Source organism: Aureobasidium pullulans, assembly GCF_000721785.1.
Source record: "Aureobasidium pullulans EXF-150 unplaced genomic scaffold scaffold_11, whole genome shotgun sequence".
In the NCBI taxonomy this organism is placed as follows: domain Eukaryota; kingdom Fungi; phylum Ascomycota; class Dothideomycetes; order Dothideales; family Saccotheciaceae; genus Aureobasidium; species Aureobasidium pullulans.
This window is the reverse complement of record NW_021941031.1, coordinates 563-479235: the sequence shown is the minus strand read 5'-3', so window position 1 is coordinate 479235 and position 478673 is coordinate 563. Positions and strand designations below refer to the sequence as shown.

Sequence of the window (478673 nt, the reverse complement as noted above, 5' to 3'; positions counted from 1 at the left end):
TTAGACCTTAGTGGGGTTATCGTTGCTTTCATGCGCAGGCCACTGTTGTCTTTCATTGATGTGGCGCTTCTTCTGTCCTGTCGCTAAATCTACCAAGGCAGCTTCGCTTTATAACTTTAGCATCTTCACGGCAGAACGTATACGCGTTTGTCGATATCGTACAAAACATTGAGCGAGTCAGAAAAAACGAGTCGAGATCAGACGAGAGGATGAAGCTCTTGATGATCTCTCGACCGTCATGGGATTGACAAAAAGGAAGCTCTCCATCGGGGAATCGAACCCCGGTCTCCCGCGCTTGACGAGATTCTCTTGACAAGCGGAAATCATGACCACTAGACCAATGAAGATGAGCCAGCTGAGCTGGTATTGGTATCATCACGTGATTCTTGTTTTGCCCATCTCTAGCAAAAGAATTAATCAAAGCCTCTCGGTCTGCGAGCTTCAAATATGCTTATTCCCGCTATCACCGAGTCACTTTGCGGCAGAGAGATTCTAGGCCGGCGGCGTCCGCCGACAAAGCCTCTCACTCATTACTGACAGATATCCGAACGATTACTTGAGAGGTCAGCACGAGCAGCAAGGAACCATGTTCATCCGACCGTGAACCGCCGTATCTTCGAGTTTGAATTTGGAGCTGGGGTAAGTCTCCAAAGTGCGATATCTCATTGGCGGTCGAGGCATGTAGAAAAGACCCTCGGACGCGGTGCCCCGCATTGTCTGCGATACGCAGAATAATGGAGAGGCAAGAAACGGCGGCGGCCACTGATAAGGCATAGAAGGGTAATCCCATATACCTTCCCCTTCCGTTCGATCAGTTGACCCTTCTCTTTTAGATAGATGTTTTGAAGCCTAGATACCTTGGACACGTTCCCATTCGCCACGCTTCGTCCTTTCCTCCTCCGTCTCCTTACTGGTCTGTACATGAATTGAGACTGAAACCGAGTCGGACAACTATCACTCTTGTCAAACATGGCACCTGGGTTGATCGATCCCGAGCCTGCCGTCTCGCCAGCGGCCTCGCGTACCCTCTCCTCGATCACCGAAGAATACGATGACACGCTACGATTCTATCTAAACGGCACCAAGGTCGTACTCGACACAGCAGACCCGGAGGTCACACTACTCGAGTATCTGCGTGGTATTGGCTTGACTGGAACAAAGCTTGGTTGTGCCGAGGGAGGCTGCGGTGCGTGCACAGTAGTCGTATCACAGTTCAACCCTACAACCAAGAAGATATACCATGCTTCAGTCAACGCATGTCTGGCTCCTTTGGTCAGCGTCGACGGCAAGCATGTCATTACCGTTGAGGGTATTGGCAGTGTGAAGAACCCACACCCTGTACAGGAGAGAATAGCAAAAGGAAATGGAAGTCAGTGCGGTTTCTGTACGCCTGGCATAGTTATGGTATGGTCCAACCATCGCTCGTTCAACTTACGGCCACTAATACCTTTTGACAGAGTCTTTACGCCCTTTTACGAAACACGCCCGAACCGACCGAACATGAGATTGAAGAAGGATGCGATGGTAACCTCTGTAGATGCACAGGATACAGGCCCATCCTCGACGCCGCCCAAACATTCAAGAAGACATCACCGAGCGGTGGCTGCTGCAAAGACAATGGCGAGGCCGTGTCCACCGAAGGAGGCTGCTGCAAGACAAACGGCAATGCCACCAAGATTACACCTCCATCGAATGGATGTGGAAGAGTAGGAGGCTGCTGCATGGACGGCAAGGACATGGCCGATGACCAGCCCATCAAGCGTTTCACACCTCCCGGTTTCATCGAATACAACCCCGACACACAACTCATCTTCCCCCCGGCATTAAAGAAGCACGAGCTCAAGCCATTGGCTTTCGGCAACAAGAAAAAGAAGTGGTTCAGACCAGTCACACTCCAGCAGTTGCTAGAGATCAAGAGTGTATACCCTTCAGCCAAGATCATTGGTGGCTCGTCAGAGACTCAGATCGAGGTCAAGTTCAAGGGTATGCAATACACAGCCTCCGTATTTGTTGGTGACATTGCAGAGCTGCGTCAATATGAGTTCCATGATGACTACCTAGAAATTGGTGGCAACGTCGTCTTGACCGACCTTGAGCAGATTGCTCGTGATGCGATCGAACGCTACGGACCTTCCAAGGGACAGCCCTTCAAGGCTATGCTCAAGCAACTCAAGTACTTTGCCGGACGCCAAATCAGAAACGTCGGTACACCAGCTGGAAACTTGGCTACGGCTTCTCCTATCTCCGATTTGAACCCCGTTTTCATGGCTACCAATGCCATCATTGTCGCCAAGTCGCTCGAAGAGACGACTGAGATCCCTATGTCAGACTTCTTCAAGGCATACAGATTGACTGCTCTGGCTCCTGACGCCATCATCGCAAGCATCAAGATTCCTATCTTCAAGGAGAAACACGAATACATGAGGGCATACAAGGTTTCCAAGAGAAAGGACGATGACATCGCTATCGTCAATGCTGCTCTTCGTGTCGTCCTGAACGACTCGAACGACGTCGAAGACTGCAGTCTTGTATATGGTGGCATGGCCCCCGTCACAATCTCTGCTAAGGAAGCCGTCAAGGCTCTCACTGGCAAGAAGTTTACTGATCCAAAGACCCTGGAGGCTGTTATGAATGCTTTGGAGAAGGACTTTGATCTGAGATTTGGTGTCCCTGGTGGTATGGCAACATACCGCAAGTCATTGGCTCTTGGCTTCTTCTACCGTTTCTACCACGAGATTCTGTCTGAGCTTCCGGTCAATGATGCTGCTGTCGACCCAGATGCAATTGGAGAAATTGAGCGCATCATCTCCTTCGGTAAGAAGGATCACAAGGCTGGAGAAGCCTATGAGCAGAAGATCCTCGGTAAGGAGCAACCACACGTGGCAGCTATGAAGCAGAGTACTGGAGAAGCACAATACACCGACGACATTCCCGTCCAGAAGAACGAGCTCTATGGATACATGGTTTTGTCGACCAAGGCACATGCCAAGATCACTGGCGTAGACTTCGAGCCAGCCCTGGGAATTCCTGGTGTCATTGAGTGGGTCGATCACAGAGACCTACCTAACCCTGAAGCAAATTGGTGGGGTGCACCTATATGTGACGAGACCTTCTTTGCTGTGGACGAAGTCTTCTGCGCCGGTCAGCCCATTGGTATGATCTTGGCCAACTCAGCCAAGCTTGCCGAAGCTGGTGCTCGCGCTGTCAAGGTTGAGTACGAGGAGTTACCAGCTATCTTCACCATCGAAGAAGCTATTCTCGCGGAAAGCTACTTCAACCATTACAGATACATCCAGAATGGCGATGTTGACAAGGCATTCGCGGAGGCTGATCATGTGTTCACTGGTGTCGCTCGTATGGGTGGTCAGGAGCATTTCTACTTGGAGACCAACGCCTGTGTTGCTGTGCCCAAGCCCGAAGACGGCGAGATGGAGATTTTCAGCAGCACTCAGAACCCTTCAGAAACACAGACATATGTTGCCCAGGTGACTGGAGTTGCAGCGAACAAGGTCGTTTGTCGTGTGAAGCGTCTTGGTGGTGGTTTTGGTGGCAAGGAGACACGCTCTATCCAACTTGCAGGTATCTGTGCTGCAGCTGCTAAGAAGGTTGGTCGACCTGTCCGCTGTATGCTCAACCGCGACGAGGATATTTTGACTTCAGGTCAAAGACATCCATTCCTTACTCGCTGGAAGGTAGCGGTCAACAAGGACGGTAAGCTTCAGGCTTTGGACGCCGATGTCTTCAACAACGGAGGTTGGAGTCAGGATCTTAGTGGTGCAGTCGTCGATCGTGCTCTTGCTCACATCGACAACGTCTACAAGATCCCCAATGTGTTTGTTCGTGGTCGCATTGCCAAGACCAACACTGTATCCAACACCGCTTTCCGCGGCTTTGGTGGACCTCAGGGCATGTTCATCGCTGAGAGTTTCATGTCGGAAATTGCGGATCATCTCAGCATGGATGTTGACGATCTTCGCGAGATCAACTTGTACCAACCTGGCGACAAGACGCACTACTTGCAAGAGCTCAAAGACTACTACGTACCTCTGATGTACAAGCAAGTCAAGGAAGAGTCCAATTATGCTCAGAGAAAGAAGGAAGTCGCAGCCTACAACGAGAAGAGCAAGTACTTCAAGCGCGGTATTTCGCTAATTCCAACCAAATTCGGTATCTCATTCACCGCACTTTTCCTGAATCAGGCAGGTGCGTTGGTACACATCTACCACGACGGGTCTGTACTCGTCGCGCACGGTGGAACAGAAATGGGTCAAGGTCTGAATACCAAGATGATCTCTATCGCTGCCGAAGATCTCTGTGTCGCCATGGAAGATGTCTTCATCTCTGAGACTGCCACCAACACTGTCCCCAACACGTCATCCACCGCTGCTTCAGCGTCTTCCGATCTCAACGGCTATGCCATTCACAACGCTTGCGCCATTCTGAACGAGCGTCTTGCTCCATACAGGGAGAAGCTCGGCCCCAAGGCCACCATGAAGGAGCTTGCCCATGCCGCTTACTTCGACCGTGTCAACCTCTCCGCCCAAGGCCACTACAAGACACCAGACATCGGCTATGTTTGGGGCCCCAATACCGGCCAGATGTACTTCTACTTCACCCAAGGTGTTGCAGCCGCCGAAATTGAGATCGACACTCTCACTGGCGAATGGACTTGTCGCCGCGCCGACATCAAAATGGATGTAGGTCGCAGTATCAACCCTGCCATTGACTACGGTCAAATAGAGGGTGCTTTCGTCCAAGGCATGGGTCTCTTCACAATGGAAGAATCACTCTGGCACCGTGCCTCTGGTCAAATTTTCACCCGCGGCCCTGGCGCCTACAAGATCCCCGGTTTCCGCGATATCCCTCAAGAAATGAACGTGTCCTTGCTCAAGGATGTGAACTGGGAAAACCTTCGCACTATTCAGAGATCTCGTGGTGTAGGTGAACCACCACTGTTCATGGGATCTGCTGTATTCTTCGCCATCAGAGATGCATTAAAGGCTGCTAGAAAGCAATGGGGTGAAGAGGAGCTGCTTGAATTACATTCGCCGGCTACGGTCGAGAGAATTAGACTTTCTTGCGCGGATCCTATTATCAAGAGATCGATGGTCAAACCTCAGGAGGGTGAGAAGAGTTTCTTCATGAGCATTTAAGGTGGTGTGTTGGATAGGCATTGGCGTTTTGGATGTGTAGATATCATTGATTAAATCACTCGATTCTTGTTCACACCACTGTGTCTTGTTTAAAATGTATCCTTTGAGTCGTTCCTCATAGCCGCAGCTTAGCTTTGGGCAAAGTGAACTCTCTTCTGCTGGATTTGTATCCGACATTTTGTTTTTGTCCTGATTTGAGCAGGTCGCTCCTTCCATCCTAGAGCGAGTGCATTACATCTTGTTCTGACCACCTAGTTGTGCCTTCCCACCTCACTGTATCGCACTTTCCTCATTTGAACTTTCTGACTTTGGTCGCTCTTTCCTTATCTCACGGCTGTTCTTTCCTCGACTTTATTTTGATCGTTTTCTTGGTGGTTCTTTCCTTTCTCGTTTTGCTCGATTGCACTTTCCTCGTTTGATGGATCGGGGTTGGTCGCTCCTTCTGATATTCGATCGTGCCTTCCTCGTTACGATCTTTCCTTCTTTCTGGAGGTGGACAACGGCCTCTTTAGATGTCGACATATGTGAGAGAACAGAATCATGCGACGAAGACAAGAGGGCAAAGCAGAGTAAAAGACAAAGATGATGTGTACTGTTGTATTGTATATACATTAGGCGTGAAGAAAATAGTGGTATCTGGCTAAAAAGCAAAGTCTATGTATAAAGGAGTGATTGAAGAGAAGAAAATGTCAGAAAATCGTGGTTGTGAATAAAGCTTTTTGGGAGCAAAAGAAAGAAAAGAAGAGAAAAAAAACCCCTAGTACGCGGTGCGAGTGAGATTGCTAGCGATGAAGCCTTGCGCAGGCTTTTGTCCTCTTCCTTTGGGATGGAAGTGACTGCTCTCCGACACCTCATTGCTCTCGACGACAGTTCTCTTGGAGTTCTTCGAGGCAGCGACTGCTGCAGCGTCGGAGTAGAGGCCAGAAGAGTAACCATAGGCGATTGTAACAGCAGAGTTTGTGACGTTGAAGTAAGGTGAGGCGTCTGTGTCGCTCTGCTCAGAGAAGTACTGAACACACTCCCAGTATCCCGAGCCACCTTCACCTGCAAGACCAGTTCCGTTGCTGATGAAGTGGAGATCGAAGGAGAGGTACTGGTTCGGATCGTCGTAGCGGTAGTATGCATCTTCAGCACATTGCTGAACAGCAGCTGAAGGAGAAACGGAGCTGTCGATGCGAGTGACGACGGGAGGGAAGTTGTCGGAGAAGTATGCGTTTCCAGGGTTGTTGGGGTCCTCGGTGAAGCCACATCCTCTGTAAAAGCGCTCATACTCAGTGTCGGCGATGACGATGGACGCAGGTGGAGTACTCGTGGGCTGGAGGGAGCAAGTGGATCTTGGATCGAAAGTTGACGATGCAGCTGTACCGGAGGCGGAGGAAGCTGCTGCACTAGACGGTGCGGCAGTAGTGGGTGCGCCGGCAGAACCACCCAATGCGGTGCCCGCGGTAGATACTGAGCTAGAGCTTGAGGTAGAACCCGAGCCAGAACCTGAGCCAAGAGTGATGACGGTAGTCGCAGTAGTAGCGGCCTGGGTGCCAGCTTGCGTCTGAGTGTTGGTGATCGTAATGATCGAAGGATAGAAAGTGGATGTGACCACTCTAGTAGCGGTGGTCTGAGCACCAACCGTACGTACGCTGGTGACAGTTCTCACAGACACGACCGTACTCTGAGCCGCGCTTGACGCTCTGGTAGCGCTTGAAGCTTTAGCAGTGATGGTAGTCCTGGCCACAGTGACTGTACTTTGTGCGGCGCCGACCGTTCTCACGCTGGTCACTGTTTTGACAGAAATGGCAGTGCTTTGGGCAGCACTCGATGGCTTGACAGTGACGGTGCTCTTGGCAATCGTGACAGTTTTCTGGCCAGATCCAACTGCACTCAAAGTGACAGTCTTGAACATGGTAGTCGGGGAGGCATTCTGGTTCTGAGCAGTAATGGTCGTGATGGCAATGGTGACAGTCGACTTTTGGGTAATAGTAGACTTGGCCACAGTGATGGTGCTCTTAGCAACAGTAATTGTTGACTTAGATGCTGAAGCCCCATTACCAGATCCATTCGCTCCCGAAGCCTTAGCAGTGATGGTCGTTTTAGCGATGGTAACGGTTGAGGTTTTGGCGACGGCAGTAGGCTTCAACGTAATGGTAGTTTTAGCCACAGTGATGGTGGATTTTCCATTCGCGTTACCAGCTCCTGAGGAGCCAGCTCCAGATGCCTTGATGGTGACTGTGCTCTTTGCGATAGTGACCGTGGATACCTTGGTGGAATCAGTAGGACGAGCAGTCACGGTAGTTCTGATGGTCTGTCTCTCGGTGACTGTTGAGACACCGGTTGTTCGAATAGGGACAGATCGAGCCGTGGTCAATGCGACTGTTGTTCTTGCAACCGTGACTGTAGAGCGGATAGTTCTGGTGACAACACTGAACGACGATCTTGGTGAGTTGTCGCCGACCCTTGCTGCTGGTTGAAATTGCCCATCTGTGATGCACTTGCAGACATCATAAACTTCTTGTGTACTCAGGCCAGGTATCGGGCTGCGAGTGCGTGGACTGAGAAACGTCAGTAAGAATTGATAAGCGGCTATGAGAGAGGCTTACATTGCGAAATAGAACTGACAGAAAGGGATACCGTATTTGACGTCGTCGTTGAAGATGTAAAGATGGGACTTGTTGCAAGCTGTGACATAGGATAAGTATTCTAGTATCTGCGTGTGGGACAAGGTGAACATACTTGTTGCTCTGGGGACAATGTCGAGGTTGTCCTTATCAGCGTTGGATAGGGGAGATGCAATAGCGAGTGATGACAGCACAGCGGCTGTGAAGATGGAGAGGAACCGCATTCTGTTCTATCAGGCTACCGGAGCCTAAGGTCGGACGAGAAAGGAGCGTAGAGATGAGAACGTGTGAGATAGGCGACCTAACCTTTGCTTTCCTTGAACCTGATCCTTGACTCAAGGAACTCACCTATACCCTATGGTCAAACGGAGTGGCAGGGAGGGGCTTTTCTATCAAGCCGGTGCCCTCTCGGTCATAGCCCGCCGTAAGAGCAAGTTTGCTTGATAGCGCGACGTTGGAGGCCACGCCGATATGATCGATATACATACCCACCATAGCATGCAAAGTGGATGCCGGCAATACAACAAACTCCAACGGCAATGAGGCGCTCGCATGCCGAGCAAGGCCAATGTATAAGGGCTTGCAACGTTTGCGACCAGGAGGGCCTGTTTGAGAGGGGAAGAAACAAGATTAGAGGACATCGTACAGCCGAGAATGTAGACCAGAGACATGAACGGTGCGGCAATAACGGTTGTTTTGCCCTATGGCAAAATGCAGTGTGGTATTCTGCTTGACGTTGCTGTCGACTCTGCTCCAACTCTTCGAGTCTTTAATCACGTCTCCGCCAATCTGATGTCGAGTTGGACTGTGTGAATTGAGCAGATGCATGACGTGAAGTAATTGATGATCAAAGATGGCGTGGAAGTTACAATATTGGTGAATGACCAAGAAGGTAGGTACGTTGGAGAGGAAGGATTCCCTCGGCGGTCCGGGTTGAAAGGATGGAGGGCACGAAGCCGGTATTGGCGCCCACAATCTCCCAGAGGCCCTGAACGGCACTGCATGAGCTGCTCTAAGGCATGCGACTGACTACAGTAGAAGGAACCACAATAAGAAGCCGCGTCAGACAAACACAGAGTTCAGATCGTACTATGTGATGATCTGGGAGAACTCTGGTGCATATTGAAACAAATTCAGAATGGATATTTCGGGTCGCGGTGGTGTGGGTGTTATTACCAGCGCGTCGAATCAACTTTGGCGGCTCACGCTCCTCCTTCCCTGGTTTGGCAATTTCATTCAAGACCCCAGCCTCTTCTTGCCAACCACTCACTTTTTTGTTTATCGCGATCGCATTGTCTCGTATAATAGATGTACGAAGCACTCATCAAGATGGCCTGGATCTCCGGAGCTTTACGTCCGTAGTCTTGTTCTAGAAAGATGGGCCGTTTTCAACTGTTCAATTTTAATAGCTTCAGCGTTTGCCAGTATCAACGGTCTGCACTCCTCTCCATCTATCACACATCAACATCGGACTTGCCACGGAATCGGTCCACACCTCAGAACATCATTCACCGGTTCGGCTCATTCATTGCATCAATCTCTCGTGGTAGTGGGCTGTTCTGAACTGTGCAGATATCGATTTGACATGAACCATTGCTCGGGTATCCTACATGGTCCTTGCTAGCATGCGAAGACCGTATGTGGTCGGAATTTGTACATGGCTGACTCGTGTACTCTCTGCTGCGGCTGTGAGGTGAGCGGACAACGCTGAGCCCTCGCAATAGCTGCTCCATTAGGAGTATTTGACATGCTTCTGTGGCCGTGGACTCACGACAGGGATGTGATTACTGGAGTCATGTCCATGACTCGGTAACCTGTGGTGTGTGAAAAAAAGCTTTCGATGGTTCTAATTCTTTCCTGCTCTAGTTCGTGTGCAATGGTAATTGGCTGCCGGACCAATCATCCCGAAGGTCGAGGCTTGACACTGTCAAATTGAGACAGGTTGGGCTTGCATTGAGAGCGCTTCCCGAGAAACATATCCTCAGCCTTGCCGGATGTCGTAGCTGTCCGAGACAATCGAAGACAGCTTCTTGCGCCTTACTATTGCCGCGCGTTTGAAGTGTACGCTCGGCGTCCAAGTCAGGAATCATACGAAAGACACCTTGGACATTCTGGTAGTAGTGGGCGAGAATCGGATTTTGACCAGCAAGCCATGTGAATTACCAGACAATCCAAGAGGCTGCAATATCTTGGTGTGCAAATTTGTCCCTACTGGACAACCAAACTCGACAGTGATATGCCTCATTACAGGATGAGACGTCGGACTAGGCTTTCAGAGACTTCAAGACTGCAACAAGAAAACATCCCCAGCTAAGGACATTCACTGTCAGGGATCGGATACGATGAACCTTGAGCCATTCATCTAGCACTTTGACGCTGTTTCCCTTCGTCTCATGGTTGATGATGGCTGCGAACTTCCAAGCCACCGCAGGTACGAATGCAAAATGAGCCACACTAAGTATTGCTCCAGCTGCGTACCATCTAGCAGAATCTGGTGCTGCAATGCTTCGATACTCATGATAAAAATTTGCTCCTGCAGTCAGAGCGGTGGCAGTATAGGTTGCGATTAATTGGCCAGTGTACCCTCAAAACCAATCTTCGACATATGTTGGAAGGAGTGAATTGCTCTTTTCTCTGTTTCTCTCTCGAGTGAAAATGCTGATGAACACATTCTGAGCCCAGCAGTATGACAGCGTTGTCGAAGCTGTTATGAGTGGGGTTATCCGTAGCAAGACCACCGGGTCGAAGAACTGGCGTGAAGCCATGTTGAATCGTCCTTGGGATGGTATCTCTGTCAACCTGTGGAAGAATTTTGATTATGATATTTCCAAGAAGTTGGCAGTCATCCTTCTTTTCATGCCATCGTCGCTGGCAACATCGCGTGATCGGGCACGTCTGAAGGATTTTGATCGTGACGCAGAATCCTACCTGATTGAAATCCGTTTCCATCAACTGTGGTTGCCTCAAGTTTAGATGGACTATTTGACTGCGATACATGGTCTCTGCTTCGAATGTAAAAGCTCATTCTTCTGGCCTGTGAACAAAGAAGACGATGCCCTGCATGATGCATCAGAATGGCGGTAAGCTCTTGGACCCCTCATCTTAGCCGGGCCGACATCCGGCGGCTAATTCATGGGCAAGCATTGGCCTATCGTCTGCCTTTTGCACCGCAAAGGGCCCTTGTGACCCTACATGGTAAGAGGCCTCTTGCACCATAATCTTTGATGATCGCGTGCAACCTGGACTTGTCCCTCAGTTTTTCGTATGAGAAAAACGTGAAATCGCTTCTCAGCTACTTGCAAATCTTTAGGCTGTTGTTAGTGTCAACCCTGAACAGCAGTAAAGATGGCAGCAGCCAACAAGAGGCTGCCCGAGCGTCGTCTGCCTGTGCAGCAGATGTGCGTGTTGGTGAGTAAGCCTTGTACGAACCTCTTCGTCTCTCAAATCTCGCATTTGGCCAACATGGCTAACAAAAATCCAACAGGCTCTATGTCGCATATCAGAGCCGATAGCATTCACTTCAGTATTCCCATACCTGCCAGAGATGATTGAAAGTCTAGGTGTACCAGAAGACGAAGTAGCAAGATGGGCAGGAATCTGTGTCTCAATGTTTCCCCTGGCTCAATTCCTGACTGCTGTATCCTGGGGACGTGCTAGCGATCGCTATGGTAGAAAGCCAGTCATCTTACTCTCCTTGACTTGTACCATGATCACGTCTCTTCTCTGGGGTTTCTCTAGTAGCCTGGGCATGGCTATTGCTATTCGAGTACTTGCCGGGGCGGCTAATGGTACCGTTGGTATCATTCGTACTGCCGTCGCTGAAATGGTGCCTTGGAAAGAACTTCAACCAAGAGCTTTCAGCGTAATGCCTCTTGTCTGGAACATCGGCAGCATTTTCGGACCTACACTTGGAGGTGCTCTGGCTAATCCCTATCACATGAAGCCTGGTCAACCTCTACCTGATAATCCTACACTTTTTGAGAGGTTTCCCTACGCACTACCGAATATGCTTGCAGTGATCTTGTTCCTTACAGGCATCAGCATTGGAATACTTTTCTTGGAGGTATATAACTACTCGTCTCAGCAGATTACGGAATGCTTACCTCTTTATCTAGGAAACCCTCGCTGCGAAAAAAGATCGCCGCGATTATGGACTTGAGCTTGGATTGAGAATAAAGTATTACAGCAAGCAGGCTCTCAGAAAGACCAAGCGCATATTTACTCGAGCGGACGGCAACGAAGATTCGGAAACTGAGCCGCTTCTCAAGCCGCAGTTCGCACCTTCCCCAACCTCAGATGAGGAGTTCGGAGTAAACACAGCGCCTAAGCCAGCACTTCCGCCACCAAGCTTTCGCGAAGTACTTCATTATCAGACCATCATCAACTTGATTGTCTACACTCTTCTTGCTCTTCACAACATCGCTTTTGATCAGCTCATTCCGATTTTCATGCATCACCCTGTGCAGGATCATTCTGCCAACAATCCTGACTTTCAACCTCCATTGAAGTTCGCTGGTGGGTTTGGGCTTGACTCCGGCCGCATCGGATTCATTTTTACGCTCTATGGCATCTCTGGAATGTTCACTCAGTTCCTTGTCTTCCCGCCCGTTGCACGGAAGTATGGTGTTGTCAAATGCCTGCGTGTTTGTGCTGTGTGCATGCCAGTCATCTACTTCTTTGTTCCCTTCGCAGCTCTTTTACCTGACAGAACAAGCCAGGAGGTGGCAATCTTCGTGTTGATGATCATCAAAGGCTTCTGTATGTTTCTTCGTCTTCTGACCATCTGAGCAAGCCACTAACTTTTGCTAGTCTCCACCTTCGCGTTTCCGTGTTCGACCATCCTTCTGACCAACTCCGCCAGCAGTCTTCGTATCCTCGGCACTCTGAACGGTATCGCAACAAGTGTTGGTGCAGTCGGCCGAGCACTAGGTCCCGCTATCGGAGGCTCGACGTTCACATACGGTGTCAAGATCGGATATGTTATTCTACCGTGGTGGGTTTTGTCCTTCATCGCCACAATCGCAGCCATCCCATCATTTTGGGTTGTCGAGGGCGAAGGCTTCGGTGGTGATGCCGATAACGTCGAAGATGACGAAGACAGCATAATCGAAGAGGACGAACAAGAAGCAGAATATGGTAGCCCCGGTCCTCTGCTCAGCCGCACCGATACAATCTCTTCAGGCGCAATCTCAGAAGACGAACGCGAGTACGACTCTGACGACACTGCTCGCGAGATCACACAATCTCCACAGGTCAGAAGTAGGAGAGCATCTAGTAGTAATCGTCTCTCTCGCCGACCTTCGAGGAAGATGTCTGCTCCCATTGGCATGGAGAATCGCACAATTTCGAGACGGTTCAGCAGCAACCTTGGACAGAGCTTTGGTAGCGCTGGCAGCTACAATCCTTAATTCGTCAATCTTCACGAAGCAAACCAGAGTAGCGAAGTGTCGTAAGAGAAGGGCATGAAGTTGGAAGATTTGGGATCAAGCCCACTAAAGGCTTTACAATAACGATGGGATTCTATTGGACACGAGGAGATGGGATGAACAAGTTGTGAATTTTTAAGGGGATCGAACTTGTGCTTTTGAACATTGAGATCATCTCTGCATGTATTGGCGTTTTAGGACTTTGGTCAACATGATACAGCACTTTGGTGGCTGATTTCTTGAACTTCCTTCACACTCAACGGAGTACTTTCTGAATGCGAGACCAGTGACGGTTCATTGGACGGATGGAGAACCTGGAACATATCAGTGAGATGCACATCGAGAACAGGAGAGCAGGGTACACACGAGTATTGTCTGCAGTTGCCTTTGTAAGCTCGTTGACGCGAACTGACGAAAACAGAAACCACATGGAGTTCGGACATCCGTTTGTCCCTTCCTGGCCTGGCGCAAAAAGTCAGCGTTGTCGACCGTTCGAGTTGATCGATACGCACCTCTTTGCATTGAGTAGTGCTTTCACATGTCTAGCTCAGCCTTCAGGACGATCGAAGCCCAACATGAACTCCATGTATCTGTACATCAAGAAGAGAGCAGTGCACGCGATGTTGAGGAACGCGAAGAGGGTGAGTATGGCGATGATGATCCATCTCAGAGGTCTGAGGTCGGGGTCGTCCATCATCTGGTCGAGATTGACGAAGGGATCCATGATATGTTGTCAGGGTGGATGATTCGAGTGGTGGACCTTGGTGTGCGTGCAACGATGTCAGGAGGTTGGAAGGCTAGAAGTGATTGATGTTGAAACTTGACTCTCGGTTTCAATCACGTTGCTGTAGCTTCTCCGATGTTGACAAGGCAAACGCAATCAAACGTAACCAAACGCAAGCCGGAGTCACATCAGAGTGAGAAAGACAGGTCGATATCAACGCACCAGGTACTCCCTTATCGATTTCATATTGGTAAAGAACTTAGTTGGCTTCAATCGCTAATCTTTATAGCTACCCTCAATCGAGCCTCGCCATCGTAAACCTCCAGTCACATCAAATCGCACCCATCGCCTTCCTCCAATTCGTGTACAAGTACATTCATCTCCATCTCGGAAAGCATACGGACGGAAAGCATACGGACGGAAAGCATAAGGACGGAAAACCGTACAGCCACAAAAGCACAGTACAGGGAACCAAAGAACCATGCATAGAAAGCGAAACGGGCGGGCAGAAAAACCACGACGAGGATAGCGATGGTCATCCAGCTGAGTGATTCGAGATCAATGGCGATGAAGACAACAGAATCGAGGTTGAGGTTTGAGCTTTGTGGTTCCTCCATTTGAAATGCAGGAACGAGGGCATAGGTTTTCTGGGATCATTTCGCACTGGTCTTCGAGGAGGTGGTGTTTTCTGCATTCTTGGGGTTAGAAAGGAAGCGTTTTGTTGGCTGACTGCGGATCTCGATGGATACTGTACTTCGTGGGTGCCTTCTTTGCCTGGTCCGGCTGTGTTCCACCAACTTCCTTTGCCGACATAGCAAACATCATGAGATCGGAAGTAGGAAGGCGCCTTATATCGAGAATGGTGATCGCGTGCCCGAGTGTCCTCCACAATCGAGTTGCTCCTCGTTCTCGTGGTAATGCTGTAGTTCATCTCGTCAGTCCGGTTCATATCAATCATCATCAACCAAATAATACCTTGCTCTTTGTGCTTGTCATCCGTAGGCCCCTCCATCAGTCGAACTGAAACACCGACATGCAATACCGTGAATACACGAAAATCCAGTATATCATAGAGATGGAAATTGTGAAGACGTCCCAGAAGAGTGTAGGTATGAAGATGACGAATGCAAACCCGATGGCTATCCAGGGGAGAGATCCGAGATTGAACACCGCGTCTTGCGATGCTTCCATTGTGTTGAACAGACGGTTTTGGTTGTTCGATGGAAGATGTGACGTGGCTGATGTAAAGATGCGCGAATAGTTATGTCGCGAGGTGAGGGTGTTTTAAGCAAAGGATCAAGAGTCGACTAGATGTACTTGGTCGATCTCAGACACTTTTTTTTCTACGTGTTTTGCAATGTCTCGTTTGCTTGATTTGTTCTTTGTTGTCAACTTGATTTCTTACATCTCGAACGTCAAAACAAGAGTAATTACGATGAGTTACACAAGCCTTGTCTTGTTCCAAACCATTGTCTCGCACCAAATTTTCCCTCCAAGCAATCCAACAAGTAGTGTCTTCCTCTTGCATGGACTTTAAGCACTTCCGGTCCTGAATCTTCAACAATTGCAAGATTTATATCTAGATTCAAGAGTCCCAATGATTCCCAAAACATGGTGTGTTATATTCTCTTCTTCTCCAGGAGACAACAAGAGCAAGCCGATAAGCGTGAGTAGAGCTGCTTAGCCATATTGTTGACAGTCTGCTTGTACTCATGGGTTGTGTTGAATTTCATTCCACGGTGTTCATAGCAGTGGATGTGTCGGCAGCGTCCTCGTCGAAAAGGCCCTTGTCGGAGCCGGTGTTGTCGTCGGAGATGTTGTCGCGAGGGCACGTGCTTCTCATATCAAGGTCACACGTACGTGAGCCCTCTGTATCACACGTAGTCTGAATATCCTGCAGTGCAGCTTAAGCTCACCTTGTCCCGCCTGGTCTGGGTAAGATCTCTCGCTCCCCCTGCGTGGTACTGTGATTGCACATCTTCGTACACAACCTGAACATAATTGCTGCCCGCATGCGCTTCGGCAAATCATGATCAAAGTACATCTTAAGCGCTACGCGCTTTACCATAGCGTTCATATCGTTTGCAGACATCCGTGCGAAGTCCTGAGCAGCTGTGACTGCAGATGCTCTCGATTCACAAGCCTCGGCTAACTTATATAGCTGTGAAGCTAACGGCAGAGTGGCGTCTACCACTTGCACGAATTTATCACCCAACAGTCCGAAGAGGCCGGTCTTAGCAGCTTGTGTAAAGTCAAGGTGTATAACGACGACCCTGACAACCACTAGCCACTCTGGCAGTAGTCTAAGGGCGGCTAGGTCTTGCTGCTCGTGGCGGCAGGATTCAGGTAAGCTCTGAAGCTGCCAAGTTATAGGTTTGTCGAAGGGCTCTCGCTCTATTAGAGAGTCACTCATATAACCTAGCATAATCGACGCGGACCCATTGACCAGCTTCGCTTCCCAGACCAAAGAATCTAAAGGATGACCATCAGTCTGATAGCCTAGTTCTGCCTCATAGGACCTAGTCCAATTGAGATGTGCAGAGTCGCGTAGAGGGTCCTGCCAGTATTCGCGGGTTACGAGGTTCGCAGCCAGCCAATTAGCCTCTAGCGGCCGGCTACCACTCTCCTCCTCAAGCACTGAAGACCAATTGCCTGAGCTTAACGCAACTCTGCGCGACTCACGGCAGACTGTCGCAAGTAATGGCGGACGAGCATTGCTAATAGAGGTCGATATAAGTGAACATGGAAGCTTGTCTTTAGGCTTAGGACCGAAGCTATCGTAGACCATCCAGTCGATAGGATAGTCCATTTCGCTCACTCGATGCGGGAGACAGAAGCGCCAGATTTCTTCGCGAAGCTCGGTAGGTAGTCGCGGAAAGGGGTGGAAGGGGTTGTTGGCCATCCTCGGACTTGTAGAGCGAGACGCAGAACCGTGTTTGTGTGCCATGGCCTGTAAGGATGTGTTCCGAAAACAGAAGATTGTATGAGTGTGAGAAAGAGTTGCGAGCTTATAAGTGAGTGAGGGAAGGCGTAGATTGTTTTCCAGACCAAGGAGTAAAAGAAGATGGAGGATTGTTATCAACGCTATTAGCTGAAGAAGTCCGGCCTTTGATAGAATTGACACGTACTGACGAGAAGGTTCGGACACGGGTGTGAGTGATATTTACGTTGAGCAATCGCGAGTCCCCACCAAACCACTGACCGCAATCTCGCTTGTTCTCGGTTTCCAAATTCGTTAGAATTTACCACCCCTAACTTCGAACTCGATGCTTAGAGTGGCTAATGAGTCGCGCTGTTCTGACTATTTCCCACTTACTGCGGTCAACTTACACTATTTACACGTTAATACAGATAGAAAGTAGAGAACAGCGGGCATTATTAGACCCTAATGCTGAGATCTGTAGAGCTCAGAGCAGACGATACGCATAACAACGAAGACTGAGCCTGACCTGCATTGCATGATTGGTAGAAGTCAGAGCTCGAGAATTGATGAGAAGGAGGGGCATTGCCGTGAAGTATCACATGGAGATGCTGTAGTTGTAAGATTCGTTAAGAGTCTCATGATCATAATGCCCTGCATTCCTGTTCCGATTCTAGAATTAAACAAACATAACACTTTTATCGACCGATAAACTTGAGTTCAAGAGGTCTGAGGATGAGATATGAGGTGAAGCCAAAGGCAAATCCGAGAGCGCTGCCAACATCACCTCCGTAGGGCGCGTCGCCGGCGGTGAGAGCAATGGGGCCGACGAACCAGGTCTGCGACATGCCCAAAACGAAGCCGCAGACACCGAAGCAGAAGGCAATAACGGCAGCAATGCCAATGGCGAGGTTTTGGGGCTTGTCGTAGTTGGAGATGTTGTAGGCTTCAAGTGATCTCTTGAAGACAAAATGGTCTGCGAATGCAACTCCGGTGTAGATAGCAAGCCAGTATCCTAAAATTTCAGTCAGCTCATTGCAAATGTTTTGAATTGACGCAGAGCGCACAGACCTATGAAGTTCATCTGGCTTCAATTAGCATGCTGTATACCATAGAGGAGGTGGTGGGAGGTGGTGGTGGAGTAGAAGGGTCAAAAAGGGGAGGTGGGAGAAAAAAGGAGAAAAATAAAAATAAACTTACGAAGTTCTCAAGGACAGCCTCGAAGTGGCTGTAGCCAGGAATGGCAATAGCAATGTAAACACCGGTAGCGACAAGAGTGAGAATGAAGCGAGGAAGACGCTGGATCCACTTTCCGAAAACTTGGACGGTAAGACCGACCGAGTAAATATTAGGGCAGTTGTTGGCAATGATGGAAAGAGCCAGGATGACAAGGCAGAACTTTCCGAAGCCACCAAGATGAGGAATCAAAACAGCTCCGAGGAGACCACCAGTGCTGGACTTTTTGTAACCGGCCATGTAGATGTTGTCACCATCGTTAATCGTGGTGGCAGTCATGACTGCCAGACCGAGCATCTGAGTGAACAGGAGAGGGAAGAGCAGACCAACAAAGGTGAACAGGAAGACCTTCCAGCGCTTCTGAGTGCTGGGCTGGTAAACAGTGTAATCGGCAGCGTATGAGGTCCAACCAGTAGCGAAACCGTAAATGGTAGCTCCGAAACTGAGAACAGCACCCATCTCAGTCTTGCCAGTCTCCCAGGGGATGTTGTAGAAGTCACCGGTCTTAGCAAAGACACCGATGGTGATGAGGAAAACGATGAAAGTGGGGATCCATGACCAGAACTCGTAAGCATGAACGATCTTATAACCGAACAGCGTGATGGCGAAAGTGCAGAATGCAATGATCAAAATACCAGCCCAACCAGGAACATCGCTGTTGACAGTGTTTAGGAGCTGAGCACCAACAATTGAGTTGACCGAAGACCAGCCAATGCAAGCAATGACGTTGAAAATGGCAATGAGCTTTACGCCATACCATCCGAACCAGAACCTAGAGAGAACCATCTGAACAAAAATCAGTAAATGAGCAGAATCAAAACTGACTGACGTGGTACAAACCTGACGAAGACCAAATTTAGGACCCATAGCGGAGAAGAACGAAACAGGAATTATACCGATGATGTTGAAGAAGAGAATACACAAGATACCATCGGCAAATCCAGTGAAGAACAATCCAGGTCCGAGGATACCAATGGCGAACGAGGAAACGACCATGTTGGCTGAAAGCCACTGAGGTATATCGTCAGCAAGAGGTTTCGCTTTTCTCAGCGAGTGCCTCAAGATCTCACCATTGTCATGACGTTCAACAACGCCTTGATGCCAGTCTCGGTTCTCTCGTTCTCGGGCACACGCTCAATACCACGCTGCTCGATGTTGAACTTGCCAGCCAGGCGCTGCATCTTAGCATAGTAACCATCGCCATACTCGAAGCTCTCCCCTGGGACAGCAGCCTCCTCGTAAGGGTACTCTCCCGATGAAGGGATGCTACCAACACCCGACTCCACGGGGTTCTTCTCCAGATCGTGAACGTGCGACATATTGAACCCTGGAATGTGTATAGGCGTTCACCGAAGAAGATGGGGAAGAATCGCGCAGTTCACCGCAAAGTCGCAAGATGGCGAGATGAAAGGGCGAACGGTCAGGTAAGAAGTTGGGGTCTAGTCGCAAAAATGGGATTTCTCTGACAAACTGTCGGAGAGGTCCTACGGGCTATATGTAGGAAGGGTGTCGCAGCTCGCCGATGGGAAAATTGATTTGTGTGCCAGGCCCAAGGGCTCCGGCTAGATAAGTGGAAGCGCGCCCCCAATTTTCGCGACAAAAACGCTCACGTTTCTCTCCGGTCCCAGATCTTCCGTGCGTGTCTAGACACGAGCTTTGATAAGACGGCGTGGTCCGGGTCAGTCTGAAGCGAGAAGGCTGTTTTGTGCTTATTCCTGGCGGGTGGCCCCTTCTGGAGAAGCCTACCCACCTGTTTGCCTCTAGATAAGGTGACATGCATCCAATCACGATCACTCAGCTATTGGAGGAACAGCTGAACAGTGTGTGTTGCTCTGTACTGCCGTACCCACGGATATCGGAGTCGACCACATTTTCCCACGCGAGCACTGAACTATGTTGAGCGCGCGCGGCCGCCCACCAGGTCAAAGCGGATCAGCAGTTTTCCTTACGTACAGGGGTCTCAAACCCTAACCGTACTTTTCACGTGGAGCGAAAGGTCCAGAGATGAAGATGTGCAGTAGGTACAACCCGCAGGTAGGTAAACAGCAACACTTGCATGGCATTTTGTTCTCTCATTGATATCTGGACAATTGACACGAGTTTTGAAGGCGACGTCTGTCAAGCAAACTCAAGCATCAAGCACAAGCATCCCAAGAAACGCCGCAGAGATTCTTCTCGGTAAAAGTAGCCCTTGGCATCATGCTGTAACGGCGATCACAGAGGTCTCTGTTGGGCCTCGAAGCATGCGAGGCTCTGTCTTCCTTTCTTCTTTCGAAAGTCAATCTGCTCTCTCTACAAGGCTGAAAGCAGACATCGCACCTGGTGATGATGCTGTCGCCATCAAGAACACAACAAACCACTTCGACCATTGTTTGTACTCGAGTAAAGATAACAACGTTGATGGGACTCTTTTGCAGTCACCAAAAATGCCTCCTTCCTGAATCGTCGCCAAGCGAAAGCCACACGGCTTGAGTTCCCGAGTTGATCCTTCCCGAATGCTTTTCGGGCACCTCGGTCATCGAACGGCAGGTTTGGTTTCGAAAGCAACGAAGGATGCGAAGAGAAGTGATGAAATAAAGGTCGTAGGCGAATCACGAGAGTGCATTGCTTGATAGCGGAGCATTGCAATTTCCTTCTTTATCAGAGGCATTGAGTTGATGCAGGATTCAAGCATGTGGTTCTAGGTTGCAGCGTTTCTCGCTAACCTCACGGCACGAGTCGGTTTGGTGAAAACTGCTCATGTGTAGGGTATGACCCTGTCTCAAAATCACAACACCCACATTATGCCAGCTGACGACAATATGATTTTGCTTACAAGTCGAGTCTGATTCAGATACGGTTTCCTGACCCTTCAAACTCTTCCAGTTGTCATTGTGATGTTGTGGAGCGTGGAAAGGTTCCAGGAAGAATTCGGACGTGGCTTCTCAACATTCCCGGCGAGTTACTTCAAAGTTGTACGTGAACATCGTTGTTAGCCGAGCGATATTTTCCTGTCCCAGTCACATCATGGACCTCTGCGCGAGAACGCATCCAAGCCCTTGGAGTGCACACGAACGCCATTCACATTGGTACTGCCGAAGAGAGAGAGCAAGATTTAGAGATTGTATCATGGATTTGCTAGGGTACAAGATAAGAGGAATAGTCAAAACGACAAGAAGGCAAGGTCGGTAGCACGCTCAGCAAAATGTGCACTCGTTTAACAGAAGCGAGGATTCATGCAAATGCAGGGCAAGCATCTTGGACAATTTCATGTCACCAGGATCGATCGCATGTCAACCACACTGGTGATTCATGATGTCCAGCGTCCGGTACTGGATGTGTTAATGGCTCGGGATGAAGTCGACACAATATCATGCATGCCTATGACACGAATCGAGTACGAGTGCAGGTCAATCGATGGTCAGAATCCATAGTCCAGATCCAGGAAATCAACGCTTGAAGCTTGAGAATCAACCACGTAGAACGAAGCATGAGCAACACAGAGTCGTCAAAGCACACAAGCTGCCACTGGGTCTGTCACCACGCTCATTTCAAGCACTCGAAGGCGACGAAGGTAATATCCAGAAGGCAGAAACAGACGACATGAAGACCAGGCATGTGAAGAGCAGCGTGTCACGCATGTCTACCAGTATCGAAAACGGCATCAAGCAGGCCTATAAGTAATAGTGCAAGTGTCGGTCGTTGTCGTCATGGTCATGGTCATGGTCATGATGTTCCGGGCAAAGCGATCAGAACCGTCACACGGTCACGGTGTCAAAGCGATGAGCCCTCTATTGGGGCGGCATTTGGGGTTGACCTTGTCCACCCTGTCCGTTCTGGGCGAGAGCGGCATACCCTAGAGCAGAAAAAATTAGTATGATGTTCGATGTGTTTGTGTTTCATAGTAAACTTACACATAGCACAGTAAGCTTGGTAACCACCGTAGGGAGCATAAGGATCGGCGGCGTTCGGGTCAGATGCAGGTGCTTGCTGAGGTGTAGCGGACATGCCCTGCAATGCAGACATTGCTTGAGCAGCACCGCCCATGGGCATCTGTCCATAAGCTTGCTGTTGAGGCTGCTGTGAGTATTGGTTGTTACCACCATAGGTATCGTTACGAGGAGCACGCTGTTCTCTTGCACCACCATTGCGGTCACGTTGTTGCTAAGCAATATCAGCAAGCTGTATGTTGAGGCAGGAATCGAGAGACTTACCACAGTGTCGACCTTTTCCCAGATGGCGCCCTTTGCCTCATCAATGGCAGAGCGGCTACCTACCAAACCTATGCGACGCTGGACGTCGGGTTGCTCGGGTTGACCAACGTTGATCTTGCAACCAGTGGTGGCCTGCATTTCCTTGATTGTTTCACCTCCTTTTCCGATGATCATACCGACGGCCTCAGACGGTACGTAGATCTCCTCGGTGATCTTGTCGGCGCCTCCACGGTCGTTGTTCATAGCTCCACGGTAAGGATCGAAAGGTGCAGGTCCTCGGGAATCCATCTGCTGAGCGGGCTGATGGTTGGGGTGGCCAGGAGGTGGGCGGACATCGCTCTCAACTATCTCGAGGATCATCTCCTTTGCAATACGTGCAGCGTCGGGCGTGCCAATCAGGTTCACAGGACGCATACCGTTGATGCTCTTATTCTCGCTGACAATGTTGACATGGCAGCCACTGCGCTCTTGCAAGTCACGAATAGTTTCGCCACCACGGCCGATGATCAGACCAACCGTCTTGTCGGGAACCATGATCTGAACGCTGTTCTCACCTTCGCGCAGAGCGGGTTGTTGATCTCTCGATTGTTGCATCATAGGTTGCTGCTGTCTAGACATGGGAGGGCCACGCTCCGGAGGGACGCTGCCACCATTCTCGTCCATGACACGGAAAATCTCTTGCTTTGCAAGCTCACGGGCCTGAGGGGGACCAGAAATGGTACATTGGCGGTTGACGGCGTTGGGCTCCTTGGCTGGAATGAACTGGACGCGGGCACCGCTCTCAGACTCGACGCGTCGCAGGTTCTCTCCATTGCGACCAATAATCAGACCAACAAGCGCAGACTTAACCGAGATTGTGTCGCTGTCGCCGGGAGGGGCGCGCGAAGTAGGAGAGCGAGGGCCGCCACGAGCGCCAGGGCCGGGCGAGAAGTTTCCTCTTCCACCACGAGGACCAGGAGAGTGGGATCTGTCGCGATTGTTGTAGCCACGGTCTCTGCGATCGGCGTCGCGTCGCTCGTCACGGTAAGGGTTGAAGTTGCCGCGGAAGTTGTCGCGACGAGGAGGCGAGCGCGAGCGAGATCTCGACTGTTGGTAGGGAGGTCTGCCAGCAAGACGAGGGTCGCCACGCGGGGGCTGGTTGTGAATCTGTTGTTGAGGAGGGCGATTATCGTAAGAGATGCCGCGGTCTGCAGCGATGCTCTTGGCCTTTGCGATGGCTTCGGCGATGCTTACAGAGCCGGTGTTAACGGGACGAATTGCGCTCAAGTCGACGCTGCCAGAGCTTGATGGCTGAGGTAGAGGGAAGCCGCCAAGTGAGGGGGTAGGCATTTGGGCGGGGCCGAGGTTCTGAGGATAGCCTTGAGGCATGCCACCAGGAGGACCTTGCTGGGGAGGCTGAGCGGGGTTGGAGGCAGGGCGCTGAGCTGTAAGAGACGTGTTAGTCGAGTCCATGGACAGTCGCATCAACCAAGACACATACCCAGAGCGGCCAGGATGCTAGAGATGTCGGCTTGACCGGCCATGTTGGCGCGACGTGAAGGTCGAGATGGAACGCTGTCTTGTCTGGGTGGTTGTATCGATTGAGAATGCGCGCGCAATTGTTCGAGTCAAAAACGGGATGCAAGTGTTGCAAGTTGCAAAGTCGAGGAAGCGCAAGGCAAGTTGGAAGAAAGAATCGTCACTGAAGAAGAAGCCATGACCACGCGACGCCTGCCACCCTCAACCCTCAAGGCCCGACGCCTTTCACTTTGACTTCCCAATCCGGAAGTATCCGAACCCGACGCTCTCACTCTCCGTGGTACTCTGTCTTCACAAACCACGGTACTTCTTTGACAGGTACATGAAGACATCTACTGTATGCAAATCTCATCTATCACCTCAACCGCTTGGGAAGTCTCATCTCGAATTGTGCAACACATCCCCGTTCAGTCCAACTCCTTCCATTCCTCGAAGCCTATCCTTTACTTGGCAGCTCTCTTCGACAAGTGATCCGATATCTTCGTATATGCCCAATCCACACATGCAGTCATGCTGCTCTGTACTGCCTGTGGTGCCGTATCGATGCCCAATCGTTGGCATAGTTCCTCCTTGAGCTTTCCTTCAACATCTCCATCTTCGAACAGGAATGCATGGTCCTTGGCATAGTTTGCCCAAACCACCGAGTCGACATAACCAGGCGGATCCTCCCAAAATCCCTCCAAAGTGACATAGCCTGATCTAGCTTCTCTTCGTTGCTTGACTGTCTTGTGGTTCGCTCGGAGGAACAGCTTGACGTCGAAGAGATCTCGAATGTGTTGCATCTCCTGAGAGAAGAGTAGGAACCCATCAATAATGAAGATGGGAACTTCTGTTGTTGCACCCGAGTTTTTGTGCGCTTGATCCTTGAGCTCTGCCACTCTCTGCTTGTCCACTCCAGATTCACCCACCGCATTCTTGTCCTCTTTGGACTCTAGATCCGGCGGTGATTGTCCATGAGTTTTGATGAAGTCGAGAGCCTTTTCTAGTGCTTCCAGGTCGAGTGATTCGAGACAGTCCCAATCTTGCACTCCATCTTTGTTGACCGGTATCTCCTGATCTGTCTTGTAGAAGTCGTCTTCATGCAGAATAAATGCGTTTGGAAGTATGTCTCGCAGTAGACGGGCCAGCGTCGTCTTTCCAGAAGATGACACTCCGCTCACGCCCACCAACACCGCCTTATTCTGTGAGTCGCTCATTGATGCCTGATTGTTGAAGCCGAGATGAAAGATTGTCGGCCTTGGGTGCGACGCTCGCTGACGTGGCCTTGGCGCGAGCTAGGCGGTTTGAGATTACAATAAACAACTCTCGTCGTTCAGAGAATGTTGTCTTGAGTTTCTTCTTTCGCTTCGATCTGTCGGTACCGAGTTGTCGTGTGGCTTATTATCTGATTCCATAAAAGGCAAAGTTCTGGAATCACCTCGCGAGTGGTCATGGAGCAATCACCGTTGACACAACAATCACGACCTGAGACTTTCGAGCCAAAGGTTGCTCAGCTCTATCGTCAATTGTTCAGGGTGCGTGGTTATAAGAAAGATAGAAATTGAAGTTGTTGCTGATGAATCCGACAGGATCGTGATGATGAAGAGAAGCCAGAAGGCTTCTGGAGGGAATTCTTTTTGTTAAAGCCTGACAACGCACGCTTCGGGCAACTGCTGGATGATCTCGAGGCCATAGACCTATTGCATGTTTCGGTATTTGTTGTCTTCTTTACGTGTCCACGAATATCTTTTCTGACTCAACCAGCATCACTGCGAACAGTTCGTCTCTCATGCCATTACGTATGCTGGATCTGGATCATCGCCATCTGATGAGAATGCTCTCGATGTATGTCTGGACATCATTCTCATACATACAGCATCCACTGACAATTTAGAACTTGACAGTATTTCTCACCAAAGTGCTCTCGAAGAAATATACAAATCCTAGCTCAGACATTATCGAAGTGTTAGCTGGCCTCGACAATGTGGATACTGTGTTCAACGACCTTGTAGCAACACTAGACACAAACATCAGTTCTGGCAAGACAGGTATGTCTAGTAACACATAGCTATAGATATGCCGGTCTGATCATGATCATGTACAGTTCGTATACAGATGAAAGCTGTTCAGGTGGCTCTGTGCGTGGCTTCAGGAGCATTCCAAACCGGTCTGCTTACGTACTTCACACAGCGCGATTTCTTCCCTTCTTTGATGCAAGTGAGTATCTTTTGGTCAACCGCAAACCCATCCCAGACTAACCTTGAAAGCTCATCCATGATCTCGAAGACCCGCTGGAAGCAGCACAACCCCTTCTTCTCGCAGGGCTGCTTGCGAACTACAACAAATTCGAGACATACAACCCATACCACGTCCGCTTTGCTGATTTTGTAAATCAAGAGACGATTATACAAATTTGCAAATCCATAGAGGGCACCTGTGTCTACTTAAGAGATCAATTTGTTGCAATTCAAGACGATGTTCCTGAAGCCTGGAGTATTGGGGGTACGTTGAGCTACATTGGTCTCGGAGCTCTTGCAGGTGCAAAACCCGCGGTACCTGTACCAACAGAAGACGAGATGAAGGCAAAGTTTGCAGAACAGTCAGTATATCTTTCGTTTGCTCCAGGAATACAACTGATCATGTATAGGCCACGATCGCAAGCCGGTATACTGCTCACCGTATATGAATTTGTTGTCGCCAACAAAGCTTTCAGCGCAGACTTTGTTGGCACATACACAGAAGGCAAGAAAGAGAGCTCACCAATAGCTCAATACCTATCCTTCTGCTCTTACTTATACCAACATGCCTATCGCTCACAGAGAGCAACGCAATACGCCCACATCACCTTGTTCACAATCCAGAACATGGTAGAGGATCTCGAGATCGCGAAGAAATTGTGCGAGACGACAGTACCACTCCGTCTGAGTCGTCAAAGGCCGCCGCAGTTGCCAGTGATCGCCACAGATCGTACGCTCGCTGCGAACATCATCGATATGATGATCGACTGCATAAACCACAATCTACGGAAGAAGTTGGATGTCGAGCTATACATGCTAAACGTCGGCATTCTGCTACGCCTCGTCACATTCCTCAGCAAAGCAAGAATACGCTTGAGTGAGTTATCCCTTCCTTCCAACATCATGAATAGCAACCATTAACAGTCAATCACAGCATACCACTGGTCCGAACTCTGGCGCTCGCTTCTCTCCTTCGTTCGCTTCCTCACCGTCTACGCCGATGACCTCAAACCCCTCTACCGAATCAACACCCTCATTCACACTCTCGTAAATCTAATAACCCTCTCTCTGACCCAAGGCGAATCCTTCCTTCCCGACTCTTCTTCCTATGACGACATATCCTACAAACTCGTCGAATTCGGACCCTCCCTCACCTCCTTCCGCGACGCCTATACTCTGCACAAAGGAGAGACTGCCGCTAGCATGAACATCCTGGTACATGTGTCCAAGCATTACAGTGATTTGATCGCTGGCCAAAAGGGCAAAGTCAAGAACCTGAGTCCGAAAGAGGTTACGAAGATCATCAAGGAAGGGTATGAGACTTTGAGTATCGAGGCGAAGGAAGGATTGGATCATTGGGATCTGTATCGGGAGAGTGAGCATAAAGCTGAGTTGAAGAAAATTGCAAGGACGGCCTGTGCGGACGCAAGAGCACTTGTGTTGTGAAGAGGAGCAAGAGCAGTGAAAACAATACAAAAAGTTCTTTTGGTAAAGCAAAAGTGGAGAGACAAGGAACGTTGGTCCAATTCGTGCAACTGAGCCAAACGTCCGAAAATTATCATCCATCTTCATCGACTTCGGCAACTGCTCATGTTCCAGAGTCTGTGACGTTTGTAGCTGTTAAAATGCAAGATGATTTTCGGTCTGTGGTCATGTCCAAGGAGAACGTCTCACATAGCTCGTCTCAGTCATCTCTGTGGACAAGCATGGTAGCAGAAAACCATCATGTATCCCACATCTCGACAGTTCCTGAACACTACTCTTACCGTGAAACAATGATTATGATAGAACTTCTACTCGTACATACAGGTAGAAAGCAGATACAGCACAAACATATCCATCCGTTATACCCCCACCCCTCTATATCACCACCCACCACCCACCACACCAACCTCACCCGCCTTACTCAGCCCTCCCGCCTTCCATCACAATCACAAACACCAAGTGGAACCCCTCCCATCCACACATGTTCCACCGACACCCACAGATCCTTCCAGCGCTTCCACACCAAGATACGCACCCAAATTCATATCTGCAGGGCAAGCGAAAGAGGCGTTCCTATAAGGCTTAGTTTGATTAACTGCAGCAAGCCCTGACCCAAGTCTGAGAATACACGGCATACAATCGCGCAAGAGCCGAGGGGGAGGGTAAATCACGGTTCATCGTTGCGAATGTCTTTGATCGGATGATTCGGATGGCCAAATAGACGAGAAGGATTTCGGTAGGGCTTGGGAGTAGCGAGGGGGGTGACTCGTGGGTAGAGGATGTGAGTGGAGTTGGAGAATGGAAAGTAGCGAGTCACTGAATATGTGACTGTCGGTTTATGAAACCGTGAATATTGCTTGTTTACATGAAAAATTCTTGTGTTGCTCTTTCCCCCTTTGTCCAGATTCCGCTGTTCATCCTGTGCTGTGGTCCGTCGCTATCCGAACCATGATGGCTATATACAATAATGCCAAAAGAAAAAAAAGAGAAGAAGAAGAAATGGGTATCTAATATCTAATGTCTGAAGTGAAAAAGTGATCTGCTTCTCTAGATCTGGGCTGTTCCTCATGCTGGTCTGCCCTGTCGGTATATCGTGGTCTCTGAATATGTGCAAAGAAAAGAAGGAGAAAAATTGGAAGTCGAAAGTATGTGCTGAGGAGATCATGTCTATCAATGATCAATGATCTTGAGGTAATCCTCGTTCGATATCGTATGCGAACGCGCGAGTGGATGACTGTGATGCATCGTCGCGATCGTCTTCTTTGCGATCAGATGCCATAACAGACATCTCAATCGTAGTCGATGCCATGATACCATGCAGAGGCAAGTCATCGACACTCGACTCGCTACTGCTTCCGCGAGCCGCACTCCGTGTGTGGTGATAGCTGTTGATCTCGCGCGTGTGTACATTTGTCGTCGTCTTGGCCTCCTGAGGCCTTGTTGGCTCGATGATAGCATGGAAGTCGTCCATCGACCTTCTTGAGAGTCCCAAATTGCTCTTTTGTGTGTTGCGAGTGCGGTGTTGGGCTGTGAGACCTGTTGTGCTTGCGCCTCTGCGTTTGTAGGCGGAGCTGCTGATGAAGCCTGGTGTCCAACTCTTGAGTGCTGGCAGAGCTTCGCGAAGCAATGGCCAGATGCATGGGAGATTGGCGACATATACGGCTACTGAAGCCTCTCTCGTGTACCAGAACATATAGTCTTCTGCGTAGATCGATCGGAAGAACTCGGCTTTGGTAAGACTGGCTGCGATGATAACGAAGATACCCATAGAGAAGATACACTGTGCAGGAGTTAGTACGTGGCTTGCTCATCTCAAACGTTCAGATACTGACCAAAAGCACAAGCTTTTGCTTGATGCCGATAGAGACTTGCAAAATGAGTGGGAAGGGGATGATGAGCATGAAAACGTCCGAAGATATGTTGAACGTTCCCTGGACGATAGCGTAGGCGTAAAAGACCATGCAATTGACCGGCGGAGATGGAGCGATCTGCCAGTACATGCTGAATGGGCGACATTCGCAGAAATACGCAAGTTGGCATGCTACCCAACCAATCGCAGTATAGACAGCGAGTATCTTAACTGCTACCTGTTGTTTCAACCCCATTGTGAGACGACTGTACAGTTTCAATGTACAGACTTTGAGGATCCAGATCACGTTTAGCATAGCCTGTTCGGCGACGAGATCGATTTTGGCTCCCTTTTCTCGGATCTTGATCTCCTCAGCTGTCAGGGCGAAGACATCTTCTCCTGGCATAGCAAGAGCTGTACCGCCACCTTGCGCTGTGAGGTTCAATGTGATGATCAGCAGTGTATAGAACAGAGCAGCCACGAGTATTAAGTAGTCATCAAACTCCAGATGGCGAAGACCAAGTTTTCTTGCTCGAGCATATCTGATGCAAGTCAGTAAGCAATTGGTCTAAGCAGAACTGACAGCGGGATGGGGACGACGAACATGCGGAGAGCAATAACCACTATACCAAGAGCGTATAATGCCCAGGACTCCCGTTGCAATTCATGTTGGAACTCCAGTGAGAAGGCCCCCATGTTTGGTGGTTCGTATGAAGGGTGTCGGCGTCCTCCGATGTTCGTGCTCCAAATGTTAGGTAAAAATTTGTCGTTCCCGTACAAGTGACACCGGTAGTTGTAGTTATGCTTAAAGAAACCTGGAGTTAGGTCGAGCGTTCTTGTGGAGAGAGCATGCTAGTTTGGACCCTTGAAGATGGAGGTTATAGAGATAGAAAGATCATGTCCTTTGGTATAGGTATAGATGAATGAATTCACAGCTCAACCCAGGGGATCCGCTGTACTATGTACGTGCAGCAGACACGCGCCGGGGTACAGTCACCTCTCGAACGGACCCCCCAGGAACTCGCGGAATGGCACCAATGGCAGATAGGAACCGTGCTCTTACCCAAACCGCCATGTGGATAAGAGATGGTGGAGCTTTGGGATGTGTAAGACGCAGCTCGTTCGCCAATTAGGTTTCTGCTAGAGCGGTTCGAGAAGGCTGACTGGACGCCAATCAGATCCTTTAGGCGAAATTACGAGCAGCCATTACTGCCAATCATGACTTCACCTCAGTCATGCAACACGTGGCGTGAGACAGTGTTGGTCTATTGGTGTTGATTGGTGGTAGAAGATCAGACAGGGACGGCAGAGCAACAGAGTTCTTCTTCGCGAGAGCTCGAAGCTGAGAGACAGAACTCTGTTGAAAAAGCAGCCCTATCTTGTATACCGGCGTCCAGGTACCGCCGCATGTTTCATCCTTTCGGATGTTGAGAACCGAGAAGCATGGCTGCATGGGAGATCCGCATGTGCTTTCGGCCGGCAGCAACCTCAACTCAACGTGCGTACGTGACTGATGGGAATCTTGCACGTGAATTCCCAGTTGATATGCAAACAGTCGTGTTCTCGGATCCTTCCCTCGCGATGGACCCTGACACTGAGTCGCTAACTTGAACATTCGCAACGACGAAGAAGCACGCGATGAGGGCTAAAGCATTCTCAAGTCATCTTCAAGCAAACGCTGCCATGTTCTGTGGCGCTTGCCTATTGTCTGGAGGCTTTTCGTAAAGAATAGGAGCCGCTGATCCTTCCCGGTCTCGCGGTTTCTCGCGAGAGCTGTTGGACCTCGTGGCCAGATCGATTCTGCTGTTTCTGGTTTTAGAACGTTCAAGGCTCAGGCACAAGATCGATCATCCAACACACGGTTACATGCGCAACCCGGATACCCGGTGTTATACAGGACACTAAAATCTGATCAAAGGCTCCGTGCAGCCGGGGTGATGGTATCTGGAGAACTGTTGACGCGACATTGCATATCTTAATCTCATCATGTCATTGCTACGATTATGTACGTCAAGCTAATTAGGAGCTATGTCCTGTCTTTCTGTTGAGAATCAGGTGAAGGGGAAGTTACTACCGCGTCCCCATGTTTCGGCCGGAAGAGGACGAAGTGACTCGTCAAGGCTTTGCGATATCGGGACATCAATGAGATGTTCCCTAAAAAGGCCGAACCAACTTTCTGTTGGCGTCTGTAGAACACAACCCTATTTGCGGCCGAGTCAAGTATAGAGGTACATCGTGGAGCGAGAAGTGACCTTGTGGCGGGCCAATTCTCCGAGAAGCCCGGGCATGATTCGAACGATGCTGGAAAGGGTTCGAGTATCCGATCAGAAGATGTAACCACTCAGTCATCGAAGTCCATGCCCATGAGATGACTGCCAATTGAGTCAGTAAAGGAGATCTTGAGACGAGGATGATGAATATCTGCTGTCACGGTCACTTACCTCTCAACGATTCGCATGACCTTGGCAACGAAGGCCTCCAGATGAAAGATGTATTTCTATCACATGTCAGTACGGAAGACCAGACCAAACTACGTAAACATCACTCACTGTGCCCATCTGGATTCGATGTTCGTAAAAGGCGGACCATTTGATGATGTCGGTCTTGAGGGCGTCGTCAATTTGGGGTATCAGCTTGAAGGTCAGGGTCTGTGGTGATCAGTCAGGGTACGTGCAGACAGAGTTGGCGAGAATAGCTACCTTTAGGATGGTGCTTGCTGGAATGCAGTGGGTGAGGAGATCATAGAGTTTGGCGCGGACCAGCAAGATCCGAGCAGGGCTGCGTTCGGCAAGGACGTCGTCGGCAATCTGTGAGATGAGAGCCTCCCAATCTGGAGGAGGAATAGGCGTCTTCTCCGAGACTTGGTCGCTATGAAGGGTTAGTATGGAGACAATGGTTGAAGGGTATTGGATAGGAAATGATACTTTTGAGCATGGACGGCCTCGAACATGAGCAAAGCGCGGCGCAGATTGCGGTAGCTGTCTGTGGCAATTCTCTTCTCTAGTCCCTCACAGCGTGTGTATCCTTCCTTCTTTCCAACTTGAGCCAGCACTGTGCAGATTTCGTCCTCGGTCGGTGCAGCGACTCTGACGAGCAGGGTTCGGCTTCGAATAGGAGCAATGATATTACTCGTACTGTTGGCCAGAAGGATCAAGCGCAAGTTGGGACTGTATTTCTCCATTGTTCTTCTCAGAGCGGCCTGAGCATCTCTGGTGAGGTGGTCTGCCTCGTTGATGACGACGACCTTGAATTTTTGTTTGGCTGCTACGTCAACCTGCTGTGTTTGGGCGACTTCTTTGAGTAGGTCTTGTACGACGACACGATCGTAGTTGCCGACATCACTGGGAGTGATTTCGAGATGGTAGTTGGATGAGACGATGTTGAACTCGAGCTTGCGGTTGCTCGTTGTTTGGAAGACTCGACTGTCGATCTTGATCTTTTCCACGCCAGGTCCGTAGAGTGCGCGCAGGGTAGCCGTGATTCTTGTCTTCTTGCCCGCTCCAGAAGGGCCGTAGATCAGAAGGTGAGGGAAGTCTCCGCTTGCCGCCTAGAGCCATGTTAGTTTTGTTCCGGCGCAGCTTCGAGATGGCGGGCACTCACCAGTGATCGTAGGCGATCCGACAAGTCATGGTGGTATGTCAATGTCTCCAAAGAGCGCGGACGGTGCTTGTCTACGAGAAGAGCCATGCTGATGTGATTGATTCAAGCTGTGTTAGATGATCGATTGAGATGGTTTGGCAGGCTGAAAGCTCGAGAGACGCGTCGGAGAGGAAGTCGCGTAGAGTGCTTTCGCGAAACGCCGCCAGTCGCTCCTTCTTGATCAGCGTCACAACGCGCGACACGAACAACACAACATTACAGTCACGTGGGCTGCAAAATCACATGAATTGCTCATGTGGATAGAAGTATGGGCTCGCAAGTCAGTTTTTATTAAACATCGACGATAGGTTCATCTTCCTTGGCCAACAAGTCTGTCGAGTAGAATGTCAAGCTTCTGAGATCGCCTTCAATTTGGAAGCGGGTAAAGAAGCCATCGCTGAGATATGGGTTTACTTTCCAGTCTATTCCTCCCCGGAGGGGCGGAGGAACTTCTGGGTCTCCTATTTGCCAGCCTTGGTTTACTGTCTCGCAGGCAAAGACCCATATCCGGAGGGGTACCTGAATACCCCCTTGTGATGTCAGGGGCCAAGAGCGACCTTCGACTATGTCGAGAATGAGAGCCTTGATGGAGTAAATCTGCGAGACCAGTGGCTTGTAGTATACTGCAGTAGACCAAATCCGGCATCAACCTGCGCAAATCCGGCATCATAGGAGACTCGACGTGGTGGTTCAGTCTACCGTCATAAACCTCGTCGAAACCATGAGGTTTTCTATATGGAGCCCACAAGACCTTGTTCTGGCCGATCACTTGTGGCGTGTCGTCGTAGAAGCCGAGAGAGACTTGAACATTGGCGGTTTTCAAGTTTTTGAAGGCTTGGCTCATGAGTTCGACATAGCGTTCAGAGTTGAGAAAGTTGGTCATGGCTTTTGATTTGTCGTAAGATGTCATCAGAGCTTCGGCAGCGACGTTTGCTTCTTCTACTTCGTGATTGGTGAGTGTATTCTCGGGTTTGCGATCTTTGTGGGCTGTTGTAGTAGTGGTGGAGTTTGCAGACGGTTCATCTTGAATGTTGTTTCTGAATTCTTCGCGACGATGTCTTTCCTCAGGTGAAGGTTTTCGCTCACCCAAAAGCTCCTCCAGTCTAAGCTCGGGCTGGATCGCATCCCCCCGTTCGTCCTCAATTTCGTCAGCCTCCCTTACTGGCGGCAATCCTAACTCCCCTCTTAACTCCTCTTCCTCAGCTTCCCTCTCATACTCCTCCCAGCGCCTATCGATCTTCCTCTCCTCCTCACTCTTGATCTACAAAACATGTATGCTGAAAACAAGCTTCTTAATATAGTTTACCAACTTACTCTCTGTCAATTCCACTAGATGACTCAAACTATGTTCTGAGAACATAAATGCCAGACTGGAAAGACATTTTTGTCCGAAGAAGGGTGTGCTGATTGTGTGAAACTGCTTAGATACGAGACGTGTTGCTGGAAGGGTGTCGGCGTCGACGTGAGAGATGATGTTGGTTAGGAGTTCGGGTGGAAGGGTTGGGGGCGACATTTTCGCCGTTCTCATTCGTGTAACCCGGTGTTCCGATGTGATTTTAGGAGGAAAGCAAGAGAGTTGTTGGATTGTGGCAGCAGGTGGTTGGGTTGACGCGATTCAGTAACGTCGATGCGTGATTGCTAATGGTATTACCATGGCCTGAGCCTATACGTATCATATCGTCTGTCAAGCCGACCAACAATGTGTCTGCGTCACACATACAAGAATGCGTAGAGATGAGCCGAACGTGAGGAGGATATTCGAGGGTGGCTCAGACGCGAACGAACTCATTGTCGACGAATACACGCTGGATCTTCCTAATTCACAGTCTCTGCCACGTGAGATACTCGCACAGGGTTAGACGATGGCGAACTCAAGTTCGTTACACTTTACAGTCGACTGACTGAGCTCATAAATATCAAGCCAGGCACCGACCTTCTCTACCTGTGACCAGCCCACCCATCTCAAAAAAGTCCCGGTTTCCGAATATCACAGTTGCGCGGCGCAGGCTGCGCCATCCCAGGACACCACGACCATGTCTCTATTTGAACAACTTTGGACATCTTACCAGTGGCAAAGAGGACTACTTGGCCTATTCGTCGAAAATCTCCTCAATGGAATTCTCGGCTCCGTCGTATATGCAGCCGTACACTATGTCCACTATAGACTGACCGTCTCCACGTGGCGCATGCTCGCGATCTTTGACGACGACGACGACGAAGTCGCTTGGTGTCATGTGGCCTTCACCGATGTGATTGGCGTGATCCTTGCTCTGATACGTTGGAACAGCATAGGGAATCTTGTGTTCATGGGTGAACTCTACAACAGCTTTGGGTACTGTTACGGGACATCAATTGGGCTGTGTATCGCAGTACACTATGCGCAAGCCCTCAGGTCATGGCCTAAGGTCAGGATTCGTCTTGTCTGAAGAGAGAAGAAAGGAGCCGTGGGAAGTGACGATGAAAAGGTTTGGAATGTTCAGGTGTAGAAGGCGGAAAGAGGGGGAGAACCGAACAAGCTCGATGGTCGTCTGCGGCTGTAGGTCGCCAGATAAGTCATGGATATGGATTAATCTTCAGATCCTCAAAGCCTTGTCAGTGGGAGATCAGTATCAGATCAGTATCATATCTGCTCTACAAGCGGTGACCAAGGCAGTCGTCACAAGCTGAGGCTACGCTGCCACGAAGGATTGATTAGCAATAAGATATCTTGCCGAGTAGTTCACCATGATAGGTTGCGTGGCCCAATGGCAAGGCGCTTGACTACGAATCAAGAGATTCCAGGTTCGACCCCTGGCGTGATCATCCTTTTGCCAGAAGATCCAGGAAATGGCGAAGAATTTTTGTTGATGGTGATGGGGAGGAAAGACATTTCTTCAAAGCTTGGACCTTTTTTGATGGCGTGCGCACGGCCTGCCGACGCTTTTGCCTACCGTAAAAAGCTCTATGCACGAATGCACAGCTGCGATGCTTAGCATTATTATTACACCAGAGTATGCAGAAGGCAGAATACACTGAGTTTAGCCGTCCATCATCAAACACCTTTCGTCTCAAAGCAACATAAAACCATCACATTAAAATAAACTGCTACCAAACCTCGCCCACACTCCGATTCAGCACAGGCAAAGCAAAATGATCATCAGCGGCCTTGACATCGTCAGTCGCCAACTCGTCCGCAACCTACGAAATGCAACCCACCAACAACAACCCTGCGGCGTGGACCTAACACTCCGCCAAATATCTCAATGGACCTCTCCCGCCATAATAGACTTTGACAACACATTCCGCCGCAGCGCCAAAACGTCCATTTTGACCTTTCATCCCACAAACAACACAATTACTCTTCAACCAGGAGCCTATCTAGTCGATTTCAACGAGACGGTGAAGATACCCAGAAATTGTATGGGTAGTGTGTTTCCGCGGTCGAGTTTGTGGAGGAGTGGGGTTAGTGTACAAGCTGGGGTTGTGGATGCTGGGTATGAGGGTGCCATGGGTGCGTTGTTGGAGGTGAAGAATCCATTTGGGGTTGTACTTCACAAGGATGCCAAGTTGGCGCAGATCATATTCGAGCAGATGGAGAAGGAGGTGGAGGGGTACAGTGGTGTTTATCAGGCTTCGACTAGTAGTGTGGGAGTCGATGGAGCGAAGAAGGCGTGATTGGCTAAGCGAGAGAAGTCCTTTGGGTGCTACGGATGTCTATATTGATCGACCAAAGTCCTGGATTATTTATTGAAGACCCTTCATCCTCAGAGTCCACCCAATGTACAATGGTGCCCTGCTGACGGCAGAATCGAAAGGGCTTACGAAGCTTCAGGAGTATTGCCGTCATGCAAACCATGCTCTTGTCGAAAGATCTCCATCCATTGAGTATCATCCGCGAACGTTTGATTCCAGGGGTCATCACTGTCAAACCACAGACGGCGAGATTCCTGCTGGAACATTTCATCAGTAGGCACAACCCCAGCCTTCATCTGCTCCTGAGCGTATCTTCCAAGATGCCAGGTCAATAGCTCCCAAGCTGTCTTGAATGGTTGGTTGCCTTCGCCCTGAGCGTTCTCGGGAGAAGGCGATGGATCCGCCACGATATTGTTGTTTGCTGCGTCATTCAAAGCAGCCCTTGAAGTGATCTGTGCAAGAAGTTCGGAGTGTCCAGACTTGGTGGCAGAGAAGGGTACTGGAGTCTTCGCTTCACCACCTATAAGGAAGGGCGGCATCGAATTTGTAACTTGCTGAGCAACGTGTGGCTCAAATCCATGCGTACCCCTCCATTCGACCATTTTCTTGCCTTCTCGGAAGTGCTTGCTCAGATGATCGGCTCGAGCTTTCCAGCTCTCCATCTCAGCATTACAAAATCCGCAACGTGACTTGATGCACAGCTCCGGAGGCTTCCACTCGCCAATCGTGGGGATGTTCTCAATCTTGTGAACCAGTCTGAGATGTTGAATGAGGTGGTCCTTACGCTTGAAGCTTCTGGACTCTAGGTTCTTATGCGCGCATGCACTAGGATTGTGTACTTCCAAGTGCTCTGTGCTTGGCTGAGGTATCAGACAATATGCGCAAAGCATGTTACCAGTTGTCGGGCAGGTGACCGTTTCACCTTCAGGTGTGCATACCCATTGTTCGGGATTCAGGTGCAATGATTTTTCGTGTCTGCACCAGTCAAACTTGTTCTTGAACGTATCACAGCAGAAGGTGCACTGGAAAGGTCGGTCGTCATTGCTGGGCCCTGGTCGAGCTCGGGATTTGGTGACTCGAGTATTGCTCCGAGACTTCTTGCGGTTGTCTGAACCTGTTGAGAGGCGAGAATTGGCCGACCGACCAGACAGGATCGAGTCCATGGACCCATTTGAAGTACCACTTTCAAGACTACTGATTGAGGCAGGCCTTGATGTTCGTCTGGCTGCATAGCCGAAGCCTCTTGTTTCTATACCAGGTGTGCTGACTCTGCTACTGCTCGTAGAGCCCACTCGAAGGTGTTGATCAAGGTCAGTCGAGGCCACTGCATGGTGGATATCAGATATTGACGCAGGTTCGTTCTCTGGCGGGCTATTCTGCCAACGCTGTAATGGATCCAAGGCCGACCAATCCGTATGTTGCTGTTTCGGAATCGAGATAGGTACACCAGAGCTTCTCGAGTACAATGATCGCCGCCTGGGAAACCCCTTCCTGGATCTGCTATCACGTCGCGCAGATTGTGCAAACCAATTCTGCATTTCTTGACTGTTTGCCGTCATTGCAGCATTTGCAGATTGGTCCGGATACGGAGATGCTGGCCCGGCGGACATTGAATGCCCATGAGATATTCCAGGCGTCACCACTGGCGAGTCCAGGTACTGACCTTGATAGGTTTGCATACCCGGTGAACTGAATGCTGACATGTCCATGGGATTCTGGAAGTAAGGGCTCGAAGTGGCTTCTAAAGAACTGTCCCACTGTCGTCCGCCACCTAGAGGTTCGCCAAGAGGTACATAGTTCTCTGGCATCCAAGGATAATTTGTTCCATACTGAGGAGGAGCTTGTGGGTTTGACGAGGTTTCAAGTTCTTCTGATGGCAGTCCCGGATGACTGGTTCATCGCATCAGTGCAAATTCTCTCGTAACAGGAAGAGAAAGACCAACTGATTCGCCGAATTGACCGGAGGTTGGTCTGCTCGTCGCATAGCTGACTCGAAGTCGAAGTAATCCATTGCCGCTTATACACGGCCTATGTATTTGTAGCAGTCACGAATATGATGGACAAAAAATTGTATGCACGAAGTCTTGTAGGTATTCTAGATGCCGATTGGTGCGCGCCTTCTGCTGAGGTCGGTGCTTCTTCTCAACTCTCGCCAAGGCGCTTTATCGCGACCTCAGCTCCCTCTTCCATGCAGAACAATCGCTTCATGCTCTCTGGACCAGACTTGCCATAGTTGGGACATTCAATCCTCTTTTGCAATGCTTCGCTTGTTTTTCTCCATTCTCGATCGATGAAGGCGGCATGTTGCTATGTTGCCATGGGCCCCTTGTACCAGCTCTCCTATCCCCTTGGGCCTGGCTTGAATCCTTTGCGACCGTGCACCACAACAGGAGACAACCGCTGCCACAGCACATTTTGCTTCATCTCCAACACATGTCGGACTGTTGAAGAAAGCATACCACATCGGGCTCACAGCAATCAGACTACCAAGACGTTACTCTACCAGAGTAATGATGATTCGGATCCTGCCTATTCTCTTCCCACAACTATATCGCAGTGGCTGAGTGTGTAATCATTGGTCCCGTGAGTCTCCTCATAGCATCTAACGGTTTCCCCGAACCAATTCCTGCAAGCCAACTCCATCATTCATGATACGAAAAGTCGATGTACGATCATCGTGCTTGATTTTTCGATGCTACACTTGGCAATGTTGATCATAGACACGTGAAGGGCTGGACTATCTTGTCTCTGCATGCTATCTCCACCATCTTCGATGTGCGTGCATGCATACAGCGAACATGCATGATGGTATTTGACCGTTCGTAACGTCTGCTGTCAAGCATCTCTTGTCGAGCCGCCCCCTTAGCGGTTTTGTTGCCAGTCCACCGGCTTTTTGCTATTTTGCACCAACAAGTAATCTTATCCCCAACTCAACGACAACAGTTCTGACGCACAATCATATCGCTAACCCATATCCACTGACTGTCATGCAGGAGAGTTACCGTACATGAAATGAAGATAGGCACGACAGGTTCAACGCCCGGGAGAGGCGAATTAACCAAACAACGAGTCAATGACACACTCTCCTGGAGCAAAGGCCTATATATACCATTGTCCTTCGCTGGTTGTAGTCTCATCATCCAACAACAGCAACAGCTTCCTTCAGCAGCATCTTTCCAGTCTTTGGCTTAGCCGTCCACTCTTTACAACACTCTTTACTAATACCAACCCGACCACCAATCACCTAATCCACCACCACCAAAACCAACAATCAAAATGCCTTCCTTCAGCACCATCTCCGCCGCTGCCGTTCTGGCTTTCGCTGGCATGTCCTCTGCCATTCCCCAGTACAATTTCGGTAACGGTACTGCCTCGGCTGTTGCCTCTGGCCGCCCCATGACCAGCTCCGTCTCTGGCCGTCCTATGACTACCTCTGCTGGCCGTCCCAGTGCCAACAGCACCTCTTCTGCTGTTGCCGGCCGTCCCAGCTCGAACGCCACCACCCCTGCCCTTGACGGCAAGTTCTGCCCTGGCCTCGACCTTTCTCTCTACATCGACAACAGCGGTGCTACTTTCAGAATCGAGTGCGACACCAACCACTTCGGTACCATCATCGACATCCAGGTCAACATCACCAGACGTGCTGTTCCTTCCAGCCTTGATGACTGCTTGAACCTCTGCGATGCCACCGCCACCTGTGTCGGCACTGCTTTCGACACCAACGCTCGTACTTGCACTCTCTACAGCGATGTTCAGGCTGCTTACGATGCTGCCGGCATCCAGTTCGCCCAGCGCGTCGCTGCCGGTACTGGCAACAACGGTGGAAATGGCGGTAACGGCAACGGCATGACCACCATTCCTGCCGGCGGTGTCGCAACCTCGACCATCTACTCTACCAACGTGGTCACCATCTCTTCGTGCGCTCCTACTGTCACCAACTGCCCTCTCAAGAACGGCCAGAACGCAGTCGTTACCCAGATCATCCCCGTTGCTTCTACCACCTACGTCTGCCCCGCCCAGACCACCCTGCCTGTTGCTCCCATTGCTTGCACTAGCTGCCCTTACACCGTTTCCACCGCCACTGTCTACTCTGCCACCGGTGGCAACATGGTCCCCGTCAGCACTCAGGTCTACGCTGCTCCTTGCCCCACTGGTACCGTCGTTGTTGAGAAGGTCTGCACTGCCTGTGCTGCCATGACCTCTACTGTCCCTGCCGGCAACACTCAGACCGTCACTGCCTGCAACGGTGCTAACTGCCCTGCTACCTCCACCATGGCCAAGTACACCCCTACTACTTCCGGTATGGTCATGTACACTGGTGCTGCTTCCAACGTCAAGGCCGGTATGGGCTTCGCCGCCATGGTCGCTGGTGCCGCCCTCGTCCTCTAAGCATCTGCTTAGCATCTGACAGCCCCAGAGAGTGCTCTCAACTCTTCCTAAAGGCAACAACAAACTATTTCGTATCTTCTCTCTATACACATCATGGTGGTGTTCTAATTAGTTCTTTGATTGGCATTCAAGTGTCTTCAAACGGGTTTTGGTTATAATGATTATCATATACGCTTACAAATGGAGTTTCTCATTTCTGCTGTTCATACAAACTTTCTATGCTTCTGACCACTCTCCTTGAACCTGATGTGATTGCTTTTCGACCTTGTTTTCTACATTTGCAGTGTCAAATTCTCAGAAACCCATTTCCCGAGGTTCACCTTTCCCTGCGGTCGCATTCCCCCGTCAAACCATGTTTCCCTAATCCTCTCCCCGAACTCACTTTTACCTAACTCTCTAAATGGAATGCTCACACACTCTGGATTTACTGCAAAATTCTGGACCTTGTGGAAAGGGTTGGACCATGTGGAATTCCTAATCTCCAAGCACTTTGTGACTGCCGAAGCATTCTGTTCGAACGATTCTATGAATTCGCTGACTGAATTCGCAATATGCAGTTTGCCGAACTCGCCAGGTGAACTCGCCAGACGTGGTTACCTCGAGCGAGTTCGTCCAGCGAATTCAGTATTATGTCGAATTTACACCTGTCCATCTCGGTCAAAGTTCCATAAGAGTGAATGCCTTGATGACTCAGTCGTCACTCGAAGCCAGCTCATCCCGAAAAGAACTCCCTCAAACCCACGTCCATCTCATCACACGCTCAGCCTACTCACCTAACCTTTATAATCTAAGAAATTCAGGTCTCTTACAAGTTCTCAGCCGTGGTGGTGTAGTGGTTTAACACACCCGTGGTCTTAACACGTGCGCAGTCATTCGTTGTTACTCAACGCCGTGTCAGTCTAGATCCGAGGAGGTCGGGGGTTCGATTCCTTCCCATGGTGCTTGTCTTTTTTTTGTCGATTTCTTGTTGTCGATTTCTTGTTGTCGATTCCTCGTTGTCGATGCTTTTTTATTCTTTTTTTTTTGAATCAGCACCTCTAAGCATGTTTCCAATGCGTCGGTTCAACATAAGGTAGGTGAACGTTGGTGGTTGCAAAAGTCAATACGTTCGAGATCTTGATATTCAAAAAGTTCAGCGACTCAACAATGGGCTCGTAGCATCCGTATCTGTAGCTGAACAACAGCGGAATGATGAGAAAGGTGCGTAGAAGGCTGAGCGGGAAGAGGAAAGCGTGAAGGGGGAAAACGTGAGGACGGAAGCTTGAGAGATGCGTGTAGACCGAAGTTTGGAGAAGGCGCCCGGTACAGCTTTGAAGAGGAAGGTGCGCTGTGTAAGTAGCCAGCAAGTCGACCGATGTACACAGCGTATACTCTAGCCCCTTGTGAGAGTCACAGCCCATAGAGCACTATCATGCATGCTTCTCAACACTAGTAAAAAGACACATGCACTACTTGTGCTGTTGCAAGAACGGTCGACATCCCGGAACTCATCGTCGAATTATTTCAATGCTGGAAGCTATGGGCTTTTCGAACCACCGCCCAACTCATTATAGCTGTTTTCTTTCTGTGCTGCACTGTTTCTTTGTAGTTGATGTTGTAGTCCTGCTCAAACTTGTGTTGTCGATCCCATGCTTGACGGAGTTGTCAGACGTGTCAACATCTGTGCTGCTGATCGTATCGGACCGAAGATGAGAATGCCGTAAATGTCCACTCACCCTCTCGAATAAGCCATTCAGAGACGACCACTGCTCTCGGGTCAGGGGTTCGACGAAGAAGTCTTCTACTGCGATATCTGCTATGTCAAGAGAGATGATGGAAGAAAGTTGAGAGCATATTGTGGTTTCTGCTTGTTTTTGTTTTTGCTCTTCTACTTACCCTGACTGGTTACAAAGCAGAAGATCGAATCGCTATGATGAAATTCCTTTGAGGAAGCAGCGCAATCCCCGTCCACGTGTGTAGTTTGCCCCCGGTATCTCTTTTGAATGCCCTCTTCAAGAATGAACATGCATAAAGCCCCTCAAAAAGCTCAAGAACCCGTCCCTTGTTTTGTCTGCTCCAAACGCCCGCCAACCGGTGTGCTAACTGCCGCTGGACTTTTGATGTTGCAAGAAAATCGTAATCGGAAGAGTTTGTCGCCTACCAGCCGTTTTGGCCGTAAGGAGTTGCGCCGTAGGGTGTCGTTCCTCCAGGGACAGCACCAGCGCCGCCGCCCCAAGCACTGGTGTTGCCACCGCCGAAACCACCTCCATAAACCGAGCCAGCGCCGTATGCAGTTGTGTTGTTGTAAGCTGTAGCGGAACCGGTCATGTCCATCATATCGGGACTTTGTGGTGGTTGAGCGAGATCTTGTTGATGTGCTTGTTGTAGGTTGGGAGAGAGCTCTTGAATGACGGTCGCAAGCTTTTGTTGCAGAACCTTGATAGCGGTGTGGAAGACAGTGTCTGGGGGCATGACGCCGGTGCCTTCAATGTCGACATAGAAACGATCAGGCTCCTTGTCGTAGTCGAAGGCGTCACCTTCCTGCGGCGGCTCTTCCCACTCGGCATTCTTGCTTGGTGGCCACTCTTCCAGCTTGTCACTCTCGTACCACAGGTCGGCGTGACGCAGGGCGTTGTGTGGGTCGTACTCGAAAGAGATGGCGGCTGTCGGCATCCACTTTGCGTGTTCTTTCGCGATTCCCTTCTTTGCGATACAGCGGAGCTTGAGTTCCTGGTTGCGGCGCAGCTTGCAAATGAGAGGGCCGTTGCCATCGGGATCCATAACAACAGGAGCACCACGCTGGGGGCCGTCGGTATCGGTGTTTGCGCGGTATTGGCTGAATGAAGGGTCGATGACTAGATCTCTGGCAAAGACCTTGACAACATCGTCGGAGTTGCGGTTGGCGGCGTTGAGAGACAAGACGACGGCGCAGTTTTCACAGTATTGATCGCAGTCGCAATCGCGTGTGTAGAGCAAATCGTCAATATTCTTTGCCGACAAAGGGATCAGACCGAGGCGGTGGGCCAAGAACTCGTCGGCCAGGACGGAAGTGTTTGATGAAACTTCGACCAGATCGATGGCTAGGGTGGGTACTTCGGCGTGCATGGTGCGGCGGATGCTGTTGGCCAGAGACAAGGTGGTGTTGCTGAGAACGAACTTGGCCGAGATGGGGGTCGTCTCGCTGATGTTGATGCGCGGACCCGAGTCGTCGGTGTCCATTCCCCGGTAGTCGTAATCCATGCCGAAGACGATGCGTGTGTAGAGGTGTCAAGAGACGGGGTTGTGGTGTCGACACGAATAGATGATGGGGTTGATTGATGGGTGCGCGTGAAAGTGAGAGTTTGGCGAAGCTGCAAACACGTCGGCGCCGGGACATGTCAGGCCGCAGACGGATCGTCAGCCAAGCAAGGACCCTTCGTTTACCGAGATACTGAGTACTATCAAGTGAAAGTCGCCTTCACTTTTCACCAGCATCAACCAAGAATGCGCACTCACGTATGGCGCAAACAGTTCAGTCGCCTCTCCCAGCAAGGTCAGCGCCTGCCGTTCCAGCGACCTAGAGCCTTCCATTCAGTTGCCCGTCAACTTGATGCGCATCCCAGCCCGAATCCGAATGTAGAAACGGCCAACCAAGAAAGTGCGCCGACCGAGACTCCCATCAGGCCGCCTTCCTCTTCTCGCCGCGCTGGTCGCTTTGCTGCTCGGAGGCCCAAGGAAGTTACGCCTTTTACCATTCCCGACTGGTTCTTGCACCACAATGTCCGCCTCCACGCTCCTTCGCCAGACGAGAAGGCCTCCCAAGAGGCTCGCTGCTGGACTCTGGTAGACCGCGACACTGGCCATACTGTCTTGACGCTTCCTTTTACAAACGACTCCGACCACCGAGATAACCACTTCTTCACCCCCTCGGCTCACCCCAAAGACGTCGACACTGCCTCTGTAGAGAAAGAGAAGGAGCTAGAGAACACTCTTGAATCGCCAAAACATGACGTCCCTCACGAATCTCTTTCTCCAGTCAAGGACAAGGATGCCGACCTCACTCCTGCCACAGCAAAAGACAAGGATGCTGTTCAGGACGAAATCACTCGCGCCATCAACCACCTGTCACCCAATACCCTCCAGACCCCCGATCCGCGCCTTCTACTTTCCCTCCAACTACAGCTGCTTCTTCACGCCGCCTTTGATCGCGCCGGCCCCCAGGCCGCTCGCTATACCAAGTGCCACCTCGACCTGAACACCAAAGACTACTTCGCACACAAAGAGCTTGACACATACGTTCACCAAATTGCTGATCTCGTACAAGCCGATCTGATCCAACTTGATGCCAACGATTTCGCCGAACTGTCTCAAGATTATGTTGAACCTAACGATCCCGCGCCTGGCTCAATCTCTTCCCTGGCTTATGACACTTTCAGGGGCGTTTCTGCTGCCCGTAAACGAGAGATACACGTTGACATCATTGACGGTGCCCAAAATGATGAAGCCAACGAAGACGAAGAGTCAGAACATGCTTCCGACTTTATCAGCTTCGACGGCCCGACCCTCCCAAACCCAGCCTCTGGAATCATGGATTGGATCAAAAAGAATCCCAAGCTCTTGCATGATGCCCTCAACGCTCGTAAGAATGGTATGGGCGCTGGCATCATTGCTCTGGGCGACATGGGCGGGAACAACAATGATCATGGTGATCATTCGTCCTCTGCTGACAGCCACTCTCGTGCCGCTAGCTTGAGTGATTGGGAGGAGCTGAAGCTGTCAACTCTTCTCGACACTCTTTTGGACAGCGTCCGGATCAAGAAAGAAACGCCTGTCCAGGACGCCTCTAATAACTTCTTGTACGAGCCCATCTCGACAAGCAGAGACGCCACTGCGCCTCCACCACCTACAAAGGATGGCCTTGAACGCTTCTTGGCCGATTTCCTATCAAAACGTATAGATTCTGGAAGGCAGGCGCATAACATGCAAGGAACCTTTGAGAGTGTCCCCAGCTCGTTGAAGTCTGAACAGCCCTCACAACGGACCATCGTTCATGTACGAGACATGGACCACATTCGTAACTCACCACAAGGAGAGACTGTCATCAACAAACTCGTACGTGTCGTACAGCGCCGAAGAAAGGATGGTGAGCAGATCGTCATTGTTGGTACCACAGCTAGCTCCCGTCAAGCGCCTTCACACCCTGGTGAAGAAGACGACGAGCTCTATTTCCAGTATATGAAATATCCTCTGGCCACCGCGGGCCCACAGAATGTTGGTCACCAATTGCTTATGGCACCTCACGTCCAGCAAAATCAAGAGCGAAGCGTAGCCGTGCCTGGTTATCACCGGCTGTTTGACATCAACATGCGTCACATCCAATCCATGGTACGCCGTCTAGGTCTGCCCGTCTCAGAAAACTTCTTCTCTGCTCAGACTCGTACACATCTCAATATTTCTGGCACGTTTATGCTAGGAGAGGAAACTCTGCCACAAGACGAGGTTCAAAGGATCGTCCTCTGCGCTGACAGCTTGCGATCACTCTACACCACCAGTCCCGCTCTCGAGACCTTCCACATTGCACTTGCCGCAATGCTGATCAACACAGTTGACAGCGCTCTAACGCCTGTAACAAATGAGTTGTCCTTTGATTCTATCATCCCCACAGCGCTCAAACGCGGCGAGTCTGAAGACAAATCTAGCTCAACCAAAGATTCAGCTGCTCCCAAACTAGACATGGAGAAGCTGAAGAAGTCTTGTTCGAAGCATGAGACCCGTCTTCTATCAGGTGTCGTTGACCCTGCAAGTCTACGAACAACCTTTAACGATGTGCACGCTGATCCAAACACGATTGAATCGCTCAAGACTCTGACTTCGCTGACATTGCTCCGTCCGGAAGCTTTCAGTTACGGTGTACTGGCGGCTGATCGCTTGCCTGGTCTTCTTCTGTATGGTCCACCAGGTACCGGTAAGACCTTGCTCGCTAAGGCCGTGGCCAAAGAGTCCTCAGCTACTGTGCTGGAAGTCAGTGGCGCTCAGATTTACGAAAAGTATGTTGGCGAGGGCGAGAAGATGGTCAACGCCGTCTTCTCATTGGCCAAGAAGTTGTCACCTTGCGTTGTTTTCATCGATGAGGCAGATGCTCTTTTCGGCTCTCGCGGTGGTGCCAACAACCGCACCACTCATCGTGAGATCATCAACCAGTTCCTCCGCGGATGGGATGGAATGGACGACCACAGTGTTTTCATGATGGTTGCTACCAATCGTCCTTTCGATCTTGATGATGCTGTGTTGCGTCGTTTGCCCCGTCGTCTATTGGTCGATCTGCCTCTTGCTAAGGACCGTGAGGGTATCCTTGGTATCCACCTCAAGGGTGAAAATCTCGACCCTGCTGTCTCGCTATCCGACCTCGCGAAAAACACACCTCTCTACTCGGGTTCCGACCTCAAGAACCTGTGTGTCGCTGCCGCGCTTGCCGCAGTGCGCGACGAGAACAACGCTCTTGAAGCTGCGCGCGCAAAGGGCGACACAGACTTCAAGCTGCCTGAGCGCCGCACGCTTGCACCCTCGCACTTCGAGAAGGCAATGCAAGAAATCTCAGCCTCTGTATCCGAGGATATGGCAACACTGGGAGCGATTCGCAAGTTCGACGAGCAGTATGGTGAGAAGAGGGCGCGAACCAAGAAGGCAGGCTACGGCTTCGGTCTTGGCTCTAGCAATGCTATTGACGAGACTGGAGCTAGAGTTAGACCTGATGAGTCTAGTCGCTAGAAGAGCATCTTGTTTCTCTTGTGCCCAAAAGTTTAAAGTGTGATTTTGTAAGACTAGCATGGTGAGAGAGATTGTACGATACATACGCATTAGCATAGATAGACATGTTGGAAATATTTTAGATCTTGTTTTAATTCATGTTTTTGTGCCGTCTCGACTAAGAGGTGTGACAGGCCAGTGCTGGACAGTACTCGAGTAGACGCGTCGAATGAGACTTTCATGTCGGTCGCGGCTTCCTGCAGCCGACAACCCCTCGGCGCGTCACCGTGCATGGCGTTATGGTTTATTTAATTCAATCACGATAAGATTCATCAGTGCATCGAGGGAAATGAAGGATCAAAGATGAATTGGCGGATAAGCTCGCTCCTTCCTTCCAGTGCAGTACCGATACATTCCTCTGAGCAGCGGAATTGAAAGGTCGCCGCGACGACACTGCTGGTATACAGCAAATACATGATCTTCTGAGACATGCTGTTGATGCTCGGCTGGCACTCTCCTCGTATCCCGTGGCACGTCAGAAGAAGAAAAGGAGGAGGAAGACACATCCATAAGCCGACAGTATGAACACCACCCCTCGAGGCCCCCGCCATACGACACCCCAAATCGCAGCCAACAGCCCGTTCGCTCGTAACAATGCCACAACCTCGACCGGACCACGTTCGCCCATCAAGGTCGGCACCCGCGATCGTCAAGAGCTGGGATTAAGTCTTAAACGAGTCATTGGAACCACCTGTCAGAGCGTTTTCTGCTTTGATCATCTGGCCTCGACCCGAAGCTTCGCCTATACCGCTGGTGCCGCTGCTGTTGTAGCCTCAGTGGGCCATGATGGGAAGATTTCACAACGCTTCTTCAGGGCGAATCCTGCGCAGCCTTCTCAGAGGTCTCACTTCCAACCGATTGTATCAGCCTCACCCGCCGATCCGAGGCTTCGCTCTCCTCTGCCACCACCCGATCGCTCTGAGTGGAACGACTCACCGACCGGCAACAAGAACGGTGCAGTACGCGAACGTGTCAAGGCTGCTACCGCCGTAAGCTTCAGCCCGAACGGTCGCTTCCTCGCCGTGGGAGAGACGGGCTACAAGCCGCGTGTTCTGGTCTTCTCGCTCGCAGACAAATCTTTCGCTGATTTACCTGTCGCTTCCATATCTGAGCATACTTTTGGTGTCCAATCCGTGAGCTTCGCCCCAGACTCCAAGTATCTTGCCTCCCTCGGCACTGTGAACGATGGCTTCCTCTACGTATGGAGCATTGACGAAAGAGGAGGTAGTCCCACCTTAATCGCCAGCAACAAATGCACCACTAGCGTAAGACATATGGGGTGGATGGGTTGCAGTCTGGTTACGGTAGGATTGAGATTCATCAAGGTCTGGAGACCGAATGACCTCCCAGCGAGCGTCAACGAGAACTCGGAACGAGGCTATGGGCTGTATAACCGCCAGCACAAGCCGTTGGCCGGTCGTAATACCCTTCTGGGCGATCTACTCGACGCTACTTTCACCTGCGTTGCTCCATTCTCCGAAACAAAGGCCGTTATTTGCACCGATGGTGGAGACGTCTGCATTTTGGATGATGACGAGAAGAACCAGAGGTTGATCAGAGTCACAAACGTGGACTTCAGTATTACTGCTGCGTGTATCGGACCCGACTCTCAGGTTATCATCACTGGACTGGATGGCAGTATTGAGGTCTTTGACCTAGACGAGCTCAACAGAAGCTTTGTGTTGCCAAATACGCCAGCGGGGTCCAAAAACCTGACACGACCGTCGACTCCAGGCTATGTTGCCGTTGGCTCGGTCGGCGATGCTGTTGTGACTGTAGACAACAGTCACGGCATTCAATTACGGCACATCGCCCCTAAATCACGCGATGAGGAATCAGATCAAGCTGTAATCCAGAAACTCCCAGCACACTCTGATGCCGTCCTAGGAGTCCGTGCGATTACTGCACCAAATGAGCAAGACATCGCTTTCATCAGCTGGTCTGCAAATGGCACTGTTATATTCTGGTCTTCAGAATGTGAGGCAAAGGCAATGGTCTTTATCCCTATGGACCAACATGTTGACATGTATAATGTTGTCAATGAGCTCAAGACCGTGGTAGCGTTCTCGGATGTCTCGCATGCGGTTAGTGGGGACAAATATGGCGTTTTGAGGTCAGTCAACTGCACTTGCTGGAAACATCTCGTACTAATTGATATCCAGAGTTTCGAACGTCGACACCGGAGAAGACGTTTCGCGTGTCAGAGCTCATGCAGGGGAAGTTACCGACATAGCCATCCATGAAAGCGTAGCGTACACCCTCATAGCTTCAAGCAGCAGAGATCGTACCATACAACTTCTGGCATGGAACTCGGGTCGGCTTGACCTGCTACAAACGCTTGACGAACACGCTGGCTCGGTCACCTCTGTCATGTTTGCAAAGGACGGCGAACAATTGCTATCTTGCTCTGCAGACCGGACTGTAGTGGTTCGAGGAGCTGCGAGACAGCACGATCAAGCCCCTCCGCTATTTGTTATCACAAGAACAATCACACTCAAGAGTTCACCAACGTGCTTGCGGATGTCGCTTTTTGAAGACACACTCTTGATATCTGCTATGGATCGAACAATTCAGCTCGTGGGCACAAGGTACGGTCGTGTCATCTCTTGCTTCAAAGCCAGCGACACCGATGGTGGAGACGCTGTGATCATGTCAAGCCTTGTTCATCTGCCCTCAACTACAGGATCGCCAATCATCGCGGGCGTGGCTAGCAGCGACAAATCAGTCCGCATGTATTCGGAAGACGGTACTCTGCTCGCACGCGACTGGGGACATACAGAAGGTGTTACTGATATCGCATTACTCAAGTCACATACCGCCCCTGATGATTTAGCAGCGATGAAGCTCGTTACGGTCGCCGCGGATGGCACAATCTTCATATGGGCGACAGTGCCCGAGAGACCCAGATCAAGGGATTCCTCCGATGCAGCGCCTTCGTTTGCAAGTATGGCACCAGGAATTGTGTCCGCAGAGCAACCACTACGAAAAGTCATTTCTCACAGCGAGCTTGCCAGATTCCAGCGAGCCAAATCCAGCGAAACGGAAAACACAGAGTTGTTATCTGCATCACCCAGCACACGGGAAACGACAACAGGGGGGCTGAAGAAGAAGCCTAGCAGACTGAGCATCAGACCACCACGGTTAGAGCCATCACCACTCGGGACTCTGCGCAATGGTCTGACAGCAAAAAGCAGACAGAGAAGCCCGAGTCCAACACCTCCGAGTCCAAGACTACCGCCTAGCCCACGAACACACCCACGAAGTGCACCCGGGCGGCATCGTCTTTCTGTCGGAGCAGTGCCACCTATTCTCGCGACCTCATCGACGGAAAAGACCACCACCAAAGACAGCAAAACGGAAACTACTACGACAGGGTTTGGAAGCATTGCGGCATCTACGGAACAACTATCACGCATGTTGCGCGCATACAGACAGAAGCTTGACGGAAACTGCACCGGCCTGACAGGAGAAAGGCTGAGAGAATTGGAAAAAGAATTGGACGCAACAGTCCAGATAGTTCAGCAGAAGTTGGCAGGAAAAGACAGAAAGGGGTCGCAGGATACGAGTGCGGCGGAGGATAGCGGTACGTCGAGAACAGCGTCATCCTCACAGGACGCTTCATTCATATCCGCAGAGACGAGATTAAATGATGAAGCTGTTGGTGGCGCCGAGGTGACGTCGTCATGATAGACAAACTCCAAGATTAATCACTATTCAGCCATGATTCTTCTGCCTGGAAGTTGAAACATACCTTCTATATATCTTTCATCCCTACTGTGTTCTCCTTTCTTTTGATTTCACGGTCGTCTTGTTTTCCTCATTGGTTGCTCTGGGGCTCGGGGAGAGAAAACGATTTCAGGGTGGTGTATCTGTAGTTGAGGAAGTCACGATTTGCAGGGTCGTTATTTCTTCTTTTGTGGGGAGGGAGGGGAAATGAGGATGTGAGAAGGAAGGTGGTACGTAAGAAGCGAAAGTATAGCAAGGGATAGAAAGGAAATACTGTACGTGGAGCAAACCGAAATTCGACTATAGCACGCTTATCACCACAAACAATCACAAAGCTGGAGGTGAAAAGGGGCTGCAGTGAAGTGAACATGCCCATCAGGCATTATTTTTTCGAGTAGATGTGACTTTCTGTACAGAAATGGAAAGTGAAAAGCAGTAGTAGTCTATCCCCCGATGGAAAAAAAGAATTTTTGTTGTGCATGATAATCATGTTCGCAGGCCTGGTTTGAATTGAACCCGCCGGACCGCAGCTGAAGGAAGATGAAATGAATAAGATCAGATCAACTCTCTGCTGCAGAGTAGCCCCAGATTCCCAATGACCTCGAAGGATGTGAAAGCAACCCCTAGAAAACACCAGTGACGCCGCCGCCGAGATGATGACCTTTGTAACCAAAAGCAAAACAACGCCGAGTTGCTGCCCATCGACCCTCTAGTCGACGGGAGCGTGCTTGAACAGGAAGGACACGGATTCGCCGTTGTGGGTACGACGGCAGGCCTCGGCGAGCTGTGAGATGGTGTTAGTGGTTGTCGTTGACCTGTTATAGGGGTCGATGACTTACAGTAGGAGAGATATCAATCGTCTCGATGCGGTCGCAGAGAGCCTTCTTCTCCTCGTGGGGAACAGTGTTGGTGACAACGAGCTTGGTCAACTTCGACTTATTCAGCTGCTCAATGGCGTTGCCAGAGAGGATGCCGTGGGTGACAATGGCGATAGCACTACTGGCACCGTGCTCAATGACGACCTCAGCGGCCTTGCAGAGGGTGCCGCAGGTATCGGCCATGTCATCGACAATGATGGCGATCTTGCCACGAACGTCACCGACCAGAACCATGCGGGAAACCTCGTTAGGACGAGCGCGCTCTTTGTGGATAAGAGCAAAGCCGAGGTCGAGGCCATCGGCAATAGAAGTGGCGCGCTTGGCACCACCGGCGTCAGGAGAGACAATGACACAGTCCTCGACCTTGAGGTTGTCGCGGATCCAGCGGAGGGTGCTGGGCTCGGCGTACAAGTTGTCGACGGGGACGTTGAAGAAGCCCTGAATCTGCGAGGCGTGGAGGTCCATGGTGATGACGTGGTTGCAGCCGGCAGTTTGGAGCATGTTAGCCATCAGCCTGGCGGTGATGGGGGCACGCGACTTGTCTTTCTTGTCCTGACGAGCGTAAGGGAAGTTGGGGAGGACGGCGGTGATGCGGCGGGCAGAGGCCGTCTTGCAGGCGTTGATCATGATGAGCAGCTCCATGACTCCGTCGTTGATGTCGCCGGGGGCAGTCGACTGCAGGACGAAGACTGGAGCGCATCAGTCAGCTTGTGTCGGGAGTTGGGAGTGTTTGGCAGGTGTGTCATACCATCCTCGTCACGGACGGACTCGCCGATGCTGATGCTGGACTCGTTGTTGGAGTACTGAAGTACCATAATCTTGGCCAACTCGATACCCAGACTGTTGTGCGCATTGTGTTAGCCATATGCGCGTCTGGAAGGGCATACGACGGGATGTTTGCGCATCGTGATGGTGGCTCGAAACTTTTTTGATTGGGCGCGCGGGGTGATGGATCTTTGAAGACTTTGAACAAAGGCAGGAGAGCTTACCGACTGGCGACCAGCTCGGCGAGCTGGGGGTGGCTACTGCCAGTGAGGAGCTTGATTGAATTAGTCGCCATACTTGTCACCAGAACTAGTAGGAGTTAATGCTTTACGTTGAAAGGGCCGCGATGGGAGCACCAGCCAGTGCCTCTCATGCGTTGGCCAGGAAGCATCACTGCCGAGCTTTAGGCGGGAGATCCGACGTATGGTACGTGCTTTGATAAGATCTCCATCACCCCACGTGATGTGGCGTTTTTGTGCTGCTGTGGCGTAGAAGCTGTGGCGTTGAACATACCTCCCTGCAAGCTGGAATTCCACAAGATGCGTTTGCCGCGTTTGCTGAGTTCTAAAATCCAGCTAAGACTACGCTGTCGTTATGATGGCCTCCCGGAGCATTCTTCAACTCTCTCTTGGTATAGCTTTACTACCATGCACTGCCTCAAACATTGACTATAGGGGTGTACTCCCAAGACCACCTGCCGAGAGTCGACTATAGAACGATCCTACCCCGATAACAGCAGTTCCATATCAACAAAGACACACTCGCTTCTTGTAAAGTGTAAAGTATATGAAGCATACAGGCATGGGATATCATGTTTCTGAAATATGTACAATATCCGAAAAATATATCCGACTAGGGATATGGAAAATATTCAAAACGCCAAAGCCGAGACCTGATCTAATCGATAGCAAGCCCACACGAAATTATGCGTACCTTGACCCAGGTGTGTATGCTGGCGGAGGCGGCCCTTGAGGTGGTGCCCATTGCTGTCCGTATCCACCTTGCCCATATTGTTGCGGTGGTGGTGGGTATGAGGGGTTCTGAGGCATAGGTCGCATCTGAGTACCCCAACCAGGTGGCGGCGCTTGCATCTTTGCAGGCTTGACTCTGCGTCTGCGACAAGCGCGAATACAGCAACCCATGATACTGAGTAACAGGAGACCACCTACTCCGACACAGACTCCTATCACAATGCCCTTGTGGTCGTCAATCCATGATCTAATCTCGCCTCCAGTGTTGGTGCCTCTGCAGCGTCCCTGTACTTATGTTAGCGTTTGATCATGCTTGATCAGATATTGCTCAGACTTACGTTGTCGCACTTGCCTCCGCCACCGCAAGGCGTACCATCCAGGAAGTTCTGTTGAACTTCGAAGCAGACGTTATTTCCGAAAGCGGACGATCTACCACTGGAGCATCGAATCTGACACGACGAGCTGTCACAAGCTGAAGTGTTGTTTCCAACTCCCTGGTAACCACCCATGACACTTCTGCACTGCTGATCACGACTTGTACATTGGCCACTGGCACACTGAAGACGGTTGCCACAACTGTCTCCATCGGGTGCGCTGGCGTCCTGAGGGCAGGTGCCCGAGGTTCCAGAGCAGGTTTCTGCTGGGTCGCAAGCACCAGTCGAAGCGCGACAGACGGTGCCGTTCGAAGCAAATTGACAATTATTGCAGCATCCTTCGTTACTGTCGTCGCATACCGCAGTATCCCTGAACTTGCATGTCGCCGCATCACAACACGAGTTGCCCGCACATCCGGCCTCTCCGCCACAATCACAGTCTTCGCCATCCTCAACAATGCCGTTGCCACATTCCTGTGCGCTGATGGTCTTGATGTTTCTGTTCTCAGTGAGACAGGTAGACCTGACGCTGTTGCGGCCTAAGGCACTACAAATATTACCAATGCTGCATGGACTGAAGTTTCTAACTCCAGAGCTGGTAGAAGGGTTCATGATATAGGCTTCGCCTGCATTGCAGGTGTTGGCACTCAAAGGGCAACATTGTTGACTCCCGACGGTCGTGGTTGACGCGCAAGTGTCTGCGGTACAGTCATGTACTGCGCCGAAAGTGTGGCCTGTTTCATGCGCAATAATCTGCCATTCCGAGGCGCCCCGAGTGCGAATGACTACGTTAGCGCCAGTCACAGTTTCTGAACCGGCGGTCGATGATTGGCCATTACCAGTGGTACTGCTGTTGGTAGAGTATGCAGTCTGAACACATGCCTGTCCGAGCCAGGCAAGACCGACTGCACTTCCAGTGTTACACGTGCTGAGTAGTGTCCAGTGACTGTTGCTATCCTGCTGGTTGCCTCTCCAGGCACTGAACAAGTTTAGTCGATCTTGAATATCGACTCCATCGCTGCAGGCTTGATTCCAGGCGCTTGCCGAGTTGGGAGTTCCGGGACAGTTTGCGTCTGAAATGGTCAGGTTCGCTAGACCAAGCGAGATGTTGAAAGTTGTTTCGTATATGCTGGAAGCAGTGTTCATCTGGTCGATGACGTTCATGCGCACTGACTCGCTCGAGTTGAATTGGCCAGTGTAAGTGCAGTCTGTAGCGACACCGACAAGGGCTACTCGTCTGGTGGTGGGACAACCTTGGGTTTGACCAATGGTTGAGCTCAGATCAACACCCGCGGAGTTGCCAGCAGTGCTGCTATCGACCTGACGTTTACCGAACAGATTGCCCAGAGTCTCACTGCCCAGCACGGAATCAGATCGCCGCAGCATGGTGGTATAGACAGGGTGGTCGGGTTGGTTGTTGAAGCCTAAGTCGTCCGACTGGCATGTGAGGCCATCTTCAAAGCCATAGTCGAGGCTTCTCCTCAGCTCTTGCATGTGATAGTCAACATCCTGGTCCAAAAGGATGTCTGAGTCGCGGTAGACGACCATGCTGTTCTGGTCATCGGTGTCGACATGAGGATCGAGATGGTGGCGTGTGTGGGCGAAATGGGGAGCGAGTTGGATGTGGTGGTTGTCATGGTTCAAGGAGAAAGCACCCTGGAACAGCGGTTGCTCGCCATCTCTGACGATTGTAATTCTTGCCCATCCTGCTCTTGTCCATTCATCATCCACATTCTCCTGGCGGTACCAAGCACTTCCACGGAAGACCTTGTGAGCTAGACGATCGACATCCTCGGTCCTAGAGACGGTTCCATCTGCATTCAAGTAGGAGACAGTCAGGCCGGAATTTGGAAGGAGATCATGATTGGGCTCGAGAGAGAGCTTGACATGTAGATCCGGGCGCAATATGAAGGACAAGTCGAAGTTATGTAGGGCCGTTACCCGGTGGGTATGCGTGTCTATGGTGGCATTCTGTAGGGTCGACAAAGCGCGCAGAGGATTACGTATCGTCGAGCTGGCAGCGACAAAAGATGCGAACAAGGCCCAAAGTAGACAAAAGCTGTACGTCGTCGTGGCCATTGCCGCGTGGCGTCCCCTATAAGATGGCGGCCGGAGTCGCTGTGGAGCGTTGTTTCCCTGCGTCGTCTTGTTTACTGGACAGCTGCCGCTTCTTGCTTTCGTGCGACCGGGCGACTGAGATCTGGAGATATATGGACGGTATGGAACAATGAGCGAACGCGATTGACTATGTAAGCAGTGTAGAATGTCGACTTTCTTCGGCCGACGGCGCTAAGTTGACCAGTTACTGTCATCTCTGCCATGGACATTGGCATCGCCTTCCTTGGCTACTCTGGCAACCATCTCACTGTTGGACCCTCCCGTATCCGACAAACTCCGCCCGTATTTTGGCCAAAGTCCGTGATCTTCATTAACCTCGATTTATTTTTATCTACTTCCAACACATCATCTCGCTCACGTCTTGTACCTCATCTCATCTTTCTTCTGTCGCGTTCGCATTTCTGTTCAGAAAGAGGTCATCTTGCTTTTCTTCGACTTGTCACAAGGTTTGGCTCTTTCAAAACATGACCCGGCGGCGTCAGTGGACTGCATGCCGCGCCCGAGGAACGAATTTCCCTATCTCAAACAGCTTAGCCACTTATCCTTGGCGATTCAAGCCTTGACACTGACGAATACGCGTCGCTTTTTTTCTATTGCCGCCACTTCCTGACTTCGTTCTGCCAACAAGACTACGCAATCTTTGCTTGGCTGTCTCTCTACCTTGCACGCTTGTCCCCTGTGTCCACATCTTGTCTTGCCAAATGATTCTCTACTCGCGGGTCTCGTACGTGTACGCATCAATAGGACCAGAAAGGTACATGAAACGAAAGACGCTGCTGAAACAATAGGAGTTCCCGTGGAGTGCTCAACTGAAACTTACATCTGGAGCTCCGTCTGTGTCTGTGTCAGACCAACACAATGACAGAAATCGGGTTTGAATATCATCAACTGTCTATTATCATCCATTTCGCTCTGGTTCTTGAGTTCATCATGTCTCTATACAACTACCTGTTATCAGCTCCCTGAATGGGATATAGGCAAGGCTCAGCTTCCTCGGCCACTGGGTTCACACTATATTCAAGCAGCCAGTACAGTCTCGCCCACATCACATAACCCGCATTCAGTACCCCATCTTCCTTCTTTCTCACAGCACGCCTGCCATCGCTGTGGTGGCTCCCTGACATCTTCATACTGAGCAGAAAGTCCTCCTCTGACCGTGCCATAGTGCATGCCAATAGTCTTCCTGCTTCGGATATCCTTGTGGATCTCGAGACTCTGTTCCGGATGACAGTGGACATTTGACATGAACCACTCCGGGGAGTATAGCCCTATAGGCACCATGGACAGATCAAATCCTCCAAATATCTCGCCTATCTGCTTGAAGACTGGACAGGCTGTCGCCGCAGTGGTGGCTTTGTAGGCTGTGTCGCCTGAGAAATAGAGTTTCTTGTTGGACTGTGGGTCTTCTACTACCCATGAAGACCATAGGGTATGGCCGGCGTCGAATGGCGTGCGTCCGGAGAAGTGCTGAGTTGGTGTGCATGTGAGGTCGATGCTGCCAACACCCTCAATGTCAATCTTTTGACTATCCCACCAATCGCATTCTGTGACCTCGTCTGCGGTGATGCCAATACCGGCATTCAAGAACCATTGCTTATTCCCGAGCGCTGCGAAGAAGTGAATGTCTTTACCTGCTGCCTTTTGCCTCTTGTAAACATGAGTGATTGTGGCAATGTCCAAGTGATCGTAGTGATTATGGGATATCACAACCAAATCGACATCCGGCAACTCGGACAACTCGCATGGCGTAGGCGTATAACGTTTAGGTCCAAAAAACCCAACCGGACTAGTCCTTTCGCTAAAAACAGCATCGAACAGAATGCGAATGCCTCTTGCTTCCTGTTCACCTTCGGCCGAAGAACCAACTCGCGTCGTGGAGGCTGAGCATGCAGTCTCTACCAGGAATCCAGCGTGACCCAGCCACGTTGCTTTTAGACCTTGCTGCCAGTCAGGTAGACTTCTGCCCCAATCTGGTTTTCTGACTCTGACCAATTCGTCTCTGGTTTCGGGCACCGGGACGAAGTTACGATTTGTGCTGAACCGGGTTTTCAAAACATCTGCGAGACCATGTTGTTTGGCGAAGCTGGGCCAGGGATTCTTGAATGAGGACGGTGGATTGCCAACCCAGTGTGCAGGAGGGCTAATCGGCTCTGGATTTCTGGATTGCAAAGGCGTTACTGATATTTGCTTCATTTTCGACAAAGAGGATAGGTGGTTTCTCGACCAGAGCTTTGATAATGGCATGTTGTGCATATTGTCAGGGTCGTCCCTACAGAAAAGTGGAAGCCTAGAGTGGTGACGTAAGAGAGTAGATAGCGAGCAGACCAAAATGCCTATCTGGCATGTGCATGTGTCCTCTCAATGCAGGTCACTTATTGCTCATTAAGAACCGAAGAAAAGGCCCAGATACTTTCTGCAACCTATGGAGTCCAAGAGAGCATGACATGAGTGTCTTCCAAAACCGAAAGCGACGTCTAAGTTGGATGCGAAAGAAACCAGGTTCAGGAAGCTGCTGTCAGCGTACGTTCCATAAGAATTGCAATTTGCTTGATAACAATTCATGCCCATGAACCCGCCAGCCTCGACCTTGACCATCCTGCAACACCTCTTCCCTCAGCATCTTTCACTGAATTCACCGACTCGAAAGATGCCTCGTCTGTCTTCATTGAATCGCGGAACAAGAGGGCTGTAATCCTCGAGGCTGTAGTAGAAGATGCAGGGAGCAAAGCTGACGTCGGTCCTTCCACGAATTGGTCCTCGACGACGGGTCGTGCTTTCCACACAGGACCTGCCTTCTTAAGAAGACGCTGCTTCATTCCAAGTCGATGGAGTCGAGGTTCCAATGTTCTTCGTTGCGCTCCACTTGGGTAAGACACATCACCTCCATTCGTATACCAAGTTGTAGCAATACTGCTAGCGATACGAGAATGCGATAGACCGCGAGTCTGCAACCCTCGGATCATCAGCGACAGGGCAGCCTGTAGCCCTACAACGGCGTCTACTTCCGCAAGGCTTCTGTTCATTTGGGCTTTGGAGCTGGTCAACTGTTGAATGCATTTACCATGCCGTAACGTCCAACGGTTAAGCCTCAATTTTATGACCATACCGACACTGAACAATATCATGTATCTTGCTGGACGAAAGACCAATGGAACAGTACCTCAAAGATGTTGATCAGAAAGTAACATCAAGCTTAAAGCTTCATGGTATCACAACACGCCAACCTTCTCCGCCAGATCGTACCCTCCTACATGACGAAAAGGTATATAAACACGAAATATCTGTCGCCCTTCTTCTTACATGTCCAACATCTGCAGCCTACCGGCCGAAACTTCATGGCGTATTCTGGGAGGCGGCTTCCATGTGGCTTCTGAGAGCCGAAACGCATCCGGATAAGGCCCAAGTCTACCCAGTCCAATACTTTGATCAAGTCCAGGTCTGCAATGGTCTCACCACAAACACCGTAACGTTCAAAGTGAACGGTCATCCGCAATATGTGCCACAAGCTGCATACGAGATATTGATCTTATAAGTATCCTTAGGTTCTCATGTCGAAATTAACTTCCGAACAAAACCTTCTACGCTCATTCTAATCCCTAATACTTAATTTCGAAGCTATGATCAGATCACTGACCACCTTCGCCCTGGCCACAGCAGCCTCTGCTTTGTCACTCTCATCAAATGGTGTACAGAATGGTTGCATGTTCAGTGTCCCTGATGTTGGAGACTTCAATACTCAGATCCTCCACGATTGGTCCTCTTCGTCAACTAGTGATGATGTATTCAAGGATCTTCAGGCCTCTACTTACACCGTCGATGCTGGCACTGCTCCATTTGCCCGTCGTTTCGATATCGTCAACATCGGACAGGACACCAAGGATCCGTCCATCACCTTAACAGTCCCTGGAGGTCAGCAACATGGCCCAGTCAGTTCAGCACAGATAACCACAGGTGTAAGTGTACTCTTTACGTGAGCAGGCCGATCTAAAGCTGACCGAAATCAAAGTTTGCGGACATCCTTTATGGATCCGTACGTACCGTGGCCAAGGTCAGCAATGTTCCTGGTACCACTCATGGCTTCTCGTTCTATGCCAACGACACGCAAGAAGTTGACCTCGCCTTCTTGACCTCCGATATCTCGGTCATTCACTTGACCAATGAGCAACTCACTCCTGATAGTGAACTATCATCCTATCAAGTCGATGCACCTTCTGATGCTGCAACTGCATGGCACGAGTACCGTGTTGACTGGCTTCCTGGTGTCACCAATTTCTACATCGACAGCGAGCTGGTTCACTCAATCGACAAGAACGTTCCTACCACCCCCTCATTCTTCCTTTGGAACAGTTGGTCAAACGGCAACTCCTGGGCCGCCGGCCCACCCGCGTCCAATAGCGTGCTGAAAATCCAGAGCGTGACCGCCTACTTCAATCGTACCTCAGTCGCCTCCTCTATCGCCGCAAACCCCGGCGCTTGTGTCTCGAACCCCTTCTCCATCCTCAGCGCCTACTACGCAGACAAGAACGTCACCACTTCTGCCCAATCCGCTTTCATCAACGGCTCCAACCTCTACATCGACACATCAAGCCTTGACACTCAGCTTGGAGGTAACCCCTGGTCTGGCACTGCAAAGACTTTGACCTTCCTCTACACCTACGGCACCGAAACCCGTGTCTTTGTCGCTGCCCAAAACTCAGGCACTTATCTCATCGCGCCCGGAGGCATCGATACGGCACCAGGCAGCGTACTCGTACCTTCCATCACCGCACCCGCCAAAGCCACCATCGATATCATCTCAGTGGTCTGGGGCAAATCGCAGATCTCTACTGCCAGTGTATGGAATGCTCTATACAACGACTCGATCAAGAAATACTCATTCCAGCTACTTGACGAGTTCTTCGGCATCGATACTTGGTGGGGAACTCAGAAGACTGCGGTGATTTGGTATACTGCTGCGGATGGTTCGTTCAAGGCTGTGGTCGGAAGGGAGAATGCTTGGGTCAAGTTTACTTAGGGAGGGGTTTGAGTAGTCGTTTCTGTAGCTGCACGTCTTCTAGTGGTATCGAGAAGTGGTTCTGTTGTAATGATAATTGTACCGTCGCGCATGTTCATTCTTGGTCTGGAGCACTAGTCTTGAAAGTCGTGAGTAACACGTCACTCTTCCTCTCCTTGTACTGAACTTTGTCGCGCGTCAAGGCGGAAAGGCATGATTCTTGCCAAGGTCATCGTTGCGGCTCCAACATAAGCTCCTATCTTGGACGAATGGCACGTATATGGTCTTGACAAGCGGCGTTACAATGTAATGGCCTGATTCCGAAAAACGCTGTATAAAGGGCATGTGTGTATAGAAAGCAAAAACGGCCCTGGGTATATGAAGAACAGAGTGAGAAGAAAACAGATGTTCGTGAGTCTTTCGTTGGGGGACGTGTATCGTACAGATCTAGATGGTCGTCAGTATGCTGTGTGGGTGTTTTGCAGGTGGGAAGCGCCAACATACCGTTGCAAAGGTAAAGATGCGAAGCTCAAACAGCGCAAGGAGAGGACGTGATTATGCGCAAGTCATGATCGCACTACCATGCAATCTCGTGTCTTCCAGAATGAACTTGACAGCTTCATTGACGTCGTCGTGGGTTTTCAGGTGCGTGAGTATCAAGGTCGTGTCTGTAGCTGAAGCTTTCCGTAGCATGCGGACGACGGTCTTGTAGGCTCTCAACTCCTCTCTCGAAGCCTGCTGCTGTGTCTTGCCCTCTTCGACAGAGTAGTTGCATGGTGTTGCCTTGTCCAAACAGGTGTTGCATCTGGGACGGGCACCGTCACACTGAAGTCATAATTCGGTCAGAATCACGCAAGGAAGGGTCTGAGTTTTGCTGTGGGAAAACGACCACATACCCTTGATTTACGCTTGCGACATGGACGGCATGCGGCTAGTGTTTGTCTTCTTTTAGATTTTGCTGTCTTTGGCGATGTTTCCAGATGTTGTATTGTGGATGGTGGTGGTGAGATTGGGGTGGCTGTGGTTGTGGGTGTGGATTCGTGCGAACGTTCTGGCGAGCTCGAGGGTATCGAAAGGGCTTCAATGTTGCCGGGGAACGTCGGGTACCCGACAGCGCGTTGCTGTGCGTATTGAAGCATTTTATAGTGTGTGGCTGGCAGGTGCTGGGTTGGGTATCTCAGGACGTTTGCAAGCAAGAGCAGCGGCAGGAAGTTGAGGGGAGAGAAAACACGCGGGCTTCTGCTTGCGGCTCAACTGTATATATATGAGGAATTTGGTTGACGCGGGAGCTCGGAAACACGTCCGATAGTTTTGAGGGGCCCATACTTAGCTGAGACCTTAAGCCTCTGTGCGACCTAGACGCCGTCGTTCTTCACACATGGTTAGATCGATCGAGGGTTGGATCGGAGCATCGACCGGCAATTTTCGAGTCGAATACGCACGCGGAAGCTCTATCACCTGTCGTACCAGGAATGCTTTGCCTCAAATCAATAATGAACATATTGGCAGGCGATTCCTTTCATTCATTTCTTTAACCGTGTAGCCGATAGAGTAATACAGACGAGATGCCCAGAGGAAGGACGATGATCATTACCACGGATTCTCGCTCCGGACGGACCTTAGGTCCTTTGTGGCTTGTTCGACCGCGCTTGACGTTCCCAGCGGAGACGGTGTGATGGCCGTCACACGGAAAAGCTCCAAGCGGCAGCCTGCATACACGTTTGCCGGCCATGAGTTTCGTCGAATTTGCTGAGATTATTCACACTCTCGTCGGGCCCTCGGACTCATCGCCATCTCCAACAGGCTTGTTCACCATGTCATGGCTGTCTTCATGCGGTTTGCCTGATGGCAGGATCGTTGATCGAATTGTAGTCGTGGTTGTTTTAGAAGGTTCACTCAGCCGAGGATCTGCGTGAACCAACCGCGTTTACACGACTCGGACCATTCTCCGTACGTCGCGGTCTCGCCAATCGAAGCATTTCCCATTTGGGGCAAGTTAGTCCTGTGCACGAGTGGTGAGGTTGTTGTGGGTTATTGAGACATCCAACCTCTCGGTGGCTTGTCAGTTGGTCACTGGCACGTTTTATGCCGCTCGCGACGATTGAGATTTTCTACTCGTCAGCAAGGTACATGCATCTTGATCTACCTCGGACTGCCCGAAAGTCGACAAGTTTGAGCAGTGCCGCATTCTAACACCCATGTTCATGCAGCTCGAATACGGGATTGCTAGGGCATATATAAGGCACGGAAACCCATCAAGAACGATACTGTCGCGATGAGCATGGCTTTCGAGGAAGAGAATCTGCTTGAGCAAAGTGTAACAACATGTCTCCTCCCAATGCACGGCTTGCGCGAGCTCTAATACAGGCAAGGGTGCGTTCGGTTCGCGGTCTAGTAATGGTTTAGTCAGAGGTGGTTCGTGTTGAGGAGTGGCGTAAATAACCTTCTTGACTGTAACTATCGTCGTGTTCGGTTTGGTATAGTCAGCGCCCACGTGATGTTCTGCGGGGCCGTAGATTTGGGTGATACCCTCACCAAAATGGTTAGTTTAAAGGAATCTAAGACAGGTCGACCCGGTAAAACTTACAATGTCAATGCTACTACCCTCTCTATTAGCTTCTTAGATAGTAGCTATTATGGCAGCTACTGCGCTACTAGACCCTCGCCTCCGCTCGCCATCTTAAACACTAGTTTAGACGATAGAGAAAGAGATACTATAGTCTCTAATACTAGACCCTAGGCCGTAGAGTCCCTCTCGCGTACCGTCGATAACTCTATCTCCTATCCGCGGTCGTATAAGGATAGTCTCCGAGACTCCTAAGATAAAGTAGGACAAGATAATAGTAAAGGAACTACTTAACGTGCTACTAGAAAGACAAGATAGCGGAAAGGCTATAGATAGTAGTTTTGTAAAATAGACATACTAGCTTATAGCGTAGAGGGTTCGCGCGGTAGCGCCGGCGACGGAGAAGCTTCTAATTATAGATTAGAAGTATAAGGGTAAGATTAAGAACTTAAAGAAGGACTAGAAGTGCTAGAAGGAGATTACCGACAAGTTAGGTTAGGGTTAAGATAAGTACGATCTGCCGTAGGTAAGCAAAGAGGTTATAGTAACCTACTTTAGAGCGTATCCTTATACGAAGCAGTTTAGAAAACATCCTCTTTAGTAGGAGGAGGAGCTTACTACGCTATTTACTAGTACTGTTACGATAGGCGAGTTCGTTGCTAATGTTAATGACCTAACTAATAATACCGAGTCGACGGCAAGTAGCTAGAAGCGCGCCTCTTCGAGTACGGCGAGCTTATAGGTATCGTCGAAACGAGGGTCTTAGAAGGTAGCCTTTAGTAAGGAAATCGAGAGTTTGTCGCGCCTCTAGCAGCATATAAATAAGATTATAGCGACAGATCCTATTACGGAGGCGGTAAGGGTGCTAGATAAGGAGTTTATACCTTATTTAGAGATAGAGCAGCAGATAACAGTAATAGAAAGGCTAGCGAGCGAGGTAACGGCGAAGTTCTTCCTCTATAGTAATAATAAGAGAAGGAAGGCGTACATTAAGAAGTGGATTAGCGCTAAGGTAGTAATGTCGGCGTAGAGCTCTACGTAGTAAATAGTTAAGTAAATAGTTAGTCAAATTCTCGCTAAGTAATGCTAGTAATTAGTCTATATAGCCTCTATAACTACCTCTCGAAACTTAGTTATCTTCTTGTTATCTAAACTACTAACCTGCACGCGCTCGCTACTATTAAACTCGTTCTTACCGCTCTAGATGTCTATCTCTGCCTTATCGACGACACTAAATTCATCCTCCTAGCCATTAAAGAGGATCTAGTTATAAAGCGCTGTTAGCGCGTAGACTATACGGATCTAGTCTCTTATGCTAAACTTATAAGGCAGTTTCAAGATCGGCTAGCGCCTCTTAATAATGCCGAAGGCGCGCTTAACAACATTGCATAATAAAGAATGTCGTAAGTTAAATAGTTCCTCCTTCGTCGCTAGCCTTAGCGATGCTCTCTACTATTCCTTAAGATAATAACGAGTACCTCGATAGGGCATAAGAGTAATAGTAGTGTTTAAATAGCTAGCGTCGGCGAGGTAATATCGTCTATCTAGCACCCGGATCTTTAATGCGCCTTAAGCATCATTTAACACCCTAACGTTATAAGTACTACCTTCCTATCTAGCGAGGACGTAGGTAAAGGCGCCCGAGGGACTAACGACTACTAGAACGTTTTACGAGAGGAAGTGTTTACGATTCCTCTAAGGCGCTTAGTTACCGATAACATGGATTAGGACATAAGACCTATCTATCGCGCCGATATAGTCCTTAAAGTAAGGATAGAACTTTGGATTATCCTCTATCTTAGATACTACTAGAGTCTCGCTTATTAGCTACTTAACGACATGTTAATGTAAGTAGACGAGGCTAGTAAGCACTTAATGAACGATCTTATAGATAGTTAACAAGGAGTGCTAGAAATCCTCTATTAAGTCCTAATATCTTGCTCCTTTCGCAACTAATTTAAGGAATAACACTAACTTCTTAGTAGCAGTAATCTAGCGACCGTCTTAAAGCAATCCCCTTATCGTTAGCTACTCGAGTAGCCCTTTAAATGTCGATAACTTTAACCGCGTAGCTCTAAACAAGCGAATCTCGTAGGTGCGATATCCTAGCATACGGGCATAACCTTAACTACCTTCTATATATACGCTTCAAAGACTAGTGTTTAGTAGTCTCTACTACTTAAGAGCCTGCTATCGGTCAATAACAATTCCTATAATAGCTATAATCTGCATTACGAGTCGTCTCTACGTATCCCTTTAACGAAGCACTTATTATTCGGCTATAGCAATTTATCTCGGATTTACGTAAGTTGCTCCTCTAACTAAGCTTAAACATAGCCCTCGAGCAGCGTTAGGCTCTAGTTAGACTACCTCTGCAAAAATTGTCTCGATCTACGCTAAAAACGCTACATCTAGTGCCCCTCCATGCCGAGCCTCTTTAGCTAACTAAAACCGAGCTCTGAACCGAACATATACGCCGTTACAGTTACAGTTAGAGTTACGAAGCCTGACGGAGGCTAACTAGACTGCGAACCGAACGCACCCCAAGTCGTTGCGCATTCTGACAACCAGAGATCGGCGCTAGAGTGAGCTGGAGTGAAAGCCCGATTCCGGTGAGCGAGAGCAAAAGGCGTGCTCGGTCTTTGACTTTTGTCGACAACCAGGGAGCCCGGTTTATGCGAGCTTATGCAAGCAAATGCATTGTTCAACACGTAGTCGGCCTTTCCGATGTTCCAACAAGCATGGAAGCTGCACCGGAAGCTGCACTCCGAAAATGGTAATACCTGACATGACCATATCACGTAGGCCTCCAAGTGGACAATTACGATATATGCCACATGTGCTACCCATCGCGTCGGAAGCACACTCGGAGATTCTACTTCCGAAGACTGTTGCTGACCAGAAGGTATACGTCATCATTGACCACCAGAGGCGGAGTATCATGGGGTAACTCCTCCATGATGACCAGTAATTAGGAACACAAACACGGGTGTCGCGGATGATGGTATCACGAACGCTTTCCGAATGCTAAAGCTCGGTGTATATATCCACAGAAGGCACTCTCCTACGTCTACTTCCTGCGTCCACCTTCATCTTGCAATTACATACTCCGCTTCCTTGACCTCGGATAATCGTTCGTGAAAGGAATCGGCAGTTATTCACTGAGAATCGACAGGCGACTCACCTCTAACATCACTCATTAATCTCACAATGCCGGAATCGAAGCCATTGGGCAAAATTGCCATCATTGGCGGTGGCATCAGCGGCGCTACTCTCGCAATTGCTCTACTTCATCGCGGACTGGATGTCAATGTCTACGAACAAGCAGCTCACTTTGGCGAGATTGGAGCAGGTGTCGCATTCAACCCCGCCGCAGCAAGAGCAATGAAGATTTGCTCGCCAGACATCTTTGAGGCTTTCGAGAAGGTAGCAACTCGTAATCAAGGAGAGGACAAGCAGTCTGTATGGTTCGACTGGGTGGATGCCCACAACGACACAGAAGTTGGAAAGCAGGAATATGCTTTCAGCATCAGCAATGAATTTGGAGCCAATGCTGTGCACCGAGCACATTTTCTGGATGAGCTGGTTAAGCACGTTCCTGATGGAGTTACCCATTTCGGAAAACACCTGGATACTATTGAAGAGCTTCAGGATGGAAAATTGAGAATGAAGTTCCATGATGGAACAGATGCCACTGCTGATGCAGGTAAGCAAAATCGGTTCAACCATCGTCGATAAAATAAGCTGACTCTGGGCAGTGATCGGATGTGATGGCATCAAGTCCAAGGTGCGAGCATGGATGATGGGTGCTGATCACCCCTGCAGCCCGCCAGTGTACACGCATAAGTATGCATACCGTGGTCTGATTCCCATGGACAAGGCAAGAAAAGAGCTAGGTGACGACCTGGCGCAGAACGCTAAGATGCACATGGGTCAAGATGGCCATGTCTTGACATTCCCAGTCAACAAGGGAGCGACCATGAATGTGGTGGCATTCAAGGTCGACCCAGGACAGTGGCCATCAGACACTAAGCTTACTCTGCCCTCCGAGAAATCTCATGTTCTCAAGGACTTCAAAGATTTCGGCGCGACTGTCCACAAGATCATCGACATGTTGGAGCCCAATCTCGATTGCTGGGCCATCTACGGTGAGTAAGTTCGTCACTTTATCACGAAACATGCAAAGCTAACGAGATGTCAGATACTGGAGATCATCCTATGCCTTACTACAACAAAGGTCGCGTAGTTGTCGTCGGCGATTCTGGCCATGCTACATCTCCTCACCACGGAGCAGGCGCGGGCATGTGCATAGAAGATGCAGCAGTTATGGCAGAGCTGCTGAACGATCCTAGAGTCGCGGAGGCAGGCCACAAGGGCTTCGATGCCGCTTTCCAGGCTTACAGCGAGCAGAGACTGGAGAGAACCCAATGGCTCGTGCAGAGTTCTCGTCGTTCAGGAGACCTTTACGAATGGAGAGCCGAGGGCGTTGGCAAGGATTTCAAGAAGATTGAGAACGAGTGTCGCGAGCGAGACGAGAAGCTGTGGAATGGTCAAGTGAAAGAGTATATCGAAGAGGCCAAGTCGTTATTGGGTAAACACTTGAAGCAGTAGGCAGTCGTCTTGTAACTCCAGAATAACATGTTTCCAATAATCTTCAAGTGCGTGTGAATAGTGATTGCAATTGATGTTGGTAGACGGGATGAAACGGAAGACTGGCAGCTCCTGTTTGTTCTCGTCATTCTCGAAGCGTCTTCGGAGCGATCGGCGTCACCAGAGCTCGAGGGCGACTTTCTTGGCACCAAAAAACACCAGACAGTCATCATTGAAGCTACACTTTCTCATTCAATCCACGAAACATTCCTTGTCCCCTCAGTCAATTCCTTCGTCACACACAATTCAAAATGAGCTTCAGATTCCTCACCAGATCGGCCAGACCCCTCTCGCAAGCGGTTGAGAGCAGAGTACCCTTCTCTTTCAGAGCTGTGCAGCAGGGTCGCGCCGTCGCCGCCATTAGAAGCTACTCAGCCGAGACTGGAGCCAAGGAGAACGACGTTGCTGCTGAGAACGCAGAGAAGGTCGCCGAAGCCACCAAGGAGGACCCCACCCTGAAGGAGCTCGAGGCCAAGAAGAAGGAGGTCGCAGATGTCACGGTTCGTTGAGCGCATACTCTAGAGAGCAAAGAGGAAAGCAATACTGAGACAGGTGTGTACAGGACAAGTGGAAGCGCCAGATCGCCGAGTACCGCAACTTGCAAGAGCAGACCAAGCGCGAAGTCCGCGCAGCCAAGGACTTTGCCCTCCAGAGCTTCTCGAGAGACTTGCTTGACAGCATTGACAACCTCGACCGTGCTCTTTCAGTCGTTCCCAAGGAGAAGCTTGACGGCAGCAACAAGGACCTCTTGGACCTCCACTCCGGCCTCAAGATGACTGAGACCATCCTCATGAACACACTCAAGAAGCACGGTCTCGAGAGATTCGACCCCAGCGCCGAGGGCGATAAGTTCGACCCCAACATGCACGATGCAACTTTCCAAACTCCTCAGCCCGACAAGACCGACGGCACCGTCTTCTTCTGCCAGTCCAAGGGCTTCACCCTGAACGGCAGAGTCATCAGAGTGAGTACAAGCATCGGGAAAGATGTCAAGCCAAACAGAAAGATGCTAACAATCATCACAGCCCGCCAAGGTCGGAGTCGTTAGAAACTCGTAAAATCGATACGGCAATGAACGTGCGCATATCATTTGAACGCGAACGCATATGGGATGGCAGGAAAAGTATTTCAGATGATGGAATTGTTTTTCTGGAAGAGCAAGCATGTTTGGCAATATTTGGCTGGGGCGAAGTGGCATCAAGGCGTTCCGGTAGATTGGAGACTGAGATGTATACCCCTCTCTCTTGACGGCCCGACATGGGTCTGTCGTGTAAAAACAACTGTATATATATGTAGTCTGTATTATGAGCGAAAGCAGACGATTGATGAACAAGATGGCTGCTTGACTGAGGCACGTGATGTTGGATACAATTGTGCCCTTGGATAGATGGGCGTGGAATAGCACTTGGCCGAAGTCGGAATACGCACTGCCGACGCCCTGATGCAGCCACGAGTACAATGCTCGAGTAGCTGACTTGAAGCGAACACACAGGGCATAGATCAAAAGGATCGATCAGGACTCGGTCAAAGATAGTCCGTGTAATGAGGAGATATAGTAGTCGAGTAGAAACAACGAAAATCGCACGGGAGCATTCGAGTAGTTTGTAGCCTCGGCATGTGATGGCAGATGTTGTGGAGTTTCTGGGGTCGCAGCAGCGCTCCATCAGCCCGAGGTGACGAAGTCGATGATTCTGAGCACGCTTGACTCACCACCCGTCTCTTCTCGTCATACAACGCACAAGACAAGACCTAGACGTCAGATTCGTCCTCTGCTGAGCACTCGCCAGCACACAGCTTGAGCTCGCGAGCTTGTCACCTCCTCCCGGATTTCTGGCCGCAAGGCCTCGACAAGCCCAGCCATGTCGTGGAAAAAGTCGACTGAGCTCATGGACACGATCCGCCACTATGCCAACTTCCCTGCCACTGGTGTGAGCTTACGGCAGATGGTCCAATTTGGAGAGAGGCCGTCAGTGGGTGAGTCTACCGTCATCACACGAGTCGACCACAATCACGCAGAACGACTGACGACATGAACAGGAACTCTGTTCCGCGCATCGCAATTCCTCTCCGAAGAGCTGCCTATAAGGCTGGCACATCGCGTGCAGGAACTCCAAGAATTGCCCGACGGCTTGGGCGACATGCCCTCGATCGGCCGAGTACGAGATTGGTATGCCCAATCTTTCGAGGAAATCACCACTTTGCCCAAGCCCACCCTCTCGTCCGAGATCCGCGATCGCCTCTTGAAACCACAGAATGGCAAAAACTCGCGCATCCTGAGCGAGGCCACAAAGAACCCCAGCATAAACCAGGGCCAGTATCGCTCTCAGCTTCACCACAACAACCACGACCATGGCGAAAACAGAAAGAACGCCCTCAAACGCTATTACAGTGCTGGCGACGACACCAATGACTGGCCGCCAGAGCTAAATGACTACAACACCCGCTTTTCAAAGACTCTCGAGAAGATCAAGCGTCGTCACGATAGCGTTGTGACCACCGTCGCCCAAGGCATCCTCGAATACAAGCGCAAGCGTCAGCGAATGCAAATAGACCACAACATCCAGGCTTTCCTCGACCGCTTCTACATGTCTCGTATCGGTATTCGCATGCTTATAGGCCAGCACATTGCTCTGACCGATCAACGAGCTCATTCGGATCCTACCTATGTCGGCATCATCTGTACAAAGACAAACGTGCGCGATCTGGCCCAAGAAGCCATCGAGAACGCTCGCTTCGTCTGCGAGGATCACTACGGCCTCTTCGATGCTCCCAAAATTCAACTCGTCTGCAACCCCGACCTCAACTTCATGTACGTTCCGGGTCATCTGTCGCATATGCTCTTCGAGACGCTCAAGAACTCCCTTCGTGCTGTCGTCGAAACACATGGACAAGACAAGGAAGAGTTTCCCGTTACAAAGGTCGTTGTGGCCGAAGGAAAGGAAGACATCACCATCAAGATCTCTGACGAGGGTGGCGGTATTCCGAGAAGCTCCATTCCCCTTGTATGGACTTACATGTATACGACTGTCGATCAAACGCCTCAACTCGACCCAGACTTCAACAAAAGCGACTTCAAGGCTCCAATGGCAGGCTTTGGTTATGGACTGCCCATTTCCAGGTTGTACGCCAGGTACTTTGGCGGAGACCTGAAGCTGATCAGTATGGAGGGGTAAGTGCCAAGTTTTCGCCTGACTCGAGAGGCAATCTGCTAACATAACTCACAGCTACGGCACCGATGTCTACCTCCACTTGAATCGCCTGTCCTCCTCGTCGGAACCGCTACAGTGACAACGACCAGTCATGAGGGATGAATGGTTTCAGCCAGTCATCGACAGACCGATGGTTGACGAAGGCTCACCATCAGATTTCCCATCCCAAGGATTGACGCGCCAGCCACAGAGAGCCCCCTCAAAGAAGCCCTCTATGCAAAACATAAGTCTGGCCATGGCATCTCGCGCTATGAAGTTGAAGCGTGTCGCGACTAGAGAAGTCAGTGAACGTCGACAAGTCGGAGACGCCGAAGAGATGGTCAATGGACCGCAAGACAACAACTCATCACCCTGGTGGAGGAATGTTAGTATGGAAGAGGGCATGTAAGAGCGATTTGCTATGCTACGCTCTTATGGCATGCAACGCCTGTGTGCACATTATGCTTTCATTTTTCTCTTTTTGTTATTACGACGCATGGCACAGGCGTTCAGGGTGGATTATATTGTACAGATTGGAAAGGACATATGATCCAGTCTTTCTCTACAATGAATTGTTGTATTATTTTGCACATTTTTTATTTTGAGAGTCCATGACATGTGAACGATGTGAGAGCGAAATGCACTTGTTTGCCTTGCAAGCGGGCGAAGCCAATCAAGCCCAAAAAGGCAATTCGTTTTGCGGCGCGTCTTCCTCGAGACTTCCGAGCCCATCATGAAGTGAATCAATACATCAACATCAAAACTAGGCCGTCACATCTCGCCGGCTTCCCCAGATACTATCGAAGATCCAGAGAAAATACACACCAAAACTCGAGAGAAGACGATCAACACCTCCGAAAACATGTCTACTCAATCCTTCCCATCAGTCACACCAGTCCACATATCAAAATCCATCTCGACATCATCAGCACCAACGGAGGACCCTAACAACCCACTGCCTCAACTTTTGCACACACCTTCCGGACTCGCGATAATCGAACTTCAAGGAACCATCAACTTCCCCCAATCCAACCCTACAGAAGAAGACTCCTCCGACGCCAATAACACAATCACGTCGTCAACAGAAGTCGGACGCTTAGTATTTCCCCTCTATACACCAGGCATCTCAGATCCCAACAGTGGAGCATGGATGAAGCGTGTTTACTTCTACATCGGCAAACATCAACGCATGACCGGCGAGATCAAGAAATTACCGAAGCCGCTGGCTGTGTTGAGGAAATCACAGAGCGGAGAGGAAGGTGCAGTTGAGATCGTGGAGATTGTGAGGTACAAGGTTCTGTTTGGAAGTAGGCCTGAGCCTGTGAGTGAGGATTTGGCCTGAGAGATCGAGGAAAATGGGTGCAGGAAGTTTCCATCAAGGATGGGGCAGGCTTGGAGAAGGATTGAGGATGCAAGTGTTACGAGAATGATGCGTCTGACATGAGTCCTACAAGCGCTTATGGAGACCGAGGTCTCGCATTAGTTAGACCTAGGCACGGTAAAAACTGGCCGTCTCCTATACATGTTACCCTCGTGTCTATTGATGCACCGTCGGTTCGATGTAAGCAAATTTATAGACGAAGCCCTCCTCACATGGAGGATCATCCGGCCGAATCGGATGAATTTTCCCGCTCAGTACGGAGTAACAGCACCTCGTAGCACGATGCAATTGGAAAACCATGCCAGAACATGACCTTCTCTCATGTGCGTGCATAAATTACACAACCTCGGCGTCCATGCCATCTCCATCTCGGAGCTGCCATAACCGAGTTTGCAGATCTGCCTGCAAAAAGCATGGACGTTGCGGGACGCAACCTGTCAAAAGAGAACGCACCCCCACCTTCCAATCACCAGACTGCCGCAACAAGCGAGATGGTCAAGATGACTGCTATGACAGTGCAACATCAGCATCCTACCAACGCTGTAGACATAAGCTCAGAGCAAGATCCTCTCAAGATAATCGCAAAGACTGCCTCTTATGGAGAGTCAGGTTTGGTCATCCTTCTGGATGTGGTCAGACGGATGGACGGCGTACGTGCGACCCGTCTGGCGCTTACATACCTACTATTCTGATCTCCAGCATTAGCTTGCTTGTAGCCGGCACGCTGGCGTAATGGTTCTGATTGATATGGGTATATTAAGCATGACTCCCGCCCTATGCTGACCTTTGCTTTGTTCTATCGAGTCGAGGCTCACATTTCGACTTACTGGATCATCGATATGGATCTCTTCTACTCTCTGAGCCATACAGTGGTTATCGCTGGTGGCTTTGCTGCTCTGGTATCTGACTTGATTTCATTGATCATTGATTCAGGTCAAAGGACTAATGCTGTTTAGTATATTGTGTATCAAGTCTTGAACACGGTGTACACCATTTTCTTCCACCCATTGAGCCATGTTCCTGGTCCTTGGTATCTTGCTGCATCTCGCATTCCTTACATACGCCACAGCTTGAATGGCACTCTACTGCCTTGGATGCAAGCGTTACATGAGCGCTATGGCGAGATCGTGCGATACAGCCCAAACGAGGTAGGTCAAACAACCTGGCGCTTGAGTCTGCCACCATGGCACAAGTCTGCTATATCAACATCTTGGTCTATATATGGTCGGAATGTATCAGCGATATGCGCAGCGAACTGACTTCTTGACTAGGTCTCCGTCATCTCAGGCAAGGAGAACCCATGGCAAGAAATCTATGGCTTCCGCACTGGCAAGCAAAAGGGAGTTAGAAGCTTCGAAAAAGACCCTGCTTGGTATCCGACACCCATGAACGGTGTTCCAAACCTCTTGACTGCTCCAGGAGACAACCATGGCCGCCAAAGACGTGTTCTGAGCCATGCCTTCTCCGACAGAGCTCTTCGTGAACAAGAAGGCTTACTCCAATCTTACGTCGATCTACTCATCTCACGATTCCGCGATATCTCCGATCGTATCCCTGAGTATGTCGCTGGTGGCGATGGCTGGGACTCTACTGGAAAGATCGAGCTTTGCAAATGGTACAATGGATTTACTTTCGACGTGATCACCGACTTGAGTTTTGGTCAACCTTTCGGCTCTCTCGCAGATATGAAACAACATCTCTGGGTTGGTAACATTCTCGAAGGATTGAAGGCCGTCAAATTCGCTTATGTTACCCACTACTTCCCCTTCGTCAGACGTCTTGGCTCTTTGATCATCAACAAATCCCAAATCCAGAAGCGCATCGAGCTCTTCAAGTGGATCCAAGTCAAGACTGCCACCAGAGTCGCCACAGAGACTCAGCGACCGGACTTCGTTACTGCAGTCATGGAACACCAGAAGGGTAGATTCGAAGAGGATGACGGTAAACACGCCGAAGACCTTCGCAAGGGCGAACTGGTGTCCAACCTCGGTCTCTTCCTTGTTGCTGGCACGGAGACTACGGCTACGACTCTGTCTATCGGCAGCTACTTTTTGCTTAGCAATCCTGCGGTCATGGAGAAACTCAAGCAAGAAGTTCGTGGCCGATACAAAAGTAACGACGAAATTACCGTTGATTCGGTCACCAACTTCGAGTATCTTAACGCTTTCATCCACGAAGTTCTGCGTTACTATCCTCCCGTACCTGCTGGATTTATGAGGAAAGTGCCAAAGACTGGTGCAGATGTTGCTGGTGTGCATCTTTCTGGCAAGGGCAATGTATGTTTGCGTTATCTGTATGCTGGTTCGCTACTTGCCCTACTGATGATGGTTCCAGGTTTCTATTTCAATCAACCAATACATCGCCAATCGTTCCTCCCTCAATTTCACAGATCCTGAGCGCTTTGTACCTGAGCGTTGGCTTGCATCTCGACCGGAGAGGTATGCTAAGGACAATCTTGCCATTGTGCAGCCATTTTCGTTTGGTCCTAGAAAGTAAGTCAAACATACCGTTCTTGTAGTCAGTGATATGGCTAATAGTCTTAATAGTTGTCTGGGTAAAAACCTTGCTTATGCTGAGCTAAGATTGGTGTTTGCCAAAATGTTGTTCAACTTCGACATGGAGTTGGATGAGAGGAGTGCGGGATGGGAGAGCAGGCTTCAGCATCATACTTTGTTCTACAGACCTGACCTATGGGTCAAACTTACTGCTGTGACAGATTGACGGTAGGCATCATGTTCTTGCGCTCTCACTGGGTACCATACTGACTTCCAGAGAATCACGCCTTTTGATGACTTTGCACAAGCTTTGCAGGGACAGCGGAGTTCAGTTCTAGTGCGCGTTTCATTGCAGTTACATAACGTTATTGATGCTCATTGCCTAGACTTGAATTCATCCACAGCAGACAGTAGCCTCTGAAATACCAGGTGCTTCATCTCGCGACTCGTCGAAACTTTGCTCCGTCACCAGTGGCAGTTTCACAACCATCCAGTCGCACAACACCTTGCCCAAGAAGGCTCCAACGATGATCGAAATGATGATGTACCCGTTGAAGTACATGGCCAACAACATGACTATGTATCCGACGCCAAAAGTTGCAGCATGGATGGCACCTCTTGTGATCTGCTGTGCCGGCGTCGCACGGAAAGTGATGAATTGTTGCTCAGGAAGGGGAGGAGCACAAGAAGCATCCGGACCACAACCACTGGAATTGCGTTCGTCGTCGAACTTGGGTGCAACGTACGATACACGGGGTCGGTATCGGAGGCTGGCTGCTCGTCGATGGAACTGACGGAGAATGTAGGAGTCGTACTCTTTGCCGATTCGTCGTAGAAACTCGAGACACACTACCAGGAGGGCGACTCCGATGCAGGAGGCGGCGAACATGCCTTTGGTCTTGATGTGCCATGAAGATGCAAGGAAGCATGCATCAATCGTGTACCAGTTCCATAACATCTATCTTCTGTTAGATGGTGTGTTCAAGAGTGAAGAGAAAAGCCGGGTAAAGACATACAGAAATCTTGCATTCTGTCGAGTTGCCTCCTCCCATGGACATTGAGTGCGACATCTTTGGATCTCTGCTGGCTGCGTTTTCGACAATACGGATATGAAACGGGTGTCAAGGGACAAAGTGAAGTATGGATTTGCGAATGCGGGAAGTAAGGTATCTGTTTCCATCGAAGTTATATCAGCCCGGCAAAAGACCTCTCCTTCAACCACATGCTGGCCATGAGCCATGGCAGTCGGGGATCCGCATGTCCAAAACGTGTAGCCACCTCAAACTTGCTCAAATCCAACGCGCTATGGAAGGAGTAAACGCGCCTGTTCTTGGCTAACCGAGAAACAAATCAACATGATTGGCCGGTTCAATGTCCCGAGACTGCCAAGGTAAGCCACCCCCAAACATCACCTCTTCTCGACTTCCAAGACTATTTCTCCGACACAGCTGGACGTTATTGATGAACCGATTCGACACCCGTACCGTGCTTTTCGTTGCGTTTGCTGCAAGAATCTCCCGTGCGAGTCCGAATACTTGCTCAATTTCTCCTCAACGACTTGCTAGATAGCTCTAGGCTCCGCCGATTTAGGCTTTAGGACCATGCTGTTACATGCTTCAGGTCCGTGGCAGCTCATGGCGCCAATCGTGATCGGAACATGCAGATGCTCTGGTCTTCGGTACTTAACATAATCGCAGTCCTCGTTATACTGTTGCAATTTTATACAGGCATTTGTCTTTCCCTTCCCTTTCCTTTGCTCTCCGTTACTCAATTTGCTTTCTTTCTGCTGTGCAGCAATGGTACATATTCAGAACTTTACCGATGCTAGCTCATTGGAACCACACTGGGGATACGCCGATCGCGTAGTCCCTTGTACCAACGATGCCGGATCATGCAAATATCTCGACGTTGTCTACCATTCACATGACTTGGGGATGCTATACTCTGGCATCTTCTGGGCGACGATTGCTGGTATATTATTCATCTGGACATTGGCTCGTCGGTTGGCTCCGTCAAGGCGCGCCGATGAAGAACTTCTCGTTCCCGTACGAGCATCCTCGTCTCCTTCTCAAGGTGGCATTGAACGACTGAAAAGTGCATTGGCGGCGCACTCTCGACGATACCTCCTTCCCGACTTCTCAAGACCTATCTTCGGACGCACCACCAGGCTACAAGTCCTTACTCTAGTTGTTCTGACTGGTTATCTCGCCGTTTGGTCCTTCGTCGGTATCGTATACAACACTTGGGTCACACCTGTCAAGAAGATGCCTGGCGTCTACAATACTCGCACTAGTCTCGGACCTTGGTCAGACCGTGTCGGCACGCTTGCTTATGCTCTAACGCCACTCTCTATTCTCCTCTCGAGCCGCGAATCCATCCTCTCGCTTATGACTGGGCTACCGTACCAGAGCTTCAACTTCCTTCATCGATGGCTCGGCTATATCATCGTAGTACAATCTACTCTGCACACAATAGGCTGGACCATTATTGAAGCGAAGCTTTATCAACCCCAGCCCACTGTTGCTCGTGATTGGATCAAGCAACTCTACATGATCTGGGGATGCGTGGCGATGATCCTTTTGTTCCTCCTCTTTGCCCTCAGTACTCCCTGGGCTATCCGTCTTACTGGCTACGAGTTCTTCCGCAAATCGCACTATATTCTCGCAATGGTCTACATTGGTGCTTGTATTGGCCACTGGGACAAATTGTCCTGCTACCTTGTTCCTGCATTGGTTGTTTGGTTCCTGGACCGTGGCGCACGTCTCGTGCGTACTGCCATCTTGCATTACACAGTGCTTCCTGGTGGCGAGGTTGCTTTTGGTCCCGCGAAAGCCTCAACGACTGTCTTCTCCGACCCGAATGGCGATGTTGTCCGCCTCGACTTCGTGCACCCGCATGACGCCTGGGCTGTTGGTCAACACTTTTACCTCTGCTTCCCTGAAAGCAGCATTTGGCAGTCACATCCCTTTACGCCACTCAGTCTCCCTATTCATGATGATGTGTCCTGTGGCGTTCAGCATTCATACATATTCCGTGCCAAAGGAGGCGAAACCAAGAAGATCGCTCAGCTGGCAGCAGCCAAGATGCAACAGGCTGGTGGGGTTACACCCCTGACCTCAGTCATATTGACCGGTCCCTTTGGCGAGGAAATCACTACCCATCTCACTCAGGATGTCAATGTACTCTGCATTGCTGGTGGAACAGGTATCACATACGTGCTTCCTGTCCTCTTGGGCCTTGCATACCAACCTCGCTCAGTGAAGAGAAAGGTTACCCTCGTCTGGGCTGTCAGACAGAAGGCCGATGTTGCTTGGGTACAGCCAGAGCTTGATCGCGTGAGGCAACTGGCAAAGTCGATTGATTTGACCATCCGCATCTTTGTCACACGAGAAGCAGAAGGACAATCCAGCATCTCGGAAAAGTCAAAGTATGCAGACCACGACTTCAAGTCGGTTTCAGAGCCCATTGTCAGATCCGATCAGACGCCGGACTCATCGTCTGCCGCTTCTACTTCCGCCGCGTACCCTTGCTGCGGCCCGCCGTCGGACTCCTTCGCTATCCAAAAGACAGCGATTCCAGCCTCGAATCCGCATGACGAGCCTATCCACAGACATCCTGACTTGAGCATTCTTGTCAAAGACTTCATCGACGAGACAGTCTGTGGAAGGACGACCGTGTACGCCAGCGGACCTGGACGTATGATCTCAGAGTTGAGGAGTATCGTTGCTCGGTCCAACGATGGTTCAAAAGTGTGGAATGCAGACGAGCGATACGATGTTAGCCTTGTCTGCGATGATCGATTAGAATGGTAGATGTGCAGTGCTCTGGAAAGTGTTGCGATGTAAATAAATTTCACGCCTTGATGTTCTCCTATCGCTCTGTATGTCGTTCTTGAGAATTGTCGTGAACTCCCGCAATACTCGTTTTCACACGCTCGCTCTTGTGCTCGAGACTGAATTTATTTCCTTACGTCAGCGTATAATGTGTCGAATGGTGTTAAGTGTATTGTGTTGGCCGCATAATATCTCAGCTGCATTTGATGCGGATCATTGGTGGCAAGTAAGATAGTCCCGAGTGATGTGGCCTATCCACCCTGGGTGTTGCTCGATCCTTCCAATGACTTTCGGTCCAGGGATATGGGTCATGCCAATCATTGTGAATCAAAAGCGTAGCACGTTCCCGACTGCGGATTTTGGGCTACTCGCTCACTATGCAAGACAAGCTGGCAATGAGCCGAGATAGTCAGAATGGGGGAAGAGCTAACAGTGCATCTGACGCAAACTTGCTCACCTCCTGTAATCCTTCCCGAGACAGCCATCTTTAGGGCTCATTCTCGACATTCGATTCGTGGTGGCGCTTCAACGCAAGTTACTCCAAGGCTTTGTGGTATATATAGAGAGCATACTTTCCGGATTTATCCTGCCTGTGACCATAAGCATCTGATTTCGAGTGCCGAGCTCGCAGACATACTTTGCCTTTCGTGATTCTATCAATCCGGAAGGGGCGAATCACAGCTATGGCGCAACCGACGTCTGCCATGGGTAAACATCCAAACTTCATCAGCACCTTGGAAATGCAAGAGCAACCCAGAAACGAGAAAGACAGCCACGACAACACCAACCAAACTCCCTTGGACCAAAAAGCCCAACTCGGCATCCAAAAGATCGAAGCTGTGACCACAGTCTGGTCAACCAAGTCCTTGGTCATCGCTTACGTCCTGATGTGGCTCATTTACTTCGTCGAAGGTCTCCTCTCCGGCACAACCACTGCGTTGAATCCTTACATCACCTCCGCATTCGCCTCTCACTCTTTGACACCAACCGTGGGCATAGTAAGCAGTATCATCGGCGGCGTGACCAATTTCACCATCGCCAAGATCCTTGACGTCTTCGGCCGCCCACAAGGCTTCCTACTCTGCATCATCATCGCTGTTATAGGCTTGGTCATGATGGCTGCATGTAAGAGTGTAGAGGCCTACGCAGCTGCTCAAGTCTTCTACACGGTTGGAAACACTGGGTTACAATATACGCTTGGTGTGTTCATTGCTGATACTTCGAGCTTGAAAAACAGAGGGTTGATGCAGGCGATTGCTACGAGTCCGAATATGATTACTTGTTGGTTGGCTGGACCGCTTTCTTCTGGCTTCTTATCTGGGCCTGGATGGCCTTGGGCGTTTGGCATGTTTTCTATCTTGGTGCCTGCTTTCTCGGTTCCGTTGTGGGTACTTTTGTTTTGGCATTACCTCAAGGCTAGGAAGATGCAGGTCGTGCCTGAGAGAAAAGAGCAGACAAGTCTTTGGCAGTCGGCGGTGTACTACTGTCGTGAATTCGATGCTGTGGGATTGATCTTGCTGTCTGCTGGTGTGGCACTCTTTCTTCTACCATTCAACCTTTACGCCCTCCAGGTAAAAGGATGGACTTCTCCGCTCATCATCTGCCTGTTGGTGTTTGGATTCATACTAATCATTGCATTCGTGCTCTGGGAAAGATTTTGGGCTCCCATCACCTTCATTCCCTATAATCTCCTCAAGGATCGGACTCTCTCTGGCGCCTGCTTACTCTCCTTCACCATGTTCTTCAGTTACTTCTGCTGGTTTAGTTACTTTAGCTCTTTCCTCCAGGTCGTCAATGGTCTCAGCGTTACCAACGCCAGCTACGTTATGCAGATCAACACCGTGGGCTCAGTGCTGTGTGCTATCGGTGCAGGAGCACTGATTCACTACACCGGTCGCTTCAAACCGGTTTGTGTGTACTTCGGCATCCCAGTCAGCATCCTAGGAGTCGGGCTGCTCGCCTACTTCCGACGTCCGGGTACTGGTATCGGATATCTGGTCATGTGTCAGATATTTATCGCTCTGTCCTCGGGCACACTGGTCATCTGCGACGAAATCGCGGCCTTGTCCGCAGTCTCGCATCAGCATGTCGCCGTCACTCTAGCCACTATAGGCCTATTCGGCAACATTGGTGGAGCCATTGGTCTCACAGTCGTAGCTGCCATCTGGCAAGCCGTGTTTCCCAAGGCACTTGCCATGTATCTGCCGGTCGAGGAGCTTCCGAATTTGCTATTGATCTATGCGGATATCACGACGCAGTTGTCTTATGAGATTGGTTCGCCGACTCGTGTGGCTATCCAGCATGCGTATGGAGATGCGCAGAGGGCTATCGTAGTCGCTGCTACTGCTGTGTGGGTTCTTGGTGCGGTTGCGGTGGCTATGTGGAGGAACATTAAGGTTAGTGACATGGAGCAGGTTAGGGGTCATGTAGCCTAGATTTCCGAGAGGCCCTTGTCTGTCATATGTACTGAGGATGCTCGATGATACGAGTGCATTGATGTCGTATCTTTTGAGGCTATCATGACCAGGATGTAGGGGCATATAATTCGAACACTGTCCGCAGAGAGTCCGAAGAAGATAGACAGCTACCCGAGCATCAAAAACATCTTACGATGGCTGGTTCGGAACGTCATCCGTGCCCGGGTGTGTCAGTTCAGGTGGATAGCAAATTATACATCCGCGACTTTCCAAACCAGCTTTTCACCACTAACACCTTCCCTGAGTGCCGTCAAGGCGTTCTGCGCTCGTTCCAGTACATCCTTGCCTTCAATAACGCGATATCTGTTTGGACGAACAACACCAGCTTGGAGAAGCGCTGGCATAATTTCCGGTTGTAGCAGACGAGCAAGTTGTTCATTATCCTCGTATGCATGCGTACGGACGCCAGTGACTCGAACGCCAGATGCCCAATCGGCAACAGCAGTCACATCATATCCGTACTTTGGAGCAGCAGTCGGTGTTGGTGGCGAGAAGATAAGTGGAAGCAAGATAGCGACGTGGTTGCCGTTGTTTGCTAATTGTGCGATTGGTAAGATGGATGAGGACACTGAGCCGATGCAGTCGAAGAAGTAGGGAATGTTGCCAATGTCTCGTTGTAGCTGGGATACGATGTTTGAGTCGCTGTAGTCGTACGTTTTAGACGCACCGAGAGTTTTGAGGTGTGCGTGGTGTCGAGCAGATCCGACAGCGATTAGGTTATTGTAGCCGTAGTATGAGAGGATTTGTAGTGCATACTGACCCACGCTACTCGAGCCACCCCAGATCAGGATGGCATCATCAGTAGAGGTGGGAATGTAGGAGTCCGGTTTAGGCCAAGGTAGGGGTAATCCGAGGGCGGGAATTACGGTGTGGAAGACAGTGACAAAGTTGGTCGGGACAGTCGCAGCCTCGGGCATGGAGATGTTGGAAGGGATCTAGAATGCTTAGTAGTTATTCTCAGGAGAAGCATGCTGAGGAGGATGTACCTTGGCAAGAAAGCGTTCCTGGGTGATAGCATAAGTCTGATGGCCTCGCTCCTGCGATGTCTTCCACATGTATCCAAAGACCTATAATTGTCAGCCGACCACACACAGTAAAAAGATATCGGAAAAATTACCTTATCTCCAACCTGAAGCCTCTTTACCTGGTCACCAACTTCCACGACGATGCCGACACTACCATCTCCCATGATGTCCGGGTATTGTGCCAGGGCACCATCTGCTTTGTGGAGGTCGAATGGCTGGGTCGAGGTCCACTCATTCAGTACACGCACTTGGTCACCAACTGGTGTAGGAGTTGGGACTTGACGAAGCTCGAGGGGAGCTCTTGGTCCCACACTGAAGACTGCTGCGTGATGCATTGAAAATTCGAGGGAGAAAGCTTGATGCTCGTGTTGATACAAGACTGTCACTTCTTGATAGTTCGTTCTATCCGAAAGAATATGGAAGTCTTATAGCAACGAACTTGATACTAGTAGGCCTAGACTATGGGGGAAGCTTAGTAATGGACTTACAAATCAGAAATCCTTCAAGATGTCGTTTGCAAGCAGGAGAAGGTAGGTAAAAGTCATCTGTCGAGGACGTGCTTATGTGATGACTGATGGTCGATCGAGATTACCGACGTAGGCACTGTAACGTAGCCATTCGACGCATAGTGTAGCCTTTCTGCTCAAGTCGATGTCTAACGGGTAGACAGAGCGGTGTCCAATGGACGACCCACATAAATTTGAAGGATTGGTAAAAGTTGCAAAGAAATAGAAGTCACGTTGGATCGAGGCACGTGGAGGTGGGCTTCCCCATTGGGCAAGCGTGGTTTCCTCCGCAAATCATGGACATGTTTCACATGTCAGGGTCCAAGGAGACACGAACAAGACGAAGATCGTATTCAACTCCTCAACCTTTAGCCCTTAGCAAGTCGTCCATGCCTCGCATCCTCTCCTCGACACGTTCGCTATGCGGGCCTTGTCCCGTATCATCATCGCCGGGCTGATACTAGCGACACTGCTATGGCTTAGAGGTCAATTCTTCAAGCTCCACCAATCTATTCTCGCACTCGACAGGCTATCACAAGACGGTGGTCTTCTCTCTAACCATGTACATTCGAACAGTACCAATGCGTCGAGTACCGCGGTAGAAGACCCTTTCAGAGCCGTCATGCATGCCATCTCCAACACACTTCTCAATGGCACCATCGAAAATCTTGCGACTCCAAAATCTGGCCTTAGAGACACGAGAACCAAGGTCGTCGTCGTTGCCAAGACGGCCAAAGAGCATACTCAGTGGGTTGCGCGTATGCTGCCCAAGTACGTCAACATGTCCAGCAAACCTGACCAGCGCTGACTTCATTCCAGCTGGAAACATGCCATCTATGTCACCGACGACCGCAAAGCACCCCTGCACACAGCACGCAACAAGGGACGAGAAGCGAACGCCTATCTCACCTACATCATTGAGAACTATGACAATCTACCCGAGACCATCGCCTTCATCCATAGTCATCTGAGTTCCTGGCACAACGATCAGAACGCTGCAAAAGCGTTACAATTGCTGAACATCGACTTCGTTCAGAAGAACGGTTACGCAAACTTCAGATGCCACACTACACCAGGCTGCAATCCGGCAGAGATCCAGCCATTCCGCAATAAGAAAGAGCAAGCTCGGATAGACAAGCACGAAGCAGCGACCGAGAATGCCTTTGCTCAGGCATGGACCGACCTGTTCAACTCCACAGTCGTCCCTGAACAGATTGGTGTGGCCTGTTGTGCTCAATTCGCAGTCTCTCGAGATCAAGTCCTGAAAAGACCCCTGTCTCATTACATCTGGTTCCACAGCTGGCTGATGGATACATCCTTGAGCGATGCGACCGCAGGCAGAGTCATGGAGTATCTCTGGCACATCATATTCGGCCAGGATCCTGTCTAGTAGGTCCACTCTCTATCCTGGTTGATAAGCACTAACAGAGCCACAGTTGTCCAAAGGTATGGCAGTGTTTCAGAAACGTCTATGACCAATGGGACGTCTTTTCATAGCCCTTCCGGTGGTATGCGAGATTCCTGCTGTTGGCTTTGGTGAGTCCTCTCGCACTAGATAGTTACGCAATTTCTGGATTCCATCCCAATCCACAATTTTCTTTGAATCGAGTATGCCTAGGGAGAGTCCTGAGATTGAGACCACCCACAGGTCTTTCGGAGCTGGCTTGACCCCCTCACTAGGTTTCCTGATGTCGTGCCTCTTGCCGGGTATGAGACAGAAGGATTGTCCCAACAAACACTCCTTCGCACTATATAGATTACGGCACAGTCTGGCCACCATTTGACCGGCGGCATATCTCCAGCCGTCGGCTCGCCATTATCCATACAGAGACAGGCTGTCTGTTCCGCTCTGCCATCTCACTTAGCCAGGACAAGTGTGCTCTTAGATCATGACAACAAATCGGTGACAATGACCTGAGGGGAGCCGGACACCAAAAATTGCTAATTGTTGTCCCCTGTGGCTGACCGTGGTAATGAACGTATCCGAGGTCGGTCCGCACGGACGGATGGTGGGACAGAGCTCCTATCCAGCCCTCAGGTACCGAAACAGTTGCTCCGTCGATCCATAAACTTACAATGCACAAAAACATGCACAACTCTCCGCTCAGAGACCTCCGTGCGACGACCTTCTGGTTGTTTACAGGCCAAACAGCGTTCGAGTATTTCCAATTGAGAACGTTGTAAGGCGCGGCGTGACCTCCTGACGTATGCCAAATATCTGGGCTTCTCGAGTCTAGCCAATTCCAAACGATGTGATAGCCGGAATGCAGGCAGAGAGAGAGCTCCCGCTTGTCCGCCTCGACCCCGCATCACTTTGGCTCCCCAAATAGTCATAAAAGTATCCGGCTCAAGATGAGATGAGCCTCGAATAAAACCTCCGATTTCTCCTGTTCCTGCTCTCGTACGACTTTGACACTTCAATCTGAACGTCCTGTGCATCTCTGGCAGCTTCAGACATTTTTGCGCACTACGAGTAAAGCCAGCGGCAGCTTACCACGGTTTTAAGGAAGACGCCAATCCTAGAGCTCCCCATTACCCGCTCGAGCCTCGGAAAACCGTTTCAACCTGAGTGGCATAAGAAACCCTTTGTACTCGATCATTTGCGACCACACTTTCTTCCTTCTTTCCCCCACTATTCTTCCTCGCGCCCATTCTTCACACAATGTCTGACGGCGACGTTAAACCACCAAAGCCCTCAGTTGTCCCTGAGGCACACGAGGTCGACACTTACCATGTGCCAAAGGCTTTCTTCGAGTAAGTTGCGAGATCGGGAGCGCTTGGCGTTGCGCTTTGCTAACAAATTCTTGCAGCAAGCACCCCGACAGCAAGCCTCATCTGGATGGCTTGGACCACTACAGGGAGCTCTGGAAGGAGTCGATTGAGAAGCCAGACCAGTTCTGGGGTCGTATGGCTCGCGACCTGCTCACATGGCAGAGAGACTTCCAAACTGTGCACAGCGGATCGCTGGAGAACGGCGACAATGCATGGTTCGTTGAGGGTCAATTGAACGCTTCTTACAACTGTGTGGACCGCCACGCTTTCAAGAACCCCGACAAGACAGCCATCATCTACGAGGCTGACGAGGTCAACGAGGGTCGCAAGATCTCATACGGAGAGCTCCTCAGAGAGGTCTGCAGACTGGCCTACACCCTGAAGCAGATGGGTGTCAAGAAGGGTGACACGGTTGCTCTGTACATGCCCATGATTCCCGAGGCTGTCATTGCTTTCCTTGCTTGCTCTCGTATTGGTGCCGTCCACTCAGTCGTCTTCGCCGGATTCTCCTCCGACTCGCTGAAGGACCGCATCATCGACGCAGACTCCAAGGTCGTCATTACCACCGATGAGGGCAGACGCGGAGGCAAGCTCATTGGCACCAAGAAGATCGTCGACGACGCACTCAGCAAGTGTCCCGGCATCAAGCACTGTTTGGTCTTCAAGCGTACTGGTGCTGATGTGCCCATGACCGAGGGCCGTGATCTGTGGTGGCACGAGGAAGTCGAGAAGTACCCCAACTACATCGCTCCCGAGCCCATGAACTCTGAGGACCCTCTCTTCCTTCTCTACACATCTGGCTCGACCGGCAAGCCCAAGGGTGTCATGCACACCACTGGTGGTTACCTGTTGGGTGCCGCTGCCACCGGAAAGTACGTCTTCGATATCCACGACGACGACACTTTCTTCTGCGGTGGTGATGTCGGTTGGATCACTGGTCACACATACGTCGTTTACGCTCCTCTATTGCTCGGCGTTGCAACAGTCGTTTTTGAGGGCACTCCCGCATACCCCGACTTCAGCAGATACTGGGATGTTGTTGCTCAACACAAGGTCACGCAATTCTACGTCGCGCCTACTGCTCTGAGACTCCTGAAACGTGCTGGTGACCACTTCGTCAAGCACGAGATGGAGCACTTGAGAGTTCTTGGTAGTGTCGGCGAGCCAATCGCTGCAGAGGTCTGGAAGTGGTACTTTGAGATTGTCGGAAAGGAGGAGGCTCACATTGTCGACGTAAGTTGCAAATTCAGCATTTGCTTGATCAGATCGGAGTTCTAACAGTTCGCAGACATACTGGCAAACAGAGACCGGTTCGCACGTCATCACTCCTCTCGGCGGTGTTACCCCTACCAAGCCCGGCAGTGCTTCCCTTCCCTTCTTCGGTATCGAGCCCGCAATCATCGACCCCGTCTCCGGCGAGGAGCTCCACGGCAACGACGTCGAGGGTGTTTTGGCCTTCAAGCAGGCATGGCCCAGCATGGCCCGTACCGTCTGGGGTGCACACAAGAGGTACATGGACACATACCTGAACGTTTACAAGGGATACTACTTCACTGGAGACGGTGCCGCTCGTGACCACGAGGGTTACTACTGGATCCGTGGCCGTGTCGACGACGTTGTCAACGTCTCCGGTCACCGTCTTTCCACCGCTGAGATCGAGGCTGCTTTGATTGAGCACAACGCTGTCGCTGAGGCTGCTGTTGTCGGTGTCGCAGACGAGCTCACTGGTCAGGCAGTCGCCGCCTTTGTTGCCATCAAGGACGGCAATGAGACAAACGACGCTCTTCGCAAGGACTTGGTTATGCAAGTAAGGAAGAGCATTGGTCCTTTCGCTGCACCTAAGGCAATTCACGTTGTTCCCGATCTTCCCAAGACCCGTTCTGGTAAGATCATGCGTCGTATTTTGCGCAAGATCTTGGCTGGTGAGGAGGATCAGCTTGGCGACATCACTACTGTAAGTTTTGAAAACACCAACTTGATCGTGAGTACAATTATTGACTTATCGCCAGCTCTCGGATCCTTCAGTCGTCGACAAGATCATCGAGGTTGTACACGCCAGCAAGAAGTGATTACTTTGCACGATTTGACACGCAATTTTGCTTCCATTTCCTTCGGATACCACTCACGTTTTTTCTATCTCGAACAGCTTTGTTCGTGGACCCATCTTGTTATGGAGCGTCTGAAAATGCTCACAGGATTACTATTATTATTTCTTATCAATTCCATTTCTTTGAAACGAGTCTCCATCAATTGTCTATCAACCGTGTCCTTTTGACGTGTACTCGAGTTGGACTCCATTAATCGATCTTGAGTGCAATGACTGCTCACGTGCCATGCCATAAATATATTCTTCAGGGTTGCGGCGTGAGGGCGAGCACTACCGAGTCGACTGCCACGAACATCGCCTCGTCAATCTCAAACATCGAAAGGAAAATCACCTCTATATAGAAGCAGATCGAGGGTCGGGTCGTCACGTCGAAAGGAAAACCATGCGGCTGAGAAGGAAACCCTGAAAAGGGCACCGGAATGTGCAAATTGCGATGGTTCTAAATTTGACCGCGAGACAAGAATCTTCAGTTAAGCGAAATGCCACATCTAGGCCCCTTCGCTCACATTACCGTCTTTCGCAAGGCTGGCCACTTTTGTCATGACAGATCTTGAGGAGAACAGAAGGGAAGTTGAAGGGGAACCTGAGCATTGATATTGTGCCAACATGCAGGCGCACCGTCATTACATATGTCATGGTCGTGTTTCTAGAGCAAGGCATGCTTCTTGTCGACGATCAGCCCAACCAAAACAGTTGTGTGGTTCCTCGGACGTTCTACAGGTTTCATGTCTGTGCCGGTACCGAGAAAGATTTACGGGCGTGAGCGGGCAAGAAGAACACTTTATTCTGGAGGGTGGCCGGAGAAGAAATCTTCGTTAGAAGGGAGATCATCAGGTACTTCGCGTGGGTCGTTAGCTGTTTGGAGAAGCCACTCCGTCTGTTCCTGCCTTGTCCTTCCTTCGACATCTATCAATTGGATACAAGAATGTCTTGAACTCTATGAGGCACTGTGACATCTTAGTTTGCGTGCTCCAGGGCCTTTTTCTGGCATACAGGCCGCCTGTTACGGCAGCTGAAACCGTGCTTCTTCGAATTAGGGTGTTGCAGAGTTGCAAGCTGAAACTCGCCAGCTCGGAGGAAAGTGGACAGCTCGAGCTCCCCCGGATCTTGGCTCCGTCACCCTCTCTTTCTTGGTGCAGATCTTTGGCGATCATCGATCTTGCCGGCTGCCAGCTTTCTCCTCCATGGCCTGTTTTTGCATTCATGCCTCTATGGACCTTGTCTATTCGCTACTTGACAGCTCGTGTTACTTATACCAGACTTTCACGTGCTCGGTCGACAAGCTATGAAAGTCCGTCTGGCATCAAGACTATTGGCGTGTTAACACCATGCATCGAAACCATGTTTGCACCAAGCATGATACCAACTCATCATGCGGATCGATTTCATCATTACACATCTACCGAAGCTGAGGTTCCCGATCGTATGGTCGTATCTGAAGAAAACATCTGTGAGTGCGGGTGTTGATGTCAGAAGGCAAGGCCAACCATTGTCACGTCTCAGGTTCGGCCTTAAAGGACCCTAAAACAAATTAGCGTCATTGTTTCTGGTTCGAGAGGTCTCGGAACTCAGCTGTCTTATACTATGGCGACGGCTCAAAGTAACATTTCAGTGAACCTCGTGTCGTTCAACCAGTCTTTACCCTCGAATCTGCGATTCGTCACACTCGTTTTTTGAAGCCTCTGTTCTTTCGTTTGTACCAACCTGACCTGATCCTATCTACCTTTCTTCGGTAACTACTTCCTCTTTTGCCAGCCCTATCCCGCTTGGAAAACATCTGGATTCTCTCGATCTCGAGCACGATCTAGCTTTGTGCATGAAACACTGTCAGCACCCAAAGACTTGAAGCCCTCACGAGTTGCTGCCAAAGTCAAAACCTCGAGGAAAAAGCCCTAAAGGCCAGCTTCAAAAATTCACAACCAGGTGGTTCATGTATGTTTCTAACTACACACTTGACAAGCATGCACCTACTGACTGACAGCCAGTCAACGTATCACCATCATGTCTGGAAAAAGTCAGTATGCGCTGTTCCCAAGGTCGGACAGTCAGTTGCCGCCGATGAGATACAAGCTCACACAGTCTCCTGGAGAGAGAGCCAAGCTTGTTCTGGTGAACGAGACTTCGAATCTTGAGCCGCGACCTCTGTACAAGGAGGTAGCACGGGGTCGTGGAGTTGTGAGAGGGCACCGTCAGGAACGATCAGATGTGTTGCCGTTACGCAGCTCGGAGAACCTTCGTCCAAGCCCAGCCACACATGAGAAGCAAAGATCGTTGTCTTCAAATCCTGGCAGACAACGGTCGATGGTCGCTCAAGAGCTCTACAGCCGTCCCAGAGATGCTATATCAGCAGAGACTTTGCAGCCTGCCATGTTGCAACCAATGTCTTACGAAGCACCACGCAAAACTTCAATCTCTGACCCCTCTGAGAAGTTAGGACCGAGGATTATGGCCAGAAAGAATTCAAGAGATGAAGCTCCTATGACGATAAGGAAGAGCTCGCGGGACGAGAGTATCCCATCGTCGAGGAAGGGCTCACGAGACGAAAGCTTCACATCGGCAAGGAAGAATTCAGTGGATGAGGTGCCGGAACCCTTGAAAGTAACGCCGCGCTTACAACTCACCACTGTACCGGAGGCCCGCGATGAGTCAATCATGGAACGAGGACGTCCGATATCACGACGAGACAGCAAACGAGGACACAGTGTCGACCCTTTCTCCGGTGGCATGAGTCCACGATCACATTCTGCAGCACCTACCTATACGCTGCCTCAAACCTGTTATGCACCTTCAGGCTCATACTCTGTACAACCTTCACCTTCTAAGACACCTACATCTGCCCGACCCTCGCTTCATTCATCAGCGTCGACACCTGCTGTTCCTCGCCTTCCTTCAATACAACAATCGCTCTCGGCTCCTAACACTGCACGACCTACTTTCCATCCATCGCCCTCAATATCAGCTCGTCCCTCCCTTCAAACTTCGCCCTGGCAACCCGAACATCCTCGAAAAGACTCCCTGGATCCCCTTCATCTCCGGACCGAAGGTCCCTTCCGAGTGGTACGCGCCCTCCGTGAGATTGATAAATCCTGCCTTCGCCTCTTTGAAGAATGCGAACTTCTCCAGCAAGAACGCCAAACTCTGCATACAGAGATGATTTCTGTGATCAATAACAAAAACTTCAATTCGAGCCATCTGGCTATAATACGCCAACAACAACAAGATCTTGTCGAGCTAGACAGCAAGATCGATGCTTGTATGCATAGTATCATGGAGCGTCAGCGGAAGAAGACCAAGCTCGTTGATGGATTACCTGAAGTCCAAGAGATGGACAAAGCAGAGGAACTGAAAGAGAGGATAGCGGCTAGAGAGGCCGAGGCTAACGGTGTCGCTAGCCCGGTCAAAACAGCCTCTTCTTGGGCCCCTAGAGAGAGTTCGTTAAACTCTTCGGTGCAAGCTAATGGGCTACTATCACCACCACCTTCTTTAAAAGCACAACAGAGAGGTACAATCACGTACTCGGCGATCTTCGACTTCCTCGACGAGTTCGATTGAAGCAATAAATTTTTTATCACGGCTGTCTATATAATGTCAAAAAATATGTTCTCTTATGTCCTCCCCACGCTGTTCCATCGTCTCTTCCAGCATTCATTGCTTCTCTGTGCCATCTCCTCCACGCTCATCTAGTTATTCGGTTGCTCTTTCTCTTTGCGCCTCATCTTGTTTCTCTCATCTGTTGTGTCTCATATCCTTATATATGGCTATATCGTGCCTTCTCTGTATCTTCAGTCTAGGTCGCTCCTTCCTTGTCGATCCCTCCCATAACCTTGATCGCTCCTTCTTTCCTAACCGTTCCTTCCTCTTTTGTCGCCTGGGTCGCCCCTTCCTAATTCGTCGAGCGAGTCATTCCTTCCTGTTTCGTCGGGTGAGTCGTGCTCCTTCCTAATTCATCGAGTGAGTCGTTCCTTCCTGTCTTGTCACATGGATCGTCCCTTCCTAATTCATAACGCGAACCGTTCTTTTCCTAACTTGTCAAGATGATCATTTTTTTCCCTTGTTGTGTCGAGCAGATCATTGATTCTTCTTTCGAGTCAAATGGCATCAACGTCTTTCTAAACTAACAAATGCGGTTTGTTTTCCATTTCTTTCACTTGACTAGGTCGGTTATCTTTTGTTTTGCTTCATGTTTTGCTTCATGTTTTGCTTCATGTTTTGCTTCATGTTTTGCTTCATGTTTTGCTTGAACATTTTTCTTTTTTTCCCCTACTTTAGTCTTTTTTGTTTGAAAACCATCACTCTTTACTTTTGTGTCATCTAGATATGACTGTTTTCCTCATTCACCAAAACTAGTCGTGCCTTTTTGTTCTATTCGAGTGAAACGTGCCCTTTCTTTTCTCTCCTTTCTTGCCACCTGGATCGTTCCTTCCTGTTCATGTTGATTTAGTCGATCTTTCCTGATATCGTGCTATTACAAATTGGGAAGAAGCATTAATCGTTTCAATATTGCAGAATAAGGAAGGAGCGACACAGTGCGATGCAAACATGGCAGTCGCGAATGTCAGGAACGGAAGGAGCGATGCAGAAAAGTAACATTCGATTTGATTCAATTCGTAAACTGACGAACAGAGTTGGGGAATAATGGAAAAGAAGAAAGACCCCCCAAGAAAAGACTATCCAAACACCAAAGGGAAGACAAACATTATCAGGAGTCATCACAGCCATACACAAAACAATTTTCAAAAGTTTCCACTCCAATCCAACAATCTCCAAGCTCCGCGTCCGACAACGCCAAACACACCAAGTCGTCTGGTAATACCTCTGCCCCTCTGCAGGCGCTGAGCTACCTAAGCATCCGGCCCATCCCAGCAGATCTTCAAGCTGGCCGGGAAGGGGAAATACTGATCCCAGTCCTCGAGGAGATAACAGTGGTACTCCCATTCGGGCTTGAATTCGACATCAGGTGCGAGTGCTGAAAAGTCCTTGACGACCTTCTTGACCGAGTCGACAGGACCAGGCCAGACAGGTGCAGGGCGGAGATTAGGGAGCTTACAGAGAGTTTTGAGGATGGCACCCATAGCGACCAGCGTCATGGGTTGACCGAGACATTGGTGAGGTCCTTGACCGAGATGGATGTAGGAATCGATGGGACGGTCCAATTTGATGGTTTCTGGGTCAGGGAAGATTTCAGGGTCGCGAGAAGCGGAGCGGAAGTTGAGGGCCACGGTGTCGCCGACATTCAGCTTGACTCTGCGGTCCATATCTTCGACAATCATCTCCTTTGCTACGGTGCGGTAAACACCAGTCTCGCAATGTAGACGCGAGAACTCGAGGAAGTAGCGCATGATCTTCTCCTCGGCTTCGGGTGTATCCTGGACTGCCAGCTCGTGCAACAATGGAAGGTACTCGCGACCATCGCTGAATAGCCAATCAATGACTTGACCGAAGAATTGACCTTGGTTTGCACACATGCTGCCGGCAGTGGGGATGATCTGTGCCCACACGAGCTCTTGCACATCCATGCCTGAAGTATGGAGTAAACGCTCGATCATGTGCTTGCCATATTGAGTGAGGACTGAGCGGTCCTTGCCTGACCACCATTCGCCGATACGATCAACGGCGTTCGAGAGATGAGGCAATTTGGCCAGAGCCTGCACTTGCATCTCCATGAGCTTTCCGACTGCCTGAATAGCGCCGTGTGCTCCCTGCCTGAGCGCGAACGAGTGTTCTGGATCAACGTCGAAGAAGACGCAGGCGAAGACAGCGGCCATGACAAGATACATCTGCTTCTCGGTAAAGGCACCATCCGGGTTCTCCTCCGTCTTGAGTGGCAAGTTGAACACTTCTGAGCAGAAGTGTACATGCACGATGTTGGACACATCTCGGATAAGATCCACGTAATTGGTACCGGCGAGTTTGTATGAATGTTTTTGCAGCAGCATGGCGGTGTGCTCTTCGTAGAACTTGCGGACTTCAAGAAGCCACTTCTCATTTCCTGTGGGTTCTTTGCGGGAGAACTTGCCTAGATATAGAGCTTGCTCCATCATATCACGTGAAGCAGTGTTGGTCTTCGTGTCGCCCGCAAGCATGAAGCTCTTAGCTTTAGGGCCCATGAGAAACTCGATCTTCGAGCCCCAATACACCTTGAAAGCCTCTTGATCATAGAGCACCTTCTTTGCAGCAGGGTATGAGAACAGCATCTTAGTCGGGGCGAGACGAGTAGGTCTATCGAAGTTGTACTTGTCCGCTTTGCCCAAGCCAGTCAGTACCTTCTTCATCTCCGAAGGCACAGTGAAAGGGAAGTGAACATATACTGAATCCGGGCGGAAGTGATTAGGGAAAGCCTTCATGAAGAGCTTGTACATGACACAGCCATGATTGACCTTGAGATCGGATCCCTGCTCGGCGAAACCCCAGTTAGTAAGGGCCGAAGGATGGTGAGAAGTTGTATAGAATCTGTCGCCGCGGACCAGTACCGTAGCATCGGAAAGGACTGCACGAGAGGTTGTGTAAGATGGGCAGAGTCCTGATCCAGGGCGCATAGCGAACTTTGCATCTTCAACAACCAGACCAGGATAAAGCTCGACGTTATCCGGGTGGTCATACAGGTGCTTGAGAGATTCAGAAATCTCCTTATCTGCGGTGATTTCCTCGAACGTTGAGTAAGGCTTCAGGGAGAAGTGCTTTCTGAACTCGTTCAGAGTAGCCAAGTTCCATGCTCTCGCTTGTCTGATACCCAAGACTTCAATCTGCCTCATGACCTTTGGCACTTGACGAGGACCGAAAGCGTTGGCGCAGTCTTCGATACTTTCGATTAAGATCTGAGCGAGCTCGTCATCTGGTAAAGTACCGTCGTCTTTCCTCTTGATGTCGTGGAAGTTACGCTTGGTGGGATCTTGGGCTCTCAAATCTGCCTCCATGTGGCCCAGGGTCTTCAAAAACTCAAGCTGAGGCACCTCGTCTGGTGTCTTCCCAGGGAAAATCTTTGCAAAAAGATCCTGGGTCCATTTATCATCCTTGTCTGATACTGCTGAATGCCAGCGATATACCAGATTGAACTCCGCGCTGACTTGATTGCCACATCCGAGATCTGGCTGACCAGAAAACTCAACACGAGGATCGAGCTTCCAATCAGAGTCTGTCCGGTTAAGATTCAGAATTGTTCTTACGTAGTCGATTAGAATGATGTTGATGTAGAGACCACATGTGATCAATCTGCCAGTCTGGAATAGGTCGTTGTCATACTTGTCCCACTTTTCTTTTGTTGCGTCCTCGGCAGGACGAGTGAATCTGCTGTTTTCGTTTATGAGAGCGAGCTGCTCGACAATGTAGTTGTGGAAGCGGTTGAACATGACCATAATCACGCCAACTCCAGGAGGGAAGGATAGCAGGCGAGTCTCTGCGAATGAGTCGGGCTTGATCTTGCCGTCCTTGAAGGTTCTGACACTATCTTGCTCCTTCTGATCGCTTCCGTACAGGGGAGACAGGTCCAAGTATGATGAGGTGTCGGAGATCCTGAAGTCCTTGTGATTGGTCTTGAAAAGATCATGGATAATGATCGATGCGATGTAGAACAACACACTCGAGATTTTGTTCGGATGCTCTGTGGGCTTGTCTCTGGCCATGAGAACATCGAACAAGACAGCCGGGTCGGGGAGGTTGCCTGGCCGTACGGTGGTCGGCTTGACAGTGCGCGCGTAGGCTTCATGAGCAGCTCCTAGGCGAGGATGGAGATAGCTGTTATCTGAGCCATCTGCACTGCGGTACTGGTACTTGTCGCTCATGAACGCTTTCGGAGGATGCTCTAGGTCATTCCAGAGCGTGGCTACAAAGCCATTTGTGAGTTTCTGTCCAACCATATCATTCGGCAGACTGGCAGCAGCCTAGTGAGTTTGTTCAGCAGATGTCCAAGAATACGGGAGAGAAACATACGTTGATCAGATGTTCCATGAGATATTCCTTGTCGTCAACGTATTCACCACTCTTTGTCTTGATAGTCATCTTTGCAACCTTCTCGACCGAGTCGAATCCGAGATGGGAGACATCCTTGACGATGGTAGCAAGTGTCGAAGCGACGGAGTCATCTTTCTCCACTGGTAGAGCAGAGCCATCACCAGTGCCAGTAGGCAGAGGAGCTTTCATTGCCGACAACAGGGTGCCCATTGCACCAAGGGATTCGCGGACCTTGTCGGCCATGCCGTCCAAGGCTGAAGGGCCCATTGGGACGGAGGATTCTCCGAAATGGTTCATCTCGACTTGATTCACCATTGGCTGCTTCTTGTTAGTGCCATTGACTCTCGATGGATTCTCCATGTACACAACACCATGGTCTTCATCAAGTTCTGGTCGGAAGCATGATGCGCTGCTAAAGACTCGACGAAGACCCTTCATGCTGACTTTTTTCTGATGCAAAGACAAAAAAGAAGACAGTCGGACGGGCTGAAGAGAGGAAAGAAAAAAACCGCTGACCTCGACGATATAAAATAATATTCCGTGCTGAATGGACTAAGACCTCGGAACAAGAGGCTAAAGGTTAAAAGATTCCAGGGACTCGAGCTATACCCCAGGGGGCTGAAAGTATAAATTTCAGCTTTCAGCTGAGCGACCGTTGATAGATACGACTACTCTAGAATGTAGAGCTAATGTCGAAGAACACAGGGTGTAGGAAAGCGACACAGTTGAGCAAAGGTGATTGATGGAGAATGAGGAGGATGAGCAGATCTCGAGAATCCTCAGGCTTTCTTATGTAGAGAAAGCATCTTTCACCACATTGGGAAGTGCTACCATTTTAGGAACGAGGCAGGCACGGCTGACGATGACAGCTGAATTGTGCGGGCCGTGCCACACTGGACCTCGTCGCAACATCAGGTGTGGTCGTATACCTCACTCGTCAAAAGAATATTGCAAGCGGGTCTTGTCTCATGCGGCACAGAGAGGTGTTGATAGTTGTGGAGGCATTGTTGGTTACATTGTTGGATGCCTCAGCACGGGCATGCTGGGCGCGTCGAGGGAAAGTTCGTATCTGAGTAATCATTGTGCGCCGAGCAAGCAAAGACGCTGAGGCTGTACAGTCATGCTCGATAGAGCGCGGCAGTATTGGTCGAGTACATATGCAGGATGGAAGCTGCATATTGGGGGCCGACTCAGCCTGGTTGCCTTGGGTAGCTTCGTCTATGCTACCATCGAGCAGCGAGCATCAAGCAGCATGAAGCAGGCTGTGTATGAGATGCAGCATCGACAAGATAGAGTGAGTGCACCTGAAGGATCACTTGCAGGGTTGATGAAGCAAAAGGATCAACTTGCAGGGTTGGTATCCGGGAAGACCAATGCCCTTTTAGTGATTAGTTCGGCGGGACCGAGCGAGGGAAGGGTGGACCGTGGGAGCTTGCAAGGGGCGTCGAGCTTGTGAGGAGCCGGAGGACCTCGGCACGTGGAAGTTTGGAAGGAATGTTGCCAAAGCTTCATTTTATTAGCGCGAACGTGTCGTGACAGCCCTCGAGTCCAATCAGCCGGCTATCCGTTTCCTTCGCCTGTGTCCTCTGCTAAACACTAAACCAATCTGCAATCAATCACACCACAGCAATAGACAAGATGGCTTCAAAACCGGTGAATCTGGTTATTAAACCCAGAGGTTCGCATTGGCAATCATCACGGCAAGCTCAACGAGAGAGCCCAGAGCTGACGACAAGGGGTTAGGACGCACCATCAAGAAGCTCCCATCTGAGGCCACGACCTACCTGCAGGGCAGCACTGCCGACCTCTACCAGCGCATTGCCGCCGAGTCTGGCATCTCTATTCACCGCCTCCGCTTGACCAAGGGCAGCGATGGCTCCGCCGTCCCTAATGCAAAGGACTACACTGTCGAGCGTACCGGCCTACGCAGCGACAGCGTCGTCTACGTGAAAGATCTTGGTCCGCAGATCGCCTGGCGCACCGTCTTCATCATCGAATACCTGGGCCCGCTGCTCATCCACCCTCTCTTCTACTACCTGCGCCCCTACCTGTACAAGAATGCTCCCGCGGAGCCCTCATACCTGCAGTGGCTGTCCTGCGTCATGCTGGCACTGCACTTTGCCAAGCGCGAGTTTGAGACTATCTTCGTACACCGCTTCTCCAGTGCTACCATGCCTGCGCGCAACATCTTCAAGAACTCTGCTCACTACTGGGTCCTCGGTGGTGCCAACATTGCTTACTGGATCTACTCTCCTACCGCTCCTACCGCCGGCCCTTCGAACCCTTTGATCACATATCTCGCAATCGCTCTCTTCGTTGTTGGCGAGCTGGGCAACTTGAGCAACCATTACACTCTTCGCAACCTTCGTAGCACGGGCGGCACCGAACGTGGCATCCCCAGCGGTCTGGGCTTCGACCTTGTGACATGCCCCAACTACATGTTCGAGGCGCTCGCATGGATCGGTATCTGGTTGGCATCATGGAGCTTGAGCACTGGTCTCTTCGTCGTTGTGGCTGTGGGCCAGATGGGCGTATGGGCAAAGAAGAAGGAACGCAGATACCGCAAGGAGTTCGGTGACAAGTACCAGAAGAAGAGATTCGCCATGCTTCCCGGCTTGTACTAAAAAGACATGATATGGTAGACACGGTGAGATGATGAGCCATGCGGAATGGTCACAATTCGTTCCACAGGTATGAGCATTTTCAGAAAACATAATCCCAAAAGTCGATGTGCTTCGAGGGACGAAAGCACAGTATATGTATATATAGAAACGTATCAAAGCATAATACAAGCACAGAGTGAAAGGTGAAGTTGCAGAATCATGTACATTGAAATATCGCTTCCTTGAAAAGCCAAAGCAGAAAAGGAGAGTCGGAGAAAAAGAATGGCCTCAGCGCGTTCTCAAGCCAGACGAACCAGCCGTCACATCAAGGCTATCTTCTTGACCCCCTAGCACCCTTGAAGATTAGACCGCCAACGACGCCGGCAGCAACAGCCAAACCACCCACAATAGCGACACCCATCAAACCCTCCTTAGCAACCTTGTCGTCAATCAGTTGCCTCAAACTCTGCGCTTGCAAGTTGTTAGGCTCAAGATCCACCAACAGCTCATTATAGCGACGGGCTTCGGCATAAGAGCCTAATTTGTAGTTGCCGAGAGCGAGGTAGTACAGACATTCGCGACGGCGGTCGGGAGAGGAGCGGAAGATTTCTGTGAGGAGACGGACACCTTCTTGTTGTTCGGGTCGTTGGGTAGATTTGATGAGACCCTGTGTGGTGAGAGCAACATGTTAGTCGAGAGGATCTTTTGGTGGGAGGGATGAGGTGGGATATGTTGCGTACCCAGGCGAAGTTGAACTTTGTTTGGAGAGAGACGTATTCGCCTTCCTTTTCGTACTGGTGGCGGAGGACTTGTAGTTCGGCAGGCTTCAGAGGGCTAAGACGGGTGTCTGTTAACTGGTCGACTTGTCGTGAGTGGGAGGAAGAGAGGCGTACGACTCCGCATCTGCGGCGTCTGTGAGGAGGGCGTTAGTATAGCTGTAGGTAGCAAGGGCAATGCGCAAACTCACATGGTAGATGGTCACCCATATTTGTTTGAGTTTCAAAGATTCTTCTTGGATGTTGAAAGTGTCGAAAGTCGAATGCTGGTGGCTGCTTCCTGGTCGCATGTGAGATCATCGGACAGGGTCTCCACCGTCCCCCACGTGAAGCGGCCTCCAGAAATCCGTTGCTCCGCCATCGTCAAGTTTGTAAACAACAAATCCCAGTCAGAGTCATCATCAATCACCATCACCGCCGACGACATCAACCACAAAGGCATCTATACAACACTTCGCCCACTTCATCGCATTACCCGCAATCATGGTCCTCTTCGATGAAGATCCCGTCACTGTACGCCTTTTCCTCGCGAACACACTGCGACAACAAACTAACACGTCCTCTCCAGCTCATCCGCCAAACAACACGCAACTTCCACACCGACAGCGACCTACAAGCCATCTCGCGCATAACATCCTCCCTCTCTACCCTGCGTAGCGCCCGCAGCCTCCGTCTAAACGCCCAACAAACACAACTCTCCCAGCTCTCGCGAAAAGCCCACCACCTACGCACAACCCACGATGCCGACATCTCGCGCCACGATCCTGCCGCTCACGCCTCTGATATCTTAGCCTTGGACACTGAAAAGTTCCGCGTCGCAAAAGCTGCAAACGAGCTAGAAATTGAAGGCGAAAAATTGGGCTCAGAAGTCTACGGTCTGAAAAAGCAATTGCAAAGATTGGAAGAACAAGGTGATGAGGTCGAAAGTGCTGAAAACAAAGCAGAAGATGAAGTCGTGTATGTACTTTCCCTCCACACTCCCACCACCACCACCAATCAATCATATCCAGAATGCCCGGAAACTTACAACGCGATACAGATTAAAACTAGGCGTCTACCGCAGTCTGGGAATCGACGCAGAACAAGACCACAACACCGGCGATTTCACCCGTGCAGTTATTAGAAATACAGCAAAGGGAAACGTCAATGTCGTCAATCTGGGATCAAAATTCGACCGCTTCTTTTATGCAAACCACTTTTGGAACAGCATGTAGAAGAGGGAGGAGAGCCAACGAAGCTTTGTTTTCGGGTTCAAAGGCGTTTTTGGTTTTGATCGGATTCCTTGTATATACCCACGTTTTTCTCACGGTTTATGACCTTTCTTCTTCTGTTCAGTCATCCCAAGAGCATGTGGTTAATAGACAGAATTCATCTCTTTTGCTCTCCCAGCCTCCCACCAGCCCCTTCAAGCTCCCTGTAAAAATGCACAATGTTTTTGGAAACCGAACTGCGTCCAGAGAGAGCCCTAGAGTTCAGCGCTCTTACTGGACCTCTCCTAGACTTCAACATCATCCTGCATTGTTACAGTCCTATTCTCAGCACTAAAAGGCAAGTGGACACACATACAACAACTCGGCATAATGATCATTTCGATTTCCTTTGTAGACTATCCACTACCTACTTGCCAATCTATACACTCCCAACATATATGTTTGACAAACCGCCCGCTTTACTTCTTACTACCCTTCTTCTTAGTAGGCACGACTTTGAAGCTACCGTTATTGAGGTCATCCTTAGGCTCTTGCTTAGTAGCTGATGAGGCAGCGTTTTTCTTAGCGACCTCGGACCAACCACCGGATTGACCTGCAGCAGGGCTAGCGGGCTTAGTGGTGTCGATAAGGCCCTTGTCAGCAAGCTTGCGTCTACGGATGAATTCTTCGGCAAAGTGACGAGAATCAATGGTGTGAGACACGCTGTGGACGGCTTCGGTGACGATTTCGAGCTCGGAGGGGAAGGAGAGCAAGTTGCTAACAAACTCGTCGGCAGTCACGCTCTTGTTAAGGTCGTGCTTGAGCTCGTTGACAGCCCACTTTTTGAACTCATCAATAGCGTTGACAGCAGAGGGTCCGGTGGTAGCTCTGGCCGGGACGGTCTTCTTGACCGCAGCGACGGTGGGAAGAACAGTGGCGCTGGCCACTCTGGTGTTGACGGGAGTGGGAGCAGGCAGAGGAGTCTTGACCTTGCCGCTTGCACCGACAGTAGTCCAAGCACCTCCAATTCCGGGCACGGGGCTGGCAGGTGCAGGAGAGCCTGCGACCTTACTAGCGAGATCGGCGTATCTCTTGCCGGCGGCGGATTGCTGGACGGGAGTGGTACCAACAGCTGCTGCGGCTTGAAGGGCAGCGGCAGCTGCGAGACGCTTCTTGCGAGCCTCTTCTTCCTTCTGGATCTGAGCCATACTCTTGGCACTGGCGGGAGCGGCGACAGTCTTTGCGGCCTTGGCCCAGGGCGAAGGAGCGGTGCCAGTAGCGGGAGATGCAGTGGCGCTGCTGGCCCAGTTGGAGGTCAATGGAAGACCGGGCGCAGGAGCGGTAGACAGCTGAACCTGAGCGAGTTCCTTCTCGTAGGCAACGCGACGAGCTTCGGCGGCGAGAGCCTCGGCTTCGGCAGCGACCTTGGCTTCCGCCTCTTGGATCTCCTTGAGCGAGGGTCCTCTGGATGACTCAGCGGGCTCCTTGGCCCAGGGTGCGACAGAAGCACTGGGAGTCTCGGCCGAAGGAGTTTGAGAACGAGATCTAGACTCAGCATGAAGTGCATCAGCGACGTGAGATCTGTTACGCTGAGCAGCCGGTGCAGGCAGAGGAGACTGCGAGGGCGCAGGAGGGAAGGGCTGAGGCAGAGAAGTGTCGACCTTGGCCCAGGGAGACTGAGCAGGGGCAGGAGACTGCTTGACAGATGCAGCCTTCTGGACTTGTTCAGTCAGAGAAGGCTCCTGCTTGGAATGAATGGAAGCAGCGGCAGCAGCCTCTTCGTGTTGAGCAAACGCTTCAGCCTCTTCTTCATATTGAGCTTCGTACTCTGATTGGGTCTGTTCGTGGGACTGAGCTTGGGTTTGCTCTTGCTGAGCTTGCTGCTGTTCAGATGGAGGAGCGATAGGCTTGCCAATGACACCCTCGGAACCGACACCGAATGGATCAGCTCTGGCGTGCTCCTGCAGGTTCTGGAATTGTTCGAATTGCTCGTTTCTTGCGGGCTGGTCCGGTTGGAAACGTTGGGCAGCATCGTGCTGAGCCTGCTGCTGCTCAAGACGAGAACGGTCGTTGAGCATTGTAGAGATACGTTGCTGTTGCTCCTCAGACTGGGGGAAAGGCTGGCCGATGCCACCAAAGTTACCCTGAGATGATCTTCCAAGGTTCAGTCTGTTGACCATGCCTGACACATCTTCTTCCCTAATGTTGCCAAGTGCGTCTACACCAGCACCAACAGCTCCAAGGCCACCGAGCGATCCAGAGGATCTGAATGAGTTGTCGAAGAACCCAGGAACGTGGGAGCTACCACTGGCGCTGCCACTGCCGAAAGTGCTTTGAAGCGGAGTGGATTGGAACGGAGCAGGCGAGGTGAGGCTGCCAAAGCTGTTTTGGCTGTGCAAGCTCTGGACACTGGATTGAGGGTGCAATTGAGGGAACAGCACATGACCGGTCTGTGCTTGGAAGCGTTGTGCGAATTGCTGCTGAGCAAGATGTTCCTTTTGGCGAGCCATCAAGTACTGCTCTTCCTGTTTGCGGCGTTCCAAGGCATTCTGCTGGTCTGCAGTGAGGGTAGTTCCAAAGCTGGGGAAGCTGTTGGCGAATGGAGGCTGAGCTCCGCCAGAAGACAGTGGGTTACTGGCCCAGTTGGCTGGAGGCTGCGGAACAGCGGGGACGCCGTGCGGAATCCCAATCTGAGGGACAAGGAAAGGCTCGCGAGAGTTACCAATTCTACGGATAAGTTGGGCCAGGGGCTCATACTCGAGATCTTCAAACTTCTTAACAAGCAGCTCGGGTGAAAAGAAGCCGGCCTTGTACCAGTCATGCATCTCCAGGCCTGACCAAGGGCCTTGAGTGACTCCCTGAGGATCACGGTAAATCCACCTCATACGGTCGGGCATAACCATGGTCTTCTGTTGGGCTGGGGGTGGTTGGTTGGATGCGGAGCTGCTGACAGCTTGAGCTTGCATAGATGTAGCGGGCTGGGCAGCGCGCTGGCCGATGGGCTCTTGCTGAGACGTCTCGACGTTGCGGTCTTGGTCAAAGGAGGCACCGGTAAGATCTGCAGTGCGTCTGAAAGGACTAGAAGTATCGCGAGCTTGAGTCGCAAACTCTCCAGATCCGGCGTCGTCCTCGTCTTGACGGCCATGCTCAGGTCGCATTTGCTCTTGCACACTGTTGGGGAAAAGAGAACCAAGTCGGCTCCCGCCACGACTCTGGCCAGGATGGCCGCCGAAAGCTCCCAGGCCGCTCAAGCCGGAAAGGCTGGGCGAGCCTATATCAGCAGAGCCGAAGGGGTTGTCTCCAAAGTTAGCGGCCATGGCAGCTCTGTCTCTGCTGGGTGTACCCATTGAAGCCTGAGGGCCACCCCAGGCAGCAGCACCTCCGAGGCCTGGTAGAGCGCCCAAGCCAGAGAAACCACCGAAACCTCTATTGGGTCCAACGCTGGACGTCTGACTGCGATCACTTGGTGGTGCTGCAGGAACACGTCCGAGGTTGCCAAGACCATGGAAGGCTCCTGGGCCAGAAGACATGGAATCGTTCATGAGTCCACCCAAGTTGGGTAGATGAGCGTTATGCATGTCGGACTCGTCGTTGTCACCATCGTCCAGGTCGACAGGGGCGTTGTCGGGACTCTGGTAAGGGTTGGTATCGGAGGGACTCATTGGGTCATTGCCGGTACCCTGCTGCTGTTGCGAGCGGGCCTGGGACTGATCATGTTGTTGGCTCATCAAGGCACGGAAGGGATCCGAGGTCATACCAAAGGCAGCATGACCGAACTCGTCACGCGAGTCTTGACGGCTTGGAGTGCCGAAGCCACGGCTACGTGGAGGCGAGATGTCTTGTCCACCACCAAGAGCAGCACTCCCAGTGGGATGCTGTTCGTGTTGCTCCTCGTGGGGAATGGATTCCAGACCTGATTGCTTGTCTCTCAAGCCGTCATCGTTGTCCCTAGCCATAAGTCCTTTGAAACGACTCTCGGCTCTACCGCCTGCCAGTCCAGGACGTTTATCCGAAGTTGGGGTGCCCACACTCGCGTTAGAATTAATGGCAAAATTGCCAAACGCGCCCATGGGTGAAAAGCCTGCACTCTGAGGAGTGCCAGACCAGGGGGAGGACGCACTTCCGACTGCCGTGTTCAGAGGACCAGTAGCGGTACGTTTGAGGCCAGAGAACGGGGGGCGAGCAACATCGCTGGCGTCGTTAGCGGGCTTCTCGTCAGAAGAGTCGCCCAAGTCTCTGAAGTCGGTTCTTCTTCTGGTTAGAGAAGGCGGGGGAGACGTGGTACGAGAGTCGTCGCGTGAAGTCTTGACCACAGAAGGTGAGTTGAGCTGCGAACTCGAGGGGAACGGATAGGCCTCCTGCGTTTCGCGGCGTCGAGGGCCTGGTCTGGCGCCACCGGGTGAGGCAACAGCAAAGGCACCGGGGCTGTTGACATTTTGCGACACGGAAATCTTACGCATGGGGGGATTGACAGCGTCCTTGGTCACGGTAGTGGGCGGTTTCAGAGGCGAATTGACAGATGAAAAGTGCTAGTCGGATGATTTAGCAGCAACTCTGTGTGTGAGACCAAGATGCGACGTACCTCCTTCTCTTCATCGTTCATATCGACCAAGCCCAGAGGTCCTGTAGAGCCGTCTTTTTCCCAGCAGACTTCAGGTCCGGGGACGTGGTCTTTGGCTTGTTCGTCTCTTCTGCCCCATCCACCCAGAGAAACACCGTTAGTGTGGGTTGGTTCCCATCCGGAGACGAATAGGGGTGAGAGAGAGTCGTCTAGCGAGCCTTCTACGTTCTGCTTGTGATACAGGTCGAGCAGCTGGTTTTTGGAATAGCGTGTGTCCGAGTGGGTAGGGCCATTGCGATGCGGAGGTACGTAGACGGCAGGTTGTGCGCCAGAAGTCACTTCCCTGGCACTGGAACTCATCATTGAAGTAGCGACTGAAGGACGACGGAAGGTCTGGGTTGCGCCGTTTGTTCGGCGTGGTGCCCTACAATTCGTGCCGAGTCAGTCTCTTGTGCTTTGTATACGACCGACTTGTTCATTTGCGCCTCTGAGCTCCATGTCACTCGAAGCTTGAACAAGCTAAGGCTGACGTACCATTCTCCGCTCGACTCGGTGCGCGGAGTGGTGGGTGTATTGCCGCCCGCGGCGGCGGATGCGAATGTGCTTGGGGCCATGGTTTTCGAGGGCAAGTTCGGTGCGAAGCTCGAGGAAGAGGGTAGCGATGGGGGCGACTTGACGTCTGTGGGTTTGGAGAGGTTTCGGGTGGAGTGCTAAGAATCGTATGTGGGCCTGAGAGGTGCGCTATGAATCGTTGGTTGCGTGAACGATGATGGAAAGAAGTCGCGAAATACTGCTTGTCTCTATGGCGTAGCAAATCTTGGCGACCACTTTGCAGCTCTGTGTCTCGGCTACGAAGCACGTCTACAACCTCCCCGTGTGCGGAACTTTGTCACGCGTATAGCTGTGGAGATACACAATGTTTTTGAGATCAGTACAGCCCTCCACTGAGAGTGTGATAGTCAGCGCCTCTCTGCGGACGACTAGAGCGGTTTTGAGAACATTGTGCATTTCTACAGACTAAACATGGCCGTGGAAAATGGCTAGAAGTGACACAATTTAGCACACATGGAGGAAGGCCCGTCACAACTTGCACAAAACATTGCCTCTATGGCCACTGAGAGCGCTCGGCCTTACTCTCTCATTGATCATTGACACCTCTGAGGTGACATTCTGTATTGCGGCAGCTGAAAGCAGTCAAGTAAAATGCTGTGGAGTCTAGCATCACGAGTACATGCACAGCAATTGATCCCATGACAGTCTACATTTCTTACAGCAAATCAACCATGTGGGGTTGGATTACAGACTTGCTGCTGATAGACTTCCAAAATTCATCTACTCGAGTATAGACCAGTGGCCAAACACATCGGAGGGTATGCTGCATCGACATTTTCCAATCCCTCCGTCACTAACGACCTCCAAACTCTTCTGCTTTCTCAGCAAAGTGTGCTTTCAGCTCCTCGGCCATCTTCCCTTCTGTTTCCGCGATGATCGTGCCGACCAACGAGTAGTTGTTTGCGAGGAAACGCTCCCTCTTCTTTTGTTCTGCAAACCCCTTGCTGAGCTTCGTCAAGAACGCTTCGAAATCATTACGCAATCTTCCCAGACTATTGTGGACTGGCTCGTCATCTCCGGCTTCGCTACTCAAGGCCAATATACCTTGAGTGAAATTGGCAAATCTTTGAGTTATGTGGTGAGGTGCAATCGACTGTGGTGCGGATGACGACGTCAAAATGAGTGCTGAGCCTGCTGGCCGTCCTGAAAGCGATGAAGTGGCTTTGCGAAGAGATTCACAATGAGTATCCATGACCATTTGGAAACGTGGCCACAAAAGCATGTTGGTGCCATTAACGTAGCCTTCCATGGCGGGCACCTTCCTCCGTTGCAGTTCAAAGGCAAAATGCTGATTCAAACGGACGGTGATCAACAGGCCCAGCGCATCCACGGTCGGGTCGATCAACTGTTTCGTCAAGGCCTGGCCAAGAGCAAAGGTTGGCTGGAATATCTCGGCGAACTTGCGATTCACTTCATGGTAGGACTGCTTGGAGAAAAACTCGGTAAGGAAAGAGTACTCGGCAGATGCGTTGTCCATCAGCGCCAGGTTAAATGCCCTGAAAGGGGCTTCCAGATAATGCGCCGACTTGTCTTCCTCCGCGATGTGGGAAGAGAGTGCTGACTTGAAACTGCCTTTGAGCATGTCCATGCGTCGTCCGAGCGAAAATGCATCGTGAGGTGCGGCCTGCGTCTTTGAACCAGAGACTACAGTGGAACGCTTCGTAGCATCGTCCTGAGCTAGAACCTCGGTTTTGTCGATAACATGAATGTTCATCCTTTCCAACGATGCTTTGTAACGTGAGAAATTATGCAAGTAAAACCAGCGCATAGTGTTGATATAGGCACGGCCAATTTCTTGGCCCAGCTGAGGTTGATGTCGGTCCAGGAACTGGAAAGCATCCTTGTATCTCATAAAGTTGTTCTGTTGTAGGAGTTGTGCGTTGACACCAGGGGCGCGTAGTGCTTTGATTTGGGATACAACATAGTCACGGGTACGCTCAACAACCTTGTTCTTGAGACTGTCTATCAGTGGTTTCAGATCCGCAGCGCTTTTAGAACGTGGGGCCTTCGAGTCAATGGTCTTGGAGCGTTTCTCCAAATCTTCCAAGGCTTTGATCCATGAGTCGTCGATAGGGCCATCTGAAATCTTTCGTACAATGGCTGGTGAAATGGTCAAGGCATCGACTTCTGGGGCCAGGAGCTTCTCCACTTGCTTGCGCGTTTCAAGTTTGGTGTTGAGGGCAGACGAACGATTCTGGAGAGTCTCAATCTCGGCGGAGACGGCGGCGAGATCAGCCTGAAAGCTGGTGAGGTAATTCTCTACAGACTTGAGGACTTCGTCACAGGCGACAATGGACTTGTGTAAATCCTCGAACTTGCCTTTCTCCTTTTCGACTAGACGAACCTAAGCTTCAGGCGGGGGACCAGGATGAAGAAGGGCGTGCCAACATACATTCTTCGACAGACGGCTGTTCGGAAGGTTGGTCCGAAGATGGAGGAGCATCGGCAAACTCTTGCAAACTCAGCTCGCCAAAGTCGATGTTTGTGCCACGTTGATCGGACGTATCTGAGGGTACGGGTTCGGGCTGTATGGGACCTAGGATGTCGCGCAATACGTCGAGTGGATGTGAGACATTGTCGATCGGAGAAGCATCCAGCTGGTTCCTCAGATTCGAAGGCGCAGGCGGATATCTTGCGGCGGCAGGCAGACTATCGGTGGATCCATTGGTGAGAATGGACAGAGACGACGAGCGACTTGCGATGCCAGGCCTGTGGGGAAGGGGGCTCGGGGCCAGATGACTTGGTCTACGTTGCGGTGCGGGCGAAGACGACGGCGAAGGGTGTTGGGAATAGCGATTTAGCCACATGCCATCTACAGTTTTACGGTGGAAAGAGCGAAATGAGTCTTCGAGGACAAACAGTCATGTGTCGCGTGGTTGTGGTGGGAATGGGTCGCGAAGCTGAACAGTCAGTCAACAGGCGTGGAGTTGTGCACTGTTCTGAGTTGTATGGGAAAGGAAGGCGCGCCATTGTTGAGGTCCGAGCTTCGCGAATTCAGCGTGCGGCGTGCCTTCCTTTCCCCACTTCACATCTCAAATTTCATCCTTTTCTCTTCATCTCGCCATCTCTATCCACACCACTCCATCTACCCACATCTCACCAACACAACCTTCAAAATGGCCGACAACGACGCCCAGGTACGTTGAACCTCTGCGGGAGCTCCCCTGTCCGGCGCGACCGATTCTTCTCGACCCCGCGCCGCGACAACGAAGCCCTCCGAGCCCACTCCCGTCTGTCGTTTGCTCAACAATGCTGACCAACTCCGCCCTATAGCACGAGCAGCACACCTTCGAGAGCACCGATGCCGGTGCCTCCACCACCTACCCCATGCAGTGCTCTGCCCTGAGAAAGAACGGCCACGTCGTTATCAAGGGCCGCCCCTGCAAGATCGTCGACATGTCGACCTCCAAGACCGGCAAGCACGGTCACGCCAAGGTCCACTTGGTCGCCATCGACATCTTCACCGGCAAGAAGCTCGAGGATCTGTCTCCCTCCACCCACAACATGGATGTCCCCAACGTCTCCCGTCGCGAGTACCAGCTCGTGAGTTTTCCTCCATCGCCGTCACCTCGAAGACTCGCATACTGACCCCTGTTTAGCTCGACGTCACTGACGACGGTTTCCTCTCCCTCATGCTTGACGACGGCTCCACCAAGGACGATGTCAAGGTCCCCGACAACGAGATTGGTGAGAGAATCAACAAGCTCTTCATCGAGGAGTCCAAGGACACCAGTAAGTCATACCGCATCTAAGCCTCCTACTTGCAGCAACTAACCACTCTTCTCAGACGTCATCATCCTTACTGCCATGGGTGAGGAGTGCGCCATTGAGGCCAAGGAGGCTCCCAAGTCCGGTTAAACGATTTGCACATCCAACACATCGAGACAGCGCATTCCAGGCGCTGCTTCGGAGCCAGACGGGCATTGCAACATTTCCGCTCAGCGTATCGCGGATGCTTGGTCATGCTTGGTCATGCTTGCTTTCCGCTGCTGCTGCCAGCTTTTTGTTCAATCTCGACGGCGTCTAAACGCATGTTCCCCCTTTCGACCCCCTTCTTTCACACGGGCGAGTCGTCGTGCGTGTCTTAGACAATAAATGTCACGAAGCGATGGTTTTCCAAAATCTAAAATGCAAATCAATTTCCGAACAATGAAGAGTGGTGCATATTGTGATACTCGGTGCTATTTGTGACAGAAGGCCGAACACTCCATGATCCCATATATGTACATGTTTTCCAGATCATGACCAGTAAGCAGATCCTCCATCAAGGTGATGTTTTTTATAGGCATCGCGAAAATCGTTTGGTCGGTGGATAGAGTTAAACGACGGACAGGGTGGCGCTCGAGACTGGATCAGGTGGTCCCAAAGAGAACCTCTTAATCGTTGCTACGTTGCGAGGTAGACTGTGACATGGGCTCAGCTACTACAATACAATGTGTGTTCAACCGAGCTCGATCTCAAGAAGAATTGGTACATCGCGTGATGGTCGTCGTGGTCATGGCAAGAAAAAATCCGTCCATCAAAACCCAAACAAGCTTTATCCCATCGATTTTCTTACCATCAACATTCACCGCGATCCACGCGTGTTTTGCCTCAATTGCGCCATGAAATAATGATTGCTCAAGAAGAGCATAGCTTCCAGAACTCGACCTTGGTAAATGGAGAGCGAATGTGAGGAGGGCTGTGGTTCCACGTCGTTCCGCATCGGCGACGATGGTTACACCTACTGTACAGAGGGGCATCGTCAATGGCAGGTAAGCTAACGCCATTTGCGATTCCAACCTCAGCATATCTAACGGTGATCATCGCAGCGAGGAACACAAGTAGTCGAAGACACTGAAGGTGTGCCATTGTTCGGCAAAAAGGCACGAAGAGAACGAGACATCGAAGAGAGTGTCGAGACTGGTAAGAGTTCGAGTCTTCCCAACAACAAGATTATGCTAAACTCCTGCAGCTTTGACTGGCAAAAGAGCCTTCGAGCACTATCTGTTGTGTTTTCAACTAGTATTATGGAAACAGGTATACTGGCTGGTCAACACAAAACATCTTCCCAAAGAGCTCGAAGTAAGTCGTGCTATTCCCCTAGTAGAAATATTGCCATATTGACATCTCAAAGACATTGGTCCGCGACATCTGGGCTCTACGCTTGCAGAGCCTGCAATCTCGTGTCAGCTACGAGTCAGAAAGCGAGGCCGAGCAGAGCTCACAACTATACAGTTCTCAGTCGGAGGCGGAGAGAACTGATGATACATCACAGAAGCGCCGGGCGAGAAAGAGTAAGAATGACGCTGTTCCTAAGCTCGTCGATGCCTTGAGCATGTGTTACATCGGATGCCTGCTGCTCAGACTGCCAGTGACAGTCAGCGACATCTACACATGGGCGGCCAGTGGTGACTTGATCTACTACAGAGCTGTCAGGGTTCTCTCGGAGTCGATGAAATCGCGCCTTCCATTCAACTACAACAAAATCATGGATCCGCAAGACATCCTCAATCCAGGAGCAGTACAGCAGGCGGTCCTTGACAACATCACAGCCTTTGACCGCGCTTTCGGCATGGTCACTCCACCTATCAACCATATTCTCATCCTCTACCGATGGATCCGGAATCTTGCGCTCCCTCTCGAGGTATACTCAGCGACTCTCCGTCTAGCCAAATTGCTCGACATTACATTCGTCTACGATGTACAGGTCAAACGATCCTCGAGGTACAGAATTGTTCAATATGCTGAAGCTCGACTTATGGGTGTCCTCGTCGTCGCGACTAAGTTGTTGTTCCCTCTGGACAATGTCAAACGGTACCCCAAGAACCCCACTGAGCTTTCTGCTCTGAGTATGGACTGGTCGACTTGGAGCAAAGCACGGGTAGAATACAATGAGACGATCAAATCTGCCACACCACTAGGCTATCAAGAGGCCATGCAAGTCCAAGAGAAAGACGTACTCGACATGTCCGAAGACAAGCTTGATGAGTATATGGACTGGTATGGTTCCGTCTTTGCAGAAGAAAATGTACGTGAGAAAGGAAGAGTAGGTAAAGAGGCCGAATTCCGCAGAGCTCTGCTCCGCTTCTTTCCTGTTGAGCGCATAATCCAAGAGTCACCCGATGCCATGGATCTGGATAAGGAAGCAGAGACGGTACCCGAAGACGAGCGACTGAAGAAAGTACAAAGCAGTCTGAGACCTGCGCGTGTCAAGGCAGACGTTGCATCGACTGAGAACAAGGTCAATCGTCCTGGCAACAGCTACAAGCGATACAGAAATGCGGGAGAGCTTGAAGGGTACGCAAGAGAGTTTTACGAGGAGGCTGCATGCCTGGCTGGATTACCCTTGAGCTCACTGGTCAAATGTGTGTTCATTCTAGAGAGAAGATTGGAGATATGGGAGAGTGGCGAGAGGAAGAAGTAGATCGTTGCTATTTGTTTTATGAAGATGGAATAAACGGCTGAAGCACTTGAGTCTTCGGACGGTACCTTGCTTCTACGAATGGTGACCTCAAGGTTCAATCAGATGTTTCTCAATTACTGCACATTATCAAGAACGACTATTCAAGATGAGAAGTGCTTTGGCATATTCAACTTGTTCGAGTAGCTGTTGGATCTTTTCCAGTTGTCTCGATGAGAATACCTCTCACTCTGTTTGAATGAGGTAGCCAGTCATTATAGCATCATGTTCGTTTTCAGTACATGTCTCTAGATGACTTCCGGCAACATAACGTTGAAGGCTTGCATTTGAACAGTAAGGCCTCATGTGATGGTCGAAGAAATGATTCCGATGGAAAGGCTTGGCACGGACTGCGCTAGTCGGTAAAATCGCGGGACCTTCCAAGCGGGCGGCGGCCGACGCACCAGCAAAGCCGCACCTTCTCAAATTCACGTTTGCTTCGTCGCGAAATAGGTATTGTATTCAGCACACGAAGACCGTCACCAGTAAGTGCTAACAAGACGCTGTTATGCTCATCTGACGAGTATCGCTAACATGAATTTGTGTCACAGTGCAGATGTAAGCCTCTCGAACCGCAGCCGCCGCGTGCGCACACCAAATCGCAAAACGGACTCCCAACTGACAGTATTCGCTATACAGCTTCGTCAAGACCCTTACGGGCAAGACCATCACCCTTGAGGTCGAGTCCTCTGACACCATCGACAACGTCAAGAGCAAGATCCAGGACAAGGAGGGCATTCCCCCGGACCAACAGCGCCTGATCTTCGCCGGAAAGCAGCTTGAGGATGGCCGCACTCTTTCCGACTACAACATCCAGAAGGAGTCGACTCTTCACCTTGTCCTCCGTCTCCGTGGTGGTATCATCGAGCCCTCGCTCAAGGCCCTTGCCTCCAAGTACAACTGCGAGAAGATGATCTGCCGCAAGTGCTACGTAAGTCGCCTCGCTCCCACCCCCACCGCCGGACACACGCGACACACCTGGGAAGAGATGAAGACATCAAGACACAGCCGGCAAAGGAAAACGAACAAGATGATAAAGAATATTTCTAACACGACGTCCTTGTCTACAGGCTCGTCTTCCCCCTCGTGCCACCAACTGCCGCAAGAAGAAGTGCGGTCACACCAACCAGCTCCGCCCCAAGAAGAAGCTGAAGTAAACTACTCGACCCATCACTGCTATCTTGGCTGTTGTGCTTCGTTACCTCAAGGGACTAGGCGTTTGGGGAGGAGGGATCTATCACGGCGTCTCAACCCGATGCCTAAATCGCGAGTAGTGGTAGCTCAGAAATGTCATCACTCTCCCGCGTTGATGTCCGAATGCAAGAAAGAAAAAAGTCATGCCCCCCAAACTTTTCCATCGACCGCCGTCAGAGTGATTTTTATTTGTTCATGTCAACAATTCGATCACATCGTCAAGTCTGGACTCGCAACAACCCCAGATAAATTACCAGGCAACAACATGCTATGTTTAGAGAAGCAGGGACTTGTAAAAACCACTTGAAGATTAATGTTCTGCAGCATCATTCTATGAACAAATCATGTCGCTATGTCATACCATGTTGCAACCCGGTTCGTGTCCTCGGCCTCTATTTCCCTGCTTGGCTAACAATAGTCATCGCAACAACACGACAAGAAATTCGATGACTTTCGAGACATGTTCCTCGTTCTAATTCGATGGTAGTGGTGTTCCAAAGAATACACGCTCGCTTCTTTCCAATTGACATGGCAACTGTTCCAGAAACACATCGACAAAGAAAATGTTTTGATATCATTTGCAGTCGATATTAAATAATTTGTTCATTGCATAAATACTGTTTTGTCGACAGTAACATGTTAGTGCGAGCTGATGTGATCTCGATCGAAACGAATTATCGATCAACGTCTTGCTGTCGTGGAGACTGGAATGCTCGATCTGAACAAGTAATTTGATGTGCACAAAGAATGTATGCTATGGGAGAGACAGGGGTAGATACCGGTACACGAGTATGCTGACCGGACGCGTTGTGGAAAGACACGAGAACGCCAAAACCAAGATATGAGTGGATGCTCTTGTCGTCATTTTTCTGCAAACGATATGATGCAAAAGAGGCTGGTTGATTAGGGTTTATGAAGTTGGTGCAAGCTTGGGTACATTTTAGTTAAATGTTTAACCATGCACAACGGTTAGTGCAGACTTCATTAACCGTCTGTTTCATGCACCATAGGTACTGCCACAAGTAGTTTATAGATCTGAATTGAAGTTGGAACAAAGAGCAATTGATTCTCAATAATCAAGATGAAGGGAAAGCAAGCAGTAGTGCAAAAAAGAAAGTCATAAAGTCGTTCTGGCGGGAAGCTTTGGCAGGGAAGGCGCGTTTAACGAAGACGCGACTCTGATCGCGTCCGTTCCTTCCCTCTGGCAAGGCCTTCCTCGTCCTCTGCATCACTGCCCACGACCACTCTCTTTTCAATTAATTGATCATCACCCTCTCTTGATACCGAGTATTCTTAATCAGTCATCGAATTGTTCCCTCCCAAAACAGCCCGCCGGCTTGTACTCGATATACGATAGTTCTGGACACGCGTGAGCAGAGAACGGGCATCTCACGCGTGTGCAGAGCAGAACAGACAGCATTGATTCCACCATGGACTCGATGTCGCTTGACAAGAAGGTCCTCCCTTCGACCGAGAGGCCTGAACCCGTCAGAAGGCCCTCGTTGCTACCGGCTTTCGAGCCATTGTCGTCGTCCCCCGGCGGCCTCCCTCGGGCATTGAAACGCAAATTCCAAGAAGACGACGACGACACGCGCAAGTTCTACCCTACTCCTGTGCCGACCTCTGCCACTGGTATCCTCTCGTCATCGCCGAACCGACGCGTCCCAGGACTGCAACGTACCGCGTCGTATTCATCGCTTTCCGAACGAGCTCCCTTGGGTGCGGTACCCAGTGTCAAACTGCCTTCCAATGGCGACCCTCTACTCATGGGCCGCTCGAGTAACTCTTCAGACTACCAGCTGTCGGCTAACCGTCTTATTTCACGCGTTCACGTCAAGGCTTCGTACAATGCACCCGAGGGACCGCGTCTTCTTGGCGAGATGGTTGTCCAGTGTCTAGGATGGAATGGGGCAAAGATTCACTACCAAGGATCTGTGGTCGAGTTGGCCAAAGGAGAGAGCTTTGTGTCACAGAAGCCGGGCTCGCAGGTCATGATTGACGTGCAAGAAACGCGTGTCTTGCTCACATGGCCGCAGGAAGAGAAGCAGTGTCCTTGGGATATCGAGTCATCCGTCAGCAGAGAGAACAGTGCCGCACCTGAGAGAATCGCCTCGAGTCCTCCACCTGTCCTCCCTCGACTGCGCTCGCCCGAGTCTCCCTCACCCAACCAACATGACAATGCCAATGACAGCGTCAACGATACCTTTTCCGAAACTTTCATCGCCGACCCCTTCGACCTTCCTAGCAGCCCAGCGCCTGTCCATGTTTACGAGGACAACGAACCCGCCGAGGACGATGACTTGCCTGCCTCATCAACGCCAGTTCCAGCAGCTAGAGAGTCTCCGGAAGTCGTGGACCGTTCGACACCCACACCTACCAAAGCCTCTGTTCATCAGTCCATGTCTACCACAACGTCCGATGCACCTGATGAGCTGCTCGACAATGACGAGGAGAACGACCCCATCGTCCACTCCTTCGGTCCATACGGTGACAACCTCCTCACACGCTTTGAGTCTTTCAAGTCGACCTGCAAAGAGGAGGACCGCCCACGCATTCCCCTCAAGATCAGCCTCAAGTCTGCAAACCAACTTCCGGTCGAGGTTCAGTCCACACGTAACCTGTCACCAGTCAAGAACCACATCATCAACCAACTGGCTTACACCCGCATTCACTCCCTGCCCATCTCAGCCATCTACAACAATCTGCCGGCAGAGATGAAGGGTGGTCGCAGCTTCGGCGAAAAGGCACTTTCATCCGAAGAGCTCAAAGATCTCATGGATAGAATCCCGTGTGTCGGCGAAATCGCTCGCTCGGGCAAGGATGCAGCTGGCAAGGCTCTGGAAGATGAGTTCTACTACGTCCCCGAAATGGACACTGACGAGCATCGCCGTGCTGCTGTCAACATCGCCAAACCTCCGCTTAGGTCCACTCGCAAACAACACAAGGTAAGATCATATCTGCATCTTATTGACCTTGTCACGTATACTGACCATCTCTCTAGCAATACTACTGGAAGAAGCCTCGCGTCTGAGTCTCTTGACCCAGCTTGTGTTAATAATCCGTCTCTTCTGCTTGGAGAGTTGTCACCGCATAACACTCCTGCTTTGTTTCACCTTGCTTTTCACCCGATACCAACCCCACTACACAGGGCCACTGTTTTTGCTAAAAGGCACACTGTGATGTGTCTTGCTTGCTTGCTTTTCAACCCTTTTCTACTGTTCACGAGGCGAAGAAGAATGGATATGGAACATTCTTAACGACGAAAAGAAGGAAATGGAATATGGGAGCTTACTGGTTGTGTCTTATTTTCTGTGTTGTCGCGATATACTTTTCCTTCTTTTTTCTGTTTCTGGCGAAGTAACTGTAGTGTAGAACTAGCGGATCTTCAACGTTTCTCAGGAAATACAAGTCTTCTTTTATCACGTATGTTCTGGATTCTCTCGTGTCACTTGTGTCGTGCTTGCTGTTGATATTCATGATGATATGTGAGGGTATGTGTTGAGTTTGGTCTGTCTCAAGCAGCGCGTGACATGATCAATCGCCTCGAGTGGGTGGAGAGGGAGTCCAGAGTCCTTCATACCGCGACAACCAGATGCAACACAATTGAGCAGCTCATCATCGATGATGGAAGGAAATTTTGTGATTGACATTCTCGGATGGTCGAGGGTATCACCCTGTCTCTTTCTGGCAACGAGTATATCTTACCGACGAGAGCAATTGTCGGCTCGGTCTCTCCATCAAGGATGAACAGTTTACCATTAGCTCGTGTTGTGCTAATATTGGACTGTATAGTCTGTTTGGTGCTGCTTTCGACTGACATTCTGCGTTTGTCATGACTTTGCACTTGATCTCGAGCAGAAACCACATGCCTTTTGTGGAATTTCAAACTGGAAGATACAGACACTGAGATTCTCCACTATCAAAGCATAGCAATCGCTCTCCATATGCACGATTGACGCTGATGTGAACTATGGCATGATACGACACAGAAACATATTTGGTCGATGGACAAAACTGGTCAGCCGGACAGGGTGACACCCAGCTTGCTTTTCTCCCCAACAACAGACAAACCCAGCGAAAGAAGAAATGTGCATCAAGTCCGAGAAATTTGTGTAGGATTACTCGAGTATGATGAGTTGAACATGTTACAAGTACCATGCTTGCTAGACTAGTAAGTGTGCGTCTTGTGATCAGCTGGCTTTCCAAGGCCATTTCTGATCTTCTCCTCCTTGTCCACAACTTCCAATGGCAATCCAATGCCCACGCCCGTAAACACAAAGATGGCCCACTTCCATCTGAAGGGGTTGATGGTGATACACTTATCAAGTTAGCTAAAGTCTTTTGAGTTGAGCTCTCAGGCTGACTCACGAAGAAGAACCACCACAGCAATTCGCTGTAGGTGAAGAAGTCAAAGGCCCCTGTGGGTGCTCTAGCTTTGAGCCATCTCGTCATGTCCACCCAAAATTCCATCCAGTAAGTTGAGGGACGGGTCAGAGGGTCGAGGAGGAACATCAGGAGGATACGGGTGTAGACACCAATATGGAAGTTTCCGACCGTGCCAATGCCGCCAACATAGGTGCAGTTGTTGGCACAGATAGACTTGTGCTGCGGAGGGAATGTTTGCAGGTACCTTGAGGGAGTCAGTAGGTTTAGAGGTGGTATCTCATCGAGTAACATACCAGTTGGGGGCAGCGTAAGGCTCCTTGAAACACTCTTCGGGGAGGAAGCTCAAGCTAGGGCGCTTATATCCTGTTGCCATGATGATGACCTCGCCCTCTTCCACTCTCTCATGTCCAGGGCCGTTCTTAGGGACACCTTGTTGACGACGGTTGAATCTGATACCGTTCTCTTCCACCTCGAGGATATCGCCTCGAAGCCATTCGGCCTTGCCGGAGCGGATCTGCTCCAACACATCGTTGTTGACCATGGGCGTTTCTTCGAAGATACCAGCCGAGCCTGGAGGAGGTGAGATGTCGGCCAAGTCACGGTAGAAGAACTTGCGAAGCAGTTTTTCAGGGATCCACGAGAACATGGTCTCTTGTCCAAAGATGTTGAAGGACAGAAGCATATCGATGACAGGGTTGCGAGGAATGATCCACTTCTCAGATCGTGAGAGGATCTTTGCGTTCTTCGCCTCTCCCTTGGTGGTAAACTCCATGGCCTCGATGGCACTGGCACCTCCACCGATGATCAGGACGGTCTTGTCCTTGACGTCTTTACCGTCGAGCTCGCTGGAGTGGTAGATTTGTCCCTTGAACTTCTCTTGACCAGGGATGTGCGGCATCTTCGGGTCACCACAGCTGCCAACGGCGGCAATGATTCCGTCGAACTTTTCGCTTGAGTCGTCATTGACGATCCAGCGTCCCTTATCGTCTTCCTTGACAGAGTTGACCTTGCAGTCGAACTTTGTCTTTTCATTCAGGTTGTATTGCTTCCAGACCTTTTCAATCTGCTCGACAATCTCTTTGCGATTGGGATAGCCTTTGTTCCAGAAAACTGTAGGGAAGAAGCGATACATGACGGAATGGATTTGCAGTCCAGAAGTGTTGTTCACCTTAGCCCAGATACCACCAAGATGTTCTCGAGGACCAGCCTCGAAAATCTGGACATCGAAACCGTTGCCGACGCAGTGTGCTGCGGCCGACACGCCTGTAAGTCCAGCTCCTATGATGGCGACACGAGGTCTATGAAGCTTCTTGCCAGGTGGTGGAGGTTCGGGCGCGAGGATTTTGGCGAGGCCCATTTGCCAAATCTGAAACAGGACCATAATGATTTTGTTGATGGCAGCTGCCGCCGTATCGATTGGTCCAGCCATCATGGATATAATCCCTCGAAAGAACTGAGATGACTCGAGACAATAGGTACTAGGTGAGGATGTAAGATGAAGTGACAGAGGTTCCGTTGAGGAAGCACGAAAGGCTTCAATCACATGCAAAATGCGTTGGTGTTGATCGAATGCAATCTGACGTCACGCGGAGCACAGAGCCGTCTTCTTCCTCTTGAAGCCGACTGAAGTTGCATCTTTGGCATCGACTCGAACGGTATACCATCCAATTGTAAGATCGACGTGGTGCAAGTTAGTAATCGATTGGCGAACAACCAGTGACTGCTTCTTGTGCGAGGTGCAGCTGTGAAAGCCATAAATCTCATTCCCGAACATGTGCACAGCCATCAAGCTGGAGAGCAAACACAAGCCGACTCGGACAAGTCAAAGAGTGAGGCCAAGGTCAGAAGCTGATGGCTGTTATTTTGGATGATCTGTTGTAACATAATCTTGGTCAAATGCAGCTCCAGTGGCTTTGTGTTCGTGCCAGTCAAGCTTCAAGATCAAGCTTCAGCCTTGAAAGCTCCACCATGGCTGTGTAAACAGTGTCGTACTGCGTTTTGTGATGACTCTTCAAATGGCGAGAATCTGTAAAGCATATCGTTTGTATACTGTGGAGTGGTCCTAGAATAGCCTGTGGTCGTGCGAGATATCAAGGTGTAGTTTGTCGTGCGCTAGACTTACCAGGCTACCAGATCAAGTATTCTCAGCTTTGTCTTGTGTATTCTCCGGCTAGGCAGGAGGCAGCAACCAGAGAGCCAGCTCTGTCCCGCAAACAACTCATCGCACCATTCCACCTGCAGAGCAACAGTATATTAGACATGATAGCATGGAAAACATTAGATGCTGAGAACTACCTTACTCGTAGAAGCAGAGAATAGAGCTTGCGTGCCAAGCATGTTCCGTCGCGTGAAGGGGACAAAACTCCGACGTCCAAATTCTTTTGCTCATCGACACAGACCAATCTCTCTAGTCGAGAGCAAGCCGATAGCCTTGCGAATCATGCTAGAGATAAACCGTTCGCTCTTGATTTGACGAACAACCTTGCGATTTCCGAGAAGTGCCACGCATCCTGGCAGCTGAGCCTTCGACACACTTTGAGTATACCTGTGAGCTCATGATGGTTTCAGGAATATGGTCATCCTTAAGCCTTGAAGGAGCGCATGTGTGCCAGTAGGTCTAATCGACGAAATCCACGTAGCCATCTCATGCTTTCAGCCACGATTCACAAACCCTCTCATTCCCTCCATGCACGGGCTCAGCTCCTTCCAAAGACGCCTGAAATGTCGATATCGGCCCCAATCTTGATACTGTCTCATTCGTCCACTCCCGTTGGATTTACGTTCTCTTTCAACGTCAGCTGGAAGTAGTCGAATCTCAGCCTGAGAACACATGTAGATTGTGCTGACAGACAACAAATCTTCGCTATGAATGTCTTTCATGTGAATCTAGTACGCCTTAATTTGTTATCCTCCCGGAAACAATGCCAAATCGGCAAAATGCAAGCGACAGTTTCGCAGACCCAATCAAGGATGATACAGGGCTTATAAACGTTGACCACTAAAATTATGAGGAACAGTAGCAGATTGTACAACCTGCAAAAGTGTTTCGCTGGCTCCGTGGTTGCTGCTGCCGCGCGATCTCGGGACAATCAGACTCAAACAATTCAGGAACCAGGAGCTACTATTGTTAGCTAAGTATCTGGGTGCGTATCTTCACGCTCCGTATCAATATCGCCATGATTCTTGATACAGACCGGTACCACTACACTTTGCAACTTCACAGCCCAGCTGCTTTCTATATAACATGAGGTCGACCGCGTCTTTCAAAATCCATTTGTACCTCAACATTTGGTATACCATCGTACCTGACTATGGCATTCCGGAAGCTCAAGTCTCATGTGACAATGAGGACCACTTCGGTCGTCTCAGACACCAACCTCCAACAAAATGTTGAGGATGGCAGAAATTCTCCGAAGTGGAAACCAAGCAAGCAAGTCAAGCTTATAGTAGCTACGCAAGCCTTCGTTTGCTTCTTTGTGGCGTTGGACTCCACTATACTCACGACTACACTACCGGTATGTCATACATCAGCTTTGCGAAAAACAATAAACTTACTTTTTGTAGACACTCTCGAAAGCATTGCATACAAACACCACCCAGACTTTCTGGATTGCGACCTCGTACCTCTTGACCTCGGCAGTTTTTCAACCACCTATAGCTGCTCTATCAGATATCTTCGGTCGTCAAGCACTGTTTCTTCTGGCAATCATTTTGTTCACCATTGGGTCGATCGTCTGCTGCGCATCACACGGTATAGTCAGCATGCTCATCGGTCGTTCCGTCAAAGGCATCGGCGGTGGCGGTATTCTATCGCTCAATTTGATCATTTTGAGCGACATCATCCCTCTCCGCCAGAGAGCACAATACCAGGGCTATCTACAGCTCTGTTTCGCTCTCGGAAGCAACATTGCACCCGTGATCGGAGGGCTTATCGTTGAAAGGACTACCTGGCGGTGGCTTTTCCTGATCAACCTGCCCTTTTGTGCGATATCGTTGGCCACAGTGCCATTCATTATACGGTACTCCAGACCCAAGACAACAATCAGAGATCGACTGCTTTCCATCGACTGGGCAGGAATCACGATGAGCACCACGAGCACAACATTGTTCTTGATCGGCATCAGCTGGGGTGGCACTGAGTACTCCTGGTCCAGTGCTGCAACACTCTGCCCTCTCATAATCGGACTAGCAGGAGTGTTATGCACCATCATCTACGAGATGAAGTTTGCTCGGATGCCGTTCCTTCGGACATCACTCTTTCACAATCGGTCGGCTATCGCTGCATATGTCTGTACCATGCTCATGGCATTCAGTGTCTATGCAACGCTCTACTATCTGGTTCTCTGGCTGCTGGCGGTCAAAGAGATGTCGGAGATCATGGCAGGGGTGTGCATCTTTCCATTAGGAATGACTGTGGTACCCATCAGCGGCATAACTGGCGTCCTCATCACACGTCTTGGTCGCTACCAGTGGGCTGTGTGGGCGGGATGGGTGATTGCTACTCTCGGCATCGGTACATTGGTCTTACTCGACCAGGACACATCGACTGTCGCATACGTCTTCATGTTCGTATGTGCAGGTATTGGTCTTGGCCTACTGATGAACTCGCTGAGCGCAGCCGTCCAAGCCATCTCACACACGAAAGACGTGGCATATGCCTCTTCCATGTTTGCATTCATGAGAAGTCTTGGTCTGTGCTTGGGTGTTTCCATCGGCGGTACGATCTTCCAGAACTTCTTGCGTCAACGCCTGGAACACTACGGGCTCTCGACAGAACTCGCAGAGAATGCTGAGGTATATGTCTCTTTACTGCGGTCCACGCCCTCATCGCCGCACAAGATATTGTTGAAGGAGATTATCAATTGGGCATTCAGGATGCTGTTCGCTACATTGTGTGGTATCTGTGGGCTTGGGCTGACCATAAGTGTTTTAATCGGCAAGTACTCCTTGGACAAGGAGCTGGACTCACAACATGTCATTGTTCAGAGCGAGTCTGAGTCTGAAGGAAAGCGGGAAGTTTCTGATTCTTCTGTTGTAGTGGCCTGAACGTGTTGTGATCAAAGCCAAAGTTTGGTACGATTATTCGAGAAAGTTATGAATTGCCAATTTCATCCCGTGTGCCGAGGTTTGTTAATTTTCTTGTTGTCAAGATGCACAATGATTTCCGGCAATAGAGCTTGCCCACAGGGAGAACATCATGAAGTCGTTCGCTCCGGGCAACCTGCTTCTGATTAGAAGTACCGTGTATTCTAGTTAGTACATCACTGTATATCGCTATCTAGAGAGTGAAGGCGACTAAGTTTAGCACGAGGAGAACTGGAGGACCAGGGCATGAGGGTATCTTGAAGGCAACGTACACGAGCGGCAAGAGCGTGGGACTCTGTTGCAGACACCCGCAGCTGTATCAGCGTTGGCAACGTCACTGATGGTCATCATGATCGTCCTGTTTCGTCACGTTTCATCAACTTCTACCCGCTGTCCAAGCTTTACACCTCCCTAGTCGATCACCACAGCCAGACATGTCACAACACTCGACATACTTGCCTACATATCTTGACCATGGCGTCTGATGACAATATCGAGAATGGTGTCATGATTCTGGTCCGTTTGCACCCAGGCAACCTTGATGACGAGATACACATCTCAACATTGACAGCATCGTACACATCGACGCCTGAATACTCAGAAACAACGACTGAATACTCATGCATATCACACATCAGCTCCGGAACTCAAAAGGAGATACTTCGAGACAATCAGCCGTACCTGATCGACTCTGCTTTGGCCAATGCTTTAAGAGCACTCAGGAGTGCTGAGGCCGAAACTCTGTGGTGGGCCGAAGGCTTAACGACAAACACAGAAAGCAAAGCGGTACAATCAGCGGAAGAGTTGAAGATTATATTGCAACATGCCGAGATGGTACGGCTTTGGGTCGACAATGGAGATACTCATGGTCCTCAGGCTGTCCAAATGCTGCAAGAACTGGCCGAACAATGGCGAACGTTCGCAACCGAAATGAGTTTACCGGACAATTGGTCAAGAGCAAGACCCAACCAGATGATGCAGATTATTCAAAGAGTTCAGCAGATGATAGCTACCAATACTCTGCCCTTTACCGGATTGCAAGACACTGCTATCGTCGAGTGCGCGACTGCCTTGGCGGAATCGCCCTTCTTCCGTCACGTCAATGCAATCACCAGTGTCGTTCTGGCAAAAGAAGCAATTGTAACAATAAACGGGGCATCTATGCCGTGGATTGATTACAGTGACAGTCTCAACCTCATCGGAGCAAGCGGAGGTACACTTCCAGTCAAATGCAACACAACACACCTCACCCTTGTAGGCGGCATCAAGATTGCAGTACGGAGATGGCGAGAAAACAATCAGCATCTAGAACTGCTTCCCATGCTTCAACAAACTCGACAGAGTGAGTGCGCAGATCCGCGCGATCGCATCTTTTCAATGCTCCCGATCACCTCGCCCAGCAAGCGTATTGAGCTTGGTGCCAGTGCTCCTCAAACGCCACTGCAGGTGGACTACACCAAAAGTCAACAGCAAGTCTTTATCGATGCAGCCAAGTATATCATCAGCGAAAGGCAAGACCTGCTTCTCTGGAATGCCATCCCTGCGCCTAGCAAGCCGTCTCGTTTGTCTGATCTACCTTCTTGGGTCCCAGATTGGAGCGATGCAACAGATGTAGTGGCGCTGAAAATAAGGCCTAGCATGGCTCTTCGTACATGGGAAGGCGCGGCCTGCGTCCAACAAGTCCAAAAACCTCTCTCGGTCACAGATGAAGGCATCCTCAGAGCACAAGCACACATCTTCTCACCAGTAAGAAGCGTCGCAGAAGAGAGATTTACAGATGAAAACTTCCAAACTCTCTTCCTCGAGTTGTTGCATTTACTACCGCCTTCGGAAACCATGCACGGAAAAGATGACTTGCCACGAACGCTCATGCTTGATCTATGGCAACTTAGCGATAAGGTCCCCAGATCAGTCACCAGAACCTTCGTCAGTTTCACCGCCAAAATTCAAGCCCTCAAGATGCTTGGGATTACGCCCGAGCAATTCATCGCCGACCCCAGTATAGTGACCCGTCTTGCACCTGCTGTACCAGATCTCGCTCAACAGCATGTCTTCCGTCTGGCTGGCAAATACGACACGACAGAAATCTCCAGAGCACTCACACAATCTCTGGGACGCAGGTTCTTTGTGCTCGAGAACGGACATCTGGGCTTGAGTTATGTCGAGCAAGATGGCGAGAATGATGAGGAGTGTAAAGTCAGACCTGGTGACGTGGTTGCGGTCTTTGTTGGAGGCTATCTGCCATATCTACTTCGCGAGTGTGGGAGAAGCGAAGAAGGCGTGAAGAGGTACAAAATACTCGGAGAAGCGCATGTGCAAGGGTTGATGGAAGCCGAGGCCTTGAAAAACAAGGGATGGATCTTTAACAGCTGGAGAGACGTGCAGGTCGATGATGTGGAAATTGTTTGACCATGGGAAATCCATAGCAATTGTGAAGGAAAAGCTGTCAGATGCAACATAGAGAAAGTGGCTTGAGATTCATAAATATACAATATAATTGAGCGGTCGAGGCTGCGAAGCGATAGTGACGAGAGGGGATATCTTCAAATCAGATGCAACAACATTCCGCGAGCAAAAGGAACAGGAAACACGCAGGCATCAACACTAGAACCAGCCGCCACTGCTGATGTTTCCACTGCCCCAATTGCCAGACCAATTTACAGACTGGCCGGCTGTTGGGTCTAGCACTGCTGCATTGTCTTCAAGCCCGAATTGACGTACAAGCTGATCCCAATTCTGCCAGTCGATGTCGGCTGCAGGATCGAGTGGTGAAAATGCAGGAGGCGTGGTGTTGTTGTTGTTGTTGTTGCCATTCATGCTTTGAGCTCGTTGGCTCGTCGCCTGGAAGTTGTTGGTCGCTGTCGCCTGAGGGGATGGCCCTTGATAAGGCGCACCACTAAAAGAGCCAAAGTTCCGTTGTGAAGAGCTGCCTGAGGAGGTGTCCATGGCCATTGTGGTCTGCTCCAAGCTTGGCGTAGCTTCTGGGGCTGAAAGCGAAATGTCCATTGGATCTTCGGTCATGATCACTGCTTCCTGACCTTTCGGTGAGTTCATGAGTTCCGTCGAGTCCAAGGGCTGTGTGCCATATGCGGCTGGGCGCATGAAGCGAGACAGTTGCGCTGCACTGAGTGGGGCTCTAACCATGCGTGGTTTGGGCATGACCGGAGATGTGCCTGGCGGCGTCGCTTGCTTGATCTCTTCGTCTTTCCGGATCGCTTGGAATCTCGCCATTCTGGCCTTGGCAAGCAGCTTCATGAGTGGTTTCCACAGATGACCACTGCGTGAGCCATCTCTCGTAGCTGTCTCTCTCCAGTTCGCTCCGATACATCTTTCCACCGACGACCACGCACGATCGACCAGGTCTCCAGTCGTACGATGACAAAGCTCACCTAAGAGAAAGGCCAGCGCATGCCACTGCATGTATGTTTTGAAGAGCCACTCCCACTTCTTTGTCCGCGATTCGGTTTCCATTAGTAGTGAATATTCAATGTTCTCCAGACTTGTGATGAAGAGCTTCTCTCGAGTCTCCTCCGAAAGACTCTTGCCGCCGTCCTTTCTCTGATAAGGATGGTAACTGTGTTTCACGTTAGAAGACAGAGGTAACAAGAAATTGGGGGAAACGCACATCATCAACCACATTTTACTCATCATCAGACGAGCGACCGTGGCAGAAACCCAATAGATGGGAACTGTCATGTCGCAGTGTTGCAGGTACCTTTCTTCAAGTCGCTTGTGGCATTCGTTGATCCAGCGCTCCTTGTCCTCGAGAGTCACTGAAGCAAAGAAATCTCCACATTGTCTAGGTTCGCCAGGCGGAATGTAATTGAGGCGACGGAAGGTGTTGGCGACTTCAAACCTGATTAGGCAAAATGACATGTCTGTACAGCCTCGACGCTCAGCAGGTAGTTGAGTCATAGCAGGATCCAGATCCTCATCATTGATGTTGAGTGGCATCTTGGTGTCAAAGGCTTGTTCGGCTGATTCACTTAGTTATACACCCACGAAAAGACGCAATAGACTTACTGATAGTAGGATCGCTGCCGTGGTCTTCAGAAGCGCGTACATCGAGAATACATATCTGCCACCACAGACGTCGGCGCATCTCAATCTCGAACGGCGGCAGTCCGAAATGCAGACCGTCTCGATGCACACCAAGAGTTTGGGCAATGCGAACGACAAGACCTGTTAATGTCCAGATGACGCGCGCGTCATTGTTTCTGCGTAGACAAATCAAAAATATCACTATTGCTTGCACCACCATCATTTCTTCGGTCGTAAGAAAATTTGCTCTAGCAAGAGCCTGCTCAACACCAAATCGATAGCGAGACAGAAGAAGACCTTTCTCTTCACCTAGCTTGTTTATGCAATCCTCTTCTGAAAGACTAGTAGTAGCACCGTAGTATATGGCAAATAGTAAGGCCTCGAAACTCTTCGATAGATTGGCGAGATGAGAAGCTGAAGCTAAAACGGTAGGCTCGATGGTCGGTATGTGCAAGACCTTGACGAGAGGGTCCACACGTTCCTTGTACACGTTCCAGTAAGTTTCAATTTGACCAGCAATAGGGTGCAAAGACAGGAGGTCGACATTCTGAGAGCTGAAACTAAAGATCCAGCCATGGTGTTGATCGGGAAGAGTTTGAACTGGAGACGGATCATCGCCCTCATCGTCGGTGTTCTGGTTCAATATGCCCTTAAGATCTTCTACCTCGTTGCTGAGGTTGGCCCAGAAGGAGTTGTTCACATATCGCGAACGGCCTTCATTGATGACCAGACGGCCAAATCTGGTTTCGAATTTGGCACTGCGAGATTCGTCTATGTATCGATTCTTCGCAGCCCACTCGTCATCATCGTTGCCGTGCTTGTTGGTCTGTGTCTGATCCGGCGGATTTGGACACTCGCGAACAGTAGGAAGGGTCGCTTCGTGGGTATCCGATGGGCCAGACCCCAAAGGCGCAGCCTCTACCGCGGACTCGGGCAGCGGGTCGGGGAGCGAATCAGGGTTTGCAATATCTACACCAAGGCCTTTGACGACACCCTCCAGACGACGCAATCTGGCCAGCAGTTCGGCATCTCGCGAATCGCTGACTTTGCGTGGCTTACGAGGGGCCCTTCCCGGGGTGGGAAAGACGCATTCGATGTGTGCGCGAGCGCAATTTGAACACGGGTGTAGTTTGTCGCATTTGACCTTGCGCTTACGACATGTCACACATGATCGAGGATTGAGGACACGACCGTGAGGGTCGCGTAGCGGTGCGGAGGCTGGCACCGGGAGCGATGATGCAGATGGCGATGACTGGACGGGAGGCTGCGCAGACGAAAGCGATGCTGGCTGGCTTAAGGCAGAGGGCAGACGCGATTGTCCTGGTAGTGATATCGAGGGCGACTGGGTTGGAGAAGGGTCCGGGTTAGCAGACATGCTGCGACAGGGTGATGGTTTGGGAGTTCACAAATCGTAAGCCCACAGATCAACCATCAACCATCAACCACTTCGACTGGACCCCGATCCAGCAGAATCCACAAGTCATCAAGCTTCGACCAGTGCGGGGTGTGGGTGCCCGTGCATCCTGCCTGTCAGTAAGCCTCAGGAAAGGACCTTGGCTCCGGCCGACGAAACGTGTTATCGGGTAGTCAATAAGATCTTAATCCATAAGATGGCTGTGTTGGACCGCACATGCTCTGTCTAGAAAGGCTCGAACTTACGGCTCTCCAGCATCACATCAAGAAGGAGCAAAGAAACACGAAAGGTTGCGCGTCAAGACTGAAACTGCGCGTGGATCCCTGACGATCTGGGCAATGACTCGCGCGCTGGGTTTATGTCATGACCCGTCAGCGCCTGAAACTGCCACCGGGAAGTCACTCGTACCGTTCCGCACCTACAGCTTATCTTTTTCATCGTCACTCCGAAGAGCAGAGATCGGGAGTGATGGCGAAGGGACAGCTGGGAAAGAGCGACTTTCAGAAGCCGGGGAAACGATACCGACGGAAGTTGAGGTGCATGGAGCTAGACGTCCAAGGCGGTGAGATGGAAGCTCTAGAAAGACGGTGACGAGCTGGCGTTTCGGAAGCTAGGTATGCACTACTTCAGAGCATCTAGTAATAGAATATCATGCAATTCCACAGCGTGTCCCCTTTGCGCGTCATAGCCATCTCAGCCCCTCTTGCAAGAGTCGTGAAGCGTGTCGGTCGTTGAGGAAAGGAAATGGCCAGCCTTGCAGCCAGAAGTGACTATTAGCAGCCATCACCGTTTCTGCGCTTTCTTGTTTCAAAGCCATACGGCCGCTGCTCCACCACAGGCACAGGCATTCGACAGCAATTGTCAATCATCCAGCTACACCGCCATCCCCGCCGACCAGTGCCCGTGCACAGTCGAGCTCTCAATTTCTGCGAAGCATACTCCGTACATTGCACGTACCAAAGTACGCAGTACTACCTTGGGCACGCGTGCTCGTCTCCTGCTTCCATCCACCCCTCTCCCGCCGAGTGCAAGTGCCTGACCTGAACAATGCGTCGGCACCAGCCTCCGTCCGCTCTGTCCTCCAGCGATCCCCTATCTCTCCTCCGCGCATACGACCACGAATCGAATCCCAGTCGTCCAATCCGCTCCTCGCCGCTGACGGCCTCGACCATCCATGGCCTACCGCTTGAGCTGACCGACCGCCTGCGCTCCTTCCCTCTCTTCGCCTCCGCCCCGGACTCCTTCCTCGCTGCCATTGGGAAATTCCTGCGCCCGCAACTCTTCCAGCCGCATGAATACATCCTGACCGAAGGCGATGACGCCAAAGCCATGTACTGGCTGGTCCGCGGATCGCTTAGAGTCACGTCAAGAGATGGAGAGAGTACATATGCCGAACTGAAGCCTGGCGCCTTCTTTGGCGAGATTGGCATTCTGATGGACATCCCACGCACCGCTACCATCATTGCTCAGTTGCGGTCGCTGGTCTTGAAGCTGAACAAGGAAGACTTGCAAAAGGTCCTGCCATCTTTCCCTACCGTCGAGCGCGCCATACGTGACGAGGCCACGGAGCGCCTGGCTATTCTCGAACGATTGAAGAAGGAGCGCGTCACAGCACCTCCCACATCTGGCTTACGCAAGCGCTCGCGTGATTTTATCGAACGCGATGTCGACATGCAGGACGTGGGTCTCCAAGATGATAGCAACAAGCGTCGCAAGTCTCCTAGTCCTAGCCTTGCAGAAGCAGCCGCCAACAGTGTCCTGGGAAACGCCAATTTGACTGTCCGACAAATTCTACAAGAACTACCCTTGTTCGCTGGTCTGCCGGCCGAGGTTCTTCATTTCCTAGGCGTCAATGCCCAGCCATGTTCATTTGGACCTTTTACAGATATCGTTACTCAAGGCTCACAGGGAAGAGACGTCTTTTTCCTTGTTCGCGGCGAGGTCGAGGTGGTGACTGAGACTCCTGGCAACAAGACCGATGAGATGACAGGAAAACAATTACCTGTGCAGCGTGTACGAGCTCGTCTTAAGCCTGGCCAATATTTTGGCGAAGTCACCAGTCTGTCACTAGCGCCCAAGAGAACGGCTACCGTGCGATCTATCAATAGCGTCGAGTGCCTGCGTATCACAGGTCAAGTTCTAGATGAGCTTTGGCGGAACTGGTCGTCAAACTTGCGCCAACAAGTCGAACAAGAAGCCAAACGTCGATTGAAAGAAGTCGAAGACACAGATATCATCTTGCCAGACGCCCCTTCTGCCGTCGAGGCTTTGTCCGCATTGCCGCCAGAAGATCAATGGAAGAAGAGCGTGCCTACGGTCACTTTCAGCAATACAGAGACCGAGAGCGCAATCACACGAGACATGTCTCCCGTGGCAGCTGAACCCATGGATCCCGATCCTTTCTTCAGTATCGATATTGACAATGTGCGCGCGAAGTCAAGAAGAAGCTCTCTAGCGCCTCCCTCCCCAGAGCCTGTGATGCACGACCCCACGCATCGCCAACCTTCACCACCCTCCGCAGGCCGCGCTCTTCCATCATCTCCCTTGAAGCCGAGAACATCCTTCTCTTCTTTATCTCCTGCATCCGAAACCCGGCGACCTATCAGCAGACGCCCCAGTGTATTTGGAAGACCCTCCAGCCGGTCAGGACGAGGCCCCCTCCCAGATTCCGTTCTTGCCAAGGTCTTCAAGAATCTTGATCTGCCTGATCTGATGCGTCTCAGATTGGTTTCTCCACACTGGACTCGTCTGCTTACCACAAGTCCGCACATCATTCAGGATCTCGACCTCTCACGTTACAATCGCCGTGTCACAGATCATGTTTTGAAAGAGGCCATTTGTCCCTTTGTAGGATCTCGTGCATGGCACGTCAACATAAACAACTGTTTCCATGTAACCGACGACGGCTTCGCCGCACTGGTAGAATGCTGCGGCGAAAGTGTGCGTAGCTGGAGGATGCGCAGTGTGTGGGACGTCACTGGCCAAAGCATTCTGGACCTTGTCAGTCGTGCCAAGCGTCTAGAAGACATTGACCTCAGCAACTGCCGTAAAGTCGGTGATAATCTCCTAGCGCGGATTATTGGCTGGATTGTACCGCAGCCACCCCCTGGTCAGGCAGCGCCTTTGCTTCCTCCTGTGGCTTCATCATCACGCCGCCCTACAACGAAACGCGGCAACAGTAATGTAGTGGTTCCACAGGTAGACCAGCCTGTTCCGGGCACTGTTGTTGGAGCCCCAGGGCTCAAGCGATTGACACTGAGCTATTGCAAACACGTGCAAGATAGGAGTATGGCACACATAGCTGCACACGCAGCGAACCGACTCGAGAGCATTGACTTGACGCGTTGCACTTCAGTCACGGACCAAGGCTTCCAACACTGGGGTCTGTACAACTTCCCGCGATTGCGAAAGCTTGTCCTGGCCGACTGCACATACTTGACCGATCAGGCGATCGTAGGCATCGCGAACGCCGCTCGAGGGCTCAAGGAGCTCGATTTGGTACGTTCAGCATCCAACTGATCCTCAAAACATTGCTGACCATATATAGTCTTTCTGCTGTGCGCTCTCGGACACAGCAACCGAAGTCCTCTCACTAGGCCTTACTCACCTCACACATCTCGATCTTGCATTCTGCGGCTCAGCAGTCTCCGACTCAAGTCTTCGCTGCATCGGTCTTCATCTTCTCGAGTTGGAGTATCTCTCCGTCCGCGGATGTGTCCGAGTCACAGGTCAAGGTGTCGAAAGCGTGGTAGATGGCTGCCCTCATCTACAACTATTCGATGTCAGTCAATGTAAGAACCTTCTGCCTTGGCTACGAGGGGGTGGCGTACAAGCCGTCAGACAGAGAGGCTGCAAGGCCAGATTTGAAGTCGTGGCCGACGGATCATGGCGTGGCAGTGGTGAAGCGTACAAGGGGTTGCATTGCTCAATTTAAGCGAGTTGGACGTTCTTTTTATCATTGAGCATTTGGGAGGAGTTTTGATCTTGGATGTGTTATATGTATGCGTTCTAGCGATCATGATGTTTTTTTTTGCAAATTGATCTTCTAGTCGTTATGTCTTGTGATGCGCTTTCTTCTCGTCGATGGTCTCAGTCGACCGTGTTCGAAATTTCGCGAAAATCATGGATGATTATATTGAGAAAGATTTGGAAACTTACCACATACGGCCACAGTCAGCTGAAAACTGGGCATCCCGTCCGCTCTGCCATACATAAGCAGTTGAACGGCAGATTAGTACTACGGTGGGTGACCACGTGGGAATCCCTGCTGCTGTATGTTTTGCATTTCTTTTGCTCTTGAGAATTCTTAAGTCTTTGATCTTGTGCTGAAGGGACGATTTTCTGAAATCATGAGATGCTTTGAATATCCTTTTGCTTTATGAAACCAGCTTTTCTTCTGCCTTCCACGACTTGGCTGTGATCATTTCGAATGACAAAGTCTTTCTCTCGATAGGCCTTATGCATAGCCGGATGTCGAAATTCATCCAACATCATCTCCGGAGCGTCGAACCGGTGAAGCCTTACAGCTAGCTATCGTTGACAGCCAATCGTGCCTTATGCCACCGCCATCTCCATGTCAGAGACGCGGCCGAGTCTGCGCGAGCGGAGGAACGCGAGTGGTAGGGGTGAGCCAGCAACTTCTTGGCAAGCAATATAACGATAAATCTCACGAAACATATACGACCATCAGGGTTCCTTCATCAAGTGTCAAGAAACTTCGTCTGAGGAGGTCAGTTGACAGAGCTTGTGAACCGATTCAAGCGATCAAAAACCATATAAGCTCCTTGAAGAAATGTCATCCTCACATTCAAGTTATGAAAGCCTTCTAGCCGCGGACATATTTCCTCACGCTTCACCCGACCTACTACGCCTACGCTGGGATCTCAATAGCGATGATATTTCCGACTCGATCCTCATTCTTGATGATCCCACAAATGGGGATTCGGATGGAGAACCATTTTCATCTACGCATCGTATCTGCGAATTGGCTTCGCACTGCCCAGCGGTTTCATCTATCGTTGTCTCCATCGAGAGCTTGAACAACTACGCAAATGAATGGATCTACACACACAAAGTCCATGGCTACCCAGTTGATTTTGATGAAGAAGAATGGGGTCCTCCTATTTTCGACAGCGAAGGTGTTGCTATCCACTGCTGCGGCGAAGATCGTCCTGGCCAAGGACCTAAGCTTGAGATTGTTGCTGAAGCTGGCCATTTTGTGACTGTTGGACAGTTTGTCAATGCCGTCCACCCTTGCTTACGTGGGTTGAAAGGTCAGTTGAACAGCGCTGTGAACGTTTGGCGTTGTTGGGGTCCTCAGGAAGATCCTGAGATGATTGTGAGGCTGTCTTGGATTCCCATCAGGGTGCATGATACTAAAGGATGGACGCCAGAATGGGCCGCGCGGGATAGGGAGATCCAAGCGAAAATTGCAAAGAATACATTTCAGACCATGGGAGAGCTCGGTCTGTAAAATCATCCACTTGCGCTAGTCGTATGTTTGAGTGCTGTGAGAATTAGGCGGACGCGTTGAACGTGTGAGTAATTGCACGAGTCAATTATGTACATACCATCTTGGGGCCACGACAAAGACATGTCTTACGGCGCGTCTGTTCATCAACACAGGGTCGATAGAAATGGCAGAATCACATGATTTTCTCGATATGAAGCCCCTCATTTTTGGGAAGTCACATCAGATTGGCCAAGTGCACAGAGCCTTGGATCTGGAGCTGATACCAAGCACGACTGTCACCGAAGACATTGTTGAGCATCATGGCCGACGCGAACTCGCAACTTCATGTACGAACAGCAAACCTCGATGGCGACGACGTAGAGTTCATCCTGGCGGCTTGGGACTCTACACTCCCATTCCTCGCCTCGATAGGAGCTGGTGAGATGTGGGGCAATCAGCCACTCTCAGCAAGAGCAGGTCAAAGGCAAGAGGTGATAGATATCATCGAGGGGACGACAAAAGAACTTCATGGCAGTCGCGACTTCTTGATTGCGGAGACACGTCGCTCAGAGGGAATGGTCCAGCTGGGGGCCGCTATGACGCGTCAACGTCTACCCGACTATCTCAATCAGCATGTTGATATCAGAAGCCACATAGATGCCAACAAGGCACTCATATACCTTGAGGTTTTAGTTGCCGACCAGCGACCAAACAGGCGCTACAAAGGAGCAGGACAAGCGCTCGTTGAGGCCCTCAAACAACGCGCTCGATTGGATGGCAAAGACATATTGTACGTTGACGTTTGGGCTGGCAACAATAGAAGGCTTAACATGCAAGTATGGCCATGAGAAAAAGAAGACGCATGACTGATTTTAGCATGAAGGTACTACGAGGGTATCGGCTTCACGAAGGTCGTTGACTTCCAACTGGAAAGAGGGGATAGGAGCTTCTGGCCAGGAACACTGTATTGTGTCGATTTGAGTACCGTTTGAATTGGCGACAGGCTGGGATGAAATCACACTGGTAGCAATAATGATGCCTGCAAGGATGAGATGTGTCGACGCGATGGCTGAGTTACGACCAGGGCTGCTATGACGTATGTCCTTAAATACACAAAAAATGGTAGGAGCGAAGAACTCAACTTGCTGGGTTCCTTCCTCCTTGCTATTGAAAACCTTCGAGTGAGGCGTTTGTTTGTAGAACTAGACCTCGGATGTTCGAGATGACGACGCAAGTAGAAGATGTTTTCGAGGAGATCCCTAGTCCGGGAAAGCGCGTCCAGAAGATGATTGGTAAGGAACAACGATGTGTCAATTCCCATTGGAATAGAAATAAAATGCTAACAATTCCTAGACAAATCGAATAAAGCCGATCAAGACGTCCTTCTCGATCTTTGCGGTTAGATCGCGTTCTTGAGAGAAGACGATGATTGCATCGATGCATTGAATAGAAACATCCCTCCTTACGACTGGCTTGAGAAGCCCGATGCAAAAGCGGCTCTCAAACGTCGATACGGTGGCAAACTCCTTTCCAAAGACAAAAGACTACGGTACAGCGGTCCGGAGAAGGTGTTCATATCTTGCGAGGAAAGGGAAAAACGAAAGTTTCTCGACCAATACAGGTTAGGAATCGACACTTTCGATCCCTTGATTGAGGGTATGGGCTGTGGTACCTACATCTTGGGTATCGATGTTATTTCTTGCATCTCTCCTGTGAAGCAGAACATGCATCTCGCGATCATGTCCGGATCGTGGCGGAAGGGCGGACAAGACAGTATCCGTCTTTCAGAGATCACTGATGATATCGCTGGAGGTGACACGTACATGCTTCACTCCGCACTTATAGGTATGACCATTCTCTAGGAAGGTACGCACAATCTACTCACGAGAAACACAGATCAGGTAATCTTCTTGCCATCTCCTGTTGATGCCAAAGCCTTCCGGATTGTCGTTGTACCATCAGCTGCAGCCGGAGCTTCTACGATAACAAAGACACTTCCAAAACTCATGGTTCTGGATGTACCCCGGGAGCACAAACTTGATGGAACCATGGGGGAGAATGCTGGTCCGTACGACACTGCCGAAGATGTGATTGAAAGAGTTTTCGACGACAAATCTATGATGGGCGGACATGGAAAACATGTTATTAAACCTGATCCTGCAGAGTTCATCAGCAACGTGGGAAACTCGGAACGAAGAGGAAAAGGAGATAATGTGCACACGAGATCCCGCCAACTTGCAACCGCTGTATACGAAGGTGAACGAACCCGAAGGTAAGAGATGCCGCTACGCCTTCGAAAGTGATAACACAGCTAATATCGAGAGGTTTCCTCTATTTGCTACCGACTGGATTGTTCTATGGATGGAAAGATCCTATTCCACACCTACCCCACGAGTTGGTAAAGAGCGTCGAAATCTATGAAGGAGCAAAGACAAAGAAGACATTCGATCTCGTAATTCATGCATCGGAACCTTATTATCACAGAGGACAACTTACCGAAGTCCCCTTCAAAGGCCTTTCGAAGCAGGATTTGGAACCTGTAAAAAGGCAAGCAATCACCGTCGTAGTCCCCCAACCTTCTTACTGACTCTTTTTCTAGATATCTGTACCTGAAATGCGGTAAGAAAGTGAAACAAGCTAGTCAGAACACATCTCCAATCGGCAGCGAGGACCAAAGAGTAGCTGTCGAGATACGCGATACTTTCTTGCATGTGCGGTGTGCCAATCGAGAGTAAATACACCCCGCGCTCTCTCTGGACAACCACCCCAATCCCAAATACATCGTGCATTTTGACGTGGCCACTACGATGGGTGATCTTTGAAGGAAAATATACAGCAGGGGTTCTCCGGGCCACGGAAAAGGGGTAGAGTCCGATCTCGTCGCCGGCGTAGTTTATGGAGAAGTCGTCAAAATGCATAATGATTTTCGGATACGGTCAATTGTCCGTTGAGAGTGCCACCTCTGCATGCTCTCACTGGACACCAATCGAATCTCGAAAACGACCTTGCGTTTTGATGGGCTGTTTCAAGGGGAGTCTGATGATGAGATGCTGGCTCAGGGAGCTCGGTGGCAGTCAGACAGGTCTTCAATGTAGGTACAAAAAAACTCAACTCCCTATCGCCAGCGATGCACTGTTGCGAGCCCGTCAAAAGACACAGTGTTTTTGGGCTTCGTAGATCTGTCCATTGGAAGCAACTGCTTGGTTATCTCTCACTGGCCATCTGTGGCTTCCCAAAAATGATCTTGCCTTTTCACGCATGCGACAGCCCCTGATAGGAAGAGGGATCGCGGATAAAGTGCATTACCGTTGCGGCTTACTCTGGTTGATACTATGCATGTTCACGATCTCTATCACATCAGGGTGCACCTACTAGGCGTAGAAATACAATTGATCGTCTGGGCTCTAACGAAGACTTAGGAGCTGTCGTCGAGGGCGAAGGCTTCGAGGCCGAGGGCGACTATGCGATCGGCAGCCTCCTCTACCTCGGCGGTAGACATTTCGGCCACTTCGGGCTCGGCGGCGACATCGTCACTAGCCTCGCTAGTCTCGCGCTTGTTCTTGCTCTTGTTCTTCTTCTCCTTCTTCTTGGAAGCGGCGGCGGCGGCATTGGCTGTAGCGGCCCTCTTCTAATGCTTGGTGTTAGTGTGGTCCTACGTAGATTGAAGATAAGTTGTTGTATACGTACTCTGCACTTCTTGCAGGTGCCCATTGTACGGCCGGTAGGAGCACCCTCGACGTCAGCAGGCAGGTACTTGTTGAAGTCTGGTAGGGGGAAGGTGCCCCTACAGCCCTTGCAGTAGGTGGGTGTAGTAGCTTGTTGTGCGGTAGAGGTCGACATTTTTAGTCGCGCGTTTGATGATGTGGATGTCGTCGAATTGTTTAGAATTCAACGAGTCGTTCACCTTGTAATGGACGCCGAGCTTGCGGTCAGTGTCGAGACTTTGCCGTGCGTGCTGTCTCGGCCTCCTATCTTGGCCGTTCACATACTGGCATGAATCTCTGGACTCGAGAGCTAGTCGTGAATATACCTGACTGTGTTCTTTGAGTTAAGTGCTCCTTTCTATGAGTAAAAGGCTAAACGCAAAATCCAGCAGAAACATGTTGACTTCCTGATAGACTGTTCTTTTAGGTAGGTATGAGAATATGTAGGGAAGCAAGGATACAAACATGCGAAAACACTTGGGTTACTATACCGACAAAGGATTGAGCAGATCCGTTGAAAACATATTCTCAGACGCATCCTTCTTTTGGCCTATATCGCGGTAGGATCATCATAGTATGAGAGTCTCTCCCTGACTATTTCCGGAATCTGTGGGTCGATAAGGGCATCGGGTATCGGCTGATCGTTCTCGATGAAGTTGAGGATAAGCTGCTCCCGCTGGATGTATGTTTGCAGCGCATGTTGGATCCTGTCGCCTTGAAACATGCCTAGACGAGGGCCAATAACTCTCGTCTCGTCCCGTATGCTTATAAGCTCCTGCATCATCAAAAACTCAAGTCTCATACCACGGAGCTGCTGAAGTAAAGCCAGTGGCCCGCGATGTCCCTCAGGGTCCTCGTCCTCATCGTCAAACTCGACGTACAGATTGCGTAATACCAGCCAACGCAAGGTGCGACGTTGTTCTCCCAAGAATTCCATCAGTGCACCTAGGTCGACAAAACACTTGTGCAGCGAGAATTCGCGAAGACCAATGAGAGCGAAACATGATTCCAGAGAAGAGCCACAATCCATGGCAAAGTCCGATTGAAATCTCGCTCTGCGGAGTGGTTCGATGTATTCTTGAGCATGTTCGGATGTGGTGCTGAAAACGAGACGTGGGCCATAGGTGCTGAAGAATATGTTCCATGCGGTGTTTAAGGATGGTTGATGACCAATGATGTCCAATGTTCTGTCGAATCTCAAGTCTGTAGATATGCCCGCGCCTGGTCGTTTAGGTTGAAAGAGGAATTCATCGATCGCATTATTGAAGCCGTAAGCATTCCGTTCTGTTGCCCAGATAGGAAAAGATACACCATCGCAGAGACTCATCTCCATCCGCGGCATTGCATATCCTGCTCGTTCTGCAGCCAGATTGATGGCTTGTAGAGTACGTCCGGGATTTGCTTGCAGAAACGTGTAGTCTGTGAGTCCACTGTAGGAGTCTTGAAATCCATAGGCCTTTTTGAATGGCACCTTGTTGTACTGACCACTGCCAGGCTTTGTGACCTCAGCAAGATCATCATGAAGACCAAGTGTAACGTCGAGCTCGCGATCTTTAAGATTCTTCAATGCTCGGGACAGCATATCAACATGAGCTCCCGACTTCACAAATTTTTCAAGTGCCTCTGCACGAGTTTGAAATTCGCCTGGCATATCGGACTTGTATTGAAGATAATGGGTTCCAAATGTCAGACGGCGAAGTTGTCTTCCAAGCACAGGGTGTGCTGTCAATTTGAGCAAAGCGGCTAGACTGTATTCTGAGAATATCAAGGATATGTCCTCAAGATAAGCTCGAGCGAAAGGCTCGCTGAAGATGACACAAAGACCTTTGCAAGTTAGACGAAGAGCAGGCAAGTCGTCCCGGTCCACTACGTCGCAGACGACATCCATCACCTCCGGAGGGATGGCTAGAAACGATGACATCTTTTCGACACTCCAGTCAGACAATGTCTCCAGCTCCAGTCTAGTTTGCTGCAAAGAACGTGATGTGTGACAAGAACCGAATAAAGGTCTTGGGTGATTTCCAGGAGAGGTTCAGAGGCACGCTTGGACCGTGCAGGCCCCACCCTGAACACGGCGCCAACCTTGTCTCTATCACTCTCCGTCCTTCTTTCCAGACAACTCTGTGTTTCTTGTACGGCATCAAAGAGTTATGGCTTCGTTGCTGGATCTACCCATCGAAGTTCTTCAATTGGTTCTTGACAACATTAATTGCGAAAGTCTCGCGTATCTTCGACTCGTTTGCAAAAAAGCGTACTATACCGCAACTCCTACTTTTGGGCGCAAATATCTAGGAACCATTCATCCCGTATTGTTCTCAGAATGCTTGGAAGCATTGGTTGAGATCTCCAAGAATCACATTCTGCGCCATTACGTCAAAAGTATCTTGTTTGTGTCTTACGCTCTCAAGCAAGGAAGCTGCGCTTTGCAGGTCGTCGTTTCTCAGCATCGCCCGGAGACCAGCGAATGGCTCATCCGCAGACATCAAGATTGCTCGGACCATCAACTAAAATTGGTCGAGTCTGGCCGCCACATCGAACTGATTGCAGAAGCTCTCACCAACTTCAAGAATGCTCAGATTCCGCTGAATCTGGGTATTTTCGACCTCGAGCTTAACAACAGTGACAAGATCCCTATCGGAACCGGCTGGGGTGCGGAGTTGTTCTATGGTGAGCTGCTTGAACTCGACATTTGGACCACGGACGGCGGAAACGTGTTGAATACAGTCATTACTGCTGCGAACTCCTGCGAATATCCTCTCGAGGCCATTGAGATAGATGCATGTGCGTGCATGACGGTCCCCATGGGTATGGGAAGGCAATTGACAGCAGACACACCTCAAGTTGATCGACTACTTACCGATCTCCTTCTCGACGGCCGCCGTGGCAACTCGAAATTTAGTGTCTGCGTGAAAACCACTCCGACCAGTGACAGCGTTATGACTTCACAACTCCGTATTGAATGGCCAGAGCGACGCCTGATCTTCCAAAGCCTGCAACGTGCACGAGAAACACTCCTTGCTCGCTTCAAGTATAACACGGGTCTGGGGCTGCTGGCAACAGTGTTGAAGACCAACACGTTCAGCGAGATTGAACTATCACACTGCGTGGTCGAGACATACACTCTGGCCAAGTTTATTCAGAACCATGCTAGAACTCTGCAACAGCTGAAATTGTCACACATTGTGTTTCGCAAGGACCGTCGGCATCGCCGAGAGTACCCAAGCTTTTCTGCACGACGATTTCTGACTTTCCTGAGGGACAATCTCAAGAGCTTGGAGTATCTCGAAATCTGTGATATAATAAGCCTTGAACCTCCTTGGCCATCTGGTAGATCGTTTGTCGAAAGTCCAAAGCTGACTGGCCGGAAGGAGATCGTATCTACCATCAACTCTTGGCTAGAGAGAATGACCTCCTGAGGGGGGCGACCGCGTACGGCTTCCAGCACTCCGAATCTCTGCGTGGGCGACCATGTGGACATTAAACAACACCCCCAAACCACCAACGAACTCACGAATCACTAACGACTTATGACTTGACAATTCACGGCTTACGACGACTTCCAATTTCTGTGGAGACGCGACACATCCGTGGTGTCAATGATTCACTCTTTCCTCGCAAAAGCAACCTCATCCAGAAACTTAACAGCGGCATGAAAATTGCGAATGGTGGATACTATAACAAGCTTATCTAGCACCACGTCCGGACAATCGACTCAAGAAAGATTAAGCCATTTCGTAAGTAACTAGCAATCCAGGTCCATGATCCTTGGCGACTTTCTCTATCGATGGCTCTTGAACGACTGACATGCAGAGACAGAAGGAATTCACGTTACTTTCGACCTCCTGTCTTGGTTTGCGTGACAAATCCTGACTTCTCATCCGGTATCTTTTGGTTACCCACGACCCACCTAAACCATTCATCGTTTCCTTCAAAATCTATTCTTAGATCTCATAAATCATATCTTTTCTTTACCCACTATCTTCTACACCCCTTCACCTACCTCTCTTGTACCCGTCGCGCTGCATCTCCCCCGCCTCTCAATTCCTACTCTTGTACCAATCTCTCCACTTCTGCATCCCATCTCTCGTAGAAGGAGGTGTTCATGTTGTAGCTGAGGAGGATTGTCACTTGTGAAGTACTTGGCCGTTGATGTTTCGCGCGATAGCAGGAAGGAGCCGTGTGACCTGCGTTAGAAGCTTCAGAGCAGTCTTTGTGAGCAGAGTGTTCTGATCCAGACGACCTTTTTTCATAATGCTTGCGAGGATGACATGCACCAGAGTTTACAATTGTTACGCTCAGCGATGAGGAAAACAGTGGTCATTGAACCAAAGAAGAAAATGTCATTATCTTGGATTATGTTAAAAGCAAAGTACTATTGGCCCTTGTCCCCGTTGTTCCTCGTGTCTCGTAAAACGATCTTTATTTATCCTTCTATCGATCATGCGCCATTCTGCTTCATCTTCTGGGGCTCGACGTTCCAGATCATCTCGGCGTACTCCTCGATACAGCGGTCGGCGGTGAAGAAACCCATGCGAGCGACTGAGATGATGGTCTTGTGGAGCCAAGACTCCTGGTCCTTGAAGGCCACATCGATAGAATCCTGGGTCTTGCAGTATGCTTCGAAGTCGGCAGAAGTCAACCAGTGGTCGTGATTGACGACTGTGTTAGTCAGAGCGGAGAACTCGTCTGAGTGACCAAACATGCCATTGTGGATGGCATCGAAGACCTTCTGGAGACCGTCGTCGATCAAGACGCCTTCGTAGGTGTGCTGGTGACGGATGTCCTCAACGTCCTCAGCCAAGTTTCCGAACAAGAAGATGTTGTCCTCGCCAATCTCTCTGGTGATCTCGATGTTGGCACCGTCGCAAGTACCGATGATGAGACCACCGTTGAGGACGAATTTCATGTTCGAAGTACCAGAAGCCTCAGTACCGGCAGTGGAGATGTGCTCACTGATATCAGAGGCAGGGGCAATGATCTCACACTTGGACACATTGTAGTCTTCGATGAAGATGACCTTGAGCGCATCGCCAATCTCAGGATCGTTGTTGACGACTCTGCCAACTTCGTTGACAAGATGGATGATACACTTAGCCATCCAGTAGCCGGGAGCAGCCTTGCCACCAAAGATGGAGACCCTAGGCTGCATCTTCTTTCTCTCTTCGGGCGACATAGCCTTTAGAGCCAGATAGCGATGAATGACACCGAAGATATTGAGTTGCTGACGCTTGTACTCGTGAATACGTTTGACCTGGATGTCGAAAAGAGCTGCAGGGTTGACCTTCACGCCAGTAGTATCCTTGATGTAGTTGGCAAGGCGAGTTTTGTTGGCATACTTGATGTCTTGGAAAGCCTTACGGAACTGCTTGTCATCGGCGTAGGCCTCAATCTTGTGCAAGAGGGTAAGGTCCTTGAGGAAGTCGTAGCCACCAAGCTTGGAAGCGATGAGCTCGGACAGCTTGGGGTTGGCTTGGTGCAGCCAGCGGCGAGGAGTGATACCGTTGGTGACGTTGGTGAATTTGTCTTGACCGTAGATCTTGACGAAGTCCTTGAAGATGGTGGTCTTGATCAGATCAGAATGCAACTCGGCGACACCATTGACCTTGTGAGAGCCTACAATGGCAAGGAAGGCCATGCGGATCATCTTGGGGTTAGACTCCTCGACGATGGAGACACGGGAGAGCATGTCGCGATCCTTAGGGAAGGTGCGCTCGACGTATTGCAGGAAGTGTAGGTTGATCTCGTAGATGATCTCAAGGTGACGAGGGAGCAAGTGCTGGATCAATGGGACAGACCACTTCTCAAGAGCTTCTGCCATGACAGTGTGGTTGGTGTAGCCAAAGGTATTGACAACAATGCTCCAAGCAGTGTCCCAGTCGAGACCCTCCTCATCTACCAGGATGCGCTGCAGCTCAGGAATGGCAAGCGTCGGGTGAGTGTCGTTAAGCTGGATGGCAATTTGGTTGGGGAACTCCTTCCAGGCCTTCTTCGACTTCTTGAAACGACGGACGATATCGTGGAGCGAGGCAGCGCACCAGAAGTATTGTTGCTTGAGACGAAGCTCTTTGCCGCGGTCAAGGCTGATGTCGTGTCAGTAGATTATCAAGCATGTCAGATAAAGTAAACTCACTTGTCGTTAGGGTACAAGACGGCCGAGATAGTCTCGGCTCTCATCTGATCATGTACAGACTGCTCATACTCGCCAGAGTTGAACTTCTGGAAGTCGAACTCACCGCTAGCGGCCTTACTAGACCACAGGCGCAGGTTGTTGGTGGTGGGGGTGTTGTATCCGGGGATAGGTACATCGTAGGCGTTGGCAGTTACTATCTCGCCATTTTCCCATACGGAAACCTGTCTTCCATTTTCATCATTGTACTTGCGGACATGTCCGTAGAACTGGATGTCAACCGTAACGTCGTGTCTGGGGAACTCCCAGGGGTTGAAATCGAGCCAGTAGTCGGGCACTTCGACTTGGTAGCCGTTGATGATCTCCTGCTTGAAGATACCATACCTGTATCTCAGACCATAGCCCCAGGCGGGGTAGTCGAGCGAGGCAAGACTGTCCAAGAAACAGGCAGCCAGACGTCCAAGACCGCCGTTACCGAGAGCGGCATCGCGCTCGATGCCAATGACATCTTCCATGCGGAAGCCAAGGTCGGCGAGACCATCTGTAAAAGTGTCAGCTCCGTTAGGTCCAGTGCAACAAGCTGCACGACATACCTCTTGCAACGTCCTTCAAGCCGACATTGAGCATGGCGTTGTCCAAGGCTCTTCCCATCAAGAACTCAAGAGAGAGGTCTATGCTTGTCAGTACTAGAATGCTCATGACATGTGATTGGGCTTACAGTAGACGCGCTTCTGGTCGGCAAAGGTATGACTTTGCTGAGTCTTGTTCCAATCAATTATCAGACGGTCGCGGAAAGCCAAAGCTGTTCCGCCGTAGGCAGCGCTGCGACAAGTGTCAGCCGATCTTCTGCTCTAATGGGACTGTGACACGCACCCTTCATCGCAGTTGTAGAGCGACCGAGCGAGAGTTGTCTCGATATGGCGAATGGCAGCAGACTATCCGTCTAGTCAGAAGCGTGTTTGGATGTGTATATTGAAGCCTCCTTGTACCTCGAAGTCCTCCTTGTTCTTGAATCCAGAAGCACTCTGCTTAGTGTTAGCGTCGGTTCGGGGGTGGTACGGAAAGCCAGGCAAGGTCGTACGTGTTTCTTCCAGCTATAAGCTTCGTGTTAGTCAAGTCGTCGATATGTGGACCGCTTTGCTGACTTACGCAGTCTTTTGCTCGTCGGGAATCTCAGCTTCGACGCTCTTGATATCAGATGCTCCGAAGCCTGTGATTGTACGCTTGTGCTTGGGCCTCGTGATGCCGGCGGGTCCAATTGGCCCTGAGAGTTCAGCGACAGGAGCCGATGTCGATGGTCTACGCGACCGAGAAGGGGTCGTTGTGGTTGCCATAATTACAATGGTACGAGTGGTCTGGGGAGTGAGGGGGCTTGAGGGGGGTGAGGGGCAGCTTTCTGCGACTCGAGGCGTTGCAAGGAACAGGAAGATGATTGACCGAAGGAAGAAGAGGACGAGGTGAGAAGGAGCTGAAGAAGAGGTTCACGGCTCCCAACGATTCCCGAAGCTCTGGTCTTGCTGCCGTAGGTGGCTGCTGCTGCTGAGAGCGTAGAGGATTGGCTCTCTGCTGAACTGTTGCATGCTCCGTAACTTCCCCCGAAGCTGCTGATGCGGGGTACGAAAGGGAAGGCGCGGGTCTGGCGTGATCTGGAGCCGCTCGGTTCAGCCTTCCGAAACCTTCACCAAAGTCGTCGCCCGACGCCCGTGCCTGAGCTGTCGTGTTTGTTGATGCTCCTCACACATGCACCCATCACGGAAAGGATTGCGATATGAAGATAGAGTAGCACCCAGCGCTTGTTGATATTAGGATTACTAGCTAGCGTCTTGTCTGCTTTTCATGGGCTGTTGCCATGTTGAAATATCAGGTGGGTATCGTCACGACCTGTCAAAATCCACGCTGCCTTTCCTTCCCGACCCTATCCGTGATGCGCCCTAGCCCTCATGTCGAATCTCGATTATGCTGCCCAAACGCCTGATCCCATATGCATGTGTCGTACCTGTATCCACATCGACCTCCGGGGTCGACAAGCTCGACGAAGCCTGCTTCGTCAGATATCACTAGCCATACAATCCTGTTTATGCTGGCGTCGCAGGCAGATATTTAGACATCAAGTCGTCTTCTCCGTGGATACAGTTGGGCGAGGGTTCTGGTGTAACAAGTCCATGCTGAACCATGGTCTGTGGGCCGAGGATTAACCTGAGAGATTCCTCCTCATCGACAATGAACGGCGCGAACGACGAGAGCTTCGTATGTGCGACAACTCCCGAGCCCGACAAAGCCTTGAGCGCTGCATCGATGGGCGTAGGGGCGGAAAGAGGGTGGATTGACCATTCGAGTTTGGCAAGAACGATGCGGTTCATCGAGCTGATCTGCTCGGTGCTGAATATGCCCTCGGCCACCTGTCTCGACCAGTGGAACAAGTTTCTAGAATTGTCCTCTGTGAATGATACTGCGACACTCAAAGCTGAAAGAATGACTAAAGCTCGCTGGCAAGAAGCATCCGATTCCGGTCCGTGGATTTGCATCATCTTCGATTGCATCTGAGCGGAAGTGGAAGAGACCGAGTTGCCGTGCCAGCAGTGGATGGCAGCAACGGCTGGTTGAGACAGTATGTTGTAGACCAGAGCTACAGTCTCCATGGGCACACGAGAGTTGTCCAAGAATTGCGTGATCATCGACTGCAATGACTTGACAGAGTTGCAGCTGTCACATGCAGTGATGTTACATAGCACTTCGGCAGCAGTTGCGACTACGATTGCCATTAGCTCACGTGCTCGTCGACAAAATATGTTGGTCGTACTTACATGAAGAGGGGACGTCGGACATGAGCGAGTCATGTCTTCCATGAAAAGATTCTTCTCTCCACCAGGCTTCCTTCATTTCGGGCGAGGGCAATTGAGATAGAGGTGGAAGACTGTCGAGGTAGGCATCAAGGTCCGGAGAGGAAAGAGTGTCGCAAAAGCTAAGGGCTGGAGAAGATAGAGCCGACATTTTGAATGACTGAAAACGCGTTGAGGGATTCAAACGAGCATGCTCTTCCAGGTGGGTCAATACCGATGTTATATGTCCAGAGCCGAGACCAGGGCAGAGACGTTTGTCTGAGTTGGGGATGAGAGAACGCGTGAGAGTGAAAGGTGAAGAAACGGCCAGGTATTATCTACCAGAGAAGGCACGTGGAATCTTCCTTTTTCCGTCGAGTGGAGTGCGGACTAGAGGCCCAGAGACTAATAGAGTAAAGGTGCGAGACACGTAGGTCTTGTGTGGGGATAGTGGCGTGTGTTAGGATGAGAACGCTTCTCAACGGTAATTGCGAAGCCGTTTCGAATATGTTCAATGGTGCCGAAGGAGGATAGCGACGTCTTTTAGAATGGAAAAAGGGAGAAAAATCAATTGATGCTGTCTTCACCGACTTTCGATGTCCTGCATTCGCGGCGTCGTGAATAGCTCGGCCTTACTCGAAATTGGGCAGATCAGGAGGGCGCAGTACGGGATGAGACTTTGCCGGGATGCTCATGCGTCTCTTGGCGAGTTGGCATTGCCTTTAAGGATAGACAAACACGAGCCAAAGCTGCTTTTCTAGAAGTGATGCCGCACAAGGATTGTAAAAGAGTTGCACAGGCCCTTTGGTGTCGCAATTTGATGGTCGTATCAGGTACGTTTCCCGCCAAGGGGTGTGTGTTTCGAGAGTCAGGGTTCAAGCCAAACAAGGCCCGAGGCGGCCGAAAGTTTAGTATTCTTCGCGGCTGGGCACACTATCGAACAGCTTCAAGACCTCAAGTCGTTTTCCCATGGCCGTTGTCTCTATCGATTTGCCGGCAAGAGGAAAGAAGCCTTCCACTGCCGTCAGAGGCTTCTACGATGTTCAGATCCAGACCTGTTGTTGTCTTATCGGGCTGAACACGTGGAATCCGGCATTGAGGTCGAACAGGTCAGAATCAAGACATCAACGACGAATCGATGATGGTCCGGGCTGTCTGGCAATAGATCGGCAGGTGTGTGATGCGGGGAAAGCTCTTTGGTTGTTGTGCAGGAAAGAAGGTGGAGGTACCTCCAAGATGTACCTTCTCCGTCAAGAGACAGAACTCGCGATGGCAGCTCTTTCCCACTCATAGAATTCGTAAAGCAAGATGGAAGGCAGGCAGCATCCAACCCCTCGTTTCCCGAACGAGACGAACAACATCGACTGTCGAACACGCCGGGGTAAACAAGACTGTTCACTTCGCTCTTTCATTCAAAACAACTCCACATCATCTTACCTGCAAGAAGTCATCCCTCATCACAGTTTCTTGTCCGTGTATCTGCAAAGATCACACCACATCCATCTCAAGCAGCTCCTCGTACAGTGTGGCGTCGACAGAAGCACCATCACAGCACTCTCAACCCATAATCATCACCACAACGAACCATCCTGCAATGGCTCCTACCGCTCCCAACCACGACGACCTGATCAGCGAGAGACCCAGCACCAGCACTGCCGGTAGTAGCCCTGCCTCAGCCACTTCGCAGGTCTCCAACGACAAGGCCGCCATGTACCACTCGCCCGAGTTCCACCCTGCTCACTCGCACGCCGACAAGGTGCAGGAGGCCCACGAGCCCCAGCCTCACCTCCACCGTCGCATGACCGACAACTACGAGCGTGACTTGAAGGCTCAGGCTGTCGCCGCTGGCAACCACGACCCTGATGCCGCTCATCTCGCCTACCGCAGCGACCCTACCATCCCCGACGCTCCCCCTGCTCTCAACACCACTGGTAGACAGCCCAGCTTCAAGCTGAGCGACCAGAAGAGAGCTGCCATGGAGCGTACCTTCAACTCCGACCCCAAGTCTCCCGGCTACACCACCACTTCTCCTTCTGCTGGCAAGTAGCTTCAAAGCCATCCGACAACACCTACATCTTCCTTTCTGCACTCGTGGTCGAACGCTTCATCGACATTGCAGTTCGGAAAAGCAATGCTCTCACTTGGCCATTCAGTGTGGAGAGGGTCCATGGACATGTTCGGTCTTCGCTCAAAAAGCTACAAGGTGTTATCGAAGGGAGAAGATGGCAGTGTTGACGACCTGGGCGATTGAGAATCGTCTGGCTGCCAATGACTTTTATGCTTTATGGAAAATCATTGCTGATGATGATGACCTGGGATGGGATATCAACGGCGTTTATCGGGAACCAACGGGCGTTATTCCTTTATCTGTACCGACCTGCGTTGCTTGACCTGAAACCTTAATCCAAATCTTCCTTTGCCCTGTTGATCGTGCTGATCGCTTGCAACGTCCGTTCACCATCGTCTTTAACTGTTCCCCATGTTCGTCAGTTCCGCGTTGAATGTGAGTGCAAGTCTTCGCAGCGGCTGTTCGTCAGTACAACTGCCGGTATAACTTGAGCCTATACACAGACAAAGCAATCACGCTCTTTTCGCGATGTCTAAATGTACAAAGGCAATGTCAGTCTGACGAAATTCTCACAGCACGTCCGCTCTACACCCATATACCGCACCAAGATATAGAAACGGTAGAAGAACAACAACACTCGAGTGCTGAACGGCAAGACCAAGACAAAAACTGCATGTACTGCTCATGGCTGCTTTCCCTTTCGGATCAAGATATATCTATACTCTGACTCTCAAGACCTCATCTTCAGCAATCTGGGCCCAAGAGATAACCGGCCAGCTAGTAAGCAAGCAAGCCACAAAATAAAACGAGTCATGGGGAAAAAGAGCAAATGTCTCTCCCTATAATCTTCCCGCATGTCTCAAAAAATGCCACGAAAGTATTACCGGTGCTGCTAGCAAATCTGCCCGTTCTGCAGGTCGAGACGCCTCCAATATCTTCTCCATCTTCAGGGCTGTGTTTGGACGAGGCGTTGTTTTGTTTGTCGATGACGCTGTCGGTTGCGGTACTTGGAGTTCAGCAAGTGTGGCTTACTCCTTTGCAGAACAAGCGCTGCGAGCAATGTTCCATGTGATCAAGACGAATCGTCGGCAGCGAAAAAGACGCTGGTCGGTGTGGTTGAGAGCTATCGGGAAGCTTCCCGTGGTTGTCGTGGATGGATATGCATATCGATATCGTTCAAGTCCTGCGATTGCCCGACGGGGGGCCTTACATCAGCTTCTGTTTTGTCGCATCTCTCAATATCGTCGTTTATCACGCATTGCCAAGTGCATCCGGTTCCTTCTTCTTAGGAGCCTTCTTCTGCTTCCTGCCAATGACAACATACGAGTCCAAGCTCAATTTCGTCTCCGGCTTCTCTTTCTGCTTGGAAACAACAGGGGTGTTGGGCGGGGTTTCATACCAGTCGACATCACTGAGCTGCAGCTTTCTGCTTCTGGTGACGTTGCGTGAGGTCCCGGACTTGTCAACACGGGGTTGGTTATAGGGGGACTGTGCATCTAGAGCTGCTGTAGGGGTAAAAGAGGCATGGTCAGCATTTGGAGTCGCGGGAGAAGCTCTAGGCTTGAAGTTTTCGTTGCGTGTGCTAACGGCGTAGGAAGATGAGATTGCAGATGGGGGAAGGGGTGTATGAAGACTTAGACCACGAACAATGTTGATATTGCCATGGCTGCTTGTTCTGGGTATGTGTGAGGCATTGGCTGCTGCAGGATTGTTGAAATCCCGAGGCAGCTGTTGGCGGTTTAGGGCGCCTTTGCCTACGAGGACAGTGCGATTTGTGTTGGGTTGCATGATGTAATGGAAGGATGATTCACCATCGTTGGGGTCGTCGTCGCGAAGGTCATAGTTGAGGACCAGATTCTTGATGCGCTGTTGCTCTGCGCGAGCCTGCTCTTGCTGGCTCCGCATAGCAACTGCAAAGTTCGAGTCTGAAGGCAGGTCAATGGAGCGAGTCTGTTGAAGTTAGCGCTGATCGATATAATCATTTTGGGGAGCTGGTGTCTGGTTCTTGCCTGTGGTTTGTTTCCTTTTCTGCTGAGAAGTGCGAATTTCATCGTGTTTGAGGTAGGCTCGACGGGCTGGGCCGGTTCGCTGTTAGGAGTTGACGTAGCAGTGGCAGTCTTACGCATGGGCAAGGGAACGTCGAAGACAGGCTTGCGGTCAAACTTGCGCGACTCGACGCTCTCCGCCATCATCTTAGCCAGTTCTCTGTCGAACTCGGCATCTGCCTCGGGATCGCGCTGGTCCTCGGGACGTGTGACGACAATATGCTCTTCTTCGTCTTCAGTACCTTCCTCTGGGGTCTCACCGGCGCCTTCATCATCGGTGGGCTCGGCAGATTCGTCTCCGGATGACTTGTCGTCTTCACCGTCATCATTGTTGACGTCGTCAATGCCACGACCGTCTTCTTCCTCTTCTTCCTCTTGTTCTGCCTGCTGCTTGTTGGACCCAGAGTTCTGGTAGTTGTGCTTGACAGCCTCGCTGAAGACTTGCTGTGCTTCCTCGAACGTGGTAGCAACCTTCCATTGGGGTCGCAACAGAGCAAACATGTCCTGAACCACAAACTCAACATCCATAGGCATCGGCTCCTTCGTCTGGATGTAGTACTGGAAGAACGACAAGAAGAAGTCAAGCTTCTTCTTGACCGCACCCTTGTCAAAGTACATACCGCATGTCTCAAGGAGACTAGCCACGAGTCTGATGCGGAAGTAGTCATCGGGTAAGTCGAGCATGTTGTAAGCGCCTGGGCGGGCGAATCCACCTGGATGACCATAGTTGATGATGTGGTAGAGTGTGTCAAAGATAAGAGCAGAGTCCACCATACGGTAGACGTACAGCTCACCCAGATACTTGACTTCGGCAATACGCTTCTGGTTCTGCTTGAAGTCGTTGGTCTCGAGTCCAACCGTTATTTGCTCGAGCACATCATCTAGAACAGAAACTGTGAAGCTCTGATGATAACGATGCAGCGCTCCAAGGATGACAGCCAATAGATGGACATTGCTGTACTTGATCTTGCCTGGCTTGGTGAAGATCTTGCGAAGAAGCTCCGGGACCTCTGGCTCTTCCCAATGTAGCTTTCGGATCTGCTTAATCACCTTTTCGAGGGAGCGCTTCGAAAGATCAAGGTAGATGAGCTTGCGCACGTATAACTCGAGAGGGGTTCGTTCTTTCTGCTGAATGGCCGCGCGCTCCGGAGGATTGACGTAGTACATGGCGTTTTCAATAAGCATACGCTCCTGTTGACCAAGATGCTGAGCACCCTTCTTGCGTTGCAATGTCTCCAGGAAGGAGGCCATTCTTGGTGAGGTATCCGGGTTGCGAAGGAGATACCTACCGCAATTCTCGAGAAGGTTCGAGATGATCTCGATGTTCATGCGCGAAAAGTCGTCGAGACTGACCTTCAAGCAGTGGAAGATAACATGCTCGGGCACAACGCCGAACTTAGTAAGCTCAGCGATGTAACGGATGTTGATCATACGGACTTGTCCAAGGAAATCCTTTGACTTGCGGCGCTGTAAGCTCCTGAATTCCTCATCGAGGTAAGCGATCAAGGCTTGAGGAACATCGATCAAGTGTTTTCCAAGAGTCGCGACGAGTCGTGAATATAGGGGCAACAGGTCGGTGCGACCCTTGGGAATATCCTGGATTGCCCTCACCAAGCGGTTTCGAGAGGCCTTGGAGTTCAAGAAGCAAAAATCAATGGCAAATTGATCAACTTGGTCTTTGTTGGTCAAGTCGACAAGTTGGGCAAGCAATGCATCAACCTGCGCGCCTACGGTCTTGTTGGCAATAGCAGTAGATTGGTCATCCCCCTCTGCTGACTTGGGCTCTGCGGCTTCAAGCTTGGCTTCTGCAATTTCTTCGACTCTCTTTCCTACCTGATCGTCGCCGTCAGATTTCTTCTTTTTGCCATCCTCAAGTAAGATGCCAGGGACTCTGTCTTTGAGATCAATCAAATTCTCGTAAAAGCGTCTCTCTTCTTCGTCTTCCCAGATGCCGGCGCCGTCGCCTTGACCACGTAAGTATTCGCCGGTCTTGACCAGGCCAATGCCGCCGTCGCCGCCAGCGTTGTTAGACTCCTTCTCGGACAGATCTGGCATGTCCACACCAAGCGCATCTGCCAGTACTTGAGCATTTGAGACCAGCTTCTCGTGAGACTTGGTCTGTTTCTCAAAGTTTGTTTGGCGGTCTTCAAAGACTTCTCCCGACTTGACGTATGCTTCGGCATTGCGACGTCCTTGAGCGGTCAGATGCTTCTGGTCGCGAACAATATGAGCTTTGACGTCCTGGAAATAGCGGCCGAGAATATTCTTGAAGCGCTGCTGCATGTCGGACGCGCAAAGTGGAGGATCTTGAGTGCCGTTCGAGTCAGCGTCGGTCTCTTCTGCAGCCGTTACTGTCGAGCCATCCTCAGCGACAGTCTTGCGGCCATCTTGTGTAGGTTTCGAGGCCAAAATGTCCCAGGCAAAACTCTTGACGAAAATGACCACCAACGGCAGGTTCACGTGCTCACGGTCGTGGCCCAGCATATCCTTGAGTACTTCCAGAGGGAAAGGTTCTGGGTCTGCAGTGTCGGGTCGTGTAGTCTTGGCCTTGGGCAGGGTATCCACTGGCTTTCCCGACTCTTTCAACTTATTGGCCTCTTCCGGACGGGCAATGTCCTCCAAACTACGCAGGACACCGACAAGCCACAGTTCAGTGGCCACTCGTAACAGAATGCGCTGTCTTGAGATACGTTCCTTCTCTTCTCTTTCACGCACATCTTGAGCCAGAGCTTTCAACTGCGCTCTATCGGGCGTAGCCAGACCACGGCCAACAAACCAGCCGAGCATTTTGGTGAACTCATCGGGACCGAAGCGTTGGTGGAGAGCAGAGACGATTTCGACACCAGCGGCGATTTCTCCAGGAGTCTTGAGTTTGGTCAGGCCTTCGAAGCAGGCAGAGATGATCTCGGATAGGTATTTGTGCAGCGAAAGAGTGCAGATTTCTTGTAGGAAGACACTCTGGCCAGCAGCGTTGATTGCGGTACGTAGACGTTTGATGAAGGCGGTATTCTTCTTCATGGACGAGTCGAGCGAGCCCTGGACAGCGAGAACATTTGGCTCACCAGCCCATGCACGTTGGTTGAGGTCGCGCAGCTCGCCTGCGATTGGTCATTAGCATTGTACACTTCCCTTTCGAGCTCGATCTTCGGCGTACGCTTCCTCTGTCTTTCCATCGCGTCACTGTTGTTCAGCGATGTGGCGCAAGGTATTTGTGAATAAGGGGTTTAACGTGCAAAGATTCCAGCATCTGGCTAATCCTTGAGTTGAATCTGGTAGAAGTGAATTCACGGGTTGCGAGTTGCTCTTGCGATGATGCTGGCCGTGCGTGGGGCCGCCATTGCTCGCGCTTTCCCGGTGGATCTACGAGAGTGTAGATAAGATTAGATCATTGTCCTTGCCCACCACCTCACGAACACAAATGTGTCACTACGTCTGTCTCCGGGATCATGTCCGGAGAGATCGAAGCTGTAGGAATGCGAGATGATTTCAGCATGGCGCAGTTGTCCACACAGGGGGAATCATGAACGTTCTCTTACTGGAGACTCTAACTTAGAAAGCACTGTGCATTTCTTCAGCTACAGGAGTCATTTGTCTCGTTAAAACATATGGTTGGGTGATTCAAGGTAGATACAGATGTGATAACGTTTCTACGAATCTCTCCCCATTATAAAGAGGATTATTCATTGCAAGAATGGAAAAGCCACAACCGAACCAGAACGCCTTGCTCGAAATTCTACCTGGGCAACCCCATTTTTGCCATGGTACCCATAACTCCTGTTCGCATGTTTCGTAGCTTCTTTTTCTAAGCCAAATAGCCGAGCTCATCGCCCTCCAAACGCTCGAGATATTCCTTCTCCAGAAGGATATCGATGCACTTCTTGATGTCGGGCACCTTAGGCACGAATCTGTTCTTGATTTGCGAGATGACTTCGGCAACCAGCTGTGTGTGCTTCATGGTCTTGCGAGACTTCATGATACGGACAATGGCAGACTGGTCTTTTGTTAGCATGCTGTAAGAACGAGTCACGAAGACGATTATAACTTACCTGCATGAGCATCTTTCTGTCCTCCTCAATGGTCTTGTGCGTGTCCTCGACTTCTTGCTTCTGCTCAGATCTGATGGCGATGTTGAGGTTGACCTTCAGTTTCTTGTTCTTGAAGCCCTGGTTGAGCGTGTAGGTGGTTCCGCTTTGTTGGCCAGCACCATCGGGCTTGGCTGTGAGCACTCTTGCCTTGAGCATGATAGCGACTGAGGGATCGAGAGTGTCCTTGTTGAGCTTGGTAGCTTCGGACATCTCATCGTAGGTCACCGTGTCGCTGTCGTTAAAGAGCAACAGGATGGCCATCTGGTAGGTAGATACTTGGAAGGTGTAGGGAACCTTGTTCATTCTGACATAGTTGGCTCTGATCTCACCTTTGCAGAGATGCCACAGCCATGTCAGCTTGCGGCCACCATGCTTGCTAAGGTAGTAGTTCTGGAAACGCTCATATGTGCGCGCAATGTCTTGAGGCGGTGTGAAGGGGGTGTTTGAGGGTTGCAGCGGCCAGAAACCAGTACCGAGGATGTTGTAGTAGGAGTCGATGGCAGTCTTGCGATCAGCCTCGTCAAGATTCTCCTTGCACCAGTCGTCATATGATGCGTTCAGATCCTTGGATGTTTGCATGTCCTGGAACATACGCTGGAGCTTGTTGGTGTACTCGAAACCACTTGCATCCTTCAGCTTGGAGATCATGCTAGTCTCAGCGTCACCAGAAGCAGAAGTGCCCTGGACCAGACGCTTGGCCAAAGTCTTGGAGTAGAACTTGTTGAACACATCCTTGTCCTCGATGTACTTGAAGACGGTCATGACTTGGTTCAGGTTCTGCTCCATGTCATCTTCTTCAGTGCTCTTTTGTGACTTCTTCAGAAGAGTGTCGGCGTGCTTGGACAGAAGTTCTGGAGAGCGTGTTGAACCGTTCTTGCAGACGGCGTTGCGGTTGACATAATTGCGGCAAGCGTTGTCGAGACTGCGGACAAACTCTGACTCGCCGTTGAAAGCAGTCTGTACAAGATCGGAGTACTTGGTGTGAACCTCGAGCAGAGCGTCGACGTAGGTCTTGGGGTCCAGAGCGTTCTCAGCGGCCGAGGCGACCTTGTCGACAGCAGCGTTACCAGCTCTGAGAACATGGGCCTCGAATCGGCTACGCAGAGGGTCCAGTCCTTCGGGAATGCGGGCTAGCAGCTTATACATGCGGGTCATGTCTTCAACTTTATCGTGGTCGAGAAGAACCTGGAACTCGTCGCGCAGAATGGCGCAGTGATCGGTAATCAAGGCCTTTTCGCAAGTCTTCATCAGGGGAGCCATTATCTCGTTGAGCAGGTACAGAGGAACACGCTCCTTCTCTTCTTCAAGGCGCTGTTCGGCCTTCTTCATGTATTCGACGACACTGTTGTCGGCGAGGAACTGGCGGGACTCCTGGGCGTAGTACTTTTCGGTGGACTCGAGGTAAGGCTTTTCGAAGTAGATGCGGTAGACGTCGAGGGTGGATTTTGTGCTGTCCTGCTCATCGATACCCAACGACACGAACGAGTCGACGACGCTCTTGATCTGACTCTGCTCGATCGTCTCACCGTTGCGCTGCTTCTCCACCAGGTGCAATACGGCATCCATAACAGCGTTCTGGGTGGTTCCGAACATATCTTCCTTCCAGCGGACAAGGTGCAAGGTGTAGATATCGTAGATATCCTTCTTGCCCTCGTCTATCTCGCGCTTAACCCAATGTCTGTTGAGGTAACGGAACAAATGGTTGTTATAGGTGCCTGCGGTGGTGTATCGGTTCCACTCCTTGATGTAGAAAGACAGGAGGGCCTCGTCCGAGTGCTTGACCATCTCGGCATGGACACTAGCCAAGTGAGATTTGAGGTAGTCATTGAGGCGCTTGTACAGATCTTCTCCGAGGAGGTGTGCTGGGTCGTATGTTAGTGTGCTGGATGGTATGGACGGGGCAGAATGGCTGGACTGACCTCCACGATGTGTGGCGTTGAGGTTGGTTGTTTGGCCGACAGCCTTTTGAGCGGTACAGAAGTTGTGGATGGCTGTGTACAGACTCATGTACGTCTTGAGGTCGATACCGTCACGGAGGTGGTTCATAATCTTCTCGACTCCTATGGCGAGAAAGTTCCAAGTGCCCTGGATATCGTCCTTGCCTGGGAGTTGGGGCATGACAGTAACATTTTTAGCCATGTTTATGGTTGCGGGTGTATGAATGGGCGAAGGCGCGCCTTGAAAGTCAGAGATGGGAGCACGCGGGCGGTTGTGAAGTGCGTGTGTCGAAGGTTAGGGAGCGGTTGCGAGAGGGTGAGAGGACGCTGTGAAGTCCCAAAAACACGGTTTGTCGCTTCACAGGAAGTTTGTGAGGGGTTGGTGTGTGAATGTTCGTAGGGAAGAGCTACCCAGGTATGAGTGTTCCCGCTATGTCATTTACCGTCTGAGCGCGCTGTTGCCTCTGCCTTTCGGCGAAATCCGCCACAATCTGGGGAAGCGCCAGCTGCCTAACGCACGTCCTTTCTTTGTCTTCACTTCTTAAAGCCGACGTGTGGCTGCTTGCTGTAGAAATGCACAAAAGAAAATGAGAGAGATGAGATTGAGCAGATGATCCATTGTAGACCCAGATATATCCATTTCTCAGTTACAACACAGATGTCATATTCTTGGGCAAGTCCAACCGGCTTTGTGTACTCAAGTACGCTCACCTTCGAAGCTATACAAGTTGCAACGCCTAAAGGTTTCGGAAGTACTAATAAGAAGGACTGTTCGTAATATGTTGTTGTCTTTATACACTGTGTACTTATCTAACGGGACGAGGGAAACGAGGCTCTATGCATACGCAAAATCTTGATTTCGGTGACTGAGACTAGCAGGCCATTGTTTAGGCAAGCAAAGAGACAAAGACTTGCGACTCTCCGTAACCTCTGTCAAGTATAACATCTTAGCAAGCATGTAGGTTTAGAAGGAAGGTACAACATAACGAAATGGATCAGGCATGTTAGAGCAAGGAGCCATCGGAGCCCTAAGCAGCACTCCTGATCTCCGAGTCACAAACCCTTCTTAAGAGTCCGAGAAACCACACCGCAGATTATATCCAAAGGAATAGACTTCTAGGATATCATTTGACTACCCATCACTCCTAAACCTCCAAAGCCGGCCCCTCATCCCCAAACACCGGATCTCTCTTCCACCACCCCAATTTCTCAATCTCCTTGATTTTCTTCTCCTCCCCCTTTTTCCCATAACACATATCCCAACTCTTTCCCTTCGGATAGCTCCCCACCATTTCAAACCCCCCTTCTATATCGTCAAGTAAACGATGAGCCACACCCGCAGGAACGACGATAACATCGCCAGCAGAGACGGTGGGTGTAATGTTGGATGGATTATCTTCATGGCCGAAACAGAGGCGAGCGGAGCCGGTGGAAATGCAGAGGAGTTCGTGCGAGGTGGAGTGGAAGTGTGATGTACTGTACATCTGTAATTTTCCATCCTCGTTAGCAAAGACCATGTAGTATCAACAGAAGAACCACTTCTACCTTTTCCCCTCTCTCTTAAACCATTTGGCATGTGGAACAGCAAAAGGTTTCAAATGGTAGAGGTAAGCGGAAAGATCAAAACTTACAGTATACCTCCAAGCCGGCTCGACCTCTCCGATGCCCCTCAAATGTTCTTCAATCTGTGCAGCAGAAGTACCTTGTTTAAACGCCTCTTTATACACAAGTAAAGGCTTGTTCTGAATAGACGTATTCGGTGTCAACCCATATGCTGGAATCTGATGTTTGGCGACTTTGAGGTCTTTGAGTGGTGTCAGGATTGATGAGGATGTCATGATTGTGCGTGATAGACGGTGGAGAGTTTGGTGCATTCGATTGCTTTTGTCTTTTTGCAATTGATTGTTCGAAGATGTTGCTTGGATCTTTGATGATTGTGCTGGTGTCTCGAATGATTTGGTGGTGATTTACCATTACGTCACTATTCGTTATCGATAACTACCTACCTATCTGATATCAGTTACATGCGGGGATGGATGTTTGACAGCTTGAGCCTCACATCGAGGTACATGACAGGAAGCGAAGATTGGTGATTTTGATTGTCAAAAAAGAGAGCAATGAATATAACGATTGAACCTATTCCTAATCCCAGTGTTTGATCCTTGTAAAAACACGTTGCCTTCCCAAGCCCAGATCCAGCCTACCCTTTTCGAGAGGGGGGAATATCAATCCAGAAAGAGACACCGTCCACCCAAAAAAGAAGAAAAGAAGTTGTCGCTAAAAACTCCGCAATGAAAATAGATATATTGAAAAGAAAAGGAGATGTGTGAGGTCGTGATTTGTTGACGAGTTTATTGCTCATTATCGTTGTTCCGGGATTTGCTCGCCCGCATGTCTCCGACCGCAGCTTCATAAGAAGGGATCGGTGGGTCATGTGGTAGTAGATGGGAGCGTTCCGAGTGCATACTTGCTCGTGGTGTCGAGAAGTGATTGTCCTCGTCTGGGCTTTCATACTCCGGTGGTGGGGCGTCGGGGTGAGACGGCATTGTCAGGTCCTCTTGGGATTCGTAACTTGCAGCTGCATTGCTCGTGCCCTCTCCGGCATCATCTTCTCGGGACTCATTCAGGCTGAGTTGGGCGAGAGAAATTTCAGTGGGCGATCGTCGAGGGCCAGGACTAGTGGCTGGCCTTCCGAGACGGACTGACGCGCTGTGTGTGCGGCCGTGAATATATGCTTGTCCCTCGCGAACACCTTCTCTTCCACCTTCGAGAAGGATACTGCCTTGTTCGCTGCCATATGGGGGTGGAGGTGCAAGACTACCAGTCATAGGCGCAAGACCCCACTTCTTAACATTGGCTTCGATAAAGACAAAGCCCATCTGGCCGAAGTTGACTTGGACGTTGCAAGGACCGTTGGCTCCGACTGTAGGGAAGAGGTTCTGAGACTTTAGACCGTGGGCGACATCTTCCAGTTTCTTGCCATTGCGCGTGAAGAAGACGGTTCCGGTACGGGGTCTGTAGCCAACACCGACGACATCGCCCTGCTCATATGAAGGCGCATAGCTTGTGCCTGAGAAAGGCTGGTTGTATCTCCGTTGGCCGGATGAGGTGTAGGCTATTGAATATTTGTGCATGCCTGAATTCGTTAGCTGTGCCTTCTGACGCTAAAAAGGACATTGCAAGATACCAGGAAGTCTGAAAAGAGGGTAGGGTTTTGTCGTCATGCCAATGCTGAGTAGAGTGTTGTCTGGCTTGTCGAAGACCTTGGCCTCCCAGTAGTAGACCTCGTTCTGCTTGGGCACAGGGAGATTGCTCTGAACACTGCACTCGGCATCGAAGAATTCGATCTCGGTACGACCCTCGACGAAGCAGTTGGCAATCTCGAGCTCGGGTTCGAATTCCCAAGCTTGTACACCCTTCTCTTGAATTGCGAGGAACTGCGAGAGCGAAATGTCTGTTTGTACGGATTCGGGGGGATTGGCTGTGACGAAAGCTGTAGTATATAGTGTCAGCGAATCTGTGTCTGCGGCATGGCACATGTGCATATGGATTTACCCTTTGCGCGGAGATACTCGGCACGCTGCAGGTCGTCCATTTCTTCCAAAGCATCCTCCTCTTCACGTAAGAAAGCTTGCTCGTCATCGTACTCTCCAGGCCGTCCGATGCTGTCCAGGAAGATGCGACCACGATTGGTGTAGCGGAAGAAGTAGATGAAGGCCAGGATGATGGCGACCAGGGCGGCCGAGCCAAAGGCAGACAGCATTCCTATGAGGATGCCCTTGCCCGTCGAACTCAAGCCCATGGCCGTTACGTGTGCATTCTCCGAGTTCCAGGATATGGGGCGGTACTGAGAAGCGACGGTCCATGGTTTGCCGTTGACGATGATGGCGGGAGTCGACGCGGGTTGGACATAGGACGTCGACATTGTTCGCGGAAGAGTCGGACTAGAGGCCATGTTGAACTGTGACTGTCGCCGCACTCGCACCGGGGCGATGGGCCTTGATGGGTCTTTGTCGAGTTACTCCTTGCAAGGAGTTGTAGACTTCGGAATACGGGCTGCGTCGAGGGACGGGAGGCTGCGGCGGGGAAACGGCTGACGATTAAGCCTCAGGTGATGATTAAGAAAGTGCGATATCTTGATACAACGCTTGTCGCTGCAGCAGCTTGTCTTCAATTTCAGCTGTTTCGATGTGAAAGCAAGATGTTGGTCGGGTTTGCAGGTTGGAGCGCCTGGATCATGTCGAGCATTCGTCGTCGCTACGCTTGGCGCATCCTCCAACTTCTTGCCGTCCACCGACGATCTAGATCTTGGTATGAGCGCTGCCATCGCTTCCGAACCTTCTCTCCTGAATTCCTCTTTGTTTGCTTTAGAAAAGGGGTTCTTTGCATCTCTTGTTGTACGTGTTTATGCCCAAGGCCTTCTTTCACAATCGCCTTCCGAACCAAGGCCAACCACTGCTGCTTTCACTTCGAGTCAGCCCCAAGGTATAGCTTCGGAAGCGCTCGGGATTATCGGCCAAGTCGAAGAGGCTGTCCTGTCGATCCTGCTTCTTCGACCGCGATCGCCTGGACAATAGCAATACACAAATTCAGCTTGCCGTTCAAGGCAGGCATCCGTCGCATTGCATGAAACCATAGTGCCTGTTATCGTATCGATAAGACCACGACTGGCATAACATGTCTGGGGAATAACCTGTCAGTCGGCACAGACATCAAACTGGAGAGAAACACCGCTGAATGAGCAACATTGTGCCATCAAAAAAGGCCAACCTATATAACTATCTAATAAAACGCAGAATCGATAAGTGATAACTCGTTCCTCAAGCACCATCCGTTCCCCGTGGGTTCATCCCTTCCCAAGAACGGCCATGCGAACGGGTAACAAAGATACAGCAAACGCCACATACCGTTCATGCTGTATCGAGAAAAGATGGTGGTCGGATGTAAAATCTGGAGAGAAAAGAAATGGCTGCCGGCTAACCCGTGCAGATGCTACGCTAGTCCGCTAAGTACGCTCAAAGATCATGAAGAATAAGAAGAAAGAAAACAAATACCACTTTTGTGTGTGTGCTTTCGTATCATAACCGCCATCATATCCATGCGTTTCGCTATAGGCATATATACGACATGTTCCCTAGTGTTTTTTGGTATCGCTATTCGGTAGACTGAAAATAAAGAAAAGGGCGTCGGTCAAGTTATGTGCGTGTCAATTCCGAGTCGGAAGTCTTTGTTGTCATTTACAAGCTGTAGTTTTGTCTGAGCTCGTACTGCTGCTCCTGGGGCAGGTGGCTGATGAAGCCATCGAAGTCGGGGATCATATTCTTGTATGCCATGAGTGCCTATATGCGATTGTTAGTAATAAGTTCACATCGTCTTACACCAGCAACGAAAAATACCTTGTGGAACCCTTCGAACGGTCTCTCGTTCTGGGATACTGGCAGCTTGCGTGAATCGGCTGGCACGCTTGCAATGGCTGAGAAGAAGGCAAGCAGACACTGCTCAAGTGCCTGGGGATTGTCCAGCACAATCTGAACAAATCCTCTGAAAGCGTCGAGCTTCTCATCGGTCCACTCAACAGACTGCATGACATTCAGGAAGGCCGGAGCGAATTGGGCGAGATGAGGTGCGATTTTCTGGTCGTTACCCAGACCCATGCGACCAAGTGCGATTGCGGCGTTCTGATTCAAGGACTCAGGGACCTGCTGGTTGAAGAGGATCATGCCGAGCTTTTGCAAGAGATCCTCGACGTAAGGGTCCATACCATTTTGGTGGCGCATTGCGATCTCTCCGACGGACCAGCAGGCATTGTTAATCACTCTGAATGCGGTCTCCTTGAGCATTGGATCAGTGCCACGGAGTGCCTCGGTCAAGTCCAGCTGCATGGTCAGGATTCGCATGATCGAGTCAAGGTAAGGCTGCATTTGGGCAAAGACATAGATGGCACAGTCACCAAGCAAGGCGAATGCGGATTGCTTGACATCGTTGTTGCTGTCTCTCATACAGTAGGCGAGCAGCTCGAAGAAGTTGGGGTTGGCGGTTGCAATGAGCTCACTGGCTCTGGCCTCATCAAGTGCTTGGATAATGGCACTGAGCAGATCCAAGCTGGTGACGAGGAAATCCTTGTCGGGTGTGTCCATATATGCTTGAGAAGCGGCAAGGTTGCCTTCCTCCAAGTTGTCCTGGATAATCTTGATGCATCGCGAGAAGAAGGGCTTGGCGTAAGGGGCAAAGGCTTCACCAAGAGCAGTAGCGATGTAAGCCAGGCACTCTAGCAGAGGGAACATTTCCCTTGACTTGTCAGAGACTGAAGTCCAGCGTTGAATGAGGGCAGGCATGAGCAGATCGACGATGGCTGGTTGTGCCATGTCCGGGCCCACATGCTCCGCCAGAGTCTGAACACAGTCATAAAGGATGTACATGTTCTTGTCCTTGTATTTGGCGAAGCACCTCACAAACTGCTGTGCGATGATGACACAGTAAGGTGTGATCTCGGTAGTCGCCTGGTCCTCGAGGTTGGCGAATGCGGAAGCTGCGGCCTCCTGCACACGCTTGTTGTTGTCCAGCATGCGGAACAGGATTCCTTCCATCATCGGCTCGAAGAACTGGCGCTTACCTGCCTCATCGAGGTGGGAAGCCCAGGAGGAGTAGCGACCAAGTGCCCAGCAGGTGATTTGTCTGACAACGGGCTGAGAGTCCGTGAGTAGCGAGATCAGGAAGGGAACCAGATCAGGAAGACTTGGCTTGACGGTCTCCATGCAGCCAACGGAAATAGCGCCAAGTGCGAGCACAGCAGCTTCTCTATTGGGCCATTCTGCGTGGTTGAGGTTGCTCTTCAGATAGGGTAAGGTGAATTCAAAGACACGCTCGTGGAAGCGCGTAGCAAAAGTGTCAAGAGCGGCTGCAGAGCATTTTCGGAGGTTCCACATCTCTTCAGGATCCTCGCCGTAGTCGTCATCGTCCTCAAGTTCACCATCGCTGAGCTCGCCATCATCGTAAGCATAGCCATTGCCGTTCACAAAGTCTTCAGACTTTACAGCAATGCCCTTCTCCTTTGCACTGGCAAATTGAGGTTTGATGTCTTCTTCCTTGTCCTCCTTTTCGGCATCCTCTTCTGCTTCGGCCTCGAGCTTTGCTTGGTCATCCTGGCTGTAGATCATGCTTTCCAACAAAACCGGTACAATTTTGTCAAGGTGCTGGTTGAACTCGTCTTGGAGTTCCTCAACCTCACAGTTCTCAAAGAAGAATTCGGCAGCATCCAGGGCCAGATCGGACTCCGGGTCGCTCTTTTGCTGAACCACGACGTAATCGATAATACCACCCAAATGAGGCATTACCAATGCAGGAACGTTGCTAGCAAGTTTGGTGAACGAACGGCAGATGAATCTTCGGACCTCCTCGTCTTGGTCGTTCTGGGCCAGGGTGAAGAGTTGAACCAGGAACTTTTCAACATTGTCTTGCATAGCCTGCGGCATCGGATCGTCGACAAAGAAGTTGAGTGTTCCCAAAGCTTTTGAGCGGACTGGTGGTGTCGGGCTAGTGGTGAACTCGATAAGCTTGGGAATCAGGAAATCCAAGGGGCGTTGTCCCTCGTAGAGTCTGTTGAGAGCCTTCTTGTTGTCTTCACAGATCTTGAGTAATGCGCTCATGGCTCCGTCCTGAATGTGTGATGCGATGTTGCCGTCGCGGTTCTCGATCAAAGAGATCAGCTCAGCAAGCACTTGAGGCCAGCCCAAGATGCCGCCCTGGCGCACGATCTCGGTAACAACGTTTCCAGCGTAGCTTCTGATGCGCTTGTCCTGGTCTTGCAGTCCTTGGAGAATGGTCGAGCGGAGGTATTCCTTATTCGGTTCGGCCATGGTCTTGTACGAGATTTTGACGTTGTTCTTGAGCATGACTGCAGCAGCACTTCTTGAGACGAAGTAGTCGTCGCTTGACAAGGCGGCAGGAGCTTCGGGGCTGACACACAGGTAGGCGAGGTAGTTGTTGATGTCTGGGTTTGAGCCGGCATTTTTTAGTGCCTGGAGGACACATGTTAGCGATGCGAGGCGAGGTTGGGAGCGATAGGAAGCTCACCAGCTCGGCGTTCTTTTGCGCAGTCTTGTCGCGGGGGTTGAGCGAGTCCTTAAGGAACAGTGCCAGCTGGCCCAGAGGCTCAGGCTGTGGACTCCAGGACATGATGTCGGGATGTGGAGGTGGGCGACACTACGATGACAGGGTGTGGATAGATGACAGACTGAGAAGTAGAAAATTGAAGGTTAGCACATGCGACAGAGTATGGGAGTGATCATGTCGGCGTCGAACATACCTGGGTAGGAGGAGAAAAAAGGTCGTGTAACGGAGTGCTGCGTGGAGAGGATGGAAAAACAGAAGCGACGGCGGATCAACGCAGGCGGCACTTTGCAGCTGCACAATCGGGTGATGTGCTATTATTCGAGCCTGAATACGACAATGCCAAATGACTGATTCTCACAGTCTATTGTCAATTTTGGTGGTGAAGGCTTTTGGATGCTTCTCTATTCGGAGCAACTTTGCTCAGAGCTGTCCTTGGCCGGCAAAATGATGATGCTCGCTTGCTTCAAACTTCAACCAAAGGAGGCCTCTGCGCTCGGAGGCCCCGCGCTTGATCGCCCATCGACAACTTTCATCGCATCTGCACGAGCGCTCCAATCATTCTTTCTCAATTCGCCCTACAATCTGTGTTACCATCAAGTCAATTCGTTGCATGTGTCAAATCGCATCTTTATATCCATCAAGGAGTGCTGCAGCTTTGCCCCACACAAACTCTCTGCCTTTCAGCGATCCATTCACTTTGACTTCGCTTCTTGTTTACTTTCACTTGATATATAAGATTACGGTGACAGATATCGCAGGTGATGAGTTTAGGGCGCAATCGGACGATGCATCTCTCGGATTGCGCAGCGCTGACAGCGTGTTGCTTGATGGTTGTGGACCCAGCTCGTTTGGCATCATATGAGAATGACATCGACCGTAGCCTTTACTTGTCGAAACGATTCATTATATCCATTCCTACTGATCGCTCATCGTTGTTGACGCCACTGTCATCTTCGAATGGATTCGGTCGGTTCATAAGTCCTCCTCTTTGCGTGTTGTACATTCCCCTAGCCTGCTACGCTTTTCCGACGTTCAACTGTGAAGAGCACTTCCACATCAGTTGAGATTGTGACTTGATCTTTCACGATGTGATTGCTGGTGCTGACTTGACCCCCCATTTGCGTATGCCAATCTTCGACGTCCCATTCCAACCCACTCGTAGAGATATGCGCGGGGCCGAATATGGGTAGGATACCAATATTTGGTGTGATGACTTTCTCAGCCAGTGGAGTGTGGATGGTTGTCGTTCCAGGGGCGAGTGTGAAGGAGATACTTGATTCGGAGAACAACCAAAATCTAATGTTCGGATGCTGCTCTGAATGTTGCTCTCGGTAGATTTCTGACAAGAGGCCAATACCCTGGTCAAGTCGTCCTGCTATGGTTCCGAGAACCAGGAAGTTTCTCTGACAGGGTTGCTCCCTCAGCACTTGTTTGATGGCCTTCCCAAAGTCTGTACTGTATTGGTCTGGGTCTTCTGTGACATCTACGCCGCGTGATTTGTAGTGATCTCTGACATCCTGTCGCAGGGAGTCGAGGTCACCATGAATGATGTTCGGTAGCTGGATGGGTTCATCACAAATCAGACGGTGGCTGGAAGAATCGCAAGTCGTCTTACATATTGGTCGAGCTGCGTTGGATCATTTTGTTTGAAGAGATCGTAAAGTTGATTTGCACCACCATCAGCACACAATCTGTAGCTAGTATGGTTCCACAAACGACCTAATACCCTCGTGTCTGCTATCGGCTGGTTCAATATGATCAAAGCCGGTTTGGATTGTTCTTTGCCGAGGTGGGATAATTCGTTACCAGCTTTGATAAAGTCGGCAGGATAGACATCCGGGTGTTTGTTGGCCATGTCGTTGTTCTGGAAGTTGGCAGGTTGCACAGCATGAACGTGATGTCTTTGCTCCGGTTGAGTCTTGACTCTGGAGCATCGGCCCAAGGTTGCGCGCTTGGACGCCCGTCGGCGATGGCGGCGTTTCCATCTTCATGATGATTAATTGTTCCCACCTTTGCTACGACAGTCACCACCTATCCAACTGTTCGACTTCCCTTTGTTCTCGATTCCTTCTGGAGTTTCACCATCGCAATGTTTCGTCCAGTAGTCAGACGCGCCGTCGCGCAGGCCTCGCGCAGCAGCGCCCCATCGCGGAGATTTCTAAGCACAGCACCTCCGCATGAGAAGTCGCGAAGCTGGAAGAACTCGGCCGTGAGATGGACTTTGGCCGGTGCTCTGGTCTACTATTACAACACTAGTAATGCCTTCGCCGAGGAGCCTTCTTGTAAGCCCACCTGTTGCGAAGCTGCGCGACCATCGGAACTGACGCCATCCAGATGTCAGACACGCCCCTCCGGAGACACAGATTGAGTCCGAGACTCTTCCCACACTCGATGCTGTAACAGCAAAACGTCAAGCTGTCCAGGCTCAGGCCAAGGCCGATGCAGACGCCGATCTCAAGAAGGTTGCCGCCGCTACTACCGACGCCGCACACAAGGCCCGTGAAGCCACCACAAACGCTCCCGTACCGGAACCTGAGGACGGTGCTGTTCCCGGATCGCCGCAAGATCTGGAGGAGGAGGCTGGCCAGCAGGGTGCATTCAACGAGGAGACTGGCGAGATCAATTGGGATTGCCCATGCCTTGGTGGTATGGCCTACGGCCCTTGCGGCGAGCAATTCAGAGAGGCTTTCAGCTGCTTTGTTTTCTCCAAGGAAGAGCCCAAGGGTATGGACTGCATTGAAAAGTTCAAGTATGTTGGATCATTGTTACGGAACACAAACATTGCAGCTAACAAGAGTTCGTAGGGACATGCAAAACTGCTTCCGCGAGCACCCCGACGTCTATGGCGCAGAGCTTGAGGACGACGTCGAGACCGAGGCCAGAGAGCAAGATGCTGCCAGCCAATCTAGCCAGCCCAAACAGCCCGAGTCCAACCCCGATGCTGAGAAGGTCGCCGATAGAGAACCCGACCACCCCGAGACCATCCAAGCAAAGAGAGATCGCTCTAACGCTGCAAGCGAGCAGGTCAAGCGCGATCACGGTTTGATGAGCGAGTCCGACAGCCTGGTCCCCAAGGCCGCACACGACGCTACCGGACAAGAAAGCAAGGGCGCCAAATAAGCCAATTCTGCCCACAGATACCATGTACATTACGCATTGGGGCATGTAACTATATTAGGCATGTAGAATACAAGGCACAATACCAGCCTGGAAAAGCGAATGCATCACCACCTCTCTAGATATAAATCAATCTTTGTGTATGAATCGAAGGCATCTCCCAACTCGAAGACTGAATAACGTTCGGATGGCTCGAAGACGCACGCGATAAAACCGGTAGCTACGTCACAACTACGACGTCCTGAAGTAGGAACGGAAAATGCCAAGGAAACAGAAAACAGGGCTGCATCGGCAGCATGTGATGGTATTAGGTAGGTTCAGCAAAACCAATCATCATGAGTCTCGAGTTCCTCCAGCGACCAAACAGTGACGCCGCTCCTGTTCCTGTTGCATCTTCACCAGAACCCCAAATCAACACTTCCACCGCACCTGTTCCCGTCCCAGAACCCGCTACTGCTGCCTCTATCGAAGAGCCAGTCACTATTTCAGAACCCGCTCCCTCTCAAGAACCAGACACCGCTACCGAAGTGCCCGCACCCGAAGCTCCCGCTACCATGTCTTACGCATCTGTCGCCGCCAGTGGACCTCAACAGTCCGAGGAAGAGGTACGTGCTACTGCCTGACCTGTCCATTGACCATCTGCTAACTCATTCAACAGAAGTAAGTCTCGCCAAAGATGCGCCAGCAGCACGTTGATACTGACAACAATCTAGGCGCGCACACGCTGTCCCCGAGATCCAACATACCGACGACGAGGTCCACGAGCTCATCGACGTCGACAGCCCTCACATCTCGTCCGTCCCCTCCGACTTCCAGTCACAAGAGATCCAGACCGAGACTCAGGCCGAGCGCGAGCGTCTTGAGTCCGAGGCCCGCGAGAAGGCCCAGCAGGCCAAGGAGGTCGAGGAGAAGGTCAAGCAAAAGGCACAGAAGGCCGCAGAGAAGGCCAAGGCCAACAGCGATAACCCCGTCATCCTCGGTAACACCGTCGCTGTCGTCGCTCTTGGTGGTCTCCTCGGTTTCGGCGCTTACAGAAAGTATACTGCCGGCGAGCTCACCTGGAAGGTTGCAGGTGCTTGGGCCGGTGTTGTCGGTGTCTTCGCCCTCGGCGACTACTACGCCAGCAAGTATGTGCCGATTTTGTGACTTGAAGCCTAGAGATTGAAGCTGACTTTTACTTTCAGGTTCCTCTTCAAGAAGTACCCTCCCAAGAACTAAAAAGTTCCCACGACGTTTCCATTCTTGTACTTTGAGCGTCCTCTCTCTCGGCTCTAGTTTCAACCGTTTCTCTGCTTTGGATAATTCTTTCGCGTCATGCTGGTCGGATGAATGCTCTGGCGCTGGAGGCTTGGATGCGTGTATCATAAACGAATTTCCCACATTTCTCCCCTTCATCCTTTTTCTGGCTGCGTTGCAGTACTCTCTTTATGTAGTGACTGCTTCATCTTTTGTCGGCCAGGTGGCCGTATCAGGCAAGATTGTCGATCGGCACTGAGCCTTTATGCACACTTTGAGAAACACACAAAAGCACTCACCAGTGGCATGCAGTTCCAATATTATTGACTGCCGACACATCTAGGTCTATACGGACCACGTGCGTGAAAAGCATGATGATATAAAAGTGGCTTAGACTAGGTAGAGATGGTCAAGGCATTTCGATGTCCGAGCCGACCAACAACACGTGCAATACCTGTATGATGGTATCAGCGATATACGATGTTCCGGTCAGCTGCTTGTCATCAATGCACAACTACAACGACAAAGAATGGCTAGACATGACACGACAAAGGAAGTAGGATCCCCACATGATTCCCCGCGAGAACAAGGTGTCGGGAATCTGGAGGTCCGGCCTCGGGAAAGAGCGAACCCGCCGCGCCATCACTTTCACATGCAAAGGCATGAAGACGTTTGGACCTCATGACATGCCAGTTATCGACATTTCCAACAGCACTAGGAAAGAGCATGACGGCTTTTTCTATGCCAATTTCTCTTTCACATGCGGCCACGGCTGGCCCTATATCGTATTCTGCTCCCTGCGTAAACTCCTTTTCCTTGCCATTGTTATGAAGACTTGATTTTGACCTTGTGCTCCTTACTCCCTTTGTTTGGACAAATACCGCAAATACCGCCTGCTTTTTCTGTTTGATGACAACCTTTAAGATTGGAACTGTCTTTGGAGGCTTCCTGCACTTCTCCCTGTCTGCATGTCTGCTAAACATTCTACATCATGATAGGTAAGACATCCCTGTTACGGACGCTTTCCGCTGCACGCAGCCGCTAATCGGCCTTTGTTTAGACCACGTTCTTGGTAGGCCTTCGGTCAGATTTCGCAAGTATCAGGTCTTTGCTGTAGTCTCTTTTTGGTCGTATTATCTTTACAAGTAAGCAATTCAAATTCTGCTTCTGCGACATGTTGCTGACAACGATACCTGTAGAGGCAATCCCCATGGCCCACCTTACCTACGACGCCTCTCCAGAGTCTTCTCTACGCGCTTGACGACCTGGCACACGGTTGTCTTGACACTCATCTACCTATACATCACACGTAACTTTAGCAAACTCGTGGGCCTCGAGTGCCCAGAACCGCTGGCCAACCTCTACACAAGATCATACTTCCGAGCAACATGGGTCACAACAGCCTTGGATGCAGGCTTCTGGACGGCTATGAACCTACGCCCCGTATGGTTGAAGGATATAGCAAGTCTTGTCTTCTCGGTGTACTATCTCATCTGTGCCGAGCAAGCAGACGAAAAAGTACGCAAGATTAGAGCTGGCTTGACCTTGGAACATTTGAGAGTGAGCTGGAACAAGCCCAACACACCATACATCAACTTCTTCGGCAAGCTGATGCGACCTAAACTCATGCGTTACCCGCCGCGCGCCATCCGCATACCCAGGCCAAAGCAAAGCAGCTACGATGAGCCCATTCAAGCCTGGCTATACTTTGATGGCCCTATCAGCGACCTGAAGAATCACGACAAGATTGTGCTCGATATTCCTGGTGGTGGTTTCGTGGCCATGGATCCGAGAGCCCATGACGACAAACTGCTGGCCTGGGGTGCAAGAACAGGCTTACCCGTATTGGCCTTGGATTACAAGAAAGCTCCTGAACATCCCTATCCTTATGCGCTGAACGAGTGTTACGACACATACCATACTCTGATCGCAACCAAAGGACAATGCATCGGCCTTTCTGGGGAGACTATGCCCAAGATAGTCGTCAGTGGAGACAGCGCAGGTGGGAATCTCGCAGTAGGCTTGATCCTTATGATCCTGCAGTCCGGCAGCACTGCGACTCGCCGTTGGCAAGGTGAAACCTCGCTTCCCGTACCCGAGGGCGCAGTTCTCATCTATCCGGCTCTCGACATGAACATTGGAAATTGGATGACGGACGAGCAGATGTCTCTGATCAAGGATCGAAAGATGCGCAAAACCAACCGTGGTGTCTTGAGCAGAAAGAGCGACGACTACAGGAAGCTGACACCGAACACTCCGCATGGATCTGAGGATGAAGACGACGACGTTAGCCCGCCAAAGACGAAACGAACGAATACGGCAGTGCAGCAACTGACCGACAAGCAAATCGTTGCGTCACCTACTGAACCTCATACCAGCGCCGCCCACACAGTTGATGCTGCGCCCACTGCACCGGCCCCACAGATGCTGCGTACCCGACTTGCAATGTCCTCTATGATATCTTACTTCAACGACCGCGTTCTGACACCCGAAATGATGCGCGCTATGATTATCCTCTACATCGGTCCTCATTCGCGACCAGACTTCTCGACCGACTACCTACTATCGCCACTTCTCGCACCTGAAGCGCTTCTCACCCGCTTCCCCAAGACTTACATGATGACTGGCGAACGCGACCCTCTTGTGGATGACACAGTCATCTTTGCAGGACGTCTAAAACAAGCCAAATTGGCCCACTGGAATCATCGCAAAGAGCTAGGTCTGATTCGCGAGCGTGATGTCTTCGTTGACACCGACCATGTGAACGTAGTCCTGATCCCTGGCATTTCTCATGGCTTCTTGCAATTCGCGGGCATATTCCCAGCAGGCTGGAAATACATCTCCCGATGCTCACGTTGGATGGCGGACCTCTTCCGCGAGGCAGATTTGCGTGCTGAGTTAGACGAAGAAGAGACCGACTACTTTGGCAAGGAAGCAGGCCTGGGTATGAAGAATGGGAACGGCATCAGACATCATCGCCGCATGCCAACAGAGTCCTCAGGCGACGAAGACAGACCGCTCGAAATGAGTACCTTGAACGGAGGGGCTCGCACCAGTCCAAAGAAAAAGGGAAGTCCGAGAGGTAGTGGCAGGACTGTTCGGGGAGCCAGAAACGAGCGGCCCAGAAGTCAGAGGACGAAAAGTCTTGTTAGCTTGGCCAGTGAGGATGATCTCCTGGGTAGGAGAATGAAGGGACTGACAGGCAATTTGATGGGTGATGGCGGAATGCCTCAAACACCGTGATTGGTCTGGAATTTCCCATATCTCTCGAATTGCCTACAATCATTTGTACACCCAATATTTGCCTCATCACGCAATGAGCCAGGAACCAGATCGTGAGAGCAACTACCATACCGTGTGCCCCTTCAATAACAAATTAGTACATGAGCAAGGTAGAACAACTCGTACAGTATCACAACCCAGGATACATGACAACTTTGGAAGGAGAGGTGACCAGGTACATATTGTACTTACTACAAGCAACATTCCAGAGATCAAAGTCTCACCTGAATCCGACTCTCCAACCTGCTGAAAGGATTCGGTTCAACCGCCATCACAACGCAATACGTTCCAAATAGGTAAGGATCTGGTACTCCTTTGTGCTAATGTTCCATATTGCTCTACCCATTTTACGGTTTGATAGCTCAGTTCAGGTGGGGTTGCTCTCCGTATTTATACGTTGGTCTTTTTAGATGACCGACGCCAGATACCCCGAAACTTTCGATGTGTACAGGAGTCGAAGCTGAAATGCTTGAGACCGACAGCATCACCCAGCTAGCTGGCTAGAAGTACTTCAATGTGAAATATATACATACAAAATCTATACTTGAATATGCAGCTCGACTTTGGCGATCCAAGTCATGGAAGTCCATACTAGTCGCAGAGTGATCGGTCGTCATCTGTTCCTCCGATTCTAGATTATCCAGGCATGATAAGGTATTGCTAGCATTATTGTCTCAAGCTGTCTCCATGGTACTTCTCAGTGTCTGCCTGGGCAGAACATTCGAGCTCGGTGCAGATCTGATATTACTGTGTCGAATATTCGTTATTACTCGTTAGCGTTGCCGCTGATTGTGCAGCATCCAGCCCATGTGTGAACCATAAATCTGGTCGCTTAGAGTACATTCAAATGGTACTTGTAAAAGAAGGTGGCAGTGCACAGGAAAGCTAAATCCTCATCATGGAGGACTTTGCTCGAGAGGTCTCAAGGGTTTCTCAGGCTTCTCGAGACTTGTGCAATGCTTTTGTATTCTGGCGATATCAATGTTAGCGACTTTTCGTCTTGCTCTTCGTTACGGGGGCATTCTCGTCTCGGGGTGTCGGGGTGTTTATGACCTGTGCCCTAGCAGCTAGTCAGTTGGAGGTTAGCGTGGCATCGAAATTGACTCAATCTTGCTCTGAGTGACGAAAAGATCTGCAGCGGAAGCTACTCCGAGAGAAGTGTCAAACCTCTTGTGCTTGTTCGGGAAGTGCGTATTGCTTGCGTATACGAACGGAAATAATCCCCCCGAGCCACGACCAGAGATTTTGCTTGCGTTCGAATTGCCTGTTGCAGCGGATATCGTAGTCGTTGAGTCCGACTCCTCACCAAAAGCTCAGTCGGAAAAGGACACCATTTGCTTCGTACGGACGGACTGCATCAGACGGATTCCAAAACCCGGTCGTTTGATGATTCAACATTCTAGACGGCGGTTGCAGCCGGCATTAAACCCTCTTTTCCAAATGGTCTACAGCCAAACTCTTGGACGGAAAATCATGTTCCACCATCTCTGATTGGCGATTGATGCGGAGGAGTCTTTGTCCGTACTGCCCTTCCGCAGGCGCTTCGCTTTGCCCTATCTCGAAGGAAGCCCACAACGATGGCTTAGACTTAGGGCTTCGCATGGTTTGCGAGAGAGGGAAAACTGCAAGGGCAAAGTATATATTCGGCCGACGGTGTCTGGCTTGTACGACAATGAGTATGTTGTTGTTGAATCAATTTCGGACTGGTCAAGTCAATCGGCTCGCCGCTGTTATAACATGGAAAGGCATATCGGCGCTTCTTTCTGGTTCTAAGCCCTAGTAGAAGGATGCTGGTCGTTCGTAAGTAGCAAACGCATTATGAATATCAAACGGATATCTCAAGGCCCTAGCTGTTGTGACGCTTAAATAAAGTTGAACTCTATCTGTACATGTTCGACTTGGGCCTCGACATATATACGATGGGAGTTCGACTCTCCGAGCCCAACATCACATTGCACTTCGACAGTCCTGACGGTTGGAGGCGCAACTGTAAGGCGTGTTGGCTCCTTGCGCACACGAATGAGAAGAGGGCTCCTTTCTATTCCCTATTCATCTTGACCCTAAACCACGCTCGAATTCCAGCGTCCGAGTTCTAGTGGCTGCAGACTCGGCCGAGATTTCTGAAAGAGAATCGATGTTCACTTGCTACCGAAGCACATACCAGTAGCTCGCTCCTTCCACCTTCAATTTTCATCCCGACATTCTCGCCCAGCAAAACCAGCCACGCTGGACATCATGTCACTGTCAACTCTACCACCCGAACTTCTCACCCACATCATCAACCAAGTCGATGCCAAAGATCTTTCCAATCTACGACTTGTTTCCAAAAACCTGCAGATCGTTTCGACCCCAACTTTTGGAGAACGATGTCTCCACAATCTAGCATTTATGTTTTCCGAGTACAGTCTCCAACATCTGGTACAAATGACGGAGAGTGGATTGGGGAGATATGTCAAGAAGATCATGTTCGGAACGCATGTGTTGAAGATCAAGACCGAAGAAGAATTGGCTTGGGAGAAATGGGAGATGCAAGAGGATGAGGAAGATGAGATGACGGAAGGAGAGCTTGAAGAGCTGGATCGTGAGATGGCCGGAATGAGTGCAGATGAAGACGGTGATGAGGAGAATGGAGGAGACAGATTTGGACATCTGGAGGAAGCATCATTTCGAGCCGGACACGACTTTCACACCAGCATTGCCCAAGGGACCACGGGACTGGACAACAATAATGCACATGTCAGATCTGAAGACCCAGAGACAGTGATCTCAAACAACTCCAGATCCAGACAGGACTCGTATGAACACGACACCATGCCTCGACTCACGACTACCTTTCAGCAAAAAGCCATTACCATGACAAGATTCCTAGACTCCGGCAGACACATCCAACTCATGACTCAAGCATTCACGAACCTCAAAAATCACGGCGTAGAGACCACTCTAGGCTTCTTCGATGACGCCGTTCTCGTCGACAAAACTGGCAAAGAGTTGTGGTGTTTGGGCCGAAAATGTCACGGCTTCGATCAATTCTACAGCGGACGACTAAACAACAAGACAGAACCATCATCATCGTCAATGAGTCCAGATTTCCGAAGACTGATGCCAGACCTGGTATTCACAAGCTTGCTCAAAGCTACGGAAGCCGCCGGCTACACAGTGAAAAATCTACAACTGGATCTGGTAGAAGGAAAATCATGGCCATTGTCCGAGCAAGGAGGTGTGCAAATCCCACTAGAACGCTGGCTATTCGAACCTTGTCATCAAAAAACAACTCCTGATGGTATTTCCATACTCACACCAGGACTGGAATGGAAAGTCAACGCAGTGCTGGAGGAAAGCATTCTAGCACATTTGCACATTTCAACTTCTGCCCGCAGTCTCAGATTCTCCTCTGTCGATCTCGCGGCCAATGCAGAAGAACTGCACGCCAAAAGGCAGAAAGCATATTTCAGTAATCTGTATGATTATGGAATGTATGCCATATCCCTGGGCGATCACGCTTTCGTCGAAATCTCCCTGACATCCTGCTCCATGGATATAGTAGATATGATGGACTTTCTACGCAGCCAACATAAAAGTCTGCGTTCGCTGACTCTAGCACAAGTGGATTTGGATTTTGACGACAATGCTTTGGAGCAAGAGCACACACCACTAGCATTCCTAGGATTGATGAGGAATGGTTTACAACTGGAGTATCTAATGATTGATGAGATAAGGAGCGCCGAGCACAAATTCAGATTCATCGGTGGAAGAGGAAATATCTGGACTTCCAAAAAGGAGATTCAAGATGGGTTGGAAGCGGATATGTATAGGGAAGAGACTGGCAAATATTCCGTGGACACCGAATACCTGAAGCATCAACCCTCGATGGTCGGACTGGCTGTCGTCGATGAAGTCGGTATTGGTGCAAAACGTCTGGGAGAAGATGGTGATGAGGACGATGATCGCAACTTATCGGCGTCCGAGGTTTCACAAAACATGATACATGAATATCAGATGCCACCGTAGCTTGAAAATCAGCGAGCTACAAAGGAGCCCCCAACTGTTTGTTTACACGTTCCAACGTCTCAACTAAACCATCTGTGATGGATCGTGTCAAGTGATCTACTGGAAGAGGTTTTTCTCATGTCAGAAAAGCAGTGTCAAGCGAGCGAAGCAAAACTCGCCCTGAGGCAGGAGCACCCGGGGGTTGCGATATCGATTTGTTGGGCCTGACCCTGGAACAATATTGACCACATGCACTTTCCGTCGCGAATTGTTAAGTTATGCTCGTTCCTATGCGTTTGAATATCCTCTAATCATGATCTTTGGCTTCCTCGCGGGCCATGAAATTCCTCAGGCTCCTCGTCTTCATCCTCCGAATGATGCACCGAGATCCACTCGGCTTCATCGTCATCGCTGAACTCTTCATCTACAGAATGCTCGTCATTCTCTTCTCTTTGAATGTACATCTGTAATCCGTCTTGAATCTCCTCTGTAGTAGTCCAGGTATCGTCATGGCCACCGATCAATCTTGATTGATCCCGACTGTTGCTCACTCGATTCATCCTCAAGTAGTCCAAATCTAGCTCGTCTCTCAGAAACAATAGAACATTCAGACCAGTAGCATCTGGATCTGCAGCCCAAAGGTTGTCGTCATCCTCCTCTTCGTCGAAGAGATTAATTGTGACGTATTCGAGATGAAGTATCCGCAAAGTGTCTGCTTGGCTACCCAGAAGTTCTGTCAAGAACCGAAATGAAGTGTCGACCAAGGCCAGACGGAGCTGATGGAACTTGTGGGGCATGTTCGAAATACTAGGGACAAGTCCTTCCCGTTGGACTAGAGACATTCTAGGATGTCTGAGCCAGTCACGCTCTGGATTTGGCAACGTGAGGTACTCATATTTCTGACTCTTCGTATCGATATTTATTTGGAAGTTCAGATTCGCCTGTCGGTTGAAGCTGTTGTAGACTACTTCAAGATCCAGATCAGGTTCGCGAAATGCTGGAGTAATAAATCGGTATTTGAGAAAATCGAACAGGTCTGTGTCCAGTCCATCTTCAGACCGCCTATGACTATCCAAGTGAGCATGGAATTCTCTGAGTGGAAATCCTGCTTGTTCCACGGCATCCAGGACAGCTCTGACTGTCATTAGGGCCCATGTACGCATGGTAGGTTTCACTTGCATATCACCGTAAAACTTGTCGAAGCCGTATCCTTTTCTTTCCCTGCCACTTCGGGTATCGTCCAGCGCTATCCAAGGGACCAGTGGATCATATATTCCAAGGATCGGTCGGATTCCAAGGCCATCCAACGTTCTCAGTGCTTGCGTCAGCGGTGAGCTAGACTTCCCGAAGTCCCAAGTGTCTAAAACTCTGGGTCTTTCGCGTTCAATCTTGTCCACTAATGGGCCCTGGAATGGCCAGTCAACATGAGTAGAGAAAGTAAGACGTTTGATGTATCGGCCCAGTGGATGAGCGACAAGTTCAAGCAAGCCTTTCAAGCTAACTTGATGGCACAGAAAGGACAAGTCTGCTAGGCATTTGAGTCCGAATTGATGGGTTGATAGCGCAGAGATACGTCTGTTGACACGGCGCAAGTTCAGAACATCGTCGCCATCGACATCTTCGAGGACCGCTTCGAAAATCTCCGGCGGAAGCGAAAGTAGCGAGGCCATGTAATCAAAGATAGATCCGAGATTTGATGAGCAAGATGTTGATAAGAAGAGGGAAACATTGGAACAAGGCAAGAGCGGTGATTCAATTTAAGGGCAACCCTGGCAGCTCTTGGCAGGCATGCATGCTATAAAGTGGTTTCTCACTTCCTTGTTTTTGGTTCAAGTCTTCCGAAAGTAAGCAGGATACCGCGAGAGTGGAACTTGAGAGGTTGAGATTTCATCAAAGATCAAAAGTAAAGAACAAGGTCGATAAAAACATGGGTATCTTAGGACGAATAAACAATAAACCAAACGACATCAATGACAGTTCCGCAACGTCTATCTCCTGCGCTTGCTAGCCCTGGGCTTCGCAGCAGGGGCCTTTCTCTTGCCCTTTGACTTTGCAACCTTGGGTGCAGGTGTGCCACTAGCCATGCTCTCCTGCTCACTTCCTTCATCGCCCTCACTGCCCTCTTCCTCCTCTTCGTTCCCATCGTCGTCAGGATCGACACTGTCGGCCACTCGACTCGACCGCCTAGTGTTGAGTGACGGCTTGGCCCCCTTTCCCTTTACAGACGCTGCTGATTTTGACTTTGAGGCCCTCGTCGAAGGAGTCTGTTCCTCCAAGGCAATCTCGAAACTCGGTGTAAACCGCACGGGAGGACTGTCGGGTCTAGGGACCAAATCTTCGTCCAATGGCGGTGAGCTATCCCTTTCCTCGTCGTCCTCAGAATCTGGGAACCTCGCACGCCAGATCAAGCCTCCAAACTCTTCGTCGGGAAGTTCAAACTCGGTATCGTTCTGACGTTCCGGCTCATCCTCATCATCCCCCAATTCATCCTTTTCATCTTCTTCCTCATCTTCATCCTCAGAGGTTGACCAAGGAGCCGCATTGGCATCTTCGCGTTCATCCAGCGCTTCCAAGTCGTAGAGATCGTGTAGTTTAGCCCAGATGCCAGCAATCCGTGTATGTGGTGCTTTGGGATGGATATATCCATTCGACAATAAATGCTGATGCAACGCCAACAGGTGAAAATGTTTATGCATGCCGGTAGGTTTCCAACGTATCAAGCCTTTGAAAAGACCGATTTCTTCGTCGTCGGTCCAGGGGTCTGCTACTAGTGCTGCGTTGGCGGCTTCTTCATCGTATTCTTCCTCCTCTTCTCCTTCTTCCATGGCTTCAGGTTCTGCATCTGTGGCTTTGGGGTTGGGTGTTGAGTCTGTTACGGGCTTTGGGCGTCGGCGCTGTTCTATCTCGACTGCGACGGTTTGGTTGGAGCGGGATGGTGTGGGTGCTGGTGCGGGCGCGGGGCTGGCTGTTTGCGACACGCGTGATTTCCGTTTCGGCGCCATTTGAGTGTGCTGTGGTAGGCGCGCCAGATATGGGAAAGGCAACTTGTTGGATAATTGGGAATGGAGGATGGGATTCTGTTTCCTTTGCGAACGCCTGTTCGATGGTTGCGCATGACGGCCTTGCAACTTTTGGCGGGCCGTTCCTTTTGGGCCGAGATGGAGCTTGGGCCACCTTGGATCATGATCTGAGGGGAAAGATCAAGATTCACCAGCCACACCAACCATCATATACTTTGACACGGACAGGGCATTCTTGTGCTTATGATACAGGACAATCAAAAAACTAGATAAACGCGTGTGGGACATTGTCAAAGTCTCTAGCCCTCGGCATTCGCTGCAAATCCCCCTCCTACATGAAGACATATATCCCCTATACCATCAAGCCCACCCACATCAACAAGTCCAGACACACGGCAGAACACGAATAAAGCAACAAATCAATCGACCCTCATCATCTAGCCATAAGCATCACGCATATCACCCAGCGATCGCAACCGAGCAAGACCCCTCTCTCACCTGCCAAAAACCTATTCCTATTCTTATTTAACTTTACTAGCCACATATGCAAGCAGCAGGCAGCATTGTCCTCTTTCTACTTTGTAGCTCCCAGTTGCCGCCAACCTGGTTCCATCTAATCCTCTAGTTCCAATATCTGCGTTTGTGGAAACCACATGGTCGAGTGGATGTAGTGGTTCCTTCCGTGCATATAGATAAAGTGCATTTCTGCACGGCAGTTGTGGTGGTGGTGTAGCGATTTTTTTAGTCTTCTTGCTTCGGAAAGAGAGGGATTTGGGTTGGTGTCTCCGTCCTCGAGATGCGAATATGCAAAGGGAGTGGTTGTTCGCGCATTTAATGATCATGTATTAGACTTTCCACTTGCTCGGTCTTTACTCCGAATGGTTCTCAGTATGGAAAATGGTTGGTCTGCAATTCTGCGGTAAGAATGTGATAGGTATGTGATATGTCATTAATTCTCGAAAACGCCTTGCGGCAATCATCTGTAGACCAAGACAACATGTTGAAGTGGAAGAAGATACTAATCATATGCCTGTGAAGGCATTGTGAGAAAAGGGAAAATATATGAAGAGTGTAGAAAGGAAACGAAAAGTCGAGAACAAAAAATATCGAAGAAGAGATATATGCCAGGCTCCTGTCGCGATTTCCCCTTGCTTGTCATCCTTGCGGAAAAACTTGTAAACTCCTGTTCCCCTGATCCGGTACGTTGAAAATTGTTCTAGTACAGCCGTGAGGCATTCGTGATATTTTTTCCCCGAAAAACACCTGAGGCAATTGCTCGCCATAAAATCCCATTGTCCTGTTTCTTTCGTGGAAAAAGGAAACTCCGCGCTCGACGCCAAATAATCCAGATGCTCGGTTAAAAAAATGGTCCAGAAGTAGAGAAAAGAATGTACCGATAGAAAGGCTTCGAAAAACAGGGCATTAGTGTAAAGGGAGGTCTAGAGCAAGATCCTTTTCGTGATCTTGTGCTGACGGTTGAAGATGCTCGAGAAGCTAGTGATGTATCGCTGAAGATGTATGAGGGAAACAATTGGCCGTGAGCGTCGCACGCTAATGTAGTAGCATGTCGTCGGTTGATCGCGCGAAAGTCATCGTGACCCAGATGCTCGGGAGAGAAGATTGTGAGCCAAGCGAATTAGATGAGGACTGGACATGGTGGGGAAGAAGGGCCATGCATGTAGGCGGATGCATGCGATTGATCTGCGTCAAGGGGTAGAGACATCGGTACGCAAGCAGGTCGAAAAAAAGAACTATTCCATTTCAAGTCAGTCCACTGGGCAAACTGTAATAAGATCCGGCATGAGCGGGATCGAGAGATTGATGTGTTGCATGCGTCGTGTGAGATGAAAGGGTTGGGAGGCCTTGTGTATACGTACTGGGCTCGGTGTTGCCGATGACATTGCGTCTCTCCGGCTCTTTTATGCTTTGCGAGTGCAGGGCTCGCATCTCTTGACCTTGCATTTTGTGCATTCGTAGATGAACCAATGCGGGCCCGAATGACATAGGCTGCAGTTCCAGATGATGAGAGTCGTGTCGGATTTGATCACCCTGAAGCGGTGCTCGCAAGATCCAGAGATGGCCATTGTGCTGTGCGTGTCTGGTCAGTCCAATTATCTCATGGTAGAGGGGTCGCATGGCGGGGTATAATTACCTGGAAGTGGGAGGAGTGAGGATTGGTTGTGTGGAGTGTTGGGGCTGGTGAATTGAGTGATCAATTGTCGACAGAGTTGTTGGACAGAAGAAGCGAATGGATTAAGGTCGACTAGAACGACGGTAGGAAGGCACAAATGGTCGAGGGGAAGGTGGTGAGAAGGTCAATGAGATAGAATGTCTTCTGGAAGAGGTCGAGGCAAAAGATATATATAACAATCAAACCCAAACAATGCAGGCCAGATCTGCTACCAATGCAACATGCCCGGCAGCAGCAAGAGACAGAAGTAGAAGGGTAGAGGATCTTCGCTCTGAGGAGGCGTCGGTGGATAAGCCAGAAAAAAACGTTCGCGCCGCAAGCAAAGCTGAGACCTTAATCCACATCCCACAAGAAATGATGGCGTCTTGAGATGGGAATGAACGGCTAAGAGTGGGAGGGGTGGGAAACCAGAGTGAAAGAGGCTCTTGCGCTATGCGCACTTGCTCGAACGGGTAGCCAGCCCAAGACCAAAATGGGCGGCGGCGCGTGCAAATGTAGCGGAGAGGGCAGCAAGCCTATGTCGTACTGTTGCATGCGCCGCCATTCCGTTTCTTGGTCGCCGGATCTCCTTCCTGTCCCCATGTCACGATCTGTCTCTGAGAGGGGTGAGCCAGGGAAGGCGTGATGGGCTAGAGTCTATCCTAGAAACACGGCAAGGGGACCCGTGGCTCCCGCAGCCATCATTCTTGATCATCCTCCCTCACTGCCTGCTGGTTGCTGCGTGCTGCCTTTCCAAACATTCGAACTGATTCATCCGTTCCCACGGTCGCGGGTGTGGATGATCAAACCTAGGATTCATCAATTGGAAAGATGTCGCACGGCTCGAGTAGGCCCCCATGCCGCTTGCAGAAAGGGCCGGTAGATTCTACTGCAAGACGACGTCTTGTTTTGGCGCGTGTTGCTTCCCCTGCTCGATACCCTATTTTCTCCATTCCCACCGGCGGAGCTACAATGGGCGTAGCGGAAAGGTCGAACCGGACATGCATGAGATCCAGCAGGGAACATTCACAGCTTGCATCGGTCATCGCACATCTGCTTGGTCCACCGGGGACTTTCTGCTTGCACAACGATGTGGAGTTTCCTCTTTCTGCATGGCACTTTTGGTTCCAAGGGAACACATAGATCTGCAAGCGGCGGGACGATCTGTGAGACAAGATCTGTTGGTATGGGACCAGGGCAGAAATGCTCGGTGTTTGTCTTTCTCTACTCTTCTACATACACTCCTACATCCATTTGCCCCTTTACCAAGTACATTCAATTACATTGGGGCTGGCTGATGTTATCATCTTCTTCCTTGAATCAGTCATAGTCCAACGATGCCCAGTAGCTGCATCTCTAGCACGTCGGCATAAAGCCTGAAAAGATGATGTCGTGACGCTCGAAAGTTCATGTGCGTGGTCCGAAGAAGCCTCATGCATGAAGCCACGGCGCGCCAGTCCTCGAGGGCCCGACCAGCAAGAAATCAACAACCTGGTCCTCCAGGCCTGAGGGTGAAGGTGGAGATAACGCTATTCAAGGGTTCAGAAACTCTAAAATCATACCGTAGACCTGTCACTTTTCAAAGATACATTCCTGGTCACGATTATGAAAGCTGAGCAGGAGATGATACGACCCCCTGTAAGCCCTGAGTTTCGTCAGAGACATGGCTACCAGTATCCTACCCAAGGTCACTTCTCACCATATCAACCATGACCTCGCGCCAGGTGCGACGTGGTTGATATAGCATGCGACCAGATTCTTTTGCGACATCTAATTCCAGTCGCCGAGCAGCAATATGTAGCACAAGAGGTTGCATCTCACTGCTCACTCCTTTCTCCCACCAACCCGGTTTTCAAAGAGGTTGCTGTCATGCAGCCACACCTTATATAGATCTGTGTCACCGGAACATTGTATCCTGCTGCTGCCCATCTCGACACCAGTTGCCCATTTGTTTGAACCTGGTCGGCGGAATGCAGAATGCAGAAGATCTCATCTCGATCTTCTCGATAGCGTTATCCTTACCATAGTGTCTGGCACTTGCATACGCATGCCTTGACTCTTGCATGCTCATCATTCCGCAATCAACGCTGCACAGCGTTGCACCAGGATGAGCAGGAAGAGTCACTCATGAAGATGCAAGTGCATGGAAATCCTCAGGCTTGGGCGTCTAGACACGAAGACGGGTTACTGGTAATTAGTTTGTCATTCCATAGAGCCGGTGCTGCCTCGTTATCTTGTGTTGCGATGAGGGCCTCAGCTCTCCGTTGAACCATCAGAAAAGAGTTTCTACACGCCGTGTGCACGCAAAGAAGCAGTAGCAGCAGGAGGAGAGGACCATTAGCATCATTCCACAAGATCTGAACCCCATCGTAGTCTTGCACAACACTGTTGGGATATTTTGTGAAACTCCCGATTTGGGTCATTGGCATATGCCAAACTCGGCCGAGTTTGAAAGCTGGAACTTCCATTTCTTCTCGAACGACGACTGATCCACAGGTACACACGGCGTGCGGATCTGTCAAGCCATCCCTCAGACCCAAGGCCGGATTCGACTACTGCAGGAACAGCCTTGGACTAAGTACCAGGTTGTGCAACGGGGTAATGTTACGCTGGATGCGTCATGTGCTTGGGGCGTATTGGAACACTTCTTCAACCAAGGTGCTTTGCAGGTGGAAAAATGAGGCACTTGTGTTGCAGATGAAGGTAGTCACTGCGATTGGTCAATCGCGAGAAGGCAAGTGGAGACGACACAAGAATGTAGGAATGAAAAATCAGGTACCGCTGTCTGCAATAATCATGAACAAGAGTCAGTCTTTTCATCCTCAACCATCCCCAGGCAGCTTGCTGACACAGCTGCGCAACTGCATCTCTCCTTCTATCAACTTTTTGTTCTCATCAAGAGCGTCATTATGTGCATCGCTTCCTCGGTTGTTACGGCTGCCATCCATGGGCTTCCAATGCGAGTAAGGCGTGTAAATTACAGAACGCCAGTTTAACCTTGATCAAAGGTAAGGGCTGGACGAAACGGTTGATTTACTGGGTCTTCTTGGGGACGCCCTGCTGCTGAGCGCCGGCGTAACGGTTGATGTCGGTCAGGTCAGCGGCCTGCTTGATGCCGCCCTTGACACCATCCCAGCCCTGTCTGACAGCGGGAGGCATGTCCTGACGGTTGGCGATGGCGTCACCACGAGCGGTGAGCTGGTTGACGGCCTGCTGGACGAAGGTGCTCTGGTGGAAGCGAGCTCTGAGGAAGACAGTGTAGACGGCAATCAGGATCCAAGAGCCCTTCTGGAAAAGGAGAGCGGAGAAGCCAAGACGGAACCAAAGAGCGATCTCGAGGATAGCGACAAGAGTCATGGATGAGTCGTAGTAGTTCTTGACGAAGTTACCAATGGTGTCGGCAAGGCCAGAGGACTTGGGCTTCTCGCCAGCAGCAACAGCAGGCTGAGGCTGAAGAGTGGGGAGAAGGTTGGATCTGGTGTAAGTTGCGACGTGGAAGATGGAGTAGACGGCAAAGGGCAGAACGGCGAGGGGGATCTGACGAGACCAGAGCCAAATCAAAGCCATGGCTGAGCGAGTTAGAAGGGGGAGCAGAGATCAAAAGCAGCTTGGAGACTTACCCAGGTACTGAACGTTCTCGTCGCCAACGATCTGGAGGGGACCGCCAGTGGCCTTGCCGGCACGGGCACGGGCGCGGAAGCTCTTAAAGACGACAATGCCGTAGGTGGCAGCGGCAGCAACGAAAGCGGTGCGGTACGAGAAGATGGCCCACTTTGAGTTTGCGTGGAAGGTCAGGTACGACAGAGCGTAGCGGACCGAGGACAGCAGGAGAGTGACATGGCCAGCGAACCATGCGAACTGCAGTGTCTGCACGAGCTGGAGCACGCGCTCCTGAAGAGGGAGGTTTGAAGGTGGAGGAGGAGCCATTGTAGGGTAGCTTGAACAGAACAGATGTCAGTACAAGTGGTAGAGATTGGTGGTGTAGGAGTAAGAAAGCTGGCAGGAGAAGCTGAAGTAATGACAGGTGTTGGCCGGCCGTGACAGTGGGGTCGTCATGGTCAGCGCTCTGCCGTGGCTGGCGCGCACAAACTCACGCGAGCTACCAAGGCTGGGGAAATCCATCGTCACTTACTCTGTGATTGCTGGAGAGTCTGTGGATGCTATCCTGAGATGTGAAGGTGATAGGTAATGGTAGAGCGTGGGATAGACTGTTGTTTGCAAAGAGGTTTTGATTGCAAGCTTATGGGTGGAAGAGGCAGCAGGTGCGACCTTCAATCAGGGAACGTAGCCAATGACGTATTTATCAAGAGGTTCGACCGCGCAACCAAGCCACCGCACATGCGTCGACATGCCCAGCCAGAACCGTCATGATTCAATTATCAATGTCGAGATCAGTCTTTTCTAGCATCCAAGAAGGTCCAGAGGGACAGTGTGGACATGCTCCTTAACGAGTTTGCGATTTTGTTTCCTTGTACCTGTCCAACTCGACCTCTCATTCCCTCGACAGCTGCTTGATCGAGTACAGATAGTGTACACCACGCTATACAATGTCTTGTCTGTTCAATCTACCAGGCACGTGTCCATTCTAAAAACGATAACCATGCTGTTTGCCTTTTTCTCGCTTTTTGTGTGACTAACGGTACAGAGTAAGAGCAATTAAGTAAATTGACATGAAAAACGCAACGAACAAACAAAAGCGCTGAGGTATCACAACTTTGAACCCAACTTGTGCAAAGGCAGTCCTGCCCACCTTTGCCTCGCTGCTCAGCAACAGCACAACCATGGTGATGATGTAGATTGACTACAAGAGCAGTCTCATCTTCTTCTTGCGCATACTCAAAGGTCGAACATATCACGCTTAACCACGGATCGAGAAACCCTTTCTCTTGCCCTTCTCCTCGACCGGTCGGCCAGTCTCGATGCGTCCCTTCTTCTCCTCGAGCTCGCCCTTCTGCTTGTCCAGCTGTTCCCTCATCTCGCGATGACGGGCGTAGAGCTCTTCCTCGCTTTGCTTGAGCTTCTGCTCCTTCTCTTGTACCTTTTGTTGGAAGACCATCTTCATCTCGCGCTCCATCTTCTCCAGCTTCTGCTCGTGCAGCGAACGCTCCTCCTCCTGCTTGGCTGCAGGGTTGATCTCCTTGAACACAGAAGGGTCTTGCTGCATGCCCATCGACTCGAGCTTGTCGGAACGGTAGTTCTCGTAGAGCGTGTTGTTGGTGTGTTCCTTGAGCTCCTCCATGTGTGTGCGGATGAGCATCTGGCGAAGCTTGGCAAAGTCGCAGTGGTCCTCGTTGTCGACCTCGATGATACCCCAAGGGTACTTGCGACCACGCACCTTGCGACCTTCAGGCGTGCTGACCTCAGCGTTTGCTCCGACAACGGCGAAGGGGACCTTTGACATGATCTCCTGGTTCTCGGCAATGGTCTCTTCGTCGTCAAGCTCGTAGCGAGGGCCTTCAAAGATCTGGATGCCCTGGTGCTTGATGTCTGAGAGGATCTAGAATTTTGAATTAGAGAATGATCTCACAGACGGAGAGTACCAGTGTGCTTACTCTTTGCTTGAATGAGAGGACCTCCTCGTCTGTGAGGGTGTCGGCCTTGGCGATGACGGGGATCAGATTGACCTTGGTGTGTAGTCTGCGCATAACCTCGATGTCGAGAGGCTTGAGCGAATGACCAGTAGGCTGAATGAAGTACACACAGGCGTGGATGCGGTTGTCGACGATGTTCATGCGGTTGACCTTGTTCTCGGCGTCGAGATAGGCATCGAAGCGCTGCTCGATGTTCTCGACAATGGGGCGCCAGGACTCGTTGTTGTTGACGAAGTCACCGAAGCCGGGTGTGTCGATGACGTTCAGTCTCAGACGGACGCCGTTCTCCTCGATGTCTGCGCTGATGGATTGAATGGCGACAGTTGTGGGGGCAAAGTCAAGGCTGGGCTGTTTCTGCTCCTTGGGTGGGTAAAGCGAGGTGTTGAAAAGAGTGTTGACAAGAGTCGACTTTCCGAGACCAGATTCACCTGGGTATTGATGTTAGAAGGCGCACACGCACACGAAGTTGATGACAATGACACACCGACGACCATAACGTTGAAACTGAAGCCTTTTCTGACACTCTTACGGTGCCATTGGTTTGGCAGGTTGGCGAAACCGACGAAACCGGTCAATTTCCTGCGCACAATGTTCTTCATGTCGCTTGCTGCTGCAGCGGCAGCCTTGGGGTCTCTGTGAGAGACAGTCTGGATTTGAGGCGAGATAGAGCCCATCAGGGGAGAGGTAGGACTGCTGTCGGAAGGGATCTGAGGAGGAATTGGCGATGCGCGGACTGGAGGAGGCGTGGGAGAGACGCCGTTGGAAGCTGTGTCGACGACCTTTGCATCAGCATCATTCATGGACGACTTGTTGACGTTGGCAGATGATTCGGCGTTCGCAGCCTCGGTCTGAGTCTGCGATGCGCCTTCTTCGGTGACGCTCATGGCGACGGGACAAGAGACGGAATTGCTCGTGATGCGAGAGGCAATGGGAGGTGGTGGATGGAGAGAGCTTGCTTACCCATGGCGAATGGATTTCAAGTTATTACGGGTAGATGGACGTTCCTTCTGCTATTGGCAACCACGTGTCAGCAACATGCAATCGGCAACTCTCGTTTGTGTTGAGCAAGTTTGCGGCGGCAAGAGCATCCACAATGGTGGTTGCCCGACACAAGTCGGCAGCTTGCTCGCTGCTTGCACGCACACATCCAACGACACCCTCAACATTTCCACATACCGTCCAATTATTGAAGATGATGGTTCAAAAGCGATCCGAGAAGCGATAGACAAGGGTGAGAGTCACGGAAGTATCAACGCTACAAGATGAAGGTCGAATTGTGGAGAGACGCGGTTTGCGAGTAGTTGGCTGTCCCTTTCGAACGCCGCGGAAAGGGGTCTGTGTCCGAGCGTCTCTCGAGATGATGGAGAAGCAACCGCAGATCCGACGCCATTTCTCTGACTCTCCCATCTGTCCACCAGTGTTCGAACACGACGAATCAAAGTCCTGTACGGATATCTGTTTGCTTTTCTACTTTTATAACAGGTATCAAGATACGGGTTCTTGCTTGAGATAGAGGTACAGCAGTGTTCGTACAAGTCAACACAATTCTTAATCCCATTCAGGCAAAGCGTCATGCCGGCATCGAAGCAGCCAGCACGACCATCCCGGACACATCTCGAGCTAATCTCACATTCAAGCAAATCGGCCTCTCTCCACACCATGCATCTTTACAACTTCCCGTGTCTTGGTTGCATAGGTACAGAAACTCCCGGCGCCACGCTAAAGTCCAAAACCCCATCTTCCTTCACCCCAAATTCGAGAGCACCGCATTGAGTTGCGTCTTGTCGTACTTTACATACTTGCCTCTGCCCTTGTCAATCTCGTGGTATCTGTCCCAGTGACGACCATAGAGTGGCTCGATGAATCTTTGGACATCCCTCGCGAACGAGGTCTTGACTTCCTTCTCCATCTTGTATGTCTTGTGCTTGGCGACCATCTCGTCGAACGATGCGTTAAATCCACGGAACTTCTCCTTCATGGTGTCTTTCTCTTTAGAAGATAACGCTTTGACAAAGGCCGCCGAATCGACTGCAGCGCCCGTGCTTGGAGGACGCGGACCACGGTTCGTGTATTGAACGTCGAGTAGGTAAGCCGAAACCTCGTTCCAAGTGGTCATGTAGTGCTTAGTCGCCTTGACACGCCATGACTCGATCTTCGGCTGTGCAGGCTCTAACAGTGGACCAAGTTCGGAACTACGGATCATGCGTTCAATGATGGCAATGTTGTTGGCCAGGAAAACACCCTGTACCCCTTTGCCCTTCTGCAAAGCTGCAGAACGTGCTTCCAAGTTCGAGAGAAGAGTGTGGATAGTGTCCGCAGCGTAATCTGCAAACAGTTTGCGACCATCTGCACCAACGTCAAACGACTTGAGAGTAGGTATGGAAGTACTCGATGATGCAGGTCCTGGAGCGGACCACCCACCCTTACCCAATGATGTCAAGATTGACGACAGAGGCACTAGGAAGCTAGTCATAGTTTGCAGGCGGGTCATCATCTCCGATGTCAGGGGTATTGCTGAACCGTCGGCAGGAAGCTGCATCATCTGCTGCACTCGGTTCCGTACATCCGTGAGGAGCGCAGAAAGGGACGACTTTGCAGTCTCGCGGATGGGCTTGAGTGCATCAGCTATCTCAATCTTGAGCTCCCCTGTCTTATTGTCAACCTCGAGGGCAGTGTTCGACACGACTTCGATGATTTCGTAGGCCAGAAAGCAATCGCTTGTGATGTTGTCTTTGATATGACGATCAAGGTCTTTCAGCGTCGCGGCAAAAGCCTTGAGGGCACCCTGACAGGTCATTGACAGAACCTGACCCCATTCCTCACGATCAAAGATTGGACATATGTTGTCGTATTCGGCAATGAACATGCCCTTGATGCCTGCAGCGTACATTCCGATGGCGTTATCACCTTTCTTGTATACTGTGGCGGTACTTGGATTCTGTTTTCGAGCAGTCGCTAAACAGGCAGCAGCCATGTTTTGCAGACTCGTGGTGATGTATTGGCCTCGCACTTCAGCATAGATCTTGGCTGTAGGTGTGCTTCTCGAGTCATTTTGACTCATTTCAGCAGCAGACGAAGATGCATGAGCGTTGATGGTTCGCAAGTGAGTCGTCTTCGTGGAGGGGATGCGAGGGAAATCAATGTTCTTGGTAATGAAGTGGAGAGGTTCGACAGGCGCGACTCCCTCACGCAACGTGTTCTGGAAGACATCTTCCAATTGTCTGCTACCCACACCGAGTAGACCGTTAAGCTCGGAGATGGCTTGCTGGTTCGAGCGGAGATTCGATTGCTTCAAGTCACCCAGGGCTTGACGAGTGCGATCGATAGAAGCAATGTACTCGGTCAAGCCCACTGCTTGCGGACTCGAGCGCAAAACTTGCTCTTCTCTGTTGCGCATATCCAGGGGCTCGCGGATTCTGTCGATGGCCATGATGACCCGGTCGATGTTCGCGTTTGTGGTTTGGAGTCGCTGTGTGTTGCCATAGATGGGCCCAATAGCCTCTTCCACCGTCTTTCCACTGGTCTCGAGTCGGCTCATGGAGGATTGAATCTTCTTGGTCAAGCTCTTCATCTTGCTCAGGTTCGCGTAGAGCACCTCGACTTCGGCGCTCTCCTCGGCGAAAGCGGCCGCCCTCTTTGGACCCGCCATTCTGAGGACGACGTCGTCGGAACTATTAATGTCGATTTGGTGTTGAAAGATGCTGGTATCAATACATGCTGAAGGCTGATGGTGGCTGTGATTTCCGTGAGCAAGCCCAGGTAGCTGTGTAAACACTGGGGAACGGATGGCAGCGACAAAGTATACGCCAAAACGCGTAAGGAAGCTCTCCAGCCAAGAGAGGAGGTTCGTCCTGACTCGCGATCGTGGGGTGGGTGCACGTACCACGCTGCGGGAAGGATCGCGTGATGGAGATGCGTGTTCCTGTTCCTGAAAACGAAACGCATATCGTAGCCATGACGAGCCATCGCTGGATTTCAAGAATTTTATACAAAAGCCTCATTGTGGCAGTGCTGCCTAACAGTGCCCTGTTCAAGTCTCGACCTACTGCCATCTTTTGTTTCTACATGGCTTTTTGAAACCCCATCATTATTACCGACAACAATGCTAGCTAACCTGTCTTACCAATGCTCAGATCAAGCGCTTTCCACCTTCGTATAAAGCCCCGTGCGGCATGGTAAGCTCGAGACGCACCTTTACATCCCTTTCCATGTATACTAAGGCGCTATTCAGTCGCAGGCTGCTTCATCAAGCCTCGCCAACCTTTAAAGACACACGCAAAGGCACGGCTGGAGTCGCCGCCGCTGTATTAGTTGTTACAGGCGCATACACTCTGGGATGTCCTCGTCAAGTCCTCTATGCCGATAGTCCTGAAGGCCCTGACTCGCAAGGGTGGTTCTCATGGCCAGTGGTTGTCAAGGCAGTGACCCCGGACCCGAAGTCCAAGGCCGAAGGTTATGATAATGCCAATCAATCTCGACCCGGACAGCAGGCACCTCCTTCTCAAACCAAGGGCCACAAGAACTCTGATATCAGTGAGGCTTTAAACGATTCCGATGTATCAGCATGGCACGGTATGATCGAGAGTTTCGAAACGGCCAAAGACAGCATCGTCAATTTTGAAATATCCAAGATTGGCGAAAAAATTGCTGGAACCATCGTACCACGTTGGGTCAAAGTCATGCCTGGTTACATCTCTAAATTGCAAAATGAACTTTCCATGGCTCCTGGGTCTTTGGCAGAAGAGATCTGGCATGAGGCAAATGATCCTGAGATCAATCCAGAGATCATTTGGGATGCAAGAGTCCGAGTCTCGGACGACATCTGCAAAGAGGAGCGTGATTTTTTGCGCAAGAGGAAAATCCACACGACTGCTGCTTTGGCCAAATACCTTGATGTACCAGAGACAGAGATTCATCCGGCTGACGTACCAACCATCGCAATGTGCGGATCTGGTGGTGGACTTCGTGCTCTAGTAGCCGGCACGTCTTCATATCTCTCTGCACAGGAAGCGGGATTGTTCGACTGTGTGACTTACACAGCAGGTGTAAGCGGCTCCTGTTGGCTTCAGACTCTGTTCTACTCGTCTGTTGGCCAGCAGAGTCACGGTCGCATGATCAATCACCTCAAGAGCCGCTTGAATGTTCATATCGCCTATCCACCAGCTGCACTTTCACTGTTGAGTAGTGCGCCTACGAGCAAATATCTGCTCAGTGGCGTAGTAGAGAAGATGAAAGGAGTACCTGACGCTGACTTTGGCCTTGTCGATGTATACGGACTGCTCCTTGGCACTCGTCTACTGGTTCCTAAGGGCGAACTCGGCATCTCGGACAACGACTTCAAGATTTCCAACCAGCGACAACACACCGACTCGGGCGCTTACCCGCTTCCCATCTATACTGCAGTCAGACATGAGATCCCTAACGTTGCTCAAACACAAGATCGTGCTATGAATCTGCAGGACGAAACATCCAAGGCCATTGCAAGAGCCGAAGCATGGTTCCAGTGGTTCGAATGGACGCCTTATGAATTCTTCTGCGAGGAGCTCGGAGCCGGAATTCCGACATGGGCTATCGGTCGCAAGTTCGACGGAGGCAACAGCGTTTACAGAGATAATGGTCTTGCTCTGCCTGAACTTCGAGTGCCTTTGCTAATGGGCATTTGGGGAAGCGCGTTCTGTGCAACGCTCTCCCATTACTACAAGGAAGTTCGCCCAATCATCCGCAGTCTCGCTGGCTTCAGCGGCATTGATCAGCTCATCGCCGAGAAAGATGAAGATCTCACCAAGGTTCATCCTTTCGAGCCTGCATCCATTCCTAACTTCGCCGCAAACATGAAGAGTCTGCTACCTCAATCATGTCCTGAAAGTGTGCATAATGTTTCGACTTTACAACTCATGGACGCTGGTATGAGCAACAACCTCCCTATATACCCACTGCTACGACCAGGAAGAGACATAGACGTTTTGATCGCCTTCGACGCTTCTGCGGATGTCAGACAAGACAACTGGATCAAGGTGACAGATGGCTATGTAAAGCAACGCGGGATCAAGGGATGGCCAATGGGTGCTGGTTGGCCTACCGAAGAGCTTAACGAAGAGCAAACATTGAAGGAGCTCGAGCAGGCTCAGGCTACTACCGAGGAGGAGGCCACCAAGAGAGTTGAAGAAGCACAAAACGCAGAGAAGTCCAAGCCTGTCGTGGAAGGCGGAAAGGTCCCAGCGAAGCCAAGTGATCTCGGCTACTGCACCGTTTGGGTTGGTACAACTGAGGAGCGCGAGAATGACACCGAACCGCCCTTGTCAAAACAAGTCGAAGAAGATTGGGAGCTCATGAGACCAGATGCTGGTATTGCCGTCATCTACTTCCCATTCCTCAAGAACAAAAAGGTTCCAGGGGTAGACCCACAGACATCCGACTTCATGAGCACCTGGAACTTTGTTTACACCGACGAGGAGATTGACAAGGTTGTGTCGTTGGCTCGAGCGAATTTTGAAGAGGGCAGAGAACAGACAAAACGTACAATCCGAGCAGTTTGGGAGAGAAAGAGGAAGCATCGTCTTGATCGCGAGGCAGAGGCAAAGGAGATTCGACGACAGACGAGAATGAGGAAGGTGAACAGATACAAGCAGTATGGTGATCACGGTGACCAGTTCAGCTGAGGTCAGAGTTTGCGGAAGGAGTAATTCAGGATCCTAGAAGCCATATTATAATACCCAGCGCGGCATCGCGCACATGTAGAGAATACACATACCCGTTCTAAGGACACACAGATCAACATGTTGGCGGAATCTCGATGCTCATCGGTGATTCTGACTCGGATTCAAGTCACCAACGATCAGCAACCCTATTCAATCAAGCCCCTTAGACCCTATTGTATGCTGAAACATCGCCACGTCAGCTCCCTTGCGGCAGCGACACGCATTTATACACCTGTCCGAGTGCATGATGATTTTAGGTCGAACTACTCTGTCCGGGGGAATCAACTCCTCAAAGCTCTCTCTTCGGACCAAGCTATAGTTTCGAACATTATTGAGCATTCCTCCAGCTTCGTGTGTGGAAAAGTCTCAGTACTCAGGGAGGACATTACTTGGTAGTGCGCTTCCGATGGCATCCGATGGCAGGCTGTTGCTATCAACAGCAGCTTGTGGGGTTGCCAACAGGCAGTGCCAAGGCCAGCACGCGTGTCTGTCACGACTTCGCGCTCAGCTCTCAGAGAACACACCATCATCTTCAACTCAAATCGTTCCAATCTCAATTGCATACCACTTCTGAGCGGTTCTGGTCCGGCTCTATCCCTGGGAACTTGATCTTCTCTTTTCGCTGTCTTCGGCTCTATCCCAACGTTGTTTGCGTGACTGAGCTTTTGACAGGGTGAATTGCAGATTTGAACCCTGTGTGAATGAGCCTCTCTAGGTCCGCAATCGTTGTGGCTTTGATCCTCCAAAGTTCTTTCGATACCGAGTCAAGGCTGCTCAGCAGAGACGCCCAACGCGAAAGCCTGGGAGGGTGGGGACTGCGTCATCGTCAAGCACGCAGGGAATCGGTAGGCTGAACTGACTGCTTAGGTTTTGCCGACATGTCTTGCGAAGATGGCGCTCTTAAACTCGATACCGACACAGGCCATGTGCTTCTGTCGCCTGATTCGCGATTCGAATGGATTGTGGGCGGCCACCAGGTCGGCGCCCAGTGGGAGGAGAAAGAGCTTGGAACAAGGCGTCATCTCGGAGGTCCTTCACCCGTCCACAACAACGACAGCTCACTACGCCTCTGGTTCGCTGTCGACCAAGGCAAGAACGAAATGCTTGTTGTCTTGACCATGTCTGTCAAATCGCGCTCCAAATCAAAAGCACGCCCACGCAGCTTCTTTCTCCTCGTACCTGCAGAAGACTTGTGCATATCTAGTGCAATCCATGACTTTCAACCGATCCCTCTTGATTCTGTCCCCGAACCTCTGTTTGAGCGACCCGCCGATGTTGTTTCCGCCAAAGCCACACGCATCTTGCATCTATCATTCTCTCTTGGACATAAGCGCAGAAGCGGAGTAGTCATGACTACTCGACCTTACTCTGGTAATATGCGTGGCACCCCGCTAGCTCTGCTAGATGGTCTCAAATCACTGTCCAAAGCGAATCAGGTTGATGTGTACATGAAGTATAGCTCGTATGCTCAAGTCGGCCTTCAACGCATCCGTGAACAAATCGCATCTCAACGTGTAGCTTTCTTTACACCTTCGTTTAACTTGACGGACATGTATCGAGGTGGATGGCATGGCGATTTTGATCTATGGGAAGCTCAAGGATGGCATGAAACTGTCCCAGATATGCCATCGCGAAAACGAAAAGCATCTTCTCCTCCACTCGAGGAACCACTTCGTGCTCCACCAGCCTATGAACAGCATGGCACGCCTGCTCCGCCGGCGTATGCTGACACTGCGTCGCCATTACCACGGGTACCACGCACTCCACATAATGAACAACAGCGACCGTCCCCACGACCTGACATTCATCTTACACCCAGCAGTATCGTCTGCGATAGCATCGCCCCTGGCATCTCTGCAACCCCCCTGTCGCCTCATCCCCTCGTCTTCTCCGACATTGGATCAGAGCCTCCTTACTCTGCTCCGCACAAACAATCACCAACCCACGCCTTTCTTCCTGCCCAAAAGCAGTTGCTGCCTTCCCTCTTCCCCGCAACCGACCCATCATCTCTTTCCCAGCTGTACGACCACGAAATGGGCATGTGGCTCCTGACAGCCTGGAATCTCGTGCCGAACATACATTTCGTACTCATCCATCCCCTTCTTTCCGTCGCTTCCGCGGTCACCAGTAACGACGTACAAGCTTATCGACTCGCTCGTATGGAATGTGCAAAAGCCCTATCCTCTTTTATCGCAGATCAACGACAAAAACACGACTCCATCAACCAATCTGAGGAAACACGATTGCGGAAACAACATCATCTCAAAATTCTGGCATCTGAACCCGATAGTCTGCTATCTTGGCTCTTCATGCTGAGATCAGAAGGTGATATCGGGTTTATGGAAATGCTTGGGGGGTTGGAAGGGAGGAAGAGAATTGCTATTTCTGCTGTCGATGATGGGGAAAGGTTTAAAGAATGTATGAGTGATTTTATGGTTATGAGGGCGGCGATTGTGTTGCAAGCTTTACTTATGGAGGGGTCGAAGGTTATGCAGAGATTACAAGGGAGTGATGGGGAGATGGTCAGGACGGAGATGCAAAGGTTTGCTAGCTGGTCTAGTAGATAGTTTACGAGCTTTTTGATGATATGTATATTCCCACCGCTATGCAAATCAAAAACAACACCTTGACTTGGGTCTGATATCTGCATAGTTTGGCTACTCGGATTAAACTACAGTGGCTATTCAAAAGGGCATGATGGGGTTTAACCTCTAGCGGTGTCATCAGTGAGCCATGACCACCAATATCCAGCGGCAGTCCTCTCCTTTCCACCTCCCCGTGTGCTGAACTTTGTCACGCACATGCTGTAGAAATGCACAATGCTTTTGAGATCAGTGCAGCTTTCCACTGAGAAAGCGCTAACTTTCACACTCTCAGTGGAGGGCTGCACTGATCTTACAAACATTGTGCATTCCTTCAGCCCGGATGACCTCAGTCACGGTCGTGAGAGATGGCTAAGGGGACAGAAATCAGCACACAGGGAGGGCAAGCCCACAGTTACGAAAAGCAACAAGGTGTTTTATCAAGGCGAGAATGCATAAAGCACAGCAGCTTGGAGTCCAGATCCAGGCACCCGTGTCATGATCTCGTAACTCGTATCGACATCTTCGTATGCCTTGCAATGCCCGTTCAAGTAAGTGATACTCGCTGTCCTAATAAGATGTCAGAAGTCGTGGAAGGAAGTCAAGACTCAGGAAGTTCTTTCCTCGCGAATCCCAGCAAAGCGCGTTCGAGCTGTTCACCGTTTTTAAGCATACTTAACGTGAAGGATTCGGCTGCGCCGTGGCCACAAACATCGATGGAAGTACCTTCTACCTCCCCGTGTGCTAAAGTTCTTCACCGACGCTGCTGTAGAACTGCACGATGGTTTTCCGAAGGAGAGCTAGGTTCAAAGAGATGGCCTCCGAACGTCGCTCTCTGTGAATGACGTGCTGCTGCTCAATATTATCGTGCATTTTGATGGGTGGATCAATGCCAGCGGTGAGAGTCGGGGAGGTAGTCCGCCGGCCTTCGACAACATCCCGTCTTGTGACCACGGACGAAGCCGAACTTGATGTTTCGTAGAGAAGAGGTTTCACTTACACCGATATAGGTTTACATACACAGTGTAAATAGTCAGCAGTTTAGGGTGTCTTACTGCAGCTGTAACGATCTCGGCGTGACCGTCTCTCTTGGTATCTCTCTCGTATGACAGCTGATTCTCAGTCACAGTCCAATGCCATACTTCGACAGCCGAACATACGCGACACGCTTCCAACTCTGCACAGGAATTCTGGACATGTTGAGCGACTTGAACTTTTGATGCATCGTCAAGGACACAACATGAAAGGTACCTCGGGCAAGCTTCAAAGGACTTCCATCTTGCCGTCGGCAAGGACCCCGCACATCATCATCACCACGGTCAACCACCAGGGTATCTGTATCTATTCTTCAGAAAGCTCTTCCATCTCTACTCTACCAATAACTACGCACCAGCACCGGCACCAGCACCAACATCCACCAAACTCAAACCACTCGTCCAAATCCCCAACCATGTCATCCTCATCCCAAAATGCCGACAAGATCAAAGAAGCCCACTCAACCCTATACGACGCAGGTCTAGAAATGCGCAACAAAGTAGCCGGCAAAGAATACGTCGACACCGCCCTCTCAAACGCAACTTCCGATTTCGCAAGACCAATGCAAGAAGTATGTAAACCTCTCTCACCCCCTCCCTGAAATCCCCCCCCTTCTAACACAACAACAATCAAAAGCTGGCAACAGAAGCAGCATGGGGTAGCATCTGGACACGCCCAGGTCTGGATCTGAAAACTAGAAGTTTGTTGAATATAGCCATGCTCTGCGCACTCAACCGCGGGCCAGAATTGGCAGTACACACAAGAGGAGCGCTGAACAATGGAGCTTCAGAAGTAGAAATCAGGGAGGTTATATTACAGGCTGCAGTATATGCCGGTATGCCTGCTGGAATGGAAGGGACAAAGATTGCGGAAAAGACCATCAAGGAGTGGAAGCAGAAGAATGGTAAATAGACTATTTGAGTGCTCACAAGTAGAAGAAATCTTAAGTATTATTGTTTGCTGTATATGTGATATCACTTTCAAGTAACGTAGACGTAGGGGCATAGGAACTGCACTAGAACCGAGCTCTCAGCCTAGCAAAGGCCCCCTACAACATAGCAGTCAAAAGGCACAATGATTTTGAGTTTTCGATGTAGGTCCAAAGAGATTAAGGGGCAGTATCGCTCTCAATGGACATGTACTTGATAATCAAAAGGATCCTGCCTTTTTGCAGCTATGGTTGCAAGGCTTTATAGGCGAGAGGGAGTTCAGTGCCGGGTCAATTTCATTGCGGCTACGTCTACGTTATAGATAGCTTCCAATCAACCCAAGGTCGAAATCTTGACACCACCATCCGGCAATTTCGCCCTCAACACAGCACCGGGATGCAATCTTCCATCAACGCCAAAGTTCCAATCGGGCTGGAATGGCAATTGATTGATGTTCAAATAGATATATCCATCTGCACCGACAGTAGCACCATCAGGCCATAGGATTCTAGGATCTCTGAGTAAGCCATGGGTTTGACCGTCGTTGGGATCGTAGTAGTAGACAGCATTCTGCTCAGGGATGAGTTGGAAGATTTTGCCAGTGCTGTCGCCTTCGAAGCCATTGGCGTCGCCTCCGCGTTGACCGTGGGAGGAAACATTGCTGTGGGCCCAGATTTCGGCGAGGGGGTTCGTGTCCTTTTCGCGAAGGTTGGCGGAGGGGATGGAGTAGAGAGTCTTCGAGGTGAGAGGGGAGTAATAGATTGTCTTTCCATCGCCAGAGAGTTGGATTCCATCCAGTCCCTCCTGTTGCCACGAGATAGGCATGCCAGACTGCTTGAAGTAGAATGGCTTGCCGAAGTAGGTGGGTACATCGTTGGGCACACGCAAGACGCTGAGGTCTTGGTTCAGTCTTCGCCAGGAGTCTCCAGTTGCGAGATCGACCATGATAAAACCTGTGCGTCCCTCATTACTGCTGTCAACCAGGTATGCGATTCCTTGTCCTGAGGTGCCTGAGACATTGGCTCTGAGGTCGAAACGCAAGTCATTGAGGTAAGAGTCAGGGTAGTGAACTGTGCTAGGGAAAGTGTAGGTCCTGTAAATCGTGTCGTTTGCAAGGGAGATGGCCATGAGTTTGGGTCCACCAGGCTGAGCGTACGGCATGCTGGGATCACCTGCAGCGTTGTGAACAGTCGGGCGTCCAGTATCCAAGATCCAAAGGGTCTCCGGGCGAGTTGAGGTCTCAGGAGTGATGTAAAGAGCTTGGACAGAGACGAAAGCAGAGCTGTTGCCGCTACCAAATGCAATGCCATTCCATGTCATATTCAGACTGTCAAGAGGCAGCTGTAGGCCTTGGGACGGGTATGGCTTCTCTGCAGTCTTGTTGACAACTTCTCCCACGGTGTACTCGTAGTCACCACGAGTGTAAGAAACGAAGAAACGTCCAGTCGAGGAGACAGCGAGACCAATCGGCCATTGGTCATAGTAATAATGATATTCTTCAATCTCTGGACCGTAGGTTCCATTGTCAACTCTAAGAATAGTGGAAGATGAGTTTTGGAAAGTGACCTGTTGAGCCAAGGCACTTGCTGCCAGCAGCGAAAGAGTGCCAAAATACTTCATGATGGCGGATGGAGATGGAAGACTGTAATCGGAATGGGACGGCAACAACAATATATACACCTACGAACATCATCAATTACGCGCATCATGCAACAACGGCATAACAACCGCGTCACGTCACCGGCAAAATAGCATTATTGTCGGTTGGTGAATGTTTTATTTTCCCCTCCTCAACTCAGGAACGCATGACGTCTTTGAAATGATGTGCCGTGGGGATGATCGGCGAGCTGTCCGGGGGAGCACCCTGTCAGAGAACGGGAGATGCGGCTTCTCCGTGCTCTTCCTTGCTGATCGATGGCATATCAATTGTCGATCGTGAAACATGCCGTAGGTGTGTAATGTGGATGATTCTGAATGTCGAGGTTAGTGTGTCGCGGATTTCGGCGCACGATAGAACAAAGACCGGGCTTTGTGCTGATTGAATTTCTGATGGATGACATGGAGACTCCACTAAACAATTAGCCAGAGCACGAACGATCAGGAAAGACAAGCACCACTGAAGAAAGGCAAAGTGGAAGTTCGGATGCTCATGGGTCGTTATTAATTGGCTACAGCCAGGGTTGAAGAATAGTAGTGTGCGATCATAAGACATAGCAAAACCCGGTTCCATGCATGGGCGGTAGTGACACTTCGACTAGAATCAAGGTCTACGAAACCTCTTCGACCATCTTTGGTGGTGCTTTCCAACCGTTGCTCAGCACTTTTGCGACTGGCTGGTCTTCTTCGAGCCATTCAGATGGTACACCCACACGACTTCCGGCCTTGTTGTTGACGTAACGAACAAAGAGGGGATTTGCTGGGAAGTAGTATTCTTCGCCGTCCTCAGTGTATGTTGGGGTTCCCTCTGCAGCGTTCTGAGCGGCAATGATTTCAGCGCGAGTCCGGCGTTTTGTAGCAGGCTTCTTGAGAAGTTTGTTGATCGTGTCCATCTGGAAGTCTGTGTCAGTAAGAGGATCATGTAAACGCAAGGCGAGAGACAGACCTTTTCTTCCTCGTTTCGCTTCTCGGAAAGGTTCTTCCTTCGTCTTGCCATTTCGGCTCTACGCATAGCGTGTTCTTCTGCAGTAAGATGCTTCTTCTTCTGTGCCTCGTTCGAGAGAGCCATCAAACTGTTGTCTTGCTCCTCATCGTAGACGGCGCGTTGACGGCGGGTCAATTTTGTGAGGTCCAAGGTAGTATCACCGTCCTCGCCTTCAAGGTCGCTGTCAAGCTCTTCCTCGTCGTCTTCGGCACCTGGCATGTCCTCGTCTCCAGATTGAAGATCAGAGAGCTCCTCGTCGTCATCTTCGTCATCGTCTTCCAACTCTTTGGCTTCAACACTCTTGAGGTTGCCTTTGTGTGGTGGTGCTGAGACGGAAAGGTTTACTTTCGGCTTTCCTTTGGTCGTGTTGTTTGATGAAGCGGCGTGGATGACGGGAGGTGGTGGGTGGGGAGAGTCCATGTCCATATCGTCTCCATCTGCGTCGGCGTCTTCGTCGCTCCCATCAGCATCCATCATTTCGGTGTTTTCCAAGTCATCTTCTTCTCCTTCGGCATCCTCATCCTCGTCTTCATCGTCGTCATCCTCTTCTTGTTCCTCGTCGGATTCATTGTCAAGTACGGTACGGGGATTGCGAGTTGAGCGCGCAGTCCTTACAGGAGGCTCAGGGGAGTCATCGGCGTCGGGAAAGTCAGATTCGGGGTCGTCGCCGGAGATGGCCTGGCGCAGTTTGCTGGGAGGGGCTTTGACAGTGATGCGCAGGTGGTGAGCGTCCGAAGCTTGTCGGTTGATGCTTGCTGATGTGGCACTGGACGGTGTCAGTCGGGATATTCCAGCTCTGCTAGATCTGGTTGCGCGGGTGGGAGGCATTTTGGCAGTTGTTGTGATGGTAGTGAGATATGTTAGAGTTTCCCAAGATTGGCAGTCGTCGTCGGTTGCGATTGCGATTGCGCGACTGGCTCGTGAATTCCTGCGCCTCGCGGCAACCCGCCCGTCGTATTACTTGGTCGTCACCCCAAACTCTTTTTACCGGGGACCAAATATGCTCGTACCCGTTTGTTCGAACAAAGAGAAATAGACCAACCTGTTTCCATTGGATGGATGGCTTCTCGGCGGAGCACCCATGTTTCTGTTTCCATATGCTCCACCAACAGCGGTTCCGTCAGCACCCTTCTGCCTCTTGTTTGTCGGTGTAGACATGTCTATATGTTCTAGATTGTATGAAATAGATGGAACGAAAAGATTGACGAATGTCTGGTTGTATACAGCCTTTGGGTCATAGTATCTCCAAGCTTCCAGTCGCAAACATGTGTGGCTGAAGTTCGGCCTCTTCTCTCCGCAATCGCCGCAGATGCCGAGGCATACATGGGTCGTCGGTCATTGCGCATCATGTTGATGTCCTGATATTCACACCCGTCTCTCTTCCTCACATCGCCCTTCACACCAGCAGTCGCAATGTCTGACAAAAAAGACCTCCCGACATGGCAACGGCATGCCACCGACGCCTCAGCTCAAGCAGCCAAACAAGAGCACGATGCGAGCTTATCGGCAGTCCATCACGTACGCAAGTTTCTCGAAGATCCCGCCGTAAAGGACGCTCCTCTGGATAAGAAGAAGGCATTCCTGCTATCTAAGAATGTCTCGGAAGACATGATATCCCAGGTCTTGGGGTCTATAGATGCACAAGACGCGACCGACACAGATGGATCTAAAGAGGCAGCACGACAAGAGTTCGAAGCGAGCAAGGCTGAACCTAGCACCGATGGCTCGACCGAAGCTGCGAAACAGGAGTTCGATGCCAGTAAGAAGTCTCCACAACCTCCGAGCTACGTCAGGACCACCGATGGCTCGACAGAGGCCGCGAAGCAAGAATTCGACGCATCCAAAGCCGTCTCCTTCTCCGCTGCTGAATTCAAGGCCACAAATCCATCTACCACTCCCGCACCTGCTCCTCAGCGTAGAGATGTTCCACCTATCATCACATATCCAGAGTTCCTTGTCCAGCCTCAAAAGCCACCACCACTTGTCACTGTGAGCCGCCTCATAAACGCTACATACATAGCTGGAGCCTTGACTGCTTCTGCCTATGCTCTATCCAAATACATTATCGCTCCCATGGCCGAAAATTTGAATGACGCTCGCCACGATTTGTTCGAACATACAACTGATCATGTTACCGAATTCAACGACAAACTGTCCAAGCTGGTATCGACTGTTCCCTCATCAGCAAAATCACTACCACAAACACCTGCCGAATTTGCTGATTTCGACAACGAAAGCATCACCTCCGATCCTACCGAACTCTTTCATCGTGACGTCGGAACTCAGACCTCGCCATCCCTGTCCCGTCGTCCTAGTGTGGCTTCAGATATTGAAGTCATCAGACCAGACACAGTGCCGCTCAAGCAGACCAATCGTCTTGAAATCATGAAATCACATATCTCGGAGATATTAGAAGCATCTGAGAGCAACGGTGCGAGTAACCAGACCTTGCAAGAGAGCATATCCGAAACAAGACACTACCTTGATGGTCTCTACTACACACCACCATCTTATTCATGGAACGCAGACAACTCTCTCAACACGTCAGGTACCTCTAAGGACAAACAGCCTGATGCTGCTGTCGCCTTGAAGGCAGAGATTAGGGGCGTGAAGGGCGTTTTGCTCAGTGCGAAAAGGTTCCCCTCAGGCAGGGTCGGCGCTTGAGCTCTATCAAAACCAATCAGATAATTGAAGAATAAGTCGTCTTGACCTAACATTCGGTATTTGAGCATGGTAGTTACGAGCTTGGATCAACCAGGTTCGCTTATGTCGCACGGCAAGGAAGGGTTGTTACGCATTCCGCATGAGCTAGCAGCAAGGATGATTACGATACGTAGTCGCGTCCGGACCTGTTGTCCGAGGTCATTTCAAGAGCTCACAAGCACAGAGACGTTTCGTCCAATGGTTGGTTGTAGAATGACTGCCAACTTCATAAGTTGGAAGGGGAAGGCATTGAAATTGAGCAAACCATTATTACGCCCGAATGGTACACGAAAATGATGATAATAACGATTCGAGAGCACGCGTGTGTTGAGTACCTCATCATGTCTTACCATTGTGTGCATTGTGTAAGCCTACTACCTCATCGAAACAAGATTTTGTGCATAGAACGCCCTACTATAGCGGCCTGTAAACGTCTACGAGTGATACGCGTGGCTCTCGTACATCGAAGCCCCTCTTCCAACTATTGGTGGAAGATGATCAGGGTTCACATCTTGGAAACTCCACATATCGAGGGACAAGCATTCGCCAAGCTTCTTGGAGCGTCTTAAAAAAGGCTTGTTTTGTGTCGTCGAAGCCTACCAAGGCGGTTCTGTCGTCATGCATCCGACCGAACCGGCTAACCAACCATGACAGGGCAGAAAACAGGACAAAGTCTCTCACCCGTCGCTTGCGCTCCCATGCCAAAAGAACAGGCCGCGTCAGCAAAGTAATACGTTGGAAGGATTCCGTTTTTTGTGGCTTGAAGTCTGGGCTTATAGGACATGGCAGCCACAGGGTAGTGCCTTCTGCCATGCCTCGAGCTACCTCACTCAATGCCTCATCGTCTTTCTTTATCGTCGCACAAACAGACACCTCGCAAAAAGATGTCTCTACATGAAAAGGTCGAAGGCCTCTGTCGCAATCCTCACAGTGTCTCGCAAGCGCTTGCTGAAGACCCCTCACTGTCACCTGGTGAAGCTGCAAAGAAGCTCTATCATCCCGACAACATCTCCATCAGCGAGGGTCATGTACCTTCAAAGAGAAATCCTGCAACTGAGGATGAGCTGGAACGCGCATTGCAATGTGGAAGGTTCACCACTCAGCCCAGTGAACTGTTTCTACGAGTGTTTCATGACAGTCTGATGCCGCTGGAACATGACCCACTCATGGGTTGCTGCAGCCCTTCATTGGTTGGTTCAACAGGAACCTGTCCATTGACGATTATCTCAGGTCTGCCTGATATTTGCAGACATATGGTATGAACGTGCTCTTTGTATTGGCATTCCAAACATACTAATGGAAATTTAGTCCAACCTGATTGCAAGAGCAGATAAGGAGGTTCTGCTTGCGACAAACTACTGGATGGACTCGGACGCTTCACGACTAATCACAGATGGTCTCAAAGAGCTTTCAAGGCGTGCTGGTGAGAGGGGCGTACGTGCTGTCGTCAAGATCATGTACGATCGCGGAAATGTCAAGCAGGTGAGTGAACTCTTTAATGAGCTTCATGACAAACTGCTAACGTGGGCAAAGGTTCTTGACAACCATCAGACGGTGTCTGAGGAAGAATATACTGGCAAGAACATTCGTCTGCCGTCAACAAAGGAGGCACCCAACCTTGATATGCAGGTCTTGAACTACCACCGACCTATGTTGGGCACTTTCCATTCCAAATTCATGGTTGTGGACCGGAAAATTGGCATTGTCAGCTCAAACAACATCCAAGACAACTCCAATATGGAAATGGTGAGTTTGATTGGGACTCGATATGAGCAAGGACAGAAAAGTTGACCGCTGCATAGATGTGTCATGTCGAAGGTCCGATCGTTGACTCTCTTTACGACTCTTTCTTGATCTCCTGGCACAACGAGCTCGACCCTCCTCTACCCTCTCGTAATACACCCGCTGTTCAGGGAGGCTTGCCAACATTCGAGCAAGCTTCGTTCCAGGGTCTCTTTGACCCAAACGGCAACCTCAATGTTCCAGAATATGGCAACAGTCGTTCTTTACAGGAGGTTGCAGAAGCCGGCAAGCGGACAGAGTTGCCTCTTCACGCTCCTGGCGATCCACACTACGATGTAGACATTGCAGGCGAAGTTACACGCATGCAATCTGTCATGTCGCCACGTGATGGCGAGACTGGCCCTGCCGTCGCAGCTCGCCATCTAAATCGCGGCAGACATCTAGATCTCAAGCCGACCATTGAAGGCAATTATGCTCCAGGCGAGGAGATGACACCGTATATCCCACACAGAGTGCACGACCTTGTACCAATGGCTCTCGTCAATCGCAAGCCATACGGAGCTACAAACCACAACGGCGTCTTCATGCCACAAAACGAAGCCTGGCTCTCCGCAGTTCGCAACGCAACGACATCTGTCTTCATCCAGACCCCCGATCTTAATGCTGCACCACTCCTTCCCGAACTTCTCGCCGCCGTCCGCCGTGGTGTAGACGTAACGTACTACGTCTGTCTCGGCTACAACGATGCAGGCGAGCTTCTCCCCTTCCAAGGTGGCCACAACGAAGGTGTAGCAAACAAACTCTACACCTCTCTCACAGCCGAAGAGTCTGCCGCAAGGAGTAGACTGCACATCCACTACTACACAGCCAAAGACCAAGTCGCACCTATCCACGACAGCTTCAAGCAACGTTCCTGCCACGTAAAACTCATGATCGTCGACTCACATCTCGGTATCATGGGTAATGGAAACCAAGACACACAATCCTGGTACCACAGCCAAGAAGTAAACATCATGATTGACTCAGCCGAAATCGTCACCAAATGGCGCGAAGGTATCGAAAGAAATCAAAACACTGGAAAATTGGGCAGATCGAGCAATGAAGACGGCATCTGGAGAGACGCGCAGGGCAACCAAGCAAAAGGAGCCATCGGCGTTGATGCTGGCAAATTCAGCTGGGCAAAGGGTGTCGTGGGTGCTGTACAGAGGGTCAGAGGCGCTGGCGGATTCTAGGAGAAACTCAGGCTATGAATCGATGAGTGGAGGATAGGTTTTCCGGAAGAGGAGCGATCATGCTCGTGTGATGAAGGAACGATTAACGGAAGCACGGTAATCCTATTTATTCTCTTCTCTTTGCGGGAAGAAGTTGTAATCAATCATCGTTTTTCAACGAAGACATGGCTTTTCTTAGCTATCGATTATTGAACGCTACAGTACTGTATGATCTCGCACCCTTGAATCTCGTTTCTGCTTCCACGGTGGTTCTCACAATTTCAAAAGTCTGTTCCCTCTCTTTCTAGTTGATCGTTTCTTTCTTGTTCAAGGGTCGTGCCTTTTCATTGGTGGGTCGCGCCTTCCCATCTCGAAGGTTGTTCCTTCCTCTTGGGTATGTCGTTCCTTCCTCATTGATTTAGTCGTGCCTTCCACATTCGTGGATCGCTCCTTCCTCAGTTAAAGGTCGCTCCTTCCTCTTCCATAAGTCGCTTCCTCATTCCTGATCGTTCCTTCCTTGTTTGTTCGGTCATGAAATCCTCTTTTGATCATTTTCGACATTGGACATTTCCGTACAGCAAGAAAGTCAAGGCTACATAGATGTAAAGAGCTAAGTGTTTGTAGTCTAGTGGCTGTATGAATGAACCTACCATATACTATCTTGTTCAAGACAATGTACAGGATCAAGAAAGCGGAGACAAGTGGCATGAACACACAAAGCAGAGAGTGGGCGATGTAAGGGATGGAGATGTGTGGTAGTGATAAGGACATCGGGAAGAGCAGTAATAGAGAGCAAAGAGCAATAATAAAGAAGGAAAAGAGCAATAGTGATAGAGAAAGAACAACTACATATAAGACGAGAGGTCAATGTAAAAGGGAGGAAGCAACGATGCTGTGGAACAACAACAATGATATACTTTCCTTTTCCAGTCGATTCGATTTTTTCTTCCTCCCCTTTCTATTGCCAAACCGAAACCTTCTATCATATGTACACACACGTCTGAGAACAATTAGAAACGGAAAAGCAAAGAAGAATGCAGATGTATGAGAACCTCTGAAAAGAAGGGACCATCCAGACACAGCAGAACGTGGAAAGGAAGGGGCCATGAATGCACAGCAAAATGTGAAAAGGAAGGGGCGCTCGAGAGCAGAACACCGGATCATGTCAAAAAAGCTGCATCTGTCAAAAAAGGAGTATGCGCAATTCGTTCAAAATATATGCCTCAAACTCCAGACGATCCCATTACCACGCCAGAGGATGGAAAATACGCTTTACGTCGCATTTGATAAAAGTGAAAGCAATGAGAAAACGAGGTGTCAAGAAGAAGAGAAGTTCTGTAAAAACAACAAGGCAGAAAAGCTAAAAGAGGACGATTGGGACTTTTTTCTTCGACCCGTATCTGGCAAAAGGGAACAAACGCTCGCAGGGGTGTACCGGCGTAATCATTAATTTTCGAAGATGGAGTCCGCGTGTTCGAGCAGCGCCTGCACTGCCATACGCTGGGCTTGCATGTCCGACATTTCGCGTTCAATGCTCAGTGGTCGCAGAATCGTGGGTGCAAACACGACTGAGAGATTGAGCGGCGTCATCTGTGTATTGTCAGTCGAATGTACTGATGTTGTGAGTGTTGAAGATAGCTTACCAAATTCTCCGACTCCTGCTTGACAACACGGCATAGATGCTGCACCAAGTACTCCAAAACATCATGGTGAGCTTGTGGCATAGCCTCCAGGGCAGCCTTGATAGCAGCAATCTTCTCATCTTTGTTGGTGATTTGGGCTGCCTCCAGTAGCGGGTCGTATGCTTCATATGTGATGAGTGGATTGGGCAGCTTGCGGAAGTATTGCTTCAGCGCGCTCGTGACGGCATGAATGTCGAGGTCCGGGTCTGCGATATCGTAGGTGCCATCCTTCTCGAAGCCTTGCTGGATAAGCTTGACTTGCCCGCTGCCACCGGACTTTCGGTAAATGCCTTCCATATCCATGCCGCGCTTCTCAACTTCCTCGATACAATGAGTGACAATTGAAGGTAGAATTCGTTTCTCAAAGTCACAACGCTCGCGAAGGTCGGAACCGAACAATACTAGAAACAGATTAGCGTACTGGTCGGATATATTGAATGGTAGAAGATACTCACCAGAAGGAGCCTCGGCAAGCAGATTCGAACTACTGCCATTCTTTGCATGAATACCTTGAACACCAGGCTTGAGACCATTCTTCTGGCCAGAAGAGAAGAAGCCGAAGCCCTTCGCGTCTGCAGTTCTCAGAGGCTGGTCGCCCATAGTTGCGCCAGGGCCTGCCTGCATTTGTGAGTACGGCATACCAGTAATGTCATACGTTCCGTCGGCTTTCATGGGAACACCTCGATCGTTACTGCCGCCGGCAAATGCACCCTTGATGCCCTTAGTGACGTTCTTGGCAAGACCGGAGGAGCCCTTCTTCCAGTTGAACTTCTTGGGCTGTCCTTTGCGGATATTAACTACTTGGGGTGCTGTGAGAACAGTGGCTGGCTCTGCATCCGCTGCGTGCGGCAAGAGGTCGTGAAGACTGGAGGACTCCTGCAATGAGGAGGAATGAAGCGAGGCCATATCGCCCCTGTTGGAACCGTTGTAGATGCCCAAGCCGTTAGTCAGGGGTGATCGGTCTAGGCTACCGTTCTTGATGTTGTGTGTTTTGTACATGTCCTGAATGCCGCTAACAAGCTGATTGTTGAGCTCTGCCAGTTGCATGTTCTTGGACGACAATGACTCAAACTCTTGCAATCCCTTGTCCTTGACTTGAATCAAGTTGGTAATGTCATCTGTAAGTTCATTCCTCTTGTGCACAAGGTCTTCGATTTGTGATCCGAGATTGTCCTTCAGCTTTTGCAACGAGTGCGCAAAGTCTTGCAAGATTTCGGACTTGAGCTGACTGATGTCCAGAGGCTTGTTGCTCTCTTTCGCTCTTGTCAAGTGCTCGGTCATGATTTCAAGTTCGCGGACGACCATCTCACGCTGAGTGTCGAGGAAGGCCATCGTCGAACGCTTCTCTCGCAGTTCGGTGTTAACCTGCTTAATGTCGGCGGATGTGTCCATCTTCTCCTCCAGGCCGAGCTTATCAGCCTCAAGTTCGGCAATCTTTTGTTGAGCACGGCGCAGCTGAGATCTCAGAGTAGCCACGTCCGCCTGGCTGGGCGAGGAGATGGGACTAGTAATCAGAATCGGGCTGCTGATGTCGGCCGAACTGATGGTAGGCGTCTTTTGAAGGGGTATTGACTTGTCGCTGAAACTTCTGCCGTGCTTGACAGCATTTGAGACGCGGCGCAGGACAGAACCAGCATTCTCATTCTCCTTTCTCTTCTGCTCATCACCCCTCAAGATGCGGGACATTTCTTCTTCCATAGAGAAGGCTTCTCCGGCACTGTGCTTGGGTAGGTGTGTACGCCAACCCTTCGGCGAGGCTGCAGGGTTGTGATCATGCTGAATGTGACCAACAGACTCAGCGCGCGGTCGCTCATTGGCAGGAGGTGCAGGTGGAATCCTGGGGGCTATGAAATCGTCGTTGGCAACAGACTTGCTTGGAGCAGACGGGCGATTGGCAGCTCTGGGAGGTGCAGTCGGTATGCCCATGCCGGATGAGTTGTGAGCCTCAGACTCGGGGCGAGGGTGGGTTGGAGCATCAACGAATTGAGCAGAGGTCGAGGATTGTTTACGTTCGTGAGTAGCATCGGACTGTCTGAGAGCGGGAGTGGTTTCGGGAGAAGTAACGCGCGAGGTTTGCGATTTATCAGTAGCAGGTGGCAGGGAATCACCTCTGGTGGGATGCTTTGCAGCTGATGGGCCGGCGCTAGACGAAGCTTCGCGGAGCTTGGGATCGTCGAAAGGATTGATGCTGGAGCTCGGCGTATCCACGGATGCTGGTGACAGGGAAAGATTGGAGTCTGTCGGAGTATGTCTGGATGGTGGCTGAGTGTCGAGGGATGTGGGAGAATTCTTTCCAACGCGCGGGCTATTGCGCGACACTCTGCGATCGCGGGGCACATCCTGGAGTTTGAAAGGCTCGGGCGGTGCTAGATTAAAGGAAGCGCTGTTTGTTTGCGGCATACGAGGACGCTGTTGACTGGTGACGGAAGAGGGGGAGGCAACGGCTGATGTAGTGACGGGTGTGCTGTTACCCGAAACATTGCGGAGGCCTTGTTGACGACTCTTGTCGGGGTGACCAACTCCAGGACTGCGGATGCTTTCGCGCTCAGTCGATACGGATCGCGAAGATGATGGACGGTCTCTGTTGAGACGAGAGAAAGCGCCTTGAGGAGAAAGGTTGTCTGACATTCTGGGCGTCGTCTCGGGATGTGTACGGCGCGGAAGGGGTGGAGGAGCAGGGTTGGGATCGTAGGCCATGGGCAGGAAGCCGTCGTCGGCATCAGACATTGTAGTCATGGTGTTAGATGACATGGTCGAAGCGCGTTCCTGCTTGTAAGTGCTAGCGGGCAGGGTGAGAGTGTCTGGCGTCTGCTCGGAAAGCGCACTTGTGTGAGACAGGTGACGGCTGCTGCCCTTCTTACTGTCGTCGGAAATGGACATGGGAGAAGTGTCTCTCTTTCTGTCGTGGCCAGCTTTGAGATGATCGCTGGAGTAGGATCCCGAGGGCGATGATTCTCGCAATGCGCTTTGCGGAACGGCGTTGGGTGGTAACGCAGGCAGACTCTTATCCAGCACCATAGGATTGCTCCCTCCAGCTGCTATCTGTTTTGAAGCCTTTGCCTTTTTCCGCCGTCTTGCCATCAAACTCTCATGACAGCTCATGCAGAAGATGCCCTGGCTGGTGCGAGCATAACGTAGGTTCTCAATCTTTCTCTTGCAGTTGCGGCACTTGAAACAGGTGGCACAGAAGGCCTGGTCGCCCGTTAGGATTGCGAGGTCCTCGATCTTGTTGCCGCACGAGCTGCAGCTGTATGTGCAGTTGTTACAGATGAGGGAGCCATCGCCCAACAGGAGCAGGTTGGCGTCCGAGTCGAGGAGGGTGGCGCAAGAGTGGCAGCGGAAGCAGCCAAGATGCCATCGGTGGCCAGCTATACATGTCGTTGTCAGCAAGTGCGCGACCCCTCAACGCTGTGTGTGACTTACCAAGCTCAAAGGCTCGCCCCTGTTCTAGGATCTGCGTGCCAGAAGAGTCAGTCAAGCTGTACGTGTATATAGTGTCGTGCAATCAAGTACCTCGCCGCAGCCTTTGCACAGAAAGACCTCGTCCTCCTCCATAGGGGACTCAGGGTAGCTGGAGTTGTTGTCGGTATCCATCTTGGTGAGCTCCGGGAGCGGCGATGACGCTGGAGAAGGATCCTGGTGTCGACGAGGACGCGGCCGTCAATCGCCGGCTAAGTGTTGAAGTGACAGGCCCACGGGCCTAGAGGGTGTTGACTCTGGTGCAGACGAGTGAGCGACGGATGCAGCGAACGGGCGGCCGTGTCGTTTCGCAGCAGGGCAGATGTTTCAGCGAGTGGGCTATCGCTATGTATAGTGAGGGTAACGGCGGGGCCTGCCGAAAGACGACGTCCAAAGTCGATTGATTGTCTTTACGTGCGCACGCATGCGATTGTTGCTGGAGTGCAGTCGCAAGTGCAGCACAGCCGGGACGTGTTTGGGACTTTGCGAGGACGACGACGACCAGCGAGCCTCAATCCCAGCCAAGCGGCCGCTTCCACCCAAGAAGACCATGCAACTTTATTTCAAGAGTTTCGTTTATATGGCTCATACTCCTGCAAACAATCTTTAATATATACCGCAATTGAATGCCACATCTTATTTCAAGCTTCTGTATCTTTGCTTGAGCTTCCTGTTCGTTCAATTACCCCATGTAGATAATTCAGTCTACCGCATCATTCTGCTTTGCAATCGGACGAACGCGTTTCTCAAGCCATGCTACTGCTTTGAAACTGCGTAACCGAACACCAATGACGACAATCTCCTCTTTTTCCAATTTCTTGCTGCTCCATCTTGAGCTTCTACACATCGCCTTGGAATCTCTTCTCGTGAAGCTATGCATGTCTGGAAAAAATCCTCATCGCTGCAAGTTGCTCCTTCCACATCGTCTCCCTTGACCACTCCGTTCTCTAAATAGGCAGCACGGGCCATCACACGTTTCAACCCTCGAGGCTGGCTCGAGCAGTCTAACGTTCACCGCCTTTCCACGCTGCAGCTTCCCGTTCAAGCCGTCTTTCCTTGCACTCGATATCCGGAACATCTTCAAGGTATCGGCCACATGTATAAGCTTATACCAGTCTCCTGCGTCTGTTCGTGTCGCAGGTTCGTCTGTCACCCACTCGTGGCATCAAGACATCCTACATCTGGTGGCGCCAACTATCAACACATGCGACACTGGTGTTGATTCATGAACATCAGCCACGCCAAGTCGATTTTCTCAGGGGCTGAAGATGCGCCTCCGTCCGCACTCCGTATTTTGGCTTCCGATTTGATCACCTGCAAACTCAACTTAGACCTCACCTCAGCTCTTGCCAAGCTTATCCGACAACGATGATACTTCTCGAGTCCGCTCACCGTCTTTACCGTTATCGCTATCTCTTCTCCGGGACGCCATGTCAATCATCATGGACCCTTGTGTGGGGTGCGAATAGTGCGTCAAAGGTAAAGTGTCAAGGACAGCATCATAAAACTTACCACCTTTTGTCTGTGAGATCTTTTCTTCTGAGTTCTCAAAATTGTCTCAAACATGCAATTTGATTACAAGGTGAACTGCAAAAACGCTCATGTCGACTTCTTAGAAACGCAGTTCAAAAGCACGCTGACAAGGCACTTGAACAATGGTTGGGGCAACTTGTGCGTGAATTACTGGAAGACGAGCATCGATGCGCGCAAAAGCTCTGAATCACGTTTTTGCCGAGCGCACGACATTCTTCGATCGCAATTGGAGGCATCAGATCTGCAGAAACACTGCTTTCCAGATGTGTGCAGTTGTCTAGAGATGGAGCTTTTGATCTATTTTCACAGTACGCAATCTTAGGTGGGAAAGATCCGTTCGATCTGAAGCACACTTTCCGCTCTGCAGCACTACAGAATTTAAGCCTATCAAGATGCAAGATGAAATTGGGGTTGGAGTGTTTGTCCAAAGAGAGCCCCGAAAGTTGTGTGATATCACTAGACAAATCGCTGTTTTCAAAGATCATCTTGCATTCTGACTGCTGGGTCTCAATGTAGCCCTTTACCACGCTCTCGCACTTGACACGATCCTGGTTTCGTAAAGCATTGTGCATTTCGATACTTATAGAGACCAAGGCACAAGGGGAAGAAAGCAAGTACACATACTTGAGAGATTTTAGCACATGGGAAGGGTAACTGTTGACCAATAGAGCTGCCACACGCAAGACCGAACAGGAAACATCAGCCCACAACACCGCAGGATGAGTTCTCTACATAAGGTCACTGGACTGTCCAATACTTTCAAATCTCTGCTTACGCACACGAGCTCCGAACCGGTATCGAAGGAGTTCCACGACCTGACTGCCCTCCAGAATGCGGTTAGCGAAGATACTTGGCCCAGTCGGTGCCGCTGTTGCCGTCAAAGCTATTTGGCACAACGTGCCATCCTTCTCCACCATATTTATCACTCAATCTCCAAGTGTGTCGACAACTCAAGCAGTAAGCTGGATGAAGCTTCAACAAACATCACCGGTCGAGAAGTCAGAAGGCTGGAAAGTTGTGTCTGAAAATCCAGTCTCTACGGCAGATACCTCTTGTGGAGTGACCACGGTCGTTGTCAACAACACTCCGACCATCACCTCTTATTGTGGAGTCACTACAGTTCATGTCGACAGCACCCAAGCCACGGCCACTACCAACGCCAATACTACCCGTTCAGACGACTATGTTGTCGCGCAGAGGCTTGCACACGCCGCCAATCTTTACTGGGGAAGATTCCCTACCAAGCCAGATAACGAGACGGACCGCTGTGTAAACTCTACTACTGTCGATGATGGTACACAAGGCATTTCCTACAACAACTCCACCGTCAACTGTACTGCTTTGATGTTCGGTCACCGATGGCATGCGTGGGAATGTGACCATAATTGCCAGGAAAGACTAGCCATCGCTATACCGGCCGCCTTCACTCGCGGTAACCGTGGTCCTCTGAGTGAAGAAACAACACGAGCTCTGCAGGCGATCGCTAGAGGCCAAAGATCATTTATGAGACTCATCAGAGATTATAGAAGAATTGCACACAGGATACACGTCGAATGGCAACTCGCAACTTGGGATCGTGATGGCTTCATGGAGCAGATCAGGATTGAGACAGAAAGAGTAGCTCGCCGTTTTCGATTGAGAGAGGAAGCGAGAGCTCGTGTTAGAGACCGTTACAATGAGCTCTCACAGCTACCTACCATCTGGGAAGAGGATGAGACACAAGAACCTTTCAACTTCAGATTGGAAATTGAGTGGTATGTCCATGAGCTTATGGGCACGCTTGCTGTCATTCGTGCAAATAATTACATACAATATAACCCCGACCGAGAGCGATGGCCAGATATCCCAGAGGAAGACGAGGAGGAAGAGGTACCGCCGCAGCCTCCTCCGAGATTGCCCAGTATCCCTGAGGAAGATGAAGAGGAACTGCCCAAAATCTTGGAAGAAGAAATACCAGAACAGCCTCCTTTGGACCTGATTTCTCCCTTCGAACCTCGACCGGAACAGATGCTCTACGATTCAATGATTGAAATCATGGAGGCACCTCCGAGACCTGGTGAAGGTAGAAGGCCAATCCGCATTAACGAGCCGGATCCTGATACCAAAGACCCTGTCACATCTTCCGTCAAAACTATGACCGAGACGGCTCCTCCAACATCTATCCCTACGTCCATTCCTACCTGGATTCCCATATCTAATCCCACGTCCATTCCCGTTTCTTACAGAACCTATGTCTCCAACAATCCTAACCCGTCTGTTGGTCCCTCTGGTATTCCATCCTCTGTTCCAATCAATCCACCCAACGGTAATCCAATCGGCCATATGGATGTCAGTGCAGACGGCACGATGACACTTACCGGCAAGGGCGCCTGGGGTCTCGTGTCAGGCTTCTCCTCCCTTCTCCACAGTAAACTCTCCACCTGCACCCCCATCAAATCCTGGACCTTCATGACCAGCAACAGCGCCGAAGGCCAACGTATCAAACTTGCAGAGCAGGGGATTGATTTCCTCATCGACGCCAAGCTTAGCTCATGGAATGGAGTTGGCCAAGATCAATGTTTTAACAAAATGATCAGTGAGGTTGGCGGACCAGCTGATATTGGATATAGCAATGGAATGAAAATTGTTGATAGACCGGTGGCGCCGAAGCCACAGCCCAAGCCGAAGCAGGAACCGGTGAAGGAGAAGCCGAAAGAGGAGAAACCGAAGAAGGTTCCTGAAGTTCCAAAGGTGAACCCGGATTGTTGCAAGTGTCCTAAAGGATGGTGCTGGGGGTGGCTAGGTTGGCACTGTTGTGGTTATTGATGAGTCTTTGGGCGTTGTGATGAGATGACTGTCTCTTTTGCATCGGACAAAGTCTTCGATATAGCAAAAGTTGATTTTTGCAAAAATTCATGCAGTCTACTTTAAACGGGTGTATGAAGACTTCAATCATGCGCGACATACGAGCGTTTCATACAAAGCTGCGATTCGTGGGAAAGGAAGGAGCAATCAAGGTTCGTCGACGGTCGGGGTGAACGCAATGGGCCGGAAAGAACGATCAGATACACAATTTTCATGAAATTCTTTGACTAACTCGATACACTGAAGTAAGTCTTCTCTCCTGCTTCGAGACGACCCCTGAATAGTTGTGTCAAAAGACACGATGATTTTGCAGGATGCAGCCTTGTCCAAAGAGAGCGATAAGTGCTGGCGCAAAAAGTCCGACTTACTCCACTCCAAGACCTTCACTTGTTCATGACCCTGATTTCTTCATGCGTGAATCTTCTTCACCACTTCCATCTACCTCCGTCAATACTCTCTCTCATAAACTCCAACATCATGGAAAGACGCGCCAAAACCAAGTACAAGCCCATTCATCTTGCCAGGGAGGATACCAGCAACCTCAACATTGACATCAACCATGATATCAACCGCAGGATTGCTGAAGCTACGGTAGGCGCAACGCCACTCGTCAGAGGTGTATGGTCTGCTATTGAAGTCGGGTACGCGATTGAAGAAGCATCACACACACGCCGAGCTGATGAGAGACAGCGCCATCGTTGCCAGAACCAGCGACACAATCGACATTATTTCAGCAGATGACGACCAAGACGGCAAGTTTAGCCAGCGAAGCAAGAGATATGGTCCTCACAGTAGCCTATATGCGAGAGGTGCTCCTTTCAAGGCTCAGATACACCTTGACCTTCTCTGCTTCTTCTCGCCCTATCACCGTGCTGCCTTGAAAGGCGTGTTTCTGGAAGCTCAGCACAACACAGTCATTCTAGAGATGGATCCTGTTTGCTGCGACATCTTCGTCAAGTGGCATTACACAGGATGTGTTCCCAATGACGACCCGTGGGCCCTGTGCCAGCTGTATATCCTAGCCGACCAAAACGAAAACCTGGCCCTACGTCGAGCTATCTTGACCCAAATCGTCAACGTCAATTTTGCGCCCGACCTCAACGACTCCAATACAGCAGCAGTAGTCAGCTCGTTGCCCGAGAACTCGGCTCTTACCAGATACCTGCTTGACAGAACCTCATATCACCAACGGGCTGAGACAATTCAGATCCACACTGATATGCCTGTCGAATTTGTCGAGACGTTGAAAGAGCTTATCAAGAAGCCACGTCACTGGCTTGATGATTGCCCTTGCTGTGACAAGCCTTGCAATTACCATGAACACAATACCGTGGAGGACTGGAAATTAAGTAAGGTTCTTTTCATGATTGCATGTCAGGATATTTAGCTGATCAATAACAGGCTGTGCCGAGAGCGGCCCGTATCCTATGCCGGAGCCTGCATATCTTAGAGCTGAGATTTGAAGACCCTCGAGTGGTATCAGGGGCAGAGAGGTTTCATCGGCAGTTACCCCGAGAGAAAGTACCATCGCAAGGCAAGATGCTTTTGGGCTTGATCAAATGGTCCATTGAGATTCGCTGCTCCAGGGGCTTTCACTGGCCAACACACTGGATCACAAAAGGTTAGTGCATTTTTACGGTGCCGTGATTTGGTTGATGGGGTGAGGAAGAGAGAGACCTTTACGTAGCAGCAACATGCTATGCTTGACAAACAAGAGGTTTTCATGATCCCGGGTAAAACTATATCTGAGTGAAACATGGTGAACGTGTTATCGGTGAGACACTGTTGGACATGTGAACAGTACGTCTCACGCCAACTGCTGTTGACTGTACCGACCGTTCATATTTGAGCATTTCGGGTCTCTCTATTGCAAAAACCAATTGACCGTTCAAGTTTCGATGGTTAACCCTTGCCTTTGTGTTTCTGTACACCTTCTTATGCTAGATATAGCGAAACCTGGCTTCTCCTTTGTGCCGACTTACGCTTCTGCACAAACCATCAAAAGTTTATCGGTTTGGGTATCTCTTGCATCTTTCAAACACTTTTCTGTGTGCCGCGTGCAATTTCACAATGTCAGTCGTGCTGAAATTTGGCTTCTCCTTCGAGTTACCTTATAGTGATCCGGGTGTCTTTCTTGCAACGAAAAATTGACCGTTTAAGTTTTGATGGTTTAACCCTTGCTTCTGTATTTCTCTGCACGCTTTTGTATTAGACGGACCCCGAAGAGGAAAAGAATTACTCAACCCTAGGGTTGAATGACATTGCCCTTTGCGAGTCGTTCCATCCTGGGGTTGAATAATACTACCTTTTGCGAGTGTTTCAACCCTAGGGTCGAACAATATCATTCAACTCAACCCTAAGGTCTATCAATTACCCCCTGAAGGGTGCAATACAAGAAATCCAAGCTTACCTCGCGATTAAGATACTCCCTAGGGTGTAAAACACACGGATTCTTCTCGAGATACTCCCCAAGGTGTAGACACGCAGTGATTTCTCGAGATACTCCCTAAGGTGTAGGCACGCAGTACCTCTCGAGATACCCCCCAAGGGGTGTAATTACAGGCTCATTCAGGAATACTTACTCGAACACCCCTCATGGAGTAGGTCAAAGTGGTCATCCTCCGCCTCGTCAACTAGGACGCTTGAGATACTCCTAAGGGGGTAGGAGTACACAAGTTGCTTGAGATACCTCTCGGGGGGTAGATATCAGAGGACCACCTAGGGATGTTTGCATGGATACCCCTCAAGGGGTGGGTACAGATGGTCACTCTTGTGTTTGGACGACGCCTCTCCGATGACAAAGCCCGAGATGTGTGATTTTCCAGAATTCGACTTCAACACTTAAGAGAATGTCGGAATCTTGGATTTTTACAGCTTCACTCAACCAGGACGCTCGAGGAAAATAAAAAACTCGTGTTAAGAATGCTTGACAAGAGATATCCGAAGACTGTGATTTTGCAAGGTCGAGTGGAGTGGGCTGCCAAGCTTCAGATTCGTCATCCTTCTCTGTTGCCTTCTTCCACACTCCAACTCACAACTTTTCAGCTACCACAAGACACGTAATTAATCGAATAGATACTGCCAATCTGTCGCAGTATCATTGCATTGTGGATTTAGCCCTGAAGTAGTCGTGTATTGAATGGTCTTCAACCGCGAGAAAGTCGTTCTGGTCGCGTCGAGGGGATGGAAGTCGAGCTTCCGCGCGACTGCTTGTCGCTCTTTCCTACAGTAATGTTTTAGGCGCCACTCGCCGATTGAAGCGTTCCTGCCTACCATGATGAAGCCTCAAGCTTCGCATCACTCTCATCACTCTCATCTCTCTCTCGCCGAAAGCTGCACCAAAACCACTGCATCATTGCACAAACGAGATGTCGCCCCTCGAGCTCTCCGCTGGAGCGCTTCAATTATCACTCATTGATGCCTATATCATCGACTTGCAAGACACGTTCACTCAAGTGCTAGGTCCCGGCACTACCTTCATTGGACCGACACGTTGTTGCGCACTGCTCGGAGGCGAGATCGTTACACAGATTGATCAGCTGCCAGCTGGAGTCGCTCTCAGCGATGCCGCTGACAAGTTCGATCAAATTGCTCAATACTCTAGATTCATCGCATCATTCTGGATGGAAGACGATTCGTTGCATGCTAAGGTGTCGCCAACCTTTGGTCTCAGGAGCCCAGAACCAGCTTGTGCTAGCCCACATCATGCCACGCTTTCTGAAAGAGCCAAATCATGGATGGGATGTTAGCAGTCCGAACGAGCATTGGACGATGACTCGGAGCCCGAGGAAGTTCCATTCCTGCCGAGCAACGAAGCAGCTATTACTACGAGAACAGACGAATCAGAATAACGCAGAATAACCGACGAAGCCATAGAGCACGGGCAAAAGCTGCAGGATGAGCTTGAGTCTACTACGCGGGGCAAAAGGACCGTTATCGAGGTATACGTGGTGGATCCCTAGACCTTCGAGACCAGAGAGAGTTGCACCTAAGCCCGTACCATCAATTCCGATGGGTGGTCTCAAATGGTCGCTCTGCCCTTGGCTGTCAAGCAGTTACGATAGATAGACTTCCAATGTGGATGTAGAGCCAACCGACGACGAACCAGGTACTGCTGAGCAAACTTAGCCTGTTTATTTCGACGAGGCGATAACTTCTAACGTCAACTACGAGCATAGGGACCCCCAGCTCTAGGCCTCGATCTGCGCTTTCTTTAGTTGTGATCCCCTCTATAAGAGTCCAAACTCGGGCGTCTACTTCCGCGGCTGGAACAAGAACAACTTTATACTAGCATACCAGCTCTCTTCTACTGATTGGGTATTGCAGAGACTTCTTTTCAGCGAGCCCGCTGTCTTTGTCGCCCACGACATGGGCCTCGGCAAGTCGGCCATAGTCGTAGCAGAGATCTAAATAATAGAGGACTCCAAGAAGGCTATCGACGTTAAGAATTTCCGACATAGCAGATACTTCGATGCGAGAACACTTATGGACAACAGGGGCCACCTACAGCCCGCGCATAGAAACGGGTCCTACTCTAGTTCTTGCTATGCATCGGTTGCACAACGTATGGTTTACTAACATCCGCAAGTTCGTTGGCAAACCCAACATTCAGATTGTGCTTGCCGGACCACAGCTTACCCGTGCCGAGAAGGACTTCTACTAAACGTGAATCGCTGTTTGATGATGCTCGATGAGATTGCTCCTGGCTCGAGATGGTACCCTAGCCAAGCTCAGCTAGAGATGAGATATACAAAGAAGGGCCTCCGAATTCCAAAGCCCTTGCTTGTAACACACCTACTAGAGCGCAATCTGATTGTCGACCCTAACTGGTCGTGGAAGAAAGATGACAAGACCCCCGAGGAAGCCCATGCGCGTGAAGCAACAAGAGAGGAGATGCTCAAGTATGTGATCTTCCATGTCCACAGGCGTTCCTTTCAAGAAACTTCCCGAGCTCTTGGACAGTCCTACTTTGTTCGCTTCGAGGAAAACGAAGAGTTCTGTCAAGATCAAGTGCAGATCCTGAGACACAGTTAGCAGGACTCGAGGATTGCAATGTCCTCAGCTTTACGCCAATACCGACCGACGAAATCGTGGACACCGCCATCAGCAAAATCCTGGGACGGATGCACAACCCCTGCCCCTTCAAAGGCCCTACTGGAAAGGCATGCGTCGAGTGCGCCAAAACTCATCCCGACCCTGTAAGTGCCTCACTCTTCTCCACTGTCGCAATGCACAAAGTAATTTCTTCACCTCAAGCGTCCGTTGAGGAGCCACCCTCTCTGCTCAGAATACTTACTCTCAGTGGACACTCCTTCGATGTGAATATGTTTCTGCATTGCAACAGGTGGTCATTCCTGCTTCTAATTGTCTTGGGATGATTTTGTCCTCGAAGAGGAATCCTGATTGTGCCGAATCATAGGACTGCGGACGTCGCTGTGTGGAGTTAGCCAAAACCTGTGAGGCAAAGGCTGTCGAAATAATCAATGTCGCCATCAATGGCTCAATTCCTCCTGTGGGCTACAAGGAGAGAGAAAAGGAACCGTGAGTCGCTCCGGGGCTGGATGAATTGCTTTGATCAATCGGAGAAGAATGCTCAAATAGTTAGAGGACTAGCCAGTTAAGATTCCTTGTTCCTAATCAAGGATTGATAACTGGTTCATGCCTGTTTGTGGTCATGTTCGATACATGGAAGACCTGAAAGAAGTGGGCACGTAGACTAACAACAGTAGCAACCATACCCGCTCTTGTAATCAAGTAGATAAAGCCGTCTACTTAAGAAGTCTTACCGAGCGCGAGAGCTCTAATTTAATATCCGGTGTGCTTGTACTTTCGCTGAAGGCATTTCAGCGATCACAATTTCGGAGGTCACGTTAGAACTTCTAATACCTTGTTAGTTCTGTTCGATTGACTAGACTAAACACTGTATCAAGAGATCTTAACATCGACGAGTCTTGGCATGATTGTTGCTGCAATACAGGAGGTCTTCCAAGAAGCCTTAATTTCTGCGGCTCCTTTGTACGTAGCCATCATTCATAGAAGCGAAGGTGAATAGGCACGGTCAATCTAGCAACAACATCACATAGGTAGCGAAAGCGATGCTCGAACCACTTAAATTTAGAGAGTTGCAATAACGATTATGAGAACGAACAAGAAAAATATGATGATCTAGAAACGAAGTGCTAAAAGAGAATGCTCTCGCCGTCTAAGCCCCTCTCAAACCCACTGTCGAAAGGCACAATGATTTGTGTTTCGTGGATACTTCCACTGAGAGCGAACCTGACTAACCATTCTTTCCAGCCATTTTGCATTCTGCCGAGCAATAATGCCCCCAAGTGCCACCTTGTACTTTCGTGTTTTTGCAGCTAATTCGAGTGCAAGGTAGAGATTTGCCAGGGGTCTTGGTGACTCGCTTCGTCTTGCCACCCATAATCGATTTTTTCCTTGGTTCATCCGAAGTTTTACATGACTTTGAGCAGTACTTGCCATACTTTTCGCCGAGAGGAGAGTGACTGTGACAAGGGGGATAGTCACATTTCCTGTAGTCGGGGCGCTTCCTTGGTGGTGCATCCTCATCTGAATCACCTTCTGCCTTGCATCGACTTGAACAATAGGACCCGTATATCGTTCTGAGAGGTGCGTGATTGATACATCCGTCCAATCGACACTTGCGAAAGTCCGGCTCGTCTGGTCCCAACATTGATAAAACAGGAATTGCGAAGTTCTGAGGCTCGATTTCCCATTGGAGGCGGCAGACTTTCGAGCAACAAAGAGACTGGTCAAGCGTTTCGTTGTTGCAAAGCGAGCGCGCGCAGACATTTCTTTTTTCCCGCTCGTATGTCAGTTTTCCATCAGCCAGTACGGGCGGTAGAGACTGCAAGCCTTTTTCCTTGTCGTACAGGCAAGCACTCGAGCAAAATTTGTTGTAGTTCGAACTTCGCGGTACACGGTTCTGACATCCCATCCGAGCACAAATACGCACGTATAAGGTTTCCACAGCGGTCGCGATACCTGCCGATTTCTTTTTGCAAATTTCCGAACAAAAACTGCCATAGAGACGGGTTGAGAGAACAGCTTCGAAGCAGCCAGGCGCCAAGCACGTTTCCCTGTCGATAACCTCAAACTTCCTTTTGTTCAATTTGATGGACTCGATTGTGTCGACGACATTTCCCTCGAATATCTCGCGGCGGCGGTCTTTCTCCAACAACCTACGATAAAGGTCTCCATGATCGAGACAGAGTCGTTCCCCACCGTATGATCCAACAGCTGGAGAAGTACAAGCGGGAAAGATGCAGTCGATGGTGACTTTTTCCTTCCGATGACAGCTTATGCATCGGCAGGTACAAATATCCGGGCAGACACATGTCGGTAGGTCAACGCAAGGGCAGGCGAGAAATGACATGCAATGCTTGCAAGAGCATACGCAATCCGCACCATGGCCAGTCTCTGCACATCCGCATGTATGTTTGCCTGCGTATATGACATTTATCGGGATGTCAATGCAGTCTTGCAAAAATTCGTTCCACTGCTTGATATGAGCCTTGTCGAACATTCTGGTCAATGGTTTGGTCAAAGCATCAGGAATCTGCGTTGACGATTCTCCTTGAAATCGTGTTCCACAGGCTCGAGCGTAGTTCTCCGCGGCAGAAAGCTTGAGTTCGATATCATGCTGTAGCTCAACCGCACAAGGAACCCATATGACAGGCTTGACAATCGGCCGATTGCGCTTTGATGGCGGGCTTCGTCTTTGCTCCTCGAGTTGTTGATCGGCGGCAGTCAACTCAGGACGAATGCGGGATTCTGCCACGTACAGAGCGTCGTTGATTGGGAGATTGGTACCATCATCCCAGAGAAAGGACATGAACATGTGACCAGCTGTTTCGTGAACTTTCGTGCAGAACTCGTGGGTCTTTGCGCTTCTTGAAGCACGATCCACAGATGTTGACAAGATGAGAGCTTTTCTCGAAATTGCTATAAGCTTATCCTCTAAGAGGTCCAGAAAGTCTTCTGAGTAGGCAGACACTTCTTTTGCCTTGACGTAATGGATCGAAATTCCGGACGGTATCATGGCCTCGAGAAACCTCTGCTGACGCACTAGGGATGGCTTGACGCCATCGTGCTCCGCAGTACCTCCCGGCGTTGGAGAGACTCTGCACACAACGACTGCTTCAGTCACTTTGTGTAACCTGAAAGCTTCAGAAACAACGTATTGCAGTGCTTGAAATTGCAAGCTTTTTGGACCTGCTGCCATGGTACGGATCATCGCATGCTTCATGAGACCATACTTGCCGATTTCCGATGCTGTATGCCGACCTTCCTGACATTAGCATACCATTGTCAATGGAGGTTCGTCACGACTTACCAATCATGATTTGTTGCTTGATCACCTCTTTTTGCAGACACACATCCACCCAATCTCGAGGATGATCTCCCACACCTCTCGTGAACCACCGACCTTTTCCCAAGACGATGTCGACTTTATCAACTCTTCTCGTCATGCGATCCGGATTGCTTGTGAGAAAAACAAGTGGTAGATCATCCGGTAGGTCACTGAAGGTCTTTCTGTCCCAAATTGGGTGCTTATTCGATGAACATAGCTCAATAACGACCGATATTTCGTCTCCGATTGTCAGCTCACTAAAGGGCGAATCACTACTGATCAACATAGCCCAAATCTGTCTCGGTATCGATGTCTTTGATGGTACTGAGTCCTCTGTGGATTGTCGGAGTACGAAAACCCACCTAATCGGCATCCTGGAGGTGGCAGATACTGACATGTTGGGAGCCCGATAGTCCTGCGAGTTCTCCGCTAGAGCGTTCCGAAGAGCGATGGACATCTGCCGGGATGACCTGTTTTGACATCGAGAACCACTCACTCTGAATAGAGGTTGGCCATTAGGCAAGTGCTGCGGCTTTGTCGTAACGGAACGGCTGCCAGTTGCCACATCTAGGTGACAGCGTAGGAGCTCGATGGAGCGCGACAATTCATCAGCACTGGGCTCATCTTTGAAGGACAACAGTAGGGAAAATCTTTTTCCAGCAATGTTCTCAACGACGTGAACGTGCTGTCCATTGTCCATGAAGAATGACGGTACCAGAGCCCTGACAGACGCGAGATACTTCGTGCCCGAGAACCAAACCGCCACAAGAGCCTCACTCTGTTGTTGTTTCTGTACGGTGGTGTAATATTTGGTGTTCTCAAGTTCGAGTAGATCTTTCACGTTGTTGAAGGAATGCATGATCTTTTCTAGCTCAGGGCACCTGAGTATTCGTCTCAAACTCTCGATCGAAGCTTTTGTGGTGATTTCGGTCGACGGAAGATTTGTGATCATACCTGAACGAGTCAGTATACGAAGAAGTAGACAATCAGCTTTGACATACCAACGAGATCGCACATCCTGATCCTATGATTTGCGAGGAAGCCAAGAGCCTTGGAGATGTCATGATGGTTGAGGCGTAAGTCTGTCGCCAAAATGTGCGCGAAATCTTGATACTCCTTTGCAACCCCGTCGCTTCCTTGCAAGAAGTCGTTGCAAAGGTGCTTTTTCATCGTGAGAAGACAGACTTGGATGTTGCTCTCGTCGCCAACCATATACCCCGAGAAGATGTTTTCTGTCTTTGTCGCTGCCAGAGGATCTCTGGCCATATTGATCTTGACGTCTGCATCTGCTGTTATCCATGAACCGATCATGAACTTGGAATTCGTCACAGCCTCAGGTGCTTGCGCCTGGATGTCGGACCAATCGATGCCGGGTGGTAAACTGTGAACGACGAATCGAATCTCGCCATGTCTGATATTGCAGCAAGCTTGTGGCCTGGCAATACTGATCGGGCTGCCAATTGCATTCGAGAAACTACTCACGAGGTCCTGATGAAACTCGTCGGTTAAGGGTAGAAAAGTCGGCACTGGATTGGGGAACTCTTGCTTGACAAAGTGCTGAGCGTCGAAGTTGTGGGCAGTAGCATCCTCGGAGTCGTCGAACTCGTCGTCTTCGTCGTCGGAGATAATGATTGTGTCGTCGTCGTACAGATCGAATGTCGGCGAGGGAACCGGGACGCCGTCTGAATCAAGCTCTTGTTTGATCCTGGGCGATGTTGGAGGCGAGGACCTCGGCTCAACCTTGACCCTGGAGGCCATGTTGAATGAAGCCTGGGTCGAAGTGGTGTGGCATTGCTGGATAGAGCGAGAAAAGGCAGCTGGACTTCAACGTGCAAGGCTTCATCGCTGAAGGCAAGAGCGACTATCGTGTATGTGAGCGGCTAACGGTCAATCAACTATGACAACTCTCTTGCTGAGGCAGGGGCGACGAGCAATTACGTAGAAGCTCGGACACCATAGTTGCTATTTCCAGTACGCAGCTGTGCACTTTACGTGCGTCCAGTGAGAACGCATCAAGATAATAGCTCGTGTGTTCATTGCAGCAGTAGTGCGTATCCTCACTGTTCCAAATTTAGTAAGTCCGACTGCGGAAAAAGGAGAGAAGGATGATGACGGACTGGGCAGCGCGGTTTGGCTTACTTAGCACACGGGACCTTGCAAAGTCATGCGAGTAGATTTCGGCTTTCTTTGTCAAGCATTCTCGAAACACGAGGGTTCTGATTTCCCTCGATCTGGTTGAGTGCAGCCGTGAAAATCTCGAGCGTGCTGGTTGAGTCGCAAAATCACAGATGATATATCATATATTCCCTCGAATGTCCTGGCTAAGCAGTGGTCGGAGATAGACTACGTCTACCTACCCCATAAGGGGTAATCGTAGGTGTTCCTGGATAAGCCTGCAGTTTCCACCCCCTAGGGAGTATCTCGAGAAAGCACTGCGTGTCTACACCTTAGGGAGTATCTTGAAAAGAGCCCGTGTTTTTTACACCCTAGGGGGTACCTTGATTATAAGGTAAGCGTGAGTTGTATGATATTGTTCGACCCCAGGGTTGAATGTTAATGAACCCCAGGGTTCAACGCCTCGGAGGGAACGATACTATTCAACCCTAGGGTTGAATAATCTCTCTATCCCTTGACGATTGAACCGCTTTCCGCGAGGGAAGTGCCTCTAGCAACATTGTTCAACAGCGTCAGGTCTTTCTAAAGAGAAATCAGCTTTCGCTGACTCTAGCGAAACGATACGGCCGACCACAAGGGAGAAGCCGAAGCCGGCCATATATTAACGGTCACTCGCTTAAGGAATCCACGGGACAGGTGAACCGTTGATTTCTTGACGGTCAACACGTTTAGCGGCATTTGAACCAAGTACGGGTGACACGCAGACCGCCAAATTATTAATGGTTCATAAAATCATGCGGATTATAACGTGTAACCAAAGACAAGGCCGATGTTGGCTAGGCTTAGCAAAACGACAACATGTGGTCTTAAGTAGAGAGGAAAAAACATGAGAGTGGCAAAAAGGATGACAAGGATTTGAGGGGAAATAGCAACCAAGACAAGAAAGAATAACGTTTATAATGGGACACCTAGGAGGAAATGGTGCAGAACCGGTCTAAGCAGACGAATTTGACGAGCAGTTCGTGTTTGTTCAAGTTGTCTGCCAGTGCTTCAGACAAATTACAAATCTTGTTACATAGCACTTCCGGTCACACATTGCAAGCAATATATACCAACAATCTGCTCCAAAAGTGTCTCTTCGGAGACATCTGTCAATTTGGTGCGTCTGGTCGAACGTAATTTATCCACGGACGTATCGCTAACAAGCCGCTAGAAACTATACAGAGAAGATTAGCATGGCCCCTGCACTAAGGATGGTGAGTTCGAATCTAAGCATCGTCAAAACTTTGACACAAACTAACATTCCACAGACACATGCAAGTAAGCACACACGTCCAACGACCTCCTAAACACCAACCAGCATACTAATTGCCTAATTTAGACAAGTGACTTAACACATTTTTTTTTTGCTTTTGAGCCGGTAAGATATGTCAGAAGTGTTTCTTTTTGGCCCCAATAGACAGGAAGTTGATGAAAAGCCTCGAAAACGACTTGTTTTGGCCTAATCACGAGCGACAGCCAAATTGACCATGGTAGTCTAACTGCTAGTCATTACATAGATGGATCCGAAAACAAGAGCATTCTCTCTTTGCACTTCGTCTCTAGATCATCACATTCTTCTTGTCACTTTCCATAATCATTGTTGCAACTCTTCAAATATAAGTGGTTCGAGCATCACGTTCGCTAGATGTGTGATATTGTCGCGAAGTCGATTGTGTATTTTTAGTGTGCTTATAGTGTCTATTCATCTTCGCTTCCATGAATGATGGCTACGTACAAGAAGCCACAAAAACTAGAACCATGGCGCTCCTCCGCTCAATGACAAGCACTCGTCCCACTCTATCTTTCCGGAGGTGCGCAGTATGGGCTTTTTTCTGGACCTTGTAAGCTAAGACACATAATTCATGGATTCCAAAGATCCGAAATTTCTTGTTTATACGGCTTAGCAAAGTGACCAGGTTAGTTGATAACTCTCATAATCAGAAATCTGCACAGTCTGGCGGAAGACAGTCTGAATCCCACCATGCTACATGTAAGGATCGACGAGAATTGAATGGTTCGACTCATTGCTGCATTGTTTGAGCCTTGGATGTACGGCGTCACTTGTGCTGTTGGCCTCTTGCACTCAGTTCTAATGCCGCTGATTGTAAAAACCATTAGGGCTTTAACGGTTCAACTGTCCGCTGTGTGTGACGTGAATGCCACTGATTGTAAAACCATTGAGATTCTAACGGTTCACCTGTCCCCTTCGTGTGATCCGAATACCGATGATTGCATTGACCATTAAGATCTTAACGTTCTGACCGTCCTGTACAGTCTCTAAGCAGACGACGGGTGTGATCTGCCCAAACTTGGCCTCTCGCCCTCTCCTCTCCGAACAGACTCGTCTTCACGTTAATTCTAGCGGGCCACAGCTCTGGCTTCGCTTCTTCGTATGTCAGTGTCCATTGTGTTGTTGATGTCGTTTCGCTAGATACAGCGAAGAAGAGGTTCGCCTTTCCATGTTCTTTCACTAGATCCCGCGAAAATCAGCCTTAACTTGGTCCACACGCTCTGGTACAGCGTCGTCTATGCCTTCTCATCTTCTGTATAGGATCTTGATGCTTCCAATAGTGTGGACCATATATCTCTGCTCCTCTAGCATGTCGTCTGCAGCGGTCCCGTTGAAGTTGACAGAAGAAGGTAGTATGTAGAGTGCGTCGTCGAAGTGACGGCATAGTGCTTTCTGATAGCTTGGCCCGCAGCAGCAGACGAACCTTGCTCCAACGACTACGCCGCCCACATTCCCTCTGGCTTTGCCGCCGGCAACTCGGGTTTTGCCCATGGAGATCTCTCCTTCTTCAATGGCTTCGCTGCCCCTCAGCCTCCCCCTGGCTTCGGCTATGGAGATCCTTCTCAAGTCAACGGCTCCACTGTTGATTAGACTGCAGATATTGATGTAGTCTTACAAGTCGTATCTAGTCATCAATACCCTAACTGAACATCCCAAAGATACACGCCGTGCGCGCGTAGATCATCAACATCAGTAGTTTCGACAAAGACATCGACTTAACTGGCTTGCATCACAACATCCTGCACGGGTACGAAACCCATCAAAAGTATCAAAAACTGCATTTGGGTATCTTCCTAACTTACACTCTTTCCACTCCCTCCCATATCCCCCGATCTACCCCCAAGGCAATACCCTCAACCCTTGCAACCCTTGGCCTTGTCCCGCCTTCATCCTCTGCACACCGCTCCTCCCCACACACCCATAATGAATGACCTCGTTATCCGGATACACCCTAACAGCCGAATTGCCAAATCTCTTATGACAGACGCGACAATGGTCGTCTTCTCTTATCACCACCCTTCTACTTCTTCCACCTTTACCTTGAGCATGTTCAGGGCCGAGAAGCAAGTCAGAGGAGAGGTTGGTTTTGAGGATGGCTTGGAGGGATGTGATGATGCGTTCTTCGCGGACGACGGTGTTGGCGCTGCGGATGCGGCCGAGGAAGTAGGAGTTCAATTCGCTGACGTGGAGGTCGGAGGGCATGAGATCTAGTGTGTTTGCTGCAGGAAGGCGGGGACCGTGTTTCGAGAGAAGTTGCAGTGCAGGCTCCCATTGCACTTTGTGCGGTGATGGCGGTTTGAGGTAGAGGGACAGCAATGTAGTATAGACGTTCGGCTGCTGGTCCTCGGGATCGGTGGACATGCTACTCTTTTCGTAGGTCTGGCTGCCGGTGTTGGGGTTTGAGCCGACGGGCGCTGGCGATGTCGAAGTCGAGAGGTAAATTTTGTTGCAATATTCTTCTGCTTTTTCGTGGTCTTGGATCTGGAAGACATAGATCTGGAGAGCTTGCTTGTGGTTACCCATGGCGCAAAGGACGATCGCACGAGCTTCGTAAACATCGGGATCTGCGAGTTTGTGTTAGTATACTTGGTATCTGTAGGAAATGACGGCGCAAATTACCATCAGCAGGCAGCTGGTTGAAAGTCTTGAGTTTATGGTATTGCGTGCTGTTACGCAAAAACTCTTCCAACTTCGTCCGAGCTTGGTTTCGCTCTTCATCGCTGCTTCCTTCTCTGTCTCGTAGTTTCTCCAAATACAAATCGACCAGTTTCTGGTGGAACTCCGGCGTCTTGTCGTTGAGTTCAAGAATGACATGCTCCAGATATTGCACTGCAAGCGACTTGTCCAATGGAACAAGAAATTTCAACACCTTGTCTTTGGGCAGATTTGCGGCGTTCTTAGTATCTGCAACAAATATCTCCATACCCTTTTTCGAATCAACCTTTATTGGCCACTCCGCGAATTCCAGGATGATGTCGATGAGTTCAGCAGGCAAATTCTGCAGATATCCGATGGTCCTGTCTGGTCCTCTCAAAGCTGGCATGACCTCTTCTGCGGCCTCATTACGACCAAACTTTTCTAACAATTCCAAGGCTTCACGATGCAGCTTCTTGCCATAAAGGAAGTCAATAAGGTCATTGTATCTTCCACTTTCGTAGAGCTTCTCTTCAACAACAAGAGGGTCGCAGAAGTTGTCAAGGCGGAATAGTGGTCCAGCGAGTGACGGCAGAGCGAGCATGTAGGCGCGGAACAAGGTAGTATCGACCAGCTTAGCGACTTCCAACAACTCAGCTTTCCAATCGATATTCTCGGCACCTTCAGGAAGCTCAATAAGATTGCTGAATGATGGCGTAGTACCTTCGGTCAATTCAACCTTGAGTGTACCATCCGTGTTCATATGTCGCTGGACTTGAACACGAGATTGAGCTAGGTATGAACATAATGCCATGACGGCAGCTTTCAAATCAGATCCAGTCAATGGCGCATCCTTTGCAGGCTTTTCGCGAGGAGCTTCACTCGTCGTACGGAAAGAGCGAATGGATGCAGTATCAGAATCATCCTTAACCGCCGATGGCTTGAACTTGCCCAATACTGATTTTGTAGGAGTTGGTGTGTTCTTGACCTGATCTTCCGTTTGCGACGAGTTTTCCTCCGCAGCACTAGTCTCTCCAGAAGGCTCATCCGTATCAGTAAGCTCCGTAGGCTCTTCAATAGTCGAGAGATCACCAGCGATGGACTTCGGATATAGTGAAACAACACGCTTTGGCGGAGCAGAAACGTCGGTAAACAGATCCAACGCTGGTCTATACTTCTGTTGAGAGAACAGGTTCTGGGCTTTGAGCATGCTAATCTCTCTGATCGAACCCTGTTTGTCCTTGAGAAGTGTATCTTCCAGCATGTTGAGAAGACTGATGGCCTCATCGAATTTTGTCTTCTCGACAAGCTGGCTGACCTGAGCCTCATAATTCAGAGCAACCATACGCCAGATACACCTGTCACTAGCAACAAGAAAGCCTTTACCAGCATGCGCCAAGCTGATATTGGGCTGAGGAACATGAAGTATTGAAGCGCCTGGTAGAGGGATGGTCTGTAATAGGTTCAGTGTGTCGGGACTTCTGACATCCAAAGCTCCCTTCGCGGTCTGTTGTAGTGAGAGTAAGTAGGGGTAAGAGTATCCTAGGGCTTCAGGAGCGAATGCCCATGGTATTTGACGTTTATCGGCAGGCTTCGCATCTGTGTCGATGAACAGAGTGTTGACATCCTTCGCAATAAGCATTTTGTTGTTTGTTAGATTTGTTGCCATGGGTTTCGGAACCCAGCTTCCCATTCCCATATAGCCCATGCCCGACGAACTGACAGCACCAAATCTGACATTGCCGGTCGGTGTAGGTTTGATGACATCTGCCACAGCTAAAGTCTCAATATCAATGATTGAGAACCCGGGATCCAGACCAACCAGCATCTTTGTTCCAGTAGCCCATAGTAGTGACTTGGGAGAGTGTGGTAATGTTATCTCTTGAACCTCAGGGGACAATTCCATATCTTGCCAACTCCACCAGAGAATACGACGCTTGACAGCAACAGCCAGACGTGATACGAGCGACGGAATATCGGTGACGGGGTCTTTGATGACATTCGAGGTTACGGCGAAAGCAGTTGCGCCCTTGGTCTTGTCCAGCTTCTCCTGCAATTGGAACGTCTGAAGGTCGTGTATTGAGACATGACCGTCGGACAGCGAGACGAGTATGTTCGCTTCCTTGATGATTGCCAATTGTTGGATTGCTCTTCTTGAGAACTTCTCTTCCTCCCGCACAAGGTCGACAGCGCGTGTCTTTGACGGTGTCGCATCTGGGCTTGTCTCGGGTACTTCGTTGACGCGGTATATACGGAGCGTGCCTGTACTGAGGCCTACAAGAAGTCGGTCGCCTGCACATCACCTCGTCAGTCTTGCCATGCCTCATCATAGACTGACAACATACCATATGCTAAGACCGACTCGATCTTGGACTTGTCTTGTTGTTTGAGCTCATAGATGGGCTGCGCGCGAAAGGCCGACAACATGGCGACCTTTCACCATGAACTGATTCGGTTCAAATTCGGTGATGCCTCTGGTCGGTATCGTCTTGAGCTTTTGATCAATTACAGAGCTTGTCACTGCACCTCGTCGTCGCTGTCGCATCACCTTGGTCGACCGCAATGACGCCCGTGCCCTGATCTGGGAAGGTTTGCCGACTGCCGAAATCACCACCAAGACACTCCAAAGCTTCCCCCATCTCACTTCTCTCGCAGACCACATATTTTTCGCTGCAAGCATGGTAGGTCTTGCCTTGTTCATCACTATCATCTGATCAGGCCAGGTCACCTTCTTGCTTTCTGAACGTACATCGAAGCTTCTGTCGCTGCCAAACAATTTGTGAATCCCTTCACAGCTAGGTGACAAACATCAGCCATCATTCCGATCCTGTTCAAGCTTCATCTTGGAGACTCTCACACACTATTCCAAACATCTTCTGTTTATCTTCTGTTTTGAGACTGATTATAACTTATGACTGATTACAACTTATGATCGTTGCCATGAGCATACAACAGATGCGTGATATGGATGGATGTATTATGTACCGCACCCGCCTGCTCGTGTGTCCAAAGCTGATCATACACACACGATATCGTCGTAACTGCCTTTCATGGCGAAGACGCGTCAACAGCTTGACTTACATGCGCTACAAATCTCCTTTTCGGCGTTCTAGCATGCTCGTCGGTATCTCTCCCGCCCTCGAATGTATCCATGTAGTTTGAGCACTATTGTGAAGAGGCAGAGTGGCTACAAGGGACACTTCCACGTCCAGTAAGAGTCCTCATCACATCCGCCGGGGTGTTCGATTACGGACAATTCATGCATCTAGAAGTTACTGGCGCATGTGGATGTGATGGTGGATGTGCGGCAAGGAGGCTGTGCAACGAACCGGAGTCACGGGTGAGCTACACACTAAACTCGAGGCACTACTTTTAGACCGACCTGTTTTTATATAAACGAACGCCCAGCCTACTTGATCTAAGATCGCGTGAGATATTTTCTGTCCCTATGTAGGTTCAAATGTTGATTGATTTGATTGTATCATCGGAAAGATACTGCCAGAGTGGAAAAAGCAAAACACCCCTCGACAAAGCAAAATCAACACCACCACTTGCTGGAAGAACAAAGAAAATCATCAGATCATGAACTCATCATTAAGTCGGGTGACAAGGCATTCCCAAAACTCCTGGATATGACACTCCAGCCTCGCAAAGACAGATCAACCTACGACCGCTGGATATCAGCATTATGAAACCACCCAGCATATACCCATCACTACTTCAACCGCCAACACGATAAGAGGTCCACCCTCTCGGAGCACCTTCTCTTCTCTCCCTCCTTGGAGAATGTGTCTCCATATATACACCACCCACTCCGTCACACCAATGGGCTCTCTCCAACTCTTGATACTCTCCAAAGCTCACCACCTTACGATCTAAAAGGTGTCGGAACAGATCATGGTCAGCCCTATAGCCAGCACTGATCCTCTGGTTTCTATGATAGGCAGCCACATGCTCCAGCCTGTCATTCCAAGCATTGTCTGAAGTCCATCGATAGCTGCAGAATGGACATTGTGAGCGGGTAGGTGGGCGATGAGAGCGGAAGTGTGAGGTTGAATGCGTCATCCAGGATTCGGTATCGGTGAACTCTTCTCGGCAACCTAAGAAGGCGAAGGAACATTGCAACACCCCTGCTGGAGGTCGACGTATGTCATACCCTGACACTGATGAGTTGGCCTTCGAGGACGCTATACTGCCGTCGGAACCTGAGGTCCTTGTCGACATTGTTCCAAAGGATCGACCCAATGATGGCACATTCTCGAACGCCGTGGAGCTCAGACCACTGCTGGATGCCTTCGTGTCTGCTACAGACAGAGCCCCTGAGGAAGGAATGCTACTGTCGTACTGTCTAGCATCTACCCTGAGCCCGCCGGACACGGCGTAAGGATGGATGATCCTTTGTTCGAACCGAGAAGGGGTATATTGGTCCCAGTGCGCCATCACCGGTTCGTCCAGACGATTATGCGAACGTCGCGACATCGCCGAGTTGATTCCTATCCTCTCATCAGCACGAATTTCGAGTCACAAAAAGTACACCCACTTCGAACTTCGGATCCCAGGAAAAAAAGGAACAACAAAACAAAGCGGTGCCTCCCACCCAAGTTATACGAACACAGTCTTGGTCTTCCGTTTCTGCTACGGTGAGCAAGGCAGGTGGCAGACACGAGGCAGCTGAACACAAGAGCAATATAGCACTCGTTACTTCCGCTCGACCATTCTTCCAAAAGCACAACGATGGGTTCACCTCTAAAGCAACAGAGACGCTGCCCCGGCTGTAATCGTCCGCAACTTCGCTGCTGACAATCACAAGCCAGCCTTACTTGCCGATCAAAAGATGCGTGCAGCCCCTACTGCCGTACTTCCGACTTGGAACCACTCCCATCATCCACCTGCAATGGCCAGCAAAACCATCCAGTGCTGGCAAAGGAAAGTTCAGTGGTGAACTGGTGTTCTTGACCTTTTTCCAGATTCGATCCTATCCCACGAGCGAAAAAGAGGGGGTGATGCTGTCAAGGAGTTCTGGATGCTTTGGGTCTGAGATCGGGTAATCGACTAGGATAAGCTACATGCATGCATGCGTGCATCCGGGAACATTGGCGCATACAACAAATTGCACGCCACAATATCGCACAACACCATGCCCTTCACCGACGTGGAGATTGGGATCACGACAGGACGGCAAAGCAAGCTTATGGAGCTATCAGGCAAAGAGTATGAAGTTTTCGCGGAAGGGTAGCAAAGATGCTGCCCAAGCGGTTGTTTGACGGAGTCAAGGGGAAACTCGCAAAAGAGGGGAGCTGTTGAAGCTCGGCTGGGAATTATGAATATGCATTAGGATTATGCATGAGGCATGTGATAGCATCTTGGTGATGTATGATTGTACGAGACTGCAGACAGCTCACAGCACAACATTCGACGAATATCAACCAGATGGCAGTGATAAGAATAAGACAAGAGGATCAAGTGTCTCAAACAATGGTAAAAAAAATCCAGCTTGAGAGTGCTTCGTCGCAAACACCTCAAAGAGTCAAGGCTTGTGCTGTAGATAATCCTGTCGCTAGTATGATATTCATGTCCTAAAGGATATGCAGATAGACGTTTTAACACATCACGTTGCTCGAAGTTAGGACGCAGCTTTTCCCACTGTGTGTTGCCTGGTCCTCGATAGCCGAGAAGGTCAAGTACACCATGATATGTGGACAGGGTCAGTGGTTGAGCATTTTTGAACATGATCTTCTAGATATGTGCTCTTCCTCCACAACCTAGAATACTCACATGCGACACGATGTACAACAGGCGGACAAAAGCCGGGTAGGTCTCTGAACTTACCTGATCTACCTCTATAGATGCTTCCTAGACAAAGTCCCGAGTCTTGGTGAGAAGACGAAATCAAAACCAGAAAGTTGTCTGCTGGATGTGTATGGATGGCTTTCGCGACATAGTTTGTCTTGCTTCTGACACCGAAGTCTTTGGAGGAAAATGAATCTACAGCGAAGGGCTGGCTCCGCTGGTTGATAGAATAAATGCCGAATGTACAATCAACATTGAGTTCGTGTTTTTTGGAAGACAACGAAAACCGACAAGGCAGCAGTCGATGATCTTGTCAGAGATGAAGCCAGGAATCATGGGCGCACATAGGATTGAAACCACCAGCTGAAACAATAGCCTCGTCCACCAAAATTTCGACCATTTGACAGTATTGATTATCAAGGACCGGCTACGCATCCAACGAGACGCTCTCTGCGAAGGCGCAAGCAGGACAGTCGGAAAGATATCAGGCCATCCGCAAGAACTCGTGATACTGTGCAGATATGAAACATGCTTTGAACTTCCAAGAGACGCCTCGTGTATGCCCATGATCTCGGCGCGCTATCCACCACGTTCGTACGGAGCTGACACCGTTACCATATGGAGGGTGTCGAGTAAGTACTCAAGAATCCGCCAAGTAGAAGATGCTCGGCGCGTCTGCCCACGACATGATGGTCGTAGATAACACGAACAGCTGACTGGGGCACATCACCTTCCGCTGGAAAACATCGAAAGTCCATCATCTATAGGGCGTGTGTTTTGGTCCAGTCGCTATTCCATGCCTTCCAGACGTAGAGTTTTCGAGCAGCCAAGGTATTTCTTGACACGAGAGGGCCGAGACGGATATAAGGACAGCAACTCGAAGTTCACAATCATGAGGGCTTGATTCTGGTCAAAGTATGACATGGTCAAAGCCCAATGCGAAATGCTGTTTGTTGGATTTCTCGGCCGAGTTTTCATGGCAACGTTCAAACAAGAACTCGCACCGCATTGCATCACTTCTGAATTGTCATCTGAAATATCAATGTGAGCCTTGGAAAACCATGGACGAGGAGATCTTTTATCGGCCGTAATCCGGATACAAGAGTCTTGTATGTTTGCACTCATCAGAGTTTTGTACCTTGAGAATATCGTTGATGCCGCAGCCAAGCTTCTTGGAGATTGGCAGGTGTAGAGTAACTTTTGTCGATGTGAGCAAGCCACACTCCAAGGCCACACATGGTCGTGATGTCGTGAGTTAAAGGGAGAGTACTTGAGAGGGACTCTTGGTATTGAGGGCGGAGCAACATTATTGGCTGGGTAGTCGCCGGATCAGAGACCATGATGGCAGATCATCCGCCCAAGGCCGCGGCCAGATCTCCATGGAGGAAGAATAGAGATGCAACTCATAGAAAGATCAAGAGCTGTCTCAATTTGGACGTAATGCCAAACTGCTGAATATACGGTAGTCGTGAGGGCAGGGCACGATAGGCGAGATAAATTATAGGAGTCTTGGAGCTTACGTAGGTTGAACGACGCCTAGAAGACACAGCTGCCGGATTTCCGTAAGGGAATTGTCGCTCTGTCGTGTCGCATTGAGTAACGGGCCAAGTGCATGCTATGAGTCTTGGTAAAATTGGTGCGACAACACTCGAGCTCAGCTGGGGGCGCAGGACAAGGGGGTGTTTGACCGAATCTTTGCATAATCACGGTATTGGCGGCTTGGAAGAGAACAAAAAAGTGGTGGTCAAGAAACCAGACAGAACTGGGCGAGCACGAAGTGATCAAACGTGCGCCTTGGCATCGGGGAAAGTTGCACCTGCCGTAGCAAGGATCGAAGGAACGCTTCGTCGAAACAAACAGAGAAGGAGCGCAGCAACTGCCCTCTCGTGACGCCAAACAGCAGTCATAACACTTGAAGATGGTAAAACCTTGAAGAGGAGCAGCAACATCGGCGACGACAGGTAGATCAGATGGAGATCCAAACCATGGTTCTTGGCAAAACCATGGCCAAGGATAATAGCAGCCTTGGCTCCAAGACACGCCTAGTCTCTGTTCTTGTTGGCATTTCCTTTGGCAAACATGTCAAAAGAAGCACGACGGCCGGCCATGCGTGACTGACATGAGCTGCTTGTCTGAACGCCGCCTATAACAATCCATCGACTTTCGCCGTGTCAACTGAGGCAGCCTCGTATCTGCACCTGCCCGGATTTAAGCTGGACCATGGCCGATCGTTCTTCACACCGGCACTCGAATGCCTCGGATTCCGACTCTCAACACACCTTCCACATCGCTCAAAATGCTCCCTCGACACTACCAAAGCCACCGGCGCCCGCGGTCGTCCGCAACTCGCAAGGAGAGCTGAATGAGAAACATGAGGCTGGTAGCGACCATGATCTCGAGAAGCAGACCAACGTGTCGCCTCGCAGGAGTCGAGAAATGGCCGAGCGATATAATCCTTACTTTGCTCGCTCTCCCTACCAGTCCAGCATGTCTTCGGACGAGGACAACGATCTGGTAGATCAACGTTTACACCTCGAGTCCAAGGCCATCAAGATTTTGGTATGTCCATCTGTTTGCTTCAATACCATATCCCCTTGCTTACGTTATGTTATAGCTCTACCTATCTGGTCCTTGTGTCTTACTCTCCGGTCTACTGTGTATCTGGTCGCTGGTCGTCACCCTTTTCACCGTCCTCACCTACCCTCTACGATTCTTCTCTGCTTCCCGCCGATCACTGTCTGAAGAACTTCGCTCCCTTCTTGCCCGATCAAACCGTCTTCAACTCCGAGCAATCTACTCGTTCAACATCACCCAAGGAAAGAGTGTCTCAAGCCTGCTACTGGTTCATGTTCTGTCGCCTTTCACTGCCATGGCCGTCTCGCTCAGCGCTTGGGCTGTCGCTATCTACTGGATCTTCGCTGCCATGATTGGTGATCCGGACGGTACTGAAGGTGGAAATGACGGTAGAGCTACTGTCCTAGGCCTCAGAGCCTACTGGGAAATGTGGCTTTGCAAGGCCATGGTCCAATAACACACTCTAGACCCCGCGGGCGCCGATGCTATCACCCTGATGCTTCGGCCCACTCAGAGCAGTGTTCACTCTTCCACTCTTATCTGCGAATTTTGTGCCATTCAGGCTCCCGGATTTCTTTGTTTTTACCATCTAGCAAGGTGTTGGAGGAGTTTTGCATTTTTAGGCCGGTCTCCCCACCTCGCCCACGACCACGACGACAAGGCGATTTCCGCCATGCTTTTTTTTTCCAATTTGCTCATTTTCAGAACTATACCACTCAGCGTCAATACTATTATTATTAAACCCCACCAATTTCATACATCAATTCATAACGTGGACTGACTACTGCACGATTAGACCGCGTATCGTTTGAGTGACTTGTCTCCAAAAACCACAATGTCCACCAGATGTGTTTACCAAGCCCTGAGGCCATTTACTGCACCGCCCTCTGACGTGCCCACGCAAACTCCAACCTTCTCTATTCAGAACACGAGTCAACGATAAAGTTTCTGACAAGAACCGTTTGAAGTTGATGTTTCCGACTTCCACGGGCCAAGTCGGCATTATTCGCTTGGGCGTTAGTAGTCCTCATGGCAAAAAATTAGTGGACATGTATCGACTCAGCGCAAACTCGCCCATCAAACCAATACCAGCTCAGCTGGCTCATCTTCATTGGTCTAGTGGTCATGATTTCCGCTTGTCAAGAGAAATCTCGTCAAGCGCGGGAGACCGGGGTTCGATTCCCCGATGGAGAGCTCATGTTTTGCTCAGGTCTTGCCGGCCAACTTTTTTGGATCAGCGGATTCAATTTGTGCGATGCGGTGCAGAGGTAAGGATGTGATTGTGTTTTGTAGTGTGACAAGGAAAGCGCCAGTCTTTTGGGCGAAGCTTGGAGCCGAGAATTTTAGTACGAACTTCATTCTGGATTGTTATAACTACATCTAACACGTCGGGGGTATCTTCTTTTTGTGCACCCAGTCCTTATTGACAAGAACGAAAAACCTCTTGAACCACCGACTCCATGTAAACGCCTCCCTTATGCAAACCTGCCACCCGCTTGATGCAGAAAAGAAAATTTTCAGATCATGAAGGTCATGAAGACCCACGATTACTGACCAAGAGGAACATCGATCTCCTCTTCGTACTCCTCCCACTCGTCTTCGGCGAAGAACTTGGCCACGGTTTCCTTCTCACCACGAGCACGCTCAGCGGAGAGCATGAAGCGAACGGTACCATCCTTACCACGCTCGCCAACTCTGCTTCTAGCACCAGTAGCGGTAGTGGGGCCCATTGCAGGAGGAGAGTTAGGGCTCATGTTGGAGCCTGGAATAGCAGGTGAGACCGGCGAGTGCTTTGCGCCACCATTGGATGCGCCATTGAGCACAGATTTGTTTGCGGGTTCAACCCAGTTGCAGTAGCGAGGAATGTTAGAAGCGGTGGCTTCCTTGTTGAGAAGGATGCGGAGGGCGATGTAGTTATCCATGGAGAATTGGGGGCCGACAATGGTAGCATGGCGATGGTGAGTAAACAGGTCCAGTAAGTCCAGAAGGGTTTCTGCGCATTGGTTAGTTATGCCATAAGATGTAGAGACTTATGGAACGTACCCATGACCATGCCGCGGTCGGTGGACCATTTCTCGAGACTGGTACCCTGAGGTCCCACGATAGCATCCATGTTGAACTCGGTAGACATGTTCAGGAGACGGGCAGAAAGCTCAACACAAGCAATTGCTATGGTTGAGGTGGTCTGCTTCAGGGGGGCGAAGGTGCGGTAGACGTCGATGGACATGTCGTAAGCGGTCCTGCCCAAAGGATCCTTGGGCAGACCTGACTCCTTGACCACCTTGATCACGACTTCCTGGGGGTGTCTGCTTCTGAAGTCGAAGCCTGCTGACTCGAGCATAAGACGCTCCAGGCCAACAACTGTCTTTGATGGCTGCTCAAAGATCTGCGAGGAATTAGTCTTCGGATTCAAGACTCATGATCTCTAGACCTACCGGGTCATCGGGGCTCAAGTGCTCTGATGAGGGGAACTTGAGATTGTGAGCGGCGCAAAGAACCTCGCGCGACTTCTTCAAGGTGTCCTCGATCTTGCAAGCACAAAAGAGCGCGGCGGCTGCGGCATCCTATCGAAGATCAGTAAAGCCCTAATATAAGATTGCATAATGACAGAAAAAACATACTGCGAACATGTACTCGGTGTCGGCATGGACCAGGCGGAATTTGTGGTAATACACAACTGCGGTGTTGAAGGTGCGAACAGGCCTAGATGGAGCGACGGTCAGATGAGATAGTGCGCAACAACGACATGGAAACCTTACAACTGCAAGGCCTTTCTAACACTGTCAATGTATTGAACGCCTTGAAGACGGAGACTGTCCTCCTTATGTTCAGTCGCGCCAAGAGCAGCCAGACTGTTTCTTATGCTTTGTTCGAAGATGTAAGGCCTGGCGACCTGGATGTATGACGGGTGGGGTCCAACACCATTGGTATTGGGCGCACCGCCATTCTGCGAGATGTCTCTGTTTTGGCTCATGTTGAACGATGAGGTTGTTGATGAGAAGGTGAATACATGGTGTGGTGATGAAGATTCACGTGTGGCGTCCGTGCGTTGGGTGAGGTCGACTTGGCCGAACTGGCGTCGCAGCGGGTTCTCGTTGTCCACCTGCATCACATTCGACATGATCTGGGAAAGATCGTTCTCCTTGTCTTCGGGCTCTTCCTCCGAGTCGTCGCCGAGCTCAGCTAGTCTGGAGATCTCTGGAGAAGCAACATCAGTAAAGCTGTAGGTAGTCTGTGGTTGAAGAAATATACCGTCATCGGTGTAGTCTTCACTCATAGGCGCGTCGCCGTCGAACTCTTCTGGGTCCTCATAGATGGTCATGTCATAATCCGGAACGAACTCTACAGGTATGTCAGTGTCGCAACCCGGTAGATCTGGTCACAAGAGCGGCATACCATTGTGGTGCTCTCTTTCGTCCTTCCAAGCGTTGAACGCGTCGGTTTGCGACACGTCATCCATTGGCATGCGTTGGCCTGTCCAGAGTCAGAAAGAATGCTACAAATGTCATTCGTCGCACTTGCCAGAAGCGTTGAACTGCATCTCTCCAAAGGTGTTGTTTGCGCCAGGCTGAATGCGTGGGCTGCCTCTGAGACTGCCTCTAGGACTGCCTCTAGGACTGCCCCTGGGGCTTGCCCACCTGTCTTGGTCGATGTCTGCGCGCAAAGGCGATTGACGGAAGGCCAGACCAGGACGACTCTGGTCGATCTCGAGGATAGATGATGAAGGAGCAGGGAGCACAAGCTCCTGCAGAGGCTTTCTGTCTGGATGCATTCTGTGATCGTCCCAATGAGGATCGGGCAAGCGCGGCGAAGGGTCGAAGGCCTCGGACAGCATGGGCATAGGCTGTGTATTGAAATCTGGCTCCGCATGGCGGAACTCACACTGGATGCTGTTAAGTTCGCAGCGACCCATCTGCCACATACGACACACAGGTCTGTTGTTTCTTCTTAACATGGCATACGATTGATCCATGTTTCTATCGATCTCAAGTCAGTAAGATCGTCATTCCATTGGAGAGAGAAGACTGGTATGGCTGCCACCATGGACAAGCGCCAATCTGGATGGGATGTTTGCTTACCTTTGCGCAAGATCGTTGATACCAAAGGTGAATTTGGAGTGTGAGGAATCTCTCTTGCTATGAGTCCGAGCTTTTTTGCGCTCTTGGGAGGTCATCTGCACTCAAAGTTGTACTGGTCCTACTCGTCACTTGATGGATGACGCCGCGAGTAATGTGCGGTGGTAAGTCTGGGTTCATTCGATATCATCCACCAGCCATGACTCGCGACAGACATCATCTTGGAATCAATTCTGAACGCAATGGAATTGATACAGGTCTCTTGTACACACTCAGACGGGACTGGCCACTTCTAGAGCAAGCATGCCTAGCCCTAGGCCTTCGGAGAGTACCTTGCATGTATGGCATCCCATCCGTACTGGTTTTGTACTAATGACATAGAGTTGGAAGCTCTTTGATATGTTTGTTGCTTTACTTCGTGATCAGCCGTCGATATAAGAGACATCCTAAGGCAAGCATGCTCGGCGTTTGACCTCAGCAACGTATGGCATACTACGATGAAGATTCTGTCTCCTGAGCTGTCTGAATGAGGAGCGAGTCGATGAGCTTATGTGGCTTACCTGATCACAGGTCAAAGAGACGAGTAAATGTGTTAATCGAGCGTGTTCATTGTCTATCTAACCGGACGACATGCTTGCCCCCCAGAGAATGCGGGTATATGCTCTATTAATGCAATGTTCCTCCAAGATATTACATGCTAACACCATGCTTTCTTTCCAATCGGATAGATTATGCTTGCTCAAAGCCTCTCTGAGGACTCATCAAATGAGTCTCGACCTTAGCCAGGTCCTCCTGGGAGGGAATAGGACCCAACCAGCTCTCGCCGCTAGAGATCTCCAGCTTGTCTCTCAGCTCCTTAGTGACTTCCTTCACCTCTTCCTCGACATCAAGGTACCAACGCAAGAATTCACCGACCTCTGTGTTTTCGTGGTTGCCCTGAAGCTTCTTGGCGGCATGGCGATCAGAAGCGTATATGTTCACGTCAACAGCACTATGGCCGTGAGTACTCCAGCCTGTCTGACTACGCTTGCTGATAACATCGGCAAGTGTCCAGGGGGCGTAGATAGGGTGCTCAATCAGGTATTCGATCTCTTCAGGGGTGACGTTCTTGATTCCCAAGTTGTCGTTGATAAGCTTGGGGAGATATTTGCGGAGGTCGGCCTTGGAAGGCTGGGATGATGAGAGGTGGGAGAAATACAGACGAGCGGTGTGCTCGGCACTATGAGTAGCGTTTGCGAGGACGTCGGGATACCACAGATATTCGGGGTAGTTGACGTTCAATTCTAGGGCGGTATTAGCAGGGACCGAGGGAAAGCGACAGACGATACTTACGTCTAGCGGAAGCCAGGCCACCAGTCTCATGATCACTAGTAGCAACCATGAGACCTTCAGTGTCGTCCTCCTCGAGGAAGTCGATAACGGCCTGCATAGCTCTGTCGTAGGCAAGCACCTCATGGACCTGAGCAGCAGGGTCGTTGTTGTGACCAGCATGGTCGATTCTGCTGCCCTCGATCATGAGGAAGAAACCCTGGTCGCTGTCCTTTGTGGCATCCTTGAGAGCACGCAGAGCGGTCTTGGCCATCTCTTCGAGCGAAGGGTACTCGTCATCGACATGTCTGCGGTCAATCTCGAAAGGAATGTCGGTAGGTGCGAAAAGTCCAAGCAGAGGCAGCTTGACCGAAGAGCCAAGGTTGAGACCATCAAAGTCCTCACGGGTGCCAATGTAGTTCCAATCGTGTTCGTCGGCCTTCTCGATGAGGTCCCTCCCGTCCGCTCTGCATCCACCAGCAGTTGTGTTGGGTAGGAAGTGGCATCTTCCTCCGCCAAGGATCAGATCGACATTTCTGCCCAGAGGACCATCTCCAATGAGTTGTTCGGCGATCTGGTCTTCCATGGCACGGGTTCTGACGTGCGAGGCAAAGCAGGCAGGGGTAGCGTCGGTAATGCGGGTGGTGACAACGAGACCGGTCGTGTAGCCAGCTCTCTTTGCAGCCTCCATAACACTTCCGCAGGGCGAGTGGTCGGGCATGACACTGATAGCGCCATTGTATGACTTGTGTCCACAACTGAATGCCGTCGCTCCAGCAGCACTGTCGGTGACTAGACTGCTGCTGCTTCGTGTGCGACTGTTTCCAATCAAGTGCTTGTCCAGCACCAAAGTGCCGTCCCAAGGCAGAGCATTGACGTACTGTCTCCAGCCTCGAGTCAAGGCCAGCGACGTAGGGCCCATACCATCAGAAACCATGAATACCAGATTCCTCTTTCCATTGGGTCGTTCACCATGTCTTTCGGATGTTGTCTTTGAGGTTTGGTGTTGGTATACGACGGCTAGAACAATGACGGCGGCGGTGGCAACGAGTCCCCAGGTGAAGAGGGCAATCTCTCTGTATCTTGCCCATCGGGAGGCAGCGGGTTGGCGGGTTGGCCTCTGGCCGGTCAAGAGGGCATCCTCTTCGGTTGCTCGCTCGTCGTTGTGCGACGACGGGCGGCGCGTCAGCATTGGTTCTTCCCCTCGAGCCATGGCGTTGTTTGAACAAGGAAGATGCTCCTGAACGAGATCGAGAGGTTGGTCGTTGCTATGGGCCTGTCCTCATGACCCAACATGACGCGCTAATTCTTGAAAGGCGGCCGTGCTTTCTGCATGTGAAGCACGCTCCCGAGTCCCTTATCAGTAGATAAGCAAATAAGGTAGCTACCCGTCCGCTCTTCCTACTTTATTCTCATACCATCAAGTCAGCTGCCAATGGGATCGTCAGATACGTACCAAGTACACACATGAACAGCTGATCATTATGAGCGACCTTAGACTGGTTTTCTTGGCGGTAAGGTTGTCTTCTTGCGCTTCGTACCTCTGTCGCAGCCACCCTCTGCCTCGGCGAACCAGGCACAATTGGCTTCACATCCTCGAATACCTTGCGGCTGTAGACAGAATCTATACTTTGGAGCTTTCTGGAATCCATTCTGCACCGAGATCATGTTGATCAAACATTTGACATGTATACCTATCTTCCGTCTCAACACCGAAATATTTCGCTCCCTGTAGCAACCTAGTCAACAACATCGCGTGAACAAGCCAAGATACAATCTCTGAGGTCCTCCAAGGCTAACAATGAGCGCCTTTGTAAGGGCAAATCCGCGGTTTGCAATGCGTTGAGGCGTCACTTACGGTTCATTGTCTCCATCTGCATGTCACCATGAGGACAATACTAAGATGCCAATCCGGCAATTCTTCTTGCATTCCTTATAAGCGATATCCACAGCCATTCATGATCTATCTCAGTATACTGCCTTTTGGTTAGAGCATATTAAACCATTTGCAACATGGCAGCAGTCAAACTTCCAGCAGTGCGCGCTGACGACGCTTTTGGCGAGCAAGTTCGGAGTCATTATACTGTCGAAGAAAACAGTAACAAGCCAGTCGACCTTGTGAAACTCGAAGAAGAACGCGAAAAGAGAAAGGGCAAATATTCTCAGATCGCTCATGAGTATGTACTATGCACCACAGAACAAGACTTTGCAGGCTGACTCCGAGATAGCTACTACGAGTTGGCAACTTTGAACCTCGAGTTCGGATGGAACAGAAAGTTCCATTTTGGCCCATATCTCGATAAGGAACAGTCGATCCGAGAAGCACTAGCTGCTCATGACCACTATCAGTTCTTGACAATGGGTGTCAAGCCTGGCATGCGAGGCTTGGATGCTGGGTGTGGTATCGGCGAGCCCGCTCGTGACTATGTCAAGTGGGCCGACGTTCATATCACCGGTGTCACCATTACTCAATTTCAGGTCGATCGTGCAACTCAGTATGCCGAGGAAGAAGGTCTTAGCGACAAAGTTGACTTTGTCCGAGCAGACTTTTGTGTAAGATTACCATCTCCTACTGCGATACTTACGAACATGACTGATCAATGTTCTAGCAAATGCCATTCCCTGACAACACTTTCGACTTCGTCTATGCTCAAGAAGCTACCGTCCACGCTCCAGAACTTCGCGATGTCTATACTGAGATCTGTCGTGTGCTTAAGCCCGGCGGTGTCTTTGGTGTAGGAGAATGGTGTATGACTGATAAGTTCGACCCCAAGAACGAACACCACATCGACATCCGTCGCAGAATCGAGCGTGGTAATGGTATTGCCAACATGAAGACAACTGCAGAAGCCCTTGAGGAGTTCAAGTTTGCTGGCTATGAAATATATCATGTCGAAGATCACGCATTGAAGGGTCTGAAAGACCGCCCTTGGTGGAGTCCTCTCGATGCCAATACCAAACTGTTCCCTACAGGAAAAGATTGGTGGACCGTATACTTCCTTAAACCTTGGGTCTGGAGACTTGCTCGTGCCTTCACGTGGACCGCAGGCAAGGTCGGCTATCAGAGCAAGGTCGATACCGACACTCTTCTAGAGGCGCTCAACACACAAGGTCAGGCCGTCTGGGGATTGAGAGATGGTGGTAAATATGAGAGTGAGTGCCAGCTAGACTTACAACTAAAATTTCACGAGCTAATACTGTAAACAGTCTTCACGCCTTGCTATCAGATGTACGGCAGAAAGCCCGAGAACTGGGTACATCCCCAGCCCGAAAAGGCCAAAGAGGCTGCTATCAGAGTGGCCGCCGCAGCAGCGGCAAAGACAACTACTAATGGCGAGGCCGCAGTCGTCTAAGATGGGAAGCAATGACAAGCGCGTGAATTCTTCCTGTAAAGTGCATGCCGGTTACTCCATGCCTGCGAATGCTGCAGTGCTCGTGTGTCCCGAAGGTGCATCAACCCCTCTAGCATTCCAATTAGGCTCCTTTATTACAAAACTATGTCTATTCAAACCGCTTCCTGTTCTGTGAACATTAGCTATGACTTTCCGCAGTACCTTGATTCATGCATCACTATGGTAGGATGTGACGTGCCATCGTCAAGTTACCGAGGGGGCAACCCTGGTGTAAATACACTTGCCGCGCAACATGCTGGATCGTGATTAGATCCAAACGATGACCGAGCTATGCTTCAGATGTTCGGGTAATGCGCTGACGCATCTGGCTATCGTCTGTGTCTAATTGACATCAGTTGTGTCTTCTATGTTGTCATCGATGCATGTGCAAGTGGGCTGTTTCAGATCAGTAAACAAACCGAACGTGACTAGAGACTTGATAAAGTAGAGTTCAACTATTCCAGAGTCTGCTCTGGAAAGATCGTTCCTTGTTCAGATTGTCTGAAGTTGACTCAACAATCATCTCGACTTCATCTTAGCCTGGTGACGAGGGCAAGGTTGATAGGAAGCGGCAACGCCCAATTTGGAATGGAGCAGGAGTCAGCCACTTACATGCCAAAAGGTTGACACCCATCTCTCCACCACGACTTCCAAACTCTATTCTGTGCTCCCAGAACATGTTCACCTCGAAAGAGCTGGATCTCGGTCGACAGTCCGAGTATTCAATGATTACTATTCGATAAGAGACAGTTGAAGACGTCTTCGAAGAGCGACAAGAGGTCTGGGCCGTACCAGAGATCTCGACCGCCGGTGCAATCGGAATCCGAGACAAGCAAGATCTCGCCACAACGTCGAAGCAACCCACGAGCAAGATAGCGAACAGATGACTTGCTAGAAACACGAGCCGTGGAAGTCTGAAGGTATTACGAAGCTCGACAGGCAAGAATACGCTTCACACCCTACTTGGAGATAAGGGCAGCACTGCCATATACAGCACACCGTTTCATCCGTTGGTGTCACTACGAACTGGCTTCATCATCGGCATTGCCGAAGCGGTTTTGCAAGAGCAACAACCACATCGAGTTAGATTTGCGCTCCAGGATCTACCGTGAGATCTATGATATGATCGATCCTTGGGAAGGGCGAAACCGTTGCTCAATACAAACGTTTCTTATACAAAGGATTCCCGCTCCGCCTTGGACCGTCACAAAGCGGATACGAATACTGGTTCAATATATACATGCATGCCTTGCTACTCCGGGGTTTCTGTGAGAGCTGGAATCGATCACTGACATCAGTTACCTACTTTTTTTTTCTCATACAGCTACCGAACACCCCCACGACGACTTGATGACAACCATCACCACAGAGACTTGTTACCAACAAGCCATGTTTGACTCACCCGTGCTCGGAAGCATGGACATTCACACCGCTATACTTCAAGAGGTAGCGAAGCGTCACGCCGACCTCATCAATGGCCTAAATGCGATGTACGCCACATTGATCGAGATGCGATACCTTCGTGAAGATGAAGTACTCTACCCTCCCTACGGTGTCTCCGGCAAACCAGCAGTGGCCGTTCAACAATTACAAGCTGCTGGTTTCGTGCCAGAGGCAATCGCTCTCATGGAACTACTACCCTACCCGTCGAACGAAGCACTGGAGTACTGGTCAGATCAAGAGGAGGGTGTGCCGATAGCGCCAGATAGTGGTGCCATGTCGTATCTCGAGGGTCACGAATGGGACAACACAATAGCGACATCAAGGCAACCACTTCGCGGTGGCGAGACAGGATTGCCAGCATGGGCCTTCAAAATCACGTTCTGCGGGAGGGGTTGGGGCACGGAATACATATACGACACAAGAGATCGTAAGTCGGCAACGCAAATGACAGCGATGTCCACCAGCTGACAACATTGGCTTCAGAGAGAATGAGACGCTGGGCCTCAAAGAGCGAACACACAGAGTACGAGCATCAACCCAATCGAGCTACGGAAGAGTCATGGAATCTTCTACGCAATGAGGTACTCAGTCTGGACTGGATTCCATGGCGCGATGAAGGCGAATGCTACCAGACACTCAATTTACACGCGCGACCAAGCCTTCTCTCTGGCGTAGGTGCTGGTAACCGCTACGAAGAAAACGCCGGAGAGACGGAGATGCTAAGAGACGAACGCGCCAAGTTAAAACAGCACATCGAGGCAGCACGAATGAGGATACCTGCCTTGAATGCGGCGCTAAGATCAGGCCGAGAGCGATCGGGTACCACGAGCGCCATGAGCGTCGAAGAACTAAAGCAACTGGCTGCCGAGCACAGGATCGCGATAGAGAATTCCCCGACCCGAGAAGCACAACCAGAAGGCTGGGGTATCGGGATGGTCCTGGACGGAGTCGAGCAAAATGCGCCAGACAACAAGGCATTACGGCAGAAGATCTTGTCCATGCGGCACGCCAGTGCCCAGCAGCTGCGCGATACAGCCATCGAATATGGTTGCCCCATTCCGGAGGTACCTCCACCGCCCCCAGCTCCACTAGCACCACTGGACTCCAAACTCGAGGTTGCAAAAGCAGTCCAGAACATGTTTGCCTGCAAGCGCCAACTGTTCCAGGACTGTGGTTGGGGTGAAGAGTTCAGGGGTGATGAGTTTGAGAGGAGGCGAGAAGAGCTATTGACCGAGTATCATTCCTTCTTCTCATTGTTGGGTCCCAGAGGCCAGAACATCCATGACCTGGAAGAGGGAGCGTGGTTGAGAGACTGGTTCAGGCAGAAGGCTGGCGAGAAGGCTGTTTAGATTAATTGAGACATGATGACCACGAGAGAAATGAACAAGATGTAATGCACCACTCCTTCTGATTTGCGAAAGTCATTGTCTTGCTTCGTGATAGTCGTTCTCATGCTGAATAGGAAGGTACCGATGTTGCAACCATCAAGGTCTTTCGTAAGGCTCGTCCTCATGTTCGTAGTGCTGCATCTCCGTGACAAAAGCGCCAGGCTTTTCATCTGTGCCATTCAATACTGTGCTCTTCAAAATCCTCCCACCATCTCAGCTGTTTCCTGTACGTCTTCTCTCGAGTCCTTCTTCGTGTCGGTGTGTGCCCGTCGTCGCGGCAGGTATCGGCACCTTCGGAGCGTCACGTCGTTGACCACTCGGTCTTTCGGTAAGGCTGGGAGCTCGTGGCCTTCTCTTTCCTTGAGCTTTGCCGCCAATGAATGGGATGTGGTATGCGCAGGAGCGGTAGACGTAGAAGAGCAGGTCGTAGACAAGGAGGAGAGCCCATGGTCCTATCGTGACAACGCCGAGTAACATCTGTGTCGACGTCAGTTAGTCTAATTCATAGCTCGGGAGACTGGTAAATATTACAAAGATGCTAGAGATCCATCCTTCAATGTCGCTCAAATGCGTGGGCAGGAGTGAGTACCAGCCCATACTGTGTCGTAGTTGTGAAAGATGAAGCTCGTTCTCGGTCGCTGATTCGGTTGGGCGATGGATCAGTTGAGCTATGAATGGCTTGATGATAATTCAGAAGAGCAGTAGTTGAGGCTGACAGACAAGAGGACTTGAGTACTCTATGCATCCCAATTCAACGCAACTGTCGTCGGTAGCGAGGGTGCCGCCAAGCTTCGTCATCCTTGAGCACCGTGGGATCGTGGGATGCAATCGAGGGGTAGGTCAACATTTCTCCAAGACGTGTCTTGAGCTCTTTTGGACCATCGAGGCAACAAGAGTGTTTCTTACAATAGATCCTCACGTATTACAGCAGATGTCTTCTCCGCTCAGATCTTCGGTGGCTTGATGAGATCGTACGCTACGGTGTCGAGCCGCAACCCTGTCAAGACCGCCACCACAACTGCTGCCTCTAAACAACACCGCAAACCATGAGCTTTTGAATCATCATCAATTCAACAACAATAGACTCAGGAATAGACTGACCGATATGCAGCCGTAGATCTTGCACGAATGCGTAGATTTTGGATAGGGAGGGCAAGCTCATTGGGTACCTTGAGCCGTACCTCTGATCACATGCCACACCCTGACGGCTGCCTAGCTGCACACCAATAGGTAAGAAGGATTGAGCGTTTTCAACAATCCACAGCTCTCTCTATTTCCTTTAAAGACTTTCGCTCCTTCCTCCAAACACTTCCACCATGAAGCCCTTCGTGCTCCAATCTATTCACAAAATGCCGCCTAAACCACCTGCCAGGGAGCGCATGCGTCAATTGAACAACCTCGACGCTTTCCGAGAGCTGGACTCTAGGCTGCAGTGGTACCGGGAATACGACAACATGAAGGAGGAAGAATCATACTCACCGTCTGTTCCTTCTCATCAACCCGGACAAGCAAGCGTCGATAACGACTACTTCGGCTGGACTGCAGACGACGACAGGTTCGCCCAATCAACACTTCGACGTCGTACATTCTCACGCAAGCACGAAGAGGAAGAAGACGACTTCGAAAGAGACCGCGCCGAGGACTTACGGTATAACGCTATTGCGGAAAAGATACGGGCCACCCACTCCCGCAGAGCTCAACGCCCACCAGAGCACCACGCGAACCCGAGAGACAGTACCATTCCAGGCGCTGGGCAAGAACATGTTCTGATTGATCGCTTCCAAGACTCACCACCTGAGATTGTTGGAGGAGACCATCCGCTCACCCAGGATTCTCGCCAACGTCTCGTCGAATCGTTAGATCGTTATGGAGGTGAACGAGGCCGTGGTATCCCAGATGCGGAGGACAGCTATATTGCAGACCCTCCGCTGTCTGTCATGCGAAAATCGAGAGAGATGCAAACAGTAGACGACACTTCCTTCCTGTCCATGCACGCCGAAGGAGGGGAAGGCACTCTGACAGTCATGGACCCGTACACGCATAAGACTACAGTGCTGAAGAACCTGAACTTGGTAACAATAGCACTGGTCTCACCGGTACTGGCTTTCAGCTTTGAGGAGTCTAGAAGCGGACCGAAATGTTCGATCGAAGACACATCCCTAGCGGCCGTGATATGCATGCTCCGACACATCTACACATGCGAACACTACGTACCCAATGACTGTCTCCACGACCAGATGTCCGTCTTACTACACATAGAGATCTTCCACCTAGCCTCCGTCTACGACATCAGCAGTCTGAAAACAATGGTCAAAGCACGTATATTCCTCGAATTGGAGCTTTCAACCAGCTACCCAGGCCCACCCAACGATCTCTGCAAAGCACTAGCTTACGCATACAAGCACCTGCCAAACGAAAACGACATCACAAAGACACTGGCACACTACTGCATCACTTGCTTCCTGCAACACAGACTCAACGAAGATGAACTGTTTACGACTTTTCATTACAATTGCCGTCCCTTCCAGCGCGACCTGTGTGTCATTCTACGCGAAAACAGCTTCGAGGACGAGAGCGCGCCCACGTTGATACAACTCCCCGTAAAGACTTCATTCGTCCCCACACGCTGGCCCGTCGTCTTTGACGCGGATCCTCAGGGGACTAGCGCTTTGGAAGACGAGTTTGACAATGAAGTCAAGCGCCGCACCGACATTTCAAGGCTGGACAAACTGAAAATCCATTTCCGCGTGACGCTACCAACAAGATAGAAAAAACATGAAATTTTTGGGTGGTGGGATGCGTGGCAGAGGGAGAGAAAGAAAAAAGGAGAGACGTGAAGGATATACATATCGCTCGTTTAAGCTTGCTGTCTTCTGCGCTTGCCGATTTGGGCCGAGAAACCGGTCTTGATGGCGGAGACTGAACGTCTGGAACCGCAGGAGTTGCAGGTGACGAAGTAGAGACGGTTCTCACCCTTGTTGAGCTCGGTATCCGGCGAGCGGCAGGTCTTGCAAGTAACGTACTCGACTGTTTGGGTAGTGTGTTAGCTTTTGAATCTTTTTGTAGAGAAACAGAAATGCAAAAACTTGGAGTTTTTGACAAGGGAGAGTTTGACGCACCAATGTATCTTCTCAGGACGTTCTCCAACTGCTTCTGCTGGAAACGACCCTTGATAACAAGCTGACCCTGACCAGCAACGGAACCAGAAGTACCCAATTCGGAGAATAGGAACTGAGTGACGTGTTCGTCGGTTCTCTTCATACGGCGACAGATTTCGGAAATGTTTGCGAAAATGGTCTTCTTGTTTCCTTCGCGCAAGCACTGGGGAGGGGGGATCTTGTACGACTTGCCACCGCTAGAGGCAAGATCGGGGTTGTGGTGGTTGAGCTGAGAGAAGAAGCGGGTGAGGAGCAGGGGGTACTCGATGGGTGTGGTGTTGCTGTGCTGCCAGATGCCGGTTCCCTTCTCCAAGTCGCCCTCCTGGCTGGTAGATTGTTGCACGACGGGCTCCTCGTTCTCGTTGGCGTCCTCGTTGGCGTTTGCTTCGGCCAGCTTGGCCTCAAAGTCGTCGGCCTCGACCTTCTTGGCCTTCTTCTTCTTCTTCTTGAGGGCGGAGGGGTCGAATTCGGCGTCGGCGGCGGGTGCCTCTGCGTCGTCGGCGGACTTTTCCTTCTTGGATGACTTCTTCTTCTTCTTGGCCAGGCCCTCGAACATGGCGGTCATCTCATCGACTCCTCCTTCTGCTGGCGCGGTGGCTGGTGAGCTGGTGTCCTCTTCTTGTGCTTCTTGGGCTGCGGGGAGCTTCTTGATCGTACCGGAAGAGTGAGCTTCGGCGCTCGACTTGTCGCCATGTTGCTCAGTAGCCTCGGTGACTTCGCCGTTGCTGTCGACGATGGTGGTGCCCTCGCTGAAGGCGACCGACTTGCGCGGCTTGCGCTCTTCCTATATTTCACTCCGTCAGCCGATTTTCCCTTTTCCGACATGCGCTCCGACGCTACTGACAATATCAGCCATGATTGCGGTGTCTATCTGATCCAAAGAATGCGTTTAGTGAGGTGTAGAAGGCGATATCTGGGTAGACAAAGGATGCGGTTGTTCGTGACTCAAAAGTTGCTGCAAGGCCACAACGAATGACGCTCGAAATTGGCTTGGCGTTTAGCGTCCCTCCTTTCTCACGTGCATTGCCCTCTGTACTGCACATTCACAATCAACACCTCAGCCAAATTCATGACATGCATCAATTTTGCGTTTTGAATCCAAGGAAAGATCGTTGACGCAGCCATTGCCATTTAACCATGAACTCGGTCTTCTTGAGAACACTCGGAATATCCAGGCCCTTACTCTGGCCACCATCACTCTCTCGCTGCTTTTCTCTCTCCCACCCCCATCATGTCTCAAAAGCACAATACGACCTCCTCCGCCTGGATCCAAAGGCCCTTAGAGATTACATAGATCGTTCTCGACATGCACACGACCTTCGGTACCACAGTGATCCAGTGTTCCGGGCAAAGAAGCTCAATACTGCCAAAGCTTGGCGTGACAAGTACAAGCAAGGCCAGCGTTATCGTTTCAGTCAGCTTTTGAGGCATTGGATACGCAGATTGCCATGGTTTCGCGATGAATTGCCGTGGAAGACCTATCGGCCTGTTTGCTACGATCGATCGACCGAGCACTATTGCACTGGTTGTGCGTGGACGAGACGGGGAGGCAACAGAGTGTGGTGGAAATCCACGGACAACGATAGCTATCTCTGCCATGCTTGTCGGATACCTGTCAATCCGGACTGGAATGATATAATGCCTGAAGGTTATGCCGATATCAAATGCTTGAAGGATCTCAAAGCGCGAAAGGAGCAGCTGGAAGCCGAAGCTCATTCAACAAAGGATAGTTGATATTCTTGGCTATGAACCAGACATAGTCTAAAGGAAAGACGAACATATATATTAGGTGGAGAAGATGAAAAGATCCAAACGCCTGAGAAGCAAAGCAAGAGATGTACAAAAGAAAAGTGAAGGAACAAGGGAGATTTCCGCAAGACTATGCCGCCTCTTCCTGGAATCATCTGACAAGTCCAACGAGTTTTTCCAGTTCCTGGATGTATACCTCTGGCACGGGCTCGTTTCTAAGTAGATCCGCAAGCCTTTCAGCCCTTTCCTGGACCATCTCATTGTGCAACACTTCCTGGCCAAGCTTACCGAGCACATTGAGTGCAAACATGCTCTGCGAGGTCGGGTCGATCATCTTATGGAGCAAGCTCCTATCCTTGAGACTGAGTCCGGAGTACTGCGGTGTAGTCACAGCAGCACTGTCATGAACATCTGCAGCATGGACAATCAATTGCTCCAGAGTGTAAAGCAGAATACCACCGATCCTGCCCTGGAGAGAAATTCCCATCTTACCATAGTGACGGGGATCTAGGACAAAGGACTGTAGGTAGCCAATCTCGTTATGGAGAGCTTCTGCGGTCGCATCGAGATTGCTCTCGTTGGGCGAGCGGATCACTCTCCAGTATCCGAAGTCGAAAAAGATACGTTCGATGCGGCTGTGGATTTTCGTGAGATGGAGCAAGTCTCGCTCGGCTTCAGGTACGGCTGCTCCCAGAGCGATGAGCAGGAAAGGGGCCGATTTGACCTGTCTGATCATTTCGTTTCTGTATCGTGCAAAGAGTGCTCTGCAACAAGTCAGATCACGGCAATGTTAGATGTCAGTGCAAAGATAGGTCAAACTCACTGCGACTCGCGTTGCAACATCTCAAAATTGTCTTGGCCATGCTGCTTGGACAGAATACCACAAGGCTCAAAAGCCGACAAAATGTTTGCGGCGGTTTGTTCGACCAACATCAAATCTCGTCGATCTGAGGGGTCTTGCATCCACCAACCTCCGAGCTTTGCAACCCTAGGAAGCTCCGTTTCATCCAGATAGTCGTAAAACATGAAAGGTTCTCCTTCCTTCTCTTGATTTGCTCTTCCATTCTCACGAGCAGCCTGCCCATCACGAGAAATTTCGTATTGAGCGCGAGATTTATCGTGAGGAGCAACTTTGGTGTTCAAGATCTGATCATTGACCCACCAAATGTGTCGACAGGCACGACCATCGGAGTTTGAGCAACTCGAGCAGGTGGGAGTTTCCTCGTCAGAAACCTTGACGCGGATTTTTTCTTGCAGTTCGAAGTAATAGTCATCGTCGTGCTTGTAACAGCGGGTCATTGACATTCTGCCATCGCAGAGGCCTTCTTGAGCATGCTTTTGAGAGGTCGGACTCAGTGTTCCCACGTTGTATGCTATCTTGGTCTGGACGGCAGTCAAGATGCGGCTACAATTGTGTTAGCGTATCGGTCTGTTGAGGGCTGCGTAGAGGGTGGTGCTCACGGTGGGCTTGACTGAGGATTGGCCTGGGATTGAGGAGTCATGGGTGTAGTCATGTTGAATCGGTTCCAGTTTGGTTGACAGAACAATCGAGTTTGTGGACCGGATCGAGCTGCAATGTGGAGTGCTTGAAGGAGGTGGGAGTGTGACTTCCTAAGCAGATTGAGAACAGCGGCGATGAACGAATTGATCTGTTGTCCTTGATCAAAGTCTTCCTGATGTACAAGAAGGATGCAAGAGAAGACATTCGCTCCTATATATCTTCACGCAGTACAACAGACATGAGTCCTGAAGCCTAGAAGAAGATGTTGCATCGGGGACTTCTCACCAACCACGTTAGAGCAACTTACTGTTGGCAATTAGCAATGAGCTATCCCAAAGTTCTTTCCCCAAGAGCATGGTAGAGTTCACAGCATAAAGCAAGATAGGAGTAACCATATGTCATTTCCAAGCCAAGAGGGGCAGAATGCTGTATTGGTTGTTGGGCGGGGTGAACTAGCTTGAGAGAGTGTTGGAGTCCCAAAGTGCTGGACTAGGCAGAGATACCATGACACGGAAAGCTATTCTGCCGAGGTGTTCACGCAAGGTGGAAGGCCCTAGGATCTTAATCGATATTCTCGCGTGGCACAGCCGTGCAGCCGGGCCACGCCCTGAGTGACAAGATGGGTGTATATGCAAAGCCGTTGGCACGGCTGGACGCCATACAGCATGGCAGCATGCAAGAAAGGTCACCTGAGAGCTGCATAGGGAAGGCATTTCGATCATTGCCTGTGCCAATGTGCACAAACAGGGGGCCCAGCCAAACCCTGGCATGTCAGACAAATCGAGCAGTACAGCATACTGCAATTTGTTGTTGCAAGAATGACGAAAGCGGGTAGATCGACAACGCAGGGGAGTAGACCCGTGAGAAAGACATCAATATCGCACTGGTCGTGCAGACATTAGCCAAAGGCAGCAACTGTAGACGCGAAGTCTGGTCTTTACGTGCTTGAGAGTTTTCGCGGCAAGTGGTGCATCACAACCACAACCACAACCACAACCACAACCAACAGCAAGACCAGTACAGTGCCACCAACATTGGTCGTTGCTTGTCAAAAGCTTGTATGAGCATTATGTGATACATTCCTATGAGAGTCTCATATAAGCGCTCAGGAGTTAGGCGCCGGTGTACACACCTCACGAAAATCTGCGGAGACTTCGGCTACCGTGGCCGGATACGAACCCTGCCAGATCTATTGGGCGGTTAAATTGACTTGAATAGGTGTTGAATGGTATGCGAGTGGTAGTTAAGGTTAATGGTTGCATGTGGTTCAAAGAATTGTGAGTGTCCCAACAGTTGGTCGACAACGCCGCGTGAGCATGATCGATCAAGCAAGCGACCTGTTGACACATCAGAAACGGAGTTGGATGGATGTGGAGCGAACGAGAAACGAGCAAAAAAGGAGAATGGCGGAAAAATGTTGAGAAGCCATGATTTGGGCCGTAAATTTCATGAGAAGAACCTAAGAAAGACGTAACGTGACAGCCGCGCATGTGATGGCGGCCTTTCAACTCCTGAGCGCCGTCCGCAATGCCAATGCCCTCCTTCGTGTTGTACAGGGAATACGTACGTGCGCTTACCGACCGTGGTCTGATTCGCACCTGGTCCGGCCTTGTTTAATCCTGTCTGCCCTTGAGCAGTCTCTTGGTGACCTTGTCCTTCTCAATGATGTAGACGTGTGCTCCCCAACCTGATAGAGCATCACGGTCGACGGCGTTAAGCAGAGCTTGTGAGATGGTTTCGAAGAGGTCCTCAGGGCCCTGTTGTGTATGTCAGTATATGACCCTTCTTCAAGGTATGCAGATGGCGGTTCGTACAAGATCAGGCTCCCACAATCCTTCGCAAGTACCGAAGAGCTGATCGCTAGCAGTTCCGCTGACAATGAAGTCCTTCGCAAAGTCGATACAGCCGATGCTGTCGAAGCCACAGATGAAGGGCTTTCCGGTGGTGTGGTTGATGCCAGCAATGACGGGGCTGATGAAGTATGGGCCGAAACGCTTCTCGTAGAGGGAGGATGAGACGAGGTTGGCCATGGTCTGAGGCGAGATCTGGCGCTCCTCGCGCAGGCGGTACATGTTGACCTTGTAACGAAACAGCTCGCTGACAGTCTGGACATCGGTGGCAAGACCAGTCAAGCCCAGATATACGTCGCCATAGTTGAAGATCTTGGGGAAGTTGTTGGAAACGGTCAAGGCCTGGAGACCGAGGCGGAGATCGCAGGCGATGGCGACACAGTCCTTGCCGACCATGGCAACACAGGCACCGCCGTCTGTACGAGGTATTAGTCGAAGATCAGTGAAGGATGGCGAGGGTACGACGGACTTATTGAGAAGGGGTTCGACTAGATGGTTGTGATTAGCTGCGATCATTCAAGGTGGCCGCGGTATGCATCTACTCACCATGCTTGTGACGAATGTATTAGACGAGGATTAGTGGAGGAGGTAGTGAAATCGGGATGAGAGGTCGATGTGGAAGGCGCGACCTGGCAGAGTTGACAAGACAGAAACACAAGGTTGAATGATTGCTCGAGATGGATGCCGTGAAGCTGTTCTAGCTGGGCAGGTACTCAAGCACGCCGGCGGACACTGACCATGACGCCGCCGACTGGGAGCTTGCGGCCGGAGAACGGCAAATCCCGCTTAGATTCTCCAATTCCATCTCGAGATCTTGAATCGCTCTTTCCGCGCCGACGAGGTCAGACCAGACATTGCAGACGATATGGCGACAATCAACCCAGAGCATGTGCGACTTGCACAATCACTTCCTCCACGACTCCTCAACTTCTTCAAGCGCTACCCGCCGCCGGCTCTCTCACAATCTACTACCGGTGCAACCATCGCCGCCAACACTTCCTCGGCCGACGCAAATGCAAACACCCCTACTTCAATCCCAGAGAACGCCGTTTTGGAATCGCCGCTGCAATCCGAAAACCCTTTCATGCCTTTCAAGAACCCCATCACTCAAAGGTGGCAGCCCGCCTCTTTTTCTCTCCGCAAGCAATCCGAGATCATCAAGCTCGCCATTAAGCACAACGTCGTCTCTCTGCTGCCATACACACACAAGCTGCCTGAGGAGGTCGCTCGCCGTCGTGCCGAGCACGGTCTTCGCGTCAAGGGAACTGGTGTTGGTCAGAAGGTCAAGGGAAAGATGTGGGAGCGTACGCTCAAGGGCAGATTGGAACAGCGCGAGAAGGCTATGGTTGCTATGCCCGAGATGATCCGTCACTGGAAGGAGAGAGGTCACGGAAGAGGTTGGAAGAAGTGGCCCAAGAACTAAACTGTTCTTCGATCCTTACTTTCCTTGCCATCAATCTGCACAAATCGGCGTTAATCATTGGGGGGACTTTGTATCGGCATACCACGATTGTACATTACTTTCAAAACAGATGGGCCTTTGGCTCTTTTTCACGCTTCCTCAGGAACAGTCCTCCATCCGCCAACCTTCAACGTAGCCGCGTGACAGTCTGTTTTAGGAGTATGATGGGTGTATCAGGTTATTGAAGAGCTCAGGATCCAAAAATGCAGGGCTGGAACGTGCATTCCTACAGCATGCGCGTGACAAATTTCAGCAGATGGAGTGGATGTCTTCTATATTAAGACATTGTAGATACGATGCGATAGAGAGACGAGGGGAGTAGTCATGAAGATTTCATTAGGGTTTGACTAGCGTAAATTCATGTGTCCTTGAAGAGCCACTGCTAGCACTCTACTTCTTCTCCTGCTGCAATCTCTCGTGCTCGTTCTTGACAATGGTCGGCACCTCGTCCTCAATGCTTCTCTCCTGAGGCTTCCAGCCGAGCACCTCCTTGAATCTTCTGGCCTTACCTCTGGAGTTCCAGCCCCAACTGACGGCCTCGAAGCCAGCAGTCTTCTTGGCTGTCTCCATGTCCATCTGCTCCATCTTGACCTCCTTGAGGAAACCTTGCTGCTTAGCACTCTCAGCAACAACCTTGCTCAATTCTCCCCAGACGTGCTCGCCGTTCTCGGTGAAGTAGTAGCCATTGCTGCCCCAGAGCTTGGGGTCGGTGTTGTTCTTTGCTGCTTCCTCGACGAGCAGTACAAAGGCGCGAGAAAGGTCGTGGACGTGTACGTTGTTCCACATTGCCTTGCCGCCGCCAATGAGGGGGCCAGCTTGGATCTCCAGGACACTCTTGGCGAGTTCATAAACCTGGCGGCCACGGGTAAGGGAAGGACCACGGCCATCACCGTAGATGGTGGGAGGGCAGACGATGGCAGTCTTGACAGCACTACCAGCGTTTGTGCCAGCATTGATGACGATCTCGTCAACGTTCTTGTGGAAGGCTTCCTTAGGGAGGTTGATGAGTTCGTCCACGCCATCCAGGTCATCGAAGACTTTGTCGGTATGTTCGCCAAACTTGTCGGCCGATGAATCGAAGTAGGTCAAGATACCGGTGCCACCGGTGTGAAGCCAGTATCCGGGCTTGGAAGCACTGTGACCGGAAGCAAGACCTTCAGCAATAGCCTTTGCGGCTCCCTCGTGGTCAGAAGCATCCGCGGTGTCTGTCAAGTCAGTAAACGATGTATTGGTACAAGCATTGGTTCAGCTTACGAATAACGATGTTAGCCTTGGAAGCCTCCTCCTTCAGCAGATCGCTGCTGTCATTGTCTCCTTGTACAGTCTTGACCTTGGGGAACTTGTCGGTCACTGACTTGCCCTTCTCAGGTGTGCGAACCAAGGCAGTGTATGAGTACTCGGGATGCTTGTTGTAAAGCTCATATAGCGTGTCGCCGCCAATGTAACCAGTGGCTCCTGTAATGAAGATGTTGACCATTTTTGCTATGTTTTATGAAATCGATTCGAAATTTATAGTTGTTCGAGAAGGCAGAGGAGGCTCGAATCGAGTAAATATATTCGTTATTGGATGCTAGGTTAGTGACGTCGTTAAGTGGGGCTGAGGCTCCAAATGGTACCTCCGGCATAAAGAGCAGCGATAGGACACATTCTAACGCCTCACAGATTCTGAACGAGGAACTCGGCCGCTCATAATCCACATTATGTGCTTGATAAGCCTGTTAGGACATGCCACAGTATGATGACATACCTTTGGATCCGTTCAAAAGGACAGCTCACGATCCGCGGCACTGGAAGAGTGAAGTTTAAATGCATTTTCGATATATTCTCTGGTAAACACCTGAGAGCAAAGAGACAGACAGACTTTGATGACCCCATTTCCATGTATACTCCGGTTGTTTCCCAACTCCCCATAACCTTCATCCGAGCTCCCATGCAATAAAAACGAGAAAGAGTTCTGTGCTAAATCTTGGTAAAGAGAGATGCCGCATCTACTCGACAGTGACACTCTTGGCCAAGTTTCTGGGGAAGTCGACGTTCAAGCCCTCAGCGACGGCCAACCAGTAGGCCATGAGTTGAAGAGGAATGACGTTGAGCAGACCCTGCAGAACATCAATGGTCTGGGGAACCTCAATCTTGTCGGTCTTGTCACCAGGGAACTCGCTGTCGCCCTTGCTGCAAATGACAATGGGGCGGCCCTTGCGAGCAATGACCTGCTGGTAAGCGTTCAATGACTTGGCGAAGAGGCTGTCGCGGGTGAGGATCATGACAATGGGAAGAGACTCGTCGACCAAAGCAAGCACACCGTGCTTGAGTTCACCAGACATGACAGCCTCGCAGTGAAGGTAGGAAATTTCCTTGATCTTCAGAGCACCCTCAAGAGCAGTGGCGTGCTGAGCACCACGACCAAGGAGAAGCAGGGACTTCTGGTTCTTGAACTTGAGGCACAGGTTCTTGATGTCCTGATCCTGCTGGAGAATCTCCTTGAATTGCTCAGATATCTTGCCAAGACCGTCCATGATTGCCTCTCTTCTGGCTTGCTTGGAAGCACGGTCCTCACTAAGAGACAGAGCGAACATAACCATACAGACGAATTGAGAGGTGTAGGCCTTGGTCGAGGCGACACCAATTTCGGGACCAGCGTTGATGTGGACACCACAGTGGGTCATCATCGAGATGGACGAACCGACAACGTTGACAATACCGACGGTCAGAGCACCACGCTCGAGACAGTGACGGAGAGCCAAGAGGGAGTCGGCAGTCTCACCAGACTGAGAAACGAAAACGCAAGTGTCGTCACGGAAGACAGGGGCCTGTCTGTCAAGGAAGTCAGATGCCAACTCGACCGAGATGGGAATCTCAGTCAGCTCCTCGAAAACACCGCGAACAGCCATACACGAGTGGAACGAAGTACCGCAAGCGATGAAGATGATTCTGCGGCAACGACGAATGGTGGTGATGTACTGCTTGAGACCACCAAGAGTGATGGTCTTGTTCTCGGTGTTAAGACGACCGCGCATAGCGTTGACAATCGACTCGGGCTGCTCGAAAATCTCCTTCTGCATGAAGTGGTCGTAGCGGCCCTTCATGATCTCCTGGAGCTCAATCTCAATGGTCTGAATGGCACGGACGTTGGAGGCGCCAGAGTCCTTGGACAGACGATGGATGTTCAGCTGACCGTCGTGAATGTGGGCAATGTCGTCGTCCTCGAGGTAAAGGACCTTCTTGGTGTGCTCGACAATAGCGGATGGGTCGGAGGACAGGAAGAACTCAATGGGCTGAGGAGCACCGTCTTCGGAGAAGAAAGCGCGCGACTGAGAGCGGTGGAGCAGGCTCTTGTCAGGAGGAGCAAGGAGGTTGTTGGACTTCTTCAATGCGACGTTCTGGGAAGCAGCCTCAGCGGGGAGAGGGCCATCCTCGCCGAACTCAACATCGACAAAGTCGACCTTCATCTTTCTCTGTGTGCGGACACCAATGACCAAGGGAGAACCCTTGCGGGCAGCGACAACTTCGGTGGGGAAGTGGATTGACTTGAGCAGCAGACCGAAGGCGCCCTGGAGCTCCTTGATGACGGCCTTGACGAGGGTGGTGAAATCGATGTTCGGGTGCTCGTCGAAGATGTACTTGGCCAGCTTTGCGATGGCCTCGGTGTCGGTCTCGGTCTCGAATCTGAAGCCCTTGGTCTCGAGCAGAGCTCTCAACTCCTTGTAGTTGGTGATGATACCATTGTGGACGACGGCGAACTCCCACTTGGGGTCGGATCTGTAGGGAACCACGTATTAGACTTGTGTATGTTTCTGCTGCAGCTCTTTCTTGCGTACCTGTGGGGGTGGCAGTTGACACGCGAAGGGGGACCGTGGGTGGCCCAACGAGTGTGGGCAATACCGGCGTGTGCGTCAAAGACCTTTGTAAGATCGGGCTTCTCCTCCTCGATGAGCTGCTTCAGCTTGGCGACCTTGCCAACCTCCTTGAAAGCGAACACTTCGTTTCTCTTGTCTCCGTCGATTGCCAGACCAGCTGAATCATATCCACGGTACTCGAGACGCGCAAGACCTGCTATGCGTCAGCCGAATGCGCTTGCTGTGACTCTTGTCCGAAGTCAGGGGTCGCGTGAGACGTACCATTCACGAGAGTGTCAAGAATTGTCTTTCTGTCCTTCTCCACCAGGTAGTTGACGTAGCCGAAAATGCCACTGTTAATCGTCGTTAGCACCTCCTTCTGTCACTCGTTCGGCCTTGTTGTTGCTGATCTCGGTCTGTTTACTCACCACATCTTGTCGTGTAAATAGTGTACGGGGTATCCTCAACACTTGAGTATGAAATGAAAGCAGATGGGTCGCAAGCTTCGTGATGTCTATCAGCCTGGCAGATGCAGGAGCTATTAAGAAGCGAAAAGAAGATATATGGAGTGAATCAATGGAGGAGCAGAGAGGGAAAATGAGAGTTGGCGGAAGGGGCAAGCAACGAGCTCTTTATAAGCACGGCCCCAAAATACAGTCCCCAGAGAGAGCTGTTTCTCAGGCAATCTGATCCAGGTCCCTTGTTTCAGACCAGCCCTCCAATTCTGTTTCTTCCCTGTGCCTGCACGCCTGACTAGCTGCCATCCGACCACCATACTTAGCAGCTCATACCGTTCAACTCCATCACAGCCCTCTCAATTGGCTTGTGTCTCTCGTGTTCCTGCATATAAATACCGTCGCCATCCCGACATGGTGCCACTCGGTGATCCCGACTGTAAAGTACCTGGGGTGCCAAGCGGGTGTGTACTCAAAAATAGCCTACGCTTCACCTCCATCTGCTATTGACGTCTGCGCCCTTCGCCCTATTATTGATCAGAAGGCCTTTAAGTGCCGATTGAATTCGAGCCAGCTTGCTAGCATCTCGTTTCTCGGTTGTTGTTGTGCCCTGTAAACACCTTTCGACCTCAAAGCATTGGCCAATTCGTCGGTCTGAGCCTCTTTGGGCTTGTTGCGCTGGGGCTCAAGCTTGACCCTTCGAGAAAAACAAAAACGCCTGTCACCCAGCAGAAGTTAGGTTGGGCCCGCGCTGTGGAAGCTCAAAGCTGTCCTTCTTCCCATCAACAACAAAGTGCTATCATATTCTTGTTTCCTAGAGTCTATCATTCATCCGTCTACACGAACAAGCAGACAACCACACCGCTTCCTAAAAGCAATGCCTCCCACCGTCATCCTGATCAGACATGGCCAAGCACTGCACAACGTCAATCATAAGTGCTCTCCTTCACCGCTGAGGCGTCTCTGAATGCATCTTGCCTGACGTCCTGCACAAGAATATGACATCCCCGACCCGGAGCTTTCTGACTTGGGTCGGCAGCAATGCCGCGCGCTCGAGCAGCACCTTCGCCAGCATCTGCCGCTCGCCGACAAGGTCGAGCGCATAATCACTAGCCCCATGCATCGTACCTTGGAGACCACCGTCCTTGGACTTGATTGGCTCATCAAAAGAGGTGTCCCGGTAGAAGCTGACGCTCTATGGCAAGGTAAATGATCGTTCTCCTATTTCTGCTTTGTTCCATTTGTTTGCATCAGCTCAAATCCCATTGCGAGATTTGACAGGCTGTATAGCCGTTTCTAGCCTATACACGCATGGAAAGCCGATGCAGGCGCAGCACCGTTGACCGTTGAATTATCTTTGGGCATTGATGCAAATGTTCTGCTCGGCACTTCTCTACTTCAGCATGTCGATCGCTTTTGTTTATACATGGGCATACCAATACGCCTCATTGTCGCTCTCGACCAGGCTTTACTGCAAAGCGTTGGATACTCTCAAGGACTTCAAGATCTTTGAACGGCTTTCCTCAACACCCATGAGTCAGCTGTACTGGACTTGTCAGCATCTCACCAACCCATGACTTGCAAACGCGCTCCCTCCGATAATCGGTCCGCACTGGAGAGTGGTGGTGTTTGCTCTCTCCTGAGCGCTGCAGGCACTGCTTGGAACCATTCCGACGCTCGATGCAGTTCCAACTCGTGGTCTTGGTTGTTAAGAAGCCGACAGCCTCTCGATGGACAAGATTCCTCACTGACAACACACTGTGGATCTCAATGGCTGCTTCATGAGCGGAATCACGTTCCTGAGAGAATCACCATGACCCCAGCCTCACGATACCTCCATAACCACCGCAGTCTCTGAATGCTCAAAGACTAACCCCTCTCCTCCTCCCAGAAAACTCAGACAAACCCTGCGACACAGGCAGCCCCCTCGCAAACATGAAACAAACATTCCCAAACAACATTGACTACAGCACCGTCGATCCCCTCTGGCCCTCAAAAATCGGTCCTTACGCCTTCACCCGCTCCGCAACCATCGCTCGCGGTCAATCCTGCCTCCGCAACCTGCACTCCCGCAAAGAAAAAGTCATTGCTGTGGTCTCGCATTCGGGATTCTTGAGATGTGCGATTAGTCTTTGTAAGTATGCTAATGCTGACTATCGCATTTTTGACTTTGCGGAGACGAGCAAGGAGGGTGGAGAATTGGAGCTGGTGGAGTGGAAGGAGACGGAGGAGAATGGAGGTGGATTGGGAGAGAGTGAGAAGGGGAGGGCGAAGGTGGAGGAGAGTGATTTCCCGGCTGAAGAGCAGGTCGAAGAGGTCAAGGAGCAGCTGGGTGGAAAGACTAATGACGAGGCTGCTAAGGAGATCCCTGAGAAGAAGTAGAAGGTTGATGATCGTATAGTAAACCATTAGAGAGTTACGATTTCGCGGTTTGCTCACTATGAAACTCCTGATAATAAATAAGGATATGTTGCGCTACATTGTGTGTTCTGCCGTACTCCTTGATTGCGCCTGCATATGCTGTCGTAATTGTATCCTGTCACCCCCTGAAGAATACTATGTGCTGAACCGAACCGGACCGGACGTCTTCCTTCGTGGAACACACATCGCCTACAACTCCATATCGTCATCATCGTGTGCAGCAGATTGGTAGCCACCATAGCTGCGCTGCTGCTCAACCTGAGCATTCATGGCCTGCAGCTGTTCGAAGTTGCGTGCCTGTGCCCAAGAACCGTATGCATCTTCCATCTCCTTGACAGAGCGATCCTGCTGCGAAGCTTGAGATTGCCACATGCCGCCAGAGCAAGAAGCATACACAGGCTCACTGTGAGCAGAGTGGGCATAGCCCGACTCCATATAAGGCTCAGCCTGTGCATCGTCAACTTGTCCACGCATGCGCTCCTCGTAGCGCAACGATGCCAGCTGCTCTTCGTGTGCCAGACTTGTTTCTTGCTGCATGTGGTCTGCTGACTGTGGGGGAGAGATGCGCCAGAGTTCGAGTAGGCGTAATCGCTGGTCGTAGTCTGCGTTGGTGAAAAGCTTGACTTGCGAAGGGCTCAGCGAGGTGGGGTCGATGTCGTGGTTGCGCAGCATCGACGCCAGATGGATGGGTGTGAGGCTGTTACTGTGGTTGTCTAGTGGGCTGCCACTGAGGGGAGAGTCTGCGCGGGGTGCTACTGCCTGCTGTTGTTCCGGCGTTGGGGCAACGTGCATGTAGTAGGATGGAGTGTAGTGCTGGGAGCTGTAGTAGATGGGCTGAACGGTAGACGTGTGGCCGAGGAACTGCTTGTCGGGAGTGGATTGAGGCAAGGTGTGATTCAAGCTCATGTTGTTGGCAAAGAGACGAGCCAATTCGTCCTGTTGATACTGTGACATGATGATACTGGTGATGTGCTTGGTGTCGATCTGCTAATACTGTGCTGTGGGCAGAGTGTCAGTCGACTGCGTCTCGCAGAAGAGAACGCCTGCGCCTTACGTGTTGCAGGTGGTGAGTTCTGCGAAACGCCGGCAAGAGGGTATGGATCAGGCAGATGCGAAGGTGCTGAAGAAAGAGATGCGAAAGTTGGGTGAGACAGAAGGAAAGATGTCGAACGAAGAAAAAGGATGATCAAGATCGCGGTGTATGGAAATAAAACGGACTGGTATTGCTCCAACCTGACGAGTTCTGCCCAACCGTGCTCCACCTAGAAGGAGGCTAATATCGAGTGGAAACAAGCGGTGTCCAAGGGGGCGGCGGGGTAAATGAGCAATCCAACTACAAAGAGTGTAGTCGTAAGATGGAATGATACGGGAATGGAAGTTGTCTATGGTGTTTACGCTGAGAAATGCTGGAAGGTGCAATGATCTAAGGAAGTCATGGAGAGAGGCGGGGTTGGGAAAAGTTGGTGGGTGGTCGTCATTTGAAGAGGCTTGAACCATGTCACATGGGCTTCATTGTTGGACAAAAGCAGTGGATGTAGAAGGTAGTTATGCACTCATACCGAATGGATCTGTCAAACAAAAATGTTGTGTATCTAGAGAATAGGTAAAAATGATAATCCAGGTACTGTACTCTGCATCTCGTCAAAACAATTGTGCAGACGATCGGTGACTCTAGTGAGAGGTACAGGATGACAGGGTGTCGGAGCTTGGCGTGCGTCTTCGCCGTGAGATGGAGCTCGTCCGCCATCCGGGAGAGCTGCGTCGATACATCACAGAATAGACAGCCAAACACCTAATTCTTGCATCTGCGCATCCGAATCTCTTGTTTCCCTTCTACTCACTCACTCGATTCATCCTCATCTGAATCTCTGTATCCGCTTCTCATCACTGAATAACTCGCCTTCCTTTCCACACCTTCATCAACCGCAAGCATGGTCAGTAAACGCCGCATCACATGTCGCATCGTGTTTCTTTGCTAACTCCCATGTCAAGACTTCGATAGGAACGGGCTACGATCTGTCCAACTCGGTCTTCTCTCCCGATGGACGTAACTTCCAAGTGAGCTCATCAACACTCATCCTTGTGAAACCATTAACTGACGGCCGTCTAGGTCGAATACGCCATGAAGGCAGTCGAGAACGGCGGTACCTGCGTTGGTATCAGATGTCGCGATGGTGTTGTTCTGGCTCTGGAGAAACTCGTTACCTCCAAATTGTTGAAGAAGGATGCAAACAAGAGGATAGCCACTGTCGATCGCAACATTGGTGTTGTACGTTCAACTTCCACCCTACTTACGATATTTTCCGGCTAATGCTTGTTTACAGGTTTCTACTGGTCTTCTCCCCGATGGTCGCCACTTCGTTACTCGCGCTCGCGATGAGGCCTCATCATGGCGCTCTCTCTACAAGCAGCCCATCCCCGTCGCCTCCCTCGCCGACCGCATGGGATCATACGTCCAAGCCTACACCCTCTACTCGTCAGTCCGCCCCTTCGGCATCACCGCCATCATTGGTGGTTGGGACTCGGAGCTCGAAGTGCCCGTTGATGCACAGGTCGGTTCCGGTCCGTCAAGTGGCAGTGGCGGCAAGATGCCCGACGCAAAGGAGGGTGGCCCATACCTCTACATGATCGAGCCATCTGGACTGTACTGGGGATACTACGGCGCAGCTACTGGCAAGGGCAGACAAGCAGCCAAGGCGGAATTGGAGAAACTGAAGCTCACCCCCGATCAGGGCGGCATCAGCTTGGAGGAAGGTGTCAAGGAGGCAGCAAGAATCATCTACGTGGCACACGAGGACAGCAAAGACAAGGAGTTTGAGCTGGAAATGACGTGGATCAGCAAGGTTGATGGACCCACCAAGGGCAGACACGAGGAGGTACCGAAAGAGATGCGTGAGGAGGCAGAGCGTCTGGCCAAGAAGGCACTCGAGGGAGACGATGACGAGATGGAGGAATAAGCAGCTCGGTGCCCACCACTCATGACATGTACGATACAGCAAGCGGGGGCCGGATATTGAAAGTCGAGGATACAAGCAAGCAAAGCGTACACGGGAATGGCTATATTACATTTTGAACATGACAAGGGAGCTACTTTTCTACAAATTTGCCGTTCGGCTTGTCGGAGGGCTTGATCATCTTTTGGTCGACGGCTCCCCAGTTGATAGCCTTCCACCAATTGATCAGGTACTGTTGCTTTCCTCCCACACCGTATTGCCTCAAGTATGCATGCTCCCAGGTGCTCACACAGAGTACCGGAGTGATGAGCTCAGTACCCGGAGGAAGCTTTGGGGTTGCTCTTTCACGAGTCGATGTAGGACCGAAAGAACCAGCAGAGCCGTTGTAGCCCTCGGAGGTGCTCAGGTCAGCACCTTGTTGTCGAACACCAGCCTCAGCGTACGGGGTGCCAGCATTGTAGGTAACTAGGAGTCTGAATTCGGGCGTGTTGTTTCCGATTGACGAGGTGGAGCGCTTGGTTGCTTGGACGAGCCAGACGAAGCCAGGGCCGGTCATGGCGCTTGCCTTGGACAACATTATCCTCCAGAGGGTGTCGATGTTGCCGAAGGATGCAATCAGGGCTTTTTCGAGAGTCGGGAAGGCTTCGAGCTTTTCGCTGTCAATACCAACACCCAGGCCGTCGAAGAAGAAATGTGTGTTGTGGGCCATACTGGCGGCTGCAAAGACGGGGGCATATTGGGGATTGCGGGCGAACTGGAGGATGAGCTGCTTGGTCGACGACTGTTCAAAGTCGGTATCTTTGAGCGATTGGGTCAGATGAATGCTTCCTTGTAGACAGTGCTGGTGGTGTATTTACTCATGGTGGCTTTGTTCAGTCGTTCGACAAGGTGTTCCATGTTCTGTCTCCATGCCACATCGTAGGCAGGTTGATCAAGGAGACCGGGAACACCTCTGGCCTCGAACTGTTCCTTGTATGACAGATTGGGAACCTCGTGGAGTCTCGATATTGATGATGCATGAAATTGTCTAGCCTGCGCAAAGATGTTAAGTAAATGGTTGGGTGTATGATGATTAGGTATCAGACGTACGTGAGGGCGCGACTCCAGCAAAGGAGCCCATGCGCTTCTTGAGCGCGCTAATCTGTGTAGAACCATTGCTGTATTGCTGTATGGCGGCGGCGAGGCTCAAAAGTTGGAGTCTGTTGTACAATCGAAAGTCGCCGGACGGAGAATTCCGACTTGCGGTCTGCGGTGGTTTGTACCACGCCCTGAAACTATGATCGCAACTGATGACTTGGACAAGTATTTCAAGCCTGGTTTATAAGAGACGAGCAGATCGGATACGGTCTTGATCTGAAAACAACGAATTGATGCCTGCGATATGTGATGGCTAAGATTGTCGGCAGCCACATGATGATGAGCTGCGGTGGAGCGGGCTGGAGCGCGCCGATCGAAGACATGGTCATGTTTGGCCAGTACTTGACCATGTACACATCTATTTCTTCAAACCCACTGCAACCATGCCGACCACTTGACACGACCAAATAGCACTATTCATCCACAATCAGCGTACTGCTTGTCGCATATAATCTCCTTCACTGCTTAGAAACATCCTAACCCCTTTCCACTCGGCACGTGGACTTTCTCTACAACATGGCCAGCGCCGTCAGCAAGAGACAGCAGGCTCGCAATGAGCGCATGTTGCAGGATCTTTTGAAGTCTGTACCTGGGAACGACAGATGCGCCGATTGCGCTGCGAGGAATCCAGGTGAGCCAATTCACAGAGACGTGGGACTTTCTGGAATCTGCGTGCTGACACTGTACCAGCATGGTCCAGTTGGAGTGTGAGTACAAGTCGCTGAAATCCGATGCGCCTTTCTGACAACATCAACAGCTGGGCATTTTCCTGTGCATGAGTTGCGCCGCTCTGCACCGCAAGATGGGCACTCACATCTCCAAAGTCAAATCGCTGAGCATGGATAGCTGGACTCCTGACCAGGTCGACAACATGAAGCGTGTAGGAAACGTCACGTCAAATCGCACATTCAACCCCCAGAACATCAGACCCGACATTCCAACCGACGCAGACGAAGTTGGAGGTGTCATGGAGCGTTTCATCCGCCAAAAGTACGAGCACAAGGCCTTTGTTGGTTCGAGGCCCAGGAGTCATACGGTTGGTGGAGCCAGTGTCAGCTCCAACGAAGGAGTACCACCGCCTCTGCCGCCAAAGCCTGGAAAGAAGTTTGGTTTCTCGCTGGGAGTTCGTTCCTCATCGGCCACTCAGCAAAGGTTCACACCTCCCCTGTCACCCGCTTTGACAGGATCAGATGGACGTTCCACACCGCCTATCGGAAAGATGAACAAGCCGTCGCGCGTCTTTGGCTCGACGGTAGGAAACCAAGAGGAGGACACATTCGATACCAAGCTGGCATCGCTGCGAGAGATGGGTTTCCCAGACACACGCCGCAACTCGATGGTTCTGAAGAGCGTCAATGGTAGTCTGGACAAGGCAGTCGAGACGCTTGTGCGCTTGGGTGATGCGACCTCAGGGGCACAGGGTACCCTAACCCCCATGTCAGGCAGCACCAGCAGTTCCAACGCCAATGGCATTTACATCGAGAAACAAAGAGCACAAGAGAAACCAGCTTCCTCGACGAACCCCTTTGATGCTTTGGACTTGCAACCTCCCCGCCGTGCCTTTACCCAGCCCGCACTTTCGACTGTGGCGCCGCAACCTTCATACAACCCGTTCCTTCAACCTCAAACTCAGCCTCAGGCACAGCAGTCCCTACAGAACTCTTTCTCGGCCATGCAGATTACCAACCAGCAGCCTCAGCAATACCAGAACAACCCATTCATGCCCCAGCAGATGCAACAGCCCGTACAAGCTCCTACTTATCCTCCTCAGGACGCCCAGCAATACCAACAATCGCAACCACAGTCCAACCCTTTTTTGAGAAAAACTCAATCCCAAACATTTGCGCCTTCAAATCCATTTGGCATACAACTATCAGCAGCTCCTCAAAACCCATGGCTTGCACAGCCTCCGGTTCAGATACAACAAGCACAATCGCCTGGTGCATTCTACCAACCCCAGCAGGACTTCTTTGCTACTCAACCGCAACAACAACAACAGCAGCAGCAGCAGCAACAACAACCTCAATACCAGCAGCAGCAACAGCAAAACCCTTATCATCAACAACAACAACAACCGCAGCAATTGGCTCCCCAACAAACCTCGAACCCCTACGCAAACATGTCTTCTCCTCAACCCTCTTCCAACCCCTTCCAGATACCCCAGTCCAGTCAACCAGAGCCGTACCAATCTTATCAATCCGCGCACCAACAGCAGCAGCAGCAAATGGCACAACAACAAATGCCTCAGCAACAACAGCAACAGCTGTATCCTCAGCCCACTGGACGCTTTGGTAAAATGGACATCATGGCACTGTACAACCATCCCCAGCTTGCACCTTCAAGGCCCCTACAATCACTACCTGAAAACGGTATGGCTCCCAACATGATGCCAGACCAACATCAACAGCAGATGCAAGCTCAGCAGATGCAAGTACCACAGAGAAGTGTCACTATGCCTGTTGGAAGTGGCAGCATGAACCCTTTCGGCTCTGCACCTCCCCCGCAGCAGCAAGAACAGGCTAGAGCGGGCGCCAGACATGTCAGCCAGGAGAGCAGAGATTTTGTTGGCATGGGTAATGGAAGACCGCATTCCCCCGACGCATTTGCTAGTTTGAGCGCGAGGTATGCTCGTTGAGCTGATTCTTTGGATACCCGATTTCTTTGGTTCTCGTTGGGCACGTCGTACGTTCTTCTATTCATCGGCGGAGTCTTTGTTTCAGCGAACGTCGTTTTTCTCCTAAGGCCGTCTTTTCCTTTTTGGTCGGTTTGTTCTTTGAAAAAGCCGACTTCTTTTCTTTGGTTCTTCCCATGGCCCAAAAACTTCTGTACATATATTTCTCCTTTTTTTCCTTCTTTTGCATTCGAGAAAAAATGAAGCCTTCTTTCTTCTTTTTGTTGGTAGAGATTTGTCTACTGCGATTATTGAATTCTCGTCTCACCTGCTTGATCGCTCCTGCCCCTTCGTGCATCTTGATCTCTTCAATTGGCATCTGCTCTCGGTCGCTCTTCCCGATGGCTTCAGCTCTACATACGCGTCTTTTCTTTTTACTCGTTCCTTCTCCGAATTCGTTCCTTCTTAGTGTTGGTCCCTTATGCTCGATGTTAGTCTGAATCTTGTTTGCCTAAACAGGACGACTTGCTTCTGTAACAATTATCAGATAGGCAAACACATCCTTATCTGGATGCAAGAAGATCACTTGATGACGAACGACAGTAAAGGATGAGAAGTTTGAAAGAGAGAAGATTCAATTGTCATTGTAGTCCAGAGTAACAGTAAAGCTATAACGAACTTCGCTTATCCTTGAATACTCCATTTCCTCATTCTCCTTCAAAAAAGTTCTTTTCTTGTTCTTTGTTTTCTTTCTAACCAGGTTTTCTTCTCTTTCCTTGTACAAGCTTTCTTGTTTCCCATCGACAAGTGAATGTCCAGATAACGTAGGGGATTTGCGAAGAGTGGCTGAGGTTGAGAAGTTCCGGTACTGATCTGGTGCGCACCTCTAGACGGCCAGAGTGACGTGGGCCGAAGAGGTGGGTGATCAACAGTTGAGAGATGGGTTCAGGACAATGTGATTCGGAGATATCGTGTCTTGATGGTGTAGTAAGTGGATTGGAAAGCTTCCACAGGCGGCTGGAAAGTCTGACCATAGCATCGCTCTCGGCGATCAAGCCAAGGTCGGATTCGAAAAAATGTATGCCGACCTCGACCTGACGGTGTCGATGATTTGAAGGGTACGTATAAAGTTGTGATGCCGAATGAACAGATAGCGGGTGGGTGGTGACGTGGTAAAAAAGCAGAATAAGATAACAAGGCAGTCATTTGATCTGGTCCAGCCGGATTCGAATCAACAGCATAACGCCTTGTTGGGTAGAGGGGAAAGGTGCAAAAAAACGTGATGGTACATTGTGCATGAAAAAGGGTGGGGAAATGGAAAACGGGATTCGTTGCATCGCATGTCGAGATGGCGCGTGAAGAGGGTCGAAGATGATGTTTGATAGTCACTAGTCTGCGCTTTGCAACCAGGAGGCGCGCGGTGTGTAGAGTGGTGATGTTGAATATAGTAGTGTCGACGTTAGGCTTGACCGGAAGGGGGTAAAGTAACTTCGTGGTAGCATGACGCGAAAACAATCCATGTCTTGCTTTTCCCTTCTCATCTCATTCCCATCATGAAAATGCAAATAGACCCGCCTGGGTCAAAACGCCGAAAAACGCCAATTATCCCAGTCAAGAAATTGGTATCAGATTACCTGCTAGGTTGCTGCCCCTGAGGCTGGGGGAAGCTCTGAGGAGTGGGGAAAGCGCTGGGCTGAGAGAAGCCGCCTTGGGGGTAAGAAGGAGCCTGCTGAGGAGCCTGCTGAGTAGGGAAGGCTTGCTGGTTGTACTGGGCCTGCTGCTGCTGGAAGCCGCCACCCTGGCCACCCTGGGAGGGGTACTGGTTGCGAGGAGGTCCTCTTCTCTGACCTTGCTGGCCCTGGTAGTTGCCGCCGCGGCCGCCACGGTAGCCCTGCTGGTGGTGCTGACGGCGCTCTTGGGGCTGTTGCTGCAACTGCGGGGCACTGGTAATGGGACGGGGAATGTTCTCGGGAGTGTCGTAGACGTACAAGCCCTTGTCGATGTGCTGAGGAATGGGCTTGATCTCAGTGCCAAGCTCCTGCTCAATTCTGTACAGGTTGAAGCGGTCATCCCAATTGATCAAGTTGATAGCCAGACCAAGGTGACCGAAACGGCCGGAACGACCGATACGGTGGAGGTAGGTCTCGGCGTTCTTGGGGAAATCGAAGTTGATGACAACGTTTACAGCCTGAATATCGATACCACGAGTGAGGAGATCGGAACAGACGAGGTTACGGCAGTGGCCAGCGCGGAAGTCGTGGAAGACACGGTTACGGTTCTGTTGAAGCATGCGGGCGTGCGAGTAGAAGCAGGAGTAGCCGAGCTCAGTAACCTTCTTGGCCAAAAGCTCGACACGGGTGGTAGAGTTACAGAAGATGATGGACTGGTTGATCTGGAGACGGGAGAAAAGGGTGTTGAGACAGTGGACCTTTTGCTTCTCCTCGACGAAGGCATAGTACTGGGTAATACCGCGTAGTGTCAGCTCGTCCATGAGGTTGATCTCGTGGGGGTCCTTCATGTGCTTGTCCTTGAATTCCTTGACAATGACGGGGAAAGTGGCCGAGAAGAGCATGACCTGGCGGTCCGGAGGGTGGAAAGAGAGGAGCTGATCGATAGTGGAGGTAAATTCGGGGGAGAGGAGCTTGTCGGCCTCATCCATGACAAATGTCTGGGCGGTCGAGAGGTCTGCGACACCACGGCTGGCAAGATCCAAAATTCTGCCAGGTGTACCAATGAGAACATGTACGGCCTCGTTCAAGCGGATAATGTCGTCCTTCAAGCCAGTACCTCCAGTAGTGACCATGACATTCACACCAAGGTGTTTTCCAAGCGTCTTGCAGACCTGCGATGTTTGGAGAGCCAGTTCTCGTGTGGGTACCAGGATCAAGGCCTGAATCTTGCTGTTCTTGGGGTTGACGCGTTCGAGAGTGGGAATGATGAAAGCAGCCGTCTTTCCGGTGCCGTTCTTTGCGCGGGCAAGGACATCTCTGCCGGTAAGAGCGACGGGGATAGCTTCTTCTTGAATAGGTGAGGGCTTTTCGAAACCTGACTCAAAAATGCCCATGAGCAGTTCGCGCTTGAGATAGAAATCTTCAAATTCGAGACCCTTGGTCGCGGTAACATCTTCTGTTTGGACTCTGCCATCCTTGGCAGGTACCTTCAGTCCTGACCTCCAGTTGCCGTCTGCCTGGTTTGATTCACTGAGGGGAGATCTTGTCAGCGTGTGGTTCCGGGTAAGCTTTGGGGCCGGTATAGGCATACTTGAGCGAGGCAGCTTCGAGCTGACTTGCGAGTTGATCCGCCATTGTATGTTGTTGTGTGAGATGTGGTGGTGGGGGAGAGAAAGAGACGTAAGCTCAAGAAACACGCAATGCAATGTGGTCGAGTGAGTTGATGTGAATATAGGAGTGGGTGCGCGCAGTGAAGAGGTACACTGAGTGTAGTAATCGCGATTCGAATACTGCGTGTGTTTGTTGGTGTTTGGAGCGGATGAGCTGTCGCTTGTTTCGTGACACGGAGTTCGTCGTGGGTGGAGTCACACAGTATTCACGTCAATGCAGGTGTGAAATCGAGCGGCGGAGTAGTTTGCAGTTCTAGTGTGGGCAAGAGGATGAAGCGAGCTGGTGGTAGATCAAGCGGGAGTGCACAATAGGCGGCGAAGAGAAGGTTGCAATGAACAAAAGAGTCGTCGTGCGCTTGCCATGCGGATATCATCAAGCTTGATCGAGTAGAGCCTTGGCACACGTCGGCCAATCACACGACCTGATTGAGCTACCATACATCAATTGCTCCTTCCTGATATTCTAAACCTTCTAGAACAGTATCGAAGTTTACCTTGTTCTCGACATTTCATCTGACTGATCAGTTGCCAAAGTGAAGTAACGATAGGACAGCTCATTCCTAAGCGCGCACCACAGCTGTTCGTGCCGCAGCTCTGTAGGCGAACATCATCCGATGACCCGATAATATATATCAGCTCGACTCCATCGCATCAACCAACAAACCATGTTTTCCCAAATGCTCCGCCAGAGGTTGGGGCTGAGCAATTCCAATCCAATTCTCCAATCTCGCAAGGCTTCCTCTCTACTCAAACCACGCCACCCGTTCTTCAACCCATCAACAACACGCACAATGAACAGAGAACTTGATCCCATCAGCCAGTTCCGACTTCAGCGTATCCAACGCTTCTATCACTCTGGAGGCTATGGTCGTGCTGGCTCGAACGGCGTAATGTCTGCCTTCTACTTCCTCTTCGCCGCGAATGCAATGGTCTTTGGCGCCATTAATTACGCGAAATACACAAAAGACTGGCGTCTTGAAAAGAAGATCCTCGGCCACACTCTACTCTCTCCGGCATCTTTTGATAGCGGGCGGTGGTGGACTGTGATCACTTCTGCCTTTGCTCATATTGATCCGATGCATTTCGCCTTCAACATGCTCTCGCTGTACAACTTTTGCTCCCTATGCGCGTTCATCCCAGGAATGAACGGTCTGCATCTCTTTGCTGTGGCTGGAGGTTCAGCAATCACTGGTGGAATGGGCTTCCTCTATCATCGCAGGAGAAAGGTCGCAGAGGCAAACCGCAGTGATTGGCAGAGCAAGACTCGCAATTACAATTCCAGTGCTTTAGGAGCTTCTGGCGCTGTCATGGGTGTAGGCGCATTGACTGCTTGCTTGATGCCCAATGCTCCCATGCAGTTGATGTTGATTCCAATCACATTCCCGCTTTGGGTATTTGTTGCCGGTTATGGCTTGATCGACTCGTACTTCCTGGATTCGCCTACTTCGTCTATCGCTCATGCTGGTCATTTGGGCGGTTTGGTGTTTGGTGCTGCATACTACTTGGCCTTTATGAGAAGATCTCCAGCGGGTGTGTGGAAGAGCGTCGAGCGAATGATCAGAAGAAGATAAGTGCTGACCTGGATTATGTATAATATTTACTATCAAAAAAAAAAAAAGAACTCAAGTACAATGTTTCATCGGTTTCCAATAAATGCACGTTTCGAAAGCAGAAGAGGAAAGTAGCTGAATTTGTTGCTTGCACGGGCACAGCTATGAGAAACCCCAAAACCTTGATCCCATAATAAAAAAGACCATCCCAACCGCTGTTAATGCAATCTGAAACCAAAAAGTGTGATATGATCATCACCACATAGGGAAAAACTCCACTGTACACCATTACATCCGTCCCAACCAAGACCCTCCTAAGATTTCGCAGAACATCCACCGAGCTGTGCTTAGACAGCCTGCTCAGGCGTCTCGTTGCTTGCTACAACAGCCGTACCAAGACCGCGATCAGCAGTACCACGGATGATCATCTCCTGCCGCCTGGCACGGATGAATTGGCTGACAGATCGGATAAGAATAAACCAACCGACAATCATGAGGCCGTACGAAATCCAGTCTTGAGCACCAAGTCCGCTTGATTCGTCCATACCGGTGACATTTCCAGCAACCTTTGAAGGATCGAAGTCGTGAGCGTTAGGGTCTGAGGGGATAGTGCCGTTCGGGTCGTTGGCAGGTACGCCGGTAACAGGATCCGAGGGTACTGATCGGAATGTGAAGCCGTATTGGATCAATGTGATACCGAGACCGGCGCGAGAACCGTGCTTTGCGGCGTGTGTGGTGTGAAGGAGGTATGTAAGGAGGAATCCGATGAGTTGGAAGGACATGGAGATAAGAGCGTTCCAGACAAAGGAGAAGAGACTGCCAACAACAAGGCCGTCGACGAAGATGTCGTCGCTGTTGAAGGCTCCAGGGGCCAAAATAGAGGTTTCCCAGTATGGTGGTGCTGAGTCGGCAGCTGCTTGCTCATATGTCTGCGATAAGGTCAGTAAGTTGCAGAAAGGGGGGACGAAAATGCGGTCGAACGTACCGGAGGCTTCTCCTCAAGTTCCTCGCCACGGGTAGGCTTTGCCGAGATGTTGGCAAAGACACCATCGTTGACGCTGTTTCCACCTCCGTAGGTCCTGCTGCTGCTTGAGCGACTGCCGCCAGGTAGGAACATATTAATCTCAGTGACTCTGCGACCTAGTCGTGGAGGTTGGACCTCAGGAGCTGTGGGTTCGGGAGAGTCGCGGTCGTTGGACTGGACCAGTCGTCGACGGTCGGCGTCGGGGCCGTCATGGTCGTCCTCGTCATCCGAAGGAGCGGCAAAAGCGTCGTCGATATCTCGGTCGGCATCCTGGTCGCGATTGTGGTCGTGTTGAGCAGAGTTACGGCGAGAGGAGTTGAGAGAGCGGAAGGACGGCGGAGGCGAGTTCGGGATTGGTTGTGAGTGTTGGCCGGTTACGTGGTCGTCCTCGTCATGTGTTTGCACCTGAGAGTCGAGTCAGAATATGCGAATACAATGGAACAGCGAGCAGAGACAATACTCACACGTTCATAGTTTGAGGAAAACATTATGGTAATGGAGCGCAGAGGTTGGGCGCTTGAGATAAGACGAAGTGGGCCGAAGGGCGGAGAAGAAGGGTCGCTGGTCAGGGTCGGCGGTCAAAGGAGGCGAAAGTAAACAGAGTCGAGTCGAGGGATTAAAAGGCAAAAAGAGCGACGGAAGATGGGGCGCAAAATCTCAGGAGTCAGAGTCGGAGTCGGGAAGATAATCGAGATATCAAAAACAAGACGGATGGTGGTAGAAGAGAATGGACGGGTCGTCAGTGACTGGTGATGCGAGGATTATGGAAGCCTAGTCTCACTCTCAGGTCGACCTCGCTTCCCGACACTCCCGCGATCCGTACAGCGTATCAGCGTATCGCCCGCGCTAAGCCACGCACCTCAGCCTCAGCCCAAGGGAATCTGGGGTAAAATGCGAAAGGGTTTTGATGATGTCGTCGATCAAATTGTTAGACGCTGCCAGTCGATTCGTCACTACTTTTGTTACATCGACAATTGCTGTATAATTCATACTCAAAACACAATAATCCTACCCTCGCCACATCACATTCACAATGTCACGCGCTGTAAGTGGACCGCTCTTTGTGCCACCAGACAAAGGCGACTGACCAGACACGACAGCAAGCTTCAAAGCACTACGCCCGCATCCTCTCACAATGGCCCGTAGACCGTCTGCGCCCTGAAATCTCCTTTCAATCCGTCTTGAAGAAGCGTCTTGAAGCTGCACCAGTCGCACAAGTCAATCAAGCCAACACGGCCCAGACACAAGCACCCAAGGCAAGAAATGAGCTCCGCGAGATCAATGCCTTGTATTCTCTGCTCGAGAACAGATATTCTTCGGCCGTATGTCGCGACACACTCTGCACAAAGACTCTTAGGATGCAATCTAACATATCACAGTACCCTTTGTCAAATGCTATGATGCACCCTGCCTCGGCACCCGAGCATTACACAACCCTCGTCAAGGAGCTTGACGAAGTCCCCGACCGCACTTTCTTCCAAAGAATCGCTAGTCGCTTCAAGGGCATGGTCCGTTTGCAATAGACCTTTTCTCGACCTTTTGTAAAATATTGTACATTACTGCCAGAGTCCAAGACGTCTCGGCTGAACAAAACATAAAACATGGAGCTCGAAGCTCTATTGTGTACTAATAGCATATAGACACTTATTCACGATGTTATGCCTGTGTTCCATCTCAGTCGAGCTTTTGTTTGATCTTGCGAATCTGGTGTGGTCAGCTCGAAGCAGAATTCACTGCTCATCTCTTGTTGCTGCGAGTCGAATTTCTGTCTGTTGGACAAACCAAGAGGCCGTTTTCAGGGAATCGTATGATCGTACTCTGGATTATGACATTGGTCGAGTTGAAACTATCTGCCATCTCTCATTGGAAACCAGTCTTACGAAATGGTCTACCAAGGAGCATGTAGTATGTGCGTAGACTGAGCGTACGTACTGGAGCTTCCATGGTGGCGCCCATGTTTCCATCCTAGGGAAACAATTGAGAGTTTCGCTAGCATTTCTGACCTGAACAACACAAATACTGTAGCCATCTTCTGCCAGAGTGACTGCGGAGTTCGACTCCGATGTAATCGAAAATTAGCCTTTCAGCACGTTTGTCTTCCATTCTCAAGCTTGCGACCTCAACTCCTGACCTCTGTCCTCACATTCGGCATGACACAACGTTGACTGCTCATACCGTACGAAAGACGAAGTACATCTCGCTGGCTGAGCATCATCATCTCATCAATTTATCCAGTTCACAGCCAAGCATGTTGAGGATTTCGCGACAATCCCTTGGGATGGCGTCATTTAAAAGATCGTCCGATATAGACAAAATTTCGCCATCTATTTAGACAAAGGTGAGTTTGTAGATTTGTTGGTATAGAGGTCAGGTAATCTTCTTCTGTCATTGCTCATACAATTTTCTTCTTCTCTCTTCTTCCGCGTCTTGCTCTTGCCCTATCTATAATCGACTCGGCCGGACTTGGGAGATACGCTGCTTGGTCTCTCAAGCAATCACGATCACAAATCACCCATCGCGGACTCTGTTCTGCTCAAACATCTGGACCGGAACAATACCATCACAATGGCGGTCCTAGACAATAAATCCGCTTCACCAGCAGCCCACCCATCTCCAGATTTCCACCATGACCCAGAATCAGACGCCGCCCTCATCGACCCAGAAACAGGCGTGAAACGCGGTCTCAAAACCCGACATCTCACCATGATGGCTCTAGCCGGCATCATCGGACCCGGTCTCCTCGTCGGCGCGGGCGGTGCTCTCTCCAACGGCGGACCTGCCTCCCTCCTCATCGGTTTCGGCGTTATAGGAATCATCGCATTCAGTATCATGCAATCACTCGGCGAATTGACCACTTTATATCCATCGGGAGGTGCGTTTACCTCTTTGGCCGAACGTATGGTTGACAAAGCTTTCGGCGTGGCGGTGGGTTGGAATTATTTCATCATTTGGGTTGCAGTACTGGCGAATGAGTATAATACCATTTCCTCCATTTTTACCTTTTGGGGCCCTCAAGTCCCGCTATGGGGTTACTTTCTCATCTTTTGGTTCTTCTTTCTCGGTTTCCAGTTGCTTGGGGTCGAAGTCTTTGGAGAAGCGGAGTTTTGGCTCGCGTTGCTGAAGTTGGCTGGTCTTGCTGTGTTTTTTGTCTTTGCGATTATTTATGCTGCTGGAGGGTTGGTTGGCCAGGATGAACCGTTGGGATTCAGGTATTATCACAATCCTGGAGCTTTTGTGGATGGGTTCAGGGGTGTGGCTACCGTGTTTGTGTTTTGCTCTACTTTCTACGCTGGCATTGAGAGTGTTGCTGTTGCGGCGACAGAGACGAAGAATCCTGGTGTTGCGGTGCCTTTGGCCATTCGTCAGGTCTTTGCTCGCATTCTTTTCGTCTACATGGGATCGGCATTCTTCTTTGGCTTGGTATGCCCGGCTGATGCGGATGGCCTTGCTAATGGAGGGAGTAGAGCACTCAAATCGCCCATGACGGTTGCGATTCAGAATGCTGGGTGGAATGGGGGTGTTCACCTCATCAACGCTTTCATCTTCGTCACATGCCTTTCAGCTACAAATGCTTCCATCTACATCGGCTCGAGGACTATCTTGTTCATGGCAAAAGATGGCAAGGCGCCGAGATTCTTAGGATGGACAGATAAACGCGGTGTGCCCGTCGCAGCCATCGTGTTTACAAACCTCTTCGGTGCCATCTCCATGATGAACGTCAGCACTGGAGCAGGAAAGGCTTACAACTACATTGTCAACTTATCCGGAGTCTCGACCTTCTTGGTCTGGGGCAGTATCAGTTTCATCCATCTACGCTTCCGAGCCGCATGGGCACGTCAAGGACGCACTCCTGAGGAACTTCCCTTCAGATCTATGTGGTATCCATGGAACGCCCACTTTGGACTCGCAGCAAACATCTTCCTCGCTCTGGTGCAAGGATGGGGCAATTTCGTGCCTTTTGACGCTGGAGGCTTCGTGGATGCGTATATCCTGATTCCACTATTCCCGATCATTTACTTGGTCTACAAGTTCTGGAACAAGACGAAGTTTCACGGGTTGGAGGAGATTGATCTGGATGCTGGAAGAAGAGGAGATGTCGATGCTGCGAAACAAGCAACTAGACTCGTGCCGGATGAAGCGTTGACGCCGAATGTGAAAGGGGGAAGACTGAGGGCGATATGGAAGAACCTTTGATTATCTGATAACAATCTGATCATATCTATGAACAGCTTGCAAGAAGCAGAGTCATCAGCAGGCATGCGAAGTGGTCCAAGAGTCATAGAGAAATGAGTCTTTGAGCAAGTTTGCTTACTAAGCATCCACCCCTATATAGCATGTCCTCTCCCCTCCCCCTACCATCCTTTCTTTCTTCATACACACTCGTCTTCGGGCTAGAGGTTGTGCAAATCTTTTGAACCCACCTGAGGGGTTCGCGGTGTGCTGCAGCGCACTTCGAGCCTTTCTAACCTACCCACTTGCCCCTTCCCTTCTCACTGGCAAGAGTCCTGCACACTCATGGCGTCAAACATAATGAGCGCTCTTTAGTAATGACTCCGCCAAAACATCTTTCCCTTCTTCATCTTGGGCCGTAATAGGATCAGTTGTCGTTCCCTCAGCGGCTGGTCCGAAAGGGACCCTTTTTCTCTTTTCCTTGATGGTGGCGCCTTTTTTTTTCGTTGGTGTACTGGCTGTAATGGCTGGGCACTGGAGAAGAATGGAGATTGTATGCGGTTGCAGCCTGCTGTGTTACTGGCTGTCATCGTCGTCGCTTTCGTCGCTTCCGTCGCTTTCGTCGCTTTCGTCGCTTGTCAGGATATCGACCAATCCTAAGTGTGGACTTCACGGACGCAAGTTTGTGTCCGCTCTCCACAATACCTGTGTGACATTGCAAGGGATCATGACTGTTTTGTCCACGGTGTCGTCGCCAGGCGTGACTGTCCCATAATGCGCGCAGATCATGGTATCGCAACATATTTTCCCGACGTCGCGGTGATATCGCGTCTAGGTCCAAAAGTATCTTCGACTATCAGCCGTTCTGATACCTAGGCCTTTTAGGCGCATACTGAACGTGACGATCCCAGTCTTCCAGTCTCTCGTACGGGCTTCTCAACCAGGCTTCCAGTTCGTGCAAAAACAGCGATCCAGCACTTGTTCCTAGAAACTCTGATACCAAAGCACTCGCCGAGCCGGCAGCATCTTTTATCTCGGTCGTCTTCAGTATAGCCACAATATACTCGATCAAAAAGCCGAGTCTAGCATTGTTCTCGGCCAGAAAATCAAAAGCCTGAAACTCGCGGCGCATAAATAGGCGGGCACGGGACTGGAGAGCAGGAGAGGTTGTGAAGGTGGCGGGAGTGAAGTTGCGGTATTGAGAGGTACGATTTGCGCCAACGTGGAGACTGTAGTTCTGCTCTGCGTAGATGCGACGACGGAACGCGAGAGCAGCATTTGGGTTGTGTATTCTCGGATGGCTTGACTGGGCAGGACGTCGACGAGGTAGGTGGAAGCGATTTGTACTTGTGGTAGCAGCGGGTGCTTTGGGCTTGTCTTCTTTCTTAGGAATGGTGTAGACCTTGCGATCTGTTGGAGACCGCCAGTCGTATTCGATGGCTGTCAAGGGAGTCTTGCATAGTGGACAAGAAGGATGTTCTTGGGTCCAGCTACATAGGCAGAGGAAGTCGAAGTTCAGGTGATTGCAAGGGACGGCGACGGCGCGCTCGGTGACGGCATCCAAGCAGATAACGCAGGTGTCTTGAGGAGCATCTCGCTGCTTGGCCTTGCCCTTGATGCTAAAGCCGAGAGTTGGGTCATAATCCTTCTGCAATGCTTCCATACGGCGAAGAAAGACAAAAGAGGCAGGAATGGAAAGTCGAGAAGTTCGTTACAATCGCAAGACAGTCAACGTCATGCAGGGAGCGGGCCGAGCCTTTTCAGATCGACAAAGCCTTTGCTAATTGGAGAGTTCGTCGAGTCGCAGCTTCCCAGAACATTTTGTTCTCGTCATAGACACAGATAGTGATAATTGTATGCGCATCTTCTCTGTCGCTCGCTCTCTGTCCCCAATCGCGCGCCGCCTGTCTCACACATCCACCATGGACGGAACCGCAATGCATACAGTGACGGGTCTCAAAAGATGGTCATGTCAGGACCCTACCGTTCTCCCGGATATGGACAAGATCAAGGCCATCCACGTCTACGACTTTGACAACACGCTATTCTGCAGTCCGTTACCGAACAAGCAAGTCTGGGCTGGTCCGAGTATAGGCACACTACAAGCGCTCGAGCAGATATCGACTGGCGGATGGTGGCACGATGCGAGTATCCTGGCCTCGACGGGAAAGGGCCTGGAAGAGGAGGAGAAGACTGCCTGGTCAGGTTGGTGGAATGAGGGTATCGTCGACCTCGTGCGACTGTCAATGCAGCAAAAGGACGCTCTCACGGTGCTCTTGACGGGTCGCAATGAGAGAGGCTTCGCCGACTTGGTCACTCGCATGTTCAGAGCAAAGCAGCTCGAGTTCAACATGGTCTGTCTGAAGCCTGCTGTCGGCCCTGCTGGTCAGCGCTTCTCGTCGACAATGCTCTTCAAGCAGGACTTGTTGCGCGACTTGGTCTGCACATACTCGGATGCTGAAGAAATCCGCATCTACGAGGACCGCCCAAAACAGTGCGCCCTCCTTCCCTTCTTGCTACCGTACCACCATGTTAACTCTTCTGCAGTACCAAAGCCTTCCGCGACTTCTTCGATACCTTCAATCGCACAGTCTCATCCCGCTCTCCCATCCAAGCCGACGTCATCCAAGTTACAGAAGAATCCACCACTCTCGACCCTCTCGTTGAAGTGTCAGAGGTTCAGCGTATGATCAACAAACACAACCAAGCCGTTGTCGATGGCGACGTGCCGGGTCTCATACCTTTGGCCATCAAACGTAACGTCTTCTACACCGGCTACCTGATTTCACCTCAGGACACGGAGCGCTTTGCTTCCCTGGCCAAGAACACTGCCGACCGCGACTGGCGGACCCTCGCAAACAACATCCTCATCACTCCTCGTCCCGCACCGCAGAGCATCCTCAATAAGGTTGGAGGTCTTGGTCATCGCATGACTTGGAGAGTAACAGGCATCTCACACTTCGAGAACAAACTATGGGCCGCCCGTGTCGAGCCCGCCGACCCTAGAGCACGCTTCTACTCCGAAAACCCAACACCCACCGTCGTAATCTCCCTCCGCAACAACGCCCGCCCAATCGACGCAAAGTACATCTCGAACTGGCAACCCACATCACCCGAGCAGTCCTTCGAGTTCGAAACCGTGGTCGGCGAAAAAGTACTCCTCCGTATTGAAAGAGAATCTACCGACCAAGACGATTACGAGAATTCCTATGCGTCAAAACCTCGTCCTCAACAACGTAGATATCATCGCGAAGAAGACTTCCCAGCTCTGGGCTCAGACCGTGTACCTCAACCACCGCAACCGCCAAAAGACCCTCAAACCTCGCAACTCGATCCTACAGCTATGCAATTCGGCCCCAACGTCCCCACAGGTCCGGGTCAGCATAACAACAATAACAACCGCAACAACTACACAGGCCACAATAGCCGCGGCGGCGGCGTCTCCAAGCCCGGAAACAACAGAGGCGGCCGTGGAGGCAGAGGAGGCCGCGGTAACCGTTTCGGCGGCCGTGGTGGAGGCAGAGGAAGAGGAAGAGGAGGAAACTACCGCTCTTTGGATGACCGTCAGGAGAATTACGGAGGAGGCGGTATGCAGTATTAGGAACAACGCATCGATAGAAATAGAGAGCATGGTGGAAGTGGACCTCGGAGTCAACACCATGATAGTGTTATGCGACGCTAGGAGCAGCGTTTTCTTTTCTGACGGGATATCGTCGTTTGGCGGACTATTGTTGAGAAGTCCATGGGCTTTGATGGGTCTGAGAACTAGGGAGTTGAGGGGATATGGTGTTGGAGGCGTTTCTCATTCTATTTCTGGCGAGTGTATTGACTACCTCTATTGCTCACGAAGAGTGAGGCTCCCTACATGAGGGTGATTACAGCAGAAGATTGCATGGGTGGAGTTTTCATGAATAGAGTGTTTGCTCCGATCCCTCACTTGCTTCTCTTTCATATGCGTCCCTGTTCCTGCTATCTCGCGTCTTTTTTCGCTCTTCGGTCGTGATGAGCACCTTCTTGTGAAATGTTCCATGTAGATAATCACTGAGACTGACATGCAGCACACAAATGTCAATCAGATATTCACCATCGACTGAGAGACTAACAGTAGGTTCGCACACCGGAACGAGTGGATGAAGAAGAGGCAAAACTGATTAATTCATCTCTAGGGTTCTGTAATAATCGTGATAATCTGACAAATGCCTGTCCCACTCGTACCCTTCATCGCTCTATTCCTCGTCATGGCCACGGTCGTGGTCATCGTCTTGATCATCTGCATGAATTATATGCCCATGGTGAGGAACGTCTTCTCCAGCAAGTACGTGCACACGGTGCTCAGGATCTTGCATCACAGTATTCTGGTGACCAACATCTTGTTCGGCAGCATCCTGTTCGTCAACGTCCTGGTCATGAACATCCTGAACGGTCCTGTTCTGACCATGGTGGTCCAGGCCACCCTCGTCTTGATCATCCTCTTCTTGATCATCCTCGTCTTGATCATCCTCGTCTTGATCATCCTCGTCTTGATCATCCTCGTCTTGACCATCCTCGCCCTGGTCATCACCTTCGTCGTCGTCTTCGGCTTCCAGATCGTCATCACCCTGAGCGTCGATATCTTGGGGGTTATCAAGCTTGGCCTCTCCCACAGGCAGGTGATCGATGTAAGGTTCCAATTTCACTTCTGGCTCCAGGTCGCCATTGTAGTACTTCTCGCCAGCGAGGCGATCCCAGGGGCACTTTGGGTTTGGCCGGTGGGTGAACCATAAGAAGCTGCACTTGATGTTCCACCAAAATGCTTTGAGGAGGCTCTTCGCTTTGGCGTGAGTGGAAGTACTTGGGCTCATGCTTTGGCGTAGCTTGTGTTTTCCATCAAAGCAGCCGTGTGTCTCGGAGCCAGGATTATGGCCTGGCACTAGTGATGCGATGTGCTTCGCTGACAGTCGATAGAGATCGCCTGGGACACGGAAGAAGAGATATTCATTTGCAAGGAGCCCGATGTACATGCTTGTATCCGCGATGACCCAATTGGACTTTTCTGTAGCCGAGACATCTCGAACAAGAAGACATTGAATTTGAGGAGAGAACTTTGCCATGTCTTTCGGAAATTCTCCCATCGCGTTCGTGGTGTCACCAATCGCGATGAACCTTCGCTCAGGATAGCTCTCCATGAGTCGCTTCACGTTCCAAAACCGGGCGTTGATCATCTCCCCGGTACTGGTGAAGTTGACAGGACGGAAGTCGAAAGATCCAGGTGGATAGAGTTCTGTCAGGGCTGGGGTGTAGGTGCTTGCGACCATTTCGGGGGCGTCTGTCAGGTAATGGAAATGAACATTTTGACCTTCTGCCTCGATCCGACCCTTCAGGTCATTCAGCACCTCAGGCATATCTCTCCATGGCGTGAGTGGTCGTGCAAAGGCGTTCAGTAGTGTTTGCTTCACGTTCCAGACATCCATGACGCGCAGCGTGTCATCAATGTCGGCAATGATGGTCACTCCTTTTGGAGGAACGAAGAATACGTCTGCGGCGTTGTTCACGTCATCGTCTCTTGGGGTGCGGACGTTGCAAGGTGCCAGAATCATTCTGGTGGTCGGGATGGTGGTGGTAGTCTCATTGGACGCAGTCGAGGGGACACATTCATCAGGCACAGTGATGGCGCCGTAGAAAGAGCCTTCGACATTGGTTCTAGTCGGGAGAACAAAACTTTGCTCGCAGGCCGGGAAGAAGACCCCGATGACACCGTCTTTGATAGGAACTGAGGCGATCTCATGCATCAGAGGCCTTGCATGTTCCAGCTCAGTCTTGGTCAATGTGTGGTAGTTGCGTTGCCAGAACTTCCACTTGCTCTCCACGAGGCGGACGCGAACCATGGATTCGAGGGCTAGTTCGTTCAGCTCTTTCTTGCTGAATGGTTGTCGGTTGTGCAGATTGCCATGAATGTGTACATTCCAACCATCCTCAGTCTGGTTTGCGTAAGCTGGATAAGTGGCGATGGTCCAAGGCAGGTCTTTGGCGTTCTTTTTGTTGGCGGAACGAGGGAATCGATGGAACATGAAATCGATAACACCCTGGAATGGCTTGAGCAAGAGGGCGAATTTCGAGGTCTTGGGCTTCGAAATTTCAGCAGGGAAGTTCTCCCATGAGGTACAGGCATCGGTCGCTGCCACGGATATGCATGCGAATGCCAATATACAGGCGATGAGGAACGGGAAACGCATGATGATAAGATGTAACGGCGAAAAATGGAATTGCCGGTGATGAAAGCTGTATGTATTCGAGATGGGTGGAGACTGCGTGACAGCTTCGTCGAGTAAACAGGCGAAAGGTGCTTCTGCTAGAAAGCAAGAACTGGCCAACGCTACTTCCCTCTGAGTCATGTTATACCAGATTCGCAAGCTTGGCAGGGAAGCATCAAAGCGGAAGGAAGCAAACACAACGATGTAAAGTCGAAACATTATGAGTGCTTGCGATCGTGAACAGAGAGTACAAGAACTAGGGCGAGTTGAAGTAGTTTACAAACCTAGTACAAGAGCAAAGGCCTAGAGCAACACGTATCCTATTGCATTATCTCTATCAAGCGTCTCCTACTTCTGCTTCGAGCTCCTCAGAAGCTGCATCAACAGCAGGCGATTTTGTGGATCTTGGTGGGCCACCTGCCTTTGGTGGAGGCGGTAGACCCTGAGTTGGCTTGGGAGTAGGCGCGTTGTCCAACTCACGGCTCTTTTGCTCTCCCTCGGCAAAATAGTCGTCGAGACCAGCAGTAGGGGATATGGCATGGTGGACCCGTTGTTTTCTAGAGCCCCTCTTCTCTCCCGTCACTCCAGTACTTGCAGGTGGGGTAGTGGCGCTGAGGTTCAAGTTTGCAGGTACCAGGAAGTCGCCGGATGGGGTGGAAGCAGAACGAGGCTCTTCGTTGCTGAAGCGGGCTGTTTCGAAGAGGGTCTCGCCGGGCGCTTGTGCTGGTTCGTTCAAGGGAGCAGGCACACGATGGAGAGCTCCATATCCCAGAACGCAGCCCAGGGCGCCATCACCACCCCAACCACGCGAAGGGGTGATTGTGATCATGCGCGTCACGTCGTATTCGTTGTTGTAGACGTACAGTCGGAGTGGGCGGTTGAGGAACTGTTGCTTTCTGTCAGTCTCAGACTTTGGAGTGTGCCTTTTTCTCTTCTTACGTCTTCAATCAGCTCGCTAAGCCCGCTGTCACCCCTCATCAAGCCTTCCGGGCTTCCAATAACATAATCGCTGTAGGGGAGAAGTCCAGCGACGTCGGCGGGCGAGTTGGGAATGACATCAAGGATGTGCCATACAGCTTCAGTAGTCGTGAGCGGCGACCATTGCAGAGCGAGACCGAGCGGCGATCCGTCTGCTGGGATAGAGATGAAGACCTCGCGGATCTGCTGTCCCTTGGCACTGTACACTCCGAGACTGATGTTGGTGCCGGCGCAATTGCGCAACTCCTGAACGAACAGACTGGGCTCGGGATTATCCTGCGACGTCTTAGCTGCCGGATCTTACTACTGGCATGGTGTGTTTGCGCATACAATGGTGCGGCCGTTGATACCAATGATCGAGTCGAACCATGGCTCCAGGGGTAGCTCTGGGTTGTTGTTGCGAAGCACCTGGAAGCCGTACGTGTCGGATGCTCCACCCTGCTTCTGGGCTTGTGGATCTGAGTCCAGGCGCGAGATAAATCTGTTAAGAGCTCCAAACATATTTGCCATGGTTATCTCCTTCCTGTCCCTGACATCAACACAGCTTGACATGCTCATCATTCATGGTGGTCTGTGCGCATTCTGCTTGTCAAACTCATCACCCTGTCTCTCTCCCGAGGAAGCATCTTATGCAGCAATTATCACGATTTCATGCCTTTAGTAGGCCTAGATCGCTTCCAGTGTCACACTGCGCTTTCCTGTAGGAGCATCAAGTACGCGCGCAAGACATAGAGCGAGATAGCCTCTAAATGACACTTGCCCGTAAGAGCTCAGTGGAGAATGGCACAGCACGAGCAGTTCTCACCATCGCGGACGATCCTTCACATATGCAAAAGTTTGGAGACATACGGGTCGATCGAGACAGTGACACTATATCTCTAAAGTGTATTGTTCGAGCAGTGTACATGTTTCCTGAACAATAATATGTATGCCATGATGTGGATGAAGTTCTGGGCGCGACGCACGCCGGCGGGCAAGTCCTAACGAGCTGCACGAGCCAGCCGTTCATGATCTGCAACGGTTGTGGCGCACGTCAAGCAAAGAATGTGGGGATGGTATATAAAATGATTATGTAGTACAAAATATCAAGTCGAAAAGTCACACTTCACTTGCTGGAGACTGCAAAGCCCGTCACTCGAGCTATTGGCTGGAAGCTTCCGGCGTCCTCGCTGCTTACTAAGCAAGCCGTGAGCGAGGACCGCCGGAGCACCTATAAAGTCTCTCTCCTCACCACTCTGCCTCCCTCTTTCTTTCTCATGCCACTTGCTGCGACGAGTGTTGGAGTTTCATGCTGCAACTTGATCATCATATCACTTTGCCAGAAATCTCTGAGGTCATCAATTCGCTTTGTGCGATGTGCTCAACTAATTCTCTTCCTCCAGTCTTCATCATTGGGGACTCCCTTCTGATGGTTGACTGGGTAAGGATCATGCCATAGTACGATGTAGACTTCTGGGGACTTTCATTCCTCTTGAGCAAACGGTCGCAACTGGCGAGCATACATGGAAACATAGATAGAGCGAGTGCGGGCCTTCTTCTTGTGTAGCAATTCAATCTTGTTGTCTTCTCTTCACTTGTCCTGTTGCTTGATTGCGTTGTTCCTCTTACGCGTGAATGATCACTCGTCTCCCTCGAACGCGTTGTTGTTGTTTCTCAACTGTGTGAGCCGCGTCTTGTTGTTATGCGCAAACAGGCAGATTCACGTTAGTCAAGTGAGATTATCTCGCATCCTTCGCCGCTGTGTTGAAGCAGATGACATCTGGGTATCTCCAGAAGCACCAACGACCGCTGTTGTTCAATCCGTTAGTCACAAACCAAGTCGCGCGCTCGCTCGACCTCTGACTGCTGCCTTCACTTTGCAGCCGAAGTTGCACCCTTCCGACTTCAACACTTGCTCACAAGAAACACTCGAGGGCCTACCAAGTGGAACGTGCCGTATACCAATACAGCGAGCCCCTAACTCGCGGTCAGATCTACACTCAAGCAAGCGTAGTACTCTGCACACGACCCAAGAATCTTCAACGATCTCCAAACCAAGGAAATTTCACTCGAGCGCGCACACCACAACAGGGCTCAAACTCACTACAGAATGTCTGCCCCTACTCACCCTCAATGGGCGGCAATGCCACCTATCATCGGCTTTCAGGTGATGGCTAAAGATGGAAAAAAGGTTCCCCCGTGCGAGTGTGACAGCTGTGGACAGCAATTCATCCGAGCAGACAAGCAGAACTACGACCTCTTCAGATACGAAAACATCGTTCCTCCAGCCGAAGCCCAGTCCACGATCACCGCATTTGTGACTCAGATCACAATCGATAGAGCTTATCTGGCCGGACTTTGCGACAAGTTCGGAAACACGATTCTTAGTAGATGGAGAAAGAAGAGTCATGACAAGCGCGAGACAATCTTGCTAGAAGCGGATCCAACCATCGAGAAGCAGGCTTGGTACAGACTGCGCAACGATGGTGGTCCTTGGAGACCAGAACGTCAGCTCCACAGAAAAGTCAGGTTGCTTCCATACATGTGCACCACAACCATGAAGCCGAATCCATCAGTGCTCCTAGGACTGATCCACAATCGCGTCCGTCACTCCCCACAGGAGTGGGTACCTTTCGACAATGATCTGATCAGGCAAGGGTGGGAAAACGGAACCCTCGGTCTGGACTATTGTGGGAATCACTGCATTGTCATGCATGGTGTCAACTACGGTCAACTCGTGCCATGGAACAAGGAGGCTGCGGAACGATGGGATATCATTGGATATCCGCGTGCTCGTTTGATTATTGAAGCGCAAGCTCTCATGTTCTCACGTTCCCGGTCCATCGTGGACCTCATATTAGAGGGCGTCAACGATGACAGCGCTCACGGTTCAGACAAGTGGCAAGCGATGGTTGTAGCCGGCTCCAAGCAGTCCAACAGCACCGAACTATGGTCAGACTACATCAACCAGCCCTTCTCAAAGCCTCCTAGGTTTGACGTCGACTACTACTGTTCAGTAGCCAAGGCTCGTTTACAGGCAGCCCAAGACCATCTCTGGCTGTTCCAGACGGATCCCTCCTACACACGCCGCTTCATAAGAGTCATGGCTGCCAGCGAACTATACAGAACCGATTGGAAGTACGACATCATTGCACAAGACATCCATCAAGCTGTGGTGGACTGCATGAGGTGGCAACAGCTGAGTGAAGAATGGTCCGGCATCAAAGACCAATACAACCGTTACCGAGACAGTATTCACCCAGGTCAACTACTCCCAAAAAGTCTAGAGCTAAGCCTAGCTTTACTTGAGGGTGCTCTTCTTGTGATCTTGGAGAAGTGGAATAATTATCTCAGGAAGTATATTCCGCAGCGTCCTGGATTTCAGCATCTTTGGACAACAAAGCCCGCTCCGAAAGGAACCACTTCCGAAGGAAAGCGAGTGTTCGGAGAAATTGAACGCAAGACGTCCATCAAACAGGGATGGAATGAGGACCCGCTCGACTGGATTGTAATGAATCTACTGAGCCACGCAAATGCTGAAAATCGCTTTGATCAATCCGAGCTTCTCGCCAGGCTAGAGGCCCACGTGGCAGAGACGAATTCAACAGAGCGTGCAAGACTGGACGAAACCATCTATGCAAAGATGTCGGATTCTGCAGCACTACACGAAATGCTTTCCGCAGTGAGACTGCATCGTCCTGCCTTCAATCGGCGCAGCGTATTGGAGATATTGGATATGGCCAAGCAAAACTCGACTCTTTTCACTAGAAGCCTAGTATCTGGTGACGGCCCAGCCAAGGTTTATGCGTTCATGCCGGGCTCTCTCAAGTTGTTCGATCAGATGGGACCTGCCGTCGGACGCAAGAGCGAGGCATGGCTCAAACACAGGACCGCTGAGCGCAAAGCTTTGAACTCATTCTGGACTCAAGCTCATGAGACTATGCGCGTGGAGCTGAACACCACAAAGCTGAGGCAGGAGGAAATTAACGCCACTCTTGCCATCATCTCAGTGTCCTCCACCACCGGGTACGCGGAACTCGTAGAAGCTGAGCGCCTTGAGACACTGGAAGCAATCAGAGACGCCGTTGTAGCCAAGGAGGTGAAGAAATCAATCTCAAAGGAAGTCTTTTCGAAAGGCGGTACATTTGATATGATCCCTTGAGCAAGAACCCGTCTGCCCAGGACTCCATTCTGCTATTAGAGCTGTGACTGACTTTTGTGTTTCTTAGATCCAGACGTATCGAAACTCGCAATTGCAGAGCGAGCACCAAAGCCGAAGACACGCCCGGCCGCACCGATCGATGCACCAGACGATACTCCAGCTCTATCCAAGCCCGGCGAAGAAAACCCAATTTCCAGACAACAGATCCCAGCACCTCCACGTGCATTCGGCCTCGTCAAGAAGATGTTTCCTGTCACTGCTCAGGAAACAACCGCCAACCTCGACTGGGACATCTTCGTACACTCAATGGCCGACCTCAATTTCGCCGCTCGCAATGTTGGTGGCTCAGCCGTCGCATTCGATCACGCTGCATCTGGCCGCAAGATCATCTTCCACCGCCCTCATCCCGTCTCCAAGATCGACAGCGTCATGCTCCAATCCATGGGTAAGCGATTGAGCAAACACTTCGGCTGGAACAGAGATATCTTCGTCGAAGCCTGAGCGGCGTCATCGAGGCTGCTGCAAGGCAGGATGGAATCCGAATCCGAACAGACGCACAGAGAGAATGAAGAGGAGAAGGGCTCTCACTGGACCGCTGTCGGAATAGAGCGAGTAACTAGATTGCCACAGCGACTCCTTCAGGCTCTGCGGTCGAAAGGACGTTGATTGCCGTCTCTGACAGAACCCAGAACCGACAAGAGCTTGTCCGGAAGAGAGCTGCGTCGCCCATTCCCTCGATAAAACAATCTTCTTTGCTTGTCGATGTTATAAAGGATGTGTCATGCTCGACGAGGGAAAGCCATTGGTGCTTGATGTGCTTTGGATTTCCACGGCACGCACGCTACTTTCGTTCTTCAAGCCCGGCTCTTTCTGGATTGCGTGGATATGGATAGAGAAATAAAGAGAAGGGAATGCTGTCATGTAAATCACACAATGGCAATACATGAGACAACGGGCAAGCGAACAAGAGGCGGCATAACCAGCTCGATTCAAGAGAGAAAAAGAAGAAGGAAAGCCAGCAATAGGATGAGAGGAGATCAATCAAAACGAACAAGAGGGCAGAAAAGGAAATAGTTCTTTGTATCAATAGAGAAGCACCCCTTTCTATACCCAAGAATGAAACACTGAAACACCTTTGACATGAATTCGTTGTGATGGAGAAATGAGGAAAACATCGTTCGGTCCACCCACCTTCTCTTTCTGTGGCAATCACGTGCCCTTCGACCTTGCCATCAAAGCATCAATCTCAGCCTGCATAGCCGACATATCAGCCAATATATCGGGTCCTCCACCTGAAGCGGCAGCGGCACTCTGCATCTCCGGCTGCGGCGTAGCGTTGAAACTCCTATCCTCACCACCAGAGTCACCCTCATCGACCGTAGGGATAGAGGACACAGAAGATGTCCTGCCGCCGAAACTAGCACCGCTGGATCTGCGACTTGTATCGCTCATGCGACGTGAGCTGGGCGCAGAAATACCTAGCATAGTGCCATCGAGACTTCTGCGTTTGTTTTCTCCTCGGCGTGGAGGTGGTGGAGGCGGCATGGCTGGTTGTTGGGTACGGCTGTTTATTGAGCCTACGGAAGTTGTGGAGGGTGTGCGGCTGACGCTTTGGGGTCTTTGTTTGGCGTTGCGAGGGGGAGGTGGGAGGGGAGGACGTGCTGATGGAGGCGGTAGATCGGGTTCTACGCTGTGAGGGACGCGTCGTGCTGGAGGTGGAGGTGGTTTTGAGGGTGGCGTTGCGGTGCCATCGGAGTAATCGTCTGGTACTGAGGAGCGAGATAGATTGGAGCTACTGCGAGGTCGGCCGCTGCCGCTTCGCAATTGACTGCTTCTGCGGGAAAGAGGTGGAGGGGGAGCTTTTTTGAACTGAAGGTAGAAGTCTTCGGCAGGAAGCTGAGGTGATTGAGCTGGCCCATCAGCTTGGTCTAGAGTGATAGGAGGAGCCACCTCTGGACTAGGTGATTGATGCGGCGGAGGAGGCGGAGGCAGAGGTTTGTTTAGATCAGAAGGAGACCTCATGAGCTGTGGCTTTGGAGAGGCCAGCGAGGGAGACGGGAGGGCGGGAGGGGTGGCAGGAACATCAAAGTCGGCAAAAGAGACAGTTTGCGGGCCCTTTCGCGTTGGAGGGAGGGCTTTCCCATGATGATGTGCAGGTGGTGGCGGCTTTTGTTTCTTGGAGTGTGCTTCTGGAGTCTTGACCAAGCCAGTCAATTGCTCGTAGTCCTGATCCGGAGGATCATCGTGATGTTCGTCGTCGGAAGCAGAGGGAGACTCGGGGTGAAGGTCGCCGAGAGAGTTGGTCCTGCCAGATGGAAGACGGCTCGATGGAGTCATGGGCCCAGGAGAAGCAGACGGGGTGTTGCCGGTCAACAGCATGCGTGTGAAAGCATCAACATCCATGGCCGGCTTTGCGGAAGGAGCGGATACATCCCTTGATAGTCCGACAGGAGCCGACGAGGCATTCTGAGGATCAATGGTAGCCAGCGTTTTGGCAAAGGGATTGTATGGTGCTTGAACTGGTTGGGAGGGGTTCTCCATCTTTTCTGGTAGAGGAGAAGGTACGGAAGCTGGATAGGTCGATGGAGCTGGAGCTATCGCTGGAGCTATCGGCGCAGCGGCCCCAGTGAGCTCAGTGTTGGGCTTGGAGGCTCCCCTTGCCAGTGACTCGATAAAGGACTTGCGTAGCTCGCGAGCGACGTCGATGTCTTGGTCTTCGGTGGTTGGTGGTATGGATGCAGACTGCCCCACAGGGTTGAGGTATGAGTTGAAGGGGTCATGTTCTTGGTGGGCGGCCGGTGTATCCGGACTGACGACAGGCGACAAGATGCGAACCTTCTTCTGCACCTTTCCTTTTGGCTTGGCTGGGGAAAGCTCAGTCTGTGTCTGCTAGCAACGGCGGTATGGACGAGTGCTCCTTACTCTGTGTGTTTGTCGCTGTTGTCGCTGGCTGACTAGTGTCGAGTCTTAGGTCGGCCGCTGCTGCTTCGCGCGCCGCTCCAACATCCAGCGACAGGAATTGGGACTTTCTGAAAGGGTTGCCCGCCATGCTCATCCGTAGCTTGTGCTCTCTCTAGTCTCTACCGCTTGATTGCTTCATCGTGCATGTCTGAACGCTCTCGATCGTCTTGGGCGGTCTCGAGAACAGCTAGCCGCGTGTTTCGCCAAAAGCGCTGATCACGGCGAAGCCGATTTGACCTTTTTTGACCTTTTCCCCGCGGCCTAAACTCTATCCATCTGTGACAGCATCGAAGCCATCGACAACAACATCATCGCAGTCATGCGCTGTACCCCTTTGCAAACGTCAATTTACCATGCTGCTGGGTGCCTTTTGCCTTTATTTCCGATCAAAACTCATTCCATCATTCTACCCAATCCGTCTCGCTTCTGAGTCGACTCCGCCCATTCCGGCATGGCGAAGCTGCTTATCAAACTTCGACTTTGGCACTGATCGACAATACGGAAGAATTGTTCGTGACTCTGTGATAGTTTTTCCAACTTGGTCTGTTTCGATCAATCGATGTATACATGCCATCCGTATTCCTGTCCAAACCACCGCCTCGCTAGGGCTGTGCCCATCTCGGTAGGTTGACTAAAAGCAACCATGTCTTTGGCTGTAACCTTTGTGAGGAACGTCTTTGCAACACACTTCAGCAGTGCCTTTGCGATTCCTTTCTTCCTCGACCCTTTGGATGTCCAGATTCGAGAGATGCCAATTGCGGCTTCGTTCGCTTCTTCGCTGACGGACAACAACTCACTCCCCTGTATCCGAGGTAAGTCTGATGTCGTTGTCACCGTTTCCTTCTCTTCCTCTTCCTCTTCTTCACCCCTCACTCCCTTCTTTGACTCGAGAACCTTGAATGCTTTCTCAATTCCTTCTGCAAGACAGACACCTACACATCTACCATTGTCGATGTACAGATACAGCTTGTACCTGTCGCAACTACCTTCCTTCGCATCTGCTGAGTTTTTCTGAGCAGCGGATGTAGAGGTCTGCCATCCCCATAGCTTCTCATCTGATATGTCAACAGCCCCCAAGTCAGCTGTTGCCATATCAAACACGGCACGGGCTTTCTTCAGCCAATGCCTGGGATCTTGAGAGCTGAGGGATATAATAAAGTCTCCGTTCGGTCCATGCCAGACTGCCTTTTCTGTCTTGACTTTGGTAAGGAAGTCTCGGTCCATCGAAACGCCGTTCGTGTGTTGGGCATGAAATTTCTTGTGTAGGGCAACGTCTTCTGGGGCAGAGGGTACAAATTCCATACGACATTCTTTGCATGTCTTTCGCATGGACTGCCCGAAATTGAGCTGCATCTGAACGAGAGATTTCTGCGTCTTCGAAGGAGGTTTCATGACCAAGGTAGACTTGTCATCTTTGAGTTCTGAAAGTCGCAGCTTTGTAGGCACCGTTTTTGGAGAGGCCGCAACACATGGTGGTGAAGATGGAGGGGTTGAAGGGGGAAGGTTTTCATCGGAGAAGATAGCATTGTCTGATGATGGAAAACCCAAGTCTGAGGAAGGAGCAGATTCGCTATCCTCGTTCTCGACTATCGACACGCGTCGTCGTTTGAGTGTGCCGTCAGAGCCATCCTGGTGCTTTCTTTTGGAGTATGTCTTTGAATATGTTCTTAGCGGGGGTCTGGATAGAGATGATTAGCATATTTAGGCGACTCAAACCAAGAGAGACACACCTGTTCGATGTAGAGCTCATGATAATTATACTGTCTGAATTAATAATGTGTTGTCGTCGACAAAGAGATGGTATGCGACGCGTATCGCGACAGAAGACGCGTCTGGTTAATTGACATGTGCCAAGCATGTAAACTCCGAGCTCGGAGGTCCTCGACACTCATGCAGCTGCCTTCATACCACGCATTAGGAACCTCTGCTGGGCCTGGAATTTCTTTCTCCTGCACGAATCACAAGCATTTCGCACCAGTCTCACTGTGAAAATGCTGCCTCATATCATTGCGCCAAATTTGAATATTCCGGTGGTACCCTTGACTCAGGATAGCTTCGCTCCCTTTGGCACCGTCGTTGAGAATCCAGCGAATGCAACTGGGAGATCTCAAGAGCTCAAAGTTGTTAAGGCAAACCAAGGCTCGGCCCTCAAGTACATCGACGTCTCGCATGTATCGAATTTCTACCATCTGGCTCCAAGCAACAAACCTGCCAGAGCTGTCATGAACATGTTCGTTTGTTCACCGCGCCAGCTCGAATCGGCCAGTAGCGGTTCAGATATCGGTCAGGAACAGGAATCGAAATTCCCAGTACAGATTTTGGAACGACACCCGTTCACTCCTCAAACCTTTGTTCCTCTCGGCCTCGCTGCCGACGATGCGGCAACGGTCTACCTTGTCATTGTTGCTCCAACACTGCCCTTCCCATCCAAAACGACGGACCGACCGCTACCATACCCTGATCACGCCCCGAGACAGCGACGGAGCTTGACCGAAATTTTAACCAGGGCTCAACCTTCTCCATTCAACAATTCGGATGGCTCTTCTCCATCTTCAGATTCTAGCCCAGGGCCCCAGCTGCCTAAAGGCCCCGGCGAGCCAGATCTCAGCCGTGCGCACGCGTTTCTTGCCAATGGTTCACAAGCTGTCACCTATGGTCCTGGTACATGGCACGCGCCAATGGTTGTGCTTGGCGCTAAAGCTATCGATTTTGTAGTCGTACAATATGCCAATGACGTTGGCCTGGAAGACGTCCAGGAGATTGAAATCAGGTCAGAGAGCGGATCGGGTGGACTCAATGTTGTCATCGAGAATGCGCGACTCGGTCGCCAACTGCAAGAGAGGGCGAAACTTTGAGAAGTGTACCAATTTGACTGCCATCTTTTTAGCCTGTGATGGGTATGGAACATCTCAAACATCCCATCACCCGCAATTTGCTTCATCGTTACTTGATAAGTATACGCGTATGACTCCACATTCAGTCCCCTTACTCGTAAAACGACTTGGATGGTAATCGTTGGAGGCGCCTCAGCCTGTCAGGCCCACATCTGCATCCTCGGTTTTGGGTTGCCCTGAAATTGCATCCACCCTGGTGCCTTGATGGCGGAAAGACGTTCTCTTTCGCGGAATTTTATGCCGCGCGCCCACGTCGAGCACTCTGCATACTGCATTGGGGAATGATGGACGCTCCAAATTTGGTGTCAAGCAGACCTTGCCTAATCTGAAACCATAAGAATCAAGCTTCAATAAGGCACCTTGATCGTGGGGCGGAGGAAAAAAGCAGCACATCGAAGCACGAGCATCTGAGTCGTACAACGCTATTTCGTGGCTGAAATCGGCGTCTCACTGCTGAACAGGGTCAACCTGTCGAGCTTGCATATTTGGTTTGCTTCGTATCTGTCCTGGAGATCAAGCAACGGTCTCTGCGAAACAATGGACAACTATCACCACCATTATCGCAATATAGCAAGCAAGCCACTAGGTTTTCGGTGATTTGCGGATCATCATGACCGCCTAATCTTCTACGATGGCCAGAAGCTCAAGCTCTCGCCGATCTTAGTGCTCTTTGGAGGCAGCGCGAGGTCCGCACGTGATGGAAGAAGTAGGGGAACACCTTCGCCCTACTTTTAAGCGTGTCTACAGTGTAACTCAAAGTTAAGCTTCGGTCAACGACACCGCCGGCCGGCAGGCCATAATTTAGATGAGCAAAGAGACAACAACAAGCGATGGAGCGGTAGAGAACGGGGCAGTTCGCGAGGCTGAAATTGACCGGTCGCTGGTTTACTGATTGTGCTTGCGCCGCTGGCGGGAGTCTTGATTCAAGGCATCAAATCAACAGATGAGCCCGGTCACCAAGATGAAGATCCAACCCGGGTCACGCCATATGCTTGCCGTCCTAAATTTCTATTCACCGGTTCGACGGTGCTGTGCCCATGTCCCAGGCAGACACGTTTTTTAGACGAGAACGCCGGACGGCGCGTGAAGTCTGAAGACCCCGATTGTGATGCGGGGACAGGCTCACAGACCAACACCAAGCCGGAACAACTGGCACGCCAACCATGTGAAAGCCACTAACCCTTCTGGGGGGCATTCCGCGAGCCATCTTCGACCAGACACCTCCCTACATCATGGTCTCAGAGCGCGGCCCGAATGAACCAAGAAATCTCCCTGTGCTGTTTGACTACTAACGAAGATTGCCAAGGGCAAGAAGACATGAACGACATCAAGATCGAAGATGCATTCGTCTTCGATGCCAATTGAGGGAGTGGCCTGTTGTGGAACTGCTGGCTGCCATGATACTGCCATCCATTCCCTTCGTGTTGCAGATGAGCCTTTTGCTGACGATAGGCAAGCCACATCTCTACAGCCGATGATAACCTCTTGCAACGACAGGAATGCGGCCCGACGGCTTGTCGCAAACGGCAGAGGGCTTCAACGGTCGAACCGGTCAAAGACCAAGCATCAGCCCCCAGGCATGGATTGGACTTGGTGGGACGGAACCCAGCCGATCCCATTCTAGCATAGGGCGCAAGACCCTGACCCCCGCTATTCGGTTCGATACTGCAGTCGCAACCAAAGGTCAGAGCAAAATGAGCTCTTTAATTATCGTTGTTCGTTTTAATTATTGTCCGGTCTAGTCACAATTCGGCAAGAATTGGCCGGTTGGCTGCCACATTTGAAGGGAACATGAGATTGCTACACAGAATGCAGGTCGTCAACATTGGCTCAGGGCGCGGCTCTTTGGCTGCATATGATCGGGTGCAAATCATATCGCATGTAGAGTTCAGAAACGATGGAAGAAACAAAGGGATGAACAGGTCGAAAATGGCAAGCTTTCGTGTGACGAGATCTCAAGCAGCTCCGAAGCTCCATTTTCTCTTCTTGGTTCAGAGCTGCGAGTCAACCCAGGCTTGGATGCCTGGTACAGCGTGCGCTCTGTTCCCAACTTAGGTCTCCACTAAGATCAATGTGGTAGCCGGTTGGCACGCGGCGACTCACCTGGACGCTAAAGGAGAAATCGCGGGTCCCGGCTTCGACATCTGCCCCTCACCACTACCTTCTTTTTGACAGCCCCAAACTGCGCCAAACCTCTCACTAAACTCAATCCATGACTCGACTACGGAAATGGTTGCCAACGTTGTAACAATCTCATCAAGATCTACCAAGTCTCCAATCGCGAGACCCAAAACCCGGCTCAGCCGTCCCCTCGGGTATGCCATAGGGATCATGCCAGAAATGAATGCAGTCTTGGTCGAGCTGTTGCCTGCAACTCACATTACAAATTTCAATCTGCATCTGGAGATATGTTAGCTTCAAGCATACCCGTGCGCAATAAATGGAGGGGCAGGGGTCTGTAAGTTCTGTCCTGGAGCCCCGGGCCAATTAGCTCTGGCGATGCCTGGCCATGTGTTGGTGGTTGCGTGCTCCCGCCGTTGCTTGTTGGAAAGCCCACTGCGCCTTGTTAGTGTTTAAAACTGAACCAGCGCCCGAGATAGCCATCCCGGCGTAGATCCTCTCCGCCTAAGACGTCTCATGTCAATGCGGCCTATGAAAAGTAGGCCAGCATCCTCTTCCCGCTCTGGTTCCCTTTGTCTGAGCAACTCTTATATCCGTCATGAACTCCCCGTACCTGAGCCCATCCTCTTCCTCAGACCCTAGGACAAGGACAGATAGTATCTTCCCTATACATCTACAAGACTCTGGCGGCATCAAGAAACGAAGCGACTCTCGATCTAGTCGACCACGATCTATCTCATCAGCCAACATCGAACGTCACCCCGAGCTATTGCCCGACCAAATACAGAACCGACTCAACCTAGGCAGCAACGATTGGACTGCTTCAAGGCTCTCCCCTCGACCTCAGCATCTTCAAGCTTCATTCAGCTCGCCATCAGTCACTCAGCCACTCCAAGCTCCCACGCTTCCAGGATTTCAGTCTTTGCAACACGACGACACTAGATTTGGTGCTTCCTCACGCGGATCTAAAGATATTCCCCATACCACATCAGCAGACATGGCGTATGTGTTCAGTCCACAAAGAGCTAGACCATCTACTAACAGCGACAGCAGTTCCTTAAGTTACCTCCCTCCTCCCCATTACGGCAACATGGCATTCCAGGATCCTTCTTTCGATAACAGTGAGTCCAACTGATATTCCGCTCCGCAAGCACCTTTCGCTGACTTCAGCTACCAAGGCTACCAACAAGCCGATTCTCACTCCCACATTCACCCGTCGAGCAACTTCGGCTTCATTTTTGGTACCTCCGCTCCATCACAGCACAGCATCTATGCGTCAGGTCCTCTACACATGGAGCCCGCATATTCAGCAGCCCCTCTGGAGCCATCTCTGAACCACGTATCCGAACCCGCAATGAACCACCTCAACAGGGCTGTTAGCCCTTTCCACCAATCGAACTACGACAGTCTTGAATACCCTCTGGGATCTACCACAAGCAGAATGCCCGTCAACAGAAGCATATCACACAGCCCACTCTCTCAGAACATGGACCCATTGACTCCTCCACTCACGGCTGGATTGGATTCGGTGCCACCGCAAATGGCTGGAAGCCCTGGAGCGCAAGCTGGCATGGACCGTATTCGATCACCGAGCATATATGACGCGCAGTCGTACTCTTCGTCGTATGCAGCACCGGCTGTACAGGCACCCCTTTTCCCAAACCCACAAAGCTACAGCTATCCTCCCCCTCAGTCAATCAGCGCACACCAGCAAGTGCCCCGTAACAGTACCGACTCCCAGGTCAGGGTGGTAAACCAGAATCAGAAACCGAAACCACAATGCTGGGAGCATGGATGCAACGGCCGCGAGTTCTCTACATTCAGCAACCTTTTGCGACACCAACGAGAAAAGTCAGGAACGGCCGCTAAATCATACTGCCCCAAGTGTGGTGCGGAATTCACCCGAACGACAGCGAGAAACGGTCACTTGGCCCATGAGAAGTGCTCAAAGCAACGCAGAACGTCAGAGGCCAAGTAGCGCAGGCGCTATTTGATGATCCAAACGGCAAAACAACCATCGGAGGAGCCGATATGCTTGAACATCCTCTGAACGACCAATATGATACCCTTCTTTGCCAATCTATTATCCAAGAAATTCTCCTACCCCTTCTTCTTTTGCTCTCTGTGTATTTTCCGAGTCACATCGCTTGCATGGTTACATTACCGATAAATGTTTTTGAGTTTCCTCACATCCCTTGAGTCGTTCCTCGCATACGCATTTGCATGGCTCTTTGCATAGTCGAGGCGTTCTGTATATTGATTACGAGCTCGGTTAGCGCTGAAGATCAGGCGTGGAGCTGCCTGTCTCCCGGGATATTATCATTCGCCTATCGCATGAGGCTTGCTCTTCCAAATAGCAATTTAGATGGGCTCTTTACAGTAGATGACTACACAACATCGAGCAGGCTGCAGAGTCTGACACACGTGAGCGAACACATCTGCATGCCGATCTCTCTTTCACTTGGCCGTGTGCCGCAATTCGTTGTTTGCAAAATATTCAATTTCTGTCATTCCAGCCCGTAGCACAATTTCGGTCTGAGACCAATCAACCACGATCGGAGAATCTCCCATTCGACTCTTAACCGATGCCTCAATGCCCAATCTGATTGAAGGAAAAAATGCCATGCCCAGACTCGCATGTATCACCATGTCATTGAGCTCTAGGGTCCCAAAGATGTCCTCATCATGGTGCCATGGCATGCAGCGTGATGCAGGCGATGAACAACGCAGACAGTGCTCTAAATAAAGCCGTCCAATCGGAGAGTCTGGGCAGAGCCTTGGTCTTTTTGGGATGGATAAGCTGTCTATCAAGGTGGGGACAGAGTCTGGTGGCGCAAGCCAGGGGCTGCCCTTCCATTTTCCTATCAGAGAAGGCTTGAACCTTCCGATCGAGCTTTCGCGCTTTCCCCTTTTCTGATACAACTGCGAGGGCAGGTGCAGGCGCGCTCAGATTGACGTGTTCTCCATATTTCTCCCGCCCTGTAATCAGCAGCAAACGGGACGCCAATACCACGCAACGGCCACCGGTGTCTTCGGCCTTGGTCCGCCGAGTCTTGCTCTCGTAGATGGTTCACCGGTTAATCTAGTGTGCCAGTCTGAGCACACCGGTCGACTCGAGCAAAGAGTAGCGCACATACGCTCGCGGAGTGATTGTCGGATAAACAAGTCCAATCAATCGAGATGTTGCTTTTTGCCATGACTCTTTTACTCCATACTGACACGTGATGTTGTGCTTTCACGTTCTGACAACTTCGGCTCTAAGCGCGTGTTAAGCGCCGAATGCCGAAGGCCGAGGGCGCCCCGCCAAGAAAATCTCAACCTCGAGTCGTCCTTGCTGTGACTGTACGGACTGGCCTTTGCATAATTGCTCAGATGAACATGGTCTCCGACACCGCCAGCACAATGAACGCTCAAGTCTAGTACTCTTGACACCGTCTCGACATCAGATACCAGCCAGCACTCACCGTTGCCTACTATCGCCACCATGCTTCCATCATTAGCAACCTACACTGAAGTTCGACTCTACACCACTGATCCATTGTCAGGAAGATATCCGACGCGAATACCATATTTACGCAACAAAAACACAACTCCCTGTGTCTGAAACACGCCTATACTACCCACCATACTGTGTTTAGCTCTGACTCACGTACTCTTTGAAGGAAAGCCTTTCTTTGTTTTGAGCTCTATCTACGCTAAGAAGAAGCACACATACCTGTGAGACTCCCAGGAGAGTGAACATTAATCTTCGTCGTTATGGAGTCAATCTTCAGTTTCGAGACTGAGATCCCACGGGTATCTTCACCCTGGCTTAAACAGCTCGAATCTTTGAAATCTACCACAACTCCCCCACCACGGAACGGTGACTTCGTTACAAACTCTGAGCCCACGGCCTATCTGGATGGAGCTGGTAATGTCACCAGGCTCGAGGCCGAACCCCAGGACGGTCCTGTAGAGTATAAGCTTCATCTACTGCTTCGCCCCCGTCGCAATTACACCTACATGAATACGGTGACGCAAATATCTGGTTCGAAACATTCGAAGTACAACGGTCCTGCTCGTACGACTTCCGAGACTGCACTGCCGGCAACAAGTTCTTCTTCATCTGTCACTCACAACACCAGACAGGATAGGTTTCAGCACCTGACCAACCAGCTTCTTTGGAGGTTACAACAATCGGCCCCAAACCATACAGCTTCGGCTTCTTTAAACACACATTTTCTCGTGCCCCAATTGCCAGAAGATACAGCAGAGTTACAAGCACCATCAAAACTGGGACCTTTGTTGCATTCGCTAAAAGAGAGTGAAGGCGCACTCTATGAGATTGGTGTGTCCGATGACGGAACGCTAGTTGGGCTCGCAGAAGACGAAATGCAAGACAGTCTCAACAACCTGCGAGCTATGGCTGCAACTTTAGGTTGTGTTGTGGAAATACTTCGGATGGTAAAAGTTGGTCATTGCTCTTACACGGAACAGGTTGACGAGAAGTCGCCTCCGAGGACAGTGGAGCGTAACAGCGATCTTTTCGTCGCAGAAGCGTTGGTGAAGCCTTATTTGGGACCTGATGTCGGAAATGGCAGCGGAACTGCAGACAGCATGTCTACTGAGCACCTTGTCGCGGAAAAGGAATCCGTGAAGCAACTACGAATATCACTCACAGGGGCCACCGCGTCTGGAAAGTCGTCTCTACTGGGCACTCTGTCAACGACGACACTGGACGATGGCCGAGGCTTAAGTCGTATGAGCATGCTTAAACACCAACACGAGATTACCTCTGGTATAACAAGCTCAGTCACCCAAGAGCTGATCGGCTACAACCCTGCACCGACAGGAGATATACAAGTCATCAATTATGCTACCCAGGGTGTGAATACGTGGGTTGATATGCATATAGCTTCTGTAGATGGTCGTTTGGTTTGCATAGCGGACTCTGCCGGACACCCGCGATACCGAAGAACAACCGTCAGGGGCCTTGTTGGTTGGAAACCACATTGGGTTCTGCTCTGTGTTCCAGCAGATGATGAAGAGCGAATCTCTAGCAAAGTCGGCAGCACGCCACCGTCAAGTGTGGCACTAGGCCCAGCCGCCGGCGACGTCGACCTCTCTGCTGCACATCTAGACCTCTGTCTCCGTCTTCAACTACCGCTGGTGGTCACTATCACTAAACTCGATCTTGCTTCGAAGACCGGGCTGAGAGCGACACTTGCAAAATTGCTTTCCATTTTGAAGTCAGCAGGCCGAAAGCCGCTGATCATACCCAACTCGCCTGGAAATATCTCGGTAGAGGAGCTGCAAAGCTTTAGCGAGCAAAAATCGACTGGCATACGCAAGACCATCGACAGCTTGTTTGACGATCCTCTATCAGCGGTGCCCATCATCTTGACGAGCGCAAACCAGGGCGCAGGCTTTGACAACTTGCATGCTGTGTTGAACGAGCTTCCTATACCAGATCACCGGGAGGATTTGCCATCCCACGAGGAAGCCATCGACTCTCTCTTCCATGTCGAGGACATATACAACAAGGCGCAAGACCCAAACACAATCATCTTGAGCGGCCACTTGGGCAGAGGCACGATAGCGACGGGTCAAGGATTCTTTCTAGGACCTTGCTCGCTTTCTGGTGGGGATGACTCGGAAGACTCTGATACCCAACAGCGTCCTCGACTTGGGCAAGCTCTACCGACATCCCGCTCGTTTCCCGGCGCACTCAAGACACCCAGCACACTTCATTCCCTGAGCAAAGCATCGGGCCAGGAGTGGCGCAGGGTCAAAATTGCGAGCATTAGAAATCTGCGCCTTCCCGTGTCTACACTGCACTCGACGCAAGCTGGCACCATCGGAATCGAGTTGGCTGACGACACGACTCTCGACACTTGGGATAAAATCAAGGTTCGAAGGGGCATGATTCTCTGCAACAAGCCCGCAACTTCGACCAGCACTATCGTCGCGCAATTCAAGCGAGATGATTTGGGCACGTTGGCCGTGGGAAGTCAAGTTGTACTGTATCTCGCAAGTGTCCGCTCTTCTGCCAGAATCTTGTCATGCAGAACACCCGAGGCTTCAGAGCTGTTGGACGAAGACTTGGATGCCGTAGACGAAGGCCATGGTTCTCAAGACGGCAATTCCTTTGATAGAGCCGTTGCTGGCGCTGTCACGCATCAGTTCTTGCAAGTGACGTTCCACCTCGAATCCACCAAAGAGTACGTCGAAGTCGGCACAAAGACCCTAGTCATGCCCGGAGGCGGTCCGGGTCTATTCGGTGGTACAGAGCGCGGAGAAAAAGGCGCAGCCGGCTTGGAAGGATTTGTCGGTAGAGTAGTTGAAGTCCTCCACTAAATTCTTTCCTTTGCAAATGCCACATCTCATCCATTTCCAGCTCTATAGCACGGTCCAGCTGGCTTCAAGATATTCTGCTTACACAACGGACAAGTGACATGGAAAGCTTCAAACCACACATCCATGCAATCTCTGTGAAAGACATGCAAACATGGTAGTCCTCGGACCATTTCTCTGTCGCCGATGGGATCCAAGCAGATTGTACAAATGGCATGATCAAGGAACAGATTGGGGAATTTGGGCTCCCATTCTGCACGCCAGTCTGCGAACTCGCGCTCTACTGCCGTTTCATAGAGATGTTGCTGAATCTGAAGTTGGGTCTCATGGAGACTTTCGAAGTTTTTGTGGTCGAAGTAACATAAGCTGTGTATCGGAATCAGTGAAAATGATTTGGAGGGAGGTATAGGTGATGATGTGCGTACATGAATATCACTATTATCAAGATAGCTTCGCAGGTATAGGATACCCATGCTCCGTTGAAGACATCGCCTTGCCAGTCCCAGTCGGGAGAATCAAAGGTTATATTCGAATTATTCAAAGCCGTATATGCGAGGTCCAGGTACGGAAGAGTTATGTACTGAGGTAGCGGAGCCATATTTTGGGCGAATTTCGAAGTTGATATTACAAAGTACTCTCTACATTGCGCGCGAGAAAAAAAAAAGCAAAGGGTGCGTCTCAGTTATTGTCAAGGGATGAGGCGTTCTTTCCTGCATACTATAGGGTTTGTGGTGGTGCGTGGTGAGCACGTTCGGCCCACACCGCTTTTGGCTTGGGTGGTTATTGTCTCGAGGTAGTTGCATGGACACGTGAGGGTGACTTTTAGGCTGTTGTCGATTGATGACTGGTCAGGAAAATAAACAACGCAAAAAGTCATCTGAGTGTTACAAAAGTGTAATAATAATATATGATCGTAGGATCCTATCCAGTGGTTGTGTACAAAATGTCCTTGATACCGCCATAACGCCCATCCACCCTGTGCATGCATCCAAAAAAGTTCAAAAGATCATCATCCTAGAGTATCGCTTCAAGCGTCCCAACCGTAGATCTTCAGAACTGGAGGCTCCTTGCGTGGGACAAACTCATCAACACGTTCGTCAATCTTCTCCGTCTCTGAGAATTTATACTCCACGTCTCCGAAACTGGCTGTGGGGAAGACATAGAACCATTTCAACTCCTGCTCTCCTGTGTTTTTGATGCCATGTTCGGCATCACCAGGGATGAATACTGTGCTACCTCCAGTCACGGCATGTACTTTGCCATCCACTGTGACTTCACCCTTGCCAGAGATGATGTAGTAGATCTCGGATTGAGTGTGGCGGTGATGGGCCAGGTAGCCTGTGTTTGCTGGACATGAAGCGATGCCGGCGGACATGTCTTGGGAGGCAGTCTTGTTGGAGGAGAGCAGGGTGTGCCATGTCACATCGCCGCGTGCTTTATCTGTGAAGCTCTCGGGTTGGGTCGTGGCTGTGTAATCTGCATTCAAAACGACAGCTTTCTGAGCTGTGGACTTTGGAGATTCATCTGCGGCTTCCTCCTGTGGAGGCGTGAGAGGTCTTGCTTGATGTAGGCGGGGCGATGATGCTGAGTTCTTCCTTGGTAAGACGGCCCACATGATTGAATGTTGCTTGATGGATTTGTGGCGGGGAAGGTATTGCTTGATAGCAAAAGATGGTTTCCAGAAAGTCAGGAGATGATTTTGCAGGTATCAAAGGATTGTTTTCTGGGGTTTCACGTCAAGGGTCGTCGCTTGTTATATCGCAGCCTCGGAATGATAAGCAACTTCTGTGGAGGAGCTGACTTCCTAATTCGGAAAGTCGACCCTGTGTGAGGGGTCGGCACATGATAAAACACAGTAAATGCTTGCCCGAATCATCAATACAGTCCATAAAGTCTACCGTTATGCCCGCTTCAAAAGCAAGAGAGTTACAAAGCTGTTTTGGAAGTGGACCAGATAGTCGACGATGGAAAAGGTGGGAAGCCTTTAGTCCAAGCCGAGGTTCTTCCATCAACTGGTGATATTTTGCTCCTGTCACGCCACGACTCCGGTCGCGAGACTAGCCTTGCAGAATCGTTCCAATCAACTGGTTGACGAAGCACAGCCTCTGCGTGCGATTCCGTCAGTCTCATGATAGTTGTCGTAGCAAGGGTAAGCTCGGAGCGCTCGAGATACAGTAGGTAGGTCGCCGTATAAACACGTCTGTAATGTCCGTCACCGCGGGCCACACAGCAAATCTGCGTTTCATACCATTTCCCAAAACAAAAACAACAATATTCGCCTGAACACCACATCGAGTCACAATGGCATCTAACACGAGTTCTACCGTGTCGCATGTTCTCACTTTATTTCCACACGCTTCAGAGACCGGTCTACAAGGTAATTCAGACCAGAGGAGAAAGCTGCCTCCAATACTGACTTATACCTAGACCCTGCAAAATACGAGCAAGAAGTGCAACTAGAAATGGATCGCCGTGGTAACTTTCACGGTAATCATGGTAATGATGTCTGCTGTGAGAGGAGGCAATCAGTGCCTGAGGTTGCAGATGAGGAGCTCGAGCGACGTCTATCGTGGGCCCGGCAGATGATTATACAGAACCCTTCGTTGTGCTCCAGGTCTTGTCAATTGCCTGGTCTGCAGGAGGAGTCTCGATAGCCAACTTGCTACCGGACCTATTCTTTTGCTTCGATGAAATTCCTGAGGACATATCGGCGTACGGAGTCGCGATCCGAGAGTAAACGCTCTATACAAGTCTCGCAGTTGAGAGTTCAGATCTAAGCTGGACTGCTGGTTGGAAATTTCGGCGAACAGCACCTCCTGGGGTCTGAAATCATGAAATTTGGACCACGAAATGTCAGTATATGAGATACGATATGGAGCATACAATACAAGACTCAAGATCACACGTTTCCCAGCAGCCAGGTTGCTGGATTACAGAGCTAAAGACCGAAGATTGCCATTGGCTCCATACAAGAGCCGCAATGTGTTGCTTCCACCTTATGCTACGTGCACATTCTTGCGTCAACCTCTAGTCCAGCCAGATACATTACCCACGATCTACGAGCTATACTGTCAAACGCAGGAAGTTGAAGACACAATGGGATGCAAGAATCGCGTGATTCCGACATTCCGTGATATTACGACTTTTGCTAGGTGTCAGGTGAGGCTGAATCAACCGCCCGGATGAATCAGAATATCTCCTGTCCACGAAAATTGCATACGGACGCAATCGGTATGCAAGTTCTACTTCAGCATGAAGTGTAGCTATAAAGTTGAGATCTGTTTCCTACGACATGACCATATCGCAGCAAAACTACAGCACATCAACACACAAACCCAGCAATCAACTTTTTAACACTCCCCAAATTTGATACATCAAATGTCGAATTGGGATCAACTTTACGATCTGGAACCTCTTCTCCACACGCCCCCCACAAACTCCTCTACAAAACAACATTCCTACTTCGCCTCCAAACCCTCAAGACACTACGATTCAGACGTCTCCTCGGTCAGCAGTGTCGAAGGCGTCGACGATTTTGACAGCCCAACCTGGTGGGACATTCTCGATCACGAACAAGAGGTTATCCAACGCTACAAGAAGTTCCTTCGCGGACAGTTGCACCAGGGCCAAGGCTGTGAGCAGCGGCAAAAAGCCGAACCTGAGATCGCGATGACAAGGATCGAGGGTACTTTTGCTTGAGATCCCGGTCGCTATCAAAGAAGCATAACCTAATCAAATGTCACAGCTAAGAGCAGGCCTCTATCAGCCAAGAAGACGATATCTTTGCCAAAGCGATGCAAGGAGAAGAGCAGTAGTCACGCACATATTGTCGAAGTCATGCAAGACTCACATGATCTGGCTGGACCGGTCGAGTTTTGCTTCTGGTCGATGAATGGACAGCCTTGTCAATGTGGAAAGTGTTGAGCCAAATTAGTTTCCTGATGCTTCTCAAGGCGATAATGGTACGAATAAGAAATTAGGACATGGAATGATTAATGAGCGAACACTATCAACCAACTACTTGTCTAAAAGATCTAGCGATCTGTAAAGATGTAAATCTTGATCCAGAGTCATTCGTGTGCATTGTGGTTATGAGGCACGGCTTTCGTGTCGATGTTCAGCATGCTAGTGATGACAGGGTCACAAATTTGACGTGCGGACTTGGTCATCTCAAAGTTGCGACTTCCTCACATCCGCGTCGATCTCCTTGGTCTCGATCATCGGACCCTTAGGAACGGCACATAACTTGGCGCCAACTAATTAGTGGGTACCGGCAATAAGCATCAATGTTAGTTCTCTACACCCTCAAAGGAGCACCGAGACATTCCAATTTCGCGAAAGAGCTTGCGTGAAAAGCAGAAGATAAGGAAGGCACAGAATGACGAAGCGAAAAAGCAGAGGAAATCAGGTTTTGACAACCCACTTCCTGAGAATCAAATTCTGTTTGGCAACTTGACCATCTAGCATTAATGAAACAAACGATGTTGACATCCTCCCAAATTTGCTGTCTGAAACCCCTTGACCTTGCTTTTGGCCCGTAATCGTACATATCCTCCCTTCCGATCATCCCATTACAACGCCCGTAGAAGCAGAGATCATTATCGTAAAAGTCGTGTGGTCGTAAAAAGCGTGATCGTCATTTCGACGCGCGCTGAGTTTTGTTGTTGATAGAGCAGGTCCGGTGGTCATACTCTACTCATCGTCGATAGCAGATGCCTCCTCGGACAAAGACTCCATGGACCATCGGCGCTTAATATCGTCGAAGCCCTCAACGGATTCTCGTCTGGATGAACCGATTGGGATGGTGTGTCGTGTGCTTGAGTGTCTGTCTTGGCTGTTGTTGCGTACGCCTGCCGAGGTGGCTGTGGTATCGGGTGTCCAACCCTTGTAGGACTCGGCAAAGGAGTCCACAGACTCGATGCTGTGTCGTCGGTCGTTCAGAATCTCAGAAACAAAACGAACATGTCTGGAAGGAGGAGTTAGCAACAAATTCATGTGGCATCAGACCCAGAAAGAACTTACTTGACAGGTCGTAATGAAGAGCTTGCCGTTGTTGGTGAGAGGGATTCTTGCGAATTGGTTGTGTGCATAGTAAGAGTTGCAGGCATGTTGATGTATTTGGTGGTGTATGAAATTAGACCTTGATGTAGAGATGCGACTGGAAGACGAGCTGGACAGCTATAAGTATTCTTTCCTTGCTGCAAAGTTCTAGAAACCCGATGACGGTGGGTAACTTTCTTGGGGGCCCGATCGAATTTGAGCCGCGCAATCGCCTTGGTGAAAGTAGGGAAAAGAGGAGAAGATTCGCACAGTTGCTACTTGCGAAACCGTAGTCAGGCCGGTGGTGTGATGATAGTTGACAATTGCGGAGAAGTACGGGAACATAAGGCTGCATATGCGAGAGTCAGGTACCAACAGTCAGCCTTTATCAGGCGAGTGATGCAGAAAACCCTAGCATGGATCGCAGAATGGGTGTGTATCGAGCCTGTACTTGAGCACATCTTGTCCAGGGATCATGATCCGTGTGTCAGAGTGGAGAAGTGGTCGTGCAAAAATGAGGCTCTTCGGGAGCTAAACTCTATAGCATCGTGGCCCTGTTGATCGCGGCGACCTACCACATCATTTACTGTGGGTTGAAACACTCATGATGTTCGCATGGCGACGATCTGGTGGCCCTAGAGCAGAGAATTTAGGGATGAAGTCACTAAGTGATTGGGAATGTTCTACACCAGGCTGTTGGTGTCCTGCCAAACATCATGGTTTTGTGCGCCACTCGTATTGCTTGGGCAATTCATCAAAGTGGGACCGGGGAAGGCAGGAGGAATTCGGAGAGCCGGACCAAAGATACGTTCGGCGCATGATCGTTCGCAGGTATCGAAGCTGGGCGCGATGATCGTGCAATCGTCCTATCGTGTTTCTTGTGCCATTCGGCAAAAGAAAGCAAGCCCCTTGGGGTAAGAAGGCGCCTGTCGTCGCAGGAGCATCACATCTTTGAACACTCATACGTTTGACAGTCGCCTTTCGATGATCGTGGATGCTGTCCGTAGGTATCACCAGTTTCAACGTCATGTCAGAGCGCTGGAAGTGATGGACGAAACTTGCGGAAGAAAACTTGGGTTGTTTTCGGAAGCAGCGTCATCGCGAGGGACCGTGCATGACCGACTCAGAACATTCCTCTCATCCTCCACCACACATTTGAGCACTCCACCGTGTTACCTATCCGGACCCTGGTGCCGATTCAAGTGCTTAACACAAGGAGGCTCTTCGTTTAGGTGCAGAAAGATAGCGTAGAAGCTAGGCGTGGTTCTCATACGTGCCCTCATACATTCCCGTGTACAAGCACTGCCACAAAAGCGTGTGCTTTCTTTTCTTATTAGGAAGGTGCAATCGTTGCCCTTATTCCCAGACTCAGTGTCATAGCGACACATCATTGTACAGTGAACGCTGGACGATCGATTGTTAGTCCTCCCCTATTCTTCCCAGCCCGTCACCTTGATCTCCCTCGAGCCAACCCTCCTGGCCTCCTCGTTCAGCGCCTCGATCTCTGCCTCGACATAAGGAATTCCTGATCGACTTCTTTCCTCATGTACCAATTGCTCCAATTCCCCAGGCATGTAAATTCGGTCAACTCCAGCCATCTTGTCAGAGCCGACAACTCGTTGATAGAGGTATTCCATTCTCTCCTTGAAGTCCTCCATGCTCATGAACAGATCCGGTTTGATAGCAACCAGGAAATGTCCAACATCTGCTGGCCGTGAAGGGTCGTAGGGATTAGTGACATGGCCAGCGAAGGCAGATCCGGATAGGACTCCGCTGAAGACATCCATCATAATGGCCAGTGCGCTACCTTTCGGACCGCCCATGGGAAGCATGACTCCCTCAAGAGCCGCCGATGGGTCGTCCGTCTGTCGGCCTTCGGCATCTAGTGCCCAATCTTTTGGTATTCTCTCACCACGGCGCTTCGCTTTATAAATCTTGCCCCGAGCTGCAATGGACGGCGCCATATCCAGAATAAATGGATGTTCGTTTCCTGGAGCTCCACAAGCGATAGGTGATACTCCCATGAGCTTTGACTTTCCTCCCCAGACCGGTAATGCTGGAGATGAGTTGGTGAAAACAAGAGATATGAGACCGGCGTCCAAAGCCTGCTGGACCACCCATGCCGACATCCCGAAGTGATTGGAATGTTTCACCGACACCATGCCGATACCGAATACCTTGGCCATATCAATCGCCTTAGCCATACCAAGTTTCGCAGAGACAAATCCGAATCCGTTCTTGCCGTCGACTTGAGCAACAACAGGAGTAATTTCCTTCAACTCTGGCTCTGCTTTCGGATCTAGCACACCTTGCCTGATGCGAGCCACGTAAGATGGAATTCTGTTGACGCCGTGGGTATCGACACCTCGCAAGTCTGCAGCAACCAGACAATCGGCGACTATTGAGGCATGCTCTGGAGAGACTCTATTCACCTCCAGTATCGACTTGACATATGCATGTGCTTCGGCTGACGGTATCCTGGCCTTTCGAGAGCTGATTTGTTCGTCGGACATTATTAGAACTGAGAAAACGATCTTTGATAATTGGTACTGTGAGATAGTCGCGAAGGCTGCTGCTCGAACTCCAGGATGCCAATTTTGATCAAAAGGCAAGTTTGAACAAGCTGTAAATTGATTGGTGGGGCTTCAATTGCCGGAGTCCGTCCCGAGCTCCGTTAGGTGTCGTACCATAAATCAGCCAGCGAGGTCATGAGAGATCATGTCTTACAGACTCTCTCAAGTAAAAACATACATGGAAGGAGTTATTGCTAAGCCTTTAAACGCCGGAGCAGAAAACAAACACATCATAGAGTGGTATTGCTCGGTTAAAATCATACCGAGCGTCCTGGAGAGAAGTGCGGAGGGGATGTGGGGCGTGCCCAATCACATCACACAATTGATCGATGATGACCACCTCGGTGACCACGATATCTCACCAACTTGTCAGGTTAATCACGAACAAACAACAACAACATGGAAGGTGAGGAGATCAAAGTCGACCCTCAAGATGATTACGATCTCTCGAGACCATTGACGGCCACTACTGGATTACGGCAAGGACTTACATCATATGGCGATGCACACTTCTCCTTGTTCTTACGGAAAGTCTTCATCAAGGCAGCTGGATATGGAGAGGATGCTCTATCAAGGCCAATCATTGGAATTATCAACACACACTCCGGCTTCAACCCTTGCCATGCCAATGTTCCGCAACTGATGGAAGCCGTCAAGCGAGGCATACACCTTCATGGAGGCCTTGCTATCGACTTTCCCACCATCAGCATTCATGAAGCCTTCGCATCACCTACGAGCATGTACCTTAGAAATCTCATGAGTATGGACACCGAGGAGATGATTAAGGCACAGCCTCTGGACGCTGTCGTGGCAATAGGAGGCTGCGATAAGACTGTACCAGCGCAACTGATGGGAGGTATATCGGCAAACAAGCCGATATTACCCCTTGTGACTGGTCCAATGATGCCAGGATCTCATAGAGGTACCCGTGTAGGTGCGTGTACGGATTGCCGAAGCAATTGGGCTGCCTACAGAGCGGGTGAGATTGACATGGAAGACATCGCTGCTGTCAATGATGAGCTCGCACCCACTGTAATTTCGTGCCTCCGTATAGTGATAACCTGCTGACTTTTACCAGTCAGGAACGTGTGGTGTGATGGGAACAGCGAGCACCATGGCCTGTGTGACTGTGGCCCTCGGACTTATGCCCTTTGATGGCGCATCTGCGGCTGCAGTCTCCTCAGCTCGCCTAAGAATTGCAGAACAGACCGGCTCAAACGCAGTCGCGGCGGCAGCCGCCCAAAGATCTCCACAATCGATACTTACTAAGGAATCGTTCCTCAATGCCATTACTGTGCTCCAGGCTATCGGAGGGTCAACCAACGCCGTAGTTCATCTTATGGCCATTGTAAATCGACATCCGCAAGTCGCTGGCTCAATCACTTTGGAAACGTTTGACGAAGTTGGAAGAAAGACGCCGCTCCTCGTTGACCTCAAACCAAGCGGTGATAATTATGTGCGTGATAGTAGCTGTCGATTGTGCCGAGGCTATGCTGACGGGACAACAGATGACAGATTTCCATAATGCTGGCGGCATGCTAGCTTTGCTGCACACACTCAAGCCGCTATTACACCTGGAAGCAAGAACAATCCATGGCAAGACTCTTGGAGAGGAACTTGAAGCCACCCCATTCAAGCCTTTCAAGTATTCGAGCGACCTAATCAGACCGCTCTCGAACCCTCTGTATGCTGAATCTGCGCTTGTAGTTCTGCGAGGCAATCTTGCTCCTCGAGGAGCAGTCATGAAAGCAGCTGCGTCGAAAGAGAGACGTCTACTAAGCCATACAGGTCGTGCTGTGGTCTTCAAGAACACGGCTGATATGGCGCTGCGCATTGATGACCCAGATCTACCAGTGACGAAAGACTCTGTATTGATATTGCAAGGCGTCGGACCTGTCGGAAATCCTGGTATGCCAGAAGCGGGAGTCATCCCAATACCTCGCAAGCTAGGCGCTCAAGGCGTCAAAGACATGTTACGCATGTCAGACGGGAGAATGTCTGGCACAGCTGGTGGCACGATCGTGCTGCATATTTCCCCAGAGTCTGCGCAGCCAGATTCGGTATTTGGATGTGTTGAGGATGGTGACTTGATCGAATGCGACGTTGAGAAGAGGCTTCTTCGGTTGCATGTCTCGGACGAAGAGATCGCAAGACGAATTGCAGTGCGAACAGCAGCTAAGAAGAAGGAAGACTTTACGACGAAGAGAATCCGTGGCAAGCAGCGTGGATATCGTGGTCTCTACGAGCGAAGCGTAAACCAAGCTGAGGAAGGTGCCGACTTCGATTTCCTCACTGCCCTTGGTCCTGCCTAGCTCATACATGAATCATGATTTGACGAGCGCAGTATATCGAATGTCACTTCATAGTCTCATTGGTATTCACAATTTTCCGTGCATTACCTCAACGTCCACACATGGTGTTGGAGTATCTTTAATTCCCATGGCTTGAAGGTATGCCACGCTGTGTAGTGCTGATACTGATGTTCCTGTGATCATGGGAGTCTCGGTAATTCCACATATAACTTCAGACACATGAAGAGCTTCAGACTTCTCTCCAATAGGTGCCATCGATTTGTAAATGACATGTTGGGGTGTTGGCAAAAGAAGATGAAGAGGTCCATCGCAGTTTCTCAAGAGTTTCGGCATCACCCCGAAATGCCTCCTTGGCATCTAAGCTCTGTCTGCCTTAAGAAACCAAGCCACTTTTTCTGCCTTTTCGGTGAAGACAGGGAGTGTGACCGCTCTCCCAGCCGTCTTTCAAAAAGGACCCGACAGTGCAAATCACGGCCGAGTTTTGTCGCAAGAACATCAAGAGCTTGCGCGTCCTCTGAGATTCTAGCGGCATCAATCGAGGCTCTCACAACGGCCTGCGTCTCTCTGATTGGTTGATTTTACGACGAGAGCCTCAATCTGAACTCTTGAGGCTTGACAGTTGCCAGAATCGAGTCAAGTGCGACCCTAAATATAAGCAATTGACGGAAACCGTCTAGACAAGCAACTCGGCCGAAGAATATATGCGGATCAACTTGACGATCGTTCTTGCAGGAGAGACCAAGTTCGGCTGTTAGCAAGAATTAAACCGCGACACTGCCACTTGTTTGGACTTTAGCGACCAACCGCGTGCGAGATCTGATCCCTCCGCTGTGGTACTTTTGCGGAGATACGAGCCAATATGCATGGTAACGTCGAAAGGTAAACAGGTCTGCTGTACCGCAGCCCCCTCATCCTGCGCCAAGATGCAAGACATGCTGCTCCGAGCCATGCATATAAGAATCAATGCTCCCCTCTAAGTAGATGTCGACGTCTTTTGTACACAAAAGCCTCTAGCAAAATGGCCACCTCAACTCCTTCGGACCTCCCAACTAACAGGAAGACCGCTTGGTCTCGAAAGGTCCTCATTCCACTATGGACATTGCAGATTGCAGGCGCGCTTTTAACCATTGGTGGCTGCATGTGGTACCTGGGCGACTACGATGGCGAGTTCGGCTTGTCATATAGCTATACCTCGAATTTGGAAATACACCAGTCAGTATCCTATCTATACCGCAAGACCAAATGTTCACAGTACTTACGAACAATCCCAATAGTCTTTCTCGTGCAACATTCGGATACGTTTCAGCGGTCATTCTGATTTTTCTCTGGGCCATTGCTCTAGCGATCATCGCCTTCCAAATCGTCAGATATCACAGAAAGAATCTCCCTGCCAAAACGATGCTCACTTCGCAATACATCCTCGGTGTTTTCGCGACTATCTGCTTCCTGATCGAGTTCCTTGGACTGTTTGGGATAATCCGCGGTGGATATAAAACGTTCTACGACTTTCTTGGAGTTGTCATTGCCACGTAAGTTCAAGTGCTTTATGGTTGTCGATGAGGACGAGTGGCTAAAGTTTGGACAGATTGACTATCTGGGGCACTATGATATACACCGGTGTCATTCGTCATCGACGCAAGCTGGCAAAGAGAGAGTCCAAGAATACGTATGGCATGACGGACTTTGACGGAGAAGCTGGTCCAGGCAAGAACAACGCAAGAGTCGAGGTTGTCAATTAGAAGTCGAGATGAAGCTTCGAACATGGTTCTAGAGAATGTTCACGCTTCTGCCATGCTGCACGGAATATGCATAAGAAGCTTGCTTGATGGTATCACGATGACAGTTCGTTATTAACGACAGTAGTTTAATCATAATGCGTTGCCTCCTGTCTCTATCGTTGCTATCAGGATGAGCGCGAATGCTCGGACACATATGTCAGGCCAGGGTATCTAAACAATTAATCCTCGGAACAGAAAGGGAACGACTCCGCTCTAAACATCGGAGTTTTTAGGTCTAACGTCGGAGAGTTCTACCGATGTAGACTCGTGGGTGTGGCTCTTGAGCAATTTGCCGTTGCGGGTGGACAAGTTCCCATAGAGGCCCAGCTTGGTCTCGGTAATCCATTCACGGAGTTTGATCAGGAAGTGGACGATGACGAAAACCACAACTGCAGCGGCCAAGATACCGATACAAGCTCCTGCAATTAGACCTCTTCCATTCCGACTATTCGACTCGTTAGCATTGGCAGAAGTAAACTGGCGGAAAGGTACCTACGGGTCCAAGAATGGGTAAACGTAGAAGTTTTGGGTCGAGTGCGTGAGGTATGCAAGTCCAAGGTAAAGCGCCAGCAAAATAACCAGAGGCAAAATGTTCAACCAAGGATGCGGAAGCGTACGCGGGATCACAATCTCGCCAAACGCCATGACAGAGTTGAGTGCATGTTGAGAAATATTCGACCAAGTCGTCCATTCATTGGCAAATGCTCCGTTGGACAGAGCACCCCAGAAGACAGCTTATCAGAAAAGAGTCAGCGTTGGCCTTTGCTGTATAACGATTTTATTGCAACGCCCTTACCGGTTACGACAAATGGAAATACTGTGACGGTGGCATAGAACACAGAGTGCAGCCATTGAAGAGACCTAGGCCATTTCTGCAGCCAGGATTCGCCGTAGAGCCAGAAACTTGCCGAGTGTGCGCAGGAGACGGCGTAGTAAAATGCGAGACCCCAGTATCCCAATACCGTGAAGTAGCTGAAGGATCGACCTGCATCGCGACTGCCTTCATGTCCAAGACTGATAAAGATGACGATGAAGGCGTAAAAGGCGACAATGGCGCGCCATATCGCGAGTTGAAGAGGTGAGAGGAACCAGGATGTCGCGAAGCGCGAGGTGTATTCGTTCGTAGTGGCGAGGCGGTAGGGCTCCCGCACCAATCTGTCAAACATCGTGTCTCGGCAACTCCAAAGAATCCGCGTCCAGATAATGTATACCGAAGCCTTGCAAGCAAGGGAGAGAAGAATGCCTTATGCCAGTCGAGGAATATTTGATTCGAGGCAATAAAGAGGATGGGAAAATATCGAGTAAATTAGACGACGATAATCGATCACGGTTAAGCGATCAACGAGCGGGAAGCACATCACTTTATTTATATGAACCCAAATAGCGCCTCGCGGCCTGGAAGCCTTATTTTTTGAGTTCGCAACCACGTTTTTACTGGTCATCAGATCCGATCATAATCTTCCTAATACTGAAACACATGTTTGGGTTGTTATAGCTATCGGTAGAGACGAGAACCTTGGGCGAAGTCAGGTGGGTGAGAACGGATGGGCTGCGGCATTCAAAATTAACTACGAACTCTACTCGTCACGCTACACGAATCGATCAATGCGTCAATATTTGTATTGACTTGCTACAGCGCTTTGTTTGAAGGTGGAAGCAATGTTTTCCTTGCTGTCGCGGTACAAAGAGAATACGGCGCCTTCGAAAGTGTGGCGGGCCGTTGTGCTAAAACTGTCATAAGCAAGTCACCATGTTTCATTCATGCTTCTTCGCTTCATCATCCTTCACGAGCGATCCTTCATCAGACCGCAGAGTGTGCAACACCACCACATGTGCTCCACAAAGGTCCCGCACTCGCGACAATGCCATCCCGGGGTTTCTTTCTTAGCCTCCCTTTTATCTGCGTATGCTGGCGTTGGTTGCCCATTGTTTTTGCGGCCGACAGTGCCAGAGGGAGCAGGCGAAACCATGAACGCTGGGCGCTCCACACCGCAGGCATCACATGCCAAATGCGTCTGCAAGTTGATACAAGTGCACACTTGACATGCCCAGCTGCCGGACTTAGGTGGCGGGTGTAGGATGGGCTTTTATGCAGGACCCTCATTCTCATCTTCATCGTCCCCGGTCAGGTCGATGAAGGGCGTATCCTTTCTGTCCATCGTTTGGAGTGGTGGCTTCGTTGGAGGAGGAACTTTGTTGAGAGTCTGATCATCATCATCGTCTATGGAGAGCGGACGCTTTCGGGAGTGACCATCTTTGAGACTTTCCTGCAGTGCCCACTCCAGTTGTTCTTCCTCGTTCCGAGGTGCATCACCACCAGTCAAATCTGGTCCTGTCGTGGCAAGACCATGCTCTTTAGACCAGGTCAAACCACCGGTTGGTGAAGGTGTGCTGAAAGTGCCCTTCATTTTCTGTGCTTCTTCTTCCTCCATCAGATCCATCAATGCCTCGGCAATAGCGCGATTGTTAGCATCGTCTTCTTCTGCCTTGGTCTTGAATGTGTGTCTGCCGGCTTGTTCTGCCAGGTTGTTGGCCTGAGCGGTACCGGATGCGCAACCGCGATCAACAGTAGCCCTTCGATCTGCTGCATCCGCCAGAATCTTGCGAAGATCTGCTCCTTGAGGTACTCTCTTTCCACCAACAGTCCTGCCAGATCCCTTTTGGAGTACTCGGCGCTTCTCCGCATTGGCGCGTGCCAAACGCCTCATTTCATGCTGTGGAGGCACGGGGCCACCACCGAGCTTCTTACCGCCAGTCAAGAAACCTTCACCAGTGTAGCCTCTGAGGACAAGGGTTTCGTGGTCGTCTCTGAGCTCGTCCCAGAGAGCGTGGAAATTGGAGTCATGGTCGCCGAAGATGATATGAGACAGCTCGTGTAGAAGCGTGTCGACGCATTCTTCAATTGGTAGGAAGGTTCCCGGGTTATGTGTATAGCGAAGGCGTACACAGATCTTGAAGGTCTTGTTGATATTCAGGCCCAGTAAGCGCTGATCATCAGGGAGGAACTCAGTCAGGACCTTGACCTTCCAAGAGCGCTTCCTCATGAGAGGCTTGACGAGAGATGCTATCTTTCGCAGGCGGAGAAGTGCTTCCTCGGGCTGGGGACAGTCCATAAGATGTTCGTAGGAGCCAAAAAGCGAATCATGTTCTTGAAAAGACGACGGATATGATTTTTGGTGGTTCGAAGGACCACCAATCCTGATGTTGTTACCACCAGGAAACATTGTGGCTTTGAAAAGTGTCAGTGTCTCTTCGCGGCGCAGAAGGAGTCAGTGGTGAGAAGCGGTGGTGCAAGAAGCTGATTGCTGCTGTGAACGTGCACCTGTAGCAGGATCAGTGACTCTCAGAAAGTGCATTCACAGCGTGCCAGGGTCTTTTCGATTCCATCACGTTGAGATACAATGCTTGGTGTTGAGTTGTTACAACACGACAAGGGCCGGTTGAAGTTATTTGAGACTTCGTAAGCAGTGGCGAGGCCGCACAACACACGACCAACCTAGATGGAAGGCGCCAAGACGACTACGACGATGGATTGCGTGTTAGCAGTCTCAGGCATTTTTTGGAAACGCGCTCTACGGGTGTAAGGCAAGTGCTTTGCTTATGAAGATCAACGATTCACTGCGAGAAGAGCAGGAGTGCAGGTTCATGGCAGGGCAGGGCCGGGTTGGCATCGAAGAGATTAATTGAGACAAGCACTCGGCAGAGTTGCCCTGTTCGAGACCCCGCATCATACCATGACGGTGTTTTCTGAACCAAGTCGCGACACCTGAATTTATCAAAGCTGCACACGACAACATCGGCATCCAAACATGACTGATGCGCAATTCCTATTTGACTCGGCGCGACAGCAATACAACGACTTCGCGGGAGGCGTGGAAAGACATTTCGAGAATGTCGCGACACAATTGAAAGACTGGCTACCCGAGCAAATGCGCCCTCGTCCGCCTCCGCCACCACGCAGACTCACTCCTGCAACTTACTGGAACCAAGTAAACCGCTGGGTTTCGGACAACACCGCACTGAGTGCTGGTATCCTTGCTTTCGTGGGTACTGGTGCTGTACTGGTTTTCATACAAAGAACCACACATGTGAAGAAGAGAAGAGCTAGGAAATCCAACGGCGGTGCAAGAACAGAGGCTGTCGGTATGTTGGAGCCGTACAAATGTTGTGGGAAAGAACACACTGAACTCATGTCGCAGTACTTGCTGGTTCTCCGACCTCGCCCTTGACCACTGCCATAGCCTTGGACCTCGAGCGTCGTGGTTTCATTGTCTATGTCGTGACGAGCAATACCGAAGATGAAACCCATATTCGCAAGCAGTCTCGTGTAGACTTGCTTCCCTTCAACCTCGATGTTCCTAATGTGAGTTTTTCTCGATGGTCGACACAAGACATTCTGACCGACCTTGCGCAGCCTGGCGAAGCTGAGGGCCAGATGCAACGCTTCCATCATTTCCTATCTCGCCATCATCATGCCTTTGAAGGCGCCTCTTCGCATCGTTTGACGCTAGCTGGAGTCATCCTCGTCCCAGATATCTCATCAGTAGCGGCAGGATCAATCTTACAGCTTTCGCCAGAAGCCTGGTCAACAGCTTTGAACGCCAAAGTCCTGCACACTATTACCGTCGCGAAGTACATGCTTCCCCTTGTAACAGAGTTCAAGAGCCGGATACTTCTACTCACACCGAATGTTGTCTCATCGCTACGACCACCTTATCGTGCCATCGAAAGTACAGTCTCCTCGGCGCTCGGCGCATTTGCTTCCTCCCTATCATCAGAGCTCAGCCTCCAAGGGCTGCACGCTTGCCACTTCAAGCTTGGAAACATCGAGATTGCCGGCAGCAAACAGAAAAAGGATGACAGCAAGAGAGTCAGGGGTACATCGATACGGAAACTGCACGAGTCGATATTTGATGCGTTGCACAGCAGCAAACCCAGTCGTACATGGCACGTTGGCAGGGGCAGCTTGATCTATGAGCTGATCGGATCGTGGATCCCTGGTGGAGTTGTGAGTTGGATGATGGGATTGCAGCAGGTCCCCAGAAACGACGATCAGCAAACTCCTGAATCCGACGATTCATCAAGCGATCGATCAATTACTTGGGAGAAGGTCTAGGAGTCAATTTCTTCCCTCATGTTCGGCTCGTAGACAAGCTCTCTCTTGCAGAACAGCAGGCTCTTTCTCGGTTGGACGAGGACTGGTGATGAATGTGGTAGTAAACGGGCAGCAGAGAAATAATGAAATGGTTCGTCGACGACCAAGATTGGAAGGCGGGTCCCAGACGCAGGGACGCTGAGCAGTCCGTCCGGGATGCAACGTTACAACGGTAGTACATGCTGTGAAATGACGATTGAAGACATGGTCAATCTATTCTCGAACATCTGCTTGTTTGCGTGGTAAAGTGCCTAATCACCTACATCGAACAGGCCGAATCAGGAGAGGTGTTGTTGCGACTGCGCACGAGAGTCTTGTCAAAGCAAAACAAAAGTGGGGTTGAAGCCGAGGCTCAAGCCAACCAAGCCACTCTTCGAAGACGTGGAAAGCACACGAGTGATGGCAACTACAAAGCATGGCCAGTGCAAGCGAAGACGGTTTGCTCAGCCTGCCAATTGACGTAGAAGAGAGACCGGGGGATAGTGGAAGATGGTTGAATTGAGATTGTTGCTATGCGGGCAACGCAACCAAAACAGACATTGCACAAACGGGCAGAGGGATGAACCATGAAGGTCTCCCAAGCGCACGGCAAAAGAGAGGACCGTTTTCCAGGGTCCCGTACAAAATAGAGCGGCGCCGCAAGGTTATTATTTGTAGCAAAAGTCACGGGGGACGACCGTCTCTCCGTCTTGGTAGATTTGACTAGCCTAATCAACGCATCGTATTCCACCGCCGTCCTCTGCTTGACGGGGCTTCGTGCTGTTTTGCATCTCTTCGCACCTTCCACATCCACGACGCCTTGTGTTGTGTTGTTCTCCTTCGCGCTGTACTCACGCTCCTTTGCATCTAAGCGGCAACCTTCATAGCGTCTCATCGCCACGCTCTTGGCTCGACGGCAGTTCATCTTGATCTTCCAATTCCACTCCTTTTCTACTGCACCCCGCGAATACGAATTAGCCAGCACTCTAGTCGACCTCGTCCCTGCACGCAATCTTTCTATTTTGACGACATTTGATTCGTTCTATGCACCTGTCTTGGCCGCCGGCGACACTCACCCTTGCAGAAAATAAAGACATTGCCGACTGCATTGTAGGGCACCCAATTAACACTTTCTGGAAGAGCAATTAATCTGGAACCCCACTCATTCCCTGGCAAACATGGCCAAGCGACCACAAAACCTCGATCTGAGCGGTGCGAGAGGTCACGACCGCCTTCCCAGTCGCACCCGCCCAAACTTCCACATGGACCTACCGTCGCCTCGAGCCGGTGAAATCCCGCCGGCTCTGTCTCCCCTCGATGCCTTCGCCCTGCACTCTCGCGCCCTGGCTAGGAAACTGGAAGAGAGCTCTAAGGCCGGAAGACGCATGAGCAGGCTGCCACACCAGGACATCGCCGACGAACTTGCGAAACGACCCGGCTACTTCAGATCGGTTTCGAGCGGAGTTGAAAGTCTGTACGACGAGGATCAAGAGGAGGACGAGGATGACTATGACGAGGAAAGATACCAACCACCACGGTTACAGGCTCAGACACCGAACGGTGCCGTGTACCGCCCTGTATCGCATTATCCTATGCTAGGCAATGTTGTCCGAGACGACCAAGACATTCCCAATGTTCCCGCGCCTATCAAGGAAGCAGAGACTGAACACGAAGAGAAGGGATATTTTGGTATCGAGGTTCCGCGTTCCTCTTCTCCGGAGCCCTTTGACTCGCGAAACATCAAGAACGACGAAGCCTCTCCCGCCTTACCCAGTCTCACCAGTAGCATCGATTCAATCCAGTCTTCGCAACCCAGGACTTTGACTAATGAATCATCCAAGAGACAAGACAACAGCCTTGCGCTACCGAGATCACCTGTTCATCCAAGATCAGCACGTAGTATCGCGAGCATCCGATCTGTTATCGACAGTGCTGAGGAGGACAATGGTAGCCCCTCTGGCTCACTCGAGGTGGGCCCATCTAGGAAGGCTCGTACTCCTTTCAGTCCGGAAATGCTGCCTGTTTCTCGTTCTCCTTCCGCTTTGTCTGAATATTCCGTCGCTTCAGATCTGCCCCGACCCTCTTTCAACTTTTCAAGACCTCGTGGCAACTCGACCACTCGGCCGGGCGCCGAGAACAAGCTCTCTGTAGATACTCATCGTGCTCTCGAACGCCAGGCATCCAACGACTCTTCCGTATTCCAGACCGTCAGGAGCGCAAACTCCAACCAGACTATGCGAGTCAGGGCGCCTGTTGAACGTCAAAACTCAGATAGCGCAACTGATATCTCAGGCGCACTGTCCGACAGAGATTGCTTCAGCGGCGAAGAGACACCCATTGTCCAACCAGGTCCGGGCGCACCATCTTACGTATATTCCAAGTACTCGTTGCCTCGTGGTCGTATGCTTGACAGAGATTCGGTCGAAGCAGCCAGGGCCTCGTGGGCTCAACATCAGTTCAAATGGGAACAACAGCCAATGGGGCTGGAGCCAAAGATAGTCGAGAGCCCTCTACCCAGCCCGAACTTGGAGAACCCCATGCTGAGCCCTGGCGGGCCTCGTACACCGCGCGGACAGAGTCCTGCACCAGGGCCGAATCGCAATCGCTCGGCGGAGCGTCTGGCTCCTTCGCCCGGTCGATCTCCCAACAAAGCTACAGTAACAGCACCATCAATTGCATCCGAAAGTACAGGTCGCACGATACGGGCTGGATCGCATATGCGAAACAGCCCATCCACTGACATAGCTGGTCTATCACCAGAGCAACATCTCGAAAAAGGCATAGAATGCCACTCTTCAGGCTCCCTCAGCAAATCAACATACCACCTTCGTCTGGCCGCTAGAGCCGGACTCCCTACAGCGATGCTTCTTTACGCTCTTGCTTGTCGACACGGCTGGGGCATGCGTCCCAACCAAGCTGAGGGCGTCTCGTGGCTTAGACGTGCAGTCGACTCGGCTGGAGTCGAGTTCATTGAGGACGGAACGACTGATGGCTCACAGGCCGTATCAAAGGAGCAAAAAGCCCGCAAAGCCCAATTTGCACTTGCCATTTATGAGCTTGGCATGTCGTATATGAACGGGTGGGGTATACCCAAGGATAAGCCTCTTGCTGTCAGGTGTTTTGAGATCGCCGGCAGCTGGGGCGATACCGACGCGCTCGCCGAAGCAGGATTCTGTTATACCCAGGGCGTGGGATGCAGAAAGGATCTCAAGAAGGCAGCAGAGTTCTACCGCCAGGCTGCGGACAAGGGTATGAGCATGGCTGGTAACAGCTGGTACGTTTGGAATAAAAGCCTTGGAATTTCCAGTTGACTAACATTCTCACAGGATCTACAAACCCAAGTACATGCCTGATCCACCTCCGAGGGAAGAGACTCCAGAGCCTGTAAAAAAGTCTCGTGGCAGATCCAGAACGCTGTTTGGCCGCAAGAAGGCAGCGGCAGCCTCATAGGCTCACAACAAGTCATACGTCTCATTTGTTTTTGGGACATCAGATGCAGCATCTCATCTGTTCAACTTCTTCCGCGTCCAAGCGACGCATTTTCTGGTTTCAATGTATATATTTTTCCAGCCAACATTGGTTTCTACACATGGATGACATGAGGGGTGTTGGGGGTAGGCAGGTTGTTCTCGAACAAATGGGTTCGTTAGAGCAGACAGGAATGGCGTTTGCAAGACGTCAGATGGAGGGCTAATGTTTAACTTGATAGTTTTCGCGTCAGAATGCAAGTACATTGTGATGGCCAAAGAAACAGTGCACCATGTTTGTTTGAAGCATTTTTTGACAAAGCGCTGAGGACGTGGATGTTTTAACCTTTGCTAAACATAGCCATCGCCCAAAGCCAAGGGTTCGACGGAGATTCGAGCGGAGATATGATGCGGCTTAGGGCATCCACAGGGCGAGCTAGACCAGTAGCCGCCGGCCTCCGTACGACGATGCACAAGTCATCCTCGACTCTTGACATGGTTTCTGAGCTCTAGGCATCGCCTTCTCGAAGACATATCCTTCTTCCCTTGGACATTACAAGACACGCCTGCAGACCTTTGACACCCAACTGCCGACCTGCTCCTGCTTCAGCCGGATGAAGTCATAGCCTCGACCCTCTTCACTCTTCGAACATAGACATGGCCGACTACAACTCGACCGCACGCGCTCTTGCACTCCCCGTAGACGACACTGAACGTCGGTCTCAATCCAATTCGCCCGTCTTCTCCCGCCGGTCCACGTCAGTACCGCGTTCGACCCGTCGTGGAAATGCAAGCGGCCTGTTAGCTCAGGCGGCCAAGCTGCAACGCAATGCTGTCAAGACATTCTTCGGCCTCAGTCCCGCGAAACGAATATTGCTGTCAGTCGGTGCTGTGGTAGCTTTCGTGCTCGGCGTCCTGTTCCTGGTCTTTAATGAGAGGATCTTCCATGCCATGTCGCCCGTGGCTGAACGATGGAGGAACATCACTTGTGGCTGGATGATCCTATGGGCGGCGACATTCCTGGTCAGCTTCCCCCCACTGATTGGCTACTCTACCTGTGTTACTCTGGCAGGATTTGTCTACGGGGTGTGGAAAGGGTAAGTTTTTGTCTCCTCGATTCCGCATGTCGGCTTAGATGCTAACTACATGGCAGATGGCTCATCGTCGCTTCGGGCACCATCATTGGCAGTACGGCCTCGTTCCTCGTGTCGCGCACACTCCTTAAGTCGTATGTGACTCGACTCACGGAAAACGACAAGCGTTTCGCAGCACTCGCTCTGACGTTGAAACACGACGGCATCAAACTCTTGATGATGATCAGACTCTGTCCGCTACCATACTCACTCTCGAACGGAGCCATCTCTACAATCCCCACAGTGCAATGGCCGCAATTCATGATAGCAACGGCAGCGGCAAGTCCCAAGCTGTTCTTGCACGTTTTCGTGGGCAGCCAGCTCGGACGCATTGCCGACAGCGGAGACAAGATGGACGCAAAGACAAAGGCTATCAGCTATCTGAGTATTGCGATTGGACTTACAGCAGGTTTGGCTACTGGCTTCATCATGTACACCAAGACAAAATCCAGGGCTCGCGAGTTGGAGGCCGAAGAGCGTGAAGCTGCTATCCGTGGTGAAGCACCGGATGGAGACGAGTTTGAAGAGGAAGGTAGATACGAGTACTCGGACGACGCTATGGAGAGAGAAGCGACTGAAGCAATCCGTGGAGACGACGGTATCAGTCTGCGCAGTGATCAAGAGTATAGGGACGACTTTGACGATGACGCAGATGATGCTCAAGACTTGGACAAGGTCTTCCGACATGGCGATGGAGACGAAGAGGAGGGCTTCAGGGATAGTCAGGATAGGCGTTAGTCGGCTATAGAATGGAATTATACATTTCTAGAGAAGATGATGGTATACTACAAGTCTTGGCAGATCGACGTCAACGGACAGGACGCGAGCCGCAGGGTCTTGGGTAAAGCAGGAGACACGCATACGTAACTTTGACCACTTTGTACCATTCTGCCATCCTGCAACTATAACCATGTCGGCGACAATGACTTCTTACGTGGTGGATACGCTGTGGCAGCTCACCAACTGCTTCAACTGCTTCCCGAGCAATCCGGCGCTCAAGATCAATGGTCGGTCATACAAGATCCTCCGTCTGCTGGGAGAGGGTGGCTTCTCATACGTCTACCTGGTCCAATCACCGCCGTCGCCGAACCTCTACGCCTTGAAGAAGATTCGCTGTCCATTTGGTGCCGAGTCGGTCGCGCTGGCTCTCAAAGAGGTCGAAGCATACAGCCTGTTCCAGCCACACCCGAATATCATCCACGCCCTCGACCATGCCGTCATTCCGGATCGCAGCGACCCTTCAGCGAAGACCGTCTATATCCTTCTACCATACTACCGTCGCGGCAACCTACAAGATGCGATCAATGCCAACCTTGTCAATGGCGCCAAATTCCCGGAGCGCAGACTGATGGTCTTGTTCCGCGGTGTCTGCGTCGCACTACAAGCAATGCACAACTACAAGGTTGGAGGAGCTCCGGGAGGGAAGAATGCACAGTCAAAAGCAAAGCGGGTGCGCGCCGACGCTGCAAGAGCCGACAGAGGAGAGGATCATGGCGACGATGATGACGAATTGGGCGATGCTGAGCCCTTGATGGAGGGTGAGATCACCATGGCACAAGAAGGCATGTCCGAGGGCCAGGTCAGGGCATACGCTCATCGCGACATCAAGCCTGGCAAGAAACATGCAACTGAAACATACCACATTCACAAGACTAACCTCGCTCAGGCAACATCATGATCTCGGACAACGGCCAATCACCCATCCTCATGGACCTTGGCTCATTAGCCCCCTCACCTACACCAATCACATCTCGCGCTCTCGCATTGCAAGTTCAAGACACAGCCGCCGAACACAGCACCATGCCCTACCGCGCCCCTGAACTCTTTGACGTAAAGACCGGCTCCACCATCGACACAAAAGTAGACATTTGGAGTTTGGGATGCACATTATACGCCTGTCTAGTCGGCAAGTCGCCATTCGAAGCCCGTAGCGAAGAGACTGGTGGAAGCTTGAGTCTCTGTGTCTTGGGTGGAGATTGGAGATTCCCAGACGAGCACAACGCACAAGCAAACAAGAGCAGAGGAAAGCAAAAGATGCCTACAAACTCAGACTCGGCACCGGCCCAAGACGCTGCTGTGAGTGAGATGGTCAAGGATGTTGTAAGAAGATGTCTTATGGTTGAGCCTTCCGAGCGACCAGATGTCAATGAGTTGCTCACAATGGTCGATGATGTTATCGCCGCTCTACCAGAAGATGGGGATTCATTGGAGGAGTAGATTTTGATGGTAGCCTGAAAGGTCATCTTTCTTTCTTAATGCATGTACGATACTGAATCTTAGATGTCATGCTAGCGTGAGCTGGCTCACTGCGACATATCACAACAAACATGCAAGGTGCTTATGAGACAAAGTATCAATAAGTGCCATTTCTAGAATGTTTCCTGCTGCCTACTCTAGGCCCACCAGATTCCGTGGACCAAACAACATGCATACCGAAAGAGGAAGGTGCGGGGTGGGGCTCTCCAGCTTCCCCTCGAAGCCTAGCGTACGAGTCACGTTTGCGTATATATCTACCTTGATGTCCGTCAATTCGCATTGTGTCTTCTCCGACCCAAATCAACACAATGACTGTCAGAGCTCAGAAATTCACACCAGAGGTATTGCTCTCGGCACCGCGCCGGTCAGCAGGCGTACCCAATGCCGACGGCTCTTCAGTTCTCTACACCACCAGCACATACTCATTCGAAACTCACGCTAAGACCGTCGAGTTGAGATCTCTGGATACTAAGACCCAGGAAAGTAGATTGTTGCTGCAAGATAACAGCATCAGCGAGCCGCTATGGTTGCCTGGCGAGAAGGAAGTATACGCTTGCCTCAAGAGCGAGGACAAGGGCAAGACTTCCATCCTCATCTCCATGATCATGGCTGGATCTTCTTGGAAGGAGTCTACATATACTGCTGGGTCAATTGATGCTCCTGCGAGTAGCTTGAAGATTACGCAACTTTCTGAGGACTCTTACGCTGTTGTTCTTGCCGCTCAATCATCCGCCGATGGTTCGCTGTACAACTCCGGGACTGCTCCAAAGACGCAATCGACTGGAAAGCTGTACAAGAGCTTGTTTGTCAGACATTGGGACGACTACGTTACCCCGCAGAAGAACAGTCTGTGGTATGCTACCCTGACCAAAGCCAAAGATGGCAAGTTTGAGTTGAGCAAGTGGGTCAATGCCTTGAAGGGTGCAGGTCTCGAGAGTCCTGTTCCACCTTTCGGAGGTACAGACAGCTTCGACGTCAGCAAATCTGGTATCATCTTTGTCTCAAAGGACCCAAAGGCCAATCCTGCTTTGAGCACCAAGTGCGATGTTTACTACATCGAGCTTTCCAGCTTCACCGAGGACCCCGCACCCAAGCCTTTCGAGTACACGACTAAAGGTTTCAAGGGTGCTAGTGCTTCTCCTGTGTTTCTTCCTGATGCCAAGAAGGCTGTCTTTCTGAGCTTGTCTGGTGCTGGATACGAAAGCGACAAGTCGCAGATCTTCTTGGTTGAGGACCTGAAGAAGGACTCGGTCAAGCGTTTGTTCAATCAAAAGACGGAGGGTTCACTGGACAAGAGCCCGCAGGTATGTGCAGCCGAGCTTCTGATCCAACTCAAACTGACCTATGCAGAATCTTGTCTTCAGCCATGACGGCAAGACACTATATTTCTCTGCCGAAGATCAAGGTTATGGTCGCATCTTCGCCTTGACTTCAGACCCCACAAATGGCGAAGTACTGCGCGCCCTCACAGACACTGGCTACGTGTCCGACATACATCCTTTAAGCAATGGCGATGTGTTCTACACCAGCAGCTCGCTCGTCGATTACTCCTCTTACAGCATCATCGGAACCTCCAAGTCAGAGTCTCGAGCTGCGAAATGGACACACTCATCGTCCAAAGATGGCTCTTCTCTTGGTTTGAAGGCCTCTCAAGTCTCGTCCATCCGCACACCTGCTTCAGACACGACTGTGAACAAGACTGTACACTCTTGGGTGTACAAGCCTTCCAACTTCGAAGAAGGCAAGAAGTACCCACTCGCACTCCTCATCCATGGCGGACCTCAAGGAGCCTGGGGAGACTCCTGGTCAACAAGATGGAACCCCGCTGTGTATGCAGAGCAGGGCTACGTGGTTATTACACCAAACATCACCGGCTCCACAGGATACGGTCAAGCCTTCACAGACGCCATCAGAAAGGACTGGGGCGGCGCACCCTACAACGACCTCGTCAACGTCATGGACTGGGTGGAGAAGAACATGCCCGAAGTCGACATGACCAGAACAGTAGCTCTCGGCGCCAGTTATGGCGGATACATGGTCAACTGGCTGCAAGGTCATGATCTCGGCCGCAGGTTCAAAGCCTTGGTCTGCCACGATGGCATCTTCTCCTTCGCAGGCGGCCTTCTCGCAACAGAAGAACTCTACTTCCCCTTCCACGATTTGGGCGGTACACCATGGTACTCTCCATCCGCAAACCAAACCACAGACGACGCAAAACAAGCATTCGGCCAAACATCCCTGGACGCATGGAACAAGAACGATCCCAGCCGCTACCTCGATCACTGGCAAACGCCTCAACTCGTCATCCACAACGAAAAAGACTATCGTCTGTGTATTTCTGAAGGACTTGCCGCTTTCAACGTCCTTCAAGCTCGCGGCATCGACAGTCAATTCCTCACTTTCCCTGATGAGAATCATTGGGTTCTCGCGCCTGAGAATAGTTTGGTTTGGCATAAGGTTGTGTTGAATTGGATTAACAAGTATGTTGGTCTTCCTGCTTATTGCGAGGATGACGAGGAGAGTGCAGACTTCTTTGGTGGATTGAAGCAGGATGGTGGAAAGACTGTTGAGATGCCTGGGATGGGCAAGCCTGAGACTTAGGGGTGAAATGGCTGTAATGCTACTATCAGCGATCAAGCGGCTGGTGTGAGGTCTTGACTACTCGATCATTCCAGAGTATTGTCATCTTATGCATGACTATTATGTAAATGGATGATGATATATGCATATCATGAGCTGCCAATCAACCATTCACCACCTTTTCAAATCCCCGACTCTCTGTGCTTTGATTAGGGGATATCCTTAAACTTTCCCCTCCTTCGTGTATTCTTTAATTCTCTACCACGGTCAAGGAAGGAAGAGCAATATCTCAACCCTTCCCATGTATACTAAAACTTTCGTCACGCATATAAACTGTAGCACAGCACAATTTTTTCCTAGCATTGTTGGGGGGTTAGCTCCTACTAAAGAGCGTTGGTAGTTGGTGCTTCTCTGCGGACGATTATATCGATCTGGAAAATATTGTGCAATTTTGACGGGGTGGAAACGATGATGCGCATCGCCGCCCCGGCATGAGAGTTTTAAGTGACTGAAGTTTAGCACGTACATGGGGAAGGGAGAAAGATTCAAAATATCAGAGGTCGAGAAATGTGAGAAAGAGATTAAGACCTTTTTGTCCATCAAGACGTCCCTTTTTTCCCGTCATCTAAACACATCATTCAGATCCACATCCTGCTTTTCCTCCTCTTTTCTTTTAGAATCCACCACTTGTCCGTTTAAATCCTATGTTTTGCAATACTGTATCCTCCATGACTTTCATCGCTTCCACCAACTCCTTATCTTCGAGTGTCAAGAGTGCTAATGGGGAAGAAGTGTTGATGAAGGGTTTATGGTCGGTTTCGCAGATTGTGTTTGGAGGTGGCAGAAGGCCGGATTGGAAGTAGTGGCGGGTTGCTTTTGCTGTGCAGAGGGAGGGGGAAGACCATGATGTGTGCTTTTGTGTAAAGTCAGTGATGGTGTTTGTGTGATAAATGAGGAGGGCTGCGTGGGGATGGGATGGGACTGGAAGATGCAGAGGGACTGGGGACTGGACTTACACCCTCGGAATCCTGTTGTAGGACTATTGAGCCAGGGAAGTTGTGGGCCATTTCTTTTGCACTGGGATGACTTGTTAGCGATGCCGTTGATCAGAGATGGTGACACTTGCTTTGCTAGTGGGGTGACCGGATCCAGGGTATTCCCAATGAACAGAATTGGGTGAGACAGGTTGCCAGCGAAGGGGCCTTCGAATCTATTCTTCGCTTTTGTCTTCCACCCAACACATCCTAGTCGTGTGTGTGCCCACCAGTCTCCCAACACTTGGCTTTGCTGCTGTAAAGCATGCCAGTATTCCTGGAAACTCTCTTCATCGATATCCCCAAGACCAGGACCATCAGTGCACAATATGGCAAGTGTAGCATCAGCGCCATTGTCATCTTGATTGCACTCATCACTGAAAGGGCCAGCAGAGGTGCATTCATCACCAGGACAGGTAAAAGTGTTCGACATGGCTTTGAAATCGGCAAACAAGCTGCCATTTCCAGAAGAGATCGAAGTGAGTAGATCCGCTACCATCGGCGAATAGATGAGTGGTTGGTACATTCCCAATCTAACCATACTCTTTACATCAGACCAAGTAATGACATCCGGTCCTCTGGTTCGCGAGCTCGGCACAACCATGGGATGCTCGAAGATGTGGCTTAGGAGGTCTTTGTAGTTCTGCTTGATTGCAGCGGCACCGGAAGCAGAGTAGAAACTGCAATTTTCGGGTCCGGCTGAATAACAATATAAGAAGAAGCGCTCGAGGATTAGATCGGCGTCGGAGAGATTGCTGAACCAGGAGCCGAAGAAGTAGTCATGGGCGTTGCAGACGCCATCGAGGACCATCCTATCTATCCGGTCTGGAAACATGGATGCGAAGGTTTGACCAATAATGGTGCCGTAGCTGTTGCCCCAGTACTTGATTTTAGGCTCGCCTTTGATATAGCGAAGTCTTTCAGCAACTCCTGGACTTGTCTCTGAAGAGACTTGCTTGGACACCCACTCGGCATGTCTTTCGATAATCTCGAGCATATCTCTGGCCACAGGTGATGTATTCGCATGCTCACCAATGGCTTCAGAACCATCTTCCGTGGTACCAGTTGCTACCGAACAGCCTTCAGCCAACGCCCTAGAACGATACCAGTTCCGATGGAATGAATCCTCTGAGCTTCCGAGCAATCCCAGGGCTTCGTTCTGTAATGTCCAAGTCGAACGTGCCAGTGAATCGGGAAAACAATGTATACCTGGTGTGGTATGTGCGATGCCTCTAGGGTCGAAACTGATGATGTCGTGATATCTGGCTTCCGAACCGACCGAAGTGGTATTGGGATTCATTTCTGCGTCGACGATGATTTGGGTTGCTCGTCCATTGCGTAGCATTTGGGCTACTCCACTACCACCAGGTCCACCAGGGTTTGTCAACACAGCACCTCCGTAGCGTGGGTCAGTCACTGACACCCTGGCTGGTAGCCGTATGACAGCGATGGAGATATTCTTTCCTGGTTGTGAGGAGTTGCGCCACCAGTCCATGGGTACTTGTAGTTTAGCACATCGATAGTCCTCGTAACATTGGTAGTAAACGAGTTCGGGGCTTGCTTCAATAACGTGCCATGAGAACTTTCTCTCACTGTGGTTGTCGGATTTTAGAATAACAGCCACATTCAGGTCTTGGTATGTTGGTAGAAGATCCCATCCATGAAGGAATGTTAAGAATGATAGGCAGGCTGCTACACACAGAGCGGTGCTTCTCCAGATTGGTCGGGAAGTCGTCACCCCTTCTCTTGAGACTGACGGTTGATCTAGTCTTCCAGTCTTCTGCTCCATTGGACTATAACAACTCATTGTGGAAGGATAGATTCGTGATTGGTCGTTAAGGCGTTCAGTCAGACACACATGTCTTCAGGTGTGAACCATCCAGATTACAGGCAAGAGATACTCGATTAGGTCAGGGTAGGATATCACAGTCCGGAAGGAGCGGTAAGAGATGTAGAAGGGCTTGTCACGAGACGGATGCGCGGCGGAAGGAAGTTGCATGGGCGATAAGGAGCCGCCAAGCTGGCGACGATCTTCTGGCTGTGGCAGTGACTTGTCTCCAACATCTTGGACCTTTACGATCACCCATCTTCTTCGCTCTATGTTGCTGAACAAGCTGCTTTTAGTTGATGAACAACATCAAGGTCAAGAGCACCCAAGCAGAGGTGCCGTTGGATAGATCCGCATCAGATTAGACACAGAAGCCAAAAGTGGTGATAATGTCTGTGCTTTGCAGAGCAGGGCGAGCCGAGCATCGGTTCGCGCTGCCTCTTCCAGCTGCAACCACTCAGCCCTCACCATTCGGGTTGACCAGAAAACCAACTCCACCTTTGCGGAGCACCATATGTTGGTCAGGCGTAGGGTTGGTAGTCAATGCTCGGAGGTAAGTCATACTTGCCGGTAGGTCTGGTTCCTCGTCTTCCTTCTCTTCACATGCCTTTCTGCTTTCTTCCCTTTCATACCACACATCGACATCAACAGCTAGCTAGGATATTCACCCGACTACCTTGTCATTGGAGATCAAGCATACATACTCAAACCCAGCCGTCACACAAACTCAGCTCCAACATGGGCGCTCAGAAGTTGCCTTCGGAAGAGGGATATGCTCAAACCCCCCTCAACACCATCAAGGTGTACAAGCACAGAGGTAGCCAATATCTCTCCAAGCAATCAACCACAACCCTAACAACCCACTCACAGCCGCATACGACTATCAAACCGTCCACTCAATCTTCGCCTCCACCCTCGTCTCCCACGTCTCTTTCATCGGCACCGACGAAGAAGGCGACCCAACACCCATAAACCTCCCCCTAACCGCCGTCCTCGGCCGCTACGACCCCTCCCACCCCCTCCCCGAAAACGACAACCCCTCTGAATCCTCCTACCACGAAGACCTCAATCGTCCACTAGACCTCTACCTCCACGGCAACGTAGCAATGATGCTCCGCCGCGCAGTAGTAAAAAACGGCACTTTCAAAGTCTGCGTCGCTTCCACAAGAGTCGATGGCGTAGTCCTTAATTTCACACCTAATGGCCATTCGCTGAATTATCGATCGGCGGTCATTCATGGAACGGCTAGTATGGTGCAAGAGGCCGAGGAAAAGAGGTTTGCTATGCATATGCTTACGAATCATATGATACCGCACCGATGGTCGAATGTCAACCCCGTCACGCCTTCTGCGATGAAGAGTGTTCAGATCATGAAAGTACACATCAATTCTGCTTCTGCGAAGGTGAGGGCCAAGAATATGGGATTGGCGGATAGTGTGGATATTGCCGCTGAGAGGGATGATGTGTATACTGGTGTTATACCTCTATATGAAACCTTGGGGACACCGGTGGAAAGTGGATATTCTCCTGCTCGTCCTGTGCAAAGACACCTAAATGCGTGGATTGGGGGAAGGAATAAAGAAGAGAAGGAATATGCAATCAAGGCTGCAGAAAATGAACCTGAGGAGGCAGAGACGATAGCCGAGCATGTGCTGACGATTGCAGAGCTCAGGAAACAAAGAGGCGTCGACGCGGTCGAGAATGGAGTGACAGTATAGGTTATCTCTTACGAAACAGATGCTTGACGAAGCTACCCATCGAAATACCAAACGAACTTCACGAACCATGACCTGTCCGTCAAGGTACAGAACCGTGTAATAAAGATATCTCACAGTAGGACTATATCCATCAAAGTGCACAGAACTCTGAGAACCTCGGAAACGCCAATTGAGAGCAATCTCAAAACACCACCCTACTGCACCAATTAACAGATTTGAAAAACATCTTGCATCTTGACAAACCCTGAAAGATCCTCACCACAGAGCCTGGGATAGACTCCTCGATGACCACAACAGCAGATACAAAACCTCATGCTCTGTTTCCTCAACCACTTCTCATACACACTTGACGCTGGAGTCCTATGGGAAGGTCAATACATACTCCCACATGAGCGGTGCTGTACGTTCCACCCAGTATCTTCATGCTCGATGCACTCGATCACGATACTCGGGTCGACAACACCATTGTGGATCAGTCTCACTTCAGCCTTCCTCGAGGGTATGGTGCAGCATAACGGAAGGAAAGCACAAGTATACCTTACCAGTCAAACCCACAGCACAAGCGGTGGACTACTAATGGCAGAGCCCAAATTACATACAGTAGTCTTCCATATCAACCTGGTCCCACAATGAACCCACCGCTTCATCAATATAGACCTCAAAGCAAAACCCACGGAAACAATTCACGAGTGCTGAGCATGTCATGGAAATGCCGCTTTGGTCTATATGCCTGGTATATGTGAGCTATGGGCACAAGGATGAACATCGACACTCGCCCACCTCTATCGCCTAGGAGAACATCCTCGTGCGTCGACTCCGTGTTCCTGCCATTACTGTGCACTATGTAGACGAAGCAACGAGGTTGCGAAAGCGTCGTTCATAGCCTAAGTCGCGTATGCAGATGAGTTCGGTCTCGAGCAACGCTTTGTTGCAGACCAGCGCGTCCGAGATAAGGATGAACGTGCAATTCTACGTTGAATATCTGACTCTGTCATGTTCGAGGTCACAGCAGCATTGGCAATGAGCTTTTAAGCAGGCGTCAACGAGGTTAGATCTAGGTCGTCACAATTGGTTATGCTGGAACACCGATAGGGAGTAAACCGAGCAACAGGAAATATCACTGAAAAACAAGAAGGGATGGGGAGTAGTGTTCAAAATCTTTTTTTTTGCTTGTTCTGGTTCTGAAAGAGCTACCTATTCGCGTCCATTGTAAGAGGAAATTGTTCATTACAGACTGTGTGTTATGTGCGTTTGTGTAACAAGGAGCTTGGTTGGGGGTTTGGGGTGAGGGTTGGATGATGGTGATTGTTATATGGACAAGAGAGAAGAAGAGGGAGAAGAGAAAGGAAATCAAAAAGAAGAACACAAGGAAAAGGGTGTTGTTTCTCTGGCGGTTGTCGAGCAGAAGAATTGCTTCCATTGCAGTGAAGATGGCACAGTAAAGTGTTCCTCATCATTCAAGATCAAAAAAGCGCTCCGTTGAATACGCCTGGAACATTTCCCTCAGAAAAAGCAGTGGGAAAGAGAAACGAGATTAGGAAAACGTGAAGGGAAAACGGGTGGTGTTGGTAAAGTCGTTCAAGGTCGTGGATGTTGTAGAGAGTTGAGCGCTCATTGGATCATCTAAGCGTTGGTGACCTGGAAGAGGATGTTAGTATTGATATCAAGGCGGGTCGTCGACAGAGATTCGACATACCTTCAATATCCTCCTCGAGTAGTCTTCGTTATCGGCAATGCTACCATCACTCATTCTTCTTTGGGCCATGGCTTCGGGGTCGATGCGTGAATCCGGACCTGCGGCAGGTCTGAAAGCCATAGGTTTGGAAGAGCCTGAGTAGTCGTTGAGCTGTTGGTGGCCAGTCTCTGCATCACGGCGTTGCTTGCGGCGCCAGAAGAAGAAGGCGGCACCGATAAGAGCAGCAAGAACAACGATACCGACGACAACACCAGCGGCAATTCCGGCAGTGTTGGAGCCACCCTTGTGAGACTTTTCGGCGTCAGGGGCAGTGGTTGTGGCCTGGGAAGCGGGAGCTTGTGTGATGATGACAGTCTTGCCAGGAGCAATGCTGGTGATGACAGTTGCCTTGTCCGATGCAGCGGATGCGGATGTTGCGCTTGTTACTGACGAGGCGGCTGCAGTGGTGGATGATGAGGCGGCAGCAGACGACTTGGCCGAGCTTGACGAAGAGCCAGATGAGGAGCCACCGCCGTAGTTGTCGACATCAGTATCGGAACTTGTGTAGTAGACGCTCCAAACACCGTTACCACCACCTAGAGTCAAGATCAGCACATATTCACGGGCAGAGGGTCACGAGCCTTGACTTACACATGTCCGAGGGGTATCCGACGCAGGTGGTGCTGCACTCCGAGTCGCTCTGCAAGCTGCTCTTTGGTGGCAGGGTGTTGCCACACCAACATTCATTGCCGTTGGACATGGCCATAACGACGGCATTGGCCTTGACGCATAGCTGCTGACAGTGGCCCTTTGACTGATAGTTGTATGTGTCTGATTGAGTGAGACCACTGGAGCTGTCGAAACATCCAGCTGACGTGACAGCTCCAGCAACGACGCTGGCGGAGACGGACTGGAAGGAAAGAGCCGAGAGGGCGAGAGTGAAAGCTGCTGCGGAGCGCATTGTCGACAGCATCGTGTTGGATGAGAAACGCAGAGGCGAGAGTAAGAGAGGTTGGTGCGTGAGAATGTCGAGTGGTGCGACTTGAGTAACGTCAGTCGCCTTGTCGTGCAAGCACAAGAGAACGGGTCAAGTGCCAACCTCGTGTCCGTATAAGCCAACTCAAAACCACACTATCGTGACCAGCACGCGGATGTGAGTTTTTTTCCGAATATTAGGATCTTGACAAAGATCCAGTACAGAGATGCGAGGGTTTCGTCTTTGGCCGACTATGTCGCAAGATAGCAAGGTCGATGGAATGTTTGGGTCAATACACGGTCGAGGAATGTAGTGGTCCAGGGATTAGCGGTCACTCGAAGGCTGGTCGGTCGAGTGATTTTGGTGAATAGTGATAGCGAATGTCGGTCTGCCAGGTGAACAGGCAGGGTCGGACGGTCTAACTAGTGTCGATGATGAATTGATGGAAACTTGGACAGGGAGCGAAGACGGAGAACAATCAAAGAAGAGAAAGGCAGCGTCAAGGGCAGAGCGTCCGTGACCAAGCAGCCGTCCCTCCGTCCACTCAAGCCACCAAAGTCCACTGATCAACCCAGCCCCGTTGCGTCTTGCCGTTGCGCTAAAGCAGGAACCGCCTAGTGTTCCTGGATGGCCCCTGGTCAATATTGAAACACTGAGCTCTGTCAACAACCTTGACTGACTTCTGTGAGGGCATGCAAACAATCACTTTGTTTACTCTCGCTGTCTATAAACTCCATCGCCATCCCACAATCCTCTCGTCCTCACGTCTGCATGTCTGTTCTTCCCGTTTGATTGCGCTCAACATCCCATCTGTTCTAGATCCCCCTGTGCCAAACGCGTACCCTCGCGTATCCAATGCCAATCTCATGGCCAGTGCACAGACATTCTTTTGCTCCGCCTGACTCTTTGACTCCCTCTCCTGCTCGCCCTTCACGACGTGCCAAGCTTTTGCTCTCTAATTCCCTCTTTCCTCCATGAGAAACCGTTCACAACGTCTCTCAAATGACAGGATCCTACACAGGGCAACCATGCAGGGAAACAATAATCACCATGGGGAAGGGAGAAGAACAAGACAAGAAAAAGAAAAAGAAATCCTTCATCGCTTGCGATCTCTCTTCCCCCACGCCTCTTCGTGTCCCTCGTTTTCCACCTGCCGTCGATCTCACTTTGTGCGAAGCAGTCGCGTCCTGTTGATCGCCTGTCTTTTTTTCCCGCCAGCAACCTTCTTACCCTTCTGGCCACCCGCATCTTGCCATGTGCCATTTCTTCTTTCTCACTGACAACCGTTGGTTTCGAATCCTTCTTCCTCAGTCCTTGATCTTTCTTCAGTCGACGCTCTGTTGTTCTTTCGAGAGCAATGCCGCAACGGGCCGTCGGATTGAATTCGGTGCTTGAACACCATCTCCGTCTTGACGTCGGCTTTTGTCAGAAAGACAACATGCCAGCCCAGCGCGGGGGTTTCAGACTGCGCATAGAGCCTTGCTAAACCGTATAACGTCCTTGGCTGTTTTGTCTTTGTCTGCCACAGAAACGAAAAGAAGTCTCAGCAGAACTCACCATCAGCCATCTGTCATGCTTCAATCAACCTGTCAATCCTGACCGCATGCGATAGAGTGTTTCTCGTATGCAAAAACTGCTAGACCGGATCGGATCCTGGAAGTCTCAGACCTCCGACTAACATGGTTTCTGGGCTTATTAGATCACAAACGGCAGTGCCACCATCGTTCTTTGCGATACACGACCATCGACCGGAACTTGCAGGAAGTTTAGGCCTACGAAGGCAGAATTTTCAACCTTCTCGACTTCCAAACCCTATAACTTTCTTTCTGTTCATGGTCACTGCACTGTGGTGCGCAGCGTAGGTCGTTTCATCATTTCCCCGAGTTTATATCTATGAGGCTCGACCTGCCTAAACCGCGAGGAACCGCATGTAAAAGGCCTCCCAAGCCTACAAGCAAATCGACGATGTCCGAACTCCAGGTTCCCGGGATCTTAGAGATGATGGCGTAAACAGCGGTGATGTTTCTCGTCCCTTGTTTTCTAGGGTAGGTCGCGCCATATGTCCCGCCTGACCACCCTTCTACTCATGGCAAACTACCTTGAGGGTCAGGCTTGAGGGCATGTGAAGTCCTAGTGTGACATGCACGACATGTACCAAGATGGTGTTCGTCAGCTGCGAAAGGGCAATGCTTCGTGGGGTGCTTCTGTACCATGAAAAGCTGACGACAAATCCCAAGCCACACCGTAATTTAGGTCTTTCACCAGAGATGCTGACTCCCATGACTTTGAAGAAGTCCGTGGTGATTAAGACACCAAAAAGGTAGTGACCATGGTTTTCAGCAGCACTCCATGTTCTGCTGAGACTATTGCTTTCCTTCCCGTTTTCTTCTCCATCAACATCCCAAACATCGAAGCCATTGGCGTCGACACTGACGTGCGCACAACTATCACGGTCTGTGTGTGCTGCTTCTCCCGCCCTTTTCTTCGATAAGAAATAGCGCGAGCCGAACCGGGTATTGGAGGCTGCCTAGCGGAGTCTCGCGCTTCGCCTGTTCGGTATGGTATCGGAATGGGTTACAGAAGTCATGCACGAGTGTACCGCTTTGCGCCAGGGAGTAGATGGTAGGCAACAAGCTTTTTACGAGGATCTCCTCTCAAGTCGATGGAGAAATGTATCGTTCGTGTAGTAACGCAGTTGCTAAGACTTTCCTGCGACGGTAGAGTGGGCTGCTAGTAGCTACGTGTTCGGGGCTGTACCTAGTACCGTTATAGTTTTGCGCAGGAACGTTCTATCAACAACTGAAGGAAGTATATTCAGAAAGAGCACTCGCTGCTTCTGCTAACTCATTGAAGACGAAGTGATCACAAGAACGATGATCCTTCTACCGCGTGTGCCTACGACCTCCGTTGAAGAAGCTTCGTAACAGCACAAGGTTCCACCACAGCTATAAAGTCATGTTAATGGTATACAGAGGTGGAAGCTTTCTCGAGATACGGTAGAGAAGTTGCCAATCAGGCATCTCCAATCACGTTGCTGCACGCCCGATGATTCTCGTGCTCAATCAGCCTTCCACGTCTGAACGGCTCACAGCATACACTAGACACATGCTGTGTTCCCAGTCGATCAATCCATCTTTCCTACCGTCGCACTTGATGATTAAGACACCACATCAATCATAAAGCTCAACAATCTACACGTCTTACCGACCCGTCCTATGACATATCGAGTATCATCCACCATCCACCTACACACAGTCAACAGTGACAACATCACCACCGCAATCTCCAAAACATCGGAACTTTCCAACACCCGATCATCCCGTCGGTGCCGCCCTTCACTGCCTACCCGCGGCGCCCGAGACTCTTCGGACCGCAAACCCTCCGCTGTGGCTCGCACCCGTGCCCCCGTTCAAGATCCCAATCTCGGCACTGTGCTTCCGGTGGAGCCAAACAATCAAAAATTTGCCGAAGACAAAAATTCTAGACACTCCAGAAAAAGTTTGGTGTGGTTTTAAACATGCAAAAGAAGTGTTTCCGACACGGGGAATTGAACCCCGGCCTCCTCGGACCTGGTTGTTTCTTGGGAGAGACGGTTTGAGAGCGAGAAATCCTAGCCACTAGACCATATCGGATTTGATGTAAGCGAATCTGCTTGTTCAAAATAAGTCCCTCAACGCCACACAGAGAGGGGAAGTAGGCTACGCTTGAGGTAGCACCCTGCTCTCCGCTCGTAACGACGATATTCACCTCTGGCCTGCACCTACTATGATTCTGTAAGCAAATGTGAGATCCCGAACATTTTAACTATATTCTCATACCTTCTTGAGGTATCGCGCCTGGTAATGATGGAGTTTGATGCGGTGCCGCATCTGAACATGCTTCTAATTTTCAGGCTTACATCCTTTGCAATAAGACTCGTGCTTCATGGTCTCGTTGCAAAGACATTATAAATCCGGACGATGACAGCGGTACCCGGATCAAAATTACTCGCATCAGAACTTCTTGAACTCTGTATCACGATTCATAAATATGAGTGGTCTCGTCCTCAATTCCGCCATACCACTTAAGCGAGAGCCCAGGCTCCAAAACCAAAACCCCTCCCTCCCCACACAAAATATCCTTCCGCACCCAAAAACGAAAAGCTTCCTCCGCCCTTACAAAAAGCACCCAGAAACTTGCAAGAAGATACAACAAGACAAAAGTAGATGTATGAGCACTTCAAGGAGCAAAAACGAAACGTCAATGCCGCTTCTGTGGATCGAACACAGTGCCTCCAGAATACTCCTGCGTGATGCAAGAAGGACAGAAGTTGACTTCAGTCTGGCGCTCTCCCAGATGAGCTAAAGCGGCTTATTGGTGAAGCAGAATTTGCTCATAGTATAAAAATTGTTGTGTGAGCCACCCGATCGAAACCTGAGGCACTGCACGGCGATCACATCTTGCAGTTTGAGAAGGTCGCAGAAGATGGTCCGACAGATGATGTGGTACTGAGGTCGCGGTGTGTAACTGTATCGTACGTCTATACGTCTATACGGAGAGTCGCGTGGTCACAAGGCTCTCACATCTACGGATCTGTGTCTTCTCATCCCTGTAGACGTACGGAGCGTGCCGAGTGGATGGAAGGCAAGAGCGACTGAGAACAGAAACGGGAATGGAAAGATCGACCAGGTAGAAACCTATCTTGAACACCAAATGAAGATTTCCCTACCAAGTTCTACATGCACAATCTCAAGGTATCCTGCATATGTGTGTGTTTATATTGTCTTGCTGCTTACTTATATAGCCTATGGGCCTGTTCTAATTTGTGCTATTCGAAGGTCAAGTCCCTCCCTTCTCCTGTCTCTTTCAGAACTCCTTTTTCTCCATCCCACCTCCCTGCGACCAGGGATGTCGTATTTATGTTTTTGAGCCATAAAAACCGTATCTTAAAAACTACGGTTTTTATACGTGTTTTTATACGGTTTTACCCCAGACGGGAAGGAGCTTGGCATGGACGTGCGGGTTAGTATAATGGTGCACGGATGTGTATATCGCTCATAACCCCTATGCAAATCCCTATGCACGTCATATCTCGTTTTATACACGTTTTTGACCTGATAAAAACGAACGTCAAAACGGTATTTAACCGTATCTATAAAAACCAGAAAAACCGATGTACAGTTCCTCGTCAAAAGTCTCCGCGTAGCCTGCTTATCCCACCAAAATAGCACTTTTTGAGCGGTCAAGTATCTTTTTATTTTGTTAAACTATTCCTTAGGTTTCTTAATCAAATATGTGCAATACTATATGAATTTTCATTCTGTCTACTTTTCATGGCAATTGATCCTATATACGTAGCGCAATCCGGTTTCGAATAGGGATGGGTCGGAATTTAATGGTTATAAACCATAATCAAGCAGGATTTTAGGTACCCCCTGCCACAGAATTGCTTCTTATAGCCACAAAAGTTTATAGAAGTATGCAAAAAAACGATTTTACACAAATTTAATGGTTCATCTAGCATGCAATAGCTTTTTGTCATTATTTATCGAGTGGTTGTAGTACATTTCAATGTTTAGAAACCCCCAGTTTTGGTGGGATAAGCAGGGCTGCGCGGAGACTTTTGACGAGGAACTGTACAGCCCTGCCTGCGACGTCTTCTACTGTCTTACACCTGTACATCCCTGCCCCCCCTTGCCTATACCCCTCATGATCCCCTACCAAAAGCCAAAAAAATCGCCCAAATCCTACCCATCTTCCCCCCAACCTCTCTAGCACCTGTATAGGACCAAAAGGAAGGTATGGCAATGCTCAGATGAGCAAAAAGAACAGCCCGACGTGGGGCTCGAACCCACAGCCTCAAGATTAGAAGTCTTGCGCGCTACCATTGCGCCAGCCGGGCTGGTTTGTGCTTGGGTCGCATGTGGATGGGATTAAGAAGAGGAACACTGTCATCCTCGGGAAGACGACCACGGTGTTGACAGCGAAAGCATTGTATCCTCAGGTCTGTCTAGCTCTTGGTTACCAGAAGAACACATCTCAAACTACAGATTCGATTCTTCTGCTTGCCACTTGACATTCTCTTGCGGACCTCTAAGAGATTCTCCTTATGGTGTCAGGCTTTCAATGTCAGGCTGCTGCAAGACGACTGGCCGTGTCTACCACAGCCATTCTCTCATCCTCCTGCGGCACCGTATTGACTCTCATCCAACTAGATTTTACGCCGCGAACAGGATCGCTATCGTCAAAGCTAGAAGAAGACCGGGTAAGCGAAAAGGATTCAGAAGCTAGAGAAGCACTGCAAGCCATCTCTGGTAGGACATTCATGCATGGCTTTATTTAACCGCCGAGATATATGAGGCTGCATCTGCATCGGAATCTCAACCCCCAAGCATCTGCTGTCTTAATTCCTTATAGGCTATATTCCCGAAGCAGTACAGCAACCTACGGTGTTCAATTGATTTCGAGTCTGAACTCACTACACGAATCCATCGCGATGATCAGCTGCTGCCTTTGATCGCCTTGTATGGTCATTCTGACGACGCCTTTTAAACTGTTGTTGGATTCTTGCTGTTTCCCGTCCACAGATTGCTTCCAATCTATAGTAAATCCTTCAGAAGATGGACCACCAACACGCATTGTCATATCCAAGTATTGCACTATTGGATTGATGCATGAGATATGCTCGTGAAAGAGGTGTCCGGATGTTTCAGCCTCTGATCCTTCGAGTACGCCCTCTTCTTCCCTTGCTCCATTGATCTTCTATATCAAGTTCGTTGCCTTCTCCTTTTCCTGAGCGAAGCAGAAACGCATCCATTTCTGAACCACTGTACCGGAGGATTCTCCTTTCACAGTTGCCATAATGATGCTCAAATATCTTACCCCCTTACCTCTCTTCTTCACGTCCGTTCTCGCTCAATCAGCACTCTCTTATCCCTCCTTCCCAAACGTTTCCACTCTAGACCCCCATCAAACTCCCAACTACACTTTCGATGAACTCTACAACCTCACAAACCGCTTCCTCCAAAACCACATGTACCCAAACAACATCGCCCAATCTCTTGCCATAAACTCCACTCTCCTCTCTGACGATGTCCTCGGCCGTGTCGATGCTACCCGCGACTACGCAGGTCGCGAACTCAACACCGAATACCTCTTCGGTCTCTTCGCCAACATCGCGTTAAACCCTGATGCGTTTACTCTCCTCGGCTACCCTATCAACTATACCTTCACCAGGTTCTTGGGGATTGGAAATGTAGTTTCCTTTGCCGCAATTATCGAGTACAAACTTCCAGTCACTGGCACCACTATACCGCAAGAACTCGATTTCTGGGTAACTTACAACGACAAGGGAGAGATCTCGCAATATGACGGGTAAGCTTTCTTCCTCCTTCCCATTTTTCCTTTTACTTTGTACTAACCCACACACTCCAGCAATTTCCGCTATCTCCAATGGCAACTCACCAGCACCATCGCCTCCATCGCAAAAGCCCAAAACCTGTCCTCTTCAACCTCTCTCCTGCCCATCTTGCACGCCAAACTCGCAAATTCAATCTGTGAAACCGCAACAACGTTTTGCAACGGCACAAATTTGCAATATGCGAATCAACAAGCTTGTGAGAATCATCTGTACAACGAAACAAGGTTTGGAGATGGTTGGGAGTGGGGCATGGATACTGTGTCTTGTAGGATGGTAAGTCTTCTGCTGCTGAAATTTTCTTCCTCTGCTTGTTCTTGCTCTTCTTCGCCTGTTTTCGGGAAGAAAGATGTAACGTAATTTATGCTAATGTGATTCACAGATTCATCAGAACATGGTACCACTACGTCCAGATGTCCATTGCGAACACATTGGTCCTTCAGGAGGAGGCATGTGCGTAGACGATAGAACATACGTGGGCAATCTGGAAGAGGAATATTTCGTAAACACGCCTTTTCTAGCTCCTGGCCTCGAAGGTGGTGTGCATTGAGTGCAAGTCACGATATCAGCAGAGAATTTGTCCATTGCCAGCTAGCTAGATGTATCACGCTCTATCACCCACATCATCGATACAATCTGCCTTTCCACTGCTGTGATCCCATCTCTTCAACCCTAGCCACCTCATTATTCATCCCTCCAATTGCAATATACCCATACTCAGCCCTCGGCTCAACATCCCCGTACCTAACAACAACATTCCTCAACGCGCGACTCCGCTCATCAGCCTCCGCAGTCGAATTAACACCCACACCATCATCAACGTACGGATTATCCTTGATCAACGCAGATACCGTAAGCTCCAACATGGGCATCCTACGCATAACCTCAAGCCCAATATCGCACAACCCAAGCACCACCAGAACCGCCGATGATGCGAGTAAAATCACAAACCAAACACTTTGACACCTCATGACTTCTTGCACAGAAGAAACAACAACGGCAGTGGCATTCTGGAATAACACAACATGACTCCAATCATCGGAATCGGTGATATCGTTATTGCGCAGTCCTTTTTGTATCATCCCTGGCGCCATCCACGCAATCAGGTATGAATTCAACAACTGCGCAAACCGTGTTTCGAATAGTCTATTACCGAGATCTGCGACGTGGCCACCAGTAGCTTTGGAAAACGCAGCAGAGGGGTTGAGTAGATATCCTTGATAAGGATTGTATTCGTCACTCATGGAAATATCAGTGGGGATAGCTGCGACGAACCCTTCTGCGAAAGAGAGGAATCCTGTGCCGTTGTTCGAGTCTAGGGGTGTCCATTGTGGAGGTGGTAGGTTGGGTTGTTGTGATTTGCGCATGCGCATTACGGTGCAGTGGATACCATCTAGGCATGCGATGTTGACTTCAACGTAAGAGGTTGATATCGTGCAATTTGCAAAGGTAAACCCATTCCAAGCTTCGTAGGCTATATCTCGTGAAGTGAGGTTGGGCGGGAGATTGTGTATGTCGGCATACAGAGTACGATCCGAGTTTGAAAATAAAGACGGATTTGTCATTGAGATGTTGGAAATCACAGCTTGTCTGTATGACTTGGGATCCGTGGCCTGAGTCTCATTCCGAAGCTCCGGGCAGCTTAGAGTCCAGTAGGAAGTTTCGAGACCAAAGGAAGTGTTTTTGTTTTGAGGGATTGCAGACATGGGGATACCGATCAGTGAAGAATAAGTAACGTTGGCCGCTTTGCTGATATCATGCCAGCCGCTAACGTCAGGCTGTTCACCAGACAGGTGCTCAATAAATGGGATCTTGACGTTATTCCAGGCGTCTATACCCATCGTTCCGATGTCTCCGGGCGTCATAATGGCGGCGGCGAAGATAGTATTGACAGGTAGAGCATTGTAGAATTGTTCAGACATTGCTTGTTGCGCTATTACTGGGGAATCAAGTCCACTAGCAGGGCCCAGAGGTGTGCTCATATTAAGATATTGGATAAGCATGGAGTTGTTCGTGTAGAGGGGCGCTGTACCGACTATGAGAAGTGAGGCTTGACTTCCCAAAGGAGAAAGAGTCCAGGCCAAAGTTATACCCAGCCCAAGCAGACTGATCTGTCTAGAGTTGATAGATAGAGCTTGACCAAGAGTCGTGCTGCTGAGAAGATGATCGAAAAAGCCAACTCGTCCGCCTCTTTCAAGTTTCCAGAAGACCAAAGATTTCAAGAATGAGCCAAGGATTTTTGCAAACAGGATTGAGTAAAAACTGGGAATCTGGTTGGGTCAGCGATGAAATTTCTAAAGTTCGAGACATCAGAGCGAACAGTCTTTGCAATGCGTTGCAGTATCTTTGCTGTATTAGACTCGATGGGTATTAAGTCATATCTGCGGACTTGGACGGCATAGACAAAGATAGAAGCGGCAATAGACACAGTCAAGGCTTCGGAAAGCAGAGCCGTGATCTTTCGCGTCGACCATCGATGCAGTCTTCTGGGTGGAGGATAGGTGGATGCATTTGATCGGTCGTTGCCTGGTCCGGCGTTGGTTATCAATGGAATATCGAGACTTTCTGCTGTATCTGCCCAGGAGCTCTTGCGAGGCAAGATCTTCAGAGGAGTCCTGAGAAACGTAGCTTTTGGAGCAGTGGCCATTTCGAGACCGCTGAGGAGATTTCCTAATGACAACATCAACTGCGTGCAACGGCTACGGCATATACTTATATGCTGCTGTTCTCCCATACTGTACCAATCAAGCATACCTGTTGGTCTTCAGCAAGTCGATGCGAGATGACCAAAATAGTATCTGAGCTGGCTTTGGCGCTGCAAATCTGGAACGAGAACCAAGTATAAGCGAACCGTCCTACTGCCATTATCGCTGTGGCTGTATATTTCTTCCTGAGATAAAGTGTGCCCTGTCGTGATTGGAACCTGGCTTGCCCAACAACAGCAGTAAGCACGGGATGGCGCTTGAGATTAATATACAAAGTTCCCTTGTCGCAACAAGATATAGATTGTCAAGCGTTCCAGCTCTCGCGACCAATCCGACTGACGAGCTGTGTACGTGTCCATCAAATGTTGGAAGAAAGGAAACGAGCGGTTGCAGTGATTATAGGTCCGCTCTTCTTGCGGACCAGATAGGGCAGCTGCAACCTTGGCGGCATTTCTGCTCTTGCTAATAACGACAGCAGCAAGAGAGAACAACAATTTCGCACTAAAAGCAATAAGTTGTATAACTCTCATTCTTGTATCACTTATACCTATCAGAATATCTCCCCTTCCTACTCCGAAAACAAATGTTAAAAAGAACTCCATTCACACTCCTGACACCGAATCCCGAAAGATGTGCGGAAACAACAACTTTTCCTTGCAAGAACGACGCAAGGAATCAAACGCCAAACAGTGAAGTACACCATGCACCAGTAAGCCATGCTGTAATGAATAAGGAGACCCTTGAAATGCGAGTACCCGAATAGACCCAAGAAAGAACAATCCGGACAATGCAAATTTCATGATACCTCCCATGATGCCTCCAAGGCCCCGAAAGGAAGAAAAAACTCAAACAAAAGATTTCGCTATGTGCGCCCAGAAACAAAGAGACAGAAGGGGAGGATGCGAGGTGGCGGTTGTGAGTGTGAATAGAGTGGTAGCAGCATTCAAATCTCAAGGCTGAGACTATCGCCTGTAAGACCCTAGCTTTGCGAGGATATCGGCCATATCGGGTTGTCCATTGTTGGGTAGAGAATGTTGCTGCTGAGGCTGGATTGGTGAACGCAGGTTTGGGGTTTGGACGCCCAAATGAGGAACACCAATGCTCTGAGGCGACTGAGCAAGGAGATTCGCCAAAGCAGGGTTTGCTCTCAATGCAGCCAGCGGATCTTGGCTAGGGTGAGGCAATTGAGCGTAAGACGGTGGTGACTGCAGACCCGGTGTGTGAATACCGGGCGACGACAATGGAGGTGGTGGGCGAACTGCAGTAGCGTTACCAAGAAGTTTGGCCAGGTCTGGTGTCAAGGCTGTAGCAGGGAAACCAGTTTGAGGGCCTGTGGGGATACCTGGCGGCTGCATGACACCGAGAAGCTTCTGCAAACCAGTAGGATCAAGAGAGGTGATCAAATTGGAGAGGTTTGGGCCTGCGGCGGTGACGCCTGCTCCGTAGCCATACTGTACAGGAGCAGGTACGGGTTGAGGTGGTGCATAAGCAGGAGCAGCCTTTGCGCGCAAGACTAACTGAGCGGCGATGGTGGGATCAAGGTTGTCGTACTCGTCAAAGCGCACATTCTCTATACCAGCGCGTCGATCGAAGATTTGCAGAGGTATTTTGGCCGTTTGCTGATTGATGCGCGTGATGCGCGAAACTGCCAGAACGCCCTCAAGGATCTGACGACGGACGACAGCAGCTTCGGACAGACGTGGAGACAAAAGCAAGACATCGACACGGATGCCCTGGAGAGTGAAGGAGTGCTCGAGCCATGCTATGAAGTTGCGATCGAGGTCGTCCAGAACAATGATCTGTACGTCGGGTACATCGCGTGGAGCTCTTCGTGGCAGGGGTAGGTCATCGTCGCTGTTGCGTCTTCTCGGACTAGGACTGCGGAAGCGACCGCTACGTCCACCGTAGGGTGGTGTTCTGGACCTGCTCCTGTACCGAGCATCGTATCTGTCTCTACTCCTGTCGCGACCGCGGTAGGATCTGGGAGATCTAGGAGAGCGTGGCGAAGGAGATCTTCCAGGACGATAGTCGCGGGACCGTCTGTCTCTGTTTCTGTCCCTATCTCTGTCTCGATCTCTTTCTGCTCTCCTGTCGGCTGGTAGATAACGATCTGGTACGACCGAGGAGCTACCAGCTCGGCCAGTATCGGGCGAACGTGAACGACGAGGGGCGCGTGGATCGGGGTTGCGGTTCTTCTGAGGCTTGCTCACTTCGAGGTCTTGAGCGCATTAGTGTTGATCCATCTTCTGAATACCATGCATAACTCACGAATCTTCTTTCCTCGGATAGTCTTTCCTTGCTCGGCGCTAATAGCTTTGGAGCAACCACTAGATTCCAGAAACTGCACGAAGCCATACGCCTGCTTGATTGAGATCTGTGCCAAATCGCCATACTTGTGGAAGACGTGGAAGATGTCACGCTTCGTCACTCTTTCGCTGGAAAGATTGCCGACGAACAATCTCGACCCATAGGGGAACTGCTCCCAGTTACCCTCAGTCACATACTTTCTCTCCTCGGTAAGGAAGTTGTCGTAGCGATGCTGTGTCTCTGGTGTCCAAGGCTGATCGTCCTCGTCCAGAACTTCTCCTGCTGCTTGCTTTCTCTCACGCTGACTCTCGAGCTTGACGCCTTGCTGAAACGAAGCGGTGGGTGGAGGAGGCAAACCATTGGCGCCTACGTTGTTGCTTGTGTATCCTCCGTTCTGCTGTTGCGGCTGCGATTGCTGGCCTTGTTGACCTTGGAAGTTGTTCGTATAGGTCGAGTAAGCTTGCTCTTGTTGAGCAGCGGCTTGAGCAGACTTTGCAGGATTGGGGGGAGTCTGAGCGACTTGGGAGGAGGGAGAAGTGGACTGAGCCTGACTATGGGTGGGTTGCGACAAGTTGTTGAGAAGGCTCTGCAAACTATTGGTCTCAACACCTGGGGGGAGCTCAGTCGCACTGGCGTTGGCTGTAGAGGCGTTGACTTGGTTCTGAGCGTGGAAGGAGTTGCTCTGGAAGGAGGCATCGTTGTTGAAATGGGTTGGCAAGGCAGGGAGATGATGGGCAGCAGTAGAGGGATAAGGAATGTCAGATGGAACAGATGCAGAGGCAGAAGCGTCATGCGAGGCCACGGCGCCAGAGGCGGTGGGCTGGTAAGAGTACTTCTCGTCATAATGTACGACAGGAGGAACTTGATTGGTCTGACTATCCGTTCCAATCATGGCCTGCTCTTGCACCTGATGATAAGCTTGATGACCCTGACTCTGCGCTTGAGAGAGAGCCTGGGCTTGACCCTGCCCTGCTTGACCTGTTTGATGAGTCATGTAGGCTTCAGGATGGTTAGAATGAGACTGAGTATGTTGGGCATGTTGGTGTTGATGAAGTTGTTGGTTGAAGGCGCCAGCTTGCTGGTCTTGATACATCGGAGGAGGGAGCTGTTGAGGCGGGACTTCAGCCATATGCGTCCTGGTCTGGTTGAAGATGGGATCGATCTGGTTTTCGAGAACAGGAATGTTGGAAGGCACAGGGTAGTGGACTGGCTTGGGAGATACTGGACTCAAGACGTTGAGCTCGCTCGTGTACTCGGGTGTTTCTTCAGGTGGGATCATGTAGGCAGGAGTCGATGTGCGCTCAATGCGCCAACATGCTATGATGAGATAACAGCGCCGGGGAGAGGAAGGAGCGAGATGGAAGGGACAGGAGTGGACAAGAAGAAGAATCAGACGATGAGGAGAAGGACGACGAGATGATGGCTGTATGACCACAGAAAGAAAACGTGCGTCGAGGCGCGAATTTCAGCTCTGCAGTAGCGCTTTCCGTAAGGACACGGCGTTTGCGGGGCAAAGGCCAACTAAAATGTGGTCGTGCGTGATGGTCAAGGCCGTGCTATTACTTCCGAGCTGTAGTTAGGTCAGAGGAGAGTCGAGTCACAAACTGTGCCTGTTTCTTGTCCCTGGAACGAATGTCTGCGCAACGGGAAAGAAGGGGACAAGACGCGAAAGACTGCAAGTCCATCCCACCAAATCTATGCATGAGCACGAGCCATCTGAACGTCACCGGATCATAGAACATCGTGAGATCGCAGGCCATGCTCGAGCCTAATCATGCTAAACACGACGACTGCTCTTCGTCTGCTTGTCCATCTTGCCTTTTAACATGGCCTGGTGTTTCTCTTTCTGTGCCACTACCCTCTCCACTCCATCGAACGCCTCTTAGTCAACGCGTCGGCACTTCATCAATCTTCGGACATAAGTTTTGAGCTCTGCTGTGCCAATATATTTCCATCTTTCTAGAATCCAGGGAAGGATTCAGCCGCAAGAAGCTGTCAATATACGCGTTGGGAATGCATGCGAGCGTGAAATCAAACTTGACTTTCCCCAGCCTAGTCTTGATCAAGGAAGTGAGAGCGAAGCAGACTTGTCCATTCTTCGCTTTCGAAGAGCGCTTCAAATGACCTGACAAAAAATGACGGCGTGAAAAGAGCGGGCTTGACTCCCAATGCTCCTAACTCACCCGAGGTCGCTCAACTCCCCTTTTTACACCACCTGCACTCTCTCCACTCGCGCCATAATGTTCCGGCCCATCGCCATTCTGCGCCCAAGGACCGTCACGCGCACCCCAACCTCGTTTTGCACTTCGACACGTCTACTGGCTGCCAAGCCGAAAACGGCATCAGACGGCGGTGAAAATGGCGACGACGAGCTAGACGCCGCGAGGCGCTGGCTAGCAACTTTCGATGCCGAGACCATACCGAAGAGCATTTGCGATGTGTCTTTTAGTAGATCCTCAGGCCCAGGTGGCCAGAATGTGAATAAGTACTGCACATACCATGATACCTTTGCTAGATAGACAACTGAGACGTTTTGTAGAGTAAACTCAAAGGCTACACTGCGCCTGCCGCTATCGGCATTGCTGCCCATGCTTCCTGCTGTTCTTCGACCTGCAATATCAAGATCACGCTATTCCGCAAAAGATGATTTGGTGATACAGGCAGATGACAGTAGGAAACAGAATGAGAATTTGCATCGCTGTTTCATCAAGCTGCACGAAATGATAAAACAAGCAGGACGTGAGGTTGTGCCAGGCGAAACTAGTGCTGAGCAGGCGGAGCGTGTCAAGAAGCTGTGAGTATTCCTGTGTCACCGATACTACTCGATTATCACACGCTTACGGGTGTTGCAGACAAAAAGCAGAAAATGAAGGCAGGCTTAAGATCAAAAAGAAGCATAGTGACAAGAAGAGCGCACGAAGAGGCGGCGGGAAACCCGACTACTGATGCGTCTTTGATGAATTGCGTATATGCAATAGAGAGTACGAGGGAGTGATGAACAGAGGTATCATTGTATCATTATATATCATTCAGTCGTAACTCATGCGAGACGGCACGATGATGATGGTGACATGTCCAGATTAAGACACATCACAATTCTGTGATATGCAGCCATGAGCGCTTAGGTCGTGTACCTACACAAAACAAGTCAGCGATGAATGTCATGACAGTTGAGATGTAAGGCTGGAAAAGTGTGTGTAGGATTGAAAATCAGACATCCAAGGAAGATATAGCGCTCAACGACCGTCTAAGATAGGTTCTAGGCGACGGCTAGCGTGAAAACTGCGAATGTGGTATGGGTTTCATCATAGAAATCCAGGTGGAAAGTGAGAGAAGAAGAAAAATACATACGACGAACGTATCGCCGAAGCGAGGGCGGAGGCTGAGTTCAACAGAAGCCAGTCGTAGAAGCACACTGCTCTACAGCATGCTGCATGATATCTGCAGTGGTGGTGTTGAGTGGTGCGCGCAACTTGGAAAGCGCGTTGGTGGAAGAAAAGAAGAAGCTTTTGGGCCGAGGTGGAGGTGGCCTTTGAGCTCACCGCCCGCCAAGACATGGTTCTGCCACGGAGCTGTCGGATGTCGGAGCGCCCGAGTCGAGGGTCAGGGGATGGAGCTCTTTGAAAGTTGTCCATCCTTCTTTTGTGTTTCGTAGAGAATCAATTGAAGGAGACATGGCTCCGAAACACAAGGATGGCGACGTTGTCGCAGTGGTGAGACCGCCTGGCAGTAATGATGGTTTCGCAAGTTGCTGACTCTTTGCAGATTCCTGGACAATACATCTCATGGTTGCATACCATAGTGGCTTATGCTGCGTTTCTGGGAGCTCTGATAGTTGGAGTGTGAGTAGCGCATGTGTATTGAGCTCCAGAAAGTATACTGACGACATCAGTGCCCTCCACTATGAAAAGATCGTTCAGAACGAGCACTTCGTACGTCTTGCCGCCGAACCGTCAACATAACGCCGTCTGACAGCTTCCTACAGGGCTACCCTATCGAATGGTTTCCCTCAGTCTCTGCCACCATTGGCGACCGATACCCCGAGCGTTCCGTCTTCCAGCTCTTCATTGCAGTCACATCTGGTCAGTAAAGCCAATCTATGGCAGAAAGAGCTTTGTCTGAACAACCATATAGGCCCTCGATTCCTCCTCGTTGCATTGTGGTACATCCTGACAGCAAGGCCCGGCCAGACTCTTCCTAAGTTCATTCTGGGAGTCGGCATCTTCAGAACCTTCACCTGCGGAGGCTGGACCTACGTCACATCGACCGACGACCATGACTGGCACGACATTTTCATGATCTCATACCTCGTGGCTACTCTACCCTGGACAATCGGCTGTATAGCTTTGAGTCCCAACAACCCCAAGGCCATCTACTACCGTAAGGTCTTCGGTGGTGCTTTCTTCGCCACCCTCGTGCCCCTGGTCTACTTCTTCATCCAGCACAAGGTTCACAAGGTGCCCGGCGCATACACCATCTACGCCTTCTTCGAGTGGGCTCTTGTCCTTTTGGATGTCGCCTTTGATGCTGTCACGGCACTCGACTTCAGCGGCCTCGAGCTGGTGGTCAAGGATACCAAGGGAACCAGCAAAGGGTATGTCAACTGGCTTCCAAAATAGTGGTATGCTGAAAACCACAATGCCCAGCCATGACCACAATACTAATGCCTTTCGCAGCAGCACTCAAAGAGTGGCCGATAAGCTTGCCGAGACAGAGAAGGACAAGCCCGTTGGTCAGATCTTTTCTACTACCTACTCCAAGGGTGACATGATTGATGCACTTGCCGACGTCTACCTCGGTTTCACCTTCTGGTCTGTTCTGACTGGTCTGGGCTTGTTGATCTGGTACTTCCCTCTTTGGCACATGGGAATCTCTGGCTATGAAGCCTTTGTCATGGCCCCCATTTCTCCTTTCCTGCTCGGCATCACTTCTATCCGTAGGACTGTTGTCCACAACATCCGTTTGGTCCACTTCCTCTCGCTCTCAGGCCTCGTCGCTTTCCTCATCCCCAAGCCCGAGTACCGTCTGTTCGCCGTCGGGTTCTCCATCTTCATGTCATCTCTCGCATGGTCTGCTACTTGGTGGTCAGAGCGTGCTCAACCTGCTCGACTCGAATCTCGCATCTCAGCCTTCTCTCTGGGTCTGCTGACCTCGAGTGTCGCGAAGTATGCTTGCCAGACTAATAACCCCATCTGGCCCGCTGTACATGCCGAGAACGGCGGCTGGAACTACACCGGTCTCGTCCTTGCCATTGTTGCCATCTTGAGAGTCACGCGTAAGCCGCTTGACCCTCGTAATGATGTGCCTGGCTACAAGGCTGTTTCCGGCTCTTCTTTCCCAGCTGCCCTTGGCTTTGCTGGTCTTATGTTCGGCATGCACTCGCTTCTTTCAGATTCGAGCACCATGATCTCGTGGGTGTGGGAAGGTTTCCCTATCCGTGGGCCTATCGCCGTCCCTCATGGTAACTACACCTTCCTTGCCATGGGTCTTGGTCTGCTCATCGGACTTTACTACCCTGCCTTCGCTCGCACTTGGACTTTCTATGGTATTGGTGCTCTCGGAGCCGCCTTCTTGACGGCCTTCTCCCACTGGTCTGGCTTCTATGGTGGCCTGGCCCTTGCCACATACCTCATGGCTGCGGCTCCCGTCTTGATTGGCAATGCTGCTCGTTACCCTCCTGGACGCACTTTCTTCGCTGGCTTCTTGTTCTACAACATTTTGGTTCTTGCTCACGTCTGGACTGTCGCCTATGCTTTCGTGCCTGGTGGCCCCCTTATGCGTGAGCACACCGACTGGGTCATGACAGCCATGATGCTCTTCATCGGATGTGGTATTTTCTCTGCCACTGCTTCCGAGACTAAGCGCTCCAAACCTGCTCCTGCCAACCCTTACGCTCGCAAGCAGCGTTCCCACTACATTTACATTCTGGTTGGTCTCCAACTTCTCGGTGCCTCCATTTCGTACCTTCGCTTCCCCACCTACGATTACACTCCTTACCACGCACCAGAGAAGAGTGTCACAGCCGGTATCTGGACTACCCACTTCGGCCTTGACAACCCTATGTGGACATCAGAGCGTCGCATTGGCGCTTTGGTCAAGGAAATGGAGCTTGATGTCTTGGGTCTGCTTGAATCAGACACTCAACGCATCATCATGGGCAACCGTGACTCAACTCAATACCTTGCTGAAGAGCTCGGTATGTACGTCGACTACGGCCCGGGACCTAACAAGCACACTTGGGGCTGCGCTCTGCTCTCCAAATTCCCCATCGTAAACTCGACTCACCACTTGCTTCCCTCCCCCGTCGGTGAGTTGGCTCCTGCCATCCACGCTACGCTTGATGCATACGGCGAGATGATCGACGTCTTCGTCTTTCACTCGGGCCAAGAAGAAGACCCAGAGGACAGACGCCTACAGTCTGAGTATCTGGCCGATCTCATGGGCTCGACTCCTCGTCCAGCAATTCTCCTGTCCTACCTTGTTACCAAGACTGGACAGGGTAATTACAACACCTACGTCTCTGAGCGTAGTGGAATGAGAGACATCGATCCATCCGATGACTGGGACAGATGGTGTGAGTACATCTTGTACAAGGGTTTGAGAAGATCTGGTTACGCTAGAGTGTCCAGAGGCACCATTACCGACACCGAACTCCAAGTAAGTTGTCTTTTTGTGCTTCCTGCACTTTTAAACGGTCCACTAACATCAATGACCAGGTTGGTAAATTCGTCGTTGGTCAAGCCGAGGGTGGCAATGACCAGATCTCAGAGGACCAGGTACCTGAGGGCCTTCGCTTCCCTGCCATGTTCCGTGGCGAGGGCGTCAGAGGTCACAGATACCATGTCTTTGACGAGCCCAGATACTATGCTTGAGCTTTGTTTCATGACAATCAGTATAATATCGGTCAAACCCAGGCATTGTAGCGTACTAGAATCTCTCCTTGTATCTTTTGTAACCAGATTTTATTCTTTCTCAATTCGAGCTTCGCATGCAAATGTACAACACTCTGTTGGACGACATCATCACACACAACTTCCGCGTCCTTCATATCCCAGATGTCCTGGTGCGAGATATCAACAAGTATCCTATCGTGGCAATCTCGCGCCACAAGGCTCATCGCTCTCATTAGACACCAACCGATTTTCAATAGACTCGTGCCTTGATGAGTCCGCTTCATGCCATAAATCATACGGGCACGGGAATGAATATCGAGATGTTCAGGTCTCGTAACCACCAGAAGGAAATGCAAAAGTATCCAGGAAATCTCACCCCTGGGTTTCGAACCATGGTCCCCCCGTCCCCCACAAGTGTATATGATTCAACCAGATTGAATTAAACGTCAGCAATCCGCTGAGTGGTGTGACGGCTTACGCTCAAGATTCGCTTACATCCCCAAAACTTTCGAAAAGTTTTCCGATGTGTAGTCTTAAATCAATCTGGGAGCCAGATGTAAGCTGTTTCATTCTGGTGGCAAAGATCAAGGAAGATTAGTAGAGGAGTTTTTCCATATGAGCTGCGCTCTGGTTTTTTGCAGTTTTGTTTTGCTAGATGCTTGATGTGGGCTGCGCAACAACCCCCCAACGGACTCCAAGGGCGTTGCAAGAGTACAGGTGCGTTTTGAGGAAGGCATTTGCAAGGAAGGGGTTGATTGGTTCCACGGTGAATAGGTCTGTCTCTTCCCGCTCAGCCATGGTCGAGCGGCAGGCTGCATGGTTCTTTCATGACCATCACGGGATGATGAAACAACACTGTTTGCACTCACCGTAAGTGTTGGAGAGCGATTGGAAGCTTTGAAATTATCCTGCTTCTTCTTTCTCTTCCTTAGAACCCAACCTTCTGCAAGCCATCTGGATCTGTCATCACACAGAGATGTCGTCCCTTACCAGCCTCCCTCCGGAGGCTCGTTCAATGGTCTATGACCTTCTGGCACCATGGTCGAAACCCCAGCAACATCGCATACTCTACTATGGTCACAACCCTCTACGAGCTCGTAACCTCCCACCTCCTACTCGCTCTATCCAGAGATCCGGCTTAGACCCACAAGACCGCATCATCTTCCGTTCCCGCAGCAATTTCCACGGAAGCGCAGTGAAAAGAGCAAAGAGAGCCATCCATCTCGCCAACATCGAAGGCCTTCTCGCCCTCGCCGGTGCATGTCGCCTACTACGTTCAGAGATCCTGTCCCTCGCCTGGTCGAATGCCGATATCTACGTCAAGGCCTCTCCTATCTACAAGGAACTGACCTGCATTTTCGACAACCGACTTTCCGCCGAGTGTTGCAACTTTATCCGCACACTTCGTATCGAGATCAAAGACACACAGTGGCCGCCCTCAGAGATGAAGAAAATGGGCCAACTTATCACCCGCCGTCTACCTCAGCTTCAGACCATGTTCGTGGTCATTCGCTCTGACGGCTTTCGGACAAGTTCGGACCCCCCTCAAAAAGGCTTGTTGGCTCTCGCGAGTGTGCCTCTGAATGTCACCATCAAGATTTTGACCTACATGCCTGGCGATATCGATCTGATGATGCGAAACAATGGCCAATTTTCTGATCAGCAACTCAGGGATCATAGAAAGAAGCAGGATGGAAAACATGAAGCGAATTTGCTTGCGACTCGTTCGAAGGGGCAGCAGCGCAGGGTCATGCAGGAGCATGTCAAGCAGCAAGATGTGGTTGGAGATCTTCTGGAGGATACGGTGGAGATGCGTAGTCTCATGTTCAGCTAGACTGGTTTGACACTGCTGTCAAAATACACGATAATTTTCGAAAGTAGAGTTAGGCCCAAGGAGAGGGCGTTACATAGTCGCTCTCTGTAGACGGCGTGCTCTCGTGCATTTTGATGGGTGGAGCATGCGCATCGCTGCGATTTCAGGGCTGAGGTGACAAAGTTTAGCACACGGAGAGGCTGGGTCGTCACGTCTGTAGCATAGCAAACACTATCTTGAGCTTGAGTTTTACTGTTATCGGATAGTCGGTCGAGGTGTGATGTTGAAGTGTCTGTGTCTGGCGATTTCTGCAACAGACAATCATATCTGTATGAATGGAAAAGATCAGAGTTGCTACTTAAGGTCAGAGGCTAGTGGTGTGGTTCGGAAGGACAGCCAGAACACAGGAGAATTTGTGTAGCATCGGAGATGCACGTTGAAGGCATGGCATGTTAGAGACAAATGTTCTCTCCGGAGCGGAAAGGGGCTTGGTTGCCATGTCTTTTTGCGGGCCGACTAAGGCTCTACTAGAGAGAGATACAACATGTCTACTCCAGGTAGGCGATCAGTTACTTTGGTCTCGGGTAGAAGCGGACAGAGTGTTATCATGGAGTGGGAGGGGGCGTGTTCAGCTGCGACTGTCGCAGATACTGAATGGTCAGTACACAGAGAGAGGCGATGGAAGATGACTGTGTGCACCAAGCTAGCCAAAAGTAGTTGAATAAGAGTAGACATCAATATAGAACAAGCATGATGTAAGTTGTGATTGCCTCGGTTAACAACAAGTACTGTCAAGCCGAATAAATCCGAGCTTGTGTTTCCGAAACATCTATCCGAGCACGTTCGACCGCATCTCAAGTGTATCCTCAAGAACCTCTCCAACTTCATCCCTCTTGGCCTTTTCCTCCCTCTCGCCTCTGCGTTTTCGGCGGACCAAGTCAACATCTTCCCTCGCCGCAAGTAAAGCCTTCTCAGCCCAAATGCTCTCCTCTCTTACGTTATCAACTTGTTGCAATTTATTCGCGCTGAGAGACCTGTTAAGAAACCAGTCTGAAAAGTAGTGGTGGACCTTGACAATCACCCTCATCGGCAGGATCCTCAGCGCCAACAGTTCAGGTATTGGAAGATCCTTGTTTGGTAGATAACTGATGCACACTTCGACAACCAGCAACTTGAGCTGTGGCAGTTGACGAATGAGGAATCCAGCTGATTTTGTGATCTCCGTGTGCGAGGGTGAGGGTGAGACTGAGCGGGTTTTTTGATTGATGTGAATGTGTAGAGTGGTGATGAAGTCACACGCTTCCCAGGACAAGCGATTACAGAAAAACCAAGTCAATTCATGGGATAACTCTGGTGATTTGACATGGATGTCTGCATTTGACCAGATCAGAGCGAGCAATTCGGATCTAATCAGACGGCAGGTTGCGGAGATGGAGAGAAGGTCATCGAGGTTAGAGTGGTGGATCTTATCAGTGGCTTTTCGGATGTTGCAGGAATAGAGGATCCTGTGGAAACAGACGCGGTCTTGTGAGTCTACGTGATAGGAATGTTGGTGGCGGATCGAGTGCGGAGTGTCGGCGCATCGAAGGGGGTTCGTACCGCTGTAGAGGGTTCGTGTATTACTGGCCAGGCATGACTGGAGCAATATGTTGTAGATGATCATGCGGATCTCTGGAGGTAGACTGAGGAAGGACATGATCATCGTACAAAGTCAAGAGAGAACGGGATGCTAGGTAGCGTGAGTTTTGTAGGTGGCTGTGAGACAAAAGGACTGATGCATGTTATCTTAAGATCAAACATCCATGCCTGAGACAAAAGCTGCGAAGACCAGACTTGTACAGTCCTTATTCTTTGGCCGGTTGCAAATTCCTTATTCGAGTTCTCTACATCAGAGATGGGATATTCGTTTTGTTGATGTAGAAGTATCTTGTTGATTCTCCGGCAGACCATCACTTGTTGTGACAACACCTTCCGCTTTCATACCCAGCCTTCCGAGAAGTCCTTGATTTAATATATCTCCATCATAAGACTGGTGCCAAGGGTTACGAAAAGCAGGCGTCCAAGGGCCCCTTCATGGGTCTCTGGCTCACCAAGGCAACCGAAGGAAGAAAGAGTTATGCTAAACACATGACTGAGCAGAACTATTAGATATAGATGTCCTTTCGGGCGGGAAAAGGAGGCAGCGTACGACCAGCGTCATGTTTTCGTTGGCGACCTCTACTTTCGGCTACATTTGACTCAGGCAAGACCGACTGAAGTCACAGACTGTGGAAAGGGGAATGAGAGTGAGTACTTGCAACTTTGCAGGTTTAGACGTTGTTTTGTTTCGATGCGGGCGGCAACTTCTTTCTCTTTTAATGACTGTGAGCTGCCTATTTCAACCCCATAGTCTAAAGTTTAGTATTGTCATCACATTTTTATTACCCTGAAGATAGGTTGTGTATTTGTGTAGTGAAAGTGATAAGCTTTCTCTGTGAAAGGAAACCACTCATCAAGACAACACTTTCGCTTTCACACCCATCAATCCTCAGACATCTTGACCTACTTTGATTCCTCTCTTCCAAATTCCATCACAACGCAACCTTTCTTCTTATCATTCCAACAAGAATTGATTCACGAAGATTCGTATCGACACAAGCATCATCAATCATCAAGCGTACCATGTCGTCCTTGTTCAATCCTCCCCCTGAAGTGCGCACGATCGTCTATGACCAAATGGTTCGAGACGTACACGCTAGCGACAAGCGTATCATCTACTGCGATCACCACTCCCAGTACGACGAATCGTGCCAAGCTATTGTAGAAAAGCCGACCATGTGGTTCCGCTCAAAGATGGAGTTCGAGACAGACCATCAAGGACGCATCGATCTTCTCACAGAAGATGGAACTTTCTCTGAAGGTACGACAGTGTATGGAACGTGCATACCGGATACCGCTATCCATCATGCCAATATTGATGCTTTGCTTGCTCTTGCAAGCACTTGCCGCCAACTCCGTGCCGAAGTTCTCCATCATGCTTGGGAAAATGCCGATATCAGAATCTTTACGATAGACGATACATACTTCGAAGCTATGGTGCACATCTTCGAGATGCACCTCTCCACGGAGGTTTGCGAGCTCATCCGTACCCTTTTCATCGAGGTCAGTGATGATTGCTGGATGCCATGCGAGGTCAGCGAAATCGCACAATTCATCATGAGACGATTTCCGAACCTCAAGCAGCTGACCGTCGCCGTGGCACGTCGGGACACAGAAGACTGGGAGCTCGACTTTGAAGTTGGTCTGAAAGCTCTGTCAATCCTACCCTTCTCTATTGACGTTGAGATTGAGGCATACATACATGCCGATATTATCCATTGTGGATCCCTCAGACCACTTGTCATCCACTCCGCCTACAAAGATTTCACCAAGCTCGCACCAGACGCTGAGTACTGGGAGAGAGCTACCGGCTGGCATAACACCTTTCTACTGAGCAGTTGGCGTAAATGGAAGCAGTGCCAGATAGCTATGCGAACACAGAATGACGAACGCCAGATTGACGCATCTCTCCTCGAAGACACACTCGGCATACGCTCAGAGATTGCTGGTTGGCCCGTCATTGCCAGTCAGATGACTCCAAAGGAGAGGTGGGAGGTACGCAGAGAAGGAAAGTGGGAGGAAGGTTGGCTGGTCAGAGAAGGGATTGATGACGAAGCCAAACAAGAGCCTAGAGATGGGTCTGCGGAAGAACACGATGCCGAATCTGCGTAGCGGGTTGACGACGAATTTGTACCAGAGATCGACGATGACGCTATGAGAGAACGAGACTGAGAGTTTGGCGTCTAGCGCTTCTCAGTGGACGAACGTGTTGACCTGAAAAACATTGTGCATTCCAGCGGCGTGATAGGAGAAGGCAAAATGAACATGCTCGATTGTTGTCAAGGGAAGGGAAGAGAAGAATGGGCAACATGATCTTTTCCAACGTCTGTCAGGCCAGAGCGCTTGCTTCGAGAACTTATTGGGGAAGGAGAGATGGAGCTCATTCACTATTGCTCGAGATTAGAATTACGTTTTGTTTCTCGTTGGCTACTTCTCTTTTAGAATCGTCGCAGCTGCCTGCTACAATTCTGCGGTGAAATCCCCAGCTTCATCATTGCAAGCCTTGTTGACCTTTCTCATGTGGTTCTTGTTTTGTGTTCCTTCCTCCGTCATTCATACACTATCGTGGCAGCAATCATGGAGCAACCTGGTATGTCCTTTCCTCTTCGTTCTGTCTCATCAACGACGCACTATCGGCAAAGCATATCTTCCCATGTCAACAGCAAACCACCTCTTGACCTCTCTCAGGCAAACACCGGCAGCGATGTACTTCCAACTCTGCAAATCGCCAACCTTCTTATCTCCGTACGAAGGTTCATTCATGCCAATAGCCAGACATGCAATAGCTCTGGGCAGAGCTTCTTCATTGCGGTCGTCTTCGTCATAGTCGCCATCGATGATGCGGGAGATGGTGAAGGTGAGGACGTCTTCGAGTTGTGCGCGCATGGCTTGAGTGGTCTCGCGGACGCGCTTGGATTGCTTTCCACCGTCGCGGCCGAGGATAGTGCCAGAGAAGATCTCGGTCTCGGTGAGCGGGTGGCGTGGTGAGGAAGCAAATTGGTAGAGGGATTGGAGGAGGGTTTGTTCGTAACTGCGAAAGAAGTGTTAGCGGGCCGTTTATTGTGTGTGGAATGTAGCAAAACACTTACCCATCTCTAATCTGTCTAGCCAGATCTGTGTGATGCTGCCACTGAACAACAGAAATGTGCTGTTGGATATAGGTCCACAGGGTGTCCAGCACGGTATCTTCCAGTCCATGAGCCAGTTTAGGCACATTCTGCATAGTCTCTAGAAATTGGTGTTCGTCGATTGCGCGATAGAGGTGGCCGAGGGCTTTTTCACTGCGGTAGTAACGAATCGGACGGACGCCGTCAAGATCGCTGATGGGGTCGTTTTCTTCGTCTTGTTCGTTTTCGAGAGCGTCTTGGAAGCTTGCGAGACCACCAGATTCGAGGATGACACGGGGGCTAGGGGCCATGAAGTCGGGCTTGACGCGCTGGGCTCGAGGAGCGCGGTCCATACTCACCTGTGGGTTGTTAGATTGGTCGATGGGTCAATGGCCAAGAGCAGGACTTACCGCAATGCCAGTCTTGGAGAAGTCGACAGCTTGTGATGCCATGTCGGCAAGAGCAATACAGTCATCGTCGAACACGCCCCGAAGCTTCTGGTCAGCAATCTGGAGATGGCGGTTGCAAATCTGACCAAGTTGATCAGTCTCCATGAATTCGACGAAGAAGGAACTCATGTCGTGAATGGTGACTTCGCGCTCAAGCTCGTAACCAGGAACTCGAGGGTAGTCAGCTGGCGGAGCACTGTTTACCTGAGGCATCAACGTAGGCTCGAAGATGACATTGTAGAGGTCGCCGTCCAGGTCACCTCCGCTGAGTTGACTGGGAAGGTCGCGGTCGCCATGTTGACTGAATACAACGCAGTTGCGAAGCTGATCGAGAGGAGAAGTGCTGGGCACGTCGATGGCTTCCACGGTTCTGATGTCACCAGGATGGAGAGCAGGGGAACGTGTGATAATGACCTTGCCCCCAGTCAGGACTTTCTTTGGCTTATCAGGGGAGCTCTGCGTGGTAACGTAGATCTGTCCCTCTTTGAGATAGCCAGTTTCATCCATGATGCCATAGAGTGTGACTCCATTCTGGACCGGGATGCGGCCCTTGTACTTGATCTCGCGCAGCTTTGTGATTACAGCCATCTCGACGACACCACGAAGGAAAGTATCATCGTGGTAGTCGAGGCCAATGTCGGCCAGCATGTCGATCAGGGATGGAAGCCTTGCAGCTTTGCTTGTCTGAGTGTCATTCAGAAGGAATGAGGCGTTGTAAGTATTGGTGGTCATCATTCTCAGCTTCTCCACGGCCTGTTCTTGTAGACGCATGAAAGACTCGATGGGCACCTGCAGATCCTCAAGAATCTTGATAAACTGACGGTTGAGCACCATGGGATAAGGGCGCCAAGCTGCACCGCAGACTTCGAGTGTGATGGAGCCAGAACCAGAGAACTTCACCATGGAAGGGCGAATATTGAACTGCTCGTCGCCAAGACGGCGGTCAAGAGACACGACTCCTTTCGCACCATCGAATCTGATCTGGAGGATGGTGGGCTTGAGCGTACGACGTGGACCATAGACACGCCAGACCTTGCGGAGAAGGTCAAGAGAGATGGTACCACAACCGTCACTGAAGCAACGTCCATTGCGTTCGACGTCTGGAATGCGTCCAAGCATACCAGCTTCCACCTCTACAGTACCGGTCGTATCAGTGAAAGACTGACCAATACGAGCAGCGCAACGAGCGGGAGAGCGGATATGGCTGAAGTCTCCAAGCCCTTTGATGAGCTCTGGAGCATGCATCAGTGTGCCTTCAAATTCGAAAGGTGCCATGAACCAACAGGTCTGCGAACGAAGACTTGAATGCGAGAATCCTAGGAAGGAAAAGCCTCTGCCTGCGATAACATACTCTGACTCCATAAACTTCTTGAAGCGAGCGTAGACTTCTTTCTGGTCGGCTTGACCGTCAAAGCGCACTGGTTCGCCATCCTCATCCACAAAAGTGACGCGCATGAAATAATCGGGGTGATCTTCATACTTTCTCAGCACACGATTACTGACTTCTGGCTCAGGTCCCTCCAGATACACACCGGCTGGAGTGACCGTCAACTTGTGGACCAGAACAATATGAGCATGGTGGTTGGCTTGGTCATATGAGTTCTGAAGCTTTGATCGATCGTAGTCTTGGGCGTAGTCAAGCAAGTTGTTGGTGAGTGTCTCGATAGAATAGCTTTGTGCCTCGACATGAGGTCCAATCAACTGCAGGCTATGATAGAGACGCTTCAACGACTCGACTATGGCCGGTCCATCGTGGTTAGCTACCAGCAGAGAAATCGCGGGTAAGATCAGAACAACTTGATCCGGCTGGAGCGCCCCGTTCCTGGCCAAGCGGAGAAGCTGAAACTTCACATCGAAAGCGAGATCACGATAGGGCTGCATCGAGGCAAGATGTAGCTCTAGTCGCGCGAACGCGCCGCTGAGAGCCATAGAAGGGGGCATGGATGGTGTCGGATGATTGACGGTAACGGATGCGGTATGACGATTGTGCTTCAGCAGGCGGAAGACATCTGGAAGCTGTCTGTAATCGGCAAGCTGGATTTGGTAGACATGGCAAGTAGATGCCACGGCGGCATGGGCCTGGTTGATACTGGTGACACGCTTCTTCTTCGGTGGCTGCATTCTCAGCCCAGGATTCATGAGCCCCACCCGGGCGAACAGGTCCACGAGCTCTACCGAGGGTGAGCAATAGAAGCTCGGTGGACAGTGAAGGTTGAAGGTGATGGTCGGATGCTCGTAATTGCCACTAGTCGCCGTATCGATGTCGAAGTATTTGATATTGATACGAGTGGCGAACTGTTCGCCGTGGTCATTGCCATGGCTATCGTCAAATAGTATGGCAGTTTGACGTTGGCCAAAAATGATCTTGCCCTGTCTTACGTCGATGTAATGAGGCACAAAGGTGAGCTCACCATCGACGAATGACCAAATTCCGCAGTGTAGAGAGGATATACTAAAAGTAGTCGCCTGGGATCCCCCATTGGTAGGTCGACTTTGTGCAAGCGCCTGGGGCTGAGCGATGATGTTGGCCTTGAGACTGCGTAGCAGCCATGGATCTGGCTGGTTCTTGGACAGTGAGCAGTTTACGGGTTGACCGTTCATAGTGAGCGGGAAAGCTGACTTGCGCTGGCCATTGACGAGGCCATACTTTGCAAGAAACTGCTCGCCTTTTGCAACATCGAGGAAGATCAGCTTGCCACAAGGCTTGCTGCCGAATTTCTCGCACACGTAGTTTGTGATACCAAACTCAGAGAGAGGTGCGCGGAGCTGTCTTTTCAAGTCGCGCTCCGTACAATGGGGCGGTATACGGCTGAGGAACACCTCCATGATGAAGTTGGATAGTTGACTTGAGAACAAAACTTGGTTGATGATCGATCGATGGGGGAAGAAGATAATCTGAAGCGAACATTGGAGCGGTCAAGAGAAGTGAAACGCAATCAGTGAAGCGGAGCGGATATCAAACGCGGGTCATTTCTCTATCGAGCGCATGCTCCAGCGACAAATCCCAGCAGGAATCTGGCTGTCCAACTGCATGAAGGTTTTCAGATACTAGAGCTCCTTGAGTGAGAGGCCATGGTATTTGAGCTCTCAATAGATCCTCTTCCCAAGCTGAAAGCATTCGTGCATTTTCACACTTGCATCGGTGGAACCGGTCGGCGGATGAAATACTATGCGCTGTACAGAAGAAGCCCATGTGTCTGCTTTCAACTCACATCACCCTTAGACATGCAGGCTGCCGACGTGGTAGATGTGCTCGAGGTTACGCGACACATCATTCACAAAGTACGTCGTGAGATGATTGTGGTATGAATGATGAAGTCCGAAATGCCCTTGATGCGATTGGAAAGAGCTCAACGGAGCTTGCCGGCTGACTAACCGAGGTACGGCGACGCCACGCACCCTTTCGTCTCTAAACATCGATTTCCTTACAACTGTGTCCGTGGATATCTCACATGTGGTTCATAGTTGTATCGAGTTCATGCGGCTGCCCAATTCACAGATTGAAGGGGGGACTGGTCTGGAGGCCATAAACGCGACATTACTCGCATGTCAAGACTCTTCACGCGTCTGTCGAGTTTGATGGGTGTCTACTCGTACCAACGAATAACATCAAGAACCGTTGTAGCGATTTTGCTATGCCGCCAAGCCATGGAATGCTGATGCCTGAAGTCGTGCATTGCCAAGATCACGACACTGGTCATGACAAGATGCATTTGTCCTAGACCACCATAAGATCAAGTGCACAGGCCTTGGATGACGGCTTCAATCGAACTGCTTTGGTCCAAGATCGTTCTATCGTGCGAAGTCGGATAAAGTTTCGACTCTGACGCCCGCGGCTTTAGGAGTCTGTAGAATAGATTCAGAGAGCCTCCAAGACTTAGGTACTTGATACATGTGGGGTAAACAAGGAATGTCTAGAGTAACGTCTTATCAAATACCTTCAGGCTCCTGGATTCTATAGGGTGTCATTGAGGACATTCGTCAACGAAAAAATCACATCTCCGGATGGCTGCACCAATAACTGCTCCCGAGCCCGCTCTCGGGGCACCACAACTCGCTGAGGAAAGCGCTATGGAGAAAGCTGGATCTTCAAAGTCCTCATCTCAAGACCATGAACAGTTTGAAACTGGAAAAAAGCCGGACAGTAACCAGGCCAAAGGATTCCTAGGAACATACTTTGTGAGTAAGGAGGCAACTGAATATCTGCAGTGGACTGATCATTCCAAAAGCGGATATTCAAATATGGCGACAACTTGGACTATATCTTGTACGCCATGGGTATAGCAGGCGCTGTGGCAGTCGGTGCCACTCTTCCATTGATGACTGTGGTCTTCGGGTCTTCTACCACCTCATTCAACAACCAAGCAGTGGGTCAAGGCACAGCAAATCAATTCCAAGATAGCATCAACCGCCAAGTGCTTTACTTTGTGTACCTTTTTGTCGGCCGTTTCGTCATTGGCTACATAGCGACCCTATGCCTCTGTGTCGCTGCTGCTAGAACAACAAACTCTTTGAGGAAGGCATTCCTGGAAAGCTTACTAAGAAAGGAGATTTACCATTTCGACTTGCAAGGCAATGGATCCGCTGCAACTCAAGTCACTACAAGTATGAGCTTCTCTATGGCATTGAGTGCATTGCTAAATTATTACCAGACGGCCACCGCATCAACCAAGGTATCGCTGAGAAGCTATTCTCGCTCGTCATGGGCATCTCGCTTTTTTTCTCGTCGTACATCGTTGCGCTTACCGTTCAATGGAAGCTTGCTCTCATCACGATGAGCATAGTGCCGGCGATAGTTGTGATTACAGGAGGCTGTATAGGGCTTGATGCGCCCATCGAAGCCCAGATTGTAAGTTCAGTGATTTACAGGCCTTGACTAGCTGTGTCAAGATCGCGCTATACCGAGGTACATATTATCAATTACTGACAAGCCATATAGACACGCATTTACTCTAGAGCAGCGACTCTGGCTCAAGATGCTATTGGATCTGTCAAAACTATCCATGCATTTGGAGCACAGCAAAAGATTGTAGAGTGGTACGACGAATACCTGCAAACAGCACACAACACTGGTAAGAAGAAGTCACTGTTGTATGGCGTCCTATTCTCCGGTCAGACGTTTCTGGTCATGTCAGGTACTTCGCTTGCGTTCTGGCAAGGATTTCGCATGTTTCGAAGTGGGGAAATTGGAGATGTCGGCACTGTCCTTACAGTTATATTGAGTGTCACTCTTGGTGCGACCTCGGTCATGCTCATTATGCCGCAGATTCAGGCTATCACGAATGCATCATCTGCTGCAGCAGAGCTGTTTGCCATAATCGACAAGCCATCTCAGCTCGATCCTCTTTCTACAGCAGGTATGAAGCCTGAGGTCTGTTCTGGAGACATCGAGATCCGCGACCTTTGCTTCTCATATCCTTCCCGACCCTCGGCCCCTGTACTACAAGATCTAAACTTGCGTATACCCGCGGGTAAGACTACCGCTCTTGTTGGGCCCAGTGGCTGTGGCAAGTCGACTCTGGTTGGCCTACTGGAAAGATGGTATCAGCCGACTTCAGGACACATTCTCTTGGACGGTCATGACCTCAGCACTTTAAACACGAATTGGCTACGAAACAATATCAGACTTGTTCAACAAGAGCCGACACTGTTTCAGGGCACAGTATTCGACAATGTTGCTAAGGGTCTGATCGGAGAGCAACTAGGCTTCACCAAAGAGCGGCAAATGCAGCTCGTCCAACAAGCGTGCATGGCGTCTGATGCGCATGTTTTCATCCAAGGCTTTCCTGAAGGATACAACACACAACTAGGAGAGCGAGCAAGTATGCTCAGTGGTGGACAACGCCAGCGGATCTCCATCGCCCGAAGCATTGTTGCTGATCCGAAGATCCTTCTGTTCGACGAAGCAACGAGCGCACTAGACCCTCGCGCAGAAAGGGTTGTTCAGAATGCACTGAATCGTGTTTCGCTCAACAAGACCACGCTAATCATCGCGCATAAGCTGGCTACGGTGATGGCGGCTGACAATATTGCGGTCATGACGAGTGGAAAAGTGGTCGAGCAAGGCAGTCACAGCGAACTACTTGAGCGTGACGGGCTATATGCGGCTATGGTTCGAGCGCAAGACCTAAACACGAGTTCGAGCAAAGATAGCGATGATCTGCCGGAGAAGCCAACACAAACAGACACTGACGAAAAGACACTCGATACTGCCGTTCAAAGTACAGAGCTCGCACCCGACACGAAGACGCAGAAGCAAGCAGCAAACAAGCTTGCTGCTGGCACTCTCAATTACTCACTACTCAAATGTATCCTGGTAATGCTCAGAGAGCACCCAGACCTGTACCCATGGTATTTTCTCATGGGTGCAGTCTACCTCACTATCGGAGGCACGCAACCAGCACAAGCAATCATATTTTCTCGATTGATCAGAGTGTTCACTCTTACAGGGTCGGAAGCTAAAACGCAAGCCGATTTCTATGCTCTTATGTTTTTCGTCCTGGCAATTGTCAATCTGTTTGGGTACTTCCTTATTGGGATATCTTACAACACTGTTGGTCAGATACTCACCCATCGCTATCGTCGAGAGATGCTTGAGCGTATAGTTCATTTCGATCAAGATTTCTTCGATCGACCAGAAAATTCTTCGGGGGCGTTGACTGCTAAGCTGTCATCAGTTCCTTCTGCAGTACAGGAGTTGATGTCGGCAAACCTCGGACTCATGCTCAACGTTGTGGTCAACATCATAGCTACCAGTGTGGTTGCAATCGCATTTGGGTGGAAGCTAGGCCTCACTTTGGTATTTGCAGGACTGACGGTCATCGTTGGTGGTGGATACACTCGAATCAGACTAGACCAAAGACTGGAAACCTCGACTGAAGAGCAGTTTGCAAGCAGTGCCGGCTTGGCTTCTGAAGCTGTGTCTTCAATAAGGACAGTCAGCTTCTTGGCACTTGAGACCTCTGTGATGCAAGAGTACAGCAAAACCTTGGATGCTATCGTCTCAAAGGTCATCCGAAGTCTGGTAAGTGGTGATCAGAGGCAGAACTTCGTTGGAAGACTATTGGCTGACCGGTTGCTTCTTTTTAGAGTGTTACCCTGATACCCTACGCCTTGTCCCAATCAGCGGACTTTCTCGTCATGGGACTTGGTTTCTGGTATGGCTCAAGGCTTATCGCACAAGGCGAGTACTCTACGACGCAGTTCTTCGTTGTATTTCTTTGCATCATCTTCGGTGGTCAGGGCGCCGCCCAGTTCTTCGGTTACACAACCTCAATCACCAAAGCAAAAGGAGGCGTTAACTATATCCTCTGGCTACGAACCATCAAGCCGACCATCTGTGAGACCGATGGCAATAGGGGCAAAGGCCCCAAAGGAAATGATGTGAGCATCGAACTCGAGAATGTCGACTTTCAATACAAGCAACGTGGGACTGCAAAAGTACTGCGCGACATCTCAATGAAGATACCCGCAGGAACATACGCTGCGTTCGTCGGTCCCTCTGGTTGTGGTAAGAGCACCATTGTTTCTCTTCTCGAACGCTTCTACGATCCATCATCTGGCCGCATTACGATGAATGAAGATGATATCTCGCTCATGTCGCCGAAACTCTATCGAAGCACCATGTCACTGGTGCAACAAGAGCCTCCATTGTATCTTGGCTCTGTCCGGCAAAACATCACGATCGGACTCAACTACGAGCCCTCTGAGGATGAGATACTTGAAGCCTGCCGTCAAGCCAACGCCCTTGACTTCATCACTTCTTTACCAGAAGGACTTGAAACACCTTGCGGCTCTCGCGGTCTTCAATTCAGTGGTGGTCAGCGTCAGCGTATCGCTGTAGCCCGAGCGCTTATTCGCAAGCCTGCACTACTGCTTCTAGATGAAGCGACATCAGCACTGGACACGCAAAGTGAACGAGTAGTGCAGCAAGCACTTGATGAGGCTGCGGCGGGACGTACAATTATCGCCGTTGCTCATCGATTGAGCACCATCAGACATGCTGATGTCATTTTTGTAATTGAGGATGGCAAGATTGCGGAGATGGGCACGCATGAGGAGTTGCAAGGACTGAGAGGAAAGTATCATGCCATGTGTTTGGCACAGACACTGGATCAAGCGGCTCCATCGGGTTGAGGTTCATAGGGATGTGTAAACTGTACACAACTCATCAGCATACGACATCACTTACAAATGCCTTGCTGAACGTGCGAGCGCAAAATGTGAAAGCTAAGAGCGTTGTTGTTCATAATTTCCATCTGCTCCCTCTCTTTACCTTCTTGGTTTCAGACACGTCTGACGATCAGTCCTTGTGGTAGCATATTATCGAAGCATTTGCACCTGCATAGCTGATTGTGTTTCTCCATGCGCACTCTGACTTCCTCCGCAGTGAACTTTGCTGCATAACACAACCTTCGCGTTTGCTGCGTGGTTTTGCCTCTGCAAAGAACGTCAAAGTCGCAACGACACTTGAACTCCTCATGATGCAGCACCAAAGCCGTCGCGATTGCCAAACACAAGTCTGCAATCTCTTCAATTTCGATGGAGCGGTCCCGGGGAATCAAGTTGCAGGTAAAAGTGGTTGTTGGCTGCTCATCGCCGTCGTTGCTAACACCGCAGGCGAAGTATCTGGTACCAGCTGCAACGTCTCTGCCTCGGCGAAGCCACAAATTCCGTGCGAAATACCGCCAGACGTCTGGAGCCATGTAAGTAATGCTTGAAGCATAGGTGAGTCATACGCACCTGATACCTTCTCTGGATTTTCTAGGGTAGTAAAAGGTGCTGACTCTTCGGTCATGTTGCTCGCCTTTGGACGTGCCTTTCTGGAGAGCTTTTTCAGTGCCCCGAATCCCAGGGGCATGTTGAGAGCAGGCAGTGAATTTAATGCAAGAGTCGAAGCTGTGCTGTAAAGATGGCACGATTGAAGGCGTTTGAGGAATGACTGGGTTTACACCAATTGTTGTGGAAGTCCAAGAAAGGACAAGAAAGAACAAAAACTGCTACCCCAAGAACTTGAACTATCAGTTGAACTCTATGACGTGTTGGTGAAACGTCGACGAGCGCGATTGAGTGGATTATGTACCTAAAGGTCTTGTGCTTGTGTGTCTGAGCGCCAAACCCCTCGAAATCTTGCTCGGTGTATCTAGAGGGCTTCTGACTCGAGCTTGAGATCATTACAGCTGGAAGGGGAAGTGTGAACTTCGCAATGTGGTATGCTCCTGCCAAAAGTCCAACCACCCAACCACCAATAACGACAAGCGCTACTCTATCGTTGAAGTCGTGGCTTCCTCCAAAAACCATTTTTGTCCGCTGAACCAACTTCTCCCAACAATCGGTCCCTCGTTGTTTCCAGGACCTCAAGGACATATGAGCCAAGCACTTGTCTGGTCAAAAGTCCGTGACTTCCCTCGCTGTTCAGTCTTCTCACTCAATCATCATTTCCAGATTTACTTCAAACCCCGTCCTGTCTTTCCTGAACAGTATTTGGCTCAGAACCATCGAATGGAGACTGCACTGTTTGAACCAAGCGTACAGGGTTGTTCTTTTGTCGCTACAACGTCAGTAAATGTATCTTTGTTTTATTCTCATGGGAGTTTTACTTACAGCTACCATGCTCTCGCTGAACTTCTCGCGCTTTCCCTAAATCATCCTGCATCTTGATATGTATCGATCAATCCTGCTTTAGTGCTGAGAGTCGCTGCATCATGAGCTATTTTCTGTCTCGCTGATCATATTCCGGGTTTGTTTCCTTAGTGGGCCTCTTGAGTTCTTGTGAATATCTCGAATTTGTATGATTCAGCGTCCTCTCAAGCGAGACTCCGATCATACGATCATGTCCTGTGATCACTCGCAGTTCTGAAATTTGGAACAGTCGAACGTTGAACGACGCAAGTCAATGGTCGCCTCCAGGGACTCGAGCAGGTGGTCAACAAGTCGACCCTTTCGTCTCTGGTTTGCTCGAGCACGGCAACGTTGCATTGTGAGTCGCAACGATTGCATCATGTTGATGATAGTTTGGGTGTAGTAGTTGGGGGCTTTGGAATAATGCAGCCATTGTAATGTCGATGTGTTGTATGAATGTGAGTTAAAAGTGAAATCAACGCGCGAGGAAATGAGCCCCAGTGGCTCGATTACTGCGAGACTCGGCGCAACAGCGCCATTGAAGGGTTCAAACAGATCATGGTTGTTGGAGACACTGACTGACATCTTTCTGAGATTTGGGAGGTGGTCGCTAATGAGCTTGGTGACTTGTCTGACCTCTCTGGCACCGTTTCGAGCGCTTACGTGAGTGACGTCGGCGAACAGAATGAGGTTGATATGGTTGATGTTGGCAATAGCAGTGGAGCCAAGGACGCCCAAGTGAGCCTCCATCGTAGTGAGCATGGCAGTAGGAGATCCACGAACGGTGTAGTTTGCGTTGCCCCAGATTATCGGAGCGACCTCTGCATAGAGAAGTTTGTTGGTCATGGCAAGACTGAACAACGCATCCATACAGATGTACTGACAAGAAGGGCTTTCGTAGGGGACTTTCTTGAACTCGCATGCGCCACTGGTTTGATGCCAAACGCACTTCTCACGCTTGTAGAACAGAGGCACAGTACCCTGAGCAGCTTCGACGGCATCAGGGCGAGCAACGACATGTCTTTGATCGTTGATAGCATCCTTGACCAAAAGATTGAAGACAATCACACGAAGCTCTGGCGGGAGAGATAAAAGCGATGTCATAGTTGAATGATGAGTCGCGGGATAGTAAGCAGTGCAATGTTGAGTAGTGCGACGTTGAGCAGGGTGGTGCAAAGAAGTGTGATGTTAGGCGATGTTGTCAGCCTCGCAGAATACAGTTGTTGATCAAGAAGACGAAGTCTTTCCAGCGTTACCAACCAGGCGCAGACGCCAAGCTATTCGGACAATTGACTGAGTTGTGGTTGCCAGGGAGCCAGGAAGCGATATTCACTCCCGATGGATCGCCCTTGTCGTCAAGCTGATGATTTGTTGGTTACACTGTTTGCTTTTGATCTATACCCCTCAGCCCCAACTGAGCATTATTCCTCGTCCTTGGAGATGGAACAACAAGAAAACTTCGATAGATAACTAGCTTAAAAAGACCTCCTTGCTATTTTATAGCAACCATGGTTCGAATCGTTGCGGAGGATTTTCTTTGTACGCTAAATTTGGGCCACTTTTGCACACACATTACCCAATTAGGCCTGCCAAACTACTAGACTGGATATTCAATGGATATGTACTGGATGGATTAGACCCCATATCCATATCCAACCGTTTATCCAACTGGATATCCATCCGGTCCCAGGCCTGGGATGCTTTTGATGATCAAGTGGATGTCCACTAAGAGCGGCGCTTCTCTGTATTTTCCTCGGATAACTACATAGAGCTAGAAAGAATTGTGCTGTTTGACTGCTGTTTCGCAAGACGCCTCGTCAGGCTGAGAATTTGATTCTGGCGCGATTTCTGTGCCCCTACATTCACGTCACTGGTTTCATGGAACCCATCAAACGTGATAGCCCGAGCGTGAAAGAAAAGCATTCATCGTGTGAACAGTGTGATTATATGGAAATAGGAGAGCAACAACAGATAATGATTGAAGAGACTATAGTGTGTGGGAAGAAAGTCGACAAGTGACAGTGTGGGCAAAGATCCGATCATCATCCGTCACTACATCTTTCTTGGTGGCTCTGAAACGTAGTCGAATTCGGCAGTACATGCTTTGGTAATTCAATCGATGCAAAGCGAGCGCAGTCCGATAGTATCCTGCAGAATGCGATCTTCGATTGCTTCCAAAGCCTTCGAACGTTCACCGTCTGTTGATCCTAGCTGCCCTAGCTGCTCTAGCTTGTTTTCTCGGAGCAGGTGGACAACGCGACGTGTGGCATAAGCATTCTCGTATGCAGTATTCAATCTGTCAAGGTACGCGATTGCGAGAGCATCGGGACCTCGGAAGTGACTGTTACTTTGGGCATAACCTATCAGCAACTCTCCATCTCGTGAAATGTAGGTTGAGAAGTTGACGCTAATTCTTAGAGGCAGCGAGGCCAGTATACCAGCTAGAATCAGTCCATAGCGACCTGGCAAGCGCCATGAGGCTGTGGCGGGTCTTGTACCGATGTGATAAGGGCTTGATAATACCCACACATTGAGATTCCTGAGTTCAGGCAAGTTTCGAACAAGAAACATGACAAGTTGCTTTGTGGGAATAATGTCGTCCATGCTTCTCTTGGTCCCAGTGACGGCATTAGTGGTCTCCTGAGGCGAGCAGAGATTGATGGTACGGATATTCAGGCACGTGTAAGGTGCCTCCGGGAGCCGAAATAGATCGTTGAAGAATGACTGTGCGACTGCCCGGTCTCCTTGAATCGATGGTGCTATTCGAGCCCAGACGAAAGGGAGCATCTCGGGAAGAATAAGGTGCAATGCACGTCCGAGCATTCGTAGTGCTCTTAGCTCGACACGGTCCCAGATAACGTGCTCTGTGGGACTCAGATCACAGTACGAAGGACCATCGGGGCGCCGTCGGTATGCTAGTCCTTTGCGCGTTGAAATCCCCGAGGGTTGACTGCCACTATCTTGAATACAGAAGACGCGGTCGCCGCTCGCTTCGGCGTCGTCCAAGAAATATTGATATACCATGCGACGAAACTCTGGTGGAAGAGAGAGAAATGGAAACACGGTGGGTGCGGACATTTTGTGGTGGTACAGATACGTGATATGGATGCGTGATGATAAAAGCTGCCGAAGAAGACATTCATGACGCTGCATCGATGATGAAGCTTGTTTCTCAAGAAAAACAAAGCCGCGGTCGTACTTGCCTAGCTAATTTCATCAAATTTGACCATCTCAAAAGAAATAGGAAGGCGGTACGGACGACGTGACACGTCCTCCCAACGTGCTAAGTCTTGTCACTCTTAGCCGCCTCTCGCAATCGCAACTGAGGTCCCGGGCTGGAGGAATACACAATGTTTCGAAGACCAGTGCAGGCTTCCACCGAGAGCGTAAAAGTCAGCGCTTCCCAGTGAAACCTAACTTTTCGTCTCTTCTCTATATCCTGGCATTCTGCCCTTACAAGAGCATCTTTTCCGGTCACTTTGCCCGTATTAGCACCATATCCGCGACTTATCTGTTGCTGTAAAATGGATCGATGTTGAATCTTCCGAAACCTCGTAGAGGCCTATAGCTCCTCTTCGATAGTCAGGTAGAAACCTTTTTGCTTTATAGCCATGGCAATCTGGTATATTATCCAACGATTGTAGAAGTTGCGCTGGAGGACGAGGTTGGCGTTATAAGCCTTGGCATCGTTATCTAATCAATCAGATCTCCCTGCTTTGGCATGTGTAGATTACGTAGATCCAGGTAGGATGGTCCAGGACGCGAAAGTATGAGTATTGCGGAGTCGGTGGTGATGAAGAAGTGTTTGTTCATGTGTTGCAAAGATTGACACTATCGTCCCTTGAAAACAGGCGGTCTCTTCTGACCAAAAGCCTTGAGAGCTTCAATCCTATCCTGTGTCACCAGAACACGCTCATAGGCCAGGTTCTCGGCCTCTTCGCCAGCACCCCAACTATTCACAGCTTGTAATGCTGATCTTGTAGCGACGGGTCCTCCTTCGCAAACATCTCTTGCCAACATGACAGCCTGTGCCAAGACCAAGTCCCTTTCCTTCTTTGTGTCACCTCCCTCTCCACCTACTTCGACGAGCCTATCGCACAAGCCAAGGAAGTAGGCTTCTGCTGCTGTGACTCTTCTACCTGTCAAGATCATGTCTCTAGCTCTTGCAGTTCCGATCAGAGCAGGCAGACGGAACGTTCCTCCTGCGCCAGGAATAATGGCGAGCCTCGTCTCGGGAAGTGCGACAGTCGACGTGGAACCGAAGACGCGGAAGGTAGTCGTGAGAGCTAGCTCTAGACCGCCGCCAAACGCGACAGAGGAGATGGCCGAGATTGTCGGAATGGGAAGGAGAGAGAGGCGGGTGAAGGTGTCGCGAAGGAGCGTGAGGAATTGTTTTGTTCTGTCAAGACCTTATCAGTGACCGCTTTCTATCGTGAAGGCAGAGGGTGAGACTCACTCATCACCACTCATGGTCAATCTCTCCTTCAAATCGGCACCGGCGCAGAAGGCTTGATCGGACTCGGAAGCCAAGATCAAAGCCCTCGTAGGACCATCTTCAGGCTCGTTGCTGATTTCCTCGACTTGTTGGCGGAGTTCTGAGAGTAATTGCTTGGAGATTGCGTTTCTTGCAGAGGGTCGATTGAGGGAGAGGATGCGTATGCTGCCGGCGTGCGGTGCGGGTACTTGGCTGACTTTTATTGTTGATGATGGTGTGCTGTAGAAACGGCGGCTGTATAGAGAGGGCTTGAGGAGGGCAGGCGCCCGGAGGTTGGAAAGTCGGAGAGGCATCGTGTGTGTTGTGGTATAGACGATGGCTGCTTGAAGGTTTGTGTTTTGGCTCGTGAAACATGGAGAAGCATGCGGGGAAAGCTCTTTCCTCCCTCCCCGTGTGGTACGAGTAAATTCTGTCACTTCTAGCCATCTCCCACGGCCATGCCCGGGGTTATTTAGTCTGTAGAAATGCACAATGTTTTTAAGATCAGTGTAGCCCTCCACCGAGAGTATGATACTTAGCGCCTCTCTGCGGACGACTAGAGAGATCTTAAAAACACTGTGCATTTCTATAGGGTGCGCGTGACAAAGTTTAGCACACCGGAAGGTCCGAGGCTCCTCAAATTGAATGTCACCCTGACCCTGACATCTCAACAACATTTTCGACGTTCAGTTCTCATCTGGTTTCATTCTTTTTCTTGCCATTTTCTGCTGATGGTTATCCTGCGAATGCTCATTTCGCAACATCCCGCTGCCAATAGTACGCTTGACTGAGGCCGAAGGATGCTCCAGACGCTTTTCCGCACGAATCAACACGTCCATCATGCAAGCCACTATGCACCTGGTCAGCCTGACCGATAAGAAGCACATATTTAAACAGGTATGCTGCCGCTGATGCTGTGGCCTCCTGACCTGCCGTACCAGACACCACTTCTCTCGGAAACATGTCGGACTCGACGCAATATACCGTGGGTTGGATTTGTGCTCTGACCCTCGAGCTGACAGCAGCACGGCAATTCCTTGATGTGGAACACCAACCAACCAGCCACCTTGCAGCCAACGATACCAACAGTTACACGCTGGGTGAGATGGCTGGCCACAACATTGTTATCGCAGTGCTCCCAGAAATTGGAACCAATGCCGCATCAAGCGCCACTGCGAACTTGCTTAATAGCTTCCCAAATATCAAATTCGGGTTGATGGTTGGCATAGGAGGCGGTGTTCCAAGCAGAAAAAATAACATTCGTCTGGGTGATGTCGTGGTCAGCAAGCCTACAAATGGCGTCGGCGGCGTATATCAGTACGACTTCGGTAAAACTATCCAAGGCCGAGAGTTTCAACAGACTGGCCACCTCAACCAGCCTCCCCCAGCAGTTCTAGCTGCGATCAAGAACCTAGAAAGCTTTTACGATAGCGACGGACACAAGATCAAGGAGAACATCGAAACAATCCTGGAGAAGAAACCGAGACTCCGGAAGAAGTACCAACAACCTAGTCAACTCCATGATCGTCTCTACAAGTCCAACATCCCACATCCCGATGGAGATGATGGGAGCTGCGAAGAGCTCTGTGGAACGGAATCTTCCCAATTCATCGAGAGGCATCAGAGAGAGGACGATGAAGATGACCCAGCGGTCCATTACGGTGTCATCGCCTCCGCAAATCAAGTCGTGAAAGACGCTCGTCTCAGGGACGATCTCGCAAGGAGCAAAGGCGTTTTGTGCTTCGAAATGGAGGCCGCTGGAATGATGAACCAATTTCCCTGCTTGGTGGTGCGCGGTATTTGCGACTACAGCGACTCGCACAAGAACAAGGAATGGCAAGGCTATGCTGCGATGACTGCTGCAGCATACACCAAGGACCTTCTCGCAACCATCAAGACCCAAGGACTAGAAAGCGAGAGGAGGCTGAAAGATGTCCTCGACGAATGTTAGTGACGGGATTGCACATATCGTTGCGAGAATGCCTCTGATAGATCATAGTTTCCGACAAAATTACCACAATCCAAGATGACACGCGGCAGTTGCGAACCACCGTGGAGGAATCCACCCAAATGAATCTAGCAGACAAGATACGAGATTGGTTATCGCCCTCAGACGCTTTGGTCTCCCTCGAGAAAGCTCTGGATCATCGACACCAAGATACGTGCAGATGGTTGCTTGAAAGCGACCTCTATCGTCACTGGCGGACAACTCCAGACTCGTTTCTCTGGCTGTATGGCATCTCCGGTTGCGGAAAGACTGTTCTTGCATCGTCCGTCATAGATCAGTTGCGTTCAGAAGATCGAGCATCGCCTACCGCGTTCTTCTACTTCGATGTCAATGGCGGAGGCAGACGAGACTTGCCGCAAATGCTACGGTCGCTACTCTTCCAACTTGGTTCACGGTCGAAGGAAGCTGCTGAACAAGTTCAAAAGATGTATGAAGAGTGCAGGCGTGATAACACGAGTGCTACCATCAAGCAGTTGTCCGCCACGCTCAAAGCCATTCTACATAAGCTGAGCAGCATCACGGTAGTCATTGATGCTCTCGACGAATGTGATTCGCCAAGTGACGTGATAGACTGGTTGGAAGATCTGCATAAAGAGCACATTGATAGCTTGCATCTGCTCATCACGTCTCAAAGATACGGTCCGCTGGATATTGCAATTTGCTGCTGGCCTAGACAAGATCAACTCTACTGCGTTGGCACAGACGATGTCAATCAAGATATCAGGAGTTATGTCCATGCACGGTTATTTCAAACCAAGGAGTTTCAGCATTGGGTCCCTCACGGGAACCTGCAAGAGGAGGTTGAAAACAGAATCTTGAAACAAGTCAATGGAATGTAAGTCAAGGCTTTTTAGACTGGTGATCTTATGTGCTGAACAGCTTCAGGTTCCGATTAGCTGCATGCCAGCTAGATGAGCTGAGCAAATGTTTGGATCCACCACGGCTCATGATGGCCCTTGATAACCTCCCCAAGACCCTTCAAGAGATTTACAATCGGATTCTTGGCACACTTGAGCAAAGTCCAAGGTGTAGGGAAGTTTTGCTCATGCTCCGACTTCTCACATGGTCCGAAACCCCTCTCACTTTCGGAGCGATGATCGATGCCCTTACTGTTCGACCAGAGGAATCGCCTGCGTTCGAGAAGGGAAACCGATTATTTAACCTCAAGCACGTGATTCTGGATTGTTCAAGTCTGGTATCCGTCATTGGCGCCTCTGAGACACATCAACAAGATCATAAACAGCAGGAAATACATCTCGCACACTCATCTGTAAAGGAATATCTGAGATCACGGCATTTGGCCCGCCCGTTTGATCAACTCTCAGAAGAAGTCCACGCGAGAGGACTCATCGCGCAAACCTGCATTGGCTACCTCATGAGCCTACCTATCGATCATTTCTGGGATCCAGATCAGTACCAATTTCCGTTCGCGGCTATAGCAAGTCATTGGATGGAGCATGCGAAAGTGGCCGAGACTACTGACGATACCTTGGTCCAGCTTATTCTGAAGCTCTATCAATTGGAAAGTGCTAGACTTGGTACCGCTAAAGGCAACAATAAACTATACAATCACACCGAAGGCAACGGAAAGCTCGAGTACAAGGATTGGAATGATGGTTTATACGATTATATGTACAAGAGCTTCGCTAAACCACTCCCATATCAAAAAGATCTAGGCGTGCTCTACGAAGGACCCTTGACGCATGCTTCATACTGGGGGTTAGGAACCGTTGTGCATCGGTTGTTGGAAGCTGGTACCGACGTCAATGCCGACCAGTGTTCTGATAACCCACTTCATGCGGCTGCATTTCATGGACACGACAGTGTGGTCAAGATGCTGCTGGCAAATGGCGCAAACGTCAATGGAACAAATGACGGACAGTTCTCTATACCCCTCGTCGCAACCTCGTTCAATGGCCATGTCATGACTGCGCAAATTTTACTGCAACATGGTGCCAGTATCTATGGTCGGTCCATGCGCGGAAATGACGCTTTCGGGATGGCCTCAATGAGCCCCCATCCAGAATTTCTACGCTTTCTGCTACACAGCAGGCTGCTTCTGGAGCAGTCGTCGGACACTATAACGAACGCCAATAAAGAATTGCACCTTATGAACAGAAGACCCGGCCGTTGTGTGCATGGAGCTCAAGATCGAAGGCGTCGGTCAGCCGAGATGGCAGCTGGACTGCAAGATCGGGATCTGGCAGTGGATCCGTCATGTACCCACTTCTGCCTCCATGAAGCCTTGTTCGAAGCCCTGACCTCGTCTTACTTTGCTTGTGTCGAAACACTCATAGAATACGGCGCAGATCCGCGTGGATGCAGACATGATTGCGGGAACGGAAGACCACAACGACCATGGTTATTTGCAATCAAGTATGCAATGGGACCGGATTTTGGACGGATAATCAATTTACTCTGGGAAAAGGGTGCAGAACTTGATGCACAGACTACAAGATCTGTGTTACTGGGGGTGCTGTACTTTCGAGTTCAAGGGGGGGGTCTATCGGATGTGCCTCTTTTACTGGAGATACTGGGTGATACGGTTGTCGGTGTTGAAGAGCTCAATGAGTTGCGGCAGCGCGCTATCGATTGGCGGCATGACGAAGCTGCAGAATTGTTTCTCGAGCTAGGCGCAGATCCTCATGCCTGCGAACACCAGAAAGATTTGGATTTCCTTGAGGGAACACTCAGTATACCTCGGTCTGATGGTCATCATGAATCAAGAAGAGGATCATGGTCTGATTCGATCGACTAGAGCCAAGACGTTCAGATGACCATAGAGCTAGTCTCCTACATTCACTGCTTTCCGAAATCTCCAAAACCCATTACTCTCTCTGCCCTGACAAAATTAGACCCTCTCAACTGATTCAAGGGATGCTATACTATCGGGGTCTTCTTGCCTTATCGCAATACTGAAACAAGCTACACCCACCAGGACACCACGTTTTTCCAGACAGCGCGGCTCCTTTCTCAACCACATTCACAAGACCTTGTGCTCAATGCTGGAAACTCCTCATCATACACACTCAGCTTCTAACTTATAGCCCATTTTCTGGAATACCAAATCCTCCACTCATCCACCACTACCTCCTCCTCCTAGATACATCTATTCCCCCTTATACCATTCCATCACAATCCTATACTTTCTAGCACAGATATCCCATATCCTATATCCCTATATCAACTCTTCCTACAGTACTTCTTCCTTATAACAAAACATTTCCCTAGTAGTTCTACAATCTCCATTAAACTGATTCTTTTCCATGTTTTATGTATAAATGATTAGCTAAAAGTCGCCGCAGGTTAATCAAGTCGTCGTAAGCGGATGAGGAGAAAGGTAATTGCTACTACTTGTTTACTTCCTAACACTCTGCATTTCGACTACCGGTGCGTTTTTCGTTCAAAATCTCCAAGTGGATGCATGTGATGATATTGTATACTTCTTCGAATCTCTGCAGAAGCGGATGAATCAACTCATCATGTCTTGGCAGAAAATAACACTCCAGAGGAAAACATTTTTCAACATAGCATTCATGCATCGATGTGCGTGTTGACCTTTTCAAGATCACATGGGGGAATAGACGGCATGATTTTGGATGATGATTGACAATGCATTATTATAGTACAATAGCACTTCCTCCTTCCATTCTTCCGTTCATCATGCTACTCATCTTTTATGCAGAAAAGCAAAGCAATCATAGCAAGCAAGCTTTCTATCATAATGCCCGTGAGTAATCGTTCTTGTCTTCCCAAGCCATGCATGCATTCATGCCTCCTCGTCGTGCTCGAAAGAATGCAACAAACAACCTTTCCTCCTCGAAAGCCATTCCTTTCCAGCATCCTTCCTCTGCTTAAACCATATGTACTACTTCTCATACCAACGAGCGCTTCTGCATGTATACGTTCGGAACTTCTTCTGTGGCTGTGGCTTGACGACTGCGCCTTGTTGATTCAATCGAGAGGTGGTGCTGTTGGGAGTGTTGTTGGTCTATGGAGAAAAGCAGTGAGTAGACTGCTCTTGATTTCCCTCACCGGGCCTACCAGTTGATTTCTACCGGTTGTGGTCCTTCTGGCTCCTGCTTCCAGTCCCCTTCAAATCCGACACTGCTGGTTTGCGTGGGTGCTGCCGAGAAAGAAGCCGCTGCGTCAGGCATGGGTTCGTCGACCAACTCTTCAACATCACGACGAAGTGGCTCGACGTATTGCTCCTTGGTGTCGTCTCGCACGTACACAGCATATGTGGGTGTACCCTGGTGCCAGCCCTCTGCATTGAGAATTTCATTGATCTTGGTGAATTCCTCGACTGTCTCGTCATTGTACAGTCGCCAGATGTTGTGATGTATGTCGTAGATATAAGTCCAGTAGTGGCCATGACCGGTGGAGCCGCGATGGAAGAACACGGCATGAAGGCGGTACTTGAGCTTCTCAAACTCGGGTCCAGAAAACTGCTTTGCGATATCATCTTCCAGCTCTCGCACCTCCTTGGCAATGTCTGTCAGATGAGCACGCTGGGAAATGCTTTCCTGTTGGAGGTTCGATGCAAGACCCTCAGGCACATTGACCGGGTCAACTCCTACGTCTTTCAGAATTTCATCCACGTCAGGGATAGTGGAGAGCCAGTCAGAGATACCATCAAGTGTTGAAGGCCCATCGATGTTGATTTTCGTCTTTTGGATGATGTCTTTCTCAGCCTGCAGGCCGCGTAAACGTCTGCGCCACTCCCAACATTGCTTGCGTCGGGCCAATATGGCCTCGTCCTCCGAGTAGCGGTCCATGTAGAGATACTCCTCAATCTTTATGCTGTGTTCACTCTTGGCTGGTTTGCCATGACGGTCCAACAAGATGCGATTGATGCTGATCTGAAGTATCGGTGGGAAAGACTTGAACGTCTTGTACACGCTGACCGACTTGTTGGCGTTTGGCTCTGGATGAAGGTCGAGAACTCTGTCAAGTGCTGAGTAGATATTGGTAGGCTCATAAGGTGGTAGAAGCATGAGATTGGTAAAGTCGTCTTCTTTGGTCGAGGTTTCCTCGCCTTCCGCAACGATCGTGTCCGCAATTCGCATGTTGAAGATACTACAGCCGTCAGTTAGCGTTTCGCTACGACGATATTAGAAAGTGACTTACTCTCGAAGCTGGTCCATCTGCTCTCCTTGGGAATCCTGACCAAGCGGCTTAATGGATGCTCGCAGTCTGGTCAGCAACTCTTCCATGACTTCAGCAACATCCTGCTGTTGTCTTGCAGCCTCTTCTGCCTTCTCGAGATTGGTTTTGCTTGTCTGCGATGGCGTGGCGGGCCTTCTAGGCGGCAACGGCGGCGCGAGCAATTCGCCTTCCTTCTCGCCTTTAGGTGTGGCTGGCGGAGTAAGCGTAGCGTCACCTTGAAGTGTCGTCGAACTGGCTTGAGAGATCATTGCCGACTCTTCCACAGTACCGGGTGTGTTTACATTTTCGGCTGAAGTCATATTAACGTCCACCGACTCATCTTGCTGTGCTCCTGTCGTATCTGCTTCGGGACTTGTTGGTTTCAGGAAAGCTCTGCAGACCAAGTCCGCCTCAGGTCTGACTGCTGGTCCTCGGTCTCTGATCATGCGCTCGAAGAGATGGCGAAGATCATTGGTGAGGCTTTGGAAGGACTCAATCTCGTACTCTGGGCGATGAAGATTGCCAACACGCTCATTCTTTGCACCCTGGGTGGCCAGATCGTACTTGTAATTGTCAAAGTCGAGCACAAGCTCTCTCAGAGGCTTCACCGTGAAGTAGTATTGCAAAAGACTGTTGAGATAACATGTGTTTCCATGGCTTATTAGTCCCACAGGCCAGGTTTCTGTAGAGTGAGAAGGTTTGCCGGCATCTCGATCGGCCATGGCTTTGCGGATGGTGGCAGTTGCTCTGTCTGTGGTTGTGCCCGGCGGAGCTACCAAGAAAACAGCCTCGAGCGTATCTGGATCAATCTTGTCTAGATCCTCAAGTTCAAAGTGTTTGCACGCATCTTCGAGGGACATGGTTGAAGATGTCATCTCGCCTGTAGCAAGCCAGCTGTGTAACATCTCGCTCTTGCGTTGTTTGGCGATGATGTCGACGGCACGACGAGCGAGGTCTTTCGTCATTGGGTCGTTGTGACTATCGTCAACCTGAAAGACACGCATTAGTTATGTTCAGGGCGTCGGTTTGTTCTGCAACACGAAGCGAAGGGAAGTAATGATTGTAAACGATGGAACTGTTGTGGGCTGTCGTTTGAAGGTGCAAACAATCGACGAGCGTGAGAGCTTGTGGATGTCTCGATCGGGAACCACAACGCCGGAGACGTGGAGTTTCACCCTCGGTGAAGGAGGCTTCCAAGGCACAACAAATGACACGTGTAATGCAACTTTCGACTTACTTTGACTCCATACAGTGCGATGATGGTATCATCAGCTTGTGATTCATTAGCATCAAGCCATGCAAGTGCCTGCTCATATGTTTCCACGGCTGCTCATATCAGTCAACGAATGCTGCACACACTGACGAGGCTACACTTACTATCTGCTGCAGCATCAAGCATAGGTCGACTACTTCTTGCGTTGCCTAACGTTCTCAAGGCTACCTTGAGATCCGATCGTCCTGTGGGACCAGAACTTGACCATCGTGATCTGTAGATTCCGATAATCTCTTCATCGCCTACGGTTTTCTGGCGATCTGGATCTATACCCAGAGCCTTGTAAGCCTGATCGATGTCCTGCATGGCACGTCAGTCGCTGAACCAAACTAGAGTTGCAAGCAACCAGTACCTTTTTGCTCAAAACGTTCTGAGATGCAAGTTTGCTTGATTTGAGGATGAGCTGCTCGCTAGACCTGCCTGTTGCAAGGTCCTGGAGACAGTCAAAGTAATAAGGACCTTCTTGAGGGTCACATATGGTCTGCCTCTCATAGCAGTACTCTATCAGACCGTCTGAGAAGTCACCGAGGGCACCAAGACTGGCATAACAGCTGTTCCTATAGTCAGCACAATGTCTTGACGACACACAGTATACACGCCACTCACGGGTGGTCTTCTTCTGATGACGCCAGATTGCGTCCCGGCACTTTGTCGTCTACGAACAAACAGTCAGCACAGCTCAATGTTTCCGAGGATCAGGAGATCTTACAGCCTTGTGCGCTCAGTGTACGTGCGAGATCCACCTTTGCATCACGATAAGACGGTCGTGAAGGGTTGGGCTTGGCGTTGCTGGCACAATAATCATCCATCAAATATTGCAGCTCCAAGACCAGTCTCTCAAGAGTCAGACGCAACGGGTCCGAATCATGTACTGGCTTCGGTGAAGGCAGCTTCCATTGATGCTCGCCGTCGCCGTCTTCGGCTTTCTCAAAGCCCAAACGGAGGAGAAGCGAGTCGCATTCTGTTCCAAATGCTTCCATAAATCTCTTATTCCTTGCGGGGAAGCTGCGTCTAGCATTGCTCTCAAGAAGAGAGTCCGAAACGTATCTCTTAAGGCGTGTGTACACATCCAGAGGGTTGGCCAGACGTACGCCTTCGCGGTCCGGAGTGTTATCCAGAACAGCTTCATAGCGCCTGCTGAGAGCTTGGCCGTCGGAGAGGAGCAATACATCTTCTTTGGACAAAACCGGAGCCTCATAGACAACGTGGACAAGGGCCTGACAGCCAAAGTTTGAACAGCCAAAGTGGTAGCCAACACCGGAGGGGTTGGTCTCGATGTGACGAAGATGGTGGAGCGGATAATCTTGATTGGGACATGGTTGTTTGCAGCCGCTTTCTGGATAGTCGATGGATAGGGTAAGGTAGAGGCGACATTTCTTGCAAGAAGCAGCGACCTTCCAGCAAGTGTCTTGTTGTGCAGACTCGTCGAGACGTGGCAGGTTGCAGCGTTCTAGGTGGGAATAGTATTCATGCTTGCAACTGCCTCTGTCCAAGACCAGGGCCGGACCGGAGCGAGCCTTGCCATCGTACTGTGGAGGGTCGTCGATGAGGATGTTTCGGTTGGCGTGAACGGATTGAGGATCGAGTCGAAGGAGGTCGTGCAAGAACTTGGGCGCAGTCTTACCTGTTGTGAAAACATGGTTAGCGAATGCATACCAAAGGCTATTTGGAAGGCGGCTAGAATGTTACCAGGTTGCGAAGCCCGGAGAGGCATGGCCTTGGTGGAGTCGCGAGGACTTTTGAGATGGATGAACAAGTTGGCCGAAGAAAGGCTCAGCGGTCAAGAAGAGATAACAAATTGTGGTCGTAGGAAGTGGAAGTGTTTCCATGGACCAACTCTCTAGGCAATCACAAGATTTGGGCCAGTCGCATTCACGAGCATGCCACGATACGTCAGAGTAGGAAGGTACGACCTCCGACCCTCCGCGCCGACTCCCGAGCGTTAGCGTCAAAGGTCAGCAACCCAGTGCCAAGAGCGGAAAGCGCGACCTCATGCGAGCCCGGCAAGCAGCGACAGCATCATCTGAATTGAGCTCGACAATCCTCCCGCCAACGACGTACTCGATCACCGACACTATGGCACAGCAAGAGGAACAACCATACCGCCCCAAGGATGCCCTGGGCTCCTCCATCAAGGCCACCATGATCACCGCCGGCGCCGGTCTTTTCGTCTCGACCATCCAAAACACCCTGACCAAGCAGAACCATGGTGCTATGGGCGCCTTCACCAAGTTTGGTGGCACCACCGCCGTCTACGGTACGCGCCCTTTCCTGGATTGACCAACAGGGCCGAACTAACGAGCTCCTCAGGTGCCATGGGAGCCGCCTACGAATTCACCAGATGCGCGTCCGCCAACCTTAGACAAAGAGACGATGCCTGGAACTCTTTCTGGGGTGGTCTCGCCGGTGGCTCAATGCTCGGTCTCAGATGTACGATTTACGATACCAATTGACCAACCTGCGCAATTGCTAAGCTCCCTACAGTCCGCACCGCTCCCGCCGTCGCTGGCTACGGAACCGCCCTTGCCGTTGTCCTCGGTACCTGGCACTTCGCCGGTGGCAAGATCACCGGCTACCAGATCGATACCACAGTCGATGAGGTTGCACGAAAAGAATATGTGCGCAAGAACAGAAGGAGACCAATGGAGGAGACGCTTGAGCAGGTCGGCGAAGGACGTGGTAATTACACCCTGCTTTTCGGACAACGAATTTCATGCTGACAAAATCAGGAATCTTCGGACCTGGCTACCAAGAGAGAAGAGCTGAGAGACTTCAGCAAAACTACGGCATTGAGGTGCCATCCGCTGCTTCTTCTTAGACTTCCGATATTTGTAGATACCTTTCACGCCATTATTTCCTCTGTTCAAAATCAACCAATCGAACCCATCAACCATTCCAGGCTGGGGTACATACATGTTACCATCGCCTGCACCTTGATTTGGAAGCGAAAATATTGACGGGTAGAACAACGAGCCCATAAGCCCCATTGAGGATCAGACGCGTCGACTTCCTGGCCATTCCAGCTACTTGCTTCCGGCCGCAATGCGATGGGAAGGCAAGACAGCCATACGGTTTAGAATGTGATAACATCGTGAGCAAGGCAATGGTGCTTAGACCGGTCTCAGCGGCTAGACTACAAATCGCAGCTCAATCTATCAAACTCCATTTTGAGACTCTTGTGACATTGCCCTTCGTGCCTATTGTCGATGTGCCACGGCATTTCCCCGGAAGCGTGACTCCCTTTCGCTCTTCAACCCCGCATCCATGATGGAAGTGGGGGACAAAAGATCATCATCAATCAGAGAAAACGACGCAACAGTTGATGAGCAGCACAAGATTGTATTAGTGTGCTGGTCTACAGCACAACAGGCAGGTAAGGTCAATAGATACTCCTTGCACTACACATGCATGCCACACCGCTCCCACGAGGCTCTGCGGAGGTTTCATCTGGTTAAACTCTGATCGACTTTACCGCGGGGTTTTGTTCGACCAAGACATCGAGTACTACTCTACACATCAGGACTGGTGACATCAGGATTCAGCTGCTGTGTTGATGTGCCGTGCGACAAGACATTACACTCATATCTCTCACTCTTATCTCTCTTGGGCGCCTGCACTTTTCTCCTCCCATCTGTTCTTTCTGACCACCCTCCGTCTCACAGACAAGCCCCCTATCACATTTCCTATATGACTGCCATTGCCGTAATTCAACCATCGAGACTTGAGATGAGTGAACAAGAACGGTTCTTTCGGTACTTCCGGACCGAAGTGGCTGGTACGTGTCTGCTATCTTACATCGCGATTAAGATGAATGTCCTTTACTGACCAAGACACCTTGATATGTAGCACTGCAAGAGCAGATGCATATCATCCAGGACCATGGTACTTCCGGCGGCGAGCGAGCAGATGCCATTGATCACTGTCTGGCTGGTATGTCCAGACTCTCCAACGACGTGAAAGACATTTCTGGTTCCCTTCCAGCACATGATCAGAGAACATACAGCGAGGTTGGTCATCTCAAGAAGTGCAACCACGAAACATCTGGAGCTAAGATGATTATGCAATACAGGCGATCAAGGCATTATCAGACAAATTGCAAAAGACACGAGCTCAAGCAGCACCCAAACCAAAGTTCTCTTTCAAGAAGAAAAATGCCTCAGCAATTTCCATCAACGACGCGGCAGAACTAGCAGCAAAAAGACGTCTACTTCAACCGAACAGCAATTTCTCCTCCAACGCCTCTTCCTTTGCAACAACACCATTAACAATGCCCCAAACACCTGCCAACGGACCAGTCGAGACCGAAAGCGACAACAACCGCACCGATGAGCACACTACCATAACCGAGGGTATTCGCAAAATGTCCTTCTCCAAAGCCACAAAGATCAACATCTCAAATCACAACAACATCCACATCATGCTGCCTTCCTCCGCCACACACGCAACTTCCGGAACCTCTGGCACTGTCACCAACGTCCGCAATTCTGTCATTGATATGAGTATCTCGTCGACCTCCGCATTTGCAACACTGACTCTCAAGAACATCAAAGAATCTCTGATTGTATGTGGTCATGTGGATGGCGCTGTTCACATCACTGGAGTCAAGGACTCGGTTCTGGTGGTAGCGACGAGACAATTCCGAATGCATGAGAGTAAGAACGTCAGGGTGTATATGCTCTGTAAGAGCAGACCCATCATTGAGGATTGTGAGGGTATTGAGTTTGCGGAATTACCTGGGTGTTATGTGAGTTTGCTTCCTTGTTACATTCGACCGCTTGGTGAAAAGAAGACCCAAGCTAACGAGGGAAAACAGGCTACCGAGAAAGATGCAGAGATTCAGAACTTGTATGATCAAGTTGATGATTTCAAGTGGCTCAAGGCAGAGCACAGTCCGAATTGGAGCGTACTGGACAAGGACAATTACATCAAAGACGAGGTGTGGAAGGACATCGTACCCGGCAGTCCCAAAAGTGGTGTCGATGATATCCTCAAGGCTGTTGGAGTATAAGAGCACAACCTAGGGAATTTGCGTTCCTCTTTTTCCACGCACTAATACCCGAATTCCACAACACGAAATCTGTTATCAGTCTCTCGCTCCCTTTCACCATTATCGGAATCTTTTCGCATCGTGGTGGTTCTTTCCCTTCCCAGCGTTGAGTTTTCGCCGCTTACCCTTTCCCATAGCGATCACGACCGTCTTGTCTTTCCCATAGCGATTGCTGTTACACAATTCCGCGCACAACCTCAACCGAAAATACCAAAAACAAATTTCCGATATCGTCACTTTCACAGAACAACTCTGCGACTACAAGTATCCTGTCTTTTCTCCTGCGAATTGCTGGTTTTGGTTTATATCAATTTCCTCGGTTTTCGAATTCCCCTGTTTTGGAGCATTTTCGTTGGATTTGTGACCCTGTCTTTTTTGACCATCATCACCACTATCGATCTTGCCATTTCTGGTTTCACCAACCTTCAGCGATCTTCGACATCATCGATCCTCCAACGATTACCTCGCACCTCGCTTTTCATCAACATCAACTTTCCCTGAAACCTTCTCTCCAACACACAACCATGTCCTCCCCCACCCCCTCCCAAACCCCCTACAAACTCATCTTCTTCACCCCTCCCACCTCCCTCTCAGCCTGCAAAAGCGCAATCTTCTCCACATCCCTCTGCGGTGCATTCCCCCTGCCAAACCGTCCCGACACCATCGGTTACAAAAACGTATGCTGGGAAACCACAGGAACTGGCCAATTCATCCCCGGTGAGGACAGTACTCCTGATATCGGGGAAAGAGGGAAGTTGGAAGTGCTGGAGGAGGTTAGGGTCGAGGTTCAGGTTAGAGGGAGGGAGAATGTTGCGGTTGTTGTCGAGGCTTTGAAGAAGTGAGTTTGTTTTGACTTCTTGTTCTTTTTTTTTTTGCTTTTTCTTTTTTGATATATGGACGTTACTGATGTTTGCTGCAGGGCTCATCCTTATGAGGTTCCTGTGTATGAGGTTTACAAGATGGAGGACTTTTGAGAGGGTCGGAGTTGAGTTCTAGAGGTGGAGATCGGACTAAGAACGATATTGATGAGCGACGGGACATCGACATCGACATCGGAGCATGACGATGTGTTGCTAAAAGAGATGGAGCATGATGCTACAGAAGGAACACACGGGCATTCGTGAAAAGCCTCTTACATGAGCTGGGCGGATGGAAAGAGTCATCTACACTGCGTCGAGACGAGTGTGGTATCTTGGGACTACTATTTTGTGTTGTGGAGAATACAATTGTATCACGGTCTGGAGTTGGAATAGCTTTTTGAAGACAACAGTGTTGTCATGTTGATATATTGAGCAACACCGGCTCATTATTGTACAGCTACTCGAACCAGGAGTGATACACTTCCAATAACCCAATCCCCCAAACGCCATGCAAGAACAAAAGAGAAATAGTCATCATCATAGGAGAAAAGAGGCTCCGGTCCCCAATCGACACCCGCATGCCCATTCAGTCACCTCTCTACTCGTCCTGAACATCATCCTCAGCGTCGTCCTCAGCTGTGAAGATCTTAAAACACAGGAAGCTCTCCGCCATGTTGTCAAAGTTCTTGGTTGTCTTGCTCAAGTCGGGAACACCTGGCTTGACAACACCTCCGAAGTATGGTGCAGCGTCATTGCAGTGGCCAGTGTAGAGAGAACATCTGGAGCCGGCATCCGGACCGAAGGAAGTGACTTGCTTGGTGAGGTTGGCAGGTAGGTCGACGCAGGTGTTGATGGGAAGAGTGAACTCTTGGCATGTGCCGGTGAAGTTAGCACCTGTGCAGGCGAGGGCCTGGAACAACAATGTCAGCAAGGAGTCTGGATGGATATGACATCGCCGAGGTTGCAATATGATGCTACAATCGGAGCGATGGTGTAAGGAAGAGGTGCAATGACTTACGTATCCGGGTGTGTCACGGGTGACGGGCATGGTGGAGAAGGAAGGCTTGGTAGGGAAAGCAGCGGTAGATGCTACGAAGAGCGAGAAGATGGATGTGATGAAGTGCATGGTGAGTCGAGATGGTTGTGTTGATGAAGCCTTTGTGGTATTCGATATTCTTCCGATTGTATGCTCTAATGATTTCAGCTGATGATGAATTCAGTATCCGATGATGAGCAAGGAATTGATTGATGCTTTCGATAATTCAGAATGTTGTTGTGATGAGAATCAAGAACAGCGGACAGCCTTCTCGTTTTGTTTGCAAAGCAGCAGGTCGTGCAAGGTAGGAAGCAATAGCATCACATGGCATCGTCATAGCTCCCCATGAGTAGTTCCTTCCCCTTCAGAGGAACAAAGAATGATCAACATAGCAGGTGCATCCTGTCCCCTGCCCATCACAACCTCTTTCAAGCATTGATCTGCAAATTGTACCTGCCTCGTCGTTTCACAATTCATCCGCCAAGCGTGTCATTCCTCTGAGGGTTCATCTCCATTTACGACTCCTTGAATTGCTCTTTACTTTGATGAGATGTCCAATTTGCAAAGGACGCAAGGGGGTTTGAACAGAGATGAAGGAGGTCGAGAAAGCAGCGAGAAGAAACCGACTTGGCGACACGCGTGTTGGTTGTTTTTGAAAGCTGCGTGGAGAAGCTTGAGATCAGCGCTCTCACCAGCCACCTCCACGAGTCAATCAACTCCGAAACACTATTCTTGTTGTGGCAGTTCTTAACGTCCGCCCATGACGATGAGTGTGCTTTGTATGACATCGTCCGACGGGTCGACGGGTGAGTTCAAATGGTCACAAGAATCATGCTTCGGCCGAGAGCGAACGACTTGCAGGACTCGGTGAGTTGATGATCGTTGTATTCGTGGTTCGTTGCATAAGGTCTATATACCATATTGACGAACTCCGTGGAAATTGTGCAACACCCTTAATCCATACCATAAAGTCGTGAAAAGTAGAAAAGGGAAATGATCAAGTCTTGACATCCTTGCTCTTGACTGCATCTCTCCATTCCTTGAACTCGGCATAGCTCAAGTCTACCTTCTTACCCTCGTATGTGACCAGCTCCAGATTTGACAGTTTTCTCCATTCGTCCTTTCTACCTGACCAGCCGGCCTTGCGCAGCAAACTCACAAGAGCCTCTTCCTTTGTCCAGCCCTGCTCTTTGGCAACATCAGGCAGATATGTGGCACCGAGCTTTTGACCATGATGGGTGAAGCTGATACGGATACCGTGCTTACCAATCTCCCAGGCCATGATGTCGCGAGTAGGAGAGCTGAAGTTGGTGAGCAGTGTCACACAGCATTGCAGTTGCGATAGTTGTGAGGGAGCTATGGGTGGGAAACGATGGTCTTCGAAGGCGGCCGTCAAAGCATATTCGTGTAGACCTTTCTCGAGAGGTAGAGGCTTGAAGGTGCCGATGCAGCCGCGAAGAGCTTTGCTACCGTTGCGAGACGAGATGGTGTTCCAGGTTACGAAGAGTGGGTATGGATCGTTGGGGTCGACAGCGGAGTGAGAGGAGAGGGATGTGCGGCTTGAGGATGTCGAGGCTTGTGTGGAGGTCGACTTCGACGTGGACTTTGACGTCAGGCTCGAAGACGACGAGTTCGAGGTGGGTGTGACGGAGCTGAGGAGACGGGAAATGGCAGGCGCACGCGATGTGGACTCTCCGTCGGCGTCCTCTGGGTCATCCTCTTGAATCCCAACATGCTCAGTCCAGAGTTCTTCGAGCTGCGGCAAAGGGAGTGGCTTTCTACCCTCGAAACTGGCGACAAGCGATTCGAAGCAAAAGGCGCAGTGAGCTTGGGTAGCCATGACTGTACTTGGGTCTGTTGCCTTGAGTAGTGAAGCCGGTAGAGACGCGAAAGAACAGCAGTTGTGAATGTGACAAAACAGGTGACTGAGTCGAGCTGCAAACAAAGGGTCAAGCAAGATATCAAAAGGTGGACGTCACTGAAAGAGGAAGACGAGTGTCGTCAAACTGACGCGGCCAGGGAAGAGGCGACACGAAGGAAGAGGGGAATAGATAGCACAAGGCTGGAGCCGACACTGGGCTTTCTCTGTCTTGTTTCTAGAGGCACTGCTTGGGTATGAGATGTGGTCCTGCTGAGCACCGGTATCGTTGCAATATGTGTGTTTGCTTGAATGCCGATTGAGACGAGTGAGCACGTGGAGTGAGGCAGCTCTCTATCCACACAGGTCACCCATGTCACCGCTGATGCAACAAGGGTCCAAGCGCCCGATTGGAGAGCATTATATGCATGTCTTTTCATAATGTTTATGCAAAGTTCATGCTGCTGATGGTACGACCCTGTCGAGAATATGATACTGACTTCCAAAGGCACTATAGTCCACAACCAACGATCATGGACAGTCATGCTATGTAAAGATATGTCCCAGTATCGATCACTGGTTGTCCTTGTAAAGTTGGTTCGCCTCGCTCCAAGCCAAGTCTTGCATGATCTTTTCTGTGATTTAAGCTGATGGTCCCACGAGAGCTGGCGTAGCATCAGCGTTGACCACCAATGCAGGCATGTTTACAACGTGGCTGGTTCGATATCTACTCAGAAGGTAATATTGGCATGACAATGAGAGGCTAGAGTATCAAAAGTAAGTCGTTGTTCATGGTTCAGAGGGTCAAAAAGCGGGTTGAATCACAAGAAGGACAAGTCAAGCTGCACCAGCAATGATGAAATTTCATATACAGATGGTAGCTGTGCGCCTTCCATCCGTGCAGTTAGCTACTTACAGACATAAACCTCGTTCACGCATAGCAGTCAATTCTCGACAGGATGCGCCGTATGCAGAAAGAACATAGCAAGTACTAAACAGAGATAGATCAAAAGGAAGGTGAGAGTATTTCTTCTTTCTTCCGAGTTGAGTTCGAATGCAGTACCAACACAAGAACACGAAGCAGAGAGAATGAAGAACGGAAAAGAAGGTTCAAGAAGAGGAAAACGTAACTTGAAAAGAACACCCGAGAAAGAAGAAAGAAGAAAAACCCGCAAAAAAGTGTCAAAGATTGCACCTTGATCCATCCCATCTCTGCCATCTTCTTCTAGCAGACCTTTTCCTCTCCACCCCATCACCGAAGAAAGTCTGCTATGAAGAAAAAAACACCACTTCCACCCTTTGCAAATGTTCCTCAATAAAAACACCCGGTTACCGATCTCGAAAGCGCCTCGTTTCCAAAGGGAGAAAAACAACAGACTCAAAGACTCCTAACAGGCTCCTTCCTCCTCCCATTCCATTTCTCATGTGTAGAATATTCGAGTGTTTTTCGCGTGTTTGTATGATAAGTCATTGTTGGGAGAAGTCCAAATGTATCCGTAGCGGTTCATTGGCACCAATCTATCGATGCCTATGATCATGCGAACCGTGCCCGAAATCTGCTTCCGCCCTCTTGGACTCCTTTCTGACCTTCACCGCAAACTCGGCCACTAGACTAATGTGGTCAGAGGGATGGTAAATGTGAGGGAATCCAGGTACGCGGCTGAGGTATTGCTTGTCGATTTCTCCGAGGAGACCGGTGACGTTCAAGGCGTTGGTCGAATACCAGATGTAGTCGATGCAGCCCACAAAGGTAGGTGTGTAGTTGGTGAACTCGAGCTCACCAATGTGAGAGTATGAGGACTTGAGACTGAAAGGATGGGTCATACCCTCCTTTGTGAAGTTACCATACTTGCGGCCGGCCAAATCGTCATGCGAAGATGAGAGCGAGCCATGTGCCAACAAATCGTACACACCACTTTCGGAAGTACTGTTGAAATCACCACAGATGATCAGCGGGATATCAGTGTTGGACGCGTATTCTTGCGAAGGTGCAGGTGGTGCTTTCTCGACAGGTTCTTCATCCACTTCATCGCCATTGGCGTAGCGGAAGAGCTCCTTGTCTTTGAGTGCGGGCCACTTGGCGTAGTCTCTGCTCAGACGATTAAGCTGCTCTAACAGAATAGCAACTTGAACGACCTTGACATCCTTGAATTGAGGGTCCCAGAACAAGTGAAGATTGACCACCATCTGTCGGGCACCAGTTTGACGGCTCTCCAAGAAGGCTACAGTAGCAATGTCGTCACGAGTCATGACACGGTTGAAGATGTCGTGCTCGCCCTTCATATCAGGACGGTTGATAGCTGTGCGTCCAAACTCAACAACCTGCTTGTCAAGCAGAATGTACTTAGTGTTGTTGTAGAAAGTGGCGCAGCCATCGACCAGTTTGGCATTCTTCTCCGACATCGTGTGGGCGCGTGACTTTTGCCAGAACATTCCCCTGTAGTCGTCGCGGGCAAGTTCAGGACGGAAGTATTCGTTGAAGCTTTCAGCGTCGATCTCTTGCAGACAAATGATGTCGGCTCGGCGTTGTCTGATCTCTCCCAGAAGAACCTCTCTGCGGTTCTCCCAGAGTAGAGCGTGTGAGGGCGCGTAACCGTATTGAGCTTCAGTCGTGTATTTGTCGCAGAGAATGTTGTGACTGTAAACCATGAACCGTTCTTGCTCGCCGGCAGGAGCCTCGTCGAGGACAATCCAGTCACGCTCGTTCGGCGGTTCCGGGCCTTGGGCGTGCTCACGTAGGGTGCGGATGAGTTCTCCAGTACCTGACTCGGCGATGATATCCATGATGTTTTCGTTCAGAGGATTACCTTCGAGTCCGAGAACCTCCAGCTGATAAAGGTAGCCCAACTCGCTAGGCAGATCCACGAGTTTGTTGTCGATGAGAAGAAGCGTACGAAGGTTGGTCAACATACCAATCTCTGGCGGGATGACCTCGAGGGCATTTTGTGAAAGGTCGAGGAAGGTGAGTCGGCGTAGCAAACCGATGTCGGGCACCAGCCAGTTGAGCTTGTTCTGGTTAACGTAGAGCTTTTCGAGGAAGTAGTATTTGAATAGTCCGTTCGCGAGAGCACGCAGACCCTGACCACCAAAGTCAAGGGCAGTAAAAGGGTGCTTCTCATCGTGATAGGGCATTCTCCTCCCACGCTCCTCCTTGTTCTCCTCGGTCTTCCTAGCACCGGGCCCCAATTGGGCAATTGCCTGCCGACTGGCAACATGTGCATTTCTGGCGTAGTGGTGGGGTTGTGCAGCGTCACGCGAAGCTTGGGCCAGGCGCAGCTGCTCCTGCCAATGTTCACTGGTAGGCTTGCTGAGTTGGCTGTGGGTGCTAAGCGGAGTCTGGCTCTGCATGTGACTGGGAGTGAAGTGCGGCGTTGAGCTGGAGAGATTGTGCGAGTGAGAAGCGAAGGCATCGTGGTGTTGCTGGTGTTGGGTGTGATGGGGTTGCTGCTGCTGATGAGAGTGGGCTTGATTTTGGTGGTGTGTCTGCAAATTCTGCTGCGACTGCTGTTGCTGGCCGAATTGCTTGGTCATATTCATGTGCATCTGAAAGCGCTGGTGACTTTGGCCGTTTAGGATGCCATGTTGATTAAACATGTTAAAGGCGGGCGAATTGGCGCCGGGGGAGCGGTTGGGTGAAGGCGTGTCTTGAGTATGGAAAGGGATGCGCTGCGAGGTGGTAATGGGCGAGCCGTGACGAGTCTGAAGCTGACGCTGCGACTGTGGTTGGTAGAAATACTGGCCGGCTCCTTGGAACCGAAAGGCACCATCGGCCATCTAGGAATGGAGGGAGGCGGTGACGAGAGACGGGCGACGGCTTCTTCTTTTCTTCAACATTGAACCAATCCGACGTGTCAAAGGGCCAGCCGCTGCTGGATTGGCTGGCGGGAGCGGCGGCGGTGATATCTGCGGGGGTTGCGCTGTCGAGAGAGCTTCGCGACGTGTTCAGGCCGAGTACGAGTAGTGCAAGGCGGGAGAGGGTCGGGTCGGGGGTCGGCGCCAGTCACTCTTGTGTGTAGGGACAGCTGTCAGTGGCGGTATAAGCGACAGTGTCGTGGGTGGATAGCGAGCGATGGCGATGTTTGATAATGCGAGGCCAAGTACGTGCTGTGCTGGAGGACGACGATGTCAGTCTTCAGCCTCTTAGTCACAGACTGCTGGCTCGTACGACACTGTCTGAGTCGAACAAGAGCTTGCCAAGGTACAGAAAAGGGGAAACGACTTACCGCTACCACTCAATGCTCGTCGGGAAGAATACTACACGTCGTCGCTGAATGGAGGTCGTGGATGACGGGGGAGTCTTCGCGGTGCTTGCTCAGGCCAGCTGCGTGGGAGATGTGGTCCGCCAAGACTTGAACAAGACATACAAGTTGCAGCTAGCTATTCGCAGCTTTTCGTCTTCCAAATACTTGATTTGTCGATTGTGAAGACAAGGATTAGAATGAACAGGCCAGTCGACAGCGCTGAAGCATTGTGTTAATCTAGGTATCCATATAGGTACCGTCCATTGAACCTGCCCTATAGCCCGTGATCTTCTCCCTCCAAGAACAATAGACTGCTCCTCCAGTCGCTTTCTGTCCTCTTATCATGTACGAACACACGGAAACACTTCAAGTTGCACAAGTTCAACCTTCCGAAACCTGCACACAAGCTACACTGCCCATGTTCCTGTTTCATCGATGTGTCGCTATCAATTGCAGACAGCAGCGAGACGAAGCTGTCTTCAAAATCACTACCGTGTCGGATCCTACAGCCACTATTTAGCTCGGCCCGCAGCCATAGACAAGAGACAGCGGCTTCGCAATCCCGGTTCCTGCAAGGGCCATCTCCGCCAGATCTCAATCTCGAGACAGGCAGCCCCAACTCAGTTGCGACGACCAGTCGAAGCATGAGTGAGAGGAGAGGCTGAAGGGAGCAAAGGCCCATGGCCCCTTTGATTTTAACCATGGCATCTTTCCCAAACGCGGGGCTGAACAAGCGTCCCAGATGAGAGGGGTCATGCGATGTATACCCTAAGCGACAGCGAACCTTTTTTTCCCATCAGGAACGCGACAAGTATATAGCTATGTGGTCGTGTCTCTTTCTGTCTCAGATGAGCCTGGTTGTTGTACCTCTGCCGCCCTGACCTACGCGTCCTTTCGACTCGCAGCGTCTCACAAAGTCCCTGGCTGGTCTCTCCGCACGCTCTGTCGCCTTGCTGATTCTGTTTGATGCGGACATCAGGACAGCCAGCCACTTCGATAAAAGGTACTTCTTGCAAGTTGCAGGTCTTCAAACACATTATTGCTTCATCCTCCAACGGCCTTCTATCTTATCGAAACGGTGTCTTTCGGCCTGCTCTCTCAGAGGACACTCACTCCGCAGCGAGCCCGTGCACAGTGCTCGAGCGTTCGAGCTTCACGAGTCGTTGTGGGTCTTGACTTTCCCAATCCAATCTGAGTGCCGTGATGGATGGCTTCGCCTATTTTCATTACCATGCGCCCAGACACCATGGTACTGCCAATCGCCAGTCACCGCGTACTTCTTCTGGCCATGTGAATACTTCTCCCCATCCTTCATCACCCTCCTCGCCTTCCGCTTCTCTTCCATCCTCGCCTCCGACATCTCCGCTCTCGCTATCTCGATCGACCTCACCTTTTCGCAAGTCACGTCGTAGAGCACCCTCCGCCTCGACGACAGGTTCAGACCCTCTTTTCAGTCTCTACAGGAAGGACTCGGCCTCGTCAGATCAGACGACAAAGCCCAGAGACATGGACACAGCGACGATTCGCGAACAACGCCAAGGTACGAGTGGCAGTATTTCTTCGGCCGCCTCGAACTCGTCACACAACCTCCTCGCCAACCCTTTCGAACTACGCTATGGACGCCGCTACCTGCGCGACGTACAATACCCTCTACCTTGCGATCTCTCGGAAATTCAACGCCAATCACTACGAACACTGCTAGGCGTAACAATCCTCGGCAAACCGTCATGCGTCCCCAATGTCGCAAAAGATGTACCTAAAAGAGTCTTGGAAATGGGGTGTGGAAGTGCTTTCTGGACAGGCAGTTGCCATGAGTGGTTTACTAGTCTGGGACATCCGAACGTCGAGTTCACAGGACTGGACTTTGCACCACTGGCACCGGATCTTCGCCGACAGGGTGTTAACTGGAAATTTGTACAACACGACTTTCGACGATACCCTTGGCCCTTCGAGAACAACTCATTCGACTACATTATGTTAAAGGATTTATCTCTGACAGTACCAATGGGTGTAGAGAGTCAGCGATTCGTGGACGAGACCTTGCGCATCCTAGCGCCCAAAGGCACATTGGAAATATGGGAATCAGACCATGTATTACGTTGCCTGCTACCACAACCGCCACCACCTAGAGGGATGACAGCAGAGGAAGATAAAACCTCGCGAGAAACAAAAACCTATCTCATTTCGCCCGCCACTCCCTTCGCACCAGCACAAAACCGGTACATCGCCGACTCCAACACTTGGATCCACGCCGCTCTGGATAAGCTGAACTTGCCCTCTTCACCATGCACACGCATGGCCGAAATTCTGTTCTCAGAGACTTCTCTCGAGGACGTGACGTCCCGCCGCATCGCCATCCCTCTAGGCCAAATGCGTTGGGAAAAAGACCCCGAGGGCAAACTGATCCGTTCAGGAAGTAGCGGCAACCTCTTCAACCTCTCTCCAAAGGGGAAATCCAAAGTCGGCGAGCCCATGCTCACGGATGATCAAGCTGCCATCCGGTCCACAGCGCTCCTCACAGTGATTCAGAAAGTCGAGTCATTGGAGCCGCTGCTTAAGGAAGCTAGCGGAAAAAATGCGGAGGAGTGGACGAGATGGTGGTCTAGTATGATGACTTCATTGCTGGATCAGGAGAATAGCGGTGGTGGCAGTGAGGTTTTGGAAATTGGGGCTTGGTGGGCTACTAAATGCGAGTGATCGTAAGGTCATTGGAAGTCGAAGAAACCGGTATTTCTCTTCTTCATTGCTTTTCGTATCGCTGTTTCAATGCTCGGTAGCGCTTGAGGTAATACCTGCGCTGAAGGTCAGCAAAGGATTGGTCTTTATTTGTACATGCGACTGGATTTTTTATGTAAATATGCATGTGGACTGCCTTTCGAGCCAGGAGAAGAACGGAAACAACAGCACGTTCTTTCATCTCGAGTCATAGGCAGATAGCTTCATAACACACCCACTGGATGGGAATTGGTTACAAACTTACAATGCTTCTATCTCCTTCTTCACGTATTCTGCACTTTCTATCCCCTTTTTGATTTCTGCTTCTGAAGTGAGATTTGCTTTGCTGGAAAAGGCTTTGTGCAGGCGAGGGCGGAAGTAATCGTAGCCTAGAGGGTATTCGCGGCCGAGATAGAGGAGTTCTTTGTAGATGCGGATGACTTGATAGCGTAATTGTGTTTGTGAAGTCATGATTCCAAGTTATAACGATATCGAGGAAATTGTCTGGGAGTTCAATGATGTCAATGATTGAGAGATAGAGAGCAAGAGCTGTGGTATGCAGTTGAAAGAAGAACCAACAACGGCAATGCAGTGGGTTGCAAAACCATGACGCCTTCGTGTTTGCATCCCGTGGATTTGCGGGGATGGGTGGATGCTTTCACCATGCACCTCGGCAATCCTTCCCGAATCCTCGAGGGCTGGTGGGTTCGATGTTTATTTCCACCAAGGTCGCTGGCTCATTACACCTTTCCCTCGCTCGTACTCACCATGCGCCCTTCTCTCCGACCACTCGTGGTTACGCCATTTGCTCACTCGCGAGCTACTCAGTTTGCATATACATCGATTCGCCAACGCTCCACCGCAGCCGCAGCAACCGAATCATTGAGCCCACGATGGCTGGCGGATGTCAAGCAGCGATTGGGCAAATGCATGACTTTTGGCATGAAGCCTGAGCAGGTTGTTCGTGCAAGTGCCGTGTTGGAGACGGTAGCAAGAGACTGGAGGGAATTGGTTGCAGGCAGTGAAGGGTTCTTGACTGGAGAGGACAGGAGGGGGTTTTATCGGCATGCGGTCGTTTGGGGTGAAATGGATAGTATGGTGAGTGCTTGATTGTGCTATTTTGGAGCAGAAGGAAGGGAGGGAAATATACAAGGAGTTAAAATGGGTCTGAAGAGAGGTTCTTTGACGAGCTCTATCTGAGCACGACTTTGGCCTGGAAGGAAGGCATCATGCAATACTACAGCGATGACAGAGGACGTGAAAAACGCGAGAGATTAGAGTCAAGGGCTAATGATTGCAGGGGTGAGCAGTAAACCGCGCGATCATCCACGACAAACGCTGAAAGAAGACCAGCCATGTGAACAATGTGATGTATAATCGTTATGCAGAGTCCGCTCGCGTCAACTGGACAAGGAACTTTGCTGTGGATATTGATCCCAAGCACCGAAAAGAATGGACTGAACTCATGACACCAAAGAGTCTGGGATTGATCCTCCGGTCGATCACAACTAACTACAAGTTTGTATGTGCAAACACTCTTTGTCGAAAGCAGATGATGCTTGTTACTGTACTGATGCGATCGGAATCTACAGCCAATGAAGTGGCCGGATCACATTTCGGTTTACCATAAACTCGCTTCCGAACCTACGGCCGAAACAGACTCGTTCATCTTGGACGTCGTCATTATGTCTGAACTGCAGCAACGGCCTGCTGCTCGTTGTGTGGAAGACATAGTGGTGTATGATTATCAGGCAGGGAAGAAGGCGCCTCTACTGCCATTCATGGTAGACGCATTCCGCAAGACGTGGAAGTTGCAGGAGGAAGCCAAGAGAGTGAACAGCGAAAAGGTGAGAGGGCTGCTCAAGGAGGTCAGAGCGCTTGAACAAGAGACCTGGGATAGAGAAGATGCTGTAGAGGATATGGGTGTTGCAGGGCAATGATAGCATGTGATGCTATATAGGCACAGGGCACACTGATAGATGATACAACCATGTCTGATAAGACTAGACAGAATGGACTCGTTCAGATGCCGGCATGTCAGAGGTTGCTAGCCGGGATAGATAGCTGATAGACGAGATCAACAAGCCAGACGCCGCCACAATTGCGGAGGTGAGTCCCGAGAACTGGCCAGATATATATTGCACATGCCCCGCAGTCTGAGGATCATGATATAGTCGTTGATGACAATACCAAAGAGGCTTCAGGCACGCCGAGTATGAATCTCATGACAAAAGAATGCGAGGTCCAAGTCTGGTAAGTTTTTCAGCTGAGGAAAGAGCAAGCCGATTGGCGTCGGGGAGAAGCGTGAGCGGCATGAGGGATCGACAACGCCAGTCCATGACTTGATTCAAAACTCTTGCAGGCATCCTTGAATGTGCATGCAGCAGTTGCGCGCTTCTTGCGGCGTGCGTGTTGCTCGTGCTTTGCTTGGTCACACGAGCTGGTTATAGATGTGTCAATATATGCAGACAGTGATACGGTGAGCATGAGGGGAAGCAAAAACCGGTACAAAGCTGTTTGTGAAGGTCTTGGAGCGTCGAGTGGAAGGAACAAGCTCTTTCTGCAACAAAGCCAACAGCCATGACGGACGCTTAGCTTTGGGCCTAAAAGCAACCTAGTTTGTCAAGAAAAATCAGCGGTGACCAAGAGGTTGGTCTGCTTGAGAAACAAGTGTCGCACGTGATCGGTAGCATAGCGGGCCTTTCATAACTGGCAGTTAGCGGCTGGTGGCTCTGGCTCTTACGCATTGCGAGCGAGCCCGTTTGTTCCCCTAGAAGCCGCCGGCTTGCCATCTTTTGACATTTGCATAGCATTTTCTCTCCGCCACCACCTTCATTCAACACCGGCATATATCCCTATCCGTTCTCGTCTCTGTAGCCCCGCGTCCGAATCGCCGGGCTCTGTTGTACGAGAAAACACGCTGGCGGCGCGCTGATGCCGCCAAAGGCCAAGCAAAAGAATACCGCAAATCGTCATGAGAGCGGACTGGCCAAAGGTGCCCCTGGGAAGCGCATCACCAAGCAGCGATCCAACAATCACCTCCCGAGCACCAATGGTCAGGCTGCTCACTCGATCCCTGCCACCACCACCGACGGCCTAAATGACCACGACACGGCCGACGACTCGCCCGCTTCGCTGCCCGACGACGACATGGTTGCCGCTACCACCGCAAGCAGCACCCCGCCCGTTACAGCTGCTCCCTCCGAGTCTTCGCGTCGCGTGTCCGATGCCACCGCCTACAGCTCCGCCGTCAATACCTCCAAGCTCGTGGGCCGCTCGGCCAGCAGCAGTTTCTCCATGGCAATGACCATCCTCAGCGCTTGTCCGCTGTCTGATGCCATTGCCATTCTGATCCTGCTGATGTCGCTTCCTCCGGCACTCATCATGCTTATACACAGTCTCTTCGCCTCTCTCACCTTCGTTCCTCCTACCGCTGGTGTCTCGTTGAGCTCATGGAACGGGATGCCTCCTCTTGGAGACTGGTTCCATGGCTCGGCCAGTGGTGGACCTTCGCTCTTTACCATTCTTTTCTCGGACGGCATCATGTCTGTGGTGTACCTGGCGAGCTCTTACTGGTTGCAAAACATTTACTTAGACCTCGGCCAAGCCGTCGTAGCCATTTCTCTCAGCGGTGCCACCGCAGCAAAAGACGGCTCTGCCAATAGCGTCGCTGCTTGCAGTATGCTCGTTGTTTTTTCTCATTTTCTCCGCTACAACAAAATCCATCTCATCAGCTTGGAATACCTGCGCTCGCTGTTACAAAATCTCGGCATCGGCCAACATTGGAACCCCATCTCTTCAGCAGACTTCTCTTCCTCTCCTTACGTCGCATACGGCTGGTATCGCGCCATCCTCGGTTGTCACATCCTGGCTCAAGGCGTGCTTACTCTTGGTCGTCGTTACCTGCACAGCTACTCTAACCAGTCCCGTGCCAGCGCGAACAAAAAACAAGATCCGGAAGCAGCATCGTATGGAGACGGACCCAAGTCATCGACGAGTCCTGGCGATTCAGGTCAGGAACCTGCCGGAGGTCTGGGCTCTGACGGTCGACCTCCTGGGCCGTCTTCAGCGATGCGCGATGGCAATCAACGTATCATAACAAGTAAAAAGAAGAAAAAGCACGCGACCCAAGTGCGCAGTCGGCAACCGCTATGGGCGGCTATAGCCAGTACAAAAGTAACCTTTTTGAAAGAGATGGAACAGAAACAAGCTTCCGAAGACCAAGCAGAGGCTTCCGCTCACGACACGACCAACGAAAACCAACTTCTCCCACGTATTTCTACCGAAGACCGCATCTCCATTGTTGATATCCGTCCAGCCGACATATTATTCCGTGCCCATCTTCCGTCCTTCTCCGCCACCTCCAGACCGAAGCTCGATCCGAATGCGCCCATCAGTGCGGGTATTGACAAGTCAAAGCCTTTCTTTGTTCGCATGAATGGTGCAGATTGGGGATCGACCAAGATTAGTGAGGAAGGAGAAGGAGCGGACACAGTGTGGCATGGTGAGATATTCGGCTTGACCCCCTTGACTAACTACAGCTGCGAACTGGTCAATATGTCTGACCATAGCGTTTTGTGTACAACCAGCCTTGTCACTCTCCCTGCACCCAGTACCGAACAGACGTCGATTGTCACTGCTTCTCCTCAGCCGCAATCTCTTCGCCCACTATCGCCCATCTCAACCTTGAAGCAATCTATCGCCGCTGCCGAAATGAAGCGCGAGGATGCTCGCAATAAGCTCAAGCGTGCTCGTCGTGATCACAAGAATGCCGCCTCTGCTGTACGCAAGGAAATCGATCAGCTCAATGCAAAGGTTGCTTCTAGTGGAGGTCAGGACGAGCGCCAGCGACAAAGAATACTTCAATTGACTCAGCATTTGCGCCAAGCCAACGAAGCCACAACTGCTCTCAAGGAAGAGACTGATGCCCTGGGCGAGATTCCTCAAGCCGAACTTCGCGAGTACAACGAAAAGAAGCGCGCTTGGCAGGCTGCCTGTGACAAGAAATCTGCTGCCATGGCCGATCTCGAAGCTGCCAAAACTCAAGCTCAGCGCGAAATTGCTCAAGTCACGTCCGAGTTGACTTCGGCTGCTCAAAAACGCGAACGACTCAGCACTCGCAAAGGAAAGCTGACGGAGCAACTGGACCGCTTGACGAACCAGAAGAACGCCGACATGAGCGCTAGACAAAAGCATGAGCAGGAGCGAGCCAATCGTGTTTCCGAGTACCAGCGCCAGGAAGCAAATCTGTTGTACTGGACACAGCAAAGCAACAAGGATGCCGAAGACTGCACTTTGCGAGCCAACGAGTTTTTCACTCAAATAGAATACCTCACAAACGTTGTCGCTCATCAGCAACAAACTCTCTCTGGACCTCCCACTCCCGAAGGCACTCTTCCCGGCACAAACGGACCTCCTAGTCGCCAACCCACTGCATTCGACTTTAACATGTTTGGTGGTGGCTTTGGGCAAGGATTTGGAGGACTGAGCAATGGCGGCGTGACTCAAGTCAGAGGACGCAGTAGCTCGATGCTCTCGGGTTACAGTGGCTTCACAGACGACGATCTCGACACGTTGGCTGGAGCTGAGAGTGCACAGAACGAGGCGCTGTTGTTGGAGAATGACAAGGGCAAGGGCAGGTTGGCTAGTCCCATCGGTAGCAAGTAACATTGGTCATAGTAAATTTTGGAAGAAAAAGCTTGTGCCTGTTCTCATGAATTGCTTGCGTGTCTATGTACACGGCGTATGGGTGCACGTGTGAGATATAGGAGAGGTTGTCGTGTTGGATGATTAAAGGGCGGGCAGATTCGAGCTTTGATGCACGCTAGAGCGTCATTTCGGCGGCATCGATCTGGATGAGGGGCGTCCTGCTGGCTGCTCTTTTGAGGACACTTTGACTGGGGGCAGCCAAAGCCAAACTGCCCCTACAAACAAAATAATCCACCCGACTCACTACCCAACCTTCTTCCTCCCCTCCCCGCCCTTTTGCCATCATCCCCATCCTTGACTCGAAGCATCCGGGTCTCGATTCAGACACTCCTTTGTTGATTTTACAGCTCGACAACAAGTCACCTCCTTTTCACATAGCCGACACCAGCGACAGCTACCCCAGTACTTCACAATGGCCTCAATCACCCAAGACCCCAAGTACGACCACTACGACTTCCCCACCGTTTCCAACACCAACCAGAGCGGACACCCCGGCCACACCACACCGGAGCAGGATGCCCAAGTTCACCAGCTCCGCGCCTCGCTCGAGCAGGCCGGCTTCCACGAGCGCCTCGACACCCTGACCATGCTCCGTTTCCTGCGCGCCAGAAAGTTCAACGTCGAGCACGCCAAGCAGATGTACGTCTTGCCGACTTGCGATGCATGAATTGCGCTGACAGGAACACCACAGGTTCGTCGACTGCGAGAAGTGGAGAAAGGACTTTGGCGGTGGTGTCGACCACCTCCTGCAGACTTTCGAGTACAAGGAGAAGGAGCAGGTCTTCAAGTACTACCCTCAATACTACCACAAGACCGACAAGGTACGCACGGCTCAAGATGGAAGAGAATCAAAGACAGCGGACTGACAGCATTGCAGGACGGTCGTCCCCTTTACATCGAACAGCTCGGCAAGATCGACCTCACCGCCATGTACAAGATCACCTCCGAGGAGCGCATGTTGCAGAACTTGGTCGTCGAATACGAGAAGGTCGCCGACCCTCGTCTGCCCGCCTGCTCGCGCAAGGCCAACCACCTCCTCGAAACATCCTGCACCATCATGGACTTGAAGGGCGTCGGCCTCACAAACATTAGCAGTGTTTACGGCTACGTGCAAAAGGCCTCTGGCATTTCGCAAAACTACTACCCCGAGCGCATGGGCAAGCTCTACATCATCAACGCTCCCTGGGGCTTCTCATCAGTCTTCAGCATGGTCAAGAAGTTCCTCGACCCCGTCACTGTCGCAAAGATCCACGTCCTCGGCGGTGGATACACCAAGGAACTGCTCGCTCAGATTCCCAAGGAGAACCTTCCCAAGCAGTTCGGCGGTTCTTGCAGTTGCCCTCACGGCTGTGAGTTGTCCGACGCTGGCCCATGGCAAGACGCCCAGTGGGTCAAGCCCGCTGCCTGGGAGAAGAAGGCTGGCGACAATGTCATCGAGAACACCGATGCCACCATCAGCCACGGTCTTCCTGGTGACGCTCCCGCTGGTGTCACCGCCGGCACCGCCCCTCAAGGCCACACCCACGGTGTCCCCGCCCCGCAATAGTTTTGCTCCAGCGGCTCATCATTTGTCTAAAACAAAAACTTTATTTTCGTAATATTGGTGCCAGTGTGTTTTTCCTTTCCTAGGGGTTCTCTTTTTTATATCTTGGGGTTCGCGTTTGTTCAGATATGGGCTTCCCTTTGTTAATCCTAGAGAAGCCAAAGAGAAATACCATTGGGGAGACTGAAAGAGATTCAAAGCGTATACAGTGAAAAAATGTCACAAGGAAAGACGGAATTTTTCTTAGTAGTGTCCATTTTGCAGTCTTGTTTTGTGATATTTTCGAACTGGTCTGGAGGGAGGCAGGAACGATTGGTGCACGGACACAAGGCTTCAACCTCGTTCGTCTGCCAGCTTGCCATCGAACTGCTTTCTTTCCATTTGCTTTTCAGGAAATCGGTGCATGCTTCTTTCGAAATGATTCTACCAGCCTTGCGGAACCTTCTTGATGTATGCAAATCATCATCGCTTCGACTACCCCCGACTTCGCGTCTCTTCTCAATCCGCCATGTCAATTGCGACTCCACAGAAGATGCCATTGCACTGAAAGAGGCGAAACGCAAAGCCAGGAACGTCAGAAAAAATGAGAACCGAACACTCCAGCTTCTCACAGATCCGGACTATTACGAGCGATACTACGAGCGCCAATCTGACCATTTTCGCAAATGGTACCAAAAGCCGAAGTCCGCGAAAGAATAAGGGTGAAACATAAACTCGACCGACTGCGAAAACTCGCCGAGGATCCTCATTATAATCTAAAAAAGATGATCTTCCGCTGGTGTTATCGCTATCCTTGGGTCTGCGAGGAGCTCGACTGGAAGTCCCATGTGCCCGTCAGTTCGGAACAAAGGATTTCCAGGCTGTGCACTGGATGTGGCTGTCGACGGACGGGAGGGCAGAGGTTGTGGTTCCGTCGCAAGTATGATCCAGATCTCTACGACTGTTTCACTTGCTTCTTGGGTACGGATCCGGTTCAGGCGTTGCCTCGAGGCTGTGAGGATATTAGAACCATTATGGAACTGCCAGTGCGGAAGGGAGTACTTGATGCGCAGGGTTTTACGTCCAAATCGTCGTCTGGAGACACCGCGAAAGACTCGAAAGAGAGCGAACCTTGAGCTTCTGCAACCGTGGTAGGATTCCACTCGAACGATGCCATGACTGATATGTCGAATTCCTACAAAGACTCATCACTCACACTCCTCGACCCTGAACCATGTCACTGATTGGAGCGGAGACTTCGGTTGGTGTGTACTCACTGTGTGGTGTGCCGTCCACATAGGTTCCAGCAGTCGAAAGGCGTGATCTACCCGAGGAACAGACATTTTTTCTAGGGCCATTCCCATATATCCATGGACCAGCATACATTTATCCAGGCTCCATGCGAGGCTTATTACGCAGGCCTCGTTACATCAGTCTTCTTGAATGGCTGCTTTGCTCGGTCTGATCGAGGTTGAAATTAGCAAATGATTGCTCAAAGATTGTGTTTGTATAAACGAACAAGTCAAGATCGCCCGGGTGATGGCACGGGTTCCGACATGTAGATTTATCGGAACATTCGGGATTTTGTATCCATTCGTTTACCGCATCACGTCTCTAAGCGTGGAATACCTTGCTCTTCACCTAAAGCGTCAGCTTGGAAATCAGATCATCGCGAGTCTCGACACCTACCCAAACGCAAACACTCATTGTCAGTCTGATTCCAAGATCTCTGTATCCGCAGCGCGTACGGAATCCGCACTACACGATTATACTTTGCCCTTTCTAACCTTTCCGTACATCAGCGATAAATTCGCGAGTCGCCTGCCAGAGCGGTACTACATCATGTTCACGCAAAGCTCGTACTCCGACTACAAGAGGTCGACGACGTATCTCATATATTGGCTGTCCCAAGCGTCGAACACTGTCATCGAATGTCTCCCGAACACGCAGCAAGACGACTCTGTCGCCGAAGTCAATACGACAGGTCAAGTGTCATGCAAAGAGCTGATCACCATGACGAAACGTGTCGCTGCCAATCTCCATGAGGAGGTCCCTTCCACAATCTTTCGACTGTTCCGCTCTGTCATCAAGGCACGCTCAGAAGCATATGAGATGTTCCGAGAGTTGGCAGCTACTCACGCAGATGAGAAGATGGAAGAGAGCAATATCTCTCACAAACACTTTATCGACAGACTGGACGAGGCCTTCGCTATCCTTGGAGGAGAAGCCTGGATGGCAAAGCAGCGAGCCGGTGATGAGGAGGTCGAAGATCGGGAGACTATCGAGCGCATCATCTTCACCAATCCTTTCTCCGCACTCATAACAGAACTCTCGGCCGACGATCCAAGCGATTGTGACGACGACCAACTTCTACAGTCGTCCAGATCCCGCGCCAAGAAGACATTTGGGAAAGGCAAACGAGGTCAGAAGAGGAAGCAGAAGACTAAGTCAACCCCAACGACCATCAGCGAAGGGATCGATCTGAAAGACATACCCTTGGAAAGTTTTCGCATCCTTGATGGACCCGAGGACCTGATCACAGACTACTACATCGCTGTCACATACATTATCGACGAATGGCAGAAACTTCGTGCATTCATCCACGATCAATGGTATTTTGTGACTCACAAGGACCTAAACAGCGCCATTGCAGGCACTTTGTCGTGTTTGGCTATCGGGATGGTTCGAAGGACGATGGCAACTATTTTCATCGAATTCCCCAGAGAGCAAGACACTTATGAAAGTATCATGCAGACCTTTACCAGAGGCGATTTCAAGAAAGGTTTTTGCACATCTGTGCTCTCTCCTGATCCAGACGACAAACATGTTGACGTCGCAGAAGCAATCTCGATGTATGCTTATCAAGATCTCCATGATTTTCTTCTGGATTACCAGAAGAATCGTAATGGGAAACCGACAAAACGCATGCAAGCTCATCTTTCAGACTGGGATCCAAAACTTGACCTCTCTCAAGTTGATAAGAAAGCCCGAATTGCATGGCGTCGTAGTTTCACGATCAATTGGCTGTATGATTTGGTCAACGTGCACTCTCACAACGTACGTCAGTCTCCTTACATCAAGGTCGAAGGTGTTGCGCTTGAGGCGATACCGTGGTCATCTCAACACAGCTCATTCGCGTGTGGTCAACTCCTGGGTGTCGAAGAATTCGCAGGTGCCATTACCACCCTGGCAATGCAAAAGCCTGGTACCAACCTTGTGGCTAAGATAGCAATGTGGCTTGTCTTCCAACTGCAATGTATTGTCGATGCAACCACTGTCTCGAGAGGATGGTCGTTCATGATGTCAAATCAGCTTCTTGAGCCGTCATGTCCAAGTTACTCCCCCAGGCAAGATATTGATGTCTTTCTAGGAGAGACCACAGAAATCTTCGAGGGATTTCACTGGGGAGCACGATTGAGCTTAATCAACCTTGAAAAGGATGCTGTGGAGTTCGGCAACCCTGCCAGGTATAGTTCTGCACGACATGGGCTTGACCATTTTTCCACGTACATTCGAATTTGGCTTGGAGCTTCAAAACATGTGTTGTCCTGGAGTGGCGTGCCTTCAAGATTTGCGGAGCATGATTCTAATGGACTCTGGAATTATTCACCGTTTCTTTGCGGCACTGGTCTTATGGAAGCGTTAGAGATCACATACCGCGGCACTATGATCACCTGGGACAAAATGTCCGAGCCTATTGGCTTGCTGCATCTTTATAACATGGCATCACAGAAAGGATACCTAACCAATCAGAAGACGATCTTCAATGATCTCACGACGTTATTTGCGGATTCGTTTTTCGATCAAGGAATCATCCCTACCAGGAGGTTCGACCAAGCATGGCGGCATAGGACGCAGGACGTTCACACTCGCCCCCTCAGGATGCAACGTTCAGAGGCTGCGAGAGCAGCGAGATGCGGCAGAGATTTTCATTCAACCCTCAGCTTGGATCACAACCTCTACTTTCGCCGAAGATCGAACCTACTCTTGTACCGTGAAGCCGATTGGGACCCTGAGCGTATTCCAGAGAGTTCCATGGAGCCTCGTACGGCACTGGGTCGCGTCCGTATACATCAGACCAAACGAGTGGTGGACATCGAAACCGGTGCGATGACTTACGAAAAAACCGAGCTCATCAAGCGTGCCATCGCACAAGGCGCGACGATCGACTCCCTGTCGACTTTCCGCAAACATTACTCGACTTCATGTGGAGATAAAGGAGCTACCGAGATTCAGCCATCGGGATCAGACCTGAACACAAGAACTTGGTCCTCTAGCACCAGAAAGTTTGGCGACGCGAGCAATGGTGGACAAACGCCCTCTGGTCTAGAACTTCTAGAGATAATCTCTGTTGATATTGAACGAGATATCAGTGGCTGTCGGCCAGTCACAGGCTTGAATTACCTGTGGATAACCTCAATGATGCTGGAAGTTTACGTTGAATGGGAACGAGATCTGAAAAGTGCTCGCAATCCTCTTCACATGCGGGTATTCGGAAAGCCCCAACAGCAAGGTATAGACCTGAGAGCAACACTCACGCGTTTCGTCCTCGAGGAAAGGCCAGGCTATGAAGAATGCTTAAAGGTTCTAGCCGAGGTGATTGGCAGAATAGGTTCCAGCCGTTTAGAGTTCATATGCTGGCAAAAGACGAGCATCATGCAAGGCTTGACTTGCTGTGGTCGCATTGAGAGGGATTCGCATAAAAAGGTCGCAGAGCAAACTGGAATAGAGAAGGCCAAGGATAAGACTAATAAAGACGAGAAGACCGGAGAGAAGACTAAGGGCATGATGGGTGGAGATGATGACACTGGAGATGGTACAGAGAGATGAGACGGCTTGCGAAGCGAAGAGAAGGAAACATGGGCTCAAAAAAGCTCTGCGCTGTTTCTTTGACTAGAAAGAAGGCCATGCAAGCGTCTGCAGCAAACACATCAAGCACAACCCAGTATATTTATCGTAATCCTTGTTCCCATCTCTTCACTCTCTGTCTCACTAATCTCAAGAATTCAGCACGATGTCGACAGACAACGGCTACCTCGACTACAAGCGAGACACCAAATGTTTTCTCCACTGGCTTGGTAGTACTTACAACCAGGTCATCATTTCGGCTTCTACAAATCCACGACTCCCATTGACTGGGCTCAAGAGTTCTGGTAAATTCACGCTGAAAGATATTACTGAAATGGTCGAGCGTGTTTCCCAGGCTCCAGAACAAGAAACTCCTTCTATGATCTTTCGCTTGCTCCGATGGTCAATCAAGGGAAGGAAGGCTGCTCACGCAAGACATGTCAGAAAAGTAGCAGAGCGTCCAGACCAGGAGACTGAGAAGAGCAATACTTCGCACAAAAACTTTATCGATTGTCTGGAGAGCGCATTTGAATCACTCGGGGGTCTTGAGTGGCAAATTCAGCATGAAAAAGAGGCCAACAAACCATACACCAAAGTCGACGTCGAAGAGTTTCACAACAAATTTGCCGCACTCCAAGGCTCCCAGTCCGGCAGCGGTAGCAGTTCTGGCAACACCAGTTCGACATCATCACCAATCATCGAATCTTTTGGGGCCTTGTCTTTGGGAGACTTTCGCATTGTCGAAGATGACAATGAACTGGAGCTGGATTACTCAATGGCAGCAGATTCTATGTTCGAAGAATGGAAATGTCTCAGAGCTTACGTTCAGGATCTCTGGCACCAGGTTGCGTACCGGAATCTCAACAGCGCCATCGCTGCGACCATGTCTCAAATTGCCATCAAGATGGTTAAAAGGACAGAACTCAACATCTTTGTCGACTTCCCAAATGGGTACGATGCTTTTGAGAAAGTCATGAACAAGTTTGCGGAAAATGAAGAGAACGCACGCGAGGTATCGTCGGCCAATTTGCAGACACATTCTACTGCCAATTCGTCAGATGCCAATGCACCCGATGACATCGCAAAAGAAATGATGTCCGGTTATACGTATGCCGACTTTCTTGACTTCTTCAAGGACTTCCAGAAGAACCAAAATGGACGACCTAGTAAAAAGATGGCGAAGCGGCTAAAGACTTGGAACTCCCATCTTGATCTTCGAGTCGCGAAAGATGCAGAGAGAATTGAATGGAGACGTCTGTACACAATGAAATGGCTCTATGACTTGGTCAATGTCTATGCCTACACTGTGCTCAACAGCAATCTCCAGGCAGACAATCAAAAAGCCTATTGGGAGCAAGACTGGACCGACAAGACTCCTCATGAAGATAACAAAGATCTGAGTCGCCTCTTTGGCTGTGAGGAGTTTGCTTGCTTTGTCACTACCTTGGCGATGAGCAAGCCTGCTTACCATGGTGATGAGTCCTCAGAGCTAAGCAGAAGAATAGACCCGCATCGCGTCTTCCAGCTCCAGAGCATTGTAGATTCATTCATGGTGTCCAGGGGCTGGTCACTTGGTCCTGAAGGTCACATCGTCAGTAGTATCGTCAGCACAGTCCAGTTTTCTAGCGACCTCGGTCGCTTGCTTGGAATTTTTACGCGCGGAGCAGAATGGCTCTCTAGAGCACTCATGGTGCCTGCGTTTTCGAGCGCCCCCTCATGCAACCAAGATGCATTCGACCGTATCTTCGCTATCATGGAAGCATGGATGGGCAACTCAGAGCGGGTGTTCGACTCAGCGGCAGCCTCGCAATTCGCACCATCGAAGAACGGTCTGTGGGACTATTCCCCTTTCATATGTGGCGCCGGAATGGCCGAAGGACTGGAACTCATTTACCGCATGAGCATGTTGCTCTGGGATGAGATACCACATCCAACACTCGTGATTCATTTACACAACATGTGTGTCAAAAAAGGCTACTTGAAGCAACCACGCGATTTATTACAAGCTTTAGATAACACCTTTACAGCCGCCTTCTACAAATCCGCCATCGTCCCTGACCAAGACTTCCACAGACAGTTTCCTCAACTCCTTGCAATGGGCAGACGCGAATCATTGCAACCCGGACCCGTGGATCAAAGCACAAACCTTCTCGACTTCCTGAGCTTAGAACACAACACCCGCTTCAAAAAACTGTCAAACTCGATGTACCACCGCGAAAGCAAATACGCCCCTGAGCCCAAACCCACCAAAACCAACAACTCTGACCAAGACCAATTTCTCACCCTGCAGATCCTGCAATCCGGCGTTGAAGAAGACTTCATCGACCCCGATCGTCTGTCTAACCGAAATTATCTATCAATCACATTGGCGTGTATGATGATACTCCATGATCTCAATGACTACCTCGGAAACGCAGAGAATGGCAATCCAATGCGGGGACGGATACACGACTGGGTGGAACTTACAGAGTGGATTTTGCAAGAGGAAGAAGGGTGGGAGGGATGTTTGGAAGCTGTGGCTAGGGCTTTGGAGAACTCGAAACAGCTGGTGGTTGATATACAGAGTTATTGGTGAGGCGCAGGTGATGGAGGCGGATATTCAGATGCTTGATATGTATCGCTGCGGTTGGGTTTTGAGTAAGGTGTCGGTTGAACGGAAATAGGTAACTTAATATTTCACCGTAATCAGGAATTTCCCATCGGAGACAGCGGACCAGTCGGACTCCTCCATTGGGGACCCTGCTACGGCGGTGGTATATCCTATGGTGTGGGGGTCGGGCTCCCCTGTTCTCTAAACTCATCATCACTCCGAGTTTCTTTTTTTGCTAGGTCTCGAGTTCGATCCTTCCCATCAACGATTGATCAATCTTTTGCATTTACTCTTCTGCCAACTTCGACAGCATTGCATCCTCTGCGGTTGCTAATGCCATCGAAGAGGCTCATTGTGAATACTTCTGCTAGCTGATACGGTTCCATACCACTTCAGACGAAAACTCCTAAGCATGATACATGTATGGTCAATAGTTTGGTGACGTTATTTTACATCAGGACAGAGGCTATGAAATTATGATACTTGACAGATGCGTAGACAAAACTACCGTATGATACTGACTCTTGAGACTTCCTTGACAAGCAAATCTCGAATCGAACACACTGACCGAAACGAAAGCTAGATTCAGGAAAAGCGTACGTTCCCAATCCTCGACATACCAAGAAACTAGCTGAAGAATTGATGTCTCACGGCGACCCCTGAGTCACCTAGAAACGCTGCTGAAAAGCCCAACTACCTCGTGCATCACCTTCTTCATTAAGATCTGGCCAGCAGATCGTACCTTGCCCATTGTCCTCGTTGTTCTTGCAGTCTGTAGTGACACCATCGCGGCATCTCATAATAGGAGTCCATACGATATTTCCATTCTGGCCGGCAGGAACCTTGTAGGTAATGCTCAAAGAGGAAGTCACTGATTCCTCGGTCGAGAATTCGGCACCGACGCTGAAGATATCGCTTGAGATGCCTGCGCTGAATGTAGTTGTCCAGCTGACTGTCTGCGAGGTGGAGATCTCTGGCTCGACGGGGCCAGTGAAGGGGCCCTCGATGATTCGCGTGTCTCCAGGAATGGTGTAGGTCGCTCCTTCCTGAGTGAAGACGCAGTTGCGCTTGGCGCGTTTGGTAGGGGGGATTGTGGCGCCCCCTGCTCTCTCGTCCTTTGAGGTGGTGCTGTCGCTCTCAAAGTGCTCAGGGGGAAATCCGACCTCGAGTGGCTCAACAACAGTGCCATTGTTCATAAGTTGTATGCCGCTGATACCACGCTTATTAACAGAGAGGACGTCGCCATTCTTGAGATCCATGGACCTGATGAACTTGGCTCCAGCACCAGCAGCTCCACAATCACCATCTCCGTAACACCATTGCAGCATGAAGGTGTTGGACAACGTAGCAAAGGCACAGGCAGCGTTGTAGGCCGTGATGACATTCTGGCCGCATTCAGGCATTGAGGTGCCTGCTGGCGAACGAATGATCATAGCACAGTCAGGATCAGGCTGCTGGATATCGAAATAGACTTCCATGCCACCGCCTTCGGCATCAGGGAAGGCACCGCGGAATTGCTTGGTGTCGTAGACTTGGCAAGCGGGATAACCAGTTGCGGAATCAGTCGTGAACCATGGGCAGTCCTGGCAACTGCCATCCGTACACATATGGGTGTCTTGTCACGCTGAAACGTGGTGGGACAGCGCGAATATACTGAGAAGGATGGGAAAAATCATTGTGATATGGCTGGTGATGTGTGAGTCTAGAGAACTGAGTTATGTGCTGATGAGCCATGAGAGCGAGCAATGTTGCCGACTTTTATATCTGGATCAGAACCAGCATCATCAAGGCTTCTCACAGAAATTGTTGGTCTCCTCGCCGATGTGCATACTTGCGAAGCAGGGGTGTGTGTTCCTCTTCCGCGCAATGCACCTAGAACTGGAAACTGATACCAACTGCATGCTAGCCCACCAGCAAATGTTGGCAAGGAAGCGGCCGAGAGAAGGCACGAACATTGTGCAATCCAAAGTGATGGGCAGTGGGATGCTTTCCCGTGTCATCTCCCATGGATTTCCTGGTCACTGCAAGAAAGAGACTGTGCCTTGATGTAACCACTTTGCGGGTCTCAAGAACTCATGAGGTACAGGAACGATGGCTTAGTAGACTGGTAGTATAGTCTATGTTAAATCTTGAAGGTTCTAGCCTCGAGGTTGAATTTCCCTTGCTCACATACAACGAGCTCGGAAGGACATTGGAGCATGCATGAAGCCGATGTCAGACGGGCTGCGGAGCAAGATCTCATCGTTTGTGTGTAGGATTGCCGCCCATGCCGTGCAGGATATGATCATTGATCGATGCCAAGTGTGTTGGTCAAGTGTGATTTGGTTTGTTGGTTGCTATCTGCTGAGCAAAACCAGCACACGACGGGATCGATCACAGATGGAGGTTTTACTGCCAAGATGCGGTGTCCAGAGATCAAGGAATCGGAGCTCCAGCGAGAGGACACAACTTGCCAGATCAGGCGAATCATGACAGAGATACTGGCGCAAGATGAAACGCTGTTGTGCGCGATGGAAGTCCCTACATGCAGTGTGTGTGTGTGTCTCGAAGGAGGGATGACGTTGCGAAAGCGCCTTCCTTTCCAGACCTGGGCATGCCAAGGCCAATCCGTCCGAATGAACATGCTGCAGATACTGACGACACTCCGCTTTCAATCCCAAGTCGTTTGATCTACCAACCAACACTTGCTCCACTATATCATGTGGATAAAATATTCTGTAGGTAAGATCGGCCATGCGACATCGTCTCTAAGTGCGGCAGCCGCGATCAACACCAACAGCCAAGCTCTTCGCGACAAGAGCATGTAGAGGCACACTGATGCCGAGAACGCAAGGAGCCGGGTTCTGTGAGATGTGGAGTGACGACAAGCTTGCAACAACCTGTATCATGGGGATATTCAAGACCTGTTGGAAGGTTTCATTCCAATAATGTCTTAAGTGATCTTTCCGACCTTCAACCTCATCATCCTCTCTTCCAATCCCTCACACGATTCCTCTCTGCCTGCTTCCTGCACACCTGTCTGTCTCAATATTCCCGCCATGAATACTTCGATTTCAAGCGACCCTTCTGCAGTATGTCCCAGGATCGCCGGCCTGTGGGCTCGAGTTCCTCCAGCTTGGGAATCAGCAAACTACACAGAGCGAGCATGCTCAGCACCCGCCTGCAACAACTTCCCAAGCACTCTGGCAACCTGCTGCGGCCGTGAGGAGACCGCCCTCGATTACTTCAACACAACAATCGGACCCTACGTATCTTGCAACCTCGATTCAAGCGACGACGAAGCATATCAAAAGTACCAGCAATGCCTACTCTCGAACTTTGTAACCCCATTCAAATGCAACGACGACGATGGCCTCACAAACTCAGATGTCTGTCAAGGAGGCACAGCAGCACCGCCTCAAGACCCAGGCCCAGGAGAACAGATCTGTGCCACACAAGCCACGCCCAATGCAACTAGAGCGATGATCTCATGTTGCTCCAATGCTGCAGCCAATGGCACTGGTCTGATACCCTTTGACAATGGCTGTAACATCGCATGCTCTTCAGAGTCCACGGATGGACAATTTTCAAAGTGTTTGTCTGACGCCTTCGACCCTCAGATTGGAATCGTATGTTCGAAGCAAGAGGACTCAAAGGCTTCGAACAAGGATGGAGATACCAGTGGCGCATGCCAGGGCCCACTGCCTAGTCTGGGTGTTTTGGGGGTCGCTGTGTTGGCGTTGCTGGCTAATTCCCAGCACAGTAATATTTGACACTGCCATTGCTCAGCCTGATTCATCAAATATATAGAAGGGCATGCGTATAGGTAGGCGACTTTAGACAACTGTTGAACTGGACTCGTGATCGCTAGTTCTGAATCCACATCTGACTTGCCTTTGACCTTATGGCAAGAACAAGCTCCTTTTTTGAGTAACGTTGCCACAGTGGTTACGCATTCATCCGTTCCCAATCCCATTGCAACAAGAGACCGACATCTACGATACCCACACTTTCAACACAAAGCAACGTAAACGAAAACAGTCGAATCATCTCATAGAACAGATCGCCCTCCCAGAACCAGCCTGTTTAAAATGCACAAACCATTCAAGATCCATACATCGACCTCATCAGAGCTCGAAGTATTCACAACAAACAGACCAAGTACGTGGAGATTGAAAACAGTCATCTCTCCCATACCTCTCACTGGGCTCAGAAAATCACCCGTAGAAATGCACAAACAGTTTTGAGATATAGCCATGGGTCTGGTGACGAGTTCAAACGCTGTGATACAGGATGGATCCCGAACACAGAACGAATTAGTCATCTCCGGTAATCCTCCCTGAAGAAATTATCTGTAAAAAGGCGCGAGAATTTTGAGATTCAGCTACGGGTCCACTGAGAGTGTGAAATTCTTGAATATTCTCTGCATGAACCGTCGATTCCAACATCACCGTACATTGTGGCAGCTACACGAACATAGTTTTGGGAATGAGGAGAAGAATCAATTGCTAGAACTATGCACCACGCGATCTGAGTGCGTGCTGAAGGAAAATGAGCCCAAGGATGATGGTGATACTCAGCAAAGCCACCCTCCACCACTGACAAGCCATTTTCCCCTTGTACTCCGGGTAATTGCAGACATCCAGACGACCTTGCCAGCACATGTACCAGTTTTGATATGTGCTGTTCTTGCAGTAGTTGACGTGCTGTGGTGGTCTATTTGGCAGCGTGAAGATTTCTGAGAATGTGGCTTGCCACTCGATAGCGAGCTCGGTACGATTTCCATCCTTGTCCATGTAGAGACGTTTTGCAAGACCTTTGCGCATAGGCACACTCTATGCAGCCTGCCACTCGACCTCCAGTTCGGTACCAAGGCTTCCGTTGACATCGTCCACGTGTATGACGACCTTGTCCCACTTCGTAGGCTCGCCTTTGGCATAGAAAGTGGTGCTGCCATTGAAGCTCAACGAGCTGCCATCGCTGGCAAAAACAGTCGGGTCGTTGATCTTGGGACCGCAGCCGAACATGCCTTGCACGACTGCGCACTTGCCTTTTCTACTTGCGAGCGTAAAGCCATCCTCATGCTGGGTAGCACGGAATTTAGCAGGGGTACCTTGCTGATACCATTTGCCAATGCCGATAACAATGCCATTGTTCTTGCCTTGCGTCAGTACCTTGAGATGGCCTGTGCCGCTGAAGGGAGGACCAGTAGGCTCAGGGACATGAGTGCGGGTGCGTGTATGCGAGGCAGTTGGGGCCGGAACGCTCTTTCCCTTTGGGGGATAGCGGATACCGCTGTATGGGCAGGTGCTCTTACCGCCATCAGGATCTGCAGCCACGAATTCGCCAGTCTGGACACTGCCTCTCACTTCGAAATGGTACCAGACTTCATCGAATTTGCCGCCCTTGCAACCAAGAGTGACGGGCTTGCCATGCCTAGACTCGAGGGCATCCTGTATCTCGGCTCTGGTGTATGACTTTGAGGTACTGGGCTCGATACCAGCGTCCATCAACCATTCGTAGGTGGGGCGTTGTTGGTAAAGTGATACGGCAGCGGCGAAGTAGTCGACGACCTCTTCCTTGGGGCGGTATGAGGAGCTGTAGCATGACGGGTTGAGTGTAGAGACGCAGGTGCCGTGCTTGGCCCACTCGTGCATCCAGAGATTTTCGTCTTGGCCTTTGTAGTCTTTCCAGTAGGTTGTCATGTTAGACAGGAGGTCGGTAGCTCCAAAGGACTCGAGGATGTCTCTGATGTTATGGTAGGCACGTTTGTCGTCGCAATTGGCTTCATAACTGCCGTCGCAGCGGTCGGGCCTGTGGTTGAAAGTGTCAGCTACTGGTATGCTGGGACTGGAAGGGTTGAGAAGACTTACCATAGGCCATGGATGGTCCAGGCATCCTCAGGCCCGGTAGGTGGATTGGTGTCCCAGAACTGAGTCTGCAACATCTGACCACCTGGATAGTTGAAGCAGCACAAATCCTCGATGGCTGTCTGGTTGTGGCAGCTCAATTGCGGGTTGGCACAGGAAGGTGCGTTGCCGACGTCGAGGCCGCCAAAGTAGGACTGGGCACCCAGCACTATCTGGCCGCCATTGAGGAGCATTGACTTGACGGACGGGAGGCGAGTAGGCATGTCGTTGGCAATCTTGTCTGCGAGGTTCGACCAGAAGTCGGGCATGTCTGCAATGACTGCCATGGTTGATGGATGTGCTGCTTGTGCTTGTTGGTTGTGGACAACCTTGATGGATGGATGGGGTGGCTGTGAAGTGCAATGCTCTCAGAGATATGTCGAAAAGGCTATGGTACGTGATGCAATGCAGGAAGGTTTGATGTGAATTGGAGTATGAGAAGGCAGAGAAGGTCAGTTGTCCAGAGGTCGCTGTAGTCACAAGGCAGTCGCGCATGCAGCAACGATAGCACATGACTGGTCCGCATTACCCTGTGAAACCGATAAGCCGTCCTTATCGCTCGTCATACCCCAGCTTGGCATGTGATGGTCTGCGCCACATCCGTTGTTCCTGCAGCTGTTGAATCAGTCCCTGGATCTGCATCTCCAGTCTCCAGCTCTCTTCACAAGGCCGAAAAGAAATTGTAGAAATGCATGATACTTTTCAAGCTCTTATACATGTCCGAAGAGAGTAGTTGCTTGACGCGCTCTCACTGGACACGGCTCGAAGCCGAAAAAGACTGTGCATTTCTACAGCAACTACGCCCCCGGTGCGGCCGCTGGAGCAGAGACTCGAAGGCATACGAGAAACAGGCTGCATACCCATTCATGGCATGCCTAGGCCATCTGTCCGATCAGAGTGTATGTTCAGCATGCTGGTGCGAGCTGTAGACGAGCAGGTAAGACGCAGTCCATTGTTGAAATCAGCTTCACGGCAGCGATCTGCCGAAGTTGACCCATCTTACCGCTCGCTGCCTAACCCCCAAAACATGACCTGCAAGCTTTCTTGATTAGTGTCACCACGTGCACCTACTGTAAACTGCTGGATCAGTTACGGACTTCGACAACGTGATTCATCTCTTTTGCATGTATTCTGACAGCGTAAGTCCCATTTCGATCTTTCACCGTGTCACAGTCCTGTCCACAATGTCAAGAAGCCTCTATGTCTTCCCACTATGGTGATTGTACGGCATACAGACCAGCTAACATCTCGTCAACGCTTGAGCCAGCTGTTTGACACTGTTTCAGGTCTTTGCTCTTCCATTTTTATTTCTGCTATTCGCCCGGGCGGTGTTTGCACAGCCACACGACACTTACGAAACCCATTCTGAAGGCTTTATAAATCAACAACATCCTCTGCTCGATTTCACAACATATAAGAACACAACAATGGCATACCAACACGGCTATCGTGCCGTCTCATACTTCGTGAATTGGGTATCAGTATCCCTAACCGCACTCCACGTGAAGCATTACTGACTTCTTGAAGGCAATTTATGGCAGGAACCATCAGCCCCAAGACTTGCCTGCAGACAAACTCACCCATGTCCTCTATGCATTCGCCAACATCAAGCCTGATACTGGGGAAGTACATCTTACCGACGCTTGGTCAGATACAGACAAGCATTACGACGGGGACTCCTGGAACGACGTCGGAACCAATGTCTACGGCTGTATGAAACAGCTCTTCCTGCTCAAAAAGCGCAACCGCAATCTCAAGATTCTGCTCAGTATTGGTGGCTGGACTTACTCTCCCAACTTTGCCGGACCTGCATCTACGGAGGCTGGCCGTCAATGCTTTGCCAACAGTGCTGTAGCTCTACTCAAAGACCACGGTCTCGATGGTCTAGACGTCGATTGGGAGTACCCGGCAGACGACGCGCAGGCTCGCGACTACGTACTCCTCTTACGAGCCACGAGACTTGCTTTGGATGCATACTCTCACTCCCTGCCAGGAAACCCTCACTTTGCCCTCACTGTGGCTGCTCCGTGCGGTCCTGAAAACCTCCATCGTATGCACCTGCGCGAGATGGATCAATATCTCGACTTCTGGAACTTGATGGCATACGACTTCACTGGTACATGGAGTACACATGCTGGCCATCAGACCAATATTGCACCCTGCCAACAGAATCCACAGTCAACACCTGTGAGCACTGAAGATGCCGTCCGCTGGTACACGGAACACTGCGGCATCCACCCGAGCAAGCTTGTGATTGGCATGCCATTGTACGGCCGTAGTTTCGCCAACACTGACGGACCTGGCGCACCGTATTCAGGCGTTGACTCTGGAGCTAGTTGGGAAGCTGGATCCGGTATCTGGGACTATAAGGTAAGCTCCCATGTCCTCCATACTCCTCCCAACCCACACCTTCCATGATGCATAAAAAGACATCGCACGACCTTTTCCACCGTTCTTACTAAACATCGGATACATGGCGAGAAATCATGCATGTGTCAGAAACCCTTGTCTTCACTGTGGTTCCTGCACTGCTGAACTCTTGCCTGGGTCCATGAGCGCCAAATAACTTGATCTAATCTGACCCCTTCCTCACTTGCCCATCTCTTCGCGTTCCGCCTCTAGAGATTCAAACTAATGACCACAACACAGGCTCTCCCCCGCCCAGGAGCGACCGAACACCACGACCCTTCCGCCGGCGCATCATGGAGCTACGACCCCTCCTCCCGCGTCATGATTACCTATGACAATCCAGCCTCTTCGGCCGCCAAAGTCTCCTACATTCAGCAAAGAGGATTAGGAGGAGCCATGTGGTGGGAAAGCAGTGGAGATAGAACAGGTGAGGGCAGTATCATCAGCATGGTTGTCAACGGTGTGGGTGGATATGGCGGTAAACATATGCAGAAGGTCGAGAACTGTCTGGAATATCCGCACAGCAAGTATGATAACTTGAGGAAGGGGTTTCCCGGGGAGTAGAAGATCTTCTGCCGCAATGCATGGAGCTAGTAACAACCAAGTTCTTGCATAGTGAAAATACAATCTAACAAAGCACCTTGCCCTCAACATTAACAACTCTCCTCCTAACACCTTTGCATTTCGCTCCCTGCACCACACCCCCCTCATCCCATCCAAAATCACAACTTCCACCCCCTCTAATCCTCAGCCCCCTTACACTACCCCCAGCCCACTCTTTAGGCACAGCAGGCCCCAACACCACACTCTCCAACCCAGCAATATCCACAACCAACATCCCCAACACCGCCCCCACGAACCCAAAATTCGCATCGATTTGAAAAGGCTCGTTTTTGCCCGAATACATGGACAAACCATTAGAAGCGATATTTTGGGAAATGGTAAGTTTCAACTCGTCGTATGCGGAGGAAGAGTCATTCAAGCGTGCCCAACAGGCCGATCGCCATACTTTTTCCCAGCCGGCGTTTGAGTCGGTGATGCCTGGGCCGCGTTGGAGGAGGGTGTTGCGGACGAAGGTGGAGATTGTGGTGTTGGTGTAGCCGGAGAGGAGGCCGGAGATTGAGGAGCCGGGGAACCAGCCGATTAGGTGGGAGAGATGGCGGTGGGTGGAGTTTGTGTTGTAGGTGGTGTCGAGGTCGGTGAGTTTCCATTCTTGCAGGGTTTGTAGGGAGGGATTTATATGGAGACCGGTGTCTAGATGATGCAAGGCATGCGTGAGGTCGGGGAGGAGAGGGGAAGAGATGTGAAGCGCTTTTGCAGCGGAGACGGTGTTTGTGAAGAGGGAGTGGAGGAGTTGTTGATAGTGTGTACAGCCGAATGTTGTAGGCCCGTGTTCTGGCGATGAACAGGGGTTCACTACCAGACTGCCATCCTTGAAAGAGGCATCTTCTTGCAACTGACTGAGCCAAAACGCAGATACACCTTCGAGAAGTGGGTATCCGGTTTCTCGCAGCCATTTCAGGTCTTGAGAATAGTCGAAGTGATCGGATACGTGGAGCATCATCCATGCTGCTGAAGCTGGATAGTTTGCCCAGTATTCGTCACCCGTCTTCATACCGGTGTGACCGAATATATTCATCTCGTCATGCGTAACCCAGCCTGGTGCATCGTACAGTAGTTTTGCAGTCTCGGTGCCTCGTGGTATCCATGTCTGAACCATGTATCGCCACAGAGCTTCTTGCAAGTCTCCAAGACCGGTTTGATCTACACCCCAATGATTCATTTGTAGATTGATGTTGGCGTGGTAGTCGGCACCCCAAGCATTTTGAAGACCGTAGGCCCATTTGCCTTGCAGATTTGGGGGTAGAGAATTCTGGCGTGACGAAGAGATGAACAGATGACGACCATAGTCGAACTGAAGTGATTCATGATATGGATCGCTTGTTATGTTCTCGGTGCCTTGGTAAGAGGCAATCAGTTCTGCTGTAGGCTTTCCTGCAGATCCGGCGGTGTCTGGTAGGCTGAGTGTGAAGCGTGAAGACAGAGCGGAGTAGTCTGCAACATGAGTCTGCAGCAATGCTCTAGCTCCTTTGGCTGCCGCCAGAGCTGCAATAGTGGCAATGTAATCTCCTGGGTCTGAGCCCTTGAAAGAGTAGTTGGCAGCTGCTGTTCCCTTAGTCTCTGCATAGTTGGTGCCTGCAGCGACGACCAACGCTAGAGAGTGTTGTTGCGAGCTGGGTTTGATGGTTAGGATACCTGAGGAACAGGAGAGTGAAGCTGATTTTCCCACGACTCTGGCTTCAGCACGGTATAGCATACCAATCTCGGCTTGGGTGATGCCAACAAATGATGCGGTCCTGGATGATGTCGAGCATATTGAGTTGACCAAGGAGGCATTAGACTGCTGATTTTCAAACGATATATGGATGATCGGCAGAGTGCCAGTCGAAGAAACTTCGTACACGCAAACACTGTCGGGATACGAACAATAGATTTTGCTGAATCATGTCAGTGCCTGGCACGTTGGAGTCAGAAGAGTATCACTTACCTCGTATACTTGCTGTCGCCGGCCTCGAAGTTTGTAGTGTACACACCAGTGGTCAGATCGAGAGACCTGTTGTATGCAGTAAAGTTTGAGATCTTGTCGATTGAGATGGTCAGATTTCCGAGAACAGCATAGCTCCCATAGTTGTTGTCATCGCCCATCAGAGCGGTCACGTTACCAGTGCCATTCTTGAAGATCCAGTCACGTATACCTGGAAGTGCAGATGCAACCGAAGATCGAGGATTTCCTCCATTGTAGCTCGAATTTTCGAACGGGCCTCCACTCCATAGCGAATCAACGTTTAAGCTGAGTTTCTCATGTCCAGGGTTACCGAAAGGTAGTGCTGTAATCAGATTAGAAGCCTGAATGGGTCACTGTAAATGCAAACTCTACCGGCTAGTTGTCCATTGCCGACCGGATAGGCGGTCCTGATGATGTCTGTGAAATTGTTCGCTGGCTCGGTTGCCCAAAGGGCTTTGGCATAAACTGCCGGTAAAAGGCATATCCCAGACAGTATGGTACACGGTATAGATTTCATCATGCTGAGAGATGATAATTGCTCAGAGAGAGAACGGGTATTCATGAGGATCATATAAGATGCGATATAAGAAAAATCTGCAGGCTATACCTTCGCTTGCATTGTGGTGAGGGGTGCATGAGATCGGACCCATTAATTTGTCCGGATCGTCATTGTTGGCTTTCTCTCACCCCTCGAACCTACATCATTCAGACTGCAAGAATGTGTGGTCCACTGGGCCTCGCCGTAGACCTTCGGGAGAAAAGCAGGCGAGGTCTTGTTTTAGAGGGAAGTATTGAGGTTACTTAGACGGATGAGAACTGGTGGAAGGCTCACTCAGCAGCGTTGATGGTCCTGCGTGCTCGACTTTACAAAGTATAGACAGCACACCGAGCGTGGCTAGGGGAAATGATCAGCATCAGTCATAGTCCAAGGAGGCAGGAGAGCAAGGTGCGGGCTCAGCGAAGATCGAACACAAGGCAAGAGCACCCGAGCAGAAGGAGCAACCGTCTGGATTGCTTGGCATTCATGATTGCGGAGAGAATGATTCCCTGAGTCTGTGCGGCGAACTTTTGAAGATTCCATCAAGAAGGCGCGAAGATTTCAAGCCTCTTTCCAAGCACAACCTTGCGCATACACAAACTATGGAGGCGCTGGGTGATTTCAACACTCTACAACAGCAGATCCAAGCATCCCTCGTCGCCGTCACCCGATCATCCCAGGCCATCTCATCCGAGGATCTGGGCTTCCACCGATCACTCGATCCATCACTAGGTCGCGCACTCGACACACAAAATGCGCGGCTTCTGGGGCTTGCGGAACGCCTTTTGGGCAATGCGGCTTCGAGTACGGAGCTTGTACGTCCCAAGTTGCCCGACACAGACGCCGTAGACGCCTCATGGAGCAGCGTCGTTGATGTTATCGACAGCTTGCTTGAGAAGGCCGATATCAGCCTGGACGAATACACGGGTGCAGTCAAGCGCTTGAGCCCGAGCAGAGAGCAGGTCGGACACCTCTATTCTCCTTGACCTTGCTTCCCTCAGCTAACCCTATCTCAGGCATCGACACCGACCAAGTCGAATAAGTTCTCGCGCATCTCCCAAGCCCTCAGAACACAAGACATTCCCAAGCCGCAACAAAACTTCGTCGACATTCCTACAAACTTCGAATCTGGTCCTTTCAAGCCTCTCCTCGATTCGAAGCCCCACGCCATCGTACCCTTGACCAAAGCTCTGGAGCCCTTCAAGGACGAGAACAATGTCCCGCACCACCGCCATCCTTACCAAACCGAGATCGAGCAATACGAGTACCCGTCATTTGTCTACACCCAGGCAGAGCCCATCCCTTACCTACCCTACGAAACCACAACCGCTATATTTGTCGATACCGAAGACAAGGTCGATGAGATGCTTCAAGAGCTCAGGAAAGCAAAGGAGATTGCTATTGATTTGGAACACCACGACTCTCGCTCATACATCGGTATCGTGTCGTTAATGCAAATCAGCACGCGCGAAAAGGATTGGGTCGTTGATACCCTGCAACCCTGGAGGAGGAAGTTGAGCAAGCTGAACGAGGTCTTTGCCGACCCTAGAATCCTCAAGGTCTTGCACGGAGCTTTCATGGACATTACCTGGTTGCAAAGAGATTTGGGACTTTACGTTGTGGGCTTGTTCGACACGCATTTCGCATCAAGAGCGCTAGGATACTCTGGAGGAAGTCTGGCATTTTTGCTCAAGAAGTTTGTCAACTTTGACGCTCAGAAACAGTACCAGACTGCAGACTGGCGCATTCGACCTCTACCACAGGAAATGTTCGAATACGCCCGCTCCGACACGCATTTCCTCCTATACGTCTACGACAACATGCGCAATGAGCTGATCCAGAAGTCCGACTTTTCTGTTGCCGACCATGAGAAGGACAAGATTCACGACGTCTTGACTCGTTCTAGAGACACGGCTCTCCAGCGTTACGAACACCCCGTTTATGACGCAGCACAAGGATTAGGCGCAGGAGGGTGGTACAAGATGCTGAGCCGTACACCTGCTCTGCTCAACAAGCAGCAGTTTTCTGTCTTCCGTGCAGTTCACCAATGGCGTGACCAAGTTGCTCGTCAGCAGGACGACAGCACTCACTATGTCATGGCAAACCACAACATCTTCACTCTTGCCAAGGAGATGCCCACTGAGAAGGCCGGTATCTTTGCCGCCATTCAGCCTGCTAGCCAGACTGTTCGCCTGAGAGTTGACGAATTGCTGTCAACAGTAGTCAAAGCCAAGGAAGAGGGCGAGAACGGTCCCGATATGGTGTCGATGTTGAAGGAGATTGAAGCACATCTCTTGGGAGTGCCGCTCCACGAAACGCCTACCCATTTCGCTGCTCTCAAACACTCACAGCCCAAGCAAGCCGCGCCTGCTCATTCGGCACCGAAAGCACCAATCCTGAACCGCACAGACAGTAGCGAGCCGTCAGGAGTCCGCTCGAAGGTTTCACAGTTCTGGGGTGGCCTCTTCGGCGGCAAGAACCAGAATGAGCAACCTCGTCCTTACTCTTCCAACATCTCACTAGCTGTCCCTCTTCCTGCTTTGACGGCAGAAGTCTTCGCCTCGTCAGCTCCCGTAACAGCACCGCCCACCCCTATCCAGACACCAGCAGCCGCCACGCCCTCGAGTGCGCAAGCGACACCCAAAGATCGCGTCTTCACACTCAAGGAGCGTGGACGCAAGCGCAACTCTGACGCCATGTCAACCGGCAACGACAGTCTTGCGACCAACGCCGATGAGATTGATCTTACTGCTGATGAAAGCCTCGAAGCCAAGCGTGAGGCTAAGCGTCAACGCAAGGAGCAAAAGAAGGCCGAGAAGGAGGCGGCAGCCCAGCACGCAGCAGAGGTTGATCTGGAAGAGGAAGAGTTCGATTACGCAGCCGCACCTAGTGTGCTAGAGGCGAACAAGGAGGATCCTCGCGACAGAAGGAAGAACAAGAAGGAGCCCAAGACCAAGGCATTCAATCCATTCGTCAAGGCACTCGACACGATGAAGGGTATGCCAAGACAACAGAAGGAGAGGGCTGGCAAGAGCATGACTTTCAGGAAGTAAGGGCATGGAGTTTATTGGGAACGGCTTTTGCATTAAATAGACATTAGACCATGACAGGTCTGTCGGCTTCGACGTCAAGACACGATTATTTCTTCTTTGTACTCAGCATGACCATCAGTTTCTTGGTGACCCTGACCTCATGTACCCCACAAATGCACATGTCAGACCCACGTCGATGTTCCACCTCGCGTCAACAACTTCCGCATCATCGTCAACTTCTCATCTACGTTACAACAAGACCTGACGAGACAACAATAACACATACAGCCCATCATGTCGATCGCCTCACCCCGACCAAGTATCAACCTAAGCCGCCGCACCTCCACCAGCACAATAACCTCCACACGCTCGCCCTCGTCCTCACGACCAGCTTCCATCCGCGACAGCACAAACACCACCGCAAACAGCACACCCGTACCAACACCCTCACGCCGCCGCGACCGCGCCGCCCTTCGCGAATTCTACAACCTCCAAGCCTCCGACGCCGCGAAAGCCCCTCCCGCACCCATCACACAACAACAAGAAGACACCACACCCCCAGACGCCCTAGCAGTATTGGACAACCCCTCCTTCTCCGCAGACCGATACGTACAAGAGCTCCTAACATCTTCCGATGCGGAAGGTCTGCTGCGAACGTTGAATTCCATCACCATTTCCTCCTTGGGGTTGGAGGGTGATAAGAAGGCATTGGTGTATGATAATTATACCACGCTGTTGTCGGCGACGAAGACGATTTCGAAGATGAGGGAGAATGTGGATCCGATGGCGCCGGTGACGACGACGTTGGAGCCTGCGGTGGGTCATATTGTTGATGTTGCGGTTGGTATCTCGGAGAGTCGGAAAGGAGGAGGGAAAGGTGGGAGTAAAGAGGGGGATAGAGAGGTGGTGAGGTGGGTGCTGGGTGCACCGGAGAGGTTTGGTAAGATGAAAGAGGAGGGGAGGAATGAAGAGATGGAGCAGCAGTGGGAGGAGGTTAGGACGTTGCTTGAGAAGTGGGAAGGTGTGAAAGGCGTTGAAGAAGTCAGGAGGAAGTGTGAAGAGGTTGTTGGCAAGGATTGAAGACATTGAGATGTTGAAGAGAAAGATCACAGTATATCTGCTCCATCCAGGCTCTGAGACGGTTCAAGACAGCAGGAAGAGAGCAGACCGTATCAAGTCTTGCAGCTGTCTGTCCTTGCATGGTAGGCATTGACGCCAACAACACTCTTCAATATCACAGCACAATGTCGATAGAGAGCATCCCTCGAAGCCCAGGGTCTGGTGGGAGAGAAAGCTCATGTCACGGTCACCCACATTAGACTTGCTCAGCTCAGAGCAAGATATCATGCTAAGGTCTGGATTAGTGCCAGCTTCTCCGATAGAGAAGAGCAACACCACAAAAGCGGCATATGGTCATCGGTGCTTCAAAGCTTGTCATACTTTCAGGCGCACCTGGAATGCTCCAAATGCTTCAAGAGTTCATAAGTTCTGCATCGGCGATAGCAACGACCATGATGCTGAAACTTCCTTCCCGAAACTCGAAGGATATCGAGAAGAGACCAAAGACACAGAGCAACATCGTCTGCTGGTGTCTTTGATCCCCAGTCCGCAAATGACTTTGATGTCAACATTGAGTCAGGGTGATGAGCTCAACAATGGTGTGCAAAAAAAGAAGGAAAAGGAGGAATAAAGAATTACACCATAGAAACAATGGTTCGTGAGGAACGACCATAGTTGGAAAGCGTGTACAACAAAAGATGATTAATCAATCAAGGCAAGCAGAGGAGCTTGTTTGCGCCAAACATCTGGATGGAAAGGGAAAGCTCTTGCAACATGAAATCAATCAGGACGAAGCAAATATTGTATTCCCTCATCAGAGGCTTGAAACCACGATGCCGGGGGCAAAAGCCGGAACGAGGCTACCGTGAGTAATCTGCAGAGGATCGTCACGGTATCGTGGTCAAGAGGAATGCAAATGATTGTGCGAGGATGAAGTGTGACCATGAATTAAAGCTACGGTGCTGAAGATGTGACGGCCTTGTTCGTTGGCCAGGAGGACTTAGATTGCGTGTACTCTGTCGGATTGGTTCATGCGATCCATGAAAGAAGAAGTGCCCTAAATCAAGCGCCGTTCTCAATGTCCGAGATCAAGAGAAGCAAAAGTATGCGCACGAATCCACACATCAAACACCAAAACAACACCACAAGCCATCAACAAACGAGATATCGACGCGCAAATCTTCCCTCTCACCAAAAGAGTGCAAAACAAACACCCTCCTAGAGAGGGTGGAAAGCCAACCCCGAAGGATTTTCGTTTCAGCTCAAGTTGTGGAGTGTCAAGACTCTTGGTCCAAAATCGGCGACCTATGATGCCGTGGATCGAACCGATGACCTGTGGGCAATTTCTCAGGGGGTCGCCAAACACGAGTTGACGAGGGTAACCGCTGGGCCACCCCGCCTGGCGATAAAGCGGGGATGGTGTTGCTTGTGAGGGGATCAAGTGGCAGGGTATATAAGGGTAGTGAAGGGGGTTTGGGTGAATTGCGCTGTTGGAACGCGTGTGTGTTGTGATCATTGAGTCTCAGTTAATGATCTTCACTTACTGATTGTAGAGCAAGGTGTTGAGTACATATTGTCTGAGACTAATACATTGTTGCCTACCCTAAAGGCGCGTTGAGATTGAAGGCGCCGCTGTGACCGAGATGCGCACATCTGCGGCCACTGAGAGGACGGACTCTACACTGTCGAGGCGCTTAATCCCAGTTCAGGAGATATTTCAGCCATCCAGATAGTCAGTACAGCCTTGACACGTCAGTTTCAATATCTAGCCACGCCAGCAGAGCTTCATTTGAAATACAACCAAGTCGCAATGAGAGCTTCCAGTGCCAGTTGTTTGAGAAATGGGGCGCAGAGCAGAAATAAGTCACTCCAACGAAAGTGCTCGTTTTCTGCGGCCAGTAGCTTCTTGCATCGGCGCTTTGTGTACCTGGTTTCCAAACTTTCTCCTTGCTCTGAGTGCATTGTTGGCGCCGGGACATCTCTTACTACTTGGTCTGCGTCAAAGCTGTGTGCTGGATTCTGAAGTCGGGGATATCGATCGTTCGTCGAGGAGTGTACAAAATAACGCGTAGGTTATTTGCTAAGCCGATCGACCCTGGTGAACTGGGTGCAGTCAGAGCAGTCGAGGGAGGTTCGGTGTAGCAGGAATGTAAAATCGATATGTCGAGTCGCTGACTACGATGGAGCGTCTTGAGATGGCGTGGAACATACATTGGATCGATCTAGACATGCTATCAGTCATTCTTCACTCAAGGATGCCTTCTCAAGCGGTGCGATCGTCTCTTGAGAGCGGTCGTTTCACAAACCTTTGCTGATCATCTGGTCCTTGAAGACGTTGCTGCCTGCTGACAGCCTTACGACAGGGCTCCTAGAGGGATCAACACGAAGTCAAAACAAGAACGAGCCAAGATGACAAGACAGCCTCAAGAAGCTTCAGAAGATCAGTCATATCCGCCAAAGGCTTGACCTGCCCAGAACTGCTTGATTGCATGCCATGACATTCGTCAACTCGCCAAGGACTTGGTGAACTTGAGGCGGTTACCAAGAATTCATCGAATGTCAGCCAGGAGCTTGACTCTCATGCTTGACTGGCAGCCATATTCTTGGCTTGCTTCATCTTTGACGACAACCCTTGCCATCCCAGCACGGGGTGAAGGGCGACATCAAGGACAGATAACCTGAGCCGAGTAAAAAGCAGAGCGTCGCTGATCTCACCATGTACGCGCTCACACTCGCACCCTGAAGTCGAATTCGGCGAAGAGCGACAGAGCGGCACCCTCCTGCTTCTAGAATCCGGTACATCAGACCCACAACTCACTGCACCTCATCCTTTGCCTCGAAGCGTATCTTGCCTGCATGAGAGGCTGATATCCGCCTGACTCGAGCTTGTTGTTGGTTTTGCCGTCCAGACCTATTTGCTATTTTGCAGTCCAAATCTGGCTCAGCCATTCACCTCGAAAGGAATCGACACATGGGTTTGGAATAGGAAATTCAATGTCAACTTGACAACGCGGCCATTCAAGCCTCCTGCAAAACTTGGGAGGCCGGGAAATTGGAGAGACTACACGTGCTGCCTCCAAGGATGGTGCACCCGTACGTGCAACGACCGCGATAACCGCGGCCGTTTCGACGGACCGAAGAACAGAAGTTCGTTGAGTGTGAAGAAGCTGCCAAGCTGAATGTTCGAAGCAATTCTGCCGTAGTCAAGGGCCATCATCGCTTGCGACACGAGCATCCCGATTCAATAGACGAGTACTAGACGCCCAGTAGTCCGAAGGATTGTGGATTGAATGCATCCAGCACATGTTGCGTGGGTGATGAGCATATCCACTTGCCGTCGTGGAAGATCCATTTGGAAACGCAACTTGAAGCAAGACATCAGCCCAAGGAAAATTTTCTCATACGGGATGTCACCCAAAACCTGAAGGTTGAATGTAAAGTTAGGAGGAAGTGGCTTTCCGCCAAGTCAACGTGGAGAACCAGAACGAGTCTCCATTTCACCCACGTTTGAAGTAGAAAAGAGCCGATTGGCTCATTTTCACTTCACATCTTTGACACGCCCCTCGACTTTGTCGAGTCTTGCTCGGCTATCTGCAATAAACGTCCCTCGGACTCACCACTCTGCGGCAAGGAGTAGGCAGGCGACGCGCCAAAGAAAGGGTAGCATTGTACGACTCGGCCTTGCCGCGCACGTGTAAGTGGGACGACTACCCAATAATTGGTCCGGATAGAGGAGTCCTCACATTACGTGTACCACACGTCTGGAAATATCGAAGATCGGTCATGCAGGTTGTGTCCATTCAAGAGACGGCATCGAAGTGAGGGCATTGTTTGCGCGATGAATGAACCCTGAAGCATGTTCGCGAGACGAAGTGTGTGTTCTAAGAGCCGAGACTGTAGTCGAAAAGCATGAAGATCGTTCATCCTCTAATCACTAACATTGTGATAGAGCACGAGCTGCACGACTGGTCTCTCATGGCCCCACGCGGAGATGGATCACTCGACAAGTTGCTGAAAATGGCCGTTGGTGCTAAGTAAACTAAGATTAGCCTTTTGGAGCAAGAACCGTCAAGACCGTGCAAGACGTTCTCAAGCACCCCAAGATCCAAAGCCACGGCCTTGGCCGCCTCGTGCGTGATGAAATGGGGTACTCTGATTGGATCCCAGACTAAAGCGCCACAGTCTGGGCCTGCAACCAGTTGGGGAACAAGCAAACACCCGTCTGACAGCCAAGTCGGATGCTCGAGTAAAGATGCTGCAGATAAAAGAAGGCATCTGCTCACCTCTTCCCTGTTCGTCTCGTCCATCATCAGCCATTCACTTCTGAAGACAGATCGTTCACAGTCGGATCTTTCTGACTTCCCGTTCTCCTTTGCTCATTGCTTCTATCTTCAATAGATAGCAACTCACAACAGCAATGGCCACTCCTCACAGAACCGCAGGCGGAAACGCTGCCTTCCACAACTTCCATAATGACTTCGCTCACATCGAGGATCCCAACGAGCGCCGCAGACTCGCTCTTGCTGAAATCGACAAGGCTCCTTTCGGCTGGTACCACGTTCGCGCCGTCATCGTCGCTGGTATTGGTTTCTTCACTGATGCTTACGACATTTTCGCCATTGGTCTCGTCACCAACATGTTGGGTGTTGTCTACTGGCAAGACGCCCCCGGCAAGCTTGCCGGAAAGATCCCTCAGTCTTCCGACACTGCCATCAAGGTTGCTACCTCCGGTGGTACCGTTATCGGTCAGGTCGGTTTCGGTTGGCTCGCTGATGTCGTTGGCCGCAAGAAGATGTACGGTCTCGAACTCATGATTATTATCTTCGCAACTCTCGCTCAAGCTCTCTCTTCGGACTCTCCCGCTATCTCCATCGTCGGCATCATCATCTTCTGGCGTGTCCTCATGGGCATCGGTATTGGTGGTGACTACCCTCTCTCCTCAATCATTACTTCTGAATTCGCTACCACCAAGTGGCGCGGTGCCATGATGGGCTCCGTCTTCGCCATGCAGGGTATCGGCCAATTGGCTGCCGGTCTCATTGCCCTCATTGTCACTGCTGGCTTCAAGGAGTCGCTCCAGAGCGGAAAGAACGCCGCCGCCTGTGACGGTGTCTGCCAGCTTGCTGTCGACAAGATGTGGCGTGTCATTATCGGTTTCGGTGCCGTCCCCGGATGTATCGCCCTCTACTACCGTCTTACCATCCCTGAGACTCCTCGTTACACTTTCGACGTCTCCCGCGACGTTGTCAAGGCCGACACCGATGCTAAGGCCTACCTCAACGGCAAGTCCCACGGCAGCCCCGATGAGATCACCCGCGTCCAGACTCGTGAGGCTACCGCTGGCCAGCTTGAGATCCCCAAGGCTTCTTGGGCTGACTTCTGCCGCCACTACGGTCAGTGGAAGAACATGAAGATTCTGATTGGTACCGCTGGTTCCTGGTTCTTCCTCGATGTTGCTTTCTACGGTGTTTCGCTCAACAGCTCTGTCATTCTCGCTGCCATTGGCTACACCGGTGGTAACAACATGTACGAGATCTTCCACAAGAATGCTGTCGGTAACTTGATCATCGTCTGCGCTGGTGCCATCCCTGGTTACTGGGTCACAGTCGCCCTTGTTGACACCGTCGGCCGTAAGCCCATCCAGCTTATGGGTTTCACTCTCCTCACCATCTTCTTCTGTATCTTTGGTTTCGGTTACCACGTCATCGGCACCAGCGGCAAGCTCGGTCTCTACATTCTCTGCCAGTTCTTCTTCAACTTCGGCCCCAACGCTACCACTTTCATTGTTCCCGGAGAATGCTTCCCTACTCGCTACCGTTCTACTTCTCACGGTCTCTCCGCCGCTTCCGGCAAGGTCGGTGCCATCATTGCCCAGGTTGTCATCGGTCCTCTCCGTGTTCGTGGTAACGTCACAACTGCCAACCCCTCCCCTTGGCTCAACCACGTCCTCCAAATCTTCGCACTCTTCATGTTCCTCGGTATCTTCACTTCTCTCCTCATCCCCGAGACCAAGCGCAAGACCCTCGAGCAGCTTGCCGGCGAGGTCCCCGGAACTCCTGAGTACGACGAGACCACCCACGGTGCCGCTCACACCAAGACTTCTGAGGACTACTCCGAGTCCAACACTGCAGAGAAGTCTGCAGTCTAGATTCTTGCGACGAAGATTTGACGATATTGCTATTCTGATAAAAATGTTCATGGTGTAAATAAACGGGACTCCCAAGCGCTGGGTTGATGTTCTATTTTTATTGCTTTCTTTTAGCGGCCTTTCTTGGTGGCCACTTGCTTGATACCTAATGTTACAACAACCTTCACTTTTTCAAACATTTCTTCCCTCGTCGTATCTTGTGATTGTTGCCTTGTGGTCCTGTCTTTGTGAAACATGGCAGTTGGCCCGATCAATGCTCAAAGCCTCCCACCAGATGCGCATTGCGCATGCAGGCGTCGTGGCTGCCAATATGGCCCCAGTCGAATGCGTATGACGTCCGTCTTCGAGCTGTGCGTATTGCGTATTTGCGTATAACTGTTACTCGGCATACAGCAAGCTCTCATCATCTCACAAACTTTGGGCCAAAACGCACGCTCTTAGGGTCTTTGATGAATGGCTGGGATCGAGTTTCTGTGCGTCGTCACCTTTTGAGGCTTGACCGACTGGTGACGAGATGAGCATCCGCGGACGAGAGTAGGGCAGGTCAGAAAAGCTATAAAGTCCACACCCACGGGGCAGGTCCAAAAGCCATCACACAACTACGAATGCCAACAACTCAACACGAACAAACTCTTTTTAGCATTCAGAGTCATGAAGACTTCCAACATCGCAACTCTTGGAGTCACGGTCCTCACCGCAGTCATGGGCTCAGATGCCTGTGGCAATTCTGGAATAACCACTCTGAGACAGACTGCTGCTCATAAAGACATTCTCATCGGTTCTGGAGCCATCAACCCCACCTACCTCAATGATGCTCAATTCTCCACGGTCCTTGCTCAGCAGTTCAACAGTCTCTCCCCTGAGAACGAGTTGAAATGGAACTTTTTCCATCCCACCCAGGGTTACTACAACTGGACCGCCCTCGACCGCCTTGTTGACTTCGCCGAAGCGAACGACATGGCCGTCAAGGGCCACGGGCTGATTTCCAGCTGCTGCAACCCAGACTATCTACTCAACATCACCGACCCCACCCAATTCCGCGCCGCCATGACCGAGCACTTTAACGCCGTCATGCACCGCTACCACGGGAAAATGGACCGCTGGGACGTCGTCACCGAAGCACTGCAGACAATGGGCGGCGGCTTGAACAACAACACTTTTACCAAAGTGCTCGGCCCGGGCTACATCGCAGACGCCTTCCGCATCGCGCGAGCGGCCGACCCAACCGCCAAATTGTTCATCAACGAAAACCTCGTCGAATCATACCCAGGCAAGCGTCAAGAACTCTTCAACTTGGTCGCCGGACTCGTGGGCGACAATGTACCCATCGACGGCGTCGCTCTCCAAATGCACATTACCGAAATCGCACCCATCCCCGGCGTCATCACAAACATCACAAACTCGTACAAGGCACTGGGGTTGGAAGTCACGATTGCCGAAATGGACGTGCACACCCTCAAAAAGACCCTCGTGACCGAAATCTACGGTAATGTCATCAGAGAAGCTCTGGATGCGGGTATCACGGACATCAGCTTTTGGGGATTCACTGATAAGCACGCTTATACCTGGTTGGCTGGAGCGAAGCCTTTGATGTTTGATGAAGAGTATAATGCCAAGGGTGCTTACTATGTCACCCATGCTGCTCTGACTGACTTTGTCATGGATGACTAGTCAAGTACAGAGCGGCGTTGACATTCTGGGGATCCATCGACTCGTCAGCGTTTGAGGATCCAGAGAAAGGCAGGAACTTTGTCGCTGGTCAAGGGAACCTCGGTTCTTTATTGGCGGACTAGCATTAGCATCAGCATATAGAGAGGGAGATGGTGTACTACACGGAAGAGGTTGGTGCGGAAGAGATTGGTGCGGGAGATATTGGTGCGGACAAGATTGATATTAGACACATAGGAGGCTGTAGTGACAATATTAGACGTCGATTTCTGAAAGTGGAATGACAAGACAACATGATTGGGACCCCTATTCGCAAAATTAAAAGGGAACAAAATGGTGTGGCATCTGATTGTACAGGATATCAAAAACGAGAAAAGGGGTATTGTAACGTAACAGAGAAGTGATGAGAAAAAGAGAACAGGGCAAGAAACAAACACAAAGAGATTGGATATCGCCAGCCGTGGAATTCACATTCGATGCTCTCTCTTCCACAGAGCATCTCGCACGAGTTGAGATGCAACAACAGAGTACCGCTCGAGATGAAAAGAAATTGTCGTCTCACTCGTCGAAGATAGAAGGGTTACCAGCACTTCAAGCTGGAGAAGAAACCGGATTTCTTCTTTTTGTTTTGCGGTGAAGTGGCTGTGGATTCGGATTGCGAGTAGCGCTGCTTCTCGGCGTCGCTAGTGATGTTTGGTGCAGGCGCAGATTGTTGTGTTTCGGGTAGTGCGGATGCGCGTTGGTTGTGAGGTGTCGGGTTGATCAGCGAAGGGAAGTCTGGACGCATGCCTGCTGCGTGTTGTTCTCTGGCCTCAACTACGCGCTTAACGATTGCTGTTTGGAAGTCAGTATTCTTTTGATCTTTGAGCTCTTTGCGGAAGGCATATGCGAGGCTTACAAGCAAAAGTCTCCTCAATATTCACGACCTCACGAGCAGAAGTCTCCATGAAACCGCACCCTCTGCTCTTTGCCCATTCCAAACCCTCGGCAGCACCGACTTGTCTCTGGCCCTGCAGATCGCACTTGTTCCCGGCGACCATGATGGCGGGCCAGCATCTTCCCTGCTCTTGTCTGTTCTCCTTCTCCATCTCAATCAGCTCTGCAAAGAAGTCCAGATTCTGCAACGATTGGGCGTTGGTGATGTCGTAGACGAGGAGAAAGGCGTCAGAGGTCAAGTTTGCGGCCGACCACATGCCACGATATTCTTCTTGTCCGGCGGTATCGGTGAGGTGCAGAGAGTAGGTTTGGCCGTTGATTGTGCGGGTTACAGAGTAGGAGTCTTCGATTGTGGGATCGTAGTCGTGAGTCCAGGCCGAGCGGACGATGCGAAGGGTGATTGATGATTTACCTAGCGCAATTGTATTAGTCGCAAGTCTAGGTAAGACTGGTGAGGGGTGCATACCGCATCCGCCGTCGCCGCAGATGGTGATTGAGATCTTGTCGTCCATTGTGTCGCGCGTTTGCCGTTTTGAGAGGTGGACAGAAGAATGAGAACCCTGGACAAGAAGCAGGTGTGTTCTAAATGCAAGGATTCTGGAGTAACAAGGTACAAGATGTCGAGGATAGTCGAGGTGGGTCAAGTGGTACAGCTGCCGAAGGTCCGATTGTGCGCTTTTCCACAGAGAGACAAGGAGGGAGAAGGAATTATATGTGATTAAGAAGAGAGTGAAGAAACAAGTGCCGGCCGAGATGATTGCGCCAATGAATGCTAGAACGGAAAGGAAAAAGTGAAGGAGGATGGAAACAATGGAACAAGCCAAGTCAAGACAGACAAGAGAGAGTCATGTGAAGATGGAGTCGTCCTTGGTCCCTTGAGTTCGAGACGCTCGGTCCATTTCAGCCCAACCTCACGGGCCACAAAGGATGCACTGTCGATCTGCTCATCTCATCATGCTGATCTGCTTTGCAGTTGAACGTTGATGCAGGAAACACTTGGTACATGCTCATACTCTGTGTCCTGAACAGCGACTGTTAGAAGTCGACATGGATAAGTCCAAAGGCGAATGAATGCTTCTTCTCTCTTTGAACACAAATCACCACTGAGATCCACCGTTTCCGGGCCATCTTGAAACACTTCCGAGCCACGATATCTTCAAGTTCCACTTTTTAGACCTCACGGTAGCTCCCGGATGTCGACTCGTGCTCGCTCCCATCCAGCCTCCCCGTCTGCAGAACTTTGTCACGCGCATGCTGTGGAAATGCACAATGTTTTTGAGATCAGTGCAGCCCTCCACTAAGGGCTTAATAGTTAGCGCCTCTCTGCGGACGACGAGACCGATTTTGAGAAAATTGTGCATTTCTACACACCAAACAACACTAGGCATGGCCGTAGAAGATGGCTAGAAGTGACAGAATTTAGCACACGGGGAGGAGGCGCGTGCTTGAACAATTCTGAACATAGGGAAGTCGACGCCAGTCGCTTGGTCAAAGCTGTGTTCATTTGAAGCATACGCATCTCAGCTCCTCAATGGCAGACAACTGAAGTAATCAAATGTCAAGTATTCACCAGTGTTATCTGAATTATCAAACTCTTCTCGCGAAACTGCCCCTCTCTTGAATATTCTGCAACTGAGGCATATCATAAGTTTGTGGCGGCAGGTCCTCATCCTTGGGCCCAGTGATGATACCAAACTCCTCCGTATAATGCGAGCTTGTGCCATAGAACCCCACAATCTTCTCTCCCACCCCAGGCTCCAAGACTTGTAATTTGTTGCTCACAGGGATGCTTCCAGTGAACTCGCTATCATTGAGTGCTCCCTTTCTGATACCGTTCGAAAGGGTCATGACTATGCCACTAAGCACCTTACAGCCATATCCAGATCTGTTCACCTCTACCTTGACAATGTCGACATCTTTAGGAAGATGGATCTTTTGTGACTGGTGGCCGCCGAAGTAGTGTGTAGAGCCGGTCTCAGTGTAGCGGAGACCACAAGGCGTTTTGTGGCCGTCTTCATAGTATACGACTGCGCCATCGAGGACGCAACCAACACGAAGGTCGATGGTGTTGGCCCGGCTTAGCTTGCCGTTGGGACCCTTCTCGTTGAGCAGAACTGTCCATTGATGTCCCTCAACCTCCGCATCGGTATCTTCGTAGTCAACCTTTGACAGCGCGCTGACACCAATGGCAGACTGTTTGCGTAGAATGATGTCCGAGTTGTCAATGCGAATGACATCCCGACGTTTCGTCCCCCAGGCGTTCTGACTTCTTGCAATACGTCCGTTGCATCCAAGAACATCCACGTGAAGCGGCACAGTCTGATCGAAGTCTGCCAAGTCGAAAATTACGGAGTTGGTCCTCTGACCAGACAGTGAGCAATCGTAGCTCAATGTTCTGCTGATCAGGCCATTGATAATACTGATTTGTGCCAGACCAGCTTTGCAGTCGACAGTCATCGTATCATGTTCTGAGGTCTCGGAGAAATTTGGCTTGATCGAGGGAGCGGCACCTGGTCGCATGGGAACAGCAGATGGCTTTGACCTGCGGCGTAGAAAACCGTCTTTGCGTTGTCTGATAGTTGAGATGCGCATGTTGCAAGAATTTGTGGTGAATCCCTGGTGAATCGAACGGGGAATAGTGTTTGAGGAAGTTCAGGAGTGGTAGCAGTGATAATGTCATCAAAAAGAGCAATCGACGGGCTTTAAATATCGTCTTGAACACAATGAACACAAGTAGTACTATACCTTGATCAGCCGTATGTTGCCTGGCGTCGGTAAGTCGGAAGGCAGCATTGCCTTAGGCGAGACGGTTCCCAAGGCATCAGCAGCTGTGGCTTCGCGGAAACAGGCAGAAACGCGTCCCGAAGTCAGCATCACGTCGTTCTGGCGCGGAAACACGCGGTACTGGAAAGGCATTACCGGTAGGCGGATGAATGACTGCTCTTGGAATATTGTTCCACTAAACAATTTCGATATGGAAAAGTGGTTGTGGTAGAGAAACAGAACGGAAAGAAGGTCGTGACGCGGTGCGTCTTTGTCCGCGCCTGCAGAACTTCCGAGTGGGTGTACGTCATACCTCGGCCGTCAGCAGCTCTCTTTTCCCAATCGCGTGTCCTCTAACAATGTAACACTCATCAAAATGGGCGACAAACAAGAGAAACAGACACGTCCGATAGTGTCTGTGATCTCTGGCGGAATTGCTGGCGGTGTGGAAGCATCCGTCACATATCCTTTCGAGTTCGCCAAAACCAGAGCTCAATTGCATGTCCGAAAGGCTGGAGTGCCATATCCGAAGAATCCATTTGCGGTTGTCGGTCAGGTTTACAGTCAAGAAGGATTACGGGCACTATACAAGGGGTGTGGAGCTTTGGTGGTCGGATCGGTTGGCAAAGATGCTGTTCGCTTTCTATCTTTCGACACTGTCAAAAATGCGTTCAAGGATCCGGAGACCGGAACCTTGTCCCCTCTCAGAAACATGCTAGCTGGAATGGCAGCCGGTGTCGTTGCAAGTGCGACTGCAGTCACGCCAACGGAGAGAATCAAGACTGCCTTGATCGACGACGCCAGGGGACCCAGACAATTCACATCCACTATGCACGCAGTCAAAATGATCTTGGCCGAGGACGGCTTCAAAGGTCTCTATCGAGGATTTGTAGGGACGACCTTGAAGCAAGCATCAGCTACGAGTTTCCGTATGGGCTCGTATAATATCCTCAAAGATTACGAAAAGAACCACCATATCGAGCAGAACACGGCTGTAAATTTCGCCAACGGAGCGGTAGCTGGCGTTACTACCACCTTGGCGACCCAGCCTTTCGATGTCATCAAGACGAGATCTCAGACCGCAAAAGCCACGACAACGACGGAAGCTATCGCGAGCATCTGGAAGGATGATGGCATTCGTGCTTTCTGGAGAGGTACGGTCATGAGATTAGGACGTACTGTGCTTGCTGGAGGAGTACTGTTCACCACGGCAGAGGCTGTTGCAAAGATCATCAATCCCATCTTGGACCGATGAGATGAACTCATGCGCAAAGGTTGAGCCCTGCTACTTCTCATTCTAGCACAGGCTTTCTTCCTTGTGTCGGAAGGCGCAATTCTTTGACGGTATAGCTGTTCAAAAGAGAGCACACTCCAAATTTGCTTGTGTTCAGTGCAGACGTATCTGTCACATTATGTGTATTTCGATAGTGGAATTTGAACGGCTGGCACTCGATCTTCCTCGTTTTGGTCGTCCTGCATTCAACTCTACGCTTGCAAGGTGCTTGATGGCATTCTGTGAGATGACTAGCCGTTCATTGCGGCAGCACATGCTTGCTATGTTTATGCGGCAAGTCCTGATTGCAAAGCCCCTCTTCCACCGATATTGCTTAGATCCCGTTGGACGGTGTAGTATGTGATGACTGGTCATTCGTTACAGCAGTCCAAGCTCGCTGTACTAATGCAGCAAATTCGGGCCTAGCTTCTTGTAGTATAGGTATGGTCGTTCGAACAAGTCGCTTTCCTGCATTTCTTGCCCACCAGCGATCTCGCAGTAGATGAATGATGATTCCGTAGTGTGACAGTATAGCGATGGCAAGGGGTTCCTTATTTTCGATGAGTTGTATTATTCCTTCTCCCAGTCCTACTGGCCATGCCATGATGCCGGAGAAGAGACCGCCTGTGCAGTATACGTGCATGGCTTGCTGTAGACTTGATATAGCATCGGAGTAGGACTGAGTGTCTGTGCTATCAGGTATCTTGGCTCTCATGCTCTCCAAGGTGGTATCGACTACGCTGTTGCACATCAGTCTGTTGCTCTGAGCCGATCACATACTAAGTCCGGATTGAAGCTGGAGTGTCTTACCGATGCATTTCTGACAATGGTACACCTGTGCTGTCATCTGTCTCGATCTGACGTGGCGTGTGAGGAGTAAACAGGACTCCAAAGCTTGAAAGACGTAGGTAATCGTGATAGTCGTTTTGCACTACGCCGATGCCGACCAGAAACTGGCGCAGCTCCAGAATATCAACCAGGGCATCCGAAAAATGATTATCTTCTTGCCAGTGGGACTGCGCGAGAGAGAAGACCATGATCAGTATCGAGCAGGCGAAAATCGCTTCGCAGTTGCTCGAAACTATGGAGCCGATGGCAAGCTGAAACCCGGTGAGAGCTTTGTTCTCATAGTCCAGGGCAGCGCAATCCCAGGATGCGGCATTGGCTGGATCGTCGAGCGAAAGGTGTCGTGCTGATAGCGCCAGCAGGGCATCCAAGAGATATTCGTGTGACAGGGCCAAGTCTGGCACGACAATTTGCCAAAGATACGACTCATCAGAATGTTGTCTCAGCGTTTTGTATGCTTTGGTTGACCAATTATGCATCAGTCTCAGTTCTGATGCCCTTGATGTTGAGGCGTGCGGTAATGGGAAAGCGGAAACATCTGATTGACTATATGGCGATGCGTTGACACTGTCGGTGTTGTCGCGACTACCAGTGATGAAGCTACATGTGACTTCGCGCTTGAGGCAATACCCACAGCTAGGAGTCGCTTCATCACACTGAGAGATCAAATCATCAGTAACGAAAACTTTAGTATAGCTTCCTGTTGGAGAAGACGTGTGGTGCGGAAGCGATACGCGATCCAGAGCGTATTCGGTAAGGATGCTGACCTTGACATGACGTTGCTTACACTGTATGCATCCTCTGCGACTCTTGGTATGGGAGCGGCGACAGGTTGGCATGGCTGCTTGGAGGGGAGGTCAGTGTCTCCAAAACACTGCACGGCGTATGTGACACGAGGGGCGACCCTATGTACCTGCCTCGGCTGACTGGAATTCTCCGAGCCAATCAAACTTTCAGACGTTCTTGACTACACCTTTGAAAGTATAGAAACAAATCCTATGATTGCTCTGCCCTCGCTGAAGCTGATCCATGGTGAGAAGTGTCCCTGCCCACGCAGACGACGCCGAGGAGTACTGCCTCATGTTCGAATCGTGTGCAGGTGCCAGATGAGAATATGATCCCTGAAATAGCTGTCAATCCGCCCGGACTCGATGGTGCCATGGAACATTCTCTGGGCCCTGCATTTGCTGGCTGAGATGGCGTTGCCAGAAGTGTTTCGGAACCGTCTCCCGCAAAGCGCAAAACTCAATACGTCATGATACGCAATACGCAACACGCAATACGCAATACGCAACACGCACCAACAAACATCGTTGACCGTTTTGGCAGAGTTTCTGGCGTTACAGCTTCCATCACTGCTTTTTTCGCCAAGTTCTATGCAATGTCCAGACCGAACGCATGTTTTGAATACTGCCTGCCAGTTCATGCTTCGAGACTTGTTTGAGGCCAAAAATAAAGTACTTGTACGCGTACCAGCTGTTATGCATCATACGCAGTACGCAAGATGCAAGTTCGACCTGCCTTCGCTTATTCAAATGAGCTGCGCCCCGACAGTCAGGAACTCGTGAATGTTTATAATCGAGAGTGTCTCCGTCGAGATTGAAAACATACAGTCTCTCCTTCCATTTTCTCGGTCACCACAAGGTCGCGAATTCGGTATATTAAATAACACACCTGTCGTTCAGCACATCCGACGAAGTCAAGATCACACAGTGTCACATACAGCGAACACACCAGCTCGAAACGTGCAACATGTCGGACTCCGGGACTCAATATGGCGACTTCAAGCTCTATCGCTATGATCCCAGCATGGCTGCAGCAGTCATCTTCATCATCGCTTTCATCTTGATCACCGCCTTGCACTTCTACCAGATGATCCGAACCAAGACATACTTCTTCGTTCCTTTTGTCATTGGCGGCTTGTTTGAAGTCATTGGCTTCATAGCAGTGAGTTGACTCGCAACGTCTGGACGAGTGTCATTGACTAACCCGCCTTTCCCAGCGCGCTAAATCGAGCCAAGAAGCACCCAACTTCAGCATTCCTGCATACTCCATCCAGGCGATTCTCATTCTCGTCGCACCGGCGCTGTTCGCCGCCAGTATCTACATGGAACTCGGCCGCATCATTCTCCTCACCGACGGCGAACAACACAGCATCATTCCCAAGAAGTGGCTCACAAAAATCTTTGTCATCGGCGATGTAATCTCTTTCTGCTTGCAGGCTGCAGGTGGTGGTATCATGGCAAGTGGTACGCTCACAGCGCTCCAAAACGGCGAACACATCACCATCGGCGGTCTCGTTATCCAAATCTTGTTCTTCGGCTTTTTCGTCGTCGTCAGTATCACCTTCAACATCCGCATGAACAAGATACCCACTGGCCGCAGCATGATTGCCCAGAACCCTTGGAGAAAACATCTCTACACTCTCTATGGCGGTAGCGCACTCATCCTGATTAGATCCATCTTCCGTCTGGCCGAATACGCTCAGGGTAATGATGGTTACCTTATCTCGCACGAGTGGTTCCTGTACATCTTCGATGCGTGTCTCATGTTCGCTACCATGGCTTTGTTCGCCTGGTTCCACCCAAGCGAGATTTGGGCCATGTTGAACAAGAATGGCGGAATGATGGTCAGTCATGGTTACAAGATAGAGGCAGCGATACCTCTGATGTGAAGCATGACTCGGGGCAGATAGAAGACGAAAGGTAGATAGAAGACGAAAAGTGTTGTACACTGGCTTTCGAATAGAGAAATACCAACATGTTAGATTTTACAGCTTTATGTTGAAACCTCCTTTGTCTACTTTAGCGGAACCTGACGCTGCGATCCTCCCGAAACGACAGTCCAAGCAAGTATTTATGGTAGTCTGGCTAGCCGAACTACATCTCTTATGAAGAATGACGCGAATGCCCGGTGGTAGAGGATTTACATTCTACACAGTGTTGCTGTGCGGAACATTCATATACCATCTTGAAACTGCTAGATGAGCTCCTGCCTCGAAACGTGGTTATCAACATATGTGTGCTTGATGAATACGAAAACTTCAGAGAAGCCAAAGAACAACATTAACTATATTCACTTCTTGTCCTTTGCTTTCTTCGTTTGCTCTTTCGAAGACCCTAAGGCGTGAAAGCTCTCAATCAAACCGCTTAACTCGCTCCCACTCCACTTTTGGTTTGCGACTAGCCACTGGCCTTCGTCCCTACGCTGCAGGTCGACAAGCTTGCGTGACCGATTGTGCACAGCTGATCGCACACTCTTCGCAATGCCCGCCGCGGGATACGCGAAAACGCCAAACATGCCTGCTCCTGTCTTCGTCACCATGCCTGCCATACCTTTCCCGAGTCCAGTAGCTATGCCGGCAGCACCATTCTTCTTGCACTCTTTGTAAGGTTGTACGACCAAGTCAGAGACACCATCGATCATACCCCACGCGAATGTCTTACCAGCGACTGCGAATCCACTGCCTACACCTGTGACCTTGCCGTTGTCTCGCAATTTGTCGCCGTAATGTCTTGGTGCTGTACGGAGGCCTTCTGTGATTGCCATCGGTATGTCGACGGTCATGCCTTTGAGGGCCGTTGGCGCGAAATTGCCGATGCTCTTGACACCTGCCAACGCCGCTTTGCCGCCTGCTGACGGCCGATTGTCCCGCGACCTTGCGGACGTTCCTGTGCGGATGCTCGCACTTGAACTTTTGAGGTCAGGTTCGGCTAAGCGCTGGTCATCGATCATCGCATCAAGCTTATCGGCTCTGTCTTGTTTTCGGCGCTCGTCGTCGTATGCCTTCATCGGTTTGGTGACTATGCCGGTGATACAACCTGTGAGGTCCATCGTTGTAGCCATGACGGCGGATGCTCCACCACTCAGAGGATCCCATCGGGTAGGCTCAATAGAAACAGGCTTAGACTGGTATCTATAAGTCTGTCAGCTAATGCAGCGTCATCTGCGCGAGCGCCCGGGGTGTCTTACGTCTTCAACTCTTTGAGGAGTCTGCTGTGCTGCGAGATCAAGACTTCAGCGGCCAGCTTAGACAGCTTGATCTTTTTGCCGCCTGACTTAAGGGTCCACACGGCAGGCTGATCGGAGATCAAGTCACATTTCATCGCCGCGATAGGAAGATGTCTGTGAAAAGAGTCTACCGCGGAACGTACGCCTTCCTCGTCTTGCATCAGTGCCGCGATAGCTTTGGCTGCCACAGACGTCTCTTCTCTGATGAGGAAACGAATAGCCTCCGCGAGTTTGGCAGGCGTCATGTCACGGGGTGGTAATGGTTCGGGTCCCGCGCCTGCGCTGGCAATCATATGGCCCCAGAATGGCTGACTATGCGACACCGCTCATTAGCCCTGGCAGTCAAGAATCAACACGAATCCCAGATTGACTTACTCTCCAAAGAACGGACAGACGAGCGTGGGAATACCGTTTCTGATTCCACATGCAGTAGTACCTGCACCACCATGATGCACTACGGCCGCCATACGTGGAAACAGCCACTCGTGAGGGCAGTCGCCGATGTAGTAGATATTCTCTCCTACATCGCCTCCGAGATCTGACCATCCTTTCGAGATGATGGCTCTGACACCCGCAGCACGAACTGCATCAAGGATTGTGGCCAGCATCTTGGCAGGATCGTCGAGAACAATACTGCCAAACCCGATGTACACAGGCGGAGGACCAGCAGCCAAGAATTGAGCAAGTTCAGGTGTGGGGGTGTATTTGGGCGTGTCACGAAAGAAGAAACCGCAGACGTCTGTGAGGAATGTAAGCTTGTTGACGACTAAAATATAACAAGTAAACTCACCAATGTATCCAGGCCAGTCGTGAGGCTTGGGTACCAATGCTGGTGACCAACAGTAAGTGAACGGGATCTTGAGCATTTGTGCCAATGCCGGTCCGTCGAGTAAGTTGATAGGTTCCAGCTGGATGCTTTCGCGCCAGTCATTGATTACATCGCCTAATCTTCTCAATTGTTAGCCTCACGACTGTTCGGATGTGGAACAGATTTTCGAATGGTTTACCCTTGCCAGGTCATCCATTCCACCACATGATACGACACATAGTTCGCTATTGCCTGATCTCCATCGACGTTTGCCAGATTTGCTAAAGGATGAGGGAAAGCGCGAGTGGGAGTCCATGGCATTGTAAACATTAGATGGACCGGTATTCCCAGAGCCTGAGCGCAATGCACATGTGCAAAGCTAGGAGGGTTTGCGATGATGGCATCCGCGACGAAAGGTGCCTCTGTAAGCGGGTCTGCCAGCACACACGAATCCCAGCATCCCGATAGCATTTCGGCGACCATTTGACGTTTGCGACCGATCTCGCCCGACATCATTGTCTTCATCGAGGGCAGAAGGCTGGGGTTTTTGACCATGTATGCCATTAGTGAAGCTGGATCTCCTCCTATGGGATAGAACTCGAGGCCTGCTTTCCGGACGAAGGAAGCAAACATGTCGTGGGTGGCCAGCCTGACTCTATGGCCATATTTCTGCAACTCGCAGCCTAGAGCGATGAAAGGCTGTACATCTCCACGGCTGCCCACAACTTGAATCACAATGTTGAGTTTTATGCCGCATGTCAGAGTTCCTGGAGCTTTGAACTCGTAGTCGGGAGGCGGCTGCTGCGAATGATCGACTGGTGTTGAAGAAAAGAATCTTGAGAAAGTTCGTACTGCGCGTGAGTTGCAATCGATATCGACGCGTCCATCATCTGATCCTCAACGGTCAGCTTCATACTTCTCACACAGCTCCATGATCAATGTCACCTCTTATGTGGTAGGGACCTTCTGCAACCTGGTCCACCGACTCGGGATCGTGGCCAGCATGGTAGCTATGGTCGTGAATATCTTCGTACGCAGGCGGTGGTAGAGGTTCGGCTTGAGATTCGGTACTAGTTCTCTCTAACTTCTTGGAGTCGTGATCGAAGTTGCCCATGGCTGATTTGTGTAGTCTAGGTATGGAAAGAGCAATGTCTCGAGAGTCGGCCAAAGGATTCAAGAACGGTCAATATGTAGTCGAATCTCTGCTCTGCTGTGATTGCTCAAGCCCGCAGACAATTTGAAACAATACATGATACATGATTGGTGCCGTTGAATATCACATGTTCGGCCTTGACCAACACCCTAAAGCTGTTAGATTCAGGACTTGACATTTAAACTTGGCGTTCAAACTTGACGGATCGATGATACGCAGTGCATGAGCGTTGCGTATCGCGTATTGTGTATTGCGTATTGTGTATCGCGTATCACGCGCAGCTTGGCTTTGCTTTTGACCGTTGCCTAATTCCGAGCACAAGCAATCTGACCGCCGCTCTTCGAATTTGATCTGCGTTACGACAGCCTCAAATACGCGAGAGACACGGTCTATAACGCAAAAATTGTGTACGCAAGACAAGTCCCACAATAGCGCAACTACGTATTAATCACAGGATATTCGCACGCGGCTGGAGGAGCGGGTATCAAATTTGGTGCGCAGTATCTCAGTGCGTACCAAGGATAGGTCTGAACGAGCTGTGGTGCGCGTTGATCAGTCGACAACAAAGCCAGCAGCTAGGGAGATACAGCCAAAGTCAACAGTTACGCGATCATTGCTCTTTTTTCACAACAGGATCACGACTTTACCATGTCGAGTATTGGTAGCCAGTTCATCGCCCTTACTTAGACTTGTGACACTGGCAAATTCTGGCAACGCCGCCATGCGCATAACCATCTCTTGTACAAAACCTGCTTGTGGAAAACCACGCGCTTGCTGACATACAACATAGTTCAGGGCCGCGATGAGAAGGGAAAAGAGTTGTACTCAAACCCTGTCATTACATCGACTGAAAAAGCACCTGCTGTAACGAGACTACAGCATCTGTGAATACGATGCTTGCTGTAGTAATATTGCAGTACTCCTAGTCATCTGTGCTGCGACAGGCAGCTACGATAGTACAACTATCAACAAGCCAACGCCATACTGGCAAACCTGGACGACCTCGAGCGGCGGCATGACATCGAGTTATCCACTGAGAATTTTACCTACAGTGCCTGAACAGCCATGGCACAGATTTGGGCTATTAGTGGCATTCGATACAATGCTTCTGCTTCGAGTCCAACGGTAAGTCTTGCGCAGTTTGCTCATTTCCAACTTTCTATTGTCAGTCACTATATGGCTATATAGACCTTAGACCATCTAGCTGACGCCTGCGATAGCGACATCCGTCCTTTCCTCCAAGAGATATTCATCAAGATGAGCTATTTCTTCAATAATGCAGCTGCTCCAAGAAGGCATCCGAGCACTTGTTTGATTCTGAAGGAATGAAAACTCCATTGTCGATCTCTTGTCCAAGGCCTTGATACCTCCAGTTGGAGATATACGCTTTTGCGGTGGCATTATCGCCGTGGCCGTTGGTTGTTGAGTATGCTCCGACCAGAGTTCCGGTAAAATCACCCATTCCACCGCTGAGCAGAGATCCGGGCGCTGAGCCCATCACGATTGATTCCCAAGGCTTAGTTGCGGAAGAGGCAGAGAAAGCGTAGTGAGTCGAGTTTTGGGCGCTAACCATAAGACGGATAGGATCCTTGACCCAGGCCTGAGGGACGACCTTGATATTCGTTGTGGGTGCTTGAGTTTTATCAAGACTGCCGCCAGATGTGACAATGAAACGCAGGTGAGGAGCCAAGGTTGAGTTACTGGAAGTGTTGTCGGCAGAGTTGATTGGAAGCATGACAAGTCCAAGGTTGATGTTCTGGGCTTGGTTTAGGAAAGCAGTAACACCAGTCTCCTCCTCTGCAGCTCGAGGGTTGAAGTCTACGTCGACGCTGTATTGGAACAAAGTGTCCGTCTGACGACGCATGATGAGCGTGAAACGATGAATGTCAAATCCCGCAATAAAATTGGTCGCTCCGGCGTGGATACTGCCGTTTGACGGTGTCAACTCGAGTGTGTTCGGATGGCCGGCAGGAGAGATTTTGAAACTGTCGTTATCAGGCCAACGCCAATAGCCAAAGTGAGCGGGTATGCTCGAATTGGGAGCGAAATCAAAATTGTCTGGATCGTTGACAAAGGAGTTGTTTCCAGCAATTTTGCGATTGCATGGTAGAGACCATCCACTCTGCACACCACGAACGGGAGAAAATGTTGGCCAGCCATTCTTGGGCCATGTCACAGGAGTCAGTGACATTTCGCGACCCATCGGATACGTCAAAGCAGCAGGCCCTGATCTCCAGGAGAGCATTGCGCACCACCAATGACCCTGACCATCTTGAAACAGATCGGCATGACCAATGTTCTGGAAATATTCGTTGGTGTGACGATTCGTCAAAACGGGATTGTTCTGGTAGCTTTCGTAGGGGCCGGTTATATTCCTGGACCGCGCAACAATGACAGTGTGGTTGACTCCTGATCCGCCTTCCGCGGCCAAGATATAGTAGTAGCCGTCCTTCTTGTACATGTGTGGGCCCTCGAGAAAGGTTCCTCCAGCGGTACCGTTGTAGATATTCACCGGGCTGGAGAGCTCAGCGGTGGTCAAGTCAACTCTCTGGAGATTGAGACCGGCACTAGTGACATACGCGGTACCGTCACTGTCCCAGAAAAGATCGGGGTCAATGTACTCAGCGTCGTACCGAACGGGGTCGCTCCAAGAGCTAGAGTCGTAGATGTTGGTGGTGTTGAAGATGAGACCAGTACTCTTGTTGTTGATGTTGTGCTTGTAGACTGTGATGATGTAGAAGACGCCTTTATGGTAGCGTATAGTTGCAGCCCAGATGCCATCAGACTGAGGAACTGACTCCAGAAATTCGGGCACCTGAGACTCGCGAGACATAGCATGGCTGACAAGCTTGAAGTTGACCAAGTCAGCACTGGCATACACAGGAAGTCCAGGGGTCAGCATGAATGTTGAAGCAGTACAAAACACTTGGTTGTGCTGCTCGGGAACAAAAACGCAGCTCGGATCGCTGTGCCATCCTGGAAGGGCCGGGTTAACTCGAGTCTCGTTGTGGGGGGTTTTGGCAGCTGCTAGAGCTGCAATCAGCGAGAATATAGAAATGAGAGAGGTCTTCATGCTCATCGCAGTCGATATGCAATGTACTGAGCAGTGAATCAGATATGTCGTTTGGTATCAATGGCAAAGAACAGTAGCAGCTTGTGGGCTTTTGAACTTCAGAAGACACCCTTAGTGGTAGCAAGTGTCGAGCGTCATTATACAGAAGGACCGTAGACATTACAAATGGCTGTCTTGACGCGCGTTATAAGGTACCAACGTGCACAATGCTGTGTTTTGAACAGCACAATACGCGACACGCATGAGAGCGTTTTGGATTAAGTTAACCACAATACGCAATACGCATTTGAGACAAAACAGCAATCAAAGTTTGAATCTCACACATAAGCAACGAAAGCTCGATGACCGCAAAGCATCAGTCGTATCCTTTACTAGGTTCGGCCGTCCGTGTAGCTGTGAAAATATACGATGCCTTTCACGTTCCAGCTAGCCTCAACTGACAGGGTCAAGGCCTGCGCTTCCCAATGGGCGACGGTACTAATCTCAGAGATTTGTGCATTTCTACAACCGGAAAGGCTTCAGTCGTGTCGAGAAGTACGTCTGAAGTTCTCGGATCCTAGATGGCTCGACCTGTGTCATCCTTCTCTGAATCCTCAAGTCACTCGCGCATTCTAAACTCTAGAGGCCTGCATGCAATGTGTGTGACTTTGGACCTTCACCTGTTCCCAGTGGCCAGAAGAGAGGACACTCCCCCTTGGCCTCCGCTTTCCTTCCTAGCTGTGCAAGACGCCGTTCCCACACCTTCATTATGATCGCTGGGTCCAGATTCCAGTTAAAGCTTTGGCAGGTTGTTGAAAAGGAGGGTAGTTTAGAACATGGTGGAGCTGCGGAGACTTGTCCCATCTCGACAATGCTAAATTAAGCTCGAAAGCATGATCCCATTTGCGCATGTATCGGCTAAATAATCAACATTTATTGTTGTTTCAGCGGTTACCATCAGTCAGGAACGAATCCGCGAACAGATTGCTTCTCGGTACTGAATGCTAGCATGCCAATGCTTCATCGAGGGTGGTTCGGCTTTGGCGGCCACCGCGATGCGTACCACTATCACTTTCGACACAGATTGATTCCATGAGTCTGGAGGCTGTCTGATAACCTCTACACTCCTTGGGTATAACTTATGCTGACGGATGGGTCTCTTCAGGCACAGGAATAGCCCATAACATGTGTAGGTCCACTCAAACTCCCAATTGAGACAACGAATATCATCATAAGTTTACTGATAAGATAATCGTACTTGTACGTGTATCAATCGCTCGTGTGCCAAGCGAGGGATGTGGTGGACAACTGTGTGATTCGGCTGCATCACAGCCTCGACAAAGCGGAGTGAATGTATGAAGCTGTGATCACTTTTACCTTCCTCATCGAGCAACCTGCGCAACCACGATTGTTCTGTCCTCTCGTTCATCACTCCAATATACCTCAACAAACGAATGACAGAAACACTCGGTGCTGATGCGTCAGGTATCGGCGTCGCTGCTCAAGCTCTCGATGGCGTCTACAAAACACGGCTTGGGAAGATTGAGAGTACTTTGATCGGCTGATGCGCAGCTGCTCCAATGTCGATTTGAGACCCTGAGAAAGTGTTTGACCTGATCTTTGTGGTGAGATCCCCACAGTGTACCGCCATCCTCAATCAACTGTGGTGGCGGAGCGTGGCTCTAGGGTTTCTCAGGCCATCGCAAAACGCGAAAACATTTACATCAAGCATCTCATCTTTCGGAACTGGCCTCCACAATCTTGACGCATTAAGCGAAACCACTCATGCCAAGCCAAAAGGTGTTCTACCTCTGCATGCCGCCTTCGAACTTCTAAGAGTTCAGCGACGTCCATCAAACAAATGTTGGTGAGCCTGAAGAGGGAACTATGTTGTGTCGATGAACGTGATGCCACGAGTTCGTTAGAACTTGCGATCATCAGACGAGCAATACTCGCTGTCCTAGAGCTCCCATCGCGGTAGTCCAGTCCCAAAACTGAGGTGACCCTTCAATGCGAGAAGACCAGCACTTCTGCATGACTTTCAAGGCTGTGGCGGAGTTGCCAAAGTCATGAGCTTCATCTCCAAGGCCTTGAATTAGACTCTGAAAGTAGGACTGAGTAGGCAAATCTCCAGCCATGCTGCCAGCAATGCATATTGGCCAAATCAGACTTCGCAGCGCTTGTGCATCGCATACATACTGCATCTCCTGTAGGGCATTCATTGTGTCTGCAACGCTATTCTTCACGTCGTCGAGCTTCGGATCGGCTCCTGAGATAATCGTGTTGAGGTATACTTGAGCGGCATACGCGAACACGAGTGTGATCGCTCGCTTGATGGCTTCTTGTTGGAGGGCAGGATTCGTTAATACCAGGTACGCGCCCGTAGTCCCCAGATGCGAGAGGCCCAGCTCAGCAAATGTTTCATCAATACTTTTTCGGAGACTAGAAATGCCATCCTCTAGACGTCGTCGAAGACGATCGCCCCGCCCAAAGAGTGTCCAGAAGCTTATGCTACCTGCCACAGTTGCATCTGCTTTCCATACACTCAGTGTCGCAATATCGCCGATGACCAAAGCAATCCAGGGTTGGCAGCCTATGATGTTTGCAAGATCGATTTTGTCTTTCAAGAATCTAGGGCTCTCAGAATGCAGACGAGGGGCATCATTCGTCGAAGCGCACGACAAGATGTCGAACCACAACACAGCTCCGACCAGGAAGTGCTCTGCAGTGTCCTCAAGGCGATGAGGTTGGATCTCACTGCCATAGCCTTGTATAACATCGCCCGGTGAGTATACATCTAGCTGACTTGGCGACAGCCCATTGCTCGAGGAGTCTATGATCGCCATGCTGCGAACTACCGTAGCTAAGGCATCAAGATGGACCTGCCATTGACTTGTGCCACCACGAAAGAGCTCGAAACTGATCAGCTGTACACCACAAGCCAAGATCTGCAGTCGTCTTTTTCGCCCTGATTCTGCCCCAATCGAGTCCTCATAGCTGCTTTGCAAGAATATTTGAAGCTCTTGCAAAGCACGATTATGGTGCTCGTTTAGCTCATTCAACGTGTCATGATATCGTTGGCCTCGGACAGAACGGGCAAGTAATGAGTGCTGGTGTAAAGCTCCCAAACTAAGAGCCGCGTGGCGTAATGGTAGTGTGTCGTTCAGTAGCCACAAGAGCCACCCTCGCCCTCCACTCGCTACAGACGGAGAATGAAATCTGAATTGGAGAGCGAACACGTGATCCAGGTAGTGCATCAATAGTTCGAATTCGCGGTCGTGTCCAAACAAAAAGCGGGTGCCGCTCGGCGTTGGCGTTGTCGAAAGCGTCTTCTTTGAGAATTCATCGGGTGTTGTGAGAGAGGTCTCTCCTTCCAGAAATTCGTGCGTCGACTCTTGCACCTCTGATCGACCATCAATGGGTTGAATTTCATCGTTGACAACGGATGTTCGTCGGCTTTTCCCTCGATTTTCTTCCGTCTTAGACCTAGACATTTCTGTTCTCTTACGCTTGTTGTTCTTTTTGACTGCATCCTTGATTTTGTTCAATTCTGCACGCTCCTCTTCTCCACCGTTCATCCACTCAGGCCGGTCTCCGAAGCCATAGCATGGGATATCACGCGATTCGCACGCACGACACGTCGGTTTTGTTGCATCACACTTCTTGCGACGAAGTTTACATGTCCAGCAGCATATGGATTGTTGACGCGCAGTAGCGTTTTGATTCGGCGACATCAAGAGCCTCCATTAATGATGCTTGCTGGCAAGTGTGTTAGTCGATGAGGAAGTCGTGTTCTCAGATGGAAGCCGAGGAGCGAACTGCAACTGCTGCCGGATCTGTGTTGCCGAAGTTTCTCCGTCCACGGCAGGTCCAACCGAAGGACTTGCAAGTCGTTGAGACTCCTTTCCACTTCTCATTAAAAAAATACAGCTGCACATGTACGACGACCGCTAAGGGGCATCCTTGAATTAGTAACACATGCACTCTCGTTCCTTCGGACGTCTGCGCGTCGCCCGAATCATTGAAGTCTCCCTTTAGCCGACTTCCTGCTCTTTTAACGATGTGCTTTCGAGGAGTAATAACTACACATCATCGACATTTGACATCGCGTCACGTCTTTGAAGACTGCAGTCCGAGTACATTGGAACGAGCTAGGTCTCGACGCTCAAACCGGCTCCAGCATGTTCTCCTTGATGAAGCATCCACTTCCAACGGTTTAACCATCTTCTGCATTCAATATGTGCAGAGCAGGAAAACGATTCTCGAGATCGAATTCATTCATCTCAATAAGAGCGCAGTCGTGACTGCAACAAACCTTTTCTGCGACACAAACATCCATGGCAAACGAGTCCATGGATGTCGATTTCTGACTAGTTGCAGTGGGATCATTTACCATAGTTTCCTACCACCGCTCACAAGCCTTCATGCGCTAAGCCAACGTTGCGCATGCCCTTGCCCACAACCCTTTCCTCTGCGCCCGCATTATGCTCAGCTACGTTTCTCCTAGCATGTGCATGGTATAGCTCTGCGTCTTGCCGATATATGATCCTTGCTGGTTGCTTATCCCAACAGAAGAAGAGGCATAGTCAAGTATAAATCTTGCCCCTTCCTCACTACTAACATCATCTCCTGATCATCGGACACCACTCGCTCTCTCATCTCAGAAGAACACCTTCCACATTCCAACTGAAGTCACTCATTATGCTTTTCATAATTCAAGCACTGTCCCTTGCAGCTCTTGCCGCCAAAGTGCTCGCAAATCCGCTCCCACAACAAATCCACCACTTCAAGCGCACTTGCTCCACAGGACCAGACACTTCATCGTCCTTCCTCGCCAATCCAGCCTACTCAGCCGCAGCGAACAATGCTGCAACACCCTCAGGCTACATCAACACATTCACAAACCTCCACGCCAGCAACAATGCAGACGGCTACCAAGGCTACACCATCCTCTCCGCCTACGATGTCGCCTCGTGCGCCAATTCATGCACAGCCCGCCCCTCCTGCCAGGCCTTCAATGTCTTCTTCGAGCGCACCCCTCCCTCTTCAAACTCTTACAACTCCACCTGCTCGACCGCGACCATAAAATGCGTGTTCTGGAGCGGTGGAGTTACCGCTGCCAATGCAGTTAATACTGGCTCCACTCAGAATGGCTTTGAGATTGTCATTGCAGGATCAAATGGCTATATCAAATCCGCTATCGCTGCTTCTCCTGGTTATGGTCCATCTACATATCTGGGAAACAACGCAATCAGTGCTCCCAACGACTGTAATGGGAAAAACACATATATGGGATTCCGGATCCTCAATGACGCTCCATTCAACGCGACGAGATGTGCTGAGGCTTGTTCGGCACAATCGGCTTATAACATCGCGCATCCGGGCTCTGATGGCGTCAAGCCTTTGACCTGTCAATTCTTCAACACATACGAGACGTTCAAGAATGGTGTTAATCAGGGCCAGTGGTGTGTGCTGTATAGTCAGAGTTGGGGCAAAGGTGTTGCGACGAACACTGGATACACGTATGGGAAGGATGTTTACACCATCGGATCATCTTATGCTTATGCTAACGCTACGGACGCTGGGGTTTGCGTGAAGGCGTGATGAGTTTAGTGCACACCGGAGGAAGGGTTATTGTGGTTGGCAGGCTACAGCACTTGTATAGAGTCATGTGTATAGAATATTATGTCGAATCTATCTGCATATCAAGTTCAAGGCACCGTCAAAGGCTCCTCAGATCTTGGTTTTCTAGACGGAGCTTGTGATCCATTCGCTCACTTTGGAAAGTACCTCCATGTCGGAAAATACTCCGCCTCGCGACAGTCAGTCTAGTTGGGTGCTTTGGGAGTGAGTTGGGAGGTACGGTTTTGCAATCGTGAAGCTCATATGGACTAGTCACATATTGACCTTGACTTGCAGAATCAGTAGGTCCGAGAGTGCTCTTTTACCCTCGACGCGCCGATAATTTGTTGTTTGTTGGTCTACATGGGGTGAATAGTGTCGTTGTTGATTCATAGGAAGTACGACCGATAAGTGATCAGTCATTGTGGTGTCGACAGAGTAGTTGGTTCAAAGGCTCGAAGGCTTCGCGAATCAGTCTGCCATTGCAGGCTTCTGGGTCCTTTCACAACCTAAGGCTGTCTCTTACACATCTTGCCTTGTGCACCCTTGCCAATATTGTGGCCACCACATTTGTCATCCATCCAGGTCGCCCACTCTGTAAATCGTTAGTAACGACCACCTAAGAAGCCCTTCTCTGATTCGTATACGCACTGCCCTTCATCATCCTATTGTCCACCCACGACAGATGGTTGTTCTCACAAACGCATGGAAACACGCCGTGTTTCCACCACGACCGAGAAGGGGTCTTGTGTAGCACACTGTTGTCGATCTTGCAGAATTTCTCGTCCGATAGACTCTCCCAATGATATTTGCCCATCCAGTCCACACCGGTGTGGTGGTTGCCGATGATGCAATCTTGCTATAATGTTATTAGTACTATTTCTACTAAAGCAAGAGGTTGATTTACGATTTCCTGAGGCAGGCCAGAGATGTCGGGTGTAGCAAGGATTGCCGTTGCGGCAGCCAGGAAGCCGACAAGATAAGTGGTTGGACGCATCTTGTGTATTGTGTGGAACGTCGGAATTTGTGAAGTAATTTTGCGAAAAAAGAGGGAATGGCGAGGCTCTACTTGTACGACGATGAATAGTTCAACGAGTCGGAATGAGTCGAATTCGTGACATGAGTTGGTTCATCGAACTTGAATCTTCGCACTTTTGAGGTTATTTTTCGCTACCATGAAGCTCGGCCGAATTGTGGAAAAGACCCATGTATGGACTGATGGGATGTGCAGTGACCTTTTGACTATGAGTAATTCCATCGATATGACGGTATGTTATTGTCCGTGTCCAGTGAGAACGGGCTCAAGGTTCGAAGGGCTTGGGATACAATCTGCCATTGAGAGCTTCAACACCAGGTTCATAAATGTCGTTGCCGTGAAGATCGGCCCAGTTGTCGGGGAGGCGCATGTTCGGAGGAAGACGATACTGTCCATAGCAAGCTCTGTTGTTGCAACTGAGTTTGCACTTTCCATAAAGGCGGCAGTAACAGTCAGAGGCACTCGGGCACGCCTGCTCGTTCAGCTGATCCAGGTCCACACGTCCATGGTGCTGCGGGATGAAGAGAATGTGCCAAAGATAAGATAGCACGCGGCCAGCAATACGGTCATCGCGAGGAGCAGCGTTGGAGTTGCGTGACATGCCGTAGCCATCGAGCAGCCATTGTCGCAGTGCAACATATTCCTCGCGGGTGTGGCGGTGTACGGCTTCTTTGGAGACGACAAACTGAGCACAACACTGTGCGCGCACGGGATCTCCTCTTCCAAGTTTCAGCCCTTTGCTCTTTCCGTTCTTTAAGTATTCATCTCCGCCGAACAGAACTGCAAATGCCTTGGGCATGGCAGCATCCGAGACTGATCGGGCGCTCCATGGTTGTAGTATAGAGTTGAAAGTGGTTTCAAGACTTCCTTGGGCAGGAGCAGAGTCTTTTGGACATGTTCCAGCACTCCAATCGCAGCGAAGGTTGTGGTAGCCGGTGGCTGAGAGAGCCGAGGGGACGTTCAAGGCGGCTAGGCTGGCGGCATTGTCGTAAAGTGGATCGTCGTTGTGCCATTGGAACCTGTTGCCGTGTATAAAGACGGCGCCGGCTTGTGGAATGGAATCGTAGTTGTCGATAAGGAAGGTAAGGTAGGTGATGGACTCGTGGCCACGATTGGCAGGTACGCGAAGATATTTTACGGTCGGATCTATCGGCGCGTCGACGTCGTAGATGCAGAGATGGTACTTGGAAGAGAGTCTCTTCAACCAAGCAGTTTCGCCATCGGCAGCAACATGTGACACGATCAAGGCAGGCTTGGAGCTATCTTCGAGTCCTGGACACAAGCCTCGAGCTTCGGGTAGGCTTGCTGCCGTTGTTCGATAGCGGATTGTGTTCCACGAGTACAGCTTCGGCGCTGATGGTTGAACCAGAGAGACGATGAGATAGATTACGATACAGATAGAGGCGAGCTGCAGTAGCGACTTGCGCGACCTTCGTAACATGTCGGCGAAGTTGTGTTTACAGCACCATCATTACGCTTGAAGCTTGGGTACTTTTTCACTTCTCCATCAATGTCCCGCACGAGCCGCCGGTTATTCTACTTGCACAGCCACACCCTAGGGGCCATCTTTGAGCCACAAAGCTTAGTTGAAGCATCTAGACCTTTGCATGGTCATGTACATGCCGGACCACTCATCTTATACAATATATCAACCTGTATGAGCATAATCGAGGACGACTTCCAGCAACCTCAGGTAGCAGGAAGCAGGCAGTATGTCATAGACCGGCTATACGGCTGCGACATCAATAGTTGCTCTTCCGGTCGTGCCTAGCTTTTTGACTTTATCCACACATTTCCTGATCCGGCTGTAGAACCAAGTAGCGAGCATCGAAACTATCCTGCTCCTGCCTCCCCATGTGCTACATTTTGTCACTCTTAGCCATCTCTCGCGAACGCAACCAAGGCCATCCAGGTCGAAGTAATGCACAATGCTTTTCAGACCAGGGTAGCCCTCCACTAGGAAGCGCTGACTTTCTTGCTCTCCGTGGAGGGCTGCACTGATCTTCAAAACATTGTGCATTATTGCAACATGCGCGTGCGTGACAAGGATCAGCACACGGGGAGGTGACACAGCAGCTCATGTCTGAGTGACACTTGTGAAAGGGCATCGCTGTTGAACGAGAACAAATGAATGGCCATCTCATTCGAGTTGCAGACATCAATCGCGGTTGTCGAGTTAACCGCGTAATGTGTTTTCAGCAACGGCATCTGTCCGCTAGCTGCTCTGTAGACTGGTCGCTAGAGAAATTTCAAGCCAAGCCGCGGAATCACAAACAGGATATGGTCTTGAAGCCCAAGGTGGTCTGGGTGGAGACATTGCGAAGAGTTGGTGCTTGTTCATCATCTTCTCGCCAAGTCGGAACCAGGCGGGTCGTGGTATGGGAGTACGTCCTTAACATCCACTGTCAATCAAGTATTGAGAGACGATAATCTTGATCGAAATTCGTCGTGAACGACCATACTCCTCATCTAACAACGTGCTGGACAAGTGAGAGTACTTAAAGACATACTCGAGTACAATAGACCTTCGGCAGACGAAGCTGGGGAAATTACGAGGTGATAAGCTCAGGGAACTCTGGTGGACACTCCGGTCGATCGACGAACGAGATGAAGATCAGCCGTATTGATTTGATATTTGCGACGCCCTTTTGGCAGCAGACTTTGGGATCAAGTGAAACACAAGCAACCAGAACAGCGACAATCAGCAGCAACAATCGCAAGTGGCTTTTCTCCAGCCTTTGTCCTTTTCCAACTAAAAACGGTCGGTGAATCGAGTACCAAACAAACCGGCAAAGGGTCTCTACACCGCGTCACCAAACAAGCCTTGGCCTGCGTCACGCTGCAAGTGTCGAGAGCCTCCGCACAATTCCATCATCTCGCGACCATCTCCCTCGATACCGTTCACTTTTCTATCCTTCTCCATTCTAGCCGTGTCTTTCTTGCAGAGACACCCCGATTTCACTTTACAACCGAATGGTCAACATGGCTTCGTATACACAAACACCGCAGCAGAACGGCTTCTACGAGTCTGTGCCGCAACCCTCTGACAGCCTGCAGAACAGGGGCTATGGCAATCTTTCGCAACATGATTTCGCTCACGGTGAGTGTCAGTAAATCGCGATACGATCGCATTGTCTAACTTCATGTAGAAGGCGAACGTCCTATCACAGTTGGCGACACTGTTGGCAACCCGCACTCCATCACTCTCGAGGATGGCGGCGTCAACCGTACTGTTTCCAATGCCTCGACCGCAGCATACAGAGACATCACCCCCTCGCGTGCCGGCACCTTGAAGAAGAAGGCAAGCGTGAGCCGCAAATCTAGTCTTAACCGCAGCGGCAGTCGCAGAAGTACCAGAGCTGGCAGCATTGCTGGTGTCGGTACCCCGGGCGCCCATGACGACTACAACAGCGCTTTGTCGACTCCAATTCCCACTCACGGCAGCCCTACTGATATCCTCGCCAATCGCTTCCAAGGTATGTTTTCATATCCTCGAATTCCTTACTATTCCTTACTGATCATTTCACCAGCATGGCGCACTCTGTTGAAGTCGCTCATCACCTACTTCCGAGAGATCCAGTCTAGCTACGAGACGCGTAGCAAAGCTTTGTTGAAAGTGTCGAATGTTCTGTCCAACTTTTCGCACCCTTCTGTCTTCATCACCGATGGTGGTCTGGCTGATGCGTCGCGCATTCTCGGCGACTACCACAAGCACTCTGTCGCAGAATCGAACAAGTCCCGCGATATTGAGCAGGATGTCATATCCGCTCTCACTGGCCTGCGTAGCGATCTGAGCCAGAAGATTAAGGAGATCAAGAGTCTCAACGGTGACTTCAAGAACTCGGTCGACAAAGAGAAGGACGCAACACGCAAAGCGATTGACCAGCTTGCCGAGGCCTTGCAACACGCAGACCACGGCGACAACAGCAAGACCGACCCTTACATTGTCCGCCTTGGAGTTGATCGCATGGTTGAAAAGCAGATTGATGAGGAAAACTACCTCCACCGCGCATACCTGAACCTCGAGAGCTCGGGCCGCGAGCTCGAATCGATTGTCGTGGGAGAGATTCAAAAGGCATACAATGCCATGGCCAGCATTCTCAAGCGTGAGGGCGATGATGCCTACAACACCGTCGAGCAACTTCGCGGAGGTCCCATCGCTATGCCCAAGGACCTTGAATGGGCGCGCTTTGTCGAGACCGATCCCCACTTTGTCAACCCCAGACTGCCTCTCCGCCGTATTGAGGACATCGACTACCCTGGAAAGAACGCTCCTGCAGCAGCTGAGGTCAGAGCTGGAATGTTGGAACGCAAGAGCAAGTATCTCAAGAGCTACACACCTGGGTGGTACGTCTTGTCGCCTACTCACTTGCATGAGTTCAAGTCGGCCGACAAGATCTACTCGCAACCTCCAGTTATGTCGTTGTACTTGCCCGAGCAGAAGCTGGGTTCTCACTCTGAGCCCGGTTCCTCGTCGCACAAATTCATGCTCAAGGGCCGCCAAAGCAGTGGCATGCACCGCGGCCACAACTGGGTTTTCCGCGCTGAGTCTTACGAGACTATGATGGCTTGGTACGAAGCCATCAAGATTTTGACTGAGAAGACTGCCGAAGAACGCAACGCCTTCGTTCGTCAGCACGTTCGCAGCATCAGCCAAAACAGCCACCGCAATAGCATCAGCAGTGACGGTCTTGAGGAGGACGAAGCTGACCAGGTCCCCTATTCTGCCCAATCTAGCGTCATCAACCAGCCCATTGGTGAGACGCGTCTCCAGCGTCCCGTTCCAGGTGAGTATGTGCTGCCCCTTTCATAGCGTCAACATCCATCTCACTGAGCCCTGCTAACCTGATGTACACAAGGCGGGCGATTCCCGTCTGATCTGCAGATTCCTCGCACTCTAGCTGCTTCGCCAGACAGTGAGTCTGACGAGCCCGAGCACCACAACACTGCTGCCGCCACCGCTCTCCCCGGCGTCGTCGCTCTTGCCGCACCTACCCACTACGATGATAACCCTTACCGTCTCGAGGGTGTCTCTACCCACGAAGAGGTGCCTGCGCAGCAGAGAGTAGCTTTCACTTCGGCCACTCCAGGCTCTATCGCCCATGCCAGAGAGACACTTGCCCTTAGAGAGGACGCTCCTCATGGCTCGGTTGCTCACGCCAGAGAGACAATGCCTCTGAGAGAAGACGCTACCTCTACACCAAGTTCCTACCAGCCCAACCCTGTTGATAACTTCAACAATACCCCAGTTCAACCTGCTGCTCCTCAGAACAATGTTGTTCAGCCTACTCAGACGTTTGTCTTGCCTGTCCAACATGCAGCTCCAGCTCACCAGCTCCAGCGTGACGTTCCCGTCAGCCCCATTGAGCAGCAACAATCTCTAGCTCCTGCCTCCAAGCCCGTCCGCCAAAACACCAACTACAGTGAGTGGATGGCTCCCGCAGCTGCAGGCGTGGGTGCAGGTGCCTTGGGCGCTGAAGCCTACCACCGTCACCAAGACAGAGACCTTTCTTCCAACATCGAGGAGGAACAACAGACACCTTATGCAGACGAGCGTCCTCGCGACTTGACTGGTGGTCACGCTGCTATGCCTACGTCGAATGAAGCTGCTACCAGCAATCCTGCCGCATTTGCCAACAACAACGGCATCTCTGGCGCTACATACACTGGCACAGCTCCCTTTCCCGTCTTGATCCCCAACTCTGCCAACGTTCCTCAGTCGCCTGAGTTCGTTCCCTACGGCGCGAGCACATTCGGTGCCCCCACTCCCGCTGCTGAGGGCTCCGAACATCTCGGCGGTCTCGAGAGTGATGGTGCTCACCAGACTGGTGCCATCTTCCCCAGAGTCGTTAGACACGACACTGACATGAGCGTCAGCCAGCTTCACGTTCCTGGCGAATTCCCTCCCGCGACCCCCGGTTTTGCCCCTACTGAGGAGAAGACCGAAAGATCATTGTCTCCCCGTCCTGCCGTTGGTTCTCACGGAACTTTCATTGCTCCCTCTGCCTGGGAGTTGGCTAGAGAGTAAGAAGTTGATGAAGCATGGGAAGCAACAGGATTGTGGTAACTGAACCTGACCGTGACGACACGATTTCCTTACTATCGTTGTTTCACTTGTTGTCCGATGTCTTAATACTCTCATTTGTTTCGCGAGCGCTTTGCTTCATGCTTGATTATTGGTTTTTCTGACTTTTTTACGACATTGCGATTACCCTGTGTTTCCTCTATACTAAGTAACCCCAGTAATATAATTGACAGTAGTGTTTCTTTTTCGTCATGGTATCTTCGTCCATATCGTCAATTGGACTCTTTACGTGATATTTGTCCTGAGGGAGATCGGTTTCTTGGCTGGAAATACTGCGTAGTAGGGAGGTTCTGAGACCATCCACACTCGCATCCACACTCGATCCACAGTCTCAAAGCGGCCTTCGGCTATTCACGGATGGCTCGATCGATCGCTGAGTTCCTTGCTATCCACACTAAGTGTGGATGGCAAGGAGGTAGTCGAAAAGGAAGGTAGAGATGCCAAGTAGCTAAGCGAGGAAGACTATCGAGACGTCAGCTGGCGGGGGTCGAGGCCTGTTGTTTGTTAGCCTTCTCTATACCAGTTTAGCAACATGTCCTAACCTCGTCGTGGTGGTGAGCTCGTCACCTTAAACGGTCGTGATGATAATGACCATGCTCCCCCTTCTGCTTAACCTTAGTAGTCGCCTACTCCCTCTACGACACCTGCTGCCTAAATACCCTCTACGACACCGTCTTCCTAGCGACCCTTAGTAGCACCCTCTAAGACGCAGTCTTAAAGCACGACGACCGTGGGTAGCAGCTATAGAAACAGGTTAAATGCGCGAGACAAGAAGCTGCTTGCTTAGTATGCCTCCGCCAACTTCGAGGCGCTATATAGTGACGGCAAGATCACTAAGTTCTAGAATAAAATCGTAGACATGCTAGAAAACGACCGGGGCATACCGTACACTACCTAGAGCTGTTAGTGGTCGATAGAAAGGTAGACTAAGATCCGTCGGAAGGAGGTTAGCAACTATAAGAGTAGTAAACAAACTAACAATACGCCCTTTAATGTCGCCATAGATGACTAGATTAAATGCTTCGACAACTACGCTATAGTAAAGGAGGCAGTAACTGCTGTTGCTGCTACTACTACTCGTACGCTCGAGCAGTCTTAGAGTAACCGCACTAATATAGGTGAACGAATGAGGAAGAAGAAAAAAACTAAGTCGACACTACTATCGAGTGCGCGTACTCGAGAACTGTTATTCTTAGATCCTTCCTCTACTAGCGAGATGACCGAGGCGACGTAGTTAGAGGTTAGCGATTTAGGCCGACGACCGCCTTAGCGCTAGCGAAGACTACGACCGGAAGATAACGCTAAGATGTCTACGTAGATAGTGTTGTTATTAAAGGGTATAAACGAGGATAGGGAAGAGAAGAGATTTAAGAGAAGGATAGCGCGCTTACGGTCTAGTCGCTCTCGGAGCGTCCGATCTTCTAGCTTATTTAATAACGGTATAGATAAGAGGCTTAGTCGTGTTAAGCAAGGTTAGCAAGAGATTTAGAGCTTATTATCGTAGGTCCTCTTACTTATATTGTTAAAGGGCTCGGTTTCTCCTATGTTAATAGGGTTCTTATTAGATCTAGTAGGCGTAGGACCCTCCTCGAGCACCCTTATAACCTCGCTAATACCGGCATCTTATAACTTAAATGGCGCGCGCATTATAGATGCCTTAGTTAAAGAGGAGGAGGAGGTAGAGGAGGACGACTTTAATCTACTAATGCTACGAGAGATAGGACCGTACGCACCTAAGTTATTAACTATGCCTTACACTATTGCTAACCTATCGTTTAAGGAGTAGGAGAAGCATAATCTTAAGAGAGGGTAGCCTAGTAGTTAGAGTTAGTAGTAGGAGGATATAGTACGGGCCTTAATGTACACGGATACGTAAGACTATTTAAAGTATTGTTATATAAGAATTAATGAAGGAGTAAGCTTTAAGGTAGCCTTAGTAGAGTAGATAGATTAAGGGGACATGCGTCTACTAGACAGTTCTATCTAGTAGCTAACCGCTCTACCACCACCTCATCTTTCTGATTTATTTCCTTAATATATTATTAACCTAATGTAATGTAGCGTAGATTTAATTTTCAGACTAAACGAACAAGAATTAATGTTATTATATTACTCCAAAATAAATTAAGTAGTATAGCAATGGCTTAAAACAATGCTAAGATCCTAAGTTACTACTAAAGTTCCCTAGATTTGACTCTCCGGAGCACTCCGGAACATGCCGGCGGCTAATTAGAGTACAACTTGCCCGCATTTATAATATAGCAGCTCTTCGAAACAATTTTACCATAACTTCTAACACCTCCCTTACTACTAAATAAAGTCGGAATTAGACGAAAAAAACATTGGATTATAGAGCTATTCAAGGCCATTAATCTAAGCTATTAACCATCAAAAACTGTCTAAGCCTCGTGGTTCAATGCGCGAAGGTTAGCTAGAGGATTTTGGCCGGTTAAAGCCTAGCGGTTAGTTGCCTTAGGACATAAATACCGTTTAAGCGCGAGGGGTCTTATATTAAACCGAGTCGTAATTGTGCTTCTATATGGATAGATACACGTATATATGTTAGACATTAGCATAGCAAACTCCTAATACAGAGCTACAGGTTATAGACTAGACTTAAGTCCATGTTTAAATAGATTAAGTGCCTAGAGTCCCTTATGCTAACTAAGGTTATGCTTAACACTAATACGTATATTAGACATAGCAGTGTTAAACTCTTGCTTCCACTTCTAGTCTGCTATAAGGCTAGTCCTTATATAAGCATACATGACATAGACGAGAGCCTTATAAGTAGGATCGCTATATAGATAGAGCTTGCGTACGTCTTTAACTATAATTAGTCGAAGTCGTTCCTTAATGCGAGACTACCGAGCTATAGTAAGGTCATTTCTCTTGCCCTCCTATAGGCCATTAATAGACAGCATAAGGCTATTAGGTGTTATTATTCCCTAGTAGTGTAGACTATAGAGCTTCTTATATCTAGAATACCATTCTCTTTGCTCGTACTCTAGCTTATAGAAGGGGTTAAACGTGCCATCGATGAACCCCTAGATCTAATTAGTATCGCTATAGTCCTCGATAGCCTCTCGGCATTAGTCTATAAAGTCGTACGTAAGGTAGGGGTGCTATCGTAGCATCTAACGGTATCGACTAGTAATCGAGTTAAGGGTATCGTTAATAACTAAGGAAACAGTAGAAGGAGCAATGCCGTATAGGTCGGCTAAAGCAGTAAGGCGAGTTAGATACGCGAATCGACTAAGGGTAAGGTAGAGGGCGAGATTAGATTCTACCTAGTAGCTATGTTAGAATCGGAGGTAGTTTAGCTCGAACTTGTCGACGAGGACAGGTATATTATCGCGTCCGAACCTATAGTAGTTAGTACTACAGTTAGGGTAGAGCGAAGGATAATTATACCTATAGTAGAAGCGAACTTTCTAATCCCCCTATTCGTCTAACACCTATTAGTCTGTTTTATACTTAAATCTCGGCCGAAAAGGGTAAATAGGGTATTGTTTAATGCGCTAACCCTTCTAGATAAGGAATATAGTAAGAGTATCCTCTACGTTAGTGTCGTCGTCGGATGTTATAGTAGAGGACATTATTGTTACTAGGTGTTAATAGAAGCTAGCGTTAGCTAAGAGATATTTAGAGCTCGGCGATAGCGAGGTTATATAACTAGAGAGGAGGTAGCAACTAAGTGTAGATACGAGTGTTTATTAAGTGTAGATAGGAGTATAGATAACTTTAGAACCTCCCTAGTGTGTTGCTATTCTTAACCTCTACACTAGTTTATACTATACTTTCGCAGTGAAGAATAACGTCGAACGTTTAATCTTAGAGCACAAGCATTTAACAAAGTTATTCTCTAAGTATATGTCCTAGGTATCTTAATAATTGCAAAGTAGGAGCTAAGATCGCTTTATCTTATAAATTAGACGTTATACAAAGATCGTATAAGACTTATGTAATTATGACGGATTTATGAATTTTTCTCTCTCTTTATATAACGTCTAAGATCTTAATGAACTCGTTTAGTGAGAGGTTGCCACTAATCGGTTAAAATCTATGATTTTTCGACCTGTTTTTTCGATAGCTCTACTACAATTCTACGAACGGCAACTAGTTATTACTACTAGTAGATGCGCACTACTATGTTCTATAGGTGCGCCTATTTTATATATCCCTATCGAGTGGCAATAATGCGTAAAACGCTAATCCTTAAAATGAGAACAGATTCTTAAAATCTAAGTAAATTTTGGCCTATTCTACTACTATATAGTAACAACAACATATAAGAAGTAGCTAACTAGCTAGGGGGGTAGCTAACAGTGTAAATAAGGAGCTCTTATAGTTAAATAAGTAGTACTAGAAGTACTAGTCTCTATTTTAGTAGGTAGGGGGTAGGGAAAAGAAGAGACAATAGAGAAACATAAGGATTTTTCGACTTTTTTTTCGATAGATAGAAAGGATAGATATAGAACTTACATTTAAGCTTATGAATAGCTTAATAACTGTTGTGGTTGAATTGTTATTAATTAATTAGTAGAAATCCAAAATTCGTCGTCAAATTGCGACTAGAAGCAATAATAACAATTACAAAAATTTCGACTTTTTTTTCGATAGACAGAAGAAATGGATGTAAGACTTACATTTAAACCTACAAGTGACTTAATAGCTGCTATAGTTGAATTGTTATTAATTAATTAGTAGAACAACTAGAATTCGTCGTCGTATTGCGACCGAAGCCCTAGGCGCAATTTTGAACTTCGACGACGAATTCTCAAAATTAACCGCGTTAGCTATAACTCTACTAAATCAGTATATACTTTGATAATTATCGCTTTATATAAGTACACGTACATATGTGTATGTTTTAGAGCTTTTAAATTAATAACAGCGTATAGTGTTAAATTATAGTTAATTTTTGACGTCTGTTCGAGAGGGAGATAGCTATTTCAAAATTTAAGAACTTATATACTGTCACTAAAAGACGTTCATTTAGCCCTTAGACGCTAGAACGACATGTCGTT

General features: G+C 50.4%; 196 protein-coding genes across 196 annotated transcripts; 98 read left to right on the top strand and 98 right to left on the bottom strand.

Moving 5' to 3' along the window:
- Positions 1-808: 808 nt before the first annotated feature.
- M438DRAFT_320642 (xanthine dehydrogenase) lies at positions 809-5311 on the top strand. Its single transcript, XM_029902883.1, has 2 exons — positions 809-1404; positions 1458-5311. The coding sequence occupies exons 1-2, from the start codon at positions 970-972 to the stop codon at positions 5151-5153; spliced, it is 4131 nt and encodes a 1376-aa protein (XP_029759670.1). The 5' UTR covers positions 809-969; the 3' UTR covers positions 5154-5311.
- A 4724-nt stretch (positions 5312-10035) lies between these two features.
- Positions 10036-10784, bottom strand: M438DRAFT_380984 (uncharacterized protein). Its single transcript, XM_029908893.1, has one exon. It carries the CDS (start codon positions 10757-10759, stop codon positions 10277-10279), a length of 483 nt encoding a protein of 160 aa, XP_029759669.1. The 5' UTR covers positions 10760-10784; the 3' UTR covers positions 10036-10276.
- Positions 10785-10968: 184 nt separating this feature from the next.
- Positions 10969-13421, top strand: M438DRAFT_298669 (MFS general substrate transporter). Its single transcript, XM_029901998.1, has 4 exons — positions 10969-11170; positions 11247-11825; positions 11878-12520; positions 12572-13421. Exons 1-4 carry the CDS (start codon positions 11108-11110, stop codon positions 13168-13170), a joined length of 1884 nt encoding a protein of 627 aa, XP_029759668.1. The 5' UTR covers positions 10969-11107; the 3' UTR covers positions 13171-13421.
- Positions 13422-15878: 2457 nt separating this feature from the next.
- Positions 15879-16226, bottom strand: M438DRAFT_260344 (uncharacterized protein; the record flags this gene model as incomplete). Its single annotated transcript, XM_029899769.1, has 1 exon — positions 15879-16226. A coding segment is annotated over one exon (348 nt), but the record flags the coding sequence as incomplete, so codon positions are not given.
- A 1193-nt stretch (positions 16227-17419) lies between these two features.
- M438DRAFT_346431 (purine-cytosine permease) lies at positions 17420-19651 on the bottom strand. Its single transcript, XM_029905674.1, has 5 exons — positions 19139-19651; positions 18909-19079; positions 18033-18854; positions 17904-17916; positions 17420-17847 (listed from the first exon to the last, which is right to left on the bottom strand). The coding sequence occupies exons 1-5, from the start codon at positions 19385-19387 to the stop codon at positions 17531-17533; spliced, it is 1572 nt and encodes a 523-aa protein (XP_029759666.1). The 5' UTR covers positions 19388-19651; the 3' UTR covers positions 17420-17530.
- Positions 19652-21838: 2187 nt separating this feature from the next.
- M438DRAFT_375283 (eukaryotic type KH-domain (KH-domain type I)) lies at positions 21839-23784 on the bottom strand (the record flags this gene model as incomplete). The annotated part of the gene is made up of 4 exons (XM_029908566.1): positions 21839-21903; positions 21962-22211; positions 22262-23685; positions 23742-23784. 4 exons carry the CDS (start codon positions 23782-23784, stop codon positions 21839-21841), a joined length of 1782 nt encoding a protein of 593 aa, XP_029759665.1.
- Positions 23785-24222: 438 nt separating this feature from the next.
- On the bottom strand, positions 24223-24975 carry M438DRAFT_275697 (P-loop containing nucleoside triphosphate hydrolase protein; the record flags this gene model as incomplete). Its single annotated transcript, XM_029900804.1, has 1 exon — positions 24223-24975. The coding sequence occupies one exon, from the start codon at positions 24973-24975 to the stop codon at positions 24223-24225; it is 753 nt and encodes a 250-aa protein (XP_029759664.1).
- Positions 24976-25209: 234 nt separating this feature from the next.
- M438DRAFT_336086 (DUF1741-domain-containing protein) lies at positions 25210-27441 on the top strand (the record flags this gene model as incomplete). Its single annotated transcript, XM_029903856.1, has 8 exons — positions 25210-25293; positions 25348-25470; positions 25523-25603; positions 25653-25806; positions 25863-25975; positions 26026-26357; positions 26406-26872; positions 26930-27441. The coding sequence occupies 8 exons, from the start codon at positions 25210-25212 to the stop codon at positions 27439-27441; spliced, it is 1866 nt and encodes a 621-aa protein (XP_029759663.1).
- An 861-nt stretch (positions 27442-28302) lies between these two features.
- On the bottom strand, positions 28303-30460 carry M438DRAFT_366167 (uncharacterized protein). The gene is made up of 3 exons (XM_029907856.1): positions 29934-30460; positions 29313-29871; positions 28303-29260 (listed from the first exon to the last, which is right to left on the bottom strand). The coding sequence occupies exons 1-3, from the start codon at positions 30023-30025 to the stop codon at positions 28658-28660; spliced, it is 1254 nt and encodes a 417-aa protein (XP_029759662.1). The 5' UTR covers positions 30026-30460; the 3' UTR covers positions 28303-28657.
- Positions 30461-31300: 840 nt separating this feature from the next.
- On the bottom strand, positions 31301-33091 carry M438DRAFT_346424 (P-loop containing nucleoside triphosphate hydrolase protein). The gene is made up of 6 exons (XM_029905673.1): positions 32930-33091; positions 32254-32876; positions 32029-32197; positions 31879-31977; positions 31771-31826; positions 31301-31701 (listed from the first exon to the last, which is right to left on the bottom strand). Exons 1-6 carry the CDS (start codon positions 33014-33016, stop codon positions 31671-31673), a joined length of 1065 nt encoding a protein of 354 aa, XP_029759661.1. The 5' UTR covers positions 33017-33091; the 3' UTR covers positions 31301-31670.
- A 244-nt stretch (positions 33092-33335) lies between these two features.
- On the bottom strand, positions 33336-34481 carry M438DRAFT_356161 (uncharacterized protein; the record flags this gene model as incomplete). Its single annotated transcript, XM_029907083.1, has 2 exons — positions 33336-34229; positions 34275-34481. The coding sequence occupies 2 exons, from the start codon at positions 34479-34481 to the stop codon at positions 33336-33338; spliced, it is 1101 nt and encodes a 366-aa protein (XP_029759660.1).
- Positions 34482-34726: 245 nt separating this feature from the next.
- M438DRAFT_33911 (uncharacterized protein) lies at positions 34727-35516 on the top strand. The gene is made up of 2 exons (XM_029904189.1): positions 34727-34843; positions 34890-35516. The coding sequence occupies exon 2, from the start codon at positions 35002-35004 to the stop codon at positions 35392-35394; it is 393 nt and encodes a 130-aa protein (XP_029759659.1). The 5' UTR covers positions 34727-34843; positions 34890-35001; the 3' UTR covers positions 35395-35516.
- A 581-nt stretch (positions 35517-36097) lies between these two features.
- M438DRAFT_275531 (dUTPase-like protein) lies at positions 36098-36622 on the top strand (the record flags this gene model as incomplete). Its single annotated transcript, XM_029900793.1, has 1 exon — positions 36098-36622. The coding sequence occupies one exon, from the start codon at positions 36098-36100 to the stop codon at positions 36620-36622; it is 525 nt and encodes a 174-aa protein (XP_029759658.1).
- A 143-nt stretch (positions 36623-36765) lies between these two features.
- On the bottom strand, positions 36766-38178 carry M438DRAFT_275847 (uncharacterized protein; the record flags this gene model as incomplete). Its single annotated transcript, XM_029900815.1, has 1 exon — positions 36766-38178. The coding sequence occupies one exon, from the start codon at positions 38176-38178 to the stop codon at positions 36766-36768; it is 1413 nt and encodes a 470-aa protein (XP_029759657.1).
- A 1056-nt stretch (positions 38179-39234) lies between these two features.
- M438DRAFT_33865 (uncharacterized protein) lies at positions 39235-41257 on the top strand. The gene is made up of 4 exons (XM_029904142.1): positions 39235-39553; positions 39634-39907; positions 40624-40982; positions 41052-41257. The coding sequence occupies exons 2-4, from the start codon at positions 39714-39716 to the stop codon at positions 41078-41080; spliced, it is 582 nt and encodes a 193-aa protein (XP_029759656.1). The 5' UTR covers positions 39235-39553; positions 39634-39713; the 3' UTR covers positions 41081-41257.
- Positions 41258-43165: 1908 nt separating this feature from the next.
- Positions 43166-44248, bottom strand: M438DRAFT_375275 (insert subdomain of RNA polymerase alpha subunit; the record flags this gene model as incomplete). The annotated part of the gene is made up of 1 exon (XM_029908565.1): positions 43166-44248. The coding sequence occupies one exon, from the start codon at positions 44246-44248 to the stop codon at positions 43166-43168; it is 1083 nt and encodes a 360-aa protein (XP_029759655.1).
- A 2604-nt stretch (positions 44249-46852) lies between these two features.
- M438DRAFT_260308 (AAA-domain-containing protein) lies at positions 46853-47737 on the top strand (the record flags this gene model as incomplete). Its single annotated transcript, XM_029899766.1, has 1 exon — positions 46853-47737. A coding segment is annotated over one exon (885 nt), but the record flags the coding sequence as incomplete, so codon positions are not given.
- A 391-nt stretch (positions 47738-48128) lies between these two features.
- M438DRAFT_298633 (WD40 repeat-like protein) lies at positions 48129-51635 on the top strand. The gene is made up of 2 exons (XM_029901997.1): positions 48129-49907; positions 49957-51635. Exons 1-2 carry the CDS (start codon positions 48316-48318, stop codon positions 51479-51481), a joined length of 3117 nt encoding a protein of 1038 aa, XP_029759653.1. The 5' UTR covers positions 48129-48315; the 3' UTR covers positions 51482-51635.
- Positions 51636-51855: 220 nt separating this feature from the next.
- M438DRAFT_320602 (phosphoribosyl diphosphate synthase) lies at positions 51856-53468 on the bottom strand. The gene is made up of 4 exons (XM_029902882.1): positions 53388-53468; positions 53147-53238; positions 52360-53087; positions 51856-52304 (listed from the first exon to the last, which is right to left on the bottom strand). The coding sequence occupies exons 1-4, from the start codon at positions 53456-53458 to the stop codon at positions 52230-52232; spliced, it is 966 nt and encodes a 321-aa protein (XP_029759652.1). The 5' UTR covers positions 53459-53468; the 3' UTR covers positions 51856-52229.
- A 490-nt stretch (positions 53469-53958) lies between these two features.
- Positions 53959-56816, bottom strand: M438DRAFT_320599 (zincin). The gene is made up of 2 exons (XM_029902881.1): positions 54473-56816; positions 53959-54419 (listed from the first exon to the last, which is right to left on the bottom strand). Exons 1-2 carry the CDS (start codon positions 56585-56587, stop codon positions 54087-54089), a joined length of 2448 nt encoding a protein of 815 aa, XP_029759651.1. The 5' UTR covers positions 56588-56816; the 3' UTR covers positions 53959-54086.
- A 706-nt stretch (positions 56817-57522) lies between these two features.
- On the bottom strand, positions 57523-58855 carry M438DRAFT_346414 (Metallo-hydrolase/oxidoreductase). The gene has a single exon (XM_029905672.1). The coding sequence runs from the start codon at positions 58817-58819 to the stop codon at positions 57644-57646; it is 1176 nt and encodes a 391-aa protein (XP_029759650.1). The 5' UTR covers positions 58820-58855; the 3' UTR covers positions 57523-57643.
- A 1472-nt stretch (positions 58856-60327) lies between these two features.
- Positions 60328-61070, top strand: M438DRAFT_275091 (concanavalin A-like lectin/glucanase; the record flags this gene model as incomplete). The annotated part of the gene is made up of 2 exons (XM_029900763.1): positions 60328-60579; positions 60633-61070. Coding segments are annotated over 2 exons (690 nt in total), but the record flags the coding sequence as incomplete, so codon positions are not given.
- An 844-nt stretch (positions 61071-61914) lies between these two features.
- On the bottom strand, positions 61915-62981 carry M438DRAFT_366156 (uncharacterized protein). Its single transcript, XM_029907855.1, has 4 exons — positions 62946-62981; positions 62516-62873; positions 62124-62444; positions 61915-62066 (listed from the first exon to the last, which is right to left on the bottom strand). The coding sequence occupies exons 2-3, from the start codon at positions 62756-62758 to the stop codon at positions 62175-62177; spliced, it is 513 nt and encodes a 170-aa protein (XP_029759648.1). The 5' UTR covers positions 62759-62873; positions 62946-62981; the 3' UTR covers positions 61915-62066; positions 62124-62174.
- Positions 62982-63074: 93 nt separating this feature from the next.
- On the bottom strand, positions 63075-63594 carry M438DRAFT_346412 (uncharacterized protein). The gene has a single exon (XM_029905671.1). The coding sequence runs from the start codon at positions 63349-63351 to the stop codon at positions 63151-63153; it is 201 nt and encodes a 66-aa protein (XP_029759647.1). The 5' UTR covers positions 63352-63594; the 3' UTR covers positions 63075-63150.
- Positions 63595-67191: 3597 nt separating this feature from the next.
- M438DRAFT_298620 (putative salicylate hydroxylase) lies at positions 67192-68848 on the top strand. The gene is made up of 3 exons (XM_029901996.1): positions 67192-67891; positions 67944-68333; positions 68387-68848. Exons 1-3 carry the CDS (start codon positions 67396-67398, stop codon positions 68794-68796), a joined length of 1296 nt encoding a protein of 431 aa, XP_029759646.1. The 5' UTR covers positions 67192-67395; the 3' UTR covers positions 68797-68848.
- A 337-nt stretch (positions 68849-69185) lies between these two features.
- M438DRAFT_260791 (GrpE nucleotide exchange factor) lies at positions 69186-69893 on the top strand (the record flags this gene model as incomplete). Its single annotated transcript, XM_029899775.1, has 3 exons — positions 69186-69335; positions 69398-69799; positions 69861-69893. Coding segments are annotated over 3 exons (585 nt in total), but the record flags the coding sequence as incomplete, so codon positions are not given.
- Positions 69894-70501: 608 nt separating this feature from the next.
- Positions 70502-72617, top strand: M438DRAFT_320586 (alpha-ketoacid dehydrogenase kinase). Its single transcript, XM_029902880.1, has 3 exons — positions 70502-70809; positions 70873-72004; positions 72060-72617. Exons 1-3 carry the CDS (start codon positions 70695-70697, stop codon positions 72121-72123), a joined length of 1311 nt encoding a protein of 436 aa, XP_029759644.1. The 5' UTR covers positions 70502-70694; the 3' UTR covers positions 72124-72617.
- A 56-nt stretch (positions 72618-72673) lies between these two features.
- Positions 72674-73705, top strand: M438DRAFT_346408 (uncharacterized protein). The gene has a single exon (XM_029905670.1). The coding sequence runs from the start codon at positions 72886-72888 to the stop codon at positions 73363-73365; it is 480 nt and encodes a 159-aa protein (XP_029759643.1). The 5' UTR covers positions 72674-72885; the 3' UTR covers positions 73366-73705.
- Positions 73706-73757: 52 nt separating this feature from the next.
- On the top strand, positions 73758-76234 carry M438DRAFT_33393 (putative P450 monooxygenase). The gene is made up of 6 exons (XM_029903662.1): positions 73758-74303; positions 74361-74552; positions 74676-75680; positions 75739-75896; positions 75951-76127; positions 76177-76234. The coding sequence occupies exons 1-5, from the start codon at positions 74181-74183 to the stop codon at positions 76123-76125; spliced, it is 1653 nt and encodes a 550-aa protein (XP_029759642.1). The 5' UTR covers positions 73758-74180; the 3' UTR covers positions 76126-76127; positions 76177-76234.
- A 59-nt stretch (positions 76235-76293) lies between these two features.
- M438DRAFT_366150 (Ctr copper transporter) lies at positions 76294-77170 on the bottom strand (the record flags this gene model as incomplete). The annotated part of the gene is made up of 2 exons (XM_029907854.1): positions 76916-77170; positions 76294-76857 (listed from the first exon to the last, which is right to left on the bottom strand). Exons 1-2 carry the CDS (start codon positions 76967-76969, stop codon positions 76294-76296), a joined length of 618 nt encoding a protein of 205 aa, XP_029759641.1. The 5' UTR covers positions 76970-77170.
- Positions 77171-77329: 159 nt separating this feature from the next.
- M438DRAFT_346405 (uncharacterized protein) lies at positions 77330-79874 on the top strand. Its single transcript, XM_029905669.1, has one exon. It carries the CDS (start codon positions 77696-77698, stop codon positions 79709-79711), a length of 2016 nt encoding a protein of 671 aa, XP_029759640.1. The 5' UTR covers positions 77330-77695; the 3' UTR covers positions 79712-79874.
- Positions 79875-80180: 306 nt separating this feature from the next.
- On the top strand, positions 80181-82283 carry M438DRAFT_33360 (uncharacterized protein). Its single transcript, XM_029903624.1, has one exon. The coding sequence runs from the start codon at positions 80416-80418 to the stop codon at positions 82165-82167; it is 1752 nt and encodes a 583-aa protein (XP_029759893.1). The 5' UTR covers positions 80181-80415; the 3' UTR covers positions 82168-82283.
- M438DRAFT_33363 (GroES-like protein) lies at positions 82284-83695 on the bottom strand. The gene is made up of 3 exons (XM_029903630.1): positions 83327-83695; positions 83196-83276; positions 82284-83144 (listed from the first exon to the last, which is right to left on the bottom strand). Exons 1-3 carry the CDS (start codon positions 83567-83569, stop codon positions 82401-82403), a joined length of 1068 nt encoding a protein of 355 aa, XP_029759639.1. The 5' UTR covers positions 83570-83695; the 3' UTR covers positions 82284-82400.
- A 386-nt stretch (positions 83696-84081) lies between these two features.
- On the top strand, positions 84082-85530 carry M438DRAFT_346403 (uncharacterized protein). The gene is made up of 3 exons (XM_029905668.1): positions 84082-84511; positions 84560-85129; positions 85177-85530. The coding sequence occupies exons 1-3, from the start codon at positions 84162-84164 to the stop codon at positions 85235-85237; spliced, it is 981 nt and encodes a 326-aa protein (XP_029759638.1). The 5' UTR covers positions 84082-84161; the 3' UTR covers positions 85238-85530.
- Positions 85531-86126: 596 nt separating this feature from the next.
- M438DRAFT_320564 (putative acetyl-coenzyme A synthetase) lies at positions 86127-88708 on the top strand. The gene is made up of 4 exons (XM_029902879.1): positions 86127-86494; positions 86551-87745; positions 87801-88466; positions 88522-88708. The coding sequence occupies exons 1-4, from the start codon at positions 86403-86405 to the stop codon at positions 88579-88581; spliced, it is 2013 nt and encodes a 670-aa protein (XP_029759637.1). The 5' UTR covers positions 86127-86402; the 3' UTR covers positions 88582-88708.
- Positions 88709-89470: 762 nt separating this feature from the next.
- Positions 89471-90327, top strand: M438DRAFT_33323 (uncharacterized protein). The gene has a single exon (XM_029903583.1). It carries the CDS (start codon positions 89559-89561, stop codon positions 90084-90086), a length of 528 nt encoding a protein of 175 aa, XP_029759636.1. The 5' UTR covers positions 89471-89558; the 3' UTR covers positions 90087-90327.
- A 3133-nt stretch (positions 90328-93460) lies between these two features.
- Positions 93461-96776, bottom strand: M438DRAFT_275525 (uncharacterized protein; the record flags this gene model as incomplete). Its single annotated transcript, XM_029900791.1, has 2 exons — positions 93461-96496; positions 96546-96776. 2 exons carry the CDS (start codon positions 96774-96776, stop codon positions 93461-93463), a joined length of 3267 nt encoding a protein of 1088 aa, XP_029759635.1.
- Positions 96777-98204: 1428 nt separating this feature from the next.
- Positions 98205-99190, top strand: M438DRAFT_375252 (uncharacterized protein; the record flags this gene model as incomplete). The annotated part of the gene is made up of 2 exons (XM_029908564.1): positions 98205-98244; positions 98310-99190. The coding sequence occupies 2 exons, from the start codon at positions 98205-98207 to the stop codon at positions 99188-99190; spliced, it is 921 nt and encodes a 306-aa protein (XP_029759634.1).
- Positions 99191-99500: 310 nt separating this feature from the next.
- Positions 99501-100155, bottom strand: M438DRAFT_375251 (mitochondria fission 1 protein; the record flags this gene model as incomplete). Its single annotated transcript, XM_029908563.1, has 4 exons — positions 99501-99836; positions 99910-100003; positions 100063-100081; positions 100137-100155. 4 exons carry the CDS (start codon positions 100153-100155, stop codon positions 99501-99503), a joined length of 468 nt encoding a protein of 155 aa, XP_029759633.1.
- Positions 100156-100362: 207 nt separating this feature from the next.
- M438DRAFT_406392 (kinetochore protein-like protein spc24) lies at positions 100363-101332 on the top strand. Its single transcript, XM_029909842.1, has 3 exons — positions 100363-100458; positions 100514-100902; positions 100985-101332. The coding sequence occupies exons 1-3, from the start codon at positions 100429-100431 to the stop codon at positions 101157-101159; spliced, it is 594 nt and encodes a 197-aa protein (XP_029759632.1). The 5' UTR covers positions 100363-100428; the 3' UTR covers positions 101160-101332.
- A 184-nt stretch (positions 101333-101516) lies between these two features.
- M438DRAFT_366139 (uncharacterized protein) lies at positions 101517-106496 on the bottom strand. The gene is made up of 3 exons (XM_029907853.1): positions 106231-106496; positions 105718-106120; positions 101517-105664 (listed from the first exon to the last, which is right to left on the bottom strand). Exons 1-3 carry the CDS (start codon positions 106308-106310, stop codon positions 101615-101617), a joined length of 4533 nt encoding a protein of 1510 aa, XP_029759631.1. The 5' UTR covers positions 106311-106496; the 3' UTR covers positions 101517-101614.
- Positions 106497-106720: 224 nt separating this feature from the next.
- On the bottom strand, positions 106721-109238 carry M438DRAFT_346396 (Vps52-domain-containing protein). Its single transcript, XM_029905667.1, has 2 exons — positions 108701-109238; positions 106721-108642 (listed from the first exon to the last, which is right to left on the bottom strand). Exons 1-2 carry the CDS (start codon positions 109113-109115, stop codon positions 107102-107104), a joined length of 1956 nt encoding a protein of 651 aa, XP_029759630.1. The 5' UTR covers positions 109116-109238; the 3' UTR covers positions 106721-107101.
- Positions 109239-109364: 126 nt separating this feature from the next.
- M438DRAFT_346394 (eukaryotic translation initiation factor 5A-2) lies at positions 109365-110463 on the top strand. The gene is made up of 4 exons (XM_029905666.1): positions 109365-109445; positions 109582-109851; positions 109908-110040; positions 110096-110463. The coding sequence occupies exons 1-4, from the start codon at positions 109425-109427 to the stop codon at positions 110164-110166; spliced, it is 495 nt and encodes a 164-aa protein (XP_029759629.1). The 5' UTR covers positions 109365-109424; the 3' UTR covers positions 110167-110463.
- A 503-nt stretch (positions 110464-110966) lies between these two features.
- M438DRAFT_356136 (uncharacterized protein) lies at positions 110967-112714 on the top strand (the record flags this gene model as incomplete). Its single annotated transcript, XM_029907082.1, has 4 exons — positions 110967-111062; positions 111120-111213; positions 111263-111372; positions 111425-112714. The coding sequence occupies 4 exons, from the start codon at positions 110967-110969 to the stop codon at positions 112712-112714; spliced, it is 1590 nt and encodes a 529-aa protein (XP_029759628.1).
- Positions 112715-115165: 2451 nt separating this feature from the next.
- Positions 115166-117369, top strand: M438DRAFT_366135 (uncharacterized protein). Its single transcript, XM_029907852.1, has 2 exons — positions 115166-116889; positions 116946-117369. The coding sequence occupies exons 1-2, from the start codon at positions 115375-115377 to the stop codon at positions 116973-116975; spliced, it is 1545 nt and encodes a 514-aa protein (XP_029759627.1). The 5' UTR covers positions 115166-115374; the 3' UTR covers positions 116976-117369.
- Positions 117370-118112: 743 nt separating this feature from the next.
- Positions 118113-119759, bottom strand: M438DRAFT_375244 (FAD/NAD(P)-binding domain-containing protein; the record flags this gene model as incomplete). Its single annotated transcript, XM_029908562.1, has 3 exons — positions 118113-118262; positions 118313-118574; positions 118624-119759. 3 exons carry the CDS (start codon positions 119757-119759, stop codon positions 118113-118115), a joined length of 1548 nt encoding a protein of 515 aa, XP_029759626.1.
- Positions 119760-121641: 1882 nt separating this feature from the next.
- M438DRAFT_397800 (putative efflux pump antibiotic resistance protein) lies at positions 121642-123376 on the top strand (the record flags this gene model as incomplete). Its single annotated transcript, XM_029909325.1, has 3 exons — positions 121642-121668; positions 121747-121845; positions 121895-123376. 3 exons carry the CDS (start codon positions 121642-121644, stop codon positions 123374-123376), a joined length of 1608 nt encoding a protein of 535 aa, XP_029759625.1.
- Positions 123377-123727: 351 nt separating this feature from the next.
- On the top strand, positions 123728-126187 carry M438DRAFT_32879 (uncharacterized protein). Its single transcript, XM_029903220.1, has one exon. It carries the CDS (start codon positions 123890-123892, stop codon positions 125822-125824), a length of 1935 nt encoding a protein of 644 aa, XP_029759624.1. The 5' UTR covers positions 123728-123889; the 3' UTR covers positions 125825-126187.
- Positions 125922-129019, bottom strand: M438DRAFT_32848 (uncharacterized protein). The gene is made up of 3 exons (XM_029903208.1): positions 127439-129019; positions 127041-127392; positions 125922-126989 (listed from the first exon to the last, which is right to left on the bottom strand). The coding sequence occupies exons 1-3, from the start codon at positions 128829-128831 to the stop codon at positions 126020-126022; spliced, it is 2715 nt and encodes a 904-aa protein (XP_029759623.1). The 5' UTR covers positions 128832-129019; the 3' UTR covers positions 125922-126019.
- A 547-nt stretch (positions 129020-129566) lies between these two features.
- Positions 129567-132911, top strand: M438DRAFT_298550 (RNI-like protein). The gene is made up of 2 exons (XM_029901995.1): positions 129567-132368; positions 132418-132911. The coding sequence occupies exons 1-2, from the start codon at positions 129918-129920 to the stop codon at positions 132802-132804; spliced, it is 2838 nt and encodes a 945-aa protein (XP_029759622.1). The 5' UTR covers positions 129567-129917; the 3' UTR covers positions 132805-132911.
- A 113-nt stretch (positions 132912-133024) lies between these two features.
- On the bottom strand, positions 133025-133198 carry M438DRAFT_32843 (uncharacterized protein; the record flags this gene model as incomplete). The annotated part of the gene is made up of 1 exon (XM_029903206.1): positions 133025-133198. A coding segment is annotated over one exon (174 nt), but the record flags the coding sequence as incomplete, so codon positions are not given.
- Positions 133199-133303: 105 nt separating this feature from the next.
- M438DRAFT_346385 (uncharacterized protein) lies at positions 133304-134513 on the top strand. The gene has a single exon (XM_029905665.1). It carries the CDS (start codon positions 133663-133665, stop codon positions 134341-134343), a length of 681 nt encoding a protein of 226 aa, XP_029759620.1. The 5' UTR covers positions 133304-133662; the 3' UTR covers positions 134344-134513.
- Positions 134514-134613: 100 nt separating this feature from the next.
- Positions 134614-135602, top strand: M438DRAFT_346384 (uncharacterized protein). The gene is made up of 2 exons (XM_029905664.1): positions 134614-135154; positions 135206-135602. The coding sequence occupies exons 1-2, from the start codon at positions 134643-134645 to the stop codon at positions 135312-135314; spliced, it is 621 nt and encodes a 206-aa protein (XP_029759619.1). The 5' UTR covers positions 134614-134642; the 3' UTR covers positions 135315-135602.
- A 106-nt stretch (positions 135603-135708) lies between these two features.
- M438DRAFT_32815 (uncharacterized protein) lies at positions 135709-136810 on the top strand. Its single transcript, XM_029903197.1, has 3 exons — positions 135709-136167; positions 136219-136594; positions 136647-136810. Exons 1-3 carry the CDS (start codon positions 135981-135983, stop codon positions 136741-136743), a joined length of 660 nt encoding a protein of 219 aa, XP_029759618.1. The 5' UTR covers positions 135709-135980; the 3' UTR covers positions 136744-136810.
- Positions 136811-137691: 881 nt separating this feature from the next.
- On the bottom strand, positions 137692-138369 carry M438DRAFT_32801 (uncharacterized protein). The gene is made up of 2 exons (XM_029903189.1): positions 138010-138369; positions 137692-137950 (listed from the first exon to the last, which is right to left on the bottom strand). Exons 1-2 carry the CDS (start codon positions 138160-138162, stop codon positions 137738-137740), a joined length of 366 nt encoding a protein of 121 aa, XP_029759617.1. The 5' UTR covers positions 138163-138369; the 3' UTR covers positions 137692-137737.
- Positions 138370-140009, bottom strand: M438DRAFT_32800 (uncharacterized protein). The gene has a single exon (XM_029903188.1). It carries the CDS (start codon positions 139945-139947, stop codon positions 138577-138579), a length of 1371 nt encoding a protein of 456 aa, XP_029759616.1. The 5' UTR covers positions 139948-140009; the 3' UTR covers positions 138370-138576.
- A 167-nt stretch (positions 140010-140176) lies between these two features.
- On the top strand, positions 140177-141442 carry M438DRAFT_356126 (uncharacterized protein; the record flags this gene model as incomplete). Its single annotated transcript, XM_029907081.1, has 1 exon — positions 140177-141442. The coding sequence occupies one exon, from the start codon at positions 140177-140179 to the stop codon at positions 141440-141442; it is 1266 nt and encodes a 421-aa protein (XP_029759615.1).
- Positions 141443-142372: 930 nt separating this feature from the next.
- M438DRAFT_346381 (glycosyl transferase) lies at positions 142373-145721 on the bottom strand. The gene is made up of 8 exons (XM_029905663.1): positions 145303-145721; positions 145235-145247; positions 145143-145178; positions 145027-145088; positions 144872-144975; positions 144747-144824; positions 144157-144694; positions 142373-144106 (listed from the first exon to the last, which is right to left on the bottom strand). The coding sequence occupies exons 1-8, from the start codon at positions 145485-145487 to the stop codon at positions 142465-142467; spliced, it is 2658 nt and encodes an 885-aa protein (XP_029759614.1). The 5' UTR covers positions 145488-145721; the 3' UTR covers positions 142373-142464.
- Positions 145722-145932: 211 nt separating this feature from the next.
- On the bottom strand, positions 145933-147329 carry M438DRAFT_406378 (uncharacterized protein). The gene is made up of 2 exons (XM_029909841.1): positions 146958-147329; positions 145933-146902 (listed from the first exon to the last, which is right to left on the bottom strand). Exons 1-2 carry the CDS (start codon positions 147142-147144, stop codon positions 146229-146231), a joined length of 861 nt encoding a protein of 286 aa, XP_029759613.1. The 5' UTR covers positions 147145-147329; the 3' UTR covers positions 145933-146228.
- Positions 147330-148593: 1264 nt separating this feature from the next.
- M438DRAFT_255172 (uncharacterized protein) lies at positions 148594-149001 on the top strand (the record flags this gene model as incomplete). The annotated part of the gene is made up of 1 exon (XM_029899705.1): positions 148594-149001. A coding segment is annotated over one exon (408 nt), but the record flags the coding sequence as incomplete, so codon positions are not given.
- An 828-nt stretch (positions 149002-149829) lies between these two features.
- On the bottom strand, positions 149830-154383 carry M438DRAFT_346377 (ARM repeat-containing protein). Its single transcript, XM_029905662.1, has 5 exons — positions 154240-154383; positions 151050-154183; positions 150852-150990; positions 150440-150545; positions 149830-150223 (listed from the first exon to the last, which is right to left on the bottom strand). Exons 1-5 carry the CDS (start codon positions 154256-154258, stop codon positions 150217-150219), a joined length of 3405 nt encoding a protein of 1134 aa, XP_029759611.1. The 5' UTR covers positions 154259-154383; the 3' UTR covers positions 149830-150216.
- A 290-nt stretch (positions 154384-154673) lies between these two features.
- On the bottom strand, positions 154674-157512 carry M438DRAFT_346376 (Cullin-domain-containing protein). Its single transcript, XM_029905661.1, has 3 exons — positions 157090-157512; positions 155132-157032; positions 154674-155076 (listed from the first exon to the last, which is right to left on the bottom strand). The coding sequence occupies exons 1-3, from the start codon at positions 157307-157309 to the stop codon at positions 154888-154890; spliced, it is 2310 nt and encodes a 769-aa protein (XP_029759610.1). The 5' UTR covers positions 157310-157512; the 3' UTR covers positions 154674-154887.
- A 740-nt stretch (positions 157513-158252) lies between these two features.
- On the bottom strand, positions 158253-158945 carry M438DRAFT_275232 (uncharacterized protein; the record flags this gene model as incomplete). The annotated part of the gene is made up of 2 exons (XM_029900770.1): positions 158253-158591; positions 158739-158945. 2 exons carry the CDS (start codon positions 158943-158945, stop codon positions 158253-158255), a joined length of 546 nt encoding a protein of 181 aa, XP_029759609.1.
- A 235-nt stretch (positions 158946-159180) lies between these two features.
- On the bottom strand, positions 159181-161279 carry M438DRAFT_346374 (SPRY-domain-containing protein). The gene is made up of 3 exons (XM_029905660.1): positions 160663-161279; positions 160295-160600; positions 159181-160243 (listed from the first exon to the last, which is right to left on the bottom strand). Exons 1-3 carry the CDS (start codon positions 161060-161062, stop codon positions 159459-159461), a joined length of 1491 nt encoding a protein of 496 aa, XP_029759608.1. The 5' UTR covers positions 161063-161279; the 3' UTR covers positions 159181-159458.
- A 1065-nt stretch (positions 161280-162344) lies between these two features.
- Positions 162345-165282, bottom strand: M438DRAFT_356118 (ARM repeat-containing protein; the record flags this gene model as incomplete). The annotated part of the gene is made up of 3 exons (XM_029907080.1): positions 162345-162446; positions 162504-165125; positions 165181-165282. 3 exons carry the CDS (start codon positions 165280-165282, stop codon positions 162345-162347), a joined length of 2826 nt encoding a protein of 941 aa, XP_029759607.1.
- Positions 165283-165783: 501 nt separating this feature from the next.
- On the bottom strand, positions 165784-167074 carry M438DRAFT_397788 (Thiamin pyrophosphokinase; the record flags this gene model as incomplete). Its single annotated transcript, XM_029909324.1, has 2 exons — positions 165784-166778; positions 166835-167074. 2 exons carry the CDS (start codon positions 167072-167074, stop codon positions 166227-166229), a joined length of 792 nt encoding a protein of 263 aa, XP_029759606.1. The 3' UTR covers positions 165784-166226.
- A 164-nt stretch (positions 167075-167238) lies between these two features.
- M438DRAFT_366116 (uncharacterized protein) lies at positions 167239-168430 on the top strand. Its single transcript, XM_029907851.1, has 3 exons — positions 167239-167501; positions 167554-167968; positions 168024-168430. The coding sequence occupies exons 1-3, from the start codon at positions 167309-167311 to the stop codon at positions 168337-168339; spliced, it is 924 nt and encodes a 307-aa protein (XP_029759605.1). The 5' UTR covers positions 167239-167308; the 3' UTR covers positions 168340-168430.
- Positions 168431-168658: 228 nt separating this feature from the next.
- M438DRAFT_366115 (uncharacterized protein) lies at positions 168659-170009 on the top strand. Its single transcript, XM_029907850.1, has 3 exons — positions 168659-168941; positions 169048-169463; positions 169521-170009. The coding sequence occupies exons 1-3, from the start codon at positions 168672-168674 to the stop codon at positions 169552-169554; spliced, it is 720 nt and encodes a 239-aa protein (XP_029759604.1). The 5' UTR covers positions 168659-168671; the 3' UTR covers positions 169555-170009.
- A 229-nt stretch (positions 170010-170238) lies between these two features.
- On the top strand, positions 170239-172998 carry M438DRAFT_298521 (lipase). Its single transcript, XM_029901994.1, has 3 exons — positions 170239-170570; positions 170633-170717; positions 170772-172998. The coding sequence occupies exons 1-3, from the start codon at positions 170564-170566 to the stop codon at positions 172813-172815; spliced, it is 2136 nt and encodes a 711-aa protein (XP_029759603.1). The 5' UTR covers positions 170239-170563; the 3' UTR covers positions 172816-172998.
- A 1828-nt stretch (positions 172999-174826) lies between these two features.
- Positions 174827-177083, top strand: M438DRAFT_346370 (uncharacterized protein). The gene has a single exon (XM_029905659.1). The coding sequence runs from the start codon at positions 175090-175092 to the stop codon at positions 176860-176862; it is 1773 nt and encodes a 590-aa protein (XP_029759602.1). The 5' UTR covers positions 174827-175089; the 3' UTR covers positions 176863-177083.
- On the bottom strand, positions 177034-178653 carry M438DRAFT_346369 (uncharacterized protein). Its single transcript, XM_029905658.1, has one exon. It carries the CDS (start codon positions 178509-178511, stop codon positions 177153-177155), a length of 1359 nt encoding a protein of 452 aa, XP_029759601.1. The 5' UTR covers positions 178512-178653; the 3' UTR covers positions 177034-177152.
- A 52-nt stretch (positions 178654-178705) lies between these two features.
- On the bottom strand, positions 178706-179938 carry M438DRAFT_346368 (uncharacterized protein). Its single transcript, XM_029905657.1, has one exon. The coding sequence runs from the start codon at positions 179841-179843 to the stop codon at positions 178830-178832; it is 1014 nt and encodes a 337-aa protein (XP_029759600.1). The 5' UTR covers positions 179844-179938; the 3' UTR covers positions 178706-178829.
- Positions 179939-181410: 1472 nt separating this feature from the next.
- M438DRAFT_32444 (uncharacterized protein) lies at positions 181411-182222 on the bottom strand. Its single transcript, XM_029903055.1, has 3 exons — positions 182014-182222; positions 181739-181949; positions 181411-181635 (listed from the first exon to the last, which is right to left on the bottom strand). Exon 2 carries the CDS (start codon positions 181943-181945, stop codon positions 181781-181783), a length of 165 nt encoding a protein of 54 aa, XP_029759599.1. The 5' UTR covers positions 181946-181949; positions 182014-182222; the 3' UTR covers positions 181411-181635; positions 181739-181780.
- Positions 182223-185064: 2842 nt separating this feature from the next.
- Positions 185065-185958, bottom strand: M438DRAFT_275315 (uncharacterized protein; the record flags this gene model as incomplete). The annotated part of the gene is made up of 2 exons (XM_029900777.1): positions 185065-185600; positions 185652-185958. The coding sequence occupies 2 exons, from the start codon at positions 185956-185958 to the stop codon at positions 185065-185067; spliced, it is 843 nt and encodes a 280-aa protein (XP_029759598.1).
- Positions 185959-186889: 931 nt separating this feature from the next.
- Positions 186890-188296, bottom strand: M438DRAFT_275598 (septin-7; the record flags this gene model as incomplete). Its single annotated transcript, XM_029900797.1, has 3 exons — positions 186890-187528; positions 187584-188050; positions 188107-188296. 3 exons carry the CDS (start codon positions 188294-188296, stop codon positions 186890-186892), a joined length of 1296 nt encoding a protein of 431 aa, XP_029759597.1.
- Positions 188297-189063: 767 nt separating this feature from the next.
- On the bottom strand, positions 189064-191388 carry M438DRAFT_346362 (uncharacterized protein). The gene has a single exon (XM_029905656.1). It carries the CDS (start codon positions 191269-191271, stop codon positions 189367-189369), a length of 1905 nt encoding a protein of 634 aa, XP_029759596.1. The 5' UTR covers positions 191272-191388; the 3' UTR covers positions 189064-189366.
- Positions 191389-191577: 189 nt separating this feature from the next.
- Positions 191578-194392, top strand: M438DRAFT_320477 (cytosolic phospholipase A2 zeta). The gene is made up of 2 exons (XM_029902877.1): positions 191578-191797; positions 191854-194392. The coding sequence occupies exons 1-2, from the start codon at positions 191748-191750 to the stop codon at positions 194279-194281; spliced, it is 2478 nt and encodes an 825-aa protein (XP_029759595.1). The 5' UTR covers positions 191578-191747; the 3' UTR covers positions 194282-194392.
- Positions 194393-195198: 806 nt separating this feature from the next.
- M438DRAFT_356106 (uncharacterized protein) lies at positions 195199-196887 on the top strand (the record flags this gene model as incomplete). Its single annotated transcript, XM_029907079.1, has 1 exon — positions 195199-196887. The coding sequence occupies one exon, from the start codon at positions 195199-195201 to the stop codon at positions 196885-196887; it is 1689 nt and encodes a 562-aa protein (XP_029759594.1).
- A 192-nt stretch (positions 196888-197079) lies between these two features.
- M438DRAFT_32276 (uncharacterized protein) lies at positions 197080-197877 on the top strand. Its single transcript, XM_029902977.1, has one exon. The coding sequence runs from the start codon at positions 197271-197273 to the stop codon at positions 197745-197747; it is 477 nt and encodes a 158-aa protein (XP_029759593.1). The 5' UTR covers positions 197080-197270; the 3' UTR covers positions 197748-197877.
- A 475-nt stretch (positions 197878-198352) lies between these two features.
- On the top strand, positions 198353-198849 carry M438DRAFT_275141 (4-carboxymuconolactone decarboxylase; the record flags this gene model as incomplete). Its single annotated transcript, XM_029900765.1, has 2 exons — positions 198353-198508; positions 198574-198849. The coding sequence occupies 2 exons, from the start codon at positions 198353-198355 to the stop codon at positions 198847-198849; spliced, it is 432 nt and encodes a 143-aa protein (XP_029759592.1).
- Positions 198850-199050: 201 nt separating this feature from the next.
- On the bottom strand, positions 199051-200866 carry M438DRAFT_346358 (uncharacterized protein). Its single transcript, XM_029905655.1, has one exon. It carries the CDS (start codon positions 200484-200486, stop codon positions 199200-199202), a length of 1287 nt encoding a protein of 428 aa, XP_029759591.1. The 5' UTR covers positions 200487-200866; the 3' UTR covers positions 199051-199199.
- Positions 200867-201133: 267 nt separating this feature from the next.
- On the bottom strand, positions 201134-202335 carry M438DRAFT_275949 (uncharacterized protein; the record flags this gene model as incomplete). Its single annotated transcript, XM_029900822.1, has 2 exons — positions 201134-201415; positions 201469-202335. 2 exons carry the CDS (start codon positions 202333-202335, stop codon positions 201134-201136), a joined length of 1149 nt encoding a protein of 382 aa, XP_029759590.1.
- Positions 202336-203031: 696 nt separating this feature from the next.
- Positions 203032-204156, top strand: M438DRAFT_260719 (uncharacterized protein; the record flags this gene model as incomplete). The annotated part of the gene is made up of 2 exons (XM_029899774.1): positions 203032-203295; positions 203422-204156. Coding segments are annotated over 2 exons (999 nt in total), but the record flags the coding sequence as incomplete, so codon positions are not given.
- A 938-nt stretch (positions 204157-205094) lies between these two features.
- M438DRAFT_336018 (uncharacterized protein) lies at positions 205095-207185 on the top strand (the record flags this gene model as incomplete). Its single annotated transcript, XM_029903855.1, has 4 exons — positions 205095-205466; positions 205519-205692; positions 205744-205956; positions 206013-207185. The coding sequence occupies 4 exons, from the start codon at positions 205095-205097 to the stop codon at positions 207183-207185; spliced, it is 1932 nt and encodes a 643-aa protein (XP_029759588.1).
- Positions 207186-208610: 1425 nt separating this feature from the next.
- Positions 208611-212440, bottom strand: M438DRAFT_375215 (RhoGAP-domain-containing protein; the record flags this gene model as incomplete). Its single annotated transcript, XM_029908561.1, has 5 exons — positions 208611-208754; positions 208808-209247; positions 209302-212214; positions 212270-212300; positions 212360-212440. The coding sequence occupies 5 exons, from the start codon at positions 212438-212440 to the stop codon at positions 208611-208613; spliced, it is 3609 nt and encodes a 1202-aa protein (XP_029759587.1).
- Positions 212441-216156: 3716 nt separating this feature from the next.
- Positions 216157-216656, top strand: M438DRAFT_346352 (uncharacterized protein). Its single transcript, XM_029905654.1, has one exon. The coding sequence runs from the start codon at positions 216185-216187 to the stop codon at positions 216641-216643; it is 459 nt and encodes a 152-aa protein (XP_029759586.1). The 5' UTR covers positions 216157-216184; the 3' UTR covers positions 216644-216656.
- Positions 216657-217537: 881 nt separating this feature from the next.
- On the top strand, positions 217538-218399 carry M438DRAFT_346351 (uncharacterized protein). The gene is made up of 2 exons (XM_029905653.1): positions 217538-218031; positions 218084-218399. The coding sequence occupies exons 1-2, from the start codon at positions 217608-217610 to the stop codon at positions 218143-218145; spliced, it is 486 nt and encodes a 161-aa protein (XP_029759585.1). The 5' UTR covers positions 217538-217607; the 3' UTR covers positions 218146-218399.
- A 1351-nt stretch (positions 218400-219750) lies between these two features.
- M438DRAFT_366097 (uncharacterized protein) lies at positions 219751-221345 on the top strand (the record flags this gene model as incomplete). The annotated part of the gene is made up of 2 exons (XM_029907849.1): positions 219751-220332; positions 221271-221345. The coding sequence occupies exons 1-2, from the start codon at positions 220051-220053 to the stop codon at positions 221343-221345; spliced, it is 357 nt and encodes a 118-aa protein (XP_029759584.1). The 5' UTR covers positions 219751-220050.
- Positions 221346-222872: 1527 nt separating this feature from the next.
- Positions 222873-227111, bottom strand: M438DRAFT_346349 (uncharacterized protein). The gene is made up of 3 exons (XM_029905652.1): positions 226061-227111; positions 225042-226013; positions 222873-224992 (listed from the first exon to the last, which is right to left on the bottom strand). Exons 1-3 carry the CDS (start codon positions 226815-226817, stop codon positions 222963-222965), a joined length of 3759 nt encoding a protein of 1252 aa, XP_029759583.1. The 5' UTR covers positions 226818-227111; the 3' UTR covers positions 222873-222962.
- A 2969-nt stretch (positions 227112-230080) lies between these two features.
- On the bottom strand, positions 230081-233672 carry M438DRAFT_298484 (uncharacterized protein). The gene is made up of 3 exons (XM_029901993.1): positions 233487-233672; positions 231127-233433; positions 230081-231071 (listed from the first exon to the last, which is right to left on the bottom strand). The coding sequence occupies exons 1-3, from the start codon at positions 233566-233568 to the stop codon at positions 230341-230343; spliced, it is 3120 nt and encodes a 1039-aa protein (XP_029759582.1). The 5' UTR covers positions 233569-233672; the 3' UTR covers positions 230081-230340.
- A 986-nt stretch (positions 233673-234658) lies between these two features.
- Positions 234659-235927, bottom strand: M438DRAFT_346346 (uncharacterized protein). The gene is made up of 2 exons (XM_029905651.1): positions 235682-235927; positions 234659-235634 (listed from the first exon to the last, which is right to left on the bottom strand). The coding sequence occupies exon 2, from the start codon at positions 235618-235620 to the stop codon at positions 234862-234864; it is 759 nt and encodes a 252-aa protein (XP_029759581.1). The 5' UTR covers positions 235621-235634; positions 235682-235927; the 3' UTR covers positions 234659-234861.
- Positions 235928-236920: 993 nt separating this feature from the next.
- On the bottom strand, positions 236921-237609 carry M438DRAFT_32109 (uncharacterized protein). Its single transcript, XM_029902903.1, has one exon. The coding sequence runs from the start codon at positions 237496-237498 to the stop codon at positions 237127-237129; it is 372 nt and encodes a 123-aa protein (XP_029759580.1). The 5' UTR covers positions 237499-237609; the 3' UTR covers positions 236921-237126.
- A 1198-nt stretch (positions 237610-238807) lies between these two features.
- Positions 238808-240274, top strand: M438DRAFT_406351 (uncharacterized protein). The gene is made up of 2 exons (XM_029909840.1): positions 238808-239490; positions 239546-240274. Exons 1-2 carry the CDS (start codon positions 239152-239154, stop codon positions 239960-239962), a joined length of 756 nt encoding a protein of 251 aa, XP_029759579.1. The 5' UTR covers positions 238808-239151; the 3' UTR covers positions 239963-240274.
- Positions 240275-240850: 576 nt separating this feature from the next.
- On the bottom strand, positions 240851-242486 carry M438DRAFT_320451 (cyclin). Its single transcript, XM_029902876.1, has 5 exons — positions 242265-242486; positions 242127-242208; positions 241941-242069; positions 241549-241891; positions 240851-241498 (listed from the first exon to the last, which is right to left on the bottom strand). Exons 1-5 carry the CDS (start codon positions 242477-242479, stop codon positions 241053-241055), a joined length of 1215 nt encoding a protein of 404 aa, XP_029759578.1. The 5' UTR covers positions 242480-242486; the 3' UTR covers positions 240851-241052.
- Positions 242487-242495: 9 nt separating this feature from the next.
- Positions 242496-243548, bottom strand: M438DRAFT_32049 (uncharacterized protein). Its single transcript, XM_029902878.1, has one exon. The coding sequence runs from the start codon at positions 243373-243375 to the stop codon at positions 242848-242850; it is 528 nt and encodes a 175-aa protein (XP_029759577.1). The 5' UTR covers positions 243376-243548; the 3' UTR covers positions 242496-242847.
- Positions 243549-244181: 633 nt separating this feature from the next.
- On the bottom strand, positions 244182-246228 carry M438DRAFT_346339 (alkaline phosphatase). Its single transcript, XM_029905650.1, has 2 exons — positions 244914-246228; positions 244182-244864 (listed from the first exon to the last, which is right to left on the bottom strand). Exons 1-2 carry the CDS (start codon positions 246100-246102, stop codon positions 244311-244313), a joined length of 1743 nt encoding a protein of 580 aa, XP_029759576.1. The 5' UTR covers positions 246103-246228; the 3' UTR covers positions 244182-244310.
- A 555-nt stretch (positions 246229-246783) lies between these two features.
- M438DRAFT_366090 (S-adenosyl-L-methionine-dependent methyltransferase) lies at positions 246784-248343 on the top strand. The gene is made up of 4 exons (XM_029907848.1): positions 246784-247066; positions 247118-247442; positions 247499-248042; positions 248097-248343. The coding sequence occupies exons 1-4, from the start codon at positions 246903-246905 to the stop codon at positions 248240-248242; spliced, it is 1179 nt and encodes a 392-aa protein (XP_029759575.1). The 5' UTR covers positions 246784-246902; the 3' UTR covers positions 248243-248343.
- A 1869-nt stretch (positions 248344-250212) lies between these two features.
- M438DRAFT_275919 (uncharacterized protein) lies at positions 250213-251073 on the top strand (the record flags this gene model as incomplete). Its single annotated transcript, XM_029900818.1, has 1 exon — positions 250213-251073. One exon carries the CDS (start codon positions 250213-250215, stop codon positions 251071-251073), a length of 861 nt encoding a protein of 286 aa, XP_029759574.1.
- A 252-nt stretch (positions 251074-251325) lies between these two features.
- On the bottom strand, positions 251326-251709 carry M438DRAFT_275574 (uncharacterized protein; the record flags this gene model as incomplete). The annotated part of the gene is made up of 2 exons (XM_029900795.1): positions 251326-251589; positions 251644-251709. The coding sequence occupies 2 exons, from the start codon at positions 251707-251709 to the stop codon at positions 251326-251328; spliced, it is 330 nt and encodes a 109-aa protein (XP_029759573.1).
- Positions 251710-252406: 697 nt separating this feature from the next.
- M438DRAFT_346336 (uncharacterized protein) lies at positions 252407-253986 on the top strand. Its single transcript, XM_029905649.1, has one exon. It carries the CDS (start codon positions 252429-252431, stop codon positions 253878-253880), a length of 1452 nt encoding a protein of 483 aa, XP_029759572.1. The 5' UTR covers positions 252407-252428; the 3' UTR covers positions 253881-253986.
- On the bottom strand, positions 253925-255253 carry M438DRAFT_31586 (uncharacterized protein). The gene is made up of 4 exons (XM_029902667.1): positions 255115-255253; positions 254928-255054; positions 254232-254852; positions 253925-254139 (listed from the first exon to the last, which is right to left on the bottom strand). Exons 1-4 carry the CDS (start codon positions 255124-255126, stop codon positions 253970-253972), a joined length of 930 nt encoding a protein of 309 aa, XP_029759571.1. The 5' UTR covers positions 255127-255253; the 3' UTR covers positions 253925-253969.
- A 154-nt stretch (positions 255254-255407) lies between these two features.
- M438DRAFT_275151 (uncharacterized protein) lies at positions 255408-256004 on the top strand (the record flags this gene model as incomplete). Its single annotated transcript, XM_029900766.1, has 1 exon — positions 255408-256004. One exon carries the CDS (start codon positions 255408-255410, stop codon positions 256002-256004), a length of 597 nt encoding a protein of 198 aa, XP_029759570.1.
- Positions 256005-256369: 365 nt separating this feature from the next.
- Positions 256370-257888, bottom strand: M438DRAFT_406342 (uncharacterized protein; the record flags this gene model as incomplete). Its single annotated transcript, XM_029909839.1, has 4 exons — positions 257481-257888; positions 256843-257424; positions 256512-256783; positions 256370-256395 (listed from the first exon to the last, which is right to left on the bottom strand). The coding sequence occupies exons 1-4, from the start codon at positions 257531-257533 to the stop codon at positions 256370-256372; spliced, it is 933 nt and encodes a 310-aa protein (XP_029759569.1). The 5' UTR covers positions 257534-257888.
- Positions 257889-259040: 1152 nt separating this feature from the next.
- On the bottom strand, positions 259041-259962 carry M438DRAFT_346331 (proteasome subunit beta type-3). The gene is made up of 4 exons (XM_029905648.1): positions 259917-259962; positions 259840-259858; positions 259335-259786; positions 259041-259277 (listed from the first exon to the last, which is right to left on the bottom strand). The coding sequence occupies exons 1-4, from the start codon at positions 259917-259919 to the stop codon at positions 259134-259136; spliced, it is 618 nt and encodes a 205-aa protein (XP_029759568.1). The 5' UTR covers positions 259920-259962; the 3' UTR covers positions 259041-259133.
- A 79-nt stretch (positions 259963-260041) lies between these two features.
- M438DRAFT_346329 (uncharacterized protein) lies at positions 260042-261071 on the top strand. Its single transcript, XM_029905647.1, has one exon. It carries the CDS (start codon positions 260236-260238, stop codon positions 260791-260793), a length of 558 nt encoding a protein of 185 aa, XP_029759567.1. The 5' UTR covers positions 260042-260235; the 3' UTR covers positions 260794-261071.
- Positions 261072-261145: 74 nt separating this feature from the next.
- Positions 261146-262573, bottom strand: M438DRAFT_346328 (NAD(P)-binding protein). The gene is made up of 2 exons (XM_029905646.1): positions 262087-262573; positions 261146-262037 (listed from the first exon to the last, which is right to left on the bottom strand). Exons 1-2 carry the CDS (start codon positions 262307-262309, stop codon positions 261223-261225), a joined length of 1038 nt encoding a protein of 345 aa, XP_029759566.1. The 5' UTR covers positions 262310-262573; the 3' UTR covers positions 261146-261222.
- Positions 262574-262627: 54 nt separating this feature from the next.
- M438DRAFT_346327 (isomerising glucosamine-fructose-6-phosphate aminotransferase) lies at positions 262628-265596 on the bottom strand. Its single transcript, XM_029905645.1, has 4 exons — positions 265097-265596; positions 264951-265021; positions 264651-264882; positions 262628-264591 (listed from the first exon to the last, which is right to left on the bottom strand). Exons 1-4 carry the CDS (start codon positions 265099-265101, stop codon positions 262821-262823), a joined length of 2079 nt encoding a protein of 692 aa, XP_029759565.1. The 5' UTR covers positions 265102-265596; the 3' UTR covers positions 262628-262820.
- A 273-nt stretch (positions 265597-265869) lies between these two features.
- Positions 265870-267540, top strand: M438DRAFT_346326 (phosphoglycerate mutase-like protein). The gene is made up of 3 exons (XM_029905644.1): positions 265870-266054; positions 266115-266328; positions 267015-267540. Exons 1-3 carry the CDS (start codon positions 266001-266003, stop codon positions 267503-267505), a joined length of 759 nt encoding a protein of 252 aa, XP_029759564.1. The 5' UTR covers positions 265870-266000; the 3' UTR covers positions 267506-267540.
- A 1-nt stretch (position 267541) lies between these two features.
- On the bottom strand, positions 267542-268982 carry M438DRAFT_346324 (uncharacterized protein). Its single transcript, XM_029905643.1, has 2 exons — positions 268599-268982; positions 267542-268542 (listed from the first exon to the last, which is right to left on the bottom strand). The coding sequence occupies exon 2, from the start codon at positions 268496-268498 to the stop codon at positions 267734-267736; it is 765 nt and encodes a 254-aa protein (XP_029759563.1). The 5' UTR covers positions 268499-268542; positions 268599-268982; the 3' UTR covers positions 267542-267733.
- Positions 268983-269475: 493 nt separating this feature from the next.
- Positions 269476-270501, top strand: M438DRAFT_356080 (proteasome core particle subunit alpha 7; the record flags this gene model as incomplete). The annotated part of the gene is made up of 4 exons (XM_029907078.1): positions 269476-269478; positions 269537-269602; positions 269655-269813; positions 269869-270501. The coding sequence occupies 4 exons, from the start codon at positions 269476-269478 to the stop codon at positions 270499-270501; spliced, it is 861 nt and encodes a 286-aa protein (XP_029759562.1).
- On the bottom strand, positions 270154-271867 carry M438DRAFT_346322 (manganese and iron superoxide dismutase). The gene is made up of 3 exons (XM_029905642.1): positions 271588-271867; positions 271356-271530; positions 270154-271296 (listed from the first exon to the last, which is right to left on the bottom strand). The coding sequence occupies exons 1-3, from the start codon at positions 271651-271653 to the stop codon at positions 270632-270634; spliced, it is 906 nt and encodes a 301-aa protein (XP_029759561.1). The 5' UTR covers positions 271654-271867; the 3' UTR covers positions 270154-270631.
- Positions 271801-274732, top strand: M438DRAFT_346321 (ArfGap-domain-containing protein). Its single transcript, XM_029905641.1, has 3 exons — positions 271801-272266; positions 272326-272342; positions 272393-274732. Exons 1-3 carry the CDS (start codon positions 272152-272154, stop codon positions 274268-274270), a joined length of 2010 nt encoding a protein of 669 aa, XP_029759560.1. The 5' UTR covers positions 271801-272151; the 3' UTR covers positions 274271-274732.
- A 1144-nt stretch (positions 274733-275876) lies between these two features.
- M438DRAFT_335990 (DEAD-domain-containing protein) lies at positions 275877-277551 on the bottom strand (the record flags this gene model as incomplete). Its single annotated transcript, XM_029903854.1, has 2 exons — positions 275877-277446; positions 277508-277551. 2 exons carry the CDS (start codon positions 277549-277551, stop codon positions 275877-275879), a joined length of 1614 nt encoding a protein of 537 aa, XP_029759559.1.
- A 925-nt stretch (positions 277552-278476) lies between these two features.
- M438DRAFT_275830 (uncharacterized protein) lies at positions 278477-279157 on the top strand (the record flags this gene model as incomplete). Its single annotated transcript, XM_029900812.1, has 1 exon — positions 278477-279157. The coding sequence occupies one exon, from the start codon at positions 278477-278479 to the stop codon at positions 279155-279157; it is 681 nt and encodes a 226-aa protein (XP_029759558.1).
- A 326-nt stretch (positions 279158-279483) lies between these two features.
- M438DRAFT_335988 (uncharacterized protein) lies at positions 279484-280648 on the bottom strand (the record flags this gene model as incomplete). Its single annotated transcript, XM_029903853.1, has 3 exons — positions 279484-280065; positions 280122-280565; positions 280625-280648. The coding sequence occupies 3 exons, from the start codon at positions 280646-280648 to the stop codon at positions 279484-279486; spliced, it is 1050 nt and encodes a 349-aa protein (XP_029759557.1).
- A 545-nt stretch (positions 280649-281193) lies between these two features.
- M438DRAFT_335987 (uncharacterized protein) lies at positions 281194-281683 on the top strand (the record flags this gene model as incomplete). The annotated part of the gene is made up of 3 exons (XM_029903852.1): positions 281194-281205; positions 281261-281482; positions 281540-281683. The coding sequence occupies 3 exons, from the start codon at positions 281194-281196 to the stop codon at positions 281681-281683; spliced, it is 378 nt and encodes a 125-aa protein (XP_029759556.1).
- A 360-nt stretch (positions 281684-282043) lies between these two features.
- Positions 282044-284354, top strand: M438DRAFT_375192 (amino acid permease-like protein; the record flags this gene model as incomplete). Its single annotated transcript, XM_029908560.1, has 2 exons — positions 282044-282065; positions 282796-284354. The coding sequence occupies 2 exons, from the start codon at positions 282044-282046 to the stop codon at positions 284352-284354; spliced, it is 1581 nt and encodes a 526-aa protein (XP_029759555.1).
- Positions 284355-284584: 230 nt separating this feature from the next.
- On the top strand, positions 284585-285146 carry M438DRAFT_31365 (uncharacterized protein). The gene has a single exon (XM_029902569.1). The coding sequence runs from the start codon at positions 284815-284817 to the stop codon at positions 285103-285105; it is 291 nt and encodes a 96-aa protein (XP_029759554.1). The 5' UTR covers positions 284585-284814; the 3' UTR covers positions 285106-285146.
- M438DRAFT_31372 (uncharacterized protein) lies at positions 285146-286232 on the bottom strand. The gene has a single exon (XM_029902573.1). It carries the CDS (start codon positions 285991-285993, stop codon positions 285187-285189), a length of 807 nt encoding a protein of 268 aa, XP_029759553.1. The 5' UTR covers positions 285994-286232; the 3' UTR covers positions 285146-285186.
- Positions 286233-286252: 20 nt separating this feature from the next.
- On the top strand, positions 286253-287931 carry M438DRAFT_275925 (uncharacterized protein; the record flags this gene model as incomplete). Its single annotated transcript, XM_029900819.1, has 2 exons — positions 286253-286824; positions 286878-287931. The coding sequence occupies 2 exons, from the start codon at positions 286253-286255 to the stop codon at positions 287929-287931; spliced, it is 1626 nt and encodes a 541-aa protein (XP_029759552.1).
- A 625-nt stretch (positions 287932-288556) lies between these two features.
- Positions 288557-290542, bottom strand: M438DRAFT_335983 (uncharacterized protein; the record flags this gene model as incomplete). Its single annotated transcript, XM_029903851.1, has 1 exon — positions 288557-290542. One exon carries the CDS (start codon positions 290540-290542, stop codon positions 288557-288559), a length of 1986 nt encoding a protein of 661 aa, XP_029759551.1.
- Positions 290543-290897: 355 nt separating this feature from the next.
- M438DRAFT_275902 (uncharacterized protein) lies at positions 290898-292048 on the bottom strand (the record flags this gene model as incomplete). Its single annotated transcript, XM_029900817.1, has 3 exons — positions 290898-291446; positions 291500-291814; positions 291869-292048. 3 exons carry the CDS (start codon positions 292046-292048, stop codon positions 290898-290900), a joined length of 1044 nt encoding a protein of 347 aa, XP_029759550.1.
- A 1579-nt stretch (positions 292049-293627) lies between these two features.
- M438DRAFT_356071 (uncharacterized protein) lies at positions 293628-296180 on the top strand (the record flags this gene model as incomplete). Its single annotated transcript, XM_029907077.1, has 2 exons — positions 293628-295656; positions 295747-296180. The coding sequence occupies 2 exons, from the start codon at positions 293628-293630 to the stop codon at positions 296178-296180; spliced, it is 2463 nt and encodes an 820-aa protein (XP_029759549.1).
- Positions 296181-296556: 376 nt separating this feature from the next.
- Positions 296557-298774, bottom strand: M438DRAFT_346312 (uncharacterized protein). The gene is made up of 2 exons (XM_029905640.1): positions 298602-298774; positions 296557-298543 (listed from the first exon to the last, which is right to left on the bottom strand). Exons 1-2 carry the CDS (start codon positions 298726-298728, stop codon positions 296889-296891), a joined length of 1782 nt encoding a protein of 593 aa, XP_029759548.1. The 5' UTR covers positions 298729-298774; the 3' UTR covers positions 296557-296888.
- A 418-nt stretch (positions 298775-299192) lies between these two features.
- Positions 299193-300390, bottom strand: M438DRAFT_335979 (uncharacterized protein; the record flags this gene model as incomplete). Its single annotated transcript, XM_029903850.1, has 2 exons — positions 299193-300318; positions 300371-300390. The coding sequence occupies 2 exons, from the start codon at positions 300388-300390 to the stop codon at positions 299193-299195; spliced, it is 1146 nt and encodes a 381-aa protein (XP_029759547.1).
- Positions 300391-300631: 241 nt separating this feature from the next.
- M438DRAFT_375185 (ureidoglycolate hydrolase) lies at positions 300632-301495 on the top strand (the record flags this gene model as incomplete). The annotated part of the gene is made up of 1 exon (XM_029908559.1): positions 300632-301495. The coding sequence occupies one exon, from the start codon at positions 300632-300634 to the stop codon at positions 301493-301495; it is 864 nt and encodes a 287-aa protein (XP_029759546.1).
- A 2436-nt stretch (positions 301496-303931) lies between these two features.
- On the top strand, positions 303932-305756 carry M438DRAFT_31288 (uncharacterized protein). Its single transcript, XM_029902532.1, has 3 exons — positions 303932-304657; positions 304706-304776; positions 304834-305756. Exons 1-3 carry the CDS (start codon positions 304254-304256, stop codon positions 305631-305633), a joined length of 1275 nt encoding a protein of 424 aa, XP_029759545.1. The 5' UTR covers positions 303932-304253; the 3' UTR covers positions 305634-305756.
- Positions 305757-307411: 1655 nt separating this feature from the next.
- Positions 307412-309910, top strand: M438DRAFT_255542 (uncharacterized protein; the record flags this gene model as incomplete). The annotated part of the gene is made up of 1 exon (XM_029899711.1): positions 307412-309910. A coding segment is annotated over one exon (2499 nt), but the record flags the coding sequence as incomplete, so codon positions are not given.
- A 457-nt stretch (positions 309911-310367) lies between these two features.
- On the bottom strand, positions 310368-310586 carry M438DRAFT_275062 (uncharacterized protein; the record flags this gene model as incomplete). The annotated part of the gene is made up of 1 exon (XM_029900762.1): positions 310368-310586. One exon carries the CDS (start codon positions 310584-310586, stop codon positions 310368-310370), a length of 219 nt encoding a protein of 72 aa, XP_029759543.1.
- A 276-nt stretch (positions 310587-310862) lies between these two features.
- Positions 310863-311912, bottom strand: M438DRAFT_346307 (RmlC-like cupin). Its single transcript, XM_029905639.1, has one exon. It carries the CDS (start codon positions 311601-311603, stop codon positions 311016-311018), a length of 588 nt encoding a protein of 195 aa, XP_029759542.1. The 5' UTR covers positions 311604-311912; the 3' UTR covers positions 310863-311015.
- Positions 311913-316257: 4345 nt separating this feature from the next.
- Positions 316258-317770, bottom strand: M438DRAFT_31201 (Malate/L-lactate dehydrogenase). Its single transcript, XM_029902506.1, has one exon. It carries the CDS (start codon positions 317539-317541, stop codon positions 316459-316461), a length of 1083 nt encoding a protein of 360 aa, XP_029759541.1. The 5' UTR covers positions 317542-317770; the 3' UTR covers positions 316258-316458.
- Positions 317771-317980: 210 nt separating this feature from the next.
- M438DRAFT_320370 (dihydroxy-acid and 6-phosphogluconate dehydratase) lies at positions 317981-320215 on the top strand. Its single transcript, XM_029902875.1, has 3 exons — positions 317981-318633; positions 318680-319057; positions 319110-320215. Exons 1-3 carry the CDS (start codon positions 318001-318003, stop codon positions 319911-319913), a joined length of 1815 nt encoding a protein of 604 aa, XP_029759540.1. The 5' UTR covers positions 317981-318000; the 3' UTR covers positions 319914-320215.
- Positions 320216-320931: 716 nt separating this feature from the next.
- M438DRAFT_406317 (uncharacterized protein) lies at positions 320932-321652 on the top strand (the record flags this gene model as incomplete). The annotated part of the gene is made up of 3 exons (XM_029909838.1): positions 320932-321125; positions 321188-321442; positions 321499-321652. 3 exons carry the CDS (start codon positions 320932-320934, stop codon positions 321650-321652), a joined length of 603 nt encoding a protein of 200 aa, XP_029759539.1.
- A 138-nt stretch (positions 321653-321790) lies between these two features.
- M438DRAFT_31176 (uncharacterized protein) lies at positions 321791-323014 on the bottom strand. Its single transcript, XM_029902490.1, has 3 exons — positions 322488-323014; positions 322188-322425; positions 321791-322136 (listed from the first exon to the last, which is right to left on the bottom strand). The coding sequence occupies exons 1-3, from the start codon at positions 322855-322857 to the stop codon at positions 321905-321907; spliced, it is 840 nt and encodes a 279-aa protein (XP_029759538.1). The 5' UTR covers positions 322858-323014; the 3' UTR covers positions 321791-321904.
- A 461-nt stretch (positions 323015-323475) lies between these two features.
- M438DRAFT_320364 (putative zinc metallopeptidase) lies at positions 323476-325279 on the bottom strand (the record flags this gene model as incomplete). The annotated part of the gene is made up of 2 exons (XM_029902874.1): positions 323972-325279; positions 323476-323743 (listed from the first exon to the last, which is right to left on the bottom strand). The coding sequence occupies exons 1-2, from the start codon at positions 324913-324915 to the stop codon at positions 323476-323478; spliced, it is 1212 nt and encodes a 403-aa protein (XP_029759537.1). The 5' UTR covers positions 324916-325279.
- Positions 325270-327071, top strand: M438DRAFT_346299 (DUF1776-domain-containing protein). Its single transcript, XM_029905637.1, has 3 exons — positions 325270-325834; positions 325891-326054; positions 326106-327071. The coding sequence occupies exons 1-3, from the start codon at positions 325501-325503 to the stop codon at positions 326805-326807; spliced, it is 1200 nt and encodes a 399-aa protein (XP_029759536.1). The 5' UTR covers positions 325270-325500; the 3' UTR covers positions 326808-327071.
- On the bottom strand, positions 327013-327877 carry M438DRAFT_31173 (uncharacterized protein). Its single transcript, XM_029902486.1, has one exon. It carries the CDS (start codon positions 327748-327750, stop codon positions 327253-327255), a length of 498 nt encoding a protein of 165 aa, XP_029759535.1. The 5' UTR covers positions 327751-327877; the 3' UTR covers positions 327013-327252.
- A 1614-nt stretch (positions 327878-329491) lies between these two features.
- On the top strand, positions 329492-330100 carry M438DRAFT_256371 (HCP-like protein; the record flags this gene model as incomplete). Its single annotated transcript, XM_029899720.1, has 1 exon — positions 329492-330100. A coding segment is annotated over one exon (609 nt), but the record flags the coding sequence as incomplete, so codon positions are not given.
- A 614-nt stretch (positions 330101-330714) lies between these two features.
- M438DRAFT_406312 (uncharacterized protein) lies at positions 330715-332169 on the top strand. The gene is made up of 2 exons (XM_029909837.1): positions 330715-331389; positions 331446-332169. The coding sequence occupies exons 1-2, from the start codon at positions 330950-330952 to the stop codon at positions 332161-332163; spliced, it is 1158 nt and encodes a 385-aa protein (XP_029759533.1). The 5' UTR covers positions 330715-330949; the 3' UTR covers positions 332164-332169.
- A 132-nt stretch (positions 332170-332301) lies between these two features.
- On the top strand, positions 332302-333642 carry M438DRAFT_406311 (kinase-like protein; the record flags this gene model as incomplete). The annotated part of the gene is made up of 2 exons (XM_029909836.1): positions 332302-333038; positions 333092-333642. The coding sequence occupies exons 1-2, from the start codon at positions 332336-332338 to the stop codon at positions 333640-333642; spliced, it is 1254 nt and encodes a 417-aa protein (XP_029759532.1). The 5' UTR covers positions 332302-332335.
- A 347-nt stretch (positions 333643-333989) lies between these two features.
- Positions 333990-336282, top strand: M438DRAFT_275276 (alpha/beta-hydrolase; the record flags this gene model as incomplete). Its single annotated transcript, XM_029900775.1, has 2 exons — positions 333990-334985; positions 335032-336282. The coding sequence occupies 2 exons, from the start codon at positions 333990-333992 to the stop codon at positions 336280-336282; spliced, it is 2247 nt and encodes a 748-aa protein (XP_029759531.1).
- A 635-nt stretch (positions 336283-336917) lies between these two features.
- M438DRAFT_397733 (uncharacterized protein) lies at positions 336918-339102 on the bottom strand (the record flags this gene model as incomplete). Its single annotated transcript, XM_029909323.1, has 4 exons — positions 336918-337174; positions 337278-337338; positions 337382-338887; positions 338996-339102. 4 exons carry the CDS (start codon positions 339100-339102, stop codon positions 336935-336937), a joined length of 1914 nt encoding a protein of 637 aa, XP_029759530.1. The 3' UTR covers positions 336918-336934.
- Positions 339103-339861: 759 nt separating this feature from the next.
- M438DRAFT_375169 (uncharacterized protein) lies at positions 339862-340841 on the top strand (the record flags this gene model as incomplete). Its single annotated transcript, XM_029908558.1, has 2 exons — positions 339862-339940; positions 339994-340841. 2 exons carry the CDS (start codon positions 339862-339864, stop codon positions 340839-340841), a joined length of 927 nt encoding a protein of 308 aa, XP_029759529.1.
- Positions 340842-342464: 1623 nt separating this feature from the next.
- On the bottom strand, positions 342465-343477 carry M438DRAFT_375168 (WSC-domain-containing protein; the record flags this gene model as incomplete). Its single annotated transcript, XM_029908557.1, has 3 exons — positions 342465-342479; positions 342538-343112; positions 343168-343477. The coding sequence occupies 3 exons, from the start codon at positions 343475-343477 to the stop codon at positions 342465-342467; spliced, it is 900 nt and encodes a 299-aa protein (XP_029759528.1).
- A 6856-nt stretch (positions 343478-350333) lies between these two features.
- Positions 350334-351438, top strand: M438DRAFT_375167 (uncharacterized protein; the record flags this gene model as incomplete). The annotated part of the gene is made up of 3 exons (XM_029908556.1): positions 350334-350845; positions 350906-351164; positions 351271-351438. The coding sequence occupies 3 exons, from the start codon at positions 350334-350336 to the stop codon at positions 351436-351438; spliced, it is 939 nt and encodes a 312-aa protein (XP_029759527.1).
- A 65-nt stretch (positions 351439-351503) lies between these two features.
- On the bottom strand, positions 351504-353539 carry M438DRAFT_366046 (uncharacterized protein). Its single transcript, XM_029907847.1, has 2 exons — positions 353209-353539; positions 351504-353158 (listed from the first exon to the last, which is right to left on the bottom strand). The coding sequence occupies exons 1-2, from the start codon at positions 353533-353535 to the stop codon at positions 351512-351514; spliced, it is 1974 nt and encodes a 657-aa protein (XP_029759526.1). The 5' UTR covers positions 353536-353539; the 3' UTR covers positions 351504-351511.
- Positions 353540-354105: 566 nt separating this feature from the next.
- M438DRAFT_298370 (uncharacterized protein) lies at positions 354106-357542 on the bottom strand. The gene is made up of 2 exons (XM_029901992.1): positions 355862-357542; positions 354106-355811 (listed from the first exon to the last, which is right to left on the bottom strand). The coding sequence occupies exons 1-2, from the start codon at positions 357177-357179 to the stop codon at positions 354556-354558; spliced, it is 2574 nt and encodes an 857-aa protein (XP_029759525.1). The 5' UTR covers positions 357180-357542; the 3' UTR covers positions 354106-354555.
- A 694-nt stretch (positions 357543-358236) lies between these two features.
- On the top strand, positions 358237-358834 carry M438DRAFT_260258 (uncharacterized protein; the record flags this gene model as incomplete). The annotated part of the gene is made up of 3 exons (XM_029899764.1): positions 358237-358385; positions 358440-358694; positions 358753-358834. Coding segments are annotated over 3 exons (486 nt in total), but the record flags the coding sequence as incomplete, so codon positions are not given.
- Positions 358835-359539: 705 nt separating this feature from the next.
- M438DRAFT_320338 (calcofluor white hypersensitive protein) lies at positions 359540-362861 on the top strand. The gene is made up of 7 exons (XM_029902873.1): positions 359540-359613; positions 359666-359742; positions 359793-359832; positions 359886-359982; positions 360035-360494; positions 360577-362557; positions 362617-362861. Exons 1-7 carry the CDS (start codon positions 359575-359577, stop codon positions 362770-362772), a joined length of 2850 nt encoding a protein of 949 aa, XP_029759523.1. The 5' UTR covers positions 359540-359574; the 3' UTR covers positions 362773-362861.
- A 908-nt stretch (positions 362862-363769) lies between these two features.
- On the top strand, positions 363770-364811 carry M438DRAFT_366043 (uncharacterized protein; the record flags this gene model as incomplete). The annotated part of the gene is made up of 1 exon (XM_029907846.1): positions 363770-364811. One exon carries the CDS (start codon positions 363770-363772, stop codon positions 364625-364627), a length of 858 nt encoding a protein of 285 aa, XP_029759522.1. The 3' UTR covers positions 364628-364811.
- Positions 364812-365435: 624 nt separating this feature from the next.
- M438DRAFT_335954 (uncharacterized protein) lies at positions 365436-366302 on the bottom strand (the record flags this gene model as incomplete). Its single annotated transcript, XM_029903849.1, has 1 exon — positions 365436-366302. One exon carries the CDS (start codon positions 366300-366302, stop codon positions 365436-365438), a length of 867 nt encoding a protein of 288 aa, XP_029759521.1.
- A 956-nt stretch (positions 366303-367258) lies between these two features.
- M438DRAFT_275653 (uncharacterized protein) lies at positions 367259-368356 on the top strand (the record flags this gene model as incomplete). The annotated part of the gene is made up of 1 exon (XM_029900802.1): positions 367259-368356. A coding segment is annotated over one exon (1098 nt), but the record flags the coding sequence as incomplete, so codon positions are not given.
- A 436-nt stretch (positions 368357-368792) lies between these two features.
- Positions 368793-372822, bottom strand: M438DRAFT_30880 (RNA-directed RNA polymerase). Its single transcript, XM_029902362.1, has 3 exons — positions 369762-372822; positions 369334-369710; positions 368793-369275 (listed from the first exon to the last, which is right to left on the bottom strand). Exons 1-3 carry the CDS (start codon positions 372624-372626, stop codon positions 368864-368866), a joined length of 3654 nt encoding a protein of 1217 aa, XP_029759519.1. The 5' UTR covers positions 372627-372822; the 3' UTR covers positions 368793-368863.
- A 983-nt stretch (positions 372823-373805) lies between these two features.
- On the top strand, positions 373806-377936 carry M438DRAFT_375161 (putative ABC transporter; the record flags this gene model as incomplete). The annotated part of the gene is made up of 5 exons (XM_029908555.1): positions 373806-373979; positions 374030-374405; positions 374453-374649; positions 374740-376824; positions 376890-377936. The coding sequence occupies 5 exons, from the start codon at positions 373806-373808 to the stop codon at positions 377934-377936; spliced, it is 3879 nt and encodes a 1292-aa protein (XP_029759518.1).
- A 1707-nt stretch (positions 377937-379643) lies between these two features.
- M438DRAFT_380836 (uncharacterized protein) lies at positions 379644-380647 on the bottom strand (the record flags this gene model as incomplete). Its single annotated transcript, XM_029908892.1, has 1 exon — positions 379644-380647. Exon 1 carries the CDS (start codon positions 380523-380525, stop codon positions 379644-379646), a length of 882 nt encoding a protein of 293 aa, XP_029759517.1. The 5' UTR covers positions 380526-380647.
- An 886-nt stretch (positions 380648-381533) lies between these two features.
- Positions 381534-382499, bottom strand: M438DRAFT_335948 (uncharacterized protein; the record flags this gene model as incomplete). The annotated part of the gene is made up of 1 exon (XM_029903848.1): positions 381534-382499. One exon carries the CDS (start codon positions 382497-382499, stop codon positions 381534-381536), a length of 966 nt encoding a protein of 321 aa, XP_029759516.1.
- Positions 382500-382809: 310 nt separating this feature from the next.
- On the bottom strand, positions 382810-384294 carry M438DRAFT_366038 (ClpP/crotonase). The gene is made up of 2 exons (XM_029907845.1): positions 383878-384294; positions 382810-383820 (listed from the first exon to the last, which is right to left on the bottom strand). Exons 1-2 carry the CDS (start codon positions 384207-384209, stop codon positions 383253-383255), a joined length of 900 nt encoding a protein of 299 aa, XP_029759515.1. The 5' UTR covers positions 384210-384294; the 3' UTR covers positions 382810-383252.
- A 562-nt stretch (positions 384295-384856) lies between these two features.
- M438DRAFT_406297 (uncharacterized protein) lies at positions 384857-388664 on the top strand (the record flags this gene model as incomplete). The annotated part of the gene is made up of 3 exons (XM_029909835.1): positions 384857-385841; positions 385895-386738; positions 386789-388664. The coding sequence occupies 3 exons, from the start codon at positions 384857-384859 to the stop codon at positions 388659-388661; spliced, it is 3702 nt and encodes a 1233-aa protein (XP_029759514.1).
- Positions 388665-389451: 787 nt separating this feature from the next.
- On the bottom strand, positions 389452-394203 carry M438DRAFT_298352 (cysteine proteinase). The gene is made up of 8 exons (XM_029901991.1): positions 394014-394203; positions 393034-393948; positions 392931-392979; positions 392677-392875; positions 392429-392624; positions 392289-392377; positions 391034-392040; positions 389452-390982 (listed from the first exon to the last, which is right to left on the bottom strand). Exons 1-8 carry the CDS (start codon positions 394036-394038, stop codon positions 389944-389946), a joined length of 3519 nt encoding a protein of 1172 aa, XP_029759513.1. The 5' UTR covers positions 394039-394203; the 3' UTR covers positions 389452-389943.
- Positions 394204-394345: 142 nt separating this feature from the next.
- Positions 394346-395502, top strand: M438DRAFT_346285 (uncharacterized protein). Its single transcript, XM_029905636.1, has 4 exons — positions 394346-394581; positions 394635-394754; positions 394809-395003; positions 395054-395502. The coding sequence occupies exons 1-4, from the start codon at positions 394401-394403 to the stop codon at positions 395140-395142; spliced, it is 585 nt and encodes a 194-aa protein (XP_029759512.1). The 5' UTR covers positions 394346-394400; the 3' UTR covers positions 395143-395502.
- A 509-nt stretch (positions 395503-396011) lies between these two features.
- Positions 396012-397332, top strand: M438DRAFT_356033 (TBCC-domain-containing protein; the record flags this gene model as incomplete). The annotated part of the gene is made up of 3 exons (XM_029907076.1): positions 396012-396099; positions 396171-396331; positions 396394-397332. 3 exons carry the CDS (start codon positions 396012-396014, stop codon positions 397330-397332), a joined length of 1188 nt encoding a protein of 395 aa, XP_029759511.1.
- A 563-nt stretch (positions 397333-397895) lies between these two features.
- On the top strand, positions 397896-398345 carry M438DRAFT_356032 (uncharacterized protein; the record flags this gene model as incomplete). The annotated part of the gene is made up of 2 exons (XM_029907075.1): positions 397896-398209; positions 398291-398345. 2 exons carry the CDS (start codon positions 397896-397898, stop codon positions 398343-398345), a joined length of 369 nt encoding a protein of 122 aa, XP_029759510.1.
- A 484-nt stretch (positions 398346-398829) lies between these two features.
- Positions 398830-399357, bottom strand: M438DRAFT_356031 (uncharacterized protein; the record flags this gene model as incomplete). Its single annotated transcript, XM_029907074.1, has 2 exons — positions 398830-399141; positions 399250-399357. The coding sequence occupies 2 exons, from the start codon at positions 399355-399357 to the stop codon at positions 398830-398832; spliced, it is 420 nt and encodes a 139-aa protein (XP_029759509.1).
- A 729-nt stretch (positions 399358-400086) lies between these two features.
- M438DRAFT_346281 (uncharacterized protein) lies at positions 400087-401459 on the bottom strand. Its single transcript, XM_029905635.1, has one exon. It carries the CDS (start codon positions 401105-401107, stop codon positions 400265-400267), a length of 843 nt encoding a protein of 280 aa, XP_029759508.1. The 5' UTR covers positions 401108-401459; the 3' UTR covers positions 400087-400264.
- A 1184-nt stretch (positions 401460-402643) lies between these two features.
- On the bottom strand, positions 402644-404899 carry M438DRAFT_275510 (uncharacterized protein; the record flags this gene model as incomplete). Its single annotated transcript, XM_029900788.1, has 1 exon — positions 402644-404899. One exon carries the CDS (start codon positions 404897-404899, stop codon positions 402644-402646), a length of 2256 nt encoding a protein of 751 aa, XP_029759507.1.
- A 1396-nt stretch (positions 404900-406295) lies between these two features.
- On the top strand, positions 406296-408348 carry M438DRAFT_346279 (uncharacterized protein). The gene has a single exon (XM_029905634.1). It carries the CDS (start codon positions 406570-406572, stop codon positions 408061-408063), a length of 1494 nt encoding a protein of 497 aa, XP_029759506.1. The 5' UTR covers positions 406296-406569; the 3' UTR covers positions 408064-408348.
- Positions 408343-408552, bottom strand: M438DRAFT_275880 (uncharacterized protein; the record flags this gene model as incomplete). Its single annotated transcript, XM_029900816.1, has 1 exon — positions 408343-408552. One exon carries the CDS (start codon positions 408550-408552, stop codon positions 408343-408345), a length of 210 nt encoding a protein of 69 aa, XP_029759505.1.
- A 214-nt stretch (positions 408553-408766) lies between these two features.
- On the top strand, positions 408767-410324 carry M438DRAFT_320307 (uncharacterized protein). Its single transcript, XM_029902872.1, has 3 exons — positions 408767-409179; positions 409427-409603; positions 409674-410324. The coding sequence occupies exons 1-3, from the start codon at positions 408850-408852 to the stop codon at positions 410019-410021; spliced, it is 855 nt and encodes a 284-aa protein (XP_029759504.1). The 5' UTR covers positions 408767-408849; the 3' UTR covers positions 410022-410324.
- Positions 410325-410774: 450 nt separating this feature from the next.
- M438DRAFT_30628 (uncharacterized protein) lies at positions 410775-413975 on the top strand. The gene is made up of 2 exons (XM_029902256.1): positions 410775-410841; positions 410892-413975. The coding sequence occupies exon 2, from the start codon at positions 411016-411018 to the stop codon at positions 413746-413748; it is 2733 nt and encodes a 910-aa protein (XP_029759503.1). The 5' UTR covers positions 410775-410841; positions 410892-411015; the 3' UTR covers positions 413749-413975.
- A 227-nt stretch (positions 413976-414202) lies between these two features.
- M438DRAFT_275530 (uncharacterized protein) lies at positions 414203-415336 on the top strand (the record flags this gene model as incomplete). Its single annotated transcript, XM_029900792.1, has 3 exons — positions 414203-414429; positions 414482-414611; positions 414668-415336. The coding sequence occupies 3 exons, from the start codon at positions 414203-414205 to the stop codon at positions 415334-415336; spliced, it is 1026 nt and encodes a 341-aa protein (XP_029759502.1).
- Positions 415337-415407: 71 nt separating this feature from the next.
- M438DRAFT_30608 (uncharacterized protein) lies at positions 415408-416169 on the top strand. Its single transcript, XM_029902248.1, has one exon. The coding sequence runs from the start codon at positions 415550-415552 to the stop codon at positions 416030-416032; it is 483 nt and encodes a 160-aa protein (XP_029759501.1). The 5' UTR covers positions 415408-415549; the 3' UTR covers positions 416033-416169.
- Positions 416170-417154: 985 nt separating this feature from the next.
- On the top strand, positions 417155-420142 carry M438DRAFT_335933 (uncharacterized protein; the record flags this gene model as incomplete). Its single annotated transcript, XM_029903847.1, has 1 exon — positions 417155-420142. The coding sequence occupies one exon, from the start codon at positions 417155-417157 to the stop codon at positions 420140-420142; it is 2988 nt and encodes a 995-aa protein (XP_029759500.1).
- A 92-nt stretch (positions 420143-420234) lies between these two features.
- M438DRAFT_30586 (uncharacterized protein) lies at positions 420235-422979 on the top strand. The gene has a single exon (XM_029902241.1). The coding sequence runs from the start codon at positions 420327-420329 to the stop codon at positions 422733-422735; it is 2409 nt and encodes an 802-aa protein (XP_029759499.1). The 5' UTR covers positions 420235-420326; the 3' UTR covers positions 422736-422979.
- Positions 422980-423418: 439 nt separating this feature from the next.
- M438DRAFT_275583 (uncharacterized protein) lies at positions 423419-424357 on the bottom strand (the record flags this gene model as incomplete). Its single annotated transcript, XM_029900796.1, has 2 exons — positions 423419-423859; positions 423914-424357. 2 exons carry the CDS (start codon positions 424355-424357, stop codon positions 423419-423421), a joined length of 885 nt encoding a protein of 294 aa, XP_029759498.1.
- A 1373-nt stretch (positions 424358-425730) lies between these two features.
- M438DRAFT_298321 (uncharacterized protein) lies at positions 425731-426612 on the top strand. Its single transcript, XM_029901990.1, has one exon. The coding sequence runs from the start codon at positions 425789-425791 to the stop codon at positions 426500-426502; it is 714 nt and encodes a 237-aa protein (XP_029759497.1). The 5' UTR covers positions 425731-425788; the 3' UTR covers positions 426503-426612.
- A 952-nt stretch (positions 426613-427564) lies between these two features.
- M438DRAFT_275602 (ribonuclease-like protein T2) lies at positions 427565-428862 on the bottom strand (the record flags this gene model as incomplete). The annotated part of the gene is made up of 2 exons (XM_029900798.1): positions 427565-428543; positions 428603-428862. The coding sequence occupies 2 exons, from the start codon at positions 428860-428862 to the stop codon at positions 427565-427567; spliced, it is 1239 nt and encodes a 412-aa protein (XP_029759496.1).
- A 1203-nt stretch (positions 428863-430065) lies between these two features.
- M438DRAFT_375149 (glycoside hydrolase) lies at positions 430066-431611 on the top strand (the record flags this gene model as incomplete). The annotated part of the gene is made up of 3 exons (XM_029908554.1): positions 430066-430113; positions 430166-431008; positions 431288-431611. The coding sequence occupies 3 exons, from the start codon at positions 430066-430068 to the stop codon at positions 431609-431611; spliced, it is 1215 nt and encodes a 404-aa protein (XP_029759495.1).
- A 64-nt stretch (positions 431612-431675) lies between these two features.
- M438DRAFT_375148 (glycoside hydrolase family 95 protein) lies at positions 431676-434133 on the bottom strand (the record flags this gene model as incomplete). Its single annotated transcript, XM_029908553.1, has 3 exons — positions 431676-433545; positions 433596-433935; positions 433986-434133. The coding sequence occupies 3 exons, from the start codon at positions 434131-434133 to the stop codon at positions 431676-431678; spliced, it is 2358 nt and encodes a 785-aa protein (XP_029759494.1).
- A 620-nt stretch (positions 434134-434753) lies between these two features.
- Positions 434754-437289, top strand: M438DRAFT_320284 (uncharacterized protein; the record flags this gene model as incomplete). The annotated part of the gene is made up of 2 exons (XM_029902871.1): positions 434754-435113; positions 435168-437289. The coding sequence occupies 2 exons, from the start codon at positions 434754-434756 to the stop codon at positions 437202-437204; spliced, it is 2397 nt and encodes a 798-aa protein (XP_029759493.1). The 3' UTR covers positions 437205-437289.
- A 242-nt stretch (positions 437290-437531) lies between these two features.
- M438DRAFT_253347 (uncharacterized protein) lies at positions 437532-438251 on the top strand (the record flags this gene model as incomplete). Its single annotated transcript, XM_029899675.1, has 1 exon — positions 437532-438251. A coding segment is annotated over one exon (720 nt), but the record flags the coding sequence as incomplete, so codon positions are not given.
- Positions 438252-439095: 844 nt separating this feature from the next.
- On the bottom strand, positions 439096-439799 carry M438DRAFT_30432 (uncharacterized protein). Its single transcript, XM_029902184.1, has one exon. It carries the CDS (start codon positions 439756-439758, stop codon positions 439318-439320), a length of 441 nt encoding a protein of 146 aa, XP_029759491.1. The 5' UTR covers positions 439759-439799; the 3' UTR covers positions 439096-439317.
- A 2860-nt stretch (positions 439800-442659) lies between these two features.
- M438DRAFT_406275 (MFS transporter) lies at positions 442660-444390 on the top strand (the record flags this gene model as incomplete). The annotated part of the gene is made up of 1 exon (XM_029909834.1): positions 442660-444390. One exon carries the CDS (start codon positions 442660-442662, stop codon positions 444388-444390), a length of 1731 nt encoding a protein of 576 aa, XP_029759490.1.
- A 612-nt stretch (positions 444391-445002) lies between these two features.
- Positions 445003-446271, top strand: M438DRAFT_298302 (glycoside hydrolase). Its single transcript, XM_029901989.1, has one exon. The coding sequence runs from the start codon at positions 445042-445044 to the stop codon at positions 446059-446061; it is 1020 nt and encodes a 339-aa protein (XP_029759489.1). The 5' UTR covers positions 445003-445041; the 3' UTR covers positions 446062-446271.
- Positions 446266-447815, bottom strand: M438DRAFT_298298 (ras small GTPase). Its single transcript, XM_029901988.1, has 3 exons — positions 447461-447815; positions 446957-447406; positions 446266-446892 (listed from the first exon to the last, which is right to left on the bottom strand). The coding sequence occupies exons 1-3, from the start codon at positions 447504-447506 to the stop codon at positions 446639-446641; spliced, it is 750 nt and encodes a 249-aa protein (XP_029759488.1). The 5' UTR covers positions 447507-447815; the 3' UTR covers positions 446266-446638.
- Positions 447816-448031: 216 nt separating this feature from the next.
- Positions 448032-448482, bottom strand: M438DRAFT_30333 (uncharacterized protein). Its single transcript, XM_029902156.1, has one exon. The coding sequence runs from the start codon at positions 448380-448382 to the stop codon at positions 448092-448094; it is 291 nt and encodes a 96-aa protein (XP_029759487.1). The 5' UTR covers positions 448383-448482; the 3' UTR covers positions 448032-448091.
- Positions 448483-448581: 99 nt separating this feature from the next.
- Positions 448582-449586, bottom strand: M438DRAFT_335921 (uncharacterized protein; the record flags this gene model as incomplete). Its single annotated transcript, XM_029903846.1, has 1 exon — positions 448582-449586. One exon carries the CDS (start codon positions 449584-449586, stop codon positions 448582-448584), a length of 1005 nt encoding a protein of 334 aa, XP_029759486.1.
- Positions 449587-450133: 547 nt separating this feature from the next.
- Positions 450134-451012, top strand: M438DRAFT_275637 (mitochondrial carrier; the record flags this gene model as incomplete). Its single annotated transcript, XM_029900801.1, has 1 exon — positions 450134-451012. One exon carries the CDS (start codon positions 450134-450136, stop codon positions 451010-451012), a length of 879 nt encoding a protein of 292 aa, XP_029759485.1.
- A 352-nt stretch (positions 451013-451364) lies between these two features.
- On the bottom strand, positions 451365-452715 carry M438DRAFT_275515 (uncharacterized protein; the record flags this gene model as incomplete). Its single annotated transcript, XM_029900789.1, has 3 exons — positions 451365-451770; positions 451841-452532; positions 452644-452715. 3 exons carry the CDS (start codon positions 452713-452715, stop codon positions 451365-451367), a joined length of 1170 nt encoding a protein of 389 aa, XP_029759484.1.
- A 514-nt stretch (positions 452716-453229) lies between these two features.
- M438DRAFT_298288 (RTA1-domain-containing protein) lies at positions 453230-454652 on the top strand. The gene is made up of 2 exons (XM_029901987.1): positions 453230-453823; positions 453879-454652. The coding sequence occupies exons 1-2, from the start codon at positions 453629-453631 to the stop codon at positions 454548-454550; spliced, it is 867 nt and encodes a 288-aa protein (XP_029759483.1). The 5' UTR covers positions 453230-453628; the 3' UTR covers positions 454551-454652.
- Positions 454653-454859: 207 nt separating this feature from the next.
- On the bottom strand, positions 454860-457997 carry M438DRAFT_298285 (UDP-Glycosyltransferase/glycogen phosphorylase). The gene is made up of 6 exons (XM_029901986.1): positions 457641-457997; positions 456895-457585; positions 456678-456835; positions 456263-456626; positions 455849-456199; positions 454860-455792 (listed from the first exon to the last, which is right to left on the bottom strand). The coding sequence occupies exons 1-6, from the start codon at positions 457807-457809 to the stop codon at positions 454952-454954; spliced, it is 2574 nt and encodes an 857-aa protein (XP_029759482.1). The 5' UTR covers positions 457810-457997; the 3' UTR covers positions 454860-454951.
- Positions 457998-459163: 1166 nt separating this feature from the next.
- On the bottom strand, positions 459164-460855 carry M438DRAFT_255900 (uncharacterized protein; the record flags this gene model as incomplete). The annotated part of the gene is made up of 1 exon (XM_029899716.1): positions 459164-460855. A coding segment is annotated over one exon (1692 nt), but the record flags the coding sequence as incomplete, so codon positions are not given.
- A 1982-nt stretch (positions 460856-462837) lies between these two features.
- Positions 462838-464634, bottom strand: M438DRAFT_275621 (uncharacterized protein; the record flags this gene model as incomplete). Its single annotated transcript, XM_029900799.1, has 1 exon — positions 462838-464634. The coding sequence occupies one exon, from the start codon at positions 464632-464634 to the stop codon at positions 462838-462840; it is 1797 nt and encodes a 598-aa protein (XP_029759480.1).
- A 967-nt stretch (positions 464635-465601) lies between these two features.
- On the top strand, positions 465602-466504 carry M438DRAFT_275665 (uncharacterized protein; the record flags this gene model as incomplete). The annotated part of the gene is made up of 1 exon (XM_029900803.1): positions 465602-466504. The coding sequence occupies one exon, from the start codon at positions 465602-465604 to the stop codon at positions 466502-466504; it is 903 nt and encodes a 300-aa protein (XP_029759479.1).
- A 527-nt stretch (positions 466505-467031) lies between these two features.
- Positions 467032-467519, bottom strand: M438DRAFT_335913 (uncharacterized protein; the record flags this gene model as incomplete). The annotated part of the gene is made up of 3 exons (XM_029903845.1): positions 467032-467117; positions 467282-467381; positions 467430-467519. 3 exons carry the CDS (start codon positions 467517-467519, stop codon positions 467032-467034), a joined length of 276 nt encoding a protein of 91 aa, XP_029759478.1.
- Positions 467520-467823: 304 nt separating this feature from the next.
- On the bottom strand, positions 467824-468999 carry M438DRAFT_375136 (uncharacterized protein; the record flags this gene model as incomplete). Its single annotated transcript, XM_029908552.1, has 1 exon — positions 467824-468999. The coding sequence occupies one exon, from the start codon at positions 468997-468999 to the stop codon at positions 467824-467826; it is 1176 nt and encodes a 391-aa protein (XP_029759477.1).
- Positions 469000-470248: 1249 nt separating this feature from the next.
- M438DRAFT_406263 (uncharacterized protein) lies at positions 470249-473789 on the top strand. Its single transcript, XM_029909833.1, has 4 exons — positions 470249-470658; positions 470708-471034; positions 471089-472345; positions 472418-473789. Exons 1-4 carry the CDS (start codon positions 470532-470534, stop codon positions 473584-473586), a joined length of 2880 nt encoding a protein of 959 aa, XP_029759476.1. The 5' UTR covers positions 470249-470531; the 3' UTR covers positions 473587-473789.
- The last annotated feature ends 4884 nt before the right edge of the window (positions 473790-478673 follow it).

Excerpts from the sequence above, each read along its gene's own strand:
- M438DRAFT_346336 (XM_029905649.1), top strand. The coding sequence starts at position 252,429 with ATGAAGCCCTTCGTGCTCCAATCTATTCACAAAATGCCGCCTAAACCA.
- M438DRAFT_320307 (XM_029902872.1), top strand. The coding sequence starts at position 408,850 with ATGCGCCCTTCTCTCCGACCACTCGTGGTTACGCCATTTGCTCACTCG. Across the intron at positions 409,180-409,426 it reads GGGGTGAAATGGATAGTATG|AAGACCAGCCATGTGAACAA; the intron begins GTGAGTGCTTGA and ends AAACGCTGAAAG. Across the intron at positions 409,604-409,673 it reads TCACAACTAACTACAAGTTT|CCAATGAAGTGGCCGGATCA; the intron begins GTATGTGCAAAC and ends CGGAATCTACAG.
- M438DRAFT_346396 (XM_029905667.1), bottom strand. The coding sequence starts at position 109,115 with ATGTGGCTAAATCGCTATTCCCAACACCCTTCGCCGTCGTCTTCGCCC. Across the intron at positions 108,643-108,700 it reads ACAGCCGTCTGTCGAAGAAT|TCGAAAAGGAGAAAGGCAAG; the intron begins GTATGTTGGCAC and ends AGGTTCGTCTAG.
- M438DRAFT_31176 (XM_029902490.1), bottom strand. The coding sequence starts at position 322,857 with ATGTTTGACAGATTGGTGCGGGAGCCCTACCGCCTCGCCACTACGAAC. Across the intron at positions 322,426-322,487 it reads ATTTCCATTTGTCGTAACCG|CTGTCTTCTGGGGTGCTCTG; the intron begins GTAAGGGCGTTG and ends TTTTCTGATAAG. Across the intron at positions 322,137-322,187 it reads GTTTACCCATTCTTGGACCC|TCGGAATGGAAGAGGTCTAA; the intron begins GTAGGTACCTTT and ends CGAGTCGAATAG.
- M438DRAFT_346281 (XM_029905635.1), bottom strand. The coding sequence starts at position 401,107 with ATGGCTACCCAAGCTCACTGCGCCTTTTGCTTCGAATCGCTTGTCGCC.
- M438DRAFT_32800 (XM_029903188.1), bottom strand. The coding sequence starts at position 139,947 with ATGTCATCGTTTCTAGCCATCCCTCCGGAGGTGATGGATGTCGTCTGC.
- M438DRAFT_298302 (XM_029901989.1), top strand. The coding sequence starts at position 445,042 with ATGAAGACTTCCAACATCGCAACTCTTGGAGTCACGGTCCTCACCGCA.
- M438DRAFT_320451 (XM_029902876.1), bottom strand. The coding sequence starts at position 242,479 with ATGAGCCAAAACAGAGACATCTCGCAGAATGGCGGTGCGCCCAATACC. Across the intron at positions 242,209-242,264 it reads GTTAGAAAGGCCTTGCAGTT|GCCTGTTCGCACCTTCAACA; the intron begins GTAAGGTTTCCA and ends CGCTCCATCTAG. Across the intron at positions 241,892-241,940 it reads ACTTGAGCCCCGATGACCCG|ATCTTTGAGCAGCCATCAAA; the intron begins GTAGGTCTAGAG and ends AATTCCTCGCAG.
- M438DRAFT_31173 (XM_029902486.1), bottom strand. The coding sequence starts at position 327,750 with ATGAACTGCCGTCGAGCCAAGAGCGTGGCGATGAGACGCTATGAAGGT.
- M438DRAFT_346307 (XM_029905639.1), bottom strand. The coding sequence starts at position 311,603 with ATGTGGGCCGTCTTACCAAGGAAGAACTCAGCATCATCGCCCCGCCTA.
- M438DRAFT_346349 (XM_029905652.1), bottom strand. The coding sequence starts at position 226,817 with ATGGCCTCCAGGGTCAAGGTTGAGCCGAGGTCCTCGCCTCCAACATCG. Across the intron at positions 226,014-226,060 it reads CAGGATGTGCGATCTCGTTG|GTATGATCACAAATCTTCCG; the intron begins GTATGTCAAAGC and ends TGACTCGTTCAG. Across the intron at positions 224,993-225,041 it reads CAAGCAACAAATCATGATTG|GTCGGCATACAGCATCGGAA; the intron begins GTAAGTCGTGAC and ends AATGTCAGGAAG.
- M438DRAFT_32879 (XM_029903220.1), top strand. The coding sequence starts at position 123,890 with ATGGCGTCTGATGACAATATCGAGAATGGTGTCATGATTCTGGTCCGT.
- M438DRAFT_406263 (XM_029909833.1), top strand. The coding sequence starts at position 470,532 with ATGGTCAACATGGCTTCGTATACACAAACACCGCAGCAGAACGGCTTC. Across the intron at positions 471,035-471,088 it reads CCTCGCCAATCGCTTCCAAG|CATGGCGCACTCTGTTGAAG; the intron begins GTATGTTTTCAT and ends TCATTTCACCAG. Across the intron at positions 472,346-472,417 it reads TCTCCAGCGTCCCGTTCCAG|GCGGGCGATTCCCGTCTGAT; the intron begins GTGAGTATGTGC and ends GATGTACACAAG.
- M438DRAFT_346326 (XM_029905644.1), top strand. The coding sequence starts at position 266,001 with ATGCCTCCCACCGTCATCCTGATCAGACATGGCCAAGCACTGCACAAC. Across the intron at positions 266,055-266,114 it reads AAGCACTGCACAACGTCAAT|CAAGAATATGACATCCCCGA; the intron begins CATAAGTGCTCT and ends TGACGTCCTGCA. Across the intron at positions 266,329-267,014 it reads AGCTGACGCTCTATGGCAAG|AAAACTCAGACAAACCCTGC; the intron begins GTAAATGATCGT and ends TCCTCCTCCCAG.
- M438DRAFT_406351 (XM_029909840.1), top strand. The coding sequence starts at position 239,152 with ATGGCCGATCGTTCTTCACACCGGCACTCGAATGCCTCGGATTCCGAC. Across the intron at positions 239,491-239,545 it reads CCAAGGCCATCAAGATTTTG|CTCTACCTATCTGGTCCTTG; the intron begins GTATGTCCATCT and ends GTTATGTTATAG.
- M438DRAFT_30586 (XM_029902241.1), top strand. The coding sequence starts at position 420,327 with ATGTCGACAGACAACGGCTACCTCGACTACAAGCGAGACACCAAATGT.
- M438DRAFT_406378 (XM_029909841.1), bottom strand. The coding sequence starts at position 147,144 with ATGTCGGCTCTATCTTCTCCAGCCCTTAGCTTTTGCGACACTCTTTCC. Across the intron at positions 146,903-146,957 it reads GTCCGACGTCCCCTCTTCAT|TCGCAACTGCTGCCGAAGTG; the intron begins GTAAGTACGACC and ends TGGCAATCGTAG.
- M438DRAFT_346394 (XM_029905666.1), top strand. The coding sequence starts at position 109,425 with ATGGCCGACAACGACGCCCAG. Across the intron at positions 109,852-109,907 it reads CCCGTCGCGAGTACCAGCTC|CTCGACGTCACTGACGACGG; the intron begins GTGAGTTTTCCT and ends ACCCCTGTTTAG. Across the intron at positions 110,041-110,095 it reads CGAGGAGTCCAAGGACACCA|ACGTCATCATCCTTACTGCC; the intron begins GTAAGTCATACC and ends CACTCTTCTCAG.
- M438DRAFT_346381 (XM_029905663.1), bottom strand. The coding sequence starts at position 145,487 with ATGGCAACCACAACGACCCCTTCTCGGTCGCGTAGACCATCGACATCG. Across the intron at positions 145,089-145,142 it reads AGAACAAGGAGGACTTCGAG|TCTGCTGCCATTCGCCATAT; the intron begins GTACAAGGAGGC and ends CTAGACGGATAG. Across the intron at positions 144,976-145,026 it reads CTCTACAACTGCGATGAAGG|CGCTGCCTACGGCGGAACAG; the intron begins GTGCGTGTCACA and ends CACTTGTCGCAG.
- M438DRAFT_346351 (XM_029905653.1), top strand. The coding sequence starts at position 217,608 with ATGGATCCTGTTTGCTGCGACATCTTCGTCAAGTGGCATTACACAGGA. Across the intron at positions 218,032-218,083 it reads CGTGGAGGACTGGAAATTAA|GCTGTGCCGAGAGCGGCCCG; the intron begins GTAAGGTTCTTT and ends GATCAATAACAG.
- M438DRAFT_346374 (XM_029905660.1), bottom strand. The coding sequence starts at position 161,062 with ATGGCCTCTAGTCCGACTCTTCCGCGAACAATGTCGACGTCCTATGTC. Across the intron at positions 160,601-160,662 it reads CGAGTATCTCCGCGCAAAGG|CTTTCGTCACAGCCAATCCC; the intron begins GTAAATCCATAT and ends TATATACTACAG. Across the intron at positions 160,244-160,294 it reads CCCTCTTTTCAGACTTCCTG|GCATGCACAAATATTCAATA; the intron begins GTATCTTGCAAT and ends TAACGAATTCAG.
- M438DRAFT_346362 (XM_029905656.1), bottom strand. The coding sequence starts at position 191,271 with ATGGCGGGTCCAAAGAGGGCGGCCGCTTTCGCCGAGGAGAGCGCCGAA.
- M438DRAFT_298298 (XM_029901988.1), bottom strand. The coding sequence starts at position 447,506 with ATGGACGACAAGATCTCAATCACCATCTGCGGCGACGGCGGATGCG. Across the intron at positions 447,407-447,460 it reads CTGCGGCGACGGCGGATGCG|GTAAATCATCAATCACCCTT; the intron begins GTATGCACCCCT and ends CAATTGCGCTAG. Across the intron at positions 446,893-446,956 it reads TATTGAGGAGACTTTTGCTT|CAATCGTTAAGCGCGTAGTT; the intron begins GTAAGCCTCGCA and ends ACTTCCAAACAG.
- M438DRAFT_346312 (XM_029905640.1), bottom strand. The coding sequence starts at position 298,728 with ATGGCGGGCAACCCTTTCAGAAAGTCCCAATTCCTGTCGCTGGATGTT. Across the intron at positions 298,544-298,601 it reads AACAGCGACAAACACACAGA|CCAAGCCAAAAGGAAAGGTG; the intron begins GTAAGGAGCACT and ends AGCTTTCCCCAG.
- M438DRAFT_298521 (XM_029901994.1), top strand. Across the intron at positions 170,718-170,771 it reads TGGTCGTATTATCTTTACAA|AGGCAATCCCCATGGCCCAC; the intron begins GTAAGCAATTCA and ends CGATACCTGTAG.
- M438DRAFT_346424 (XM_029905673.1), bottom strand. The coding sequence starts at position 33,016 with ATGGCTCTTCTCGTAGACAAGCACCGTCCGCGCTCTTTGGAGACATTG. Across the intron at positions 32,198-32,253 it reads GAGGCCGTCCATGCTCAAAA|CGACCAAGTCTCGGAGAAGA; the intron begins GTATCATTTCCT and ends AACCCTTCATAG. Across the intron at positions 31,978-32,028 it reads CAGCAAGCACCATCCTAAAG|ACCCTGACCTTCAAGCTGAT; the intron begins GTAGCTATTCTC and ends TGATCACCACAG.
- M438DRAFT_31586 (XM_029902667.1), bottom strand. Across the intron at positions 254,853-254,927 it reads CGCCGAAGCTCACTCTTCCG|AAGGAGGAGTCGATGAGATG; the intron begins GTACGATCAAGA and ends CCGCGCCAGCAG. Across the intron at positions 254,140-254,231 it reads CGTCCTGAGAAGATACATTG|TCGAGTACGTTACTTGCAAG; the intron begins GTGCGTCAAACT and ends CTACCCAAACAG.
- M438DRAFT_366156 (XM_029907855.1), bottom strand. The coding sequence starts at position 62,758 with ATGCTTCAATACGCACAGCAACGCGCTGTCGGGTACCCGACGTTCCCC. Across the intron at positions 62,445-62,515 it reads GTCGCAAGCGTAAATCAAGG|TGTGACGGTGCCCGTCCCAG; the intron begins GTATGTGGTCGT and ends TTATGACTTCAG.
- M438DRAFT_346322 (XM_029905642.1), bottom strand. The coding sequence starts at position 271,653 with ATGGTTCTACACAGATTAGCGCGCTCAAGAAGCGCATGGGCTCCTTTG. Across the intron at positions 271,531-271,587 it reads TGCTGGAGTCGCGCCCTCAC|GCTAGACAATTTCATGCATC; the intron begins GTACGTCTGATA and ends ATCTTTGCGCAG. Across the intron at positions 271,297-271,355 it reads ACTGAACAAAGCCACCATGA|ATACCGACTTTGAACAGTCG; the intron begins GTAAATACACCA and ends AATCGCTCAAAG.
- M438DRAFT_366046 (XM_029907847.1), bottom strand. The coding sequence starts at position 353,535 with ATGGCCACTGCTCCAAAAGCTACGTTTCTCAGGACTCCTCTGAAGATC. Across the intron at positions 353,159-353,208 it reads TGCAACGCATTGCAAAGACT|ATTCCCAGTTTTTACTCAAT; the intron begins GTTCGCTCTGAT and ends TGACCCAACCAG.
- M438DRAFT_346368 (XM_029905657.1), bottom strand. The coding sequence starts at position 179,843 with ATGGCGCCGAAACGGAAATCACGCGTGTCGCAAACAGCCAGCCCCGCG.
- M438DRAFT_320599 (XM_029902881.1), bottom strand. The coding sequence starts at position 56,587 with ATGGCCACGACGACGTACAGCTTTTGTCTACTTTGGGCCTTGTTCGCA. Across the intron at positions 54,420-54,472 it reads GCGGAGGCAAGTGCGACAAC|GGACGCTGCAGAGGCACCAA; the intron begins GTAAGTCTGAGC and ends ACATAAGTACAG.
- M438DRAFT_346346 (XM_029905651.1), bottom strand. The coding sequence starts at position 235,620 with ATGTCGCGACGTTCGCATAATCGTCTGGACGAACCGGTGATGGCGCAC.
- M438DRAFT_320338 (XM_029902873.1), top strand. The coding sequence starts at position 359,575 with ATGGCTCCGAAACACAAGGATGGCGACGTTGTCGCAGTG. Across the intron at positions 359,743-359,792 it reads GGAGCTCTGATAGTTGGAGT|TGCCCTCCACTATGAAAAGA; the intron begins GTGAGTAGCGCA and ends TGACGACATCAG. Across the intron at positions 362,558-362,616 it reads TTACCGACACCGAACTCCAA|GTTGGTAAATTCGTCGTTGG; the intron begins GTAAGTTGTCTT and ends ATCAATGACCAG.
- M438DRAFT_30333 (XM_029902156.1), bottom strand. The coding sequence starts at position 448,382 with ATGCCTAGTGTTGTTTGGTGTGTAGAAATGCACAATTTTCTCAAAATC.
- M438DRAFT_33865 (XM_029904142.1), top strand. The coding sequence starts at position 39,714 with ATGACACACTCTCCTGGAGCAAAGGCCTATATATACCATTGTCCTTCG. Across the intron at positions 39,908-40,623 it reads ATCCACCACCACCAAAACCA|CCCCGTTGCTTCTACCACCT; the intron begins ACAATCAAAATG and ends TACCCAGATCAT. Across the intron at positions 40,983-41,051 it reads TGCTTCCAACGTCAAGGCCG|CCCCAGAGAGTGCTCTCAAC; the intron begins GTATGGGCTTCG and ends AGCATCTGACAG.
- M438DRAFT_346385 (XM_029905665.1), top strand. The coding sequence starts at position 133,663 with ATGTCATCCTCACATTCAAGTTATGAAAGCCTTCTAGCCGCGGACATA.
- M438DRAFT_31372 (XM_029902573.1), bottom strand. The coding sequence starts at position 285,993 with ATGGAAGCATTGCAGAAGGATTATGACCCAACTCTCGGCTTTAGCATC.
- M438DRAFT_346370 (XM_029905659.1), top strand. The coding sequence starts at position 175,090 with ATGTCACTGTCAACTCTACCACCCGAACTTCTCACCCACATCATCAAC.
- M438DRAFT_298669 (XM_029901998.1), top strand. The coding sequence starts at position 11,108 with ATGGCAGCAGCCAACAAGAGGCTGCCCGAGCGTCGTCTGCCTGTGCAG. Across the intron at positions 11,171-11,246 it reads TGCAGCAGATGTGCGTGTTG|GCTCTATGTCGCATATCAGA; the intron begins GTGAGTAAGCCT and ends AAAATCCAACAG. Across the intron at positions 11,826-11,877 it reads TTGGAATACTTTTCTTGGAG|GAAACCCTCGCTGCGAAAAA; the intron begins GTATATAACTAC and ends CTCTTTATCTAG.
- M438DRAFT_346408 (XM_029905670.1), top strand. The coding sequence starts at position 72,886 with ATGTCTACTCAATCCTTCCCATCAGTCACACCAGTCCACATATCAAAA.
- M438DRAFT_320602 (XM_029902882.1), bottom strand. The coding sequence starts at position 53,458 with ATGGCGACTAATTCAATCAAGCTCCTCACTGGCAGTAGCCACCCCCAG. Across the intron at positions 53,239-53,387 it reads GCCGAGCTGGTCGCCAGTCG|TCTGGGTATCGAGTTGGCCA; the intron begins GTAAGCTCTCCT and ends TGCGCACAACAG. Across the intron at positions 53,088-53,146 it reads GTCCGTCCGTGACGAGGATG|TCTTCGTCCTGCAGTCGACT; the intron begins GTATGACACACC and ends GATGCGCTCCAG.
- M438DRAFT_31288 (XM_029902532.1), top strand. The coding sequence starts at position 304,254 with ATGAACTCCCCGTACCTGAGCCCATCCTCTTCCTCAGACCCTAGGACA. Across the intron at positions 304,658-304,705 it reads ACCACATCAGCAGACATGGC|CAGTTCCTTAAGTTACCTCC; the intron begins GTATGTGTTCAG and ends TAACAGCGACAG. Across the intron at positions 304,777-304,833 it reads GGATCCTTCTTTCGATAACA|GCTACCAACAAGCCGATTCT; the intron begins GTGAGTCCAACT and ends TCAGCTACCAAG.
- M438DRAFT_406392 (XM_029909842.1), top strand. The coding sequence starts at position 100,429 with ATGGTCCTCTTCGATGAAGATCCCGTCACT. Across the intron at positions 100,459-100,513 it reads TCGATGAAGATCCCGTCACT|CTCATCCGCCAAACAACACG; the intron begins GTACGCCTTTTC and ends CGTCCTCTCCAG. Across the intron at positions 100,903-100,984 it reads AAAGCAGAAGATGAAGTCGT|ATTAAAACTAGGCGTCTACC; the intron begins GTATGTACTTTC and ends AACGCGATACAG.
- M438DRAFT_30432 (XM_029902184.1), bottom strand. The coding sequence starts at position 439,758 with ATGATCACAACACACACGCGTTCCAACAGCGCAATTCACCCAAACCCC.
- M438DRAFT_298288 (XM_029901987.1), top strand. The coding sequence starts at position 453,629 with ATGTCGGACTCCGGGACTCAATATGGCGACTTCAAGCTCTATCGCTAT. Across the intron at positions 453,824-453,878 it reads AAGTCATTGGCTTCATAGCA|CGCGCTAAATCGAGCCAAGA; the intron begins GTGAGTTGACTC and ends CGCCTTTCCCAG.
- M438DRAFT_346376 (XM_029905661.1), bottom strand. The coding sequence starts at position 157,309 with ATGGCTAAAAATGTTACTGTCATGCCCCAACTCCCAGGCAAGGACGAT. Across the intron at positions 157,033-157,089 it reads CAACGCCACACATCGTGGAG|CACACCTCCTCGGAGAAGAT; the intron begins GTCAGTCCAGCC and ends CATACGACCCAG. Across the intron at positions 155,077-155,131 it reads ACAGAAAGATGCTCATGCAG|TCTGCCATTGTCCGTATCAT; the intron begins GTAAGTTATAAT and ends ACAAAAGACCAG.
- M438DRAFT_298285 (XM_029901986.1), bottom strand. The coding sequence starts at position 457,809 with ATGGGCAACTTCGATCACGACTCCAAGAAGTTAGAGAGAACTAGTACC. Across the intron at positions 456,627-456,677 it reads CGACTGGCCTGGATACATTG|ACGTCTGCGGTTTCTTCTTT; the intron begins GTGAGTTTACTT and ends CATTCCTCACAG. Across the intron at positions 456,200-456,262 it reads GTCTGTCCGTTCTTTGGAGA|TCAGCCATTCTGGGGCCATA; the intron begins GTAAGTCAATCT and ends GGTGTCGCATAG.
- M438DRAFT_32049 (XM_029902878.1), bottom strand. The coding sequence starts at position 243,375 with ATGCGGAGCCAGATTTCAATACACAGCCTATGCCCATGCTGTCCGAGG.
- M438DRAFT_346384 (XM_029905664.1), top strand. The coding sequence starts at position 134,643 with ATGGCCGACGCGAACTCGCAACTTCATGTACGAACAGCAAACCTCGAT. Across the intron at positions 135,155-135,205 it reads AACAATAGAAGGCTTAACAT|GTACTACGAGGGTATCGGCT; the intron begins GCAAGTATGGCC and ends TTTAGCATGAAG.
- M438DRAFT_298620 (XM_029901996.1), top strand. The coding sequence starts at position 67,396 with ATGCCGGAATCGAAGCCATTGGGCAAAATTGCCATCATTGGCGGTGGC. Across the intron at positions 67,892-67,943 it reads AGATGCCACTGCTGATGCAG|TGATCGGATGTGATGGCATC; the intron begins GTAAGCAAAATC and ends GACTCTGGGCAG. Across the intron at positions 68,334-68,386 it reads CGATTGCTGGGCCATCTACG|ATACTGGAGATCATCCTATG; the intron begins GTGAGTAAGTTC and ends ACGAGATGTCAG.
- M438DRAFT_30628 (XM_029902256.1), top strand. The coding sequence starts at position 411,016 with ATGCCGCCAAAGGCCAAGCAAAAGAATACCGCAAATCGTCATGAGAGC.
- M438DRAFT_346324 (XM_029905643.1), bottom strand. The coding sequence starts at position 268,498 with ATGTCACAGTATCAACAGGACGAATTGGCTCGTCTCTTTGCCAACAAC.
- M438DRAFT_33360 (XM_029903624.1), top strand. The coding sequence starts at position 80,416 with ATGGCGCAACCGACGTCTGCCATGGGTAAACATCCAAACTTCATCAGC.
- M438DRAFT_366038 (XM_029907845.1), bottom strand. The coding sequence starts at position 384,209 with ATGCCTCTCCGACTTTCCAACCTCCGGGCGCCTGCCCTCCTCAAGCCC. Across the intron at positions 383,821-383,877 it reads TTGACCATGAGTGGTGATGA|AACAAAACAATTCCTCACGC; the intron begins GTGAGTCTCACC and ends AGGTCTTGACAG.
- M438DRAFT_346405 (XM_029905669.1), top strand. The coding sequence starts at position 77,696 with ATGGTACATATTCAGAACTTTACCGATGCTAGCTCATTGGAACCACAC.
- M438DRAFT_406312 (XM_029909837.1), top strand. The coding sequence starts at position 330,950 with ATGGCCGACTACAACTCGACCGCACGCGCTCTTGCACTCCCCGTAGAC. Across the intron at positions 331,390-331,445 it reads GTCTACGGGGTGTGGAAAGG|ATGGCTCATCGTCGCTTCGG; the intron begins GTAAGTTTTTGT and ends ACTACATGGCAG.
- M438DRAFT_346299 (XM_029905637.1), top strand. The coding sequence starts at position 325,501 with ATGACTGATGCGCAATTCCTATTTGACTCGGCGCGACAGCAATACAAC. Across the intron at positions 325,835-325,890 it reads TGCAAGAACAGAGGCTGTCG|TACTTGCTGGTTCTCCGACC; the intron begins GTATGTTGGAGC and ends CTCATGTCGCAG. Across the intron at positions 326,055-326,105 it reads TCAACCTCGATGTTCCTAAT|CCTGGCGAAGCTGAGGGCCA; the intron begins GTGAGTTTTTCT and ends GACCTTGCGCAG.
- M438DRAFT_346328 (XM_029905646.1), bottom strand. The coding sequence starts at position 262,309 with ATGGTCAACATCTTCATTACAGGAGCCACTGGTTACATTGGCGGCGAC. Across the intron at positions 262,038-262,086 it reads CAAGGCTAACATCGTTATTC|ACACCGCGGATGCTTCTGAC; the intron begins GTAAGCTGAACC and ends CTGACTTGACAG.
- M438DRAFT_298370 (XM_029901992.1), bottom strand. The coding sequence starts at position 357,179 with ATGATCCCACCTGAAGAAACACCCGAGTACACGAGCGAGCTCAACGTC. Across the intron at positions 355,812-355,861 it reads TATCCGAGGAAAGAAGATTC|ACCTCGAAGTGAGCAAGCCT; the intron begins GTGAGTTATGCA and ends AATGCGCTCAAG.
- M438DRAFT_346403 (XM_029905668.1), top strand. The coding sequence starts at position 84,162 with ATGCGGGCCTTGTCCCGTATCATCATCGCCGGGCTGATACTAGCGACA. Across the intron at positions 84,512-84,559 it reads GTTGCGCGTATGCTGCCCAA|CTGGAAACATGCCATCTATG; the intron begins GTACGTCAACAT and ends ACTTCATTCCAG. Across the intron at positions 85,130-85,176 it reads TTCGGCCAGGATCCTGTCTA|TTGTCCAAAGGTATGGCAGT; the intron begins GTAGGTCCACTC and ends ACAGAGCCACAG.
- M438DRAFT_32444 (XM_029903055.1), bottom strand. The coding sequence starts at position 181,945 with ATGGCCATCTCTGGATCTTGCGAGCACCGCTTCAGGGTGATCAAATCC.
- M438DRAFT_346369 (XM_029905658.1), bottom strand. The coding sequence starts at position 178,511 with ATGGCCTCGCTACTTTCGCTTCCGCCGGAGATTTTCGAAGCGGTCCTC.
- M438DRAFT_346414 (XM_029905672.1), bottom strand. The coding sequence starts at position 58,819 with ATGAAGCAAATATCAGTAACGCCTTTGCAATCCAGAAATCCAGAGCCG.
- M438DRAFT_33363 (XM_029903630.1), bottom strand. The coding sequence starts at position 83,569 with ATGCATCACGCAGCAGTCTTCAGTGTGGGACCAAGAGCTCCCCTCGAG. Across the intron at positions 83,277-83,326 it reads GGCTTCAGGTTGGAGATAAG|GTCTTTGGATACATGTGGAA; the intron begins GTAATTTTTCCG and ends TGACAATTATAG. Across the intron at positions 83,145-83,195 it reads AGGAACGCTTTCTTGCCAAG|ATCCCTTCCAACATCTCCAT; the intron begins GTACATCCTCCT and ends TAAGCATTCTAG.
- M438DRAFT_30608 (XM_029902248.1), top strand. The coding sequence starts at position 415,550 with ATGTCACAAGGAAAGACGGAATTTTTCTTAGTAGTGTCCATTTTGCAG.
- M438DRAFT_33323 (XM_029903583.1), top strand. The coding sequence starts at position 89,559 with ATGAGGCACTGTGACATCTTAGTTTGCGTGCTCCAGGGCCTTTTTCTG.
- M438DRAFT_346329 (XM_029905647.1), top strand. The coding sequence starts at position 260,236 with ATGGCGACAATCAACCCAGAGCATGTGCGACTTGCACAATCACTTCCT.
- M438DRAFT_346412 (XM_029905671.1), bottom strand. The coding sequence starts at position 63,351 with ATGGCCGGCAAACGTGTATGCAGGCTGCCGCTTGGAGCTTTTCCGTGT.
- M438DRAFT_31201 (XM_029902506.1), bottom strand. The coding sequence starts at position 317,541 with ATGTCCGACGAACAAATCAGCTCTCGAAAGGCCAGGATACCGTCAGCC.
- M438DRAFT_346279 (XM_029905634.1), top strand. The coding sequence starts at position 406,570 with ATGGATGGCTTCGCCTATTTTCATTACCATGCGCCCAGACACCATGGT.
- M438DRAFT_346358 (XM_029905655.1), bottom strand. The coding sequence starts at position 200,486 with ATGAAGTATTTTGGCACTCTTTCGCTGCTGGCAGCAAGTGCCTTGGCT.
- M438DRAFT_366090 (XM_029907848.1), top strand. The coding sequence starts at position 246,903 with ATGGCAGCAGTCAAACTTCCAGCAGTGCGCGCTGACGACGCTTTTGGC. Across the intron at positions 247,067-247,117 it reads TATTCTCAGATCGCTCATGA|CTACTACGAGTTGGCAACTT; the intron begins GTATGTACTATG and ends ACTCCGAGATAG. Across the intron at positions 247,443-247,498 it reads TTGTCCGAGCAGACTTTTGT|CAAATGCCATTCCCTGACAA; the intron begins GTAAGATTACCA and ends TCAATGTTCTAG.
- M438DRAFT_366135 (XM_029907852.1), top strand. The coding sequence starts at position 115,375 with ATGGACTCGATGTCGCTTGACAAGAAGGTCCTCCCTTCGACCGAGAGG. Across the intron at positions 116,890-116,945 it reads CCACTCGCAAACAACACAAG|CAATACTACTGGAAGAAGCC; the intron begins GTAAGATCATAT and ends CCATCTCTCTAG.
- M438DRAFT_32801 (XM_029903189.1), bottom strand. The coding sequence starts at position 138,162 with ATGTCGACCTCTACCGCACAACAAGCTACTACACCCACCTACTGCAAG. Across the intron at positions 137,951-138,009 it reads GCACCTGCAAGAAGTGCAGA|AAGAGGGCCGCTACAGCCAA; the intron begins GTACGTATACAA and ends ACCAAGCATTAG.
- M438DRAFT_33911 (XM_029904189.1), top strand. The coding sequence starts at position 35,002 with ATGTCTCTATTTGAACAACTTTGGACATCTTACCAGTGGCAAAGAGGA.
- M438DRAFT_346339 (XM_029905650.1), bottom strand. The coding sequence starts at position 246,102 with ATGGCTCGAGGGGAAGAACCAATGCTGACGCGCCGCCCGTCGTCGCAC. Across the intron at positions 244,865-244,913 it reads TGGCCTGGCTTCCGCTAGAC|AATTGAACGTCAACTACCCC; the intron begins GTAAGTATCGTC and ends ATACCGCCCTAG.
- M438DRAFT_366115 (XM_029907850.1), top strand. The coding sequence starts at position 168,672 with ATGAGTCTCGAGTTCCTCCAGCGACCAAACAGTGACGCCGCTCCTGTT. Across the intron at positions 168,942-169,047 it reads CTCAACAGTCCGAGGAAGAG|AGGCGCGCACACGCTGTCCC; the intron begins GTACGTGCTACT and ends TGACAACAATCT. Across the intron at positions 169,464-169,520 it reads GGCGACTACTACGCCAGCAA|GTTCCTCTTCAAGAAGTACC; the intron begins GTATGTGCCGAT and ends TTTTACTTTCAG.
- M438DRAFT_366139 (XM_029907853.1), bottom strand. The coding sequence starts at position 106,310 with ATGGCCCCAAGCACATTCGCATCCGCCGCCGCGGGCGGCAATACACCC. Across the intron at positions 106,121-106,230 it reads ACCGAGTCGAGCGGAGAATG|GGCACCACGCCGAACAAACG; the intron begins GTACGTCAGCCT and ends CACGAATTGTAG. Across the intron at positions 105,665-105,717 it reads TGAACGATGAAGAGAAGGAG|CACTTTTCATCTGTCAATTC; the intron begins GTACGTCGCATC and ends TCATCCGACTAG.
- M438DRAFT_320477 (XM_029902877.1), top strand. The coding sequence starts at position 191,748 with ATGCTCAGATCAAGCGCTTTCCACCTTCGTATAAAGCCCCGTGCGGCA. Across the intron at positions 191,798-191,853 it reads ATAAAGCCCCGTGCGGCATG|TCGCAGGCTGCTTCATCAAG; the intron begins GTAAGCTCGAGA and ends GGCGCTATTCAG.
- M438DRAFT_32276 (XM_029902977.1), top strand. The coding sequence starts at position 197,271 with ATGGCTAAGGGGACAGAAATCAGCACACAGGGAGGGCAAGCCCACAGT.
- M438DRAFT_366116 (XM_029907851.1), top strand. The coding sequence starts at position 167,309 with ATGTTTCGTCCAGTAGTCAGACGCGCCGTCGCGCAGGCCTCGCGCAGC. Across the intron at positions 167,502-167,553 it reads CTTCGCCGAGGAGCCTTCTT|ATGTCAGACACGCCCCTCCG; the intron begins GTAAGCCCACCT and ends GACGCCATCCAG. Across the intron at positions 167,969-168,023 it reads GACTGCATTGAAAAGTTCAA|GGACATGCAAAACTGCTTCC; the intron begins GTATGTTGGATC and ends AAGAGTTCGTAG.
- M438DRAFT_346431 (XM_029905674.1), bottom strand. The coding sequence starts at position 19,387 with ATGTCGCACGTTCACGATCTGGAGAAGAACCCCGTGGAGTCGGGTGTT. Across the intron at positions 19,080-19,138 it reads TGTTGAACGTCATGACAATG|TGGCTTTCAGCCAACATGGT; the intron begins GTGAGATCTTGA and ends GATATACCTCAG. Across the intron at positions 18,855-18,908 it reads CTAAATTTGGTCTTCGTCAG|ATGGTTCTCTCTAGGTTCTG; the intron begins GTTTGTACCACG and ends ATTTTTGTTCAG.
- M438DRAFT_346377 (XM_029905662.1), bottom strand. Across the intron at positions 150,991-151,049 it reads GAAAAGGAAACAAACCACAG|ACTCGCTCCATTGACCTGCC; the intron begins GCAAGAACCAGA and ends TAACTTCAACAG. Across the intron at positions 150,546-150,851 it reads CGACGACGACCCCAACGATG|CAGCTCTAGATGCACAGTCC; the intron begins GTGAATCATCCT and ends TTACCCCTACAG.
- M438DRAFT_380984 (XM_029908893.1), bottom strand. The coding sequence starts at position 10,759 with ATGTATCGCAGTCAAATAGTCCATCTAAACTTGAGGCAACCACAGTTG.
- M438DRAFT_31365 (XM_029902569.1), top strand. The coding sequence starts at position 284,815 with ATGGTGGCGCCTTTTTTTTTCGTTGGTGTACTGGCTGTAATGGCTGGG.
- M438DRAFT_298633 (XM_029901997.1), top strand. The coding sequence starts at position 48,316 with ATGAACACCACCCCTCGAGGCCCCCGCCATACGACACCCCAAATCGCA. Across the intron at positions 49,908-49,956 it reads GACAAATATGGCGTTTTGAG|AGTTTCGAACGTCGACACCG; the intron begins GTCAGTCAACTG and ends ATTGATATCCAG.
- M438DRAFT_346352 (XM_029905654.1), top strand. The coding sequence starts at position 216,185 with ATGACACTTACCGGCAAGGGCGCCTGGGGTCTCGTGTCAGGCTTCTCC.
- M438DRAFT_33393 (XM_029903662.1), top strand. The coding sequence starts at position 74,181 with ATGCTGACCTTTGCTTTGTTCTATCGAGTCGAGGCTCACATTTCGACT. Across the intron at positions 74,304-74,360 it reads CTGGTGGCTTTGCTGCTCTG|TATATTGTGTATCAAGTCTT; the intron begins GTATCTGACTTG and ends AATGCTGTTTAG. Across the intron at positions 74,553-74,675 it reads TGCGATACAGCCCAAACGAG|GTCTCCGTCATCTCAGGCAA; the intron begins GTAGGTCAAACA and ends CTTCTTGACTAG.
- M438DRAFT_366167 (XM_029907856.1), bottom strand. The coding sequence starts at position 30,025 with ATGGGGGCCTTCTCACTGGAGTTCCAACATGAATTGCAACGGGAGTCC. Across the intron at positions 29,872-29,933 it reads GTGGTTATTGCTCTCCGCAT|ATATGCTCGAGCAAGAAAAC; the intron begins GTTCGTCGTCCC and ends GACTTGCATCAG. Across the intron at positions 29,261-29,312 it reads AGCAAAAGCTTGTGCTTTTG|TGTATCTTCTCTATGGGTAT; the intron begins GTCAGTATCTGA and ends ACTCCTGCACAG.
- M438DRAFT_320370 (XM_029902875.1), top strand. The coding sequence starts at position 318,001 with ATGGAAGGTGAGGAGATCAAAGTCGACCCTCAAGATGATTACGATCTC. Across the intron at positions 318,634-318,679 it reads ATGATGAGCTCGCACCCACT|TCAGGAACGTGTGGTGTGAT; the intron begins GTAATTTCGTGC and ends GACTTTTACCAG. Across the intron at positions 319,058-319,109 it reads AACCAAGCGGTGATAATTAT|ATGACAGATTTCCATAATGC; the intron begins GTGCGTGATAGT and ends ACGGGACAACAG.
- M438DRAFT_346321 (XM_029905641.1), top strand. The coding sequence starts at position 272,152 with ATGGCCAGCGCCGTCAGCAAGAGACAGCAGGCTCGCAATGAGCGCATG.
- M438DRAFT_298550 (XM_029901995.1), top strand. The coding sequence starts at position 129,918 with ATGCGTCGGCACCAGCCTCCGTCCGCTCTGTCCTCCAGCGATCCCCTA. Across the intron at positions 132,369-132,417 it reads GGCTCAAGGAGCTCGATTTG|TCTTTCTGCTGTGCGCTCTC; the intron begins GTACGTTCAGCA and ends GACCATATATAG.
- M438DRAFT_32815 (XM_029903197.1), top strand. The coding sequence starts at position 135,981 with ATGGGCTGTGGTACCTACATCTTGGGTATCGATGTTATTTCTTGCATC. Across the intron at positions 136,168-136,218 it reads GCTTCACTCCGCACTTATAG|ATCAGGTAATCTTCTTGCCA; the intron begins GTATGACCATTC and ends CGAGAAACACAG. Across the intron at positions 136,595-136,646 it reads GAAGGTGAACGAACCCGAAG|GTTTCCTCTATTTGCTACCG; the intron begins GTAAGAGATGCC and ends TAATATCGAGAG.
- M438DRAFT_30880 (XM_029902362.1), bottom strand. The coding sequence starts at position 372,626 with ATGGAGGTGTTCCTCAGCCGTATACCGCCCCATTGTACGGAGCGCGAC. Across the intron at positions 369,711-369,761 it reads TCTCCAAGACTGGCATTGCG|GTGAGTATGGACCGCGCTCC; the intron begins GTAAGTCCTGCT and ends AACAACCCACAG. Across the intron at positions 369,276-369,333 it reads GCTAGACAGATTAGAGATGG|TTACGAACAAACCCTCCTCC; the intron begins GTAAGTGTTTTG and ends CTTCTTTCGCAG.
- M438DRAFT_320564 (XM_029902879.1), top strand. The coding sequence starts at position 86,403 with ATGTCTGACGGCGACGTTAAACCACCAAAGCCCTCAGTTGTCCCTGAG. Across the intron at positions 86,495-86,550 it reads GTGCCAAAGGCTTTCTTCGA|CAAGCACCCCGACAGCAAGC; the intron begins GTAAGTTGCGAG and ends AAATTCTTGCAG. Across the intron at positions 88,467-88,521 it reads AGCTTGGCGACATCACTACT|CTCTCGGATCCTTCAGTCGT; the intron begins GTAAGTTTTGAA and ends ACTTATCGCCAG.
- M438DRAFT_346327 (XM_029905645.1), bottom strand. Across the intron at positions 264,883-264,950 it reads TCTTGACACTCTCGTGAATG|GTCTTGCGCGTCTCGAGTAC; the intron begins GTACGTCTCACG and ends GACGCATAGCAG. Across the intron at positions 264,592-264,650 it reads GTCAACTGCCACCCCCACAG|ATCCGACCCCAAGTGGGAGT; the intron begins GTACGCAAGAAA and ends GGTTCCCTACAG.
- M438DRAFT_320642 (XM_029902883.1), top strand. The coding sequence starts at position 970 with ATGGCACCTGGGTTGATCGATCCCGAGCCTGCCGTCTCGCCAGCGGCC. Across the intron at positions 1,405-1,457 it reads GTACGCCTGGCATAGTTATG|AGTCTTTACGCCCTTTTACG; the intron begins GTATGGTCCAAC and ends ACCTTTTGACAG.
- M438DRAFT_32109 (XM_029902903.1), bottom strand. The coding sequence starts at position 237,498 with ATGGGCATACACGAGGCGTCTCTTGGAAGTTCAAAGCATGTTTCATAT.
- M438DRAFT_298321 (XM_029901990.1), top strand. The coding sequence starts at position 425,789 with ATGAATACTTCGATTTCAAGCGACCCTTCTGCAGTATGTCCCAGGATC.
- M438DRAFT_346331 (XM_029905648.1), bottom strand. Across the intron at positions 259,278-259,334 it reads GATTGTGGGAGCCTGATCTT|GGCCCTGAGGACCTCTTCGA; the intron begins GTACGAACCGCC and ends CATACACAACAG.
- M438DRAFT_32848 (XM_029903208.1), bottom strand. The coding sequence starts at position 128,831 with ATGTCTGCTAACCCGGACCCTTCTCCAACCCAGTCGCCCTCGATATCA. Across the intron at positions 127,393-127,438 it reads CGGCAGCGATCCTACTATCA|CCGAACAAGCCTTTGACACC; the intron begins GTAAGTCTATTG and ends TAAGTGAATCAG. Across the intron at positions 126,990-127,040 it reads AGTAAAATGTGGTTGATGAT|TTACCATCCTTATCAGAGAA; the intron begins GTGCGTTTCCCC and ends CGTGAAACACAG.
- M438DRAFT_320586 (XM_029902880.1), top strand. The coding sequence starts at position 70,695 with ATGTCGTGGAAAAAGTCGACTGAGCTCATGGACACGATCCGCCACTAT. Across the intron at positions 70,810-70,872 it reads TGGAGAGAGGCCGTCAGTGG|GAACTCTGTTCCGCGCATCG; the intron begins GTGAGTCTACCG and ends CGACATGAACAG. Across the intron at positions 72,005-72,059 it reads AAGCTGATCAGTATGGAGGG|CTACGGCACCGATGTCTACC; the intron begins GTAAGTGCCAAG and ends CATAACTCACAG.
- M438DRAFT_346285 (XM_029905636.1), top strand. The coding sequence starts at position 394,401 with ATGGCACAGCAAGAGGAACAACCATACCGCCCCAAGGATGCCCTGGGC. Across the intron at positions 394,582-394,634 it reads TGGCACCACCGCCGTCTACG|GTGCCATGGGAGCCGCCTAC; the intron begins GTACGCGCCCTT and ends CGAGCTCCTCAG. Across the intron at positions 395,004-395,053 it reads GCAGGTCGGCGAAGGACGTG|GAATCTTCGGACCTGGCTAC; the intron begins GTAATTACACCC and ends TGACAAAATCAG.
- M438DRAFT_298352 (XM_029901991.1), bottom strand. The coding sequence starts at position 394,038 with ATGCCTCTCCGGGCTTCGCAACCTG. Across the intron at positions 392,980-393,033 it reads TACACTGAGCGCACAAGGCT|ACGACAAAGTGCCGGGACGC; the intron begins GTAAGATCTCCT and ends GTTTGTTCGTAG. Across the intron at positions 392,378-392,428 it reads GCTTGATGCTGCAGCAGATA|CCGTGGAAACATATGAGCAG; the intron begins GTAAGTGTAGCC and ends TGATATGAGCAG.
- M438DRAFT_298484 (XM_029901993.1), bottom strand. The coding sequence starts at position 233,568 with ATGTTGTCGGCCTTTCGCGCGCAGCCCATCTATGAGCTCAAACAACAA. Across the intron at positions 233,434-233,486 it reads CGAGTCGGTCTTAGCATATG|GCGACCGACTTCTTGTAGGC; the intron begins GTATGTTGTCAG and ends GGTGATGTGCAG. Across the intron at positions 231,072-231,126 it reads CAACCAGCTGCCTGCTGATG|ATCCCGATGTTTACGAAGCT; the intron begins GTAATTTGCGCC and ends ACAAACTCGCAG.